Source organism: Musca autumnalis, unplaced genomic scaffold, assembly GCF_047663935.1.
Source record: "Musca autumnalis isolate F117 unplaced genomic scaffold, ASM4766393v1 scaffold_2, whole genome shotgun sequence".
Classification (NCBI taxonomy): domain Eukaryota; kingdom Metazoa; phylum Arthropoda; class Insecta; order Diptera; family Muscidae; genus Musca; species Musca autumnalis.
In genome coordinates this window covers 24,969,341-25,513,600 of record NW_027411755.1, presented here as the reverse complement: position 1 = coordinate 25,513,600, position 544,260 = coordinate 24,969,341, and the positions used below count along the sequence as shown (strand labels likewise).

Genomic DNA, 544,260 nt, shown 5'->3' with positions numbered 1-544,260 from the left:
TAATAAATTGTGGACAACGGTTAAGGCGCTATCGAACCCTGGTAGGAGAGACGATCGGACATCTGTCATGTTTAACGGCGTGGCTGTGACAGATCCGAAGAGGTGCGCTGGCTATTTCTGCCGACAATTTATCGAGCACCCCGATAGCGACCGGGCGAAGAGAAGTGTTTTGCGTCGTTTGCGATTTCTTGCAGCCAAGGAAGAACCGCCACAATTTACGATGGATTATGTTGCAGATTTTATCCGAGGCGCAAAGTCATCTAAAGCGCTTGGACCTGACGGAATTTTTATGGTGATGCTAAAACAGCTGGATGACCCAGGAGTCAAGTATTTAAGCAAGGTCCTCAACTTATCGCTAGCCAACCTAATAGTTCCAGATGCCTGGAAGATGTGCAGGGTGGTCCCGCTGCTGAAACCTGGCAAAGATGCCAGTAGAGGAGAGTCATACAGGCCGATTTCACTTCTATCGCCAGTAGCAAAGATACTCGAGGCATTACTCCTCCCCAGCATCAGAACGTGTTATCCAGTTGCGGATCATCAACACGGATTCCGGAAGCACCATAGTACCACAACAGCACTGCACGCCATTTCCACATACATATATTGGACGAGGACTCAACCAGGACAAACCATGTCACAGAACAGTGATGGTAGCATTGGATCTGACCAAAGCATTTGATACGGTCAGCCATGCTAGGCTGCTTGAAGATATCGAGAATACCACCCTCCGGCCTTGTCTGAAACGCTGGGTCATCAACTATTTGTGTGGTCGCCAGTCATACGTGGAATTCAGAGACAAGAAGTCCAAACCCCGTGGAGTGAAGCAGGGAGTTCCCCAAGGAGGGGTAATATCTCCGGAACTGTTTAACCTCTACCTCTCTGCAATTCCACACCCTCCCGGCATTGAGTTAATTACGTACGCGGATGATTGTACACTCATGGCGTCAGGTCCCAACATCGGTAATGTTTGTGACAGGCTAAACGCCTATCTCATTGATCTTGTAGAGTTTTTCCACGCGAGGAATATGAAAATATCAACCACTAAGTCAACAGCCACACTGTTCACCACATGGACGGCGCAGATGAAGCTCCCACTGAATGTGCAGGTCGACGGTGCAATTATTCCGACCTCAAACTACCCCAAAGTCCTAGGGATCACATTCGATAGCATGTATAAGTCGTCCCAGCATACTACAGTTATCTGCGATAGGCTGAGAAACAGGAACAAGGTCCTCAAGTCCCTAGACGGCAGCACTTGGGGTGCGGATAAAGAAACCTTGTTAACCACATACAACGCGATATATCGGTCTGTGGTAAGCTATGCGGCGCCTCTCTGGAGAGAGAGGTCCAAAGATATAAAAGAGAACCTCTAGATCAACGTGCATCCCAGGCAGGTTTAAGGGACATTCACATCGATGCGGTTGCAGAGGCTCTGGCAGCCTACAGTGCGAATATCGTCCTCGACGATCATCCACCACCCGTGGCAGCAGAAGAACAACAGCTGCCAAGACAAACGAGAGTCGTGTTGGCACAACTTAGATCTGGTTGGTGAAGCCGCCTCAATTCTTACTGGGCCAAGATTGATGGCACGCGGAATATCTGCCCAGCATGTGACACCGGTCCGCATACAACGCAACACCTGTTTAACTGCCCAGCCAACCCGATTAACTTAACTCTGAACTTGGAGCTGGAGGCAGAGCCGAATCAATAAAAAAAAGATTTACATGTACTTGTAGAAGCTGCTACAACAACAACCACATGAAAAATGTGTAAGTGATGCCAAGTTCGTTGTTGAAGTTTTCTTGTGGTTGTTGTTACGCCACACTCAACGGACTGTATGTGCCGGGGCCTTTAGAGAATGGTGCTAAATTGTTGTACGATAATTCTGAAATAAAACTTTAGTGGCGTTTTTTATTGGGATAGCCATGGCACAATAATAACTAGGCGTTTACACCAGACAGTTTGTCTTCAAATACAACTCTGATTTACTAACACATACATACATTTGTCGTTTGTCTCCCAGCTGTCCATCATTTTTTCACAGACAGTAAGGAAGACAAATTTTTGGCATTTTTGTAAAAATAGGTGAAATAATAATTGAAATATGTTGAAAACAAAGAGCCAAAACTATAGCTCTGCGTGTTGCGTTCAAAAATACAAAAACAAAATACATGTATTTCAAATTTAAATACATGTATTTTGTTTTTGTATTTTTGAACGCACACGCAACACGCAGAGCTATAGGTTTGGGCAAAAAGAACAAGTTGTGCGATTTTGACAATCAATACATGAACTCAACTGTCCTGTCATTTGTAAACGCAGGGTAAAGGTACAGCTGCAAAAACAGCTGGTTATCACACTATTTGTCAAAATTCATTATTGTGAATAAAAACTCATACAAGATGTAAACAAGCAATTCACAATAATACATTATTGTGACCAAATTTGACGTTTGGTATGATTTGATGTAACACCTTCTTATGAAATATATTTTTAATTAATTATGGTTTTTAAAACAACATTTTTAAATTAATTGTGGATTTAAAAAAAATATATATTTTTTTATTAATCGTAGATTTAAAAAATGTTTTTAATAAATCGAGAATTTAAAAAACAATATGTGAAAATTAATTAATAGGAAGCTGAAAAAGATGAAAATGCTGATATTATCCAATGGTATGAAGAGTTTACAAACGAATGGATTTATGTATCCAAGGAAATATTGGCTATTGAATTTATGTGTCTCTTCCCGATGTGAGGCCCTTTGTAGAAAGTAAATGTAAAATTCATTATAACAATGTTATATAAATTTAAGAATGTCAAAAATATTTTAAAAATAAAATGGGAAACAATAAATTGTCAAAATTGGCAATTAATCGTAATTTAAAAAAAAAATATTTGTAATAAATCGGGGATTAAAAAAATTAAATAAAATCTTTAATAAATCGTGGATTTTTTAAAATAAAATCTTTAATAAATCGTGGATTTTTTAAAATAAAATCTTTAATAAATCGTGGATTTTTTAAAATAAAATCTTTAATAAATCGTGGATTTTTTAAAATAAAATCTTTAATAAATCGTGGATTTTTTAAAATAAAATCTTTAATAAATCGTGGATTTTTTAAAATAAAATCTTTAATAAATCGTGGATTTTTTAAAATAAAATCTTTAATAAATCGTGGATTTTTTAAAATAAAATCTTTAATAAATCGTGGATTTTTTAAAATAAAATCTTTAATAAATCGTGGATTTTTTAAAATAAAATCTTTAATAAATCGTGGATTTTTTAAAATAAAATCTTTAATAAATCGTGGATTTTTTAAAATAAAATCTTTAATAAATCGTGGATTTTTTAAAATAAAATCTTTAATAAATCGCGGATTTTTTAAAATAAAATCTTTAATAAATCGCGGATTTTTTAAAATAAAATCTTTAATAAATCGTGGATTTTTTAAAATAAAATCTTTAATAAATCGTGGATTTTTTAAAATAAAATCTTTAATAAATCGTGGATTTATTTAAAATAAAATCTTTAATAAATCGTGGATTTTTTAAAATAAAATCTTTAATAAATCGTGGATTTTTTAAAATAAAATCTTTAATAAATCGTGGATTTTTTAAAATAAAATCTTTAATAAATCGTGGATTTTTTAAAATAAAATCTTTAATAAATCGTGGATTTTTTAAAATAAAATCTTTAATAAATCGTGGATTTTTTAAAATAAAATCTTTAATAAATCGTGGATTTTTTAAAATAAAATCTTTAATAAATCGTGGATTTTTTAAAATAAAATCTTTAATAAATCGTGGATTTTTTAAAATAAAATCTTTAATAAATCGTGGATTTTTTAAAATAAAATCTTTAATAAATCGTGGATTTTTTAAAATAAAATCTTTAATAAATCGTGGATTTTTTAAAATAAAATCTTTAATAAATCGTGGATTTTTTAAAATAAAATCTTTAATAAATCGTGGATTTTTTAAAATAAAATCTTTAATAAATCGTGGATTTTTTAAAATAAAATCTTTAATAAATCGTGGATTTTTTAAAATAAAATCTTTAATAAATCGTGGATTTTTTAAAATAAAATCTTTAATAAATCGTGGATTTTTTAAAATAAAATCTTTAATAAATCGTGGATTTTTTAAAATAAAATCTTTAATAAATCGTGGATTTTTTAAAATAAAATCTTTAATAAATCGTGGATTTTTTAAAATAAAATCTTTAATAAATCGTGGATTTTTTAAAATAAAATCTTTAATAAATCGTGGATTTTTTAAAATAAAATCTTTAATAAATCGTGGATTTTTTAAAATAAAATCTTTAATAAATCGTGGATTTTTTAAAATAAAATCTTTAATAAATCGTGGATTTTTTAAAATAAAATCTTTAATAAATCGTGGATTTTTTAAAATAAAATCTTTAATAAATCGTGGATTTTTTAAAATAAAATCTTTAATAAATCGTGGATTTTTTAAAATAAAATCTTTAATAAATCGTGGATTTTTTAAAATAAAATCTTTAATAAATCGTGGATTTTTTAAAATAAAATCTTTAATAAATCGTGGATTTTTTAAAATAAAATCTTTAATAAATCGTGGATTTTTTAAAATAAAATCTTTAATAAATCGTGGATTTTTTAAAATAAAATCTTTAATAAATCGTGGATTTTTTAAAATAAAATCTTTAATAAATCGTGGATTTTTTAAAATAAAATCTTTAATAAATCGTGGATTTTTTAAAATAAAATCTTTAATAAATCGTGGATTTTTTAAAATAAAATCTTTAATAAATCGTGGATTTTTTAAAATAAAATCTTTAATAAATCGTGGATTTTTTAAAATAAAATCTTTAATAAATCGTGGATTTTTTAAAATAAAATCTTTAATAAATCGTGGATTTTTTAAAATAAAATCTTTAATAAATCGTGGATTTTTTAAAATAAAATCTTTAATAAATCGTGGATTTTTTAAAATAAAATCTTTAATAAATCGTGGATTTTTTAAAATAAAATCTTTAATAAATCGTGGATTTTTTAAAATAAAATCTTTAATAAATCGTGGATTTTTTAAAATAAAATCTTTAATAAATCGTGGATTTTTTAAAATAAAATCTTTAATAAATCGTGGATTTTTTAAAATAAAATCTTTAATAAATCGTGGATTTTTTAAAATAAAATCTTTAATAAATCGTGGATTTTTTAAAATAAAATCTTTAATAAATCGTGGATTTTTTAAAATAAAATCTTTAATAAATCGTGGATTTTTTAAAATAAAATCTTTAATAAATCGTGGATTTTTTAAAATAAAATCTTTAATAAATCGTGGATTTTTTAAAATAAAATCTTTAATAAATCGTGGATTTTTTAAAATAAAATCTTTAATAAATCGTGGATTTTTTAAAATAAAATCTTTAATAAATCGTGGATTTTTTAAAATAAAATCTTTAATAAATCGTGGATTTTTTAAAATAAAATCTTTAATAAATCGTGGATTTTTTAAAATAAAATCTTTAATAAATCGTGGATTTTTTAAAATAAAATCTTTAATAAATCGTGGATTTTTTAAAATAAAATCTTTAATAAATCGTGGATTTTTTAAAATAAAATCTTTAATAAATCGTGGATTTTTTAAAATAAAATCTTTAATAAATCGTGGATTTTTTAAAATAAAATCTTTAATAAATCGTGGATTTTTTAAAATAAAATCTTTAATAAATCGTGGATTTTTTAAAATAAAATCTTTAATAAATCGTGGATTTTTTAAAATAAAATCTTTAATAAATCGTGGATTTTTTAAAATAAAATCTTTAATAAATCGTGGATTTTTTAAAATAAAATCTTTAATAAATCGTGGATTTTTTAAAATAAAATCTTTAATAAATCGTGGATTTTTTAAAATAAAATCTTTAATAAATCGTGGATTTTTTAAAATAAAATCTTTAATAAATCGTGGATTTTTTAAAATAAAATCTTTAATAAATCGTGGATTTTTTAAAATAAAATCTTTAATAAATCGTGGATTTTTTAAAATAAAATCTTTAATAAATCGTGGATTTTTTAAAATAAAATCTTTAATAAATCGTGGATTTTTTAAAATAAAATCTTTAATAAATCGTGGATTTTTTAAAATAAAATCTTTAATAAATCGTGGATTTTTTAAAATAAAATCTTTAATAAATCGTGGATTTTTTAAAATAAAATCTTTAATAAATCGTGGATTTTTTAAAATAAAATCTTTAATAAATCGTGGATTTTTTAAAATAAAATCTTTAATAAATCGTGGATTTTTTAAAATAAAATCTTTAATAAATCGTGGATTTTTTAAAATAAAATCTTTAATAAATCGTGGATTTTTTAAAATAAAATCTTTAATAAATCGTGGATTTTTTAAAATAAAATCTTTAATAAATCGTGGATTTTTTAAAATAAAATCTTTAATAAATCGTGGATTTTTTAAAATAAAATCTTTAATAAATCGTGGATTTTTTAAAATAAAATCTTTAATAAATCGTGGATTTTTTAAAATAAAATCTTTAATAAATCGTGGATTTTTTAAAATAAAATCTTTAATAAATCGTGGATTTTTTAAAATAAAATCTTTAATAAATCGTGGATTTTTTAAAATAAAATCTTTAATAAATCGTGGATTTTTTAAAATAAAATCTTTAATAAATCGTGGATTTTTTAAAATAAAATCTTTAATAAATCGTGGATTTTTTAAAATAAAATCTTTAATAAATCGTGGATTTTTAAAATAAAATCTTTAATAAATCGTGGATTTTTTAAAATAAAATCTTTAATAAATCGTGGATTTTTAAAATAAAATCTTTAATAAATCGTGGATTTTTTAAAATAAAATCTTTAATAAATCGTGGATTTTTTAAAATAAAATCTTTAATAAATCGTGGATTTTTTAAAATAAAATCTTTAATAAATCGTGGATTTTTTAAAATAAAATCTTTAATAAATCGTGGATTTTTTAAAATAAAATCTTTAATAAATCGTGGATTTTTTAAAATAAAATCTTTAATAAATCGTGGATTTTTTAAAATAAAATCTTTAATAAATCGTGGATTTTTTAAAATAAAATCTTTAATAAATCGTGGATTTTTAAAATAAAATCTTTAATAAATCGTGGATTTTTTAAAATAAAATCTTTAATAAATCGTGGATTTTTTAAAATAAAATCTTTAATAAATCGTGGATTTTTTAAAATAAAATCTTTAATAAATCGTGGATTTTTTAAAATAAAATCTTTAATAAATCGTGGATTTTTTAAAATAAAATCTTTAATAAATCGTGGATTTTTTAAAATAAAATCTTTAATAAATCGTGGATTTTTTAAAATAAAATCTTTAATAAATCGTGGATTTTTTAAAATAAAATCTTTAATAAATCGTGGATTTTTTAAAATAAAATCTTTAATAAATCGTGGATTTTTAAAATAAAATCTTTAATAAATCGTGGATTTTTTAAAATAAAATCTTTAATAAATCGTGGATTTTTTAAAATAAAATCTTTAATAAATCGTGGATTTTTTAAAATAAAATCTTTAATAAATCGTGGATTTTTTAAAATAAAATCTTTAATAAATCGTGGATTTTTTAAAATAAAATCTTTAATAAATCGTGGATTTTTTAAAATAAAATCTTTAATAAATCGTGGATTTTTTAAAATAAAATCTTTAATAAATCGTGGATTTTTTAAAATAAAATCTTTAATAAATCGTGGATTTTTTAAAATAAAATCTTTAATAAATCGTGGATTTTTTAAAATAAAATCTTTAATAAATCGTGGATTTTTTAAAATAAAATCTTTAATAAATCGTGGATTTTTTAAAATAAAATCTTTAATAAATCGTGGATTTTTTAAAATAAAATCTTTAATAAATCGTGGATTTTTTAAAATAAAATCTTTAATAAATCGTGGATTTTTTAAAATAAAATCTTTAATAAATCGTGGATTTTTTAAAATAAAATCTTTAATAAATCGTGGATTTTTTAAAATAAAATCTTTAATAAATCGTGGATTTTTTAAAATAAAATCTTTAATAAATCGTGGATTTTTTAAAATAAAATCTTTAATAAATCGTGGATTTTTTAAAATAAAATCTTTAATAAATCGTGGATTTTTTAAAATAAAATCTTTAATAAATCGTGGATTTTTTAAAATAAAATCTTTAATAAATCGTGGATTTTTTAAAATAAAATCTTTAATAAATCGTGGATTTTTTAAAATAAAATCTTTAATAAATCGTGGATTTTTTAAAATAAAATCTTTAATAAATCGTGGATTTTTTAAAATAAAATCTTTAATAAATCGTGGATTTTTTAAAATAAAATCTTTAATAAATCGTGGATTTTTTAAAATAAAATCTTTAATAAATCGTGGATTTTTTAAAATAAAATCTTTAATAAATCGTGGATTTTTTAAAATAAAATCTTTAATAAATCGTGGATTTTTTAAAATAAAATCTTTAATAAATCGTGGATTTTTTAAAATAAAATCTTTAATAAATCGTGGATTTTTTAAAATAAAATCTTTAATAAATCGTGGATTTTTTAAAATAAAATCTTTAATAAATCGTGGATTTTTTAAAATAAAATCTTTAATAAATCGTGGATTTTTTAAAATAAAATCTTTAATAAATCGTGGATTTTTTAAAATAAAATCTTTAATAAATCGTGGATTTTTTAAAATAAAATCTTTAATAAATCGTGGATTTTTTAAAATAAAATCTTTAATAAATCGTGGATTTTTTAAAATAAAATCTTTAATAAATCGTGGATTTTTTAAAATAAAATCTTTAATAAATCGTGGATTTTTTAAAATAAAATCTTTAATAAATCGTGGATTTTTTAAAATAAAATCTTTAATAAATCGTGGATTTTTTAAAATAAAATCTTTAATAAATCGTGGATTTTTTAAAATAAAATCTTTAATAAATCGTGGATTTTTTAAAATAAAATCTTTAATAAATCGTGGATTTTTTAAAATAAAATCTTTAATAAATCGTGGATTTTTTAAAATAAAATCTTTAATAAATCGTGGATTTTTTAAAATAAAATCTTTAATAAATCGTGGATTTTTTAAAATAAAATCTTTAATAAATCGTGGATTTTTTAAAATAAAATCTTTAATAAATCGTGGATTTTTTAAAATAAAATCTTTAATAAATCGTGGATTTTTTAAAATAAAATCTTTAATAAATCGTGGATTTTTTAAAATAAAATCTTTAATAAATCGTGGATTTTTTAAAATAAAATCTTTAATAAATCGTGGATTTTTTAAAATAAAATCTTTAATAAATCGTGGATTTTTTAAAATAAAATCTTTAATAAATCGTGGATTTTTTAAAATAAAATCTTTAATAAATCGTGGATTTTTTAAAATAAAATCTTTAATAAATCGTGGATTTTTTAAAATAAAATCTTTAATAAATCGTGGATTTTTTAAAATAAAATCTTTAATAAATCGTGGATTTTTTAAAATAAAATCTTTAATAAATCGTGGATTTTTTAAAATAAAATCTTTAATAAATCGTGGATTTTTTAAAATAAAATCTTTAATAAATCGTGGATTTTTTAAAATAAAATCTTTAATAAATCGTGGATTTTTTAAAATAAAATCTTTAATAAATCGTGGATTTTTTAAAATAAAATCTTTAATAAATCGTGGATTTTTTAAAATAAAATCTTTAATAAATCGTGGATTTTTTAAAATAAAATCTTTAATAAATCGTGGATTTTTTAAAATAAAATCTTTAATAAATCGTGGATTTTTTAAAATAAAATCTTTAATAAATCGTGGATTTTTTAAAATAAAATCTTTAATAAATCGTGGATTTTTTAAAATAAAATCTTTAATAAATCGTGGATTTTTTAAAATAAAATCTTTAATAAATCGTGGATTTTTTAAAATAAAATCTTTAATAAATCGTGGATTTTTTAAAATAAAATCTTTAATAAATCGTGGATTTTTTAAAATAAAATCTTTAATAAATCGTGGATTTTTTAAAATAAAATCTTTAATAAATCGTGGATTTTTTAAAATAAATTTTAAAATAAAATCTTTAATAAAATCGTGGGATTTTTTAAAATAAAATCTTTAATAAATCGTGGATTTTTTAAAATAAAATCTTTAATAAATCGTGGATTTTTTAAAATAAAATCTTTAATAAATCGTGGATTTTTTAAAAATAAAATCTTTAATAAATCGTGGATTTTTTAAAATAAAATCTTTAATAAATCGTGGATTTTTAAAATAAAATCTTTAATAAATCGTGGATTTTTTAAATAAAATCTTTAATAAATCGTGGATTTTTTAAAATAAAATCTTTAATAAATCGTGGATTTTTTAAAATAAAATCTTTAATAAATCGTGGATTTTTTTAAAATAAAATCTTTAATAAATCGTGGATTTTTTTAAAATAAAATCTTTAATAAATCGTGGATTTTTTAAAATAAAATCTTTAATAAATCGTGGATTTTTTAAAATAAAATCTTTAATAAATCGTGGATTTTTTAAAATAAAATCTTTAATAAATCGTGGATTTTTTAAAATAAAATCTTTAATAAATCGTGGATTTTTTAAAATAAAATCTTTAATAAATCGTGGATTTTTTAAAATAAAATCTTTAATAAATCGTGGATTTTTTAAATAAATCTTTAATAAATCGTGGATTTTTTAAAATAAAATCTTTAATAAATCGTGGATTTTTTAAAATAAATCTTTAATAAATCGTGGATTTTTTAAAATAAAATCTTTAATAAATCGTGATTTTTTAAAATAAAATCTTTAATAAATCGTGGATTTTTTAAAATAAATCTTTAATAAATCGTGGATTTTTTAAAATAAAATCTTTAATAAATCGTGGATTTTTTAAAATAAAATCTTTAATAATCGTGGATTTTTTTAATAAATAATCTTTAATAAATCGTGGATTTTTTCAAATAAAATCTTTAATAAATTGTGGATTTTTTCAAATAAAATCTTTAATAAATCGTGGATTTTTTCAAATAAAATCTTTAATAAATCGTGGATTTTTAAAATAAAATCTTTAATAAATCGTGGATTTTTTAAAATAAAATCTTTAATAAATCGTGGATTTTTTAAAATAAAATCTTTAATAAATCGTGGATTTTTTAAAATAAAATCTTTAATAAATCGTGGATTTTTAAAATAAAATCTTTAATAAATCGTGGATTTTTTAAAATAAAATCTTTAATAAATCGTGGATTTTTTAAAATAAAATCTTTAATAAATCGTGGATTTTTTAAAATAAAATCTTTAATAAATCGTGGATTTTCTAAAATAAAATCTTTAATAAATCGTGGATTTTTTAAAATAAAATCTTTAATAAATCGTGGATTTTTTAAAATAAAATCTTTAATAAATCGTGGATTTTTAAAATAAAATCTTTAATAAATCGTGGATTTTTAAAATAAAATCTTTAATAAATCGTGGATTTTTTAAAATAAAATCTTTAATAAATCGTGGATTTTTTAAAATAAAATCTTTAATAAATCGGGATTTTTTAAAATAAAATATTTAATAAATCGGGGATTTTTTAAAATAAAATCTTTAATAAATCGTGGATTTTTAAAAATAAAATCTTTAATAAATCGTGGATTTTTTAAAATAAAATCTTTAATAAATCGTGGATTTTTAAAAAAAAAATCTTTAATAAATCGTTGGATTTTTTAAAATAAAATCTTTAATAAATCGTGGATTTTTTAAAATAAAATCTTTAATAAATCGTGGATTTTTTAAAATAAAATCTTTAATAAATCGTGGATTTTTTAAAATAAAATCTTTAATAAATCGTGGATTTTTAAAATAAAATCTTTAATAAATCGTGGATTTTTAAAATAAAATCTTTAATAAATCGTGGATTTTTTAAAATAAAATCTTTAATAAATCGTGGATTTTTTAAAATAAAATCTTTAATAAATCGTGGATTTTTTAAAATAAAATCTTTAATAAATCGTGGATTTTTTAAAATAAAATCTTTAATAAATCGTGGATTTTTTAAAATAAAATCTTTAATAAATCGTGGATTTTTTAAAATAAAATCTTTAATAAATCGTGGATTTTTTAAAATAAAATCTTTAATAAATCGTGGATTTTTAAAATAAAATCTTTATAAATCGTGGATTTTTTAAAATAAAATCTTTAATAAATCGTGGATTTTTTAAAATAAAATCTTTAATAAATCGTGGATTTTTTAAAATAAAATCTTTAATAAATCGTGGATTTTTTAAAATAAAATCTTTAATAAATCGTGGATTTTTTAAATAAAATCTTTAATAAATCGTGGATTTTTTAAAATAAAATCTTTAATAAATCGTGGATTTTTTAAAATAAAATCTTTAATAAATCGTGGATTTTTTAAAATAAAATCTTTAATAAATCGTGGATTTTTTAAAATAAAATCTTTAATAAATCGTTGGTTTTTTAAAATAAAATCTTTAATAAATCGTGGATTTTTTAAAATAAAATCTTTAATAAATCGTGGATTTTTTTAAAATAAAATCTTTAATAAATCGTGGATTTTTTAAATAAAATCTTTAATAAATCGTGGATTTTTTAAAATAAAATCTTTAATAAATCGTGGATTTTTTAAAATAAAATCTTTAATAAATCGTGGATTTTTAAAATAAAATCTTTAATAAATCGTGGATTTTTTTAAAATAAAATCTTTAATAAATCGTGGATTTTTTAAATAAAATCTTTAATAAATCGTGGATTTTTTAAAAATAAAATCTTTAATAAATCGTGGATTTTTTAAAATAAAATCTTAATAAATCGTGGATTTTTTAAAATAAAATCTTTAATAAATCGTGGATTTTTTAAAATAAATCTTTAATAAATCGTGGATTTTTTAAAATAAAATCTTTAATAAATCGTGGATTTTTTAAAATAAAATCTTTAATAAATCGTGGATTTTTTAAAATAAAATCTTTAATAAATCGTGGATTTTTTAAAATAAAATCTTTAATAAATCGTGGATTTTTTTAAAATAAAATCTTTAATAAATCGTGGATTTTTAAAATAAAATCTTTAATAAATCGTGGATTTTTTAAAATAAAATCTTTAATAAATCGTGGATTTTTTAAAATAAAATCTTTAATAAATCGTGGATTTTTTAAAATAAAATCTTTAATAAATCGTGGATTTTTTTAAATAAAATCTTTAATAATTCGTGGATTTTTAAAATAAAATCTTTAATAAATCGTGGATTTTTTAAAATAAAATCTTTTAATAAATCGTGGATTTTTTAAAATAAATCTTTAATAAATCGTGGATTTTTTAAAATAAAATCTTTAATAAATCGTGGATTTTTTAAAATAAAATCTTTAATAAATCGTGGATTTTTTAAAATAAAATCTTTAATAAATCGTGGATTTTTTAAAATAAATCTTTAATAAATCGTGGATTTTTTAAAATAAAATCTTTAATAAATCGTGGATTTTTTAAAATAAAATCTTTAATAAATCGTGGATTTTTTAAAATAAAATCTTTAATAAATCGTGGATTTTTTAAAATAAAATCTTTAATAAATCGTGGATTTTTTAAAATAAAATCTTTAATAAATCGTGGATTTTTAAAATAAAATCTTTAATAAATCGTGGATTTTTTAAAATAAAATCTTTAATAAATCGTGGATTTTTAAAATAAAATCTTTAATAAATCGTGGATTTTTTAAAATAAAATCTTTAATAAATCGTGGATTTTTTAAAATAAAATCTTTAATAAATCGTGGATTTTTTAAAAATAAAATCTTTAATAATCGTGGATTTTTTAAAATAAAATCTTTAATAAATCGTGGATTTTTTAAAATAAAATCTTTAATAAATCGTGGATTTTTTAAAATAAAATCTTTAATAAAATCGTGGATTTTTTAAAATAAAAATCTTTAATAAATCGCGGATTTTTTAAAATAAAATCTTTAATAAATCGCGGATTTTTTAAAATAAAATCTTTAATAAATGGATTTATGTAGCCAAGGAAATATTGGCTATTGAATTTATGGGTCTCTTCCCGATTTGAGGCCCTTTAGAAAGTAAATGTAAAATTCATTATACCAATGTTATATAAATTTAAGAATGTCAAAAATATTTTCAAAATAATTATCAATCGTAATTTAAAAAAATATTTTCTAATGAATCGGGGATTAAAAAATATATAAAATCTTTAACAAATCGTGGATTTTTTAAAATAAAATCTTTAATAAATCGTGGATTTTTTAAAATAAAATCTTTAATAAATCGTGGATTTTTTAAAATAAAATCTTTAATAAATCGTGGATTTTTTAAAATAAAATCTTTAATAAATCGTGGATTTTTTAAAACAAAATCTTTAATAAATCGTGGATTTTTTAAAATAAAATCTTTAATAAATCGTGGATTTTTTAAAATAAAATCTTTAATAAATCGTGGATTTTTTAAAATAAAATCTTTAATAAATCGTGGATTTTTTAAAATAAAATCTTAATAAATCGTGGATTTTTTAAAAATAAAATCTTTAATAAATCGTGGATTTTTTAAAATAAAATCTTTAATAAAATCGTGGATTTTTTAAAATAAAATCTTTAATAAATCGTGGATTTTTTAAAATAAAATCTTTAATAAATCGTGGATTTTTAAAATAAAATCTTTAATAAATCGTGGATTTTTTAAAATAAAAACTTTGGATTTTTTAAAATAAAATCTTTAATAAATCGTGGATTTTTTAAAATAAAATCTTTAATAAATCGTGGATTTTTTAAAATAAAATCTTTAATAAATCGTGGATTTTTTAAAATAAAATCTTTAATAAATCGTGGATTTTTTAAAACAAAATCTTTAATAAATCGTGGATTTTTTAAAATAAAATCTTTAATAAATCGTGGATTTTTTAAAATAAAATCTTTAATAAATCGTGGATTTTTTAAAATAAAATCTTTAATAAATCGTGGATTTTTTAAAATAAAATCTTTAATAAATCGTGGATTTTTTAAAATAAAATCTTTAATAAATCGTGGATTTTTTAAAATAAAATCTTTAATAAATCGTGGATTTTTTAAAATAAAATCTTTAATAAATCGTGGATTTTTTTAAATAAAATCTTTAATAATTCGTGGATTTTTTAAAATAAAATCTTTAATAAATCGTGGATTTTTTAAAATAAAATCTTTAATAAATCGTGGATTTTTTAAAATAAAATCTTTAATAAATCGTGGATTTTTTAAAATAAAATCTTTAATAAATCGTGGATTTTTTAAAATAAAATCTTTAATAAATCGTGGATTTTTTAAAATAAAATCTTTAATAAATCGTGGATTTTTTAAAATAAAATCTTTAATAAATCGTGGATTTTTTAAAATAAAATCTTTAATAAATCGTGGATTTTTTAAAATAAAATCTTTAATAAATCGTGGATTTTTTAAAATAAAATCTTTAATAAATCGTGGATTTTTTAAAATAAAATCTTTAATAAATCGTGGATTTTTTAAAATAAAATCTTTAATAAATCGTGGATTTTTTAAAATAAAATCTTTAATAAATCGTGGATTTTTTAAAATAAAATCTTTAATAAATCGTGGATTTTTTAAAATAAAATCTTTAATAAATCGTGGATTTTTTAAAATAAAATCTTTAATAAATCGTGGATTTTTTAAAATAAAATCTTTAATAAATCGTGGATTTTTTAAAATAAAATCTTTAATAAATCGTGGATTTTTTAAAATAAAATCTTTAATAAATCGTGGATTTTTTAAAATAAAATCTTTAATAAATCGTGGATTTTTTAAAATAAAATCTTTAATAAATCGTGGATTTTTTAAAATAAAATCTTTAATAAATCGTGGATTTTTTAAAATAAAATCTTTAATAAATCGTGGATTTTTTAAAATAAAATCTTTAATAAATCGTGGATTTTTTAAAATAAAATCTTTAATAAATCGTGGATTTTTTAAAATAAAATCTTTAATAAATCGTGGATTTTTTAAAATAAAATCTTTAATAAATCGTGGATTTTTTAAAATAAAATCTTTAATAAATCGTGGATTTTTTAAAATAAAATCTTTAATAAATCGTGGATTTTTTAAAATAAAATCTTTAATAAATCGTGGATTTTTTAAAATAAAATCTTTAATAAATCGTGGATTTTTTAAAATAAAATCTTTAATAAATCGTGGATTTTTTAAAATAAAATCTTTAATAAATCGTGGATTTTTTAAAATAAAATCTTTAATAAATCGTGGATTTTTTAAAATAAAATCTTTAATAAATCGTGGATTTTTTAAAATAAAATCTTTAATAAATCGTGGATTTTTTAAAATAAAATCTTTAATAAATCGTGGATTTTTTAAAATAAAATCTTTAATAAATCGTGGATTTTTTAAAATAAAATCTTTAATAAATCGTGGATTTTTTAAAATAAAATCTTTAATAAATCGTGGATTTTTTAAAATAAAATCTTTAATAAATCGTGGATTTTTTAAAATAAAATCTTTAATAAATCGTGGATTTTTTAAAATAAAATCTTTAATAAATCGTGGATTTTTTAAAATAAAATCTTTAATAAATCGTGGATTTTTTAAAATAAAATCTTTAATAAATCGTGGATTTTTTAAAATAAAATCTTTAATAAATCGTGGATTTTTTAAAATAAAATCTTTAATAAATCGTGGATTTTTTAAAATAAAATCTTTAATAAATCGTGGATTTTTTAAAATAAAATCTTTAATAAATCGTGGATTTTTTAAAATAAAATCTTTAATAAATCGTGGATTTTTTAAAATAAAATCTTTAATAAATCGTGGATTTTTTAAAATAAAATCTTTAATAAATCGTGGATTTTTTAAAATAAAATCTTTAATAAATCGTGGATTTTTTAAAATAAAATCTTTAATAAATCGTGGATTTTTTAAAATAAAATCTTTAATAAATCGTGGATTTTTTAAAATAAAATCTTTAATAAATCGTGGATTTTTTAAAATAAAATCTTTAATAAATCGTGGATTTTTTAAAATAAAATCTTTAATAAATCGTGGATTTTTTAAAATAAAATCTTTAATAAATCGTGGATTTTTTAAAATAAAATCTTTAATAAATCGCGGATTTTTTAAAATAAAATCTTTAATAAATCGCGGATTTTTTAAAATAAAATCTTTAATAAATGGATTTATGTAGCCAAGGAAATATTGGCTATTGAATTTATGGGTCTCTTCCCGATTTGAGGCCCTTTAGAAAGTAAATGTAAAATTCATTATACCAATGTTATATGAATTTAAGAATGTCAAAAATATTTTCACAATAATTATCAATCGTAATTTAAAAAAAATATTTCTAATGAATCGGGGATTAAAAAAATATATAAAATCTTTAACAAATCGTGGATTTTTTAAAATAAAATCTTTAATAAATCGTGGATTTTTTAAAATAAAATCTTTAATAAATCGTGGATTTTTTAAAATAAAATCTTTAATAAATCGTGGATTTTTTAAAACAAAATCTTTAATAAATCGTGGATTTTTTAAAATAAAATCTTTAATAAATCGTGGATTTTTTAAAATAAAATCTTTAATAAATCGTGGATTTTTTAAAATAAAATCTTTAATAAATCGTGGATTTTTTAAAATAAAATCTTTAATAAATCGTGGATTTTTTAAAATAAAATCTTTAATAAATCGTGGATTTTTTAAAATAAAATCTTTAATAAATCGTGGATTTTTTAAAATAAAATCTTTAATAAATCGTGGATTTTTTAAAATAAAATCTTTAATAAATCGTGGATTTTTTAAAATAAAATCTTTAATAAATCGTGGATTTTTTAAAATAAAATCTTTAATAAATCGTGGATTTTTTAAAATAAAATCTTTAATAAATCGTGGATTTTTTAAAATAAAATCTTTAATAAATCGTGGATTTTTTAAAATAAAATCTTTAATAAATCGTGGATTTTTTAAAATAAAATCTTTAATAAATCGTGGATTTTTTAAAATAAAATCTTTAATAAATCGTGGATTTTTTAAAATAAAATCTTTAATAAATCGTGGATTTTTTAAAACAAAATCTTTAATAAATCGTGGATTTTTTAAAATAAAATCTTTAATAAATCGTGGATTTTTTAAAATAAAATCTTTAATAAATCGTGGATTTTTTAAAATAAAATCTTTAATAAATCGTGGATTTTTTAAAATAAAATCTTTAATAAATCGTGGATTTTTTAAAATAAAATCTTTAATAAATCGTGGATTTTTTAAAATAAAATCTTTTTAAATCGTGGATTTTTTAAAATAAAATCTTTAATAAATCGTGGATTTTTTTAAATAAAATCTTTAATAATTCGTGGATTTTTTAAAATAAAATCTTTAATAAATCGTGGATTTTTTAAAATAAAATCTTTAATAAATCGTGGATTTTTTAAAATAAAATCTTTAATAAATCGTGGATTTTTTAAAATAAAATCTTTAATAAATCGTGGATTTTTTAAAATAAAATCTTTAATAAATCGTGGATTTTTTAAAATAAAATCTTTAATAAATCGTGGATTTTTTAAAATAAAATCTTTAATAAATCGTGGATTTTTTTAAATAAAATCTTTAATAATTCGTGGATTTTTTAAAATAAAATCTTTAATAAATCGTGGATTTTTTAAAATAAAATCTTTAATAAATCGTGGATTTTTTAAAATAAAATCTTTAATAAATCGTGGATTTTTTAAAATAAAATCTTTAATAAATCGTGGATTTTTTAAAATAAAATCTTTAATAAATCGTGGATTTTTTAAAATAAAATCTTTAATAAATCGTGGATTTTTTAAAATAAAATCTTTAATAAATCGTGGATTTTTTAAAATAAAATCTTTAATAAATCGTGGATTTTTAAAATAAAATCTTTAATAAATCGTGGATTTTTTAAAATAAAATCTTTAATAAATCGTGGATTTTTTAAAATAAAATCTTTAATAAATCGTGGATTTTTTAAAATAAAATCTTTAATAAATCGTGGATTTTTTAAAATAAAATCTTTAATAAATCGTGGATTTTTTAAAATAAAATCTTTAATAAATCGTGGATTTTTTTAAATAAAATCTTTAATAAATCGTGGATTTTTTTAAATAAAATCTTTAATAATTCGTGGATTTTTTAAAATAAAATCTTTAATAAATCGTGGATTTTTTAAAATAAAATCTTTAATAAATCGTGGATTTTTTAAAATAAAATCTTTAATAAATCGTGGATTTCTTAAAATAAAATCTTTAATAAATCGTGGATTTTTTAAAATAAAATCTTTAATAAATCGTGGATTTTTTAAAATAAAATCTTTAATAAATCGTGGATTTTTTAAAATAAAATCTTTAATAAATCGTGGATTTTTTTAAATAAAATCTTTAATAAATCGTGGATTTTTTAAAATAAAATCTTTAATAAATCGTGGATTTTTTTAAATAAAATCTTTAATAAATCGTGGATTTTTTTAAATAAAATCTTTAATAATTCGTGGATTTTTTAAAATAAAATCTTTAATAAATCGTGGATTTTTTAAAATAAAATCTTTAATAAATCGTGGATTTTTTAAAATAAAATCTTTAATAAATCGTGGATTTCTTAAAATAAAATCTTTAATAAATCGTGGATTTTTTAAAATAAAATCTTTAATAAATCGTGGATTTTTTAAAATAAAATCTTTAATAAATCGTGGATTTTTTAAAATAAAATCTTTAATAAATCGTGGATTTTTTAAAATAAAATCTTTAATAAATCGTGGATTTTTTAAAATAAAATCTTTAATAAATCGTGGATTTTTTAAAATAAAATCTTTAATAAATCGTGGATTTCTTAAAATAAAATCTTTAATAAATCGTGGATTTCTTAAAATAAAATCTTTAATAAATCGTGGATTTTTTAAAATAAAATCTTTAATAAATCGTGGATTTTTTAAAATAAAATCTTTAATAAATCGTGGATTTCTTAAAATAAAATCTTTAATAAATCGTGGATTTTTTAAAATAAAATCTTTAATAAATCGTGGATTTTTTAAAATAAAATCTTTAATAAATCGTGGATTTTTTAAAATAAAATCTTTAATAAATCGTGGATTTTTTAAAATAAAATCTTTAATAAATCGTGGATTTTTTAAAATAAAATCTTTAATAAATCGTGGATTTTTTAAAATAAAATCTTTAATAAATCGTGGATTTCTTAAAATAAAATCTTTAATAAATCGTGGATTTTTTAAAATAAAATCTTTAATAAATCGTGGATTTTTTAAAATAAAATCTTTAATAAATCGTGGATTTTTTAAAATAAAATCTTTAATAAATCGTGGATTTTTTAAAATAAAATCTTTAATAAATCGTGGATTTTTTAAAATAAAATCTTTAATAAATCGTGGATTTTTTAAAATAAAATCTTTAATAAATCGTGGATTTTTTAAAATAAAATCTTTAATAAATCGTGGATTTTTTAAAATAAAATCTTTAATAAATCGTGGATTTTTTAAAATAAAATCTTTAATAAATCGTGGATTTTTTAAAATAAAATCTTTAATAAATCGTGGATTTTTTAAAATAAAATCTTTAATAAATCGTGGATTTTTTAAAATAAAATCTTTAATAAATCGTGGATTTTTTAAAATAAAATCTTTAATAAATCGTGGATTTTTTAAAATAAAATCTTTAATAAATCGTGGATTTTTTAAAATAAAATCTTTAATAAATCGTGGATTTTTTAAAATAAAATCTTTAATAAATCGTGGATTTTTTAAAATAAAATCTTTAATAAATCGTGGATTTTTTAAAATAAAATCTTTAATAAATCGTGGATTTTTTAAAATAAAATCTTTAATAAATCGTGGATTTTTTAAAATAAAATCTTTAATAAATCGTGGATTTTTTAAAATAAAATCTTTAATAAATCGTGGATTTTTTAAAATAAAATCTTTAATAAATCGTGGATTTTTTAAAATAAAATCTTTAATAAATCGTGGATTTTTTAAAATAAAATCTTTAATAAATCGTGGATTTTTTAAAATAAAATCTTTAATAAATCGTGGATTTTTTAAAATAAAATCTTTAATAAATCGTGGATTTTTTAAAATAAAATCTTTAATAAATCGTGGATTTTTTTAAATAAAATCTTTAATAAATCGTGGATTTTTTTAAATAAAATCTTTAATAATTCGTGGATTTTTTAAAATAAAATCTTTAATAAATCGTGGATTTTTTAAAATAAAATCTTTAATAAATCGTGGATTTCTTAAAATAAAATCTTTAATAAATCGTGGATTTTTTAAAATAAAATCTTTAATAAATCGTGGATTTTTTAAAATAAAATCTTTAATAAATCGTGGATTTTTTAAAATAAAATCTTTAATAAATCGTGGATTTTTTAAAATAAAATCTTTAATAAATCGTGGATTTTTTAAAATAAAATCTTTAATAAATCGTGGATTTTTTAAAATAAAATCTTTAATAAATCGTGGATTTTTTAAAATAAAATCTTTAATAAATCGTGGATTTTTTAAAATAAAATCTTTAATAAATCGTGGATTTTTTAAAATAAAATCTTTAATAAATCGTGGATTTTTTAAAATAAAATCTTTAATAAATCGTGGATTTTTTAAAATAAAATCTTTAATAAATCGTGGATTTTTTAAAATAAAATCTTTAATAAATCGTGGATTTTTTAAAATAAAATCTTTAATAAATCGTGGATTTTTTAAAATAAAATCTTTAATAAATCGTGGATTTTTTAAAATAAAAACTTTAATAAATCGTGGATTTTTTAAAATAAAATCTTTAATAAATCGTGGATTTTTTAAAATAAAATCTTTAATAAATCGTGGATTTTTTAAAATAAAATCTTTAATAAATCGTGGATTTTTTAAAATAAAATCTTTAATAAATCGTGGATTTTTTAAAATAAAATCTTTAATAAATCGTGGATTTTTTAAAATAAAATCTTTAATAAATCGTGGATTTTTTAAAATAAAATCTTTAATAAATCGTGGATTTTTTAAAATAAAATCTTTAATAAATCGTGGATTTTTTAAAATAAAATCTTTAATAAATCGTGGATTTTTTAAAATAAAATCTTTAATAAATCGTGGATTTTTTAAAATAAAATCTTTAATAAATCGTGGATTTTTTAAAATAAAATCTTTAATAAATCGTGGATTTTTTAAAATAAAATCTTTAATAAATCGTGGATTTTTTAAAATAAAATCTTTAATAAATCGTGGATTTTTTAAAATAAAATCTTTAATAAATCGTGGATTTTTTAAAATAAAATCTTTAATAAATCGTGGATTTTTTAAAATAAAATCTTTAATAAATCGTGGATTTTTTAAAATAAAATCTTTAATAAATCGTGGATTTTTTAAAATAAAATCTTTAATAAATCGTGGATTTTTTAAATAAAATCTTTAATAATTCGTGGATTTTTTAAAATAAAATCTTTAATAAATCGTGGATTTTTTAAAATAAAATCTTTAATAAATCGTGGATTTTTTAAAATAAAATCTTTAATAAATCGTGGATTTTTTAAAATAAAATCTTTAATAAATCGTGGATTTTTTAAAATAAAATCTTTAATAAATCGTGGATTTTTTAAAATAAAATCTTTAATAAATCGTGGATTTTTAAAATAAAATCTTTAATAAATCGTGGATTTTTTAAAATAAAATCTTTAATAAATCGTGGATTTTTTAAAATAAAATCTTTAATAAATCGTGGATTTTTTAAAATAAAATCTTTAATAAATCGTGGATTTTTTAAAATAAAATCTTTAATAAATCGTGGATTTTTTAAAATAAAATCTTTAATAAATCGGGGATTTTTTAAAATAAAATCTTTAATAAATCGTGGATTGTTTTAAATAAAATCTTTTATAAATCGTGGATTTTTTTAAATAAAATCTTTAATAAATCGTGGATTTTTTTAAATAAAATCTTTAATAAATCGTGGATTTTTTTAAATAAAATCTTTAATAAATCGTGGATTTTTTAAAATAAAATCTTTAATAAATCGTGGATTTTTTAAAATAAAATCTTTAATAAATCGTGGATTTTTTAAAATAAAATCTTTAATAAATCGTGGATTTTTTAAAATAAAATCTTTAATAAATCGTGGATTTTTTAAAATAAAATCTTTAATAAATCGTGGATTTTTTAAAATAAAATCTTTAATAAATCGTGGATTTTTTAAAATAAAAACTTTAATAAATCGTGGATTTTTTAAAATAAAATCTTTAATACATCGTGGATTTTTTAAAATAAAATCTTTAATAAATCGTGGATTTTTTAAAATAAAATCTTTAATAAATCGTGGATTTTTTAAAATAAAATCTTTAATAAATCGTGGATTTTTTTAAAATAAAATCTTTAATAAATCGTGGATGTTTTAAAATAAAATCTTTAATAAATCGTGGATTTTTTAAAATAAAATCTTTAATAAATCGTGGATTTTTTAAAATAAAATCTTTAATAAATCGTGGATTTTTTAAAATAAAATCTTTAATAAATCGTGGATTTTTTAAAATAAAATCTTTAATAAATCGTGGATTTTTTAAAATAAAATCTTTAATAAATCGTGGATTTTTTAAAATAAAATCTTTAATAAATCGTGGATTTTTTAAAATAAAATCTTTAAAAAATCGTGGATTTTTTAAAATAAAATCTTTAATAAATCGTGGATTTTTTAAAATAAAATCTTTAATAAATCGTGGATTTTTTAAAATAAAATCTTTAATAAATCGTGGATTTTTTTAAAATAAAATCTTTAATAAATCGTGGATGTTTTAAAATAAAATCTTTAATAAATCGTGGATTTTTTAAAATAAAATCTTTAATAAATCGTGGATTTTTTAAAATAAAATCTTTAATAAATCGTGGATTTTTTAAAATAAAATCTTTAATAAATCGTGGATTTTTTAAAATAAAATCTTTAATAAATCGTGGATTTTTTAAAATAAAATCTTTAATAAATCGTGGATTTTTTAAAATAAAATCTTTAATAAATCGTGGATTTTTTAAAATAAAATCTTTAATAAATCGTGGATTTTTTAAAATAAAATCTTTAATAAATCGTGGATTTTTTAAAATAAAATCTTTAATAAATCGTGGATTTTTTAAAATAAAATCTTTAATAAATCGTGGATTTTTTAAAATAAAATCTTTAATAAATCGTGGATTTTTTAAAATAAAATCTTTAATAAATCGTGGATTTTTTAAAATAAAATCTTTAATAAATCGTGGATTTTTTAAAATAAAATCTTTAATAAATCGTGGATTTTTTAAAATAAAATCTTTAATAAATCGTGGATTTTTTAAAATAAAATCTTTAATAAATCGTGGATTTTTTAAAATAAAATCTTTAATAAATCGTGGATTTTTTAAAATAAAATCTTTAATAAATCGTGGATTTTTTAAAATAAAATCTTTAATAAATCGTGGATTTTTTAAAATAAAATCTTTAATAAATCGTGGATTTTTTAAAATAAAATCTTTAATAAATCGTGGATTTTTTAAAATAAAATCTTTAATAAATCGTGGATTTTTTAAAATAAAATCTTTAATAAATCGTGGATTTTTTAAAATAAAATCTTTAATAAATCGTGGATTTTTTAAAATAAAATCTTTAATAAATCGTGGATTTTTTAAAATAAAATCTTTAATAAATCGTGGATTTTTTAAAATAAAATCTTTAATAAATCGTGGATTTTTTAAAATAAAATCTTTAATAAATCGTGGATTTTTTAAAATAAAATCTTTAATAAATCGTGGATTTTTTAAAATAAAATCTTTAATAAATCGTGGATTTTTTAAAATAAAATCTTTAATAAATCGTGGATTTTTTAAAATAAAATCTTTAATAAATCGTGGATTTTTTAAAATAAAATCTTTAATAAATCGTTGATTTTTTAAAATAAAATCTTTAATAAATCGTGGATTTTTTAAAATAAAATCTTTAATAAATCGTGGATTTTTTAAAATAAAATCTTTAATAAATCGTGGATTTTTTAAAATAAAATCTTTAATAAATCGTGGATTTTTTAAAATAAAATCTTTAATAAATCGTGGATTTTTTAAAATAAAATCTTTAATAAATCGTGGATTTTTTAAAATAAAATCTTTAATGAATCGTGGATTTTTTAAAATAAAATCTTTAATAAATCGTGGATTTTTTAAAATAAAATCTTTAATAAATCGTGGATTTTTTAAAATAAAATCTTTAATAAATCGTGGATTTTTTAAAATAAAATCTTTAATAAATCGTGGATTTTTTAAAATAAAATCTTTAATAAATCGTGGATTTTTTAAAATAAAATCTTTAATAAATCGTGGATTTTTTAAAATAAAATCTTTAATAAATCGTGGATTTTTTAAAATAAAATCTTTAATAAATCTTGGATTTTTTAAAATTTAAGGAGTAATATTATTAAAATAAGAAAATAATAAACATACTTTTTAGTTAATCGTTGATTTAACAAAATATATTTTTTTAATAAATAGTGGCTTAAAAAAAAAAAAAATATATATATATATATATATATATATATATATATATATATATATATATATATATTATTAAAATAAACGTGGGTAAACAAATTTTAAAATCTCTCGATTTAAAAAAAAAAAATGATTTAAAAAAAAAAAAAAAAATAAATAAATAGTGGATTTATTCTATGTGGTAGCTTTGGATTCTTTTGAAGTAGTAGACCCCACCAACATTGATTTGTCTCCAACGGCTGATGAAAAATTAAAAGAAACCAAACGTTTCAAGCTACTGGAATTTGCCTACGATAATTTGCGAAAAACTATATGGACCCAAGAAGCTTTAAACATAATTAACGACTATGTACAGTCTCTGAAAAAGTGGTCCGAGGAAGATCAATATTTACAAAACTCCAGTATTTATGGTGAATTCGAAGAAGCCATAGACAAGTGCATTATATTACTGAGTGACCTGAAAACAGATCCTGGAAATTCTCAGAAACAAGAAAGTTTAAGATACAACGACAATAAGATTCATGCAATACTTCAGTCTATATATGATGATCATTTACCATTGGAATGGGCTTTAATATATGGAAATTTAATATTACAATTACGCCAAGTTAATCGTAACAATTTCGAAAAATTCTTTGTACAATTGGAGGAGAAAGTTAAGGAATTTATCTACGATTTGAATGAAGCTGAAAAAGTTGAAAATTCTGATATTATCAAATGGTATGAAGAGTTTACTAAGGAATGGATGTATGTAGCCAAGGAAATAATGATTATTGATTTTATGAATCTCTTCCACGATGTCAGGCCATTTGTAGAGAGTAAATGTAAAATTCATTTTACCAATCTTATATAAATTTAAGAATGTCAAAAAGGGTTGAACAAAGATATTTTACAAATAAAATGGAAAACAATAAATTGGCAAAATTTGGCAGATCATCTATTGAGTGAAAGTTCTTTTGTTACTATTATTTTGAGGCTCTTTCCAAGCTCGTGGATCTTTTAAACAAATATTTTGAGGTTCTATCCAAGTTCGTGGATCTTTTAAACAAATATTTTATATTTATATTTTTTACAACAAATATTTTGAGGCTCTATCCAAGCTCGTGGATTAAAAAAAAACAAGTAAAAAAGTATCAGTCAGCTTTGCTGACACAGATATACCCTCAGCTGTGTATATTGAAACAATTTTTTCCCAAAAAACGTATGTATTTAGGGGGTTTTAAAAATTTTGGATGTATGAACCGACAAAAATGTTGATTAGGATTAAAAATCAAAAGTTTTGCGGAGAAGATACTTAAAGGAATGGATCGACATTGACCATTATGGAAGTGGATCTCCAGCCACTACATACGGTGCCATAGGGGGTTTTTACACCCTTCGGGCCGTTTGCTCAAGAAGTATGGATTAGCCCCTGAAAGAAATCAATGTGATTCGATTGCAGGTCTTAAAGTGAACTTATCCGAAATTTTGTGTGGGAGGTACCGGATGGAGTGGACAAATATAGTCCATATTTAAACCAGATCTATATCTGGTAGATATATTAGGATGTGTAAAGTATGGATCAATTCGGCCACTCCCTTCAAGAGTTACCGTACGAACAATTTTTCCGAACATTTTTGAGGGAGGTACCTGAAGGAGTGGACCGATATGGCTTATCTTCGAACTAAAACTATGTTTGGACAAAATATTACTAAGGTCAAATTTTGGACCGAATCGGTAGACCCGTTCGAGAGTTATCTCGCGCTCCAACCACCTCACACGGTGTCATAGGGGTTTTTTTTGCAACTTTCAGGCTATTTTCTCAGGAAGTATGGACTTGCTCCTGATGAAACTTATACCATCGTATGGGGGGCAGTGAATATAAGTTGCTAAAGTAACAATCAAAGCGATGCGAGAGATGGCCCTAAACTGAACTTTTCCGAAATTTTGTGTGGGAGGTACCCGAAGGAGTGGACCGATTGAGTCCATATTGAAACCTTATCTAAGTCTAGTACACATTTCACGATGGGCAAAGTATGGACCAAATGGGTTAGTCCCTTCAAGAGTTATCGTGCGAACAAATTTTCCGAAAATTTTCGAACTTTTGTGCGAACTTTTGTGGGGGAGGTACCGAAAGGAGTGGACCGAAAATATTACGAAAGCCAAAATTTGAACCGAATCGTTTCATCCGTTCGAGAGTTATCGTGCGCTCCAGCCAGACAAACAGACAGACGGACGGACATTGCTCAATCGACTCCAAATTGTCTGAAACACATTTCGTCTAAACATACTTGGGGTCTAAAACCATTATTTCGATGAGGCACATTTTGCCCGTATGAAAGTGTATATACACTCGTTAGCATAAATGCTGTGGGCATAAATATATATATTTTTTTTTCAAAATAATATTTAAAAAATTCACGATTGAAACAAAGTTACTTAAAAAATCCAAGACATAGACCTATTTAAGATACATCGGATTATCCTGAAAATAACGTATACACTATACGTCTTGGTGAGGGTTGCGTGTGTAGAGATCATGTTGTTAAATAGGGATCTACTTTCGATACAGTCCGCTTGAAAATGGTAAATATGTGGTAAGCAGACCGCCTCCACGGGATGAAGTGGAGAGGCTTCTCGTTCTCATCAACTGGGCGATTGAAGAAGTCAATGAAACCCAGACTAAGCGTTACAATGAGGGAATTTATACGTACGTGAAGAAGCAGAGGGTTGCAGCATCGAAGCTGGCAGCAAAACATAAAATGGTAAACGAGAAGATCCTCCAATTGTTTATGCCTGTTAGGCCCCTGTCATTGGAGGAACAAATAAAATTCCTGCGATGGGATATCGACATAATGGAGTATGAAGAAGGGAAATTGAAAGTTAAGAACAAGATTCGGGAAATCGACCTTGAAAAAGCTGAAGAGGCTAAAGCAAGCCTTGAAACCAGTATAGAGTTGGGTTATCTTTTCTCATTTTCAGCAACCTTCAATTATACCGTACCTACACCTATACCAATTTTATATCATAAATGTTCATCACACGATTGTGATTTCTTTGTTAAGGAGCTAATAAAATATGTGCCTAGCAAAAAAAAAAAAACTAATTTAATTCGTCCAAATAAGGAGTTGTAGATTTCTTTATCCCATATTGTAATGATGATGAACAACTAGAATATTGCTTCGTTGACTCATGCCGTTTTATGTCAGCAAGTTTAGACACTATGGCTAACAATTTGAAAGATGAGAACTTGTAAACGTTTAGAACACACTTTCCCAATGACAAAGAATTCCCTATAAGGAGGAGGAAGGGTGTATGTTGTTATCAATACTTAGATTCATTTGAAAATTTTAAAGATACCAGCCTGCCTCCTATAGAACAGTTCAACATCGAATTAAATGATTCAACATGTAGTGAAACTGATTATGAATATGCTAAAAGAGTGTGAAAGACTTTTTATTGTCGATCCATGCAAGATTATATGGAAAGATAGATAAAAACATACAGATGTTTTTGAGAATTTCCGTAAATCTTGTAAACAGAATCATAAACTGGATCCATGTCAATATTACACTACATCAGGATATACGATATATATAAGTGAATTCTGAATTGCTCACAGGCGGGGATATGTTTAATTTAATAAAAATGGATATAAGGGATGGTCTTACCCAATGTCCCAAAAGATATGCAAGCAATAAATATATGGACGATTTTAAAAAGGATTTACCTTCATGGGCTATGAAGCAATCTCTTCCAATGAAATCGGAATTGATAACCGATGAAGATATATAAAAGTTCACAATTAATTCGGATATTGGTTATATATATTTTTAAGATATAGACTACACTGAAGAATAATATGAAAGTCAAAAAGGTTGACGGGTCAAACTATGAGAAGTTTGTCGCAGATTTTGTTCCAAAGATCGATTAAGTAAAACGTTATATGGTATTAGTATTAAAAAGTTCGAGTTATTGTCTTTAAACAATCTAATTGGCTAACTCCATATATAGACAAAAATACAGCTAAACGTCAACCAGCTTAAAATTCGTTTCAAAAAGGTTTATATAAGCTGTATAATAATGCTGTATTTGAGAAAACTATGGAAAACGTTGACAATCGAAAAATGTTTAATGAGTCCCAATTTACATTAGGCGAGTTTACTTGCGGCAATTGTCAGTTTGTAGGAGAGAGAGGTGAGGCATATGGTAACCCTTTGCCTCTCAGCACCCTCTCTCACCTACAGACTGACAATTGCCGCAAGTAAACTCGCCTAATGTAAATTGAGACTAAGTAACGGAGTGGGAAAATACAGATAGACGTAAAGTATGTGCTCGAAAATAATTATCGAAACCAAATTGTCATAGTGCATCACATTTCAATGAAAACCTTTGGGCGATACAAATGGATCGAGTAAATGTTATGTATGACAAACCAATTTATTTAGGTTTTTGTATATTAGGAATAGCGAAGTTGAAAATAGGTGTGTTCGTTTACTCAAAATTTGTACAAATTGTTACTGGATGTTGTTCGTGTAATGTGCTAAGTTCTTTTGCATTGTACTGTAGAGTAGTACAATGCAAAAGACCTTAGCCGATTACAAGAAGTAACTGAACTTGTACAAATTGTTGGGTAAACGAACACACCTAATGTATGATTTCCAATGTATGATCCTTCCACACATGTCAAATAAATCGAGATAATGCACTCAATCATGGTATAAGCGTATAGTCTAAACAATGTATAAGTTTATTCTATGACACTCAACGCCATCTATTTAAAAGATCACATACTATTTTCCCATAATTGTGTAATTACGCCCAGATAAATAAAAGAGGACAAAAACAGTTGAGAAATCCCTAATTATCTTTTTTTTTACATTTTTGGGCAAAACAAATTTTGCAGTTCATAAATTTCAATAGAATTCACGCCTACGGGCTTAAAAAATTGACAAAATGGCGGTGTTAAGTTTTCGCTTGGCATCCCACGTGCTTTAATTATCAAGGATTCATTCCTAAATATACGATTTCTTCGCAGAAGAAGACTTCGTAGTTCCCAAGTGCTATAAAGCCGACGTTTTAAATTAAATTAAAAGTTTTTCTTAATTTACTAAACGCAGTAACCGCGAAACTTCTGAAATATCGTTTTTTGGAAAATAAATGTAGACTAAGTCTACGTAATTGGTGGTGGCTCTAAACTTCTATCAACACCAAAGGAAGTGGGCCAAGGAGAAGTTCTCTTAACTTAACTGAGGAAAAAAAAAAAAAAAAAAATTTGCAGTTCGTCTTCGGACGGCTCACCGTGAAGACATAAAATTACATGTAGATACTACGCCTACGGGCTATAAAATTAAGTGTACAAAATGGCGCTCAGTTAAGCCATCGCTAAACATATGCTAACGCATATAACCTAAAAATCAATCGAAGAATAAACTAAAAACCAATCGAATAATAAACTAAAAATCAATTAGAAAATTAGTGGATTCATCCCTATTGCTTGTTGTGGCGTTACCTGTAAATTGGCTAAGATCTAACTTCGTTAAATCGAATAAAATCGATTTATTTTAAGTTAAAAAAAAACAAATTTTGGTAAGGAAATTAAATGAAGCAGAATGCAGAGTAAATATATATTTTTCTTTTGTGAAGGAACCCATTAACAACGACCTTTGTTTGGCCGTCACACGATTGAAAACTTATATAAATAAAAATGGGAAGAAAAGCTGGTAAAGCTGGCGCCGTTTCGTATTTTTCAAGAATATATTTCTTAAAGATTCAGGATGAATAATCTTTAAATTTAAATGCACAAACAATACAGAATACTGTCCTTTTTTGAAAAATTAAATATTTTCAACAATTTAAATGGCAAAAGGAAAATGGGGAACAACGAAAGTCAAAGGAAAAGAATTTATGCCCTTTTCAAATATGCGGTAAGTACAAGTAATTCATTGTATTTATAAATGTTTGGTTATCGTTTATTTACGTACATGTTTTCTTTGTATATTGCAGTAGAGAATTTAAACCCATAGAAAGACAACAGGTCTTAGGCCGTGACTTGACCGAATTGTACAATGAGTTACAAGTCTTGTTAAAACCTTTAAAGAAAAAACAATCGTACGTTTCCTTTAGTCCTACGACCCCTAACAACTTTATCATATCATATGGGAAAACAATAAAGTCAAAAAAATTAAGTTGCGAAATGGCATAATACCTAATTATGAAGTGAAAAAACATATATGCAAATTTAATATTATTGGAAAAGGGTGACAAATGTCACTACATTTATATTAAAAATGGATCTAGTTAAGCAAAAAAAATCTAAATAAAATATTATGCACGCTAGTTTTCATTTTGGTTATAAATGTCTACATTACACGAGACGGAATGATTTGATGAAAAAGGGTAAAGCCACATTAGCATTTAAAAATTATAAAACCTGATGGATAATCCATTTGCTATATATGACGATTTTGAGTGTGTACTAAAGAGGTTAGAGACAATGATATCTTTATTCACTGTTGTTTTTGCTTCTACATAAAATTTAGTTTCGACAGTAGATTAGATAAGTTCTTTATATACACTGGTGAAGATGCAGCGAAAAAATTTGTTGAAACGCTAGATTATGAATGTAGGGAAGTTTTTAGAAAATATTTGAGCGTTCATAGAAATATGAACATAATTATGTTACTATAATCTTTGCCTATTGATTTAGGATATACTAGACACTTATGTTTTATTATCAATATGTTTGTTTTATGATAAGTGGCCAAGTGCATTTTACAATAAATTTCGATGTCTTTTGAATTTAGAAGATTCCCAGCAATCATAAAAATATAATATATGATAATAAAGGATCGATAGAGTACACACACGATACGCTCTGTAGGCGACATGCTAGTTTTAATACAGAGACAGAATAACCCTCAATGTATACTGTTAGCATTGATTGATAAGAAGCGTTGTATGTCTGCAAGTAGGCTAAGATTGATTAATTGAAGTAGTTCTTAAGGAACATATTTTTAAATAAAATTAGAACTGAATATTCAACCAAAGACAACGGTTTTGTATTTGCTTCTCAACATTTTGGTCCTTCGAGCTGGATAAAAATATACATTTTGGTCCTTCGAGAGAAAAAAACCAGCGGCCGTAGAAAAAGATTTTGGGAGATTGAGGAGATCGAAGATGAACATACGCCCATGGAAGACGAATACTGTCACGCAGCTTACACAAAAATCGAAATTGTCAAGGATTTTGGAAGGAGCTGAAAACTATTTTTCTGAAGCAAACAATTCATATATGTTTGAAAACCTATTGTCCGTACTGGATACTACATTTGTCAGCAAAGTGTCGCATTCAGTGGACCAACACCATACAGAATCAACATTGTGCAAAGCACCCGATTACAATGCGGGCATTGAAATAAAATCTAATAAAATACCGTCAAACAGCGACGAAGACATGTCGGAAAACGACACTAATATAAACTCGTCGTATATTATTAATTTATTAACGGAGAGTGAATAAATAAAATAAATAAAAATTCAATCCAAGAGTAATTTTTTTCTTCCCAATAATGATAAAATACTTGTAAATAATTTTTTTGTATGTTTAAAAATTATTCAAAAAAAAAAAAAAATTAATAAAAACCAGTAAGGAAAGGATCAAAGTCGGGCGGGTCCGACTATATGATACCCTACACCACTGTGAATATGTAAAATATAAATCGGAGCTATATCCAGATCTTAACCGATTTTGATATAATTTGGCACATTTATTTCCAGACCGAATTCATACGAATGATACATCGGATTATCCTGAAAATAACGTATACACTATACCACGTAGAAATAGAAAAAGTAATTGGAATGATGAAGGATGAGTGTTCACGTAGTAAACATACATAGTGTACAAATTACTTTTGTACATACTTTTGGCTGGTGTCGAGGCGCGGCGAAAACCGAGAAGACGAAAGAATACGAAGGAGGAGCGAAAATCGAACGAAATTGCGAAGAATAAGATGAGCGAAATTACGAAGAATAAGAGCAGCGATATTACGAAGAAAAAGAGGAGCGAAATTAAATTAATTAATTTTTAAAAATATCCCCGCCTCTGAAAATTAGTTGAAAAAATATTTTTAGAAAATTCACGCCTCAAAAAGGTTAGTTGGAAAAATATTTTAAAAAAACCCACGCCTCTGAAGGTTAGTTTGAAAAATATTTTTAAAAAAGTCCACGCCACTGAAGGATAGTTGGAAAAATATTTTGAAAAAAATCCACGCCTCTGAAGGTTAGTTGCAAAAATATTTTTAAAAAAAATCCACGTCTCTGAAGGTTAGTTGCAAAAATATTTTTAAAAAAATCCACGCCTCTGAAGGTTAGTTGGAAAAATATTTTTAAAAAAATCCACGCCTCTGAAGGTTAGTTGGAAAAATATTTTTAAAAAAATCCACGTCTCTGAAGGTTAGTTGGAAAAACATTATTAAAAAAATCCACGCCTCTGAAGGTTAGTTGGAAAAATATTTTTAAAAAAATCCACGCCTCTCAAGGTTAGTTGGAAAAATATTTTTAAAAAAATCCACGCATCTGAAGGTTAGTTGGAAAAATATTTAAAAAAAAAATCCACGCCTCTGTAGGATAGTTGGAAAAATATTTAAAAAAAATCCACGCCTCTGAATGTTAGTTGGAAAAATATTTTTAAAAAAATCCACGCGTCTGAAGGTTAGTTGGAAAAATATTTTTAAAAAAATCCACGCGTCTGAGGGTTAGTTGGAAAAATATTTTTAAAAAAATCCACGCGTCTGAAGGTTAGTTGGAAAAATATTTAAAAAAAAACCACGCCTCTGAAGGTTAGTTGGAAAAATATTTTTAAAACAATCCATGCCTCTGAAGGTTAGTTGGAAAAATATTTTTAAAACAATCCACGCCTCTGAAGGTTAGTTGGAAAAATATTTTTAAAAAAATCCACGCCTCTGTAGGTTAGTTGGAAAAATATTTAAAAAAAATCCACGTCTCTGAATGTTAGTTGGAAAAATATTTAAAAAAAATCCACGCCTCTGAAGGTTAGTTGGAAAAATATTAAAAAAAAATATTTTTCCAACTAACCTTCAGGCGCGTGGGTTTTTTTAAAAATAATTTTCCAACTAACCTTCGGGCGCGTGGATTTTTTTATAAATATTTTGCCAACTAACCTTCAGAGGCGTGGATTTTTTTAAAATTATTTTTCCAACTAACCTTCTGAGGCGTGGATTTTTTTACAAATATTTTTTCAACTAACCTTCAGGGGCGTGGATTTATTTACAAATATTTTTCCAACTAACCTTCAGGGGCGTGGATTTATATACAAATATTTTTCCAACTAACCTTCAGAGGCTTGGATTTTTTAAAAAAATTTGCCAACTAACCTTCAGAGGCGTGGATTTTTTAAAAATATTTTTCCAACTAACCTTCAGAGGCGTGGAGTTTTTAAAAATATTTTTCCAACTAACCTTCAGAGGCGTGGATTTTTTAAAAATATTTTTCCAACTAACCTTTAGGGTCCACGCCTCTGAATTTTTATTTCAAAAATATTTTTTAAAAAAAATCCACGCCTCTGAATTTTTATTTCAAAAATATTTTTTAAAAAAAATCCACGCCTCTGAATTTTTATTTCAAAAATATTTTTTAAAAAAAATCCACGCCTCTGAATTTTTATTTCAAAAATATTTTTTAAAAAAAATCCACGCCTCTGAATTTTTATTTCAAAAATATTTTTTAAAAAAAATCCACGCCTCTGAATTTTTATTTCAAAAATATTTTTTAAAAAAAATCCACGCCTCTGAATTTTTATTTCAAAAATATTTTTTAAAAAAAATCCACGCCTCTGAATTTTTATTTCAAAAATATTTTTTAAAAAAAATCCACGCCTCTGAATTTTTATTTCAAAAATATTTTTTAAAAAAAATCCACGCCTCTGAATTTTTATTTCAAAAATATTTTTTAAAAAAAATCCACGCCTCTGAATTTTTATTTCAAAAATATTTTTTAAAAAAAATCCACGCCTCTGAATTTTTATTTCAAAAATATTTTTTAAAAAAAATCCACGCCTCTGAATTTTTATTTCAAAAATATTTTTAAAAAAAAAATCCACGCCTCTGAATTTTTATTTCAAAAATATTTTTTAAAAAAATCCACGCCTCTGAATTTTTATTTCAAAAATATTTTTTAAAAAAATCCACGCCTCTGAATTTTTATTTCAAAAATATTTTTTAAAAAAATCCACGCCTCTGAATTTTTATTTCAAAAATATTTTTTAAAAAAATCCACGCCTCTGAATTTTTATTTCAAAAATATTTTTTAAAAAAATCCACGCCTCTGAATTTTTATTTCAAAAATATTATTTAAAAAAATCCACGCCTCTGAATTTTTATTTCAAAAATATTTTTTAAAAAAATCCACGCCTCTGAATTTTTATTTCAAAAATATTTTTTAAAAAAATCCACGCCTCTGAATTTTTATTTCAAAATTATATTTTTTAAAAAAAATCCACGCCTCTGAATTTTTATTTCAAAATTATATTTTTTAAAAAATCCACGCCTCTGAATTTTCATTTCAAAAATATTTTTTTAAAAAAATTCACGCCTCTGAATTTTTATTTCAAAAATATTTTTTTTTTAAAAAAATCCACGCCTCTGAATTATTATTTCAAAAATATTTTTTTTAAAAAAATCCTCGCCCTTGAATTTTTTATTTGAAAAATATTTTTTAAAAAATGCACGCCTCTGAATGTATTATTTGAAAAATATTTTTTTAAAAAAATTCACGCCTCAGAAGGTTAGATGGAAAAATATTTTTTTAAATCCACGCCTCTGATTTTTATTTCAAAAATATTTTTTTAAAAAAATCCACGCCTCTGAATTTTGGAAAAATACGTACGTCCCTGCCGCTGACATAAATACGTGAAATTCAGAAACAAGAAGTAAGAAGCCTCGTTGCCTGGTACTACCAGGGTATATATAAGTTTGGACAGTAGACGCATCAGAATATTCAGTTTGCTGTCAAAATAATCGTAGTAATGTAAAATCTATCGTCAAAAGTAGTCCAAATGACTGACCTTGTATAGAGCTTGGGTACTGCTATAAAATTTTTTTCTTGATCGATCATTTTTGCCATTGTATGGAGGAAAATACCGGATTTTATTTCAAAAAATTATAACTGACATTCAAAAGTCTAACATGTGCATATTTGCCGAGATAGGTACCAGCAAAATTATTTTCCAAAGCAATTCATTACATATAGGATCCATCTAATACAATGTTGCCTATTAATGCAGTTACCTATTACTTATGTTGAAACTAATATTTTTTCTATAATTAAATACAATATTTCGAAGTGAAATTATGTGAATGGTCAATATAATATATAATAGGTATACCTATGTAGTAATATTTCTTGGGTTTGAAATTGTGAACTATCTTCAAAGGGTTTTGGTTTTGTTGGTGTGTGGTGTAGGCTATCATATGTTCGGTTCCTTCCGACTATTGTCCTTTTTACTTGTTTTTTTTTTGTCTGTTTTATATAGTTTTAGGTCCCAAGTTCTCTGTGGTCCGTATTTATTTGTAACCTCCATAATAGTTAAGAAAAATACCCCGATAAATAAATAAATACATTCTATATAATGTTAGGATTTCGCTTTTATATCCGGTATTCGATCAGTCTATAAATTTTATTTATAGATTCAATTCACACAGGCTCAACAAATCTCTCTGTTCTATTGGGTGTGCAACACTACTTGTTAATATGTATTTTCTTGGATATTCTGGAGTAGAATTTTTCCATTGTAAAATAGCCATTACATTCCTTGGTGATTTTGAAATTATAATTTCTGATTGTCATTTCATAGGGAGAAAAATGCTAAACAAATTGTTTGAGTCGAGAGCAAGGTTTTGGAAATAAAGAAATCGGAACCATTGCAACACTGCATTTATGTACTCATTACTTCTTTTCATATTTTAGTAGTTCTTCGTTCTTTTTGTGGTTATGTTTCATTGTAAAATTTTTGGGCCGCTTTAAATTTTGTTTTAAAATTCGTAAGATAAAAAATTATGTTTGCCCATACTTACCATAAGTTTTAGAAATAAACAGTTTTTTTTAATTTTCATTATTTATATGCATTTTATTATTATTTTCAAATAGGATACAATATTTTTATAACAATATTTCATAGTCTAAAATTAAAAATAATTTAGAAGAAATAGAATTACGAACAGCATATAGAATAATTATTAAAAAATAAGCCTCATGGTCTGCTTAGTGCGATATCTTTTGACGATACAAAAAAATGTCAAAAGCATACATATATACATATTTTATATTTATAACCATACATTTATTATAATTTATAAGTTAAAAAAATAATTTCGAAATTGGGAATAATTTTACAATCTTACAAAACAACATTGAAATGATGTCTATTAAAAATTGGAATAAAAATGAACCTTATAATAGCTTGCATTAGGTTGAGTTCGATTATCATAAACTAAGTAAACTATTATTCAATAAAAGTCAGTGTCTTACGAGTACTCACTAAGATTAGACGTCCGCGTCTTTTCTTCATATAACAGAATTCTATTGAACTTAAGACAAATATTAATTTCAATAAAATCAGAAGTATTTTTAAATCAGCCTGCAAGATCAACGTGAAAAAAAATGTGTAGCGTGTTTGCCACTTGTGAGACAACGATGTATATTTAGGACCGCGCAATAAGATTGTATGGCAGATACATTCGTACACATTTGTGCACTCTCCCTCTCTCTTCTACATACTAGTCTAGTTTACGTTAAGTCATATTTTACTATTTAATTATTAAGAATATTTTTTACTTCCATTCAAAATACTTTGAAGTAGTGTTTTCTTTCCACAGTACAAGATCCCTGTTTACATTGGTCCTTCGAGCCGGATCAGCGGTCGACGCCAAAAACAAAGATCGCTGACAGTTTGCCTCAAAGGGAGGAAATTGGGTCAGCAAAAGAGGAGTGGTGAAGTCTTAATATCCAAGTGGGGATATTGTCCGTAAGGGGAGGGACATTCACCATGCTGTGCCAAATGGAAACGCGGTAAAAATTACTGATGAGGTGGAGAGGCTTCTTGTCCTCATCAACTGGGCGATTGAAGAAGTCAATAAAACCTAGACTATATACTACAATAATGCCATTCATACGTACGTGGATAAGCAGGGGGCTGCAGCATCGAAGCTGGCAGCAAAAAATGAAATAGTAATGGAGAAAATCCTCCAATTGGAAACCAAGACAATGGAAGTGGTACCAGTTATGAAGAAATAGATGTCCTGCGCATAGATTTCGAAATATCGGAGTATTAAAAGTAAGGAACAAGATTTGTTCACGTGAACATATTCATTTTCTAATAAAGATAATGAATGGCTTGGTTAGGGTTGCATGTGTAGATTAGAGATCATTTTGTTAAATAGGGATCTAGTTTAAATACAGTCCACTTGTAAACATGTGGCAAGCAGACCTCCTTATCGTGGGAGGTCGTTAGAAGAAAGGAGATAAGAATTTCCATTGCCACATGTGGTATGTCTGAAAAAGATTGGTACAGGCAATCTATGAGCAGTCTAATAACCATGTGGTTGCTTGCTACATGTATGCGCATGTAAGATAAGAATAGTTTACGACCTCTCCATAAGATTGTATGGCAGATGCGTTCGTACACATATGTGCACTCTCACTTTCTCTTTTCTACACACTAGTTAAAGTAGGTTAAGTAATATTTTTGTATTTAGTTCTTAAGAATAATTTGACTTTTAATAAACAGTGCATGTATAGCATTCAACTGGGAAAGACGTCTTGTTCTTTCCACGGTATAGATCCCCATTTACATTGGTCCTTCGAGCCGGATCAGTGGCCGAATCCAAAAAGAGCTGGGAAGCTGATAATTTGCCTCACAGGGAGGAAATTGGGTCAGCTGGCTGGTGAAGTCTTGATATCCAATTGGGGATATTGTCCGTAGGGGAAGAGAAATTCACCATGCTGCTTCAAATGGAAACGAAGGCAAAGGATGAAGTGGAGAGGCTTCTTGGTCTCCTCATCTGGGCTATTGAGGAGATCAATGAAACCCAGTCTGAAGATTACCACGAAGAGATTTGTGAGTACGTCGAGACTCAACGGGCTGCATCATCGAACCTGGTAGTTGAAAACAAATTGGTAAAGGAGAAAATGCTCCAACTGTTTACCAAGAAGGATGAGCTGATGAGACAGGCGGTAAAAGAGATGGTCGGAAGGTTGAAATTTCCCATTATACCTCTGTCATTGGAGGAAGAAAGACAAAGGAAAAAACAGAAAATAGACGCCATGTACCAGGTGATATGGGAATTGGAGCGTAAAACGGCGAAATCGAGAGCCATGAATAGGGTTCTTGAAATTGATCTGAAGAAAGCTGAAGAGGCTAAAGCAAGCCTTGAAACCACAGTGAGCTCTCAGTGTGAGGTGATAAGAGACCTACACATGAGGGCTGAAGTGGCCAAAATGGAAGTCCGTGGCCTGCAGGAAAAATTGGACAACGAGCGAATGCAACGTAGGGCCGCGGTAGAAGCTATGACGATTATGAAAGAGGAGATCATGGCAATGGAAGTTGAGTATTTTACGACCTCTCCATAAGATTGCATGGCAGATGCGTTCGTACACATATGTGCACTCTCACTTTCTCTTTTCTACACACTAGTTTAAGTAGGTTAAGATATATTTTTGTATTTAGTTATTAAGAACATTTTTACTTTTAATAAATAGTGCATATTAAGCATTCATATAGGAAAGACCTGTGTTTCTTTCCTTAAATTTATAGATCCCCATTTACAAGATTTTTGAAATTGACCTGGAAAAAACTGAGGAGGCTAAAGCAAGCCATGAAGACAGAGTGAGCGCTTAGTGTGAGGTGATCCGGACCTACACTCTAGAGATGAAGAGGACAAAATTTAAGTCCATGGCCTGATGAAAGAATTGGTCCATCGAGCATATTAAAAAAAAAAAACGAACCAGTGAAATTATTATTGCAGAAGAAAATAATGTTTAAAATGAACAAACTTGACCAATATGAGGAAAGAGTAAAGGCCAGCTACAGCGAACTGATTCAATGTAAGGAGGAACTGTTAGGCCCAGAATGTACGTCTAGAATGGCCGCAATTGAAGCAAAAGCCAAAGGAAAATGGGAAATTTCATACAAAATCAAGAGAAAGTGATGTCAACGGCATACTCAGTAGGTGTCTTCTACGACGAGGAGATATTCACGCAAGGTGAGGAAGTGATGAGACAAATTCAGACATTTATTTAAGGCATTAAAAAGTCAGAGATGGAATCACAAGGAATGCGGTCGAAAGAAGTAACAGAACCTGAAGAAACTGGAGAAGAGACTAAACTGGTGGCGGTAGACAATCAAGATGCTGGAAATATGGAGGCTCCAAATCCAGTTCAAGAAACAGAAGCAATGGAAGTACTGAGTGCAAATAGCTATCAAGGGCGGGTCCATCTAATGCCGAGTCTGAAGTAGATTGCGGCAATTGATACGGTGGTGGCAGTGAGCAAAAGCTGCGAGGAGCTTCAAATCTGCCCCTGCGGCTATGTGGCCATATTCCCTGGAGGACGAATCGTTTCAAAGCTGGGAATGGACCAAGAATGAGGTAGAGGCTAGAAATCTTTTACAACATATGGAAGATTACATCGAATTTATGGATAACCCTACGAAGGAACGTGAGCTAGAGAGGGCAGTTGATCGATTCATGGAAATCGATCGAGAAATTCAGGGACAATGGAGAGAACTGTTGCAGAAGAAGTGCAGAAGGTCAGCAGCGAAAAGAAAAGCTCAGCCAAAAATAGCAGAGAGAGTGGAGCAACCGTACAGCATCATAAGTAAAATAGGACATTGATGTTCCGAAATTCAGTGGAGATATAAGCGAATGGGAATCATTTCACGACCTCTTCAAGGGCCTAGTGCACAATGCACCGTACTACACCAACGTGAAAAATGCATAGGCTAAAGGCGGCGGTGAAAAGAGAGGTGAGCAGCAGCACCTCAAGACGTGTGATGAGGCGATAAATTTACTGAAAGAAAGATACGAGAATCGGAGCTTGCTGTTCAATCAAATGGTTGATACCATTTTGAGTCAGCTAACAATGGATAGCGAGTCCACGACCAGCGTGAAACTGATTTTCGATACGACTAAAAGTAGTATTCAAGAAAACATCGAAGTGTTTTTCGCAAGAGCCGTTTTGCGAAAATTTTACAAAAATGGATTAAGCCTATACGAACAACAAGTAAGAAAGCCAAACGATGTGATTAAATTTTTGGAACAACAATATTTGGCGTTGGAAGCAGCAGGCGAATCTTTTAAGGTAAATAAAGAAGTAAAAGTCGAAAAAGGGCTCATCCAAGCACAAGAGTTGTGCCTAGTTTGCAATGGAGTAGGACATAAGATGATGGAATGCAGAAAATTTTTATCTATGACACCGGGGGAGAGAAAGAGCAAGGCTAAAGATAATCGATTATGCTGCTTCTGTCTGAGTCATAATACAGACAGAAAATGTTTCAGCAACTGACGATGTCAAACATGCGTGTGAATTCGAATAAGAACTCATGCTGTTAAAAACAACAGTTCAGCAATGAGTTTTTTGACGGTGGAAAAAATACAAGGGAGTACTTCACCAAGGAGGAATATGGGAAGCGGGAGTGAAATCGGTAAAATTTCACCTGAATCGGATAGCTGGAGAGTCGAGATTGACTTTCGAAGATATGAGCACTCTTTTATGTCAAATTGAAGCGAGGATATCGAATCCCTTGATATTTTGTCGCCAGCCCATTTTTTAATAGGCAAGTACATTGTGGATGCGCCAGAACATACGGAAGAGGTGATTGGGACCTAAAAACGTTGGAAGCTAATTCAGAAGATGAAAAACGATTTTTGGAATAAATGGGACGAGGAATATTTAACCACATTACAAATGTATTTTGATTTCACTCAACGAGCTGAGCTACCGCTAAAAGAGATAAGAAGATCGTGTCCGAGACTAATGGAGTTTGAGAGCCAGTGCGATCACGTGTTAGATTCCTGTGTTGTTCGAAAGAACTTAAGACGAGAGGATTAAAGAGTACGACGAGAAAAGACGAGGAGTATGAAAAAAAAACTAGGAAGGAAGACGACAGGAAGATCCAGAGAAGATGAAATAAAAAGATTACAAAACAAAATCAGCATCATCATCCAGCGACCAATTTTACATTTGGTCCATCGGGCCTTAACTTTGTGAATTGAAATGGAGTCCGGCGGCGAAGAGAAGACGAACGAGTACGATGAAATACGAATAAGATAACGGATGAAGAGAAGCGAAGAAGAAGAGGGGCCAGAGGAAGAACGAAGGAGAAGAAGAACAGGTGACGAGAAGAAGTCGAACAGATACGAAGACGTTCTACAAAGAACAAGCGAAACGACGAAGAAGGAAGCGATACTACGAAGACGAAAGAAACTACGAAGGAGACGATCGAAGAAATTTCTTTATTGATCAGTCGGAGACGCTTCATAACGGAAGCAATGAAATAAGGTTGCTTGAAAATAAATTTAGCTGTAAAGTAGCAACATTAAATGCGATGAAAGGACGGACAAGAAGAGCATAAACATTTTTTTTGAAAAAATTAAGTGAAAGTCTGGAAACAATGATTTGTAAACTTAACGAAACTTCTCGGAAAGGAGAAGTAAACAAGTTAATTAAAGATCAGTGGGAACATGCAGAAGCCAATTTAAGCACGAACAGAGGAGAATAATGCAGTTGATTAAAGCTTAAGGCGATGTCCATCTGAGTGGAAAATATAAGTTTGAAAATAAGAATACGTTCTATGAGCTATACCATACATTCATTCATGAAAATCCGTGTTCCACGGATCAAGAGAAGTTGATCCTCTTAAAACATGCGTGAAGAAAGACGTACTTCAGATTATACGAAACACGCCAATGAAAAACACTGCATATAAAACTGTCTTAGAAACGTTACCCCAAAGGTACGACATTACCTAACAGCTTTCCCGCAATCAAGACATCCTCGAAAAAAAATTAAGAAGTAATGTAGAGGATATTAATGTCAATTATTATAAACACATGGCCGATGTGACAAGAAAGACTGTTCACGGATAAGTGAACCGTTTTTAGAATATTATTCTCATGACGTAGAGGAGGAGAAGTTTATTGATAAAACCAAATTCTATTAATAATACATGTACAGTCCGCATAAACATAAGAATCATGTGGGGAGCAAACATTCGTCTTGCAGGAGGGAGGTTAAGTAAAATTGTCATATTTAGTTATTAAGAATCTTTGTTGTATTAAATAAAGAGGGCATAATGGCTTCAGAGAAAGAAGGAGCCGTAGGACATAATGTGGTTATCTTTGGGACTCCTGTCGACCTGTCAGGAGGTCGCCAGAAAATAACAAAAAGATGCTTTGCTAAACCAGATAGGTAATAGCATCAAGAAATATAAAAGAAGTATGGAAGAGTTGCACTTTGCCAATGAAATTTATTTGTTAGCAAGTTTAAAGGAATCCTGGGAAAGAGAAAGTGCATCCATATAGAATATGAAAATGCTAATTGTGCTAAATTATCAAGAGCATATTGATGTTGTAGGCGAAATTGGCGAGGTAGAAGGCCACTACAATGAAACATTAATGAAGCTATTTAGAAAAATTGGAGCGATGAATTGCGTAGGCAAACGAGCAGAGGCGCAAGAGGTAAAATTCCTGATTTCATTGGAAAAGAAAAAAAATTCCATTTAAAGGCACACGTAAATATTACGATGGATTTGGAGAAATTTTGGGAAATTGAAGAGGTCGAGGCAGATAATATTTGCAATAAGGATATGTCTAGAAAGATATTCAGCTACAACAAGAAAAATGCCGAAGGCAGGTTTAAAGATGACAAGGTGTTATTATCAAATATTTAAATTGGACAATGTTGTACAATTGTTTTATCTGTCTTGGTAGTTTTCAATTCAGCGACGCATGTAGTTTTATTACCCACGAAGCATTATGCCTGCGGTGTGCATAATGCATTTCTCGGTACAGCGAGTTACCTATAGTCACCAATAATCAACATTATTATTACTAACATTATTATTAAGATCATTTTTTACAACTACATTATTAACATCATTATTATTAAGATCATTATTATTTACATAATTATTACTCACAACATTATCATGAACACCACTAGAGTTAAAATCAATATTGTTGACATTATTTCGTCAGCAATAATTTCCACTTCAACATCACAACAACAACATTTGCAATAAAACTGTTACAGCGGAAATGAAAGAAACAAAAAGAAATGTTTACTTTTACTATTTACAACACATAGTTTTAGCTTAAGTATTTTTCTTGGTAATTTTAGATTTTATGTTTCTATGTTCTTTCTCAACTCTATGAAAAATCAATAATTGTAAAATCACTTAAATATAAGAAATTTTTGAATAAAGAATCAGTTTGTAATTGGCATTCAAATAGAATAATCTTGTTTTTCTTATTTTCGGTGGTACGGTAGTTAACTAGCGTGCATTTCTAATGTGCGTCGATTTATTTGTACTTTCTATTTTAAGGTCTAGAGTTAAATATTTTGTAATAAAAGAATGAGTCTCTTTACAACCACGAGGCAAGTAACATCTCGCGGCGGTTTCATTTTATTTTTTTTTCCAGTTTTCTTGGATGCACTTGTAATGAGATCGAGGAGTCATCTCATCATAAATGTTTGTAGTTTTAGAATATATGACCAATTGAAAAGAATTCTTTAGAAAGGATAGGCTAAGAAATATAATGCATTGCTACAGTTAAGTAAAATATTATTCAAATAAAATCAGTGTCTTTCAAACACTCAATTCGGGTAAAACTAAGTTTATTAAATTCAAACCTCGCCACAATGGAAATACTGACAATGTAACTTTAGCAAATGGGGAAGTGATACAGGAAGTAAAAGTTGTACAATATTTGGGTATGTACATACAAAATAATCTTCAATGGAAAATGCAGGTTGAACATCTTAAGTCAAAAATTTCTCCAGCTGTTGGCATTTTGTATAAGCTCAGGAATAAACTTGATAAGAAAGCAAAGTTAATGATTTACGATTCATTAATACAAAGCAAGTTGAGCTATTTATCGCTTATTTATGGACATAGAAGAAATGTAGACTTAAAAGCATTGCAGATATTACAAAATAAAGCTCTCAAAAATATATACAGACTCCCCAATCTATCGAGATTTTGCAGAGACGATTCTGCCAATATATGGCCTCTATAAATACCAACTCTTATTATATATGTATAAAGTCACGCATGCTATTGGACATCACACAATTAATATCGATAGAATCACTCATAATACTAGACAACACTCAGACCTAAGAGTCGCAAGATGCCGACTGGAGATTACCAAACAACGAATTGAATACAATGGCAGTTTGGAATTTAATAATTTACCAGTTGAAATAAAAAATGCTCCTTCATTGTCGATATTTAAAAGAAGATTGAAAAAATATTATTAGAGAATATAGATATGCTTCTTATCTAATTTATAATTCTATATTGTATTTTTTTGGTTAAAGTTTTTTTATACATATTAATATTATAAATTCTTGAGTATGTTGCCAGATGGCCTCTCCAATGCCTATAGGCGCTGAGGCATATAAAAATTTAATTGTATTTAATTTGTAAAAATGAGCTTAAATAAAAAAAAAAAATTATATAGACGTGTATTGGTATTGGAAATAAATTTCCTGAATTATTCAACACTGAAGGATGTTGGGCGAATATATTGTGTCGATATAGAACTGAACATAATTGATCAGAGCCATATGTGTCAGAGAAAAGTGTAGTGAAATAGTGAGTTCCTACACGGTAGTAAAGAAGCCACTCAGCAAGTGGTAAATAGATAAGTGATATGTCCGCAACACTTAGTTCTTCATATTATTTTTACTTTAATAAAATCAGTGCATATAAAACACTCAAATAAGAAAGACGTTGAAGTCGTGTCTTATAAGATCCCGGTTTAAGAATAAGGATCCGAGAAAAATATCCAGAGTTACTAAATATTTTACATTATGTATTTATTTGCTCTTGTTGATATTTATCAGAATATTTAGATAAATACAAGGAGTTATTTGAAGAATATTTTACTTTAATGGGTAAGGTTCATCGGAACAGTATGAAAAGAGATACATACTACAAAATCACGACAGATAATTATGTAAAAATAAAACGAACATTTTGTGAAAATTAAAATAAATAATAAACGTTATGTAATTAATAATAATTCCTAATAAAAATTAGGAATAAAATTTTGTTAACTAAAAATTCTTGATCCCTGGATTTGAAACCAAAAGAATCACAGATTTTTGAGTGTGTTTCGGTTCGACAAATGTGGACTAGACTCAAAACTAGGCCTTTTTATTGAAAACATTCGATCGTGTCACCTGTTTGCTATAGAGACGTGTGTGTTCTAATATCCAAAAGCTTGTTAAGAATATTTGTTCACGCAGAACAGATAGATTTTGATAATAAAGATAGTGAATGTCTTGGTGAGGGTTGCGTGTGTAGATTGAAGAGATCATTTTGTTATATAGGGATCTATTTTTAATACAGTCTTCTTGAAAAGGGTGTACAAATAACTTTGTACATATCTTTGTGTGAGGTTAGGGCACTGGGAAAATCGAACCATTAAAAACAAATATTGCATATTATCAGTTTCCCAGTGCCATAAAATACCATATGTTTTCAATGCAGTGATCTTATGCGCTGGCGCAGACGGCAATTATTAATCTATTTTAAATATGTGTGATGAATTCCGAGCCATCGAAAATCTATGTGTGTGAGCACTGATAAGAAAGAATGTCATAAAGTCCACACACGAAGATAACGATACGCTCAGTAGGTAGAAGGCACACAATGTAGGGACAGAACAACCCTCCTTGTGTGCTGGCTAAATAGATCAAAAAGGTTGTAAGTCTGCGTGTAGGCTAAGATAGATTAGTTTAAGTAGCTCTTAAGTTTCATTTTATTTTAATAAAATTAGAATTGAATCATCAACCGAATCGATAGGTTGTCTTTTCTTTTCTCGCCTTTACATTTGGTCCTTCGACAAAAAGAATCAGCGGCCGTAAAAAAAGAGAAAAATAAAAATTATGAAATAAAGAAAATTTAAAAAGTATAAAATACAAAGTGATAAAAAAGTGGATTCCAGAAAAGAAAAAAAATCATCCTTAAAATTAAAAAAAGAAGCCAAAGAAGGCTACTTTAAAAAATACATATAAAAGAAGTAAAAAAGGCGCTAAACAATCAAATAGCCAAAAAGGCAAAGAATAAAAGGAAAAGAAAAATAGTAGAAATATATCGATATATATCGCCGCGAAGGCAAAAGTAAATAAAAGAAAAAATTACAACTTTACAAAACCCAGAATCAAATACTCAAAGAAATCATGAGTATTTCAGAAAAACTAAAAACTGAGAAGTTTAGGAAAACAACATTAGAAGTCATTGCCAAGTCGCTCGAAGATAAGATGAACGAAGCCAAATTAAACCATATTAAAATAACAGAGCATGGCCCGAAGAATGATATTTACTTCAAGGACAACATATGGGGTAAGATCGAGAGCACGTATGAAATTTGCAAGAAGCTCGTGGAGAGGACTAAAGAGGAGCCCGAACAGCAAGATGTGGCGGAACTTGCATTTTCAACTACGGATAACAACATTGAGCGACCGCTGCAACTAAATGGAAAGCAGAAGAAGGGAAACAGAATCAAGGAATTGCGCTGGAAGAAGAGAAAAACGCCAGAAAATAATGGACTTCTACTGGCCTGGAGGGAAAAGCCGATGAAAACCTTAAAAATTGCGTGGATGATGAAGCCTGTAGACAAAGGTGGAGGAAACTGTCAGATACTTTCGTGGAAGAGATGGCTGAGGGAGGTCGTTGGTGCAGTCACATAAAACGATTATGGAAATGTTTAGCCACTTACTATATTTAGTTTCATTATTATTTGTATTCATTATCATTCATTCATTATGCTTTAAATTAAAACATTATGATTATAGTGTTAATTTTACTAATTAATTCATACATAGAAATATACAGTCCACTTCTCAATCGTATTTTTGTCGCCCGGGAGAATGTACAAATAACTTTGTACATATCTTTGGGTGAGGTTAGGGCACTGGGAAAATCAAACCATTAAAAATAAATATTGCATATTATCAATTTCCCAGTGCCATAAAATACCATATGTTTTCAATGCAGTGCTCTATGCGCTGGCGCAGACGGCAATTATTAATCTATTTTAAATATGTGTGATGAATTCCGAGCCATCGTAAATCTATGTGTGTGAGCACTGATAAGAAAGAATGTCATAAAGTCCACACACGAAGATAACGATACGCTCAGTAGGTAGAAGGCACACAATGCAGGGACAGAACAACCCTCCTTGTGTGCTGGCTAAATAGATCAAAAAGGTTGTATGTCTGCGTGTAGGCTAAGATAGATTAGTTTAAGTAGCTCTTAAGTTTCATTTTATTTTAATAAAATTAGAATTGAATCATCAACCGAATCGATAGGTTGTCTTTTCTTTTCTAGCCTTTACAAAGGGTAAGCATGTGGTAAGCAGACCTCCTTGTCGTAGGAGGTTGTTAGAAGAAAAGAGATACGAATTTCCATTGCCACATGTGGTATGTTTGAAATAGATTGGTAGAGGCAATCTATGAGCAGTCTGATAACCATGTGTTTGCTTGCTACATGTATGAGCATGTATGATACGAATATTTTACGACCTCTCCATAAGATTGTATTGCAGATGCGTTCGTACACATATGTGCACTCTTTCACTTTTCTACACACTAGTTTAAGTAGGTTAAGTAATATTTTTGTATTTAGTTATTAAGAACATTTTTATTTTAAATAAATTAGTGCGCATTTAGCGTTCATCAAAGACGTTTGTGTCTTGTTATTAGATCCCTGTTTACATTGGTCATTCGAGCCGGATCAGTGGCCGAACACAAAAGGAGCTGGATAGCGGACAATTTGCCTCACATGAAGGATGTTGGGTCAGCTGGCTGGTGAAGTCTTAATATCCAACTGGGGATATTGTCCGCAGGGGAAGGGACATTCACCATGCTTCGTCAAATGGAGACGGCGACAAGGAAAATGGTGGTGACGTCGAGCAACAAAGGCGAGGGGGCTTCAAATCTAACCAAGGATCGACACGGACCATAAACGTGGCTGGACAATTTTGTACAATTGTTTTATTTGTCTTGGTAGTTTTCTATTCAGAGACGCATGAGGTCATTGTGTGAATAGGGTCTACATTTAAAGATAAGAAAATTGTCGGCCATAAATTGTGTATTTTTATTATCCACGAAGCAATATGCGTGCTGGGTGCATAATGCATTTTTAGGAAGATCGTGCATTTTGTCCGTCTATTTATTTTCGGGTGTTTTCATTTTATTTCGGTTTCTCTAGTTTCCGTTGGTGCATTTTGTGATGAAACTAGGAGTCGTCTCATCAGAGGTAGAGTCTAAAAGTCTTTTACAACATGTAGAAGATTACACAGAATTAATGGATTGCCTAATGACGGAAAGTGATCTAGAAAGGGCAGATCACTGGTGAAAGAGAGATACAAGCCGATCGAGAAATTCAGGGGCAATGGAGAGAATTGTTAACGAAAAAGTCCAGAATGACAGCAGCGATCAGAGAAGCTCAGCCAAAAATGGAAGAGGCCAAACATGAAGTCCGAGTCCTAAAAATGCAAGTGTATGAGCTCGTATTCGAATTAGGCAACGAGCGGATGGCCAAAGAAAGAAGGAGAAGGAATTGTTCATCCAACGAGGTAAGAAGAAGATGTCTATGGCCAAAAAGGTGAAGTCGCCAGAGAAGGACGACTGTCTTCAATGCGGGAAGAAGATTACGACCAAGGCCAGAAAATTAAAGCTGCCGCAGAAGGATGACGTTGCTAGTGCCAGAGCGAAGAAGCCGCCAGAATGAAGACGATTCTGCCTGGAAAAGGAAGCCGGGAGACAATAGTGGAACGTGCCAGAAAAACTGGCTGGAACAATGGAGCAGATTCCTGGGTTCTATTACTTAGCTGGCTGTTTAAAAAATTTAAAGATATTATAATTTTTTATATTAGTTAACAATATTTTTTACTTGTATAAAACAGTGCATATAAAGCATTCAACAAGGAAAGACGTTAATTTCTTTCCGAAATTAGATCCCGGCTTAACATCCGTAAGAAGCAGGAAGCTCAATAGAAAAGTTTTGATATGAAGGCTCAAGAATTGTTAAATAAGTTCTGTTCCAAATGCACTTTTATATCTTATAATCTGCATACTACGGCAGTATCATCCATAAGATCTTGGATGGATGGAACGGAGCAATGTTATGGGTTTGCGCAGAAAGCTCTTAAGAAAATAGAAGACGAAGGGGATCAGTCTAATTCAATACATAGGGTTATGTATTGTTATCGTAAATGGTAAACTATGTTACCATATTCACTTTACATATTAAATAGAAGATAAGAGTTGCAGAAAAAATATGATGAAATCTAAAAATGAAATAATCGAAAGAGACTTTTATCACAAAGAAAAAGGTTTTTTCACTATACAAAAATCACTAAATTATCGAGAGATGATAATATAGACGATCTGTTAAACGATAATTTCGATTTACTTAAAACGAAGGCATATAATTCCAATGATCGGGTTTCTGGTTGGGCTCTTTTAAATATAGCGGACTTGAAATCCATGTTTACAAGTGATTTCCTATAAGAGGCTCCCAATTCATACCAATCCCTACAAATGACTGTAACAGGGATGTATTCTGCTTCAAGTAGAGTTTTTTTGCTACTTTGGTTACATCATGTTGTCAACATCCTTATAGAACTTCATCATATCCTATGGGAAAAAATATAAAGTCGAAAAAATTAAGGTGCGAAATGGCATAATACTTAATTTTGAAGTGAAAAATGTTAAGAATATTTTTTACTTTACTAAAACAGTGCATATAAAGCATTCAACAAGGAAAGACGTTAACTTCTTTCCGAAAGTAGATCCCGGTTTAACTTTCGTAAGAAGTAAGAAGCTCAATAGAAAAGTTTTGAGATGAAGGCTGAAGAATTGTTAGATAATTTCTGTTCCATTTAAAGTGAACAGTTATTAATGCATCGATAAAGTGGATCGGTGAAGCATTTGTCGTGACATGGACAACGACATAGCTTAAAGTAAAATTTGTGTTAAATAAAAAATAAACTCCCTACGATAACAGACGGTCCTATGAATGTCGTCGAATACGCAAGTCATCCTGAATTTGTGGAATTCGAATACAAGAGAAATATTTTTAATATTTTTTGCAAAGAGGCAATATAATATTCACAATCTTTTATATCTTATAATCTGCATACTACGGCAGCATCATCCATAATAACTAGGATGGATGGAACGGAGCAATGTTATGGGTGTACAAAATACTTTTGTACATACCTTTTACTTTTTGTGTCGAGGCGCTGGAAATTCTGATAATAAAGAATAAATTTTCCACTCGAGTTTCCAGCAGCCTAAATCAATAAATATTTTGTTACCATTATGACTTCTTATCATAAGTTGTAAATTATGATTCCATATTTTCACATCAAATAGAAGATAGCGTTTAAGATCTCACATACTAGCGCTGTTGTTGTGTTGTGCATTACAAGCGGTCGGACTTAGGTTTTATGACTCTTTTTATGGCACACACGATATTGGAAAATACTTCATTGATCGACGGGTTGTTCGGTTTGGTCAATGAGGAGTTTAGAGAGAAGAATTAGTGATAGTCTAGGTTAAGAAATAATTTGTAGATTAGCTGCTAAGTGAAAAAATTGAAAATAAAAATCACCTCACCAACACTCAAACTGTAAAGACGCCTGAGTCTTTGATTAATTCATACGGAGTGCCTTTCAACCACTCAACCAAAGCAGACATTCTGCTTCTTCTTATTTAAGTTGTTCGATGCACCGAGCATCGTACGACTATCTTATAATTATACAATGGGTTTGCGCAGATTGGGCTAAATAGAACAGATGATGAAACTGATCTTGAAGATCAATAAATTGCTTAATGAGTTCTTATCATAAATGGTAAACTATTTTCCACATTGAATAGAAAATAAGCTTTGAAGAAAATTTGTGAAGAAATCTAAAGATGAAATAATGGAAAGAGATTTTTATCACACTATAAAAATCACTAAATTATCGAGAGCTGATAATATAGAGAATGTGTTAAACGATCATAAAGCATACAATTTCAATGAGCGGGATTCTTTTAAGTCCATATTTAAAAACGCTCTCTTATAAGAAGCTCCCAATTCATACCAACCCTTCCAAAGTATGCATGCTAAAAAAACACACATAAATGTCTGTAACAGGCATGTATTCTGCTTCAAGTAGAGTTTTTTTGCTGTTTTGGTTACTTCAAGTTCTCAACATCCTTGTAGATCTTCATCATATCGTATGGGAAAAAATATAAAGTCGAAAAAATTAATGTGCGAAATGGCATTGTTCGAAATACGTTCAAACAGGATCATCTTTTTGTATTGACAACAGCTAGACGTTTAGGTTTAGAAGATCTTCTTACATTCATAGATCATAAACTGTATTTTTGTGGTAAGAGTACTTGATATTTAGAGCTCTTTACATTTCTAATATATTTATTCTTAGTTGAATAGGCTAGAGAAATATTATTTTTATTTTTACGAGCGTCTTATGTGTGGGCACTTATGCCCTTTATTCCTATCTGCTAATGTAGTGACCCTTTGCGGGGGTAAATAAAATATGAATAGCCCACATTGTGCGATAAGTAGCGTTAAGTAGTTTTGTAAGACATGATGGTATACACCTTAAGATGATTAAAAATAAAGAATGATCAGTGACTTACAACCACTCATTGTGTTAAGACGTCTGCGTCTTTTCTTATTTTTTTGTTTTACAGACGGGCTGCGGCTGTCTGTTGGATGCTGCGGCATCAAATTTATATTTATTCATTTTGGTCCTTCGAACAATTGAGTTTTCCCTCACCCGTGGTAAGAGACTCAATGGAACTAGCGAAGGGATTTTTAAGCAGTTGACTTAAAAATCAAAACTGAAAAGAAATACTCTAGCAATTGCGGCAATTGGCTCAGGAATTTTTAGGAGTGATTTTTAATCAACGGATTTATTGTTCGGTAAAGCGTTTGTCATGGCTTGGACTACGACATAAAGTAAAAAATATTAAAATGATCTCAAAACTGGATTCTAGCATTGTAGGTTTTGAGAAGAAGCTCCAGGAGCTGGAGTTAAAAGAACAAACTTGGCGATTTGCTCGAAATGTCGAGGAGGTCATCGCAACTTATTCTCATGTGTGTGAAAGGGTATCTGAACGGATTGACCTGGTTCTAGGAGGCGATGTATATATTGATATCATCGAGAGTGGAGTAATAAAGAAAAATGGAATGCTGGGTCAAAATACAAAATTAGGCTTGAAGCTATCTGGGCCATTAACAGTTCGTATTCCTCAGCAAAAGCGATACGTAAATATGACAATGAAATTGGAGAGATTTTGGGAAACCGAAGAAGTCGAGGCAGATAATATTTCCAATGAGGATGAAATATGTCTGGAACGGTATTCAACTACAAAAAGGAAAAATGCAGACGGCAGACTTGTGGTGCAACTACCCCTAAAAGATGACAAGGTATTGGGCGAATCTTATAGAAAAGCAATGGCACGATTTGTGAGTCTGCAGAAGAATCTGGACTAAAACTTGGTATTAAAACAAGAATATTCAAAGATCATGGAAGAATACCAGACGCTGGGGCACATGAAGGAGTGATAGAAGATCGTTTAATGCTGTCCACAGATATTATCCAAATAGCTGACTTCCAAATGATGCCAATGGGATCACTGGTAATAAACCACACCGCTCAGATTGGTGATGTCATGGAAAGATTAAAGAGGGTGAACATAGTGAACATAGAATTGCGTGGACTCAATTTCCACCATGTCAGCGGTCATTCATCACTTATATTATTGTCCTTAGTTATAATTATTATAATTGTATATTTGTTTGTGAAATGTAGAAAGTCGCGTACTCGCATTGCTTTAGATTTCTCTAGAGATGTTAGAGTAGGTCCAGCATAGGGGAACATTCTGTTTTATAATAAAGGGTAAAATCGCATTTGTTCCCCTGGGCAGCATGTTCGAAATACGTTCGAACAGAATCATCTTTTTGTATTGACAACAGCTAGTCGTTTAGGTTTAGAAGATCTTCTTACTTTCATAGATAATAAATTGTATTTTTATGGTTATGATAAGAGTACTTAATATTTAGAGCTATTTACATTTCTAATACATTTATTCTTAGTTGAATAGGCTAGATAAAGGGCTTATGCCCTTTATTCCTATCTGCTAATTTAGCGACCTTTTGCGGGGGTAAATAAAATATGAATAGCCCACATTGTGCGATAAGTAGCGTTAAGTAATTTTGTATGATATGATGGTATAGACCTTAAGATGATTAAAAATTAAGAATGATCAGTGTGATACAAACATTCATCGTACGCGTTTGCTTCTTAAAATAGGCATAATATTTAATTTTGAAGTGAAAATGTAACAATATTCGAACAAAATAATTAGAACATTAGTGTTAATGTTTTTGGATATAATAATTTATCGAATAGAATAATTGGTCCATATTATAGACAATTATATTATAGGTTAGAGACAATGATATGTTTATTCACTGTTGTTTTTTGATTTTACATAAAATGTAGTTTTGAAAGTAGATTAGATAAGTTATTTATGTATATACACTGGTGAAGATGCAGCGAAAACAATTGTTGAAACTCTAGATTATGAATGTAGGGAAACTTTTAGAAAATATTTGAGCGTTAAGAAACCTATTAACCTGTTCATAGAAATATGAACATAATTATATGTTACCATAATTTTTGCCTATTGATTTAGGATATACTAGACTTTTATGTTTTATTATCAATTTGTAGGTTCTATGATAAGGGGCTAAGTGCATTTTACGATAAATTTTTATGTCTTTTAAATTTAGAAGACTCAAAGCAATCATAAAAAATGTGTGTGTACTGATAACAAAGGATCGATAGAGTACACACACAATCTGCTCTGTAGGCGACATGCTAGTTTTAATGCAGAGACAGAACAACCCTTAATGTGTACTGTTAGCATTGATTGATAAGAAGCGTTGTATGTCTGCATGTAGGCTAAGATAGATTCGTTAAACAAGTTCTTAATGAACATATTTTCAAATAAAATTAGAACTGAATATTCAACCAAAGACAACGGTTGTGTATTTTCTTCTCAACATTTTGGTCCTTCGAGCCGGATAAAAATTAAAAATATACATTTTGGTCCTTCGAGAGAAAAAAAAAACCAGCGGCCGTGGAAAACGATGTTAACTGAAAATAGTGAACTGGGGGAATCATATAAAAGAGCAATGGCAAGATTTTTAAGTTTGGAAAAAAGACTGGAGGGATGTACGGAGTTGAGAAGAGAATACGAAAAAAACGATAGATGAGCTAATATCAATGGGGCACATGGTGAAAGTAGATGCGAAAAAACAAGCGAAGTATTATATGCCCCATCAAGCAAAACAAATAAAAAAGTTAAAAAAACACCATTTTCAAAAAGCCATAGGGGCAAAGAAATTTGGTTGTTGGAAAAAAAGCCATAGGAGCAAAAAATATAAAAAATTATTTAAAAAAAAAGCCATAGGTGCAAAAATATAAAAAAACATTCTGAAAAAAGCCCTAGGGGCAAAAATATAAAAAAATAATTTTGAAAAAAGCCATAGGGGCAAAATATAAAAAAGAGTTTTGAAAAAACCCATAGGGCAAATATATAAAAATTAATTATAAACCATTTTGAAAAATGCCATAAGGCCAAGGAAAAAAGAAAGTATTTTAAAAAAGCCGTAGGGGCACAAAAATAAGAAACAAAAATTAACGAATCCAATTATACAAACTTCAATACACGATCCTCAAGGAAATAATATTGATGAGGGAGAGCCTACAACAAGGAAAGGATGAAAAGCGGCTATAAGTGCTAATCTACAATCGCTGGAGAGCAAAATGCAGGAATCCCGTCTTAACTACACGAAGCTGGGAGAGCATGGCGCAAACGCTGATCCATACTTCAGAGATAACGTATGGGAACAGATTAAAGAAAACTACGCAAAAACAAAGGAATTCTTTGGGAGGTTGGAGATCGAAACGGAGACGCACGAGCAAGAGCCAGGATTGGAGCAAGAATCAGGAAAAATAGAAGAAGCAGATTTTCAAGCAGCTGATATGCAGATGAAAGAGTTAAGCCCAAAGGACCGGAGGTAATGCTGGAGGAGCAATTTAAAGTTTTTCAAGAAGAAATGCAAAGGAAGTTTCAACAGAGTATGGAGCAGCAATTAGAAAACAATATGCAATTGCAGCAACAGTGGGTGCAGAAGACTATGGAAGAGCAGGAGCAGATGCGTAAACGAATGCAGATGCAAGAGCAGATGCAACAATTTAAGTTGCTAGTCGTGAGCAATACGGGAGAACCGGAAGATAAAAACGCAGAGCGACCAGTCATAACGGAGAAAGCAGCAACGTCGAGCCGAACGGACATCAACAAGGTGAAGATGATAATATTTCAGTTTAGAAGAAAAGTGAATAAATTAGCTGATGCCGTTGAATGAGAAATAACCGGAGACTCAAAATATACTCTGGAATATATAAAATCATCGTGGGAAAAGCAGATGGATGAGATAAGAAAATTACATATAGAGCTTTCGACGGTGCATGTCACAGATGAAGTTGACATCGAATTTGAGGAAATGGAGGATAAATTTGAACACAAAATGAAAGAGACCATAGGGAAGATAGAGGCGTTAAAGGAAGAACCGCTGGACGTAGACTCTGAACGTAGTGCAAATACCATGCTTTGGTGGAAAAGTGGAAGAATGGAGTTCATTCCATTATCCATTTAAAAAGATGATAGATGGAAACACCAAGTTATCGGAGGTACAAAAATTATACTACCTCAAGACGAACTTAAGAGGAGAGGCGTTTCACTTGTTACAGCATCTTCAAGTGACGGAGGCGAATTACAAAGCAACATGGGAAGTATTGGAAAAGCGGTATGGCAACAGGAGAATTTTGTTCACAAAATTAGTGGATAGAATTCTGGACCATCAAAGCATCAACAGTCAGTCAGCAACCAGTATAAGGAATTTATTGGACAACGTGAATGAAAGTATCCGTGCATTGAAGTCGATGGATATACCGTTGGAGAAAAGACAGATGCAAATGGAACTATTGCCGCAATTATGTCAATTATATACAAGAAATAAAGCTGTTGATTGTTCCCAGGAAGCATTCCCGCCGGCAAGTCCTCAATATGAGAAAAAATTGAATCAGGAAGATACCTGAAGAAGAGTCTAAACAGGAAAATCCTGGTCTGATGCAACAACGTCGGAATATGTAAGATACATTTAATATAGAACTAAAACTGTATGAAGTCGAAGAAATACATAAAGAGAAAGAGGAAAAGATTGCAGGAAAGGATAAAATTACGAAGTACGACGTAGAGAAGTTTCTAAACGAATCACATGGATCATCTAGTGCAGAAGGACATCAATTAAGATTAAGGTATCTTTGCAAAAAAGAAAACAATCAAGATACTTCGGAAGAAGACGACAATGGCGAAGAAGAAGCAAAGGAGGACAATAAGGAAAATACCTTTAACGACGGGAGAGAATGAAAAAGTACAACACTATTGGTGCAGTTCAGACACAACAAATTAGCAACAATAATTTTCAAATTTAAAAACAACATCTGAGGAATAAATTAAATGCTAATTATCTTGTGGTAACGGAAAGATGTTCTGAGCATGAAAGAATTTCAAGAAGGTGGCAAGCGAGAACACGTATGATAGCCAAGGTGACCAAATGTAAAAGAGAAATTATCAACGTACTCCATCGATGGCGGAGAGATTCGAACGATTGGATAAAGAATGTCATTGGTGCGGTGACCTAGGATAATTATATTTATAATTGTTCCCAAAATATTTTATTTTTATTTAAGAAATACTTTTTTCATTCTTCATTTTTTTATATTGTAAGATAATCCACTACTCTTACTTTAAGCCGCGGCGGAGAATGTACAAATTATTTGTACATAATTTAGTAATGGTTGCGCTGCTGGGGAACTTCATGTAATATTGGAAAATATTTTAATCAGCCAGTGTTCCAGCAGAAATATTTTCTATTAATATGTTAAAAAGGTTCACTAGATCTCTTAATATTTTAATTACATCTTTGAGTGTTTTAGGCTATAAATATTAATGTAGCCCAACCAAAAATATGAATGTACTTAGCGCTATAGTGATAACACTTTTATGCAGCTGAGTGTGCATTGATACTAAAGGCATTGCCTAAGTGATAATGAACTCAGCAAGGGAGCAATTTCTTATAGTGATAAGTGCATAGAATAAGAGAAGATAGGCTAAGAATTATTTTGTAACTTAGTTCTTAAAATTCATTTTAACATTAATAACATGAGAATTGAATCATCAACCGAACCGAAAGGTTGTGTTTTCTTTTCTCGCCTTTACAGGTGGAGAAGGTGAATATCGAGTTGCGAGGCCTCAATTTACATCATGTCAGCGGCCATTCGTCACTAGTATTAGTATCATTAATCATAATTATTATAATTGTATATTCGCTAGTTAAATGTGGTCAGAAGCGTACTCGCATTGCTGTAGATTTTTCTAGAGATGTAATAGTAGATCAATGTGCGGCATAGGGGAACAGTCTGTTTTATAATAAAGGTAAAATCGCTTTTGTTTCCCCTGGGCACCATGTTCGAAATACATTCGGTCAGAATTATATTTTTAATATTTTCGTATTGATAACAATTTGATTGTTAGGTTTTGTTTATGTTTAGAAGATCTTTTACTTGCATAGATCATAATTTTATTGACATATTTATAATGAGAACATTTACGACTTCGAACTATTTACATTTCTAATGCATTTATTCATATTTGTATAGGCTAAAGAAAGAATAGTAGTTTAGTGTGATAGAACATAGAACATAAGATGCTAAAAAATAAAGAATGTTCCGTGTTGTTAAAGCATTCATCCAGCGCGTTTAATATTCGGCCCGCTTTGCTGTAACAGACAACGAATTCCCAATAAGAAGGAGGAAGGGTGTATTTTGTTATGAATACTTAGATTCATTTGAAAAATTTAAAAATACCAGCCTGCTTCCTATAGAACAGTTCTGTATCTAATTAAATGGTTCAACGTGTAGTGAAACAGATTATGAACATGTTAAAAGAGTGTGAAAGACTTTTAATTGACGATCCATGCAAGATTATATTGAATGATACATAAAGACATACAGGTGGTTTTGAGAATTTCCGTAAATCTTGTAAACAGTATCATAAACGGTATCCATGTCAATATTACACTACATCAGGATATACGATATACATAAGTGAATTCTGAATTGCTCACAGGCGTGGATATATTTATTTTAATAAAGAAGGATATAAGGGATGGTCTTACCCAATCTCCCAAAAGAAGTGCAAAAGCAAGCAATAAATATATGGACGATTTTAATAAGGATTTACCTTCAAGGTATTTATTATACTTAGACGTCAACAAATTGTATGGATTGGCTATGAAGCAATCTCTTCCAATGAAATCAGAAATGATAACCGATGAAGAAGATACAGTGAGTGTCAAAAATATTCGGTTTTCAATTTCACCAATAATAACACCTCAGTATTTTAGAACCCCATAACCAATATTCAAAAAACCAAATACTTAAAAAAATGTTGGTCCTGTGGCTATTAAAAAATGTATGTAGCATGGATCCATGGCAACCCTATAAGCGAGAATAACAAAGAACACGTTGTTAACCCTGTTTTCTATGCGTCAAAAATATTCGGTTTTTGTACCTTTTGTTAAATATTTTGGCAAAAAACCAGTCAATATCGAACTTTTTCTGCAATATTAGTATAAATTTCAATAATTGTGAACAGAATCTTTGTTCCTGTGTGCAAAAATATTATATTTTATAACAAATTATTACAATTTAGGGCTAAGGAAAATCGCTATCCTAGAAAAGAGTAGAAATGTTTATATTTCATTATAAATACGGCAGAAATAAAGGGAATTTTTGCTTATTTTTTGAATATTTAGTCGAATACATTTGAAATAATGTGCAAAAGTCACGAAAATATAGAAATAATTGATTTCGTGAAACACATAAGCCAGCCAAACCAAGGCCTGGGAGGGAAGGTAGAGGAATATCCTGAAAAATTACGGCTAAACCGCCCTTAATTTTCTTGAAATTGGTCACCGAGCCCTAAATGACTTTCAGAAGATAAAAAATATGCACTTACTTTCCAAAAAAATCGTAAGGATAAAGCCTTTCATGGCCTTGTAACACATCATAAGTCATTGATAAATACATGTCTCCTATAAGCTCCTTCGTACTTTTTGTGTTGGAGTACACAGAAAGGCCGGAAACTTGGTGGTATACTGATTTTCCTGCTTAGACATTCAAAACTAACTCCATTACTCCAGGTTTCTGATGTACATCAAGTTTTGAAGGTACATCAAGGCGAAATTTGAACTAGATTTTTGGTTATGTAAATAAGCCGATGGTGTGTGATGTGTTACAAGGCCATTACAGGCTTTATCCTTTCGATTTTTTTGGAATGTAAGTGCATATTTTCCATCTTTTGAAAGTCATTTAGGACTCGGTGACCAATTTCGGGAAAATTAAGAGCGGTTTAGCCGTAATTTTTCAGGAGATTCCTCTACCTTCCCTCCCAGTCCTTGGTTTGGCTGGGTTATGTGTTTCACGAAATCAATTATTTCTATATTTTCGTGACTTTTGCACATTATTTCAAAAATAAGCAAAAATTCCCTTTATTCCTGCCGTTTTTATAAAGAAATATGAACAGTTTTCTCTTTTCTAGGAAAGCGTTTTTCCTTAGCCCTAAATTTTAATAATTTGCTATGAAATATGATATTTTTGCACACAGGAACAGAGATTCTTTTCGCAATTATTGAAATTTATACTAATATTGCAAAAAAAGTTCGATATTGACCGGTTTTTTGCCAAAATATTTAACAAAATTTACAAAAACCGAATATTTTTGACGCATAGAAAACAGGGTTAACAACTTCTTCTTTGTTATTCTCGCTTATAGGGTTGCCATGGATCCATGTTACATACATTTTTTAATTGCCACAGGACCAACATTTTTTTAAGTATTTGGTTTTTTGAATATTGGTTATGGGGTTCGAAAATACTGAGGTGTTATTATTGGTGAAATTGAAAACCGAATATTTTTGACACTCACTGTATATAAAAGTTTTAATTTTAATTTAACTCGGATATTGGTTATATATATTTTTCAGATACAGACTATCCTGAAGAATAACATGATAGCCATAATGACTTACCATTTTGTACCGAAAACAATAAGGTTGACGGCTCAAACAATGCGAAGCTTGTCGCAGATTTTGCTCCAAAGAACGATTAAATAAAACATTATATGGTTGTTCACGTAGTAAACAGACATAGTTTATAATAAAGATAGTGAATGTCTTGGTGAGGGTTGCGTGTGTAGATTAAAGAGATCGTGTTGTTAAATAGGGATCTACTTTCAATACAGTCCACTTGAAAAGAGAAACATGTGGTAAGCAGATCGCCTTATCGTAGGAGGTCGATAGAATAAAGTAAGATTAGAATATCCATTTCCACATGTAGTATGTCTGGGTTAGATTGCTGGAGGTAATCTGGCTACAGGCTGATAAGCATTGTGTGTTATGAACTCTCCATAAGATTGTATGGCAGATGTGTTCGCACACATACATATGTGCACTCTCTCTCTTTTCTACACACTAGTATAAATTAGGGTAAGACGTATTTTAATATTTAGTTCGTAAGAGTGTTTTTAGATTAAATAAATGAGTGCATGTATAGCATTCAAAAAGGAAAGAAGTGTTTTCTTTCCACGGTACTAGATCCCTGTTTATAATGGTACTAATGTAGTAATATTAAAAATGTTCATCGAGTTATTGTCTTTAAACAATCTGCTTGGCTAACACCATATATAGACAAAAGTACGGCTAAACGTCAATAAGTTAAAAATTCGTTTCAAAAAGATTTAAATAAGCTGTATAATAATGCTGTATTTCGAAAAACGATGGAAAATGTTGACAAGCGAAAAATGTTTAATTAGTAACCGAGTGGGAAAATACAGATGGACGTAAAGTATGTGTTCGAAAATTAATATCGAAACCAAATTTTCATAGCGCATCACAATTCGATGAAAACCTTTGGGCGATACAAATGGATCGAGTAAATGTTATGTATGACAAACCAATTTATTTAGGTTTTTGCATATTAGAAATAGCGAAGTTGAAAATGTATGATTTTCACTATAATTTATAAAGAAAAAAATGGAGAGCGTACTTCTCCATATAGCATGGATGCAGATTCATTTATTTACGACCTATTATCTGATGACGTCTATGAAGAAATAAAGAAAGACATTTACCTCGTTTATGATACATCGGGTTACCCTGAAAATAACGTATACAATATACCACGTAGAAGTAAAAAAAGTTATTGGAATGATGAAGGATGAGAAATGTGCAAAAATAATTCGAATTTTCTTCGGATTAGGTCCGAAAATATTACTTTACGGTTGAAGGTGAAGAGGATGTTAAAAGGCAAAAGGTGTTAAGTTCATCTTCTCTCTTTAGTTTGTAAGACTCAGAATGTATTAACTATTATGTATATCAAATAGAGTAAGAATAAATGTCAACTATGTATATGTTTAAGCGGGAAATCCTGGATATTTAGATACTATAGAAATTATGTATAAATTCGATGGATTTCCCAAATATTGATAACCGTCACGAGCTCCAGTTAAGCCCTGAATAATATTCAAGTTGATTGGTCTTTGGTTATACAAGATCCTTGGTTAGCCCCACATATAGACAAAAATACAGCTAAACGTCAACAAGTCAAAAATTCGTTTCAAAAAGATTTATATAAGCTGTATAATAATGCTGTACTTGGGAAAACGATGGCAAATTTTGACAAGCGAAAAATGTTTAATTAGTAACCGAGTGGGAAAATACAGATGGACGTAAAGTATGTGCTCGAAAATTAATATCGAAACCAAATTTTCATAGCGCATCACAATTCGATGAAAACCTTGGGCGATACAAATGGATCGAGTAAATGTTATGTATGACAAACCAATTTATTTAGGTTTTTGCATATTAGAAATAGCGAAGTTGAAAATGTATGATTTTCACTATAATTTATAAAGAAAACAAGTAAGAAAAGCGTTAAGTTCGGTCGGGCCGAACTTTTTATACCCTCCACCACAAATTTCAGCCATTTCGGTGGATTAATGTGGCCACTACCTTCAAAATACCGAAATTCGGAAGGTACCGTTCTATGGGGGCTATATGATGGCGTGGACCTATACCTACAAATTTCTGGGGGAAGTTTTATACATTCATAATATATTAAAATGACGCGTACTTTATAAGGGGTCTTATGTGGGGACTATACCAAAACGTGGACCTATATAACCCAACTTTGGTAGAAATGTTTTCCGGCCTCTGAAGACACAAAATACCAAATTACAACCAATTCTGGGGTCAAATGGGTCTAATACATTCAAAATATATTAAAATGACGCGTACTTTATATGGGGCCTTATATGGGGGCTATACCAAAACGTGGACCTATATAACCCAACTTTGGTAGGAATGTTTTCTGGCCTCTGAAGACACAAAATACCAAATTACAACCAATTCTGTGGTCAAATGGGTCTAATACATTCAAAATATATTAAAATGACGCGTACTTTATATGGGGCCTTATATGGGGGCTATACCAAAACGTGGACCTATATAACCCAACTTTGGTAGGAATATTTTTTGCCCTCTGGAGACACAAAGTACCAAATTACAACCAATTCGGTGGTAAAATGGGCCAAATATCTTAAAAATCCCTTAAAAGAACGACGCGTCACGCGTCATTTTATATGGGGGCTATACGAAAGCGTGGACCTACATAGCCCGCTTTCAATACCAAAAGTCCTACGTAAATATAACATATTTTTCCAAAATTTCATCAACCTACGTCAATCCGTTCGGACGCTAGAGTGATTTCCACAGACGGACAGACAGACAGACGGACGGACATGGCTATATCGATGTAGAATTGCACGCTGATCAAGAATATATATACTTTGTGGGGTCTACAATGATTATTTCGAGTAGTTACAAACGTAGTGACAAACTTAATATACCCCCATCCTATGGTGGAGGGTATAAAAATGGAGAGCGTACTTCTCCATATAGCATGGATGCAGATTCATTTATTTACGACATATTATCTGATGATGTCTATGAAGAAATAAAGAAAGACATTTACCTCGTTTATGATACATCGGATTACACTGAAAATAACGTATACAATATACCACGTAAAAATAAAAAAGTAATTGGAATGATGAAGGATGAGAATTGTGGAAAAATAATGCGAATTTTCGTTGGCTTATGTCCTTTACGGTTGAAGGTGGAAAGGATGTTAAAAGGCAAAAGGTGTCAAGTTCATAACAAGAATACGTATAAGAAAGACGATTTATCGTTTCAATACAAAAAATATAACTTAGCTCTTCACTACGGAGGAATATGGGATGCCGCAGTTAAATCAATGAATCAACTTTTGAAGAAATTAGCACGGTGCTGTCTCAAATTGATGCGGTTCTAAATTCAAGGCCGTTACATGAACTTAGTAGCAGAGCGGAAGATGTCTCAAGCACGGAAAAGATAAGCGTTGTTATAACGATGGCAAATGTCAGAAGTGTGGAGTGGGTCATAACACACTAATCCATTTGGAGAAAATTAACAACACGAAGGTTATGACAACCCATACAATAGTAAATGTTCTTCTGGCTACTGCCCAAGTCCGAGTGAAGTCTCTGCATAGGGAATATATAACACCAAGGGCTTTAATGGATCAAGGATCACAAATAACATCGATATCGGAAGACTCATCTCAGCTACTACAACTGCCAATGAGAAGGACCGATGTGAGGCTACCAGGTCTCAGAGAAACCATGATGGGAGTTGCGTGTAGCCTAGCATAGATTAGTTTAAGTAGTACTTAAGGAAAATAGATTAAATAAAGATCAGAATAGAAATAGCAATCAACCCGTGCAGTTGTGCGTGTTTTCTTTCTCAACATTTTGGTCCTTCGAGCCTTCACAAATTGTGATCGAACTAGCGACTAAAAAACGTGATTCAAAAACTGAGTTTTCCCCCACCAGTGGTAAGAGACTCAGTAGAATCCTTATTAAAATATTAAGATCAGCTCTTCTCTAGAAAAGAAGGGAATTGCGGAATAAAAAAAGGCCATAGGGGCAAACAAAACAAAAATGTCAATACTGTAAAGAGCCATAGTGGCAAAAACAATATTTTGAAAAAAGCCCTAGGGGCAAAAATTAAAAGAAAAAGAATATAAAAAAGCCACAGGGGCAAAAATAAAAGATTGAGAAAAGCCATAGGGGCAAAATCTTAAGAATTAAAAAAAAAAACAAATTAAGAAAAAGAGGTCCCATTTAAAAAAATATCTAAATTTGAAAAGAGGACACATACAAGTCCCAATTAAAAAAACATAATGGGTTCTGGAAAGAATATTATGGAACTGGCAGAATATTTCTGCACGAAATTGGCTTCACCAACCAATTTTAGAAATGTGAAGGTCGTAAATACATATAAAACACTGATGGACAATACGTATTACATCCTACAAGGAAAGTTTCAATATGGAGAGATTTTCCAAGGAATGGAGAAACTGTCCAGGAAAGTGGATGAAAGTCTGGTCATAGCATACAAGTTAATTACGACGAGAAGACGAGAGTGGAAAGGCAACCGCGTGGAGGAAACCGAGGTTGAACTGCTGGTAAAACAACCAACATCTGGCAGAGAAGTACCCTTTTTTGAGCCCGGAGGAAGAAGCGGGGGAAATAGAAGAGAGCTCCAAAATCGTTTTTCCAAGATGTCCCGACTTGGAGCAGAAATCAGATCCCGAGCCAGCAGTTCGTGCCACAAAATGTGGCAGAGATGTGGAAGGGGACATTCCATGTCCCATTGACGAGGAAAGAGAGGCAAACTGGTGGGAATGCGACCGAGAGAGTCTCGAATCGGCGAGAAAATACTGGCTCTTTTATCGAAACGACTGGGGATGCCACCTTTGCATTACCGAGGTCAGTAGGAAGTATAAAATAATGAGAAGTTTTCCGCCGGCAAGTCCTCATCTTGAGGAAAATTTTCATGATGAAAACGATATTATTGAAGAAAAGGCGAGTATGAATGAGTAACAGGTCGCTGAGCTTACCTCAAAATACAATGCTGCAAATGCTAAATGTAATGAACTACAAGAAGAGATGGCGGTTCTGCGGAAACAATTGAAGGAATCTCAACAGCAAATAGAGCACTATGCAGCACTATGGTCATGACATTATGCCTTGTAAGAAATTTGCGGCATAGTCATCGAACGAGCGGTATAGTTGGGTAAAGACAGCCCAGTTGTGACTTACAAGCACTCACTAAGATTAGACGTATGCGTCTTTTCTTCTTAACACCTTCTAATATGTACATCTAAAATTGATCAGAACAGTATGAAAGATTTGATAAAAAGGTATAAGTTAGATTATGCCTTAAATGAGTTAGAAACTGCGATAATGACTCAGGTTCCAAGTTTTATCGAAATATACGATATTTCATAGCCAAAATTGCAGCCCAATGTTCTCTATTCATCACTCGAATATATAAGAACTATTGTTGGGCTACAAAATATTTATAAAGAAGTAGTTGTTCACGTAGTAAACAGACATAGTTTATAATAAAGATAGTGAATGTCTTGGTGAGGGTTGCGTGTGTAGATTAAAGAGATCATGTTTTTAAATAGGGATTTACTTTCAATACAGTTAACTTGAAAAGGGTAAACATGTGGTAAGCAGACCGCCTTATCGTAGGAGGTCGATAGAATAAAAATAGATAGGAGTTTTCCATTGCTACATGTTGTATGTTTGTTTTAGATTACGGCGAGCAATCTAAGTTATAGGCTGATAAGCATGTGCGGCATGTTTGCTTGCCACATGGGGTGTGTGTTATGAACTCTCCATAAGATTGTATGGCAGATGCGTTCGTACACATATGTGCACTCTTTCTCTTTTCTACACACTAGTTTAAGTAGGTTAAGTAATATTTGTGTATTTAGTTATTAAGAACATTTTTATTTTTAATAAATCAGTGCGGAATAAGCATTCATCAAGGAAAAACGTGTGTTTCTTTCCTAACATCGGATCCCTGTTTACATTGGTCGTTCGAGCCGGATACATTGGATGCACAGAATAGCGAACTCAAAGCTAATTTGAAGGTCGCCGAACGTGACCTACAAAAGAAAGATGCAGAAGCCACAGAGAAACTGCGAATCCTTCAGAATGAAGCGGAAGAGGCCAAAATAGAAGTCCGTTCCCTTAGGAATGAATTGAACAAGCAGCGAATGGAACGCAAGGCCGCTTTGGCGGCCATGAAGGTGATGAAAGTGGAGGTCAAGGCAATGAAAGAAGCCATGATGATGTCCAAAGACGAAATGAAGATGCAGTGAAGCTTGCCGAGACTCTGCAGGAGCCAGTCAAGAATGCTTTGTGTGAGGCTGAGGAGTCTAGGGTAGCCAAGGAAGAATTAATAGCGGCTAATCTAGAGGCAGAACGCGAAGTTAAGGCTTTCAGAGCAGAACGGCTGAAAATTAAAGAAGAATAATTGGTTACATCAGAAAAAGCACGTCGTTCAACGGAAATCGAACGTGATGAGTTGTCGACACCAATATCGGCAGAGATGACAAAATTAAGTGAACAATTGGCTCGCTTAGAGAGAGCGCGACATTTAGCGGTAACGGGACGTGATGGATTGGCTGCAAAGGTGACTGCCAATGAAGGCGCCGTGATTAAAAGCAGTAGTTTGGAAGATGAAAATATACGGCTAAGTAAAGAGTTAGCAATTTTGAAGGAGTGTCATTGTGTCGGCAAAACTGTTGCAACTATCAGCAGCAGCACGCAGATGATGACAAGAATTTGTCGTTTGTAAGCCGTAAGTTCTGCTAAAGAAGGAGGCGGCAAATCTCCCAAGAAGAAGAATGATAGAGCCTTATTGGAATGGAGAAATAAGGAAGAATCCATGAAAGTGGTTGGCATTAAAGCCATGGAGCCACGGAAGGAAGACTTTCTAATTAATAATTATTTTGTAAGATTCACTTCATTTTAATAAAATCAGAATTGAAGCATCAACCGAACCGAAAGGTTGTTGTTTTCTTTTCTCGCCTTTACATTTGGTCCATCAAGCCTTTGAATAGGTTTGAACTAGCGACAAAAATTAAAAAATAAAAATTGAGTTTTTTCCCACCAGTGGTAAGAGACTCAAGGGAAAAAATCAAAATAACAAATATTGAATTCAGCTCCTCCCTAGAAAAGAAGGGAATTGCTGAATAAAGAAAGACCCAAGAGGAACAAAATATTTTAGAAAATTGGTCAAAAAGTACGCAAAAATTTCAATTAAGACCCACGGGGCAACAAGCAGTACAACAAATGTTCACAAAAATACAAAAAAGGCCCAAAGAGGCAAGAAAAAGACCCAAAGGGGCAAGTTAAAAAAAATTAAAAAGGAAGACATAAAGTGTCACTTAAATAAATCATATATTACTATCGGAAACAGGCAAAGGTTCCAATTAAAAGAAAAACAATCATGGAGGGAGATATGCTGAAGGAATTAACGTCTCGAAATAAAGAGCTAGAAGGCCGACTAAAGGTAGCCGAGGATGCCAAACTTCGCTTTCAAGAATTGGTGAAGGCACTCCAGGTTCTATTCCAGGGAGAAATTACCTGTCCTGTAGACGCGGAAAGAATGAAGAAGATGGTGGAGGAGGATTCAATGGAGATACTCCATATGGCTGAAAGATTTTGGATCTTCTACCCCCAAAACTGTGAATGTGACGGATGCATTGCCGTGGTCAGCCGAAAATATCAAGAGCTGGAGAGTTGGCCGCCGGCAAGTCTCGGAATTTTGTCGCTACCGTTGTTGTATTTGTAGATGATAAATTTTTGTGGATTTCACGATCCTGTGTACGTTGGACTTGTCCCTATAAGTACTATAACTGCCATTAAAACCAACTAATATACTCTTTATGATCTTAGGTACAGATTTATTTTCATTTTGTTCTAAAATATCAAAAAATTTTTACACAGTTCCACGAGGATTCTCCGTTGTATATTAACTTTTGCGACAGACATTTTGGTCTTTTTGAGATTCGAACCATTCATTTTCTAATGTATGCAAATATTTCGCACTTTTAATTGTTATTAAAGAAGACAACCTTCTTATCTATCAAATAAAACTAATTGTTTGTTGTTTTCAATAAGTGATATTTATCCCTAATACATTTTGGTTTAAACGGTGTATACTAACTTTTGCGACATACTGTATATGTTCAAAATACTTTGAACAGAATTTTGTTGTTGCCATCTCTTTGCGAGTGGGCAGCATGTTCAAAATAGTTTGAACAGATTTCCACATTTTCCATTGATTTGATAATGAAAGTGTTTTAAGATAAGAGTTGAAGATCCCACATGCAGGGGTAGCTGGTATCGCTAATTGTTTGTGTGTGCGCTATGCACTTAAAATTTTATGGCACATGTATTGTGGGAAAATTCTTCAATTATAAAATGTTTGTATTTTTAGAACATAGAGTTTAGTGATAAGAATTGTAATGAAAGAGTAGCCTAAGAAATATTTTGTATTGATACAGTTAAGCAAAATATTATTGAAATAAATCAGTGACTTACAACCACTCATTGTGCTAAGACGTTCTGCGTCCTTAATTCTTTACAGACGAGCTGCGTCTGTCTGTTGGATGACGCTGCAGCATCAAATTTATATTTATTCAGTATATATTTTTAATATAGTGGACAAATTCTTTTAAGTGTTAGTTAGTAAAACAAAGAAGAAGGTACATTTCAAGAAAATATTTGTGTCCTAAGAAACCTATGGCTCCTCTCACTGACACAAAGTTAGAAAAATTTGAATCGACAATAATTTGTCATATTTGCGATCAAGAATTAAACAATAATAAAGTTAGAGACCATTGTCATTTAACTGGTCAGTAAATATGAAGTCGAAAAAAATTAAGACGGGAAATGGCGTAATACTTAATTTTGAAGGCATGGAGTTTCCGTTGAAAGTGAAAAATTTAAAAAAAAAAAAAAAAAAAATGTTTTCATCAAATAGAATAATTGGCTCTTATTATACAACAAAAATGGAAAAAATTATGCATGTAAATTTAATATCATTGGAATAGGGTGACAAATATCACCACATTTGTACTAAAAATATATCTAGGTAAGCGAAAAAAAAACAAGTAGGAAAAGCGTTAAGTTCGGTCGGGCCGAGCTTTTTATACCCTCCACCACAAATTTCAGCCATTTCGGGGGATTAATGTGGCCACAACCTTCAAAATACCGAAAATCGGAAGGTACCGTTCTATGGGGGCTATGTGATAGCGTGGACCTATAATTAAAAATTTCTGGGGGAATACTAAATACCAAATTTCAGCCATCTCGGTGTGATAATGAGGCCAAAACCTTCAAAATACCGAAAATCGGGAGATATCGTCCTATGGGGGCTATATCAAAACGTGGACCTATATAAACACTTTACGGTGGAAATGTTTCTTAGCCTCTGGAAACACAAAATACAAAGTTACAACCGATTCTGTTGTCAAATGGGACTAATACATTCAAAATATATTAAAATGACGCGTACTTTATATGAGGCGTTATATGGGGCTATACCAAAACGTGGACCTATATAAACCAACTTTGGTAGGAATTGTTTTTTCTGGAGACACAAAATACCAAATTACAACCAATTCGGTGGTAAAATGGGACAAATATCTTAGAAATTCCTTAAAACGACGACGCGTCACGCGTCATTTTGTATGGGGGCTACACGAAAGCGTGGACCTACGTAGCCCGCTTTCAATACCAAAATACGTTCATATAATAGATTTTCCCAAAATTTCATCCAGCTACGTCAATCCGTTCGGACGCTAGAGTGATTTCCACAGGCGGACAGACGGACGGACATGGCTATATCGATGTAGAATTGCACGCTGATCAAGAATATATATAGTTTGTGGGGTCTACAATGATTGTTTCGAGTAGTTACAAACGTAGTGACAAACTTAATATCGTCCTATGGGGGCTATATCAAAACGTGGACCTATATAAACACTTTACGGTGGAAATGTTTCTTAGCCTCTGGAAACACAAAATACAAAGTTACAACCGATTCTGTTGTCAAATGGGACTAATACATTCAAAATATATTAAAATGACGCGTACTTTATATGAGGCGTTATATGGGGCTATACCAAAACGTGGACCTATATAAACCAACTTTGGTAGGAATTGTTTTTTCTGGAGACACAAAATACCAATTTACAACCAATTCGGTGGTAAAATGGGACAAATATCTTAGAAATTCCTTAAAACGACGACGCGTCACGCGTCATTTTGTATGGGGGCTACACGAAAGCGTGGACCTACGTAGCCCGCTTTCAATACCAAAATACGTTCATATAATAGATTTTCCCAAAATTTCATCCAGCTACGTCAATCCGTTCGGACGCTAGAGTGATTTCCACAGGCGGACAGACGGACGGACATGGCTATATCGATGTAGAATTGCACGCTGATCAAGAATATATATAGTTTGTGGGGTCTACAATGATTGTTTCGAGTAGTTACAAACGTAGTGACAAACTTAATATACCCTCATCCTATGGTGGAGGGTATAAAAACTTAGTAAAATGTTACATTACAAGGGACAAAATGATTTGATGGAAAAGGGTAAAGCCACATTAGCATTTAAGAATTATAAAAACCAAATGAATGTTCCATTTACTAGGTATATATGACGATTTTGACTGTGTATTGAAGAGAGTTAGAGACAATGATATGCTTATTACCTGTGCTTTTAACTTTTACATAAAATGTAGTTTCGATAGTACATTAGATAAGTTTTTTTAAATATACTGGTGAGGATGCAGCGAAAAAAATTTTTTTGAAACGCTAGATTATGAATTAGGTGCATTTTTAGAAAATATGTGAGCTTTGAGAAGCTTATGACTTTTCTCACTGGCACAGAGTTGTAAAAAATTGAATCGACAATAATTTGTCTTATTTGCGATCAAGAATCAAACAATGATAATGTTAGAGATCATTGTCATTTAACTGGTCAGTGTAGAGAGACTGCTTATAATGAGGGCAACCTCAATTATACCGTACATACATTTATACAGATTTCATTCATTTATTTGTAAAATAACTTATAAAATATGTGCCTAGCAAAAAGACTGATTTAATTCCTCAAAATAGGTAGTTGTACATTTCATTAAATCTTAGTGAAATATGCTAACTACCATTGTTTTTTTCTTCTTCAGATAGGTACGTGCGCGGTTAGCAAGGAAGCACATTATATGTTTGTAATAAACGCCTACACTACACGGGACAAAATGATTTGATGGAAAAGGGTAAAGCCACATTAGCATTTAAAAATTTTAAAAACCAAATGGATGTTCCATTTGTTATATATGACGATTTTGAGTGTATATTGAAGAGGGTTAGAGACAATGATATGCTTATTCCCTGTGCTTTAGCTTTTACATAAAATGTAGTTTCGATAGTACATTAGATAAGTTTTTTTTTAAATATACTGGTGAGGATGCAGCAAAAAAAATTTGTTGAAACGCTAGATTATGAATTTAGGTACATTTTTAGAAAATATTTGAGCTTTGAGAAACTTATGACTTTCCTCACTGGCACCGAGTTATAAAAAATTTAATCGACAATAATTTGTCTTATTTGCGATCAAGAATTAAACAATGATAATGTTAGAGATCAGCACATAATGAGTGCAACCTCAATTATACCTTACCTACATTTATACAGATTCCATTAATTTATTAGTAAAAGAACTTATAAAATATGTTCCTAGCAAAAAGACTGATTTAATTCCTCAAAATAAGGAGTTGTACATTTCATTATCTTATATTGTTGATGTGGGTAATGATGAACGACTAGATTATCGATTTTTGAACTCATATCGTTTTATGGCAGCATGTTTAGACACCTTTGCTAATAATTTGAAAGATGAGGACTTACTAACGGTTAAAGCACACTGTTCAAAATATTTTGAACAGGTGTTCACATTTTCCATTGATTTGATAATGGAAGTGTTTTAAGATAAGAGTTGAAGATCCCACATGCAGTGGTAGCTGGTATCGCTAGTTGTTTGTGTGTGCGCTATGCACTTAAGATTTTATGGCACATGCATGGTGGGAAAACTCTTCAATTATTTTTAGAACATAGAGTTTAGTGATAGGAATTGTAATGAAAGAGTAGCCTAAGAAATATTTTGTATTGATACAGTTAAGCAAAATATTATTGAAATAAATCAGTGACTTACAACCACTCATTGTGCTAAGACGTTCTTCGTCCTTAATTTTTTACAGACGAACCATTTGTTGGTTCATATATATAAATGTTCTCTCTCTACATTATGTAAGTAGGTTGGAGTTCGATACATTGATCAAAAATTTTGTGTTTTGTCAACGACAATATATGCGATTTGTTTACATTTAATCGAATATAAACAAATCTTTATTAAACAATACAGTAAGAGTATTTCGTTTACATATTTACTCAGCGAGAATATATGATCCAAGAGAAGGAAAAAAGTGAACATATAACATTTTCGAAATGGTGATTTTCTCTTTCATGGTACAATTGGGATTAGACTCAATTCTAGACTTGGGATTATACTCAATTCATGGCCATTTAGCTTTATTGAAAAACATTCAGTTGTGGAAACTGTTTGGCTTAAGACCATCCCAAAAAGTGTCAAAAAATTGTGATTTAGATTTAAATTTGTTGTATTAAAATGCCTTCAAGTGCACAAATACATTTATATCTATTGGGAATCCGTGAGAGGCATCCAGAGTTAAAACAAAATGTTTTAACTCTAATGAAGGATGTAACCAGTAAAGATAACGCGTTAGACATATCTCAGCTACAAAGTAAGTATTAAAAAGAATATATACATATATTATTTATGTGATTATTTATTTTTATTTTATTTTTTTATTTTAGTTAGATACCAGACATTATTCGAAGTGGTTTTTCCGATAAGGGGTAATGCATCAGACATCGTGGACTACATGCTTAGCATTAGTAAGCATATAATGTGTTTTAAAGATGAAGACTGTGAGGCCTATTTGTTATTTTATAATGAAGATGCAAACTAAACAAAATGTAATCATATTACAAAATGTACTCATTTTTAACTTTTTTTATATATATTTTTACTAACAATGTTTTATTATTATTACTAACTTTTTTCATATAAATATATATACATTGTTCGAAATACGTTCGAACAGAATCATATTTTTGTATTGATAGCAGCTAGACGTTTAGGTTTAGAAGATCTTCTTACTTTCATAGATCATAAATTGTATTTTTATGGTTATGAAAAGAGCACTTGATATTTAGAGCTCTTTTCCTTTCTAATACATTTATTCTTAGTTGAATAGGCTAGAGAAATATTATTTTTAGTTTTACGAGCGTCTCAAGTGCAGTGGGCACTTATGCCCTTTGTTCTTATCTGCTAATGTAGCGACCCTTTGCGGGGGTAAATAAAATATGAATAGCCCACATTGTGCGATAAGTAGCGTTAAGTAGTTTAGTAAGATATGATTGTATAGACCTTAAGATGATTGGAAATAAAGAATATTCAGTGTTGTACAAACATTCATCGTGCGCGTTTGCTTCTAAAAACATTGGTCCTTCGAAAAACTAAGCTGTCCGGTCGTGGAAAGAAACAACTTAGTAGAATCAGCGAAAAAACCTGTGGAAAGCGTATGTCGTGCCTGAAACAACGACATAGTGAAACAAGTAAAAAGTCGTTAAGTTCGGCCGGGCCGAACTTTTTATACCCTCCACCATAAAATAGTCTTAATTAAAATGGAATAATTAGGGTCCTTTCACAATTTTAGGTGGAACAACTTTTCGACAAGGGATAGACTCCTACTGCCTCCCACTATTGCTTAAATTACACTGTGAACACAAATGTTGGGGCAGAGATAATTCCTTTTGGAGATGAAAGCCCTTGGTTTGTGTATATTAAAAACTCCGAAGGACAGATGGGCCGTGAGTCGAACTTCGGCGTTATGGCGTGATGAAGTTTTTGTAAGAGACCCTGTAAGCCATCATGAATTAGCATTATATCTTTGTTTGTTGTTTTTGTAGAGCACTTAAGCAACAGTGAACAAATATATAACGCTAATTCCTGATGGCCCACAGGGTCTCTAACAAAAATTTCATCATGCCATAACGCGGAAGTTCGACTCACGGAGGATCTGTCCTTCGGGGTTCATAATATACTCACCAAGGCCTTTCTTCCCCAAGAGGAATTTTCCGTGCCTCAGACTTTCACCTCCATTTTGTTGCACAGTGTTATCTAATCTAAAAAATGTTTCAGCTAGGTGAAAGGTACCACCTACGGGGCTATATCAAAGAGTCAACCTATCTTTAAATTTTTTGGCGGAAAAGTTTTATAGCTGCAGGGAACTTCAAGAGCCAAATTGAGGGTAGTTTCATCAAAGCAATGTAGACCCTCAAAAATGGACCCATGTTGACGAATTTTAGTGAAGAAATTTCGTGACCACTGAAAATTCCCGAAAATCGGGAGGTACAGTTATATGGGGGGATATACCAAAACATGGACATATATTGACGATTATTTTTGAATAGACAAAATTGTAGCTAAAAATCTCAAAATACCGATCATTACAGCTAGTTCGGTTAAAAATTGCAGCTAAAATTCTCAAAATACCGAAAATCGGGAGATACCGTTATATGGGGGCTATACCAAAACATGGACCTATGTTGACGATGTTTCGTGGAGATGTTTCATGACCATTGAGAACCTCAAATGTCAAATTACAGCTAGTTCGGTTAAAAATTGTAACTAAAATGCTCAAAATACCGAAAATCGGGAGGAACGATTATAAGTGGGCCATGCCAAAACATGGACCTATGTTGAAGATGTTTGGTGAAGATGTTTCATGACCAATGAGAACCCCAAATGTCAAATTGCAGATAGTTCGGTTACAAATTGTAGCTAAAATTCTCAAAATACCGAAAATCGGGAGGTACCGTTATATGGGGGCTATACCAAACCATGGACCTATGTTGACGATGTTTGGTGGAGATGTTTCATGACCACTGAGAACCTCAAATGTCAAATTGCAGATAGTTCGGTTACAAATTGTGGCTAAAATTCTCAAAATACCGAAAATCGGGAGGTACCGTTATATGGGGGCTATACCAAAACATGGACCTATGTTGACGATGTTTGGTGGAGATATTTCATGACCACTGAGAACCTCAAATGGCAAATTACAGCTAGTTCGGTTAAAAATTGTAGCTAAAAATCTCAAAATACCAAAAATCGGGAGGTACCGATATATGGGGCCTATACCAAAACATGGACCTATGTTGACGATGTTTGGTGGAGATGTTTCATGACCACTAAGAACCTCAAATGTAAAATTGCAGATAGTTCGGTTAAAAATTGTGGCTAAAATTCTCAAAATACCGAAAATCGGGAGGTACCGTTATATGGGGACTATACCAAAACATGGACCTATGCCCATGTCCTTTGGGATATAAGTTTGTTGATCACTAGGAACCCTAAGTGCCAAATTATAGCTAATTCGGTCCGCAAATTTGGCGAAGAACGTCAAAATACCTCAAATTCGGAGGTACCGTTATATGGGGGCTATACGAAAGAGTGGACCGATATAGCCCATCTTCGAACTTGACCTGCCTATGGAAAAAAGACCCACGGATGCAAAATTTCAGCACTCTATCTCAATTATTGCGGACGCTAGAGTGATTACAACAGACGGACAGACGGACATGGCTAGATCGTCTTAGAATTTTATCCTGATCAAGAATATATATACTTTATAGGGTCGCAAATGATTAGTTCGATGTGTTACAAACGGAATGACAAACTTAATATACCCTCCATACTATGGTGGAGGGTATAAAAATATAAGAAACAAGAAAAGTGAAAATTCAGCTTATTAAAAGGAAGAAATTGGCCGAAATACTGTTGGGACGGCAAGAAATGTTGGGAACTCAAATTGGGGAGCTGTTTAGGAGCAGTGAAAACGCTTCAGTTAGTAGCGACCAAAAGGAGTCCTGGAAGAAAAACTTGGCCGAATACTGGAAGGAATTTTCCCGCAACCATAGTGTCCTCGAAAAGAAGTTAAAAAGTGACGAACAATATTTTACGTCCAAATATTATGAACATGTGGCCGACGCTACAAGGAACACTATGAAGAACTTGGGGAAAGAGGAGAAAACGGCTTTGGAGGAGAAAGGAGCCGTGGGATTCAAAAAAGTTGTATTTGGATCCCGTCGACGACTCAGGACGTGCGGCGGTCGGTAGAAGACAGGAAAAAAAGATGCTTTGCTTGCTATACCCGATAGGAAATAGCATAAGTAAATTTAAAAGAAGTCTGGAGGAGTTGCAATTTGCCAACGAAATTTATTGGTTGGAAAGTTTAAAGCACTCCTGATAAAGACTAAGTGCATCCATTGAAAATATGAAGATGCAAATAGTACTAAATTATCCACAACACATGGATGTTGTAGGAGAAGCAGACGAGGTAGAGGTCCAATACCATGAAAAATTATTGAAGTTGCTCAAGAAAATTGGAGAGCTGCGGCTGTCTGTTGGATGCTGAGGCATCAATTAATAATTAGTCAAGCGAAAAAAATTTGTTGAAACGCTAGATTATGAATTTAGGTACATTTTCAGAAAATATTTGAGCTTTAAGAAACCTATGACTCCTCTCCCTGGCACCGAGTTATAAAAAATTGTAATATTTGCGATCAGGAATTAAACAATGATAAAGTTAGAGATCATTGTCATATAACTGGTCAGTAAATATGAAGTAGAAAAAAATTAGGATTGTGGGGGACTTTTAATTGGCAATCCATGCAAGACTGATGCGCAGATGTTTTTGAGAATTTCCGTAAATCTTGTAAACAGGATCATAAACTGGATCCATGTCAATATTACACTGCACCAGGATATGCGATATACAAGAGTGAATTCTGAATTGCTCACAGACGTGGATATGTTTAATTTAATAAAAAAGGATACGATGTTAATAAGGATTTAACTTCAAGATATATGTTATACTTAGACACCAAAAACTTGTATGGATGGGATATGAAGCAACCTCTTCCAATTTCAGAATTTATAGTGTTAGATGAATGGGAAATGAAATAATAGATGAAATAAAAAGTTCACATTTCATTCGTACATTGGTTATTGTTCACGGATAAGTGAACAGTTTTTAGAATATTATTTTCATGACGTAGAGGAAAAGTTTACAGTCCACATAAACATAAGAAGCATGTGGGGAGCAAACATTCGTCTTGTAGGAGGTCGATTTAAATAAAAATAGATAAGAGTTTCCCATTGCTACATGTTGAATGGTTGTGTTAGATTACAGCATGTAATTTAAAGTGCAGGCTGATAAGCATGTATCGTTTGTTTGCTTGCCACAAGATAAGAAATGTGTATTACCTCCCCATAAGTTTTATGGCAGAGATGGTGCATACACATTTGGTCTCCCTCTCGCTTCAACATTCTAGTTTAGGGAAGTTAAGTAAAATTGTCATATTTAGTTATTAAGAATCTTTTTGTATTGAATAAATCAGTGTAGTAAAAACAACAAAAAGACGTGCATCTTTTTTCCGCGTAATCAGTAATACATATATATTTTTCAGATATAGAGTATCCTGAATATTTTAAATTATCAGTTTCCTAACATTAAATCAGTTCACTACCTGTAGATATTTTAATTAAATTTTTAAGTGTTTTAGGCTATAAATATTAATGTAGCCCAACTGAAAATATGAAAAAGTTAGCATCGTAGGGATAGCACATTAGGCAGCTGACTGTGCATTGATAATAAAGGCATTGTCCAAGTTATAATGCACTTAGCAAGGGATCAGGTTCTTTTAGTAATAAGACTATAGAACAGTAGAATATAGGCTAAAAATTATTTTGTAACTTAGTTCTTAAGAGTCATTTAACATCAATAAAATTTAGAATTTAATACACAGGCGAACGAAACGGTTGTGGTTGATTTCTCGTCTTTTAAACAAATAGGTTTAATAAAGCAAACAGCTCAAACAAAACAGATCGACTGCTTAAATTCACATAGGGACATCTTAAATTCATCGGAACACTATGAAAGAGTCGATAGAAGGTGGGTTACTAAGGAATAAGTTATAAATTGAGATAATGATTCAGGTTCCAAGTGAAGAAGGTCTGAAATAACTACACGATATTGTATCGTTAAAACTGCTGACCACAATGATCTATATATATATATATAGTGGTGCGATGCAGTCTATTTAACTGTTTTTTGGCAAGAAAATATTTTTTAAAATGAGATATAAATCAGCATTTCAAATTAATGGGAAAATTTTTAAGTATTCTGTACTAATTATGTAAATGGAATAAGACAGAAATTTTGCGAGCGTTTGCACATACGATTTTATTACCTTTTTGATGGCACACACAATGTCGGAAAACTCTGCACTTATCACCGGATTGTTTGGTTTGGTCAATGAAGGATAGATTGAGATACAAATTTTAGACTGTGTCCATAAAAATATGAACATGATTTTGCACTATAAACTTAGACGACAAATAAAAGAATAAAATTTCCAAGCAGCAGATAAAGGAGTTAGAGCTCCTAGGGCGGGAACTAATGCGGGAGGAGCAATTTAAGGTTTTTCAATTTGGAAGAACATATGCCGATACAAGAGCAGATGCAACAATTTAAGTTGCTAGTCGTGAGTAGCGAAGCGAATAACACAGAGCGAGAAACCGGTAACGTCCAGCCGAGCAGACACCAACAAAGTAGACATGATCATTTTTCAATTTAGAAGAAAAAAAAAACACTAGCTGATGCCGTTGATGGAAAATAACCGGTGACTCGAAATATACTCTGAAATATATGAAACCATCGTGGGAGTGGGAGTGCCTCACCAACACTCAAACTGTAAAGACGCCTGAGTCTTTCATTAATTCATACAGAGTGCCTTACAATCACTCAACTAAAGCAGACCGACTGCTTCATCTTATTAATTCATATACAGATTAGCTGCGGCAGTCTGTTGGATGCACCGAGCATCCCATCGAATTTATAATTATACATTTTGGTCCTTCGAGCAATGTTAGTCGAGAGGAGTTGCAACAGCAACAACTTAAACATCATCAGCAGCAGCAACATGAAATGTTTTCATCCTCCGGATATGTGAAAGACAAGTTGGTAGAAAAGAGTATACCTATGATTACAAACATCGAAGGCGTTAATGCAAAGGAGGTTCACAGCAAGGAACAGTACGATAAGGAACTGTCGCCACATCAGAAGTCCTATCGTAATTTAGAGAAGCAAAGGAAGGTATCGCAGCTGCTAACGATGAACAGAAGACGATGTGCCATACAGAATGACGTGCTGAAGAAGGAGGGCAGTCTTGAGAGACGGAGGTCGAAAGTATGGAAGTTGAAACTGACCGATAAAGGTGGAGGCAAACGCACCGGAGATTCTTTGGAGAGATGGTTGCAGCGATTGACGGGTGCTATCACGTAAATGCAGAGGTAGATTTTTGGTCAAAATTATACTAAATTCCCGAATTAATTTTAATTTCAAACTTATTGTAATTCTGTTCTGATATTTTAAAAAATTCCTACATATTTACGGCCCGCCCCAGAATGTTTAATTCTTAAACATACATTTCTTAGATACAGTCCACAACGAATCTTTAATTTCTTAATTTCATGTATTTATACATATCTCAATACTAATAATTAAACTCTAAACTATTTTTTTAGCCGGCCACGAGAATGTACAAATAACTTTTACACATACTTTCGGCTCATGTCGAGGCGCTGGAAAATGTGATACATAATTAAAAATAAATTGTTCACTAGAATTTCCAGCACCCCCCTAAGTAAATATATATTTTGTTACCATTATGAGTTCTTATCATAAGTGGTAAATTATGATTCCATATTTTCACATCAAACGGAGTGCCTCACCATCACTCAAACTGTAAAGACGCCTGAGTCTTTCATTAATTCATACAGAGTGCCTTACAATCACTCAACTAAAGCAGACCGACTGCATTCCATACGACTTTAATATTTACATTTGGTCCATCAAGCCTTCCCTTTGTGAATTGAAAGGGAGTCCGGATTAGAAAGTGAGAAGACGAACGAGAATAACGAAATGCGAAGAAGATAAAGGAGGAAGTGAAACGAAGAAGAAGAACGGATGACGAAAAGAAAAATTAAGAAGCGAAAGGTACGATAAACGAAGCAACGGAAAACGATACGAAGAACAAGCGAAACTATTAAGAAGGAGGCGTTATTACGAAGAAGGAGGACAAGGATACTACGAAGACGAAAAAATACGAAGGAGAACGAAATAAGAAAGTAGAACCACAAAAACAAACAAGAATTCTGCGACGATCGAACTCGAGAAAGTACAATCAACGAAAGCAACAATAACAATCAACAAAATGCATGACACGAGTAAAAAGGCCATAACAGGAAAATTCCAGTTGTGCAATGAAGACGAGCGGATAAGGTTCCTGAAATATGAATTTAATGTAAGACTGACCGAAGTAAACGATATGATAAAGGAATCAGAGGAATTTGAAGGAAAATTCTTCTTACTCGAAATGCACGATCAGTTTGAGTCCCAGAGGTGAAGACTCTGGGACATCCATACCGAAATTGCACTTAAAGGAGGAGCAAATTGCTTTGTGAATGAAGATTGGGAGCGGGCGGACATGAATATCGTCCTGGAGCAGAAGAAAATTAGGAAAAAGGTGTGTGCTCTAAAGAATAAAGCTTGCGATCGTCCTAAATTTAAATATTCAGTGGATTTGAAAGGAACTACAACGACTCCCATTAAAAACCCGACAGTTATGGAAACAGTGGGAAACAAAAGTAATACTGGTCACCACCAGTTGAAACATCTTCCATTACTACTACGCCAAAGAAAAAACCTGAAGCATAGAATACCAACGAATCTACTGCGGAAAGCGAAACGACGCCGAGATTCGAAGTGAGCAAATCATATTCGGTGGAGAAGAGGAGGCAAAAGAGCAAACTATGCAACGAGTCAGGACATGAATCAGCGGCAGCAGCAACAAGTGACCGGAATTTTTCAACCTTATCATCTGAGAAAGATGATTCCATTAAAAGTACCAACACTATAGTAAAGAAGAAGAATTGGAATAATGGAAAACTGCAAGAATCCATAGCGGCTGATGCAATGTCTGACGACTTTAAGTTGTTTTGATTTAGAGTAGACGTCGGCGACTTTTCTTCGTGGCATTTGGTACTTTGAGCTAATTCATTTAATTAAAAACGAAAGAAAATAGTTGCTGTTAACCACAAGATTATTATCAAAATGTAACGACGCCTGGGTCTTCCTATTTTGTATAAAGATTGTTCACGTGTTTTTATAATGATTATTATTTAAGAAAACTTTTCCTACTGCTATTATCGGATTTATCTTTACATAGTACTTACATTTCCTATTTTATCGTATAGATACATATCTTATATGGCTATCTTACCATATTCAATTAGAAATATTTTTAAGGGAACGGCATAATTATGGAGAAAATTTTTAGTTTAGGATTAACTTGTTGCATGAATCATCAATTATATTTGCTGTTTAAGGAATGGACCGTAATGTGAGGATCACTTCCACAGAGAGGGTATTATTTCGCTGTCACCATACTTTTATATGAGAAGGTTCAGGATCAACGCTCCTGTGCTGAAATGAAAAAATATTACTTTAGTAAAAAAGTTATTTTATTGTCAACATTCTATTAAAATACCCACCTTAAATTGTTGCAGCTATCGAATCGAATATGGATTACAATCGCTGTGTTCCATTTTTTTGATTTAATTTTTCCATTTTTTAATTTGATGTTCTTATATAACTTCTCAATATCAACGGGAGAATAGTGTGAGCCCAAAATCCGTAATCATCTACGGCTTTATTTTGTCTAACATAAGGCATGTGCGCTGAGGAATGCTCCAGCTTGCAAGTTATTATTGATGAATTCATTATGTGACTACAACAAAAACAGAATAATGTCTTAATCTATCTTAAGATATCGGATATGTCTTAAGAATTCTACTGTTAAAATAGGTTGATGAATGCTCCAGTTTGCAGTTTATCATAGCACTACTGTTGGATATAGAAAAATTGGCATTAAGATTCCTGTGCGAAGCAGCTATACATTAGATTAATTCATCCTGTGAATACAACAGAAACAAAATTTTTTTAATCCATCTGGTATCAGAAGGATGCACGGATTGATTGTAAGCTATCGAATATAGTTGAATAGTATAATTTCCTTCCTGTTATTACCCAATATCAATGTTGGAATGTGCCTATAATTATAATTTATCTTACCTGATGTATAAAATTTGTGAATTTTTTATCAATTTGTGTATAATGGTTATAATCAGAAGCAATCAGAACGTATGCTTCTTTATTCACATATGGAAATCCTAAATTCATCGGAACAGTATGAATGGATCGAACCTGGGTTACTGGGAATTTAGTGTATGCCTTGAATGAGTTTGGAACTGAGAAAATGATTATCCATTAGGCAGCAGACGATGTAAACATGGAAAAATTACTATGAATCCGGTATTGAAGTCCCTATGGCTGTGGAATGTTTTTTTTTTGCAGGATTAAAGATGACCATAACATTGTGTCGTTATTCCAATGGAGCTGCGGCAAAGATATGTGGTTAATTCACAACTCCGATGCACAGGTAGCAGTCCCTTCGAACTTCCGTGTTGGTAACAGGGTCTAATACTCTTCATTTTGTTGCTGAATCTGTAAAAAAATACAAAAAAATTTTAACGATACAGGCAAAGATTTATGGAAGAAGGTAGTGGACACCAATTGGATCATGGAATATCAATGCTTTTGAAATATATTTAAGGAGAAATTTAACTACTTTAAAAATTAACCCGTAAAAATGGTATATACCACAACGCCAATATACAGAGCACTTTCAAGGAGCCTACAATTTCAAACCCAGGGTGCATTTTTATTTTCTACTGCTTCATATCGATGGAACCTATTTAAAAACGTATGTGTTAGACTTTTGAATGTCAGTTACAGTATTGTAAAAAAAATTCCAGCATTCACCTCCAATCCAATCACAGTTTAGCTGATTATAGCTTAAATAATGTTTAATTTTTATAATTCTTTTATAAATATATCTTTCAAGCTCGTCAAATTAACACACCACTTCGAAGACCGTTTAGTTACAGACTATATGTACATATGTACATATGTAATCTAAAATCGTTATCTACCCTCTTTTGCTAAAAACAGAGAAGAGATTGCAAAAACAGAACAACAACACATGGTACACATTTTGCTGCACCGTATCAATGCGTATTTGTTTACATACGAGTATGCTTTTGCTGATTCAGTTTTCATTGTGTGATTAAAAAGAGATACGATAAGACAAAAAGGGTGTGGGAAGTCACAGAGACAACTAAAATATAAGGAACAGTTCAAAGATAATTATTAATCAGTAATGTTGTTCATATATATGGGTGATTCCAATATAAATTTAATTTGAAGACAATAAATGTAGAATTAATTATTAATTTAATTTCAGTTCGATATTGTCCACTATTGAGCACTTCGGAAAACCAACGAAGACCACGAAATCAATCATAGCAATCTTGGTGGAATAAGAAGGTGATACATCAAATCATACCTAACGTCAAATTTGATCACAATAATGCATTACTGTGAATTGCTTGTTTACATTTTGTATGTGATTTTATTCACAATAAAGCATTTTGACAACTAATATGATGATCAGCTGTTTTTGGCGCTGTACCTTCTTATTGTGCCATGATAGCAATGCAACAAGAACAATCCAAAGACTCGAAAAATATGTGATAGACTTTTGAATGCCAGTTATAGTTTTGTGAAATAAATTACATTACAATTAGACTACTATTTATACCCATTCATACCACACAAAATAGTGGAAATCATCCGTATCCTATACCAAAACGCGTCATGCAAAGTTTCATTCAAGGGACTAGAAAGTGAGCCTCTAAGCATAAAAATAGTGTCAGACAAGGATGTGTACTCTCCCCTCTATTATTTCTAATTGTCCTTGACAGGGTATTAATAAACAGCGGAAGCCACGGATGGTATACTATGGAAGCTAGGAGAACGCCTTCATGACTTGGACAACGCAGACGCTATTTGCCATATGTCGCATACCTGAAAATCACTTGGAAGTTGGGACATTAAAAAGAAATGGGAATGGGCACACCGAACAACACTCCTGTCCTTCTCAATTTCACAGCTATCGCCGAAGTAAACGATTTTACTTACCTTGGATCCATTATAAACAAAAATGGGGGAGCTGATGCCAAGCCAGCTGTTCGCCACGCCTTTTCATCACTTTTAATAGTATGGAAATCTTCCCAAATATCCAGAATACGCAAATTTATATTTTCAAAGTCAGTACTTTTATATAGCTGTGAGACGTGGAAAGTGACCGAATCAATCACACCCAAAATGCAAGTATTCATAAATAGGTACATGAGACGAATACTAAACATATTTTGGCCATTACAAATAAACAACCAGGATCTGATTAGAACATGCAATATGATTCCGATTGATGCATTATTAGGCCATGTTTATATTATAGCCTTTTGCGGGGTTAACCTTCTTTATAAGGATTTATTTGAAATATAAGCAATGGAGTTGACATTTGAAACCCAGTGGGTTTGTTAAATCTGGTTATATATAAACGTACTATTAGGCAGAGGAAGTTGAAATGGATTGGCCATACTCTATGTAAAGACGACTTCGACATCGCTAAATCAAGTCTCCAATGGAATCCACAAGGCCGACGGAATAGAGGACGTCCAATAACAATCTGGCGAAGATCGGTGGAAGCTGTGTTTCAGTCAGCAGGAAAAACTTGGTCTGAGATAAGGCACATGGCGCAGAACCGAAGTTGTTTTCTTCTATGAATTTATATTTAATTTATGTAATGAAGTGGAAAAAAAGCAAAACTAATTAAAAAATTAGTTATGATAATAGTTGCGCTTGGCTTTGAGGGGCAAATCGCAATCAGGGGTCCAGTTGTAAATGTTCCAATAATTGCAAATGAAATGCTTAAGTGATTAAGTTATTGTCGACGCGTTGAATGCGTTATCTACACGATTATATGACTTATACAATCAGACCATAAAGCAGCAAGTTATTTAGTAGGGTCTGAACTTTACAGAAAACATAAAAGAGTCATCATTGGTCAACTTAGGATTTAAGAGTTATCGTGCTCCCTATTTTGGCAAACCTGATCCTGATTGGGAGAGAAAATATCTCTGGTTCCAGAATCGGCAAGTGTAGTTTCAATGAGGTAATACTGTTCCGTTTTGCAGTGACAAAAACACTTCGGCCGATGGATGTTCCCCGATAAAAAAAACCAGAAACCATTCGATCATGTGATCGACGGAAAACATTTGTCCAATGTGTGCACGATCGATTTGAGGAGCGAATATCGATTCAGTCGACTTCTTTGGGCTCGTTTGCACTTTTAAAAGTGTTAATCATTTCAAGAATGGAATGCCTCCGCTTTACAATTGATGAAAGGAAAGTTATTTTTAAATTATGAGGTCTGTTCGATAACCCAAAAGTTTGTACAAACTTTTACAAAATGCTGTTCGATAACAAACTTGTGTAGTAAAAGAGAAATGGGAAGTAGTTGCAAGTATTTGCAAGAACTTGTAAATCCTTTTTACTTGCGAAGTTATCGAACAGGCCTATTGATAAATCGATATATTGGCAAACTGAAGTTACAACATATTCGTCCATACCGAGAATCTAAATAAATATAAAGAAACCAGTATTTTTAAAAACTATTATCAAAACGTGAGCTGCGTATCATAATTAATTGTTTAAAAAATTTACGAATAACATCTACGAAACTTGTTTAAAGTGTCTTTAAAAAAGGATTTGTGCAGAAATGTTAAGAAATTGCGACATAAAGCTGGATATGACGGTAGAGTCGCACGGCGAAAGCCACACGTATCACTAGAAACCAGGCCAATTAGAGACTAAGATAATGACTCAGGTTTCAAGTGATGAAGGTATTGATGAAAGGAAAATTATCGTTAAATAATGGAAAGAAGAAAAAATCTCTCAAAATATTGGATAAGGCCAGGGCTGGAAGTCATATCAGTGAATCAGACCTTCTTAGGCGTGGATTTTTAAACGAATATTTTTTATGGACAATCAGACTTCTTAGGCGTGGATTTTTAAAGAATTTTTTCATGGACAATCAGACCTTCTTAGGCTTTTAACGGATATTTTTTCATGGACAAAAAAAAACATGATAGGCGTGGATTTTTAAACGAAAATGTTTTTCCATGGACAATCAGTGCTTCTTAGTCGTGGATTTTTAAACGAATATTTTTTTCATGGACAATCAGGAAAGAAGAAAAAATCTCTCAAAATATTGGATAAGGCCAGGGCTGGAAGTCATATCAGTGAATCAGACCTTCTTAGGCGTGGATTTTTAAAAGAATATTTTTTCCATGGACAATCACAATCTCTTAGGAGTGGATTTTTAAACGAATATTTTTTTCATGGCGTGAATTTTTAACCGAATATTTTTTTCATGGCGTGAATATTTAAACGAATATTTTTTAAGGACAATAGAAATTCTATGGCGTCGATTTTTTTAACGAATTTTTCATGGAAAATCAGACCTTTTTGTGTGTGGTTTTTAAAGAATATTAATATAAAAATTTGATAAATTTCTAAATGTACGTACCTTGAAATTCAGGGTGAAATCCTGTTTAAAAGATCCTTTCCATATTGATGTATATTTTTGTGTATGGGATTTAGTTTTATATTTAAATTTTTTAAAGCTTGATCGATCATTTTAGCTGAAACCCCTTGGAATTTGAGAATAATTTTCGTTTATGTTCTTAAATAGCACAGTTGTCAAATATTCGTAATATTTTTCATTTCCATTTTTGATTTCTTTTATGTTTATATTTTACACAGCATCCATTAATATTATTATATTCGTAACTATATTTTTCTTCAGCACTTCACGATTTGTTAGTCCACATATTTTTTAAAATTAATATTAATATTTACATTGTTGGTTTTGTTAACACTCATTTTATGATTTAACAGCTCCTTTGACTGCCATACAGCAACTGATTGCAGAGAAGAAATCTTCTCCTCTGTTTACGTTGTTGAAAAGTCTTATCAGCAGGCCATTGCCTATATAGGAAGGAACTATTTAAAACTCCTTATCTACCTGCAGTTTATGACCGGTGAAAACTGTAACATGTGTGTAAAAATATATTGTACTTGGGATAATTTGTGGTCATAAAAAATTTCCATTCATTTTGAGAATTTCCAGGAGTTTCCAAGTAAATATTAAAATTTCTATGTGTGACCAATAAGAAACCATAGTTAGCCACAGGACAATATTAACTACATGTGTTTGTGTTAGGTAAATATTAAGGATGTCATAATCACAGGAAGTGGGCAGAATTGTAAGAGGAAATGCTTGTTAAGAAATTTAAAATAGGACTATGACAATATATATAAAAAAATAACACTTTTGGTCTGTTCCAGTACTGCAAGAATTTACTAACTTTTACTATTTAAAGTAAAAAATGTTATCGTAGTAAAAAATAGTAGCTTCTTGCAGGGTCTGGAGCAGAGCATCTGTTTCAAAATGTGATTTTTGATTTCCTTTTTCCCTTTTTTGCTGCTAATCAGCAAAATATTTTTTGACTAAAGATTCCATAGATATCGCCTCTTGAAAAAGTGGGTTTTTTATCAGAAAAAAATTGAACAGTAATCTTGTACGCAATTTTCGCGATTTAATATTTAAAATCAATTTTTATCAATGATTGTACTCTTCGATTTTCATGCATTTTTTGTATTAAACTGCGTTGAATTACAAACATTTTAAGTCATATTTGGATTCGAGAAATTACTACTACTTTTTTAAAATATGTCAATACAATTTATCCTTTATACCAATGTGAAACATTAGTTATTTTACCAAAACATAAAAAATACAGTTTTTAACATTTCTTTTGTTGTTTTATTTAGGAATGAACTTACACATCTAATACTATGTTTACATTTACGAAAGCCACTCGATTTCAGCTGTCAATTCCTTTGCGTATACGTCAAATGAAAACTCATCTGAAATAGATTGGATTTCATTTGACGTTAGAGCAATGGAATTGACAGTTAAAATCGACTGGATTTCGTAAATGTAAACATAGTATAATGCCAAGTTTACACTTGCGCTCCAAAATCCACTGGATTTCACGAAATCCTGAAATACACCCCGGTGTTTACACTTATTTTTTGTTGATTTCAAACATATCACAATGATAAAGGTAGATGCATAGGCGCAGCTGATCGAACAGGAATTTTCAAAACAATTTATTGTAAATTGATTTAATCGTCAAAAATATACGACAATATAGAACTTTACAACTTTATTTGGGAAATTATCGTAAAATTATCTACATATATATCGTATTAATTGTGTATAGTACTAACAAATGAAAAATAAAAAATTATTTTATCGTTGAGACATCATAATAATAAATTTTGATAGATAAAAGTTGTGTTCTGAACCTGCAATATATTACTACTTGCAGTAGTTTTCCCGTTTAGTGCTAAAATGCGTTCCCGTAGTCCGAAATATAGCAAGACTTCCACTTCTTTTTAAACAAAAATAGCGCCGAATAACACCCTCTTCTCCTGTTTTCTGCCATAAAATGTTGGCCTAGTAGAAAATAGCAGCAAGCATGTTCATATGCTCATTGGTATCTAATATTACGGCTGATACGTTGATTTTGACATTTCTGCTGGAGTTTTTGCAATTTCCGTCATTTTTCCGTTCCCGTATCTTTTACGAAATTTGTATGGGGAAGCAATTTTTGACAATTCGGTCTATTTTCTAACATTACCATTAAAAAAGTACGGGAACACAATGAAAAATAGCATTGTAACAATGTAATTTAATATTTTTTCACATTGTTTACAAATTTTGATATTAACATTTTTTGTTCCAGCAATTCGCACATCTACCTTGTTTATTTTGATACGTGAAAAGTGTTGCAACTTTTGGTACTTTTTTAGGCAAAAGCAAGGTTGTGTATCATGTGTACTGTGATTTCGTTATTGATTTCGCTGAAATCACGAAAGGAGATGATTTCATTTTTGTTTGTGAAATCATGATAAATTTTGCTTGATTCCGCGCGAAATCACGAAACGCCTTCGAAATCACGAAACGACGCCGAATGTAAACCAAGCATAAGCTAACTAAATTGAAGTATCAAATAATTACAGTTTGGGAATTAAAGTGATATTTTCTCTAGAAGATGATTATAATTTGAGATATTAAGTAGCTAAACCTATCGCGCACACAAAAAACTCCATTGAGTAATACTCACTAACGCTGGTACAGTAATTGGTTAACCATTTTCAAAATCTAAAAATTAAGAAGTTTTTAAGATGTTGAAGATAAATTCCTAAATGAAACACAAATATCAAAATTGTTACACTAGTATAAGGGAGCAAATTTCTTGGCAAATTAAAAAAAAAAAATAGAAAAAATAGTAATTATTCGAATTCCACTACCAAATAGGACTTAAATTTTTTGAATTAAATAAGAAGAACAAAAAAATCAAGAAAATCTAAGAGTACAATCAATTATTAATTAAAATTGATATTTAATATTAAATTGCATGGTAGAACAATATAAGGTAAGAGCAATACCCAGCTGACTGAACTGGGCTGTAAAGTTAGTGTCAAATTCCATACGACATTTTATATTTTTATTTGTATTTGCAATATATAAGGATATATATTTTTTGAGGAAAAAATATATCATGCAGAAAAAAACTATTTCCCGTAAAGACTTCTTCATATCAATGATATGTAACCTCTTCCAAGTCCGAACAACGTGCCGCACACTATAACACCTCTTGTAGAAGCGGTACAATATTTTTTTAATATGTGTGATATTTTGTTAAATTTGAATAAATTAAGACCCTAATAAACATGTGCTTCTTTGATTTCAAAAACAAAAGATTGAAACAGCTTCTCCTTTCCAAAGAATTTTTAGCGACTCCAAAAATTTTTGCAAGAATTCTACTTTTTGCGTGAAATTATCCATTTAGTAGAATAATACGGATACTTTCAAATTTCATGTTTATCAAAATATTCAATCAAATGTGAAAAATATTAATTAATTCTCTTTCGAGTTTAACTTATTAGACCTATTATATACATACATTGAAAAATTATGAGTCTACCGAAGTCTTGCACATTCAACCATTACGCTACGTTTCACGGGTGGTTAAGCCGATCTTCAGGCGTATTGAATGTTGTTTTTGTGGCAGACGAAGGCAAAGCTTGGGAACTAGTATATATATCGCACTTCATTAGATAATGCATATGCGAAATTATGTCAGTTAATTGAAACTCCAAACTTTTCCTATAGTCCTGCTTGGTGATCCCATTTTTCAATGTTCACAAATACTATGGTATGTTTTATTCCTACGTCATTAGTATTGCTCTCCTATATCAGAAGATTTTTTTGATCATCAATTATTGTCTACTAAAGTTTTGACAAGTTGATGGCGGCTCAGAACGCTAAGACGCCGGCAACCTTGACACTCAGTTGTCGGAGACTCAGGTTCGAATCACAGCCTGGCTCATGCTGAAATTATTTTTTATTTTTGCCTTATTAAGGCGAAGGTCATTTATAGTGATATTTAATTAATTCTCTTTCGAGTTGAGCTGTTAGACCTAAGAGATACATTGAAAAATTAGGAGTCTACCGAAGTCCCACGCATCCAACCATTACGCTACGTTTCACGGTTGGTTAAGCCGATCTTCAGGCGTATTGGGATGTTGTTTTTGTGGCAGACTAAGGCAAAGCTTGGTAAATAGTATATATATCGCACTTCATTAGATAAATGCATATGCGAAATTATGTCAGTTAATTAAAACTTCAAACTTTTCCCATAGCCCTGCTTGGTAATCCCATTTTTCAATGTTCACAAATACTATGGTAAGTTTTATTCCTACGTCATTAGTAATTGCTCCTCTATATCAGAAGATTTGTTGCATTTTCTTATGCATAAACCTCTGGAAATGCTAACTTTATTCCCTACTTTTCTTACAGTAAGGTAGAACAAAAGTGGTCTTTAAAGACAAGATGTAATAACGGACCTATGACAATTAATTTACAATAACAACATTGGAATGGAATAAAATTTATTTTATTTATTAATAGGCAAAAGGTCATTCATTAGTGTAAAAACAATAATTTTTTGAATTTTTTTCATAGATTTTTTTCAATAAAATTCGTTTTCAAAATGGTTTGTGCGTGACCTTTTTTAATAATTAAATGGAATGAACGTTATTTTTGACATTAATAGGCAAAAGCTCATTCATTCTCGCTACAGGAAATACATTTTTGAGAAAAAACAAGTAAGAACGGCGTTAAGTTCGGCCAGGCCTCTAGTTTTATTGAAGTAAAAGTAAGCAATTAGTTTCCTTTCGTTTATGAAGAAGAGCAAATACCAAATTTCACCTATTTCGGTAAAACAAAGTGGCTAAACTTCAAAATACCGAAATTCGGGAGGTACGGTTCCATGGGGGCTATATAAAAACGTCGATATATACCTATGAATTTCTGGCGGAAAGTTTTTATACTCGAAGGATCCCGCGGACCTATACTGATAATTCTCTTCTGGAATATTTGATGAGCCCATGGAAGACTAAATAACAAATTTCAGTCTTTCGGTGGGATATTAACGGCACAGAGTTTAGAATTACGAAAATCGGGAGGTACCGTTGTATGAAAGAGTTCACCTATACCGACAATTTTCTGGAGGAACATTCTATACCATCCGTGAAGGCTAATTACCAAATTTCAGCCATTTCGGTGTGATAATGATGTTAAAACCTTCAAAATACCGAAAATCAAGTGGTACCGTTGTATGGGGGCTTATGGAACGTTTAATACCCCAAACGAAGATCAAATACAAAATTGCCACAACCTTCAAAATACCGGAAATAGGGATGTACCGTTCTATGGGGGCTTTACTAATGCGTGAACCTATACCGAAAAAATTATATGGAACGTTTAATACCCCAAACGAAAATAAAATTTCAGCCTTTTCCGTGAAATATTGTAGCCACAACCTTCAAACTACCGGATGTAGGGCGGAACTGTTCTATAGGGGCTATACTAAGGCGTGGACCTGTAGCGACAAGTTTCTGGTCTAAAGTTTTATACCCCCAATGAAGACTAAATACCAAATTTCAGCCATTTCGGTGGGTTGCTGTGACCACAACGTTCAAAATACCGAAAATCGGGATGTACGGTTCTATGGGGGCTATATGAAGTTGTATGCCCCCATCGAAGACTAAGTACCAAATTTCACTTCGGTGTGATAGCCTCATTATCAAAATACCTTCAAAATACCGAAAATCGGGTGTACCATTCTGTGGGAACTATATGAAGACGTTGACCTATAGCAACAACTTTCAGGTTGAAAGTTTGTTATCCCCAACGAAGACTAAATATAACATTTCAACCATTTCTGTGGGATATTGTGGATAAAATCTTCAAAATACCGAGGTACCGTTCTATGGGGCCTACATCAAAACATGAACCTACAGTTATATCTATGGCGAACAAATTTTTAGAATATTTTGATTTTTCGTCAATTGCGTATTTGCGGCCTTTAGAGAATAAATTTTCCCCAAATGTTTCTATTTTTGCAGAAGACACTTCCGCCGTTCTAGTGGATATCCTGGGGTCCCAGCACAATCAAAAATATATTGTGAAAATTATACCCGAAAATAGGGTTCTTAGAAAAAATATTGCACACAATTTTGGCCTATAGTAACGGAATACTGTAATGCTGTGTGGGCTACATAGTCAATATTAGGTATAGGTAACGGAAAACAATAATCGATTTTTCGATTTTCAAGTTCGTTCTAAAACTAAAAATGCGATTTTTTGGTTTTGTACAAATTTGCACAAACTTTTACAAAATGCTGTTCGATAACAAACTTGTAAAGTAAAAGAGAGCGAATTTGGAGACAATAGTGAGAGAATTTTGTAGAGCTTTGGAGAGTTTTGTTTACAAGTTTTTGCAAGGAAAATTTTTCTTGTAAGAACTTGCAAGATTGATCAGCTGATTTAAATTCGAATGTTTTGTGGCGGACTTCTTGGCAAAAACAAAAACAAACGTTTGGTTATTAAAATAAATAGAAAAAAGGGAAAAATTATTAAATAAATTATGGAAAACGATAATGTAAATAAAATAACTTATTTTGTAGTTTGTGCTGACTACTTTCTTATTTTATTATTTATTTAATCTTTTCCGCTAACTTCTTCTTCAAATCACCTGACTTCTTGCAAGTTTTTGCAAATTGCTGTTCGATAACAATCTGCAAATTTTTAACTTCGAGAGAGTAAAATTGGTGGAGAGACGTTACTGAGAACTTGCTGTGTACTTGCAAGTACTTTTCAATGGAAAAATGACAGAAATGTCAAAAAACTGGAACATATGTCAAAGTCGGCGAATCAACCAATCAGAAGCCGGCAAACATGTTGCACATTTTCGCTCGCTCAAATTTGTCGTGTAAAAAGTTTCTAAAGAGAAAGCTATTCAGCGCAATTTTTGTTCAAAGAGAAGTGAACATTTTGCAACTTTTTTGGTGTACGGGAACGCATTTTGGGGAAAAATGTGCAAAATGTGTTAAATGTGTAAAAACTTTTTAGTTCTGGAACGAAGCTTATGGGCAAACTCGAAAATTGATCACAAGATAATCGATTATGCGATTTTCTTTCCAGACAAAAGTCGACTACGATTTTTAGATTTTTGACTGCAAAAAGTCGATTAATCGAAAGTCGACTTACCTATCCCTAGTCAATATACATACGTATCAAATTAATCGTAATAACAAGCACTTTAATCCGAAAGCGCGCGATCAAAAATACTAAAACAACTAAAACCCGGCTTCAAAGTCCGCCCACCATCCTCCAAGCGTGAGAGCTACCGGACAGAGAATAATAAGACCGCTGAAGGGAAAAAACTAAAGCATAACTCTACTGCCTCTTCAACAATAAAACGGTCCTTCAATGAAGTCGTCAAGAACAATCTTATGGTTGCCTTGGCTAACGAAAAGAAAGAAAATCTGTTCCCTATCACCACTGTGGAATGTAACATGATAGAAACTAAGTTGTTTGAACAAGAAATGGAACATATATTCACGAACGAAGATTCTCCTGTGCCCTCTTTCAACTCTAGCGAGGTGTATCATGGTGCCAAGGTAATCAAATGCAGGAGCGAGTTCTCTAAGGGAAATTACAGCTCAATAATTTGGGGAAAAGGATTGCAACCAATAATTTACATCGGCCATAGAAAGAATTATTTTTTTATACGTTTGGAGAAAATGTTCGTTGAATTTTATACAATTTTGCAATAATCAGGACGAAACCTTGATTTTATATCAAAAATTTGGAAAAGCAGATAAATACAAAAATTTATAAGAATTTGCAATATTCAATCTTGGTTGAACATGCATATTTGTTTCTATGTTTAGATCTATACAAGAATATTGAGATAACATAAGTATTGTTGAAGCTGCCATATTTACAATTTAAACTCAATATCATCATAGGGGGAAAAGATTATGAAGCTGTTCTTATATCTATTCAATCAGTATATTCATATCGTACACAGAATTTTATTTAATAAGTATCCTGTTAATTACCTATATAGTTTTATCAAATCTAATGGAATTTTGCATTATTCATTTTTAATCATCACACTTAACATAATCATCGACGCAGCATCAATGATAAAACATTGTGAGTATTAAATGAACATTTCTGTATTTGTATTCTAGTACACATAATTATAGATATTTCATCGTTTTATCTGTGAAAAATTTAAGATTTTTTTTTTTTTATAATCACACACTACATCAATGTTTTAAAATCTGTATATAATATCCTAGATCATTTATATAGTATATATTATTCAAAGTCGTTTTCTGTTGGTCATCTATACATTTGTTGTTGTTGCTAAATATAATTTGAATTGAAAATGAAGGTATTAGTGATGGCGGTTTATTCAAATTAAGCTTATAATTAGATCCACGAAATTGAAGGCATGACCATTTAAAATGGTTAGTGGGCTGACAGAAACATAGTCGGCATGGTTGGGTGGGATAACCGACATCTCGGTAGAATCAACAACACCTGTGATTCTAGTATATAATGATCCTTTATATTAGTTTGGTTCATCATTATGTATGATTAATGTATAGCTACCAAAAACTGTAATTTTATTGTAACTGGTTGAGGCCTATTCCTTCAGACAAGAACACCCCCAAGCCCTGAGCACGGCCGGATTAAATGGTAGCATTGGTCAAGAAGGAATAGGGACTCGTGAGGATCGTTACAAGTTTGGTCGCCACTTGAAAGACTCATCGACGTATATCTTCGAGAAAATATGGACAATTCAAACAACATATCCTCAAGTCAACATGCTTACCTTAAAGAGAGCTCGACTGATACGGCCCTACACGAAGTCAAATTCATAGTAGTTCCTCGTACTTTTTGCGGCTAAATTTCATTGGACAATGTTTGGATCGCCTGAAAATGTTCAACGGTTCGTAAAATAAAAACTCGGATTATGGTAATTTGCTCCATACTTACCCCAACTTTTGAAAGTAAAAAAACATTATCGTTTAATTTTCATTATTTATGTATATATTTTTATTTTAATTACATTACTTTTAAATACATTATTTTATAATGAAATAATTTTCAATTAATTACAATATTTTATATTCTAAAATTAATCATAATTTAAAAGAAATTGAGTTACAATATATACAATAATTATTAACAAATAAACCATAAGATATTTATAAACTAATATGTGTGTTCGTTTACTCAAAATTTTTACAAATTGTTACTGGATGTTGTTCGTTTAATCTGCAGTACAATGCAAAAGAGCTCAATCGATTGCAAGAAGTTATTGGACTTGTAAAGACCTTAGTTGTTTACAAGAAATTACTGGACTTGTAGAAATTGTTGAGTAAACGAACACACCTAATGTTAATTGTGAATGAAATACAACCCTGTGCTGGCAACTCATATATATAGTCAACGTCGCAACGTGATGTGCACGTAGGGTGCATATGTATTTAGGCACAGTGTGCATTAGAAAGTAAGTGCATGTGTTTTTGTAATATTAGATTTTTAGGGCTAGATTTAGTTTTCTTTTGTTCAATAAAGTTAGTTCTCGTAAAAACCTCAACGGAAGAGTTTCTTCATTCGGCTCCCTCCAGCTAAGTAAGTATAGAAACAGTTGGTGACCCCAAGTTTTGTGAACGCGAGTAAATAAAAGTTAAATATTTAGGAAAAAAATTAATAAAAGTAAAAAAATATAAATATATATAGGTATATATAATAAAGTGAAGTGAAAATTCGTTACCCCTGTAACTGTGAATTGCAATAATTAAAAATCTAATATAAAACACAATATTCAAAACCGCGTCGTGTAACAATTAAATTAAAAAAAAAAACCAACTACTGAAAAAAATTGCAAAGCAACAGTCAGAAATTACAAGAAACGGTAAGTCCTCCATTTTATTAAATCTATTGTATTGTTTAAAAATAATGGATCTTGTACAACTAATTAACAAGCAAGAAGAGCTCGGTCATGCCATGTCAGAGCTCTATACTGACTTAAACAAGACCACTGATAAAAGTGTATGGGGGGAGGCAGTTTTCGAAAAAGCTCTCGAACTAGAAAAGTCCTTCACGGAACTAAGAGAGGAATTCGAGAAGAATGAAAGGGAACTCCAATCACCATCTCCACCTTGAGTAAAAACAAATATTACACAAGTAACTTTGTAAATCAGGTGAAAGATGTGATTGAAAAATTGACGTGGCGGATGGCCGATATTAAGAGTAAAGTGACGGATCATAAAAAAGCATCTACACTCACTCTTAATGATTTCGAAGGAGCTTGTGCACCTCCTGCTTATTCTGAAACAAGAAAAGCAGTTCCTTTAATGCCGTCAGGATCGGACAAGAAGTTCGAAAATAGAAATGACGGCATTCAAAATACCTCATCAGAGAGGCAGGGAAGTCAGAACTCTGCATCGTATTTGACTATTCATTTCAAATACGCTCTCAATGAGTTGGAATTTAGCATAAATGATGCTACGGAAAACAATATTCCGCGTGAAGAAGTTCGGGATAGGTTCAACACGGCCGAAAGATTCTTTTTCGAGTATTCGAAAGAGTTCGGCCAAGATGAACATACAGAGGTATTTTTCAATTTTAAAGATAATTACCTTGGTATTCCCAGGAAAAAGACCAAGTCGATGGCTCTTCCTTTCAAGCTTCCAACCATTGAAATTCCAGTGTTCAATGGAAGAATGGGAATCGTTTAGGAAATTGTTCGAGCAGCTTGTACTCGATCAGCCAATAACAAAGACACAAAAAATGTGTATGTTAAAGGCAAAAGTAAGTGGCGAGGCACGGAGAAAAATTTCTAAGTTGCCAGCCACTGAAGAATATTTTGAAACGGCTTGGAGTATATTGAAAGAGCACTACTCAAATAAGAGGGCAACAACATCAATATACTTCAGGTCGATTTTAGATGCTCCTTACGTGTCATACAATTCACAAAGTGTGAAAAAATTTGTAGACACGGTAGGGGAAAGTTTACAAGCATTAGAGGCAACACGAATTGATGCAGAAGAAATGTATCAAGGATTCGTGTGCTATTTACTGCAAAGAAAACTGGATGAACAATTAAGAATCCAGTTTGGGCAGTCTATAGGAGCACAGAGAAAGCTTCCAAAAGTTGACGATCTAATGAAGTTTCTGAAGCAAATGCAGTACTCATTAGAAGCGAGTCAACAATTTACAGGGTATTACGGTAAACAAAAGTCCGTTGACCCAAGTTCACGATGGGGGGATCAGTCAAGATCGCAATCACAAAATGTGAAAGAACGGCGATCTGACAAAAACACGAAAGGGCAACAAATACAAAAGGAGAAATGTCCTCTTGGTTGCTCTATTGGACATAATTTAAATAGATGTACCAAGTTTCGTGTCCTTCCAGTGGATAAGAAATGGAATATAGTGTCTGAAAATGGCATATGTTCCAAATGCCTATCTAGTGGGCACTATAAAAATAGGTGCACTAGTACGATAAGTTGTAAAACTTGTCAAGGCGAACACAACTCTTTGTTACACAAAGAAAAAATTTGCTCGAAAAGTACGGTGATTAATAATAGACATAAGGAAAATTCATGCGTATTATTATCAACGGCTATTGTCCTAATAAAGGATAGTGAGAACCAATGGAGAACGTGCAGAGCGTTATTAGACAGTGGTTCTCAGGTTTGTCTTATGACGAAAACGTTGAAAGACAAACTACAGTTATCTGGCATAAAATCACAAATTGAAATTGAAGGTTTGTCAAGAAATAAGTCCCTTTGCCAAGAAAAAGTAGATGTAAAGATGAAGTCAATGACTTCCAAATATAATACGAATATGGAAGTGTTAGTAATACCAACCATATTATCAAATGTGCCAGAGAAAAAAGTCATTTCGGAAAAGGTTCCACAAGAAATGACACTGGCGGACCCCAGGTACAATATTCCAAGTGGAATAGATATGCTGTTGGGGGCTGAAATCTTTTATGACGTATTGGTAGATGGAAAAATAAAATCAGGGACTACGATTATACAGAATACAAAACTGGGATGGATAGTCAGCGGTCCTGCGATTATTGATACATCTACCAATGTCAGGAAAGTTGTAGCAACTGTGCAAACTCCGTGTGATGAGTTGTTGCAGAAGTTTTGGGAGATTGAAGAGATTCCTAAAAAGGTAAAGCTCACATTAGATGAAAAAAGATGTGAGGAGTTGTTTGAAAAAGGTGTAAAAAGGACACCTGATGGTAAATTCGAAGTTCGATTGCCATTCAAACAAACTGTAGAAAAATTAGGCGACTCTAGAATGGTAGCAAAGAGAAGGTTCTTGGCATTAGAAAGAAAACTAAGCAAAAATGCCGAACTGAAAAAGGAATATCATGATTTTCTTAGGAAGTATTTGGAATTAGGTCACATGAATATTGTGAAGAATCTGAAAAATGTGGAAGGGGGATACTTTCTGCCCCATCATTGTGTCCTAAGACCAGAAAGTTCCACGACTAAGTTGAGGGTAGTTTTTGACGCATCCTGTAAAACAACAACTGGGTTGTCATTAAACGATATTTTACATACGGGGCCTAGAATTCAGGAGGAGTTATTTAGCATTCTGCTTAGATTTAGGAAACATAAATATGTGTTTTCAGCAGATATTGAAAAAAATGTATAGGCAAATATGGGTTGCAGATGTGGACAAGAAGTTCCAGTTAATCTATTGGAGGTTTAATGCAAATGAAGAAATCAAAACATTTGCATTAAATACGGTTACATATGGAACTGCATCTGCACCATATTTAGCAGTAAAATGTCTCCAAAAAATAGCAGACATTAAAGAAGAATACACACCCATGTGAGTCACTCGCGATAAGAAGTGATTTCTACATGGATGATCTCATGACTGGTGGAGATAGTCTTCATCAAGTCATACAAATGAGAAAAAATATCGAAAGAATATTACATGAGTTTGGCATGCCACTGAGAAAATGGTGTGCTAATAATGAAACAATTTTAGAAGGGGTAGAGAAGAAGAATATCGAAGAGATTCTCGATATTGAAAATGTAGAACCATCGGTTAAGACATTAGGAGTCAGATGGTCTCCACAAAATGATGTATTTTCTCTGAAGTACAAGGCCACAGAGGATTCAAGAATTTCGAAGCGAGCGATATTAAGTGAGGTCGCCAAATTATTTGATCCTTTAGGGTTCGTTGGTCCAGTCATAGTGACCGCAAAGATCTTACTTCAGGATCTGTGGAAACAAAAAATAGACTGGGATGACGAAGTGCCCAAGGATATATGTTCCACGTGGGCAAGAATACGGCAAGAGTTAGCCAAACTCATCGTCGTAAAAGTAGATCGCCATATCATCTGCATTGATCCAACGCGAGTGGAACTGGTAGGTTTCGCGGATGCCTCAATGAGAGCATATGGAGCGGTGATATATTTGCGATCGATGAATGTAAGAGGGGAATTTTCGGTACGGTTGGTGTGTTCCAAGTCAAGGGTAGCACCAACCAAGATAGTAACACTTCCAAGGCTAGAGTTGTGTGCTGCGGTTCTGTTAGTTGACCTTATGACAAAAGTTAAAGAAGGTTTAAAAATGGACATTAAAAAAATTTACTATTACACCGATTCAGCAATAGTGCTGAGTTGGATTAAAATGGATCCAGGTAGGCTACAGATATTTGTCTCCAATAGAGTTAATGACATACAAACCAAGAGTATGTTAGAAGACTGGAGACATGTGCCCTCAAACCAGAATCCGGCAGACTTATTGTCGAGAGGTGTATTTCCCCAAGAAATAATTGGGAATAAGTTTTGGTTTGAAGGCCCAGACTTCTTAAGGGAAAACTCGCTAATAGCGGGGGAACCGGAACCTTTAGTAGTTATACCAGAAATAAAAAAGGTAGCAAAAGTTAGCGTCGGGGTGAAAAAAACATTGGTGTGGGAAGAAATAAATCATAGAAATAAATTCGGATTTCTACAAAATGTGATGGCTTGGGTGTTGAAGTTTGTCAACACCACAAGAAAAGGTCCGTTTAAGTCCTTTGTGACTTACAGAAAGGAGGCTCTGAGACTAATAGTGCAAGACATTCAAAGGAATAGTTTTGCGCAAGAAATAGCATGCCTTAGCGCTAGCGGAGATATTGCGAAGTCCTCAAAAATAAGGACGTTGTGCCCATTTGTGGACGCATCAGGTGTTTTAAGGGTAGGTGGAAGGTTACAAAACTGCCGTACAAAAATAAGGTGGTAGAATTGATGGTGGAAGAATTACACCGCGAAAAATTGCACATTGGGCCTCAGGGATTGTTGGCAATATTTAGACAACAGTTTTGGCCTCTTCGTGGCAGGCAGCTGGCCAAGAAGGTGGTCGGTAAATGCTATAGATGTTTCAGAGCAGAGCCTAGAAAGATTCATCAGCTAATGGGAAACCTTCCCGGGGATAGAGTTATAAGGACTCGTCCATTTTTAAATACCGGAATGGATTTTCTGGGACCAGTGACAATACCCCACAAAATCAGAGGAAAACGAACGGACAAAGCTTATGTCTGCGTTTTTGTATGTTTTGCGACAAAAGCTGTTCATTTGGAGGTTGTAGCAGACTTAACAGCAGCAGCATTTATTGGGGCTTTGAAACGATTTGTGGCCAGAAGGGGTTGTCCATTGAAGATTTATTCGGACAACGGTACAAATTTTGTCGGGGCGGCCAATAGCTTACATGAGGTGTATGAGTTATTTAACAGCAGACACCTAACAAAAGAACTAGACAGCTATTGCACACAACGGGATATTGAGTGGATTAATATTCCGGCTAGGTCTCCCCATGTGGGAGGATTATGGGAAAGTTGCGTTAAATCTGTCAAACGACATCTACATAGAGTAGCGGAAGGGACCATGACGTTTGAGGAAATGTGCACACTCATGGCGCAAATAGAGTCCGTTTTAAATTCACGTCCGTTGATACCATTGTCAGACGACCCAAATGATTTTAATATTTTGTACGCCAGCGCATTTTTTGATAGGAGAATGTTTTTCAACATTTGCGGACTCAGAAGGGAATAGAAGTTATCAAGGGCTGCGGGGACATTGGAAAGACGTACAGGCGATAACGCACGAATTTTGGGAAAGATGGTCTAATGAATATTTGTCCGAGCTTCAGAAAAGGTATAAGTGGACGAAAAAATGTGCGGATATAAAACCAGGAACGCTGGTTTTATTAAAAGAAGAGAACCTTCCTCCCCGTTGCTGGAGGCGGGGGAGGGTCATCCGAACTATATTGGGTTCGGATGGATTATACCGTATGATAGACGTAAGGACCAGCAATGGGGAAACGAAAAGGTCGGTCCACAATGTTTGTCCTTTTCCTATCGATGACAATGATGCGGATGATATTAATCAAATGGAGGGGTCGGCTCAATCGACACCCGTAATTCGAAAAAATAAAATAAAGGTTGGCTCGGTCGAACCGGCCATATCTAGTAAAAAGAAAAATCAATTCAAATCGAAGAATTTATTTCTATATGTACTATTTATGATTAAAATAAGTAAATCTGTTAATTGTCAGGTAAATATAATAAATTTTGAGGATAGGGCTGGCGTGTTTTTCGAGGAGGTGGCTGCTGTTGGCCTAACGAAGACGTCGTGGAACATTGTGGCGCATGTGAACTTGGCGGAATATGTATCCGGAATTAAAGCGTTAGATGAAGCCGTGAAGAAAGTCAACATGGACGTCACAAGGGTGCCTGAGATGAAAGAGATGAAGCTATGGGCGCACGAGAGCTACAAGAGCGAGATAAGCTATAAACTTCCGCAATTCAATATTTCCGTATCTCCACCCACCTAAGTCTGAAGAACGAAATCGAAGTCTACAAGTTGCCAGACATCCCGCAAGCTAAAAGATTTCTGGGTTTCCCTGTTCACCTAGACACACATCACCTTATGCATTACAGCCTGAGCTTTACAACTTGCCTTTTCATCATGGGTATTATCGCTGCGCTGTACCTGATTATCCGAAAGTTGTATCATCTGTCCAGCCGTTACCTGCCTGTATCTATCGCCCTTCCTCAAATTAGATGGGGTAGTTGTACATGGTTATAAAATAATTATTATAGAATAGTTACGCTAAGCTTCTAAGATATTATTCTGGATAAGTAAAAGAAATTTATACCGAAAACGGAAGCGTAATATAACTATATGAAAATAAAATAAAACTACAAATAATAATGTATAGTAATGTGTCTAAGAAAAATAATGAAGAGATCCCTAAAATTAAGATTAATATTAGCATTTAAAAATGTTGACAAGTCATTTTCGTATTGAAACTTTCATTTGTCATATGTTTTAAAATATAATGTCGTTGCTCACAATTAAGTTGCTTTGAATTGTTTAAAAATAATATATTGACAACTATAATAATTGTTTGAAGTAATACATAATTACATTAAATAATCTATTGTTCATTTAAGCTATTGAAAGATTAGAATCTTCCAAGGCCGGGAGCCTGTACAGTTTTGTAGACAGACTGTTTGTTTCTTTATCATATTCTATTTCTGTTGATAGAAGACCATATTGTTTAGCTCAAATCATGGTTTAATAAGAAAGGTTAGCCAAAGCTTTATGTCAATTTAAATTTTTTCATTCGAGTATGCCTAAAACTTCAAAACAATATAAACAAACTGTGTATGTGTGTGTGTGGTGTTTGAATAATATGCCAAACAATTTTAAAAACAATCGAATTCAATGATTTTTAAAATTGTTTTTAGACCATTTGTATGGAAGAAATTGGTGAGATTTGCATTGAAACAATCCGTTTATCATATTCAAAACTCGATTATGTGGAGAAAGCTTAACTCTTCATTCATTTTTCGCGTTTTTTATAAAATGCTCAAAAAATGTATTGTAAACAAAACAACTTGTTGCTTTTATTTTGAAGTTTTAGGAATTTGAGAAAAACAAGGGTTCTATAGATTTTTTTCATTTAAATCTACCTCTTTACTTATACCATGGCTCAAATGCATGCACTCAGTTTGGGTCGGTCATAAATAATGTGATGCCTAAAATAGGAATGATAAGAAAGGGCCTACATTTAAGATAGAAAGGTTGACGGCCATAAATTATGTATTTTTATTACCCACAGCACTTGTACCTGCTGTGTGGTAATGCACAAAAGGTCGATCGCCTGCAATGCATTGAGTGCGTGAGGTGCATCAGCATGCTATGTACTGCGTACATAAGTGTTATGTATTATTGTCTATGTGTAGATTGTAAGGTCTAGAGTTAAGAATTAATACTAAATAAAGTCAGTCTTCCAATCACATTTAAAGAAACAAACAACGTCTTTATTTTCTCATCCCCTTAACATTTGGTGACCCCTAAGTTTTTGTGAACGCGTGGCAAAAAAATAATAAGTAAATTGAAAAATAAAAATAAATATTTAGAAAAAATAATTAAAATTGAAAAGTGAAATATTTAATGAAAGTAAATTAATAAAAGTAAAAATATATATATATATATATATATATATATATATATATATATATATATATATATATATATATATATATATCAATAATAAAAAGCTGATATAAAACGAAACAAAACCGCGTCGTGTAAAAATTAATTTAAAAACAAAAAAATCTAACAAACTAATATAAAGAAGCAACAGTCAGAAACTACAAGAACGCGGTAAGTCCTTCAGTTTATAAAATCTAGTTTATTGTTTAAAAAAGAAAAATAATGGATCTTGTTCAATTAATTAAAAAGCAGGAAGAGCTCGGTCATACCATGTCAGGGCTCTATACTGACTTGAACAAGACCATTGAGAAAAGTGTAAGGGGGATGCTGTTCTCGAAAAGGCTCTCGAATTGGAAAAATCCTTCATGGAGCTAAAAGAGCTGTTTGAGAAAAATGCAAGGGAACTCCAATCGCCATCCCACACCTTAGCTAAAAACAAATACTATACAAGTAATTTTGAAGCTGAGGTGAAAGATGTCATTGACAAATTTATGTGGCGGATGGCCGCTATTAAGAGTAAAGTGGCGGATTTTAAAAAATCATCTACACTAACTCTTAATGATTTCGAGGGAGCTTGTGCACCTCCTGCTTATTCTGAAACAAGAAAAGCAGTTCCTTTAATGCCGTCAGGATCGGACAAGAAGTTCGAAAATAGAAATGACGGCATTCAAAATACCTCATCAGAGGCAGGGATGTCAGAACTCTGCATCGTATTTGACTATGCATTTCAAATACGCTCTCAATGAGTTCGAATTTAGCATAAATGATGCTATTGAAAATAAGATTCCGCGTGAAGAAGTTCGGGATAGGTTCAACACGGCCGAAAGATTCTTGTTCGAGTATTCGAAAGAGTTCGGCCAAGATGAACTGACAGAGGTATTTTTCAATTTAAAAGATAATTACCTTTGGTGAATTTTGTAAAAGACTCTTTTCTGTGTAAATAGGTAGATTTCTTTTTAATGCATGTGGTCTAAGAATCTATGTTTAAAAATAACCAACTGCCTGTCATAAATAATGGAAGAAATGTCGTGCCCAAAATAGTAAAGATAAGAAAGGGTCTATAATAAAAGATGTATTTTCCATTATCAGCGCAACGTATGTGTGCATGGTGTGCATGATGTATTTATAGACACAGCGTGCATTTCTAATGTGCGTGTAAACCAAATGTATGTGTGTTATTATTAGATTTGTAAGATTTAGGTTTAAATATTTTGTAGGAAATAAAGAGTCTCCCTAAAACCATCAAACAGACAACATCAGACCGCGTGTTTTCTTTTCTTGGGTTTTTTCCTTAGTTTTTCTTGGGCTGCATTTTTAGTGATGAGGTTGAGGAGTCGACCTCATCATTTGGTGACCCCACAGTGATTGTTTCGTGTATAGTAAAGACACGAGATAGTTTCACGCGTAAATAGGAGCGGAATAAGCGCGTAGTAAAAAGTGACTATGTTGGACTTATCCGCTATTTTAGTGACGTGATAGGCGCGTAGTGAAAAATAACTCGTTAGGCCTATCCGTGATTAGTGTAGTGACGTGTTAGGCTCACATTTTTAAAAAAGAAAAGTGCTGTAGTTTTTCCGTCAGTGTGATAACGTATTAGACGCGTAGTGAAAAGTGACTACGTTAGGTTTAGTCGTTTGGTTATAGAAAGGCGCACAGTGTATTGTGTTAGGCCAATTTTTATAGCTAATAAAAAAAGTGACAAAAAGTGTATTTCGTAAAAATGAATTTTCAAGATTTCATCCAACATCAAAGGGTGTTGGGCGAATACATTGTTTCGCTTTATTTAGAACTGAACAAAATTGCTCAGGACAGTGTAGCCAAAGAAACAAGGGAAAAGTTGTTTAAAATTGTTAGTTTCTTCACGGAAGCAAGAAGGGATATTTAAGACAATGATAGGGAGCTCCGCGATATGGGAAAATTGCCGTATGAAATGCATAGCATGTTCGCCTCAGGTGTGCGGTATGCAATAAAAAAAGTTCGACTTCTTATATCGTCAAATCAGAATAGATTTTGGAAAAGAATCAAAAAAGGATTCGTTAGAGACACGAATTCCTACTAGGTTTAAATATGTAGCTGAGATGGACAGTAGGGTTAGTCATTTTTTTTAGGCAAAAACAAGCAGAATTGCGTTTTTACTTTTTCGAAATTGTGAAAAAACTTTCCGCACAAAATGCAATTACTTTAGCTAAAAACAAACTTTTTTAGTTTACTTTTTTTTTAATTTTTAAATTTGAGAAATTTTTTTCTGCAATAGTTGTTCTTGGAAATAATTTTTTTTAGTTGGTTTTAGTGCACCGATTTCAAATATGCAATTTGATCAAAAATCTGTCATTTAGTTTTTAAGCTACATCGATTTTAAAATTTGCAACTCGGTTTCATTTCCCAGTTTTAAACATTTTAAACGAGTTGCTCTAATAAAAGTTTGCAGCTTAAAAACTAAATGACAGATTTTTGATCAAATTGCATATTTGAAATCTATGCACTAAAACCAACTAAAAAAAATTATTTCTCAAAATTCTCAAATTTAAAAATTTAAAAAAAAGTAAACTAAAAAAGTTTGTTTTTAGCTAAAGTAATTGCATTTTGTGCGGAACGTTTTTTCACAATTTCGAAAAAGTAAAAACGCAATTCTTATTATTTTTGCCTGCCCTACATGCCGTTTCCACAGATTTTTGATATTCGAAAAAAAATGAAAAAATGACTAACCCTAATGGACAGCTTAAGTCCATTGGAACAGTATGAAAAAAGGTACATACTGCGCCATTCAAAGACATTAAAAGGAGGATTAATTAGAGATTTTGAATATTCATTAAATGCGCTGGAGACTGAGATAAAGAATGAGTCTCCCTTGATTGACGCAACGAACAACGTCGCTCGCGCGTGTTTTCATTTTATTTCGGTTTCTCTAGTTTCCGTTGGTGCACTTTGCGATGAGACTAGGAGTCGTCTTATCATTTGGTGACCCCTAGTGTCGTGAACGCGCGCGGTAATATAAGAAATAGATATATAACAAAATAGAAGAAAAAAATAAGTGAATTAGCAAATAGATAAAGTTTTTATGAAAGTAAAATAATTAGTGAAAAAAAGAATAAATTTAATGAAAGTAAAAAGTACAAATATATAATAAATTAAAGTGATGATTCGTTACCCCTTTGTGAAAATTTGAAAAGGGTAACTGTTCACAGATAAGTGAACAGTTTTTAGAATATTATTTTTATGTCGTAGAGTAGAAGTTTATTGATAAGACCAAATTATATTATTAATACATGTACAGTCCACATAAACATAAGAAGCATGTGGGGAGCAAACATTCGTCTTGTAGGAGGTCGATTTAAATAAAAATAGATAAGAGTTTTTCCATTGCTACATGTTGTAGGGTTGTGTTAGATTACAGCAAGTAATTTAAAGTGCAGGCTGATAAGCATGTATCGTTTGTTTGCTTGCCACAAGATAAGGAATGTGTTTTACCTCCCCATAAGTTTTATGGCAGAGATGGTGCATACACATTTGGTCTCCCTCTCGCTTCAACACTCTAGTTTAGGTAGGTTAAGTAAAATTGTCATATTTAGTTATTAAGAATCTTTTTGTATTGAATAAATCAGTGTAGTAACAACAATCAAAAGAAGTGCATCTTTTTTCCGCGTAATCAGTAACTGTGAAATACAAATAATTCAAAAGTTATTTTGAAATACAAAGTTTAAAAAAAAAGTTTGCACATGCATTTAGGCACATCGTGCATTAGTAAATAAGTGCATGTGTATTTTTTATGTTAGATGTTAAGGCTAGATGTAGATTTTTCTGTGTAATAAAAATTTCAGTTCTTGAAAACAATCGAAACAAACAACACGTTGTTTAATTCCCTCCGTCGTCTTTTTCATTTGGTGACCCCTAGTTTTTGAACGCGAGCCGGTAAGAATAAAAAGTGAAGTGTAGTGAAGTGAAATTAAAATTATTTGCTATAAAGAATATATATAAAATGATTATAGTGGAAAAGAGCTAAAAAATAAAATAAAAGCAAAAAAATAAAAAAGAAGTGAATTAAAAAAATATATAAATATATATATATAAATTAAAAAGTATATATAAATAAAGAAAAATGAAAATTCGTGAAGCCGTAGTGAAAATTTGAAAGGGTAGCTGTGAAATATAAATAATTCAATTTTTAATTTAAAATATAATGTCGAAGAAACCGCGTCGTGTAACGAATAAATTAAAAACAAATAAATTAAAAAAAAACAAAAATCAAAAATCACCAATTGCAAGAACTCGGTAAGTCCAAATTTTTTCTTCTTATTTTTGTTTTTTTTTTTTTTTATTACGTAGAAAGTTTTGAATTAGGAGAACGTATTTAGCTAAAAGATAGATTTGGGGTTTGCTAGCTCAAATTAGAACAATACGAGTTGGGACAGGTAATGAAAGACCTTTATAATGAATTGTTACAGCTATTAGGAAAGGAGGTATAGGGGGAAGTAATACTTGAGCGAGTAAATACAATTTGTGAGTCTTTCAGGGAATATAAAGCAAAGTTTGGGACAAACAACGAATATCTCCAGTCACCATCCCATGTGTTAGGTAAACACGCGTATTACAAAGGGATGAAAAGTTAAGAATCCAGTTTGAGCAGACCATAGGAGCTCAGAAAAAGCTTCCTAAAGTTGACGATCTGATGAAATGTTTAAAACAAATGCAATTTTCATTTGAGGCAAGTCAACAATTTTCAGGGTATTACGGTAAACAAAAGTCCGTTGATCCAAGTTCACGATGGGGGGTTCAGTAAAGATCGCAATCACAAAATGTGAAAAAATGGCGATCGGACAGAAATACAAAAGGAAAAATGTCCTCTTGGTTGCTCTATTGGTCATAATTTAAATAGATGTACCAAATTTCGTGTCCTTCCCGTGAATAAGAAATGGAACATTGTGGTGGAGAATAACATTTGTTCTAAGTGCCTAGCTAGTGGGCACTATAAAAAAAGTGCGCTAGTAATATAATTTGTAAAAGTTGTCAAGGCGAACACAACTCTTTGTTACACAAAGAAAAAGTTTGTTCGAAGAGTACAGTTATTAACAATAGGCATAGGGAGAAGACATGCGTGTTGTTATCAACAGCCACTATCTTAATAAAAGACAGTGAGGATAGATGGGTTTAGTTGCAGAGCCTTGCTAGACTGCGGCTCTCAAGTTTGTCTAATGACGAAAATGTTAATGGACAAATTGAAGTTAACTGGCACGAAATCTCAAGTGCAAAGCGAAGGTTTGTCCAGAAATAAGTCCCTTTGCCAAGAAAAGGTAGGTACATACCTACCTATGCATGTGTTTGCGTTCTGCTTTTCTTCTTCGAATCATGTCGTATGTGATTTCTATTTTCTATTTTTTTCTCAAAGCACTTTCAATTCAACTTTGTTACATTCGGTAAGCATCGATTTCCACCAAACTTACTTTCTACTGTTATCAATAAAAAGATCAATATTCTGTTCCAAATCACATATTGATTCCTCCTGTGGTTTTATTTTCTTTTATCTTTTCACGAAATCCATCTGGGAGAAATATTGTGTTCCAAACAATATTTCTTTGGTTTGGGTATTAAGCTTTCCTTCCATTTCTACAGGAAAAAATCCAACGCTCAAACTCGGTGTTTTCACTGTTCAATAAAATCAGTTCTCGAAAAACACTAAGACAATCAACAACGCCTTATTATTTCCCTCCGTACGCCTGTTCAACAATGGTGCATTAGATTATATGTTTTCGTTGCAAGAAAATTCGTTCAAATAAATTGAGTTTTAAGTTTTTGTTATAAGAAAGTTATTATAAATAAAATGAGTTCCCTTAGAGACTTCGAAGAATAAATATCTAACTCGGAGTTTTCGTTTTTAGTTTTTTCTAGTTTCTAATTTGTGTGATGTGACAAGAAGTCCGTCACATTGGTTAAGTCATATTACCATTCAGTTTGAGTATTTTTCAAAATATATATATCACCGTTTACATTGGTTTTTCGAGCCTGGTTAGTGGCTGAAACTGGAAAAACAATAAGTTTTCGTTATAAGAAAATTTGTTCAAATAAATTGAGATCTTTTCCAGTCGTGAAGAAACTATATCTGTCATGACACTGGAAGTCTGTCTCATCAATTATTCAATTCAATATTGAAGAGAGTAGAAATTTAAGAAATGTTTTCCTTTACCAGAAATATATTTAAAATAATTAAAAATAAAGCATCATATTAATAGAGCATGTCTCTCTGAGAAAAATAATTCTTAGAGGAGGATTTTGATGATGACTTAAAGAAGTTTTCTAAGATTAGACGTCGGTGTTAATTTTTCATAACGTTTGGTATTTCGAATCTACATATATCGCTAAAATCGAAAGAAACCATTTGCTGTTAGCTGAAAATTATTTTCCGTGTTTTCCCATAGTTTCCTAGGTTGCACTTGTGATGCAACGAGGAGTCGTCTCATCGGTTGAGTTATATCATCATTCAGTTTTAGTATTTTTTTATTTTCTAATTAAATTCATCGGAGCAGTATGAAAGAGTTTATAAAATGTGATATCTAAAGTATGCCTTGAATCAGCCAGAGACTGGGCTAATGGCTCAGGATCCAAGTGAAGAAGGTATATAAGCAACATCTGTGGTACCTAGTGTCACCACGTTCTCATCAATAATTTGAAAATAATGAAGAAAGTAGAAATTTAAGAAATGCTTTCCTTTACCAGAAATATATTTAACATAATTACAAATAAAGCAACATATTAATAGAAAATATCTCTCTATGAAAAATAAATCCTTAAAGGATGAGTTTGATGATCTTGAGGACTCGATGTTTCGCGAAAGTTTGATTTTTGAAGGCCAGTTTGGATGAAGAAGCCAATGCTTGCTCAATTTCTGAAGAAAAGGCTCTTATGCATTAGTCCCTAGTTGATGACCTCAGCGTCAAATACAAAGCTACTGATCGGATAAAGGATGTTGATGACCTTAATACCTTGCAGGACAATTGTCCTGTGATACGTGGACAATACGAAGGACAATTGCGTGCTCAGTGTGATGAAATTGAAATGCTCTATGAACAAAAGGTTGAGAGACTTCAAGAAACAGCCAATCCTGAGTCCTATGCTGCTTCAAGTGCTATCGAAGAATTAGATGTCGATCGTTAAAGTATTGATAGCTTAAATTATCGTATTAGTGAATTGGAATCCACATACTACAAATGTTCTGATTATATAATTTTAGATTATAAGTTTTCGTTGTAACAAAATGATTAGTAATAAGGAACAGTCAACATCGTTCGCGGCGTATTGGTTTTCCCAATTTGTACAAATAACTTGTACATACTATTGGTCATGTAGAGGCGCTGGGAAACCCGATAGTTAAAAATAAATTTTCCTCTTGAGTTTCCTGTTAGTAAATTATGTTCAGGGCACTTTTATTATCCCACATGCAGTGGTAGCTCTTATCAATAGTGCATTGCTTGTTGCACATACGAGTTGCTACATTTATGACACACATTGCGACAAATATTCTTCACTGATCAACGGGTTGTTTGGTTTGATCAATGAGCAGTTTAAAGATAAGAATTATTGATAGTCTAGGTTAAGAAAGAATTTGTAAATTAGCTGCTAAGTGAAAATATTGAAAATAAAAGGGACTGTCTCATCAGGACCCAACCTGTCAACACTTGTGATGCGACGAGTAGTCCGTCTCATCGTTTATTTACTAATTAAAAAGTTTATAAAATGTGGTATTAAAAGTATACCTTGACTCAGTTAGAGACTGAGATAATGTTCTTAGTTAGTAAAATAAAATATGTATCTAGTATGTTCCTTATCACCCGCAACGCACACACTGCGTGGAGTGCATATACCTTTAGGCACATCGTCCATTAGTAAATAAGTGCATGTGTATTGTTTAGTGATTATCGATTTAAGGTCTAGTTGTAACAAAGTAGTAAAATAAAATTGAGTTTCTCTAAAACCATCAAACAGACAACATCAGCCCGCGTGTTTTCTTTTCTTGGGGTTTTTCCTTAGTTTATCTTGGGATACATTTTTAGTGATGAGGTTGAGGAGTCGACCTCATCATTTGGTGACCCACAGTGATTGTTTCGTGTTTAAAAAAAGACACGTAATAGTTCGCGTAGATAGATAATAGCGGGATAAGCGCGTAGAAAAAAAGTTACTGCGTTGTATTTATCCGCTAGGATAGGCTAGGATCATAGTGAAATGTGATAGTGTATCCGTCTATTTAGTATAGTGTTAGTGACACGTAGTGAAACGAAAAAAAGTGACTACGTTAGGTTGGTAACATGTTTATTTAAAGAAACAAAAAAAAAAATTGAATTTGTTTTCTTAAAGGCGCACAAAATTTTTTCGTCAAAATGAATTTTGGAGAATTCATTCAGCATCAAAAGATGGATTTTTTAGACAATGATAGGGAGGTCCGGCGTATGGGAAAATTTCCATATGAAATGCATAGCATATTCGCCTCAGGTGTGCGATATGCAATAAAAAAGTTCGACTATTTAGATCGTCAGATTAGAATAGATTTGGGCTTAGAATCAAATAGGGATTCGTCGGAGTTGCGAACTCCTTCTAGATTTAAATATATAGCGGAGATGGACAGCTTAAGTCCATTGGAACAGTATGAAAATAGACACATACTGCGCCATTCTAAAACATTAAAAGTTGGGGAGTATGGACAATTTTGTAGAATTGTTCTCTCTGTTATGGGGTCAGGTAGATTAGAATCTGTATTTAAAGACAACAGCTGTCGGTCATAAATAATTAACGAGTCGCGTCCAAAACACTTGAGTTAAGATAAAAAGGGACGATCGTAAAATATGTAATCTTATCACCGCTACGCATTGTCTGCGTGGGGTGTATTTTTAATGTGCATTTATGTACACAGCGTACATTACTAAATGTATTGTATGTGTGTGTGTTAGTTTTAAGATCTGTAAATAATTTAGTGAATAAAGTTGAGTTTCTCTAAAACCATCAAACAGACAACATCAGCCCGCGTGTTTTCTTTTCTTGGGTTTTTTCCTTAGTTTTTCTTGGGATACATTTTTAGTGATGAGGTTGAGGAGTCGACCTCATCAGGTCTAGTTGTAACAAAGTAGTAAAAATAAAATTGAGTTTCTGTCGAACTGTAGAACAGACAACATCAGCCCGCGTGTTTTCTTTTCTTGAGTTTTTCCCTTAAGGTTTCTTGGTACATTTTTGTAATGCGACGAGGAGTCCGTCGCATCAATATTGATTTGGCAAAAATGCTACCCAATATTCTCTATTCAACATTCGAATACATAAGAATTATTTTTGGGCAGTGTTAAAAATATAAAAATATTAAAAATCCATAAGGCATTACGAATTTATTTATAATCAGAAAAATGAAATTAATTTGGGTTATAATTGTCGACCATAATTTGTCTATTTTATCGAATTCATCATTTGGTGATTCCGACGTGATAGCCGCGGTGTTATAGCTTAAATTCATCGGAACAGTGTGAAAGAATGTGGGTTAATAAGGAATTTAGAATATGAATAAGTTAGAAACTGAGATCATTACTCTGATTCCAAGTGGAGAAGGTCAGGGTGAAATAAACGATATTGAATTGAAAAAAAAATTCTACCCAATATTCTCTATTCAACATTCGAATATATAAGAATTATTGTTGGGCAATGTTAAAAATATAACAATATTAAATATCCATAGGGCATTAAGAATTTATTTATAATCAGAAAAATGAAATTTTTTTTTATTATAATTGTCGACCATAATTTGTCTATTTTATCGAATTCATCTGGACAATTTTGTACAATTGTTTTATCTGTCTTGGTAGTTTTCTATTTAGCGACGCATGAGGTAATTTTGTGATTAGAATTTACATCTATTTAAAGATAAGACTGGCAGCAATAAATTGAGTAGTTTTATTACCCACGAAGCATTACGCCTGTTGTGTGCATAATGCATTTCTCGGTACAGCGTGCATTTCCAATGTGCGTCGATTTATTTGTACATTCTATTTTAAGGTCTAGAGTTAAATATTTTGTAATAAAAGAATGAGTCTCTCTAAATCAACGAAGCGAACAACATCGCTCGCGCTTGTGTTTTCATTTTCTTAGTTTATTTTCCTTTGGTTTCTTGGGTGCATTTGTGATGAGACTAGGAGTCGTCTCATCATTTGGTGACCCCGACGTGATAGGCTCGCGGTTTCAAAAAAGAAATTTCTGTAGTTTATTCGTGTAGTGTAGTGACGTGTTGGGCTCGCATTTTTAAAAAAGAAAAGTGCTGTAGTCTATCCGTAATTTAGTAGCGAGATAAGCGCGTAGTAAAAAGTTACTACGTTGGATTTATCCGTTATTTTAACTAACGCAATAGGCGAGTAGTCAAAAGTGACTACGTTAGGTTTTTTGATGTTAGTTAGGTGAAAGGCCAACAGTCGAAAAAAAGGCAGTGTTGCGTCGATCACCAGTAAAGAATCGCGTTGTGAAAAAGTGTCTATGATATGATTCTAAAAGTTATAAAAACCAAGTGCAAAATAAGCTTTCATATAGAAAAGAGTAGTGTTTCTTTCTTAACATCGGATCCCTGTTTACATTGGTCCTTCGAGCCGGATCAGTGGCCGACACCAAAGATGTGGAAAGCTGACAATTTGCCTCACAGGGAGGAAATTGGGTCAGAAAGTGGTAATAGGTGAAGTCTTAATATCCAAGGGAGGATATTGTCCGTAGGGGAAGGGACATTCACCATGCTGCGGCAAAACGAGATGACGGCAAAAAATGAGGAAGAAGTGGGGAGGCTTCTTGGTCTCCTCATCTGGGCTATTGAGGAGATCAATGAAACCCAGTCTGAAGACTACCACGAAGAGATTTGTGAGTACGTCGAGACTCAACGGGCTGCAGCATCGAACCTGGCAGTTGAAAACAAAATGGTAAAGGAGAAAATGCTCCAACTGCTTACCAAGAAGGATGAGCTGGTGAAACAGGTTGTAAAAGAGATGGTCGGAAGGATGAAATTTCCCATAATACCCCTGTCATTGGAGGAACAAGAACGAAGGAAAACACAGAAAATAGACACCATGTACCAGGTGATAAGGAAATTGGATCGTAAAACGGCGAAATCAAGAGCCATGAATAGGATTCTTGAAATGGATCTGAAGAAAGCTGAGGAGGCTAAAGTAAGCCTTGAAGCCAGACTGAGCGCTCAGTGTGAGGTTATTCGAGACCTACACACTAAAGATGAAGAGGCCAAAGAGGAATTCCAAGACCTAAAAATGCAAGTAGATGAGCTTGCATCAAAATTGGATAAAGAGCGAATGAAACGCAAGGCCGCTGTGGCGACCACGAAGAAAATGGAAGCTAAGATTATGGCCATGGAGGAAGCCATGAAATCGTACAAAAGGCGAGACGGAATACGCAGTGAAGCTTGCCAAGACTCTTAATGAGCAAGCCAAGAATGCTTTGCGTGAGGCTGAGGAATCCAGGGAAGCTAAGGAAGAAGTAATAGCGGCTAACCTAGAGGCAGAACGCGCAGTCATGGCTTCGAGAGCAGAAAGGCTGAAATTAAAAGAAGAGTTGGCTGCCTCTGGGAGCGCACGTAGTAGAGATGAAAAAGGAGACGTGTTGAGTTGGAAAACAACATTCAGAATCTGCGTGAAGAACTTGCGTGCAAGGAGCAAAATCATTTTCGAAATATTAATGAAATACGCTCTCGTTGTCAAGTTGAAATAGATGAGATGGACGGTCGCATCTCTGAACAATACGAAGCCAGATTGCAAAAGTCTTCGGAAGTGATGCGTGAACAATACGAAGAATTACGTGCCTCACGTACACGTATTGATGATTTGAAAAGCTACATCCGAGAATTGGAATCTACAAATGCTGTATTGAATGGCCGCAATTGTGATTTGGAGAAATTGCTCGCCAATGAACGCAGACGTCATGCTTCTGATATTGCCAATGTGGAATCTGAATTACAATGGTGCCGTGATAAAATGGCACAACAGCATTTAGCATATCAGGATTTAATGGCTATCAAGGATTCATTGGATTTCGAAGTTGCTGCCTACGAGAAACTATTGTGTGGCAGTGAAAAGGATGACATCGACATTTCTGAATGTGAACCGAAGGCTGAATTTTTCAAGGGACCCAAGAAAGGTACCAATGAAGTGCAAACCGTTGGCAGGCGAGTTAAATGTAAAATTCGCTTAGAAAGAATCGATGGTGGTGCTCCCGCTACCATGTCTCAATGGTATGCAACGAGTGCAGCACATGAACCAGCCAACATTGTTATGAAGTCACTAAAAGGGCTGTGTGGCGAAATCATAAAGAGGTCGCCGTGTAATGCCGTTGTTCAAGAAGCTGGCGGTGCAGATGGTATCAAGCGCACAGTTATACGTCGTGTATCATATCATGATGCTACCGGAACCGGTGCCAGAGTTGTCTCCAAAACGGGTCCAGTTATGAAGAAAGATTTATTGGAAAGCAGTATCCTACAAAAATAAATGGGATATACAAAAAGTTTCATCGATGGAAGAAAGATCCACGTCATCATAGCTGGTTGCTGAAGGTGTTGGGTGTTATCACCTAGACATAAGTTCTTATAATTCTCTATATTTTATGATTAATTTAGAACCTAAGTAATGCCTTCAGCAGTTCGAAAATATAATACATAAAAATATTATGTTAATGATAATATCTCTATTTTGTAACATATTTACATAGTTGTTAAAAGATTAGAATACTTTGAAGCCAGAAAATATTTTGTGTAAATGAAGTCAGATAAATAGCCGATCAAGAAGGTGTTCAATGACGGACCTGCAATAATTGTTAAAAGATTAGGATCTTTTCACGGCGGGGAGTATGGACAAATTTGTACAATTGTTTTATCTGTCTTGGTAGTTTTCTATTTAGCGACGCATTAGGTCATTTTGTGATTAGGGTTTACGTCTATTTAAAGATAAGACTGGCAGCAATAAATTGTGTAGTTTTATTACCCACGAAGCATTATGCCTGCTGTGCATAATGCATTTCTCGGTACAGCGTGCATTTCTAATGTGCGTCGATTTATTTGTACTTTCTATTTTAAGGTCTAGAGTTAAATATTTTGTAATAAAAGAATGAGTCTCTCTAAATCAACGAAGCGAACAACATCGCTCGCGCGTGTGTTTTCATTTTCTTAGTTTATTCTCCATTGGTTTCTTGGGTGCATTTGTGATGAGACTAGGAGTCGTCTCATCATCATCATTAGGTGATTCCGACGTGATAGCCGCACTGTTATAGCTTAAATTCATCGGAACAGTATGAAAGAAGGTGGGTAGAAAAGAAATAAGAGTATGCCTTGAATAGCTTGGAAACTGAAATAATTACTCTGGTTCCATGTGGAGAAAGTCACAGTGAAATATACGATATTGAATTGGCAAAAATGCTACCCAAAATTCACTATTCAACATGCGAATATATAAGAATTATTTTCGGGCAGTGTTAAAAATATAACAATATTAAATATCCATAGGGCATTAGGAATTTATTTATAATCAGAAAAATGAAATTTATTTATATTATAATTGTCGATTATAATTTGTCTATTTTATCGAATTCACCATTTGGTGATTCCGACGTGATAGCCGCACTGTTATAGCTTAAATTCATCGGAACAGTATGAAAGAAGGTGGGTAGAAAGGAAATAAGAGCATGCCTTGAATAGCTTAGAGACTGAGATAATTACTCTCGTTCCAAGTGAAGAAGGCCAGAGTGAAATATACGATATTGAATTGGCAAAAATGCTACCCAAAATTCTCTATTCAACATTCGAATATATAAGAATTATTGTTGGGAAATGTTAAAAATATAACAATATTAAATATCCACAAGGCATTAAGAATTTATTTACAATCAGAAAAATGAAATTTATTGTTATTATTATTGTCGACCATAATTTGTCTATTTTATCGAATTCATCATTTGGTGACTCCAAAGTGATAGCCGCGCTGTTATAGCTTAAATTCATCGGAACAGTGTGAAAGAATGTGGGTTAATAAGGAGTTTAGGATATGAATAAGTTAGAATCTGAGATCATTACTCTGATTCCACGTGCAGAAGGTCAGGATGAAATATACGATATTGAATTGGCAAAAATGCTACCCAATATTCTCTATTCAACATTCGAATATATAAGAATTATTGTTGGGAAATGTTAAAAATATAACAATATTAAATATCCACAAGGCATTAAGAATTTATTTACAATCAGAAAAATGAAATTTATTGTTATTATTATTGTCGACCATAATTTGTCTATTTTATCGAATTCATCATTTGGTGACTCCAAAGTGATAGCCGCGCTGTTATAGCTTAAATTCATCGGAACAGTGTGAAAGAATGTGGGTTAATAAGGAGTTTAGAATATGAATATTAAAAATATCTATCTATATATATATAAAATTCTCCTGTCACGGTGTTCGGCTTTGAACTCCTCCGAAACGGCTGGACCGAATTTGATGAAATTTTGTATGTGGAGTTTGTAGGTCTGAGAATAGGTTTTTAACTACTTTTTATAGTGGTCAGTGGAGTGTCCAGGGTACCTCCCCCACAAAACTTTTTAAGAAATCGTGAAATTAAAGTTATTTTTGAACGTTTTGTTTAAAAAACGTTTGCAATAATATGATTTTTACTGTCTTGATCTTGAATGGTCATCTCGGAAATGGAATATCGCGGTCAACCCAATTTTTCAAAAATGTATAATTGTAGATAATATCCTTAATTTTAGTAAGCGTGACTATAAAAACGCTTTTAACCGGGGCTCCAATAGGTGGGAAAGCGCGATCAATTCCACATTTTAGAATACAGTACAACACCGATAATGTGCATTGGTCACAAAAACGACGGGCCAACAATGCGGTTCGAAAATCTAGAGTGATCAATATTTAACTGATAAATTGTAAATAGATTACAAAGGCTTACACGGAAATCCAAAACGGCGGAACCGGGTCAGCTAGTAATCATATAAAATTCCATAAGGGTTTCATAAAGAATTTATAATCAGCAAAATTAAATTAATTTTCATTATAATTGTCGATCATGACTTGTCTATTTTATCGAATTCATCATTTGGTGACTCCGAAGTGGAAGGCGCGCTGTTATGCATAGCTTAAATGCATCGGAACTGTATGAAGGAAGGCAGTTAATAAGAAATGTAGAGTGCACCTTAGTATTTAGTGGGTTTAGTTGGACATTGGGAAGTATATTAACCTCTCATTATAAATAGTTAAAAATTGTTAGTCATTTATACATAAAATTATTTTTTAAATAATAGTTTTAGTTCTGTAATGATCTGACTTATTTTTAATAAAGTACTTATATTACATCTTTTATCTTATATTTATCGGAAAATTGTTAATTATTTACTTTTATGACAATCTTACCATATTCAATTAGAAATAGTGATGCTATTGGCATAATTATGAAGAAAATGTTGACTTTGGAGCTGGATAATACTTTGTCGTAAAGTCCATCATTCTGCAAGCTGCATCAGGGAACCTCTTCATAATTATTTGGTACATAAAGCGGTTCTTTGATCTCCTGATAGACTAAAATATACAGCTCATTATAATAATGTAGACACTTCGATGCAGGTTGATCTGTACTGATCAAGAGATAGACTGTTGGGGTGCAAATAATTTCCATTGAAAGGCTATTATTGTGTATTTCCTAGACATTTGTATGTGGCTTATCTGAGCAGGGTACAGGTGTACAGAAATTAGGCCAATGCTGATCTGAGTATGGCTTATCTGAGTATTGTACAGGCGAACAGAAATTAGGCCAATGCTGAAATGAAAAAAATAATATTTATTATTTAAGCAAAAAGGAAATTTGATCGGCACACTTACCAAAAGCTGATGCATACATTACTATACAGCTAGCTAATCGAAGCCGAATGCTTTAATAAATGGCAGTGGATTCGGGATTATTTTGTCGATTAGTATGGTGTCCACTTCATATTTTATACACTAAGCAGCCATAGCAGCAGGAAGTATGGATAATTTAATTTAAATTCCCTTTGACTTTGGAATTATGTTTTTACATAGTTAATGTTGTCCATAACATAGTGCTGATATTCCAGAGGAGCTGTTACAAATAGGCTGAAATCCACAGCTCATGTGCCCAGGTAGTAGTCCCTTCGAATTGGCTTTGGCGTTTAGGTAAGTGGGCCTAATGTTCTTCAATTTGCTGGAGCTGTAAACCAATAAAAATTATTATTAAGCAATCCAGGTAACGATTTGGAGAAAATAGCATTCTCAAATTGGACTATGTAATATCAATGATTTAGAAAAAGGTGTTTCATCTTCAGAGAGAAATTTAACAACTTCAACAATTTAAAAATAAGACAATGAATGAATTTCATTGTCAAATATTTTTGCTGGTATCTGTCTCAAAAAATATGTGTTAGACTTTTGAATGTCAGTTATAGTTTTGTGAAATAAATTACCACCCCCCATTTTTGATTATAGGTTGAATATGTATTAGACTTTTGAATGTCAGTTATAGTTTTGTGAAATAAATTACCACCCCCCATTTTTGATTATAGCTTGATTTGGCTTTGAGAAGCGCTGAGTAATCCAAGGTTTGGCTGCCAATGTTCCATCATTTCCAAGAATATTCGACAAAGCTTAGGTGATTCAGTTAATGTTAAAGCTTTTAATATTTTATCAGCACGATTATTTGACGAATACAATCCGACCAGCATCATCAAGCAGCAAGATATTTAGTAGGGTCCGAACTTTAATTTATAAATTGAAAGAAAAATCGCTAGGACTATCATCGATGAAAATTTCAAAACCAAGTCTCAAACAGCCCTTAAACGAACATTTTGAACTTTTGTGAGGAATTTTGTATTGTAATTTGGACCAATCGATTATCGTGCGCCCCATTTGGCGAAAACGGTACTTGTTGGGAGGGAAAATAATGTTGTAGTTAAATTAATTAAAGATTTCCAAACTGTTGGTATCCAATACTAACGAAAAAGACGAAGATACCACAGTTGCAATTCCAGAATATGGCGTTTAGTGTATACCGCCCATACCAGGTACAGACAGCTGTAAACAGGTTGAAGAATAATAAGGACGCAGGAGCGATGGCTTACCAACCGAGTTGCTTAAGACTGGAGGCGACACGCTGATAAGGTGTATGCGTCAGTTAGCCCCATCTGGCAGGAAGGGCGCGTACCCGACGATTGCAACCCGATTATTCTATGTCCCGTTCACAAGAAGGGAGATAAGACTGTGTGTGCTCCAATTACGGGGGCATAAGTCTGCTCCCTATTGCATATAAAATAGTATCTGGCATATTGTGTGAACAACTAAAGTCAATGGTCGATGAAATACTTGAACCATGTCAGAGCGGCTTTAGACCGGGCAAATCCATCAATCCAAAAGACCCAAGAAATGTAGATCTGAACTTACATTACTTTTTTCGACTATAAAGCAGCCTTCAACAGCCCTATACGTTCAAAGTTATTTCAAACCATTTCTGATTTTGGTATCCCCACAAAGCTTATCCGGCTTTATAAGATGACAACAACTTATGCGAGGTCTTCATTTAAAATAGGAAAGAACCAGACTGATCAACACCTACCACCTTTTTGTCGATTATAAGGCAGCCTTCAACAGACCCCTACGCCCAAAGGTAGTCCAAACCGTGCCTGAATTTGGTATCCCCGCAAAGCTCATCCGGCTTTGTAAAATAACTTTAACTGACACGAGGTACTCTGTTAAAATAGGAAAGAACCTCTCCGAAGAGTTTGGTATCAAAAGATAAGAGATCACATCCTGTTGGAAAAGGTTATACGAGATGCGAAGGTAAAGGAAGGAAATGATACCTTTGCAAAAGTGGAAAGCGAATCTGCATAAGTCGGTATGGTAGTAAAGGGCGATAAAACCTAGTTGGTGGTAACGACGCGTAAAACGTTCTCAGAACTTGCACCAACTGTGATTGGAAGCTGGATATCACGGTAGAGTCGCACGGCGAAAGCCATACACATCACTAGTGTACAGGTCTTGTATCAGTTAGAGATTGAGATAATGACTAAGGTTCCAAGGAAAATTATAGTTAAATAATGGAAAGAAGGAAAAATTACTCTAAATATTGGAAAAGTAGAGGTCTGGACGGGCAAATCAGGTAATCACACCTTCTTAGGCATGAATTTTTTAAATTCTTTTTGGTAGTGAATTTTTAAACAATATTCTTAAAGAATATTTTTCTCATGGACAATCAGACCTTTTTAGGAGTGGGTTCTTTGGCTTGGCTTATACAATTTTTTTTTTTTTCATGGGCAATCAGATCTTTGGCTTGGATTTTTAAAGAATATTTTTTTCGTGGACAATCAGACCTTCTTTGGCGTGGATTTTTAAAGAATATTTTTCCACGGACAATCAGATCTTTAAAGAATTTTTGTTCCTTCTTAGGCGTGTTTTTTTAATCAATTAGAGCTTCTGAGGCGTGGATTTTTAAAGAATATTTTTTCAGGGACAATCAAACCATCTTTGGCTTGGATTTTTAACCAATATTTTTTCATGGATAGCTAGACCTTCTTAGGCGTGGATTTTTAAAGAATATTTTTTCAGGGACAATCAAACCATCTTTGGCTTGGATTTTTAACCAATATTTTTTCATGGATAGCTAGACCTTCTTAGGCGTGGATTTTTAAAGAATATTTTTTTCGTGGACAATCAGATCTTTAAAGATTTTTTTTGCATGGACAATCAGACCTTCCTAGGCGTGGATTTTTAAAAGAATATTTTCCTCATGGAAATCGGACCTTCTTAGGTGTGGATTTTTAAACGATTTTTTTCATGAAATCAGACCATTTTTGGTTTGGATTGTTAAAGTATTTATTTCATGTAATCCGACCTTCTTAGGCGTGGATTTTTAAAAGAATATTTTCCTCATGGAAATCGGGCCTTCTTAGGTGTGGATTTTCAAACGATTTTTTCTTGAAATCAGACCATTTTTGGTTTGGATTGTTAAAGTATTTTTTTCATGGAATCCGACCTTCTTAGTCGTGGATTTTTAACGAATATTTTTTCATGGATAATCACATCTTTAAAGAATTTTTTTTCATGGACAATCAATCAAACCTTCTTAGGCGTGGATTTTTAAAGATTTTTTTGCGAGGACAATCAGACGTTTGGCTTAGATTTTTAAAGAATATTGTTTCATGGAAAATCAGACATTCTAGGCGTAGATTTTTAAAGAATATTTTTTTCGTGGACAATCAGACCTTCTTTGGCTTGGATTTTAAACGAATATTTTTCATGGATAATAAAACCTTCTTAGGCGTGGATTTTTAAACGTATAATTATTCGTGGACAGTCAGAGCTTCTTAGGCGTGGATTTTTAAACGTATATTTATTCGTGGACAGTCAGAGCTTCTTAGGCGTGGATTTTTAAAGAAAACATTTTAAATAGACGATTTGGCCTACTTAGGCTTGGATTTTTAAAGAAGAAATTTTTAATGGACAATTTGACCTTCTTAGGCGAGGATTTTTAAACAATATTTTTTTCAATGACAATCAGACCTTCTTTGGCGCGGATTTTTAAAGAAGAAAATTTTAATGGACAATTTGACTTTCTTAGGTGAGGATTTTTAAACAATATTTTTTTCAATCACAATCAAACCTTGTTTGGCTTGGATTTTTAAAGAATATTTTCTTAACGGACAATCAGACCTTCATTGGCTTTTTTTTTAAAACAATATTTTTTTCACTGACAATCAGACCTTTTTAGGAAAGCCTGGAAATAATTTCGATTTCATTTGTTGTTTTTTTTTTTTTTGGGACAAAAACAAGGTATTTCTATTTGGAATAAAGGAAGGTAAAATAGTTTGAAGAAGAGCAGGAATGGCACTTGAATTCCAGTAGCTAAAGATTGTATTAAATGTAATATATAAATTGATTTTCAAATGAACATACCTTGGAAATCAGCATAAAAACTTGTCTATAAAGACCCATTTTTTACTGATGTTTATTTTTGTGGATAGAATTGCTGCATGTGCGGAAAAATCCGTGGTCTTTTCCTTCAAATTCATATTGCAATAATTTAAAGCTTCATAATTTCATATGAGAATCCAAGAGATTGTGGATTAATTTTCACACTTGATTTTCCCAATTATTCGAATATTGCACTGTTGAGATTTATTTTTTCACTTTTTTTTAATTTATATTTTCACATGACAAATCATAATTTTCTTTCCCAAAACATCTAAACGTTCGACACGTTGAATACACTTTTTTTCAAAATATATTTTTTTATTTTTATAGCGCACTTTGTATTTTGTAACAACTCTTTTGCCTGTCATTGAACAACTGATTGCAGAGAACAAATCTTCTCCCCTGCATGGTTAGTAGAAATGTCTTATCAGCAGGACATTGTCTAGCTAGGTAGAAACTATATTTAAATTCCTCTATCGTCCTTATCTACCTGCAGTTTATGACCGTTGATACTTGTTACATGGTGAGGAAAAAATGTGTAGTTGGGATAATTTGTAGTCATAAAAGATTGGTGATTTACTTGGAAATTCCACACAACTATTACAATGTCCATGTGTGGGCAATAAGAAGTATAACGTGGCGACAGGACTTTTGACAATAAATATTACTTGTGTATGTTTTAGGTAACCATTTACGCTGTTTTAATTATAAGAAGTGGACAGAATTGTAAAAGGAAGTGTTTGCTAAGAAATTTAAAATAAGATAAAGTCGTGACCTAGAAACCAAACGCAATAGTTCCATTTTTCCTGCAACAACAATTTTAAAAAATGTACTACATGAACTTTACATAATATATGGGAAATACACGTTCTTGGTCCGATAGTTAAAACAATATTTTTTTTTTTAATTTATACGTTTTTCGTCTGTTAGTAAAAAAATATTCTTTAAAATATCCACGTCTTTGGTCTGCGTTGGCTTGGCCATGTCAGCAGGATGGATAAAGATGCCCCCGCCAAAAAAGCATTTGAATACGAGCCACTCGACGGTATACGCCCCAAGGGAAGGCCAAAACTCCGATGGAAGGACCAAGTTGAAGAAGATATCACAAAACATGGCATCCAAAATTAGAGAAGTAAAGTAAAAGATCGGTGCGTTTGGAAATCTATTCTTAGTTCGGCTTATGGAACAAGACGTTCTGTTTAATATAAAAGCCATCTAAGAAGAGAGAGTCAAAAACATATTTTTTAAAAAATCCAAGATTATGGTCTGATAGTCAAAAAAATATTCTTTAAAAAATTCATGTTTCTGGTCTGATAATCAAAAAAAAAATATTCTTTAAAAAATCCATATTTTTTGAAAAAATTCACGTTCTTGATCTGATAGTCAAAAAATATTCTTTACAAAATTCACGTTTTTGGTCCGATAGTCAAATTTTTCTTTTTTTAATCCACGTTTTTGGTCTGATAGTATAAAATAATATTCTTTAAAAAATACACGTTTTTGGTCTGATAGTCAAAAAAATATTCTTTAAAAATCCACGTTTTTGTTCTGATAGTCAAAAAATATTCTTTAAAAATCCACGTTTTTGTTCTGATAGTAAAATGAATATTCTTTAAATAATTCCCGTCTTTGTTCTGATAGTCAAAAAATATTCTTTAAAAATTCCACGTTTTTGGTCTGATAGTCACAAAAATATTCTTTAAAAAATTCACATTTTTTGTTCTGATAGTCAAAAAACATTCTCGTTATTATTTCAAAAATCCACGTTTTTGGTTTTATAGCCAAAAAATATATTATGAAAAAATTAAAAAATATATTAAGAAAAAATTTTAAAAAATCCAGTCTAAAGACCCTAAAATTTTTTTTAATAAACACCCTGGCAAAAAATATTTTTTTAAATAAAATAATATTAAAATAAAACAAGTAAAAAAGTATCAGTCGGCTTTGCCGACAGAGATATACCCTCAGCCTATGTGAATTGGGACTTTCAACTTGCCGACAAAAATGTGGATTAGGATTAAAGTTCAAAAGTTTTGCGGAGGAGGGAATGGACCGACATAGTGCATTACGGAAGTGGATCTTATTTTGAGAGTCATATCTTTTCGATATATATCGCGCCCATTAGACATTTCAGTGGGTTATCGTACACCAGTATGCCAGGAAGCATGGACTATGCCAGGAAGCACGGAAAACATAATATGGCTGTAAACAGGACCACAAAAACCATCATCGGAATAACTTTGCAAAGGATCTCCGAACAGACTGCACTTGGACACAAATGTTGAACTTTTGTGGGGGAGGTATCCTAAGGAGAGGACCGATATGGGCCATTTTAGAAGTTAAACTAAGTTTGGACAAAATATGACGAAGGCCAATTTTTTAAGCAAATCGGTTTATCAGTTCGAGAGTTATTGTGCTCTCCAACTACTACATTTGGTGCCATAGGGGGTTTACAACTTTCGGGCTGTTTTCCCAAGAAGTATGCTCTTGTCACTGAAAAAAACTTTTACCGTCGGTATTGAGGCAGCGAATGCAAGTTGCTTCAACAAAAATTAAAGTGATTCGAGAGCAGGTCTTAGGAATGGGCAAATGTAGTCCATATTCAAACCTGATCTATATCTGGTAGATATATTAGGATGCGTAAAGTATGGACCAAATCGGTCACTCCCTTCAAGAGTTATCGTGCGCAAAATTTTTCAGAACATTTTTGAACTTTTGTGGAGGAGGTACCGGAAGGAGTGGATCGATATGGCTTATCTTCGAACTTACACTAAGTTTGGGGAAATATTATGAAGGCCAAATTTTGGATCGAATCGGCAGATCCGTTCGAGAGTTGTCTTGCGCTCCAACCGCTACACAAGGTGTCATAGGGGTTTTTTGAACCTTTCAGGCTATTTGCTCAGGAAGTATGGTTTTGCCATTAATGAAACTTGTACCGCCGTATGGGGGACCGTGAATACAAGTTGTTACAACAAAAACCAAAACGATTCGAGAGCAGGTCCTAAACTGAACTTTTCCGAAATTTTGTGTGGGAGGTACCCGAAGGAGTGGACCGATTGAGTCCATATTAAAACCTTATCTAAGTCTGGTACACATTTCACGATGGGCAAAGTATGGACCAAATCGGTTACTCCCTTCAAGAGTTATCGTGCGCACAAATTTTCCGAACATTTTCGAACTTTTGTGGGGGAGGTACCGGAAGGAGTGGACCGATATAGCCCATCTTAGAACTTAAACTAAGTTTGGGTAAAATATTACGAAAGCCAAAATTTGAACCGAATCGGTTTATCCGTTCGAGAGTTATCGTGCGCTCCAGCCAGCCAGACAGACAGACAGACGGACATTGCTCAATCGACTCCAAATTGTCTGAAACACATTTCGTCCAAACATACTTGGGGTCTAAAACCATTATTTCGATGAGGCACATTTTGCCCGTATGAAAGTGTATATACCCTTCATAGCCTAAAGGCTGAGGGTATAAAAATATTCTTTAAAAATCCACGCCTTTGGTCTGATAAAAAATATTCTTTAAAAAATCCACGTTTTTGGTCTGATAAAAATAAAAAAATCCTTTAAAAATCCATGTTTTTATTCTGAGAGTCAAACAGATATTCTTAAAAAATCCACGTTTTTGTTCTCATAGTCAGAAAAATATTTTTTTTTCAAAAATTCAAGTTTTTGGCCTGATATTAAAAAAAATCTTAAAAAAAATCCACGTTTTTGTTCTCACAGTCAGACAATTTTTTTTTAACAATACACGTTTTTGGCCTGATATTAAAAAAAAAAAATCTTAACAAAAACCAGGTTTTTGGTCTGATAGTCCAATAGACAAAAAAGTATTCTTAAAAAAAACACGTTTTTGGCCTGATAGAAAAAAAAACATATTCTGTAAAAATCCACATTTTTGGTCTGATAGTAAAAAAATTAAAAAAATATACTTTAAAAAAATCCACGTTCTAGGTCTGATAGTCCAAAATTATTTTTTTAATAAATCCACGTCTTTCGACTGTCGATGAAAAACATGCTTTAAAAATCTACAAAGACAACCCTTAAAAAATATTTAAAAGAACAATCTACACTGATGACCCTAAAGATATTTTTTTAAAATTCCACGTTGATAACTCTAAAATATAGTTTTCAAAAATCCTGGCAAAAAATATATTTTAAACATTTACACTTATGACCCCCAAAAAATATATTTTAAAAAACCAATCCCTCAAAATTATTTAAAAAATCCAGAGAAAACTATTTTTTAAGTAAAATAATATTAAAATAAAAAAAAAATATTTTTAGAATAAATTTTTTTTAAAAAATCCGCTGATAACTTACGACGCTGATGACCTTAAAGAATATTTTTTTAAATACAAACTGTTTTTTAAAAATCCAAAAACTTTGTAAAGATCCGGAATTTTTTATAAATCCACGCTGATGACCCTTTAAAATATTTTTTTATAAATCCACCTGATGACCCTTAAAAATAATATTTTTATAAATCCACCTGATGACCCTTAAAAATAATATTTTTATAAATCCAAGTTGATGACCCTTAAAAATAATATTTTTATAAATCCACGCTGCTGACCCTTAAAAATAATATTTTTATAAATCCACGCTGCTGACCCTTAAAAATAATATTTTTATAAATCCACGCTGCTGATCCTTAAAAATAATATTTTTACAAAACCACGCTGCTGACCCTTAAAAATAATATTTTTATAAATCCACGATGCTGACCCTTAAAAATAATATTTTCATAAATCCACGCTGATGGCCCTTAAAAATAATATTTTTATAAATCCACGCTGATGACCCTTAAAAATATGACCCTTAAAAATAATATTTTTAAAAATCCACGCTGTTGACCCTTAAAAATATTTTCTTTTTATAAATCCACATTGATGACCTTAAAATATATTTTTATAAATCCACGCTGATGACCCATATATTTTTTTGATAAATCCTCACTGATGACCCATATATTTTTTTTGATAAATCCTCACTGACCCTTAAAAATATTTTTTTTATAAATGTACCCACGCTGACGACTCTTAAAAATATTTTTTTTATAAATGTACACACGCTGATGACTCTTAAAAATATTTTTTTTATAAATGTACCCACGCTGATGACTCTTAAAAATATTTTATTTTGTAAATCCACGCTGATGACCCTTTAAAATATTTTCTTAGAAATCAACACTAATGACCCTTAAAAATATTTTTTTTTATAAATCCACGCCGATGACCCTTAAAAATATTTTTTTTTATAAATCCACGCCGATGACCCTTAAAAATATTTTTTTATAAATCCACGCTGATGACCCTTAAAAATATGTTTCATAAATCCACGCTGTTGACCCTTAAAAATAGTTTTTTTTATAAATCCACATTGATGACCTTAAAATATATTTTTATAAATCCACGCTGATGACCCATATATTTTTTTGATAAATCCTCACTGATGACCCATATATTTTTTTTGATAAATCCTCACTGATGACCCTTAAAAATATTTTTTTTTATAAATGTACCCACGCTGACGACTCTTAAAAATATTTTTTTTATAAATGTACACACGCTGATGACTCTTAAAAATATTTTTTTTATAAATGTACCCGCGCTGATGACTCTTAAAAATATTTTATTTTGTAAATCCACGCTGATGACCCTTTAAAATATTTTCTTAGAAATCAACACTAATGACCCTTAAAAATATTTATTTTTATAAATCCACGCCGATGACCCTTAAAAATATTTTTTTATAAATCCACGCTGATGACCCTTAAAAATATGTTTCATAAATCCACGCTGTTGACCCTTAAAAATAGTTTTTTTTTTATAAATCCACATTGATGATCTTAAAATATATTTGTTATAAATCCACGCTGATGACCCTTAAAAATAATATTTTTATAAATCCACGCTGATGACCCTTAAAAATAATATTTTTATAAATCCACGCTGATGACCCTTACAAATAATATTTTTACAAAACCCACGCTGATGACCCTTAAAAATAATGTTTTTAAAAATCCACGCTGATGACCCTTAAAAATATAATTTCATAAATCCACGCAGATGGCCCTTACATTTTTTTTAAAAATCCACGCTGATGACCCTTAAAAATATATTTTCATAAATCCACGCGGATGGCCTTTACAAATATTTTTTTTTAAAAATCCCCGCAGATGGCCTTTACAAATATTTTTTTTAAAAATCCACGCTGATGACCGTTAAAAAAATATTTTTTTATAAGTCCACGCTGATGACCGTTAAAAATATATTTTTTTATAAGTCCACGCTGATGACCCTTAAAAATAATATATTTTATAAATCCACGCTGATGACCCTCAAAAATAATATTTTTAAAAATCCACGCTGATGTCCCTTAAAAATATCTTTTATAAATCTACGCTGCTGACCCCTAAATTTTTTTTATAAGTCCACGCTGAGGACCCTTAAAAATATTTTTTTATAAATCACGCTGATGACCCTTAAACATATTTTTTTATAAATCCACGCTGAGGACCCTTGAAAATATGTTTTTTTAAATCCACGCTGAGGACCCTCCAAAATATTTTTTTTAAAAAACCCACGCTGATGACCCTCTGAAATATTTTTTTTATAAATCCATGCTGATGGCCCTGATGAGACCCAGAAAAAATGTTCTTTAAAAAATTCACACTTAACTAACCCTTTAAAAAGCCTGTTTTATTGGTGTAATGGTCTTAAAGGTATGACCCCCACTTGCAAATTTCAGAAAGTCGAAAAAAAATATGAAACATGGCTTTGATTGGACTTTCCAACTGGGGGCATTTCTTAAAAAAACCACCTGTTTTAATCTATAGGCAATGAATAATTTTTTTCTTTTTAAATTGAAATTTTTAGAACATAGCCAAAATTATAAAGATAATGTCATATCAAAATTCATTTATTAAACATTTCTAGATGATTCAGTATAACAAATTTATTTCAAATATAATTTTGTCTTGCTGTGTCTTTAATTAAAAATTTCAGACATGTATATTTTAAAAATCTACACTGATGACTCCCGAAATATATTTTTTTTTAAAAACCCATGCCTTAAAATTATTTAAAAAAATCCAGACAAAAATATTTTTTTAAATAAAATAATATTAAAATAAAAAAAATGGAAAACAATTTCAAAAATCCGCTGATACCTTACGACGCTGATGACCCTTAAAAATAGATTATTACAAATCCATGCTGATGACCATTAAAAATATTTTTTTTTATAAATCCACACTGATGACCTTAAAATATATTTTTTATAAATCCACGCTGATGACTCATAAATTTTTTTGATAAATCCACACTGATGACTCTTAAAAATATTTTTTTTATAAATCCACCGTTAAAAATATTCTATAAATCCACGCTGTTGACCCTTAAAAATATTTTTTTAAATCCACGCTGATAACCCTTAAAATATTTTTTCTTAATCCACGCTGATGACCCTTAAAAATATTTTTTAAATCCACGCTGATGACCCTTAAAAATATTTTTTCTTAATCCACGCTGATGACCCTTAAAATATATACATATATCTTTTATAAATCCACGCTGATGGCCTTAAAAACATTTTTTTTATAAATCCACGCTGATGGCCTTAAAAACATTTTTTTTATAAATCCACGCTGATGACCCTTAAAAATTATTTTTTATACATCCACGCTGATGACCCTTAAAATATTTTTTATAAATCCATGCTGATGACCCTTAAAAATATTTTTGTTATATAAATCCACGCTGATGACTTAAAAATATGTTTTTTATAAATCCACACTGATGACCCTTAAAAATTAGTTTTTTATAAATTTACGCTATTGTCCCTTAAAATATTTTTTTTATAAATCCATAAAATAAAATAATTTTTTTAAAAACCACGCTGGTTACTCTTAAAAAAAATTATTTAAAAATCCACGCTGATTGGAAAATTTCTTCGAAAAACGAAGCTGATATCCCTTGAAAAATTATTTGTTTTTAATCCACAATGATTGGAAAATAGATGGCCCTTGAAAAATATTTTTAGAAAAATCTACGTCTAGTGGTCTAATGGCCTTAGAAAAATATTCTTTAAAAATCCACGTTTTGTGGTTAGATGGCGGTGGCCAAAATGTTCTTAGAAATCCAGGTTTTAGAGAAAATATTTTAAAATATCCACGATTTTCTCTAAAACTTTTAAAAATGCACAAATTGTCTTTAAAACATTTAATTTCGTGTTCTGACGTTCTATGAAAAAGTTTCTTCTCTTGTTAATTTCAATTACCAGTGAAATTTGTAGAATATCGAAAAAATTAAAAAATTATCATATCAAAATTCCTTTCTGAAACATTTCTAGATGATTCAGTACAATTTCACAATAATTTAATTTTGTTTTGCTATTTCTTTATAATCAAAATTTCAGACACGTACCTTTCTTGGGCTGGTATTTAAGATTTGTCACTCGAATGTTTTAAAACCCGTTTCATTAATAAATAAAATACATGTTCATCTTAGATATGAAACCTTGAAGTCTTGCTTGCGTCTGGTCTGATAACGGCCTGAGTTAAAAGCCTTGACATTTTTTATAACAAAAATTAAAAGAAGTTTGGGATAAGCTTCAATATTCTAAGAATTATTTATGGAATGTGAGAAACTACTCACACTGGTATTTTTTGAATATTTTTCAAGGACAATTAGAGCCAAAATCATGTTTTTAAAATATTGTGGAAAAATTATTTTTAGTGGTATTCCGAACATTGTTATGATTGATTATCACAAAAAATATGGGAAATAATGCATCAAAAATGTCAACCTTCGCTGTTTGTTAGAAATGAACTTCAAATTTGACAGTTTGGTTTACGCCTAATAAAAACTCAATCAAAATGATAATAATTTATTAGCATCAATCCATTAGCATAAATTGACAGGGAGTGAGTGAGTGAGCGAATGACACACCAATGAATGAATGATGAAACCGAAAATAATTTTTATACATATTTCCGAAAAGATTTATTTCCAGTTTCATGTTACTAAGCCTTAAAACTGGAAGTGTGATATGTCGTATGTGAGCAAGTGTGTGTGTCGATGTTTAGGGGTTCTACCCATTTCATAAATTTGTTTGTGCAAAATTTCAAGAAACAGCTTCTTACGCATATGCTGATCATGTTGATCTTCTTCGCATTAAAGGTTGTCTAAACTTTAGATGAGCTTTTGTTTTTCGTCTTTGTCTGTGTGTATTCTGTTGCTCATCCCAAACAAGAGTGTAACTGCTGCTGCTGCTGTACCCAACCCCACTTATAGCAGGTGTGAACTTTTTCGTATCAGTCTTTAGCTGAAGCTTGTATCATTCACAACGTTTTCATTAGTTAATCGGAAAGTTTTTTACTTTTCGCAAAAGGATTTTTGGTTTAACACAAAAATCAAAGTTATTTTCAAATAACTTTAAATAAAAAAAAATCGAGAAAAAATGGCCAAAATTATTTTAAGTGCTGTTGTGTGTTTAGCCATGTTTGGCTCAATGGGTTAGTATTTTTTTGAAATTATTTACAAACAAAAATAAAATAAAACTCGGTAAATGCCAACGATAAATGCAAATGTGTATTGCAAGTAAACAGAAATAATTTGTAAACATTTAAATGTCAACTAGATTTGTGTTTACATATTGTGAAACGAAAGACTTAAGACACAAGCGCATTAAATAATTGTGTTTCACAATACTTTGGTGTTTTTGTTGTAAAGAAGTGATTTGAAAAATGTGATAAATCGTCGTTAGTATATCCAAATTGAAAATAGAAAATTTTAATAAAAGAGTCCTTGCAAAATGTCCTTTAATTACTACTAATATAACATGAAAATTCTTTGCATATCTACTGCACATAAAACATAAGAAAAAAGCTATTTATTCATTTAGCTGGAATATGTAATAGGATGTGTAAAATTAATCAACGCTATTTAAGTTCATAACATATATTTATATAAAAAATTTTTGTGATTTTTTAAATTATTTTGTGTTTAAAAGAGGATCCTGTAGAAAAAATTCAAAACATATGGTTTTTTCACCTTCATAATTTTTGAATCGCAAATTCTATGTCTAACAATTTTTATATGAGAAATTTGGCAGAAAACTGAATATAAACAAAGTTCTATGAACAAAGTTTTGTTATGTCAAATAATATCAGAAAAAATTACCATTACAAAAAATTACCGAAAGTATATGAAAATGCGCCTCTTCACATGAGAAAATATATGTTTAAAAAGACCCGTAGTTTTCTTGGAAAAATCAATAAAAATTGGTTTTTAGGGCTGCACGACTAGGGGTAACCGTGTAACACTCAGAGGGTCTGCTTTCATTAGCAGGTTTTTTCCAAAGATGGTTATCTTTAATTATGATCACTTATATTAAAATCCCTCCATTTATTGTGAGAATCGCAAGGATTACTTTTAATACAATCCTATAACAGCCTTAAAACTGCACTTAAGCGATAATTTTATACTTTTGTGAGGGGACAAAGAATTGTTGAAGTTTATTTAAAGATGAGATAAATATTACGCTTCTGCCCACCAGTCATTTTACTAGATCATCGTATGATTATTTAGAGCCTTTAGGCGATTATCTCAGGATTTGTCCATTATGTCGTTGTAATCAGAATCACAAAGACTATAATCGCCTAAAATGCCACAACAAATCTCGAACGAATCCCTAAACTGCACTCCCGATGATTTGTGAGGGAGGTAGTGGAAGGATTTGTTTGATATAGTCCATCTTCGAAATTGATTTAAGTTTGACAGATGGAGGAAAAATATTATGTCGCTGTAAACGGGACCTAATCTACATAGGTCTAGAAAAAAATTTTCCATTTGCAAAGTTTTGATCAAGATCTAGAGAACATTAGTGGGACAGCTTCTCGATGGAGCACCGATATAGCCAATCTTCGAACTTGATCTAAGTTTGGACAAAATACCATTAAGGTTGAGATTGTGAAGCACTGATGCCGCAAAAGAAGACATGAGTTTGATCGTCGATTCGTATGTAGCTGGAAGCTAAACCATCTCATAAATATCAGTCGTATCAACAGCCATGTGCTGACAGAAGACTAAGACTAATAGAAATACCTAAAAATAGTTTTCACCCGATTAAATGTAGGCAATAAACTAAAATATTGAACCAGTGCAGTATCTGGATATCGAAAATCTGCATTTACAACACTCATTCTCCGTTTTCTTATCGAAAATATTATCCGATTAATATATTCTTATATAAAATGTTATCCGAATAATGTTTTATTATAAAACATTTTTTCCGAATAATGTTTTGTGGTAGAAATTGTTATCTGGATAATGTTTTCTTATAGAACATTTTCTCCGAATAATGTTTTAATGTAGAAAATATTATCCGGATAATGATAATGAACTAGAAAATGTTATTCGAATAATGTTTTCATATAGAAATCGTTCTCTTTATAATATTTTCTCATAGAAAACGTTATCCGCATAATGGTTTCTTATAGAGATTGTTATTCGGATAATGTTTTCTTATATAACAATTTATCCGAATAATGTTTTGTTGTAGAAAATGTTATCCGGATAAAGTTATCTTATAGAAAATGTTATCCGGATAAAGTTTTCTTATAGAAAATGTTATTCGGATAAAGTTATGTTATAGAAAAAGATATCCGGATAAAGTTTTCTTATAGAAAATGTTATCCGGATAAAATTTTCCTAAAGAAAATGTTATTCGGATAAAGTTTTCTTATAGAAAATGTTATACGGATAAAGTTTTCTTATAAAAAATGTTATCCGGATAAAGTTATCTTATTGAAAATGTTATCCGGATAAAGTTTTCTTAGAGAAAATGTTATTCGGATAAAGTTTTCTTATAGAAAATGTTATACGGATAAAGTTTTCTTATAGAAAATGTTATCCGAATAAAGTTTTCTTAAAGAAAATGTTATACGCATAAAGTTTTTTTTTTTTGATAGAAAATGTTATCTGGATAAATTTATTTTATAGAAAATTTTATTTGGATAAAGTTATCTTATAGAAATTGTTATCCGGATAAAGTTTTCTTATAGAAAATGTTATCCGGATAAAGTTTTCTTATAGAAAATGTTATCCGGATAATGTTTTCTTATAGAAAATGTTATCTGGATAAAGTTATCTTATAGAAAATGTTATCCGGATAAAGTTTTCTTATAGAAAATGTTATTCGGATAAAATTTTCCTAAAGAAAATGTTATTCGGATAAAGTTTTCTTATAGAAAATGTTATACGGATAAAGTTTTCTTATAAAAAATGTTATCCGGATAAAGTTATCTTATTGAAAATGTTATCCGGATAAAGTTTTCTTAGAGAAAATGTTATTCGGATAAAGTTTTCTTATAGAAAATGTTATACGGATAAAGTTTTCTTATAGAAAATGTTATCCGAATAAAGTTTTCTTAAAGAAAATGTTATACGCATAAAGTTTTTTTTATAGAAAATGTTATTCGGATAAAGTTTCCTTATAGAAAATGATATACAGATGATGTTTTCTAATGTAGCATTTTATCCGAATAATGTTTTGTTGTAGAAAATTTTATCTAGATAAAGTTTTTTATAGAAAATGTTATCTGGATAATGTTTTCTTATAGAAAATGTTATCCGGATAAAGTTATCTTATAGAAAATGTTATCCGGATAAAGTTTTCTTATAGAAAATGTTATCCGGATAAAGCTTTCTTATAGAAAATGTTATCTAGATAAAGTTATTTTATAGAAAATGTTATCCTGATAAAGTTTTCTTATAGAAAATGTTATCTGGATAAAGTTATCTTATAGACAATGTTATCCGAATAAAGTTTTCTTATAGAAAATGTTATCCGTATAAAGTTATCTTTTAGAAAATGTTATCCTGATAAAGTTTTCTTATAGAAAATGTTATCCGTATAAAGTTTTCTTATAGAAAATGTTATTCGGATAAAGTTTCCTTATAGAAAATGTTATCCGGATAATGTTTTCTTATAGAAAATGTTATCCTGATAAAGTTTTCTTATAGAAAATGTTATCTGGATAAAGTTATCTTATAGAAAATGTTATCCGAATAAAGTTATCTTATAGAAAAAGTTATCCGAATAAAGTTATCTTTTAGAAAATTTTATCCTGATAAAGTTTTCTTATAGAAAATGTTATCCGTATAAAGTTTTCTTATAGAAAATGTTATTCGGATAAAGTTTCCTTATAGAAAATGATATACAGATGATGTTTTCTAATGTAACATTTTATCCGAATAATGTTTTGTTGTAGAAAATTTTATCTAGATAAAGTTTTTTATAGAAAATGTTATCTGGATAATGTTTTCTTATAGAAAATGTTATCCGGATAAAGTTATCTTATAGAAAATGTTATCCGGATAAAGTTTTCTTATAGAAAATGTTATCCGGATAAAGCTTTCTTATAGAAAATGTTATCTAGATAAAGTTATCTTATAGAAAATGTTATTCGGATAAAGTTTTCTTATAGAAAATGTTATCCGAATAAAGTTTTCTCATCGAAAATGTTATACGGATAAAGTTTTCTTATAGAAAATGTTATCCGGATAATGCTTTCTTATAGAAAATGTTATCTGGATAAAGTTATCTTATAGAAAAGGTTATTCGGATAAAGTTTTCTTATAGAAAATGTTATCCGAATAAAGTGTTCTCATAGAAAATGTTATACGGATAAAGTTTTCTTATAGAAAATGTTATCCGGATAATGCTTTCTTATAGAAAATGTTATCTAGATAAAGTTATTTTATAGAAAATGTTATTCGGATAAAGTTTTCTTATAGAAAATGTTATCCGAATAAAGTTTTCTCATAGAAAATGTTATACGGATAAAATTTTCTTATAGAAAAGGTTTTTCGGATAATACTTTCTTATAGAAAATGTTATCCGAATAAAGTTTTCTTATAGAAAATGTTATCCGAATAAAGTTTTCTTATAGAAAATGTTATCCGGATAAAGTTATCTTACAGAAAATGTTATCCGGATAAAGTTTTTCTATAGAAAATGTTATCCGGATAATGTTTTCTTATAGAAAATGTTATCTGGATAAAGTTATCTTATAGAAAATGTTATACGGATAAAGTTTTTTTATAGAAAATTTTATCTGAATATAGTTTTCATATAGAAAATGTTATACGGATAAAGTTTTCTTATATAACATTTTAATCGAATAGTGTTTTGTTGTAGAAAATGTTATCCAGATAAAGTTCTCTTATAGAAAATGTTATCCGGATAAAGTTATCTTATAGAAAATGTTATCCGGATAAAGTTTTCTTATATAAAATGTTATCCGGAAAAAGTTATTTTATAGGAAATGTTATCCGTATAAAGTTTTCTTATAGAAAATTTTATCAGGATAATGTCCTCTTATAGAAAATGTTATCTGGATAAAGTTATCTTATAGAAAATGTTATACGGATAAGGTTTTCCTATAGAAAATGTTATCCGGATAATGTTTTCTTATAGAAAATGTTATCTGGATAAATTTATCTTATAGAAGATGGTATCCGGACAAAGTTTTTTTGTAGAAAATTTTATCTGAATATAGTTTTTTTATAGAAAATGTTATACGGATAAAGTTTTCTTATATAACATTTTAATCGAATAGTGTTTTGTTGTAGAAAATGTTATCCCAATAAAGTTCTCTTATAGAAAATGTTATCCGGATAAAGTTATCTTATAGAAAATGTTATCCGGATAAAGTTTTCTTATAGAAAATGTTAAAGTTTTCTTACAGCAAATGTTATCCGGAAAAAGTTATTTTATAGGAAATGTTATCCGAATAAAGTTTTCTTATAGAAAATGTTATACGGATAAAGTTTTCGTATACAAAATTTTATCTGAATATAGGTTTCTTATAGAAAATGTTATACGTATAAAGTTATCTTATAGAAAATGTTATTCATATAAAGCTTTCTTATAGAAAATGTTATCCGAATAAAGTTTTCTCATAGAAAATGTTATACGGATAAAGTTTTATTATAGAAAATGTTATACGGATAAAGTTTTCTTATACAAAATGTTATCCGGATAAAGTTTTCTTATAAAATAATTTATTCGATTAGTGTTCTGTTGCAGAAAATGTTATTCGGATAAAGCTTTCTTATAGAAAATGTTATCCGTATAATATTTTCTTATATAACATTTTATCCGAATAGTGTTTTGTTGTAGAAAATGTTATCCAGATAAAGTTTTCTTATAGAAAATATTATTCGGATAAAGCTATCTTATAGAAAATGTTATACGGATAATGTTTTCTTATATAAAATTTTATCCGAATAGTGTTTTGTTGTAGAAAATGTTATCCGGATAAAGTTTTAAAGAAAATGTTATCCGGATAAAGTTATCTCTTAGAAAATGTTATCCGGATAAGGCTTTCTTATAGAAAATGTTATTCGGAGAAAGTTTTCTTATAAAAAATGTTATCCGGATAAAGTTATCTTATAGAAAATGTTATCCGGATAAAGTTTTCTTATAGGAAATGTTATTCGGATAAAGTTTTCTTATAGATAATATAATCGGAATAAAGTTTTCTTATAGAAAATGTTATACGGATAAAATTTTGTTATAGAAAATATTATACGGATAAAGTTTTTTTATTGAAAATGTTATCCGAATAAAGTTTTTCCATAGAAAATGTTATACGGATAAAATTTTATTATAAAAAATGCTATACGGATAAAATTTTCTTATAGAAAATGTTATCCGGATAAAATTTTCTTATAGAAAATGTTATCCGATAGAAAATGTTATCCGGATAAAATTTTCTTATAGAAAATGTTATCCGAATAAAGTTTTCTCATAGAAAATCTTATACGGACAACGTTTTATTAGAGAAAAAGTTATCCGGATAAAGTTTTCTTATAGGAAATGTTATCCGGATAATGTTTTTTTATAGAAAATGTTATCCGGATAAAGTTTTCCTATAGGAAATGTTATCCGGAAAATGTTTTCTTATAGTAAATTTTATCTGGATAATGTTTTGTTGTAGCAAATGTTATCCGGATAATGTTTTCTCATAGAAAATGTTATCATGGTAAAATTATCTTATAGAAAATGTTATCCGGAAATAGTTTTCTTATAGAAAATGTTATCTGAGTAAAGTTTTCTTATAGAAAATGTTATCTGAGTAAAGTTTTCTTATAGAAAATTTTATACGGATAACGTTTTCTTATAGAAAATGTTATCCGGATAAGGTTTTCTTATAGACAATGTTGTCCAGATAATGTTTTGTTGTAGAAAATGTTATCCAGATATTGTTTTCTCATAGAAAATGTTATCCGAATAATGTTTTCTTATAGAACATCTTATCCAAATAAGGTTTGTTGTAGAAAATGTTATCCGGATAATGTTTTCTTATGGATTTCAAAATCTCGATAATATTTTCTCATAGAAAAACTTAAGTTTTTTATAGAAAATATTACCCGGATAGTGTTTTCTTATGGAAAATATTATCACGATAATGTTTTCTTAGAGAAAATGTTATCCTGATAATGTTTTCTTATAGAAACTTTTATGGGGATAACGCTTTGTTAAAGCAAATATAATATTGGATAAGGTTTCGAAGAAAATTATATAATATTTTATACTAATGTATACTTATAGAATTGATTATCCGTATATATTTTTTGATAGAAAATGAATGTTATAGAAAATGTTATTCGGAAAATTGAATCTATTATCCGAATAAGGTTTTCTATTAAAAATGGTGCCTATATAAATCATTTAATTTTATAAAAAATGCAACGTGTTTAATTTTTTTTTTTTTTTTGAAATGTTATCGGGTCTCGTATTAAAAATGGCTTAAAGCTCACTTAATTAATGTCTTTAAAAAATTGACAATATAAAAATTAAAACAACAACTTTAATTAAAGAAATGGATTTTACCCCAAATTCCTCAGCAACTACAGGAAATATTTTAATGGAATTTTAATTGTCAAACAACGAACAAATTGAAATTAAACAAAAAAATAAAGGAAAGATACATATTTTTTGGAAAGATACATATTTTAGGAAATGTTGATTTTGTTTACAAAATAGTTGAAGTATCCCAAATGATTATTATTTTACAAAAACTGAAAATACACAACTTGGTTTTTTAATTTTTTCAATGAATTACACAATGCAACACTGAAAATGCAAACAATTTCTAGCACGCATTTTTTTAAAGTACGCATTAAGACTACAAAAACTCTAGTTAGGTTTTGTACGGATTTTATGGCCTCATCTAAACCGGGTTAAAACTAATTTTTTTGTATTTATCGGCCTTTAATATCAGAAACGAATAGGAATTTGGCCTTGCCGTCTTTAGCATTATTGTATCTGTTGAACAAACCACATAAGAAAAACTCTATCTAGGGCATGAAAATCTATAAGAAATAGAAAATGTTACATAATTTCTCGAATTCTGATCAGTACCAGCTAAACTATTGGGAGTTGAAGTAGTAAAAGTAACCTTTTGCAAGAATCTTTCCAATAATGTTTTCAAACAATTTGTTAGAATATTCTGAAACTCTAGAAAGCTTATTTCATGTTGTTTCAGCTGAATTTTGTATCATATTTTTACAACACGCATTTCAAACACTGTTCACACGTGGGATGTCACCATGTTATTGACATACTTATTAAATTGTCATTGAAAAATATACTAAAAAACAACGTGATTTTATAGCAATGGCATGTTCTGAAGAAAAATTTTGAAATATTTGTATGTTATTTTAACTGACGGAAAACTCGATCAACGAAAAAAGTATTCAAATTTCTCAATCCGCTCAAGAGCAATATAAATTTTGCCAGAAAAAATGATTCTTATTTATTCTGATTTTTAGGCCATATTTTCTGGAAATCATCTTCCGTTAGGGTTTCCTCTATTGCGTGAACCCTCAACAATTTCCTATACTACAATGTAAATTCATTCAATTAATCCAAAGTTTTATTGTATTCTACAAAGTCTGACATAAATTACAAACACGAGAAATTTATTAAAAAATGTCTGTAATAAAAACAACAACCTTTTAAACCGGCTCAATTACAATGGAGATTGGTGGGAGAAAAGTGTAATGCGCAGGCCGTTTAGAAAAAAAATCCAAAAACCACAAACATAATTAATAATAATAATTAATTAATAATTAATTACAACAATTAACGAGAGATTGATTCATGAAGTGTTAAATACCTTAAAAAACGACGACGACAACAACAACAAATAACCTTAAAGCTTCATTTACATAAATGACAAATAATCTAATCATCAACCCACGCAAATTGTTTCAACGAAAACCTCAAACGCAAAAACAACATCAAAAATTGATTACAAACAAAATTAAAAATTTTAAAAATTAATAAATAAACAATTTTATGATATTTAAATTCAACAACCTTGTAAGAAATAATTTCCAGAAAATTTATTTTTGCAAAAATGATGATGTTCTAATTATCAAAACGAAAGACTTAAGTGGGAAACTTGTTTAAATTTACACAAACATATTAAAAACAATAGCTTACAAATAATTAATAAGCAACAAATTTTATGATCTTTAAATTCAATAACCTTATAAAAAGTAAATTCCAGAGTATTTTTATTTTTCATTATAATGAAAATTATAATGAAGTTCTAATTTCCAAAAAACGAAAGACTTAAGCCACAAACTTGTTTACATTTTGGCTTGATGCTTAATTTTCATAAATTCAAATAAAATGACAATAAATACTAAAACCACATTAGTAGTTGTTATTGATATTGTTGTTGTTATAGTTGTCATGGATGCTGTTATTATTTTGTTTGTTGTCTTCACTCACATTGATTTCGCATTTATAATTCAAGGTCATTTCGATAGCATCTTTAGCGTCAGCGTTTTTTGCCCTATTATGCCAAGCTGTGTGTATGTGTTGTTGTTACTGTGGCATAAATCGTAATATTTTTTTCTTTAAATGTTGAATTGACATTGTCGTTTTTTTCTTGTCTTGTTTATTCTTGTTTTGTTTCATTGCATAATTTATTGACACATTGTGGCTGTACAGGTTTTTGGTGGGTTTTTGCTACTTGTTTTTGTTGTTGTCTTTATAATTTTGGGAGTAATCTGTTGCGAAGACCTTTTCACATATAATATTGATGTTAATTTGATGTTTCTGGGGAAGAATTTTTTGTTGTCTTTTTTATAGAAATAGCCGGCGTTTTGTTTTCTTCTATAAAAAACACACTTTTCTAGAAATAATCTTTAAATGTCAAGTTTGACGATATCAGCAGATACCGGATAACAAAAATTTCAATACTATCGAAATGAAGCATGACAGCATACAAATATCGAGATAGTTGATAATTTCAAATTAATTTTGAACTATCATTAAATAAAATAAAATATAAAATATAAAATATAAAATATAAAATATAAAATATAAAATATAAAATATAAAATATAAAATATAAAATATAAAATATAAAATATAAAATATAAAATATAAAATATAAAATATAAAATATAAAATATAAAATATAAAATATAAAATATAAAATATAAAATATAAAATATAAAATATAAAATATAAAATATAAAATATAAAATATAAAATATAAAATATAAAATATAAAATATAAAATATAAAATATAAAATATAAAATATAAAATATAAAATATAAAATATAAAATATAAAATATAAAATATAAAATATAAAATATAAAATATAAAATATAAAATATAAAATATAAAATATAAAATATAAAATATAAAATATAAAATATAAAATATAAAATATAAAATATAAAATATAAAATATAAAATATAAAATATAAAATATAAAATATAAAATATAAAATATAAAATATAAAATATAAAATATAAAATATAAAATATAAAATATAAAATATAAAATATAAAATATAAAATATAAAATATAAAATATAAAATATAAAATATAAAATATAAAATATAAAATATAAAATATAAAATATAAAATATAAAATATAAAATATAAAATATAAAATATAAAATATAAAATATAAAATATAAAATATAAAATATAAAATATAAAATATAAAATATAAAATATAAAATATAAAATATAAAATATAAAATATAAAATATAAAATATAAAATATAAAATATAAAATATAAAATATAAAATATAAAATATAAAATATAAAATATAAAATATAAAATATAAAATATAAAATATAAAATATAAAATATAAAATATAAAATATAAAATATAAAATATAAAATATAAAATATAAAATATAAAATATAAAATATAAAATATAAAATATAAAATATAAAATATAAAATATAAAATATAAAATATAAAATATAAAATATAAAATATAAAATATAAAATATAAAATATAAAATATAAAATATAAAATATAAAATATAAAATATAAAATATAAAATATAAAATATAAAATATAAAATATAAAATATAAAATATAAAATATAAAATATAAAATATAAAATATAAAATATAAAATATAAAATATAAAATATAAAATATAAAATATAAAATATAAAATATAAAATATAAAATATAAAATATAAAATATAAAATATAAAATATAAAATATAAAATATAAAATATAAAATATAAAATATAAAATATAAAATATAAAATATAAAATATAAAATATAAAATATAAAATATAAAATATAAAATATAAAATATAAAATATAAAATATAAAATATAAAATATAAAATATAAAATATAAAATATAAAATATAAAATATAAAATATAAAATATAAAATATAAAATATAAAATATAAAATATAAAATATAAAATATAAAATATAAAATATAAAATATAAAATATAAAATATAAAATATAAAATATAAAATATAAAATATAAAATATAAAATATAAAATATAAAATATAAAATATAAAATATAAAATATAAAATATAAAATATAAAATATAAAATATAAAATATAAAATATAAAATATAAAATATAAAATATAAAATATAAAATATAAAATATAAAATATAAAATATAAAATATAAAATATAAAATATAAAATATAAAATATAAAATATAAAATATAAAATATAAAATATAAAATATAAAATATAAAATATAAAATATAAAATATAAAATATAAAATATAAAATATAAAATATAAAATATAAAATATAAAATATAAAATATAAAATATAAAATATAAAATATAAAATATAAAATATAAAATATAAAATATAAAATATAAAATATAAAATATAAAATATAAAATATAAAATATAAAATATAAAATATAAAATATAAAATATAAAATATAAAATATAAAATATAAAATATAAAATATAAAATATAAAATATAAAATATAAAATATAAAATATAAAATATAAAATATAAAATATAAAATATAAAATATAAAATATAAAATATAAAATATAAAATATAAAATATAAAATATAAAATATAAAATATAAAATATAAAATATAAAATATAAAATATAAAATATAAAATATAAAATATAAAATATAAAATATAAAATATAAAATATAAAATATAAAATATAAAATATAAAATATAAAATATAAAATATAAAATATAAAATATAAAATATAAAATATAAAATATAAAATATAAAATATAAAATATAAAATATAAAATATAAAATATAAAATATAAAATATAAAATATAAAATATAAAATATAAAATATAAAATATAAAATATAAAATATAAAATATAAAATATAAAATATAAAATATAAAATATAAAATATAAAATATAAAATATAAAATATAAAATATAAAATATAAAATATAAAATATAAAATATAAAATATAAAATATAAAATATAAAATATAAAATATAAAATATAAAATATAAAATATAAAATATAAAATATAAAATATAAAATATAAAATATAAAATATAAAATATAAAATATAAAATATAAAATATAAAATATAAAATATAAAATATAAAATATAAAATATAAAATATAAAATATTAAAATATAAAATATAAAATATAAAATATAAAATATAAAATATAAAATATAAAATATAAAATATAAAATATAAAATATAAAATATAAAATATAAAATATAAAATATAAAATATAAAATATAAAATATAAAATATAAAATATAAAATATAAAATATAAAATATAAAATATAAAATATAAAATATAAAATATAAAATATAAAATATAAAATATAAAATATAAAATATAAAATATAAAATATAAAATATAAAATATAAAATATAAAATATAAAATATAAAATATAAAATATAAAATATAAAATATAAAATATAAAATATAAAATATAAAATATAAAATATAAAATATAAAATATAAAATATAAAATATAAAATATAAAATATAAAATATAAAATATAAAATATAAAATATAAAATATAAAATATAAAATATAAAATATAAAATATAAAATATAAAATATAAAATATAAAATATAAAATATAAAATATAAAATATAAAATATAAAATATAAAATATAAAATATAAAATATAAAATATAAAATATAAAATATAAAATATAAAATATAAAATATAAAATATAAAATATAAAATATAAAATATAAAATATAAAATATAAAATATAAAATATAAAATATAAAATATAAAATATAAAATATAAAATATAAAATATAAAATATAAAATATAAAATATAAAATATAAAATATAAAATATAAAATATAAAATATAAAATATAAAATATAAAATATAAAATATAAAATATAAAATATAAAATATAAAATATAAAATATAAAATATAAAATATAAAATATAAAATATAAAATATAAAATATAAAATATAAAATATAAAATATAAAATATAAAATATAAAATATAAAATATAAAATATAAAATATAAAATATAAAATATAAAATATAAAATATAAAATATAAAATATAAAATATAAAATATAAAATATAAAATATAAAATATAAAATATAAAATATAAAATATAAAATATAAAATATAAAATATAAAATATAAAATATAAAATATAAAATATAAAATATAAAATATAAAATATAAAATATAAAATATAAAATATAAAATATAAAATATAAAATATAAAATATAAAATATAAAATATAAAATATAAAATATAAAATATAAAATATAAAATATAAAATATAAAATATAAAATATAAAATATAAAATATAAAATATAAAATATAAAATATAAAATATAAAATATAAAATATAAAATATAAAATATAAAATATAAAATATAAAATATAAAATATAAAATATAAAATATAAAATATAAAATATAAAATATAAAATATAAAATATAAAATATAAAATATAAAATATAAAATATAAAATATAAAATATAAAATATAAAATATAAAATATAAAATATAAAATATAAAATATAAAATATAAAATATAAAATATAAAATATAAAATATAAAATATAAAATATAAAATATAAAATATAAAATATAAAATATAAAATATAAAATATAAAATATAAAATATAAAATATAAAATATAAAATATAAAATATAAAATATAAAATATAAAATATAAAATATAAAATATAAAATATAAAATATAAAATATAAAATATAAAATATAAAATATAAAATATAAAATATAAAATATAAAATATAAAATATAAAATATAAAATATAAAATATAAAATATAAAATATAAAATATAAAATATAAAATATAAAATATAAAATATAAAATATAAAATATAAAATATAAAATATAAAATATAAAATATAAAATATAAAATATAAAATATAAAATATAAAATATAAAATATAAAATATAAAATATAAAATATAAAATATAAAATATAAAATATAAAATATAAAATATAAAATATAAAATATAAAATATAAAATATAAAATATAAAATATAAAATATAAAATATAAAATATAAAATATAAAATATAAAATATAAAATATAAAATATAAAATATAAAATATAAAATATAAAATATAAAATATAAAATATAAAATATAAAATATAAAATATAAAATATAAAATATAAAATATAAAATATAAAATATAAAATATAAAATATAAAATATAAAATATAAAATATAAAATATAAAATATAAAATATAAAATATAAAATATAAAATATAAAATATAAAATATAAAATATAAAATATAAAATATAAAATATAAAATATAAAATATAAAATATAAAATATAAAATATAAAATATAAAATATAAAATATAAAATATAAAATATAAAATATAAAATATAAAATATAAAATATAAAATATAAAATATAAAATATAAAATATAAAATATAAAATATAAAATATAAAATATAAAATATAAAATATAAAATATAAAATATAAAATATAAAATATAAAATATAAAATATAAAATATAAAATATAAAATATAAAATATAAAATATAAAATATAAAATATAAAATATAAAATATAAAATATAAAATATAAAATATAAAATATAAAATATAAAATATTAAATATTAAATATAAAATATAAAATATAAAATATAAAATATAAAATATAAAATATAAAATATAAAATATTAAATATAAAATATAAAATATAAAATATAAAATATAAAATATAAAATATAAAATATAAAATATAAAATATAAAATATAAAATATTAAATATAAAATATAAAATATAAAATATTAAATATTAAATATAAAATATAAAATATAAAATATAAAATATAAAATATAAAATATAAAATATAAAATATAAAATATAAAATATAAAATATAAAATATAAAATATAAAATATAAAATATAAAATATAAAATATAAAATATAAAATATAAAATATAAAATATAAAATATAAAATATAAAATATAAAATATAAAATATAAAATATAAAATATAAAATATAAAATATAAAATATAAAATATAAAATATAAAATATAAAATATAAAATATAAAATATAAAATATAAAATATAAAATATAAAATATAAAATATAAAATATAAAATATAAAATATAAAATATAAAATATAAAATATAAAATATAAAATATAAAATATAAAATATAAAATATAAAATATAAAATATAAAATATAAAATATAAAATATAAAATATAAAATATAAAATATAAAATATAAAATATAAAATATAAAATATAAAATATAAAATATAAAATATAAAATATAAAATATAAAATATAAAATATAAAATATAAAATATAAAATATAAAATATAATAGTGCTATGATTATTTTTTATTAAATTAAATTAAATTATATTAAGCAAAAGTCAAAATTTCTATTAAGTTCCAAAAGTGATTTCAATAATTGGAAAATAAAAAATGTGTTTAATATTTAAAATCAATTATTGTAGGTAAGCTTATGATGAAGTTTATTAATTTGGACTTTTTATTCTCCCTTTTTTGGTTATATTTGCAGCTATCGCCGCTGGTCCATGTCCCGAAGCAAATGGTACTTACCCCGTGTCTGGATCCTGTGATGCCTATATTGAGTGTGTCAATGGTGTAGCCGAAGAGAAATTATGTCCCGATGGTTTGTTGTTCAATGGAAGAACTTCAGGTTATCCATGTGGATATCCCATTGAAGTACAATGTGATCAACCCCAGGCTCGTTCACGACCTCCCCAATCCACCGACGAATGTGAACGTCAATTTGGTTATTATCGCATGGGTGATTCCAAGAACTGTGGTCAATTTAAGAACTGTGCTTCTGGACGTGGTTATATTTTGGATTGTCCAGATGGTTTGGCTTGGAATCCAGCTACCTATAGATGTGACTGGCCCGATCAGGTTGAAGATTGTGATGCTGAGGCTTTCTTGGGTTTCAAGTGCCCACCTCTGCCAGCCCGTTCACCATTGTTGGGAGAACCTGAAGAGGAATACACTTTCTATCCTTCACCCAATAATTGCCAACAATATTTCTTGTGCATTGAAGGACGTCCCAGACGTATCTCTTGTGGCGAAGATATGGCCTACAACGATGAATTGAAGCAGTGTGATGATATTGAAAATGTACCCAACTGCAGTCCTGAAATCAAACAACGTGGCATTGAAATTAAGAATGCCCGTTTGTCAGCCGCCGCTGCCAGAAAGGCTGGACATAAATAAAGGGTCGATAGTAGATGATTGTTGATTTATTTTTTTTATTTCAGTTAGAATTTCTAGTCCATAGTTGAAATGAAACGAAACTATTTTCTTATGTAAAAAATATTTTTCTTTTTCTACAAATGTTAATTGGTTTTTGTGGCGATGCAAAAACAAAAATGAATGCTAATAAATGAAATGTGAAAATAAATAAATGTTGTATTTTTAACTTCCCTTTTTCAGATTTTCATCCAAACATTATGCGGATAATATTTTCCGTTAGAAACATTATCCTGATAACTTTTTCTAAACGAAAACCTTATCCGGATAACATTTTCTATACGAAAACCTTATCCGGATAACATTTTCTATACGAAAACCATATTCGGATAACATTTTCTATAGGAAAGCCTTATCCGGATAACATTTTATATACGAAAACCTTATCCGGATAACATTTTCTATACGAAAACCTTATCCGGATAACATTTTCTATACGAAAACCTTATCCGGATACCATTTTCCATATTAAAACCTTATCCGGACAAAATTTTCTATACGAAAACCTTATCCGGATAACATTTTCTATACGAAAACCTTATCCGGATAACATTTTCTATACGAAAACCTTATCCGGATAACACTTTTTCTATACGAAAACCTTATCCGGATAACATTTTCTGTACGAAAACCTTATCCGAATAGCATTTTCTATACGAAAACCTTATCCGGATAACATTTTCTATACGAAAACCTTATCCGGATAACATTTTCTATACGAAAACCTTATCCGGATAACACTTTTTCTATACGAAAACCTTATCCGGATAACATTTTCTGTACGAAAACCTTATCCGGATAACATTTTCTATACGAAAACCTTATCCGGATAACATTTTCTATACGAAAACCTAACCGGATAACATTTTCTATACGAAAACCTTATCCGGATAACATTTTCTATACGAAAACCTTATCCGGATAACATTTTCTATACGAAAACCTTATCCGGATAACATTTTCTATACGAAAACCTTATCCGGATAACGAAAACGTTATCTGGATAACATTTTCTATACGAAAACCTTATCCGGATAACATTTTCTATACGAAAACCTTATCCGGATAACATTGTCTATACGAAAACCTTATCCGGATAACATTTTCTATACGAAAACCTTATCCGGATAACATTTTCTATACGAAAACCTTATCCGGATAACATTTTCTATACGAAAACCTTATCCGGATAACATTTTCTATACGAAAACCTTAACCCGATAACATTTTCTATACGAAAACCTTATCCGGATAACATTTTCTATACGAAAACCTTATCCGGATAACATTTCCTATACGAAAACCTTATCTGGATAACATTTTCTATACGAAAACCTTATACGGATAACATTTTCTATACGAAAACCTTATCCGGATAACATTTTCTATACGAAAACCTTATCCGGATAACATTTTCTATACGAAAACCTTATCCGGATAACATTTTCTATACGAAACCCTTATCCGGGTAACATTTTCTATACGAAAACCTTATCCGGATAACGAAAACGTTATCCCGATAACATTTTTTATACGAAAACCTTATCCGGATAACATTTTCTATACGAAAACCTTATCCGGATAACATTTTCTATACGAAAACCTTATCCGGTTAACATTTTCTATACGAAAACCTTATCCGGATAACATTTTCTATACGAAAACCTTATCCGGATAACATTTTCTATACGAAAACCTTATGCGGATAACATTTTCTATACGAAAACCTTATCCGCATAACATTTTCTATACGAAAACCTTATCCGGATAACATTTTCTATACGAAAACCTTATCCGGATAACATTTTCTATACGAAAACCTTATCCGTATAAAACTCTCTATACGAAAACCTTATCCGTATAACACTTTCTATACGAAAACCTTATCCGGATTACATTTTCTATACGAAAACCTTATTCGGATAACATTTTCTATACGAAAACTTTCTCCAGATAACATTTTCTATACGAAAACCTTATCCGGATAACATTTTCTATACGAAAACCTTATCCGGATAACATTTTCTATACGAAAACCTTATCCGGATAACATTTTCTATACGAAAACCTTATCCGGATAACATTTTCTATACCAAAACCTTATCCAGATAACATTTTCTATACCAAAACCTTATCCAGATAACATTTTCTATACGAAAACCTTATCCGGATAAAATTTTTCTGCGAAAACCTTATTCGGATAACATTTTGTATAGGAAAACCTAATGCAGATAACATTTTTTTATAAGTAGACCTAATGCGGATAACATTTTCTATACGAAAACCTTATCCGGATAACATTTTCTATACGAAAACCTTATCCGGATAAAATTTTCTATACGAAAACCTTATTCGGATAACATTTTCTATACGAAAACCTTATCCGGATAAAATTTTCTATGCGAAAACCTTATCCGGATAACATTTTCTATACGAAAACCTTATCCGGATAACATTTTCTATACGAAAACCTTATCCGGATAACATTTTGTATACGAAAACCTTATCCGGATAACATTTTCTATACGAAAACCTTATCCGGATAACATTTTCTAGACGATGACCTTATCCGGATAACATATTCTATACGAAAACCTTATCCGGATAACATATTCTATACGAAAACCTTATCCGGATAACATATTCTATACGAAAACCTTATCCGGATAACATTTTCTATACGAAAACCTTATCCGGATACCATTTTCTATTCTAAAACCTTATCCGGATAACATTTTCTATACGAGAACCTTAGCACGTATTTTCTATTACGAAAGGTTTGTGTCTTAGGTCTTTTGTTTGCAATATTAATTTTCTATAATATTAATTATCTATAACGGATAACACTTTCTATACGAAAACCTTATCCGGATACCATTTTCTATTCTAAAACCTTATCCGGATAACATTTTCTATACGAGAACCTTAGCACGTATTTTCTATTACGAAAGGTTTGTGTCTTAGGTCTTTTGTTTGCAATATTAATTTTCGTGGAGTTTGTGTCTTAAGTCTTTTATAATTTCACATAGCCGTTCAGAAATTAAAATACTTCTCTTATTTTTTCCAGCTTTTGCCGCTTCCCAATGCCCCGAACCAAATGGCCGCTACCCACATCCCGAACAATGTGATGCCTATTTTGAATGCGTTGATGGTGTGGCTGAGGAAAAGCTGTGCCCCGATGGTTTGGTATTCAATCCACGTGCCAAGACCCAAGGAGAATGTACCTATTTACCCTTCTCCAGCTGTAAGGAACGTACCCGTCTACAGCCGGCAAATGCCACCGAACACTGCCCACGTCAATTTGGTTTTTATCCTTTGGGAAATCCTGCCCAATGTGGTGTATATCACAATTGTGCCCATGGCGAGGCCACACTCACCAAGTGTCCCGAAGGTTTGGCATTCAATGTTGACACCTATCAATGTGATTGGCCCGATCTAGTTAAGGATTGTGATGCTGAAGCCTTTTTGGGTTTTACATGTCCACCAGTCGATGAAGATAATGTAGATGTGAAAGTTGATGTCACTCCCGAAGGAGTGTTGCAATATTTCCCCCACCCCAATACATGCAAGAAATATTTCGTTTGCGTTAATGGCCATCCTCGTTTGTACACTTGCGGTCGTTATTTGGCCTTTAATCCCGAGACGAAATTGTGCGATTTCTATCGTAACATTCCCGATTGTTATGCCCGTTTGAAGGACAAGAAGGAGAGGACCGTTTAAGAACTTTTTCAAAACGCTAGTCATTTAAATTTTTTTCGTTTGAAGAATTGTCAGTTGGAATAAGTTGTAACATCATTCGAAAATTTTTTGTTGTAAAAATGTTGTGTATATAAATATTTTTGTTAGATAATTTTAAAATAAAAATATAAAACAAGAACATTAATCACCACTTTTTTGTATATTTTGGAAAAATATTGCGATGGAAAAAATATTCTTAAAAAATACACGGTAGAAAAAATATTCTTTAAAAATCCACGTTTTGTGGTTGGATGGTGGTAAAAAAAATATTCTTTAAAAATCCACGTTTTGTGGTTGGATGGTGGTAAAAAAAATATTCTTTAAAAATCCACGTTTTGTGGTTGGATGGTGGTAAAAAAAATATTCTTTAAAAATCCACGTTTTGTGGTTGGATGGCGGTGGAAAAAATATTCTTTAAAAATCCACGTTTTGTGGTTGGATGGCGGTGGAAAAAATATTCTTTAAAAATCCACGTTTTGTGGTTGGATGACGGTGGAAAAAATATTCTTTAAAAATCTACGTTTTGTGGTCGGATGGGGGTGGAAAAATATTCTTTAAAAAATCCACGTTTTATGGTTGGATGGCGTTGGAAAAAATATTCTTTAAAAATCCACGTTTTGTGGTTGGATGGCGGTGGAAAAAATATTCTTTAAAAAATCCACGTTTTATGGTTGGATGACGGTGGAAAAAATATTCTTTAAAAATCCACGTTTTGTGGTTGGATGGCGGTGGAAAAAATATTCTTTAAAAAATCCACGTTTTATGGTTGGATGACGGTGGAAAAAATATTCTTTAAAAAATCCACGTTTTATGGTTGGATGACGGTGGAAAAAATATTTTTTAACAAATCCACGTTTTATGGTTGGATGATGGTGGAAAAAATATTCTTTAACAAATCCACGTTTTGTGGTTGGATGGTGGTGCAAAAAATATTCTTTAAAAATCCACGTTTTGTGGTTGGATGGTGGTGGAAAAATATTCATTAAAAATCCACGTTTTGTGGTTGGATGGTGTTGGAAAAAATATTCTTTAAAAATCCACGTTTTGTGGTTGGATGGTGGTGGAAAAATATTCTTTAAAAATCCACGTTTTGTGGTTGGATGGTGGTGGAAAAAATATTCTTTAAAAATCCACATTTTGTGGTTGGATGGTGGTGGAAAAAATATTCTTTAAAAATCCACGTTTTGTGGTTGGATGGTGGTGGAAAAATATTCTTTAAAAAATCCACGTTTTGTGGTTGTATGACGGTGGAAAAAATATTCTTTAAAAATCCACGTTTTGTGGTTGGATGGCGGTGAAAAAAATATTCTTTAAAAATCCACGTTTTGTGGTTGGATGACGGTGGAAAAAATATTCTTTAAAAATCCACGTTTTGTGGTTGGATGGCGGTGGGAAAAATATTCTTTAAAAATCCACGTTTTGTGGTTGGATGGCGTTGGAAAAAATATTCTTTAAAAATCCACGTTTTTTGGTTGGATGGCGTTGGAAAAAATATTATTTAAAAATCCACGTTTTGTGGTTGGATGGCGGTGAAAAAAATATTCTTTAAAAATCCACGTTTTGTGGTTGGATGACGGTGGAAAAAATATTCTTTAAAAATCCACGTTTTGTGGTTGGATGGCGGTGGGAAAAATATTCTTTAAAAATCCACGTTTTGTGGTTGGATGGCGTTGGAAAAAATATTCTTTAAAAATCCACGTTTTTTGGTTGGATGGCGTTGGAAAAAATATTCTTTAAAAATCCATGTTTTGTGGTTGGATGGTGGTGGAAAAAAATTCTTTAAAAATCCACGTTTTGTGGTTGGATGGTGGTGGAAAAAATATTCTTTAAAAATCCACATTTTGGATGGTTGGTTGGATGGTGGTGGAAAAAATATTCATTAAAAATCCACGTTTTGTGGTTGGATGGTGTTGGAAAAAATATTCTTTAAAAATCCACGTTTTGTGGTTGGATGGTGGTGGAAAAATATTCTTTAAAAATCCACGTTTTTTGGTTGGATGGCGTTGGAAAAAATATTCTTTAAAAATCCATGTTTTGTGGTTGGATGGTGGTGGAAAAAAATTCTTTAAAAATCCACGTTTTGTGGTTGGATGGTGGTGGAAAAAATATTCTTTAAAAATCCACGTTTTGGATGGTTGGTTGGATGGTGGTGGAAAAAATATTCATTAAAAATCCACGTTTTGTGGTTGGATGGTGTTGGAAAAAATATTCTTTAAAAATCCACGTTTTGTGGTTGGATGGTGGTGGAAAAATATTCTTTAAAAATCCACGTTTTGTGGTTGGATGGTGGTGGAAAAAATATTCTTTAAAAATCCACATTTTGGATGGTTGGTTGGATGGTGGTGGAAAAAATATTCATTAAAAATCCACGTTTTGTGGTTGGATGGTGGTGGAAAAATATTCTTTAAAAATCCACGTTTTGTGGTTGGATGGTGGTGGAAAAAATATTCTTTAAAAATCCACATTTTGTGGTTGGATGGTGGTGGAAAAAATATTCTTTAAAAATCCACGTTTTGTGGTTGGATGGTGGTGGAAAAATATTCTTTAAAAAATCCACGTTTTGTGGTTGGATGACGGTGGAAAAAATATTCTTTAAAAATCCACGTTTTGTGGTTGGATGGCGGTGAAAAAAATATTCTTTAAAAATCCACGTTTTGTGGTTGGATGGCGGTGGGAAAAATATTCTTTAAAAATCCACGTTTTGTGGTTGGATGGCGTTGGAAAAAATATTCTTTAAAAATCCACGTTTTTTGGTTGGATGGCGTTGGAAAAAATATTATTTAAAAATCCACGTTTTGTGGTTGGATGGCGTTGGAAAAAATATTCTTTAAAAATCCATGTTTTGTGGTTGGATGGTGGTGGAAAAAAATTCTTTAAAAATCCACGTTTTGTGGTTGGATGGTGGTGGAAAAAATATTCTTTAAAAATCCACATTTTGGATGGTTGGTTGGATGGTGGTGGAAAAAATATTCATTAAAAATCCACGTTTTGTGGTTGGATGGTGTTGGAAAAAATATTCATTAAAAATCCACGTTTTGTGGTTGGATGGTGTTGGAAAAAATATTCTTTAAAAATCCACGTTTTGTGGTTGGATGGTGGTGGAAAAATATTCTTTAAAAATCCACGTTTTGTGGTTGGATGGTGGTGGAAAAAATATTCTTTAAAAATCCACATTTTGTGGTTGGATGGTGGTGGAAAAAATATTCTTTAAAAATCCACGTTTTGTGGTTGGATGGTGGTGGAAAAATATTCCTTAAAAAATCCACGTTTTGTGGTTGGATGACGGTGGAAAAAATATTCTTTAAAAATCCACGTTTTGTGGTTGGATGGCGGTGAAAAAAATATTCTTTAAAAATCCACGTTTTGTGGTTGGATGGCGGTGGGAAAAATATTCTTTAAAAATCCACGTTTTGTGGTTGGATGGCGTTGGAAAAAATATTCTTTAAAAATCCACGTTTTTTGGTTGGATGGCGTTGGAAAAAATATTATTTAAAAATCCACGTTTTGTGGTTGGATGGCGTTGGAAAAAATATTCTTTAAAAATCCATGTTTTGTGGTTGGATGGTGGTGGAAAAAAATTCTTTAAAAATCCACGTTTTGTGGTTGGATGGTGGTGGAAAAAATATTCTTTAAAAATCCACGTTTTGTGGTTGGATGGTGGTGGAAAAAATATTCTTTAAAAATCCACGTTTTGTGGTTGGATGGTGGTGGAAAAAATATTCATTAAAAATCCACGTTTTGTGGTTGGATGGTGGTGGAAAAAATATTCATTAAAAATCCACGTTTTGGATGGTTGGTTGGATGGTGGTGGAAAAAATATTCTTTAAAAATCCACGTTTTGTGGTTGGATGGTGGTGGAAAAAATATTCTTTAAAAATCCACGTTTTGTGGTTGGATGGTGGTGGAAAAAATATTCTTTAAAAATCCACGTTTTGTGGTTGGATGGTGGTGGAAAAAATATTCTTTAAAAATCCACGTTTTGTGATTGGATGGTGGTGGAAAAATATTCATTAAAAATCCACGTTTTGTGGTTGGATGGTGGTTGAAAAAATATTCTTTAAAAATCCACGTTTTGTGGTTGGATGGTGGTGGAAAAATATTCATTAAAAATCCACGTTTTGTGGTTGGATGGTGGTGGAAAAAATATTCATTAAAAATCCACGTTTTGTGGTTGGATGGTGTTGGAAAAAATATTCTTTAAAAATCCACGTTTTGGATGGTTGGTTGGATGGTGGTGGAAAAAATATTCATTGGTTGGATGGCGTTGGAAAAAATATTCTTTAAAAATCCACGTTTTTTGGTTGGATGGCGTTGGAAAAAATATTATTTAAAAATCCACGTTTTGTGGTTGGATGGCGTTGGAAAAAATATTCTTTAAAAATCCATGTTTTGTGGTTGGATGGTGGTGGAAAAAAATTCTTTAAAAATCCACGTTTTGTGGTTGGATGGTGGTGGAAAAAATATTCTTTAAAAATCTACGTTTTGGATGGTTGGTTGGATGGTGGTGGAAAAAATATTCATTAAAAATCCACGTTTTGGATGGTTGGTTGGATGGTGGTGGAAAAAATATTCTTTAAAAATCCACGTTTTGTGGTTGGATGGTGGTGGAAAAAATATTCTTTAAAAATCCACGTTTTGTGGTTGGATGGTGGTGGAAAAAATATTCTTTAAAAATCCACGTTTTGTGGTTGGATGGTGGTGGAAAAAATATTCTTTAAAAATCCACGTTTTGTGATTGGATGGTGGTGGAAAAATATTCATTAAAAATCCACGTTTTGTGGTTGGATGGTGGTTGAAAAAATATTCTTTAAAAATCCACGTTTTGTGATTGGATGGTGGTGGAAAAATATTCATTAAAAATCCACGTTTTGTGGTTGGATGGTGGTTGAAAAAATATTCTTTAAAAATCCACGTTTTGTGGTTGGATGGTGGTGGAAAAATATTCATTAAAAATCCACGTTTTGTGGTTGGATGGTGGTGGAAAAATATTCTTTAAAAATCCACGTTTTGTGGTTGGATGGTGGTGGAAAAAATATTCTTTAAAAATCCACGTTTTGTGGTTGGATGGTGGTGGAAAAATATTCTTTAAAAATCCACGTTTTGTGGTTGGATGGTGGTGGAAAAAATATTCTTTAAAAATCCACGTTTTGTGGTTGGATGGTGGTGGAAAAATATTCTTTAAAAAATCCACGTTTTGTGGTTGGATGACGGTGGAAAAAATATTCTTTAAAAATCCACATTTTGGATGGTTGGTTGGATGGTGGTGGAAAAAATATTCATTAAAAATCCACGTTTTGTGGTTGGATGGTGTTGGAAAAAATATTCATTAAAAATCCACGTTTTGTGGTTGGATGGTGTTGGAAAAAATATTCTTTAAAAATCCACGTTTTGTGGTTGGATGGTGGTGGAAAAATATTCTTTAAAAATCCACGTTTTGTGGTTGGATGGTGGTGGAAAAAATATTCTTTAAAAATCCACATTTTGTGGTTGGATGGTGGTGGAAAAAATATTCTTTAAAAATCCACGTTTTGTGGTTGGATGGTGGTGGAAAAAATATTCTTTAAAAATCCACATTTTGTGGTTGGATGGTGGTGGAAAAAATATTCTTTAAAAATCCACGTTTTGTGGTTGGATGGTGGTGGAAAAAATATTCTTTAAAAATCCACGTTTTTTGGTTGGATGGCGTTGGAAAAAATATTATTTAAAAATCCACGTTTTGTGGTTGGATGGCGTTGGAAAAAATATTCTTTAAAAATCCATGTTTTGTGGTTGGATGGTGGTGGAAAAAAATTCTTTAAAAATCCACGTTTTGTGGTTGGATGGTGGTGGAAAAAATATTCTTTAAAAATCTACGTTTTGGATGGTTGGTTGGATGGTGGTGGAAAAAATATTCATTAAAAATCCACGTTTTGGATGGTTGGTTGGATGGTGGTGGAAAAAATATTCTTTAAAAATCCACGTTTTGTGGTTGGATGGTGGTGGAAAAAATATTCTTTAAAAATCCACGTTTTGTGGTTGGATGGTGGTGGAAAAAATATTCTTTAAAAATCCACGTTTTGTGGTCGGATGGTGGTGGAAAAAATATTCTTTAAAAATCCACGTTTTGTGATTGGATGGTGGTGGAAAAATATTCATTAAAAATCCACGTTTTGTGGTTGGATGGTGGTTGAAAAAATATTCTTTAAAAATCCACGTTTTGTGGTTGGATGGTGGTGGAAAAAATATTCTTTAAAAATCCACGTTTTGTGATTGGATGGTGGTGGAAAAATATTCATTAAAAATCCACGTTTTGTGGTTGGATGGTGGTTGAAAAAATATTCTTTAAAAATCCACGTTTTGTGGTTGGATGGTGGTGGAAAAATATTCATTAAAAATCCACGTTTTGTGGTTGGATGGTGATGGAAAAATATTCTTTAAAAATCCACGTTTTGTGGTTGGATGGTGGTGGAAAAAATATTCTTTAAAAATCCACGTTTTGTGGTTGGATGGTGGTGGAAAAATATTCTTTAAAAATCCACGTTTTGTGGTTGGATGGTGGTGGAAAAAATATTCAATCCACGTTTTGTGGTTGGATGACGGTGGAAAAAATATTCTTTAAAAATCCACATTTTGGATGGTTGGTTGGATGGTGGTGGAAAAAATATTCATTAAAAATCCACGTTTTGTGGTTGGATGGTGTTGGAAAAAATATTCATTAAAAATCCACGTTTTGTGGTTGGATGGTGTTGGAAAAAATATTCTTTAAAAATCCACGTTTTGTGGTTGGATGGTGGTGGAAAAATATTCTTTAAAAATCCACGTTTTGTGGTTGGATGGTGGTGGAAAAAATATTCTTTAAAAATCCACATTTTGTGGTTGGATGGTGGTGGAAAAAATATTCTTTAAAAATCCACATTTTGTGGTTGGATGGTGGTGGAAAAAATATTCTTTAAAAATCCACGTTTTGTGGTTGGATGGTGGTGGAAAAAATATTCTTTAAAAATCCACGTTTTGTGGTTGGATGGTGGTGGAAAAAATATTCTTTAAAAATCCACGTTTTGTGATTGGATGGTGGTGGAAAAATATTCATTAAAAATCCACGTTTTGTGGTTGGATGGTGGTTGAAAAAATATTCTTTAAAAATCCACGTTTTGTGGTTGGATGGTGGTGGAAAAATATTCATTAAAAATCCACGTTTTGTGGTTGGATGGTGGTGGAAAAAATATTCATTAAAAATCCACGTTTTGTGGTTGGATGGTGTTGGAAAAAATATTCTTTAAAAATCCACGTTTTGTGGTTGGATGGTGGTGGAAAAATATTCTTTAAAAATCCACGTTTTGTGGTTGGATGGTGGTGGAAAAAATATTCTTTAAAAATCCACGTTTTGTGGTTGGATGGTGGTGGAAAAATATTCTTTAAAAAATCCACGTTTTGTGGTTGGATGACGGTGGAAAAAATATTCTTTAAAAATCCACATTTTGGATGGTTGGTTGGATGGTGGTGGAAAAAATATTCATTAAAAATCCACGTTTTGTGGTTGGATGGTGTTGGAAAAAATATTCATTAAAAATCCACGTTTTGTGGTTGGATGGTGTTGGAAAAAATATTCTTTAAAAATCCACGTTTTGTGGTTGGATGGTGGTGGAAAAATATTCTTTAAAAATCCACGTTTTGTGGTTGGATGGTGGTGGAAAAAATATTCTTTAAAAATCCACATTTTGTGGTTGGATGGTGGTGGAAAAAATATTCTTTAAAAATCCACGTTTTGTGGTTGGATGGTGGTGGAAAAATATTCTTTAAAAAATCCACGTTTTGTGGTTGGATGACGGTGGAAAAAATATTCTTTAAAAATCCACGTTTTGTGGTTGGATGGCGGTGAAAAAAATATTCTTTAAAAATCCACGTTTTGTGGTTGGATGGCGGTGGGAAAAATATTCTTTAAAAATCCACGTTTTGTGGTTGGATGGCGTTGGAAAAAATATTCTTTAAAAATCCACGTTTTTTGGTTGGATGGCGTTGGAAAAAATATTATTTAAAAATCCACGTTTTGTGGTTGGATGGCGTTGGAAAAAATATTCTTTAAAAATCCATGTTTTGTGGTTGGATGGTGGTGGAAAAAAATTCTTTAAAAATCCACGTTTTGTGGTTGGATGGTGGTGGAAAAAATATTCTTTAAAAATCTACGTTTTGGATGGTTGGTTGGATGGTGGTGGAAAAAATATTCATTAAAAATCCACGTTTTGGATGGTTGGTTGGATGGTGGTGGAAAAAATATTCTTTAAAAATCCACGTTTTGTGGTTGGATGGTGGTGGAAAAAATATTCTTTAAAAATCCACGTTTTGTGGTTGGATGGTGGTGGAAAAAATATTCTTTAAAAATCCACGTTTTGTGGTTGGATGGTGGTGGAAAAAATATTCTTTAAAAATCCACGTTTTGTGATTGGATGGTGGTGGAAAAATATTCATTAAAAATCCACGTTTTGTGGTTGGATGGTGGTGGAAAAATATTCATTAAAAATCCACGTTTTGTGGTTGGATGGTGTTGGAAAAAATATTCTTTAAAAATCCACGTTTTGGATGGTTGGTTGGATGGTGGTGGAAAAAATATTCATTGGGTGGATGGCGTTGGAAAAAATATTCTTTAAAAATCCACGTTTTTTGGTTGGATGGCGTTGGAAAAAATATTATTTAAAAATCCACGTTTTGTGGTTGGATGGCGTTGGAAAAAATATTCTTTAAAAATCCATGTTTTGTGGTTGGATGGTGGTGGAAAAAAATTCTTTAAAAATCCACGTTTTGTGGTTGGATGGTGGTGGAAAAAATATTCTTTAAAAATCTACGTTTTGGATGGTTGGTTGGATGGTGGTGGAAAAAATATTCATTAAAAATCCACGTTTTGGATGGTTGGTTGGATGGTGGTGGAAAAAATATTCTTTAAAAATCCACGTTTTGTGGTTGGATGGTGGTGGAAAAAATATTCTTTAAAAATCCACGTTTTGTGGTTGGATGGTGGTGGAAAAAATATTCTTTAAAAATCCACGTTTTGTGGTTGGATGGTGGTGGAAAAAATATTCTTTAAAAATCCACGTTTTGTGGTTGGATGGTGGTGGAAAAAATATTCTTTAAAAATCCACGTTTTGTGGTTGGATGGTGGTGGAAAAAATATTCTTTAAAAATCCACGTTTTGTGGTTGGATGGTGGTGGAAAAAATATTCATTAAAAATCCACGTTTTGTGGTTGGATGGTGTTGGAAAAAATATTCTTTAAAAATCCACGTTTTGGATGGCTGGTTGGATGGTGGTGGAAAAAATATTCATTGGTTGGATGGCGTTGGAAAAAATATTCTTTAAAAATCCACGTTTTTTGGTTGGATGGCGTTGGAAAAAATATTATTTAAAAATCCACGTTTTGTGGTTGGATGGCGTTGGAAAAAATATTCTTTAAAAATCCATGTTTTGTGGTTGGATGGTGGTGGAAAAAAATTCTTTAAAAATCCACGTTTTGTGGTTGGATGGTGGTGGAAAAAATATTCTTTAAAAATCTACGTTTTGGATGGTTGGTTGGATGGTGGTGGAAAAAATATTCATTAAAAATCCACGTTTTGGATGGTTGGTTGGATGGTGGTGGAAAAAATATCCTTTAAAAATCCACGTTTTGTGGTTGGATGGTGGTGGAAAAAATATTCTTTAAAAATCCACGTTTTGTGGTTGGATGGTGGTGGAAAAAATATTCTTTAAAAATCCACGTTTTGTGGTTGGATGGTGGTGGAAAAAATATTCTTTAAAAATCCACGTTTTGTGGTTGGATGGTGGTGGAAAAAATATTCTTTAAAAATCCACGTTTTGTGGTTGGATGGTGGTGGAAAAAATATTCTTTAAAAATCCACGTTTTGTGGTTGGATGGTGGTGGAAAAAATATTCTTTAAAAATCCACGTTTTGTGGTTGGATGGTGGTGGAAAAAATATTCTTTAAAAATCCACGTTTTGTGGTTGGATGGTGGTGGAAAAATATTCATTAAAAATCCACGTTTTGTGGTTGGATGGTGGTGGAAAAAATATTCATTAAAAATCCACGTTTTGTGGTTGGATGGTGTTGGAAAAAATATTCTTTAAAAATCCACGTTTTGTGGTTGGATGGTGGTGGAAAAATATTCTTTAAAAATCCACGTTTTGTGGTTGGATGGTGGTGGAAAAATATTCTTTAAAAAATCCACGTTTTGTGGTTGGATGACGGTGGAAAAAATATTCATTAAAAATCCACGTTTTGTGGTTGGATGGCGTTGGAAAAAATATTCTTTAAAAATCCATGTTTTGTGGTTGGATGGTGGTGGAAAAAATTCTTTAAAAATCCACGTTTTGTGGTTGGATGGTGGTGGAAAAAATATTCTTTAAAAATCCACGTTTTGGATGGTTGGTTGGATGGTGGTGGAAAAAATATTCATTAAAAATCCACGTTTTGTGGTTGGATGGTGTTGGAAAAAATATTCTTTAAAAATCCACGTTTTGTGGTTGGATGGTGGTGGAAAAATATTCTTTAAAAATCCACGTTTTGTGGTTGGATGGTGGTGGAAAAAATATTCTTTAAAAATCCACGTTTTGTGGTTGGATGGTGGTGGAAAAATATTCTTTAAAAAATCCACGTTTTGTGGTTGGATGACGGTGGAAAAAATATTCTTTAAAAATCCACGTTTTGTGGTTGGATGGCGGTGAAAAAAATATTCTTTAAAAATCCACGTTTTGTGGTTGGATGGCGGTGGGAAAAATATTCTTTAAAAATCCACGTTTTGTGGTTGGATGGCGTTGGAAAAAATATTCTTTAAAAATCCACGTTTTTTGGTTGGATGGCGTTGGAAAAAATATTATTTAAAAATCCACGTTTTGTGGTTGGATGGCGTTGGAAAAAATATTCTTTAAAAATCCATGTTTTGTGGTTGGATGGTGGTGGAAAAAAATTCTTTAAAAATCCACGTTTTGTGGTTGGATGGTGGTGGAAAAAATATTCTTTAAAAATCCACGTTTTGGATGGTTGGTTGGATGGTGGTGGAAAAAATATTCATTAAAAATCCACGTTTTGGATGGTTGGTTGGATGGTGGTGGAAAAAATATTCTTTAAAAATCCACGTTTTGTGGTTGGATGGTGGTGGAAAAAATATTCTTTAAAAATCCACGTTTTGTGGTTGGATGGTGGTGGAAAAAATATTCTTTAAAAATCCACGTTTTGTGGTTGGATGGTAGTGGAAAAAATATTCTTTAAAAATCCACGTTTTGTGGTTGGATGGTGGTGGAAAAAATATTCTTTAAAAATCCACGTTTTGGATGGTTGGTTGGATGGTGGTGGAAAAAATATTCTTTAAAAATCCACGTTTTGTGGTTGGATGGTGGTGGAAAAAATATTCTTTAAAAATCCACGTTTTGTGGTTGGATGGTGGTGGAAAAAATATTCTTTAAAAATCCACGTTTTGTGGTTGGATGGTAGTGGAAAAAATATTCTTTAAAAATCCACGTTTTGTGGTTGGATGGTGGTGGAAAAAATATTCTTTAAAAATCCACGTTTTGTGGTTGGATGGTGGTGGAAAAAATATTCTTTAAAAATCCACGTTTTGTGGTTGGATGGTAGTGGAAAAAATATTCTTTAAAAATCCACGTTTTGTGGTTGGATGGTGGTGGAAAAAATATTCTTTAAAAATCCACGTTTTATGGTTGGATGGTAGTGGAAAAAATATTCTTTAAAAATCCACGTTTTGTGGTTGGATGGTGGTGGAAAAAATATTCTTTAAAAATCCACGTTTTGTGGTTGGATGGTAGTGGAAAAAATATTCTTTAAAAATCCACGTTTTGTGGTTGGATGGTGGTGGAAAAAATATTCTTTAAAAATCCACATTTTGTGGTTGGATGGTGGTGGTAAAAATATTCTTTAAAAATCCACGTTTTGTGGTTGGATGGTGGTGGAAAAATATTCTTTAAAAATCCACGTTTTGTGGTTGGATGGTGGTGGAAAAAATATTCTTTAAAAATCCACGTTTTGTGGTTGGATGGTGGTGGAAAAAATATTCTTTAAAAATCCACGTTTTGTGGTTGGATGGTGGTGGAAAAAATATTCTTTAAAAATCCACGTTTTGTGGTTGGATGGTGGTGGAAAAAATATTCTTTAAAAATCCACGTTTTGTGGTTGGATGGTGGTGGAAAAATATTCATTAAAAATCCACGTTTTGTGGTTGGATGGTGGTGGAAAAAATATTCATTAAAAATCCACGTTTTGTGGTTGGATGGTGTTGGAAAAAATATTCTTTAAAAATCCACGTTTTGTGGTTGGATGGTGGTGGAAAAATATTCTTTAAAAATCCACGTTTTGTGGTTGGATGGTGGTGGAAAAATATTCTTTAAAAAATCCACGTTTTGTGGTTGGATGACGGTGGAAAAAATATTCATTAAAAATCCACGTTTTGTGGTTGGATGGCGTTGGAAAAAATATTCTTTAAAAATCCATGTTTTGTGGTTGGATGGTGGTGGAAAAAATTCTTTAAAAATCCACGTTTTGTGGTTGGATGGTGGTGGAAAAAATATTCTTTAAAAATCCACGTTTTGGATGGTTGGTTGGATGGTGGTGGAAAAAATATTCATTAAAAATCCACGTTTTGTGGTTGGATGGTGTTGGAAAAAATATTCTTTAAAAATCCACGTTTTGTGGTTGGATGGTGGTGGAAAAATATTCTTTAAAAATCCACGTTTTGTGGTTGGATGGTGGTGGAAAAAATATTCTTTAAAAATCCACGTTTTGTGGTTGGATGGTGGTGGAAAAATATTCTTTAAAAAATCCACGTTTTGTGGTTGGATGACGGTGGAAAAAATATTCTTTAAAAATCCACGTTTTGTGGTTGGATGGCGGTGAAAAAAATATTCTTTAAAAATCCACGTTTTGTGGTTGGATGGCGGTGGGAAAAATATTCTTTAAAAATCCACGTTTTGTGGTTGGATGGCGTTGGAAAAAATATTCTTTAAAAATCCACGTTTTTTGGTTGGATGGCGTTGGAAAAAATATTATTTAAAAATCCACGTTTTGTGGTTGGATGGCGTTGGAAAAAATATTCTTTAAAAATCCATGTTTTGTGGTTGGATGGTGGTGGAAAAAAATTCTTTAAAAATCCACGTTTTGTGGTTGGATGGTGGTGGAAAAAATATTCTTTAAAAATCCACGTTTTGGATGGTTGGTTGGATGGTGGTGGAAAAAATATTCATTAAAAATCCACGTTTTGGATGGTTGGTTGGATGGTGGTGGAAAAAATATTCTTTAAAAATCCACGTTTTGTGGTTGGATGGTGGTGGAAAAAATATTCTTTAAAAATCCACGTTTTGTGGTTGGATGGTGGTGGAAAAAATATTCTTTAAAAATCCACGTTTTGTGGTTGGATGGTAGTGGAAAAAATATTCTTTAAAAATCCACGTTTTGTGGTTGGATGGTGGTGGAAAAAATATTCTTTAAAAATCCACGTTTTGGATGGTTGGTTGGATGGTGGTGGAAAAAATATTCTTTAAAAATCCACGTTTTGTGGTTGGATGGTGGTGGAAAAAATATTCTTTAAAAATCCACGTTTTGTGGTTGGATGGTGGTGGAAAAAATATTCTTTAAAAATCCACGTTTTGTGGTTGGATGGTAGTGGAAAAAATATTCTTTAAAAATCCACGTTTTGTGGTTGGATGGTGGTGGAAAAAATATTCTTTAAAAATCCACGTTTTGTGGTTGGATGGTGGTGGAAAAAATATTCTTTAAAAATCCACGTTTTGTGGTTGGATGGTAGTGGAAAAAATATTCTTTAAAAATCCACGTTTTGTGGTTGGATGGTGGTGGAAAAAATATTCTTTAAAAATCCACGTTTTATGGTTGGATGGTAGTGGAAAAAATATTCTTTAAAAATCCACGTTTTGTGGTTGGATGGTGGTGGAAAAAATATTCTTTAAAAATCCACGTTTTGTGGTTGGATGGTAGTGGAAAAAATATTCTTTAAAAATCCACGTTTTGTGGTTGGATGGTGGTGGAAAAAATATTCTTTAAAAATCCACATTTTGTGGTTGGATGGTGGTGGTAAAAATATTCTTTAAAAATCCACGTTTTGTGGTTGGATGGTGGTGGAAAAATATTCTTTAAAAATCCACGTTTTGTGGTTGGATGGTGGTGGAAAAAATATTCTTTAAAAATCCACATTTTGTGGTTGGATGGTGGTGGAAAAAATATTCTTTAAAAATCCACATTTTGTGGTTGGATGGTGGTGGAAAAAATATTCTTTAAAAATCCACATTTTGTGGTTGGATGGTGGTGGAAAAAATATTCTTTAAAAATCCACGTTTTGTGGTTGGATGGTGGTGGAAAAAATATTCTTTAAAAATCCACGTTTTGTGGTTGGATGGTAGTGGAAAAAATATTCTTTAAAAATCCACGTTTTGTGGTTGGATGGTGGTGGAAAAAATATTCTTTAAAAATCCACATTTTGTGGTTGGATGGTGGTGGTAAAAATATTCTTTAAAAATCCACGTTTTGTGGTTGGATGGTGGTGGAAAAATATTCTTTAAAAATCCACGTTTTGTGGTTGGATGGTGGTGGAAAAAATATTCTTTAAAAATCCACATTTTGTGGTTGGATGGTGGTGGAAAAAATATTCTTTAAAAATCCACATTTTGTGGTTGGATGGTGGTGGAAAAAATATTCTTTAAAAATCCACATTTTGTGGTTGGATGGTGGTGGAAAAAATATTCTTTAAAAATCCACGTTTTGTGGTTGGATGGTGGTGGAAAAAATATTCTTTAAAAATCCACGTTTTGTGGTTGGATGGTAGTGGAAAAAATATTCTTTAAAAATCCACGTTTTGTGGTTGGATGGTGGTGGAAAAAATATTCTTTAAAAATCCACATTTTGTGGTTGGATGGTGGTGGTAAAAATATTCTTTAAAAATCCACGTTTTGTGGTTGGATGGTGGTGGAAAAATATTCTTTAAAAATCCACGTTTTGTGGTTGGATGGTGGTGGAAAAAATATTCTTTAAAAATCCACATTTTGTGGTTGGATGGTGGTGGAAAAAATATTCTTTAAAAATCCACATTTTGTGGTTGGATGGTGGTGGAAAAAATATTCTTTAAAAATCCACATTTTGTGGTTGGATGGTGGTGGAAAAAATATTCTTTAAAAATCCACGTTTTGTGGTTGGATGGTGGTGGAAAAAATATTCTTTAAAAATCCACATTTTGTGGTTGGATGGTGGTGGAAAAAATATTCTTTAAAAATCCACGTTTTGTGGTTGGATGGCGATGGAAAAAATATTATTTAAAAATCCACGTTTTGTGGTTGGATGGCGTTGGAAAAAATATTCTTTAAAAATCCATGTTTTGTGGTTGGATGGTGGTGGAAAAAAATTCTTTAAAAATCCACGTTTTGTGGTTGGATGGTGGTGGAAAAAATATTCTTTAAAAATCCACATTTTGGATGGTTGGTTGGATGGTGGTGGAAAAAATATTCATTAAAAATCCACGTTTTGTGGTTGGATGGTGTTGGAAAAAATATTCTTTAAAAATCCACGTTTTGTGGTTGGATGGTGGTGGAAAAATATTCTTTAAAAATCCACGTTTTGTGGTTGGATGGTGGTGGAAAAAATATTCTTTAAAAATCCACATTTTGTGGTTGGATGGTGGTGGAAAAAATATTCTTTAAAAATCCACGTTTTGTGGTTGGATGGTGGTGGAAAAATATTCTTTAAAAAATCCACGTTTTGTGGTTGGATGACGGTGGAAAAAATATTCTTTAAAAATCCACGTTTTGTGGTTGGATGGCGGTGAAAAAAATATTCTTTAAAAATCCACGTTTTGTGGTTGGATGGCGGTGGGAAAAATATTCTTTAAAAATCCACGTTTTTTGGTTGGATGGCGTTGGAAAAAATATTATTTAAAAATCCACGTTTTGTGGTTGGATGGCGTTGGAAAAAATATTCTTTAAAAATCCATGTTTTGTGGTTGGATGGTGGTGGAAAAAAAATTCTTTACAAATCCACGTTTTGTGGTTGGATGGTGGTGGAAAAAATATTCTTTAAAAATCTACGTTTTGGATGGTTGGTTGGATGGTGGTGGAAAAAATATTCATTAAAAATCCACGTTTTGGATGGTTGGTTGGATGGTGGTGGAAAAAATATTCTTTAAAAATCCACGTTTTGTGGTTGGATGGTGGAGGAAAAAATATTCTTTAAAAATCCACGTTTTGTGGTTGGATGGTGGTGGAAAAAATATTCTTTAAAAATCCACGTTTTGTGGTTGGATGGTGGTGGAAAAAATATTCTTTAAAAATCCACGTTTTGTGATTGGATGGTGGTGGAAAAATATTCATTAAAAATCCACGTTTTGTGGTTGGATGGTGGTTGAAAAAATATTCTTTAAAAATCCACGTTTTGTGGTTGGATGGTGGTGGAAAAAATATTCATTAAAAATCCACGTTTTGTGGTTGGATGGTGTTGGAAAAAATATTCTTTAAAAATCCACGTTTTGGATGGTTGGTTGGATGGTGGTGGAAAAAATATTCATTAAAAATCCACGTTTTGTGGTTGGATGGTGGTGGAAAAAATATTCTTTAAAAATCCACGTTTTGTGGTTGGATGGTGGTGGAAAAAATATTCTTTAAAAATCCACGTTTTGTGGTTGGATGGTGGTGGAAAAATATTCTTTAAAAAATCCACGTTTTGTGGTTGGATGACGGTGGAAAAAATATTCTTTAAAAATCCACGTTTTGTGGTTGGATGGCGGTGAAAAAAATATTCTTTAAAAATCCACGTTTTGTGGTTGGATGGCGGTGGGAAAAATATTCTTTAAAAATCCACGTTTTTTGGTTGGATGGCGTTGGAAAAAATATTCTTTAAAAATCCATGTTTTGTGGTTGGATGGTGGTGGAAAAAATTCTTTAAAAATCCACGTTTTGTGGTTGGATGGTGGTGGAAAAAATATTCTTTAAAAATCCACGTTTTGGATGGTTGGTTGGATGGTGGTGGAAAAAATATTCATTAAATATCCACGTTTTGTGGTTGGATGGTGTTGGAAAAAATATTCTTTAAAAATCCACGTTTTGTGGTTGGATGGTGGTGGAAAAAATATTCTTTAAAAATCCACGTTTTGGATGGTTGGTTGGATGGTGGTGGAAAAAATATTCATTAAATATCCACGTTTTGTGGTTGGATGGTGGTGGAAAAATATTCTTTAAAAATCCACGTTTTGTGGTTGGATGGTGGTGGAAAAAATATTCTTTAAAAATCCACGTTTTGTGGTTGGATGGTGGTGGAAAAATATTCTTTAAAAATCCACGTTTTGTGGTTGGATGGTGGTGGAAAAAATATTCTTTAAAAATCCACATTTTGGATGGTTGGTTGGATGGTGGTGGAAAAAATATTCATTAAAAATCCACGTTTTGTGGTTGGATGGTGTTGGAAAAAATATTCATTAAAAATCCACGTTTTGTGGTTGGATGGTGTTGGAAAAAATATTCTTTAAAAATCCACGTTTTGTGGTTGGATGGTGGTGGAAAAATATTCTTTAAAAATCCACGTTTTGTGGTTGGATGGTGGTGGAAAAAATATTCTTTAAAAATCCACATTTTGTGGTTGGATGGTGGTGGAAAAAATATTCTTTAAAAATCCACGTTTTGTGGTTGGATGGTGGTGGAAAAATATTCTTTAAAAAATCCACGTTTTGTGGTTGGATGACGGTGGAAAAAATATTCTTTAAAAATCCACGTTTTGTGGTTGGATGGCGGTGAAAAAAATATTCTTTAAAAATCCACGTTTTGTGGTTGGATGGCGGTGGGAAAAATATTCTTTAAAAATCCACGTTTTTTGGTTGGATGGCGTTGGAAAAAATATTATTTAAAAATCCACGTTTTGTGGTTGGATGGCGTTGGAAAAAATATTCTTTAAAAATCCATGTTTTGTGGTTGGATGGTGGTGGAAAAAAATTCTTTAAAAATCCACGTTTTGTGGTTGGATGGTGGTGGAAAAAATATTCTTTAAAAATCTACGTTTTGGATGGTTGGTTGGATGGTGGTGGAAAAAATATTCATTAAAAATCCACGTTTTGGATGGTTGGTTGGATGGTGGTGGAAAAAATATTCTTTAAAAATCCACGTTTTGTGGTTGGATGGTGGTGGAAAAAATATTCTTTAAAAATCCACGTTTTGTGGTTGGATGGTGGTGGAAAAAATATTCTTTAAAAATCCACGTTTTGTGGTTGGATGGTGGTGGAAAAAATATTCTTTAAAAATCCACGTTTTGTGATTGGATGGTGGTGGAAAAATATTCATTAAAAATCCACGTTTTGTGGTTGGATGGTGGTTGAAAAAATATTCTTTAAAAATCCACGTTTTGTGGTTGGATGGTGGTGGAAAAAATATTCATTAAAAATCCACGTTTTGTGGTTGGATGGTGGTGGAAAAAATATTCTTTAACAAGTAAGAAAAGCGTTAAGTTCGGTCGGGCCGAACTTTTTATACCCTCCACCACAAATTTCAGCCATTTCGGTGGATTAATGTGGCCACAACCTTCAAAATACCGAAATTCGGAAGGTACCGTTCTATGGGGGCTATATGATGGCGTGGACCTATACCTACAAATTTCTGGGGGAAAGTTTTATACGCCTAAAGAAGACTAAATAACAAATTTCAGCTATCTCGGTGTGATAATGAGGCTAAAACGTTCAAAATATCGAAAATCGGGAGATGTATTATGAGGGCTATATCAAAACGTGGACCTATATAAACATTTTATGGTAGAAATGTTTCTTAGCCTCTGGAAACACAAAATACAAAGTTACAACCGATTCTTTGGTCAAATGGGTCTAATACATTCAAAATATATTAAAATGACGCGTACTTTATAAGGGGCCTTATGTGGGGGCTATACCAAAACGTGGACCTATATAACCCAACTTTGGTAGGAATGTTTTCTGGCTTCTGAAGACACAACATACCAAATTACAACCAATTCTGTGGTCAAATGGGTCTAATACATTCAAAATATATTAAAATGACGCGTACTTTATATGGGGCCTTATATGGGGGCTATACCAAAACGTGGACCTATATAACCCAACTTTGGTAGGAATATTTTTTGGCCTCTGGAGACACAAAGTACCAAATTACAACCAATTCGGTGGTAAAATGGGCAAAATATCTTAAAAATTCCTTAAAACGACGACGCGTCACGCGTCATTTTGTATGGGGGCTATACGAAAGCGTGGACCTACATAGCCCGCTTTCAATACCAAAAGTCCTACGTAAATATAACATATTTTCCCAAAATTTCATCAACCTACGTCGATCCGTTCGGACGCTAGAGTGATTTCCACAGACGGACAGACGGACAGACGGACAGACGGACAGACGGACGGACATGGCTATATCGATGTAGAATTGCACGCTGATCAAGAATATATATACTTTGTGGGGTCTACAATGATTATTTCGAGTAGTTACAAACGTAGTGACAAACTTAATATACCCCCATCCTATGGTGGAGGGTATAAAAATCCACGTTTTGTGGTTGGATGGTGGTGGAAAAAATATTCTTTAAAAATCCACGTTTTGTGGTTGGATGGTGGTGGAAAAAATATTCTTTAAAAATCCACGTTTTGTGGTTGGATGGTGGTGGAAAAAATATTCTTTAAAAATCCACATTTTGTGGTTGGATGGTGGTGGAAAAAATATTCTTTAAAAATCCACGTTTTGTGGTTGGATGGTGGTGGAAAAATATTCTTTAAAAAATCAACGTTTTGTGGTTGGATGACGGTGGAAAAAATATTCTTTAAAAATCCACGTTTTGTGGTTGGATGGCGGTGAAAAAAATATTCTTTAAAAATCCACGTTTTGTGGTTGGATGGCGGTGGGAAAAATATTCTTTAAAAATCCACGTTTTTTGGTTGGATGGCGTTGGAAAAAATATTATTTAAAAATCCACGTTTTGTGGTTGGATGGCGTTGGAAAAAATATTCTTTAAAAATCCATGTTTTGTGGTTGGATGGTGGTGGAAAAAAATTCTTTAAAAATCCACGTTTTGTGGTTGGATGGTGGTGGAAAAAATATTCTTTAAAAATCTACGTTTTGGATGGTTGGTTGGATGGTGGTGGAAAAAATATTCATTAAAAATCCACGTTTTGGATGGTTGGTTGGATGGTGGTGGAAAAAATATTCTTTAAAAATCCACGTTTTGTGGTTGGATGGTGGTGGAAAAAATATTCTTTAAAAATCCACGTTTTGTGGTTGGATGGTGGTGGAAAAAATATTCTTTAAAAATCCACGTTTTGTGGTTGGATGGTGGTGGAAAAAATATTCTTTAAAAATCCACGTTTTGTGATTGGATGGTGGTGGAAAAATATTCATTAAAAATCCACGTTTTGTGGTTGGATGGTGGTTGAAAAAATATTCTTTAAAAATCCACGTTTTGTGGTTGGATGGTGGTGGAAAAAATATTCATTAAAAATCCACGTTTTGTGGTTGGATGGTGTTGGAAAAAATATTCTTTAAAAATCCACGTTTTGGATGGTTGGTTGGATGGTGGTGGAAAAAATATTCATTAAAAATCCACGTTTTGTGGTTGGATGGTGGTGGAAAAAAATATTCTTTAAAAATCCACGTTTTGTGGTTGGATGGTGGTGGAAAAAATATTCTTTAAAAATCCACGTTTTGTGGTTGGATGGCGGTGGGAAAAATATTCTTTAAAAATCCACGTTTTGTGGTTGGATGGCGTTGGAAAAAATATTCTTTAAAAATCCACGTTTTTTGGTTGGATGGCGATGGAAAAAATATTATTTAAAAATCCACGTTTTGTGGTTGGATGGCGTTGGAAAAAATATTCTTTAAAAATCCATGTTTTGTGGTTGGATGGTGGTGGAAAAAAATTCTTTAAAAATCCACGTTTTGTGGTTGGATGGTGGTGGAAAAAATATTCTTTAAAAATCCACATTTTGGATGGTTGGTTGGATGGTGGTGGAAAAAATATTCATTAAAAATCCACGTTTTGTGGTTGGATGGTGTTGGAAAAAATATTCTTTAAAAATCCACGTTTTGTGGTTGGATGGTGGTGGAAAAATATTCTTTAAAAATCCACGTTTTGTGGTTGGATGGTGGTGGAAAAAATATTCTTTAAAAATCCACATTTTGTGGTTGGATGGTGGTGGAAAAAATATTCTTTAAAAATCCACGTTTTGTGGTTGGATGGTGGTGGAAAAATATTCTTTAAAAAATCCACGTTTTGTGGTTGGATGACGGTGGAAAAAATATTCTTTAAAAATCCACGTTTTGTGGTTGGATGGCGGTGAAAAAAATATTCTTTAAAAATCCACGTTTTGTGGTTGGATGGCGGTGGGAAAAATATTCTTTAAAAATCCACGTTTTTTGGTTGGATGGCGTTGGAAAAAATATTATTTAAAAATCCACGTTTTGTGGTTGGATGGCGTTGGAAAAAATATTCTTTAAAAATCCATGTTTTGTGGTTGGATGGTGGTGGAAAAAAATTCTTTAAAAATCCACGTTTTGTGGTTGGATGGTGGTGGAAAAAATATTCTTTAAAAATCTACGTTTTGGATGGTTGGTTGGATGGTGGTGGAAAAAATATTCTTTAAAAATCTACGTTTTGGATGGTTGGTTGGATGGTGGTGGAAAAAATATTCTTTAAAAATCCACGTTTTGTGGTTGGATGGTGGTGGAAAAAATATTCTTTAAAAATCCACGTTTTGTGATTGGATGGTGGTGGAAAAATATTCATTAAAAATCCACGTTTTGTGGTTGGATGGTGGTTGAAAAAATATTCTTTAAAAATCCACGTTTTGTGGTTGGATGGTGGTGGAAAAAATATTCATTAAAAATCCACGTTTTGTGGTTGGATGGTGTTGGAAAAAATATTCTTTAAAAATCCACGTTTTGGATGGTTGGTTGGATGGTGGTGGAAAAAATATTCATTAAAAATCCACGTTTTGTGGTTGGATGGTGGTGGAAAAAATATTCTTTAAAAATCCACGTTTTGTGGTTGGATGGTGGTGGAAAAAATATTCTTTAAAAATCCACGTTTTGTGGTTGGATGGTGGTGGAAAAAATATTCTTTAAAAATCCACGTTTTGTGGTTGGATGGTGGTGGAAAAAATATTCTTTAAAAATCCACGTTTTGTGGTTGGATGGTAGTGGAAAAAATATTCTTTAAAAATCCACGTTTTGTGGTTGGATGGTGGTGGAAAAAATATTCTTTAAAAATTCACGTTTTGTGGTTGGATGGTAGTGGAAAAAATATTCTTTAAAAATCCACGTTTTGTGGTTGGATGGTGGTGGAAAAAATATTCTTTAAAAATCCACGTTTTGTGGTTGGATGGTGGTGGAAAAAATATTCTTTAAAAATCCACGTTTTGTGGTTGGATGGTAGTGGAAAAAATATTCTTTAAAAATCCACGTTTTGTGGTTGGATGGTGGTGGAAAAAATATTCTTTAAAAATCCACGTTTTGTGGTTGGATGGTGGTGGAAAAAATATTCTTTAAAAATCCACGTTTTGTGGTTGGATGGTAGTGGAAAAAATATTCTTTAAAAATCCACGTTTTGTGGTTGGATGGTGGTGGAAAAAATATTCTTTAAAAATCCACGTTTTGTGGTTGGATGGTGGTGGAAAAAATATTCTTTAAAAATCCACGTTTTGTGGTTGGATGGTAGTGGAAAAAATATTCTTTAAAAATCCACGTTTTGTGGTTGGATGGTGGTGGAAAAAATATTCTTTAAAAATCCACGTTTTGTGGTTGGATGGTAGTGGAAAAAATATTCTTTAAAAATCCACGTTTTGTGGTTGGATGGTGGTGGAAAAAATATTCTTTAAAAATCCACGTTTTGTGGTTGGATGGTGGTGGAAAAAATATTCTTTAAAAATCCACGTTTTGTGGTTGGATGGTAGTGGAAAAAATATTCTTTAAAAATCCACGTTTTGTGGTTGGATGGTGGTGGAAAAAATATTCTTTAAAAATCCACGTTTTGTGGTTGGATGGTAGTGGAAAAAATATTCTTTAAAAATCCACGTTTTGTGGTTGGATGGTGGTGGAAAAAATATTCTTTAAAAATCCACGTTTTGTGGTTGGATGGTAGTGGAAAAAATATTCTTTAAAAATCCACGTTTTGTGGTTGGATGGTGGTGGAAAAAATATTCTTTAAAAATCCACGTTTTGTGGTTGGATGGTAGTGGAAAAAATATTCTTTAAAAATCCACGTTTTGTGGTTGGATGGTGGTGGAAAAAATATTCTTTAAAAATCCACGTTTTGTGGTTGGATGGTGGTGGAAAAAATATTCTTTAAAAATCCACGTTTTGTGGTTGGATGGTAGTGGAAAAAATATTCTTTAAAAATCCACGTTTTGTGGTTGGATGGTGGTGGAAAAAATATTCTTTAAAAATCCACGTTTTGTGGTTGGATGGTGGTGGAAAAAATATTCTTTAAAAATCCACGTTTTGTGGTTGGATGGTAGTGGAAAAAATATTCTTTAAAAATCCACGTTTTGTGGTTGGATGGTGGTGGAAAAAATATTCTTTAAAAATCCACGTTTTTTGGTTGGATGGCGTTGGAAAAAATATTATTTAAAAATCCACGTTTTGTGGTTGGATGGCGTTGGAAAAAATATTCTTTAAAAATCCATGTTTTGTGGTTGGATGGTGGTGGAAAAAAATTCTTTAAAAATCCACGTTTTGTGGTTGGATGGTGGTGGAAAAAATATTCTTTAAAAATCCACGTTTTGTGGTTGGATGGTGATGGAAAAAATATTCTTTAAAAAATCCACGTTTTATGGTTGGATGATGGTGGAAAAAATATTCTTTAAAAAATCCACGTTTTGTGGTTGGATGGCGGCGGAAAAAATATTCTTTAAAAAATCCACGTTTTGTGGTTGGATGACGGTGGAAAAAATATTCTTTAAAAAAATCCACGTTTTGTGGTTGGATGGCGGTGGAAAAATATTCTTTAAAAATCCACGTTTTGTGATTGGATAGCCTTGGAAATTTTTTTCTTTTAAAATCCATGTTTTGTGTTCGAATGACGTTGGAAATTTTTCTCTTTAAAAAATCCACGTTTTGTGCTTGGATGTCGTTGGAAATTTTTTTTTTTAAAAAAGTTCACCTTTTTTGGTTGGGCGGCCTTGGACATTTTTTTCTTTAAAAACCCACGTTTTTGATTGAATGGCGCTGGAAAAAATATTCTTTAAAACTCCCCATTTATTATCCAAATAAAACACACGTACTTATTTCAATATTTTTTATGTCATATCCATAATATGTTTTTCTTTATTTAGTTTATCATCAATTTTTCCATTTGACAAGGGGGGGTTTCCGTTAAATTTCTGTTTCAGTTTTTTTCTTGTTCTTTTGTTTTTGTAGAATAATAATAATGAATGTTATTTCATATATCAATATTTAGGTTTTTTTTTTTGGTTTTACTTTTTTACACATGTTCACGTTCAGATTTCAGTTTGAATCTATTTTTATGATGGAAAATAAATTTAAAAAATATTTTAAAATTTAACAAAAAAATTTCAAAATTTTATGATTTTTACAAGTTTGTGATTTTTGTTTTTAAAAAATATATTTTTTTTCTTAAAATAAAATACATTATAAGACTTAAATTTTAAGCTCGAAAGGTTAGCAAATTTTTTTTGTATAAAAAATAATTAAAATAATTTTAAAATATTTTTGAATATTTTTTTGTATAAAAAATTTAAAGTTTTTTTTCTGCACAATAATTTTATTTTTTAATAATAAATGTATGATTGTTGTTTTTGAAATATATATATTTAGTTTTTGTATAATAATATAATTATTTACTTATTGTATAAATATTTATAACTTAGAAATTAAACATTTCTTTTTGTGTGTGTTTTTTTTTTCATCTCTCTTTAGCTTCATTTCTTTTCTTTTGGCTATAAAAATTAATGATTTAAATAATGGTTAAATTTTGGTTTGTTTTTATTTTCAAGTTTTAACGTAATTTCCTTCCGTTTTTTAAGGATTTTTGTTGTTTCTTTTTATTTTCTTTGCTGCTTGTTGTTGTTTGTTTTAAAAGTTTGAACTATTTTTTCGTATCAATTCTGCGGATGTTTGTTTCTTTTATTTCTGCTTTGTTTTGGTTTCATTTTATTGCTGAGTAAAAAATAATTCTAAACTGTTGTAAATAAAAAAACTATGTATATATTTTGGTTTTTGGTTTTCTTTTTTGAAATAAGGCATTGTTTTAGTTTTTATAAAAATTAAAAAATAATATTTAAAATTGTTGCAATAAAAATTAAAAAAAAGTTAGTCAAGGACCTTAAAGAAAATATTTGTAAATGATTTTGAATGTTTCAGTTTCAGTTCATGGAAAACCGAGATCAGGATCATAATTGGGTCCTTCTATTTCCAATAAAACTGGCATTTCTTTCTCACTTTTATTTGAGGTCCAACATTTTTTATTTTATTTTATTATTTTTTTTTTTTGTTATAAAAAATAAATAAAAAATATTTAAAAAAAAATTATCTTTGGCAATCATATTTTACAATAAATAACAGATTCAGTCTTTCAGTATTATTTATGTTATTTCATCGGTATATAAACTTTATTTTTTACTAATAAAAAAATAATTTTTTATTTAAGTAAAAACAATATTTTATTAACAAAACGTAAAAAATTTAACAAAATAAAAAATATTTATTTTTTAAACAAAAAAGATTTTTGGTTGGTTTTGGTTAGGTGGAGTGCAGGGTTTTTCAAGGATAACAAAATAAGTGGTTATTGAAAAGCGGCAGGAAAGTCCATAGGCAAGCAGATGGGCTTGCTCCCACAATACTCTTCTTCTTCCTAAGGATATTTTTTTGTTGCAAATTTTATTGAGAATATTTTTTTCAATTTCCAAGTTCTTGACTTTTCAGCCTACCGCCTTATACCTATAACCATTTTTATTTCTTTTCCCCCAAAACCCCGCACTCCTCTATTGGTTTATTGCACTGTAAAATTTTGAAAACTATTGCTGTTTATGGTTGTTGTTGCTATTGCAGTTGTTGTTGTGGTGGTGGTAGTTTAGTTTTCTTCTTAATATTTATAGCCAAAAATTGTTTGTTATATATTTTTTATTCATAACCTCATTTGTCCCTCAAGCGGAATTAAATTGGTTCATGAATAAAGCCTTGGTTATCGTTGATCACACGATTTTTAGGTTTTTTACGGTTCCAGAATTCTATGCCTAAATCTAAATGCCAAAAAATTTTATAGATATTCTACCTTATGCCAAACGAGTGGTGGTAATATAATTTTGTTTTTTTTTTTAATTTACACATAATTTTGAATTTTGACAAAAATTTTTGATAGTTGTAGTAATGTTTTGTTGTTGTTGTTGTTTTGGTGGTGGTTGTTGGTGTTGCTTTGTTGTTGTAGTGGTTGTTGGTTGTAGATGCCAAAAAGTTTTGCGTTGCCATACCAAATGTTCTTTTTCGTCATATTTGGTTTTACTTAAAAATTAGTTGTTAATGTATTTATCAATACATTTGTTGTAATCATTATAGGTTTTTGTTGTAGATAATGCTTAAAGCATTTTACAAAAAAATCATCATTATTTAAAGAATTTATAATTCTGTTTTTATGTCTTTTGTTAATTATTACTAAAATTTGTTTGAAACAAAATACTGTCGAAAAAAGTTGATTTTTTTTTTTGATTTCCTTAAATATTTTATTTTTATTTCAAAATTATTTTTCAAAATTTGTTTTTTTTTTTTCATTTACTGGACGTTCGAAATAGTTCCATACAAATTTGTTATCAATTTATGGTTGATTTATGCAGATAAAGAGCGAAAATAAACATCAGAGATATCGAAGATTCCAAACCAAACTTCTTCCCCTCGAAAAAATACCTCAACGGAGGCTTAGGAAAATTTTCTATACGAAAATATACCTCAGCTGGGGCTGAGGAAAATTTTCTATACGAAAATATACCTCAGCTGGGGATGAGGAAAATTTTCTATACGAAAATGTACCTCAGCTGGGGCTAAAGGGAAATTTTCTATACGAAAATATAACTCAGCTAGGGCTGAGGAAAATTTTCTATACGAAAATATACCTCAGCTGGGGCTGAGGAAAATTTTCTATACGAAAATATACCTCAGCTGGGGCTAAGGAAAATTTTCTGTACGAAAATATACCTCAGCTGGGGCTGAGGAAAATTTTCTATACAAAAATATACCTCAGCTGGGGCTGAGGAAAATTTTCTATACGAAAATATACCTCAGCTGGGGCTGAGGAAAATTTTCAATACGAAAATATACCTCAGCTGGGGCTGAGGAAAATTTTCTAAGCGAAAATACACCTCAGCAGGGGCAAAGGAAGATTTTCTATACGAAAATATACCTCAGCTGGGGCTGAGGAAAATTTTCTATACGAAAATATACCTCAGCTGGGGCTGAGGAAAATTTTCTATACGAAAATATACCTCAGCTGGGGCTGAGGAAAATTTTCTATACGAAAATACACCTCAACTGGGGCTGAGCAAAATTTTCTATACGAAAATACACCTCAACTGGGGCTGAGGAAAATTTTCTATACGAAAATATACCTCAGCTGGGGCTGAGGAAAATTTTCTATACGAAAAGATACATCAGCTGGGGCTGAGGAAAATTTTCTATACGAAAATGTACCTCAGCTGGGGCTTAGGAAAATTTTCTATACGAAAATATACCTCAGCTGGGGCTGAGGAAAATTTTCTATAGGAAAATATACCTCAGCTAGGGCTGAGGAAAATTTTCTATAGGAAAATATACCTCAGCGGGACCAGAGGAAAATTTTCTGTACGAAAATATACCTCAGCAGTGGCTGAGAAATAATTTCACTAGGAAAATATACCTCAGCGGGGGCTGAGGAAAATTTTCTACACGAAAATATACCTCAGCTAGGGCTGAGGAAAATTTTCTATAAGAAAATATACCTCAGCTGGGGCTGAGGAAAATTTTCTATACGAAAATATACCTCAGCTGGGGCTGAGGAAAATTTTCTATACGAAAATATACCTCAGCTGGGGCTGAGGAAAATTTTCTATACGAAAATATACCTCAGCTGGGGCTGAGGAAAATTTTCTATACGATAATCTACCTCAGCTGGTGCTGAGGAAAATTTTCTTTACGATAATCTACCTCAGCTGGGGCTGAGGAAAATTTTCTATACGAAAATATACCTCAGCTGGGGCTGAGGAAAATTTTCTATACGAAAATATACGTCACGAAAATATACAAAAATATACCTCCGGAAAATTTTCTATACGAAAATATACCTCAGCTGGGGCAAAGGAACATTTTCTATACGAAAATCTACCTCAGCTGGGGTTGAGGAAAATTTTCTATACGAAAATATACCTCAGCTGGGACTGAGGAAAATTTTCTATACGAAAATTTATTTTAGGAAAATTTTCTATACAAAAAAAAACTTTAGCGGGGGATGAGGACAATTTTCTGTACGAAAATATACCTGGGGAAAATTTCCTATACGAAAATACTCCTCAGCTGGGGGCTAAGGAATCATTTACTCCAATGTTTGCTTCGCTCTCTATTGTAGTTTTTTTTTGTTTGTTTTAATTTTGAAATTTTTTTTGTAAATAATTTTTGTTATTTTTAATACATATTCTTTTTTTACTTCTAAATATAAATTTTGAATTTTTATATACTTATTTTTTTTTCATTTTCGAAATAGTATTTTGTTTGTTAGTTATTTCTTATAGATTACATCTAAAAAAGAGAGTTCAGTTGTTTTTAGGAGTTCACTTTATTATTTAATATATTAAAATAATTTTTTTTTTTATTTTTATATGAGAAAACAGTAAACCACAAATTGGAAAAATCAAAAAAATTGATATCGAGTTATAAAATAAATATAACTTTTTTGCCACAATATATAAATTTTAGTTGTATATTCTTCATTGGTATTCCCCATATATAAATATTTTGAAAAATGTTAAATATTATTTTTGGTTAATTAATTTTTTTACAAATTTCAGTTACGCGCTTTTTTGTCATAAAAACTAAATATAACAGTTTCCATTCATTATGTTTTTTTGTTTTGGGTGGGGAAATTTATTGTTTTTGATTGATTCGAGTTTTTTTGGTGCGGAAATAAGACATGGGCTGGATATTTTCTGAGGAGATTTTTTTTGTTAATGTATAAAAAAATGTCTTAATATTCGTTAAGCACAACTGCTGAGAACTTTGATGCAGACATTTGTGATAAAGAGGGAAATTGGCCCCTATAAGACAGGCCTAATAAAAATATGGTCTCCCATAATAAGACTAACTGACGGCCTTTCCATATGTGCATATATACCAAGAGTTCTTTTATAACGAGCCTGTGTGTCTCTATCAGAAACCTCCCTATTTTCAATAAAAGGTTCCCCCCAATTTTCAGCCCACGTTTTATTTCATTGAATGTTTTCATAACGTTTCGATTTTTGTTGTTTAAAAATATTTTTGGTTTTCTTTTTCTTTTTGTCTTCTCTTCATTAAAAATATCTCTTTTGTGGTTTTAAAGTTGATATTTTGTTGTTATATTATTTTTAATTTTTCATTTTTAAGTTTTTAGCTTTTTTTTTAAGTTTTAACATTTTCAACTTGGTTTCCATTTTGTTTTGTTATTTTTTCTTTTAATTATTTATTTTTTGTTTTTGTATAATAAGGCAACTGCAATTTTATTTCCATTTTTTGTTTTGTATAGTTACTTGTTCGTTTGTGTGTGTGTATGTATGTGAGTGTAATTAGGTGTGTATGTATGAGTGGTTACTTTTTGTCGGTTACTTGTTTTCAAAATTTGTGTGGATCACTTTTTTTGCTTTGTTTCAGTTAAATTTTGTAAATTTTACTTTGTGCTTCAATTGTTTGCAATTTGTTTTCTATTTTCTGTTTGTTCTCCATTTCTTCAGCTATTTCTTTGATTGAATTATTGGTTTGTTTGGTTGTTTTTCTCTTCCTTTTGGTTTTGTAAACTGCATTGTTTTTGGTATGTGTGTGAGATTTTTTTGCTGCCAAATGTTTTTAAAAATTATTAAAAAATTATTTTAAATAATTTTTAAAAATTTTATTTTGTGTTATTAACTTTTGTCTCCTAAAAACAACATAATATTTTATAATTTTTACAAATTTTTGTAGATTTTTTTCGAAAATTTTTTATTTTTGTTTTTATAATTTACAAGTCTGGTGGATTTATTTCTCTTTTTATAGTGTACAAAACATTAGTAAATATAAACTTAAAAATAAAATATTTTTTTGTTTTGAAATAAAAATAAATTTTATTAATTTTTATTTTTAATTTTGCTGCCGAAACTTTAATGCAGTTTATTTCTGAAGTATATGTATTTTATATTATTTTTTTATTATTAAAATAAGGCATTAATATTAATTATAAATTGTATTATATTTTTTAATAAAAAATATATGTATGTATAAAAAATCATATTTTTATGTCTGAAAAAAAAAATTATAATAATAAATAAATATTATAAATTATCAAATCGATTGATCCATTCGAGAGATATCGCACATGACTAAACACGGTGCTCTTGAAACAAATTTAAACGGAAGGTGCTTACACCTAGGAAGTTTTTGCGGATTCTGAAACTACAATGTTCATAGATGAGAAAAATCAAAAAACAAAAAAAAAATCGCCGGAGCGCTTTTTAAATAAATCGCGATTCAAGTTGACATTTTTAGGAGTTGTTTAGGTTTTCGATTTTGCTTGAAAACCGCAAGTCACATCAAAATAGGAATAAAGAAAATGTTGTAGCTATCAAAAATGGTAAAACCTACGAAAATACCGTAAAGGTCAATCTTGTAGAGAATTTTCATAGCTACAACATTTTGTTCAGTCTCATTTTGATAGGGCTTGCGGTCTCTAAGCAAAATTGTGAAAACTAAAACAACCCCTAAAAATGTCAACTTGAATCGCGACTTATTTAAAAAGCGCTCCGGGTTTTTTTTTTGTTTTTTGATTTTTCTCATCTGTGAACATTATAGTTTCAGAATCCGCAAAAACTTCCCAGGTGTAAGCACCTTCCATTTAAATTTGATTCAAGAGCACCGTGTAAATCGACTTCAAATTGTTTGAAACGGATTTCGTCCAAACTTACTTGGGGTCTAAAACCATTATTTCGATTAGGAACATGTGTGGTCGTATTAAAGTGTATATACTGTCGTTAGCCTAAATGTTGAGGGTATAAAAAACAAATCCACGGTTGACGTCAGTCCTCAGCCCTCCACAAATCTCATTTCTCATGGATACACGAACTTTTATTAACCCCCTCTCAAAAACATAAATGAGTAAAATAAACCTACGTTTGATATACATGTGGTTGGCGGATCTTGTTAGCGTCGGATAAACTCGGCAAGACATTACTTATTGCAGAAAACATTGGAGGGGGAAATTGGCAAGGGAGTATCTTCTTTCAAAAAGACCGATGATTTGTCGGCAAATTTGAAGCAGCCCAATTTATGAGGAAGATCGAAAGACACTAACCTCATATCCACTGTCGAGACCTCGATGGAAGTGGCGACCTGACTTAACGCCCAAGGACATAACGCCCAAAATTAATTTTGGGCGTTATGTCCGCCCCGACCCCGGACTTAACCCCCAAAATAAAATTGGGTGTTATGTCCGCCCTAACTCCGGACATAAGGCCCAAAAATAATCGGACACAACGCCCAAAATATTATGTTGTTTTTTTCATATTTTAATGATTAAAAATTAATATTTGTAATGCAGGGCCGGTTTCAACTGCTGTGTTCCAAAACCTACAATAAACTATTATTTTGAACATTCTGTCTAATTTAATTATAAAAAAATTTTAAAATTTTCAAAATGGTAGACTCTTTCAGATTATATTATGGTTAAGTAGATTTTAAAAATGATTTGATTGATTCCTAAAATAGCAAACATCATTCAGTTGATTTTAAACTAGTTGGACGCATAAGGAGCTCCGAAAAATCGAAATCTCCTCAGGAATTTATTAACACATTACCAAATAACGAACACTGACAAAACGGAATGTTTAACAGCGTGTTAAGTGATTTATTTCTTATTGTGAATTAAAAATTGAGTCATAGATAAAACCTAAAGATGTTGAAAGTGATCAAGCAAAAGTCGAAAACGGTATATTTTATAAAAAATCGCGCGCGCGATTTCTTATAAAATATACCGTTTTCGACTTTTGCTCGATCGCTTTCGTAATTGCGCGCGCGATTTCTTATAAAAAATACCGTTTTCGACTTTTGCTCGATCGCTTTCGTAAGTTGTTAAGTTAAATGTTAATAAGTATTTAAAATTGTTTCCTCATTGAAAATAAAATTGAGTCAAAGAGCAAACCTGAATATGCTGGAAGCGATGGAGCAAAAGTCAAAAACCGTATATTTAAAAAAACCCGCGCGCGATTTCTTGTAAAATATACCGTTTTTGACTTTTGCTCCATCGCTTCCAGCATATTCAGGTTTGAATTTTGATTTTCTATGACTCAATGTTTTATTTATGGCGTTGTAGATGTATCGCAAGCAAGAAACATCTTTTATACGAAATATGTTTTTAAAAAATAAAATTGCAGGTTTGCAAAATTGTGCATGCTTGTAAATCTTGTTTTGAGGAAACTCAAGTAAATCATAACGATCACAGTACTGTAATGTTGGGTCCATTTGTCCACAAATTGTTGGAAAATCCGTATACATTTAAATATGATTTCAGTAAGCTTATTTTTTATTTATTTCATACATATATAAATCAACTTTATTTCTAAATAAATCTGAATTTTACTTATGAAGTGGGAAAATCATTAATTTTGGAAAACGGACATAAAGCCCAATGGGCCTTATGTCCGCTATGGGGGCGGACTTAACGCCCAATTTCATTTTGGGCGTTAGGTCCGGGGTCAGGGAGGACATAACGCCCAAAATTGATTTTGGGCGTTATGTCCGTTGGGCGTTAAGTCAGGTCGCCGATGGAAGTGACGATTGTTGCAACCTCCTTTTTACGGTTTTGGCAAATCGGCAAACAAGGAAGACTGATGAGGTGTCATCGGTTACCCTTACTTATGTGGCTTTATATTCTAAACAGAACGTCATGTTCCACAAGCCACACTAAGAATAGTTTTCCAAACGAGCAGATCTTCTTTATTACTTCTTCAGTTTTGGATGCCATATTTTGTGATATCAGCTTCATCTTGGTCTTTCCATCGGAGTTTTAGCCTTCCTTGGGACTTATACCGTCAAATGGCTCGTATTCATACATATGTCTTTCCGACGGGAGCATCTTTATCCATCCAATAAACATATACAACTCGGTAGGATGGTACATCTCGTACTTCACACGACGCCGATACCCAGCAAAATGTTTGTAGCCAAAGAAGTAGTTGAATCATGAGTGCAAGTGATTTCGGACTACATCTTTTTATGTGAAAGAAGTCATGATTTTTACAAGGGCATGGTGCAGTGAGGATACTGTCTAATTTGCTTCTTAAGCACACATTTTGCATTAGTTCTTTGTAGTGAACAAATATACATTCTATGGAAAGTATCATGGTAGAACAAATACAAGGTAAAGTTAATACTACAACAAATACAACTCGAACAACAACCACAAAGGAATTTGTTTTTGTTTGGAATGTTAGTGTCAAATATAAATGTAAACAAAATAAGGAAATGTCTATAAATTATTGGAATTTAAAAAACTAATCATTTTTCACATTTGATTGAATATTTTGAAAAACATAAATGAAAACTCGTTAGATTTTCAGTTTGAATGTTTCCATATCATTCCACTAAATGCACAATATCACGCAGGAAGTAGAATTCTTGCAAAAATGTTTGGGGTCGCTCGTAATTCATTGAAAAAAGAGAAGCTGTTTCAATCTTTTGTTTTTGAAAACGAGAAGCACATGTTTATTAGGGCTTTATTATTTTCAAGTTTAACAAAATACCACACATATTGGCAAATATTGTACCGCCTCTATAAGTGGTGTTTTAGTGTGCGACATGTCGTTCGGACCTGGAGGAGGTTACATGTCAATGATATGAAGGAGTCTTTATGAGAAATTGTTTTTATTTCAGATGAATAATTTTTTTCTTCAAAAAATATATGTCCCTAATATACATCGAACATAGAAATATATATATAAAATGTCGTATGGAATTTGACACTAACACTACAGCCCAGTTCAGTCAGCTGGGTATTGCTGCTACCTTTTCTTGTTCTACCATGGGAAAGTATTTTAAATTGATTTTTCGATTCATATAAAAATCGATTCGCAAGCGAGGATATGGGGGAAGTTAATATCTATTAAGCGAGGATTTTTCACTAATTTGAGACCTCAGGGCCATTTGGAAAAAATATGTTAGTGTTGTGGTAACTTTTAATTAATGTTTATGGCCTGTTTCTCTAGGACGATTCGACTTAAAATTCGTTCAAATTACTACCAAACTCATGTTTTTGTAGAACATTTTTGTTTGAGAAAACTGTAGTTTGATAATAGTTCGATCGTCTTAATGAAATTGAAATATAATTACATAATATAAAACAATGGAATATCTCAAATAAATCATTATAAAAAGCGACCGAGTGCAGAATCAAATACATTTATTCTAGAAAGTTAGCTTTTATTACTCAAAAATACCCAAAAACATTTAAAAACGCTTCTTGCATAGAGTCATCTAAAATTGACTGCATTCTAGCTGCACCATGTCCTTGTAAAATTCGTCACTTCTTTCACGTAAAAAGACATATTCACTTGCACTCATGATTCATGATTTTTGGCTACAAACAAAGATGCAAATTAAACAAGTAAAAAAGTATCAGTCGGCTTTGCCGACAGAGATATACACTCAGCCTGTGCAAATTGAAATACTTTTTTCACAAAAAAACATATGTATTTAGGGGGTTTCAAAATTTTAGTCGTATGAACCGACAAAAATGTTGATTAGGATTAAAGTTCAAAATTTTGCGGAAAGGGTACTTAAAGGAATGGACCGACATAGACCATGGGGGTGCCATAGGGGGTTTTTACAACCTTCGGGCAGTTTTCTCAAGAAGTATGGACTTGCCCCTGAAACAACTTTTACCATCGTAATTGAGGCAGCGAATGTAAGTTGATTCAACAAAAATCAAAGTGATTCAATAGCAGGTCTTAAAGTGAACTTATCCAAAATTTTGTGTGGGAGGTACGGGATGGAGTTGACAAATATACCGATATGGCTTATCTACGAACTTAAAGTAAATTTGGAAACAATATTACGAAGGCCAAATTTTGGCCGGAATCAGCATTTCCGTTCGAGAATTATCTTGCGCTTTCACCCATGAACATGGTGTCATAGGGTTTGTTTTTTAACTTTCAGGCTATTTTTTCAGGAAGTATGGACTTGTCCCTGAGGAAACTTGTACCTTCGTATAGGGGACAGTGAATACAAGATGTTACAACAAAAACCAAGGCGATTCGAGAGCAGGTCCTAAACTGAACTTTTCCGAAATTTTGTGTGGGAGGTACTCGAAGGAGTTTACCGATTGAGTCCATATTGGAACCTCATCTAAGTCTGGTAGAAATTTCATAATGTGCAAATCGGTTACTCCCTTCAGGAGTTATCGTACGCACAAATTTTCCGAACATTTTCGAACTTTTGTGGGGGAGGTACCGGAAGGAGTGAACCAATATACTCCATCTTTGAACTTGAACCAAGTTTGGACAAAATATTACAAAAGCCAAATTTTGGACCGAATCGGCAGATCCGTTCGAGAGTAATCTTGCGCTCCAACCACTACACACGGTGTCATAGGGTTTTTTGTAACTTTCAGGCTATTTTCTCAGGAAGTATGGACTTGCCCCTAATGAAACTTCCAGCGTCGTATAGAGGACAGCGAATACAACTTGCGTAAACAAAAATCAAAGCGATTCGAGACCAGGTCCTAAACTGAACTTTTCCGAAAATTTGTGTGAGAGGTACCCGAAGGAGTGGACCGATTGGGTCCATATTGGAACCTCATCTAAGTTTGGTAGAAATTACACGATGTGCAAAGTATGGACCAAATCGGTTATTTCGTACAAAAGTTATCGTGCGCACAAGTTTTGCGACAATTTTTGAACATTTGTGGGGGAGGTACCTGAAGGAGTGGACCTATATGGCCCATCTTCGAACTTAAATCGAATCTGGACAAAATATTTCGATACCCAAAATTTGAACCGAATCGATTGATCCGTTCGAGAGTTATCGTGCGCACCAGCCAGCCAGACAGACAGACGGACAGACAGACAGACAGACGGACGGACATTGCTAGATCTACTCAAAATTGTCTGAAACGGATATCGTACAAACATACTTGGGGTCTAAAACCATTATTTCGATGAGGCACATTTTTGGTCGTATCAAAGTGTAAATACCCTCTTTAGCCTAAAGGCTGAGGGTATAATAAGTAAAAAACAAGTAAAGCATCGTTAAGTTCGGTTGGTCCGAAGTTTTCGTACCCTCCAACATGAAATATTCTGGAATCATAAATTTTATTTCTGTTACAATGCCCACAATTTAAGGTGAAGAAGTTTTTTGGGCATTGGGGATCCAAATACCTAATATTAGTCCCGGTCCACACTAGAGTGAATTTCATTAAAAAATTTCATGAAATTAGGTGTTCTTAGGTTGAATTCCCCACTACAGCAATTTCATGATTTTACTCTTCTATGGAACTCGATCTATAGACGCATAATTTCATGTCAAAATTTCAATGAAATTACTCGAGTGTGGCCCTGGACTTAGTTATACCGGTTCGTTAGAAATTTGAAAATACCTGAAATCGGGCGGTACTGTTATATGAAGCCTATATTATACCACCACATGGGCCTATGTCCACATTTTTGATGGTGAAATTTTTAGCTCAAAATGCCAAAGTACATCCAATCTTGTTCGAACATGTAGATAAAAACTAAAAAAAATATCCTGAAATCGGTAGTACCGTTTTATGGGGCCGTGCCAAAAATTGGACCCATGTTGACAATTTTTGTTGGAGAAGCTTTTAAACCACTGGGAACCTCAAATGTACAGATAGTTTGGTAAAAAAATGTAGCATAAATCCTCAAGTGGGGGCTATACCAAAACATGGACCTATATTGAGAGTTTTTGTTGAATTTGTTTTGTGACCACTGGGAACCTCAAATGTCGAATTACAGCTAGTTCGGACAATAAATGCAGCTAAAATCCAAAAAATACATAAAATCCGGAAGTACCGTTACATGGGGGCTATACCAAAACATAGACCTATATTGACAATTTTTGTTGGATTTGTTTTGTGACCAATGAGAACCTCAAATGTCAAAATTCAGCTAGTTCTGATAAAAAGTGCAGCTAAAATCCACGAAATACATATTATTCGGAGGCACCGTTACATGGGGGCTACACCAAAACATGGACCTATATTGACAATTTTTGTTGGATTTGTTTTCTAACCACTGAGAACCTTAAATGTCAAAATACAGCCAGTTCGGATAGAAAATGCAGCTAAAACCCACGAAATACATATTATTCGGTGGTACCGTGGTACATGGGTGCTAAACCAAAAAGTGGACTGATATAGCCCATATTCGAATTTGAGCTGCTATGAAATAGTACACTCCGTGCGTTCTAGCTCAATTATTGCGGATGCTAGAGTGATTACAACTGACGGATATGGCTGGATCGACCCAGAAATTCACCCTGATACTTGATTACTTGATGGGGGTCACAAATGATACAGCCTTAGTTGCCAAGTGTCTGTAGTAGATATATAAACTTTTACTAAAAACTCCCCCCAAAAACTGCAAACATACGGGACGCGACTGATGCGGGTGTGGATGCCATGCCTCAGTCTTTACTTGCACAAGAACCTCTACCTCACTTTCCGCGACCTATACAAATGTGGACAATGACAGCGATTCCATCACTACTGTGCCCAGCAGCTCAAAACGAACTGTAGTTATAGGCGGAGGCAATACTAGGGAAATCGACGACGTACATGACAGCTTAAACATACATATCACGGTTCTCCTCAACCTCATCAAAGTTTCAAGGAAGATATCAATCCGGACGACATTTGGTATAATTTATCATTTACGAAAGAGGAAGAAGCAATGAACAAAATCGTAATTCATGTCGTATAGGATGTTGAACCGACTCGTTCCATTGGACCGGACTTGTTAACGTCAGATAAACCCTACAAGACATTACCTTTTAGGCAGAAAGCCTTGAAAAAGGAAATTGGCAAGGAAGAAGCATCGTCGATGGTTTGTCAGTAAATCAGACCTTCAAAAATGCCAAAGTGAAAGGAGCAATGGACAAAAATTCGTACCGAAGCTAAGTATCATGCTATGGTCAGGGTCCAAAATCATCAGTGAACGGGAATTTCATTTGATAAGAAAGCACCTCAAGTTGATGAAGAAGTTTGAAGGGGGGAACCATACTCATCTAGGTAAGTGGGAACTCCCACGAAACTCCCTCTTCAAGTGCAGAAGCGACGCCTGTCGACACCCCAATGGGAGTGGTAACTGTGAAAACTTGGTGGCTTTACGGGAAATCCGTAACCTGGGAAAATTGAAAAAGTGACAAGGCCGGCGGTTACTCCATCGCCCACAAAGTGATTCCAAAGGTGACAGCACAGTCTCAACCTGTAAAGGCTTAGAAGATTTTAATATTAGTTCCCGCTCTCAATGCAAAAGGTAAGTGCTTGAGCAATGAGGCTATGTAACAGTATTCCAATAAGATTGTGGAGAAGCCAAAAAAATGGCGAACACGGCACCAAAAATCTCTTTTCAAACTTTCGAGGGTAAAAAGGCCTGCGACAATACTGATCGCTGGTGTAAAAAAAACCATCAGGCTGCTTTAAACTATCAGGTATGTGATGAAAATCGACTTCGATTTCAAAACGAGCCGAAAACGATTGTAGGTGTGATGCACGTACATTTTTCGATCTCGAATTGTTTTCGATATCGGTTTCATATTCCATTGTGTTCTATGGAAATTTGATCAAAAAAGGGTGTGATGAAATCCGATAATCGTTTGTTTTTCTCGTTTTGAAAACGGTCATATTTTTGTGGTCGATTTATAAACGATGTAATGAATTTTGAGAGATTTTTAGGAGAAATGGATTGAAATGTAAGCTCGTTTAGAGAATAGATAAATTTCGATTTATTTTCCCTACTTTTGGCATATCTTGTTGAGTAAATTTTTGATATTTTGATAAAAAAAAGCATAGAACAAAAATGTACTTTTAACATCTGTGTTTTCTCCAAATTGGTGAAGGCACCGGCTTAATACATATGTTGTTATGCACTGTTTGTAGTTCTCATCATGTAATAGCACAAGAATTCCCTCACTAAGCTTCCATATAGGCCCATTTAAATAAGAACACACACTTATCTTATTTTTCAGTAAATTTATTTCGGTTTTTGCTTTCACCACAACAAAAAAATTGTATGCCGCTTTTATCTGTGGATTTGGGGTCACTAGTCTGTTTTTTGTTTGGGGGAATTTAATGAAATTGAAACAACGTGGAATTGAAATTCGATGCGGTTTCCGTCACATCTAAATACGATTCACTCGTTTTGTGCAAATCGTTTTTATCCCAAATCGATTCGGAATTCATCACATACCTGTATGTCCTGGATTTTCAACCATTTGATATCCAGGTCTAGGACAGCTTTTAGACTGCGAGAGTCAGATTTACAGTTTGGATATGCGATGGCCTTTTGTTTTGAAGGTAATTCTCCTTTGGCCGGTCTGGCAGAATACACAGATGGATTTTGAGATGAAGGAAGGCACTGGCGTCATTCTCTACTGCGAAAATCTAAAGCTGATATATGTTCAACGACAGTTGCAGTGTCTTCCAAGCTGAGATTTGTGCTATGAAAAAAGTAGCAGAGTTGGTTAGAGGACTTGAAAGCAATATGTCTATAGTCAGGAGGTCCCAAAGTCTCTCATTCCATGGACCATAAACACGCAAGCTATCAGAATGTCTCTGATGTATGCAATGTCGTTAAATGTAATAAAGTGGGAAACGAATCAGTTCCGGGAACTCTAAATTGATCGATTTAACAATTGATGAATCTGTTAGACCACCGGTGTACTACTATAAATCGGCAAACTTCGTGAGATCTAACTTAAAAATTAGCAACGCAGATTACTTATGGAGCCTGGGTAAATGATATCCAATTCAATCTGGCCTGAGATCTCCTAATGTAGAATAATTTCCTTTCTTTCACTCGATTAGATCTCAAACTTGTAGATTGAATGACATTGACGTCGACTATTGTATCTGCTTTGCAGAAGATAGATACTTTCACCTAGATATCAGGTAGATACTCGCACCTTATTATAAGTCCTGGATTCTATATAATAATAATAATTGGTCCACAAACATCCCAGGAGGGACAAGGGAGACTTCTTTCATATCAGTTAGTGCACCCCGATTCATATTAGCTAACCGATATGGGACTACAGTTTATCACCGAGTCCGGACGGCGTGTCCTTAGACAGCAGTTGTAGATAAGTTTTACATGGCTGAAATACTCTGATAATGTTTTTGTTGTAGCAGCATGAAACCTACGTAGAAGCACAGGTTTAATGCTGGGTTGGTTTCGGGTCAATCCGGTACGAAAGAACCCGCTGCCGCTGATAATGTCGCCAACATTACTGAGTGTATTTTTCTATTCTATTACCCTTTTAAAATCTGCTATCATGGATTGGCAAAAGCACCTAACTGCACTCCTTCCTTCTTACTCTCCTTCTCTCTTCCAGTGTTAACCATCGTGCAATAACACAGCGGTATCCCGGAACTAGTTTGTTCTTTACTCCCATTATCATCTCCAAGTGATGAACTCACTATTTTTTTGTGCCTGCGAATTCTAACCTAAATCTGTACTATGAACAGATCCCTAATTTTAAAAGTAAATTATATTCTCGTAAATGGCAAAGGAAATGTTGGACGTTTCAAACGAACATTTTTTAGACTTTTGTGTGGTAGGTATGATAAACTGGAAGCCTAATTATTCCACTGACAGACCCAATCTGCACAGTCAACACCAAAAGAAAAAACATAATTCTTCTTATATTGCAAAAATACCACTTGGACTGGGTTATCGGTACATATCACCCCATTACACTGTACAACAAAATTGAACTTTTTTTTTTAAATTACAATAAACCCCGCACAGATTATGAAAGAGGACCGAAAAAAAGAAGACACATGTATCGGCGTTTTGAAAGTTTAAGTCGAGAAGTAACCTAAATAGGCGTGGCAAGTTCCGCCCATTTCTAGAGGTTTTGAAATATTCGACATCAGATTCCTTGGAATCCTTGCACTTTAGGTATAAAGTGTCTTTGGCAATATTACTGACAACAATGCGGGGTATCTTTTTATGGAAAAAATTAACCCTCATGCGAGTCAATAAAGGGGTCTTTTTGGTCCATTTTTTCCAAAAACTTTTAAAAAGTCCTTTAAAATGAGATCGTATCAGATCAAAATATTCTACAAAATTATTTGTCATAAAATTTTACTATAGGTCCCCGAATACACCAAAACTCTAAATCGTACCTAAAAGCCAGAAATCTGCCAAAAGTAAAATCACGTTTTAGGGTTAAGGTTGCACTTTATCTGAGTTTAGTAAGTTTTGTCCCACAAAACTTCATTCTAGATAGAAGACGTCAAAGACAAAAATATTCTCCATCAAATTTCAATATAAGTCGCCGAATAAATGAAATATGTATTTACAATATATATGAAGAAAATATATACATCAATGTTGCCAACAAAACACCCAAATATTTTTTGAAAAATTTTGTTTTGTTCTTTTTTCGGGTTGATGCTTGAAAGTAACATGAAATTTAGTTTTAGACGAAAGTTGTTAAAATAAGAAATATTCTACACAAAATTTCACTATAAGTCCCAGAACAAACTATATATCTACGTAAAATACTTTGTTAAGAAAATGACGTTACAAAATTACATATTATAGGTAGAAATTATTTGTTAAACTTTTAGACTCTTAATTAAAATGTATTCCATACTGAGTCAAAATCTCCTAATCTACTCCACTTTTTGGGGATTGTGTTAAAAGAAGAAATATTCCAAATCAAATTTCATTATGAGTCTCTGAACAAAAGAAATTTGTAGCTATACTATTTAACATCTCACAAAGCTTTCGCTTTTTATATATGATTTAGTACCATATTCTACAGTTTTTATTCACATTTTCGTTATCTGCGGTCACAAAATATATTTAATTGATGTTTTTTCATAATAAATTCTTTCAGAAGATTATGTGTGCTCGATCCCAACTGTTTTTGAAATATCTATGATGAATATATATAGGGAAAATATTGACAACCCAGATCGGACTTTGTAAAATTGCGTATTTCAGTACTATAAACTAAAATAAAGTCGTCAGGATAAGTCGTAGGTTCCTGATATTGTATGTGAAAATTAGGGGATAGTCTACGGCTATTGTCCAGTGAATATATATCTGACCTACGAGTCCTAACATCCATGATTTTGGCATGGTCCTAAATACTATAATGATGACAGCTACTTCTGCTCTGATAAAATTGACTGAATTAACCCAGACTCCAAATTGTCTGAAACGTATTTCGCCTCAACATACATTTGGTCTAAAGACATCTTTCATTTTTGATCGTATCAAATTGTATGTAGAAGACCAAAATGTCATCTTTAGGAAGACCAAGCGACATTCTTGTAGAAGACCAAAAGGCTTTCTTATAAAATACCAACATTTCTTCAGATTAAGATTACCACAAGGTCGTCCTATGGAATAAACAGAAGTTTATGGTCAAATTCTTACAATTAATAAAAAATAAAAATAAATAAAATAAAACAATACAATACAAAAAATTATTAAAATTTCAAAATTTATTTTAAAAAATTGTAGGAAAAAATTTAAATGAAACATAATTTCTTAATATATAAAAATAAGCAAACAGAAATTCAAAGTGAACAAAAAACATGTATTGCTTTTATAAAAAAATATAACTGAAGAATTAAAAATGTAATAGAAATGTAACGAAGTTAATAGTAAGACAAAAATTAACATATAACAGGGTAATGGATTTGAAACAAAATGTTTTATTTATTTTTTTTTGTAGGAAAAAAATGTTAAAAAATTATACTTTTTTAAAAGAAAAATTATATTAATTATTATTTATTGTTTATGTTTGTTAAAAAATTAAAAAGAAATATTTTGTATGAAAATTATATTTATAATAATGTATTTATTTTTTACGAAAATTAAAAATATTGTACTTATCAAAATTGCTTTAATTAAAATAATATTTTGTTTCGTTATAAAAACTTTTGCAATGTTCTGTGTTAATGAAATAAAAAATTTAATAATGTTTCCTTCTGTTCTGTTACATAAATAAAAAGTTTACTATTTTCCTTCTAAGTTTTCTTTTGTTTCTTACATTGTTTCTCATATTACAAGTTATTTCATTCATTTCAATTAATTATATTGCTGATTTTCTATTTACTTCACATTACTTTCATTCGGTTTTTTTTATTTACGTAAAAACTGTAATATTTTTTTAATTATATAAAATTGTTCCTTATGTGACGAATTCAATGACATTTGTTTTAGCGTTACTTGTTTGTGGGGAAAGGGGGGATTTATCATTAATTACATTGTTTCTTTCAATAATTCTATCAGCTTTAAAATTTTAAGTGTTTTTTTGTTTTGTTGCTTTGCGGGTCCATTTCTTGGCTTTTGTTTTTTTGCTTGGAATTGGTTGCATTTTAATGGAATTTACGTTTCTTGCCACCTTTCTTTTTACCTTTACCACCCTTGGCTTTTCGTTTTTTGCCAGCACCAAGAGAATCACCACGTAAGGCAGCATCACGACTTATTTCACCGAGAATTTCATCGCCCAAGGTGCCTGGAAAAGGAGTAAGAAGAAATGGAATTAGCATTGGATTCATTTTGAGTTTCTTATCGAAAGCCAAAAAGTCTCTCTAAATACGACACATATGTAGGTCTTCTCTCAGAAGACCAATATGTCTTCTTAGATAAGACCAGATGGTCTTTCTGTGGAAGACTGATATGTCGGATAATAGAAGGCCAATAGAACTGATTAAAGAAGACAAATAGGTCTGTTTATGGTAGACCAAAAGGTCTTATTTTAGAAGAGAAAAAGATATTCTTATAGAATGCCAATTGGCCTTCATATAGAACACCCATAGATCTTCTTATAGAAAACCAAATGGCATACCTATAGAAGATTAAAAGGGCGTCCTATAGAAGACAAAAAGTTCTTTCTAAAGAAAGCCAAAAGATGTTCTTATTGAAGACCAAATGGTATTCCTAAAAACTTCTTCCAAAAAACAAAAGGTATTCTTTCAGAAGACCAAAAAGCTTTCTTATAGAAGATCAAAAGGCCTTTCTTTCGAAAGGGTCTATAGAAGCGCTCATTCTGTCAGAAAGGGTCTATAGAATCACCCTTTCATTAAGAAAGGGTCTAGAAGCATCCTTTCTTTCAGAAAGGGTCTATAGAAGCAACCTTTCTTTCGGAAAGGGTCTACAGAAGCCCCCTTTCTGAAAGTAAGGGTCAACAGAAGCACCCTTTCCTTATGAAAGGGTCTATAGAAGCATCCTTTATTTCAAAAAGGGCCTATAGAAGCACCATTTGTTTCAGAAAGGGTCAATAGAAGCACCCTTGTTTCAGAAAGGGTCAGTAGACGCACCCTTTGTTTCAGAAAGAGTCAATAGAAGCACACTTTCTTTAAGAAAGGATCAATAGAAGCACCCTTTTTTTCTGAAAGGGTCTATAGAAGCAACCTTTGTTTCGGAAAGGGTCAATAGAAGTACCCTTTCTTTCTGAAAGGGTTTATAGAAGCACCATTTCTTTCTAAAAGGGTCTATAGAAGCACCCTTTGTTTCAGAAAGGGTCTGTAGAAGCGACCTTTGTTTCAGAAAGGGTCAATAGAAACACCCTTTGTTTCAGAAAGGGTCAATAGAAGCACCCTTTGTTTCAGAAAGGGTCAATAGAAACACCCTTTGTTTCAGAAAGGGTCAATAGAAGCACCCTTTGTTTCAGAAAGGGTCAATAGAAGCACCCTTTGTTTCAGAAAGGGTCAATAGAAGCACCCTTTGTTTCAGAAAGGGTCAATAGAAGCACCCTTTGTTTCAGAAAGGGTCAATAGAAGCACCCTTTGTTTCAGAAAGGGTCAATAGAAGCACTCTTTGTTTCAGAAAGGGTCAATAGAAGCACCCTTTGTTTCAGAAAGGGTCAATAGAAGCACCCTTTGTTTCAGAAAGGGTCAATAGAAGCACCCTTTGTTTCAGAAAGGGTCAATAGAAGCACCCTTTGTTTCAAAAAGGGTCAATAGAAGCACCCTTTGTTTCAGAAAGGGTCAATAGAAGCACCCTTTGTTTCAGAAAGGGTCAATAGAAGCACCCTTTGTTTCAGAAAGGGTCAATAGAAGCACCCTTTGTTTCAGAAAGGGTCAATAGAAGCACCCTTTGTTTCAGAAAGGGTCAATAGAAGCACCCTTTGTTTCAGAAAGGGTCAATAGAAGCACCCTTTGTTTCAGAAAGGGTCAATAGAAGCACCCTTTGTTTCAGAAAGGGTCAATAGAGGCACCCTTTGTTTCAGAAAGGGTCAATAGAAGCACCCTTTGTTTCAGAAAGGGTCAATAGAAGCACCCTTTTGTTTCAGAAAGGGTCAATAGAAGCACCCTTTGTTTCAGAAAGGGTCAATAGAAGCACCCTTTGTTTCAGAAAGGGTCAATAGAAGCACCCTTTGTTTCAGAAAGGGTCAATAGAAGCACCCTTTGTTTCAGAAAGGGTCAATAGAAGCACCCTTTGTTTCAGAAATGGTCAATAGAAGCACCCTTTGTTTCAGAAAGGGTCAATAGAAGCACCCTTTGTTTCAGAAAGGGTCAATAGAAGCACCCTTTGTTTCAGAAAGGGTCAATAGAAGCACCCTTTGTTTCAGAAAGGGTCAATAGAAGCACACTTTGTTTCAGAAAGGGTCAATAGAAGCAACCTTTGTTTCAGAAAGGGTCAATAGAAGCAACCTTTGTTTCAGAAAGGGTCAATAGAAGCACCCTTTGTTTCAGAAAGGGTCAATAGAAGCACCCTTTGTTTCAGAAAGGATCAGTAGAAGCACCCTTTGTTTCAGAAAGGGTTAATAGAAACACCCTTTCTTTTGGAAAGGGCCTATAGAAGCACCCTTTCTTTGAGAAAGGCTCTATGGAAGCACTCTTTCGTATAGGAAGGGTCTATAGAAGCACCCTTTCGTATAGGAAGGGTCTATAGAAGCACCATTTCGTATAGGAAGGGTCTATAGAAGCACCCTTTCGTATAGGAAGGGTCTATAGAAGCACCCTTTCTTGTAGGAAGGGTATAAAGAAGCACCCTTTCTTAGAGAAAGGGTCTGTAGAAGCATCCTTTCTTAGAGAGAGGGTCTAAAGAAGCACCCTTTCTTAGAGAAAGGGTCTGTAGAAGCATCCTTTCTTAGAGAGAGGGTCTATAGAAGCACCCTTTCTTAGAGAAAAGGTCTATAGAAGCACCCTTTCTTTGATAAAGTGTCTATAGAAGCACCCTTTGTTTGAGAAAGGGTCTATAGAATCACCCTTTGTTTGAGAAAGGCTCTATGGAAGCACCCCTTCGTGTAGGAAGGGTCTATAGAAGCACCCTTTCTTGTAAGAAGGGTCTAAAGAAGCATCCTTTTTTAGATAGAGGGTCTATAGAAGCACTCTTTCATAGAGAAAATGTCTATAGAGGCACGCCTTCTTAGAGAAAAGTTCTGTAGAAGCAACCATTCTGAGAGAAAGTGTCTATAGAAGAACCCTATCTTAGAAAAAAGGTTATAGAGGACCAATATGTCTGCCTAAAGAACACCAAAAAAACCTTGCTATAGAAGTTGCAAAATTACTGCTCCCTTAGAATACGAAAAGGACTTCATAAAAAAGATCAAAATGTCATCCTATAGAAGACAAAGAGGCCTTCCTACAGAAAACCAAAAGGTCTTTCGATAAAAGACTAAGCGGTTCAGATAGAAGACAACATACCAGAATGGCCTCCTAAAGAAGACCATATGGCCTTTCTAAGGTCTTCGTAAAGCAGATCAAAAAGATCTTCTCTTAGAAAATTTTTTCTTATGGAAGACCAAATGGTCGTCTTTTGGAAGACAAAATGTCTTCTTATAGAAGTCCAAAGGTCTTCTCATAGAAGACAAAAAGGTCGTATTTTGAAAGACAAAATGTCTTCTTATAGACGACCGAAAGTTCTTCTTATAGAAGTCCAAACGCCTTATCATAGAAGACAAAAAGGTCTCCTTATGGAAGACCAACAAGTCTTATTATAGAAGATCAAAACGCTTTCTTATAGAAGACATTCTTATAGAAGACAAACAGGTTTTCCTATAAAAGACTAGAAGGTCTTCTTATAACCTAAAGGCCGTCCTATTGACTTGCAAATGTTCTTCTTATAGATGGCCAAAAAGTCTTCCTATAGGAGACCAAAATGTCTTCTTATAGAAAGGCAACCGGTCTTCCTAAAGAAGACCTAAATGTCTTCCTATAGAAGACAAAAAGTTTTTCTATGGAAGACCAAAGGGTCTTCCCTAAGAAAACCAAAAAGTCTTCCTAAAGAAAACCAAAATGCCATCTTGTAGAAGGTTTCCTATACGCCTTTTTATGGAAGACTAAAAGGCGTCGATAGAATTGTTTCTCATAGTAGTTCAATAGGTTTTCTTATGAAAGATAAAGAGGACTTTGTCGTTTTGGCAGTTATGCTTATAGAATTAGTTCTTCTTAATTCTTCTTTCAGCTCACCCAATGTTGTTAATTTCCTGTTGCGATGCTTTTCAGCTTTGGTTACGGGCAAACGTGTCAAATAGGCTTCTTCATATTCTTGTTTCTCCTTTTGGGCTCTGGACAATATTTGTTGGGCTCGTGAACCGGATGAAATTTCTGTTGGGGCATCTAGATATTCTTCTTTCAAGTCTTCCATCATTGAGGAGCTGAAAAAATAAGACAACAATTTTATAACAATAAATCAATAAAATTATGCAAATTACTTACGTTATGGCCCGTTTTTTGGCTCTTTCCAATAATTTCTTTTCCTTATCTTCAGGTTTTTCATCGCCATCATAGTAGACAGGTTTGATTTTGGGTGGTACATAAATGCCAGGTTTACCGGCTGTGGCACCCTTTTTGGGTTTCTTAACACCCTTATCATCATCATCGACATCTTCTTCAGATTCGGAAGCACTGTCATCATCATCGTCGTCTTCATCTTCCTCATCGCCATTGGCATTAGTTAACATGTTTTCAGGATTGGGCTAAAAGCAAAACGAGGAACACCGATAAAAACGAAGCAAAAATAAAACCTTTCCTTCTCTCTCCTTACCTTATATAAAATTGGATCTGTGGTCGATGACACCCCAGTGGTGGCTGTTTTCACCAGCTTATCTATTTGATAGCGGAGTTTGTAGTCAATTGGCCGTATCTTTTCCAGAACTGTGCGTATTTCTATCAAACGTTCTATTGATGGGTCACCCTCAATTGTTTCACCGGAACATTTGCGCAGCACAACATAGGTTAAATTGATCAGATAGTCCAGTAACATGTGATATTTAACCTCTAGGAAGCTGAGGCCATATTCTGTTGTCAGTTCGCCACGTTTAACACGTTGCAACATACCCTCAACGAGGTCTGTCACCTGTTTCACATTGCTATTCATTTCACCCAGCAACTGTATGGCCTGTGGTATGTCCTGTTGTTCCTGGACCTCACAGTCATAATCGAGAGCCTGTAGGGGGGAGAGAAAAAAATGTTTGATATTAATTTTAAATTAAAATTGAGGTGTTTTGATTTTATGTTTAAGATCGGTCCATCTGCTTAAGTATATAAGAAAAGTGTGGATTTCTTAGTTGCCGGACTTTATATAGCGCCAGAAATGGACTTTCAAGACTAGAAAATTTTTTTGGATGTTTTCTGAGCAAAATGTTCTGGATTATTTATAAATATTTTTCATCTATTCTTCATATTTTTATATATATATTTTTTTATTTAAAATTCTGAGGAGTGGATTTGTTTAAAAATATTTTTTATTTAAACTTCTGAGGCGTGGATATATTCAAAAATATTTTTTATTTAAACTTTCGAGGCGTGGATATATTCAAAAATATTTTTTATTTAAACTTCTGAGGCGTGGCAGTCTTGACTTTGTACAAGTCCATAAAATCGAGGACCTTGCTTAGGAGGCAAGAAAACGGGGGTTCGCCTTAGGAGACCAACAAATGACAGACCTTTTTTATGAGACTTGAAGACTAAGGACTTCATTAGAATGAATGACTAAGAGGCTGTGGACATTAAGAAGAATTGAAGTAAGAAGCATCCTCTCTCGTTTGTACATTTGATATCTGCTAAAAATCAGCCTCCTCACATCATTAACAAATGAACAATTGGTTGCAGACATGTACTGCTGCTGCTTGTCATTGGCCAATAATTCGCCATGTTAATGTGTCCCCACCACTTCCTTTGAATTCACAAATCATTATCGACAGTTTATTTTGGGGCTTCGTATGTACGAAGTGAGTGTAGGTAATATATGCATGTACGCACATCTGCTGTTGGCTATATGGCTGGCTAACCAATTAAAATCCTATTGAAAAAATGTAAATAAAATTATAAATTAATTCCTAATAAATATAAAATAATATTTTATGTATGCTGACAGTGACAAATGGACACTGTTTACAACATACATAGGCATATCCTGATGTTGTAGGAAAAGTGCGATAGTTGGAGTTCAATATGCAAACACATTTGAAAATACGCAATAAATTTATGCAAAACTGACAATCTCATTATTAGCATCAATGTGCAAATTAAAAATAAATAACAATGTTGAGGGTAGAATGAGGCTCTAGTGGGATACAAGATCGTATGCGGCACACTGATATGGTTTATGTAACAGTCCCTTAATGCTAATTCCACATCGGCTGGTTCTTCAAGACACCGCATTGATTTCAAAATCCAGAAAGAGTTTTCCACTATCATAGATTATTTAAAGAATTACTTTTCAAGTATCTTTAGATCAATAAACTTGGAATGTTAGTTTTCGTACAACCCTGCGTATAAGTCTCGACAGAAAGTATACGACCATATTAGAAGCCAGTGCGTATGATTGTTGTCAAAACGTATACAACCTATTGTAAATTGTTAGAATAAAATAAAATTGCTACATCACAATATTTTTAAGCGTATTGGATTATAAATTTGCGGACACGCAATCTATACCTTCTAAATAACTTATTTGTAACGACAAATTGGAGGTATTGGTAAACGATTGCAATGTCGACCGATGAATTTGAATTTAACCGACTAAAAAAAAAAACAAAAGAGATTTATTAAGAGATTTTTTTTGAGATTATTTTTTCCACTAACCTTCAGGGGTGTGGATTTTTAAAAGAGTATTTTTTTAAACGGCATAACGTATGCATCTCTTGTTACAACCCTGTGCTTATGATTGTTGTCAAAACGTATACAACCCATTGTAAATTATTAAAAACATGTTTCTACAGTTTTCATAGCAATCAAATTGCAATATCACAATATTTCTCAAGCGTATTGCATTATACATTAGTTAACGGAAATTGAAAAAAAAAATTATTTTTTCCCTGGACTGCGTAGATTTTTTAAAAATGCTTTTCCCTTTGCAAATATTTTTTTCAAATACCCTTCGTAGGCGTGGGTTCTTAAAAAATATTTTTTTTATACCCTTCATGGGCGTGGGTTATTTACAAATACTTTTTTTAAAACACTTTATAGGCGTAGGGTTTTCAAATTTTTTTTTAAATAACATTCTGAGCCGTGGATTTTTTTAAATATTTTTTACAAATACCCTTTTATTTTCAAATATTTTGTCAAAGGCGTAGATTTTTTTTATATATTTTTTCAATGGCGTAGATTATTTTTTTAAATATAAAACCCATTGTAAGTTGTTAAAACCATGTTTCTACCGTTTTTAATAGCAATAAAATTGCAATATCACAATAGTTTTAAAGGCGTATTGCATTATACATTAGTTAAAGGAGATTGAAAAAATATTTCTTCCCTGGACTGCATAGATTTTTTAAAAATATTTTTCCACTGCCCTTTACAAATATTTTTTTTTCAAATACCCTTTCAAAAAAAAAAAAAAAAAAATAAAATTAAAATATTTTTTCAAATACCATCCATAGAAGTCGATTTTTGTTAAATATTTTTTAAGGCAAAATCTTTAATATTTTTTCAAAGGCCTAGACTTTTTGAAAGTATTTTTCAAAGGCTTAGATCTTTTTAAAAGCGTAGAATTTTTTCATAATATGTTTTTAAACGCGTAGGTTTTTTTAGTATTTTTTCAAAGGCTTAGATTTTTTTCAAATTATTTCAAAGGCGTTAATTTTTTAAAAATATTATTTCAAAGACTTGTGGCCTGTTTCTCTAAAGGTAAGGTCACATTAGGCAAATATTTGCTCTAAATTTGTTTCATCATATTTGCCCAAACAAATGTGAATTTCATGCAAATTTTTGTTTGCGTTCACATTAGAGGCAAATATTTGGCCTATTTTGTTTGCTCAAACAGTGACAAATAACGCAACGGGCAAACATATTTGCCATGTGTTCACATTTGAAAAAATATTTTCACCCAAAAACTGTTTGAGCAAACTGTCGAAAAACATAAATTTATTTGGACTAGAAAAATAGAAAGAGAGAAATAAAAAATATGGCGTTTCGTTTATTGTTTGTTGTGGAGAATGAGAATAAAATCTGTTTGGCAATGAGTGCCTTGTCGGAATGAGTTTATTTGCGTATTGTTGCGAATGTATGTACATGCATACATACATATGTATATGATGGCACATTGACATTGTGCTTTGGAAAATTATTTTTATTAACAGCTTTTAATTTTTAGTTTGCAATGTAATGTTTTCAAAACCAAAAATGGATTTTTGTGTTAATTTATTAAAATTGACAGATAACACGGTGCGCCTGAATCAATTTGGAATGGAAAGTGCTTACACATGGAAAGTTTTTTCGGATTTTGAAACTTCAATGTTCAATGAAAAATCAAAAAACAAAAAATCGCCTAAGCGATATTAAAATATGTCGCGGTCAAAGTTCACATTTTTCGGGTCTTTATAGGCGTTCAAGATTTGGCTTTGAAACCGCAAGTGAAAATGTAGCATTGAAAATTCTATACACGATTGACCATTATGACTTTTTCCTATTGTTTACAATGTTTGAGATATAGAAGTTCAAATTGGGACAATGCACTGACTCCATCGACTGCTTATAACTGCATGTGACTGCAATGTCACAATTTAAGGTTATATATCTCAAGAAATATTACAATCTAGGAAAAAATTACAAAAGTTGTAGAGAATATTCACAGCTATAAGATTATCTCTAGTCCAATTTCTATAAGACTTCAAGCAAATCCTTGAAGAGAATTTCCATTCAACGCCTTCTTTAGTCCCATTTCGATAGGACTTGCTGTTTCCAAGCAAAATAAAACACATAAAAAACCCCAAAAAATATGAACTTTAAACGGCAACGCGTTTCAGAATCCCCGAAACTGCCCAGGTGTAAGCACCTACCATTTAAATTTGGTTGAGGCGCACCGTGATAAAGATGTAGTTTTTTTGTAAAAATTGGCCGACTTCTTGAAGACAATAGACACTAAAAAATAAATCCACGAAGTAGTACAATAATAACCAAAATAATTATTTAATTGTAATGCAAGCATTGAAATCAATGTTCATGGCATTTTTCCAGTCCCACTGACTAAATTTAGAAATATTTTCTATAGCGGTATTCTACTTCCAAGACATCCATCAACGATAGATTTCACATTTCTTCTATTTTCCGTTATAAAATACAGCTCGCCTATTCCTATACCTAACAAATCTGCACCTAAAATGATATCAAATTTGGTCCAGAGAATTCGGAAAAATTGATTTTGGGCATCATTTAGTATCAGAGAATACACACACACCTACATACATATATAAATCCCTCACCTTTCAATTGTTTATTTGTTTATTCATTAAATATTCGCTTTGTATTATATATTTACAAGTAATGTTAACTTTTTTATATTCATAATATCCTTTTTTAATAGGTGACAACAATGTGTTTCAGCAGATATTTGCCCTTGTTTGCTCTTACAAAACTTTTGTAAGACCAAATAAATATTTGCACAAAAGAGTGAAAAATATTTGCTCAAGAGTGTTCACATTATGGACAAACTGGAATTTTTTTGTTTGCTGGCAAATGGTTTTGTTTCCCTAAAATCAGCTGTTTTCTTGTTTGCCCTTGAAAAATATTTGCTGGTCAGATTGAAGCAAACAAATATTTGTAATTTTTCGGCAAATATTTGCCTAATGTGACCCTACCTTAAGACGATTCGAATTCAAATTCGTTCGAATTGCTACCAATCTCCTGTTGTTGTAGGAAATGTTTGTTTGATTGAAAATAAAAACAATTCAAATATTGTTGAAAAAACAGAAGTTTGGTAGTAGTTCAAACGACTTTGTATTCGAATCGTCTTAGAGAAACAGACCATTAGACTTATTTTTCAAATTATTTCAAAGGTGTAGATTTGTTAAAGTAAAGGTAAGGTCACATTAGGCAAATATTTGGTACAAATTCGTTTTCCCATATTTGCCCAAACAAATGTCAATTTCATACAAATTTTTATTTGTGTTCACATTACAGGCAAATATTTGACACATTTTGTTTGTGCAAACAGTGACAAATAACGCAATGGGCAAACATGTTTGGCGTGTGTTCACATTTGAAAAGATATTTTCACCTAGAAACTGTTTGAGCAAACTGCCAGCAAATATAAAATTATTTGGCCGAGAAAAATAGAGAGAGAAAAAGAGAGAAATAATGAAAATGGCGTTTTGTTTATTGTTTGTTGTGGAGAATGCAAATCAAAGACCGCCTGTTTGGCAATGAGGGCCTTGTCGGAATGAGTTCATTTGCGTATTGTTGCGAATGTATGTGCATTATGGCACATTGACATTGTGCCATAGAAAATTATTTTTATAAACAGCTTTCAATTTTGTTTAATATGAATTCATAGATATTTGTATTTAAATGTTGTCAACGTAGTATTTCAACCAAAAGGGTGAATACAGTTTGCCATAAAAACGTTTTCTATTAATGAAAATAATACACAGTTGATCAAGATAATGTTTTTAAACATAGAAAACGACGTTTTTTGTATTAACTTATGAAAATTAAAATTTTTATAAAAATATCGCGCTTTTTTGTAAAATTAGTTGGTGAAGTTTGTGAAGATAATATTGGGCGTATAAATAAAAACACACGTAGTATAACAATATAACCAAAATCAATAATTAAATGTAATACAGTGTCAAATTCTATATGCGGTACTTTGTTTGGCTTCTTCAAATTTTTTTCGAAAAAATTGACATTTTACAGTTTGCAATGGTAAAGAAGGATTTTTTTGTACTGATTTATTAAAGTTGACAGATGATCGGGATTAAAACGTCGAATTTTGTTTTCAAGACAGTATCGGATGTATAAATAACTAAACTAAATTCGCGTAGCAGTACAATTATAACCACAACCAATAAAGACGTCGCAATTACTATTGTAATATATACCAATACGTCTAATAATTTCAGAGATTTTGCGTTTTGCTAAAACCCACCCTTTCAATTTTACAATAAAAAATAGTTTACGGCGTATTCCCCTGCCTAACAAATATACACACAAAATTTTATCCAGCCGTTTCGGAGGTGTTTAATTTCGAACAGCATGAACTTAGGAGAATATATGTATATGCGGATTTCTGGGTGAAATGGGACACTTTTTCAAGATGAGGTTTTTGATTTCCTTAATTTTTTTGCTGTGATGATGCTGCTCATCAGCAAAACATGTTAGTATATTTTCAGAATTTTTTTGACTAACGGTTCCATAGATATCGCATCCTAGCCCACTGTCCAAAATGTTTTCCTACTTTTTATTATATAGCTGATAAAAAAAATACAAAAAAAGATTTTTGATATTTGGACCAAAATTTAAGAAGTTATGAGTATTTCTTTGCACATTGTTTTTACAGAATTTGACTTTTTCAAGGCGCGGTATCTATGGAACCGTTAGTCAAAAAAAAAATTCTAAAAATATACTAAAATGTTTTGCTGATGAACAACATTGCCACAGCAAAAAATAAAGGAAATCAAAAACCTCATTTTGAAAAAGTGTCCGATTTCACTCAGAAATCCCCATATACATATATATATATATATATATAAATCCCTCACCTCCCATTTATTTATTTCTTTATTCACTAATTATTGACTTATTTTTTATTTGATATATTTACAAGAAATTTCGTCATTAATGCCCCTTTTTAATATGTGACAGCAATGTGTTTCAGCAGATATTTGCTCTTGTTTGCTCTTACAAACAAATTGTAAGACCAAATAAATGTTTGTCAAAAAATGAGGAAAATATTTGCTGAACGGTGTTCACATTAAAAGCAATTTGGTTAAATTTTTGTTTGCTTCCAAATAGTTTTGTTTTCCCAAAATCAGATGTTTTCTTGTTTGCCTTTGAAAAATATTTGCTGGTCACATTGTGGCAAACAAATATTTGTCACTTTTGAGCAAATATTTGCCTAATGTGACCCTACCTTAAGTTACAAAGGCATATTTTTTTTAAAATGATTTCAAAGGCGTAGATTTTTAAAAACAATTTTCAAAGGAGTAGATTTTTTTAAAGTCGATGACTTTTGTAATTTTTTTTAAAGGCGTGGATTTTAAAAATATTTTTTCAATTACCATTGAGGGGTGTTTATTATTTTTAAATTTTTTGAAATACCCTTCATAGGCGTAGATTTTCTAAAAATATTTTTTTAAATACCATTCTGAGGCGTGTATTTTTTAATTTTTTTTAAATACCATCCATAGAAGTAGATTTTTTAAAATATTTTTTTAAGGCAAGATTTTTTAATATTTTTCAAAGGCCTAGACTTTTTGAAAATATTTTTTCAAAGGCCTAGATCTTTTTTAAGGCGTAGAATTTTTTTATAATATGTTTTCAAAGGCGTAGGTTTTTTAAATATTTTTTCAAAAGCTTAGATTTTTTTCAAATCATTTCAAGGGCGTTGGTTTTTTAAAAATATTATTTCAAATGCTTAGACTTTTTTTAAAAAAATTTCAAAGATTTGTTAAAATTTTGATTGCTTGAGTTGGAGTATTTTTTTCGAAGTCGTGATTTTTTTATCTTATTTCAAAGGCATATTTTTTTAAATTATTTCAATGGCGTAGATTTAAAATAAATTCAAAGGAGTAGATTTTTTTAAATATTTTTTTAAAGTCGGCGATTTTTGTTTTTTTCAAATAATATTTTTTTATTTTGTCAAAAGCGTGGATAAGTTTTTAAAATATTTTTTCAATTACCATTGAGAAGTGTTCATTATTTATTTATTTTTTTTTTTTTTTGAAATACCCTTCGTAGGCTTAGTTTTTTAAAAATATTTTTTTAAATACCATTCTGAGGCGTGTATTTTGTTTATTTTTTTTTAAATACCATCCATTGAAGTAGATTTTTTTAAATATTTTTTGTGTCAAAGGCTTAGATTTTTTTATAAAAATTTTTTTTAAGGCAATTTTTAATATTCTTTCAAAGGCCTAGACTTTTTCAAAATATTTTCTCAAATGCCTAGATTTTTCTAAATTGCGTATATTTTGTAAAAAATTTTTAAAGGCGTTGTATTTTTTATAATGTATTTTCAAAGGCGTAGATTTTTTAAATATTTTTTTTAAAGGCTTAGAATTTTTAAAAATATTATTTTAAAAACTTAAGGTAGGGTCACATTAGGCAAATATTTGCCGAAAAATGACAAATATTTGTTTGCTTCAATCTGACCAGCAAATATTTTTCAAGGGCAAACAAGAAAACAGCTGATTTTGGGGAAACAAAACCATTTGCCAGCAAACAAAACATTTTCCAGTTTGCCCATAATGTGAACTCTCTTGAGCAAATATTTTTCACTCTTTTGAGTAAATATTTATTAGGTCTTACAAAAGTTTTGTAAGAGCAAACAAGGGCAAATATCTGCTGAAACACATTGTTGTCACCTATTAAAAAAGAATATTATGAATATAAAAAAGATAACATTACTTGTAAATATGTATATAATACAAAGCGAATATTTAATGAATACACAAATAAACAATTGAAATGTGAGTGTGTATTCTCTGATACTGAATGATGCCCAAACTCAATTTTTCCGAATTCTCTGGACCACATTTGATAAAATTTTAGGTGAAGATTTGTTAGGTATAGGAATAGGCGAGCTGTTTTTTATAACGGAAAATAGAAGAGGCAAAACGCGAAATTTTAGAGATTTATTGTGGAATCTATCGTTGATGGATGTCTTGGAAATAGAATACCGCTATCCAAACCTATTTTGGAAAACCTTATAATTAGAGAAAATATTTCTAAATTTAGTCAGTGGGACTGCAAAAATGCCATGAACACAGATTTCAATACTTGCATTTCAATTAAATAATGATTTTGGTTATTATTGTACTACTTCGTGGATTTATTTTTTAGTGTCTATTGTCTTCAAGAAGTCGGCCAATTTTTACAAAAAAAACTACATCTTTATCACGGTGCGCCTGGTAGGTTCTTACACCTGGGAAGTTTCGTGGATTCTGAAAAGCTCTGCCGTTTAAAGTTCATATTTTTTTGGTGTTTTTTAGGTTTTTTATTTTGCTTGGAAACAGCAAGTCCTATCGGAATGGGACTAAAGAAGGCGTTGAATGGAAATTATCTTCAAGGATTTTGCTTGAAGTCTTATAGAAATTGAACTAGAGATAATCTTATAGCTGTGAATATTCTCTACAACTTTTGTAATTTTTTCCTAGATTGTAATATTTCTTGAGATATATAACTTTAAATTGTGACATTGCAGTTATAAGCAGTCGATGGAGTCAGTGCATTGTCCCAGTTTGAACTTCTATATCTCAAACATTGTAAACAATAGGAAAACTTCATAATGGTCAATCGTGTATAGAATTTTCAATTCTACATTTTCACTTGCGGTTTCCAAGCCAAATCTTGAACGCCTATAAAGACCCGAAAAATGTGAACTTTTACCGCGACATATTTAAATATCGCTTGACGATTTTTTGTTTTTTCATTGAACATTGTAGTTTCAAAATCCGAAAAACTTCCCAGGTGTAAGCACTTTCCATTCCAAATTGATTCAGGCGCACCGTGTTATCTGTCAATTTTAATAAATTAACACAAAAATCCTTTTTTGGTTTCGAAAACTTTACATTGCAAACTAAAAATTAAAAGCTGTTAATAAAAATAATATTCCAAAGCAAAATGTCAATGTGCCATCATATACATACATATGTATGTACATACATTCGCAACAATACTCAAATAAACTCATTCCGCAAAGGCACTCATAGCCAAACAGATGGTATTTTATTCCCATTCTCCACAACAAACAATAAACGAAACGCCATATTTTTTATTTCTCTCTTTAAATTTTTCTAGTCCAAATAAATTTATGTTTGTCGACAGTTTGCTCAAACAGTTTTTGGGTGAAAATATTTTTTCAAATGTGAACACATGGCAAACATGTTTGCCCGTTGCCATATTTGTCACTGTTTGAGCAAACAAAATAGGCCAAATATTTGCCTCTAATGTGAACACAAACAAAAGTTTGCATGAAATTCACATTTGTTTGGGCAAATATCAGGAAACAAATTTAGAGCAAATATTTGCCTAATGTGACCTTACCTTTAGACTTTTTTCAAATTATTTCAAAGGCGTAGATTTTTTAAATATTTGTTTAAAGGCTTAGATTTTTTAATAATATTATTTTAAAGACTTAGACTTTTTTTAAATTATTTCAAATGCGTATAAATTTTTGAAAATATTATTTCAAAAGGCGTAGATTTGTAAAAAAATTTTCAAAGGCGTAGATTTAAAAAAATCAAAGGCGTTTATTTTTCACCAACATTTTTCAAAAGCATAGATTTAAAAAAAAATTAAAGGCTTAGATTTTAAAAAAAATTTGAAAGGGGTAGATTTTTTTGAATATTTTTTAAAGTCGTTGATTTTTGTAATATTTTTTCAAAGGCGTGGATAATTTTAAAAATATTTTTTAATTACCTTCGAGGGGTGTTTGTGTATTGTTTTAAAAATATTTTGTCAAAGGTGTGGATAATTTTAAAAATATTTTTTAATTACCATTGAGAGGTGTTTATTATTTTAATTTTTTTTTTTTTTGAAATACACTTCATAGGCGTAGATTTTTTAAAAATATCTTTTTAAATACCATTCTAAGGCGTGTATTTTTTAATATATATTTTTTTAAATACCATTCTAAGGCGTGTATTTTTTAATATATATTTTTTAAATACCATTCATAGAAGTATATTTCTTTAAATATTTTTTTTTCAAAGGCTTAGATTTTTTAATATATTTTTTCAAAGGCTTAGATCTTTCTAAATTTTGCTAAAAGGCGTATATTTTGTAAAAAAATTTTAAAGGCGTAGAATTTTTTATGAAGTTTTTTCAAAGGCATTGATTTTTTTTTTAAATTATTTCAAAGGCGTAGATTTTGTAAAAATATTATTTCAAAGGCGTAGATTTGTAAATTTTTTTTTCAAAGGCGTTAATATTTCTTTAATTTATTTCAAAGGCGTATATTTTTTTAAATTAATGCGTAGATTTTTTAAAAATATTATTTCAAAGGCGTAGCTTTTTTAAAAATATTATTTCAAAGGCGTAGCTTTTTTAAAAACATTTTTTCAAAGGCATATATTTTTTTCAAATATTTTTTTAAGGTCGTTGATTTTTGTAATATTTTTCAAAGGCGTGGACTATTTTACAACTATTTTGCAATTACCTTTGAGGATTGTTTATTGTTTTAAAAATATTTTTTCAAAGGCATGGACAATTTTAAGCATATTTTTTTAAATACCATTGAGAGGTGTGTATTAATTTAAATTTGTTTAAATACCCTTCATAGACGTAGATTTTTTAAAAAATATTTTTTTAAATACCATTCTGAGGCGTGTATTTTTTTAATATATTTTTTAAATGCCATACATAGTAGTAGATTTTTTAAAATATGTTTTTGTCAAAGGCTTAGATTTTTTTAAAATATTTTTAAGGCAAGATTTTTTAATATTTTTTCAAAGGCCTAGACTTTTTGAAAATATTTTTTCAAAGGCTTAGATCTTTATAAAGGCGAAGAATTTTTTATAGTATGTTTTTTTAAAGGCGTAGGTATTTTAAATATTTTTTCAAAAGCTTAGATTTTTTTTCAAATTATTTCAAAGACGTTGTTTTTTTAAAAATATTATTTCAAAGGCTTAGACTTTTTATCAAATTATTTCAAAGGCGTGGATTTGTTAAATTTTTTTTCAAAGGCGTAGTTTTGTTTTTAAACTTATTTCAAATGCATATTTTTTAAATTAATTCAAATGCGTAGATTTAAAAAAAAAATCAAAGGTGTAGATTTTTTTCAAATATTTTTTTAAAGTCGTTGGTTTTTGTAATATTTTTTCAAAGGCGTAGATAATTTTAAAACTATTTTTCAATTACCGTTGAGGATTGTTTATTGTTTTAAAAATATTTTTTCAAAGGCATGGACAATTTTAAACATATTTTTCAATTACCATTGAGAGGTGTGTATTAATTTAATTTTTTCTTAAATACCCTTCGTAGGCGTAAATTTTTTGAAAATATTTTTTAAACATCAAAATTTTTTTTTTCATTTACCATTAATTTTTAATTTTTTTTTTCAGAGGCGTTAATTTTTTATATATTTTTTTAAAGGCGTAGATTAGTTTTTAAATATATTGTTAATTTTTTTATATATTGTTCAATAGCGTTGATTCTTTTTTAAATATTTTGTTTAATGGCGTAATTTTTTCATTTTATATTTATTTATTTTTTTTGGAAGGCGTAGATTTTTTTATTATTTTTCAAAGTCGTAGATTTTTTAAAAATATTTTTAAAATTTTTTAAATATTTTTTCAATGGCGTAGATTATTTTTTAATTTTTTTTTTTTTTTTACATATTTTTCAATAGCGTAGATTATTTTTTAAATATTTTTTTTCGATGGCGTCGATTATTTTTTTATATATTTTTTCAAAGGCGTATTTTTTTATTTTTTATTAATTAATTTTTTTTTTGGAAGGGGTAGATTTTTTTTTGTAATTTTCAAAGTTGTCGATTTTTTAAAAATATGTTTTCCAACGGCTCAGATTTTTTTTTTAAATATTTATCAAGGGAGAAGATTTTATTAAATATTTTTTCAAAGGCGAACATTTTTTAAAAATATATTTTCAACTATCCTTCATAAACGAATATTTTCAAAAAAAATGTTTTTAACTAAATTTCATATGCGAATATTAGACCAATAAACTGGAATTTGTAAAGATTTTTTTCAAGCGACCAAAGGCCACAAAACGTGGATTTTTTAAAGTATATTTTTCCACCGCCATTAGACCACAAAAAGTGGCTAGACCACCTGAAGCAATGTAACATTTTTACATGATTTAGTAAAATTTGGGCAACGCTTTAATCCCTTCCGAATCGGAAAGAAGTATAACTTGGCTGTGACCGACCCGGATAGGTGAGAGTGTTAATTTAACCGGCAATTTATAGCAGAGAGCGAATAGCCGAGGATGTACCATCACAAACGGCGAGCAGATCATATCTATGCAGCTTACTTGTACGATCTTGGCGTTGGTATCTTAACTAATGTCATGCCTTGAAAAATATTCTTTAAAAATCCACGTTTATTGGTCTGATGATCCATGAAAAAATATTCTTTAAAAATCCACGTTTATTGGTCTGATGATCCATGAAAAAATATTCTTTAAAAATCCACGTTTATTGGTCTGATGAGCCATGAAAAAATATTCTTTAAAAATCCACGTTTATTGGTCTGATGAGCCATGAAAAAATATTCTTTAAAAATCCACGTTTATTGGTCTGATGAGCCATGAAAAAATATTCTTTAAAAATCCGCGTTTATTGGTCTGATGAGCCATGAAAAAATATTCTTTAAAAATCCACGTTTATTGGTCTGATGACCCATGATCCACGTTTATTGGTCTGATGAGCCATGAAAAAATATTCTTTAAAAATCCACGTTTATTGGTCTGATGAGCCATGAAAAAATATTATTTAAAAATCCACGTTTATTGGTCTGATGAGCCATGAAAAAATATTATTTAAAAATCCACGTTTATTGGTCTGATGAGCCATGAAAAAATATTCTTTAAAAATCCACGTTTATTGGTCTGATGAGCCATGAAAAAATATTATTTAAAAATCCACGTTTATTGGTCTGATGAGCCATGAAAAAATATTCTTTAAAAATCCACGTTTATTGGTCTGATGAGCCATGAAAAAATATTCTTTAAAAATCCACGTTTATTGGTCTGATGAGCCATGAAAAAATATTCTTTAAAAATCCACGTTTATTGGTCTGATGAGCCATGAAAAAATATTCTTTAAAAATCCACGTTTATTGGTCTGATGAGCCATGAAAAAATATTCTTTAAAAATCCACGTTTATTGGTCTGATGAGCCATGAAAAAATATTCTTTAAAAATCCACGTTTATTGGTCTGATGAGTCATGAAAAAATATTCTTTAAAAATCCACGTTTATTGGTCTGATGAGCCATGAAAAAATATTCTTTAAAAATCCACGTTTATTGGTCTGATGAGCCATGAAAAAATATTCTTTAAAAATCCACGTTTATTGGTCTGATGAGCCATGAAAAAATATTCTTTAAAAATCCACGTTTATTGGTCTGATGAGCCATGAAAAAATATTCTTTAAAAATCCACGTTTATTGGTCTGATGAGCCATGAAAAAATATTCTTTAAAAATCCACGTTTATTGGTCTGATGAGCCATGAAAAAATATTCTTTAAAAATCCACGTTTATTGGTCTGATGAGCCATGAAAAAATATTCTTTAAAAATCCACGTTTATTGGTCTGATGAGCCATGAAAAAATATTCTTTAAAAATCCACGTTTATTGGTCTGATGAGCCATGAAAAAATATTCTTTAAAAATCCACGTTTATTGGTCTGATGAGTCATGAAAAAATATTCTTTAAAAATCCACGTTTATTGGTCTGATGAGCCATGAAAAAATATTCTTTAAAAATCCACGTTTATTGGTCTGATGAGCCATGAAAAAATATTCTTTAAAAATCCACGTTTATTGGTCTGATGAGCCATGAAAAAATATTCTTTAAAAATCCATGTTTATTGGTCTGATGAGCCATGAAAAAATATTCTTTAAAAATCCACGTTTATTAGTCTGATGCGCCATAAAAAAATATTCTTTAAAACTCCACATTTATTGGTCTGATGACCCATGATCCACGTTTATTGGTCTGATGAGCCATGAAAAAATATTCTTTAAAAACCCACGTTTATTGGTCTGATGAGCCATGAAAAAATATTCTTTAAAAATCCACGTTTATTGGTCTGATGAGCCATGAAAAAATATTCTTTAAAAATCCATGTTTATTGGTCTGATGAGCCATGAAAAAATATTCTTTAAAAATCCACGTTTATTAGTCTGATGCGCCATAAAAAAATATTCTTTAAAACTCCACATTTATTGGTCTGATGACCCATGATCCACGTTTATTGGTCTGATGAGCCATGAAAAAATATTCTTTAAAAATCCACGTTTATTGGTCAGATGAGCCATGAAAAAATATTCTTTAAAAATCCACGCTTATTGGTCTGATGAGCCATGAAAAAATATTCTTTAAAAATCCACGTTTATTGGTCTGACGCCCCATGAAAAAATATTCCTTAAAAATCCACGTTTATTGATCTGATGACCCATGAAAAAAATATTCTTTAAAAATCCACGTTTATTGATCTGATGACCCATGAAAAAAATATTCCTTAAAAATCCACGTTTATTGGTCTGATGCGCCATGAAAAAATATTCTTTAAAAATCCACGTTTATTGGTCTGATGCGCCATGAAAAAATATTCTTTAAAAATCCACGTTTATTGATCTGATGACCAATGAAAAAAATATTCTTTAAAAATCCACGTTTATTGATCTGATGGCCCATGAAAACAATATTCTTTAAAAATCCACGTATATTGGTCTGATTTTTAAAAATCCACGTCTTGTGGTCTGATGGCCGTTGAACAATTTTTTTTTTTTTAAAATCCACGTTTTGTGGTCTGATGGCCCTTGAAAAAATATTCTTTAAAAATCGAAGTTTTGTGGTCTGATGGTGGGCGAAAAATATTTTTTAAAAAATCCACGTTTTGTGGTCTGATGGCCGTTAAAAAAAAAAAAAAATATATATATATATATATATATATATATATATATATATATATATATATATATATATATTTTTTTTAAATCCACGTTTTGTGGTCTGAAGTCACCTCCAATATGGCTTTGATAGTCTATTTCTTGAGACCCTTTGATGCCTTTGAGACAATACACAATTGAATACTTTTACCCCTCAGTACGTATAAGTGTTGTCGTTACTTATACGCCACCATTAGTCATTAATAATAAGAACTCTTAGTATAAAGAAGATATTACGTACATCATGGTAACTGTTGGGTTTTTTAGAGACTGTAGGGACCGAATGAACATGCTGCTGAAAATTCCAAAACGATTCGAGCGAGATATGTCCTTTAATGGAAATTTTGTTTCAATTTTAAAGTTCTGAGTTTCATTTTCCACACCATAGCCTGTGTTATTATTATTTATTTTTTTCTCTATTTTAATTAATGTCTGCTTTTAATTAAATATTTGTTATGTTATTTATTAGTTTGATATTACACAAATTGCATTATAAATAATAAATTATGAAAAAAAATATATAGTAACAAAAAAGTGGAAAACATATTTATTTAAACATCTGAAGCATAGAAATTTAATTAAAATGACAATGGAAAAAAAAGAAGAAAAAAACAACACGGATATAAATTAAGCTTATATTTATTTAAATAAAATATGTGCATTAAAAATGCCATAACATTATAATGGTTTTTATGGTTACACACACACAACAAAAATTGTATATATAAATAATTAAATAATATAGAGAATTATTTTCTACATGGATGGATTTTATAGAAAAGCAACGGAATTTATTCAAGTGGAAAAAAAATTTCATGAAAATAAAATGTAATGGTGGTGGGAGGTTGTGGTTGTTGTGAAAAACCACAAAACGAATATATAAATATTATATAACAAATTTTAATACAAAAAAAAAAAAAAAGAATTTTTGAAAAAAAAAACCAAACATTGCAAATACTTGCCATCAGCCACCAAACTAATGAAATGAAATATTTATGGACAAAAATTGCATAATAAATGTTTTTGTGATAAAAATCTGTTTGCGGTGTTTTGGGGGTTATTTAAAGCACATGCAGGCATATAGAATACATAACATATGGTATTCACTACCACCACCATGACGACTCATGGCACTGCAGCCGGCTAACGACGGTAAATTCAAATCAAAGTCCCGCTAGAACAATAAAATACTAATAATAACGAAGAACAGCAACAACCATGTTAAAAACTAAAACCAAAGGATGAGCGAGAGATATTATTGCAAATAATAATCCCTCTCCATTCTTCCACACATTCCCTCCCATTGTTTTGTTTTTGTGGGCATTATTGTATTCCATATGCCACAATTTGTTTTTTGTTTTCCAGTTGAAAATTTAAGGCATATCCCCTAGGGATCAATATTAGCCTGTCGTATAAAGCATACACCTAGGCGTATGTGTCATAAACACAATAACCGCAAGCAAACTGTCCACAAACAAATTTAACAAAATACCACAGGAATAGATTTTTTCATGTTATTCTTTTCTTGAAATCTTAAATAAAATATTGTAATGAAAAAAAATATTATATTAAATGAGATTGACAACACAGGTCTATGGTCCATAGACATTTAACTTTAAATGTGATGTAGATTTCCTTAATCAATCGAAACCTAATGGCACTGGAAATGTCTCGTCAAGATAGTTGATCTGAAGATCACTATGGAACTCAAATCTGAATTTCAATAAAAGTTCCTGCTAAGGATGGGTCACTGGCCCAAATGACTTGCGATACCCATCTTTATGCTAATTGACACCACACACCAACCACCAAAGGGCATCGGAGAAGCCACTTGGGCCATTCATAAATTGTCATTAAAAAATTTACAATTGGCTGCACAGATGCCTGCCCATGGCAAATAATTCGCCATTTCTAATGTGCTTCCTTTCTCAAATCATTACTGACATTTTAGTTTTGCCGGGGTTGTCGATATTTGATGCTGGTCAGAGAATGTGTGTGTGCGAAATATTTAGCTATTGGCTGGCTACATGGAGAAAATGGCATACCAATTAAAATGCTATTTAAAATGTAAATAAAATTATAAATTAATTCCCAATATATATTTGAATTAATATTTTATATTGTGTTTCCGCTCAGCTGCCAGGACATTGGCAATGGCAAATGAACAACATTTGTTGCTAGGCTTAAAAACACACACATGCATACAATTGTGTGCAAATTAGCATAATAAAGTGTATGTCTGTTTAAATGCAGGAATGGGGTTTGAATCCTATATCACAATGGCAAATGCCATAATGTGGAATATTTTTTCCATAAAATGGATTTTTAAAGAATATCTTTTTATAAACGTGGATTTTTTTAAAGAATATTTTTTCCACAAAAGTAAATTTTTAAAGAATACTTTTTTTCAATTTTATAAAAATATTTTACCCACAAAAGTCAATTTTTAAAGAATATTTTTTTCTAAAAGTCTATTTTAAAAAAAATATTTTACCCAAAAAAGGCAATTTTTAAAAAATATTTTACGAACAAAAGTCAATTTTTAAAAAATATTTTCCCCAAATTTTTAAAGTCAAAGTCAATTTTTAAAGAATATTTTCCCCACAAAAGTAAATTTTTAAAGAATATTTTTCCCACAAAAATCAATTTTTAAGAATAATTTTTTCCCAAACTTGAATTTTTTAAAGATTTTTTTTTCACAAAAGTCAATTTTTAAAGAATATTTATTCCACAAACTTGGATTTTTTGAAGAATATTTTTTCCACAAAAGTACATTTTTAAAGAATATTTTTTTTCAATTTTATAAAAATATTTTACCCACAAAAGTCAATTTTTAAAAAATGTTTTCCCAAATTTTTAAAGTCAAAGTCAATTTTTAAAAAAATATTTTCCCCACAAAAGTCAATTTTTAAAGAATATTTTTTCACAAACTTGCATTTTTAAGAAATATTTTCTCCACAAACGAGGATTTTTTAAAGAATATCTTTTTAAAAGAATATCCACGTGATTTTTTTAAATTATTTTTTGTAATATGTTTGTTTTTTAAAATATATTTTTTCAATATGTGAATATTGTTAAAAATGAGTTCTTTAAAATATATTTTTTCAATATGTGAATATTGTTAAAAATGAGTTCTTTAATACGAGGATTTTTAAAAATTATTTTTTGTCATAAGTCTAATTTTTAAAATATATTTTTTCAATATGTGAATTTTGTTAAAAATAAGTTTTTTTAATACGAGGATTTATTAAAAATTATTTTTTTCAATATGTGGATTTTTTAAAAATTATGTTTTCAATAATTTTTTTTAAATTATGTTTTCAATACGTGGATTTTTTTTAAATTATTTTTTAAAAATTATGTTTTCAATAATTTTTTTTTTTTAAAAATTATGTTTTCAATACGTGGATTTTTTTAAATTATTTTTCCAATACGTGTATTTTTTTAAAATTATTTCTTCAATAAGTGGATTTTTTAAATTTTTTTTCAATACGCGGATTTTTGAAAAATTATTTTTTCAATACGAGGATTTTTTAAAAATTATGTTTTCAATACGTCGATTTTTTAAAATTATGTTTTCAATACTTCGATTTTTTAAAAACTATGTTTTCAATACGATGATTTTTAAAAAATTTGCTCATAACATGGATATTTTTAATTTTTTTTTAAACTTTGATTTAAAAAAAAAAATTAAAAACGTGGTTTTAAAAGTATCAAATGCGGATTTTTTGTAAAAATTTTTCAAATCGTTGATTTAAAACAAATCAAAATGTGAAAAAAATATTTTTTGACAGGTTGAATATTTTTAAAAATATTTCTGATTAAAAAAATCAATAAATCTCAAAACTTGTTTAATCAATACCTGATTATTTTATTACAAAAATTGAATTTATTAAAAATATTTTTTGAAAATGAATTATTCAAACGTAGACTTTTTTAAATGTTTTTTAAAACCTAAATTTTGTACACCTAGATATTTTTATAATATCTTAAAAAAAGGAAAATATTTTTAAAAGAATTAAATTGTGGATTTTTTTAAAAAATTCAATACGCTGACTTTTTTTAAAATTCACTACGTGGATTTCTTTCTAAAAATTAAAAAGTGGGAATTCTATTAATAAAATTTTTTTTTATAATAATATTTTTTCCAACAATTTGGATTTTTGAAAGAAAATTTTTTCCGACAACGTGGGTTTTTAAAAGAATGTCCACGTGATTTTTTAAAAATTATTTTTTGTAATAAGTGTATTTGTTAAAATATATTTTTCCAATATGTGAATTTTGATAAAAATTAGTTTTTTGATACAAGGATTTTTTAAAAATTATTTTTTCAATACGTGGATTTTTTTAAATTTATTTTTTTTCAATAATTTTTTAAAAATTATGTTTTCAATATTTGCTCGAAACATAGATATTTTTAAAAACCTGGATACTTTTAAAAATATTTTTTTAAAACCTGGATATTTTTAAAAATATTTTTTCAAAACCTGGATATTTTTAAAACAATTTTTTAAAAATTTGATTTTTTAAAAAGTTAAAAAAACCAAAAAGCGGATTAAAAAAAAAAAACAAAACGCGGTTTTTGTAAAAAATTTTCAAAACGCCGATTTAAAAAAAATCAAAACGTGAAATATAAAAATAAATATTTTGTTAACACCTTGAATATTTTAAAAATATTTCGGATTTAAGAAAAAATCCAGAAAGTGATTTTTTTAAATTTTCAAGACTTACATTTAAAAAAAATCAAAGCTTGTTTTTTGAAATATTTTTACAAACGTGGATTTTTTTTAAATATTTTTTCAAAACTTTTTTTTTTACAAGCGTGGATTTTTTTAAAATTTTTTTTTCAAAACCTGATTATTTTACTACAAAAATTGAATTTATTAAAAATATTTTTTGAAAATGAATTTTTAAACGTAGACTTTTTTAAATATTTTTTAAAACCTGAAGTTTGCACACCTAGATATTTTTATAATATCTTAAAAAAGGATTAAAAAAGGAAAATATTTTTAAAAGAATAAAAATGTGGATTTTTTTAAAAAATTCAATACGCGGACTTTTTTTAAAATTCACTACGTGGATTTCGTTCTAAAAATTAAAAAACGGGGATTCTATTAAAAAAATTTAATTTTTAAAAGAATATTTTTTCCAACAACGTGAATTTTTAAAAGAATATTTTTTCCGACATCGCGGATTTTTAAAAGAATATCCACGTGATTTTTTAAAAATAATTTTTTTGTAATATGTGTAAAAATATATTTTTTCAATATGTGAATTTTGTTAAAAATGAGTTCTTTAATACGAGGATTTTTTAAAAATTATTTTTTGTCATAGGTGTAATTTTTAAAATATATTTTTTCAATATGTGAATTTTGTTAAAAATGAGTTTTTAATATGAGGATTTATTAAAAATTATTTTTTAATACGTGTTTTTTTTTTAATTATTTTTTTTAAACGTGGATTTTTTAAAAATTATTTTTTCGATAATTTTTTAAAAATTATTTTTTCAATAACTTTTTAAAAATTATGTTTTCAATACGTGATTTTTTTTTAAATTGTTATTTCAATACGTTGATTTTTTAAAAATTATTTTTTCAATAATTTTTTAAAAAAGTATGTTTTCAATACGTGAATTTTTTAAATTAATATTTCAATACGTGGATTTATTTAAAATTATTATTTCAATACGTGGATTTTTTAAAAATCATTTTTTCAATACGTCGATTTTTTAAAAATTATTTTTTCAGTACGTCGATTTTTTAAAAAAATATTTTTTCAATACGTCGATTTTTTAAAAATCATTTGGATTTAAAAACAACCAAAACGAGGATTACAACAATAAACAAAACGGTTTTTTTTCTGTAAATAAATCAAAACGCCGATTAACAAAAATGTTAATAAGTTGATTTAAAACAAATCAAAACGGCAAATATTGCAAAAATATTTTTTTAACAGCTTGAATATTTTTAAAAATATTTCTGATTAAAAAAATTCAGAAATTGATTTTCTTTAAATTTTCATTTCATTTAAAAAATTCAAAACTTGTTTCTTGAAATATTTTTACAAACGTGGATTTTTAAAAAATATTTTTTAAAAAACCTGAATTTTTCAAACGTGGACTTTTTTTAATGTTTTTCAAAACCAGAATTTTTTACATCTAGATATTTTTTAAAATATTTTTTAACACTATTTTTTCAAAACGTGGATTTTTAAAAAAATATTTTTTAAACGTGGATCTGTATATTTTTAAGATATTTTTAAAAATATTTTTTTCAAAACCTGGACATTTTTAAAAATATTTTTGCAAAACCAGTATACTTTTAAAAATATTTTTCAAAACCTGGATATTTTTAAAAATATTTTTTTTAACTTTGATTTTTTTAAAAAATTAAAAAAAATTCAAAACGTGTATTAAAAAAAAATCAAAACGGGGATTACAACAAAAAAACAAAACGCGTTGTTTGTAAAAATTTTTCAAAACGCCGATTAAAAAAAATGGTGATACGTTGATTTAAAACAAATCAAAATGTGAAATATGAAAAAAAATATTTTTTAACAGCTTGAATATTTTAAAAAATTTTCCTGATTTAAAAAAAAAAATCCAGAAAGTGATTTTTTTTTAAATTTTCAAGACGTGCATTAAAAAAACAAAACTTATTTTTGAAATATTTTTACAAACGTGAATATTTTAAAAATATTTCAAATTTTGTTTCAATACGCGGATTTTTGAAAAAATTTTTTTTCAATACGTGGATTTTTTAAAAATTATTTTTTCAACACGTCGATTTTTTAAAAATTATTTGCTCAAAACATGGATATTTTTAAAAATATTTTTCAAAACCTAGAAACATTGTGGCGATTTTTTATTGTTTGTTTTTTCAAAATAGTCTGGCTTAATCCCATTGTTGTAGTTTTAATATTTTAAAACAACTAGTTTATTAGTGGAAAAGATTTGGCATTGTTCGCAAAGGGGTAAGGCAGGGAATACTATAGTTTCGATCCACGCCACTGGATCTCATTAGTTCCCTTGTTTCTTGTTTGTGGATATTCTCCACCGAAGTTATTTTTCAATAACTTCTTCAACAAGAAACTTTTTATACCCAAACATCAATCGTCAGCTCGAAGTATAAAGGTAAGCAAAGAAAAAAGTTCAATGAGAAGTTTTTCCTTGGCAACCTCACACAACTCCGACGAAAGTGTCTGCGAAAACAATTCAAACCTCTTCCACTTGTATGTGTCGTCGAATTTCGACGAATGCACACACCAAAATTTGGTTGGTCAGCTTTACTGCAAAAACAACACACGTCGTGCCAGTGTCTTCAATTAGAAACATTGTGGCGTTTTTTTATTGGGATAGCGTTTGCAATTTTGTTTTTTCAAAATAGTCTGGCTTCAAAACCTGCATACTTTTAAAAATATTTTTTAAAACTTTGGGTTTTTTTACAAAATTGAAAGAATTCAAAACGTGGATTTAAAAAAAAAATCAAAACGAGAATTACAACAAAAAAACAAAATGCGTTTTTTTTTTTAATTTTCAAAACGCCGATTAAAAAAATGGTGATACGTTGATTTAAAACAAATCAAAACGTGAAATATGACCAAAAAATTTTTTAACAGCTTAAATATTTTAAAAAATATTTCGGATTAAAAAAAATCCAGAAAGTGAATTTTTTAAAATTTTCATTTCATTTAAAAAAATCAAAACTTGTTTTTTGAAATATGTTTACAAACGTAGATATTTTAAAAATATTTAATTTTTTTTTTTCAATACGCGGATTTTTTAAAAACTTTTTTTCAATACGTAATTTTTTAAAAATTATTTTTTCAACACGTCGATTTTTTAAAAATTATTTGCTCAAAACATGGATATTTTTAAAAATATTTTTCAAAACCTGCAAACTTTGAAAAATATTTTTTAAAACTTTGGTTTTTTTACAAAATTGAAAGAACTCAAAACGTGGATTTAAAAAAAAAATCAAAACGAGAATTACAACAAAAAAACAAAACGCGTTGTTTGTAAAAAATTTTCAAAACGCCGATTAAAAAATGGTGATACGTTGATTTAAAACAAATCACAACGTGAAATATGACAAAAATATTTTTTAACAGCTTAAATATTTTAAAAAATATTTCGGATTAAAAAAAATCCAGAAAGTGATTTTTTTAAAATTTTCATTTAATTAAAAAAAAATTGTTTTTTGAAATATGTGTACAAACTTAGATATTTTAAAAATATTTCATTTTTTTCTATACGCGGATTCTTTTATAAAATTTTTTTTCAACACGTCGATTTTTTAAAAATTATTTGCTCAAAACATGGATATTTTTAAAAATATTTTTCAAAACCTGGATACTTTTAAAAATTATTTTTTCAAAACATGGATATTTTTAAAAATATTTTTCAAAACCTGGATACTTTTAAAAATATTTTTGATAGCCTGGATATTTTTAAAGATATTTTTTAAAACTTTGATTTTTTTACAAAATTGAAAGAATTCAAAACGTGGATTAAAAAAAAATCAAAACAAGGATTACAACAAAAAACAAAACGCGTTTTTTTGTAAAAAAAAGTTCAAAGCGCCGATTTAAAAAAAAATGGTAATAAGTTGATTTAAAACAAATCAAAACGGGAAATATTGCAAAAATATTTTCTTAACAGCTTGAATATTTTTAAAAATTTTTCAGATTTAAAAAATCCAGAAAGTGAACTTTTTTCTAATTTTCAAGACGTGCATTAAAAAAAATTAAAGCTTGTTTTTTTGAAATATTTTTACAAACGTGGATTTTTTTAAAAATATTTTTTTCAAAACCTGATTATTTTATTACAAAACTTCAATTTTGAGGGTTGGCGTATTTTGTTTGGGATGACGACTTTCATTTTGTTTTTCAAAATAGTCAGGCTTAATCCCATAGTCGTTGTTTTAATATTTTATTAAAACAACTTTAATTTATTAGTGGAAAAAATTGGCGATGTTTACCAAGGGGTGAGGCAGGGAAGACTATAGTCTCAGATCTCGCCTACAGATCTTCATCAGTTCCATTGTTTCTTGTTTTTCAACAAGAAACTTTTTATACCCAAGAGTCAATTGCCCGCTCAAATAGATACGTGGACGGGCAATTGACACTTGGGTATAAAAATTTTCTTGTTGAAAAACAAGGAACAATGGAACAATATTTTGTTCTATGAAGTTCGAAGAAAGGCGCTCCTTCGAGTACCTCGAACATAAAATTTAAATTTTTTTACACAAGCATCTCTCTTTTTGCATCTCTCGTATTACCTATTACAAAGGTTGATTTTTTTCGGAACAAGTCTATAGGTCCAGAGATAAAAGCCCCCCGCTTTATTTCTCACAAATTGAAATATGAATGTTTCAGGACAGGTTTTAAAAAATTTTTTTTTGGGGGAAACCCAAAAATCTAAAGAATCTTACGGTGACCAACTAAAATGGCTGGTCGTCACGATAACGCAGAGCGTAGATACAACACATACGTGTGTAATACTATTGGGGTATGTGACTACGCTATCAGCCATCTAGTGACCAATAGGAAAACAAAATCTGGTTTGCGTCTAAGCTATACAATCTGGTAAGACTGTGAGAGGGTGACATCACTTCGATATGGCAGCTGTGTGCATTTTTAAGGTCATTACCTAATAAATTGCGAGCTACGTGTGGGTTCAAAAAAAATGCATGTATTTCAATTTGAAATATATTTATTTTGTTATTTGTCCATCTGGCAACTCTGGTAGCTGCGTGAATTTCCATTTTCTATCTACTCAGGCTGAGGATATAACTCTGTCGCAAAGCAGAAAAAACCGCGAATGGACTTTTTTAAATTTTCGTGGATTCGAAAACAAATTTAAAGACAAATTTCCTCAAAGCCTCCTTATTAAAAATATATTTTTTTATAGAAAATGTTTCTCTAGACCAGTCAGGACATTTTGAAAAATATATTTTAAAATAATCCCATTAGTACGATATTCTATTGGGTTGTGACTACGCTACGCAGCAGATTGCTGTTCAATATAATAACATAACTTTGGTTTGTGTCTACACTATATAAACTGGCAACACTTCGATCTGGCAACTCTAGCAGTTGCGTGCATTCCCATTTTCTATCTACTCAGGGTATATCATCACATTCCTATTTTCTATATACTCAGGCTGAGGGTATATCTCGGATTACTACGTGTTACAATTTATTTTCTAAAGAATTTTTTTTCCGTGACGCAATCGGATATTTTCAAAAAATATTCGTTGGTTTCAACAATATAAGCTAAGTAGGCATGCCTCTACTATTTTTGTAGGACCCACTTTTAATAAAATGTTCTTGAAGCCACCTTTGGGGGGTTTTGAAAAAAAATATTTTTTTTTAAGAAAAGTTTTCTCAAAACCCTAGTCGAGAAATTTTGAAGAATTTTTTTCTCAAAGCCTTAATGGGAGATTTTTATTTATATTTTTTAAATTTTCCGAAAATACGCAATGTGAATTTTTAAAGCATATTTTTTCGTAGCCATAATTGGAATACTTTTAGCTACCCCCTTTTTGTTTGTTAAATTATTAAAATTTATAACAACTTCAGCTGAAAAGTAGTCAACCATTCGAATCGCATAACGCATCCTGCGGAAGGTTATACAATAAATTTTACTATACTAAATATCGACATGTTTATTGCCTAACATAACTACTACAATTAAGGTGGAGTAGCACTCTTCTCGCTCTTTTTTGTTTTTTTTTTTCGTGGTCAACCATTAGCAGATGTCCAGATGAAAATAGCAAAAACAACAACATCAAAAAAATCTGCAGTTGTATTTATTTATGCATTTTTGCTTAGAGAATTTAATTTCCTGTCCACAAAATGTTGCATTTCAAATGGGCTGACTGACTACACACACACAACAACAATTTAACTTCTCCTAATGGAAACCACAATAATAATTTCCACTGGATGAAAATGCATTTGAAACTAACGATATACATATGTATGTGTGATTGGAAAGTGGATAGTGGTTGTGGAGGAGGAGGGGTGGTTGCCAACTGACAGCTATACTCCCTATTTGCCCGCGTTAGGCAAATAACAGCAATGCCATCCATTTCTAATGTCTGATTTGTTTATTTCCCCACTAAAAACTGATTTTTTTCCATTGCATATTTAGCGGGGCGGCTTATTTAAATGCATTTCATGTGCGAGTGTGTGGCAATTTGTTAGAATTATAAAATGGTGGTAAGAGAAATGTTTTGAAGAGAAGGGAGAGATGGGAGAAGGAGCTGCCTTTGTAGTATTTTCCATTTATTTAAGTATGAATGTATGCAATTAGTTTGTTAAATGTAATGTTGATTTGTTTTATTGTAAATGCATTAGTTGCCAAGTACTTTTACCACACAGGCAAGCCTTTACCCCCCTACCTCTCTCATTCTGGCGTAATGTTGCTTCACAAACTTTCTATTACTCGACCTACTACTACCACTAATATGTTAACCTCTCACCGTTTTGTTGGGACCGAGGAAAAATGCATTCAATTGCAATTGAATTGGTTTTCAAGAGGAAGAGAGAGATGAAGGGAGGTCAAATACATACATACATATGTCCATATGTTGTTTGTTGTCAATTTGTATAGTGAGAATTGTACATAAGCTTGTCTATGATTGTTTATAGCTTGCTGTTTTCGTTGTTGTTTTTTGTACTTTTAATAATATATTTTTATAATGACCACTCAAAATGTAATTATTGCATATAAAATGCACTCCAAATGCAATAAATGCACTGACTGTTGTTGTTGGTTTTTTATTGGCGTTGTTGTTTGTGTCCATTCTAATACGAATCTAATTAAATATTTAAATGCAATTGCACAGATGAAACATTTTGCTGCAGGCCAAATGCAAGCGAGATGTGGCAATGGTGAAGATGAAATTATATAAAAGGTACCATGAACATGAAAATTTAAAATATAAAAAATAAATATATTAAAAACCTACAATTCTGATATCGTCGGTACTACTTAATAGCCGTACTTCGAGTTCTTAAAACCCCACGTTGTTGATTCTAAAAGGGATCCTAAAAATGTCATTAAAATTTCACTTTACTGACCCAGAAACCCCTGGCAAAATATTCTTAAAAATTTAGTCCGAATCTCCACAATAATACATAATAGAAATACAATGTTATATGAAAAAAAAGAGTCAAAAGAATTTTAAAACTCCTAAATAAATAATTTTTGGGCAAAACGATTTCGGTTGTGTACCCGGCATTCGATCGTTCCATAGCTGAAAGCCTCAATTCAAAAAGTCTAGTAGAGAGGAAATGGGTATACAGGCAAATACAAGTGTGGCCATCCTGTTAACAGTGTTGCCAGATAACATAGCGTAGATACGAACCAAAATTATATTAGCATATTGGTTAGCAGATAAGCATAGCCTAGACACAATCCATAATTATTTTAATACATTGGCTGGATCTAGTCTCTGATACGCGCCATATGGCCATCAATAGAATACAACAAGTTTGGTTCGTGCCTACGCTATACAATCAGGCACCACTGTGAGAAGAAAACATCATTTGAACTGGCAACGCTGGCAGCTATGTACAATCCCATTTTCTGTATACTCAATGTGACGGTGGTTTTACTTGTTAAAAATATTTTTAAAGAATTTTTTCGAACATTTAAAAAAAAATCGTGCATTAAAAAATAAATTGTTAAAGATGTTTCTTTCTCAAACTCTGGCAATTTTTAAAAATATTAGTGGATTAAAAAATATTAGTGGATAAAAAACAATCTGGCATTTTAATTTTTTAAAGAATATTTTGAATATTTTTTTAAGAACATTTTTCCAAAATCCGTACCTGTAATCTCAACCCATAATTATTTTATTACATCGAGTCTTAGGTACGCGCCATCTGGCGGACAATATAATACTTTTGGTTTGTGTCTACGCTATGTAATCAGAATTTTTAAAGAGTATTTTTCTCAAAACTGGACAGAATTTAAAAATATTCGTGGATTAAAAAAATACATTTTTTTAAAGTCGAAATCAGGATTTATAAAAATAAATCCATCCTGTTAACAGTGTAGCCAGATAACATAGCGTAGATAATAACCAATGAACCATAACCATGTTAAAGAAAGCTCTTGGTAGAAGTTACCACAACTATCTTTCAATTCCCTGAAGATGATTGGAGAGTCCAATCGAAATATTGGAAAATAAAGCTTCAAAATCAGACAATTGGATTTTTATTTATGAAAAGCCTACAGCCAAACAATTCTCAACAACAAAAATAACCAAAATTATATTAGTATATTGGTTAGCAGATAAGCGTGGCCTAGATACAATCCATAATTATTTTATTATATTGGCTCGAGTCTCTGCTACGCGCTACATGGCGATCAATAGAATGCAACAAGTTTGATTCGTGCCTACGCTATTCAATCAGGCACCACTGTGAGAAGAAAACATCACTTTGAACTGGCAACACTAGCAGCTACGTGCAATCCCATTTTCTATCTACTCAAACTGAAGGTGGTTGTACTTGTTAAAAAAATAATGAATTTTTTCTCAAACTCGTTATCGGACATTTTAAAAAAAAATCGTGGATTAAAAAATAAATTGTTAAAGATGTTTTTTCTCAAACCCTGACAATTTTTAACAATACTAGTAGATTAAAAAAATATTTTTATTGTTTTCCCAATGCCACAATCCGGCAATTAAATTTTTTAAAAAAATATTTTGAATTTTTGTTAAGAACATTTTTCCAAAATCCTTTCCTGTAATCTCAAACCCATAATTATTTTATTACATCGAGTCTTAGCTACACGCCATCTGGCGGTCAATAGAATACTTTTGTTTTCTGTCTACGCTATGTAATCAGAATTTTTCAAGAATATTTTTTCTCAAACCTGGACAGAATTTTAAAATCTCACAAATAATGGTTTTCGCCCTAAAAAGGCAAAACTTAAAAAAATATTATTTAATTATAAAAAAATATTATAAAATATCTTTTTAACAAATCCTAAAATATTCCACATTGCCTACTCCTAAAACAATATCCTTAAATACCTACGTTGTTGACTCCTCAACATATTCTTAAAATTTCTAAATAATATTCTTAAAACTCATATAAAAATATATTCATCAAACCCCATTTGCTAACTCCTAAAATATTATTAAATATATTCAGCCTATGGTTCCTAAAATATTCTTAAAAATTAAAAAAAATTTTGCTGGCTACTAAAAATGTATTTAAAAATCCACGTTGCTGGCTACTAAAAATATATTTAAAAATCCACGTTGCTGGCTACTAAAAATATATTTAAAAATCCACGTTGCTGGCTACTAAAAATATATTTAAAAATCCACGTTGCTGGCTACTAAAAATATATTTAAAAATCCACGTTGCTGGCTACTAAAAATATATTTAAAAATCCACGTTGCTGGCTACTAAAAATATATTTAAAAATCCACGTTGCTGGCTACTAAAAATATATTTAAAAATCCACGTTGCTGGCTACTAAAAATATATTTAAAAATCCACGTTGCTGACTACTAAAAATATATTTAAAAATCCACGTTGCTGGCTACTAAAAATATATTTAAAAATCCACGTTGCTGGCTACTAAAAATATATTTAAAAATCCACGTTGCTGGCTACTAAAAATATATTTAAAAATCCACGTTGCTGGCTACTAAAAATATATTTAAAAATCCACGTTGCTGACTACTAAAAATATATTTAAAAATCCACGTTGCTGTCTCCTAAAAATATATTTAAAAATCCACGTTGCTGCCTACTAAAAATATATTTAAAAATCCACGTTGCTGACTACTAAAAATATATTTAAAAATCCACGTTGCTGTCTCCTAAAAATATATTTAAAAATCCACGTTGCTGTCTCCTAAAAATATATTTAAAAATCCACGTTGATGCCTCCTAAAAATATATTTAAAAATCCACGTTGCTGACTACTAAAAATATATTTAAAAATCCACGTTGCTGTCTCCTAAAAATATATTTAAAAATCCACGTTGATCCATAATTCCAAGAAAATCCTTGGATTTTTTGTTTGTGGTAATTTTAAAATTTGTTGATGTTAGTTTTAACTGGCATTCAAAAGTCTAACACCATAGCATGATACAGTCTTAAAATGATGACGAGCTTCAGGAAAGGATGTTATAAGTGGTCTTCTCCAAGGCGATTCACTATCCACGTTTCTGCTTCCTACTTCTAAAATTACTGTAAAAAATATTTGAAAACTAAATATTTATTTTCGATAAAAATAAATCCTCTAAATCCCCTCGTCAAAATGAAATTAATTTCAAACTCATTAGAAAATTAATGCAAAAAAAGTAACATCGAAAACCATAATTAAAAATTATTTTCTAAACTGAAAATTCTAATTAAAAAAAAAACAAATGCATTTTTAATGAAACAACAAAACATCGACAAAACGTACGAAAAAATTAAAACCAGAAAAATGCAATTAAATACAACAATTTGTTAATTTAGAATGTCCTGTGGCAGTAGCAGTTGGTTGCATATCTAACGATTTGCTGCTGCTACAGCTGCAGCTGTTCTATACACACACATTTTCCCATTAATATTAAAAAAAGCCCTGTCAATGCAGTTTGTGCTGTGTTAAATTATGCATTTGGGATTTATTATGCAAAAACTAATTATCGATACATGAAAAACAGATGAGAGACATTCATTGCATATTCCACTCAACTCAACCTCCAAAATGTGCCACCCACCCATCAACAAAATGCCCACTGCCCAAATGTTGACAGAAACAATGGCCATGCCATACCAACTCGCCAATAAATGGGTACACGCACTCGCAGCGAATACATTCATCATAATGTGAAAAATAGCGTAGCACAGCAATGCCTATCCTGCTGACTGACATATGGTGAGAATTGAAAACTCTCCCTGGCGTAGTTAAAACTTAAAAATGCATTATTTAATTAGACAATGGCCTGGCGTATTGGGACCATAATGAAATTAAGCAAATGTGAAGTTTTTTTTCGAAAGCACAAGGGTATGCAATTAACAAGCGACGCCTATAAACAGGCAACACTTTTTATGTGTTGTAAAAACAAACACCAAATGTGAATTTTTTAAAGAATATTTTTTCATGGACCATCGCACCACGTGCATTTTTTAAAGAATATTCTTTCATGGACCTTCAGACCATGTGGATTTTTTAAAGAATATTTTTTCATGGACGTTCAGACCACGTGGATTTTTTAAAAAATATTTTTTCATGGACGTTCAGACCACGTGGATTTTTTAAAAAATATTTGTTCATGGACCATCACACCACGTGAATTTTTTAAATAATATTTTTTCATGGACCATCGCACCACGTGGATTTTTTAAAGAATATTCTTTCATGGACCTTCAGACCACGTGGTTTTTTTAAAGAATATTTTTTCATGGACCTTCAGACCACGTGGATTTTTTAAAGAATATTTTTTCATGGACCTTCAGACCACGTGGATTTTTTAAAGAATATTTTTTCATGGACCTTCAGACCACGTGGATTTTTTAAAGAATATTTTTTCATGGACCTTCAGACCACGTGGATTTTTTAAAGAATATTTTTTCATGGACCATCGCACCACGTGCATTTTTTAAAGAATATTCTTTCATGGACCTTCAGACCATGTGGATTTTTTAAAGAATATTTTTTCATGGACGTTCAGACCACGTGGATTTTTTAAAAAATATTTGTTCATGGACCATCACACCACGTGAATTTTTTAAATAATATTTTTTCATGGACCATCGCACCACGTGGATTTTTTAAAGAATATTCTTTCATGGACCTTCAGACCACGTGGTTTTTTTAAAGAATATTTTTTCATGGACCTTCAGACCACGTGGATTTTTTAAAGAATATTTTTTCATGGACCTTCAGACCACGTGGATTTTTTAAAGAATATTTTTTCATGGACCTTCAGACCACGTGGATTTTTTAAAGAATATTTTTTCATGGACCTTCAGACCACGTGGATTTTTTAAAGAATATTTTTTTATGGACCTTCAGACCACGTGGATTTTTTAAAGAATATTTTTTCATGGACCTTCAGACCACGTGGATTTTTTAAAGAATATTTTTTCATGGGCCTTCAGACCGCTTGGATTTTTAAAGAATATTTTTTCATGGACCTTCAGACCACGTGGATTTTTTAAAGAATATTTTTTCATGGGCCTTCAGACCGCTTGGATTTTTAAAGAATATTTTTTCATGGACCTTCAGACCACGTGGATTTTTTAAAGAATATTTTTTCATGGACCTTCAGACCACGTGGATTTTTTAAAGAATATTTTTTCATGGACCTTCAGACCACGTGGATTTTTTAAAGAATATTTTTTCATGGACCTTCAGACCACGTGGATTTTTTAAAGAATATTTTTTCATGGGCCTTCAGACCGCTTGGATTTTTAAAGAATATTTTTTCATGGACCTTCAGACCACGTGGATTTTTTAAAGAATATTTTTTCATGGGCCTTCAGACCGCTTGGATTTTTAAAGAATATTTTTTCATGGACCTTCAGACCACGTGGATTTTTTAAAGAATATTTTTTCATGGACCTTCAGACCACGTGGATTTTTTAAAGAATATTTTTTCATGGACCTTCAGACCACGTGGATTTTTTAAAGAATATTTTTTCATGGACCTTCAGACCACGTGGATTTTTTAAAGAATATTTTTTCATGGACCTTCAGACCACGTGGATTTTTTAAAGAATATTTTTTCATGGACCTTCAGACCACGTGGATTTTTTAAAGAATATTTTTTCATGGACCTTCAGACCACGTGGATTTTTTAAAGAATATTTTTTCATGGACCTTCAGACCACGTGGATTTTTTAAAGAATATTTTTTCATGGACCTTCAGACCACGTGGATTTTTTAAAGAATATTTTTTCATGGACCTTCAGACCACGTGGATTTTTTAAAGAATATTTTTTCATGGACCTTCAGACCACGTGGATTTTTTAAAGAATATTTTTTCATGGACCTTCAGACCACGTGGATTTTTTAAAGAATATTTTTTCATGGACCTTCAGACCACGTGGATTTTTTAAAGAATATTTTTTCATGGACCTTCAGACCACGTGGATTTTTTAAAGAATATTTTTTCATGGACCTTCAGACCACGTGGATTTTTTAAAGAATATTTTTTCATGGACCTTCAGACCACGTGGATTTTTTAAAGAATATTTTTTCATGGACCTTCAGACCACGTGGATTTTTTAAAGAATATTTTTTCATGGACCTTCAGACCACGTGGATTTTTTAAAGAATATTTTTTCATGGACCTTCAGACCACGTGGATTTTTTAAAGAATATTTTTTCATGGACCTTCAGACCACGTGGATTTTTTAAAGAATATTTTTTCATGGACCTTCAGACCACGTGGATTTTTTAAAGAATATTTTTTCATGGACCTTCAGACCACGTGGATTTTTTAAAGAATATTTTTTCATGGACCTTCAGACCACGTGGATTTTTTAAAGAATATTTTTTCATGGACCTTCAGACCACGTGGATTTTTTAAAGAATATTTTTTCATGGACCTTCAGACCACGTGGATTTTTTAAAGAATATTTTTTCATGGACCTTCAGACCACGTGGATTTTTTAAAGAATATTTTTTCATGGACCTTCAGACCACGTGGATTTTTTAAAGAATATTTTTTCATGGACCTTCAGACCACGTGGATTTTTTAAAGAATATTTTTTCATGGACCTTCAGACCACGTGGATTTTTTAAAGAATATTTTTTCATGGACCTTCAGACCACGTGGATTTTTTAAAGAATATTTTTTCATGGACCTTCAGACCACGTGGATTTTTTAAAGAATATTTTTTCATGGACCTTCAGACCACGTGGATTTTTTAAAGAATATTTTTTCATGGACCTTCAGACCACGTGGATTTTTTAAAGAATATTTTTTCATGGACCTTCAGACCACGTGGATTTTTTAAAGAATATTTTTTCATGGACCTTCAGACCACGTGGATTTTTTAAAGAATATTTTTTCATGGACCTTCAGACCACGTGGATTTTTTAAAGAATATTTTTTCATGGACCTTCAGACCACGTGGATTTTTTAAAGAATATTTTTTCATGGACCTTCAGACCACGTGGATTTTTTAAAGAATATTTTTTCATGGACCTTCAGACCACGTGGATTTTTTAAAGAATATTTTTTCATGGACCTTCAGACCACGTGGATTTTTTAAAGAATATTTTTTCATGGACCTTCAGACCACGTGGATTTTTTAAAGAATATTTTTTCATGGACCTTCAGACCACGTGGATTTTTTAAAGAATATTTTTTCATGGACCTTCAGACCACGTGGATTTTTTAAAGAATATTTTTTCATGGACCTTCAGACCACGTGGATTTTTTAAAGAATATTTTTTCATGGACCTTCAGACCACGTGGATTTTTTAAAGAATATTTTTTCATGGACCTTCAGACCACGTGGATTTTTTAAAGAATATTTTTTCATGGACCTTCAGACCACGTGGATTTTTTAAAGAATATTTTTTCATGGACCTTCAGACCACGTGGATTTTTTAAAGAATATTTTTTCATGGACCTTCAGACCACGTGGATTTTTTAAAGAATATTTTTTCATGGACCTTCAGACCACGTGGATTTTTTAAAGAATATTTTTTCATGGACCTTCAGACCACGTGGATTTTTTAAAGAATATTTTTTCATGGACCTTCAGACCACGTGGATTTTTTAAAGAATATTTTTTCATGGACCTTCAGACCACGTGGATTTTTTAAAGAATATTTTTTCATGGACCTTCAGACCACGTGGATTTTTTAAAGAATATTTTTTCATGGACCTTCAGACCACGTGGATTTTTTAAAGAATATTTTTTCATGGACCTTCAGACCACGTGGATTTTTTAAAGAATATTTTTTCATGGACCTTCAGACCACGTGGATTTTTTAAAGAATATTTTTTCATGGACCTTCAGACCACGTGGATTTTTTAAAGAATATTTTTTCATGGACCTTCAGACCACGTGGATTTTTTAAAGAATATTTTTCAAGGGTTATCAAACCATGTGGTTTTTTTAGAAAATATTTTTTCAAGGGTTATCAAACCATGTGGTTTTTTGGAAATATTTTTTCAAGGGTTATCAAACCACGTGGATTTTTCAGAGAATATTTTTAAGAGTTATGAAACCACATGGATTTTGAAAGGAATATTTTAAGAGTTATGAAACCACATGGATTTTTAAAAGAATATTTTTTCAATGGTTATTAAACCACGTGGATTTTTTAAAGAATATTTTTTCAAGGGTTATTAAACCACGTGGATTTGTTAAAAAATATTTTTTTTTTTCAATTAGAAACTCAATACCTTGTCCATCCCTAAAACTATGCACCACTTCGGTGATGTGTAAACATGCTAAAGTACATAACAATGCGAGTGTCATGTAGTGAGTCGTGTCGTGAGTGACTTCGCAATTTTGACTCCTCTTCTAACAGCATAGCATTTCTGCACTCACACACACACACACACTCACCCATCCTAAACTGTGGAAGTGTTAATATATTGTATAGCCTACATTTAGGGGCATCATCAGTATAAGACTTATTTTATGTTAACATCATTTTAGGCTGCAATGAAATGTTTGGACGTGTAGTGAATTTTCGAATGGCTGCAGAGTGGAACGACTATGGGAACAACCCAAACAATTGAGAGACAGCAAACGATAGATGTTTGGCTGGACCTAGCTATGGCAACTATACAACATATGTATACGCTACTAATAATAATAACAACAACAAAAGCAGCAGGAACATGAATTGCCATAACAGCGGAAAACGACAACAACAAGGACTCCAAAAACACACACAACACAAGTTGAAAATAAAATGATAACGAAGCGTAAATGCACACAAAATGCAGTTGCCGACATTAAAATGCGACTGCTAATGTTATTATCTGCGTATGCATTCATTCACTGCAGGAAAGCGAAAGATAGGAAGGGAGAGGTGTTAGGGGTGGGAGAAAGAGGATGAGTGTATTTGTGGGGGGTTTTAATGCAAAAGAGAAATTTTAAAAGGGTTAGAGAGTTGTTTTTTCCATTTAATTTTAGTAGTGCAACATTTTTTCTTTTCTATTCTGAATTCAATACACCCGCCGTTGTTAACAAGCATTGAATATTTTTTCGCTCTCTCTATTCAATATTTTATGCCGAAAAATGGGTGGAGGGCGGTAGATTTTTATGCATGACCTGTGGGTGGAAATGGTTGGTGGGAGTCGTAGGGAAGTGAAAAGAGTTGGGATTTTATTGAAAATCCTATAGTTAAGAGGGTCCAGTAGAATTGTGGTTTTGTATATTGAAATTACCAGCACAATATCACATCAGAATTTTAAATCATTTGTTGTTTGTTGTTATTGGCAAAAGTAGAGAGGATGGCAGGAGCAGGCGGAGAGCAGGGCAACAGGAGAATGACTGAATATGTTGTTTTGTGGGCAAAGAGTTTGAATAGAGTAGAAGCTTTGAAATGTGGTGAAACATTAGCAATTCCTTTGCGCCATAGTTTTAGGACAATAGCAATGGCAAATATATTTACATATTAACAGTTTTCGCGTTTCCTAAACATCAACAAAATAGAAAAAAATATGTTAGGTGGAAATGGAAATGTCCGGGTGAGAAGAGACGGATGTTGTGGGGGATGTACAGTGGGTCAAAAGATCCAGATGAAATGTTAATGAATATTTTTCAAGGGCCATATAATAAATCAAAGGGGGGAATCTTAATATTTTTCAAGGGGCAGCGAAAGGCCATCAGACAACAAATCTAGATTTTCAGAGTGGATTTTAAAGAATATTTTTCAAGGGCAATCAGACCACAAAACGTGTTTTTTTAATATTTTTTTCAAAGGCTATCAGACCACTAAACTTTGATTTTTTAAATATTTTTTCAAACGCCATCCAACCACGTAGATTTTTTAAAATATTTCTTCAAAGGCCATCAGACCACGTGGAATTTTTAATATATTATTTCCAAAGGCCATCCGACCTTGTGGATGTTTTAAAATTATTCGTTCAGAGACCATCCGACCTCGTGGATTTTTCAAAGGTCATCCGACCTTATGGACTTTTTAAAAATATTCGTTCAGAGGCCATCGACCACGTGGATTTTTCAAAAATATTTAAGGTCATCCGACCACGTGGTTTTGTTAAAAATATTTAAGGGCATCCGACCACTTGGTTTTTTAAAAATATTTAAGGTCATCCGACCACGTGGTTTTTTTTAAATATTTAAGGTCATCCGACCACGTGGTTTTTTTAAATATTTAAGGTCATCCGACCACGTGTTTTTTTTTTAATATTTAAGGTCATCCGACCACATGGTTTTTTTAAAAATCTTTTTTTTCAGAGGCCATTAGACCACGTGGATTTTTAAATTTTTTTTTTTTTTCAAAGTCCATAAGACAACAAAACATAGATTTTTAAAAAATTATTTCTTCAAAGTCCGTCAGATTTTTAAAAAATATTTTTTCCACTGCCAGCCATAAGACCACAAAACGGGGATTTTTTAAAAGAAGGCCATCAACGTGGATTTTTTTTTTTTTTAAATATTTGTTTTTCAAGGCTTATCAGCGTGGATTTTTTTAAACATTTTCCAAGAGCCATCAACGTTGATTTTTTAAAATATTTTTCAAGAGCCCTCAACGTGGATTTTTTTAAGTATTTTTCAAGGACCATCAGCGTGGATTTTAAAAATATTTTTTAATATTTTTTGCAAGGGCCATCAACGTGGATTTAAAATTTTTTTAAATATTTTTTTCAAGAGCTATCAACGTGGATTTTAAAAATATTTCTTCCAGGGCCATCAATGTGGATTTTAAAAATATGTTTGAAGGGCCATCAACGTGCATTTTAGAAACATTTTTTTTTTTATATTTTTTCAAGGGCGTGGATTTCTTAAACGTGGATTTTTTTAAATATTCTTAAAGGGCCATCAACGTGGATTTTTTAAATATTTTTAAAGGACGACCAACGTGGATTTTTTAAATATTTTTAAAGGACGATCAACGTGGATTTTTTAAATATTTTTAAAGGACGATCAACGTGGATTTTTTAAATATTTTTAAAGGACGATCAGCGTGGATTTTTTTAATATTTTTAAAGGACGATCAACGTGGATTTTTTAAATATTTTTCAAGGACCACCAACGTGGATTTTTTAAATATTTTCCAAGGACCACCAACGTGGATTTTTTAAATATTTTTCAAGGACCACCAACGTGGATTTTTTAAATATTTTTCAAGGACCACCAACGTGGATTTTTTAAATATTTTTCAAGGACCACCAACGTGGATTTTTTAAATATTTTTCAAGAACCACCAACGTGGATTTTTTAAATATTTTCCAAGGACCACCAACGTGGATTTTTTAAATATTTTTCAAGGACCACCAACGTGGATTTTTTAAATATTTTTCAAGGACCACCAACGTGGATTTTTTAAATATTTTTCAAGGACCACCAACGTGGATTTTTTTTAATATTTTTCAAAGGACCACCAACGTGGATTTTTTTTAATATTTTTCAAAGGACCACCAACGTGGATTTTTTAAATATTTTTCAAGGACCACCAACGAGGAATTTTTAAATATTTTTCAAGGACCACCAACGTGGATTTTTTAAATATTTTCCAAGGACCACCAACGTGGATTTTTTAAATATTTTTAAAGGACCATCAACGTGGATTTTTTTAAATATTTTTAGAGGGCCATCAACGTGGATTTTTTAAATATTTTTAAAGGGCCATCAACGTGGATTTTTTAAATATTTTTAAAGGGCCATCAACCTGGATTTTTTAAATATTTTTAAAGGGCCATCAACCTGGATTTTTTAAATATTTTTAAAGGGCCATCAACCTGGATTTTTTAAATATTTTTAAAGGGCCATCAACGTGGATTTTTTAAATATTTTTAAAGGGCCATCAACGTAGATTTTTTAAATATTTTTAAAGGGCCATCAACGTGGATTTTTTTAAATATTTTTAGAGGGCCATCAACGTGGATTTTTTTTAAATATTTTTAAAGGGCCATCAACGTGGATTTTTTAAATACTTTTAAAGGGCCATCAACGTGGATTTTTTTTTTTTTTAAATATTTGTTTTTCAAGGCTTATCAGCGTGGATTTTTTTAAACATTTTCCAAGAGCCATCAACGTTGATTTTTTAAAATATTTTTCAAGAGCCCTCAACGTGGATTTTTTTAAGTATTTTTCAAGGACCATCAGCGTGGATTTTAAAAATATTTTTTAATATTTTTTGCAAGGGCCATCAACGTGGATTTAAAATTTTTTTAAATATTTTTTTCAAGAGCTATCAACGTGGATTTTAAAAATATTTCTTCCAGGGCCATCAATGTGGATTTTAAAAATATGTTTGAAGGGCCATCAACGTGCATTTTAGAAACATTTTTTTTTTTTATATTTTTTCAAGGGCGTGGATTTCTTAAACGTGGATTTTTTTAAATATTCTTAAAGGGCCATCAACGTGGATTTTTTAAATATTTTTAAAGGACGACCAACGTGGATTTTTTAAATATTTTTAAAGGACGATCAACGTGGATTTTTTAAATATTTTTAAAGGACGATCAACGTGGATTTTTTAAATATTTTTAAAGGACGATCAGCGTGGATTTTTTTAATATTTTTAAAGGACGATCAACGTGGATTTTTTAAATATTTTTCAAGGACCACCAACGTGGATTTTTTAAATATTTTCCAAGGACCACCAACGTGGATTTTTTAAATATTTTTCAAGGACCACCAACGTGGATTTTTTAAATATTTTTCAAGGACCACCAACGTGGATTTTTTAAATATTTTTCAAGGACCACCAACGTGGATTTTTTAAATATTTTTCAAGAACCACCAACGTGGATTTTTTAAATATTTTCCAAGGACCACCAACGTGGATTTTTTAAATATTTTTCAAGGACCACCAACGTGGATTTTTTAAATATTTTTCAAGGACCACCAACGTGGATTTTTTAAATATTTTTCAAGGACCACCAACGTGGATTTTTTTTAATATTTTTCAAAGGACCACCAACGTGGATTTTTTTTAATATTTTTCAAAGGACCACCAACGTGGATTTTTTAAATATTTTTCAAGGACCACCAACGAGGAATTTTTAAATATTTTTCAAGGACCACCAACGTGGATTTTTTAAATATTTTCCAAGGACCACCAACGTGGATTTTTTAAATATTTTTAAAGGACCATCAACGTGGATTTTTTTAAATATTTTTAGAGGGCCATCAACGTGGATTTTTTAAATATTTTTAAAGGGCCATCAACGTGGATTTTTTAAATATTTTTAAAGGGCCATCAACCTGGATTTTTTAAATATTTTTAAAGGGCCATCAACCTGGATTTTTTAAATATTTTTAAAGGGCCATCAACCTGGATTTTTTAAATATTTTTAAAGGGCCATCAACGTGGATTTTTTAAATATTTTTAAAGGGCCATCAACGTAGATTTTTTAAATATTTTTAAAGGGCCATCAACGTGGATTTTTTTAAATATTTTTAGAGGGCCATCAACGTGGATTTTTTTTAAATATTTTTAAAGGGCCATCAACGTGGATTTTTTAAATACTTTTAAAGGGCCATCAACGTGGATTTTTTTTAATATTTTTTAAAGCCATCAACGAGGATTTTTTAAATATTTTTAAAGGGCCATCAACGTGGATTTTTTAAATTTTTTAAAGGGCCATCAACGTGGATTTTTTTAATATTTTTAAAGGGGCATCAACGTGAAATTTTTAAGTATTTTGAAAGGGCCATCAACGTGGATTTTTTAAATATTTTTAAAGGGCCATCAACGTGGATTTTTTAAATATTTTTAAAGGGCCATCAACCTGGATTTTTTAAATATTTTTAAAGGGCCATCAACGTGGATTTTTTAAATATTTTTAAAGGGGCATCAACGTGGATTTTTTAAATATTTTTAAAAGGCCATCAACGTGAAATTTTTAAGTATTTTTAAAGGGCCATCAACGTGGATTTTTTAAATATTTTTAAAGGGCCATCAACGTTTATTTTTTAAATATTTTTAAAGGGCCATCAACGTGGATTTTTTAAATATTTTTAAAGGGCTATCAACCTGGATTTTTTAAATATTTTTAAAGGGCCATCAACGTGAAAATTTTAAGTATTTTTAAAGGGGCATCAACGTGGATTTTTTAAATATTTTTAAAGGGCCATCAACGTGGTTTTTTTAAATATTTTTTCAACGGCTATCAGACCACGTGGTTTTTTTTTAAATAATATTTTTCAACGACCATCCAACCTCGTGGTTTTTAAAAAAATATTTTTTTCAAAGACCATCAGACCAAGTGGTTTTTTAAAAATAATATTTTCCAAAGGCCATCCGACCTCGTGTTTTTTTAAAAAATATTTTTTTCAAAGACCATTAGACCACGTGGATTTTTTAAAATATTTTTTCAAAGGCCATTAGACCACGTGGATTTTTTAAAATATTTTTTCAAAGGCCATTAGACCACGTGGATTTTTTAAAATATTTTTTCCAAGGCCATTAGACCACGTGGATTTTTTAAAATATTTTTTCCAAGGCCATTAGACCACGTGGATTTTTTAAAATATTTTTTCCAAGGCCATTAGACCACGTGGATTTTTTAAAATATTTTAAAAAAAAAAATATTCCTAAAAAAATCCACATTTGGTGGTCTGATGGCCTTCTTAAAAATATTCTTAAAAATCCACATTTGGTGGTCTGATGGCCTTTTTAAAAATATTTTAAAAAATCCACGTGGTCTAAGGATTTTTTAAAATATTTTTAAAAAGGTCATTAGACCACGTGGATTTTTTAAAATATTTTTAAAAAGGCCATCAGACCACCAAATGTGGATTTTTAAGAATATTTTTAAGAAGGCCATCAGACCACCAAATGTGGATTTTTTAGGAATATTTTTTCAAATGCCATCAGACCACCAAATGTAGATTTTTTAAGAATATTTTTTCGAATGCCATCAGACCACCAAATGTAGATTTTTTAAGAATATTTTTTTTCAAAGGCCAAAAAAATTTTTTCAATGTCCATTAGACCACGTGAATTTTTTAAAATATTTTTTCAAATGTCATTAGACCACGTGGATTTTTTAAAATATTTTTTCAACGTCCATTAGACCACGTGAATTTTTAAAAATATTTTTTCAAATGTCATTAGACCACGTGGATTTTTTAAAATATTTTTTTCAAAGGCAATCAGGCCACGTGGATTTTTAAAAATATTTTTTAAAGGCCATTAGACCACGTGGATTTTTTAAATAATTTTTTCAAAGGCCATTAGACCACGTGGATTTTTTAAGAATATTTTTAAAAAGGCCATCAGACCACCAAATATGGATTTTTTAAGAATATTTTTAAAAATGCCATCAGACCACCAAATATGGATTTTTTAAGAATATTTTTTTCAAAGGCCAACCACCCGATTTTTTTAAAAATACGTGGATTTTTAAAAATATTTTTTCAACGGCCATTAGACCACGTGAATTTTTAAAAATATTTTTTTTTCAAAGGCCATCAGGCCACGTGAATTTTTTAAAATCTTTTTTTCAAAGGCCACTTGGATTTTTAAAAATATTTTTTCAAAGGCCATCCGACCACTTGATTTTTTTAAAAATATTTTTTTAAAGGCCATCTGACCACGTGATTATTTTGTAAATATTTTTTCTCAGAGGCCATCTGACCACCAAATTTTTTTAAAAATATTTTTCCAACCGGCTTGGATTTAATTTTTGAATTCGGTGTTCTCACCGCCTGGATAATTTTTTACAAAAAAATGTTTAATATGGATCAATGTTTTGATATAACCCTCTTGTATCTTGTAGTTCATACTGATTTGACAATCCGATAGCTTACCTGAGTCATTGTTGGAATTCAATATTCTTAGTATTTAAAATGTAATCGTACCTGAAAAGAAAGAAAAAAATACATTTTAATAACTGCATTGAAAATGTTTTTTTGGCGCCCAACGTGGGGCACCAACTACTGTAGGCATGACTTTCTATATTGTGCTTTGCTGAAATTCATATATTTGTTTTATAAAACAATTCTTTCAAGAGAAGTTCAAGCGTTTCAGATATTCACAAGAGCACAACGAAAAATGTGGAAAAAATACAGAGATTTTTTTAAGAAACCTTCTCGTTTGAGTTATTTCATAGCTTTATTACTAGAATACTTTCAAAATAGCAAGCAAACTGTCTACACTGCAATTTATTAATAATAGCTGAAGTTGAAGACTTGATTATTGTACAAAAGGCGTGCACATATTCAATACCCCACACGTTGGGCGCCACTTGAGTTAAAACACAATTTTCCAGCAAAAATAAATTTTAAAATCCCATCCCAAACACCACTGTCTACAGTCACTGTAATATATTGATGGTAGAGTTGTGGTTCATTTGTAAAACATGGCGAGTGAACGAGCCACCGCCCGGCTGCCTCCTGCCAATTCAACAAAATATTCGCCTATTACATATGCAGCAAGCGGTTTTCAAAAATTTATTGTGGTTTTGCAACTTTTCAACAACCATTTTTCCTATTATTCCAAACTCTATTCACTATTCACTCGACTATTAACGTTATTGGTGGTATAGAAAATAATTTTAAAAATTAATTTATTCTAAAGCAGCACACTCTTGGAAAAGGTGTAACCTCCCACCTCTACCTCCCATGCCAATCAACCGCCACCATTACATTTTTTATATATCCATTGTAGGTACGTATGGAATGGCTTATTTCGAATTGAATACGATATTTACTTTTTATTAAAAATTTATTTACAAATTTTATCCCAAAATCAAGCCAACATTCAGCCATTCATCCTCATAGGTACGAGGCGGCTGTGGTTTGTTGAATGCATCCCTTGCTGTATGCATTTCCGGTGGAATTGAACGCATCCAATACATTCCCATTACCACCATGATTTTGGTGCATTTTTTTCCAATGATGGTTTACATAGAGGATCTCTCTTCAATGTGGTGCGGTAATGTTTTAATATTTTATAAAGTAAATGCGTTGTTTTTGTTGTAATTGTTGTTAAATGCATTCACATTATTTGTCATTGTTGTTGTTTTTGACAATGTTATGGGATTTTGTTGTTTTTTTTCTGTTGTCTCTGGGCCTTTGAATAATTAAAATTTTAATTGGTTTTTGTATTAAAATTAAAAATTATTTATTTAAAACAATAGAATAGGTAAAAACTAATTAAAATAAGCGGCGACAAAAACTGCAAATTTTTAATATGAGGATAGAGTTGGGCGCCATTTATGATGGTTTGCATTGAAAATACTCGGACCAAACTTTAAATAAAAAATGTAATTTTTCTTAAGAAACTAGTAAAACGTTGATTTTTTAAAAAATATTTTTTCAAGCCAACCGTCAGAACGTGGATTTTTTAAAAAATATTTTTCAAGCCAAACAACAAAACGTGGATTTTTTAAAAAATATTTTTCAAGCCAAGCAACCGATCGTGGATTTTTTGAAAAATATTTTTCAAGCCAACCAAGAAAACGTGGAATTTTTAAAAAAATATTTTTTTCAAGTCAACTGCCAAAATGTGGATTTTTTTTAAATTTTTTTCAAGTCAAAAAAGTGGATTTTTTAAAAAATATTTTTCAAGTCAAAAAACAAAACGTGGATTTTTTTTAAACAATATTTTCCACAAACCAACAATACGTGGATTTTTTAAAAAATATTTTTTCCACAAACCAACAATACGTGGATTTTTTAAAAAATATTTTTTCCACAATCCAACAAAACGTGGATTTTTTAACAAATATTTTTTCAACATACCAACAATACGTGGATTTTTTAAAAAAAATTTTTTTTCAACAAACCAACAATACGTGGATTTTTTAAAAAATATTTTTTCAACAAACCAACAATACGTGGATTTTTTAAAAAATATTTTTTCAACAAACCAACAATACGTGGATTTTTTAAAAAATATTTTTTCAACAAACCAACAAAACGTGGATTTTTTAAAAAATATTTTTTCAACAAACCAACAAAACGTGTATTTTATAAAAAATATTTTTTCAAGCCAAACAACAAAACGTGGATTTTTTAAAAAATATTTTTTAAGCCGAACCAAAAAACGTGGATTTTTTAAAAAATATTTTTTAAGCCAAACAACAAAACGTGAATTTTTTAAAAAAATATTTTTTAAGCCAAGCAACAAAACGTGGATTTTTTAAAAAAATATTTTTTAAGCCAAACAACAAAACGTTGATTTTTTAAAAAATACTTTTTAAAGCCAAACAACAAAACGTGGATTTTTTAAAACATATTTTTTTACGCCAAACAACAAAACGTGGTATTTTTAAAAAATACATTTTTAAGCCAAACAACAAAACGTGGATTTTTTAAAAAATATTTTTTTACGCCAAACAACAAAACGTGGATTTTTTAAAAAATATTTTTTTACGCCAAACAACAAAACGTGGATTTTTTAAAAAATATTTTTTCTAGCCAACCAACAAAACGTGGATTTAAAAAAAAAAAAAAAATTTAAGCCAAACAACAAAACGTGGATTTAAAAAAAAAAATTAAGCCAAACAACAAAACGTGGATTTTTAAAAAAAATATTTTTTCAACAAACCAACAATACGTGGATTTTTTAAAAAATATTTTTTTAACAAACAACAATACGTGGATTTTTTAAAATATATTTTTTCAACAAACAACAATACGTGGATTTTTTAAAATATATTTTTTCAAGCCAGCCAACAAAACGTGGATTTTTTAAAAAATATTTTTTAAGCCAACCAACAAAACGTGGATTTTTTAAAAAATATTTTCTCAAGCCAAACAAAACGTGGACTTTTTAAAAAATATTTTTTAAGCCAAACAACAAAACGTGGATTTTTTAAAAAATATTTTTTAAGCCAAACAACAAAACGTGGATTTTTTAAAAAATATTTTTTAGCCAAACAACAAAACGTGGATTTTTTAAAAAATATTTTTAAGCCAAACAACAAAACGTGGATTTTTTTAAAAATATTCTGCAAGCCAACCAAAAATACTTTTTCAAAAAATTAACAAAACGTGGATTTTTTTGATATATTAACGACACGTGGATTTTTTAAAAAATATTTTTTCAAGAAATTGACAAGACGTGGATTTTTTAAAAAATATTTTTTCAAGAAATTGACAAGACGTGGATTTTTTAAAAAATACTTTTTCACGAAATTGACAAACCGTGGATTTTTTTAATAATATTTTTTCAAGAAATTAACAATTCGTGGATTTTTTAAAAAAAAATTTTCAAGAAATTGACAGGACGTGGATTTTGTAAAAAATATTTTTTCACGAAATTGACAAGACGGGGATTTTTTCTAAAATACTTTTTTCAAGAAATTGACAATACGGGGATTTTTTCTAAAATACTTTTTTCAAGAAATTGACAATACGGGGATTTTTTCTAAAATACTTTTTTCAAGAAATTGACAAGACGTGGATTTTTTAAAAAATATTTTTTCAAGAAATTGACAAGACGTGGATTTTTTAAAAAATATTTTTTCAAGAAATTGACAAGACGTGGATTTTTTAAAAAATATTTTTTCAAGAAATTGACAAGACGTGGATTTTTTAAAAAACATTTTTTCAAGAAATTGACAAGACGTGGATTTTTTAAAAAATATTTTTTCAAGAAATTTATTAAAACGCGAGGATTCTTGAATTGAAGTTTATTGATAAATTAATTGAAAAATGTGTATTACAAAATTATGTGTGTATCGTGCAAAGGAAAAAGTATACAATGACAAATTTTTCTTTCTACAACATATTCATACAAAAACCAAAGCCTTCTTTGTTTCATATATGTAGTGGATTGCTTCGTTTCCACAACACCTCCCCTCGAAGTAAATACACTAATGTTGATATTGCTGGTTCATCAAACCCAAATTAGTTGAACAAAAGTTGTGTTTATTTCTATTGAGTCCTTTGGTCAGCACATCAGCAGGCATATCTTCAGTTGATAGATATTCAAGGGATATATTGCTATTTCGAACACAGTCGCGTACAAAATGATGACGGATATCAATATGTTTCGTACGGGCACTGTATCCAAAGTTTTGTATAAGTTTTTGCGCGCTTTGACTATCATTATACAAAGTTATGTTTTCGGTATTTAAACCAATGCTATTCAAAATTCCTTTCAGATAAATTGCTTCTTTAGTTGCTTCAGCTATTGCAATATATTCTGCTTCGGTACTGGAGAGTGAAACCGTTCTTTGTTTACGAGCTTCCCAACTTATCGCTCCTCCAGCCAATATAAATGCATAACCAGAATACGAACGACGATCTGAAATGTTTCCACCCCAATCAGCATCAACAACGCCAAATAAATTTTCATTGGTTTTCTTAAACAGTAAACCGTAATCGAGCGTTCCTTTCAAATATCTCAGAATTCTTTTTACTGCTTTCCAGTGTTCTTCAGTATAGTTGGAATTAAACTGGCTCATGAAATTGACAGCATATGCAATATCGGGACGCGTTGTGACTGCTAAGTACATTAATGCACCTATTAATTTCTGATATGGATATCCGGACATTGCTTCTTCATCTTTTTCAGATGGTACTGCTAGCTTACAATTTGCTTCAATAGGTGTTGAGGAGGGTTTACAATCTGCCATTCCAAAACGGTCAAGTACCAATTCAGCGTACTTACGTTGAGACAAAAATACTTCATTTGTTTCGAGATTTTGTTCAAACTGTATACCCAGACACTGCTTAACTTCACCAATATCCTTCATATCAAACGATTTCGATAGTGACATCTTAATGGAGTTTATCCATTCTGGTTCGTTTGATGCCAACAATAAGTCGTCAACATATATAGATATCAACAAAAGCTTATTGCCTTCCCTCTTCGAGAATAAACATGGATCTTGAGCAGTTGGTTTCAGGCCTAATTCCTTTAATTTCTCGGTTAGTTTGTAGTACCACATAAGGCTAGATTGACGTAAACCATATAAGGCTTTATTGAGTTTGCACACAGGCGTTTTCTTCATTCTCAAATCCTTTAGCCATTTACCAGCAGTATCTTTGACCTCTTTGCTGTATTTCCCGTTCTTTTTGGTCGATTGTCCTAATTTGATGCTCGCAAGTATTGACTCTAATTCATCTGGAACTTGCATAAAAACATTTTCATTTAAATCGCCATTTAGATACGCCGTCACAACATCCATTTGATGTATCACCAGATCGAATTCTGCAGCCAAAGCTGCCAAAAGTCTAATCGACGATGATCTCGCAACAGGAGAATATGTTTCGTGAAAATCTTCACCAGGTCTCTGCGCATATCCTTTTGCTACTAATCGAGCTTTCTTCTTCCCATTTTCTTTGGTTCGGAACACCATCCGACTACCCACAGTAGCCCTTTCAGGAGGCTTTTCAACTATTTCCCAAGTATTATTTTTAATTTGGGACAAATATTCATCCTCTATAGCTTTCTTCCATTCTTTTGCATCTTGACTTTTCAAAGCTTCATCTATTGTCTTCGGATCATTTATAGTAGATAAGTATGCGTACTCACATTCTTCAAAGTTTTCCTCTTCGGTATTTTCAGATTGATCGCTGCTAACATCTTGAACTGTATGGAATATTTTTCTGGGTCTTCCCCGGTTTCCAAGTCTTTCAAGTTTCGGACGCCCTCTACCTCTTTTTTGAGTTGTCTCATTTTCTGAATGTTCAACCAAATTTTCTACTAACGTTTCATTTTCAGCATCACTATTTGATATACCTTCATTTAATGTTTCCGCTTCTCGCTCAGGTGACTTATCTTGACATTCAATCTCTATTTCATTGTGTATTTCGGATTCATAAAAGTCGTCGTAGGATTTTTCAAATCCACTTTCGTTAATAAATTTTACGTCTCTACTTATTAAGATTTCTCTTTTCCGTGGACACCACATACGGTAAGCTTTCGATTCAGAAGAATAGCCCACAAAAACACATAATTCTGATCTGGACTCAAATTTAGATTTAGGTTTCTTGTTTAAAACGTAACCTTTGGAACCAAATATTTGCATATGTACCACAGAAGGTTTTATATTTGTCCACGTTTTGAATGGTATCTCATCCGTTGCTGACGTTACACATCGATTTCGAATATAACACGCTGTATTTATAGCTTCAGCCCAAAAAGATGGTGGCGAACCGGCATGTTTCATCATACATTTTGCCATTTCTACAAGTGTTCTATTTTTACGTTCTGCCATACCATTTTGCTGTGGCGTATATGGAGTAGTAAGCCGACGTTTTATACCACTTTTCTCTAAATATTTGTCGAATTCCCGATTACAGTATTCTTTTCCGTTATCCGATTGAAGGTTTTTTATTTTACGACCTGTCAAGCTTTCAGCATATGTTTTATATTTCTGAAAAGCTAAGAATACTTCCGACTTGTGTTTTAAAAAGTATACTTCACACCACCGAGATTTTTCATCAATAAAAGTTACGAAGTATCTTGCACCGCCATTTGATTGGCATCTCATTGGCCCACATACGTCACTGTGAACTATTTCAAGTAAATCTTTGCATGTATTGTGTTCTTTCTTTGGAAATTTTCCCCGAGTTTGTTTTTCACTGATGCACACCTCGCATGTTGAAAGTTTGGAATCGTTTTTAAATTTTAAACCGTAAACTTTGTCACTATTTGCCATTTTCTTCAAATCTTTTTCATTTAAGTGACCCATTTTAAAATGCCATGCATCAATTTCATTTTTAGGTTCTGCAATATTTACAGAATTTTCAAGTTTTTCAATGTAATATAGGTTACCGATTCTTTTAGCAGTTAAAATCACCTTTTTGTTTTTATCAATTATAACTGCGTCGTTCTTACGAAATTTTACTTCATAACCGTTATCCGTTATTTTCGACACTGACAGTAAATTTGTTCTTAGATCCGGCACATAAAGAACGTCTTTTAGTTCCAAATTTGTCTCACAACCCCGTTTATTCACTGAGACGTCCACTTTTCCGATTCCATTAATTTTTGTACAATTATTGTTTGCCAAGTTTAATGTCTGATCCAATGGCGACATATTTCTAAAATTTTCTTTACTGGCACTCATATGTGACGTACAACCACTATCTAAACACCATTTAGATTTAACATCGGGACACAAATAAACTGTTTCTTTTGTCATTAATGACACATTCGAATTTTTATTTTCTTCCACTTTTTGTGTACTTTGAAAATGTTTACTGTTTTTAGATCTACAATTCCTCGCGAAATGTCCGATTTTACCGCACTTAAAACAACCACTGTTTTGTTTATTTTTCATTTGTTTTTCTTTTGGTTGATGTTTTTTAGCATATAGCGCATTTGTTGTGTCACTATTTTCTTTAGATTTTCTTGATTCAGATTCTTCCAAAATTTTAACACGCAAAATTTCCGGTTTTGGTAGTTCATCGCGGGTTTCTAAAGCACACCGAAAAGTTTCGAACGAATCTGGGAGACTATACAACAGTAAAATCGCTAATAGCTCATCACCGATTTGAACACCGATTTCTTTTAGTTTTGCCACGGCATCGAAAAAATCATTTAAATGTTCACGGACTTTATCACTTTCACGCATTCGCGATAAAGCAACTCTTTTTAATAGTGTAGCCTTCCGCGCAGGCCCTTTCGATTGATACGTAGATTCCAATCTCAGCCAAATATTCCTTGCACTTTCACATTCTGCAATCAAACCCAATTCTGAGGGACTCATTGCCAACATTATGTCGGCCGCTGCCTTTTGGTCTTGCTTTTTCCAAGCTGCTGCTGCATTTGCATCCGTCGGACATACATCAGTTCCGTCGACATATGCCCACAAATCATTTTTCACCAAAATAGCACGCATTTGCAGTTTCCATGTGTCATAGTTCTCCGCGTTTAGCGGTTCAATACGTACCACACCAGCCATTTTTCAATTCGACACCAAATTTTCCGTTTTGCCTTCAAATTCTTAATTTTTCCTCTCAAAAATTATCGCCGCTTATTGACTATTCGTTAATTCGCGGTTATTTTGCCTCTTCTGGGCCCATAACCTATTAAAACGCGAGGATTCTTGAATTGAAGTTTATTGATAAATTAATTGAAAAATGTGTATTACAAAATTATGTGTGTATCGTGCAAAGGAAAAAGTATACAATGACAAATTTTTCTTTCTACAACATATTCATACAAAAACCAAAGCCTTCTTTGTTTCATATATGTAGTGGATTGCTTCGTTTCCACAACAAAATTGACAAGACGTGGATTTTTTAAAAAATATTTTTTCAAGAAATTGACAAGACGTGGATTTTGTAAAAAATATTTTTTCAAGAAATGGACAAGACGTGGATTTTTTAAAAAATATTTTTTCAAGAAATTGACAACACGTGGATTTTTTAAAAAATATTTTTTCAAGAAATTGACAACACGTGGATTTTTTAAAAAATATTTTTTCAAGAAATTGACAAGACGTGGATTTTTCAAGAAATTGACAAGACGTGGATTTTTTAAAAAAATATTTTTTAAAGAAATTGACAAGACGTGGATTTTTTAAAAAATATTTTTTCAAGAAATTGACAAGACGTGGGTTTTAAAAAAAAAATATTTTTTCAAGAAATTGACAAGACGTGGGTTTTTAAAAAAAAATATTTTTTCAAGAAATTGACAAGACGTGGATTTTTTAAAAAATATTTTTTCAAGAAATTGACAAGACGTGGATTTTTTAAAAAATATGTTTTCAAGAAATTGACAAGACGTGGGTTTTTTAAAAAAAATATTTTTTCAAGAAATTGACAAGACGTGGATTTTTTAAAAAATATTTTTTCAAGAAATTGACAAGACGTGGATTTTTTAAAAAATATTTTTTCAAGAAATTGACAAGACGTGGATTTTTTAAAAAATATTTTTTCAAGAAATTGACAAGACGTGGATTTTTTAAAAAATATTTTTTCAAGAAATTGACATGACGTGGATTTTTTAAAAAATATTGTTTCAAGAAATTGACAAGACGGGGATTTTTTCTAAAATACTTTTTTCAAGAAATTGACAAGACGTGGATTTTTTAAAAAACATTTTTTTAAGAAATTGACAAGACGTGGATTTTTTAAAAAAATTTTTTTCAAGAAATTGACGAGACGTGGATTTTTTAAAAAATATTTTTTCAGGAAATTGACAAGACGTGGATTTTTTAAAAAATATTTTTTCAAGAAATTGACAAGACGTGGATTTTTTAAAAAATATTTTTTCAAGAAATTGACAAGACGTGGATTTTTTAAAAAATATTTTTTCAAGAAATTGACAAGACGTGGATTTTTTAAAAAATATTTTTTCAAGAAATTGACAAGACGTGGATTTTTTAAAAAATATTTTTTCAAGAAATTGACAAGACGTGGATTTTTTAAAAAATATTTTTTCAAGAAATTGACAAGACGTGGATTTTTTAAAAAATATTTTTTCAAGAAATTGACAAGACGTGGATTTTTTAAAAAATATTTTTTCAAGAAATTGACAAGACGTGGATTTTTTAAAAAATATTTTTTCAAGAAATTGACAAGACGTGGATTTTTTAAAAAATATTTTTTCAAGAAATTGACAAGACGTGGATTTTTTAAAAAATATTTTTTCAAGAAATTGACAAGACTTGGATTTTTTAAAAAATATTTTTTCAAGAAATTGACAAGACTTGGATTTTTTAAAAAATATTTTTTCAAGAAATTGACAAGACGTGGATTTTTTAAAAAATATTTTTTCAAGAAATTGACAAGACGTGGATTTTTTAAAAAATATTTTTTCAAGAAATTGACAAGACGTGGATTTTTTAAAAAATATTTTTTCAAGAAATTGACAAGACGTGGATTTTTTAAAAAATATTTTTTCAAGAAATTGACAAGACGTGGATTTTTTAAAAAATATTTTTTCAAGAAATTGACAAGACGTGGATTTTTTAAAAAATATATTTTTAAAAAAATTGACAAGACGTGGATTTTTTAAAAAATATTTTTTCAAGAAATTGACAAGACGTGGATTTTTTAAAAAATATTTTTTCAAGAAATTGACAAGACGTGGATTTTTTAAAAAATATTTTTTCAAGAAATTGACAAGACGTGGATTTTTTAAAAAATATTTTTTCAAGAAATTGACAAGACGTGGATTTTTTAAAAAATATTTTTTCAAGAAATTGACAAGACGTGGATTTTTTAAAAAATATTTTTTCAAGAAATTGACAAGACGTGGATTTTTTAAAAAATATTTTTTCAAGAAATTGACAAGACGTGGATTTTTTAAAAAATATTTTTTCAAGAAATTGACAAGACGTGGATTTTTTAAAAAATATTTTTTCAAGAAATTGACAAGACGTGGATTTTTTAAAAAATATTTTTTCAAGAAATTGACAAGACGTGGATTTTTTAAAAAATATTTTTTCAAGAAATTGACAAAACGTGGATTTTTTAAAAAATATTTTTTCAAGAAATTGACAAGACGTGGATTTTTTAAAAAATATTTTTTCAAGAAATTGACAAGACGTGGATTTTTTAAAAAATATTTTTTCAAGAAATTGACAAGGCGTGGATTTTTTAAAAAATATTTTTTCAAGAAATTGACAAGACGTGGATTTTTTAAAAAATATTTTTTCAAGAAATTGACAAGACGTGGATTTTTTAAAAAATATTTTTTCAAGAAATTGACAAGACGTGGATTTTTTAAAAAATATTTTTTCAAGAAATTGACAAGACGTGGATTTAAAAAAAAATTGTCAAGAAATTGACAAGACGTGGATTTAAAAAAAAATTGTCAAGAAATTGACAATTCGTGGATTTTTTAAAAAATATTTTTTCAAGAAATTGACATGACGTGGATTTAAAAAAAAAAAATTCAAGAAATTGACAAGACGTGGATTTAAAAAAAAAAATTTCAAGAAATTGAAAAGCCGTGGATTTTTTAAAAAATATTTTTTCAAGAAATTGACATGACGTGGATTTTAAAAAAAAAAAAAATTTCAAGAAATTGACAAGACGTGGATTTAAAAAAAAAAATTTCAAGAAATTGAAAAGCCGTGGATTTTTTAAAAAATATTTTTTCAAGAAATTGACATGACGTGGATTTTTTAAAAAATATTGTTTCAAGAAATTGACAAGACGGGGATTTTTTCTAAAATACTTTTTTCAAGAAATTGACAAGACGTGGATTTTTTAAAAACATATTTTTTCAACAATCTAAACGTGGATTTCTTTAAAAATATTTTTTTAAGAAATTAACAAAACGTAGATTTTTTTAAAAAGTATTTTTTAAGAAATTAACAAAACGTAGATTTTTTTAAAAAGTATTTTTTAAGAAATTAACAAAACGTAGATTTTTTTAAAAATTATTTTTTTAAGAAATTAACAAAAAGTAGATATTTTTAAAAATACTTTTTTTAAAAACATGTATTTTTTAAAAAAAAATATTTTTTCAACGAACCATATAAACGTGGATTTATTAAAAAATATTTTTTCAACAAACCATTTAAACGTGGTTTTTAAAAAAATATTTTTTCAACAAACCTTTTAAACGTGAATTTTTTAAAAAATATTTTTTCAACCAACCATTTAAACGTGGATTTTTTAAAAAATATTTTTTCAACAAACCTTTTAAACGTGGATTTTTTAAAAAATATTTTTTTAAAAAACCTTTTAAACGTGGATTTTTTTAAAAAATATTTTTTCAACAAACCATTTAAACGTGGATTTTTTAAAAAAAAATTTTTTCAACAAACCTTTTAAACGTGGATTTTTTAAAAAATATTTTTTCAACAAACCATTTAAACGTGGATTTTTTAAAACATATTTTTTCAACAAACCATTTAAACGTGGATTTTTTAAAACATATTTTTTCAACAAACCATTTAAACGTGGATTTTTTAAAACATATTTTTTCAACAAACCATTTAAACGTGGATTTTTTAAAACATATTTTTTCAACAAACCATTTAAACGTGGATTTTTTAAAAAATATTTGATTGTTGATTACCACGGTCCAAATGTTCTCAAGCCAATGATACAGAAACGCTATCCTGGCATGTGTGTGACAACAACATATCTCCACTATCAACAAAGCTAATTAGATTTTGCCTGGCTTTTTGTCCTGGCTAACATGATTGTTGTGAATACGTTGTTGTTTCATGCTCTTCGTTTTTTATTCCGTATGCCGACTTTGTTATTCAAAGCTATCAACCAGAAGTCGTATCAGTTACAGATGCTACGCATTATTTCAAACTGAAAAAAAAACAAAGGAAAATTGTAAAAAAATTGTTGCGTTGTCTATTTTTTGTTGCATTTATTGGCCAGGACAAAACTTTAAAATTCGCTTTTATTTAACATGAGCGCCAGAATTGTTTTATCCAATCCTTTTGCTTTCGGGAAGTCAGTCAGTCAGGCAACCAAACACAACCAGCCAGCCACTCAGTCAACTATTAGCTCGACCGACCAGCCACCTTCAATTCTTCTAGGAGGCTGACTATTTCATCATATGGCCGATTGTGTTTCAAGTGGACTTGAAATTCAGTTTTTTACTACAATAAAGCAGCACTTGCAAGGAGAGTGAGGAGAAGTGGTGAGGATGAATCATAAACTATTCCTCTTGTGTATCACATAGTTATAGTTTGACTCCTACTCCTTGCATTTTTTTTCTTTTTTGAAACAGACAAACGTTTTATTCATAAATGATAGAGGATGTATGTCTAGCGTGTAGTTTTTTTTCTTCTCCAACGGTCGTTTGGACCCAAACCTCTTTTTAATATACGCAACATATGATTGTCAATAACTATGAAAAGTTTTCAACTCAAACCCTCGCCCATCATCTTGAGTGTGTTGCAATGTCGATTGAGTTTGATGTCCGTTCATTTTTTTCGCACCATTGTTTTGTTTTTCCTTATTTTTTGTCGTGCCATGTTCCGACAATGTCATTTCACATCCGTTTCGAGGTTCCGTCTGATGATGTCCAATTGACAGTTTGTTTGTTTTAATGTTTGCTAAGTGGTAAAACGGATAGAGAAGGATGGACGAATTTCGAATCTATTGTATGTAGAAATAAAGTTTAAATTCTAGGAAAATTAAAAGAGCTTTGGAAGAGAATTTAAATTTAAACAATTAACGTTTTGTTGATTGGCTTGAATTTTGGTTGGTTTCATGAAAAAATATTTTTTTAAAAAAAACACGTTTTATTAGTTTCATGAAAAAATATTTTTTTTTAAATAATCCACGTTTTGCTGGTTTGATGAAAAAATATTTTTTTTAAAAAATCCACGTTTTGCTGGTTTGATGAAAAAATATTTTTTTTTAAATCCACGTTTTGTTGGTTTCATGAAAAAATATTTTTTTTTAAATCCACGTTTTGTTGGTTTCATGAAAAAATATTTTTTTAAAAAATCCACGTTTTGTTGGTTTCATGAAAAAATATTTTTTAAAAAATCCACGTTTTGTTGGTTTCATGAAAAAATATTTTTTAAAAAATTCACGTTTTGTTGGTTTCATGAAAAAATATTTTTTTAAAAAATCCACGTTTTGTTGGTTTCATGAAAAAATATTTTTTAAAAAATCCACGTTTTGTTGGTTTCATGAAAAAATATTTTTTAAAAAATCCACGTTTTGTTGGTTTCATGAAAAAATATTTTTTTAAAAAATCCACGTTTTGTTGGTTTCATGAAAAAATATTTTTTAAAAAATCCACGTTTTGTTGGTTTCATGAAAAAATATTTTTTAAAAAATCCACGTTTTGTTGGTTTCATGAAAAAATATTTTTTAAAAAATCCACGTTTTGTTGGTTTCATGAAAAAATATTTTTTAAAAAATCTACGTTTTGTTGGTTTCATGAAAAAATATTTTTTAAAAAATCTACGTTTTGCTGGTTTCATGAAAAAATATTTTTTAAAAAATCCACGTTTTGTTGGTTTAATGAAAAAATATTTTTTAAAAAATCCACGTTTTGTTGGTTTCATGAAAACTATTTTTTAAAAAATCCACGTTTTGTTGGTTTCATGAAAAAATATTTTTTAAAAAATCCACGTTTTGTTGGTTTCATGAAAAAATATTTTTTAAAAAATCCACGTTTTGTTGGTTTCATGAAAAAATATTTTTTAAAAAATCCACGTTTTGTTGGTTTCATGAAAAAATATTTTTAAAAAATCCACGTTTTGTTGGTTTCATGAAAAAATATTTTTAAAAAAATCCACGTTTTGTTGGTTTCATGAAAAAATATTTTTTAAAAAATCCACGTTTTGTTGGTTTCATGAAAAAATATTTTTTAAAAAATCCACGTTTTGTTGGTTTCATGAAAAAATCCACGTTTTGTTGGTTTCATGAAAAAATATTTTTTCAAAAATCCACTTTTTGTTTGTTTTCATGAAAAAATATTTTTTAAAAAATCCACTTTTTGTTTGTTTTCATGAAAAAAATATTTTTTAAAAAATCCACGTTTTGTTGGTTTTATGAAAAAATATTTTTTAAAAAATCCACATTTTGTTGGTTTCATGAAAAAATATTTTTTAAAAAATCCACGTTTTGTTGGTTTCATGAAAAAATATTTTTTTAAAAAATCCACGTTTTGTTGGTTTCATGAAAAAATATTTTTTAAAAAATCCACGTTTTGTTGGTTTCATAAAAAATATTTTTTTAAAAAATCCACGTTTTGTTGGTTTCATGAAAAAATATTTTTTTAAAAAATCCACGTTTTGTTGGTTTCATGAAAAAATATTTTTTAAAAGATCCACGTTTTGTTGGTTTCATGAAAAAATATTTTTTTAAAAGATCCACGTTGTTGGAAAAAATATTCTTTAAAAAATCCACGTTGTTGGAAAAAATATTCTTTAAAAAATCCACGTTGTTTGAGGAAAAAATATTTTTTAAAAAATCCACGTTTGAGGAAAAAATATTTTTTAAAAAATCCACGTTTGAGGAAAAAATATTTTTTAAAAAATCCATGTTTGAGGAAAAAATATTTTTTAAAAAATCCACGTTTGAGGAAAAAATATTTTTTTAAAAATCCACGTTTGAGGAAAAAATATTTTTTTAAAAAATCCACGTTTGAGGAAAAAATATTTTTTTAAAAAAAATCCACGTTGTTGGATAAATTATTCCGAAAAAAATCAACGTTGTTAGAAAAAATGTTCTTTAAGAAATCCACGTTCTTGGAAAAAATATTCTTTAAAAAATCCACGTTGTTGGAAAAAATATTGTTTAAAAAACCACGTTTGTAGAAAAAATATTGTTTAAAAAATCCATGTTGTTGGAAAAAATCCACACCAAAATTTCATTTCCTCCTGTTGCCTACTACAAAAGTAGTAACGTTGGTGATGTTTGCAGTAACTATAAAATCATTTTGAAGTGTCAAGTTATTTGTATATCAAAAGCCCCCCTTTTACAAGGTTGCCTACATTCTGTTAACATAGTTGTCACATACCAAAAAATGTGCGTGAATAGTTACCCCTCGTACTACTGAAATAAGGGGGCGATTTGTTTCAGTTTACATCCAGCCATGCATAAAGTTATGTATACTACTTACGGGCCTGTTGTACTAAACAGGGAGTTAGATATCAATGCCTTCTTTGTGGAGCTATGGCGGGCATGTACATACACGTATGCCAATAACCGAAAATATTGATTAGTGATTATGGGTGCCTCGATTTCTCTCCCTCCACACTTCAACTGTATCAATGTATATGAGATGGGCACATGATTTCAATTTTTAGAAACTTCAATAACACCTTCCCCCTGGCTCAGCCTGCCTTCCCACCACACAATGATTGCAGCAGCATTGCCTTTCTGGGAAATACATTTGCCTAGGCCCAGTTTTTGGCGGTTAGAACAAATCGTGTTGTTTTTACCCGTTCGTTGTGTACCACAAAGCGACATTTGTATTTGATATTTTTGCACAAAAATCTACATGTAACGCCAAATAGTTACCACACACGCACACAAATGCAACTATACTTAGGTAGATATGTCGAGCAAGGCCCTTGGTGCATAACCATGGTTCCATTATAGTCAAACATTGCGTAGCAAAACATGTTTCCGGTGCGTGTACTCGATGGATATGTCTGTGCTATGTTTTGTGTTAACCTCCCCTCCCTCGCTTCCACCCAACGAGTCTACACAACCCAATAGTGCGGCATGTAGGCCTTTGCAAAGTCCCTAAGCGTCCAAGTTGTAGTTTGCCTGGCTGCCAATGCCTTGTAGGTGGTGAACCGGATGCATATGTTTGTTAAAAGGCTCCACGATTTTCCAACAAACACCCACATGCAATACCGATGTGTGTATGTGTGTGCGTATACATAATGCATTCATACATACACACGTGTTGTGTGCAAAGTTGAAACATACAGTTTGTTGTTATTTTTTTTTTGTATCCATCAATATGTTTGTCCTACCATGAGGTGGAATGGAGAGAGAATGGAAAATAGCAGGACATGAGTTTTTCCCCGATTTCATTTTCAGCAAAACAACGCTGCGTTATCAATTAACGCTGGCATTTACGCACATCTCACCTACAACTGCCTCACGTCTCTGCCCCTCACATTCTACACATAACTGTATTTATGTATTTTAGAGAGGAGACCCACTCGTATCCTGGTATATAACCAGCTAGGCAGCTAGCTGGCTGCCTGCATACGATGTGGCAAATTGTAAATGTATTAATTTGTGTTCTATTAATAAAATCATACGCACGCACACACCCATCCAAATGCACGCTCGATGCATACTGATGGTTATCCAGAGGCCCATTAAAAATCATTGAAAAATAAAAACCACAAACGAAAATGAGGTTTTTTCGATTGTGTGGATTGTGAAAACAACATGGAATTCTACTTAAAATATTAAAAAGCACACAAAATCAAAGGTTTGGCAAGGGAACAGGACGTCCACAAATATTTTTAAAATGGCTTCCATAGTAATAAATGTAGATTATTTAAACAGTATTTTTTCCAACAACTTGGAATTTTTAAAGAATATTTTTTCCAACAATGTGGATATTTTTAAACAATATTTTTCCAACCACGTGGATTTTTTAAACAATATTGTTTCCACAAACCTGGATTTTTTAAACAATATTTTTTCCAACAACGGGGATTTTTTAAACAATATTTTTCGCAACCACGTGGATTTTTAAAGAATATTTTTTCCAACAACGTGGATTTTTAAAGAATATTTTTTCCAACAACGTGGATTTTTAACGAATATTTTTTTCAACAACGTAGATTTGTTAAAGAATATATGTGTCTTTGCATGTGTCTTTACTATCGTCATAGTAAAGACATGTGTCTTTACTATCGTCATAGTAAAGACATGTGTCTTTACTATCGTCATAGTAAAGACATGTGTCTTTACTATCGTCATAGTAAAGACATGTGTCTTTACTATCGTCATAGTAAAGACATGTGTCTTTACTATCGTCATAGTAAAGACATGTGTCTTTACTATCGTCATAGTAAAGACATGTGTCTTTACTATCGTCATAGTAAAGACATGTGTCTTTACTATCGTCATAGTAAAGACATGTGTCTTTACTATCGTCATAGTAAAGACATGTGTCTATACTATCGTCATAGTAAAGACATGTGTCTTTACTATCGTCATAGTAAAGACATGTGTCTTTACTATCGTCATAGTAAAGACATGTGTCTTTACTATCGTCATAGTAAAGACATGTGTCTTTACTATCGTCATAGTAAAGACATGTGTCTTTACTATCGTCATAGTAAAGACATGTGTCTTTACTATCGTCATAGTAAAGACATGTGTCTTTACTATCGTCATAGTAAAGACATGTGTCTTTACTATCGTCATAGTAAAGACATGTGTCTTTACTATCGTCATAGCAAAGACTTGTGTCTTTACTATCGTCATAGTAAAGACATGTGTCTTTGCTGTCGTCATAGTAAAGACATGTGTCTTTACTATCGTCATAGTAAAGACATGTGTCTTTACTATCGTCATAGTAAAGACATGTGTCTTTACTATCGTCATAGTAAAGACATGTGTCTTTATTATCGTCATAGTAAAGACATGTGTCTTTACTATCGTCATAGTAAAGACATGTGTCTTTACTATCGTCATAGCAAAGACTTGTGTCTTTACTATCGTCATAGTAAAGACATGTGTCTTTGCTGTCGTCATAGTAAAGACATGTGTCTTTACTATCGTCATAGTAAAGACATGTGTCTTTACTATCGTCATAGTAAAGACATGTGTCTTTACTATCGTCATAGTAAAGACATGTGTCTTTACTATCGTCATAGTAAAGACATGTGTCTTTACTATCGTCATAGTAAAGACATGTGTCTTTACTATCGTCATAGCAAAGACTTGTGTCTTTACTATCGTCATAGTAAAGACATGTGTCTTTGCTGTCGTCATAGTAAAGACATGTGTCTATACTATCGTCATAGTAAAGACATGTGTCTTTACTATCGTCATAGTAAAGACATGTGTCTTTACTATCGTCATAGTAAAGACATGTGTCTTTACTATCGTCATAGTAAAGACATGTGTCTTTACTATCGTCATAGTAAAGACATGTGTCTTTACTATCGTCATAGTAAAGACATGTGTCTTTACTATCGTCATAGTAATGACATGTGTCTTTGCTATCGTCATAGTAAAGACATGTGTCTTTACTATCGTCATAGTAAAGTCTTTACATGTGTCTTTACTATCGTCATAGTAAAGTCTTTACATGTGTCTTTACTATCGTCATAGTAAAGTCTTTACATGTGTCTTTACTATCGTCATAGTAAAGTCTTTACATGTGCCTTTACTATCGTCATAGTAAAGTCTTTACATGTGTCTTTACTATCGTCATAGTAAAGTCTTTACATGTGTCTTTACTATCGTCATAGTAAAGTCTTTACATGTGTCTTTACTATCGTCATAGTAAAGTCTTTACATGTGTCTTTACTATCGTCATAGTAAAGTCTTTACATGTGTCTTTACTATCGTCATAGTAAAGTCTTTACATGTGTCTTTACTATCGTCATAGTAAAGACATGTGTCTTTACTATCGTCATAGTAAAGACATGTGTCTTTACTATCGTCATAGTAAAGACATGTGTCTTTACTATCGTCATAGTAAAGACATGTGTCTTTAACATCGTCATAGTAAAGACATGTGTCTTTACTATCGTCATAGTAATGACATGTGTCTTTGCTATCGTCATAGTAAAGACATGTGTCTTTACTATCGTCATAGTAAAGTCTTTACATGTGTCTTTACTATCGTCATAGTAAAGTCTTTACATGTGTCTTTACTATCGTCATAGTAAAGTCTTTACATGTGTCTTTACTATCGTCATAGTAAAGTCTTTACATGTGTCTTTACTATCGTCATAGTAAAGACATGTGTCTTTAACATCGTCATAGTAAAGACATGTGTCTTTAACATCGTCATAGTAAAGACATGTGTCTTTACTATCGTCATAGTAAAGACATGTGTCTTTACTATCGTCATAGTAAAGACATGTGTCTTTACTATCGTCATAGTAAAGACATGTGTCTTTAACATCGTCATAGTAAAGACATGTGTCTTTACTATCGTCATAGTAAAGACATGTGTCTTTACTATCGTCATAGTAAAAACATGTGTCTTTACTATCGTCATAGTAAAGACATGTGTCTTTACTATCGTCATAGTAAAGACATGTGTCTTTACTATCGTCATAGTAAAGACATGTGCCTTTGCTATCGTCATAGTAAAGTCATGTGTCTCTGCTATCGTCATAGTAAAGACATGTGTCTTTACTATCGTCATAGTAAAGACATGTGTCTTTACTATCGTCATAGTAAAGACATGTGTCTTTACTATCGTCATAGTAAAGACATGTGTCTTTACTATCGTCATAGTAAAGACATGTGTCTTTACTATCGTTACAGTAAAGACATGTGTTTTCACTATCGTCATAGTAAAGGCATGTGTCTTTACTATCGTTATAGTAAAGACCGGCGTCTTTACTATCGTCATAGTAAAGATATGTGTCTTTACTATCGTCATAGTAAAGACATTTGTCTTTACTATCGTTACAGTAAAGATATGTGTCTTTACTATCGCCAGAGTAAAGTCATGTGTCTTTACTATCGTTACAGTAAAGACATGTATCTTTACTATCGTCATCGTCATGTGGTGTTACTATCGTCATAGTAAAGACATGTGTTCTTACTATCGTTATAGTAAAGACCAGCGTATTCATTATCGTCATAGTAAAGACCTGTGTCTTTACTAACGTCATAATAAAGACATGTGTCTTTACTATCGTTACAGTAAAGACATGAGTCTTTACTATCGCCAGAGTAAAAGCAAGTGTTTTTACTATCGCCAGAGTAAAGTCATGTGTCTTTACTATCGCCAGAGTAAAGGCAAGTGTCTTTATCTTGTATCTTTTTTATCGTCATAATGGTGAGTATATTTTGAATTCTTCAAAGAACTTTGTGCATTCATTTTTGAAGGACTATTATGACTGTACCTTTAATTATCTATTTATACTTCATACATACAAATATGGTATTGCGATTATTATTATTATTGTACCGAAACATATTATCGCCAACACTCATCAATAATTTTATTTTTCACAAATTAACAATAAATATGATTGTGCTGGGAGGAGCAACGCGTAGGATGGGAGCAGACAGATCTGTGGTTTGTTTGCTTTTCATTTATTTCGCTAGTTGCCATTATATAATAAATAATATGTAAAACTGCGGATGGTGATGATGAGTTGAGTTTTAGTTTAACAGGAAAATAGATTTGTTATATTTGAATTGAATTTATATCCGCCATGTTTGCCGCAAACAAGGTACAGTACTACAGTACAATCATAGTCGATAACATTTTCATTTATTAAATAACAAATACATCAGTGTTTTATTTCACAAAATGCATTGAACAGCATGTTTTTTGTATTTAAAACTCAATAAAAAATGTATCCTCTATTGAAAATAAAAAAATGGAAACACGTTTTGTAACACAAAAAATATTGTATTTGATATATTGCCAATCAGAAATAAATGTGAAAATGAATCAATCGCAGACCAGGAAAAAATAGCCAATTCAACCAAACATCCAACCAGCATTGCACAGAATTTTAAAAATTTCCATTTTGCCGCTAGGATGCGGGATGATGGCATAAAAATCCAACCCCACTTTTGCCGCGGTTTTTAAAATTCAAACTCCAATGAATTACAAATAAATAGGCAGGCACGTTGCTGGTGAAATCAGCAAAATATGGGGTCGTATGAAAAGTGTGGATGATGACAGCTGTGTTTACTATCGCCAGACAAAAGACATGTGTCCTTACTATCGTCATTGTAAAGACATGTGTCTTTACTATCGTCAAAGTAACTCACATTATTGGCCCTTCCTAACATATAGGTCCCTCTTAAGAGGCATCAGCATCACAGCTAAAGGAAATTTATATATATTTTTTATATAACCGCATGGCAATTTTTATTTTCACCATCATATGTTACACAATACAACATATGAGTGTTCATACAATTCTACATAAACATAGAAATATATATTGATAGAAAAAAAATATATATCACTATATAATAAAAGAGTATAAATCTGCTGCTGTCCCCATATTTGCTACGCGACTCCAATTGCGTGATGGTGACCGAATATTTAACGAATGAAAAAATGATTTTGTTAAAGCGAGGAACAGAAAGAAGGATACTCACATGTGCATACATGGGTGTAAAATGGGTGGTTGAAATTGTCGCATATGTTTGGTTTTTATGTGCAAATATTCAGTATGGAATGTGTGCTTGAGAATAAAGGAGGGTGGTCATATGCTGTCACATTGATTGTTAATAAAATAATAACAATGAGGATTTTTTAAATAATTATTTTTTCAAAGACCACCAAACGTGGATTTTTTAAATAATTTTTTTTTTCAAAGACCACCAAACGTGGATTTTTAAAATAATTTTTTTTTTCAAAGGCCACCAAACGTGGATTTTTTAAATAATTATTTTTTCAAAGACCACCAAACGTGGATTTTTTAAATAATTATTTTTTCAAAGACCGCCAAACGTGGATTTTTTAAATAATTATTTTTTCAAAGACCACCAAACGTGGATTTTTTAAATAATTATTTTTTCAAAGACCACCAAACGTGGATTTTTTAAATAATTATTTTTTCAAAGACCACCAAACGTGAGTTTTTTAAATAATTAGTTTTTCAAAGACCACCAAACTTGGATTTTTTGAATAATTATTTTTTCAAAGACCACCAAACTTGGATTTTTTAAATAATTATTTTTTCAAAGACCACCAAACGTGGATTTTTTAAATAATTATTTTTTCAAAGACCACCAAACGTGGATTTTTTAAATAATTATTTTTTCAAAGACCACCAAACGTGGATTTTTTAAATAATTATTTTTTCAAAGACCACCAAACGTGGATTTTTTAAATAATTATTTTTTCAAAGACCACCAAACGTGGATTTTTTAAATAATTATTTTTTCAAAGACCACCAAACGTGGATTTTTTAAATAATTATTTTTTCAAAGACCACCAAACGTGGATTTTTTAAATAATTATTTTTTCAAAGACCACCAAACGTGGATTTTTTAAATAATTATTTTTTCAAAGACCACCAAACGTGGATTTTTTAAATAATTATTTTTTCAAAGACCACCAAACGTGGATTTTTTAAATAATTATTTTTTCAAAGACCACCAAACGTGGATTTTTTAAATAATTATTTTTTCAAAGACTACCAAACGTGGATTTTTTAAATAATTATTTTTTCAAAGACCACCAAACGTGGATTTTTTAAATAATTATTTTTTCAAAGACCACCAAACGTGGATTTTTTAAATAATTATTTTTTCAAAGACCACCAAACGTGGATTTTTTAAATAATTATTTTTTCAAAGACCACCAAACGTGGATTTTTTAAATAATTATTTTTTCAAAGACCACCAAACGTGGATTTTTTAAATAATTATTTTTTCAAAGACCACCAAACGTGGATTTTTTAAATAATTATTTTTTCAAAGACCACCAAACGTGGATTTTTTAAATAATTATTTTTTCAAAGACCACCAAACGTGGATTTTTTAAATAATTATTTTTTCAAAGACCACCAAACGTGAGTTTTTTAAATAATTAGTTTTTCAAAGACCACCAAACTTGGATTTTTTGAATAATTAGTTTTTCAAAGACCACCAAACTTGGATTTTTTAAATAATTATTTTTTCAAAGACCACCAAACGTGGATTTTTTAAATAATTATTTTTTCAAAGACCACCAAACGTGGATTTTTTAAATAATTATTTTTTCAAAGACCACCAAACGTGGATTTTTTAAATAATTATTTTTTCAAAGACCACCAAACGTGGATTTTTTAAATAATTATTTTTTCAAAGACCACCAAACGTGGATTTTTTAAATAATTATTTTTTCAAAGGCCACCAAACGTGGATTTTTTAAATAATTATTTTTTCAAAGACCACCAAACGTGGATTTTTTAAATAATTATTTTTTCAAAGACCACCAAACGTGGATTTTTTAAATAATTATTTTTTCAAAGACCACCAAACGTGGATTTTTTAAATAATTATTTTTTCAAAGACCACCAAACGTGGATTTTTTAAATAATTATTTTTTCAAAGACCACCAAACGTGGATTTTTTAAATAATTATTTTTTCAAAGACCACCAAACGTGGATTTTTTAAATAATTATTTTTTCAAAGACCACCAAACGTGGATTTTTTAAATAATTATTTTTTCAAAGACCACCAAACGTGGATTTTTTAAATAATTATTTTTTCAAAGACCACCAAACGTGGATTTTTTAAATAATTATTTTTTCAAAGACCACCAAACGTGGATTTTTTAAATAATTATTTTTTCAAAGACCACCAAACGTGGATTTTTTAAATAATTATTTTTTCAAAGACCACCAAACGTGGATTTTTTAAATAATTATTTTTTCAAAGACCACCAAACGTGGATTTTTTAAATAATTATTTTTTCAAAGACCACCAAACGTGGATTTTTTAAATAATTATTTTTTCAAAGACCGCCAAAGGTGGATTTAAAAAAAAAATTTTAAAGACCGCCAAAGGTGGATTTAAAAAAAAAAATTTAAAGACCACCAAATGTGGATTTTTTAAAAAACATTTTAAGACCACCAAACGTGGATTTTTTAAATAATTATCTTTTCAAAGACCACCAACGTGGATTTTTTAAATAATTATTTTTTCAAAGACCACCAAACGTGGATTTTTTAAATAATTATTTTTCAAAGACCACCAAACGTGGATTTTTTAAATAATTATTTTTTCAAAAACTACCAAAGGTGGATTTTTTAAATAATTATTTTTTCAAAGACCACCAAGGTGGATTTTTTAAATAATTATTTTTTCAAAGACCACCAAACGTGGATTTTTTAAATAATTATCTTTTCAAAGACCACCAAACGTGGATTTTTTAAATAATTATCTTTTCAAAGACCACCAAACGTGGATTTTTTAAATAATTATTTTTTCAAAGACCACCAAACGTGGATTTTTTAAATAATTATTTTTTCAAAGACCACCAAACGTGGATTTTTTTAATAATTATTTTTTCAAAGACCACCAAACGTGGAGTTTTTAAATAATTATTTTTTCAAAGACCACCAAACGTGGATTTTTTAAATAATTATTTTTTCAAAGACCACCAAACGTGGATTTTTTAAAAAAATATTTTTTTCAAAGACCACCAAACGTGGATTTTTTAAATAATTATTTTTTCAAAGACCACCAAACGTGGATTTTTTAAAAAAATATTTTTTTCAAAGACCACCAAACGTGGATTTTTTAAATAATTATTTTTTCAAAGACCACCAAACGTGGATTTTTTAAATAATTATTTTTTCAAAGACCACCAAACGTGGATTTTTTAAATAATTATTTTTTCAAAGACCACCAAACGTGGATTTTTTAAATAATTATTTTTTCAAAGACCACCAAACGTGGATTTATTAAAAAAAAATATTTTTTCCAAAGACCACCAAACGTGGATTTTTTAAATAATTATTTTTTCAAAGACCACCAAACGTGGATTTTTTAAATAATTATCTTTTCAAAGACCACCAAACGTGGATTTTTTTAATAATTATTTTTTCAAAGACCACCAAACGTGGATTTTTTTAAATAATTATTTTTTCAAAGACCACCAAACGTGGATTTTTTAAATAATTATTTTTTCAAAGACCACCAAACGTGAATTTTTTAAATAATTATTTTTTCAAAGACCACCAAACGTGGATTTTTTAAATAATTATTTTTTCAAAGACCACCCAACGTGGATTTTTTAAATAATTATTTTTCCAAAGACCACCAAACGTGGATTTTTTAAATAATTATTTTTTCAAAGACCACCAAACGTGGAGTTTTTAAATAAATATTTTTTCAAAGACCACCAAACGTGGAGTTTTTAAATAAATATTTTTTCAAAGACCACCAAACGTGGATTTTTTAAATAATTATTTTTCCAAAGACCACCAAACGTGGATTTTTTAAATAACTATTTTTTCAAAGACCACCAAACGTGGATTTTTTATATAATTATTTTTTCAAAGACCACCAAACGTTAATTTTTTAAATAATTATTTTTTCAAAGACCACCAAAAGTGGATTTTTTTAAAAAAATATTTTTTATTTTTTTAAAAGACCACTATCACTATACTACCGTCATAGTAAAGCCATGTGTCTTTACTAACGTCATAGTAAAGCCATGTGTCTTTACTATCGTCATAGTAAAGTCATGTGTCTTTACTATCGTCATAGTAAAGCCATGTGTCTTTACTATCGTCATAGTAAAGACATGTATCCTTACTATCGTCATAGTAAAGACATGTGTCTTTACTATCGTTATAATAAAACCATGTGTCTTTACTATCGTCATAGAAAAGCCATGTGTATTTACTATCGTCATAGTAAAGTCACGTGTCTTTGCTATCGTCATAGTAAAGACATATGTCTTTGCTATCGTTAAGATAAAGTCATGTCTCTTTACTATCGTCATAGTATAGCCATTTGTCTTACTATCGTCATAGAAAAGCCATGTGTCTTTACTATCGCCACAGTAAAGACATGTGTCTTTGTTATCGTCATAGTAAAGCAATGTGTCTTTACTATGGTCATAGTATAGCCATTTGTCTTACTATCGCCCAAGAAAAGCCATGTGTCTTTACTATCGTCATGTGTCTTTGCTGAAAACATAACTTCATTAAGTCCTTTAACATCCGTTCTCACACGCACAGTTATAGTTGAATTAAAACAGTGAATCCCTCATCAAAATTTAACCATGTGGAAATTTTAATATTTTATTAACGAAGATGAAAACAAAACAACCACAATATAACATATTCTGTAACAATTGCAATAATTTATTAATCAGATATAAACCTTAGCCCATACCTACCAATATGCTTCCCATATAGGAAAGTGTATGGAATAACATTTAATGAAAGAAAGAAAAAAATACCCTCCACATCGTAAGGATTGTTATCCTTTCGCTATCTACAAACCGGTCGGTCTCTTGAAAACATAAACGCTCCACAGAAAAAGCAAAATATCCTGTCATCAGTCTCAATGATTAGAATCACATATAAATTTCATAAATTAAATATACACATTAACTTTATGGAAAACAACATTACCGGAAAATTACGGTTTCGCTGATGGCGGCTGTCGGATCTTATTTTGGGACATAAGCGTAAATAACAAAAAAAAAAAAAAAAACACTGTGTACATTTTTTAACCAAATTGTCCCATCCAAGGCAAACAAACGCAAATTCCCGCCCACCACACCTTTTGTCCAAAAAAAAAAAAAAGAAAAACAAGAGCTAATGGACAGCCGGTGGAATCTCATTAGAAATTTCAACACCCAAACCCCACGAAAAGAAATCCCTTTTCGTGATGAATTCCAGTATTTTTTCCGGTTTGTTTGGTGGGTGGATTTTTCATTTCATTTTTTTCGCGTAAAAAACTTCCAAAACCGGGATAGACAGGATCAAAAAAAACGAGTAGAAAAAATATTGCTGAAAATACAAATTTTATAACAAACGTCAACAGAATACAATTTTTGGAGGGTTTGAGTTTTTCCATACGTTTCATACCCAATATGATGGCGCTCTAAAATCACTGCCAATCTAAAAATGTTTTCTTTTTTTGCAAACAAAACGAAATATTTCTGTTGTTGGGTTTTTTTTTTTTTGTTTCTCGGATAACATTCACAAAATGTTATACCCGTCAAAGCTTTAGACAAACGGAAATTGTCCCAGGATTTGTGTTTTTGTTAACTCTCGCTGTTGTCTACGTAATATGAAAAATACAAGTGGTTGAAAGGTTTGTATATTTGTAATTGAATTTATTAAAAAATATTGTATATTGTGGAGAGCAGGGTGGAGGCTATGAGCAAAACGGGATGGGCATATTTTTTTAAATATTGCGGGATACTAGACAACTTTAGAGGGACTTTTTTCCAAGTTAATGGCAGGTTAGAAAAAATTCTTTAAACGTCCTAGCCCATAGAGCTATTTAAGGCCTGGACAAAAATTCTTTAAAAGTCCTTGCCCATAGAGCTGTTTAAGGCCTGCGAAAAAATTCTTTAAAAATCCACGCCGATAGAGGCAGTTAAGGCCAGCGAAAAAATTCTTTAAAAATCCACGCCGATAGAGGCAGTTAAGGCCAGCGAAAAAATTCTTTAAAAATCCACGCCGATAGAGGCAGTTAAGGCCAGCGAAAAAATTCTTTAAAAATCCACGCCTATAGAGACAGTTAAGGCCTCTGAAAAAAATGCTTTTAAAATCCACGCCTATAGTGGCAGCTAAGGCCTGCGAAAAAATTCTTTAAAAATGTACGCCTATAGAGGCAGTTGAGGCCTGCAAATTTTTTCTTTAAAAATCCACGCCTATAGAGCCATTTAAAGCCTGGTAAACATTCTTTAAAAATCTACGCCTATGGCGACAGTTAAGTCCTGGGAAAAATTCTTTAATAATTCACGCCTATAGCGGCAGTTAAGGTCTGGGAAAAAATTCTTTCAAAATCCATGTCTATAGAGCCATTTGAGGTCTTGGAAAAATTCTTTAAAAAGCCACGCTTATAGAACCATTTAAGGCCTTGGAAAATTCTTTAAAAATCCACGCCCATAGAGGCAGTTAAGGCCTGCGAACAATTCTTTAAAAATCCGCACCCATAGAGCCAATTAAGGGCTGGGAAGAAATCTTTAAAAATCCACCCCCATAGAGCCAATTAAGGACTGGGAAGAATTCGTTTAAAATCCATGCCCATGGAGCCATTTAAGGCCTGGTAAAAATTCATTTAAAATCCACGCCCATGGAGCCATTTAAGGCCTGGTAAAAAATTTTTAAAAATACACACCCATGGAGCCATTAAAGTCCTGGTAAAAATTCTTTAAACATCAACGACGCATGGAGCCATTTAAGGCCTGGTAAAAATTCATTTAAAATCCACGCCCATGGAGCCATTTAAGGCCTGGTAAAAAATTTTTAAAAATACACACCCATGGAGCCATTAAAGTCCTGGTAAAAATTCTTTAAACATCAACGACGCATGGAGCCATTTAAGGCCTGGGAAAATTCTTTCAAAATCCACGCATATAGAGGCCAGTTAAGGTTTGGGAAAATTTCTTTAAACATTCACACCAATAGAGGCCAGTTAAGGTTTGGGAAAAATTCTTTAAAAATCCACGCCTATAGAGGCCAGTTAAGGCCTGGGAAACTTCTTTAAAAATCCACTCCTGTAACGACAATTAAGGTCTGGAACAATTTTTTTTCAAGAAAATTTATTAAAAATCCACGCCTATAGAGGCAGATGGAGCTTGGTAAAAAATCTTTAAAAATTCGAAAAATCTTTAAAAAAATCAACGCTTAATGAGACAGGTTAGACTTTAGAAAATTCTGTAAAAAGTCCACGAATATTGAGACACGATAGCCCTTAAAAAAATCTTTAAGAAATTGACGCCTATAGATCCAGACGAGACCTTACAAAAGTCATAATAGAAACGCCTATTAAGCCATAGCCATGGCGGTTAATCTGTCTACGACTTCATTCCGTCAAACCGTCGAGTTTGAGTAGGTGTAATCTAAGGCAACATGCAATAATTCCTAACCATATGTTGCCAATCCAGCATACTTATCCTAGACACAATCCATATTGGGTAGTAAGCATTCATCATAGCAAAGACACGAACTATATGTCAGCATTTTATTTACAGCAGATGTGATGTCTTGGATATTATCAAAGTTCTAAACCTGTCGATAGTCGTCCTAATCGTCGGTGAAATCTGAAAATTGCGGTAATCCAAATAAAAGGCAATTTCTAACGGGCATCTATGATCTCCACACACACATATACAGTTGTCGAGGACTTAACATCCAACAGATCGTATTTCACAGTCATATTGTTTGCTGTTAATATCATCAACCAAGTAAAAAAGGAAAGGATCCCAAAAGATGAGCCAATTTTTTAATGACAATTTGTCGTTTAGTCTGAGAATAAAATTGCGTAAAGAGGACTTTCACGTCTCATAATATATCTTCACACAGTTCTCGATGGTTAATTTTCTCAAATGCTCTCAGACTCATTAGTAATCTAAAGCATTGGGCCTGAGCAGATGTTATGTAAGGCAATATACAATAGTTGGCAACTACACACTTCAAGTATTGCAAACTTCTATCGGCGACAAAAACCGTAGTCTGCAATTCTTATTCATCATAGCTGAGGCAAGAACAATAAGACAGTAGGCAGGTTTGTGACTAGTATTTTATCAAAATACTTAACCTGTAGAGGCCCCGCTGCTGAGTTCAGATAACGAGGTCAGCAGAGATTCCTCATTTGACGACATCAAAATCATGGAGGCCCTTTTCAGTATCAGACGAACTTAATCAGGAGAGCCTTTAAGCCGGAACAAACCGTGCAAATGAACTGTGTTGATGGTACTTTATATCGTCAATAACAAACCTTACATGGACACAAGGTCATTTGAGGTCTATCACAAACTGTTGAAATATTCTATCGACAATATAATACCCCAATTACCTATTCTATGGACGAAACGGCAACTTTTGAAATGTCCTTTCCTTCTATACAAAGTAAGAGACATCTTGAGGTCTTCTATGGACGTCTTAAGACCTTTTGAGGGGTTCTTTAGACTGCAGAAAAAGTCTACATTTTCAAGATCAATAAAATCAATGTTGAGGTATTTTATAGACAACAGAAGACCTCTTCATGTCTTCTGAAAACAACAGAAGACCTCCTGAGATATTCTCCTGGTAACAGAAGATCTTTTGGAGTCTTCTACAGACAACAGAAGACCTCTAGAGCTCTTTTATTGACAACAAAAGGCCTTCTATAGAGGAGACTTCTGTTGTCAACAAAAGCTCTCTTTAGTTCTTCTTTAGACAGCGGTAGACTACTTGAGGTATTTCAAGGCAAGAGAAAACCACTATTGAAGTGTTCTATAGACTATAGAAGACCTCTGAGACTAAAGGAGAACTTTTCAGACAAATGAAAGTATCTTCAGTTCTTTTACAGACAAAAGGGTTTTCTACGGACAACAGAATACCTCTTGAGGTCTTTTATAGACAATAGATGACTTCTTGAGGTATTCTATAGACAACAGAAGGCATCCTGATGTATCTTATAGAGAACAGAAGATATCTTGGGGTCTTCGCTAGGCAACATAAGACATCTTTAGATTAAGAGTTCTTCTACAGACAAAAAAAAACGATATCCAGAGACTAAAGAAGACTTCTTGAGGTCATCTGTAGACAAGAAAATGCCTTTTAAGTCTTCTATAGGCAACAGAAGGACTCTTGAGGTCTTCTATAGACAACAAGGACCTCTTGAGGTCAACATAATACTACTTGATCTTTTCTATAAACAACAGAAGAACTCTTGATGTCTTCTATAGCAAACAGAAGGTATCTTGAGACAACAGAAGACCCCAAGAGGTCTTATATATACAACAGAAGACCTCTATATACGTCTATAGAAAATCTCAGAAGGCCTCCTGTTGAAGGAAGTCGTTTATAGTCTACAAAAGGCCTCTTGAGTACTTCTATAGAAAAAGCAAACCTTTAGAGTCTTCTTAAGGTGATTTATTGATACCATTTTTGCGGTCTTTTTTGAGGGCCTCTTGAGACCTTTTATAGAAAAAGGAAGGGCCTTTCATATCTTCTAAAGACAACAAGGTCTTCTACAGACAACAGAAGACCTCTTGAGACTGAAGGACACCTCTCGAGGTCTTCTATAGACAACAGAATACCTCTTCAGATGTTCTAAAGACAACAAGGTCTTCTACAGACAACGGAAGACATCTTAAAGTCTTCTACAGACAACAGAAGGTTTCTTGAGGTCTTCTATAGAAACAGAAGGCCTCTTGAGCGCTTCTGTAATAACAAGATCTTCTAAAGACTACAGAAGACCTCTTGACGTTTTCTATAGACAACAGAAAACCTCTTGAAGTTATCTATAAACAACAGGGGACCCATTGAGGTGTTCTATAGACAACAAAGTACCTCTTGAGTTCTTCTATAGACAGCAGAAGGCCTCTTGAGGTTCTCCATAGACAGCAGAAGACTTTTGGTGTCTTCTATATCCAGCCGAAGTCCTCTTGACGTCTTCTTCAGACAACAGAAGGTTTCTAGAGGTCTTTTATATGCAACAAAAGGACTATTGAAGACTTCTATAATAGCAAGGTCTTCTATAAACTACAGAAGACCTCTTTAGGTCTTCTATCGACACAGGAGACCTTTTGAGGTCTTCTATCGACAACAGATGATCCACTAGAGGGATTATAGACAACTTAAATCTGTTTGAGGCCTTCTATAGATATCAGAAGGACTCTTTAAGTCTTCTATAGACAACAGGAAGCCTCTTTAAATCCTCTATACACAAAAGATGGCATCTTGAGGCCCTCTATAAACAATAGATGGCCTCTTGAGGTCTTCTATAGACTACAAAACATCTCTTGAGGTGTTTTATAGGCAACAGAAGACAACAGGAGACCTATTGAGGTGTTCTATATATAACAGAAGGTCTCATGAGGTTTTCTGTAGACAGAAGACCTATTGAGATCTTATGTAGATATTAGAAGGCAAGAAAGAAAGGTCTTCTGTAGTTATCAGAAGACTTCTTGAGGTCTTATATAGACAACTGAATGCCTCTTGAGGACTTCCATAATAAAACGGTTTTCTATAACCTACAGAAGACCTTTTTATGTCTTCTATAAAATACAGAAGACCTATTGGGGTCTTCTACAGACAACATTTAGCATCTTGAGGCCTTCTATAGACAACAGAAGGACTCTTTTAGTCTTCTATAGACAGCAGGATGCCTCTTGAGTTCCTCTATAGACAAAATTGGCCACTTGAGGTCTTCTATAGGCTAAAGAAGGCATCTTGAGTTCTTCTATAAACAGCAATGGCCTCTTGAGGCCTTTATAGACAACAGAAAACCCCTTGATGTCTTCTATTGACAACTTAGACCTCTTGATGTCTTCTATAGTCAACAAGTGCCTTTTGAGTTGTTATATAGACAACAACAGCCTCTTGAGTTATTCTATAGACAACAGAAGGTCTCCTGAGGTTTTCTATAGACAACAGAAGACCTATTGAGATCTTCTATCGATATAAGAAGGCCTCTTGAAGTCTACTGTGGACATCAGAAAACCTCTTGAGGGGGTTTCTAAAGACATCTGAAGGCCTCTTGAGGTGCTCTATAATAACAAGGTCTTCTATGGCCTAAACTAGCCCTCTTGATGTCTTTTCTAGAAAAAAGAAGACCTCTTGAGGTTTTTTTCACAGATAACAGATGTCTTCTCGATGCCTTCTATAGACAACCGAAGGCCTCTTGAGTTCTTCTATAGGCAACTGCCTTTTTAGATCTTCTATAGACAACAAAAGACCTCTTACGGTCGTCCATAGACAGCAGAAGACCTCTTGAGGTATTCTATATGGAACAGAAGACCTCTTGTGGTCTTTAGAGACAACAGATGACCTCTTCAGGTTCTTATGTGTCGTCGGCAGGGTTCGGTCTAGAGTGAAGATATGCTATATAGTAAGTTAGTCGTATCAAAACCAAATTTCAATGTAAAATGGTAAAATTTAATAATTTTTACTGTCCAAAATTCAAAGTCATACAAAGTATTGCTACTGAATAGGTATAAAATAAGGCATAGATGACACCTACACGTTACCAACTTTTAGGGTTGGCGACTTTTATCTTAGCCACAAACCTTAATCGTTAGGGATGTGTAATGTGCTTATGATGGAGTTGCCAGGTCAAAAACGTTATGACATAGATGACACCTACACGTTACCAACTTTTAGGGTTGGCAACTTTTATGTTAGCCACAAACCATATTCGGTAGGGAGTTGTAATGTGCTTATGATGGAGTTGCCAGGCCAAAAACGTAAATTGGCTCGATGATTTCCTTGACTCTAAGCTTTAATGGTGCATACAAAATAATCGATATTTTGCTTTAAATTCACTGAGGTGGATCAATATTTTAAACATCAAATATCTAAACAACTTCTAAAGACTGTTTTGAAGCGCCGTTCGACAGGGATAGGTTTCCCGCCCGGTAATTTAGTCGAATTTACTTATATCAAAATTCTCTTTAAAGTAAATCGCTCCTTAAGGCCTCGGTGAGTTTTTAAGCCTTTGCTAAATTGTTAGCAGCCTTCAAACTTCACTATTTAAAATACTTATTCTAGGTGGTATCATTGAACTCTAGTACCGGCTAATAAATGTTTCACGTGTTTTTTCGCCATGTTATTGAGAATTGTTTTTCACAATTGATTTTCTGTTGTGGGGGTTTGTTTTTTTTTATTTTCCGGATGTTGGAAGTTTTTTTAACACACTACGACGCTGCTACTCATAAGTATTTTGCAAATATTGACAATTTCAATGGCCATTTGGTGTTGATGTTGTTTTGCTTTTCTCCTGTCTCGTGAACTGGCGTTTTCTGTTGTTTTTGACTAAATGGACGTGAAGTTTGAAAATGTTGTAGTTGTTGAAATAAATGTTGAAATGATGATGATTTGAAGCTCCAGAGAATAGATCAATATATGAGGGAGAAGGAAGGTTATACAAAAGCGATAAGTAAATAAGCAATGAATGTGAAATGCAACTAAAATAACAACAACATATGAATGTTAACATGACAGTAGGAATAGATGATGGAAGCAACGAGAAAAGGAAGCTTTAAAAAATCCACCCAAAACTACAACCATCAACAACGTTTGTTTGTTTTGCTACAAAACTTGTGAACACAGAGAAACATCAACAATTGTAGAAACCAGCCGTCAAATACAAAATCCATTAAACATTAACAACGTTGCGACAGCAAAAACAACATGAAAAACACGCTAAACAAAACGAAATGCTGAAACATGGTATGTTGCTAATCTAAAGTATAGAATTCGCGCATTCAAACCATTGATACTTCCCCCCAAATGACGCCACCGGGTGTCATTGGCATTGTAACCTCGTCATAGCATCGCTGTTGGCTGCTGCCGCATACCTCAAATATTCGCAAAAATACGAAATGTCAAAACAACTCCGAAAAAATAGACAAATGTTTTATATACATCAAAATTCTGGGCCATCAATACTTTGAAGGAAGTTGTCGGCAGGATTTGATAGGTAGAGCGAAGAATTTCTCCAGTTTCATGATGACTGAGCCAGTGAGGAATTAGGTGGCGCGTAAAATAATGCCTTTACTTTTTTTAATGTAAGCTGGTAGTAGTTGATCCTGAATGAGGGTGGTCGTAAGCCAAACGAATGCCGAATAGGAATAGGAAAAAATGGAAAAGAAATCCGCCAAAAAGTATCAAAAATCGTAATGGTAACCATGTCGCGTACATCGTTACTAACCCATTTTGTCAAACGTAATAGCAATTTGTCAACCCAGACATCAGAGACGTAGGCAGCGGTATGTACTGGGCAATCAGAGCTATGAAATATATTTTCTCAAGCTCGGAAACAACGTTGTATACAGTAGTCACAGTTCGCTATACGAACCTTTAAAAAAACATTGATCCCAAGTAGGTATAATGTAAGGCAACAGGCAATAGTGGTTTAGTGCTTAAGTATGTAGTTGGCAACTAGAAGTTACCAACCTTAGGGTTTAGGCATCACTTATCATTGACACACACCTTCGTTCGATTCATACGCCAAGAAAAACGCGTTTTAAGTTGGCGACTGAAATTTGACTTCCCAACATAAAAAGATTGTTACACAAAAACAAAAATAACTACTTGGACTATATTCTGCAAGACCAAGCATGATTTGAAGTGTTTTAGTGTTGCATAAACTCAAAAAGCTTTTTTCTTGAAATATGGCAATGCCATAGTAGATGAGCTGTAACATGAAGAGTTTTTTAGATATGAGGATGTAAATTTGACACAAGATAAATGAAAAGTCGTAGAAAAAATAGAAATTGCTAACTCAGAAAACGAATTTTTTTAGTTATGTCACTCTTTGAGTAAATGAGCGATATCTCGGCCAATTTTGCTTTGATTGATTTTATAGACGTGAATTTTTCAAAGAATATTTTTTCATGCCCGTAGCCACAAGACGTGGATTTTTTAAAGAATATTTTTTTCAAGCTGACCACAAGACGTGAATTTTTTAAAGAATATTTTTTTCAAGCTGACCACAAGACGTGGATTTTTTAAAGAATATTTTTTTCAAGCTGACCACAAGACGGGGATATTTTAAAGAATATTTTTTTCAAGCTGACCACAAGACGTGGATTTTTTAAAGAATATTTTTTTCAAGCTTACCACAAGACGTGGTTTTTTTAAAGAATATTTTTTCAAGCTTACCACAAGACGTGGATTTTTTAAAGAATATTTTTTCAAGCTGACCACAAGTCGTGGATTTTTTAAAGAATATTTTTTTCAAGCTGACCACAAGACGTGGATTTTTTAAAGAATATTTTTTTCAAGCGACCACAAGACGTGGATTTTTTAAAGAATATTTTTTTCAAGCTGACCACAAGACGTGGATTTTTTAAAGAATATTTTTTTCAAGCTGACCACAAGACGTGGATTTTTTAAAGAATATTTTTTTCAAGCTGACCACAAGACGTGGATTTTTTAAAGAATATTTTTTTCAAGCTGACCACAAGACGTGGATTTTTTAAAGAATATTTTTTTCAAGCTGACCACAAGACGTGGATTTTTTAAAGAATATTTTTTTCAAGCTGACCACAAGACGTGGATTTTTTAAAGAATATTTTTTTCAAGCTGACCACAAGACGTGGATTTTTTAAAGAATATTTTTTTCAAGCTGACCACAAGACGTGGATTTTTTAAAGAATATTTTTTTCAAGCTGACCACAAGACGTGGATTTTTTAAAGAATATTTTTTCATGCCGTGGCCACAAGACGTGGATTTTTTAAAGAATAGTTTTTGTAGCTGTGGATTCAAGCCTTGGATTTTTTAAAGAATATTTTTTCAAGCAGACCACAAGACGTGGATTTTTTAAAGAATAGTTTTTGTAGCTGTGGATTCAAGCCTTGGATTTTTTAAAGAATATTTTTTTAAGCAGACCACAAGACGTGGATTTTTTAAAGAATAGTTTTTGTAGCTGTGGATTCAAGCCTTGGATTTTTTAAAGAATAGTTTTTGTAGCTGTGGATTCAAGCCTTGGATTTTTTAAAGAATATTTTTTCAAGCAGACCACAAGACGTGGATTTTTTAAAGAATAGTTTTTGTAGCTGTGGATTCAAGCCTTGGATTTTTTAAAGAATAGTTTTTGTAGCTGTGGATTCAAGCCTTGGATTTTTTAAAGAATATTTTTTTAAGCAGACCACAAGACGTGGATTTTTTAAAGAATAGTTTTTGTAGCTGTGGATTCAAGCCTTGGATTTTTTAAAGAATAGTTTTTGTAGCTGTGGATTCAAGCCTTGGATTTTTTAAAGAATATTTTTTCAAGCAGACCACAAGACGTGGATTTTTTAAAGAATAGTTTTTGTAGCTGTGGATTCAAGCCTTGGATTTTTTAAAGAATATTTTTTCAAGCAGACCACAAGACGTGGATTTTTTAAAGAATAGTTTTTGTAGCTGTGGATTCAAGCCTTGGATTTTTTAAAGAATATTTTTTCAAGCAGACCACAAGACGTGGATTTTTTAAAGAATAGTTTTTGTAGCTGTGGATTCAAGCCTTGGATTTTTTAAAGAATATTTTTTCAAGCAGACCACAAGACGTGGATTTTTTAAAGAATAGTTTTTGTAGTTGTGGATTCAAGCCTTGGATTTTTTAAAGAATATTTTTTCAAGCAGACCACAAGACGTGGATTTTTTAAAGAATAGTTTTTGTAGCTGTGGATTCAAGCCTTGGATTTTTTAAAGAAATTTCTACAATGCTTGGATTTTTTAATAGAAGAATGTTTTAGGCAGTGGATTTTTTAGAGAATATTTTTAAGCCGTGAATTTTTTAAAGAGTAGTTTTGCCAGCCGTGGATTTTTCAAAGAATATTTTTCCAAGTCGTGGATTTTTTTTTCAAGAATATTTTGATGCCGTGGATTTTTTAAGGAACATTTTTCCAGGCTGTGGATTTTTTAAAGAATATTTTTGATGCCGTGGATTTTTTAAGGAACATTTTTCCAGACCGTGGATTTTTTAAAGAATATTTATTGATGTTTTTAAGAATATTTTTCTAGTCCTGGATTTTTTTTTCATGCCGTGGATTCTTTAAAGCCGAGGATTTTTTAAATAATATTTTTCCAAGCTGAGGACTTTTTAAAGATTATATTTGTTAAGCCTTGGATTTTTAAAGAACATTTTCAAGCCTTGGATTTTTAAAGAACGTTTTTCAAGCCGTGGATTTTTTAAAGAATATATTTTTCATGCCGTGGATTTTTGAAAGAATATTTTTTCAAGTCGTAGATTTTTTAAAGAATATTTTTTCAAGCCGTAGATTTTTTAAATAATATTTTCCAAGCCTTGGATGTTTTAAATAATAATTTTCAAGCCGTGGATTTTTTTAAAGAATATTTTTCAAGTCGTTGATTTTTTAAAGTATGAAACGGATCAATATTATTTTGAATTATTTTATTTTACGTTTTCTTTTGTTTACCATAAATGAATTTCTCATGTGTACATATTTCCTTTTATTATTACTTTACGTTTACGTTTCCAGTAACTTCATTCATTATTAGATTAAGAATGCAACTCATATTTGAATTTTAAAGTTAACAGCTAAAAATACACCTCTGTAAATATATTTAATACTACTATTTTAAGCAACTATGTACTACTAAATTTTATCATATATGACTAAACGACTTTGGCGCTTCTCAAAAATGAAGCTAAGTAGAATAAAATTCAATAAAGTCGTTCATTCCTCTTGAGCCAATTGAACTCTGTACATCAACCTCAGTGCTTCCTTAAGTAGTTGAAACTGATAGCAGAGCATCAACCGCAACATAGAGAGTGAATAAGTATTCTTTCAAAATCTAAACATTTGGTGTTTTATTGTATGTCCTCATACAACCTTCGCAAACGGCCTGTTACACTGACGCCCAACGCAGTGGCCACGAACGACGACCTAAAAGTTGAAGCCGAGGACAACAACACACAAGAAGACAGCGACGAGTACGTGTCAAGCGAAGAAGATATGGCGCAATTCACAGACAGCCAATTTCAACAGCTTCTCCAGGTAATGCAGAAAAACAACCGGACGGGTTCGTTTTCTCATTGCACTGCGCGCTTTCGGGGGCAGAGAGACGCCGCCGTAGTTGAAGAATTTGTTACTGCCATAACAGTCTACAAAGAGATAGAATCCATCTCAGACGACGACGCCGTAAAAGGTTTACAGCTGCTGTTTGAAGACTACGCTGCTAATTGGTGGATAGGTGTAAAAAGCACTGTCACCACATTCAGCGACGCCATCAAATTAATAAAAAATACATTTTCTCCGCCACTACCTGACTGGCGCATATTTGCCACAATTTGTGAATCGAGACAGCAGAACAAAGAGCACACAGACAATTTCATATGTAAAAAGAGATTGCTGTTCTCTCAATTAAAAGTGCCTGTCGCCGAGGAAGTGCAAATAAACATCGTGTTTGGCCTGCTCAACACAAACATACGTGAGCGTGTGCGCCGAGACGATGTCAAAACATTTGAAGATCTCTTGTCAGCTTGTAGAGAAGCAGAGCTCTTGTTGTTAGAGACACACACAAAACAAGACAAGCAGAAGAGCGAGAGAAAAACAGTGCGATGCAGTTTTTGTAATTTCACAAATCACACTGTGGATGAGTGCAGGAAATTAAAAAAACAAAAAGCCGAACAACAACAGAAGCATGGTAATAACACACAGCCAGCAAAAAACGTTAGTAAATTGCCACAAATAAAAGCAGAAGTTGCTTGTTATGGATGCGGTGCGCCTGGCGTGTACAGATCAAATTGCGCTACCTGTAGCAACAACAACAAAGACAGCCCTCAGCCGCTCTCTTTCAACACTATTTCAACTGCTGTAATTGGTCGTACGCTCCCTACAACACATGTGGAGATATTTGGACTGTTGGGAGAAGCAGTTTTCGATACGGTGCCAAAGTTAGTGTTGTCAGCCTGAGCCTAACGAATATTTTAAAAGCAAATGGGTGCAGTTTTCAACAAGTTCGAGCTGATATTAGTTTAGCAGATGGCTCATCATCAACCGAAGTAGTCGAATCAACGATATGTGATATCCGTATTGGCAACCGAACGAGAAGAATTCGATTTGTCTGTCTCCCATATGCTACCAAAAACAGAACTCTTATTGGTACTGACTTTATGGAACAGACCGGAATAATTTTGAACATGGCGCAGAGATACTGGTACTTTGAAGACGACCCAAAACGCAAGCATTCGTTCACCAATCCAATGGACATGCGTGTATACGCAGTAGACGTCAAAGGTCATGAAGATTCGCCCACAACCAAAGCAGTCGACGGAATGTCCAAATTCATTAAGTTTCTAGAAGGCAACAATAAAATCTCGCCGTTACCATCAACTCCAGGTATCTTGCGAGAAGTACAAAATCGCAACCCCTCTCCTCTCGCAAGCATTCCTCCTACTCCGGTAATGCCATCAACATCCACGATGCAGACGAGAAATGAATATTCGCCTCACAGCATTCAAAATATCTTACGTGGAGCCATTCCAGCAAATGAAGAGACACCAGGCAATACTTCAAGGCTATTTGGTCCACCAGTGAAAGCACAACGAAAGGAAGCATATGACTATTTAGACAGCATATTCATGCCGCTCTTCCATATCCAAATGCAGGTGCATAAAGAAAGTGAAGGAGTTTCCCACCAACAGTATTCAACGGGTGCCACTACATCAAACATTGACCATCACAATGTACCTCTGATCCAGGGGGAGATACCCGAAAAGAAGTCAACTAAGTTCCGTAGCAGAAGAACCCCAAGACGAAGGAGAAGACAAAAGAAGAAATGTGCTGATGCTTGATCGGGACGATTCAAAGCATCAGAGGGGGAGACTGAAACGGATCAATATTATTTTGAATTATTTTATTTTACGTTTTCTTTTGTTTACCATAAATGAATTTCTCATGTGTACATATTTCCTTTTATTATTACTTTACGTTTACGTTTCCAGTAACTTCATTCATTATTAGATTAAGAATGCAACTCATATTTGAATTTTAAAGTTAACAGCTAAAAATACACCTCTGTAAATATATTTAATACTACTATTTTAAGCAACTATGTACTACTAAATTTTATCATATATGACTAAACGACTTTGGCGCTTCTCAAAAATGAAGCTAAGTAGAATAAAATTCAATAAAGTCGTTCATTCCTCTTGAGCCAATTGAACTCTGTACATCAACCTCAGTGCTTCCTTAAGTAGTTGAAACTGATAGCAGAGCATCAACCGCAACATAGAGAGTGAATAAGTATTCTTTCAAAACCTAAACATTTGGTGTTTTATTGTATGTCCTCATACAACCTTCGCAAACGCCCTGTTACAAGTATATTTTTCAAGTCGTTGATTTTTTAAAGTATATTTTTCAAACCGTGGATTTTAAAGAATATTTTTGAAGCTGCATTTTAAAGAATATTTTTGAAGCTGCGTTTTAAATATATTTTGAAACCCGGGGAGTTTTTAAAGAATATTGTTCAAGCCTTGTTTTTTTTTAAAGTATATTTTTAAAGCCGGGGATTTTTTAAAGAATATTTTTAAGCCGTGGATTTTTTGAGAATATTTTTCAAGCCGTGGATTTAAAAAAAAAATTCAAGCCGTGAATTTTTAAGGCCCCCAATAAGTCGTGGCTTTTTAAATATTTTTTAGACCAAACAAAACGTTGATTTAAAAAAAAAATTAACAACCAAAACGTGGATTTTTTAAAAAATATTTTTTAGACCACCAACAAAACGTGGATTTTTAAAACCACCACCAACAAAATGTGGATTTTTTAAAAAATATTTTTTAGACCACCAACAAAACGTGGATTTTTTAAAAAATATTTTTTTAGACCACCAACAAAACGTGGATTTTTTAAAAAATATTTTTTAGACCACCAACAAAACGTGGATTTTTTAAAAAATATTTTTTAGACCACCAACAAAACGTGGATTTTTTAAAAAATATTTTTTAGACCACCAACAAAACGTGGATTTTTTAAAAAATATTTTTTAGACCACCAACAAAACGTGGATTTTTTAAAAAATATTTTTTAGACCACCAACAAAACGTGGATTTTTTAAAAAATATTTTTTAGACCACCAACAAAACGTGGATTTTTTAAAAAATATTTTTTAGACCACCAACAAAACGTGGATTTTTTAAAAAATATTTTTTAGACCACCAACAAAACGTGGATTTTTTAAAAAATATTTTTTAGACCACCAACAAAACGTGGATTTTTTAAAAAATATTTTTTAGACCACCAAAAAAACGTGGATTTTTTAAAAAATATTTTTTAGACCACCAACAAAACGTGGATTTTTTAAAAAATATTTTTTAGACCACCAACAAAACGTGGATTTTTTAAAAAATATTTTTTAGACCACCAACAAAACGTGGATTTTTTAAAAAATATTTTTTAGACCACCAACAAAACGTGGATTTTTTAAAAAATATTTTTTAGACCACCAACAAAACGTGGATTTTTTAAAAAATATTTTTTAGACCACCAACAAAACGTGGATTTTTTAAGAAATATTTTTTAGACCACCAACAAAACGTGGATTTTTTAAGAAATATTTTTTAGACCACCACCAAAACGTGGATTTTTTAAAAAATATTTTTTAGACCACCAACAAAACGTGGATTTTTTAAAAAATATTTTTTAGACCACCAACAAAACGTGGATTTTTTAAAAAATATTTTTTAGACCACCAACAAAACGTGGATTTTTTAAAAAATATTTTTTAGACCACCAACAAAACGTGGATTTTTTAAAAAATATTTTTTAGACCACCAACAAAACGTGGATTTTTTAAAAAATATTTTTTAGACCACCAACAAAACGTGGATTTTTTAAAAAATATTTTTTAGACCACCAACAAAACGTGGATTTTTTAAAAAATATTTTTTAGACCACCAACAAAACGTGGATTTTTTAAAAAATATTTTTTAGACCACCAACAAAACGTGGATTTTTTAAAAAATATTTTTTAGACCACCAACAAAACGTGGATTTTTTAAAAAATATTTTTTAGACCACCAACAAAACGTGGATTTTTTAAAAAATATTTTTTAGACCACCAACAAAACGTGGATTTTTTAAAAAATATTTTTTAGACCACCAACAAAACGTGGATTTTTTAAAAAATATTTTTTAGACCACCAACAAAACGTGGATTTTTTAAAAAATATTTTTTAGACCACCAACAAAACGTGGATTTTTTAAAAAATATTTTTTAGACCACCAACAAAACGTGGATTTTTTAAAAAATATTTTTTAGACCACCAACAAAACGTGGATTTTTTAAAAAATATTTTTTAGACCACCAACAAAACGTGGATTTTTTAAAAAATATTTTTTAGACCACCAACAAAACGTGGATTTTTTAAAAAATATTTTTTAGACCACCAACAAAACGTGGATTTTTTAAAAAATATTTTTTAGACCACCAACAAAACGTGGATTTTTTAAAAAATATTTTTTAGACCACCAACAAAACGTGGATTTTTTAAAAAATATTTTTTAGACCACCAACAAAACGTGGATTTTTTAAAAAATATTTTTTAGACCACCAACAAAACGTGGATTTTTTAAAAAATATTTTTTAGACCACCAACAAAACGTGGATTTTTTAAAAAATATTTTTTAGACCACCAACAAAACGTGGATTTTTTAAAAAATATTTTTTAGACCACCAACAAAACGTGGATTTTTTAAAAAATATTTTTTAGACCACCAACAAAACGTGGATTTTTTAAAAAATATTTTTTAGACCACCAACAAAACGTGGATTTTTTAAAAAATATTTTTTAGACCACCAACAAAACGTGGATTTTTTAAAAAATATTTTTTAGACCACCAACAAAACGTGGATTTTTTAAAAAATATTTTTTAGACCACCAACAAAACGTGGATTTTTTAAAAAATATTTTTTAGACCACCAACAAAACGTGGATTTTTTAAAAAATATTTTTTAGACGAGAAAAAAATTAGTGGCCACCATTTAAATGTGGATTTTTTTAAAAAAATATTTTGTATATATTTTATTTTTGTCAATATTTTTTCTATACTTTCGTCAATTGACAAAAATTTTTGGTGGTCATCACCCCAATTTCGATTAGCTTGTCACGAACATCACTCATAACACTTTTGCGGCATAGGGCAGAGAAGTATACACGAATCTCGCATTTGTTTTTTAAATTTGTCCCTCAGCCTCCTTAACCTCTTAGGATCAGAGTTCACATTACAAAAATTCTATTTTTTTAGAATTTCGATTTTTTCCACTTTCCATCAGCGTGATAAGAAGGAGGGGAAGGTATTCAACCATTCTTTAAAAAAAAAGGCAACAGAACTGCAAACATGCGATTTCTGTTTTACCATTGTTTGTATCATATCTTTGACCACCAGCAGGAGCAGCAGCAGGCAGCTGTGCTAACTGTGTGTGTCAAATGTTTGGTCGCAACTCTCACCCTGGCGCTGGGAGTGAGATGGGGGTTTGAAAGTAGCTGCCGCAAAAAATATGGAGGGTAAAAATTGAATGATATGTTGATGCTTGCGACGTTCTTTTTTCCTCGTTTTACTTTGTCTAGGCATTAGTTGTACAGCAATTCTATGCATCACTCTTCCTTCCAGCATCGTAAACACCAGCCATTCCCTTTATTCAGCAGGCCTCGTGGCATTGCCTTTGCCGGCCTTGTTATGCCGGCTTTTATTTACCCATTTTGCCCCACACTCCCATTATCCGCCATATCTTTAGATACGCGAAAACTTTTACTTTGACAGTAATGGCGATAAAAAAGCGCGGAATATGTGAGAGAAGTGAAAAAAACAAGAATGGATAATATGGTTTTTTTAACTGTTTGTTGTTGTACCCAGCCGTGTATGTATGCTCCGGTATGGTGCTTTCATAGTTCGCAATTTTGATAGGATTTTTTTTTGTTACTATTCTACATCTACAAACAGGACAAACTGTAAAAAAAACTAGTAAAATTCAACGAGAATCACTAGTTTCCACTCGAAATTAGTTTTGCTTTTAGGCTTTGCTTAGTAGAGGCGTTGGGAAGATTTTATTTTGACATTAATGGAAGGTTGAAAAATGTATGAACTTTAAAATTTGGAATTCTGAGAATAAATCGGATGTGCACATGTACATATCTGACAATACTATTGAAGCATTCCCAGTACAGCTGAGGATTGAATGCTAATGATTTTTGGGCGCAAATACCGGGTTTCTTACCGTACAGACCATTTATGTATATTGAATCGCCAGTCGAATATAAGGAGCTTACCTGTAAGTAAAAGAAGAAAACATATTACATAAACATATAAATTCAAGCTTAAAATAATAAAATGTCGGGTGATCCACGAAAAAATATTTTTAAAAAATCCACGTTTTGTTGGTGGTCGAAAAAAATATTTTTAAAAACCCACGTTTTGTTGGTGGTCGAAAAAATTATTTTTCAAAAATCCATGTTTTGTCGTTGGTCGAAAAAATAGTTTTAAAAAATCCACGTTTTTTTGCTAGTCAAAAAAAATATTTTAAAAACAATCCAGGTTTTGTAGTTAGTCGAAAAAAATATTTGTAAAAAATCCACGTTTTGCTGGTGTTCGAAAAAAAATATTTTTAAAAATATTTTTTTTCGAACACCAGCAAAACGTGGATTTTACAAAAACATGTTTTTCGACCACCAACAAAACGTGGATTTTTTACAAATATTTTTTTCGACTAACTACAAAACCTGGATTGTTTTTAAAATATTTTTTTGTGAACCGACAACGCACCCAAAATCTTTTTTCCCAATAATTATGTATAGGATGTTTTCAGATTTTGTGGTCTCTATTGGAGGTATGAACTTGGAGGTTTTGTACTACTACATACGCCAAGAAGCATGGACTTGCCATGAAAAATATAACATCGCTGTAAACAGGACCAATAGGAGTAGCTTCGGTATAAATATTTAAAGGATCTTCGAACAGATCCTAAATTGCACTTAAACAAAAATGTTGAACTTTTGTGAGGGAGGTAGCTTAGGGAGAAGACTGATTGATAATGACCATTTTTGAAGTAAAACCAATTTTGGAAAAAATTAATTTGAACCAAATTAGTTCAAAGTGATACAGCGTACAATTTTAATGAAATTTTGTGCACAGAATTTGTGAATTTGATCTGTTGGAGAGTCATAATCAGCGTTGCCGGCAGTTTTTGGTCGGAAATCGTCAAAAAATCGTCAAATCGTCATCAAAATTTGGAAAATCGTCAAAAATCGTCATCAGGATCCAAAACTTGATTTGGTTACCGTTTAATACGATTTTCTAGCCGATAGTTTTGTCAATGAGACTGACAACATAAAATTTACAACCCACAGCAATGAATATAACCCAATCTCACTTAAAGGGTTGTCCCTAGTTGGGCAGACCAAAAAAACTCATTTTCTTGAATTGTTTTCAAAGAAACTACCAATTTTTTAAAAAAGTTCTTTCTTTCATTTGAAAGAGCACATCTTATAACACTTTTGGAATTTTTGTTGTTGAAAAATATTGTAAAGTCTTGTGATAAATGGCTATCTGCGAAACATTTTAAGCGTTTAAGAACTTTTTAATCTTACCTTAAGGCGAAACAGAATTTTAAACAAACTTTAAAAAAATAACTGCCCAAGTAAAATTTCGATTTTAACGACAAAAAATTGACTGTTTTTTTATCAAAAAATCTGGCAACATTTTTTTAACTGTCTCGCGTACCCAGCTAACAATTTTTTCCGAGGGCTCTGATATCAGATTTTTTCTGAGATTTTCTGAATTTTTTTAGAAATGTAGCCGATTTCTCTAATATTTTCCTAGAAATTGGACCGATTTTCTATAAGTTTATTTTAAGAATCTCTGCACATTTTCTAAAGAATCTTAAGAATCGTCATTCCGAATTCATTCCGATTTCTAATGGATTTTCTAATGGAATTTTTTTTCGGTTGATGTCGAAGAACAAAATGACTGGTCATAAAATTCGCATATACAATTTTACAATTTTTTTAATATAAATGCAACATATAATAACTCAAGCTAGTGTTGATAGCTTCAACACACTTCTGCACATTGTTCTACTGTTAATCATAAAATGATAACAACAGGCAAAATCATCAGAAAGTTTGAAATTATAAGCTTCCATAAATAGTACATTAAAAGAAAATTCCCAGCTAAAATTGTCTCTGAGTGGGGTTTGTTCAGTACAGTACGACACGTGATGTGTCAATATCAAAGGCGTCAGCGTCAGAATTGTTTCCGATTTTTTTCAGAAAATCTGAACTTTTCTCCGAATTTTTCCAGAATTTACTTCCGAATTCGGACGGATTTTCTTAAGAAAATCTGAATTTTTCATCGAATTTTCCAGAATTTTCTTCCGAATTCGGACCGAATTCTGCCAGTAAAATCTAAATTTTTCTCCGAATTTTCCAAGAATTTACTTCCGAATACGGACCGAATTCATCGCGAAACTCTAATATTTTTTAAGAATTTCCTTAGAAAATTCTTTCCGAATTCGGTGACCACGTCCATACAACTTTCGTACCGAATTAGTTACGAATTCGGCATCAGAATCGGATATTTTTTCAGAAATTCTGTCCGAATTCGATACGAATTCGGAAAAAATGTTAGCTGGGTAAGGACAAGCCTTTTAAGCTCACCGAATACAAAAATGCCATTTCGAGAAAAACGCTTTTAAAATATCTATGCTACATACAAATTTCAAGAAATTGTTCCCTTCCAATTCTCATATATCAGACAATTTTGCTTTAGTCGAATTGACATTTTTTGCGGCGTACTCTACACTACCTGTACTTCAAAAGTGACAAGTAGGGGTAACCCTAGAAAATAATTTTCCCAGTGGTTATCTAGTTTGCAATAATGCAGCAAGGTAGTTTTGAATGACATATTAGCTCAAACATCGCTTGCTTGACAGTGTGTCCGTCCATGTTTGTCGGTACACGTACATTTGGTTGATGGGCAGTCGAAAATCGACAAAATAAACTCTCATTAAAGAGGACATGGCTAGGAAAGGTCGAAAATGTTTCATGGAAGATTTTCATCCATTAACAATCCAACATGAAAATTTTCAGCTGATGTAAATACAAGTTGAGACAAAAACTATGAAAATACCTCTATTCCAGACATGTGCCTAAATTAAGCCAATCCGCCTCGAAATTGTTTAAAAACATTGAAATTGTTCATGAAATCGAGTATGGAATATTGCTTTCCTTAAAGACTTTAGTGAAATTCTGGTCAAAATATAGTTATCGTCTTTTTTTCATGCAATTCGGGATTACGTGAAAAATCGTCATTTTGGACCATAAAATCGTCAAATCGTCATTTTTCAATTTTAGGCCAAAAAATCGTCAAAATGACGATAAATCGTCAAATTCGGCAACACTGGTCATAATGCACTCCAGCCACTACACATGGTGCCGTAGAGCATTTAACAGCTTTCGGGCCATTTTCACAGGAAATATGGACTTGACGTGGAAAAAACCAGTACCTTCGTAATGGCAGCGAAGACAAGTAGTTGCAAAAATAATTAAAGCGATTTGAGAGCAGGCCTTAAACGGCACTTTTCCGAATTTTTGTGTGGGAGGAACAATGGAACCTCATTTACATATCGTCGGTGTCATGCTTAAGTGTTCCATACGCCATTTTTTACTTTTTGAGATACATGTGGTTTCTAGGGTTTTCCGGTATGCTCTTTCTGAATTTCTAGTCGGCTTTCTCCTATCTGTTCTAGTTTCCGAGATATCCACGCCTAGACGGAAAAGCATAAACTTTTTTCAGTTATGGAATTAATATTTTAAAAACTTAGAAGTTAAAAAACACATTTCAAAAATCAGAATTTTAATTTTCGATTTTGAAGTGTTTAATTTATTGAGGCAAATATGGAAAATTTTTTTTGTCACTTTGTTCCATGTGATTTACAATATTTCACATTTGTGTCATAAGTGCGGATATGGAACAAATCGACAAAAATTCTTTTTTTAAAAAAATCTCTAACACTTATATATTTCAATACATATTCCTCTAAATTTTTGCAAATATGTTCTATATACTATTATTAATATTTTAAGTCAAAAATATAAATATTTGCTTCAGTCAGCTCCACACAGTTGTGACGCAAAACATTAAAATGCGATTATCTCAAAACGGCCAAATGGCGTATGGAACACTTAAGCATGACACCGACGATATGTCTGGTAAACATTTTACGAAGTGCAAAGTACGGACCAACTCTGTTACTGCCTTCTAGAGTTATCGTGAGTACAACTTAAGCTAAAATTCTTGAACTTTCGTGGGAACCTTCTTTGAACATAAACTAAGTTTGGACAAACGATTACAAAGGCCAAATTTTGGACCCAATCGGTTGATCGTGTTACCGTACGCTCCAGCCAGCCCAACAGACGGACTTGTCTAAACCGAATCCAAACTGTCTGAAACGGATTTCGCCCAAACAAACTTGTGGCCAAAAACCATTATTTCGATGAGACACATTTTGGCTGTATGAAAGTGTATGTATATACCCTTGTTAGCATAAATTCTGAGGGTATAAAAATCCACGTTTAAAAATAAAATATTCTTAAAAAAATAAATTTTAAAAAAATCCAATTTTTTGAAAAAATAAATTTAAAAAATCCAATTTTTTTAAAAATATAAATGTAAGAAAAATTTTGAAAAACACACATCTAATTTTTGGAAAAATTAATTTAAAAATTAAATTTTTTTGAAAAAAAAATAAGTTTAAAAATCCAAAAAAGTAAATGAAAAAAATCAATTTTTCTAAATAAAATTCCATTTATTTTAAATAGATTTAAAAATTCTAATTTGTTAAAAAAAATTAGAAAAATTCAAATTATTTGAAAAAATAAAATCAAAAAACCCATTTAAAAAAAATAAACTAAAAAAAATTAAATTTTGTGAAAAATATGTTTAAAAATCCATGTTTATTGAAAAAAAAAAATAAAAAATAAATTTAAAAAATCCAATAAATAATTTAAAAAATCCAATTTTTTGAAAAATGAAGGAATAGAAACGAGGCTTTTTTAAATACCACAATTATTGAAAAAAATGTAAATAAATCAAATTTTCTGAAAGTAATAATTTAAAAAAGCATTTTTTTTTTTTGAAAAATAAATTTAAAAATCCAATTTTTGAATATAAACAATAAACATGAAACAAACAAAAAATAAATTAAAAAATTCGATTTTGTTTAAAAAAATAATTTATGACAATAGCGCGTCTCGTGACAGTGTCAAAGGCTCGTTCGAAATCAACAAAAACTAAATATAATGGCGAGTTGTATTCTCTGGACTGCTCAATTATAATACGCAAAGTGTTTATGTGGTCAGCACAAGATCTTCCAGGGCGAAAACCAGCTTGTTCGCATCGTAGCATATTTTCCACAGCTGGGCGTATCCTATGCAGGATCAATGTTGCCATGAGTTTGGCAATGGAGTTTAATAGAGTGATACCTCTCCAGTTTTTGCACTCTTTTAGATATCCTTTTTTTGGAATTGTTATTATGACTCCCTTTTTCCAATCATCTGGTATTTGCCCGGTTACCCAAACATTTCGAATGATAGGAGTTAGTATATCCGCCAGAGTTGGTGCACCATATTTTTTTAGTTCTGCCGGTATACCGTCGGGGCCGCTGGATCTGCCGTTTCTCAAAGCTTCAAGTGCTGTTTTAATCTCCCCGCAAGTTGGTGGATGAGTTGGGATATCACGTCTTCGGTTCCGTCTCGAGAGCATCGAGATCATTTGATATTCGTTTTGGTGGTGTGCTGGTTGATTTTCCATAAAGAATTCACGCCAACGATTTAGCTGTTCGGTTGGTGTGGTAAGTTCAATCCCGCTTTTATCCTTAATAGAGGCAGTGCTTCTGATGTTATTGCCACCTAATTTTTTTTATTGCCGAGTAGACTTGACGCATATTTCCAATATTTGAGGCTTGCTCAGCTTCGTCTGCGATGTTGTTGTAATATTGTTCTCTGTCGAAGCGTGCAAGATGTTTGACGCTTGCAGCTGATCTTCTATACTCCGCCTTTGTCGCAGCTTTTTCGACGTCGGTGCGTGCAGAATCCATGCGTGTTTTTAGTGCTTTTCTGTTATTTATTTCAGACCATGGTTTTCTGCGTTCTGTTGCACAGCCAAGGACAGACTGAGCGCTTTGCTTACAGGCATGTGCTATGGTTTCCTATGTTGCTGCTTCGTTTATTCCTTCATATAATCTCAATGCGGAGTTGTATGCTTCACGCGTGGTTTGGATGTCGGTGTTATTGTTCCCGACTTTTGCATTGAAATCACCGATTATAATTTTGATATATCCGTCTGGGATTGTGCTCATGGTGGCGTCAAGCTGTGAATAGAACTCGTCCTTTGCAGAATCGTTGTCAGGTTGGGTGGGTGCATAGCATTGAATTATCGAAATCTTCCGAAAGCGGGAATTGAATGTAGCTGTGATTATACGGTCTGAAATTGATTGATAATCAATCAAACACTCGCTAGCTTGTCGTGTTAGTAATATAAAATAAAAAAAATCCATTTTCATTAAAAATTAATTTTGAAAAAATCCAATTTCTTTAAATAAATATAAAAAATCCACGTTTATTAAAAAACTATATTTATAAAATACATTAAAAAAAATAAATTTGTTGAAAAATATATTTAAAAAATCTGCGTTTATTGAAGGAATAAATGTTAAAAACCTTTTTATGAAAAATACATTAAAAAAACTATTTTTTTAATGTATTTAAAAAAACACGTTTATTGAAAGAATAATAAATTAAAAAACTCAAATTTTTATGAAAAAATTAATTTAAAACATTTCAATTTTTTGAAAAAAATAAATTTAAAAAATCCAAATTTTGGAAAAATTTTTTCAACAAACCGCGTTTATTGAAAAAATAATTTAAAAAAATTATTTTTTTTGCAATTTTTATTTAAAAAAGTTCAAGTTTTTGAAAAAAATAAAATTTGAAAACAACAAATCTGTGATTAAGCTGGTCTGACTTTAAAAATAATAAATAAATTTGAAAAAATATAATTTTTTGAAAGTATAAATTAAAAATTAAATTTTTTTGAAAATAGAAATTTAAACAATAAAAAAAAACATATTTAAAAAATCCATGTTTAAAGAAACACTAAATTTAAAAAATCCAATTAAAAAAAAATAAAGTAAAAACAAATCAATTAAACAAATTTAAAAATCCATGTTTATTTAAAAACTAAATTTAAAAAATAAAATATTTTAAACAATAAATTTAAAAAAAAAAACACTTTTATTGAAAAACTAAATTTATAAAATCCAAGTTTTTTTAAATAAATTTAAAACAATTGAATTTTTTGAAAAAAAAAAAACACATTTTAAAAATTCAAGATTATTGAAAAAACAATATTTAAAAAATATTTAAAATATATTTTTCAAATAATTTAAAAAAAAATATTAAAAAAAATAATTTAAAAAATTTTAAAAAATTCAATTTTGTTATTGGATAATTTAAAAATCCAATTTTTGAAATATATATTTAAAATATCCACATTAAAATAAAACATTTAAAATATAAATTAGGCCCATATCTTGGAAAGTATACATTTCCGCAACAAAAGCAATACATCTTTGGATTCGGGATAAAAAGCACTATCTGTGGTAATTTTTTCATAATTTTCTGCGTTGGGTCGGTAAAGGAAAGGAGTTCCATTAAATTGTTTTCAATAAAATGGGTCGGTAAAGGAAAGATAAGCCAAAAAAATTAAAATCCATTTAAAAAAAAATAAATTAAAAAATCCACGATTATTGAAAAAAGCAAAATCTTAAAAGTATTTTTTTAAATAAATTTAAAAAAGTAATTAAAACAAATAAATTTAAAAAATCCAATTTTTTGATTCGATTTATTGAACATTTTTGAAAACATAAATTTTAAAATCCAATTGTTGAAATATATATTTAAAAAATCCACGTTTATTGAAGAAAATAATAATTTTCTCTACTAATAAAGTATTCGTTTTAAAATATTAAAACAACAACAATGTGATTAAGCCAGACTATTTTGAAGAAAACAAAAAAGAAAAATATAATGAATTAAAAAAATTAAATTTTGTTGAAAACAATTCAATTTTTTGAAAAACTAAAATTAAAAAAATTAAATTTTTTGAAAAATAATCTTAAAAAATTCAATAAAAAAATATTAATCCACTTTATAAAAAAATTAATAAAACAAAATAAATAAAAAATCCAATTTTCTTAAAAAAAAACATTTTTTTGTCTTCTGTTAATAAAAATTATATTAAAAATTCAATATTTTTAACAAAATTTAAAAAAATCCCATTAAAAAAATAAATTTAAAAAAATTAATTTAAAAATTAATATGAAATAATGTTTTGGTAAATTTTTTTAATAAAATGTTATTAAAAAATCTTTAAGACACCCGCGTTTATTGCATAAACTCTATAAAAGATCCACGTTAATTGCAAAAATTCATTAAAATATTCCCCTTAATAGAAGAAAAATTCTTCACGTTTATTGAAGAAAAATTCTTTCAGAAATCCCCGTTTATGTTGGTTGAAAAAATATCCTCTAAAAAAATTTTGTAAAATTCTATAGGGTTTCCACCTACATTATGAAATAATTAATCAAGGAAATATAAAATTATTTGTAAGGGTTTTGGCGTAGAAATTTCGAAAACTTTGTTTTTCAATTTATTAATTAATTAAAAAATAAAATAACAACGACACAAAAATAGCGGGCGTAACGCAATCTTGTAACGGAAAAAACGTTCAATCTCATACAGGACATACCCTCTTCTGGTGGGTTGGTTTGTTATGCCATAGCTGGATTGGTGTTTTTTTTATAACCTGAATGGTTTGAGGTTTAATACTTTATCATATCAAGATTACAACAAAAAATCTGAAAAAATACTTTTTCCGCTACCGGACATTACACGGTAAAATGGTAACAGAAATCCAACGAAGAAAGGAAAACAAATAACAGCGTTTCACATGTGATTGCATATATAATGCCATGCCCGAGCCGAGACGGCCTGCTGATGCATGGCATATTTCTCCAGCCACTAACGCAACCTAGACATATTTCAGTGAACATTTAAACTTGTCCATTAACTACCCTTGTTGTGGATGAATGGATGATGGAACAAGTGCCAGGCCAGTGGAGAAAAAACAAAGCAATTTTCCGTGGATATAGCAACAGCAACCTAGCTTCCACTTTCACCCATGCGAAGCCCAAATATGATGTGGAAAAATATATTCTCTACATTAAAAATGCAATGATATGCCAAAAAAAAATAATGGATTTTTTTTTCTGCCTTTTTTCCGGGCAAATATGTTGTGAATGAATGTGTGATGAGAAGGAGGGGGAGGAGTTAGACTTGGTATGGGTTTGTCTGTGTTTGGGATAATCATACTGCTGGCTTCATTGTCAGGCCATCCATGGCCTGTTAAATCTCCCTGCCTTTTATCAAATGAAAAAATATACCTCCACGTCCATTGCGAATCTCTGCGAAGTGTCCGGAAAAAGGTGGTCTCTTTTTGTCAATATAAAAAATGCAAAAAAATAGATTTCAACTTTACATACATTAACCCAACCATTTGAGGAAATAAAAAATGAATTAAAAATTCGGATTGTGGAGGTAGTGAGGGGGGAGAAAGACTATTTTCGCGCATTTTCCTTTCATAATATATTAAATGAAATTGCAGGAGGATCTCCTTCCTATGAGGAGATAAGAACAACTTACATCAAACCATGTGTCCCATACAGGTAAAAGGTATATGATAAACGGTGGTATCTTTAGTGAGGAGAAGGGCTTCAGAGATTGATATGAAGCAGGCATTTCCGAGGAAACCCAAAATACTTTGAATATATTATTTAAACTTGCCGCAAAATAAATTTCAATAAAAGCAAATTTCCATAACCTATTTTATTCGACAGCAGCCTTTGTACTTCCTCTGTATGCTTGAAGCTATTCCGCCAAGATTATAGCTCAAATTATGCATAATTAAATTGACATATGGATCAGTTTCACTAAACCATTTTAGACAAAAGGCACAGAAATAAATTGAAACAAAAACAAACTCACTCATCAAAACATGTCAATTTTTGCGGAACAGGTGAATCGCATATCGTAGAACCGGTATCAATGAAATTTATCGAGCTTAGAAGAATGCCATTTCTTTAGCATATTTTTATTTCAAAACAAAACTTGTTTCTAATTAAATTCGCAGGGAGGCAGCGAGATAGTAGGGAGTAAAGGGTGTGGGTAGGTTAAATAATCTCTGATGTTGGGTTAGTTCTAATTGACACTAATCAGTTGGTTATAGAGATTCTAGAGAATTGCATTCAAACGGAAGATTTAGTAAGAATAGAAAAAAAAACGCAACGTCATTGAAAAAAACACATTTTTATTGGCGATTAACGTGTAATCAATATAAGGTAATATATAAGGAGACCAATTGGCACCCTCATAAAGACAACAATTTGGACTCTAAATCGCCTCTTTTAAAGAATATTTTTAAAACACCCCCATTGTTGTGGGGCTAAACGTAGATTTTTTTAAAGAATTTTTCCACAATAACCATTAAAGAATTTTGCAACAATAAACCTGGATTTTTTTAAAGAAATTTAAAAAATATATATATTTTTAATAAACATGTAGTTAAAAAATCAATTAAAGAGTCTTTTTTAAATATTTCCTTAATAAACGTGGATTTTTTGAACAAATATTTTTAATAAACGTATAGTTAAAAAAATCAATTAAAGTGTCTTTTTTTAAAAATGTCCTCAATAAACGTGAATTTTTTTAAAAAAATATTTTTAATAAACTTGTAGTTAAAAAAATCAATTAAAGTGTCTTTTTTAAATATTTCCTCAATAAACGTGTTTTTTTTTTTTTGACAAATATTTTTTTAATAAATGTGTACTTAAAAAATCAATAAAAGTGTATTTTATTAAATATTTCCTCAATAAACGTGGATTTTTCTAAAAAATAATTTTTTAATAAACATGTAGTTAAAAAATCAATAAAAGTGTATTTTTTTTAAATATTTTCAAATCTATTTATAAAAATTTCACGTTTATTAAAAACAATTTTAAAAAATCCACGTTCGAAAAAAATATTTAAAAACTCCACGTTTATTAAAAATGTAATAATTTTACAATATCCACGTTTACTAAAAAATAATTTTTAAAACTCCACGTTCGAAAAATGTTTTAAAAAACTCCAAGTTCGAAAAATATTTTTAAAAACTCCAAGTTCGAAAAAAAAAATATTTAAAAACTACACGTTTATTAATAATAATTTTAGAAACACCACGATTATTAAAAATAATTTTAAAAACTCCACGTTTATTAAAAATAATTTTAAGAACTCCATTTTTATTAAAAATAATTTTTCAAAGTTACACGTTTATTAAAAACAATTTTAAAAAATCCAGGTTCGAAAAAATATTTAAAAACTTTTAAAAACTCCACGTTTATTAAAAATAATTTTAAGAACTTCATTTTTATTAAAAATAATTTTTAAAAGCTCCAGGTTTATTAAAAAACAATTTTAAAAAATCCACGTTCGAAAAAAATATTTAAAAACTCCACCTCCGCAAAAATATTTTTGAAAAAAATAAATAAAAATAATTTTAAAAATCACTTTAAAAACTCCACGTTTATTAAAAATAATTTTAAAAACTTCAGCTTTATTAAAAATAACTTTAAAAACGCCACGTTCGAAAAAAATATTTTTAAATTCCACGTTCGAAAAATATATTTTTAAAGTCCACATTTATTAAAAATATTAAAAAAAACTCCACGTTTATTAAAAATACTTAAAAACTCCACGTTTATTAAAAAATATTTTTAAAAAAATCCACTTTTAATAAAAAAATTTAATAAATCCCAAGGTTATTACAAATATTTACAAAAAATCCACGTTTATACATTTATTAATTCTTTTTTAAATCCACTTATACAAGTTTTTTTTTTAAATCTATGTTTATACCTACAAGTTTCTTAAATTTTTTAAATCCACGTTTATTAAAAAATATTTAAAAAAATTCATGTTTATACATTCTTATTAAAAATGTTTTTTTTTAAATCCACGTTTATTAAAAAATATTTTTAAGAAATCCATATTTATGAAAAAATATTTTTTTTTAAATTTATGTTTATTAACAAATGCTGTTTAACCCACGTTTATTAAATAATATTTTTTGAATGTGAATTTTAAAAATATTTTTCAATGAACGTGAATTTTTAAAAATATTTTTCAAAAAAAACCTGGCTTTTTTAAAAATATTTTTTCAATAAACGTGGATTTTGTTTTTTAAAATATTTTTAATGGACGTGAATTAAAAAAAAATATAAGCGCGAATTAAAAAAAAAATTTCTTAGCAAACGTAAATATTTAAAAAAAATTTCTTATAAGCATGGATTTTTTAAAAATATTTTTAATAAAGCTGGAATTAAAAAAAATAGTTTTTAATAAATGTGAAATGTGAATAAATGTCAAATGTGAATTTTTTGATAAAATATTTTTCAATAAACGTGAATATTTTAAAAATATTTGTAATTGGGGTTAATTTTTTCTTTTTGTTAATGAATATTTAAAAAAAAAATTATAAACGTGGATTTTTAAAAATATTTTTTAATAAAGGTTATTTTTTTTTTTGTTTGTTAATGAATATTAAAAAAAAAAAAAATATAAACGTGGATTTTTAAAAATATTTTTTAATAAAGGTTAATTTTTTTTTTTTGTTAATGAATATTTTAAAAAAAATTATAAACGTGGAGTTTTAAAAATATTTTTTAATAAAGGTTATTTTTTTTTTTTTTTTTTTTTGTTAATGAATATTTTTTAAAAAAAATTTATAAACGTGGATTTTTAAAAATATTTGTTAATAAAGGTTAATTTTTTTTAATGAATATTTTTTAATAAAATACAAATTTTTAATAAACGTGGATTTTTTAAAAATATTTTTAATTAAGGTTAATTTTTTTTTGTTAATGAATATTTTTTAAAAAAAATTATAAACGTGGATATTTAAAAATATTTTTTAATACAGGTTAATTTTTTTTTTTGTTAATGAATATTTTTTAAAAAAACAAATTATAAACGTGGATTTTTAAAAATATTTTTTAATAAAGGTTAATTTTTTTTTGTTAATGAATATTTTTAAAAAAAATATAAACGTGGATTTTTTAAATTATTTTTTAATACAGGTTAATTTTTTTTTTTTTTTTTGTAATGAATATTTTTAAAAAAAAAAATTATAAACGTGGATTTTTAAAAATATTTTTTAATAAAGGTTAATTTTTTTAATGAATATTTTTTAAATAAACTTGGATTTTTAAAAATATTTTTTAATAAAGGTTAATTTGTTTTGTTAATGAATATTTTAAAAAAAATTTTATAAACGTGGATTTTTAAAAATATTTTTCAATAAAGGTTAATTTTTAAATGAATATTTTTTAAATAAACGTGGATTTTTAAAAATATTTTTCAATAAAGGTTAATTTTTAAATGAATATTTTTTAAATAAACGTGGATTTTTAAAAATATTTTTTAATAAACGGGAATATTTTCAAAAAAAAAAAATTAAATATTTTTAATAAACGCAGAGGTTTTAAATATTTTTTCGAACCTGGATTTTTTTAATTTTTTTTTCAAACGTGGTTTTTTAAATAACTGTTTCAAAAGTGGATCTTAAATTTTTTTCAAATGTAGAATTTAAAAACATTTTTTTTTTCAAATGTGGATTTTTAAAATATTTTTTTCAAACGTGGATTTTGAAAGTAATTTGGTTTTAAACGTAAATTTTGAAAATATTTTTTTTTTTCAAATTTTATAAACGGGGATTTTCTAAGCAACTTTTTTGCAAACGTGTATTTTTTTAAATACTTTTTTCAAACGTTTAATTTTAAATTATTTTTATAAACATGGATTTTTAATTTATTTTTTATAAACGTGGATTTTTCAAATTATTTTTTTATAAACGTGGATTTTTCAAATTATTTTTTTTTAAACGTGGATTTTTTAAATTATTTCTTTATAAACGTGGATTTTTTAAATTTTTTTTTTTTATAAACGTGGATTTTTAAAATTATTTTTTTAAAAACGTGGATTTTTTAAATTATTTTTTTATAAACGTGGATTTTTTAAATTATTTTTTTATAAACGTGGATTTTTTAAACATTTTTTTTTAAACGTGGATTTTTTAAACATTGTTTCAAGCGTGGATTTTTTAAACATTGTTTCAAGCGTGGATTTTTTAAAATATTTTTTTAAACGTTGATTTTTTTAAATATTTTTATCAAAAACGGAGTTTTTAAATATTGGATTTTTTGAAATATTTATTTCAAACGTGGATTTTTTCAATATTTTTTTTTTCAAACGTGGACGTTTTAAATATTTTTTTAATCGTGGATTTTTAAATAATTTTTTTTTTTGATTTTTTTAAATACTTTTTTTATTTTTTAAATATTTTTTTCAAACGGGGATTTTTTAAATATTTTTTTTTTTTGATTTTTTAAATATTTTTTTCAAACCTATTTTTTTCAAACGTGGATTTTTTAAATATTTTTTTCAAAAATATATTTTTTAATGAGTATTTTTCTAACCTGGATTTTTTAAATCTATTTTTTTTCAAAAGTACATGTTTTAGATATTTTTTAAAGGTGGAATTTTTAAATATTTTTTCAAACGTGGAATTTTATATATTTTTTAAAAAGGATTTTGATTTTGAATTTTTTAAGTTGCTTTTGTTTCAAACGTGGATTTTCCAAATATATATTTTTTCAAAAGTGGATTTTAAAAACATTTTTTTCAAACGTGGATTTTGAAAATATTGTTTTTTTTTTTGAAAATATTTTTTTTCGCACATGGATTTTGAAAATATTGTTTTTTTCAAACGTGGATTTTGAAAATATTTTTTTTTCAAACGTGGATTTTGAAAATATTTTTTTCAATCGTGGATTTTTTAAATACTTTTTTAACTTTTGATTTTTCAAAAATTTTTTCAATAGTGGATTTTTTTAAAAATTTTTTTAAGCGTTGATTTTTAAAAAAATTGTTTCAAACGTGCATTTGTAAAATAATTTTTCAAACGTTGGTTTTGAAAATATTTTGTTTTTTAATGTGGATTTTGAAAATATTTTTTCAAACGCTGATTTTTAAAATATTTTGTTTTTTAACGAGGATTTTGAAACTATTTTTTTTCAAACGTGGATTCTTTAAATATTTTTTTTTAATATTTTTTTAATGAGGGTTTTTTAAAATATTTTTTAACGTGGATTTTGTAAATCAATTTTTTTCAAACGTAAATTTTTTAAGTACTTTTAAAATACTTTTTTTAAACGTGGAATTTTTAAATATTTTTTTCAAACATGGAATTTTATATATTTTTTAAAGTGGATTTTGAAAATATTTTTATAAACGGGAATGTTTTAAGTAGCTTTTGTTTTAAACGTGGATTTTCAAAATATTTTTTTTTTTCAAATTGGATTTTAAAAATATATTTTTTTTCAAACATGGATTTTGAAAATATTTTTTTTATATTTTTTTTAAATACTTTTTATAACCCGGGATTTTTTAAACATTTTTTCAATCGTCGATTTTTTGTATTTTTTTTCAAACGTGGATGTTTTTTTTTTTTCATTTTTTTCAAACGTGGATTATTTTTAAAAAAATTTAATTAAATAATTTTTTTTCGGACTTAGAATTTTCCCGTCTTTGAGAAGTCCTATGGACCTACCTAGGAGTAGAGCTATTGCTGTACCATAAGAAAGTCAATTCGTCTTCTATAAATAAATCTAAGAAGTCTTAGTGATCATCCTATCAGTCATTCGATAAGAATTGGCCTATTGGCCTTCCCATAAAGAGACGCATTGACCTTTTTCCTTCACATCTTGCATTCTAAATTTCTTCTCGTTTTCTTAAATTCCAGGTTTAATATTCAGGCAAGATGATGACCTCCATCTGGCTTGTAGGTTGTGGATTATTCTTGTGCCATTTTTTCCACCCCACCTTAGGTCAACAACACCAAGCCATCGATGAACTCCTAAAAGCTTCCGGCATACAACGGGAACCATGGACTCCGGTAACGGCCCGTGGTAATCACCTACCAATCTACACGAATTTTGATAACTTTCGTGACATCTATAGCGTGCTTCGTGGAAACGCTGTGAATCGTAACGGAAAGGCCATTATAGAGCTCAACCGCCAACATGGAAAACTGCAAAAGAAAATACCAAAATCTCAAAAATTTCCCTGTTCCTTAAATGGTACACGTTCACCCGAGGTACCCAATTCGGTTAATCGTTTACGTCCTGGCGACATTGATGTTATTGCTGCCATGGGAGATTCTTTGACGGCTGGAACGGCCATGTTATCTGAAAGCCTAATTCAAAATCTAGCAGAATATCGTGGAGTTGTCTCAACCGGCGGTGGTCTCAAGGACTGGCGTACTTTTTTGACTTTACCCAATATCTTGAAAGTTTTCAATCCCAATCTTTATGGTTATGCCATTGGTAATGTTGTGACGCGTGATCGGGCCTCAAAATTCAATGTGGGAGAGGCTAGTGCTCTGACAATGGATATGCCTTACCAGGCAAGGGTTTTAATACGGCGCCTGGAAAAAGATCCCCTCGTTGATATGGCCAAACACTGGAAACTCCTTACGTTATTCATTGGCTCCAATGATGTGTGCTTTGATATGTGCTATCACAACAGCCTGGAGCAGTATTTCGAAGAACATCGCCGTAACCTTTATAAAACATTAGAGATCCTGAAGGCCCATGTACCTCGTCTGCTGGTAAACATAATGTCCACACCGAATCTGCCAGATGTTGTGCAAGAAATCAACAATCTCCCCAAGATTTGCGAGGCAACTCATACATTTGCCTGTCACTGCATAGCCCGAAGAAAAAACGATGCCAAAGAACTTCGAAAACTTTCCAAAGCTGTTCGGAGATTACAAGAAATTGATGAAGAAGTTGCCAATTTGCCGGAGTTTCAAACTGAAGATTTTTCCGTGGTATATCAGCCGTTAATGAAAAATTTGCATGCTTTTCATTTGCCAAATGGCCAAACGGATTATAGATATTTTGGTCCGGATTGTTTCCATTTTAGTCAATTGGCTAATGCTGCAGTCGCCAATATGCTGTGGAATAATATGCTCCAGCCTGTGGGGGAAAAGGATACAACATTTCGTCAAACGGCTTTTGAGATATTTGAATGTCCCAGTACGGAGAGACCTTATTTGGCAACGCCTGGGAATAGTTTAAGGAGCATGTGAAAGGATCCATCAAAAGGTCACTGCGAGCAGTATTAATGTTTGTGTTGAGCCAAAATTGATCTTAAATTTTAGCTCAATATATATTTTAGTTAGTCATAGTATTGGAACCTGTGTAGAACTAGTCAATAATAATGTTAAAATATTATAATATTTTTTAACTAATTTTAATTCCTTAAGATTCCTTCCTAATTTAATTTCCTTAAAAATTATAAATAAACGTGAAATTAAAAAAATATATTTTTTCCGTAAACGTGGATTTTGCAAAAATTATTTATTCAATAAATGTGGATTTTTTAAAAAATATTTTTTCAATAAATGTGGATTTTTTAAATTATTTTTTCAATAAACGCGGATTTTTTAAAAATTCTTGTTTTAATAAACGTGGATTTTTTACAAATTATTTTTTCAATAAACGTGGATTTTTTTACAAATTATTTTTTCAATAAACGTGGATTTTTTCAAAAATAATTTTTTCAATAAACGTGGATTTTTTCAAAAATAATTTTTTCAATAAACATGGATTTTTTAGAAATTATTTATTTTTAATAAACGTGGATTTTTAAAAAATTCTTGTTTTAATAAACGTGGATTTTTTACAAATTATTTTTTCAATAAACGTGGATTTTTTCAAAAATATTTTTTTCAATAAACGTGGATTTTTTTAAAAAATATTTTCAATAAAAGTGGATTTTTTAAAAAATATTTTTTCAATAAAAATGGATTTTTTTAAAATAATTTTTATATGAGAAGTAGAATTTTTAAAAAGTAATTTTATATAAAAGAAGTTGATTTTTTAAACACAATTTTTCAATAAAAGTGAATTTTTTTAAAATAATTTTTATAAGAGAAGAGGATTTTTTAGATTTTTTTTAAGAAAATTGGATTTTTTTCGAGAAAAGTGTTTTTTTTTAATAATTTTTCCAAGAAAATTGAATTTTTTAAAAATTAATTTTTCCAAGAATATTTTTTCTAATATTTTTTTCAAGAAAATTGGATTTTTTAAAAATATTTTTTTTGAATAAATGTGGATAAATTTGTAGAGAAAAGTGAATTTTTTAAAATTAACTTCTTCAAGAAAAGTGGGTTTTTTTAAAATAATTTTTTTCAAAAAAAGGATTGAAAAAAATTCAAGAAATTTTTTTAAGAAAGTTGGATTTTTTTTAAGTAAATATTCTCACGCCACTTGGACGTGGATTGTTTTAAAATACATTTTTAAAGATGTTATTTTGTTGAAATATTTTTATAGATGTGGATTTTTGCAAAAAAAAAAATATTTATTCAAAAACGTTGATTTTTTATAAAATAAGTTTTAAAGACGTTGATTTAAAAAAAAATATTTTTCAAAAACTTGGATTATATTCAAAAATACTTTGTTAATTGACTTTTATTTTTTAAATGATTTATAAAAAAATATTTTTTTCAAAGACGTGGAATTTTAAAAATTATTTTTCAAAGATTTACGAAAAATATTTGTTCAAAGAAAAGCGGATTTTTTTAAAAATATGTAGATTTTTTTAAAAGTATTTTTAATAAAAGAAGTGAATTTTTTAAAATAAATTTTTCAATAATAGTGAATTTTTTAAAACTAATTTTTATAAGAAACGAGGACCTTTTAGATTTTTTAGGAAAATTGGACTTGTTTCAAGAAAAGTGGTTTAAAAAAAATTCAAGATAATTTAATTTTTTGTTAAATTAATTTTTTCAGGAAATGTTTTTTTTTTAATAATTTTTTCAAGAAAATTGGATTTTTTAAAAATATATATTTTTTTTTTCAAGAAATGTGGATAAAATTTTTCAAGAAAAGTGGATTTTTTAAAAATAACTTCTTAACGAAAAATGGTTTTTTTTTGAAAATAATTTTTTTCAAGAAAATGGATTTAAAAAAATTCAAGAAAGGTGGATATTTTTAAAAATGATTTTTGTTTTCACGCAACGTTTTTTTTTTTAATTTATTTTAAAGATGTTATTTTTTTAAAACGATATTTTTTATAGACTTGGATTTTTGCACAAAAAAAAAAAATATTTATTTAAAAACGATGATTTTTTTTTATAAAATATATTTTAAAGACATTGATTGAAAAAACAAAATGTTTCAAAAACTTGGATTATATTAAAAAAATATTTTTTTTTTAATTAACGCTTATTTTTTAAATTTTTTTAAATGAGCTAAAAAAAAAATTTTTCAAAGACGTGGTTTTTTAAAACTTATTTTATTAAAGATTTACGAAAAATATTTGTTCAAAGAAAAGTGGATTGTTTAAAAATATGTTTTTTTTAACAATTTTTTTTCAAGAAAGGTGGACGTGGGATTTTTAATATTTTATAAAACGTTATTTTTTAAAAAGATATTTTTTTAAAAGATGTTAATATTTACAAAAAAAAATATTTATTTAATTTGATTTTTTTATAAAATATTTTTAAAGACGCTGATTTTAAAAAAAAATATTTTTCAAAAACTTGGATTATACTAAAAAAATATATTTTTTTCAAAAAAATGATTATTTAAATATTTTTCAAAAAAATCATAAAAATATTTTTATTTTTTAAAAGATTTACAAAAAATGTTTTTTCAATGTCGTGGATTTAAAAAATGTATTTTCATATACATGCATTGAAAAAAATATTTTTTAAAGTTGTATAAATACCTTAATTCAAAGACGTGGATTTTTAAAAAAATATTTTACAAATAGTAAGATTTATAAAAAATATTGTTTTAAAACATGATTTAAAAACAAAATTATTTTCCAAAGAAATGAATTAAAAAAAAAATAAAGATTAATAAATAATATGTTTTGTTTTTTGAAAGATTTATAAAAAACGTATTTCAAAGACGTGGATTTTTTAAATGTTTTTTCAAAGATTTATAAAAAATATTTTTTTTTTTCAAAGATTTATAAAAAGTAAAATAAAAAATTATATATATATATATATATATATATATATATATATATATATATATATATATATATATATTAAAGATTTATAAAATCTGTAAAAGGTGTTTTTTTCAAAAAAAAAAATATATATTTCTAAGAAAAAATAAAAAAATTTAAAGAAATATTTTTTCAAAGACGCGGATAGAAAAAAAGTATTTTTTTTCAAAGACGTATAACAAATATTTCTTCAAAGATGTGGATTAAAAAATATATTTTTTTCTAAGATTTATAAAAAATATTTGTTCAAAGACGTGGATTAAAAAAATATTTTCCTAAACATGGCAGACATGGATTTAAAAAAATATACATTTTTTAAAGATTTACAATTTTTTTTCAAAGACATGGATTTTTAAAAATAGTTTTCCAAATGCATGGATTTAAAAAAAATTAAAGATGAATAAAAAATATTTTTTTCAATGATTTATAGAAAACATTTTTTCAAAGACGTAGATTTTTTAAAATAAATATGTTTTAAAGGTTTATAAAAAACATTTTTTCAAAAACGTGGATTTTTTACAAAATATATTTTTTGGGAAAAAATAAAAAAAAAATTCAAAGACGCGGATTTAAGAAAAATGTATTTTTTCACAGACACGGATTAAAAATAAAAACATTTTTTCAAAGATTTATAAAAAATATTTTTTCAAAGACGTGGAATTTTTAAAAAGATATATTTTTAAAGATTTATGAAAAAATTTAGATTTATTAAAAAATATTTATTTTCAAAGACGAGAATTTAAAAAAAAAATATTTTTTTCAAAGACGTGTTTTTTTAATATTATTTTCAAAGATTTATAAAAAATATTTTTTCAAAGACGTGGACGTCAAATACATATTTATAAAAAATATTTTTTCAAAGACGTGAATTTTTAAAACAGGTATATTTTTAAAGATTTAAGAAAAAATTTAGTTCGAAGACGTGGATTTATTAAAAAATATTTGTTTTCAAAGACGTGTGTTTTTTAATATTATTTTCAAATACGTAGGTTTTTAAAAAATATTTTTTCAAAGACTTGGGTTTTTTAAAATTTGCATTTTAAAGACGTGAATTTTTAAAAAATTCTATTTTCAAAGACGTGAACATTTAAGAATTATTTTTTTCAAAGATTTATGAAAAATATTTGTTCGAAGACATAGATTTTTTAAAATTACTTTTCAAAGACGTGTTTTTTTAAGAACGCATTTTCAAAGACCTTTTTTAAATAACGTATTTTTAAAGACGTGGATTTTTAAAGAAAGATTTTTCAAAAATTTTAAAAATAATTATTTTTTTAAATGTTTTTGCTAATAAATTGTTTTCAAATATTTTTGATAATAGATTTTTTTTAGATTCACTTTGGCAGTTTTGTTGAGATGTGTGTTTACTTATTATCTGTAAAGCATGTCAGCTTAATCTCGGATTTGTTGTTTTCAAATATTGAAAACAAGTTTTTAAAGTGGGTGTAGTTAAAATTTCAAATATTTATAAAAAAACATTTTTTAAAGATTTATAAAAGTTGTTTATTTTTGTTTCAAAAATTAAAAAAAAAATTCAAAGATTTAAAATAAGTAGTTTTTCAAAGACGCGAATTTAAAATCCGTAAAATTGTAAGACAACCCACCAAAAATTCGGATCCATTACAAAGTAATGTAAACAAGCTTCTTTTCGCATTACAAGTAATCTGAAAAGTAATGGGTTACTTCTTAAAAATTTAATTACTATACTCCTCACTAAGTAATGAGGACGGTGGTACAGTGTGTGTCCGACTATAAGTCCTAGGGTTGTGTGTTCAACGCTCATCGTCGTCACGCGAGTTTTTGTTAAATAGCAGTTCGTGGTGCACATGTGCACTGCACATTTAAGTTCTTAGGCAAACCTTAATGTTCGTGTGCTTGGCACAGTGTGTAGTGTATTTGGCTAGAAATCAGAGGGTTCGAGTGTGATGAAATTAAAAACAAATTCTATACATCAACTGTTCTAAAAATAGAATTTTTCAACTTACTTTTCAACTTCTAGTGGCCACAGAATAACTAGTTATTCTAGTGGTCATAAAATAACTAGAAACTGAGTGCGACATGCCCTTGTAAAAATAATGGGGAAGAAAGGGGGTTTGTGAGTATTTACGGCTGTCAAAAATCCCTTACAAAACCCATGATTTTGGGAGGACTTTTTTTGCTGGGAAGGATTACAAAAATATATATTTTTCAAAGACTTTAATTTTTTAAGTTTTTGTTTTCAATGACATGTTTTTTTTAATTTCTTTTAAGGACTTGAATTAACAAAAATCAAAGACATGTATTACTTCTAAAAATAATTGTTTAAGTACAGCACGATAACTATCGAATGGAATGAATTAGTTTCATTTTCGTGATGGACTACACTGTGCAACATTTTTAAGGTGATCTTCTGCAAACAATTCGAACTGAGGATTTTTTGAAAGTACAGAGCCAAGCGACAAGAAACCCTAGTTGGGCTTTGTTGTGTCAGATCCAGCTCGGATTTTATGGCCCCATCTAAACATGGTTAAATATTGAGTTTTTAAAGAAATTCGGGGCTATATCTCTGAAACCAATGCGAATCTTCTTCCGACCTCTGAAGAAAATTTGTAGATAAGGACAAGAATAAAATATTTGGAGTAATAATGAACTCGAAAAACTACATTTATTGCCTCAAATTTCAAAATATATGTCAAAAATTCCACAATTTTTATACATTTCCAAAACCGTTAATTTTTTCTGAATATTTTCTTCTGGAAAAATATTTCCTGGAATGTAATACACAACTCTTCAGAACATGTCATTGTTGTAAAATGCATCTATGCCGTTGTTTTCAGTACATTTTTCAACGACGACTTAATAAAAATGTCAATAATGTAGTGAAATCCGAAATGCGAGAATAAACTGTTGGTGTGAACTGTGTTTGAAATACGTGTTGTAAAAGATATGATGCAAAATACCGCTGAAACAACATGAAGTAAGCATTTTAGAGTTTCAGAATGTTCTAAGGAATTGTTGAGAACTTTATTTGGAAGATTTTTGCAAAAGGTTACCTGGTTCAACTCCCAATAGTTTAGCCGATACTGGAGTTTTTCTTATGTGGTTTTTCAAAAGATAAGCTCTACTAGTTTAGGGCTACAATATTGCTAAAGACAGCAAAGCCAAATTTCTATTCGTTTCTGAGATAAAGGCCTGATAAATGCAAAAAAGTGTAGATTTAGCCCGGTTTAGATGAGGCCATAAAATCCGATCTGGATCTGACAGGACAAAACCCTACTAGGGTTTTTGTAGTCTAAATATATACTTTCAAAAAATGCATACTACAAGTTGTTTGCATTTTCAGTGTTGCATAGTGCTATGTTGGTCCATTTTTTCAGGTTCTTCACCGCAAAAAGCCCAACACAATTACCCTTTAATCCAATATAAGTTTGTTTTTAGGATTGTGTTGCTATTTTTTTGTTTTAAGTTTAGTCATTGTGATCGTAAAGCTGTTTAGCTGTCAGCAAAGTCCACTGTTTATATTTATAAGACTACTAACTATTTATGTATGACTACGCCATTAACTTTTAATAATGTAAATAATAGCTTGTACAACTAGCTTAAGTAGTTGTAATAGTAAAACTATTACTATAGTATACTATATTATTTAAGTAGATTAACTTAAATTAATTGCACAAGTCATTATTTACATTATTGACATTAATAGGGGTTATAGCGACCATTAAGCTACCGGCCTGACGTACCGCATCTACGGTGACAGAAGAGGAGTTTAGAATCTCTGTAGAGAAGAACGTCTTCATCAAGTGTAACTAGACTACATACTCGGTGGCCTATAATAAGACCGTATTAGTCCTTGCAATAGGTTATATCCGACCAGACTATTATCTAAAGTTGCACATGTATCTGTATGGGAATTTAAAAGCACTTGCCATTAGGAAATTATCAATACAACTGAAGTCAATGGAATCATACACCACTCTATTGGGAGGTAGAGGGTCAGATTCTATCCTCCCCCTTTTTGTGGACCTTAGACCCAAACATAATCCGCCACTCCCATATGCGAAGCTTCTCCATACGCAAACCAACTGAGAAGTGATACAATTAAATTAATTAATTAATTAAAATTTAATGATGGGCAATCATGTCAAGGCAGCAGAATCTTTAACACGTGTTAGTGGAAGCTATCCATGTGCCATGGCAGTGTAGTGGTCCACATGAGATGACAAGACTGTTCCAGACTTTCTCAATCAGTAGCATTGGCCGGCTGCACTGAAGTAAACAATTGCAAGTTTCAAACTGTATGGTGTTCTTCTAAACATGTGCCCCAAATAAAGCTTTTTTACGCAACATGTTGCCAAGCTACATACCAAACAATTTGCAACATATAAAAAGTTCATGCTGATCTTTACTAAAAAGCCAGTGTTGATCGTAAATTATCAACATTGTTGTCGAATATGTGTAGCTAACGACCGTTTTCTCAAGTAAGAATAATTAAGGCTTTCGTTAATTAAACACTTAACCGTTAAAATGTTGCAAGCGAAAGCTTTGTTTATAAGGCTTATCTGATGTTTAGAATATTTTCTTATCAAAATATTGTATTTGTGAGAATTGACTAGATTTCTTTAGTCAAAATCCAGATCGAGTTGGGAGACAAATTTTTATAATTTTTCGTTTCTAGCGAAATTATCTTATTAATTGCTATGTTCCAGAACCTACAAGAATCTACTAATTTTACATTTTTTTCTATATCATTATTATTTATTCCTTTTTACTCCAATGAGGAGCATAGGGCCACAACAAAATTATTCCATTCTAGTCTATTTAATGCTAAATGTTTAATTTAACTCCAACTTCGTCCCATACTCGCTGCTTCTGCCTCAATAGACCTTTTCCATGTATTTGCCGGTCAAACGTTTTCCAATGCACCAAACGCGATACGCCCTTTTTTGATTCGGTATACTATATCTTCTTTACTTCCGCCATTGTCATTTATTATGCTCCCAAGATATATGAAGGAACTAACAGTTTCAATTTCTTTACTGTCGATGGTAATGTTTGATGTCATTGTAGTGTTAATGCACATCACCTTAGTTTTTCCCAGTATTTATCTTCAGTCCGGCTCTAGCTGCATAGCAGTGAATGCTTTGTAAGTTTGCAACCATGTGTGAATGCTCGTGGGTGAGCAGGCATATATCATCAGCAGCATTCCTTTCAGCCCCCATTGTATTCCGCCGGAGTTTCCCATCGCACTGTTTATTATCACGTCCAGTACGATATTAAAGAGCAGTGGGGAGAGAACACACCCTTGTCTTACTCCTGCGTTTATGCTGATTTTATCGCTTAGCTGGGCTTTGTGTAGGATTCGGCAAGTGGCATTATCGTACAGAGCTTTTACGGGGTTGATAAATTTTGCCGGAATTCTTTTACAAAGCATTGCGCTCCAGATTGCATCGTGGAATATGGTGTCGAATGCTCCATTCACCAAGCTGCTCTACTATTACCAGCAAAGTGTTAACGTGGTCAACGCACGATCGATGTGATCGGAAGCCCGCCTGTTCTCTTCTCAACAATGGTTCCAATGGTTCACTAATCCGCTTAGCCATGACATGAGATATTACTTTCGCTACTGCATTCATTAACGATATACCTATCCAGTTCCTGCACTCAATGAGGTTGCCTTTTTTAGGTAGCTGGATTTTGATACCTTCCTTGATTATTCTAGGTAGGGACTCACTTGTCCAAAAGCTCTGAACTACCGGAAGTATAATCTGCGCACTAGTTTCGGTGTCAGCTGATAGTTATTCTGGCGGTACATTGTCAAGACCAGGTGCCTTGTTTTTTCGTAGAGACTTAATAGCTTCTATAAATTCGTTCCTGTTTGGCCATTGAATGTTCGCGCTCCAGATTGCATCGTGGAATATGGTGTCGAATGCTCCATTCACCAAGCTGCTCTACTATTACCAGCAAAGTGTTAACGTGGTCAACGCACGATCGATGTGATCGGAAGCCCGCCTGTTCTCTTCTCAACAATGGTTCCAATGGTTCACTAATCCGCTTAGCCATGACATGAGATATTACTTTCGCTACTGCATTCATTAACGATATACCTATCCAGTTCCTGCACTCAATGAGGTTGCCTTTTTTAGGTAGCTGGATTTTGATACCTTCCTTGATTATTCTAGGTAGGGACTCACTTGTCCAAAAGCTCTGAACTACCGGAAGTATAATCTGCGCACTAGTTTCGGTGTCAGCTGATAGTTATTCTGGCGGTACATTGTCAAGACCAGGTGCCTTGTTTTTTCGTAGAGACTTAATAGCTTCTATAAATTCGTTCCTGTTTGGCCATTGAATGTTCATGTCTTCCCTGAACACGTGGTTGCTACAGTCACACAGTTGTTGTGAAGTATGATGAGCCATTACTGATAGCATATTGGAGTTATATTTCGATATGCCATTCTCGTCTACAAGTGGTCTGGATGACACCATTTGCCTGCTTGATAATTCTCTAGCATATTTGTTTAAATCTCTGCGGCGATCGGTTACTGCAGCTGCTTGTGCTTCTCTAAATTGTTTATCCACATACGTTTATCTTTCCTTGCGCTTCTTTTGACGGTACAACATGATGCATTGTACTTTGTTTGCCACTCCTGTTTTGCGGCTCTTGTTTTTGCGTTGTTGAGTTTATTTTTTATTTCCCTCCTCCGATTTATTGAGTTCCATGTGTCATCTGAGATCCATTTTTTCCTCACATTCTCCTCATAGCCTAATTGCTGTTTAGCTACTTCTGCCTATGTTTTGCTCAACTCCGCCCAATCCGTACTGTGTTCTTTATTTAGCTAAAATTTTTAGGCGTACCGTTGCTACTACCAAGTTGTGATTGCTTAAGATGTCTGCGCCTCTTTATGACTAATGGGGATGTGGTCTTTTTTGTTTTCAGTGCGGTGATCCGGCGACATCCACGTCACTTGTGTACACGCTTGTGAGGGAAGATGGTTCCGCCTATACATAGGTTGTTGGTAGTGCACATCTCAGTTAATAATTCGCCATTTTCGGTAAGAGATGTCCCCAGTTCATTTCGGCCCATAATGTTTCCATGCCTATGTTGTCCGCACTTAGTTGTGCATTAAATTCACCCATAACAATCAGAATATCTCCCTTGTTAGTGCTATCGATGTCACGGACTAAAGTGCTATAGAAATCTTCTTTCACTACGGTCTCTGCAACGTCAGTGGGTGCGTAACACTGTAAAATTGTTACATTACGAAGCTTTTGTTCGTAAACTTATAGATATGCTTCTATCTGAATGGCACTTCCCGTCTATTAGTGCAGCATATGCAGGGTTTGATAGAAGAAATCCTACACCGCCTTCCCTCTTCTCCCCATCAGGTTTGCCAGAGAAAATGAATTTACATCCGTCTGCAGTGGTTATCTCCTCTGAGTTGGGCCATCTACATTCGCTAATACCAAGAAGTAAGAGTTTATATCTGTTGAATTCTTTACAAAGCTGTGCCATTTTGGAAGGTTACAAGGGAGTTTGGACGTTCCAATTCGTGTTCCATATTTCGTGCTGAAGGTCGTCATCTTTTTATCCAGTCCTTCATTCTTTTCATTTTTTGTGTGGTTTCGGTAATAATGAAGATGATTGGTCTTCAGCACCCGATCCTGACGCTAGGGCTGCTAGTTGAGCATTCAGTCTTGCTTTTCTCATACAATGCCGCCTCTACTAGAGGAACAGACGCCTACCATGAACGGTTTATTCTGAGTCCGACATTGCATGGATATAGATGTGTGTTTTGATCCGCGGGTGGTATTTTATTTCCCATCTACCCTACATATCTGCAGAGCATACCTCTATCCGCCACCCGAGGACGCGTCCGATGGGAGACATTCTACTCCACGGATATCATAAAGGAAAAAATGTGTATTAGAACAATTTGTCTATTAGGGCGAAGATCATTTTAATATTGATTTTAAATAAGTTCTCATTGGAGTCGAGCTTAATGACCGATGATGGCTGTGAAAAAGGAAAGCCGAAGATTCGAACCCACACAACCACCATTATGTGACTGGTTTTGCCGTTGGTAGCGGCTCATCAGACATATCGGTTGTGGAGTGGCTTCTCTGTAAACGACATGTTTCTCCTTCAAATAAAATTTGTCTTTATAATGGTGTATATTTGTCCACTAAATCTGTATGCCGTCCATGACAAACGCTTAGCGCAGCCTTTTAAAGTTATGTGCTTTGGCTCTGAGAAAAATTAAAGAAATTAATTAAAAAGAAAAATTGTTAACGTAGTAAAATTTACCACCGTAGTGCAATATTATGCACATCCGACTTGAACGCTGAAGGTTGTTGGTTTCACTCCCCGTCCAGACAACATCAAATTTTCAACGGTGGCAAAATACCCCTCCGTGTAATGAAGGTGACATTTCCTGGGTATTTCTGTCATGTAAAACTTATCTGCAAGTGATGTCTTAAAACACGCTGTTCGGACTCGGCGATAAATTATAGGTCCCATATCTTTGAGCTAAAACGAATTGGGGATGCACTCAGTGATATGAGGGAAGTCTCCCTTGTCCCTTCTGGGATATTTGAGGAAGAATTACTATTAGTAAAATTTGCAGTTTATTGCAGGTTCTGGAACAGAGCAAATGTCTAGCTCCAAAACCTTTTTTTAAGCAAATAAAATAAATTTTTGTTATTTAATATTACTCCCGACGACAAAACTTCGTTTTTTTGACGATTTCTTCTGGAGAATTCTATTTAGAATCAGCAAAACACAATTAGTTTACATTATTTTTAAGACAAGTTTACATTGAACAAATACTAGAACATATAATGAAGAACATTATTTAAAAATTAATATCACGGGCAAATTTACTTTAGTGGCAACTCCATAGCACGAACATATATTGTTGGTGTTCTCCTTTAAGTTCAACGTTATGTCAATTTTTGTTGCATTCGTAGGACGTCATTATTATTTGTCTTTTGTTTTTCCTTTATCTTTCTAAAGCTAGGGTCACACTAGGCAAATATTTGCTCCAGCGACAGGGAGTGTATGTTTACTGAGAACAATTGAGCATCAATTTCAATGCATTATTTACGCTCATTTGATCTCAGTAAGCGCACACTGCCGGTCGCTAGAGCAAATATTTGCCTAATGTGACCCTAGCTTAATATTTTTATGCTATCAAAATTTGGTGATGCAATCGGTAGAAGCCAATGTATCATTTGAGCCGCCTAGTGCTCACATCGATTAACTCAATAAAACGAAAAGTTGAGAAACGCGATGATGCTATGTACATTTGCCATTGTATATTTTCCATTTAACGGTGCTAATCTTTATTATTCAGGAAAGCTATTATAAATATAAAAATTTAGTACTATATATAAAGGACTTTGTTTGTGTCGTGGAATTTACTGTCGCTAATTGTAAACATTTTGTAAAAGAGTTTTTTAAGCAGTGTTGTGAATTTGGATTTTGGGTTGTGTTGCGTTGAAGTTCATAATTCTTACCAGTCAAATTCAATGTCCTCGTTATTTCGTATTATTCTTGCATCGAAGTACGGTATTTAGCATACTTTTTTCAATTTCTATGGTAAATTTAATTTTTTTGTGATATTTGTTTAGTGTTTACAAAATTTAATCCGCCTAATTTTTTTAATGATTACCACAATGTTACGGAATTAGGCTTATCTAATCTCCGTGTAGACGTTGTTTTATTCCACGATACAATTTGTATTCTAAACTAGGGTTCGTTTTAGATTACGATTCTACAATGCCTTATTTACTTTAGCTCCGTTCCAGTACTTTTTTAGTGGTAAAATGTGCAAAAGAGAGAATCGTCAAAAATTAGTTCAAAGCACACATTTTTCCAAAATGTACGGGAACGGAAAAATGGCAGAAACGTCAAAAAAACTGGAACAAATGTCAAAGTCGGCATGTCATCCAATCGGAAGCCGGCAAACATGTTGCACATTTTTGCTCGCTCAAATTTGTCGTGTAAAAAGTTTCTAAAGAGAGAGCCATTCAGCGCCATTTTTGTTCAAAGAGAAGTGAACATTTTGCAACTTTTTTGGTGTACGGGAACGCATTTCGTGCAAAAATGTTCAAAATGTGTAAAAACTTTTTAGTTCTGGAACGAAGCTATCATTACACGTATTCACAACCGACTTTAATTACTAAGCACACAGTTTAATTCTAGTAAGCACACAGCTGTCCTCTGCTTCTTTATTAACCGACTGTTCAGTTTAACGTCTCAAACACAACTAACTCTTCCTCCCAAAATTTCCCCGTATTTACAGCCCAATAGCTGCTTCTTGCCGATTCCTCTAGAACCTCTGGAAATATCGAGAATCAAATCGTACAACCAACACACTGATGCACACACATATACAGGCTAGAGGGCGAACAACACAAGAGAATCGAAGCAATGACGTCACAGCTATCAAAACAAACATGAAAAGGCAGAACATGGAGATTATAATTAAAGGAATCAATAAATCTCTGCCAAAGTTAAAAATATAGTCCTTGGGAAAAGTCCGGTATATTGGTGGAATAACCAAAGTGACGAGCAGCGACGAAAGTACCCCAAGCACAGGCGGAAATTTACGAGGACCGGCAAACGTGGAACATGTTCTGAAATAAGGTGCCCACAAAAAAGTCCTCCAAATCGCCATACAAGAGAGCAAGAGAGTAAATGTGAAGAGTTAATAAATGGCATAAAGCGAGATTCATTCGAAGTGGCACATAAGCTGTTGATGAATGTGCCCAATCTCCAATAGATGAAATGGATGATGAAGGAATGGAAAATATCGTGACAACACTGTTCCCTACACACCCAATTAGAATACCCTATTGATGAGTCTATAACCACTCCACCAATATTCACTACAGATGATCTGAAAACGGCAGCTAGTAAATTAAAAACTAAAAAGGCTCTTGAACCTGACAGTTCTGCTGAGACAGAGTTCTCAAAGAGATAGCTGATGCACGTCTAAACAAATTATTGGGCATGTATAACCAATGTTTACTAGAGCGAATATTTCCAAAACCGTGGAAAGAGCAAGAGCTAATTAGTAAAGGCAAAGGAGACCCAACCGCCCCATCTTCATAAAGGCCATTGTGTATTCTCAATACTGCTGGCACACTTTATGAGAGATTACTTAAACAAAGAAAAGAAGATGCTACATACTTGAAAGGAGTCTTATCGGCTGGACAACTTGAAGTCAGACCTGCAAAATCCAACATTGGTACAACAAAGGAAGTGGTAGATGTGTTCTCCTTCGCACAGCAGAGAAATAACAACAATAGTCCTGTGGTTTTATTAGCCACCCTTGATGTAAAAAACATATTCAACAGTCTAATATGGAGAGACATTATACGCCATACCATGAAAGTCAAATTTAAATATACTGAATACCTTATGAAGATAATTAAAAGTTACTTAAGAGAAAGAGTACTAATATACAAAAGCAGCGAGCAAGTGCAAATAACATCGGGTGCGGCATAGGGTTCCATTCTGGGCCTTGATCTTTGGAACACCAGCTATGATGAGATTCTCAAAATAGTTATGCCGGAGAACACATTCCTATTGGGGTGCGCAGATGATATAGTCGCAGTTATCCAAGCAATAATCACAGAGAAAGCATAACGCAGGCTCATGCAAGTAATTATCCGAACCAGCGCGTGGCTGGAATCACACGGATTGGAGACAACCATGCACAAAACTGAGCTGTACTACTGTCAAGGCAGTATATTCCAGCAGTAGTCGACGTGGAAGTAAATGACATAGTCATTCGCATACAGGAAGCTGTCACATATCTGGGAATAGGACCAGACGATAAAATGATGAAATATGCAACCGAAAAAAGGTACGCATATCACAACCCAACTCAGCAAATTGATGGCAAATGTCGGAGAACCTCACCCCAATAAAAGGAAATTACTAAAGGAGGTGTTCAACAGTATTCTCCTCTGTGGATACGAAATTTGGTCACGGACTCTGTCAACCGCACAAAAAGCCAACAAACTACTAGCACTACAAAGAACCGCGGCATTACGAACTGCTTCTGCATATCGCACGGTGTCAGGACAAGCTGTTCAAATAATAGCGGGTATAATACCCATCGACTTGGTAACAGAATAGCGGTCGAAACTGTTTGAGGCAAAGCTCTCTCAAAACGCATGTGCGAACGCGGAACAAGTGCGAGAAGAGATATGAAATATGGCAAAAGCGCTGGTATCAAGAAATCGATGGCATATGGCGTTGGATAGCCCATGACTTGAGAATGAGCGATGACGACCCCACTTAACAGGCATATAAATCAAGCGCCATTGCAGTACACGCAAAACTGGAAGGCCAAGTCTTATATTGGAGTCAACAAGTTGTGACGACGTGTTTTAACCTTGAATCTGGGGTAGAATCAGTGGGGGCCAGGGTCGTTACAAAAATTTATTTGTTTTTTCTATAAACGTTATAATATTTTATTGTATTCTTTATAAATCATTACACACTATATCACTTTACACACTTTATTTGAAATACGTTCTTTAGTTCACTAGGCACAGTTACGGCGGCGATGACAGCGCCGGTGTCCCTCGGCAACACGTAGAAGGGAGCAGCTCGGCTGACAATATCCACAATTGAGGACGACGGCAACCCTCTACCAGGCGTTAAAGAGATAACGTTAAAACCCTGTCGGTTGAAGTTAAAGGATCGGTACGTTTCCTCGCACAGAGTTAAAAGATTGGTACGTGGAAGCATCTATTCCAGTTAATTTAGAAACAACAAAACTACGGAGTTAAAAGATCGGTACGTCGACGAATCTCCACACACCAGTTAACTCATCAACAACTCTACACAACATAGTTAAAAGCTTGGTACGATCTTATCATACCCCAGTTAACTCATCAGCGGTCAACAGACAACTGTCCCGAGTGACGGCAAGGCATCCCCTTTGAGAGGAATGTAGATATAGATCTTTTCTTAGTTCGGCTTATGGAATAAATGTTCTGTAGACGGCCAGCCAAGTAAATAGGTAAGGATGAATAGACGACATGGATATGTTAACTATTACATCACGCAGGTGCTCTATGGACTATTTCCGGAATAATTAGTTGTTTAAACGAGAAAAGTGCAGTTCACGTTACTGATTATACGAGGAAGAGGAAATAGTAGACGATGTGCGGAGCACACTATCTTTTCCTGCGGACGGATGGTTTGAATTCCGCAGAATCGATGCGAGTAACAGGCAATATCTTGGCCGAAAATGTAGTGGAAAATTGGAAAAGGTAAGGTCACATTAGGCAAATATTTACTATATATTTACTGACTGTCGATGGTGCAAATATTTGCCAAATGTGACCTTACCTTAACAGACCAAGAACATTGGAATGCAGTCGCATGATATTGCGAATAGCTGCTGAGAAACAGAAATATAGACCTGGATAATGCTTAGAGAAAGCTAGCGGCGGGGCTTGGACACAAGCAGCAAGGAGAATATGGCCACTGACCTGGGAGCCACCTCGAAGTAATACAGAAGTGGAAGCAGCTCACAAAAGTTGATCTGTTCGGTTTTAAGTCGGTATAAAGATCGAACACGACATACCATGATGTGTGGCGATTCACCGTGAATCTGCAAAAGTATTTCCCCACCTGAGCCGCAAAAAAGAAAATAATTATTTTTATTTCAGCTTTAGTCCATATTTTGTTGTAATTCAATTGTTTGAATAACAACAAAATATTTTAAAGTGGATATGAAATTGATTAGTTGCGGGCGAAGGGTAGGGAATACTATAGTTTCAGTTGCCACCAAACAACTTCATCAGTTCCCTTTTTCGCCGACTCTGTATCGATAAACAAACACTCCTATGTTCGTATTCTTTGCGAAGCAAAGACGACATAAAAACAGTGGTGGATATGAAATTCTTTAGTTCGACTCAAATTGTAGGGTAAACAGCTTTAGGGCCATACAGCAAATTTCTCATTTTATTTAATTTGCTAGATGGCTTTATTGACCTGTTTATCGATACAGAGTCGGCGAAAAAGGGAACTGATGAAGTTGTTTGGTGACAACTGAAACTATAGTATTCCCTATCCTTCGCCCGCAACTAATCAATTTCATATCCACTTTAAAATATTTTGTTGTTATTCAAACAATTGAATTACAACAAAATATGGACTAAAGCTGAAATAAACACAAAGATGTAAAATTCTGCAGTCCAACAATATAAAAAAAAAAAAAAAACATAAACGCCAACAACGAAAATAATTATTTTTATTATTTTCCTATTTTCAATTATTAAAGTTTCTCAGTTCGTACATCTATCCGTAAGTTACACACGTTTAACCTACAAGCGTCCCCGTTAAAAGATTATAAATCTTCCCACTAATGATACATATATGAGACCATATCAGGTGTTTCATATTTAAATTTAACTTAACATCCTTAACTTTATAGTTCCCTGAAACTGGGTTAAAGACATTTGAAAATAAAAATTAAACAAATAAAATAATAAAGGGAAACAAGTTATAAAAACTTTTCAATGTCTCGGTCTGTCCTTCAGGAAAAAACAAACTACTTTTACTGCTTCTGCACTTGTTACTTCTTGTAAAACCAGCTCTCACCCTGTCCCATAAAACATCCTTTGCATTTGTATTTTATATACAGACAAATGGGGGTTTTGACCTTTAGTTGTTGAATGCTGAGTGGTGGGTGTTTAAATGTGCGTTGGGCACACAAGAAATTCTTTCTATGAATATCAAGTACTTCCACTACTATCTGCAACGATATCTTAGCTCCCATCCTTGTCTGCATAGTAAATTTGTTGCTTTTGCGATTTTTTGTTGTATTATACAAAAGTTTTCAAAAAGACCGGCAACAGATGAATGTTGAGTGGCAAGCACTAGCGCCACTGACACCGACCGACACAGACTCTTATGGGTTGAATGAGGCTAAAAGAAATCTACGACACTATTGCCACAGTCAAGGACAAATGACTAGAGTAAGGATGATGCCAGCTGCACAAGTAGGACACAAACACATTCATAGATGTTCTTAAATTCCCCAAAGAGGACTATGTGGAATTCAACTTATGGCATGAGAAAGGAATTTTTTCTATATATATATAAAAAATAACACACAATCACTGGGAAAATGAATAACTTAAGTGTGAATGTGAAAAAAATTTTTAAAGGAATACAAATACTAAACATAATTTATATAAACTGAAAACGAAAACTAGAGCAAAATTTTACTCTGGATCAGAAGAGAAAGATGTTTTCTATAAAAAAACCAGATACTTTTGGGTCATTTTGAGGTCCTGCGAAGTTCGACAATTAAAAGTAAATCATATATACGATTTTCCAGCATCTTAAAAATTGTATTGTATAGTTTTTCTCGTAAGTCATAATCTGTTAATTTTCTTGGGGAACATATGGTTGAGTTTGACATCCAAAAATGTTCTACGACTCTCTTAAAAAAAATGCGCGCAGCTAAAATCTACATAGAAAGGTCACAGCCATCTAACGCTAGTTTCTATTACTTATTGAATATAATATAAGAGTTCCTAGATTGTAGTTAGGTTAGGTTTCGGATGCGCAACTGCCGTGCTGGCAGCCACTCCACTCGGAGACCTTGAGGTCCATTGTGATCATCCTGACTATTAAAATTATGTGTATTGTAGAGATGATGATGTGTACATTGGGTTATTTGTCTGTAGATGAAGAATATTGCTATGTGTGCTGTTGAAGAGGTGTTCCGATTATAGATTCGGCAATGGTATGAAAGAGCTTTAAGTTGAGATGTCGGTTATGGATGAGGTGATTGTAGTTGTAGTTAGATTAAGAAATATTTGTTTGAAACTAGCAGACTCCAGTCCGCGTTGCTGGCCCGTCGTAATGAGCTTTAATTACAACCTTTTATGGACTTTATTCATGACAATTTAAAAATAGGTATTTTCTACCTCACTTCTTTGGTACATTGTCAAACCGAGGAGTATTTTAAATTTAACAACAGTTTTTTCTGTAACCTTTCTTTTCTCTTACCGATTTTGTCAGATTTTTTCGCCCATTGATGCTATTTAGGATTTATTATCGTCCATATCCGCTGTCTTTATCCTGAAGCGATCTAATTATAAAAGTTAAAAAATGGTTAAGTCAAATTCTCCCACTTATTGAAAGTTATATGTTTATGTTTTCATGACTGATGGACCGTTGAACCTCACCATTTAAGGAAATTTTTAAATATATCGTTTTTCTTAATCGAGGGCGCAACTACCATTGTCTCGGAAATTAATTTGCAAGCGGATGCACTCATTAGTTTAGCAAATATAGCGATTATAAAACAACAGGCCCCGAAATTCGTCTACAAATATATACGATTTTAGACCACAAGACGTTTCTGAACATTTTCTGAAAATTGCATGAAATTTGGTTCAGTAGTTTTGGAAAAATAATGTACTAAAAAGAGTGGGCGCGGTCATCAGTTTTCAACATATAACATATTTAAAAAAGTGGGCGTGGTACGGTATTTTGGCTCCAAATATGTAGTACACACAACCCCATTGCCTCCCAAAATTTATGTTGAAACCGATATAATCATAAGTTTGACTTATACATATAGCGTTTTTAAACAAGGCGTGGGGAAGGTAGGCCCCCAGAGAATTACCTAGATTACGATTAATCCGTAATTTTGTAAACCGATACAAATATAGCGTTTTTTAAATATCGCATAGGGGACATACACCGCTCTCACTAGAATTCAATCAAATATTTAGCCTGTTTTCGGGAGCCATCTCTGTACGTTCCCTGACAATTTCAGGAAAATCTGTTTAGTAGTTTTTGCAGAAAAAAATTAAACTGAAAATTTAAAAAAGTGAGCGTGGTAAAATTTTCTTTCCATAAAAACCTAAGTTGGGTTATAACGGCATTTGATTTTTATTCATATAGATATGACATTTTTTAAATATGGCAAAGGGAAGTACTCCGCCCCCTTCTAAATTCAAGAAAATATGCATCATATTTTCACCGGAGGTCATTCCTGTACATTCCCTGAAAATTTCAGGAAAATCGGTTCAGTAGTTTTGTAGATGTAACATAGTCTTTAGATCCTTAAAGCGTAGGTAAGGTCGGAGACACAACCACAATTGTCTCGCAAATTAATTTCAAAACCGATACATTCGTAATTGTTTTAAATATAGAATTTTTAAAGAAATTGGGTATAGGGGAAGGAAGTACCCCGCCCCTTCCGAAATTCAACAAAATATGTAGCCTATTTTCACCGGGGGTCATCCCTGACAATTTATGGAAAATCAGTCTTTGTAGAAAAGATATAAAATGAAGATTGAAAAAAGTGGGTGTAGTCAAATTTTCTTTGTATAAAAACCTAAGCTGGGTTATGACGAACATTTCAAAAAAAGAATTATCCAAATCGGTCCAGCCGTTTTCAACTGATGCCATCACCAACGAACAAAATTTAATTTGTATTTATAAATATTTGTATTAATTTCCGTTTGGAGTTGAGCTGAATGATCGAAGATTTTTGCAAGTGAAAAAGGAAAGCCAACGAGAAATTAATAAAAAAAAAGAAATATTTTGTAAGTTGAAAATATAAACGAGGGTCTTACAACTATCCACAATTCGGGAGACGTTCTGCTTCTTATTCATATTTTCTACATACGAGCTGCCGAGTGCATCATATATCACATTTTGGTCCTTCGAGTCGTATCATATACAAAATCTTTACACCAACACCAATTTTGAAATCTAAATTTCAACACGAAGTTTATTTGATACCATCATGTTGGAATATGCTCGACTTCTTCAGGGACCACCTACCTAAAATTTCATTTTTTCCGCAAAAGTGCACTTTAAAGACATATGTATGTATATACATATGTCAGCAAAGCCTACTAATATTTGTTTACTTATTAATAGTCTTTCCTAAAAACGTGCCAAACATCAGATAAGCTTTATAAAGAGCTTTCGTTTGCAACATTTCAACGTTTAGGAGTTTAAATAATGAAAGCTTTTATTTCTCTCACTTGTGCAAATGACCGTTAGCTACATAAATTCGACAACAATGTTGACAGCATACGATCAAAATTGGCTTTGATGTAAAGATTAATCAACATGAGCTTTAGCTTATAAACCTGTAGCTTAGCAACATGTTGCTGCCATAGCAGCACTGCAATGTTTTGTTTGAGACACATGTTTCAAAGTTAACTATACAATTTGAAGACTTGCAATGGGTTACTGTAGTGGTGCTAGCATTCACTGTATGTACGTATTCTCCTTGAAGAGCAAAAGGTCGTCTCATAGAAGGCAGGATGTCTTCTCATAGAAGGGCAAGATGTCTTCTCATAGAAAAGCAGGAGGTCTTCTCATAGAATCGCAGCACGTTTGCAAATAAAAGGCCCGGAGATCTTCTTATAGAAGAGCAGAAGGTCCTCTCATAGAAGTGCAGGATGTCTTCTCCTTGAAGAGCAAAAGGACATCTCATAGAAGGGCAGGATGGCTTTTCCTTGAAGAGCAAAAGGACGTCTCATAGAAGGGCAAGATGTCTTATCATAGAAGAGCAGGAGGTCGCAGAGCGGGACGTCTTCTCATAGAAGAGTAGAACGATTGCATGTAGAAGGGCAGGAGGTCATCTTATACAAGAACAGGAGGGCTTCTCGTAGAAGAGCATAACGTCTTGTCATAGAAGAGCAGGACGTCTTTTCATAGGAGGGCAGGATGTCTTCTTATAGAAAAGCAGAAGGTATTCTTATAGAAGAGCAGGAGGTCTTCTCATAGAAGAGCAAGAGGTCGTCTCATAGAAGAGCTGGGGGATCTTTTTTAGAGAGAAGCAGGAGCTCATCTCATACACGCAGAGAAAAAATATTTTTCGCTTTTGTTGGAATAAAAATATCTGTTTTGGTTCCAAAAATGTATTTGTTCCCAGCAAAAAAAGTCATTACTAAGTAATGACTTTATTCAGTAAAATTTGGCAGTAGTAACTACTTACAAATATACCGTAAAAGTCATTATTTTTACATGGGGATGTCATAGGGCGGAAGTACTTCCTTAAATATGTTTTTTAAGTACATACTTAACCACATACCGGCAGTCGAAAAGAAGCTAAAAATCATAGTTATATTTTTAGAAAAAATTGAGGTGAAATTATATTCAAATTCAACACTACACATTTTTTGTTTTTTTCTTTTTCATTCGATACATGCTAGTTTTGAACACACGAACTTCTGATTTGTAGTCAAACACACTAGGCCACTCGCTCGATCAGAAAGGGTTGGTTAAACTCATCCATGTACATCAACATGTTTTTGTAATTTTGTAAATAAAAAACACACATGCCGACGCTGAGCTTTGAACACACAACTCTAGAATTTGTAGTCGGACACACTAGCTCTGTGCCACCATACTCGTTACTTAGTAAGTTAGTAGTAAGTAAGGATGTAACTAGTTATGTGTTAACTGTGTGATAATGCGGATGGTAATGAGTACTCATTACCTGGTAATGCAGAAAGTAATGACATGTGCCTACCAAATTTTTGCTGGGTTTTGTTCAAACATTGTAATCCAAATCCAAAAAAACCATCTTTTGTTCCAAACATAGAAAACAAAAACAACTTTCGAATTTCCGCAATATTGTAAAAATCGTTAACAATACCGATTGTAGGAACTATCATAATCTAATTTTGTTTACAAAAAGTATTGTCAACCCAGAAAACCAGCCAAGAAATTCTTGATTTGAGTGTATATACTTCTCATATACACTTTTCACATAACTTGGATATAAATGTCGCGTATAATATTGCAATCATTGATGAACACAATACATGGTTTGCTGCATTGCACGATGGGGCCAATAGCAGGTTTTCGAGGCAAAAAGTCAATTTTTGAAGTTAACAATTTGAAAAAAATAATAACGGATTTCGATTGCCAACACTCTGAATCACTAAATATAAAAAAATAAATCAATCTGGTAACATCACATAGCGACATACTGATCTGGCAATGGTGACATATTTTCATATGCATCGTTTTCCGACATTCATTATAAATAAGTAGTGAAAGCATTTTATGCGCCAAAAGGAACATTTCAGCGTTTTTATATTTTTTAAACATGGAAAGCTTTTTAATTGGTATGTAAAATAAGATGGTGTTAACAAATAATAAAAATGTTATGTGTGGTAAATGTATTTTTGAGGTAAGATGTGATGTCTTTTTTGTAGTATTTTGCTTTGTTATCAATATGTTCTCTGGAGTATAACTTTTGAGATCTAAGTAGATCTAGGATATTATATATATGTGGTGAAAGGTATTAAAGTGTACTATCATTTTGTGAAAAAATTAGCTGCGCCTATCTGCGCCTTTTCATAAAAATCTGATTTCAGATGTCGTAATACTTAAAAATATGGACATTTTTATGTTTTGGTTGAAGAATAATCGGAAACACATTAATGTTATCAATTGGATTTCGGAAAAATTTAATGGACGTATATAATAATGTATATATAATAATATATAATTTCAAAAATATCGCAGACAAACTTTGGCTTTTGTGGCGGAATCTTAGCCGATTTTTACCTCAGGGAACCTCATTTTATTAACTTATAACAAACCACAGACAAAACCATGAAATTTTAACATATGCATATAGGGGAGCTATATCTATATCTGAAGCGATTTCAATATAACTTGGCAAACTTATTTGTATCCGAATTCCGTAACATTTTCCAAATTTTATTGTAATTTGATGGAATTTGCATGCTTGGTCATTTAAATCGGGCGAACATATATATGGGAGCTATATCCAATTCTGAACCGATTTCAATATGATTTGTCAAAAATGTTTCTAGACCAAAATCCGTCGCACATTTCAAATTTCATGAAGATTGGACATACATAGCGGGATTGGTGTACCAAATACCTAAAATCGGGCGAAAATATATATGGGAGCAATATCAAAATCTGAACCGATTTCAATATAACTTGGCAAACTTATTTGTAGTCCTAATTCCGTGGTATTTTCCAAATCGCATAAAAATTGGGCAGAATTTGCGTGTTTGGTCCATCAATTGCTTGTAATCGGGCGAACATATATACGGGAGCTATATGTATATATGAACCGATATGAACCAAATTTGGCATATTAGTTTCTAAGCCCATTATAAGCATCTGTACAAAATTTGGAAGGTCTAGCTTACCCCAGTGATTTGTTGCCTCGAAAACCTGTCATTGGCCCCATCGTGCATTGGCTGACAACAAAGACAAACAAAAAGCCACAAGCACCCACCACAACATAAGGAATAATTAAACACCATAACAAACTCCGGTATAGCACCAAACCTCAAAGCACAATGAAGATAGAAGGATGAAACAAATAAAAACAAGAGTCTCATTGTTGGTATACATACACACAAAAACAAAAATAAAGGCATTATGTCATACAAACAAAACTCAACATAATTGTTTTTTTTCAGGGTCTTTTTGTTTCGCCTCTTTTTGGTTACGACAAGGATAAAACCACATATTATTCCTTTTTGAAACCAAGGTCTAAACTTGAACTTTGTTAACAATGGCTGAAATGGATGATCATCACTTTGAAACCGGCGATTCTGGTGCTTCTCAAACTTTCCCTATGCAATGTTCCGCATTGCGTAAAACGGTTTTGTAATGCTCAAGGGTAGACCCTGTAAAATTTTTGAAATGTCTACTTCCAAAACAGGCAAACACGGTCACGCTAAAGTCCATATGGTCGGCATTGATATCTTTACAAATAAGAAATATGAAGATATCTGTCCATCCACTCACAACATGGATGTACCTCATGTTAAGAGAGAAGATTACCAATTGACCGATATCAGTGATGATGGATACTTGACTTTGATGTCTGACAATGGTGAAATCAGAGAAGATCTTAAATTGCCCAATTGTTGGAATCACAATACTACATTTGGAATTTAACAATATCTTTACAATACATATTTTGCTCTTCGAATATTGTTGGATCAATCATATTTTTTTTGTCTGCATGTAGAAGAGCAGGAGAGCTTCTTATAAAAAAAACAGACGGTCTTCTCATAGAAGGGTAGGGGTCCTTCTTATAGAAAATCATAAGGTCTTTTCATTGAAGACCAGGAGGTTTTTTTTATAGAAGATCTGGAGGTCTACTTTTAGAAGATTTGGGGGTCTTCACATAGAAGGTCTTCTTATAGAATATCTGGAGGTCTTCTTTTAGAACATCGAAAGCTTCTTATAGAAGACCTAGGGTCTTCTTATTGAAGACCTAGGGTCTTCTTATGGAAGATTTGAGGCCTTCTTTTAGAAATATTGGAGGACTTCTTATAGAACACCTGAATGTCTTCCTATAGAAGGGCTGGAGGTCATCTTGTAGAAGACATGGGGTCCATCTTATAGAGGATCTGGAGGACTTATTTTAGAAAATCTGCAGGAATTGTTATACATGATCTGGAGGTTTTCAATTGGTAGATCCGGAGATATTCTTATGGTAGATCTGGAGGTCTTCGTACAGAAGACCTGGAGGTCTACTTATACAAGATCTGGAGGTTTTTCTATAGAATATCTAGGGGTTTTACTATAGAAATCTGGGAGTCAAACAAAGTGAAACATTTGCGTTGGGAAAAATCTATGCCATATTTTATAGTTTGAAATATCAAAAATCTGACAGCTCTATTGAACTATATTTCGGATCTTTTTTTTCGTTTTAATAAATAAGGCAATGATTATCAACTAAATTAATTACAAAAAGTTAACAAAAAATTTTTTTGTTAATAATATATATACAATTATATGATGGTATTTTCATGCAAATTTTAAATCGAAAGAGGAGCACTCGCTCTTTGAGACATAACAATTTATTTTTAGATAACACTTCAGGGAAAAATACAAAATTATTAAAAAAAGGTACCCATAAGTATTTTGCCTCAAAACGGGCTAAAAAAACTGGCAATGCCAAATGGCATAGAATCACCGAAAGGGTTAAGCAATTGATGTGCAGCACATATGTAAAAAAGCAAAATAAATGCCTATGGCAGCGATCATAATAATTTGTTCCGCATACGCTGACAGAACTTAATTCTCCCAAAATGTTAGTTTGTGTAAGTAGAGCATGTGCGTAAAATTAATGGTGGTCATAGGATTTTAGCTGCGAACCGCATCCATCATTAAATTTTAAGGGATAATACTTCGAACTTCGGCTTTTAGTATAGATTACTTTACTGCAAGCAGATAATTGTGTCACTGATTACGTATACCTTCCCTGTTCGTTTTTGGAATTTTTCACAACAAATGGAGTATCTTCGCATTTGAAAGAGGCGGATTCATAGGTCATGTTTGAGCCTAAGGCCAGCATTAGAAGGAGGATGGAACCTAGTGTCTACCACCTAACAGGTTGGTTTATGATTCATTGACTTCATTCGTATAGATAAACTTTTAGGTGTTCTAAAATTCTTTCCCACAGAGAAAAAGGCTCTTCATTACAGATATAAAAAAAAATTCTTTTCCATTATCGTAAGTTCGGCAGGTTAGACTTTGACAACACAGCCTATCTCAGGAAGCTCAGTAACCGGTGTAATGCAATTTTGACAGTTAATATTGTAAATAATTGTTAAATATAAAAACAAATCTGTCGGCAAGGCTACGTCTCCTCAACTTATTACTGTAAAAACAAGGAATAACAGGAGTGAATCCTCTATTAATCGATGTAAATAGAATTTTCGTAGGTGACTAAAAAGTTTCCAGAAGTTTAGTCGTTTGGATTTAATTGTTCCACCGACAGACCAATGAACAATTATTCGGGTCCTTATCAAGAGAAGTATGCAGGATAAAATTATAGCGTTGTAACAATGACCATAATGACTACTAAACGTTAATGCGAAAGGTATATGAAGGAGTTGCCTAAATATTGTGACATTTCGAGGCCCATAAAATAGGAGGGCAATCGCCTTTGAACGTCAACATCACCCACTATTTGTGAATGTTCACGTAAACGAGGCGACCGATCATTGGTGGTATAACCCTAATCCGTTGCATGGAAGAAATACCTGCAGCTCTATCAAAATATCTGTAAGAGCCAACTCGAAGTACTTGGGGAATAGGATCTACAGGTATCTGTATTGTTATGTCGGTTAAGGTAGTAGGGATGACTGTGGATGAGCCCATATATAGGTCAACGGTGGCACTCACAGGCTTCCAAGAGGTTTAGACTTTGTGTTTGGACTTTGTTTGAGTGCCAGGCTCTATAAGTTCTTTCTTGTGCTCACAAGCAAAGAAAAAATCCTGACGCATTTTGTCTTCAAAACATGAAAAAATAATCAAAAGAAATGTTTATCTTCCAGGAGGTCTATTTATGTTTAGTTGTAAGATAATGTTATTGAGTTCCTTTTCCATCCGTGGAAATTGTTATTGAGTTCCTTTTCCAACCGTGGAAAAATATACATCAGCTCGCGTGTTTTCCATCTTTCTTAGGTTTAGTGGGCCAGTTCAATAGATACAGTGTATCGTCCACTCCCTGTAAATAGGTGTAAATAGGCATGTCGGTATTGCTGTCAATTTGGTCCCAATACGATTAATTGAGCTAAACGCAGTAGTGTTTGCCTTAGCAGCTGGCGATTTTTTGCTGCGGCGGATGGGGGGAGTGGTTTCCAAGCCTGCCTGATAGGCACTTTATCCTTTGGAAAGATCTCTCTAGATTATAAAGATCTCCTCTGACATGCCCGCGTGTTGGAAGCCTGTCCACAAGACGAGTGGCGGGGGGTGCCCACGGCAATAACACCCAAGCAGGTACTGCATCGACAACATCTAGTTGTGTCAATGCAACGGAGAAATCTTCACCCCCTTCTGAACATGGCCCATTGAAGATGGCCCACCCAGTTGCAGTCCTCAGGGCGGCATTCGCTCCTATTGCTTTATAAGAGGTCTTTTAAACAAAATTGATTTCTCAACACCCCCATGCCGTTGAGTGACTTAAATTTATCCACTTTGATGGATAAATTATCCACGGTGATGGATAAATTGTCCACGTTGGTGGATAAATTATCCACTTTGATGGATAAATTATCCCCGTTAATGGATAAATTATCCATATTAGTGGATAATTATCCACGGTGTTGCATAAATTATCCACGTTGGCGAATAAATTATCAGGGTTGGTGGGTATTTATCCAAGTTGGTGGATAAATTATCAACGTTAGTGGATAAAATATCCAGGCTTATGGATAAAGTATCCAAAGTATCCACGAATGTGTGTACATTATCCACGCTTATGGATAATTTATCCACGTTGGTCGATAAATTATCCACATTGGCGGATAAATTATCCACGGTGGTGGATAAAATTTCCACGCTTGTGAAATATACATATACCCCGATGAATAAATTGTCCACCGTGTCCATGCTGATAGATAAATTATCCAAAGTGATGAATAAATTATCCACTGCGATGGATAAATTATCCACGGTTATGGATAAAATAACCACATTGATGAATACATTGTCCACTTTGATGGTTAAATTGTCAACTCAAATGGCTAAATTATCCACGTTGGTTGATAAATTATCCACGGTGATGGATAAATTATCAATGCTGGTACATAAATTATTTACGGTGGGGAATAAATTATCCACGCTGTTGGAAAAATTATCTACGCTGTTGTATACATTATCCACGCTGTTGGATAAATTAACCACGCTGTTAGATAAATTATCCACGCTGTTGGATAAATTATACAAGTGGGTGGACCAATTATACAAGTGGATGGATAAATTATACAAGTGGGCGGATAAATTATCCACGTTGTTGCATAAATTATCCACGCTGTTGCATAAATAATCCGCGCTGTTGGATAAATAAACCAAGCTGTTAGCTAAATTTTCCACGCTGTTGGATAAATTATAAACGCTGTTGGATAATTTACCTGGTGGATAAATTATCTACCCTTTGAGATAAATCCACGCCGATAATAAATTATCCACCTTGGTGGATAAAATGTCCACGCTGTTGGATAAATTATCCATGCTGTTGAATAAATTATCCATGCTGTTGAATAAGTTATCCACGCTGTTAGATAAATTATCCACGCTGTTGGATAAATTGTCGACGTTGTTGGATAAATTATCCACCGTTATGGATAAATTATCCACGCTGTTGGATAAATTATCCACGCTATTGGATGAATTATCCACGTTGTTGGATAAACTATACACGCTGTTGGATAAATTATTCATCGTGATGAATAAACTGTCCACGTTGTTTGATAAATTATCTACGCTGTTGGATAAATTATCCACGCTGTTCGATGAATTATCCACGTTGTTGGATAAATTATCCACGCTGTTGGGTAAAGTATCAACGCTGTTGGATAAATTATCCACGCTGTTGGATGAATTATCCACGTTGTTGGATAAATTATCCACGCTGTTGGACAAATTATCCACGGTGTTGGATAGATTATCCACGCTGTTGGATAAATTATCCACGCTGTTGGATAAATTATCCATGCTGTTCGATAAATAATCCACGTTGTTTGATAAATTATCCACGCTGTTGGAAAAATTATCTACGCTGTTGTATACATTATCCACGCTGTTAGATAAATTATCCACGCTGTTGGATAAATTATACAAGTGGGTGGACCAATTATACAAGTGGATGGATAAATTATCCACGCTTGTGGATAAATTATCAACGCTGTTGGATAAATTATCCACGCTGTTGGATAAATTATCCACGCTGTTTGATAGATTATCCACGCTGTTGGATAAATTATCCACGGTGTTGGATCAACTATCCACGCTGTTGGATAAATTATCCACGGTGTTGGATCAACTATCCACGCTGTTGGATAAATTATCCACGCTGTTGGATAAATTATCCACGCTATTGGAAAAATTATCTACACTGTTGGATAATTATCCACGCTGTTGGATAAATAATCTACGCTGTTGGATAAATTATCCGCGCAGTTGGATAAATTATCCACGCTGTTGAATAAATTATCCACGCTGTTGGAAAAATTATCCACGCTATTGGCTAAATTATCCACGCTGTTGGATAAATTATCCATGCTGTTGGATCAATAATCTAAGCTTTTGGATAAATTATCCACGCTGTTGGAAAAATTATCTACGCTGTTGGATAAATTATCCACGCTGTGCGATAAATTATCCACGCTGTTGGATAAATTATCCACTGTGATGGATAAATTATCCCCGTTGTTGGATAGATTATCCACGTTGTTGGATGAATTATCCACTATGTTGGATAAATTATCGACGCTGTTGGATAAATTATCCACGCTGTTGGATAAATAATCTACCGTGATGGATAAATTGTCCACATTGTTGGATAAATTGTCCACGTTGTTGCATAAATTATCCACGCTGTTGGATAAATTATCCATTTTATTGGATAAATTATCCACGCTGTTGGATAAATTATTTATCCACGCTTATGGATAAATTCTCCACGCTGGTAATGGATAAATTTTCCACCTTGATGTATAGAATGATAAAATTATCTTTTAACAATTTACACATCTAGCAAACACCCTCCTCAAGCGGCATATTATCAGACCTTCTACCCCTTGTGAATTTATAAACAGTTACCAAAATAACAAATAAATTACCAATTCAAGTAAACGACAACAGCAACATCTTCATTCTTTATTACATAATCGTGGCACCCAATGACACAAGACAGACAGCACGCAAAGAATTGTAACGTTAGTGCGTAAACAACGTTTTTTTACATTATGACCAAAAAATAGAAATAAAATTTATAAACGGGAAATTCCAAAAAACATTCCCAAAAATGCTAAGAGGAACCTGCTGCCCTGCAAGACGTCTTCTAGGCAAAGTTTTGTAATAATTTAAGAATTCCCTAGTTAATATGCAAAACCATTACCGCCAGGTCTTTACAGCATAAATTTGGTCAGGAAAAAACTGCCATGACGCACGTGCCCAAAAAAAGTTCCGTTGAGAATCTAAGCACCCCCACACTTAATAATGTTGGAACTTCTTAAAACAAAAAGCCAACAAAGTTTAAATTGATGAGCATAGAGTTCAGTTCATATTGGCTTAGGCGTTTGCGATGTGCAAAAGCTAGCAGCTACCTCTGCCCATCCATCCATTCAACAAACTGGTTTGGCCTGGTCTTTGGCCTGTGAGCAAATTATGCAATATTACAAAACCGTTTATCGTACAACGACCAACTAACCAACCGACCAATGCTGCTACTAAAACAAACTTAAACCAGACCAAATGACTAAAAATACAAATACAACAATAATAAATAAAAATATAATAACAATTCGTTGCAGCTTGTTGTGGTGGTAGTGGAGAGGGAGGGGGCTGATTAAGCGCGTAGACGCTTGAATGACCATCCGTTTTACCGGCCAACAAATGAACCATCTTTATTGGATGTGCGCGCACAGCACAGAAACCGATCTGAGTTTGAAAACTACATTCGAACGAGCGGAGGAGCGATTGAATGAATGGAGGCATGTAAAAAAGACCAACAAAATTTTATGCACATCAAGGTCGTTTGGTCGGTCAGTCAGTCAACAAAACTGTAAGCAGCAAATATTGATTAGCTCAAATGCACAATGGGTTGGTTTTTGACAACATGTAGAAGTAAAATTAACTTACCCAAACGATGGATACATAACAAAGAATGGAATTGGACATACCTGGAAAATAAAAGAAATTCACATTAAAAATATGTTCAACAAATTAAAAAAAAAACATATTCTTTAAAAAAATCTCATGAAAATTATATTTTACATAGAAAACAATTGTCAGGTCCCTAACAACACTGAACATAGAAAAAAGTCTCCTCAGGGACCTGAGGAAATTTTTTCTGTAGAAAAAAGTGTCCTCAGGGACCTGAGGAAATTTTTTCTATAGAAAAAAGTCTCCTCAGGTACCTGAGAAAATTTTTTCTATGGAAGAAAGTCTCCTCATGGACCTGAGGAAATTTTTTCTATAGAAAAAAGTCAGGTCCCTGAATAAATGTTTTCTATTGGAAAAAGGTAGGTCCCTGAAGAAATTTTTTCTATAGAAAAAAGTCAGGTCGCTGAAGAAATTTTTTCTATAGGAAAAAATCTCCTCAGGGGCCTGAGGAAACTTTTTCTATAGGAAAAAGTCTCCTCAGGGGCCTGAGGAAACTTTTTCTATAGGAAAAAGTCTCCTCAGAGACCTGAGGAAATTTTTTCAATAGAAGAAAGTCTCCTCAGGGACCTGAGGAATTTTTTTCTATAGAAAATAGTATCCTCAGGGACCTGAGGAATTTCTTTTCTATAGAAAAAAGTGTCCTCAGGGACCAGAGGAAATTTTTTCTATAGAAAAAAGTGTCCTCAGGGACCTGAGGAAATTTTTTCTATAGAAAAAAGTGTCCTCAGGGACCTGAGGAAATTTTTTCTATAGAAAAAAGTGTCCTCAGGGACCAGAGGAAATTTTTTCTATAGAAAAAAGTGTCCTTAGGGACCTGAGGAAATTTTTTCTATAGAAAAAAGTGTCCTTAGGGACCTGAGGAAATTTTTTCTATAGAAAATAGTATCCTCAGTGATCTGAGGAATTTCTTTTCTATAGAAAAAGTGTCCTCAGGGCCCTGAGGAAATTTTTTCTATAGAAGAAAGTCTCCTCAGGAACCTGAGGAATTTTTTTTTAAAGAAAAAAGTCTCCTCAAGGACCTGAGGAAATTTTTTCTATAGAAAAAAGTCTCCTCTGGGAACTGAGGAAATTTTTTCTATAGAAAAAAGTCTCCTCAAGGACCTGAGGAAATTTTTTCTATAGAAAAAAGTCTCCTCTGGGAACTGAGGAAATTTTTTCTATAGGAAAAAGTCTCCTCTGGGAACTGAGGAAATTTTTTCTATAGAAAAAAAGTCTCCTCATTTTTTCTATAGAAAAAAGTCTCCTCAGGGACATGATGAAATTTTTTCTATAGAAAAATGTCTCCTCAGCGACCTGATAAAATTTTTCTATAAAAAATTTTCTCCTCAGGGACCTGAGAAAATGTTTTCTATAAAAAATTGTCTCCTCAGGGACCTGAGAAAGTGTTTTCTATAGAAAAATATCTCCTCAGGGACCTGAGGAAATTTTTTCTGTAGAAAAGTCTCCTCAGGGAGACTCTCTCTCCTCAGGGAGATGATGGCCCATGAAAAAATATTCTTTAAAAAATCCACGTTTAATGGTCTGATGGCCCATGAAAAAATATTCTTTAAAAAATCCACGTTTAATGGTCTGATGGCCCATGAAAAAATATTCTTTAAAAAATCCACGTTTAATGGTCTGATGGCCCATGAAAAAATATTCTTTAAAAAATCCACGTTTAATGGTCTGATGGCCCATGAAAAAATATTCTTTAAAAAATCCACGTTTAATGGTCTGATGGCGCATGAAAAAATATTCTTTAAAAAATCCACGTTTAATGGTCTGATGGCCCATGAAAAAATATTCTTTAAAAAATCCACGTTTAATGGTCTGATGGCCCATGAAAAAATATTCTTTAAAAAATCCACGTTTAATGGTCTGATGGCCCATGAAAAAATATTCTTTAAAAAATCCACGTTTAATGGTCTGATGGCCCATGAAAAAATATTCTTTAAAAAATCCACGTTTAATGGTCTGATGGCCCATGAAAAAATATTCTTTAAAAAATCCACGTTTAATGGTCTGATGGCCCATGAAAAAATATTCTTTAAAAAATCCGCGTTTAATGGTCTGATGGCCCATGAAAAAATATTCTTTAAAAAATCCACGTTTAATGGTCTGATGGCCCATGAAAAAATATTCTTTAAAAAATCCACGTTTAATGGTCTGATGGCCCATGAAAAAATATTCTTTAAAAAATCCACGTTTAATGGTCTGATGGCCCATGAAAAAATATTCTTTAAAAAATCCACGTTTAATGGTCTGATGGCCCATGAAAAAATATTCTTTAAAAAATCCACGTTTAATGGTCTGATGGCCCATGAAAAAATATTCTTTAAAAAATCCACGTTTAATGGTCTGATGGCCCATGAAAAAATATTCTTTAAAAAATCCACGTTTAGTGGTCTGATGGCCCATGAAAAAATATTCTTTAAAAAATCCACGTTTTATGGTCTGATGGCCCATGAAAAAATATTCTTTAAAAAATCCACGTTTTATGGTCTGATGGCCCATGAAAAAATATTCTTTAAAAAATCCACGTTTTATGGTCTGATGGCCCATGAAAAAATATTCTTTAAAAAATCCACGTTTTATGGTCTGATGGCCCATGAAAAAATATTCTTTAAAAAATCCACGTTTTATGGTCTGATGGCCCATGAAAAAATATTCTTTAAAAAATCCACGTTTTATGGTCTGATGGCCCATGAAAAAATATTCTTTAAAAAATCCACGTTTTATGGTCTGATGGCCCATGAAAAAATATTCTTTAAAAAATCCACGTTTTATGGTCTGATGGCCCATGAAAAAATATTCTTTAAAAAATCCACGTTTTATGGTCTGATGGCCCATGAAAAAATATTCTTTAAAAAATCCACGTTTTATGGTCTGATGGCCCATGAAAAAATATTCTTTAAAAAATCCACGTTTTATGGTCTGATGGCCCATGAAAAAATATTCTTTAAAAAATCCACGTTTTATGGTCTGATGGCCCATGAAAAAATATTCTTTAAAAAATCCACGTTTTATGGTCTGATGGCCCATGAAAAAATATTCTTTAAAAAATCCACGTTTTATGGTCTGATGGCCCATGAAAAAATATTCTTTAAAAAATCCACGTTTTATGGTCTGATGGCCCATGAAAAAATATTCTTTAAAAAATCCACGTTTTATGGTCTGATGGCCCATGAAAAAATATTCTTTAAAAAATCCACGTTTTATGGTATGATGGCCCATGAAAAAATATTCTTTAAAAAATCCACGTTTTATGGTCTGATGGCCCATGAAAAAATATTCTTTAAAAAATCCACGTTTTATGGTCTGATGGCCCATGAAAAAATATTCTTTAAAAAATCCACGTTTTATGGTCTGATGGCCCATGAAAAAATATTCTTTAAAAAATCCACGTTTTATGGTCTGATGGCCCATGAAAAAATATTCTTTAAAAAATCCACGTTTTATGGTCTGATGGCCCATGAAAAAATATTCTTTAAAAAATCCACGTTTTATGGTCTGATGGCCCATGAAAAAATATTCTTTAAAAAATCCACGTTTTATGGTCTGATGGCCCATGAAAAAATATTCTTTAAAAAATCCACGTTTTATGGTCTGATGGCCCATGAAAAAATATTCTTTAAAAAATCCACGTTTTATGGTCTGATGGCCCATGAAAAAATATTCTTTAAAAAATCCACGTTTTATGGTCTGATGGCCCATGAAAAAATATTCTTTAAAAAATCCACGTTTTATGGTCTGATGGCCCATGAAAAAATATTCTTTAAAAAATCCACGTTTTATGGTCTGATGGCCCATGAAAAAATATTCTTTAAAAAATCCACGTTTTATGGTCTGATGGCCCATGAAAAAATATTCTTTAAAAAATCCACGTTTTATGGTCTGATGGCCCATGAAAAAATATTCTTCAAAAAAATCCACGTTTAATGGTCTGATGGCCCATGAAAAAATATTCTTTAAAAAATCCACGTTTAATGGTCTGAAGGCCCATGAAAAAAAATTCTTTAAAAAATCCACGTTTAATGGTCTGATGGCCCATGAAAAAATATTCTTTAAAAAATCCACGTTTAATGGTCTGATGGCCCATGAAAAAATATTCTTTAAAAAATCCACGTTTAATGGTCTGATGGCCCATGAAAAAATATTCTTCAAAAAAATCCACGTTTAATGGTCTGATGGCCCATGAAAAAATATTCTTTAAAAAATCCACGTTTAATGGTCTGATGGCCCATGAAAAAATATTCTTTAAAAAATCCACGTTTAATGGTCTGATGGCCCATGAAAAAATATTCTTTAAAAAATCCACGTTTAATGGTCTGATGGCCCATGAAAAAATATTCTTCAAAAAAATCCACGTTTAATGGTCTGATGGCCCATGAAAAAATCCACGTTTAATGGTCTGATGGCCCATGACAAAATATTCTTTAAAAAATCCACGTTTAATGGTCTGATGGCCCATGAAAAAATATTCTTTAAAAAATCCACGTTTAATGGTCTGATGGCCCATGAAAAAATATTCTTTAAAAAATCCACGTTTAATGGTCTGATGGCCCATGAAAAAATATTCTTTAAAAAATCCACGTTTAATGGTCTGATGGCCCATGAAAAAATATTCTTTAAAAAATCCACGTTTAATGGTCTGATGGCCCATGAAAAAATATTCTTTAAAAAATCCACGTTTAATGGTCTGATGGCCCATGAAAAAATATTCTTTAAAAAATCCACGTTTAATGGTCTGATGGCCCATGAAAAAATATTCTTTAAAAAATCCACGTTTAATGGTCTGATGGCCCATGAAAAAATATTCTTTAAAAAATCCACGTTTAATGGTCTGATGGCCCATGAAAAAATATTCTTTAAAAAATCCACGTTTAATGGTCTGATGGCCCATGAAAAAATATTCTTTAAAAAATCCACGTTTAATGGTCTGATGGCCCATGAAAAAATATTCTTTAAAAAATCCACGTTTAATGGTCTGATGGCCCATGAAAAAATATTCTTTAAAAAATCCACGTTTAATGGTCTGATGGCCCATGAAAAAATATTCTTTAAAAAATCCACGTTTAATGGTCCGATGGCCCATGAAAAAATATTCTTTAAAAAATCCACGTTTAATGGTCTGATGGCCCATGAAAAAATATTCTTTAAAAAATCCACGTTTAATGGTCTGATGGCCCATGAAAAAATCCACGTTTAATGGTCTGATGGCCCATGACAAAATATTCTTTAAAAAATCCACGTTTAATGGTCTGATGGCCCATGAAAAAATATTCTTTAAAAAATCCACGTTTAATGGTCTGATGGCCCATGAAAAAATATTCTTTAAAAAATCCACGTTTAATGGTCTGATGGCCCATGAAAAAATATTCTTTATAAAATCCACGTTTAATGGTCTGATGGCCCATGAAAAAATATTCTTTAAAAAATCCACGTTTAATGGTCTGATGGCCCATGAAAAAATATTCTTTATAAAATCCACGTTTAATGGTCTGATGGCCCATGAAAAAATATTCTTTAAAAAATCCACGTTTAATGGTCCGATGGCCCATGAAAAAATATTCTTTAAAAAATCCACGTTTAATGGTCTGATGGCCCATGAAAAAATATTCTTTAAAAAATCCACGTTTAATGGTCTGATGGCCCATGAAAAAATCCACGTTTAATGGTCTGATGGCCCATGAAAAAATATTCTTTAAAAAATCCACGTTTAATGGTCTGATGGCCCATGAAAAAATCCACGTTTAATGGTCTGATGGCCCATGAAAAAATATTCTTTAAAAAATCCACGTTTAATGGTCTGATGGCCCATGAAAAAATATTCTTTAAAAAATCCACGTTTAATGGTCTGATGGCCCATGAAAAAATATTCTTTAAAAAATCCACGTTTAATGGTCTGATGGCCCATGAAAAAATATTCTTTAAAAAATCCACGTTTAATGGTCTGATGGCCCATGAAAAAATATTCTTTAAAAAATCCACGTTTAATGGTCTGATGGCCCATGAAAAAATATTCTTTAAAAAATCCACGTTTAATGGTCTGATGGCCCATGAAAAAATATTCTTTAAAAAATCCACGTTTAATGGTCTGATGGCCCATGAAAAAATATTCTTTAAAAAATCCACGTTTAATGGTCTGATGGCCCATGAAAAAATATTCTTTAAAAAATCCACGTTTAATGGTCTGATGGCCCATGAAAAAATATTCTTTAAAAAATCCACGTTTAATGGTCTGATGGCCCATGAAAAAATATTCTTTAAAAAATCCACGTTTAATGGTCTGATGGCCCATGAAAAAATATTCTTTAAAAAATCCACGTTTAATGGTCTGATGGCCCATGAAAAAATATTCTTTAAAAAATCCACGTTTAATGGTCTGATGGCCCATGAAAAAATATTCTTTAAAAAATCCACGTTTAATGGTCTGATGGCCCATGAAAAAATATTCTTTAAAAAATCCACGTTTAATGGTCTGATGGCCCATGAAAAAATATTCTTTAAAAAATCCACGTTTAATGGTCTGATGGCCCATGAAAAAATATTCTTTAAAAAATCCACGTTTAATGGTCTGATGGCCCATGAAAAAATATTCTTTAAAAAATCCACGTTTAATGGTCTGATGGCCCATGAAAAAATATTCTTTAAAAAATCCACGTTTAATGGTCTGATGGCCCATGAAAAAATATTCTTTAAAAAATCCACGTTTAATGGTCTGATGGCCCATGAAAAAATATTCTTTAAAAAATCCACGTTTAATGGTCTGATGGCCCATGAAAAAATATTCTTTAAAAAATCCACGTTTAATGGTCTGATGGCCCATGAAAAAATATTCTTTATAAAATCCACGTTTAATGGTCTGATGGCCCATGAAAAAATATTCTTTAAAAAATCCACGTTTAATGGTCTGATGGCCCATGAAAAAATATTCTTTAAAAAATCCACGTTTAATGGTCTGATGGCCCATGAAAAAATATTCTTTAAAAAATCCACGTTTAATGGTCTGATGGCCCATGAAAAAATATTCTTTAAAAAATCCACGTTTAATGGTCTGATGGCCCATGAAAAAATATTCTTTAAAAAATCCACGTTTAATGGTCTGATGGCCCATGAAAAAATATTCTTTAAAAAATCCACGTTTAATGGTCCGATGGCCCATGAAAAAATATTCTTTAAAAAATCCACGTTTAATGGTCTGATGGCCCATGAAAAAATATTCTTTAAAAAATCCACGTTTAATGGTCTGATGGCCCATGAAAAAATATTCTTTAAAAAATCCACGTTTAATGGTCTGATGGCCCATGAAAAAATATTCTTTAAAAAATCCACGTTTAATGGTCTGATGGCCCATGAAAAAATATTCTTTAAAAAATCCACGTTTAATGGTCTGATGGCCCATGAAAAAATATTCTTTAAAAAATCCACGTTTAATGGTCTGATGGCCCATGAAAAAATATTCTTTAAAAAATCCACGTTTACTGTAGTGGAGGTGTTTGAAAAATATTTTTTTTTAAAAAAAATCTACGTTTATTGTTGTGAAGGTTTTGGAAATCCTTAGATTTCCGATAGTTAAAAAAAACATATATAATCAATGAGATCATTTTTTACTCACGTAAGTCCTCAGATTTTTGTACGTAAGTAAATTATGAAAATTATTTCCCCCTTATTAATATTTCTATTGATTTTTAACAATCAAATAATGAAAAAAAACTTTAAACATTTCCATGAATTCACAGTTTTCATTTTGTTTTTATTTGAACTTAACGTTTATTTGAATTTGCGCAAATGAGTTCTTTGTTTGAAGTGCATTGTTTTCTTTACACAGTCATGTAAATAATAAATATTTGTTTTCTCATGTTAATAACAAGTGAGGCACAAATAACAATATTTGTAATGCCCAACCTTGAATTTGTAGCATTTACTCTATAAGAATAGCCTTGGCTATTTTATATTTAAGGACAACTTTATTCGATTTTTTCTATAGAAAAAAGTGTCCTCAGGGACCTGAGGAATTTTTTTCTACAGAAAAAATTGTCCTCAGGGACCTGAGGAATTTTTTTCTATAGAAAAAAGTGTCCTCAGGGACCTGAGGAATTTTTTTCTATAGAAAAAAGTGTCCTCAGGGACCTGAGGAATTTTTTCTATAGAAAAAAGTGTCCTCAGGGACCTGAGGAATTTTTTTCTATAGAAAAAAGTGTCCTCAGGGACCTGAGGAATTTTTTTCTATAGAAAAAAGTATCCTCAGGGACCTGAGGAATTTTTTTCTATAGAAAAAAGTGTCCTCAGGGACCTGAGGAATTTTTTTCTATAGAAAAAAGTGTCCTCATGGACCTGAGGAATTTTTTTCTATAGAAAAAAGTGTCCTCAGGGACCTGAGGAATTTTTTTCTATAGAAAAAAGTGTCCTCAGGGACCTGAGGAATTTTTTTCTATAGAAAAAAGTGTCCTCAGGGACCTGAGGAATTTTTTTCTATAGAAAAAAGTGTCCTCAGGGACCTGAGGAATTTTTTTCTATAGAAAAAAGTGTCCTCAGGGACCTGAGGAATTTTTTTCTATAGAAAAAAGTGTCCTCAGGGACCTGAGGAATTTTTTTCTATAGAAAAAAGTGTCCTCAGGGACCTGAGGAATTTTTTTCTATAGAAAAAAGTGTCCTCAGGGACCTGAGGAATTTTTTTCCATAGAAAAAAGTGTCCTCAGGGACCTGAGGAAATTTTTTCTTTAGAAAAAAGTGTACTGACCTGAGTAATTTTTTTCTATAGTAAAAAGTATCCTCAGGGACCTGAGGAATTTTTTTCTATAGAAAAAAGTGTCCTCAGGGACCTGAGGAATTTTTTTCTATAGAAAAAAGTGTCCTCAGGGACCTGAGGAATTTTTTTCTATAGAAAAAAGTGTCCTCAGGGACCTGAGGAATTTTTTTCTATAGAAAAAAGTGTCCTCAGGGACCTGAGGAATTTTTTTCTATAGAAAAAAGTGTCCTCAGGGACCTGAGGCAGGTATGCTTAGAATAATATTTAACTGTGACGTACGAAAGTTCATCATTCTCTTAAGGCTGAACTAAGATAAAATAAACTTAACTGTAATAATCTATTCATGACCTTGCAAAATCATCCACTTTTGAGGAAGGAGAACCACCTCAAATTAATTAAACAGTTTTATTTCCCCTTCTCTCTCAATCTCAAATATAATTTACAATATCAAATATTTCAAATCGCATTGGAAAAACAATTATAATGAATATTTAAACAATATTCAAACAGTTATTGTTGACACACTGCCGCACACACACACACAAATCATTAACAAACAATGGTGTAAAAATTCGTAAATTTAATTTTTGTGAATTTATTTTTGCTCATTGCTCGGTTGGTTAGCTGTCTGGTTATCAGTCTAAGCGTTAGCTTATTTCTAGCTGATCCATCATTTGACGTTTACAAGCTGAGATTAACAAATATTTATTCAACAGCTGCCTTTGCTGCCCTTATGCATCGTTGTCCGTTGTATGCGGATTTTTTCTCGCCATCGCTTTTTTCGGTTTCCGAAATTAAAGAGATTTTAAAACATTCATTTTTTGCGAAATAAATTGCAACATCATAATTATAACATAACGCGCAGCAAAACACGCTGTTGTTGTGGGCAACAAAGGGATAGTTGACCGCAACAAACAAACAGACTGACTGACTAACAAAAAATACCAACTTCAAAATGTGATGATTTCAAAGCCATTTAAAAAATAATAATAAAGAAATACATTATTAAGACATATCACCTGCAGTAAACGGTGCTGGACAGTCTCTGGACTTATGACCAGACAATAAATGGGAAAAATTAGAGCTGAGACCGACCTACAGGTTTGTGTGCGTTGTATGTTTGTGAGGCTGAAAGTGGTCCATTTGTCCAAAAGTTGTCTTAAAGTTAAACAGCAACAATTTCTAAAAAGGTTTAATGATTGCATTGCCAAACTAATGACCATAATGCGAATTTTTAATTTGATTTCTGGTTTTGTTATCAGATCCCCTTTGCAGAGCTGGAACGACAAGAAAATTTGCATAAATTTTATATTGACTAATGAATTTTTGTCTTTTGCTTAAAATGTTGGTTAAAAAACTTTATATACAAAAAAAATCAAATACATAAATCACCTCAGAAACCTGAGGACACTGTTTTCTATATAAAAAATTCCTCAGGTCCCAAAGGACACTTTTTTCTATAGAAATAAATTCCTCAAAACCCTGAGAACACTTTTTTCTATAAAAAAATTTCCTCAGGACCCTAAAGACACTTTTTTCTATAGAAAAACATTTTTTATAAAAAAATTCCTCAGGTCCCTGAGGACACTTTTTTCTATAGAAAAAAATTCCTCACGTCCCTGAGGAGACTTTTTTCTATAGAAAAAAATTCCTCTGGTCCTTGGGGATACTTTTTTCATAAGAAAAAAATTCCTAAGCTCCTTGATGACACTTTTTTCTATAGAAAAAATGTACTCTGAGGACACTTTTTTCTATAGAAAAAAATTCCTCAGGTCGCTGAGGGCACTATTTTCTATAGAAAAAAAATTCCTCAGGTCCCTGAGCACACTTTTTTCTATAGAAAAAAATTCCAGAGGTCCCTGAGGTTACTTTTTTCTATAGAAAAAAATTCCTCAGGTCCCTGAGGACACTTTTTTCTATAGAAAAAATTCCTCAGGTCCCTGAGGACACTTTTTTCTATAGAAAAAAATCCTCAGGTCCCTGGGGACACTTTTCTATAGAAAAACAATCCTCAGCTCACTGAGGACACTTTTTTCTATACAAAAAAATTCCTCAGGTCCCTGAGGACACTTTTTTCTATAGAAAAAAAATCCTCAGGTCCCTGGGGACACTTTTCTATAGAAAAACAATCCTCAGCTCACTGAGGACACTTTTTTCTATACAAAAAAATTCCTCAGCTCACTGAGGACACTTTTTTCTACAGAAAAAAATTACTCATGTCCCTGAGGACACTTTTTCTTGAGAAAAATTCCTCTGGTCACTCAAGCCACTTTTTTCTATAGAAAAAAATTCCTCAGGTCCCTGAGTACACTTTTTTCTATAGAAAAAAATTCTCATTTCCCTGAATACACTTTTTTCTATAGAAAAGAAATTTCTCATTTCCCTGAGGACACTTTTTTCTATAGAAAAAAATCTTCAGGTCCCTGAGGACACTTTTTTCTATAGAAAAAAATTCTTCAGGTCCCTGAGGACACTTTTTTCTGTAGAACGAAAATTCCTCAGGTCCCTGAGGACACTTTTTTTCTATAGAAAAAAATTCCCCAGGTCCCTGAGGACACTTTTTTCTATAGAAAAAATTCCTCAGGTCCCTGAGGACACTTTTTTCTATAGAAAAAAATTCCTCAGGTCCCGGAGGACACTTTTTTCTATAGAAAAAAATTCCTCAGGTCCCGGAGGACACTTTTTTCTATAGAAAAAAAAATTCCTCAGGTCCCTGAGGACACTTTTTTCTATAGAAAAAAATTCTTCAGGTCCCTGAGGACACTTTTTTCTGTAGAACGAAAATTCCTCAGGTCCCTGAGGACACTTTTTTTCTATAGAAAAAAATTCCCCAGGTCCCTGAGGACACTTTTTTCTACAGAAAAAAATTACTCATGTCCCTGAGGACACTTTTTCTTGAGAAAAATTCCTCTGGTCACTCTAGCCACTTTTTTCTATAGAAAAAAATTCCTCAGGTCCCTGAGTACACTTTTTTCTATAGAAAAAAATTCTCATTTCCCTGAATACACTTTTTTCTATAGACCTGAGGACACTTTTTTCTATAGAAAAAAATCTTCAGGTCCCTGAGGACACTTTTCTATAGAAAAACAATCCTCAGCTCACTGAGGACACTTTTTTCTATACAAAAAAATTCTTCAGGTCCCTGAGGACACTTTTTTCTGTAGAACGAAAATTCCTCAGGTCCCTGAGGACACTTTTTTTCTATAGAAAAAAATTCCCCAGGTCCCTGAGGACACTTTTTTCTACAGAAAAAAATTACTCATGTCCCTGAGGACACTTTTTCTTGAGAAAAATTCCTCTGGTCACTCAAGCCACTTTTTTCTATAGAAAAAATTCCTCAGGTCCCTGAGGACACTTTTTTCTATAGAAAAAAATTCCTCAGGTCCCGGAGGACACTTTTTTCTATAGAAAAAAATTCCTCAGGTCCCGGAGGACACTTTTTTCTATAGAAAAAAAATATAGAAAAAAATTCCTCAGGTCCCTGAGGACACTTTTTTCTATAGAAAAAATTCCTCAGGTCCCTGAGGACACTTTTTTCTATAGAAAAAAAATCCTCAGGTCCCTGGGGACACTTTTCTATAGAAAAACAATCCTCAGCTCACTGAGGACACTTTTTTCTATACAAAAAAATTCCTCAGGTCCCTGAGGACACTTTTTTCTATAGAAAAAAAATCCTCAGGTCCCTGGGGACACTTTTCTATAGAAAAACAATCCTCAGCTCACTGAGGACACTTTTTTCTATACAAAAAAATTCCTCAGCTCACTGAGGACACTTTTTTCTACAGAAAAAAATTACTCATGTCCCTGAGGACACTTTTTCTTGAGAAAAATTCCTCTGGTCACTCAAGCCACTTTTTTCTATAGAAAAAAATTCCTCAGGTCCCTGAGTACACTTTTTTCTATAGAAAAAAATTCTCATTTCCCTGAATACACTTTTTTCTATAGACCTGAGGACACTTTTTTCTATAGAAAAAAATCTTCAGGTCCCTGAGGACACTTTTTTCTATAGAAAAAAATTCTTCAGGTCCCTGAGGACACTTTTTTCTGTAGAACGAAAATTCCTCAGGTCCCTGAGGACACTTTTTTTCTATAGAAAAAAATTCCCCAGGTCCCTGAGGACACTTTTTTCTATAGAAAAAATTCCTCAGGTCCCTGAGGACACTTTTTTCTATAGAAAAAAATTCCTCAGGTCCCGGAGGACACTTTTTTCTATAGAAAAAAATTCCTCAGGTCCCGGAGGACACTTTTTTCTATAGAAAAAAATTCCTCAGGTCCCTGAGGACACTTTTTTCTATAGAAAAAAATTCCTCAGTTCCCTGAGGACACTTTTTTCTTTAGAAAAAAATTCTTCAGGTCCCTGAGGACTCTTTGTTCTACAGAAAAAAATTTCCTCAGCACACTGAGGACACTTTTTTCTATAGAAAAAATTCCTCAGGTTCCTGAGGACACTTTTTTCTATAGAAAAAAAAATCCTCAGATTCCTGAGGACACTTTTTTCTATAGAAAAAAATACCTCAGCTCCCTGAGAACACTTTTTTTCTATAGAAAAAATTCCTCTGGTCCTTGGGGATACTTTTTTCTATAGAAAAAAATTCCTCAGCTCCTTGATGACACGTTTTTCTATAGAAAAAATTCCTCAGGTCCCTGAGGACACTTTTTTCTATAGAAAAAAATTCCTCAGGTCCCTGAGGACACTTTTTTCTACACAAAAAAATCCTCAGGTCTCTGAGGACACTTTTTTCTATAGAAAAAAATTCCTCAGTTTCCTGAGGACAGTTTTTTTCTATAGAAAAAATTCCTCAGGTTCCTGAGGACAGTTTTTTTCTATAGAAAAAATTCCTCAGGTTCCTGAGGACACTTTTTTCTATAGAAAAAATTTCCTCAGGTCCCTGAGGACACTTTTTTCTATAGAACAAAATTCCTCAGGTCCCGGAGGACACTTTTTTCTATAGAACAAAATTCCTCAGGTCCCGGAGGACACTTTTTTCTATAGAATGGCGGAGTCAATGGTTCCTTAAGTAATTAAACCAAACTACGATTCCTTAAATCCATTGGAAGTAATGTCTTGCCTTGCCTTCTTATATTCCCTCTCTCCTTCACTGATACCCATCAGCACCCTAAATTAACTATTTATCTCTAACTGGATCAGCGTTTTTGCCAAACTTAATCACCACTTGTGTTTTGGCTTTTTTGTATTTTTAAAACTATTTACCATATTTACAACATGCCAAACTTGAGCAGACATGACCTTGAATGTGAAATTCTTTGCATCATTTTTTTTTTGTTTTCGTTTGCTATCGGCTGTTTTTTGGTTTGTTATTTATTTACTTTTTTGTGTATTTGGCCATCTTGTCTTTCTTGTCAAACTGCGACGTAACCAAACACCAAAAATAAAAGACAACAACTGAAGATAAAGCCAAATATTTAACAACACCCTTAAAGAGCTAATGGGATCAAGCAAACCATTTAACAATAATGGTGGTCATTGAGAGTATGGTTGATGATTGAGGGTCTTTGAGGGAGGGAAGAAGTGCAATGTTGTAAACATAATTGAATCTACGGTAACTGATTTTTTTTTCTAACTAATATTTTCTTTAAACAAGTGTGCTCAGGGTACTGAGTAATTGTTTCTACAAAAAATGTTATCAGGGGCCCGAGGATTTTTTTCTATAGAAAAATGTGCCCCCAGGGATCTGAGGATTTTTTTCTATAGAAAAAAGTGTCCTTAGGGACCTGAGGATTTTTTTCTATAGAAAAAAATTTTCCTCAGGAACCCGAGGGATTTTTTCTATAGAAGTGTCTTCAGGGACCTCCGGATTTTTTTTTTTCTATAAAAAAGTGTCCTATAGAAAAAAGTCCTCAGGTAGCTGAGGAGTGTCCCCTGGGACCTAAGGAATTTTTTTCTATAGAAAAAAGTGTTCCCGGGATCTGAGTCACATGTCTTTTTCAACCTTTTTGATATGATGATTTTAGGTGAAAGACCGGTTCTTGGCGTATCGAGTACTCTTATGCAATGCTTACTTCTGGCCTTTCTAAAAAAATAACGGCAGAACAAAACATTTGCAGGCAGACAGCACACGTTTCACCTAAAAACTCATCGAGTTCTATAGATAAAAAAAAACATTAACACAATTACCTGTTTTTGGGTTGATGGGATATTATTTTAAATTTCTTTTTGCACGTGCCATTCTCTGTTTTGTGTTTGTTTTGCTATTGAATGAATTGATTGGCTAAGTCTCAATTTTTCCTCCAGCGTAGACTCCTGAACATTCCCAGTTTTAAAGAATATTTTTTTCATGGGCACATACCACTAAACGAGGATTTTTTGAAGAATATTTTTTCATGGATCTTCAAACAATAAACGTGGATTTTTTTAAAGAATATTTTTTATGGGACCTTTAGGCCAATAAACGTGGATTTTTTAAAGAATATTTTTTCTGGGACCTTTAGGCCAATAAACGTGGATTTTTTAAAGAATATTTTTTTTTTTGGGACCTTTAGGCCAATAAACGTGGATTTTTTAAAGAATATTTTTTCTGGGACCTTTAGACCAATAAACGTGGATTTTTTAAAGAATATTTTTTCTGGGACCTTTAGGCCAATAAACGTGGATTTTTTAAAGAATATTTTTTCTGGGACCTTTAGGCCAATAAACGTGGATTTTTTAAAGAATATTTTTTCTGGGACCTTTAGGCCAATAAACGTGGATTTTTTAAAGAATATTTTTTCTGGGACCTTTAGGCCAATAAACGTGGATTTTTTTAAAGAATATTTTTTCATGGACCTTCACAACAATAAACGTGGATTTTTTAAATAATTTTTTTCATGAGCCAACGGACCACGTGGATTTTTTAAATAATTTTTTCCCTGAGCCAACGGACCACGTGGATTTTTTAAATAATTTTTTTCATGAGCCAACGGACCACGTGGATTTTTTAAATAATTTTTTTCATGAGCCAACGGACCACGTGGATTTTTTAAATAATTTTTTTTATGAGCCAACGGACCACGTGGATTTTTTAAATAATTTTTTTCATGAGCCAACGGACCACGTGGATTTTTTAAACAATTTTTTTCATGAGCCAAAGGACCACGTGGATTTTTTAAATAATTTTTTTCATGAGCCAACGGACCACGTGGATTTTTTAAATAATTTTTTTCATGAGCCAACGGACCACGTAGATTTTTTAAATAATTTTTTTCATGAGCCAACGGACCACGTGGATTTTTTAAATAATTTTTTTCATGAGCCAACGGACCACGTGGATTTTTTAAATATTTTTTTTCATGAGCCAACGGACCACGTGGATTTTTTTAAATAATTTTTTTCATGAGCCAACGGACCACGTAGATTTTTTAAATAATTTTTTTCATGAGCCAACGGACCACGTGGATTTTTTAAATAATTTTTTTCATGAGCCAACGGACCACGTGGATTTTTTAAATAATTTTTTGTCACGTGCCCTGTGTTGTTATTTATCGGAATAAATTCGGTAATGAAATGTTGGGGTTAAGTCTGACAAAAGACATCAGTGTCCCATGTTGGGCGCCAATCTTGCAGTTTGATGATGTTATGCAATTTTTTTTTATTTATTTATTTTTTTGTTTTGTGTAAAGTAATTTTTTTCATGGAGCACGTGGATTTTTTTAAAGAATATTTGTTCCTGTGCCCCATGTTGGGCGCCACTAATGGTATTTGGGCGCCACTAATGGTATTTAAGAATTGGCTGTGTTATTTATCGAAATCAATTCGTTAATAAAATTTTGGGGTAAAATCTGCAAAAAAGACATCAGTGCCCCATGTTGGGCGCCAATCTTGCAGTTTGATAATTTTATGCAAAATTATTATTATTTTTTTGTGTAAATGAATTAATAACATATTAAAAGCTAATTACCTTTTCTAATTTATTCAAGGAATTACAGCGGCTATTAACCATTTCCACACTTGACATTATGACCAAAGGTGAGCTGAGTTCTTGGTTCTTTAGAAACTTTTAAACTGGACTTTAGTCGATGTTAAAGATTAAATATAAACACCAAACTTAGAAACACGAGGTTCTTGGGACAATCACCCGTAAGAAATAGTTTACAACTAAAGACCATAAGGAATAAGAAGAGTTGAGAGGCAACGTTTGAATCTTAATGTGACACCGAATAAGCTTTGGGAGAATTAAGCACACTGCCGGAGGAGCAACAACAACAAGGTGCTGACGGTGTACAACAAACTGATGCCATACATAGCCATTAGAGGGGACCATGGACGTTTAGGCCAAGCTTAACCAAAAATCAAAACGTCATGAGGTGAGCGTAATTTGTTGTGTGTGGAGTACTCGCTCACTCACTCACCACCCATCATGGATAGATTGCTTTGTAAAAATGTGTGCGGCCAGCAACCACCAGCTGGAGATGTAGAAACGTATGTTATGATTTTTTTTTTTTTTTTTTTTGTTTCAGTTTTTTTCTTTTCATTTTATTTCGTTTCGGTTTTGGCACAAAGCTTGTAAGCCAAGTTTATTGAAAAGCTAAATTCAGTTTGAGTACATAGCTTGATCGCGTCACTTGGCTTACTTTTGGTTGTGAACGGGGCCGCTAATTTCTGTTTTGGCAGTGGAAATAAAAATTGAAATCATCTGGTTTTGTGGGGTACGGTTACAAGAAAAATTGAATTGAAAAAAATAGAAAAAAAAATCAAATCATGAATTGTAAAAAAATAACGACAAACAAACAACTACGAATTCAAGTCAATGGAAAAAAGAAGATGAAGAAAACAAAATATTTATTATGCCATAAGAAAATCATGAAGTAACAAATGTTGAAAATATTTACAAAAAAAATCAAATTGTTGCTGTTGTTGTTACATTACAAAAAATACAATGTTTTCCTAAATAAAAAAGTAGCAACGGTACAAAAAAGAAAGGCAAATAATGTTAGTGTTCGAAAAAAAAAAAATTGTGGCCTCAACTAAGGAAATCGTGCCCAAAATAAATAATAAAAAAAATTTAAAGTGGGAAATAAAATTCAAACAAAAAGTTTTTTTTAATGAGAAAAACTGAAAATAAAATTATTTCAATATATATTTAAAAAAATATTTATTGTCAACAGTGAGTAAGAAAAAAAATCCTATAGGAAAAATAACATTCCAGTTTGTGATATTTTTTCCAGAGAAAAAAATAGATTCCAGCAACTGTTATTTTTTATAAAAACTAATAATAATTAAAAAAATATATATTTGAAAAGCAGCATCCAATGACTACGGGGGGAAATTGTACTCAGGGAAGATTTTTTCTATAGAAACAAATTCTATAGAAAAGTGTCCTCAGGGGCCTGGGGAATTTTTTTATAGAAAAAAGTGTCCTCAGCGACCTGAGGAGATTTTTTCTCAGTGACCAAAGGAATTTTTTCTATAGAAAACGCGTCCTCAGTGACCTGAGGAGATTTTTCTATAGAAAACGAGTCCTCAGGACCTGAGGATTTTTTTCCTATAGAAAAAATTATCCTCAATGACGTGAGGATTTTTTTTCTATAGAAAAAAGTGTACTCGGGAACCTGAGGAGATTTTTTTCTATAGGAAAAAGTGTACTCAGTGACCTGAAGAATTTTTTTCTACAGAAAAAAGTGCCCTCAATGACCTGAGGAGATTTTTTCCTCAGTGACCAAAGGATATTTTTTCTATAGAAAAAGCGTCCTCAGTGACCTGAGGAGATTTTTCTATAGAAAACGAGTCCTCAGGACCTGAGGATTTTTCTCCTATAGAAAAAATTATCCTCAATGACGTGAGGATTTTTTTCTATAGAAAAAAGTGTACTCGGGAACCTGAGGCATTTTTTCTATAGAAAAAAGTGTCTCAGGGACCGAAGGAATTTTTTTCTAAAGAAAAAAGTGTCATCAGTAACCTGAGGAATTTTTTTCTATAGAAAAAAGTGTCCACAGGGACCTGACGAATTTTTTTCTATACACAAAAGTGTCCTCTGTAACCTAAGGAATTTTTTTCTATATAAAAAAGTGTCCTCTGTAACCTGAGGAATTTTTTTCTATAAAAAAATTACCTCAGTAGCCTGAGCACCTTTTTTTCTATAGAAAAAAGTGTCCTCAGTGACCTGAGTATTTTTTTTTTCCTATAGAAAAAAGTGTCCTCAGTAACCTAAGGAATTTGTTCTATAGATAAAAGTGTTATCGGGGACCTGACGAATTGTTTTTCTATAGAAAAAAGTGTCCTCGGTAACCTGAGGAATTTTTTTCTTTAGAAAAAGTGTCGTCAGGGACCTGAGGAATTTTTTTCTATAGAAAAAAAATGTCCTCAGGGACCTGAGGAATTTTTTTCTATAGAAAAAAGTGTCCTCAGGGACCTGAGGAATTTTTTTCTATAGAAAAAAGTGTCCTCAGGGACCTGAGGAATTTTTTTCTATAGAAAAAAGTGTCCTCAGGGACCTCAGGTTATTTTTTTCTATAGAAAAAAGTGTCCTCAGGGACCTCAGGTTATTTTTTTCTATAGAAAAAAGTGTCCTCAGGGACCTCAGGTTATTTTTTTCTATAGAAAAAAGTGTCCTCAGTAACCTGGGTATTTTTTTCCTATAGAAAAAAGTGTCCTCAGTAACCTAAGGAATTTGTTCTATAGATAAAAGTGTTATCGGGGACCTGACGAATTGTTTTTCTATAGAAAAAAGTGTCCTCGGTAACCTGAGGAATTTTTTTCTATAGAAAAAAATAACCTGAGGAATTTTTTTCTTTAGAAAAAGTGTCCTCAGGGACCTGAGGAATTTTTTTCTATAGAAAAAAATGTCCTAAAATGAGGAATTTTTTCTATAGAAAACAGTGTCCTCAGGGACCTGAGGAGTTTATTCTATAGAAAACAGTGTCGTCAGTCATCTGACGATTTTTGTTTTATGAAAAAAAGGTCCTCGGGAACTGAGGGACTTTTTTCTATAGAAAAGTTTCCTCAGGGACCTGAGGAATTTTTCTATAGAAAAAAGTATCCTCTGGGAACTGAGGAATTTTTGCTATAGAAAAAAGATTCCTTCATGACTTGAGGTTTTTTTCTATAGAAAAAATTGTCCTCGGTGACTTGAGGATATTTTTCTATAGAAAAAAGTGTCCTCAGGGTCCTGAGGAATTTTTTTCTATAGAAAAAAGTGTCCTCAGGGACCAAAGGAATTTTTTCTATAGAAAAAAGGGTCCTCAGCAACCTGAGGATTTTTTTCTATAGAAAATAATGTCCTCGGGAACCTGAGGAATTTTTTTCTATAGAAAAAATGTCCTCAGTGACTTGAGGAATTTTTTTCTATAGAAAAAAGTGTTCTCAGGGACATGAGGAAATTTTTTCTATAGAAAAAAGTGTTCTCAGGGACATGAGGAAATTTTTTCTATAGAAAAAAGTGTCCTCAGGGACCTGAGGATTTTTTTTCTATAGAAAAAAGTGTCCTCAGGGACCTGAGGAATTTTTTTTTCTATAGAAAAAAGTGTCCTCAGTAACTTGAGGAATTTTTTTCTATAAAAAAATGTCCTCAGTAACCTGAGTGAAGGAATGTATCGATATAGTCCGTCTTGCAACTGGATATAATTGTAGGAGTCATTCCATTCGATAGTTATCGTGTCAACCAGCCATTTTTGTTGATCACCTAAAGATAATTTTGAGGCGTTGATTTTTAAAGAATTTTCCAAGGCCTCAACTGGCTCTGCGAGTGTAGGCGTGGATTTTTAAAGATTTTTTCCAAGGCCTTAAATGGCCCCACAGCCTTGGATTTTCAAAGATTTTTTCAAAGGTCTTTACAGGCTCCATAGAGGTGGATTTTTAAAGAATTTTTCCAATGCCTTAACTGGCTCCACAGACGAGGATTTTTAAAGAATATTTTCAAGGCCTTAACGGGCTTCACAGACGAGGATTTTTAAATATATTTCCAAGGCCTTAACGGGCTCCACAGACGAGGATTTTTAAATATTTTTAAATATATATATAGGCCTTAACTGTGCCAGTATAGCCGTGGAAACCCAAAAACTTTAGACCAATGTCAGTCACTCCTCTCGGTAATTATCGGTCCCCAGTCATTCTAGTGGGTCACCGTAGGATTTTTTAGGTGAATCACAAGGCCTACCTTCTATAACAATTTCACAACAATCCACGAACAGCCCTTTAACTGCACTTGTGAGGGAGTAACAAGAAGGTGTTGTCCTATACAGAACATCTTAGAACTTGATTTGACACTGTAAAAGGCTTAAAAACGAGGCAGTAAAAGTGGATTTTGAAATGCAAATGTTTGAGGGACTTGAGGGCTTTAAACGTGGATGTTTAAGTGAAATTTTCGGCCTACTATCAGAGGCTTTAAACGTGGATCCTAAAAATAAATTGTTGGGGAAATGTCCGAGGTTATCAACGCCCACTATCAAAGGCTACAAACGTGGATTTTCAAATGAAATTTTTAAGGGAATAACCGAGGCTATAGACGTCTACCATAATAGTCTTTAAACGTAGATTTTTAAATAAAATTGTTAAGGGAACATCCCAGTGAATAAACGTGTATTTTTAAATAAAATTTTCGGGTCACTATTAGAGGCTTTAAACGTGGATAAATACAATTTTTAAGGGAATATCCCAGGCAATAAATCTAAATAAAATTTTCGGACCACTATCAGAGGCTTCAAACGTGGATTATAAAATAAAATTTTCGCGCCACTTTCCAAGGCAGTAAACTTGGATTTTTAAACTGAGTTTTTGAAGAAATACCCGAGCCATTGAACGTGGATTTTTAAATGAAATTTTTGAGCAAATATCCAAGGTTATAAACGTGGATTTTTAAATGAAATTTTTGAGGGAATATCGAAGCCAATAAACGTGGATTTTTAAATGAAATTTTTGAGGGAATATCCAAGGTTAAAAACGTGGATTTTTAAATGAAATTTTTGAGCAAATATCCAAGGTTATAAACGTGGATTTTTAAATGAAATTTTTGAGCAAATATCCAAGGCTATAAACGTGGATTTTTAAATGAAATTTTTGAGCAAATATCCAAGGCTATAAACGTGGATTTTTAAATGAAATTTTTGAGCAAATATCCAAGGCTATAAACGTGGATTTTTAAATGAAATTTTTGAGCAAATATCCAAGGCTATAAACGTGGATTTTTAAATGAAATTTTTGAGGGAATATCGCAGCCAATAAACGTGGATTTTTAAATGAAATTTTTGAGGGAATATCGAAGCCAATAAACGTGGATGTCTAAATGAAATTTTTGAGGGAATATCGAAGCCAATAAACGTGGATTTTTAAATGAAATTTTTGAGGGAATATCGAAGCCAATAAACGTGGATTTTTAAATGAAATTTTTGAGGGAATATCGAAGCCAATAAACGTGGATTTTTAAATGAAATTTTTGAGGGAATATCGAAGCCAATAAACGTGGATTTTTAAATTAAATTTTTGAGGGAATATCGAAGCCAATAAACGTGGATTTTTAAATTAAATTTTTGAGGGAATATCGACGCCAATAAACGTTGATTTTTAAATGAAATTTTTGAGGGAATATCGAAGCCAATAAACGTGGATTTTTAAATGAAATTTTTGAGGGAATATCGAAGCCAATAAACGTGGATTTTTAAATTAAATTTTTGAGGGAATATCGAAGCCAATAAACGTGGATTTTTAAATTAAATTTTTGAGGGAATATCGAAGCCAATAAACGTGGATTTTTAAATTAAATTTTTGAGGGAAGATCGAAGCCAATAAACGTTGATTTTTAAATTAAATTTTTGAGGGAAGATCGAAGCCAATAAACGTTGATTTTTAAATGAAATTTTTGAGGGAATATCGAAGCCAATAAACGTGGATTTTTAAATGAAATGATCGAGCTACAATATATTAGCATTTGCATACATTGTATAAATTTGTTTATAATTTTGTTGTTGTTATTTCAAACATTTCTCAATCGTATTATCTTTCAAGACTAGTTTGTGAAGGTAAACTTGTTTGATTAACTAAAAACATTAAACAACAATTATTATGGTAATTACATACGTGGTGTTGAAATGCATTCCTATATAGAGCAAAGTTTTATAAAAATTAATTGGAAAACTAAATCAGTCAAATAATACGTCAAACAGTTTTATATTATCTTAATGGCACGTTGGAAATAAGTCTTAAAGAAGGAGATAATTAAGTGATAACTAATAATTTATGCAAATTTATTTTTTTTCTAAATTTTAAATTCACTTTAATAGTGTCCAATTTCGTTCATAATTTATGACACTATTATTATTTTTTAAATTGTATTTTTTCTAATCTGTTAACATGACAAATTTGATGTGGTCCATTAGTGCCACCTTTTAGTTCCTGTCGTTAGTTTATCATTAAAGATTATTATATTTGATTTATGTCTCAATTAAAGTGTAACTACAAAAAATTGTCCCTAGAGTCCAACAGTTCATAATATTCCGTTAACACATAATTTAAAAATAATTTCACTTTTTTTATGGGTGGCTGCTACTATTTTAGAATTTTTTTAAAAGCAAATTTGAAGTTATAAAATGTTTCTATTTTCGTGGCAGTGATTTAGTTTTGTCTTTATTTCCAATCATAGTCCAGTTTAAAGTGAGGCTACCCTACACGCGCTTGTGTCTTAAGTCGTTTGTTTTAATGTATGCAGTTTTCTTTTATAAATGTTAATTAATAGCGTTTGCCATTTTTAGTATTTAAGCAAATTTCGGGTAACTGTGTAGTAATTGTTTTCTATTATTCAAATTATTCATATTGGGCAGAATACATATGTTATTTTTTTTTTTCTTTTTTTTTTTGATTATTTATGTGTTTTCACTAGACGGCGAATTGCTATTTGATTGACTGATTTTATTTTGAATACGTTTGGTGTTAGACTGTCAAAACAATTGTGTAATTATTGAATTAAAATTCTACATTTATAGTTTGGGAAAATCCCTTACAAATTTCATTTAAAAATCCACGTTTAATGGCCCGGATATTGCCACGAAAATTTCATGTAAAAATCCACGTTTAATGGCCCTGATATTGCCTCGAAAATTTCATTTAAAAACCTACAATTATTGAAAAAATATTTTTTAAAAAAATTGAAAAAATATTTTTTAAAAAATCCACAATTATTGAAAAAATATTTTTTAAAAAATCCACAATTATTGAAAAAATATTTTTTAAAAAATCCACGATTATTGAAAAAATATTTTTTAAAAAATCTACGATTATTGAAAAAATATTTTTTAAAAAATCCACGATTATTGAAAAAATATTTTTTAAAAAATCCATGATTATTGAAAAAATATTTTTTAAAAAATCCACGATTATTGAAAAAATATTTTTTAAAAAATCCACGATTATTGAAAAATATTTTTTAAAAAATCTACGATTATTGAAAAAATATTTTTTAAAAAATCCACGATTATTGAAAAAATATTTTTTTAAAAAATCCACGATTATTGAAAAAATATTTTTTAAAAAATCCACGATTATTGCAAAAATATTTTTTAAAAAATCCACGATTTTTGCAAAAATATTTTTTAAAAAATCCACGATTATTGAAAAAATATTCTTTAAAAAATCCACGATTATTGAAAAAATATTCTTTAAAAAGTCTACGATTATTGAAAAAACATTTTTTAAAAAATTCACGATTATTGAAAAAAACATTTTTTAAAAAATCCACGATTATTAAAAAAATATTTTTTAAAAAATCCACGATTTAAAAAAAATATTAAAAATCCACGATTATTAAATAACATTTTTTAAAAAATGCACGATTATTAAAAAACATTTTTTAAAAAATGCACGATTATTAAAAATATTTTCTAAAAATGCAAGATTACAGAAAAAATATTTTCTAAAAAATCCACGATTACAGAAAAAATATTTTTCGAAAAATCCGGGATTATTGAAAACAATAATTTCTAAAAAATCCACGTTTATTGAAAACAATAATTTCTAAAAAATCCACGATTATTGAAAACAATAATTTCTAAAAAATCCACGATTATTGAAAAAATATTTTTTTAAAAAATCCACAATTATTGAAAAAAAAATTTCTAAAAAAATCCACGATTATTGAAAAAATATTTTTTAAAAAATCCACGATTATTGAAAAAATATTTTTTTAAAAAATACACGATTATAGAAAAAATATTTTTTAAAAAATCCACGATTATTGAAAAAATATTTTTTTAAAAAATCCACGATTATTGAAAAAATATTTTTTAAAAAATCCACGATTATTGAAAAAATATTTTTTAAAAAATCCACGATTATTGAAAAAATATTTTTTAAAAAATCCACGATTATTGAAAAAATATTTTTTTAAAAATTCACGATTATTGAAAAAATATTTTTTTAAAAATTCACGATTATTGAAAAAATATTTTTTTAAAAATTCACGATTATTGAAAAGATATTTTTTAAAAAATCCACCATTATTGAAAAAATATTCTTTAAAAAATCCACGACTATTGAAAAAAAAATTTAAAAAATCCACGACTATTGAAAAAAAAAATTAAAAAATCCACGACTATTGAAAAAAAAAATTAAAAAATCCACGACTATTGAAAAAAAAATTTAAAAAATCTACGATTATTGAAAAAATATTTTTTAAAAAATCTACGATTATTGAAAAAATGTTTTTTTTTAAAAATCCACGATTATTGAAAAAAATATTTTTTAAAAAATCCACGATTATTGAAAAAAATATTTTTTAAAAAATCCACGATTATTGAAAAAATATTTTTTAAAAAATCCACGATTATTGAAAAAATATTTTTTAAAAAATCCACGATTATTGAAAAATATTTTTTAAAAAATCCACGATTATTGAAAAAATATTTTTTAAAAAATCCACGATTATTGAAAAAATATTTTTTAAAAAATCCACGATTATTGAAAAAATATTTTTTAAAAAATCCATGATTATTGAAAAAATATTTTTTAAAAAATCCACGATTATTGAAAAAATATTTTTTAAAAAATCCACGATTATTGAAAAAATATTTTTTAAAAAATCCACGATTATTGAAAAAATATTTTTTAAAAAATCCACGATTATTGAAAAAATATTTTTTAAAAAATCCACGATTATTGAAAAAATATTTTTTAAAAAATCCACGATTATTGAAAAAATATTTTTTAAAAAATCCACGATTATTGAAAAAAATATTCTTTAAAAAATCCACGATTATTGAAAAAATATTCTTTAAAAAATCCACGATTATTGAAAAAATATTTTTTAAAAAATCCACGATTATTGAAAAAATATTTTTTAAAAAATCCACGATTATTGAAAAAATATTTTTTAAAAAATCCACGATTATTGAAAAAATATTTTTTAAAAAATCCACGATTATTGAAAAAATATTTTTTAAAAAATCCACGATTATTGAAAAAATATTTTTTAAAAAATCCACGATTATTGAAAAAATATTTTTTAAAAAATCCACGATTATTAAAAAAATATTTTTTAAAAAGTCCACGATTATTGAAGAAATGTTTTTTTTTTTAAAAATCCACGATTATTGAAAAAATGTTTTTTTTTAACAAAAATCCACGATTATTGAAAATATCCACGATTTAAAAAAATGTTCTTTAAAAAATCAGCCATTGTTGAAAAAATATTTTGTGCAAAGACCACGATTATTGAAAAAATATTTTTTAAAAAAAAATCCAGGAATATTAAAAAATATTTTTTTGTAAAAAATCCAGGATTATTAAAAAAATATTTTTTAAAAAATCCAGGATTATTAAAAAAATATTTTTTAAAAAAAATGTTCTTTAAAAAATCAGTCATTTTTGAAAAAATATTTTGTGCAAAGACCACGATTATTGAAAAAATATTTTTTTTAAAATCCAGGATTATTAAAAAAATATTTTTTTAAAAAATCCACGATTATTAAAAAAATATTTTTTTAAAAAATCCACGATTATTGAAAACATATTTTTAAAAAAATCGGTGATTACTGAAAAAGTATTTTTAAAAAATCCGTGCTTACTGAAAAAGTATTTTTTAAAAAAGCCACGATTATTGAAAAAATATTTTTTACAAAATCCACGATTATTGAAAAAATATTTTTTAAAAAATCCACGATTATTGAAAAAATATTTTTTAAAAAATCCACGATTATTGAAAAAATATTTTTTAAAAAATCCACGATTATTGAAAAACTATTTTTTAAAAAATCTGCAATTATTGAATTTTTTTAATAAAGTGTTTATTGCCCCGAATATATCATTTAAAAATCCACGTTTACTGCCTCCGCTAGTTGTCCGAAAAAAAATCGCTTAAAGAAGCAGTAGATATGGACAGTAGGAATCACGTTTACCTCAAAAAAGTGTTGCCAAACTGCCGTTTATTATTTAAATTAAGATTGATTCCAATTCCACATAATTTAAAGGCAGCTTCATAGCAATTTTGAATGCGAGTTTTTAGTTAGAATATTACATCATTATAAACAAAAATCTCGTTTCTCGTTTTTCGCCCATTATATAAAATCTACGGACGTTTATCTATTCACCCATTGTTCGTTATCAAATACATATGTATTTTAAAAACCCCTAATTTAGGTCATTGTTCTCAAATTAAATGATTTATTTTAATAATTCTGTTGTAAGAAAAGATTAATCAGATTAAAATATTAATCACCGTCAATTTCATGTTAATTTCCCATAACAAAAAAAGTAAAGGAAAAAAGGTTGATGAACTTTTTGTGTAACAGAAGAAATGAGGGCCTTGTATTAATTTGTGACCAGGTGTTGGGTTGAACCTAAAGTCATATATACACATTTGTGTGGATGTATTGTTGACATCAAAATATCCCAAAGATGTGTCCACGTTCTTCTTAATTAAGTTATTAATTTTTAAATTATACCTACAAAACTACCTTTACAGAACTCCCATTAAATTTTGCAAGCAAAAATAAAGGTTATCCCACGTTGGGCGCAAAACTTCACTTTCACTAAAAGTTCGTGGATTTTTTAATATCGCACACAAATGGTCACTTTTAACCACCAAACAAGATCGAAACAACTTTCTTATTAAAAAAATTATTTTTTTGTATCAAACCATTAACAAAGAGATGGAATAAAGAAGTATATTCATTGACGTAAATGCAGATTTAAGTTCTACAAAATTAAGTAATTGCCCAATAATAACCAGTAGGTTACCTTTCAAAATTTATAAATAATTCAGCATACCTGAAAGCAAAAACAAAAATAAATTTATTAGCCAAATGCAAGAAGTAATTTTTAGTTTGGTATATTCCCTCAAAAATTTTATTTAAAAATCCGAGTTAAATTACCCGGATATCGCCACAAAAATTTAATTTAAAAAATACGAGTTAAATTAACTGGATATTGCCCTCAAAATTTTCATTTAAAAATCCACGTTTATTGGTTGGGATATTTCCCTCAAAAATTTCATTTAAAAATCCACGTTTATTGGTTGGGATATTTCCCTCAAAAATTTCATTTAAAAATCCACGTTTATCTGTTGGGATATTTCCCTCAAAAATTTCATTTAAAAATCCACGTTTATTGGTTGGGATATTTCCCTCAAAAATTTCATTTAAAAATCCACGTTTATTGGTTGGGATATTTCCCTCAAAAATTTCATTTAAAAATCCACGTTTATTGGTTGGGATATTTCCCTCAAAAATTTCATTTAAAAAACCACGTTTATTGGTTGGGATATTTCCCTCAAAAATTTCATTTAAAAATCCACGTTTATTGGTTGGGATATTTCCCTCAAAAATTTCATTTAAAAATCCACGTTTATTGGTTGGGATATTTCCCTCAAAAATTTCATTTAAAAATCCACGTTTATTGGTTGGGATATTTCCCTCAAAAATTTCATTTAAAAATCCACGTTTATTGGTTGGGTTATTTCCCTCAAAAATTTTATTTAAAAATCCACGTTTATTGGTTGGGATGTTTCCCTCAAAAATTTTATTTAAAAATCCACGTTTATTGGTTGGGATATTTCCCTCAAAAATTTCATTTAAAAATCCACGTTTATTGGTTGGGTTATTTCCCTCAAAAATTTTATTTAAAAATCCACGTTTATTGGTTGGGTTATTTCCCTCAAAAATTTCATTTAAAAAACCACGTTTATTGGTTGGGATATTTCCCTCAAAAATTTCATTTAAAAATCCACGTTTATTGGTTGGGAAATTTCCCTCAAAAATTTCGTTTAAAAATCCACGTTTATTGGTTGGGATATTTCCCTCAAAAATTTCATTTAAAAATCCACGTTTATTGGTTGGGATATTTCCCTCAAAAATTTAATTTAAAAATTCAAGTTTATTGGTTGGGATATTTCCCTCAAAAATTTCATTTAAAAATCCACGTTTATCTGTTGGGATATTTCCCTCAAAAATTTCATTTAAAAATCCACGTTTATTGGTTGGGATATTTCCCTCAAAAATTTCATTTAAAAATCCACGTTTATTGGTTGGGATATTTCCCTCAAAAATTTCATTTAAAAATCCGAGTTTATTGGTTGGGATATTTCCCTCAAAAATTTCATTTAAAAATCCGAGTTTATTGGTTGGGATATTTCCCTCAAAAATTTCATTTAAAAATCCACGTTTATTGGTTGGGATATTTCCCTCAAAAATTTCATTTAAAAATCCACGTTTATTGGTTGGGATATTTCCCTCAAAAATTTCATTTAAAAATCCACGTTTATTGGTTAGGATATTTCCCTCAAAAATTTCATTTAAAAATCCGAGTTTATTGGTTGGGATATTTCCCTCAAAAATTTCATTTAAAAATTCACGTTTATTGGTTGGGATATTTTCCCTCAAAAATTTCATTTAAAAATCCACGTTTATTGGTTGGGATATTTCCCTCAAAAATTTTATTTATAGATCCACGTTTATTGGTTGGGGTATTTCCCTCAAAAATTTTATTTATAGATCCACGTTTATTGGTTGGGATATTTCCCTCAAAAATTTTATTTATAGATCCACGTTTATTGGTTGGGATATTTCCCTCAAAAATTTTATTTATAGATCCACGTTTATTGGTTGGGATATTTCCCTCAAAAATTTTATTTAAAAATCCACGTTTATTGGTTGGGATATTTCCCTCAAAAATTTTATTTAAAAATCCACGTTTATTAGTTAGGATATTTCCCTCAAAATTTAATTTAAAAATCCACGTTTATTGGTTGGGAAATTTCCCCCAAAATTTTCATTTAAAAATCCACGTTTATTAATTGGGATATTTCCCTCGAAAATTTCATTTAAAAATTCACGTTTATTGGTTGGGATATTTCCCTCAAAAATTTCATTTAAAAATCCACGTTTATTGGTTGGAATATTTTCCCTCAAAAATTTTATTTAAAAATCCACGTTTATTGGTTGGGATATTTTCCCTCAAATATGTCATTTAAAAATCCACGATTATTGGTTGGGATATTTCCCTCAAAAATTTTATTTAAAAAATCACCTTTATTGGTTGGGATATTCCCTCAAAAATTTCATTTGAAAATCCACGTTTTTATTCCTTCAAAAAAATTCAAAAAAAAAACGTCTTAGAAAATGAAAGGAAAAACTAAAAAACAGCTGATATTGCAACATTTGATGATGTCGTCATTGTATGCGGTTTGAAGTTTATGCATGACTAGTGGTGATAATAATTTCAAGCTTTTATTTGTTGTTGATGGTGGAGATTTTCTTTGAAAATCCAATGCAATTGAATCAAAAAAGAAAAACATGACCAAAGAGGTGGGATTTTTCCTCAACTTTTGGCGCGTCACTTACTGCCCCCACAACGGCAACATTGAAGGCCTTTCCTCTTTTCAAAACACGAAAACGAAACGAAACTGGGTATTTGGTTTAGAGTATTTGTGTCTTTTGCTGGTTTTATTTCTTTGTAACACTTCCTCTAAAATTGGTAAAAACAAAAAATAAACAATAAAAAAAAATCATCGAAGTTGTTTTTCAACAATGTAGGAAAAACTGCTGGCTGTTTGGCTGGCTGGCTTGCTTGAGTGACTAGCAGCCAGAAACCAAGGAAAGCTACCAGATGTTCGAGAGTAACCAAGACTAAGTATAGGGAAATTAATAGAAAAAATCGTGGATTTTTTAAAAAATATTTTTTCAATAATCGTGGCTTTTTTAAAAAATATTTTTTCAATAGTCGTGGATTTTTTTAAAAAATATTTTTTCAATAATAGTGGATTTTTTAAAAAATATTTTTTCAATAATCATGGATTTCTTAAAAAATATTTTTCCAATAATCGTTGATTTTTTTAAAAAATATTTTTTCAATAATCGTGGATTTTTTAAAAAAATATTTTTTCAATAATCGTGGATTTTTTTCAATAATCCTGGATTTTTTAACAAATATTTTTTCAATAATCGTGGATTTTTTAAAAAATATTATTTTTTTAATAATCGTGGATTTTTTAAAAATATTTTTTCAATAATCGTGGATTTTTTAAAAAAATTTTTTTCAATAATCGTGGATTTTTTAAAAAATATTTTTCAATAACGGTGGATTTTTTAAAAAAAATTTTTCAATAATCGTGGATTTTTTAAAAAATATTTTTTCACTAACGGTGGATTTTTTAAAAAAATATTTTTCAATAATCGTGGGTTTTTTAAAAAATATTTTTTCAATAATCGTGGATTTTTTAAAAAATATTTTTTCAATAATCGTGGATTTTTTAAAAAATATTTTTTCAATAACGGTGGATTTTTTAAAAAAATATTTTTCAATAATCGTGGATTTAAAACGGATATATATTACTTCAATAATCGTGGATTTTTTAAAAAATAGGTTTTCAATAACCATGGATTTTTTAAAAAATATGTTTTCAGTAATCCTGGATTTTTTAAAAAATATTTTTTCAATAATCGTGGATTTTTTAAAAAATATGTTTTCAATAATCGTGGATTTTTTAAAAAATATTTTTTCAATAATCGTGGATTTTTTAAAAAATATTTTTTCAATAATCGTGGATTTTTTAAAAAATATTTTTTCAATAATCGTGGATTTTTTAAAAAATATTTTTTCAATAATCGTGGATTTTTTAAACAATATTTTTTCAATAATCGTGGATTTTTTAAAAAATATTTTTTCAATAATCGTGGATTTTTTAAAAAATATTTTTTCAATAATCGTGGATTTTTTAAAAAATATTTTTTCAATAATCGTGGATTTTTTAAAAAATATTTTTTCAATAATCGTGGATTTTTTAAAAAATATTTTTTCAATAATCGTGGATTTTTTAAAAAATATTATTTTTTTAATAATCGTGGATTTTTTAAAAATATTTTTTCAATAATCGTGGATTTTTAAAAAAAAAATTTTTTCAATAATCGTGGATTTTTTAAAAAATATTTTTTCAATAACGGTGGATTTTTTAAAAAAATTTTTTCAATAATCGTGGATTTTTTAAAAAATATTTTTTCAATAATCGTGGATTTTTTAAAAAAATATTTTTCAATAATCGTGGATTTTTTAAAAAATATTTTTTTCAATAATCGTGGATTTTTTAAAAAATATTTTTTCAATAACGGTGGATTTTTTAAAAAAATATTTTTCAATAATCGTGGATTTAAAACGGATATATATTACTTCAATAATCGTGGATTTTTTAAAAAATAGGTTTTCAATAACCATGGATTTTTTAAAAAATATTTTTTCAATAATCGTGGATTTTTTAAAAAAATATTTTTTCAATAATCGTGGATTTTTTAAAAAATATTTTTTCAATAATCGTGGATTATTTAAAAAATATTTTTTCAATAATCGTGGATTTTTTAAAAAATATTTTTTCAATAATCGTGGATTTTTTAAAAAATATTTTTTCAATAATCGTGGATTTTTTAAAAAATATTTTTTCAATAATCGTGGATTTTTTAAAAAATATTTTTTCAATAATCGTGGATTTTTTAAAAATATTTTTTCAATAATCGTGGATTTTTTAAAAAATATTTTTTCAATAATCGTGGATTTTTTAAAAAATATTTTTTCAATAATTGTGGATTTTTTAAAAAATATTTTTCAATAATCTTGGATTTTTTAAAAAATATTTTTTCAATAATCGTGGATTTTTTAAAAAATATTTTTTTCAATAATCGTGGATTTTTTAAAAAATATTTTTTCAATAATCGTGGATTTCTTAAAAAATATTTTTTCAATAATCCTGGATTTTTTTAAAAAATATTTTTTCAATAATCCTGGATTTTTTAAAAAATATTTTTTCAATAATCATGGATTTCTTAAAAAATATTTTTTCAATAATCATGGATTTCTTAAAAAATATTTTTTCAATAATCGTGGATTTTTTAAAAAATATTTTTTCAATAATCGTGGATTTTTTAAAAAATATTTTTTCAATAATCGTGGATTTTTTAAAAAATATTTTTCAATAATCGTGGATTTTTTAAAAAACATTTTTTTCAATAATCGTGGATTTTTTAAAAAACATTTTTTCAATAATCGTGGATTTTTTAAAAAATATTTTTTCAATAATCGTGGATTTTTTAAAAAATATTTTTTCAATAATCGTGGATTTTTTAAAAAATATTTTTTCAATAATCGTGGATTTTTTAAAAAATATTTTTTCAATAATCGTGGATTTTTTAAAAAATATTTTTTCAATAATCTTGGATTTTTTAAAAAATATTTTTTCAATAATCGTGGATTTTTTAAAAAATATTTTTTCAATAATCGTGGATTTTTTAAAAAATATTTTTCAATAATCGTGAATTTTTTTAAAAAATATTTTTTCAATAATCGTGAATTTTTTAAAAAATATTTTTTCAATAATCGTGAATTTTTTAAAAAATATTTTTTCAATAATCGTGAATTTTTTAAAAAATATTTTTTCAATAATCGTGAATTTTTTAAAAAATATTTTTTCAATAATCGTGAATTTTTTAAAAAAATATTTTTTCAATAATCGTAGATTTAAAACGGATATATATTACTTCAATAATCGTGGATTTTTTAAAAAATAGGTTTTCAATAATCGTGGATTTTTTAAAAAATAGGTTTTCAATAATCACGGATTTTTTAAGACATATAATACCACAACATTCCTACCCACACCAACCTCGTTACAGTTTAATTATCACACCATAACTGCAAAACTTCAAGAGTGTAGTGGTTAGTTCACTGTGAAAGAAGTAGCAGCAACATTACAATTGCGCGCAAGCGTGTTGCAAGTGAATTTGTTTAGTAAGTAAATATTGAGAAAATAAAATCCAAATCCCCATTACTTACAATCAAATCAAATACCAATAGAGACTACAGAGACTCATTACCAACGACAGCATAAAAGATTTGGCAACAGGTTCGAAGCGGTATAGACAATTTTACACGGTAGTGTGGACCGTCGTATTTTCTTTCTATGTCGGCTGTTGTGTACTCAAATCCAATGTATGCGTCACACATCGTGGTAAAATATTATATAATCGAAGAAACAAAAACAAAGACGAAGACAGTAGATTCAATATAAACCGGATAAAACTAGTGTGAGAGATAAAATAGAGGATAAGGATATCTTTATGAAACAAGTATGCAACAAAAGGAAATGTCAAGTGACAGGTTCAAATATATTTTTTCTTCTATGGACGGCTAGGAATTCAAATAATTTATTTTTGGTAATAGAAATGGAAGTTTGAAAAATAAACCAATGGTGTAGATAAATATTGGCTACGGGAAGGAAATATGAGAAAGAGTAAAGAGGGAAATTTTGGGGATAAAAAGAACATTTTCCTATAATAAAATATTTTTTGAAGAAAAATTTTTCAACAACGTGGATTTTTAAAGAATATTTTTTCCAACAACGTGGATTTTTTAAAGAATATTTTTTCAACAACGTGGATTTTTTAAAGAATATTTTTTCAACAACGTGGATTTTTTAAAGAATATTTTTCCCAACAACGTGGATTTTTTAACCAATATTTTTTCCAAAAACTTGGATTTTTGAAGAATATTTTTTCCAACAGCATGGTGTTTTTAAAGATTATTTTTTTCAACAACGTGGATTTTTTAAAGAATATTTTTTCCAACAATGTGGATTTTTTAACGAATATTTTTTCCAACAACGTGGATTTTTTAACGAATATTTTTTCCAACAACGTGGATTTTTAACGAATATTTTTTCCAACAACGTGGATTTTTTTAACGAATATTTTTTCCAACAACTTGGATTTTTTAACGAATATTTTTTACAACAACGTGGATTTTTTAAAGAATATTTTTCCAACAACGTGGATTTTTTAAAGAATGTTTTTTCCAACAACGTGGATTTTTTAAAGAATATTTTTCCAACAACGTGGATTTTTTAAAGAATATTTTTTCGAACAACGTGGATTTTTTAAAGAATGTTTTTTCCAACAACGTGGATTTTTTAAAGAATATTTTTTTTCAGAAATCTTGGATTTTTTAAAGAATATTTTTTTTTAGAAATCTTGGATTTTTTAAAGAATATTTTTTTTAGCAATCGTGGATTTTTTAAAGAATAATTTTTCCAACAATGTGGATTTTTTAAAGAATATTTTTTTTCAGAAATCTTGGATTTTTTAAAGAATATTTTTTTTAGCAATCGTGGATTTTTTAAAGAATATTTTTTTTAGCAATCGTGGATTTTTTAAAGAATAATTTTTCCAACAATGTGGATTTTTTAAAAGTACACGAATATTGAAAAATATATTTTTTTAAATCCACCATTATTGAACGAATATTATTGATTATTAACAAACTATTTTTTAAATAAAAAATCCAAGATAATTTAAAAACAATTTTTAAGAAAATCCACGATTATTGAAAAAATATTAAAAAAAACCTAGTATTATTAAAAAAATATTTTTTGAAAAAATCCAGGATTATTGAAAAAAAATATTAAAAATCCAAGATTATTGAAGAAAATATTTTCAAACATCCCGGATTAATAAACAAATTAGGGATTTTAGATTTTTTTACCGAAAAAATATTTAAAAAAAATCCACAATCACAGAAAAAATATTTTTTTTTTAAATTAACGATTACAGAATTTTTTTTAAATCCACGAAAAATCAACGAAAACAACTTTTTAAAAAATCCACGGTTATTATAAAAATAATTTTTAAAAAATCAACGATTATGAAAAAAATTAAAAATCCACGATTATTGAAAATATTATAAAAATATAAAAATATTTTTTAAAAAAATCCACGATTATTATAAAAATAATTTTTAAATAAAAATCCACGATTATTATAAAAATAATTTTTAAAAAAAACCACGATTGAAAAAATATTTTTCATAAAAAATCCACGATTATTGAAAAAATATTTTTCAAAAAAAATCCACGATTATTAAAAAAATATTTTTAAAACATCCACGATTATTGAAAAATATATGTTTTAAAAAATCAACGATTATTAAAAAATATATTTTTTATATTGTTAATATTTATTTTTCAATAATCGTGGATCGATAATATTTTTCAATAATGGTGGGTGGATTTTTTAAAATATTTTTCAATAATCGTGGTTTTTTAGAAAATATTTTTCAATAATCGTGGATTTTTTAAAAAATATTTTTCAATAATCGTGGATTTTTTAAAAAATATTTTTCAATAATCGTGGATTTTTTAAAAAATATTTTTCAATAATCGTGGATTTTTTAAATAATATTTGTCAATAATCGTGGATTTTTTAAAAAATATTTTTCAATAATCGTAGATTATTTAAAAAATATTTTTCAATAATCGTGGATTTTTTAAAAAATATTTTTCAATAATCGTGGATTTTTTAAAAAATATTTTTCAATAATCGTGGATTTTTTAAAAAATATTTTTCAATAATCGTGGATTTTTTTAAAATATTTTTCAATAATCGTGGATTTTTTAAAAAATATTTTTCAATAATCGTGGATTTCTTAAAATATATTTTTCAATAATCGTGGATTTTTTAAAAAATATTTTTCAATAATCGTGGATTTTTTAAAAAAATATTTTTCAATAATCGTGGATTTTTTAAAAAATATTTTTCAATAATCGTGGATTTTTTAAAGAATATTTTTTCAAAAGTCGTGGATTTTTTTAAGAATATTTTTTTAAATCGTGAATTTTTTAAAGAATATTTTTTTAAAAAATCGTGGAGTTTTTAAAGTATATTATTTTTAAAGAATATTTTTTTTAAATCGTGGAGTTTTTAAAGAATATTTTTTTAAATCGTGGAGTTTTTAAAGAATATTTTTTTAAATCGTGGAGTTTTTAAAGAATATTTTTTTTAAATCGTGGTTTTTTAAAGAATATTTTTTTAAATCGTGGATTATTTAAAGAATATTTTTTTTAAATCGTGGATTTTTTAAAGAATATTTTTTTTTAAATCGTGGATTATTTAAAGAATATTTTTTTTTAAATCGTGGATTTTTTAAAGAATATTTTTTTAAATCGTGGATTTTTTAAAGAATATTTTTTTAAATCGTGGATTTTTTTAAAGAACGTTTTTTAAATCGTGGATTTATTAAAGAATATTTTTTAGAAAATCGTGGATTATTTAAAGAATATTTTTTTTTTTAAATCGTGGATTTTTTAAAGAATATTTTTTAGAAAATCGTGGATTTTTTAAAGAATATTTTTTTTAAATCGTGGAGTTTTTAAAGAATATTTTTTTTAAATCGTGGATTTTTTAAAGAATATTTTTTTTAAATCGTGGAGTTTTTAAAGAATTTTTTTTTTAAATCGTGGATTTTTTAAAGAATATTTTTTAGAAAATCGTGGATTTTTTAAAGAATATTTTTTAGAAAATCGTGGATTTTTTAAAGAATATTTTTTAGAAAATCTTGGATTTTTTAAAGAATATTTTTTAGAAAATCGTGGATTTTTAAAGAATATTTTTTAGAAAATCTTGGATTTTTTAAAGAATATTTTTTAGAAAATCGTGGATTTTTTAAAGAATATTTTTTAGAAAATCGTGGATTTTTTAAAGAATATTTTTTAGAAAATCGTGGATTTTTTAAAGAATATTTTTTTTAAATCGTGGATTTTTTAAAGAATATTTTTTAGAAAATCGTGGATTTTTTAAAGAATATTTTTTAGAAAATCGTGGATTTTTTAAAGAATATTTTTTAGAAAATCGTGGATTTTTTAAAGAATATTTTTTAGAAAATCTTGGATTTTTTAAAGAATATTTTTTCAAAAATCATGATTTTTTTTCAAAAATCTTGGATTTTTTAAAGAATATTTTTTCAAAAATCTTGGATTTTTTAAAGAATATTTTTTCAAAAATCATGAATTTTTTTCAAAAATTGTGGATTTTTAAAAGAATATTCTTCAAAAATCGCGAATTTTTTAAAGAATATTTTTCAAAAATCGTGGATTTTTTAAAGAATATTTTTTCAAACATCGTTGATTTCTTAAGATTTTTTTCCAAAATCGTAGATTTTTTAAGAATATTTTTCAAAAATTGTGGATTTTTTTAAGAAAATTTTTCAAAAATCGTTAATTTTTAAAAAATATTTTTTTTAATGAATGATCAAAAATCATGGATTTTATTAAAAAATACGTTTTCAAAAATCGTGGATTCTTTAAAGAATATTTTTTATCATTGATTTTTTAAGAAATATTTTTTTCAAAAATCTTAGATTTTTTAAAGAATATTTTTTAATAATCGTAGACTTTTTAATGATTTTTTTTTTTACAAAATCTTAGATTTTTCAAAAATATTTTTTTTTTTTTCAAAAATCGCGAATTTGCTATTGAAATATTAATATTCCAAAATTAGCATCAGTTCATAATAAAGCCTTCAACCTTTTACTAAACAATGTAATAATTTTAAAACCTAACTAAATATGTCAAATATAATTGACATTTTAATGGCTTTGTAAGTCTTTATGATAATTACAATAAAATGGTTTCTGTTAAATGCGATTTAAATGCCTTAGACAATGGCAATGCGATGGTGTTTTTCCACGCCATAAGTCTTTGGCATTTTGTCTCAAGAAATTTGATTAATGTTTTGTCATTCACAATTAAGATATGAGTTTATTTAGGTTTTTTTAGCTTTCTGTTAGAAGACACAAAATACTTTTGTATTTCTTCACAATGACTTAGCACGTTTATTTCGCCCCAGCAATTATTTACCATATGAAAGAGCATTGTTTTGGGGGGTAATTTATTTTTGTCTTTGAGTTAATGGGTTATTATTATTTTGAAATGTTGAAATACAAAATGTTGTGCTTTAAGAATTTGTTTGTCCGAAATAATGAATGCATGTGGAGCTGTTGCATTAGCATTCAAGCAACAAGTGGTCGGTCGGTCATTGGCTGGTTGGAATTCTCGATTTTTTTTTTTTTTTTTTTTGAACCGGTTTTTAATTTTTCACAAATAAAACTGTGATTTTCTTTAATTTAACAGAGTTACAGTTCGTTGTTGTTGTCGCAATTTGATCTTTGCGTCCATTGATCTTTCGTGTGGAACATGTTCTACTTTACTTTAGCAATGTATTGTTGGATTGCATAGTTATTTTAAATAATTTTAAAGTATTTCTTTTTTTTTCAAGTCAATAAATTATCACCTTACTGTTAATTTCGAAATACATACCCGCTGTTATGTATGATTAAGAAAAACTCTTGGCTAACGATATATAAGATATAACTAGTTAGTGGCCGCTGCTTCGCTTATAAAAGAGACTGGAAGTTTGATGGAAGGAAAACAATATTCTAATTGGAACCAAGTCTACAAAATTTATTGTTATAGAGATTTATACTAATCCAATATTGCACATTTTGGGCTTATTTTTGTTATCCAATTTGATGTTCTCTGTCAAAAGCCATCTCAACTTTTTTATTTCAGAATTCCTGACAAGCGTAGCTTTGCATATTTCGCATAATTCACCAAAAAAATTATTTATTTTAGTTATAAATCTTCCGAAGAACGTATAAAAAATATTACCGAATAGATTTTGCCGAAATGTGATGTCCTGAAAGCGGTGGTAAATAGCTCAAATTTGCCAACTGTTTGACAATTTTAATTTTTGAATCAATTCACATGTATTTTTTGGAGGATCGACATAGGAAGGGTATAACTGACTGGATGACTACTTCCTCAAGTTATTCTTTTAATAAAAAAAACAATATTGTACAGTCTTAAGTTATTTTGGCTATCTAAATTGATGTACTTTGTCAAAAGTCATGGTGAGACTTAACCTTTTCATTTCAGAATTCGTGACAAGTGTAGCTTGGCATTTTTCGAAAAATTTGCCAACAAAATTTATTTATTTTGATTACAAATATTCCGAAGAGCGTACAAAAAATATTATCAAATAGATTTTGCAAAAATGTGATGTGAAGAAAACAAAAACAAGAATTCATTACAAACCTAGCCTTGCATTTTGTGGATAATTCACCAAAAAATGTATTTATTTTGATTATAAATCATCCAAAGAGCGTATAAAAAATATTACCGAATAGATTTTGCCAAAAACTTACCTCCAGAAAGCGGCTGTAAGTTACTGATCTTTACCAACTGTTTGACAATTTTAATTTTTGAATCAATTCACTCGTATTTAGTTGAAGATCGACATTGAACGCTTAGAATTGGATGGAAATATACTTCCGATAGTTATTTTTTTAATACAGAGCCAATATAGTATATTTTAAAGTTATTTTTGTTATCTAAATTGATGTGCTCTGTCAAAAGCCATGGTGAATCTCAACTTTTTTTATTTCAGAATTCGTGACAAGTGTAGCCTGCCATTTTTCGGATAATTCGCCAACAAAATGTATTTATTTTGATTACAACTATTCCGAAGAGCGTATAAAAAATATTACCGAATAGATTTTGCCGAAATGTGATGTCCTGAAAGCGGTGGTAAATAGCTCAAATTTGCCAACTGCTTGACAAATTTAATTTTCGAATCAATTGACTCGTTTTTGGTTGAAGATCGACATTTAAAGGTTCGATTTGGAGGGAAATATACTTCCGATAGTTATTATTTCAATACAAAGTCTATTTAGTATATATTGATGTTATTTTGGTTATCTAAATTGATGTACTCTGTCAAAAGCCATGGTGAATCTCAACTTTTTTATTTCAGAATTCGTGACAAGTGTAACCTGGCATTTTCGCCAACAAAATTTATTTATTTTGATTATAAATCTTCCAAAGAGAATATAAAAAATATTATTAAATAGATTTTGCCAAAATGCGATCTTCAGAAAGCGGCGGCATGTAACTCATCTTCACCAAATGTTTGACAATTTTAATTTTTGAATCAATTCACTCGCATTTGGTTGAATATCGACATTTAAAGGTTAGAATTGGATGGAAATATACTTCCGATAGTTATTTTTTTAATATAAAGCTAATACCGTTTATATGGAAGACAATTTAATTCTCTAATCGATGTACTCTCCCGAAAAGCCATGACGAGGCGCCGCTTTCTTATTTCAGAATTCGTGGCAAGCGTAGCCCTGCATTTTTCAGATAATTCACCAACAAAATGTATTTATTTTGTTTATAAATCTTCCAAAGAGGGTATACAAAATATTATCAAATATATTTTGACAAAATGTGTTGCCCCGAAAGCGGCGGTAAATAGCTCACCTTTACCAACTGTTTGACAACTTTAATTTTTGAATCTATTCACTCGCATTTGGTGGAAGATTAGAATTCAATGGAAATGGATTTAAAAGGTTAGAATTGAATTGAAAACTTCTTCCTAAAGATATTTTTGAAAACAAAACCAATATTGTATATATAGAAGACATTTTTATTATCTTAATCGATGCAGTCTGCTGAAAAGCATTGGTGATGCGCCGCTTTTTTATTTCAGAATTCATGAACAGAGTATCATTGCTTATTTTGAATAATTATGCAACAAAATGTATTTATTATGATTATAAACCTTCCGTAGAGAGTATAAAAAATATCAAAAATAGATTTTGCCAAAATGTTGTCTCCAGAAAGCGGCGGCATGTAACTCATCTTTACCAACTGTTTAAAAATTTTAATTTTGGAATCAATCACCTGTATTTGGTTGTATATCGACATTAAAAGATTGGAATTGAATGGAAAATCTCTTCTGGAAGTTATTATTTTAATTTAAAAAAAACAAAAAAAAAAACAATATTGTAAATTTTGAAGTTATTTTGGTTACCCGTAGCTAGTGCCGGCATAGATCTTTGAATATTTATGCTTACTGGACCTCTTTCTCGAATTGATATGACAAGTTGTCGATGATTCATTCATCGATAAATAATATTACGGATGTACATAGGCCATTCACTGCAACAAAGTCCAATTTTTCTAGTTATTAAAATAAGTGCAGAAAGCAATCAGACGACAATACCTAATTGCGTATTTATTTCATTGCACCTTGCAGTAATTAAAATAAATTATTTTTCCATAAATTTATAGTCACTTCCGTGTTTTCTCCCCTCTTTAGTTTACGCTTTCAATTTAAGTACCTGTCACCTTTATCTTTAATTGGGTTTTAATTACTGTCATTGCTCCATCGAAGTAAATGGACTAAAGCTATTATCCCAGAATAGAACAATTTTAATAATTATTCTACAAAATAAGGTGTGAATATTCAAATCAATTCTCAACTTCTAAAACAATCATCACGCTTTCTTTAAAGTAAAGGACTAAATTTAGCCTTCTCATAGAATAGCCAAAGGTCTTCTCATAGAAAAACAAATCTTGATCTCATAGTAAAGAAAAGGTTCTTCCATACAAGGTCAAAGATCTAATAATATAATATTAAGAAGACCTTCACAGAGAAGAGCAAAAGTTCTGTTTCTCATTTTTATATAATATATTTGTAATTTTGTTTGCTGAATTCTGCAGAAATTCACTGTGCAGCGCCACTTTATTATTTCCGAATTCGTGACAAGTGTACACATACTTATTTTAGATAATTCCATAACAGAATTTATTTATTTAGATTATAAAGCTTCCGAAGGGAGTATAAAAAATATTATCAAATAGATTTTGCCAAATTGTGATGTCCAGAAAGCGGTGGTAAATAACCCGTCTTTACCAACTGTTTGACAATTTTAATTTTTGAATCAATTCCCTCGCATTTGATTGAATATCGACATTTGAAGGTTAGAATTTAATGGAAAAATACTTTTGAAAAATATTTTCTTAAAACAAAACAAAATATAGCATATATTGAAATTATTTTGCTTATCTAAATTGATGTACTATGGTGACAACTCAACTTCTTTTATTTCGGAATTCGTGGCAACTTTAGCACCGCTTATTTTGGATAATTTCCCAGCAAAAATTATTAATTTTCATTATAAAGCTTCCAACATTAATTTTCATTATAAAGCTTCCGAAGAGATTAAAGAAATACTACCAAATATATTTTGAAAAAGTGATGTCCAAAAACGACGTTAAAGAACGAATCTTTAAGAACTCTTTGACAATTTTAATTCACTCGAATCAATTCACTCGCCTTTGATGGAAGATAGCCATTTAAAGGTTAGAATTTAATGGAAACCACTTCTAGAAGTTATTATTTTAACAAACGATAGCCAAAATGTACATTTTGAAGCTTTTTTTCGTTATCCTAATTGATGTACTCTGTCAAAAGCCATGGCCATCTCAACTTTTTTATTTCAGAATTCGTGACAAGTGTAGCCTGGCATTTTTCGGATACTTCGCCAACAACATTTATTTATTTTGATTATAAATCTTCTAAAGAGAATTAAAAAAATATTACCAAATAGATTTTGCCAAAATCTGAACTCCAGAAAGCCGTGGCAAATAACTCATCTTTATCAACTATTTGACTATTTTAATTATTGAATCAATTCCCTCGCTTTTTGTTGATTATCGACATTTAAAGATTGGAATTGAATGGAAAACCACCTCTAGAAGTTATTATTTCAATAAAAAAAACAATATTATACATTTTAAAGTTATTTTTGTTACGCGTAGCTAGGCTACGCTTACTGGACCTCCTTATTGAGATGACAAGCCAGCGAAGCGTCACTCATCGAAAAATTATTATTTATTAATTTACGGCCATTAGCTGCAACAAATTCTAATGTTGTTATTTATTAAAATAAGTGCACAAAGCAATGAGACAACAAAGTTTAATTGAGAATTTCCTGGCACCTTGCAATATTTAAAATAAATGATTTTGCTATAAATTTATAGTCACTTCTGTGTTTTCGCCCCTCTTTGTTTTTAGCTTGCCTTTTTATTACATGTCTCTCCTTCATATTTAATTGGGTTTTAATTGCTGTCATTGCTCCAGAAGTGAGCAATTTATATAATTACTTTTAAAGATTAACGTGTCTATAGGAAAATCATATCAAAACTAATCGTCACTTTTTCTTTAAATAATAGGCGGAGGATAGGCCTCTCATAGAAGAGCCAAAGGTCTACTCATAGAAAAACTATTCTGTATCTTATAGTAAAGAAAAGGCGTTCTTATGCAAGTTCAATGATCTAATAGTAAAATATTAAGAAGACCTTCACAGAGAAGAGCTAAAGGTCTTCTTATAGAAGGTCTTTTCACTTTTTTTTTTGATATATTTGTCATTTTAATTGCTGTACTCTGCAGAAACTCCTGATCCAGCGCCGATTTTTTATTTCGGAATTCGTGACAAGTGTAGACATACTTATTTAAAATAATTCATTAACCAACTTTATATATTTTATAACCAGCTTTATATATATAAAGCTTCCGAAGGCAGTATAAAATATTACCAAATAGATCTGACAAAACTATGATCTCCAGAAAGCAGTGGCAAATAACTCATCTTTATTAACTGTTTGAATATTTTAATTGAATCAATTCACTCGCATTTTGTGAAAGATCGACAATTAAAGGATAGAACTGAATGGAAAACACTCCTAGAAGTTTATTTTATTAAAAAAAAAACAATATAGTTTATTTTGATGTTATTGTTGTTATGCAAATCGATGTACTCTGCCAAAAAGCCATGTGGAACCACCGTTTTTTTATTTCAGAATTCGTGATAAGTGTAGCCTGGCATTTTACGGATAACTCACCAACAAATTAAATTTATTTTGATTATAAATCTTCCGAAGAGATTATAATTTCAGTATTATTTAAATTAAATTTAAATTATCAGAGAGATTTTGACAAAATGTGATTTAAAGACTTCAGCGATTTTTATTATTGAATCAATTCCCTCGCATTTGGATCAATAGCGATATTTGAAGGTTAGAATTGAATGGAAAAATACTTTCGAAATTATTTTTCTAATACAAAACCAATAACTCATATTTACCAACTGTTTGATAATTTTAATTTTTGAATCAATTCACTCGAATACATTTCTTATGGTATTCCTTAAATAAAAGCCCAATATTGTATATATTGAAGTTATTTTGGTTTTATAAATTTATGTAATCTGCTGAAAAGCGATGGTGAATCTCAATTTTTTTTATTTCAGAATTCGTGACAATCGTAGCCTGGCTTATTTGACTTAATTACCCAACTAAATGTATTTATTTTGATTCAAAATCTTCCGAAGTGAGTTTAAAAAATATTATCAAATATATTTTGTCAACTAGCTAATCTTTACCCAACAAAATGTATTTATTTTGATACTGAATCTTCCGAAGAGAGTTTAAAAAATATTAGCAAATATATTTTGTCAAAATGTGATCTCCAGAAAGCGACGACAACTAGCTCATCTTTACCAACTGTTTGACAATTTTAATTTGGAATCAATTCACTCGCATTTTGTGGAAGATTGATATATTTTGTTGAAAATCGACATACGTATAATGGCTAGAATTGAATGGAAAGCAATTCTAAAAATTATTTTTTAAATACACTGCCAATATTGGGTATATGAAGAAATTTTTGTTAACTTAATTTTTATACACTGCAGAATGCCATGGTGAAGCCCAACTTTTTTCTTGCAGGAATTCGTGAAAAGCGTATCCTTGCTTATATTAGATAATTCCCGAACAAAATGTATTTATTTCGATAATAAAGTTTCCGAAGGAAGTATAAAAAATATTAACAAAGAGATTTTGCCGACATCTGATCCTCAGAAAGCAGCGGCAAATAACAGATTTCCCAACTGTCAAATATTTATATTTTTGAATCAATTCACTAATACTTTGTTGAAAAGCGACATATAAAGGATAGAATTGAATGGAAAACATTTCTAAAAATATTTTTTTTAATACACGGCCAATATTGTGTATTTGGAGACATTTTTGTTAACTCAAGTTTTATACTCTTCAGAACGCCATGGTGCAACCCAAGTTTTTTCTTGCAGGAACTCGTGAAAAGCGTATCATTGCTTATATTAGATAATTCCCGAACAAAATGTATTAATTTCGATAATAAAGCTTCTGAAGGAAGTATAAAAAATATTAACAAAGAGATCTTGCCATAATTTGATCTTCAGAAAGCAGTGACAAATAACGACTTTTTCCCACTGATTAAATATTTTAATTTTGAAATCAATTCGCTAACATTTTGTTGAAAATCGATAAATAAAGGCTAGAATTGAATGCAGAACTATTCTAAAAAACATTTTTTAAATGCGAGACCAGTATTTTGTCAAAATGTGATCTCCAGAAAGCGACCACAACTACCTCATCTTTACCAACTGTTTGACAATTTTAATTTGGAATCAACTCACTCGAATTTTGTGGAAGATTGATATAGAAAAAAGCGCGGCCTTTTTTCAGAGATTTCATAATTCGTGATGAACGTAGTGTAACTTATTTTAGAAAATTCTTCAAAACTAATGTTTATTTTGATTATAAAGCTTCCAAAGAGAGTATAAAAAATTTTATTAATTAGATTTTTCCAAAATGTAATCTCCAAAAAGCGGCAACAAATAACGGTTTTTTACCAAGTGTTTGATAATTTAAGTTTTTGAATCAATTCACTCGCATTTTGTTGAAGGTCAAAATTAAAAGCCTAGAATTGAATGGATAAATACTCCCACAAAGCAAATTAAACCCTTGAAATTGTCAATGGCTTTCTGTCACATTATTCAAATGTATTGGTCTTCTAAGCAGCAAGCAGCAACAATGAATGATGCAACGCAATTGAAGTAAAGGTCTCCTAATACTCGTTCAATAATCTAATCATAGCAGCTTAAGCGGCCTTCTCATAGAAGGTTAAAGATCTGCTCATAGAAGAGTTAAAGATTTTCTTAGAAAAGTCTCAAAGGTTTTCTCATAGAAGAAATAACTTCCCATCAAAGATCGTAATTCTTTGCATAGAATTGCTGAAGATTCTTTCATGGAAGATCTTTTCGTTAAAGGGTTGAATATCTGTCACGTTTTTAAAGTCCAATAATTCCTCCTTGGAATGCCTGACTTTGTTGATCATCTCCGCAAATCTGTTATATTGGAATCTACAGAACCATGAAAACTTTGAAATACTGAAATTAGGTTATCACCTCCCACAATTGCAAACAACAAAAAAGTCTCACAAAGTAATAATGATTAATTACATATTTTGTGAGGCGTCGAACAATCACCAAATGCTAAGTGTGCGCGAGAGAGAAAGGTACCTCTGTCACGCTATTCTGTTTAATTGTTATGATGAGAATAACAATTAGATTTTGTGATTTTATTCGTAAAATGGTCTTTAAGCTTTTGTTTCTATTTTCCTGAAGGCTTATCGACACAATACAATTTTCGTTGAACCATTGGTTCTCTAGAAAAATCGCTTAAATTATTGTGGCTTTAAATTTTGCTGTCCAAATACGTCAGGTAATGACATCAGAGGATGCTTAAAGTTTTTTTAATGACTCAATTCCTAGTCATTATGCTGAGAAATTGAATTCTAATATAGAATGTTAATGGAAAAATACCCAAACATAAAAATAGCAGACTGGGAATTGTCAATAGATTCGTTGAGAATAGTTGTAAGTTTTTTCTTTACAACTGATTAATCTTCTCAGCAAGAAATGATGATGCATCACAATTCAGATTTTGTTTAATATTTCTATATTTGAAGTTTGTTTGACTTCTATAAGGAAATTTCATTAAGCAAACTCCATATAGAATTTTTTGAAGGTATGTTTGATACCATAATTGGTGTTTTTCAGCAGAAAACGATGAGAAATCTTGGGTATTTTATTTGCGGAATTCGTGAATAGCTTAGTCCTGCTTATTTATCATAATTCCTCAAAAACTTATTTTGTTTTCATAATACAACTTCCAAAGAAAATATAAAAAATAATACGGAATACATCTGCCAAAAACAGGACCTCGAGGAAGCTGCGATACATAAGATAATTTTTGCAATAGAATGAAGATTTTAATTTTTGAATCAATTCACTCGCATTTTGTTAAAAATCACTAAATAATGTTTCGAATTCATTGGAAAGGTACTATTATTGCGAATTTTGATTATATATTTATTATTTAAATTGATGTACTCTGCAGAAAGACATGGTGCAGCCCAACTTTTTTCTTGCAGGAATTCGTGAAAAGCGTATCCTTGCTTATATTAGATAATTCCCGAACAAAATGTATTTATTTCGATAATAAAGCTTCCGAGAGAAGTATGAAAAATATTAACGAATAAATCTTGCCAAAATATGAGTCTCAGATAGCGGTGGCAAATAACACAGTTTTCCCAACTGTCGAATATTTATATTTTTGAATCAATTCACTAATATTTTGCTGAAAATCGATATATAAAGACTAGAACTAAATGGAAAACAATTTTAAAAATTATTTTTTTTTAATACACGGCCAATATTGGGTGTTTGAAGACATTTTTGTTAGCTAAATTTTTATACTCTTCAGAATGCCATGGTGCAACCCAACTTTTTTCTTGCAGGAATTCGTGAAAAGCGTATCCTTGCTTATAATAGATAATTCCCAAAAAATGTATTTATTTCTATAATAAAGCTTCCGAAGGATGTATAAAAAATACCAATGAAGAGATCTTGCCAAGATCTGATCCTCAGAAAGCAGCGGCAAATAACACAGTTTTCTCAACGGTCGAATATTTATATTTTTGAATCAATTCACTTATATTTTGTTGAAAATTCATATAAAATGGCTAGAATTGAATGGAAAATAATTCCAAAAATTATTTTTTTTTAATACACGGACATTTTTGTTAACTCAATTTTTATACTCTTCAGAACGCCATGGTGCAGCCCAACTTTTTTCTTGCTGGAATTCGTGAAAAGCGTAGCCTTGCTTATATTAGAGAATTCCCGAACAAAATGTGTCTATTTTGATTATAAAGCTTCCGAAGGATGTATAAAAAATATTAACAAAGACATCTTGCCGACATCTGATCCTCATAAAGCAGCGGCAAATAACACAGTTTTCCCAACGGTCGAATGTTTATATTTTTGAATCAATTCACTGATATTTTGTTGAAAACCGATATATAATGGCTAGAATTGAATGGAAAACATTTCTAAAAATTATTTTTTTTAATACGCGGCCAATATTGGGTATTTGAAGACATTTTTGTTAACTCAATTTTTATATTCTTCAGAATGCCATGGTGTAACCCAACTTTTTTATTGCAGGAATTCGTGAAAAGCGTATCTTTGCTTATATTAGATAATTCCCGAACAAAATGTATTTATTTCGATAATAAAGCTTTCGAAGGAAGAATAAAAAATATTAACAGAGAGATCTTGCCATAATTTGATCTTCAGAATGCAGTGGCAAATAACACAGTTTTCCCAACTGTCGAATATTTATATTTTTGAATCAATTCACTAATACTTTGTTGAAAATCGACATGTAAAAGCTAGAATTGAATGAAAAACACTTCTAAAATGTACATTTTATATACAATGCCAATATTGGATATTGGAAGAAATTTTTGTTACCCTAGTTGATGTACTCTTCAGAAAGACATGGTGCAACCCAACTTTCTTATTGAAGAATTCATGAGTAGCGTAGGCTTGTTTATTTTACATAATTCCCGAATAAAATTTATTTATTTCGATAATAACGCTTTCGAAGGAAGTATAAAAAATATTAACAAAGAGATCTTGCCGAAATCTGATACTCAGAAAGCAGCGGCAAATAACACAGTTTTCCCAACTGTCGAGTATTTATATTTTTGAATCAATTCACTAATATTTTGTTGAAAATCGACATGTAAAGCCTAGAATTGAATGAAAAAACATTTCTAAAATGTATATTTTACATGCAATGCCAATATTGGGTGTTTGAAGACATTTTTGTTAACTCAAATTTTATGCCCTGCAGAATGTCATGGTGTAACCCAACTATTTTACTGCAGGAATTCGTGAAAAGCGTATCTTTGTTTATATTATATAATTCCCGAACAAACTGTATTTATTTCGATAATAAGGCTTCCGAAGGAAGTACAAAAAATATTGACAAAGAGATCTTACCATAATTTGATCTTCAGAAACCAGTGGCAAATAACGACTTTTTCCCACTGATTGAATATTTTAATTTTGGAATCAATTTGCTAAAATTTTGTTGAAAATCGCCATATAAAGGCAAGAACTGAATGCGGGACTATTCTAAAAAACATTTTTTAATTGCAAGACCAGTACTGGACATTTTAAATATGATTCTGATATCTTCGTTTCTGTACTTTGCAGAAAGCCATGGTGCAACCAAAGTTATTTGCTGCAGAATTCATGAGTAGCGTTGGCTTGCTTAGTTCACATAATTTCCGCACAAAATGAATGTATTTCGGTAATAAAGTTTCCGAAGGTAGTATAAAAAATATTAAAGAATAGATATTGCCAAAATATGATTCTCAGAAAGCGGCGACAAATAACGCCTTGTTCCCAACTGACGAATATTTTTATCTTTGAATCAATTCCCTTGCATTTGGTTGGATATCGACATTTAAAGTTTAGAACTGAATGCAAAAATACTCTTACATAGCAAATTAAATATTTAAAATTACCAATAGCTTTTGTGTAGGCTGATATCACAATTTTAAGAACTGGATTTCTCTTCCCAACAGGAGACGCGATGACGCAGCGCCCCAATAATTAATTTTAAACTTGTTTAAAAATTTCCAGATTTTAGGTTCCCTATAAAAAATAAACACATGTTCATACGTATATAACCAATATAGATTTTTTACAGGTTTTAATTAGGTATGCAAATTTATTTTGCTCTGGTGATGAATTGCAACTAGTTTGCGGAATTCTTGAAAAACAGCAATTTTTTCTGCATAGGTATATTGTTTTTTTTTTTTTTTTTTTTTTTTTTTGTTCAATATTCAATATTCCCAAATCACCTTTCCAAAAAAAAGCTCCTGTATTTTTCCAACCCCCAACAAATTCTGGTTTCTTGTGAAGGCCTGGGAAATACTCCACAACACACTCATACTGCAATGTAATGGTCGATCCCCCTAAAAAATATTTATGTTCACGTTGTCTTCCGAGTGTCACCTCTTTACAATGTGCATTGTATCACACAATCACTTGGACTCACTCATAAGCCTCAATAATGTTTTTATTTTTGTTTTTGTGTTTATTTATTTTTTTGGGTACAATTCAAAACAGTTAACACAGTAAACCAGTTGGCAACCTTGGATGTTTTTAATAGCGCGGCAAAAAAATAATTTTTGTTTATGGACAACAAAAATTTTAAGTCACACAAATTCAACAAACCTCCTCTGCCTGACTGCTTTGCTTGCCTGCCAACCCAACCAATAGTAAGAAACATTAAAAATAACGTTAAATGTTGTAATAGCTCAACAGGTTATTGCTTGTTGCAGCTTGTCAACAACGTCTCCCCAACATGGCTTGGGGCCGGTTCAATGCGTTAGCTGTGGGATTTTTGGCGGTAACCAAGAAGTAGTTGCACATTTTTTTATGATTGTGGCCTTTGGGAAATATAACACAGACTAATATTTTTTTCAATCATTATCAGAAGCCGTCGTGTATTTTTAAAGAATATTTTTTCAGATACCACCAAAATGCGTGGATTTTTAAAGAATATTATTCAAAGACCACAAAATGTCGTGGATTTTTAAAGAATATTTTTCAAACACCCCCAAAAGACGTGGATTTTTAAAGAATATTTTTTCAAACACCACCAACAGACGTGGATTTTTAAAAAATATTTCTTCAAAGACCACCAAAAGACGTGGATTTTTAAAAAATATTTTTCAAAGACCACCAACTGGCGTGGATTTTTAAAGAATATTTTTTCAAAGACCTCCAAAAGACGTGGATTTTTAAAGAATATTTTTTCAAAGACCTCCAAAAGACGTGGATTTTTAAAGAATATTTTTTCAAAGACATACATTTTAAAAATTAAAAAAATATGTATGTATTTTTTTAAATATTTTTAAAATATATGTAAAAACATTTTTATGACAATTTGTTTAAAAATAAACTTCCAGAAATATTACTAATATATATTATGACAAATACATTTATGCAAATACTTAAAAACAAATATATAGAATTATTTTAAATTATATATATTTTAAAAATGTTGAATAAAAACATTACTAATAAAAATGTATAAAAAATTAATTTAAAAGTGTTAAAATAAATTCTTTATGTTTTTAAATATTGAAAAATCTTTTGTTTTTAAATATTTAATAACGCATATATTACAAAAAATTCTGTTTATAAACATAAAAAAACTATTTTATATAATAATATTAAAAATATATAATATATATATAATAATATATAATTGTTCCACAAACATCCCAGACGGGACAAGGGAGACTTTTCTCATATCAATGATTAATATTAGCTCAATGATATGGGACCTACTGTTTATCGCCGAGTCCGAACGGCGTGTCTTACGACACCACTTTTTAGAGAAGTTTTACATGACTGAAATACTCAGGAAATGTCGCTAACATAACTGAGGGGTATTTTGCCACCGTTGAAAATGTTGATCGGGGAATCGAACCCAGGACCTTCTGCGTGCAAGGCGGGTGTGCATACCATTGCACTACGGTGGCACCCATATTAAAAAACGACTATGGGATTAAGCCTGACTATTTTGAAAGCAAAATAGAAGTCGTCACTCCAAATAAAAAGCCAACCCTCCTAATATTAAAAAAACTATTTTTTATAATACTATTAAAAAATATTTTTATTAAAATATTCCAAAAATATTTTATAAACTTGATATGTTTATAAAAAAATATTTTTGGAAATTATTTTCATTAAAATATCAAAAAAATATATATATATTTTCTTGTTAGAATAATGATTTATGTTTTGGAAAAATATATTTATAAAATAATAATATAACTTTATTAAAATATAAAAAATATTATTGTTAAAATTGCAAAAAATAAAAAAAAAACATTTATATTAAATATTAAAAAAATATTTGTATAGAAATATTAAAAATATTAAAAACTTGTTTAAAACATACTTAATAAAATTTAAAAAAATATTTCATTAAATTTAAATAATATTTGTAAAAAAATAGTTTTAATATTTAATTTTTTAATATTTTATTGTTTGTATTTTTCAATATAAATATTTTTTACAAATATTTTCTACAAATATGTTTTAAATTTAATGAAAAAAATAAAAAAGACTCATATTCAATAATAAAAAAAATATTTTTATAGAAATGTTATAAAAAATATTTTTAAAAAATAGTAAAAAAAAACATATTCAATATTAAAAAAAATATTTTTATAGAAATGTTATAAAAAATATTTTTAAAAAATAGTAAAAAGTATTTAATTAATGTTAAACAAATACTTTTCAAAAATCAACGGCTTAGAATTTTTTTATAATCCTAAATAAAAAAACTATCTTTGTTTAATATATTAAAAAAATATATTATTAAAATATTAAAACAAATTAATTAAAAACATGGATATATATTATAAGAAAGAAAAATATTTTTATAGAAATATTAAAAAAAAATTAATAAAAATATTTAATAAAACTTAAAAATTAAAAGATATTTTTTATAAAAATAATATTTTTTATAGAAATATTTAATAAAATTTAAACAAATATTTTTTAAAGATCGCCGGATTGTTTCTGTTTGTGGATATTCTCCACTAAAGTTATTTTTCAATACTTGCTTTAACAAATATTTCTAATAAAATATGTACGTTGAAAAAATAATTAAAAAAACATATTTTATGAAATTTAAAAAAATATGTTTATAAAAATATTTTTATTAAAAGTATTTGTAAAAATACTTTAATTTAAAAAGTTTGAAAAATATATTTTTTTATTAAGGTACTAAAAGAAAACATTAACTTTAAGATATTTCAAAAAATTATTTAAAAAATATATGTAGTATTAAAAAATATTTTTAATAAATATATTTTTAAAGTGTTTAATAAAAATATTTAATTTAATTAAAAAAAAAAATTAAATAATTTTTAAAGATCGACGGATTGGCAAAATATTTATTAAAATATTAAGGAATATATTAATATTAAAAAAATATTAAAAAATATTTTTAGTAAAAACATTTAATAAAATTTAGGAAATAGTTCATTAAATTTAAGACATATTTTTTATAAAACTATTTGCAACAAATACATTTTACAAAAATATTTTTATTAAAATATGAAAAAATGTATTTAAAAAAATATTTTTAATAAAAATATTTTTAGAAAATATTTAATAAAATTAAAAAAAAAATCTCAAACAAATAATTTTTAAAGATAGACGGATTGGAAAAATGTTATAATATTATATTAGAAAAACATATTTTCATAAAAATATTTTTAATAAAAACATTTGTAAAAAATGCTTTATATAAAAAAGAAATTTTATTAAAATATTAAAAATATAAATATTTTTCTCTAAAATATTATTATTAAAATATTTCAAAAATAATTAAGAAACGTTTATATTTAATTAAAAAAATATTTTTACAGATATATTAAAAAAATATTTTTAATAAAAATATTTTTAAAAAATATTTAATTAAATTTAAAAAATGTTTAAAAAATTTTTAAATATCGACGGACTGGAAAAATATTTTTGTAATCCAAAAATATATGTTTATTACAGTTTTACAAAATAAATTATGAATAAATTATTTCGAAAAAATTAATATTTAATATTAGAAAATAAATATTTTTATAGAAATATTAAAACATATTTTTAATAAACATACAGTGCTGGACATATCAATGGAAACTTTTTTTCGAAAACTATATATAATAATTTTTGACTAAATTAATTTATTCCTTAGCTAGATATACCTTCATATGTTTGCATAAAATTAAATATGCAGGTATGTTTGACTAAGGAATAAATGCACTTAGTCAAAAATTATTATATTTAGTTTTCTGAAAAAAGTTTCCATTGATGTGTCCAGCACTGTATATATTTTTTTGCCAATATTTTAATAATAATAATATATCTTTTAAAATTTTAATAAAAATATGGTTTAAGATTATACAAAATATTTTCCAATCCGTTGATCTTTAAAAATGATGTGTTTAAATTTAATTAAATATTTTTTACTATTTCTATAAAAAAAATATTTTTTATATTAACTATAAAGTTTTTTAATTTTTTTTTTTATTTTAATTTAATAGTAATATTTTCTTTTAATATTTTAAAGAAGATATATATTTTTAAAATTTTTTTAAACGTTTTAATAATATTCTTTTTAAAACATTTAATTTTTTTTTTAATATTTTTTATTAAAAATAATTCTGAAAATATTTAATTAAATTTGAAAGAATTTGCATTAAATTTAAAAAATATTTTTATAAAAAAATAAATATAAATAAAAAAATATTTGTAAAAATTACTTTATTAAAAAAACATCCTTATAAAAATATAAAAAATATTTTATTTTTAATATATTTAATTAAAAATTTTAATATATTTAATAATATAATAATAATTTTAATTTACAGAAATCAAAAAAAAATATGTTTAAAATATATTTAATAAAATTAAAAAAAATACTTAAATTAAAAACAAAATATGTTTATAAATATATTCTTAATAAAATATTTTTTAAAAATACTTTATTTTTATTTATATTCAAATAAAATATTATTAAATATTAAAAAAATATTTATATTTAATTTAAAAAAAAAATATTTTAGACAAATATTAAAAAAATATTTAATTAAAATTTAAAAAAAAATTAAGTTCGACGGTTTAGAAAAATATTTTTATAATCCAAAATATCTATTTTTATTAAAATACAATATACATATAAACATACAATATATATCCAAAAAATTAATTATGTATTTAATAAAAATATTTTTTTCCTAATATTAAGTATCATTTTTTGGAAAATATTTTAATAATATATATTTTTAATACTTTAATAAAAATATATTTTTCGATTATAAAAATATTTTTCAATCTGTAGATATTTACAAATGATTTGTTTATTTTTATTTAAATATTTAAAAAAAATTATATAAAAATATTTTTTTATATTAAATATAAAAGTATTTTTAATTATTTTATTTTTAATTAAATAATACTATTTTCTTTTAATATTTTAATAAAAATATATATTTCTAATATTTTTTAATTTTTTCAAATATTTTAATAATATTATTTTTGTTAAATGTTTTTAAAAATTATTTGTTCAAACATTTTTTAAGTTTAATTAAGTATTTTTTTAAATATTCAAATATTTTTTAAAATATTAAAAATAATTTTTAAAAACATTTTTATTTTTTTAATGTTTTCTAACAATTTTTTATAACACTTTAATGTTACTAACACTTTACTTTTTTTAAATATATTAATAAAAATATTTTTTTAAATATTATAATAAAAATATTAATAATTTTTTTTTTTAAAAATTTAGTTTAAAAAAAAATATGTAAGCAAATAGTTTTTAAAGATCGGCGGTTTGAATACAATACAAAAATACAAAAATATATATTTCCAAAAAGTATTTGATATTAGAAAAAATATTTTTTCTTATATTAAATATTTTAATAAAAATATATTTTTAGATAATAAAAATATATTTCAATTTGTCGATCTTTAAAAATTATTTGTTTATATTTAATTAAAAATTTTACCAATATTTTTATTTTTACAAAATATTTTTATTAATATTTCTACAAAAACTATTTTTTTAAATATTAAGTATAACTTTTTTTAATTATTTTATGTTTAATTTAATAATACTGTTTTCTTTAAAAATTTTAATAAAAATAAATATTTCCAATTTTTTTTTTTAATTTTTTCAAATATTTTAATAATAATAATAATAATAATAATAAAGTAATAGTTTTGTTTAAATATTTTAATCAAAATATATTTTAGGATTATATAAATACATTTCTAAGCCGCATATCTTTAAAAATTATTTGTTTAAAAATTTTTTAAGTTTAATTAAATATCGTTTTAAAAATATTTTTTTTAATATTTTTTTATTTTTTAATACTATTTTTATAAAACTATTTTTCTTTTATAAAATGTTTTTTAACAATAATATTTTTTTAAATATGTTAATCAATTTTTTTTTAAATTTTAATAAAAATATATATTTCTAATTTTTTAATATTTTAATAAAAATATATTTCCAAGCCGCATATCTTTAAAAATTATTAGTTTAAACATTGTTATATATAAATATTATTAAATTTTATCAAATAATTTTTTAAAAATATTTTTTTAATATATTTTTTAATACTATTTTTATAAGAATATTTTTCTTTTATATGTTTTCTAAAATTTTTTTATAATATTTTAATATTTTTTTAAATATGTTAATAAAAATATTTTTTTCTATATTATAATAAAAATAATATTAATAATAATATTTTAATAATATTTAAAAAAATATTAATATTATAATTTTATAATATATTTAATAAAAATATTTTTGAAAACTATTTAATAAAATTTTTATCAATTAATAAAATTTAAAAAAAGATTGAAACAAATAATTATTGAACACCGAAAAATATTTTTAGAATCCACGGCTTGCAAAAAACATGTTTAAAATTTACAGCCTAATATTGTTTAAAAAACATACGGAATTTTTCTTTATATTCATTTTCATTTGTTTTATCTGTAAACAATATAATTTTTTAAATATTTTTAATAATAATTACAATTTTCCAAGTATTAGATTTTTAAAAAAATAGTTTTTCAATAATTATGACCTGACAAATCAATTACTGCCCCAACATCATACCCAAGGCCATGTAGCGGAATTAACTGTAACTCATGCTCAACCTGACCTAACCTAATCACAGCAAACAACATTTAACAAAATCGTAAACAATTATTTTTTTATTAGAATTTGTTAATAACAAATTATTGCCAGTTTACCTACCGGCTTCTCTCACACAAAGCTGATTTATGATAGACAAAATGTGTGTGTGTGCGTGCATATAGGGATTGTGGATACGTTTAAAAAATTTAAATTGAGGTTAATTATATTTTACAAGTTTTATTATGTTATTGTCATTTTGTTGTTGTTTATTGTTGTTGCGGTCAGGTATAGCAATTGTTTTAAATACGTATGTCTTGAAAGGTCATCTGGTATGCCTTAAGTAAATTTCAATGATGGTGATGATGATTAAACCCAAAGCAAATGGCAATGTTGTTACCGCTTCTCTTTTCTAGCTTTGCCAACAACCCTGCCTTACTCGGTTTTTAAGGTTTGGCCCCATCATCGTCCAACAGACTGGTCTGAAAACATTGAATTTTGGTTTCTATTAAATATTTGATTTGTCGTATGTTTTGTTTTTGTTTTCATATTCTGTTTTTTGCTTTGATTCGAACTAATAGGCTGTTGACATTTGTCATTGTTTTTTGTTTTTTTTTTTGTTCGTTGGTGCTGCAATCTGTCATTAAGTTTCTGTTGTTTGTTTTATTAAACTTTTGGACGTTTTTTAATCATCTTTAGTCACAGTAACAAACAATGAAATAACCCATCATCTTGTTTCTGTTGACTGACTGACATAACTCATAATTCATTGACAGTTCATTGTTAAAATGACAGTTAAATATTAAGACACATAATCACACACACTACAATTTAAAGCCCACAACTTGAGGGTTTTGTAGAAGCTGTTGGTGTTGTTGCTTGTCCTTCCTGGCTGGGTATACAGAAATTTGAAAGATTTACAAAAATGCTAATAAAACGTATACCGAAGGTTTGTTTATAAATAACGATGCAGTTTATTTACTGTCACACACATTGAGTTAAGATGCTGCTGAATGTTATTGGCTGCACATACAATGTCAAAGAACACATCATAAATAGGGCATGAAGGTTGTATTTTATATTATATTAAGTCATCAATTTTCTTATTTAGCTGTAAAAACTTCAATTCAGCTAAGTGGTATATTATTCAGCAGCATAGTTGGTATTATACTAGGGGGCTATATGAGAATTTAATACATTAACTTCGATTTTAAGGCGGTTTTAGACAATGCTGATCTAATTCAGCAGCGAATTTTCTTATTCAGCAACGATGTTTGTTATTCAGCAACACTAAAAGTCATGCCTTTGTCAAAAAACATATTTTGTATTTTCGTTAAAGCATTTTAAATATTAAACACAAGAACTACTCTAAGAAAAACTCTTATTCAGCTAAGTATTGAGCTATTCAGCAACATCTAGTTTGTCATTTAACAACAAAATATAAATTAAGACAGACATTTTGTCATATACTTCAATTTAATTAACTACTCTAACGATTAAAACACTATTCAGCAAAGTAATTCGTAGTTCAGCAGCTGTAAAATTAAAATATATACGATATTTAACATCAAAACATGAATTAAGACCGACATTTCTGCAAATAATACAATTTAAGGAACTATTCGATCGATTTAAACGCAATTCAACAAAGTAGTTTGTAATTCAGCAGCTTTAAAATTAAAATATATAAGATATTTAACATCAAAATATGAATTAAGACCTACATTTTTGCATATACTACAATTTAAGGAACTATTCTATCGATTTAAACGCAATTCAGCAAAGTAGTTTGTAATTCAGCAGCTTTAAAATTAAAATATATACGATATTTGTCAATAAAATGTGAATTTGCACCACATTTTTGCGTATTCTTTAATTAAAGTAACTATTCAGCCGGTTAAAACACAATTCAGCAAAGTAGTTTCTAATTCAGCAGCTTTAACATTAACATATATCAAATATTTGACATGAACATATGAACTTAGATCAACATTTTCACATATTTTTTTTAATTTTAATAACAATTCAACTGCTTAAAATGCGATTCAGCAAATTAGTACGTTATTTAGCAACATTAAAACATATAAGTTTTTTAACATCAAAATATGAATTTATGTCCACAATTTCACTTTTTCTATTATTCAGAGGCTTAAAGTGCAGTTCAGCTCCTTAAAATGTAATTCAGCAAGGTATTTTGGTGTTCAGCAACTTTTAGTTGTATTCAAATATAAGAAAATCGCATAATTATGCCTCCCGAATGGTTACTTGGGTAATTCAGCGCATTGAATTGTAATTCAGCTAACTGTTTTACCATTCAGCAGCCTCCAAACTGTAAGCAAAGGTTTAACATGAAATTTTTGCACTATCAAAGCACCAGTTGAAACTCTCTTTAAAATTTTTAGAACATTTCTACAGCATATATTGCTATTCAGCTCTTTAAAACGTAATTCAATAAGGTATTTTTATATTCAGCAACATTGTAGTTGTGTTTATATGAATGAAAATCACATAATAATGCATTTCGAATGATTATTTGGGTTATTCAGCGCAACCAATAATAATTCAGCTAAAAAATTTACTATTCAGCAGCCTCCAAATTTCGCTCAAAGGCTTCATTTTAATGTTTTGCATTAAAAAATAAAATATCAAGCTCTCTTTAATAATTTTGCAACATTGTACCAGCATTCAATGATATTCAGCTACTTTAAATGTAAATCAGCAAGTTATGTTGGTATTCAGCAACATTTTATTTGTGTTCCAATGAAAGAAAATAGCATAATAATGCATTTCGAATGATTATTTGGGTTATTCAGCGCAATCAATAATAATTCAGCTAATATTTTACTATTCAGCAGCCTCCAAACTTCGCTCAAATGCTTATTTTTAATGTTTTGCATTAAAAAATAAAATATCAAGCTCTTTTTAATAATTTTGCAACATTGTACCAGCATTCAATGATGTTCAGCTACTTTAACTGTAATTCAGCAACTTATTTTATTTGTTTTTCAATGAAAGAAAATCGAATAATAATTCATTTCGAATGATTATTTGAGTTATTCAGCGCAATCAATAATAATTCAGCTAACTATTTTATTATTCAGCAGTCTCCAAACTTCGCTCAAAGCATTAATTTTAATGTTTTGCATTAAAAAATAAAATATCGAACTCTCTTTAATAGTTGCAAATTTATTGTACCAGCATTCAATGATATTCAGCTACTTTAAATGTATTTCAGCAAGTTATGTTGGTATTCAGCAACATTTTGTTTGTGTTTCAATGAAAGAAAATCGCATAATAATGCATTTCGAATGATTATTTGGGTTATTCAGCACAATCAATAATAATTCAGCTAACTATTTTATTATTCAGCAGCCTCCAAACTTCGCTCAAAGCCTTAATTTTAATGTTTTACATTAAAGAATAAAATATCAAACTCTCTTTAATAGTTGCGAAATTATTGTACCAGCATTCAATGATATTCAGCTACTTTAAATGTAATTCAGCAAGTTATGTTGGTATTCAGCAACATTTTATTTGTGTTTCAATGAAAGAAAATCGCATAATAATGTATTGCGGATGATTATTTGGGTTATTCAGCGCAAAAATTATAATTCAGCTAATTGTTTGACTATTATGTTAGTAACAAGGCTCTGTTAAGTTAACATATGTCTATTTAACCTAAACTAAGAGAAAAGTTATTTTATGTGATTTGTCATACATATGTTATGGATAAATGTTATTAACAGAGATCTGTTAAGTTAACAGAAGTATTAAATTGAATATAAAAGGTGCTCAAATATAGTTTCGATGTATATTTTTCTCTAATTTTCGGTAATTTGAACCATTTTCCAAAAAAATGTTAATAACAGAGCTCTGTTAAGTTTACAAAAGCCCAGAAATTATTTTTTAATATCACATCCAAAGAGAAAAAAAGGTTTTATGTTACTTATCATGCATATTTTATGGATAAATGCTATTAACAGAACTCTGTTAAGTTAACAGAGTGATATAAAATAATATATTATGTTCGAGAACAATGGTGGCCCTTATAAATTACAAAATATTGCAAATTTTTATGTTATTAACAGTGCACTGTTATCTAACAGAAGTTTAAAATAATGACTAAAAATTTATGCAAATAGAAAAATATGTTCCAGGTGATTTTCATAAATTTCACATGGACAATGTTATTAGCATAGCTATGTTAAGTTAACAGAATACTGAAATTCAATATAAAACGTATGGAGACAATAATTCCACTTAGAAATTATAACATGTTGCATATTTTCAAAGGTCAATGTTATAACCAGGACACTGTTAAGTTAACAGAAATCCAAATGCTTAATAAAATTTAATATAAATGATTTGATGGCAATAAATCAACGCATAAATTGGAGAAAAATTGCAAGTTTTCGTGGTCAATGTTATCAACAGAACACTGTTAAGTTTACAGAAGTCAAAAATCGTGGTTTAATTATGCGAATAGAAAAAATATGTTTCAAGGGATTTTCGTGCAGTTTCACAGTGAAAATGTTATTAACATAGCTCTGTTAAGTTAACAGAAGGCCAAAACTTTGGATATAAATATAAAAGATTTGAGGAAAATAATTCCCGTCAGAAATTAGAAAATTTTGCAACTTTTCAAAGGTCAATGTTATTAACAGAACACTGTAAAGTCCACAGAAGCCTAAAATCCTGACTTAATAACTTATGCGAATACAAAAATATGTTTCAGAGGATTTTCATGTAATTTTCCAGGCAAAATATTATTAACATATCTATGTTAAGCTAACGTAATACTGACATTTAATATAAAAAGTTTGAGGATAATACTTCCAGTCAGAAATTAGAACATTTTGCATGTTTTTAAGGGACATAGCTATTAACAGAGCTCTGTTAGTTAAAGGTTAAAATTCTTCCTAAAATGTAATATAAAATGTTTGATGATCATAAATAAACACATAAATTAGAAAATTTTGCACGTCTTCAATGTTCAATGTTATTAACAGAACTCTGCTAAGTTAACAGAAGACTCAAGTCGCGGCTTAATAACATATGCGAATATAAAAAATATATTTAAGGTGATTTCATTGCAACTTCAAAGGCTAAATGTAATTAACATAGCTCCGCTAAGTTAACAGAATACTGAATTTTAGTATAGAAAGTTTGAAGACAATAATTCCACTCAAAAATGAGAAGATTTTTAGGTTTTCAAGGTCAATGTTATTAACAGAACACTGTTAGGTTAGCAAAAGCCCAAAATCGTGGAATAGAAAAATTATGTTTTAAGGAATTTTCATGCAATATGACAGAGTAAATGTTATTAACATACCTCTGTTAAGTTAACAGAAGCCCAAAACTTTATCTCGAAATGTCATAAACAATAACGCGAATATAAAAATATATTTCAGGAGATTTTCATACAATTTAACAAAGTAAATGTCATTAACATAGCTCTGTTAAGTTAACAGAATATTGAAGTTTAATATAAAAGTTTCGGAAACAATAAATTAATCCATAAATTAGAAAACTTTGCACGTTGTCAAGGTCAGTGTTATTAACAGAACACTGTTAAGTTAACAGAAGTCCAAAATCGTGGCTTAATAACATATAAGAATAGCACAAATATGTTTCAGGAGATTTTCATGCAATTTCACAGGGTAAATGTTAATAACATAATCAGTTAACTCGCTCTGTTAATAAAATTTAATATAACAGATTTGGAGACAATAATTCTTCTCAGAAATTTGGTAATTTAGCATCTTTTCAAAATCGAATGTTATTAACAGAACACTGTTAAGTTAACAGAAGTTCAAAATCCTGGCTTAATAACTAATGCGAATGCAAAAATATGTTTCATAGGATTTTAATACAATTTGACAGAGAAAAAAATATTAACATACCTCTGTTAAGTTAACAGAATGCCAAAATATTGGCTCGATATTCTATATTAAGAGATAAAAATTTCGATAAAAATTCGATATTCTATATTAAGAGATAAAAATTTTGTCTGAGACTTGTCATACATATTTTCTGAATAAATGTTACTAACAGAACTCTGTTAAATTAACACAATGATCAAATTAAAAAAGAGACGTGCTCAAATATAGTTTGCTAAAATTTTTCTCAAATTTGTGGTAATTTTCAGAAAAAAAATGTTATTAACAGTGATCTGTTAAGTTAACAGAAGCCCAAAAAAACACATTTTTTATTTCATAAACCAAGAGAAAAGGGATTTATGTACTATGTCATAGATATTCAATTGATAAATGCTATTAGCAGAACACTGTTAAGTTAACAGAATGATTAAATTTAATAATGATTGGTGATCTCAAATACAGTTTGGATATATTTTTTTTGAAAAATGTTGTAAATTAAAAAATTTCAAAAGCCTAATGTTATTAACAGATCTCTGTTAAGTTAACAGAGGGATAAACATTAATATTTAAGTTTTGAGAACAAAGACTGGGCTCACAAATTAGAATATTATGCAGGTTTTCAAAAGTAAATTTTATTAAAAGAGCTCTGTTAACTTAACAGAAGTCTCTTAATTTAACAGAAGTCTTAAAAAGGATCAACATTTTGAAGTCCTCAAAAGAGAAAAAAATATATGAAAAATGAAATGTAAAATTGAATTGAAAAATTGGGGGTTCTGTTGCAAATTTTGCGTTAACTCTGATATTGTATTAGATACATCAACATACCGAGCGTCATTGGAAAGGTCTTTTGGTTCTTCAAAAATCAAAATTACATTATTCTGTAACCACAACAGGGAAGGAAGTTACAATGTTAACAGTAGAGCAACTAAATGTTGTTGTTTTTTTTTTAATTCTTTCCAATTAAGAATCTCGTGAAAATTCGGCGATATCTCTAGTATTTGATTAAATATAGCATCGAACTTATACATCATTGAAAAGGTCTGTTGCTTCTTCAAAAATCAAAATTACACCACTCTATAACCACAACCGGGAAGGGAGTTATGATGTTAACATTACAGCTACTAGGAGTTATTTTCCCCAAATTCTTTCGACTTCTTTAATCGCTTTTGGGCTATATCTCTGTTATATAGCGTGCTTCTGAAACGCTTCACATATTATATTTAAGCTATAGGTCCAGACTTTTCCAATCAAGTCATTTCCTCGATATAATTCAAGGGAATCAATATTTTACAGGCCCTCAAAAAAAAAATTGAAATGCAAAAATTAATTGGAAAATTAGGAATTTCGTGGAAATTTTGGCATAACTCTGGTATTTGATTAGATACATCAACAAACCGGGCACCATTTGAAAGGTTTGTTAGTTCTTCAAAAATCAAAATTACACCATTCTGTAACCACAACAGGGAAGGGAGTTATGATGTTAACATTAGAGCTACCAAGAGTTATTTTCCACATTTTTTTTAGACTTTTTTAATCGCTTTTGGGCAATATCTCTGGTATTAAGTTTGTCCATGGAACGCATCGTATTTTGAATATATATAGGTCCCTTTCGAATCAAATTATTTCCTCAAGTGGTTCAACGATTTGCAGCCCTCACCAGAGAGAAAAAATAAATAGAAAAAATGAAATAAAAATTAACTGAAAAAATTGAGAGTCTCGTGAAAATTTTGAAATATCTCTGGTATTACATTAGATATAGAAACAAACCGGGTATCATTGGAAAGGTCTGTTGCTTCTGCAAAAATCGAAATTATATCATTCAGTAACCACACCAAAGAAGAGTGCAATGGCTTTAACATTAGTGCTACCGAGAGTTATTTTTCCCAAATTCGTTCGACATCTTCAATCGCTTTTGGGCCATATCTCTGGTATTTAGGGTGCCTTAGATACGCTTCGCACATTGGATTTAAGGGTATAGGTCCAGATCAATTTATTTGTTCAATATACATCCAGTGGTTCAATGATTTGCAGCCTTCAAAATGGAGAAAAAATAAATGACAAATTAATTGTAAAATTAAGAGCCTCGTGAAAATTTTAAGATAACTCAGGTATTTGTTTAGATACATCAGCAAATCAAGAGTCATTGGAAAGGTCTGTTGCTCCTTAAAAAATCGAAATTGTATCATTCGGTAACCACAACAGGGAAGGGAGTTATGATGTTAACAGTAGTGCCACTTAAAATTGTTTTCCCCATATGCTTTCAGCTTCCTTAGTCGCTTTTGGACTATATCTCTGGTATTTAGGTTGCCTCAGAAGCGCTTCGTATATTGAAAATAAGGAAAATTCCAGGCTTTACAAATCAGATCACTTCCTCAATATAATTGAAGTGGAAAAGCTTTTTGCAGCCCTCAAAATGGAGAAAAATTTAAATTCTAAATTAATGGGAAATTTAGAGTCTCGTGAAAAATTCCCGATAACTCCGATATTTGATTAAATATAGCATCGACCTTTACATAATTGGAAAGGTCTGTTGCTCCTTAAAAAATCGAAATTGTATCATTCAGTAACCATAACAGGGAAGGGAGTTGTGATGTTAACAGTAGTGCCACTTAAAATTGTTTCCCCCCAAATTCTTTCAGCTTCTGTGGTCGCTTTTGGACTTTATCTCTGGTATTTGGGGTGCCTCAGAAACGCTTTGTATATTGGAAATAAGAAAAAAGTCCAGGCTTTTCAAATCAGATCACTTCCCTTAATATAATTGAAGTGGAAAAGCATTTTTCTTGAGGAGAAAAATTAAATGCCAAAATAATGGGAAATTTAGAGTCTCGTGAAAAATTCCCGATAACTCCGATATTTGATTATATATAGCATCGACCTTTACATAATTGGAAAGGTCTGTTGTTCCTTCAAAATTCGAAATTGTACCATTCAGTAAACACAACAGGGAAGGGAGTTATGATGTTAACAATAGTGCCACTTAAAATTGTTTTCCCCAAATTCTTTCAGCTTCTTTAGATGCTTTTGGGCTATATCTCTGGTATTTAGGGTGTCTCAGAAACGCTTCATATATTGAATTGAAGGTATAGGTCCAGACTTTTCAAATCAAGTTATTTCCTGAATATACAACAAGTGGTTCAATGATTAGCAGCCCTCGAAAGATAGAAAAATTAAATGAAAAAAATTAATTGGAAAATGGAGGGGCTGGTACAAATTTTGAGGTATCTCTGGTATTGGATTAGATATAGCAATGAACTTGGCATCACTGGCAAGGTATGTTGTTTCGGCAAAAATAAAAATGTTACCACTCTGTAACCACAACAGGGATGGGAGTTATGATGTTAACATTAACATTCTCTAAATTCTTAAATTCTCTCAAATTTATATTAGGAATCTCGTAAAAATTTGGCGATATCTCTGGTATTTGATTAGATATATCAACAAACCGGGCATCATTGGAAAGCGGCGACGATTCTTAAAAAATCAAAATTACATCATTCGCTAACCACAACAAAGCAAAGAGTTATAATGTTAACATTAGATCTACTAAGTATTATTTTTTCCCAAATTCGTCCCATATTTCTCCCATTCAAAATGAAAACCTGAATATAATTCAAATAATTAACATAATCCACAAAAGAAAAATGATACCGGATGAATCTAGGCCTTATTTAGAAAAAATTTAGCAAAAAAAATAGCAACAACAGCAACAATATAATTAATTATACAAAACAACACATCCATCACTGATACCTGAGTATGGTGACAGACTGGCATTAAGAGTCTATTGTTGTTTCTTCTCCTTCTTTTCCATAAAGAGTAGACGTATCAAAACTATTAATGCTCTTGAATAATAAATTAATTTAACTTATTTTTTTATTTTTTCAATATATAGCTAAAGCATATCTATGGCAATAACAACAAAAGGAAACTAAGAACATAAAGGAAAAAAAGAAAAATACCGACAAAGATTTATGCAAAGCAGATAGCCACACAAAATCCAGATTGAACGAGAACAGAGAACGGCGGACGTGTAGGAAGGCAGAAGAGCGAAGAATAAAAGGACTTTTAAAACAGGATCAATGCCAGAAGAAAAGCTTAAATGACTCTACATAACAAATAAAGTGCTATATACTAACAAAAAATACGCCCAGAGTCCCTTGAACTAAAGACAACATAACCCAACAAGCCGTGCAATATAGGGACCCTGGCTTGCCACATATTTCAACTAACATTAGTGGGAAAGATACAGCAGCAGCAGCAGTGATTTCAGTTACGAACGATCAACGATAATCCACACCATATCCCATCCCTTTCCCCGCATTTTTACACACAACACACACGCCACTATGGCAGCGGCCGTAGAAGTTCGAAATGGCTACAAATATTATGGAAGCAAATCAAAGCCGAAAATTATACTCAACTATTTGAATATGAACGTCCAGCGTGGTACCATGTGAGTAGAATATAAAAACAATTTTAAAAATAAATAAAAAACGAAAAAATCGACAACAGTCCACACGCATGTCAACTGCCTAGACATGGACAATAGCCAAATGTGGACGCTAGAAGAATTTTAACAAGGCCACCACAACAACAAAAAAATCAGTTTCATTTTCAACAATTATGTTCTACAACAAAAAACTACATAATTTACTTAACAATAATTGTATGTGTGTTTCTTTCCTTTTTTCCTCCAGCTATGGCCTCTTGGGTGCCTCAGGTTGTGGCAAGACCACCTTATTGTCTTGCATTGTGGGCCAGCGGCAATTTAACAGTGGTGAGGTACGAGTACTGGGCCTTAAACCAGGGGCACCTGGTAGTGGCATACCCGGTTCCAGAATTGGTTATATGCCTCAGGTAAGACAGGAAAGGTTCTCCTTAAAAGTTTTAAATTCTAAACAATTTCAAATCATCTTCCAGGAAATCGCCTTGGTCGAAGAAATGACTGTTAAAGAAACCGTTTATTATTTTGGTCGAATCTATGGCATGAAAGACGACAAGATTCGTGAAAAATTTAAAATATTACGTGATCTGCTACAATTACCACGTGCCACACAATTGGTCAAGAAATGCAGTGGTGGCCAACAGCGACGTGTTTCGTTCGCCTGTGCCATGATACACGATCCGGAGCTGTTGATATTGGATGAACCGACAGTGGGTTTGGATCCTATGCTGAGAGAAAAGTAAGTTTTTAAGGGTATTTTTATTTTAGTACGAGCTCTGTAAAGTTAACAGAGAACGAACAGAGACCTGTTAAATTTAAAAATGTGTTCAAATTTAGTTTAATTATACGTCTTCTCAAATTGTATGTAATTTGAAACAATTTCAAAGTAAAATGTTATTAACAGAGCTCTGTTAAGTTAACAGGGGGCTGTTAGCATAATGTTAAATGTTATAAAATGGTTGAGGATGTTTGCGAAAAGTAAGTTCTTGGGGGGGATTTTAAGGGTAAATGTCATTTAACAGAGTTATGTTATAATAACAGAGGTCTGTTAACATAATTTTAACAGAAGTACAAAAATCTTACTATATCATATTCTAAGAGAAACAAACATTTTATATGATATTTTATATATATTCAGTAGGTAAATGTTAGTAACAGAACTCTGTTAAGTTAACAGAGTGAATAAAATAAATCTTTAACATTCAAGGACAGTGGCGGACGTCATTCACTAGGACTTTTTACATCTTTTTAAGGTCAATGTTATTAACAGAGCACTGTTAAATTAACAGAAGTCCAAAAAAATATTTGTTATATAATATCCTGAGAGAAACAAATATTCTAAGTGATTTGTCATCTTGGTTTAACGGCTAAATGTTATTAACAATACTCTGTTAAATTAACAAAATGTTAAACATAACATAAAATGTGCTCCAATATAGTTTGGTTATATGTCTACACAAATTGTAGGTAAACTGAAAATGTTTCAAAAGAAAATGTTATTAACATAGGTAAGTTAAGTTAACAGTAGTTAAAAAATTATTTTTTTATCATCATCTATGAGAAACAAATGTTTTATGTGATTTGTCATATATATTTAATGAAGAAATTATATTAACAGAACTCTGTTAAGTTTAAAAAGTGATTCAATTTAATAAAAAAGATTCTCAAATATAGTTTGATTACATTTGTTTACATTTTTGATTATTGGAAAATATTTGAAAATAACATGTTATTAACAGAGCTCTGTTAAGTTAACATAAGTCCAAAAATATCTTAATATCGAATCCTAGAGAGAAAACATTTGATGTGATTTGTTATACATATTTAAATTGTTTTAACAGAACTCTGTTAAGTTAACAGAGGGCTGTTAACATAATGTTAAATGTTATAAAATGGTTGAGGATGTATGCGAAAAGTAAGTTCTGGGGGGGAATTTTAAGTATAAATGTTATTTAACAGAGTTCTGTTATGATAACAGAGGGCTGTTAACATACTTTTAAATTTGTCACAGGGTTGAGAAAGTTTGCCGATATATTTTTTTTCTTAATTTTAAGAAATTTAAACTAAAATTCCAAGGAAAATGTAATTAACAGACCCTGTTAAATTAAAAAAGTGAGAAAATTTTGTTTGATTTTATTTTTTCTGACACTTTAGGAAATTTTAAAATTTTTCAAGGAAAATGTTATTTAACAGAGCTCTGTTATGATAACAGAGGGCTGTTAACATAATTTTAAATTTGTTACAGGGTTGAGGATATTTGCCGATATATTTTTTTTCTTTTCTTAATATTGGGAAATTTAAACAAAAACCCCCAGGAAAATGTTAATTAACAGACCCTGTTAAATTAAAAAACTGAGAAAATTTTGTTTGATTTAATTTTTTCTCACATTTTAGGAAATTTGAAAAATAATCAAGGAAAATGTTATTAACAGAGCTCTGTTAAGTTAACAGAAGAACAAAAAATATTTTCTATAAAATATTCTAAGATAAACAAATGTTTTATGTGATTTGTAATAAATATTTAATTGATAAATGTAATTAACAGAACTCTGTTAAGTTAACAGAATGATGACAATTAATAATTAATTAAGGTTCGAGGACAATGATGGACCACGTAAATACGTAAATTTTGTATGCTTTCAAGGTCAGTTTTATTAACAGAGTTCAAATTTTAAGTAATATGAAATTTTTCAACAAAAATATGTTATTAACAGAGCTGTGTCAAGATAACAGATGTACAAAAATTACTTCTTTATATGATATTCTAAGAAAAACAAATGGTTTATGGCCTTTTTCATACATATTTAATAGATAAATTCTATTAACAGAACTCTGTTATGTTAACAGTGTGAATAAAAATAATATTTGAGGTTCGACAACAATGGTTACCTTCATAGATTAGAAAATTTAAACAAAAACTCCAAGAAAATGTTAATAACAGACCCCTGTTAAATTAAAAAAGTGAGAAAATTTTGTTTGATTTCATTTTTTCTCACACTTTGGGAAATTTGAAAAATTTTCAAGAAAAATGTTATTAACAGAGCTCTGTTAAGTTAACAGAACAAAAAAAATATTTTCTATAACATATCTTAAGATAAACAAATGTTTTATGTGATTTATAATATATATTTAATTGATAAATGCTATTAACAGAACTCTGTTAAGTTAACAGATATATGAAAATTAAGGTTCGAGGACAATGATGGACCCCATAAATACGTAAATTTTGTACGCTTTCAAGGTCAGTTTTATTAACAGAGTTCAAATTTTAAGTAATTTGAAATTTTTCAAAAAAAAATATGTTATTAACAGAGCTATGTTAAGATAACAGATGTATAAAAACTACTTCTTTATATGACATTCTAAGAAAAACAAATGGTTATGGGATTTTTCGTATATATTCAATAGATAAAATCTATTAACAGAACTCTGTTAAGTTAACAGTGTGAAAAAAAATAATATTTGAGGTTCGACAACAATGGTGACCTTCATAAATTAGGAAATTTTGTCTGTTTTAGGAGGTCAATGTTATTAACAGAGCTCAAATATTAGGTAATTTCATTTTTTTTAGAAAAAGTTTTATTAACAGAATTCTTGAAAAAACAAAATAGAATTCTGTTAAGTTAACAGAAGCACAAAAGCTATTTTTTTATCATATCCCAAGAGAAATAAATGTTTTATGTGAATTGTAATATATATGTTATTGATAAATCTTATTAACAGAACTCTGTTAAGTTAACAGAGTGCATACAATTAATATTTTATATTTGGCGGCTGTGATAAATTAGGAAATTGTGCATGGTTCCAAAATCAATGTTATTTACAAAGCTAAACTTTTAGGTAATTTGAATTTTTTACAAAAAACATTCAATTAACAGAGCTCTGTTAAGTTAACAGAAGTACAAAAAATAGTTTTTATATCATATTTTTAGAGAAACAGTTGTTTTATGTGATTTATAATATATTTAATTGATAAATGTTATTAACAGAACTATGTTAAGTTAACAGAATGATGAAAATTGATAATTAAGGTTCGAGGACAATGATGGACCACATAAATACGTAAATTTTGTATGTTTTCAAGGTTAGTTTTATTGACAGAGTTCAAATTTTAGGTAAAACAAAGGTAGGAAAATAAAAAATATTAACAGAGCTATGTTAAGATAACAGATGTACAAAAATTACTTCTTTATATGATATTCTAAGAAAAACAAACGTTTTATGAGATTTTTCATACATATTTAATAGATTAATTCTATTAACAGAACTCTATTATGGTAACAGTATGAATAAAAATAACATTTGAGGTTCGAGAACAATGGTGACCCTCATAAATTAGGAAAATTTGTCTGTTTTCAGAGGTCAGTCTTATTAACAGAGCTCAAATATTAGGTAATTTTATTTTTTTTTTTTTTCAGAAAAAGTTTTATTTACATATCTCTGTTAAGTTAACAGAAGTACAAAAAATATTTTTTATATCATATTCCAAGAGAAACAAATGTTTTATGTGATTTGTAATATATATTTAATTGATAAATGAACTCTTTTAAGTTAACAGAATAATGAAATTTAATAATTAAGGTTCGAGGACAATGATGGACCACATAAATACGTAATTTTTTGGTTTTCTTTCAAGGTCAGTTTTATTGACAGAGTTCAAATTTTAGGAAATATGAAGTTTTTCAAAAAAAAAAAAATATTAACAGAGCTATGTTAAGATAACAGATGTACAAAAATTACTTCTTTATATGATATTCTAAGAAAAACAAATGTTTTATGGAATTTTTCATACATATTTAATAGATAAATTCTATTAACAGAACTCTATGTTAACAGTGTGAATTATAATATTTGAGGTTCGAGAACAATGGTGCCCCTCATAAATTAGGAAAATTTGCCTTTTTCGGAGGTCAATCATATTAAAAGAGCTCAAATATTAAGGAATGTGACTTTTTTAGAAAAAGTTTTATTAACAGAATTCTGTAAAGTTAACAGAAGAACAAAAAAATATTTTCTATAACATATCCTAAGAGAAACAAATGTTTTATATGATTTGTAATATATATGTTATTGATAAATCTTATTAACAGAACTCTGTTAAGTTAACAGAGTGCATAAAATTAATATTTAATATTTGGCGGCTGTGATAAATTAGGAAATTGTACTTGTTTTCAAGATCAATGTCATTAACAAAGCTAAAATTTTAGGTAATTTGAATTTTTTCTACAAAAAACATTCAATTAACAGAGCTCTGTTATGTTAACAGAAGTACAAAAACAGTTTTTATATCATATTTTCAGAGAAACAATTGTTTTAAGTGATTTGCAATATATATTTTATTGATAAATGTTATTAACAGAACTCTGTTAAGTTCAAGAACAGTGGCGGCCCTCGTAAATTAAGAAATTTTGCATGTTTTCAAAGCCAAAATGATTAGCAGAACTCAAAATTCATGTAATATTAATATTTTTAACAAAAAAGTACTTATTAACAGAGCTCTGCTATGTTAACAGATATACAAAAAATATTTTTATATCATATTCTAAGAAAAACAAATGTTTTATGCGATTTGTCATATATATTTAATATATAAATGTTATTAACAGAACTCTGTTAAGTTAACAGAGTGATAATAAGTAATATTTAAGGTTCGATGATAATACAGTCCCTCATAAATGAAGAAACTTTGCGTGTTTTCAATGTCAATGTTGTTAACAGAACTCTGTTAAGTTAACAGAACTCCAAAACAATATTTTTATATCATGTCCTGAGAGAAACAAATGTTTTAAGTGATTTGACTTATTTGTTTAATGGCTAAGTGTTATTAGCAGTACTCTGTTAAGTTAACATAACGATTAAATTTAACATAAAAGGTGAAACCATATAGTTTGGTTATATGTCTTCTAAAATTGTAGGTAAATTTAACCTGTTTCAAAAGAAAATATTATTAACAGAGCTATGTTACGTTAAAAAGTCCAAAAATTAAATTAAAAAAATTTTGTTACAAATTTTTGGTAATTTGAAAATTTTTCTAAAGAAAATGTTAATAACAGCGCTATGTTAAGTTAACAAAATCAAGAACTTATTTTTTATTATACTTTACGGGAAAAACGTTTTATGTGATGTATCTGACAATATTTTATGGATAAATGTTAATAACATAACTCTGTTAAGTTAACAGAATTACATAATATGATGTAAAATATAGCTTGATTAATTTTTTTGGTAATTTAAACCATTTTTTATGTGACTTTCATACGTATTTAAAGGGTTAGCACCGTTTACAGAAGTCTGTTAAGTTAACAGAATGATTAAATTTAATATAAAATGTGTCCATATATAATTGGATTATATTTTTCTCGAATTTTAGGTAATTTGAAAATGTTGTAAAAAATCTGTAATTAACAGATTTCTGCTAAGTTAACAGAAATCCAAAAATTATTTGTTTTTGTGAAACTAATGTTTTATGTGATTTGTTGTACATATTTAAGGCATAATTGGTATTAACAGAGCTCTGTTAAGTTCACAGAGTATTAGATATTAATATTTAGGGTTTAAAGACAACGACTGGCGTCATAAATTAGGAAATATTGCGTGTTTTCAAAGATTAATGTTATTAACAGAACTCTGTTAAGTTAAAAGAACTTCAAAATCGTGGATTGAAGACTTATGTGAATAGAAAAATATTTTTCTGACTACTTTCATGCAATTTTACAGTTTAAATGTTATTAACATAGCTATGTTAAGTTACAGAGCTCCGAAATTGAATATTTAAGGTGTGGGGATAATAATTTCACTTAGAAATTATAACATTTTGCATGTTTTTAAATGTTTATGTTATTAACAGAGCTCTGTTAAGTTCACAAACTTCCAAAGTCGTAATAAAATTTATCATAAAAGGTTTGGGGAAATATTCATAGTCAGAAGTTTGAAAAAAAAAAAATTTTCCAAAGGTTAATGTTATTAACAGAGCTCTGTTAAGTTAAAAGAATTTCAAAATTTTATTAAAGGCTCGAGGACAATATTTCCATTTAGAAATTAGGAGATTTAGCATGCTTTCAATGTTATTAACAGAGGTCTGTTAAGTTAACAGAACTACAAATCGGAACATAATGTAACATAAAATGTTTAAGCAAATAATTCCACTCAGAAATTAGTACATTTTGCTTGTTTCCAAAGGTCAATGTTATTAACAGAGGCCTGTTATGTTAGCAAAAGTCTAAAATCAGGGCTTAAAAAGTCTGCGAAAAAAATATGTTTCAGGCGATTTTTATGCAACTTCATAGAGTAAATGTTATTAACATAGCTATGTTAAGTTAACAGAGTTCTGAAACTGAATATTAAAGCTTCTGGGACAATAATTTCACTTAGAAATTAGAAGATTTAGCATGTTTTCAAAGCTTAGTGTGATTAACAGTGGTCTCTCAAGTTAACAGAAATGCAGAAATTGGATGTTAAGGCAAAAGGTTTGATTAAAAATTAAATAATGGGTTATTATAATAAAACAAATACTTGAACTATTTTATCAACAGACCTCTGTTAATTTAACAGAAGTAGCAAACTATGTCTTTTCGTGAATTGTTAAAGATCGAAACGACCTGGGATACGAATCATGTTAAGTAATAAATACATGTTGCTGTTAATGTTATTAACAGAGCTCTGTTAAACATTTACAGGGTTGAAAAAAATTTAAAATAGGAGAACATTTTTATTTTTAACTTAAATTTGAAATATTTTATTCAGGAAAGGCAAACTTTACTGTTAACAGACTTCTGTTAAGTTAACAGTTTTGCTAAAAATATGAAATTTAAAGACTTTGAAGAGGTTTTCATGCGCTGGTATGGTAATATGTCTTTTGGTGGTAACATGCATACAAAAATATTAACAGAGGTCTTTTTAAAACTTAACAGCTGTTACGTTAACAGAATTAATATATGAATTTCGTTGATTTTTGAATCTTGAAATGTTCTAAATTGCATATAACATTTTTTATATGTAAAATTTTAGTTTATGTTATTAACAGAGGTATGTTAAAGTATTGGGTGTTTCCCAAAACCATTAAAAATAGCAGAAATTTTTCATTGTGAACATAAATGTGAAATATTTGAAAAAAGTGTGGTATTTATACTAATAACAGATCTCTGTTAAGTTAACAGAATTGCTAAAAGTAGCATGATTTGTGAATTTAATTACGATATCACTTTCTTTATATTAAACAACTATTAATCATTTAATATATACCCAATGTTATTAACAGAGATCTGTTATATTATTAACAGTCGTCTGTTAAGTTAACAGAATTGCTAAAATTAGCTAATTTCGTGAATTATACTCTTTCTTAATATTACACGACTATTATTTATTAATTATGTAGACAATGTTATTAACAGAGGTCTGTTAAAAACTTAACAGAGTCACTGAAACGCTTTAGTTCACATACTTAAACACAAAATTGTCAGGTGTAAGGAAATTTGAGAATATATAGTATTTAACATGTAGGTTTTCAGATTATGTTATTAACAGAGTTATGTTAATGTATTGAGTGTTTCACAAAAGTATTAAAATTTAATACATAATTTTATTTTGAACATAAATTGAATATATTTCAACGAGGGGTAGCAAATGATGTTATTAACAGACCACTGTTAAGTTAACAGAATTTCTATAAGTAGTAAATTTTGTGAATTTCATAGTAAACGACTAATAATCATTAAATATTTAGCCAATGTTATTAACAGAGATATGTTATGTTATTAACAGATCTCTGTTATATTATTAACAGATCTCTGTTAAGTTAACAGAATTATTAAAAATTGCAAATTTCGTGAATTGAATGTGGTTTTGACTTTCCGAATAGTAAACGAATATTAATCATCAAATATGAAGACAATGTTATTAACAGAGGAATGTTAAAAACTTAACATAGCCACAAAATCATCTTTATTCACGCATTTTACAACAAAATTGTTAGGTATATGGGCATTTAGGAAAATAAAATGTAACAGAGTATTTAACATGTTGGATTTCAGTTTATGTTATTAACGGAGGTATGTTAAAGGATTGAGTTTTTCACAAAAGTACTAAAATTTAATACAAAATGTTATTTTGAACATAAATTGAAAATATTTCAACAAGGAGTGGCAAATTACAGAACTCTGTTAAGTTAACAGAATTTTTATAAGAAGTAAATTTTGTGAATTTAATAGTAAACGACTATTAATCATTAAATATTTAGCCAATGTTATGAACAGAGATATGTTATGTTATTAACAGATCTCTGTTAAGTTAACAGAATTGTTAAAAATTGCAAATTTCGTGAATTGAATAGGGTTTTGACTTTTTGAATAGTAAACGCATATTATTCATAAAATATAAAGACAATGTTATTAACAGAGGTATGTTAAAAACTTAACAGAGCCACTAAATAAACCTTATTCGCGCATTTTACAACAAAATTGTTAGGTATATGAAGATTTAGGAAAATATATGACTAATATACAAACTATGTTACTAACAGATTTCTGTTAGAAGGTCCCAAATATTAATTCTCATTCTTTACTTTAAAAAATTTACCTGAAAAGAGAAGAAAATATAATATAAATTATTATTACCATCAAAATGTTATTTTTTATTTTATTATTTTTTTTTTTTTTTTGCAGAATCTGGGAATTTTTGGTGGAGACAACCAGAAATAGTAAAATGGCTGTGATTATAACAACACATTATATTGAAGAAGCTAAACAAGCTAATAGTGTAAGTTGGAAGCTATCAGTTATCCTCCCAAATGGACTTTTTTCAATGATTACTCTTCATTTCCAGATTGGTCTTATGCGCAAAGGTGTACTATTGGCCGAAGATACTCCCGAAAATATAATGTTACGTTTCGAAGTGAATTCCATTGAAGATGCCTTCTTGATATTGAGTCAAAAACAAGGTGATAATGATGTCATTGAAGCGGCCATGGCCCAACTGCCCTCTCAGCAGCATCATACCGCCAATGCCATTTGTAATGGTGTCGAAGTTATAGATTCTTCATCGATAATGCAACCCACAGAAAAGACAATGAATGAAAAACCCAAACCCACCCAGCAAGAAGATGAAGAGGACAATGATAATACCAAGAAATGTCTTTTCACCACCAAGGGACGGATAAAGGCCCTGATGACAAAAAATTTTGTACAACTTTTTAGGCAACCCTCGTAAGTTTTGAAGATTGGAATTACTTTCCAACAACTTTCCTCTGAAAATATTTTATTTTTCTTACAGAGGAATTATTTTCATGTTACTCTTCCCCATTATACAATTATCATGTTTCTATATGGCCGTGGGTAAAACACCGACCAACTTAAAACTGGGTGTTGTCAATGATGAGGTGCACCAATGGGATACATCATGTTATAATCCCGATTTGATAACAGTTACACCCTCGAATGACACATGCTATTTTAGTAATTTATCATGTCGCTATATAACGGGTCTAGAGGGTTCAGATCGGTTGAATAGGGTAAGTGGAAGGAGATTCTTCTTTAAAAAATTTTAGAAAAGGAAATTAAAGGAACAACATTTTCAGTTTAAGAAATTTTAAAAAATATTTAAGAATACAATAATTTTTATTTTCAGGTATTTTACCCCACCCTTGAGGATGCCCATCGTGATGCCAAGAAAGCCAAAATTTTTGGCTACATTTATTTTGCCAGTAACTTTTCCACTTCCATGCAATCATTCCTAGAAGATGGTCGCTATGCCGAAGATGATGCCATAGATAATGCCCAAGTTACAGTACATTTAGATAATACGGGTAAGTTAGAAAATATATTTTATTAACAGTGGTCGGTTAGGGCAACAGATAGCCAAATTTTTAGATTTGTTAAGAAGTGTTCAGTCATGTTAATTCATTGTTTTTTGCACTATACTTTGCACTTTACCATACTTTTATTTTCAGATCGCCAAATCTCCTATTATCTCGAAAGGAAACTGAGAGAAGTTTACGGTACTTTTGTCAAAGATGTTGTAACCGATTGTAATTATCCCTCCAGTATTGCCTCGATACCGATCAATATGCAAGAACCCATTTATGGTAGTGAGGATATGGAATTTCAACGTTATGTGGCACCCGGTGTTGTAATGACGTAAGTAATATTAATGAAAAAAATATATTTTAAAGAACCCAGGGGCTGGATTCTTGTTCTATGAAAATTTGAATTGAAAAATATTTCCTTTAGAATTTTTTTAATTTGACATTTATTTTCTTTATACAATTTTTCATTTCACATTTTTATAAAAACAGAATTGAGCCTCAGGTTTGAAAAGTATTGAAAATATTTCTTAAGAAATATTGAACATATTTTTTGAAAAATATTGAAATAACATTATTTGAAAAATATTCAAATAAAACAAAAATTTTAAAAACCTATTTTTTGAAAAGTATTGAAAGAATATTTTTTGGAATAATATTGAAAAGATATTTGTTAAAAATATTGAAAAACTATTTTTGGAATAATCCACTTTTGAAAAATGTTGAAAAACAATTTTTTGAAGAATCCACGATTTGAAACATACTTTTTTTAAATCCACGTTTGAACATTTTTTATATCACGATTGAAAGTTATTGATTTAAAAAAAAACACGTTTGAAAAGGGTTTTTTGTTTTAAAAAAATCCACGTTTAAAATTTGAAAAAAAAAAATTTTTGAAAAAAAATTTAAAAATATTTTTTTAAAAAATCCACATTTAATTTAATTTTTTTTTTTATTTGCGTTTTATTTTTATTAAAAAGTATTTGGGCCAATAAACTAATACAATATTCTTCAGATTATAATAATTATATTATTGAAAAAAAAAACTAAAATAACCCTAAGATTTTGCAAATATTTTTTAAGAAATATTGAAAAAATATTCATAAAGAAATATTGAAAAAATATTTATAAAAAAATATTGAAAAAATATTTTTTAAGAAATATTAAAAAGTCCACATTTGAAATATTTTAAAAATTTTTTCAACATAGATTTTTAAAATTATTTTGTCAACTTTTTCAACGCGGATTTTTTAGGCAAATTTGTTTTCAAATTTGATTTAATTTTTTTGACAATTTTTTCAACGTAGATATTCACAATAATTTTTTGTAATTTTTTTCAACGCAGATTTTTTAAACAAATTTTTTTCAACTTTGATTTTTGTTGTATATTTTTTTCTAATTTTTGAAAGAGCATATTGACAAAATGTTTTCAACGTGGATTGTTGTTAAAGAATATTTTTATTTAAATTTTTCCAACTTGGATTTTTTGAAATATATTTTTAAAGTAGATTTTTAAAGAATATATTTGTTTCCACGTGGATTTTTTTAAAAAAAATTATATTTTTCCCCAAAGTGGATTTTTTAAAAAATATTTTCTAATATTTTTTCAACGTGTATTTTTTAAACAATATTTTTCTATTTTTTAACGGGGATTTTTTATAAAATATTATCGATTTTTTTCCAAACAAGATTTAAAAAAAATATTTTCTTATTTTTTCCAACGAGGATATTAAAAAATATTTTTTTTTTCAAAATGTTGAGATTTTTAAAGATTTTTTGAGTTATAAGTATTATCACGATTTTTTTAAATATTTTATCAATAATTTTTAAACATGGATTAAAAAAAGAATATTTTTTCAGTAATTCTTAAACTCCAATAAAAAAATATTTTTTCCAATAATTTATAAACTCGGATTTTTAAAAAAATATCTTTTCAATAATTTCGAAAAATTTTCAATTTGTTTTATCTTAAAAATATGTTTTCAATAATTTTTAACTGTGGATTTTTTAATAAATGTTTTTTTTTCAATATTTTTTCACAAAAAACTTTTTCAGTATTTTTTTTTTTATTTTTGTAAAATAATGCAGCTTAATCTCGGGTTTTGTTGTTTTTAAATTTTAAAAATAACAAGTTTTACTTAACGTGAGATGTAGTTAAAATTGATTTAATTTCGGGAAAGGCAAAGAATACTAGTTTCGTCCAATAAAACTTGTTGTTTTCAAAATTTAAAAACAACCAACAAAATCCGAGATTAAGCTGCATTATTTTACAACAATAAAATAATACACATCTCAACAAAACGGCCAAAAGTGAATGTAAAAGTATTTTTTTTTTTATTTTAAAGTCCACCTGTTAAAATTTTTGAAAATTTTTTGTTTTTTTTTTTCTAGATTGGAAAAACATGAAAAAATTTTTTGAAAAATATGTTTTCAATAATTCTTAAATTCGGATTAAAAAATATTTTTTTAATAATTTTAAATCTCGGATGTTAAAAAAATATTATTTTTATAAATATTTTTTTAATAATTTAAAAAAATTTTCAGCGTGTTTTTTCTTAAAAAATATTTTTTTCAATAATTTGCAAACGCGGATTTTTACAATTTTTTTTCAATAAATGCGGATTTTCAAAAATATTTTGCCCTACTTTTCATTTTATTAAAAAAATATTTTTAATAATTTTCAGAAATGTTATTTAATAAACGCGGATTTTTTTAAATAATATTTTTTCAATATTTTTAAAAGTAGATTTCTAAAAATTTTCTTCAAAATTATTCAAACGTATTTTTTTTCAAAAAATTGTGTTCAAAGGAGGATTTTTCAAAAATAAAAACATTTCTTCAACATTTTTCAAACCCGATTTGTTCAAGGGTTTTAGATTTTTGTAAAAAAAAATATTTTTTCAATATTTCTTAAGCGTATACTTAAAGAAAAATATTTATAATTTTTTTTTATTTAACGTGGATTTTTAAAGATTTTTTTCCAATTTGTTCAAGTTGGACTTTTTAAAAAAAAAATATTTCTTCTATTAAAAAAAACCACGTTGAAGAACTGAAAATAATATTCTAGAAAAAATTCACGTTGAACAAATTTGAAAAAATATTGTATAAAAATTCACGGACAAATTAAAAAAAAATCTTTAAAAATTCAGGTTGGAAAATTTTTAAAAAATAAATTCTTAAAAAATCCGCTTTAGGCATTTTTTAAAAAATATTTATTAAAACATCCACGTTAGAAGTGTTTAAAAAATATTCATTAAAAAATCGGCGTTAGAAAAATTTTATAAAATATTTTTTAAAAAAACTAAAAAATAGTTAAAAAATGCCAAAAAATACTATTTAAGAATCCAAAAATCCAAAGTGAACTTTTTCCAAATTAAAAAATATTTTTTAGAAAACCCACGTGCTAAAATTTCAAATTTTTCTCTTTTTAAAGTCCACATTTGGAAAATTGTTAAAAAATGTTTTTTGGAGAGTCTCCGCTTTCAAAATTTTGGAAAAACATGAAAAAATATTTTTAAACATATTGAAAAAATATTCTATAAAAAATTTCACGTTGAAAAACTGACAAAATATTCTTTAAAAAATCCATGTTGAAAAACTGAAAAAAAAAATATTCTTTAAAAATCCACGATGGAAAACTTAAAGAAATATTCGATATAAAATTCATTCTTTAAAAATCTAAGTTGGAAAAATTTTAAAAAATATTCTCTAAGAAATCCACGTTTGAAAATTGTTAAAAAAAAAAATTTCTTTAAAAAATCTAGGATATCGAAAAAATATTTAAAAAATCCAACACATACATATTATTTAAAAAATCAAAAAATATTCTTTAATAAATCCAAAATACCAAACAAATATTATTTGAAAAATCCAACATATCCAAAAAATATTTTTTTAAAAATCCAAAATACGAAAAAATATTCCCCGTTTTCAAGATTTTGAAAAAAATATTTCAAAAAATCTAGGTTGGAAAAACATGAAAACATATTGAAAAAAATATTCTATAAAATATCCACGTTGAAAAACCGAAAAAAATATTCTATAAAAAATCCACGATGGAAAACTGAAAACAAAAATATTATATAAAAAATCCACGTTGAAAAGATAAAAAAATATTCTATATACAATTTAACCTTTAAAAATCCAAGTTGGAAAAATTTTAAAAAATATTCTTTAAGAAATCCACGTTGGAAGTTAAAAAAAACATATTCTTTAAAAAATCTAATATATCGAAAAAATATTAAAAAAAATCAAACTCATATTATTTAAAAATCAACAAATATTTTTTAATAAATCCAAAATACCAAACTAATATTATTTAAAAAATTATAATTATTTAAAAAAATTCTTTAAAAAATCGAATTATCAAAAAAATATTCTTTAAAAAATTCGAAATATCCAAAATATATTTTTTTAAAAATCCAAAATATGAACAAATAGTCCCAATTTTCAAAATTTTGATAAAAAAAAATGTTTTTCGAAAAATCTAGGTTGGAAGAACATGAAAAAATATTTTTTAAAAGTTTGAAAAAATATTCTATAAAAAACCACGTTATTTAAAAAATCAAAAAATAAATTCAAAATGCCAAACAAATATTATTTAAAAATCTAAAATATCAAAAAAATATTCTTTAAAATTCCAAAATATCAAAAAAATATTCTTAAAAAATTCGAAATATCCAAAAAAACATTTTTTAAAAAATCCAAAATATGAAAAAATATTCCGCATTTTCAAAATTTTGAAAAAAAATGTATTTCGAAAAATCTAGGTTGGAAGAACATGACAAAATATTTTTTAAAAATATTCTATAAAAAACCACGTTATTTAAAAAATCAAAAATGCCAAACAAATATTATTTAAAAAATCCAAAATATCAAAAACTATTCTTTAAAAAATCCGAAATATCCAAAAAAAATATTTTTTAAAAAATCCAAAATATGAAAAAAATATTATGTTAACAATCTCGTTAGAAAAATGTTCTTTAAAAATCCACTTTGGAAAAATTTTTTAAAATATTCTTTAAAAAATCCACGTTGGAAAACATTTTAAAAATCCACGTTGATAAAATTAAAAAATATTTTTTAAAAAATCCGCATTGATAAAATTTAAAACAAAATTCGTTAAAAAATGTATTTGTTTGAAAAAAATTAAATAAAAATTCTTTAAAAAATATTGTTAAAAATATTATTTTTAACGATTTTTTATATTTATAATGATCTCATTGATGATCCCTCTCTTTCCAGCATGGTCTTCTTCTTGGCCACCCTGATGACAGCCTCCGTATTCATTGAGGAACGTTTGGATGGTGTTTGGGATCGTACTTTGGTTGCTGGCGTTTCGGCCATACAAATGTTGTGGGCCCATTTATTGTCCCAATTCATTATTATGGTTGTACAAAGTGTTGAAGTAATTATTTATATTGGTTTGGTGTTTGACACCTATAATAAGGGCGATACAACGACGTTGATATTTTTATTGACATTGACCTCATTTTGTGGCATGTTATTTGGTAAGATGATTTGGTTTGGGGGGAAATACCAAGAAAGAAGGTGTTAATGAATGAGTAAACTAAATTTGTTGGATTTGTTTTATTTCGTTACAGGTTTGCTTATATCTGTCTACTGCAAATCACATACAGAGGCAAATTTTGTTGCTACTGGCGCCTTCTATCCCATGATTATTTTGTGTGGTAAGTGGGGAAGGGAAAGGGGATTTTGGAAAATGTTCCTATTTCTAATTTTTATTTTTACAGGTCTCTTGTGGCCCCTGGAAGGTATGCCCAAGGCCTTACAAGATGTGGTGTTATACTTCCCCTTCACACTGCCCTCAATATCGGCCCGAAATATCTTGGAAAAGGGCTGGGAAATTACCAATAGCAAAGTCTATGGTGGCTTTTTGGTAATGGCTGCCTGGATTGTAATCTTCTTTACCCTGTGTATGGTGGGTTTGAAGAGGAAAACGTAAAGCGTGTATAAACAGATTAGGATTATTTTGATTAGTTAAAAAAAAAGTATTTCATTTAGAACGGCCACAATTATATTTTATGAAATTCTCGCATAGTTTATCATCTCACAAATCATTGTCGATCGATCATAAGCAAATATTTATGTAAACCAAACCATTTAGACGACGAACACAAAGACACAGGTAATGGATTCACAAATCACCAGGATCACACTTTTTATAAAAAGGACGAACAATTCAGGGGAAATATTGCATCTCAGCGTGGAATCAGTTACCTTCTTATGAGGGTGTTTTAAACTTTCCCCTTGAATGTTCGTGAGCTGAAGCGAAGCATTGCACCCTTCGTAATTTTCTCTGCCTCCATTTCATTATTAACCTACATCTCCATAATTCCATTCAATATTTTATTTAAAAATCCTTTTATACTCCCACTATATATTTTTTTCTTAAATTTTATCTCAAAATGGTTATCAGTTTTAAATATTTAATATTTAAAAATTCCCCTCAAATATTTATAATTCTTTTGTATAATGTCATGTGAAGTAAAATAGGCAAAGAAGATATCCAGAAGGCGATGTGAGTTGAGTCCCTGAAATTAATTCAAGACTCAGTGAATCGCCCCATGAAATCTTTTTTAACTTCTCTCCTCCTCTTCTTCACTGTGTATATTCTTTAGTTAATTCTTTTATTACTTTTTAATTTATAAAATTCTGTATACAATACAATATTTTTTATTTTTATATTTTTTATAAAAATTTAAAAACTCATTTTGAAAAAAAAAAAATTGTAAAGGTTAATAATATACAATGTAGGTTTTAAGTACGATTATTTTAGTTTATATTAGTTTTTAGTTTAATTTTATTTTTTATTAATTTGTATTATTTGTACGAAGAGAGTTAAGCCAAAAACAAATACAATTTTTATTAAATAAATTTTAAATGTGCTAAAGAATAATTTCAAAAGAGTGGCAACATTGTTTTAATATTGTATATATGTACATGAGGTAAAGCCTAAAAGTAGACAATCATTCTCAATAAGCAGAAAGTTGATACATTGGCAACGCAATAGTATTACTAATCGACTTAAAGACCATGGGATTATTGTTGAGATGGTCCATGAAAAAATATTCTTTAAGAAAAACCCATGACAAAATATTCTTTAAAAAAATCCAAGTTTTGTAGTCTGATTGGCCTTTAAAAATATTCTTTAAAAAATCCACGTTTTGTAGTCTGATGGCTCTTGAAAAATATTCTTTAAAAAATCCAAATTTTGTAGTCTGATGGCCCTTGAAAAATATTCTTTAAAAAATCCACGTTTTGTAGTCTGATGGCCCTTGAAAAATATTCTTTAAAAAATCCACGTTTTGTAGTCTGATGGCCCTTGAAAAATATTCTTTAAAAAATCCACGTATATTGGTCTGATGGCCCTTGAAAAATATTCTTTAAAAAATCCACGTTTAATGGTCTGATGGCCCTTGAAAAATATTCTTTAAAAAATCCACGTTTATTGGTCTGATGGCCCTTGAAAAATATTCTTTAAAAAATCCACGTTTATTGGTCTGATGGCCCTTGAAAAATATTCTTTAAAAAATCCACGTTTTGTAGTCTGATGGCCCTTGAAAAATATTCTTTAAAAAATCCACGTTTTGTAGTCTGATGGCCCTTGAAAAATATTCTTTAAAAAATACATGTCTTCTATTTACAGAAGACCACCTCAGGACGTCTTCTATCTATGCAGGACTACTTCAAGAACTCTTCTATCTATAAAAGACATCTTTTAGGAGTTCTTTTATGTTTAGAAAACCCCCTCAAGGTGCCTTTTTTGAAAGTGAGGTCTTTTTAGGAGGCCGTATATGTTTAGCAGAGACCTTTAGGAGACCATGAATGTATTGCAAACCCTTCTATGTTAAGGAAGTCTTTTATGTATAAAAGAAACTTTTGAGTGTCTGGTCTAGCTGACCCCTTCAGAAGATCTTCTATGTTTGGAAAGGATTTGTGGACAAAAAGTACTTAATAAAATTATATGCAGGTGAAATCTCTTCTCTCGGAAATGGTGAAAGTTATTCCCATTTGGAATCCCCAAAAAATCTATAGAAATATATCTAGAAAATCTCCTAAGAGGAAGACGAGGGATATATAGACATACTGAAGTGGTCTTCTATACATAGAATATCTTCTTGAGTAAGCTTATATAAAAAGAATACCTCAAAGAGGGACTTCTATAGAGAAAATACCTTTTGCAATAGGCTTCTTTAGATAGATGACCCCCGAAAGTGGTTTTCTATAGATACAGGCCGTCATTAATAAGTAGTCCTCTATAGAAAGAAGACGCTCTGCAGATAGAAGACCTCCTGTACATAGAAGACATCCTAATTGGGTTTTCCATAGAGAGATGTCCTGATCAAGACAAATATAAGACGTCCAGACGTTCTGTGGAGTAGTCTTTTATAAAATGCCTTCTGTAGACAGACGACCTACTAAAGTGGTCTTTTATAGTTGGAAATCCTTCTAAAGTGGTCCTCCATAAATAGGAAGTCTCCTGATGCAGTTTTCTACAAGTAGAACACCCCCTGAAGTAGATTTCTACAAATAAAAGTAGTTTTCTACAATTGAAGTAGGTTTACACAAACGGAAGACCTCCAGAAGTGGCCTTCTGTAGATGAAAAACTTCCGAAAGTGGTATATTATAAATACAGACCAGAAGTAGTCTTCTTAACATGGTACATCTTCTGAAGGGATCTTCTACAGATGGAAGACCTCGTGAAGTAGGCTTCGATAAATAGAAAACCTCCTAAGGAATCTTCTACAAAATGGAAGATCTCCTGAAATTGTCATTCGTTGTCGGGGTCTTCCATAGAGATATGACCTTCTGAAGTGGTGTTCTATATATAGAAGAAGTTTTGAACAGATCTTCTGTAGATAGAAGATCTCCTAAAGTAGTCTTCTATAAACAGAAGACCTCCTAAAGTAATCTTCTTTAGATAGAAGACCTCCTCAAGTAGTTTACTATAGAACGAAGACTTCCTGAAGTAGTATTTTATAGATACAGACTACCAGAAGTAGTTTTCTGTATAGACAGACGATTTCCTGGGAAGGTATTCTGTAGATTAGGATATCGTGAAGGCGTCTTCAATAGAGAAACGACATCCTGAAGTTGATTGAGGACCTAGTGAAGGGGCCTTCTGTTGGAAGAATACCTTCATAAGAGATCTTCTGTAGAAAAAAAGTCTGCTGAGGTGTTCTTCTATAGACAAAAGTAAAAAAATAGTCTTGTTTTTTGAAGACCTCTTGAAGTCGTATTTAGAAGACCTCCTGAAGTGGTCTTTGGTAGATAGAGGATCTCTTGAAGGGGTATTCCGTATATAGACCACTTCTTAAAGTAGTCTTCTATGGATAGAAGACCCCCTGAAAGGGGGTTTCTATAGATGGAAGTCCTTCTGAAGGTGTATTCCGTAGAGAAAAGGCCCCCTGAATTATTCTTATATAGCTAAAAATCCTCTTGAAGGAGTTCTTTGCAAAAACATTTAAAGTGTACCATAAAAAACGCTATTAACTTTTTAAAGATCTATGGCCAGCGGTAAGAATTAATCATTAGATACACCGACTTGCCTCTATCCTGAGTATTCGGCAAATAAACTTTTGTGCAAGTCCTTGAATCCATCCTGAGTATTCGGCAAATAAACTTTTTTGCACAGCATTAAGGAAAAGTGTTATCAAATAATACGAAAGCAGTATTACATACCTGTCTTTAGATAGATGACCTCCGAAAGTGGTCTTCTATAGATACAGACTATCATTAGTAGTCTTCTATAGAAAGAAGACGCCCTGTAGATAGAAGACCTCCTGAGGTAGTCTACTACAGATAGAAGACATTCTAAATGGGCCTTCCATGGAGTTATGTCCCCCTGAAAATAAATGGAAGACGTCCAGCGTTCTGTGGACAAATATCTCCTAGAGTAGTCTTTTTTAAATAGTCTTCTGTAGACCGACGACCTCCTTAAGTGGTCTTTTATAGTTGGAAGTCCTTCTAAAGTGAACCTGTATAAATAGGAAATCTCCAGATGCCGTTTACTACATGTAGAATACCCCCTGAAGTAGATTTCTACTAATAAAAGTAGTTTTCTACAAAAAGTTTAAAAGTTTACACAAACGGAAGACCTCCAGAAGTAGCCTTCTGTAGATGAAAAACTTCCGGAAGTGGTATATTATAAATACAGACCAGCAGAAGTAGTCTTCTTTACATGGTACATCTTCTGTAGGGATCTTCTATGGATGGAAGACCCCGTGAAGCTGGATTCAATAAATAGAAAACCTCCTAAGGAATCTCTTGTAAAATGGAAAATCTCCTGAAGTTGTCATTCGTTGTCGGGATCTTCCATTGAGATATGACCTTCTGATGTGGTATTCTATAAATAGAATACGTTCTGAACGGATCTTCTGTAGAGGAAAGATCCCTAAAGTAATCTTCTATAAACAGAAGACTTCCTGAAGTAATCTTCTTTAGATAGAAGACCTCCTCAAGTAGTTTACTATAGAAAGTAGACTTTCTGTAGTATTTTATAGATTCAGACTACCAGAAGTAGTATTCCATATAGACAGACGATTTCCCGGCAAGGTATTCTGTAGATTAGGTCCTCGTGAAGGCGTATTCAATAGAGAAATGACGTTCTGAAGTTGATAGAAGACTTAGTAAAGGGGTCTTCTGTTGGCAAAATACCTTTTTAAGGGATCTCCAGTGGAAAAAGGATCTTTTTATGTGTTCTTCTATAGACAAAAGACCACCTGAAATATTCTTATGTTTTTTGAAGACCTCCGTATTTATATTTAGAAGACCTCCTGGTGTGGTCTCCGGTAGATAGAAGGTCTCTTGAAGGGGATTCCGTGTATAGACCACTTCCTCCTGAAGGGGGTTTCTATACATAGAAGTCCTTCTGAAGGTGTATTCTATAGAGAAAAGACCCCCTGAATTATTCTTATATAGCTAAAAATCCTCGTGTACCATAAAAAACGCTATTAACTTTTTAAGGATCTATGACCAGCGGTAACAATTAATCATTAGATACACCGACTTGTATCTATCCTGAGTATTCGGCAAATAAACTTTTGTGCAAGTCCTCGAATCCATCCTGAGTATTTGGCAAATAATACGAAAAACAGCGTTACAAACCTGCAAAGATAAGAAGATAAAACAAATAATTAATAAATGTACTTGGATATAGTTGTTGCGGAAGATTTTGGAATACAATTTACTAAAAATATTAATTAATAGGACTTTGGTAGTCAAAAGAAAATATTTGTATGCTTTACAATTTCACTACTTTTCGTGACCACGGTGGTCTCTTTTCTTTATATTATCATTCGTTAATTGAAAACTGCTGATGAAGTACTGTGTCAGAACTACAGATGTAATTTTCCTTGTAAAATATATATAAATAAATTAATATCAGTATTTTATTTTTTATTTAATGAACAATTTTAGGAAATCTACAATTTGCTTTGTAAATTCCCATCCATTCTCATATTTAATGCCATAAAATGACCTTCAAAAGCCAGTCCAAGTAAACTAATATTAGATTGCCATCTGTTGTCCTGCAAAATAAATTTTATTTCAACAAAATTTCTATTTTATTACAGAGCAAATATTTCCCCATCCTTTCGAGCATAACCAGCACTCGGTTACAAACTATTTTTCTAGGTCATTCATATAATAAAAACCCAACTTTCCAAATATGTATAAAAAATCATTATATTCTTGCCGAGAAGAGAATTTATATAAGTTTACTTGACCTTGAGACACATAAAACTTGGATAGCAATCCAGACTTTCTCTAGTTTGGGGATCGTTGTGAGTATGATTGTGGTAGAAAGGTAGAAAAGTAGGAAATTAAAATTTCCAGACTGTTGGTCAGACATACACATTTTACTTTAGATACATACATATATTTACACAGAGGTAAAGGAAATCCATAGATGTGTGTGTACGTGCACATTTATAGATACACATACACATAAAACCAAAAACAAAAAGTTGTTTTTCTAAAGTTCTACGTAGTTCATTGGTCTTCGGAGAGAGTAGCATTTGGTCAGCATTTTCTAATGGGGTAACCATCACCGCACAAAAAGGAGGTTTTGTCTAGCTTGTGGCTCACCCCTTAGAATGTGTGAGTTTTTTGAGGGGAGGATAGAGGAAAGCTTTGTGTGTTAAAGTAATTAAAGCAAAAACTTAACCCAGCCAGCCACATGTATTATTGTTGTTGGCCCCACACATTTGAACTACATTTTTATTCAAGAGAATTTTATAATTTATACAGACCGATAGTCGGACAGACAGACACAGCAGCCAATTCTAACGAAGCAGACTATAAAGCACACATACAAGCATACATATGTAAGTATATTTATTCGAGGAAGCAAATTATGACTGAGACATTGCAGCATAAACTTATATTACGAAATATCCTTGTGATGGTGAGTTAGACATATTATCGCATAGATAACTCGGAAAATGGAAAGATTTTATTACAGAAAACAGGAAACATTGACGGGCTCTAGAGAAAGGATAAAAGAAGGGACTCTAGAATATTCTGAAAAACACCGTTCTGCTAGTTATTGAAAAAATATACTTAAAAATCTAAGGTAAATTGGTCTACTAATCATTGAAAAATAATATTGAAAAACCTGTTGGTTAGTGTGGTAATCATCGATTTTTTTTTAAATATTGAACTTCGTCTAGAAGACATCAAATTGGTAGCTATCTTCGTATTCCAATATAATCTTATAGAGCACCTCTTGTCGGGTTCTTCCATAGATAAAATACCACGTAAAGCGGTCAGCTGTACATAAAAGGGTTTCTAACGAAGACATCACGAAAGAATCATCTAAAAATAAAATACCACTTGAAGGCGATTTCTATTGACGGAAGGACAACAGAAGGGGTTTTCTATAGGTAGAATACCTCCTGAAGAGGAATTGTATACATATAAAACCCACAGAAGGGGTCTGCTATAGATAGAGGGATTCCTGAGAGATCAGCCAAAAATAAAAGACCTCCTGAGACGGTTTTCTGTACATAGACGGCTTCATAAAGCGGTATTTTACAGATATAAGGCCTCCTAAAGGGCTCTTCTATAAATAGCATAACTTTTGATGGGGGCCTTTCACACACAGACGACCTCCTAAAGATAGAATACCTTCTTCCTTCTAATTAGGTCTGCTATACATAGAAGACCAAGCGAAGATGTATTCTGTAGATAGAATACCTGCTTAAGGTGTCTTCTATGTCCATAAATTTTCCAAAAGGTGTCCTCTATATAGGGGACCACCTGAAGGGACATTCAAAACATTGATCACCCCTTCTGCTTAAGGGATTTTATGTATATCAGGAGATATAAGACCTCCTAAGCGGTTCTTCGTACTATTGGACACCTCCTTAAGAGGCCTTCAATATCTAGAAAATCTCCTAAAGGGATCTTCTATAGATAGAATTCCTTCTAAAAGAATCTGCTATACTTAGAAAACCCGCTAATAAGGTCTGCTATGCATAGAATACCACTTTAGGGGAATATAATACCTGCATAAGGTCTCAACCATGTCTAGGAAATGTTCGAACGGTGCCTTATATACATTGGAGAGCTACTGAAGGGACATTCGAAACATAGAAGATTATCCATCTGAAGATCTTTTATGTGTCGAAGAACACCTGTTTGAGGGATCTTATACCTCGTAAAAGGCACTTCAAAACAAAGAAAATTTCCTGAATTGGTCGTTTTTAGAAATTAGGCCTGTTGAATGAATCTTCCGTACATAGGAGGCGTTCTGAAGGAGTCTTTACTAATATAGAATCACCTGAAATAATTTTTATAGGCAGAATATGTACATAGAAGACCTCCTGAATGTGTCTTCTGCGGACAGAAGACCTTCTAACCGAGGTTTCTATATAGAAGGCCTCCAGAAGGTGTGTTCTGTAGATAGTAGACCTCCTACAGGGGTATTCTATAGATAGAATACCTCTTAAAGGCTCTTCTATAGATAAGACACCTTGCTAAGATACTTTTAAGATCTAGAAATCCTCCTGAATGTGTCTCCAGTAGATAGGAGTCTTCTAAGGGTCTATATATAGAAGACCTCATTAAGGGGTCTTCTACAGATAGATGAACTCCTAAAGGGGTCTTCTCTAGATGGAAAACCTCCTAACGGGGTCTACAATAGATAGAAGACATCCTAAATGCGTTTTCTATAGATAGAAGTCCTCCTAAATTGATCTTCCTTAGAAGACCTCCTAAAAGGGTCTTTTATAGACGGAGGACCTCCTGGAGGGGTCTTCTACAGATAAAAGACCTCCCGAAGGGATCTTCTATAGATATAAGACATCTTAAAGGCGACTTCTATAGATATGAGACCTCCTAAAAGGGATTTCTATTGATAGATAACCCCTTTAAAGGATATTCTACGGATAGAAGACCACATAAAGGGGACTTCTATAGATAAAAATAAAATACTAAATGGGTCTTTTGTTGTTCGAAGACCTCCTAACGGGATTTTCTATACATAGAAGAAATCCTAAAGGAGTTTTCCATAGATAGAAGACCTCCCGAAGGTGCGTTCTATAGATAGAAGACCTCCAAAAGGGGTTTCTATAGATAAAAGGCCTCCTAAAAGGATCTTTTGTAGAGAGATAGAAGACCTCCTAGATGGGCGTTTATATAGATAGAAGACATGTCGAAGGTGTGTTCTATAAAGGTAAGACCTCATAAAGTGGTATTTTATAGAAAGAAGACTCCATAAAGTGGTTATCTATAGACAGAAGACCTTATAAAGGGATCATCTATAGGTAGAAGGCCTACTAAAGGGGTCTTCTATAGATAGACGACCTTCTAAAGGGGTCCTCGATAGATAGAAGACCTCCCTATGGTGTGTTCTATATATAGAAGACCTCGCAAAGGTGTGTTCTATTGATAGAAGACCTCGCAAAGGTGTGTTATATTGATAGAAGACCACCGACGGTGTGTTCTATAGATAGAAGACCTAATAAAGCGGTCTTCTGTTGATTCTACAGATAGAAGACCTCCTAAAGGGGCTAGAAGACCTCCTAAAGGGACATTCTATAAATAGAATACCTCCTAGAGGGGTCTCCTATAGATAGAAGACCCTCCCGAAGCTGTGTCCTATAGATAGAAGACCACCTAAAGGGGTCTTCTGTAGATATAAAACCTCCCAAAGGTGTGGCCTATAAATAGAAGACCTCCAAAAGGGATCTTCTATACCTAGATTACCCTTAAAAAAGGGTCTTCTAAGATAAAAGACCGTCTAAAGAGGTCTTCTATAGAGAAAAGACTTCCTAAAGGGGTCTTTTATAGATAGAAGACCTCCTGAAGGCATATTCTATAGGCAAAAGAAAGTCCGAAGATGTGTTCTATATATAGAAGACCTTCTAAAGGGATCTAGTATACATAGAAGACATCCAAAGAAGTCTTGTATACATAGAAGGCCTCTTAAATGGATCTTGTATACATAGAAGGCCTCCTAAAGGCCCCTTCTATACATAGAAGACCTACTAAAGGGGTTTTCGTTAGTTAGAACACCTCCTAAAGGGGTCTTATATAGATAGAAGACATGCTAAAGGGGTCTTCTCTAGATGGGACACCTCTTTAGATTACCTTCAATATCTAGAAAACCTTCTGAAAGTGTCTTCTCCTCCCAGAACTGTGTTCTGTAGATACAAGACCTCTTAAAGGGTTTTCCACAGAAAGAATACCTCCTAAAGGGGTCTGCTATAGACAGAAGACCTAGAAAACCTAGAAAACTAACTTAAACTATGTTCTATACATGGAAGACCTCATAAAAAGGTCTTCTATAAATAGAAGCCCTCCTAAAGGGTACTTCTATAGATAGATGTCATCCCAAAAGAATATTTTATACATAAAAGACCTCCTAAAGGATTTTTTTATAGATAGAACACCTCCTAAAGGGTCTTCTACAGCTATAACACCTGCTAAAGGGGTCCTCTATTTGCTTTGCCAACTATTAAATGCCTGCTCACATCCTAAGATTTAAAATATTTTCTATAAAATATTAAAAGAAATATTTCTTAAAATCGTAATACACAGTCCCACAATATGTCCTACCTAAAATCCACAATTCACTTTTAAACTTCGAAATGGCAACACAGGTGTTTGCTCAAAAAGCTAAAATCTGTCGCAACACAAACAAAAGAGCATCACTCATCCATACAACTCCCATGCTGTCGTTATGCTGTGTATACTTTTTAAACCTCATCCTAAAGGTATGCTTTAGTTTTCTGGACTATTTTCAATGGAAATAAAGTATGAAACATAAGAATGTGTTTGTTAATAAAGCATTTGCTAGTGTGAAGGGTTGGCTCACCACACACTTGCATACAATAGCAAACTTTCGTATATTCAAAGTTTCTAGTTATGGGAATACTTCCTCCCCTCCACCCTTTCTGCCTTGTAGCATATAATTTTACTGAAGGTGAAAGTTTAAATGGTAATTTTTTGCATATTGTTTTATTGGCTTTTCTTTTATATTTCTATTGAAATTTTCAAGAGTCGTAGAGAGAAAGAGAATTTTGTATCAAATGGAAAAGAAAATATTTAATAATTTTCTCAAATTCACCCAAACCTCAACAAGGTGAAATCTCAAATCTCCCATCTGAAAGCCACCTATACATGCACACACACACATTATGTTGTGTATATCTGCCAATATTGTGTAAGGTTAATGACTTTGGGGTGCGATGACTCGTCTCTTGTATAATATAAACGAAAGAAGAGGAAGATAACAACAAAGTTTTGTTATGCAGATTAGCATTGTTGGAAATGGTAGTGTTGTTCTTCGTAGGTCAAGGTTGTTATGCAAATTTTATTCGGTAGAGTTTAAGGGGAATTTTTAAAATTTAATTTTTAAAGTATTTTAAACTGTTTTAACTGTTTAACGGAATTTAAACTTGATTTCTTAAGGTTACATGGAATTAGTGTTTAGCTATGTTGGACATTCAAATGAGAAAATAGAGATACACGACCTCCTAAAGAGGTCATCTATAGATAAAAGACTTCCTAATAGGGTCTTATATAGATACAAGACCTCCTAAAGATGTCTTTTACACACAGAAACGCCAAATAGGGGTTTTCTATAGAAAGAAGCCCTCTTAAAGGGGTATTATAGAGATAGAAGCTCTCCGAAAGCCGTCTTCTGTAAATGGACGTCCTCCTAAAAGAGCCTTCTTTACATAGAGGACCTCCCAAAGAGTTCTTCTATGGGGTCTTCTATACATAATAGACCTCCTTAGATGGTCTTCTATAAGAAAGGGACCTCCAAAAAGGGTATTCTATATATAAAATAAATATACCTGATAAAGACTTCTATATTTAGAAGACTTCCTGAAGGCATCTTCTATAAATAGATGTCCTTCTGCAGGGGTCTTTTATACATAGAGGACATCGTAAAGGGGTCTTCTATAGATAAAATACCTTCTAAAGGTGTCTTCTATAGATAGAAGCACTTCCAAAAGGGTCTTCTATACATATAAGTGCTTCCAAAAGGGTCTTCTATACATACAAGGCCTTCTATAGTCGACTTCTATATATTAAAAGACTTCCAAAAGGGGTCTTTTATAGATAGAAGACCTCCTAAAGAGGCCTTCTATAAATGTAAATCCCTCTAAGATGCTTTTATACATAGAAGACCTCCTAAAGTGGTCTATCGATAGAAGACTTCCTAAAGGGGTCCTCTAAGGTAAAAGACCTCATAAAGATGTCTTCTATAGATAGAAGAACTACTAAAGAGGTCTTCTGTAGATAAAACGCTCCCTAAAGGTTTCTTCTACAGATATAAACGCTCCTAAGAGGGTCGTCTATAGATAGAAGACTTCGAAAGGAGTTTTCCATAAATAGAAGTGGTCTTCCATAGATTGAAGAACTCCTAAAGGGGTCTTCCATAGATTGAAGCCCTCCTAAAGGGGTCTTTTATAGATGGAAGCCCTCTTTAAGCAGTCTTCTATGGATAGAAAGCCTCCTAAAGGGGTTTTCTAAGATAAAGGGCTTACTAAAGAGGTCTTCTATAGATGGAAGACCTTCTAAGGGGGCTTCTGTAGATCGCTTCTATGTTTTAGACACTCCCTGTAGAATGTCTCCTAAGGGTTTTTCTTAAACAAAGAAGGGGTCTAGACATAGAAGATCTCCTAGATGGGTCTTCCATACATAGAAGACCTCCTAAAGTTGTCTTCTATGGATAGAAGAACTTCTAAGGGCGTCTCTATACATAGTAGACCTTATAAAGGTATCTTGTATACATGGAGGACCTCCTAAAGATGTCTTCTATATATAGAAGACATCCTAAAGGGTCGTATATACATAGAAGACCTCTTAACGGCGTTTTCTATAGATAGAAGACTTCCTGAAGGGGTCTTTTTATAGATGGAAGACAACCTTCAATAAATAGAAGGTCTCCTAAAGAAATCTTCTATACAGAAGACCTCCTATCCTATAGATAGAAGACTTCCTAAAGGGTTCTTATATGGATAGAAGACCTTTTAAAGTCCTCCTACAGTAGTCTCTAATTCATAGAAGACCTCGTAAAGTGGAAGTCTTCTATAAATAGAAGTCCTCCTGAAAAAGTCTTCTATACATAGGAGACCTCATAAAGAGCTCTTTTATAGATGGAAGACCACCTAAAGGGGACTTCCATAGATAGAAGACCACCTAACGGGGTCCTCCATAGAAAATGTCCTAAAGGGACCTTCTATACTTAAACGGTGGCCTTTATAGTTGATTTCTATACTTCTGTACAGAAGATGTCTTCTATAGATAAAAAGTACTATAGAATAGATGGCCCCTTGGGTCGTATACTGTAGCGTAAATGGCCCCTTTGGTCCTCATAAAGAGCTCTTTTATAGGTGGAAGACCACCTAAAGGGGTTTTCCATAGATTGAAGACCACCTAACGGGGTTATCCATAGAAAATGTCCTAAAGGGACCTTCCATACTTAAACGGTGGCCTTTATAGTTGATTTCTATACTTCTATACTGAAGATGTCTTCTATAGATAAAAAGTACTATAGAATAGATGGCCCCTTGGGTCGTCTACTGTAGCGTAAATGGCCCCTTTGATCGTCTACTGTAGAGTACATGGTCCCTTGAGTCGCCTACAGTAGCGTAGATGATGCCTTGGGTCGTCTACTGTAGAGTAGATGGCCCCTTGGGTCGTCTACTGTAGAGTAGATGGCCCCTTGGGTCGTCTACTGTAGAGTAGATGGCCCCTTGGGTCGTCTACTGTAGAGTAGATGGCCCCTTGGGTCGTCTACTGTAGAGTAGATGGCCCCTTGGGTCGTCTACTGTAGAGTAGATGGCCCCTTGGGTCGTCTACTGTAGAGTAGATGGCCCCTTGGGTCGTCTACTGTAGAGTAGATGGCCCCTTGGGTCGTCTACTGTAGAGTAGATGGCCCCTTGGGTCGTCTACTGTAGAGTAGATGGCCCCTTGGGTCGTCTACTGTAGAGTAGATGGCCCCTTGGGTCGTCTACTGTAGAGTAGATGGCCCCTTGGGTCGTCTACTGTAGAGTAGATGGCCCCTTGGGTCGTCTACTGTAGAGTAGATGGCCCCTTGGGTCGTCTACTGTAGAGTAGATGGCCCCTTGGGTCGTCTACTGTAGAGTAGATGGCCCCTTGGGTCGTCTACTGTAGAGTAGATGGCCCCTTGGGTCGTCTACTGTAGAGTAGATGGCCCCTTGGGTCGTCTACTGTAGAGTAGTTGGCCCCTTATATCGTCTACTGTAGCGTAGATGGCTTCTGGATTCGTCTAGTGTAGAGTAAATGGCCCCTTGAGTCGTCTACTGTAGAGTAGATGGCCCCTTGGGTTGTCTACTGCAGAGTAGATAGTCTCTTATGTCGTCCACTGTAGCGTAGATGGCTTCTGGGTTCGTCTAGTGTAGAGTAAATGGACACTTGGTTCGGGTTCTGTAAAGTAGATAACCCCTTGGATGGTCTAGTGTAGAGTAGATGGTCCATTGGGTCGTCTACTGTAGAGTGGATGGCTTCTGGGTTCGTCTAGTGTACAGTAGATAGCCCCTTGGGTCGTCTACTGTAGAGTAGATGGCCCCTTGGGTCGCCTACTGTAGATTAGATGGTCCCTTGGGTTGTCTACTGTAGAGTAGATGGTCCCTTGGGTCGCCTACTGTAGAGTAGATGGCCCCTTTGGTCGTCTACTGTAGCGTAGATGGCTTCTGGGTTCGTCTAGTGTAGAGTAAATGGCCCCTTGAGTCGTCTACTGTAGAGTAGATGGCCCCTTGGGTCGTCTACTGTAGAGTAGATGGCCCCTTGGGTCGTCTAAATGGACACTTGGGTCGGCTACTGTAAAGTAGATAACCCCTTGGATGGTCTAGTGTAGAGTAGATGGTCCATTGGGTCGTCTACTGTAGAGTAGATGGCCCCTTGGGTGGTCTACTGTAGAGTAGATAGCCCCTTGGGTCGTCTACTGTAGAGTTGATGGCCCCTTGTGTCGTCTACTGTAGCGTAGATGGCTTCTGGGTTCGTCTAGTGTAGAGTAAATGGCCCCTTGAGGTGTCTACTGTAGAGTAGATGGCCCCTTGGGTTGTCTACTGCAGATTAGATAGTCTCTTATGTCGTCTACTGTAGCGTAGATGGCTTCTGGGTTCGTCTAGTGTAGAGTAAATGGACACTTGGGTCGGTTACTGTAAAGTAGATAACCCCTTGGATGGTCTAGTGTAGAGTAGATGGACCATTGGGTCGTCTACTGTAGAGTAGATGGCCCCTTGGGTGGTCTACTGTAGAGTAGATAACCCCTTGGGTCGTCTACTGTAGAGTAGATGGCCCCTTGTGTCGCCTACTGTAGAGTAGATGGCCCCTTGGGTCGTCAGCACCCATCGTGCTAATTACCACATCCGGAAAACAGACAACAAAAAGGCGGAGACACTTGGATGATGAAATGGTTTTCACACAAATATAACTGACATTCAAAAGTCTTACACCGAATATTTAAAAAAAAAATAATTTTTAAAAAATCTATGTATTGTTGGTCTTTGAAAAAATATTGTTTAAAAAAGTCCACAACCTGTGATCCTGGAAAAAATATTTGTTAAAAAATCCAGGTCTTGTTGGTGTTTAAAAAATATTGGTTAAAGAAATCCGCGCCTTGAAAAACAATTTTTATAAACTCCAAATCTTGTGGATCTTTGGAAAAATATTGTTTAAAAAATCCACGTCTTGTGTATTTTGAATAAATATTGTTTAAAAAAATCCATGTCTTGTGTATTTTGAATAAATATTGTTTAAAAAAATCCACATCTTGTGTATCTTGAATAAATATTGTTTAAAAAAAATCCACGTCTTGGTAGTTATTAAAAAAATATTGTTTAAAAAATCCACAACTTCTGGTCCTTGAAAAAATATTTATTTTTTAAAAAATTCACGTCTTGTGGGTCTTTGAAAAAAAATATTTATTTTAAAAAAGCCAAGTCATGTGGGTCTTTGAAACAAATATTACTTAAAAAATCCACGTCTTGTTGGTCTTTGAAAAAATATTGTTTAAAAAATCCACAACTTGTGGTCCTTCAAAAAATATTTTTTTAAATCCACATCTTGTGGATCTTTGAAAAAAAAATATTTTTACAAAATCCTCGTCTGGTGGCCCTTGAAAAAATATAATTTAAAAAATCCTCGTCTTGTGGCCCTTGATAAAATATAATTTAAAAAATCCACGTCTTGTGGTCGTTGAATAGTCTTTACATTTCGATAAATATTTCTTGAAATTAGCATGCATCAGCACTTCCCAAGCCATATTCACACATGCCATCCGCAGGAAAATTAACTAAAGAAACGAAACAGAAGGAAGAGAATTGCGCATAATGACATTTGGGAAGCAATCTGAAATCATTTCCGTCGCGAAAAAAACAAAAGGATTCGCTCTAATCTCCAGCCAGAACGTAAAACTAGGAGATGATAGAAGCGGCAACCGGACCGGACCAATACCATTTTCATTTGGCCACTAATGACAATACGTCAAATACAAGCGAATGCGTTTACCATTGCCTTACAACTTCTACAGAAAAGGCAATAACAAAAATACGACTACGACGACGAGAAATATTAAGGAGCCTAAAAGCAGGAAGTACAAACAAAATACATCTACGCGTATATGTATACAAGAGGGTAGGGATGTTGTTGTCAAGCCTTAAGGATGTAGAGAGCCTAACGACGAAAAAATCTCCCTCCAACCAAACCATAACCAAGTTTAGGCGAACGAACGAACTTCTATTGAGTTTCAGAAAATGTGGTTTTGTGTACCCTTAGAAATCCACTAACTTGAAATTAGTGCCGGAGCAAGTGCTGGATGTATTTTGAGAAGTATATGGATGTGTTTGAGGGTATGTTTGGTGGTGCATAGAAGAAGACAGGAAAAAGATCTAAATATGTAGAAGCTAGCTATGATGCCGCTGCCTCGTATACCATGAAAGAAAGTCCACTTCGTGTTTGTCCAGCAAATAAGAGTAACATTACACTATACACAATGAATTGCGAGATGCAAAAAGGAACGTATTATCAATGACAACAACAGTAGGATACTCACTAACAACAACACAGCAGCAAGAACAACCGCATAAACATCATCATACCAGCCGCCTGAGTCATCAGAGACATGAAATAAGGAGGAACACGCCATACAGTATCGCCGTTGGTAAATGCTAATGCGGCTGTCTGCCTTGTACAGAAGCAACATTGACATCCAAGTTTTCTTCATCAACTTCTGAAGTATTTGTATGCGTGCGAGTGTGTTTGCATAAAGGATTTTATGGAGGGGAATTGGAGAGGATAGTGAAGGACGACTAAGTGCAAGTGTGTGCTGACAAAAATTGCATGCAAAAACTTCTACTTATATATGAAGATGGACACGTATACAGCAAAAGGAATAGAAATAATCGATACGGACGAGGGATGAGACAGAATGGGAAGTTATTTTTTCCACGTATTATGGGACTTTGAAAAATATGTTTTTAAAAATCCAAGTTCAATGGGATTTTGAAAAATATTTTTTTAAAAATCCACGTTCTATGGGACTTTGATAAATATTTTTTTAAAAATTCACGTTCTATGGGACCTTGAAAAATATTTTTTTAAAAATCCAAGTTTTATGGGACTTTGAAAAATATTTTGTAAAAAATCCACGCTTTATAGGTATTTGAAAAATATTTCTTAAAAAAATCCACGTCTTACAGGTCTTTGAAAAATATTTGTTAAAAAAATCCACGTCTTACAGGTCTTTGAAAAACATTTTTTAAAAAATCCACGACTGGATGGTCTTTGAAAAAATATTTTAAAAAAACCACGCATTGATGGTCTTTGAAAAAATATTTTTTTTTTTAAATCCACGCATGGATAGTCTTTGAAAAAATATTTTTTTTTTTAAATCCACGCATGGATAGTCTTTGAAAAAATATTATTTTTTTTAAATCCACGCATGGATAGTCTTTACAAATTATTTTTTAAAAAATCCACGACTGGATGGTCTATGATAAAATAGTTTTTAAAAAATCCACGACTGGATGGTCTATGATAAAATAGTTTTTAAAAAATCCACGACTGGATGGTCTATGATAAAATAGTTTTTAAAAAATCCACGACTGGATGGTCTATGATAAAATAGTTTTTAAAAAATCCACGACTGGATGGTCTATGATAAAATAGTTTTTAAAAAATCCACGACTGGATGGTCTATGATAAAATAGTTTTTAAAAAATCCACGACTGGATGGTCTATGAAAAAATATTTTTTAAAAAATCCACGACTGGATGGTCTATGATAAAATATTTTTTAAAAAATCCACGACTGGATGGTCTATGAAAAAATATTTTTTAAAAAATCCACGACTGGATCGTCTATGAAAAAATATTTTTTAAAAAATCCACGACAGGATGGTCTATGAAAAAATATTTTTTAAAAAATCCACGACTGGATGGTCTATGAAAAAATATTTTTTAAAAAATCCACGACTGGATGGTCTATGAAAAAATATTTTTTAAAAATCCACGACTGGATGGTCTATGAAAAAATATTTTTTAAAAAATCCACGACTGGCTGGTCTATGAAAAAATATTTTTTAAAAAATCCACGACTGGCTGGTCTATGAAAAAATATTTTTAAAAAAATCTACACCTGCGTGGTCTTTGCAAAAATTATTTTTTAAAAAATCCACGCCTGGGTGATCTTTGAAAAAATATTTTTTAAAAAATCCACGCCTGGGTGATCTTTGAAAAAATATTTTTTAAAAAATCCACGACTGGGTTGTCTTTGAAAAAATATTTTTTAAAAAATCCACGCCTGGGTGTTTTTGAAAAAATATTTTTTAAAAAATCCACGCCTGGATGGTCTTTGAAAAAATATTTTTTTTAAAAATCCACGCCTGGATGGTCTTTGACAAAATATTTTTTTTAAAAATCCACGCCTGGATGGTCTTTGAAAAACTATTTTTTAAAAAATCCACGCCTGGATGGTCTTTAAAAAAATATTTTTTTAAAAAATCCACGTGCTGTGGGTCTTTGAAAAAATATTTTTTAAAAAATCCACGTGTTGTGGGTTTTTGAAAAACTATTTTTTTAAAAAATCCACGCCTAGATGATCTTTGACAAAATATTTGTTAAAAAATCCACGCCTAGATGATCTTTGACAAAATATATGTTAAAAAATCCACGCCTAGACGATCTTTGACAAAATATTTGTTAAAAAATCCACGCCTAGATGATCTTTGACAAAATATTTGTTAAAAAATCCACGCCTAGATGATCTTTGACAAAATATATGTTAAAAAATCCACTCCTAGATGATCTTTGACAAAATACTTGTTAAAAAATCCACGCCTAGATGATCTTTGACAAAATATATGTTAAAAAATCCACGCCTAGATGATCTTTGACAAAATATTTTTTTAAAAATCCACGCCTAGATGATCTTTGACAAAATAATTGTTAAAAAATCCACGCCTAGATGATCTTTGACAACATATATGTTAAAAAATCCACGCCTAGATGATCTTTGACAAAATATTTTTTTAAAAATCCACGCCTAGATGATCTTTGACAAAATATTTGTTAAAAAATCCACGCCTAGATGATCTTTGACAAAATATATGTTAAAAAATCCAGCCTAGATGATCTTTGACAAAATATTTGTTAAAAAATCCACGTCTGGATGGTCTTTGAAAAAGTATTTTTTTTACAAAATTCACGCCTAGATGATCTTTGAAAAAATATTCGTTAAAAAATCCACATTTTGAGGGACTTTGAACAAGTATTTTTTAAAACATCCACGTCATAAGGGACTTTGAAAAAATACTTTTTAAAAAATCCACGTCTTGTTGGTCTTTGAAAAAATATGCTTTTAATAAATCCACGACTAGTTGTCTTTGAAAAAATTATTTTAAAAAAATCTAAGTCTTGCTGGTTTTTGAAAAAAAAAAAAATATTTTAAAAAATGTACGCCTTGTAAGTCGTTGAAAAAACATTTTTTTTTAAATCCATGCTTTATGCGTCTTTGAAAAAATATTTTTTAAAAAATCCACCCCTTATATGTATTTGAAAAAATATGTTTTTCGAATATTTTTTTTTTAAATCCACGACTTGCGGGTTTTTGAAAACATATTTTTTTTAAACAAAAAAACACTTTTTTGGGTCTTTGAAAAAGTATTTTTTAAAAAATCCTCGTCTTGTGGGTCTTTGAAAAAAATATTTTTTTTAAAAAAAAATCCACGTCTTGTGCGTCTTTGAAAAAATATTTTTTTTTTTGAAAATCCTTGGATTGGATGATGAAATGTATTTCACACAAATATAACTGACATTCAAAAGTCTAACACATATTTTTCAAAGAGCAGACAAAGCTGTAAAGTGTGTTTTTATGGTAAAATATAAATTAAAATTTTCAAAAATATTTTAAAATGCTCTCCAATCTTATATTCGTAGATTTTCTGTCTTATTTCAAACAGAAAAATTTTGTGTCTTCCCTTAAATTTCCTTTTCCCCTCGTATACGCATTGCGTATATTAGGTACCAAAAAAATAGCTACAAGTGAAACAAAAACGAACTAAAATGTTTCGAAAACTACAGCACAAAGATTGAGTTAAATGGATTAATATTGTGAGTAGGCCTTAACCGAGATGCAGCAGGAGAAGCAAGCTTAACGACGATGACGACAAAACAGAAACGACCAAGGACTCTGAAGTGAATTTCTAGCAAATATGTGAGGCAAACTAAATAAGATGAACAGGAAAACGGAAGAAGTGCCACCATCACACATAGCGACGATGCATTTCACTTGTTGTGAATTGACAATCACTAATAGAAACAATTTAAGGAAAAAGGTATAGAATCGCTTCTGGGTAGTGATGAGGAAAAAATCTCCACAAGAATAGAAAAATTAAATTAAAATAAATGGAAATATATTTTTACAAGCAAAATTAAGTGAAATGGAGATGAAAGATGGAAACGTATATGGAGATTGGACTATACTGAAGAGGTAAAAATGTTTTAATATTTACAGGGACAATCTCAATAAGCCGTCTAAAGCTTAGAAGACTCCTATAGATTTTGGCTATAAAATGGGATCTTCTTATCTTTGAAAACTTATTTAAAGACCGTCTCTACCACTCCAGAATTCCTCTAAAGACGTTTCTGTGGACATTTTCAATACATTGTTGTATGCGGATGTTTACTTCACACTAATGTAACTGACATTCAAAAGTCTAACACATGTTTAGAGGCTGATAAAGGCTGCAGAAGTACATAGAAACTCTCTTTAGAAGTTTTTGTAGAGGCCATCAATATACTGAAGGTGGCTGAAATTTATTTCACATTGATGTAACTGACATTATAAAGTCTAACACATATTTGGAGGCTGCTGAAAAAGGTAGAACCTAAAAAGTAATAGCGTTTTTTATGGTAAATTTATATATAAACAAAATTTTGGTTCTGATTTTCTTGTAAATAATTGTACTAATGAGGAGTAAAGATTTTTCGGAGTGGAACTAGATTCCCACATCGGGTCATTCAAAAGAGGATGTAACTAGAAACCAAAGAGACCACATGTTGGTTAGAAGCAAAATAAAGGGCGCTGATATATAGTCTGACTACCAACTGCTGGTCGGTCTGCGGCCCATGGCGAACTATTGGCAATCTAGTGCGAGAAAATTCTAAACTAAACCAGGTAGATCATGGCATTAGGAGATATATAACAGAGGCCTGTATCAATAGGGCCCATGAGACGTTAGGTGTTAGTTAAAACCACACAATATCCTGGATCAGAGACCCCACCTGGTTAAAAATCAACGAACGATAACGAGTCAAAACAGACCTTCTTGCAGCTAAATCTGCCGATAAAACGAGAAAAATAAAAAATAACTACAAAAATATATAAACACAGGTTAAAAAAATGGGTCTGCTAATTATCCATAATTACTGGTCAGAAAAACAGAGAAGAGGTGTCGACACCATCTATGATAAATTCCCGAATAGGACTCAGAAGTTGCTGTGCATGTCTCTCAATGAGGAGATGCAACCCACGCTTAGTTGTTGTGAATCCTAGAAGCAGAGGAAAGCAAACGAAGACACAGGTTTCATTGATGTCGGAGCAAGAGATGCCGCGCAAGTCTCCCCATAGGGAAAAGCAACCGATGCGTTGTTGGCCAATGAGCCTGTTTGACTGGTCTGAAGCCGCACATCAGACGCCTTATAAGGAGCCGTATCTTTGGTGATCTTACCCAAATCAGAATCTTGAGATCCCAAAGGTTATCTTCAAACATTCTCATCATAGGACATGGGGATGTTTTCATCCACAATTGGAATGAAAGCGGCCACCTTGCTGGAGTTCCTGATATCTGCGAAAAAAATGAGATGACATGATAGAGAGAGACGAACTATCTAATCTTAGTCGGTCAGAATAGTCAGCTTAACTATGAGTCGTTTTACGATAACGTTTGCATTTTCACATTCACTACTCTTACATGACCATCGGTTCCCGGATAGACTGAGTTTCCACGCAGTTGGAGGTAGTTATCCATGTCGGAAAACTACTAAATCATCAGTTTTAATATCGCGCTGCGGAAATGTCCACTTATAAGGATGGTACAGGCTCTTCTTTCCGCCAAAGGCAGCATTGTTTAGAAAAGTCTTTAAGTTTTTGATACCGGTTCACGATATCCAAAGGAAGAAATTGACCAGGCATAATGACCACAGACTATCAGTCAACGACCAAAGTGGACGAGAATTTAAACAGGAGACAATTCTAGTCAATTACTGGCATGTCATCAGCCGTAGCATCCCACCCAACATGTCATGGTATATCCGGAAGAATATCCTGCGGTGTAGACCCGACATAGAAGAAGTCATTCCAACGGAAATCGATAGAGTGGCGGATTTTTACAATTTTAAGATGTCCTCAAAGACAACTTGACCCACTAAGACACCCGTGAAGGTAAATTTTTTGAAGTGATGTCTTTAAATATTTCTTTGTGGACTCACAGAAATTGGTATGAATAAAGTTTGCGCAGCTTCATTTTTAAAAAATTACATGACTTTCTATTTAACTGGCATTCAAAAGTCTAACACAATGTTTAAACCCAAACCCTACAGAACCCTTCAACGACCTTTAATTTTAAGATGTCCTCAAAGACAACATGAAATTTCTTTGTGGGCCCCAAGAAATCGCGATGCGATGCATGACTTTATGTTTAACTGACATTCAAAAGTCTAATACAATGTAAAATCCAAACACTCCAGAACCCATCGCCAACCTATAGAACTCCAACCACGCAAATATTCTAAAGCAGCTTTAAGAAAATAGTTTGTTATCTTAAAATTGGCCCCCAGCCATTCGTAGAACAGTTGTGTTTCGTATTAGCAGTCTCGAACCCCTCAACGTTTCCTGTCAAATGAGTCATATGGATTTCTGGATTCCTTTGGGATAGGTTTGTGAAATGTGATGCCATTACACTGGTGATTATTGACAACAAATATCACAAACATCATAATTTGTAGCAGCTGCCGAACAAAGAACAAAAATGTACAAACGCACTTACTGTTTTCCCGGATTCCTGGAACTTAACACATTATCTCTAACATTGTTCCAGCAGGTATTACTACTAACTTCATTCATCACACACTATTGCCTTTGCTCGCTTTCTTCCCTCCATCTCTAGGTCCACTCAAACATTAGCATATCTTTTCCCATGATGAAACTAAACAATTTTTGTTGGGGTAAACAACATTAAATAACGCCTTGTCCCACTGCAACACCACCACCTCCGCCACGGAGAACAACAACGATAATAACAATTAAAAACTATGCAATCGAATTGAACATTCAATGGTATGGAAACACTACGAATAATACACACAAAATCATGTTAAGTGAGCGAGAGTAAAGGACAGGACAACAGCGCAGTACACTTGGCCACTTTTGGTTCTATATTCAATATATCGCCGCGCCAATAACCAAGACCACCATCATCACATCCACAAACCAAACAATGAACATTTTTCGTTCGTTCAGTTCAGTTTTAGTTGGTGTTGTATTCCGAATACATTTCTGTAAGCTATGGCAAAATTTTCCAAACATAAGCATATTTTGTGGGTCTTGGCTTCAAATTGAACAACATGCTGAAGTACACACCCTGACCCACCAACCCACCTTATGGCTGGTATGACAATGATGGTCTCGACTGTGGTCAATGACAAGTACAAATCAAATGCAGTTCCTTTGCCGCCCTCTCAAAATCAACAGCAACAACACCACCAACAATAATAAGAACAGTAACACTAAATGAGGAGTAGACCCCGAAAATAGTACACAATTGATATTTCTCCATGTAGGTAGGTGTGTTGGTGTTCTGTACCACCAGTTGTGAGCAGATCGACTTTACTTGTATGTACAAATACTTAACTGAGGCATGTTGTGCGTGTGTGTGCAGGAGTCGTCCTGTGTACATCTTAGTTCATCATGTTGCTGAAGTAGTAGAAATGCATGAATAGAACCCAAATTAAAATATACGAGGATGAATTTGGGAAATTATTAAGGTCTGATCATAATATTTGGCTCGCGTTCTGCTTCTAGATTAGACACTATTAATTCTACCTTGGCTACCTTGCCTTCCTCACGCAGAGCATTCTGAGTTTGCTCCTTCAAAGTATTGGCAAGCTTAACGGTATCTTCCTTCTCATTTTGACATGCGGTCATAGCTACTTTCATTGCAATGATCTCACTTTTCATCATCTTCATAGCCGTCTGCTTACTGCCCAGCTCTAATGCGAGCTCATCAACTTGCATTTTTAGGCCTCGGACTTCATCTTTGGCCTCTGCAGCTTCATCCCGAATGACTCGTAGTTTCTCAAACTGAGTGCACACAATAGATTCAAGCCTTTCTTTATCCTCTTCAGCAATCTTAAGATCAATTTGAAGAGCCTGATTTAAGGCTCTCAACTTCGCCGTTGTACGCCTTAATATTCTTCTTCTCTCTCCTGGAACCACCTTTCTCTTTCTTGTTCCCTGCTCAGTTCTACTCCTTCCCATGTCTGGGGAGGATTATAAAATGCATCATTGCTGAGTATTCTGTATACCTATGATCTTACCAGCTTCTCTTTCTTGTGGATAATTTTTGTTTATATTGCCATTTTCTGCTGCCAGCTTCGATGCATCAGCTTGCTGAACCTTAGCGTGCTCACAAATTTCTACGTGGTACTCTTCATACTGGGTTTCATTAATATGATCAGTTGCCCAGTTGATGAGACCAAGAAATCTATCCACCTCATACCCATCTCCTTTTGATGAGGAATGATGAATATCCTATCCTTTAAGGACAATGTCCAACTTCGGTGATAGTTGTTACGACTATACCACAGTTGTTCCTAGCTGACCCAATTTCCTCTTCTTAGAGGCAAATTATCAGCTTTCTTAATTTTTGGTTTTGGCCACTGATCCGGCTCGAAGGAAACACATGTCAGAGATCATCAATGAGTTACTTGCCCCCGTAAGCCAATTGAGCACGCACAAGTTTTTTGGGCCTTTTGCTATTTTAACGCATGTGTTTTCTCGCACTCGGTATTTTTTCCACCACCACCAAAAATACTTGCGACGCATCAAGACCGTTGCTTGTGCGTAATAAGTAAAACAAGTATTCATCATATTTTGCACTGTTACAAAACTCGCAATCGTAGATAGTTTGCCAAGTGACTTATCAAGTGGAAGCACACACACAACACTACAAAAAATAAACAATTGTAACTTTATTTGTTGTTGTTTCGTTTGTGTATGCTTTTCTTTATTTGCTTGGAATGTTATGTGTGTTTTTGCATGTTCTTTTAACGTTTGAAAATCAGTGATCTTAGCTCTCATTCTCGCCGAGAGCACGAGACAATCGGTTGAATTACAAGGGTTGAAAACAATACTTGATGTGCAATGAGCAAAAAAGTAAGACAGAAATTGTTATTGCGTATTTAAAACTACTTGGCAAAGCATACGCAAGTGTCAAAAAATATCCATTTTTAAACAACTTATTTTTTGAGTGGCTAGCCACACTCGTACATATTTTGAGAATGGCAAGCAACACTTGCATTTATTTTTTAGAGTAGCAAGCCGCACATACGCTTGTTTTTCAGCATGTGGCTTATGGGTGTCAAAATCAGCTACTTGCGCACTTCTCTGACACATGTAACAATGGGAATTCTAATCTCATTTTATTCTAACGACCTCCTACGATAAAGCGGTCTGCTTTCAACATGTTTATCTTTCTAAAGTGGGCTGTATTAAAAATAGATTCCTGCTTAACTAAAATATCTATTTCCTCTACACACGCATCGCAGTGGAAACCGCATTACATGAGGTATTACACCACATCGAAAGCACCTTCAAAAAGAAGATGAAAGAATAAAGATAGACTGCACATTGAAGGCACATTCAACAACGTCAGCGATTAAACAATGGTACCAAACATAGACAAGTTTCAGGAAATGGATAAACCCTATGAAAAGGATAGGTGGAACAACTTCGGGCTACATGACATAACCATTAGAGATAAAGTTGGTCAAGGAATGCCAGAGTGGGGATCTTCTCACCTTTCTGATGAGTTACTACCATAAATAGGATATTAAGGACCGAGTTTGCTTGCCACATGTGAGATAATGAAGTGTATTTATGAGTTCTCCCTAATATTGTATGGCAATCTCCCTCTCTCTTATACACTAGTTTAAGTTAGGTTAAGTCATATTGTACTATTTAGTTCGTAAGATTATTTTCACTTTTAATAAAACAGTGCATATAAAGCATTCGAACAAGAGAGACGTTCTTTCTCTTAGAACACTAGATACCAGTTTATCAATCACTAAAGACGGAGTGGAGATTACTCAATGCATGTGTAAAGTCGACCATGCTTTACGGCCTTGAAGAAGCCTTGAGGATATCAAAATGAACAAGGCAGACATTGTGTACCAATAAGTTTAGCAATTCAGAGCTATGGGCATTAACAAATGAGAGGCCACAATTTGGGATAGGAACGGAATACACAGAGAAGACGTCACTTTCTCTTGGTTCCCTAGTGTAGTAAATAAAAGGGAACAATTAACCAATTCGTCAATTAAATCCATCCTGGGCCCTTCGGGGAACCTGTAACCCCTATAGGGCGCGTCCCCAGGTGGCGGATAGGGGAATGTTTCCCAGATATGGGTGATAGGACGGAAATCAAATACGTCCCGCGGACCAACAGGTAGCTGCGTCTGTCTTAAAGTAAGCGGCAGCAAACAGCGTCTGTACTCCAGTGGAGCGGCTGAATACGTAGATGGAAAACAGTTAACTCTTCCGAAGGTAACGGGAAAACACTGAAGTATCTCTCCCTCGAAAACCTCATGAGTGATGAAACAAATACACGGTCCTTAGTCTCCGGCAATACAAGGGTGCTAAGAATCCCCGGAGGTAAAAAACAACATTTAAACATTGCAACAAGGAATGTAAGGAGTAGCTATGAAGCAGGAAAATTAGCCAACACCATAGCGGAAATGAATAGGTTAAACATCGATATACTCGGAATAAGTGAGACCTGGTGGCCACAAAACGGTGAATTTAGCTCCCAAAACGCGAAAATATACTTCTCTGGCAATTCTGCCGAACATCACAGAAACGTTGTAGGATTTATAGTAAAAAGTAAAATAGCACAAAGTGTAACGGGCTTTATTTTTAAATCGGATCGGACTATGCTCCTTAAAATTCAATGTAAACCAATTGATATAAACATAATCTAAGTATATGCACCTACTGCGGACAAAAGTAATCATTAAATTTAAGCTTTTTACGAGGAAATCGACGATTTATTAAGAATGACAAAAAGCCACAAAATTACAATAATTCAAGGCGACTTCAACGCTAAAATAGGAGCAGAAAAGTGCCAAGGTATAACAGGAAAATACGGTCTTGGCGAAAGAAATGAAAGGGGTGATAGACTAATTCAGTTTTGCCAGGAACATAAAATGGTGGTAACAAATATAATGTTCTGTCTTCCCCAAAAAAGACTATACACGTGGAAATCACCGCAAGATAGAAGGGACACTATTGTGAGAAATCAAATAGATTTTATATTAATTAATACCAGATACGGATCTTCGGTTATGAAATGCTCAACGTATCCAGGTACTGATGTTCCTTCAGACCACAATCTTCTGATGATGAAGTTGCGCATAAAAATTGCCATGAACAAAAAACGGAAGATTCGTCGTAAACTCGATGTGGCAAAGCTTGAAAATACCACAGTCAAAGCAAATTTCCGAGATAAATTAAATCTAGAACTGAGAAACATAAATACTGAAAACGTTGACGACTTGTGGAACGCACTAAGGACTACGCTCAAGCGCCTAGCTGATAATACCCTTGGATACTACAAAATATCTAAACAGAAAGAGTGGATGACACAGGATATTCTCGAATTGATGGAAGACAAACAACCGTATAAATAAACAATGTCAGGAGATTGATAGATTGAAAAGCCTTCACGACGATTTTAATCTCCAAAGAAAGAACATACGCAACATCCTCTTACAGGAGCATCAATAAGTAGAAGGGAAGTTGAAACTGCTATAAACAGTCTGAGAGATAAGAAAGCTTGTGGGCCCTCGGAAATCCTGTATATGATACAGGCCGACTCCCGCAAGATTGGCTAAAATCAACATTTATTACCATTCCGAAGAAATGTCATGCAAAATATTGTAGCGAATACAGACTTATTAGCCTAATGAGGCATGCTCTAAAAATATTTCTACGTATTATTCACTCTAGAATATACTAAAAATGTGAAAAAGCCATGGGAACATCCCAGTTTGGATTTAAGAAAGGTATGGGAACACGAGAAGCACTTTGTTCAATACAAACATTGGTCCACAAATTTAAAAAACGCACAAAAAGACGTATTTCTATGCTTCATTGATTACGAAAAAGCTTTCGACACAGTGTTACATGATTGACATCCTCATCTTTCTTGGCCTAGATCAAAAAGAAGTACAATGTATTAAAAGTCTATATTGGAATCAAAATGCACAAATAGAAGTGAACGGGGAAATGACAGATAGTTTTGATATATTCAAGAGAGTCAGACAAGGGTGCATTATATCACCTTTGCTATTCAACATCTATTCAGAAAAATCTTTTCAAGAATCGATAAACAAAATTCCATTCGGCATTCCTTTAAATGGAACATTTCAGAACAACATACGATATGCTGATGATACAACCTTACTGTCGCATAGCATATCTGGACTCCAGAATCTTGTGAATAAGGTCACAACACACAGCGAGAAATATGGTTTGAAAATTAACATCCGTAGGGTTGCCACCGTGGTACAATGGTATGCACACCCGCCTTGCACACATAAGGTCGTGGGTTCCATTCCCGGTCAGGCAACATCAAAACACTTTTCAACGGTGGCAAAATACCCCTCAGTAATGTTGGCGACATTTCCTGAGTATTTCAGCCATGTAAAACTTCTCTACAAAAGTGGTGTCCGTTCGGATTTGGTCCAATATCATTGAGCTGATATGAATCGGGGTGCACTCATTGATATGAGAGAAGTCTCCCTTGTCCCTTATGGGACGTTTGTGGAACAATTATAAAACAAAATGCATGGTTGTAAGCAAAAAGAATTACCACAATAATGCAACATTGAAAATTCACAACACCAATGTGGAAAGGGTTAAAAGTTGCAAATATCTAGGAATTACAATAACTGAACAGTGGGACTGTTCAAAATAAATACGATGCTGAATTGAACTGGCCATAGAAGCATTTATGCAATGGAAGTATGGACCATAAAAACTGCTGATATAAGAAGACTTGAAGCTTTTGAAATGGGGATTTATAGGAGAGTTCTGAAAATTTCTTCGACAGAACCATGTGACAAATGCCGATGTTCTAAGAAGGATGCACTGCGAAAGAGAACTTATCTCAATTATAAAGAAACAGACAGCGTACTTGGGGCATATAATGTGAAATCAAAAATATAAATTACTGCAAATTGTAATCCGCACAAAGATAGAAGGAAGGCCTCTTAGAGGTAGAAAGGAGACAATATGGATCGATAACATCACAGAATGGACTGGCATCCGAGACATTACAACCCTAGTATTTATGGCTAGATATAGAGAGGCTTTTGCAGATATACTAAGCAATCTGTAAACAAAAATATTACAAATATTGTATGCATATGTATTTAGAAAAAAATATTTGTATTGTATTGGTCGCTAACATTCGGAAAACGAATTAGCAAATAAAGAAGAAGAAGGCATCCTGGATGGTGTTGTATTATTTTATATAAAATTTGCTTATGATTATTTCCCATATTTGTATGTTTTGTAAATTTACCATAAAAAACGCTATTAGCTTTTGAAGATCTACATAGCACCAAATGTAGAATTGTATAGAAAGAAACACGTTAAAATTAAGGATGGTTAACCAAAATTTTTTTAGGATCTTCCGATATAACATCCTTGAATATTGTTCGCGCAAAAGGATCTTTAAGTTCAAAATCATTAATACATTACCGAAAGTGTTGATAAAAGAAATCCAATAGACCGTTACATACCTGCAAAGATAAGAAAAAAGAAACAATTGCTTAGAATTTTTGTAATAAATTAAAAAAATACTGGATTTTCAGTACACAATTACGTTAAGCCTATTTTATACATGTCAGGTCATAACTTTAGAGCTCCAAGTATTTTACGAAAATAAGACCAAACGAAACATTCATCATTGTGATATTATTTGACACCAGTGTACAAAATTAACTATTAGCTACCAAGGTTCGAGGAAATAATTCCCATAACCTTAACAGTGAAAAAAGAATATGAGTTTTCATTGCCAAATTTTTAATTTGAGACTTCTCTTTCATTAGAACGTATATATATATTTACATATAAGGTATAAATATATCTTCTTCTTATCGCTTAAGACGCTTAAGCTTTAAGCCAAGAATTTATGTTAAGGTCAGAGGAAGTGGATGTTTTATCCCCATTTCAACATAAAGTAAATCAATGTTCAACGTTGGCAAAACCCGGGACTCGGGAATAAAGAAGGGATGCCATATCAAAGAACTGGACACAGAATCGTCCTTTACCCACTGATATGAGAGAATTCTTTCATTTTGCTTTTCGTTATCTTCCTATCTAGTTTTTATTTAAGGTCAAACACCAAATTTGGTCTCATCTTTTATTGGAATCCGAAACCTTGAAGCAAATATCTTTAACATTTTGATAATAAATTTCTCAAAATACCTCGGAACTACTTAATTCCTCCACGAATTATCAAACTAAACCACCATGCATTTATTCCGATCGAAATTAGTGCAAGAAAAGTACATTTCGAATGTATGCATTTTTGAGATACATTCAAAGTGGGCACAACAGCAGCATACACACACATGTCTTGTGTGTTGTTTATAATGATTATGCCTCGCCAAGGTTTTGAGGGCGGGTGATTGGGGCAGGAATCTATTTCGGCCTTATCATTGCCTTGGTAAAGGATTTTTTTGCGAGTGGCAATCTGCGTACTTCTTGTGAATAGTTTGAAATAGACGAAAACTAAACGAAGAGGAGGGAGAATATAAAGTATGACCAAAATTCCCCCATATGGAGAAATGAATAGCGAGCGAAACATAGGCAAATAGAAAATTTTGTGCAATTGAATGGCAATACATTTGCAAAGCAATGTACGAAAGTGTCCAACAAATGTAAAAGAAGAAGAAGAAGTTGCAAATAAAAAGAAAATACTGTAAAATGCAAATATTCTGTCTCCAAATGCAACAAACAAACGTAGGAAAGAAAAAACAACGTGTAAAACAAATGAAGAACATAAAATATAGGCCTTCATAGTCCTTCATGTAGATTTATTCCTAGAGAATGACTAATGAAAACGAAGAATGTGAAGTAAAGAAGAGATTGAAGTAAAATTTTTAATAAAACCAAAGAAAATGCTTTTAGGCAGTGGGTCAGTAGCAAATGAAACATGAATACGAAAGGAACAACAAGGAAAAGAAATTCGAAGATAACGCATAAAAAATTGGCAATTTTTATGGTGATTTTTTTACCTCTTTTCTTTTGAAGAATATATGGTAATTGAGTTTCAAGATTCAAAAGATGAAAACAGAGATATAAAAGCTAGAATAGGCATATTTCTTCTTCAAGGCAAAGCTGCTCTTTTTTTTTGTCAATTTTGAAACAGAAGATTTTAAAATGGGAGAGCAAAGAAGATGGAGAAAATTGCTTCAAAAATTTAAATTGAGCTTCAAAAATTTAAACTTTGATCGAAAATATATTTTACAGATAAAATCTTAAGTCCGAACGGTTGGATACTGAAATTTATCGCACATACGTATGACTGACATTCGAAAATCTAACACATATTTCTGGAATAGTTGCAGCTGCAAAAATTATAAATTAGAAGGTAATAGCGTTTTTTATGGTATAATTTAACAAAAGAGAATTTGGGACGGATAGCGGATTTTTGGACTATTTGTGAGGGACCGGTCTTCCCATACGAAGATTTTTAAAGAATATTTTTCAAACACCTTCACAACAATAAACGTGGATTTTTTAAAGAATATGTTTTCATGGGGTTTCTGACCAATAAACGTGGATTTTTTAAAGTATATTTTTTCATGGGGTTTCTGACCAATAAACGAGGATTTTTTAAAGAATATTTTTTCATGGGGTTCTTGACCAATAAACGTGGATTTTTTTAAGAATATTTTTTCATGGGGTTCTTGACCAATAAACGTGAATTTTTTAAAGAATATTTTTTCATGGGTTTCTGACCAATAAACATGGATTTTTTAAAGAATATTTTTTCATGGGGTTCTTGACCAATAAACGAGGATTTTTTAAAGAATATTTTTTCATGGGGTTCTTGACCAATAAACGTGGATTTTTTTAAGAATATTTTTTCATGGGGTTCTTGACCAATAAACGTGAATTTTTTAAAGAATATTTTTTCATGGGTTTCTGACCAATAAACGTGGATTTTTTAAAGAATATTTTTCCATGGGCTTTCTGACCAATAAACGTGGATTTTTTAAAGAATATTTTTTCATGGGGTTCTTGACCAATAAACGTGGATTTTTTAAAGAATATTTTTTCATGGGGTTCTTGACCAATAAACGTGGATTTTTTAAAGAATATTTTTTCATGGGGTTCTTGACCAATAAACGTGGATTTTTTAAAGAATATTTTTTCATGGGGTTCTTGACCAATAAACGTGGATTTTTTAAAGAATATTTTTTCATGGGGTTCTTGACCAATAAACGTGGATTTTTTAAAGAATATTTTTTCATGGGGTTCTTGACCAATAAACGTGGATTTTTTAAAGAATATTTTTTCATGGGGTTCTTGACCAATAAACGTGGATTTTTTAAAGAATATTTTTTCATGGGGTTCTTGACCAATAAACGTGGATTTTTTAAAGAATATTTTTTCATGGGGTTCTTGACCAATAAACGTGGATTTTTTAAAGAATATTTTTTCATGGGGTTCTTGACCAATAAACGTGGATTTTTTAAAGAATATTTTTTCATGGGGTTCTTGACCAATAAACGTGGATTTTTTAAAGAATATTTTTTCATGGGGTTCTTGACCAATAAACGTGGATTTTTTAAAGAATATTTTTTCATGGGGTTCTTGACCAATAAACGTGGATTTTTTAAAGAATATTTTTTCATGGGGTTCTTGACCAATAAACGTGGATTTTTTAAAGAATATTTTTTCATGGGGTTCTTGACCAATAAACGTGGATTTTTTAAAGAATATTTTTTCATGGGGTTCTTGACCAATAAACGTGGATTTTTTAAAGAATATTTTTTCATGGGGTTCTTGACCAATAAACGTGGATTTTTTAAAGAATATTTTTTCATGGGGTTCTTGACCAATAAACGTGGATTTTTTAAAGAATATTTTTTCATGGGGTTCTTGACCAATAAACGTGGATTTTTTAAAGAATATTTTTTCATGGGGTTCTTGACCAATAAACGTGGATTTTTTAAAGAATATTTTTTCATGGGGTTCTTGACCAATAAACGTGGATTTTTTAAAGAATATTTTTTCATGGGGTTCTTGACCAATAAACGTGGATTTTTTAAAGAATATTTTTTCATGGGGTTCTTGACCAATAAACGTGGATTTTTTAAAGAATATTTTTTCATGGGGTTCTTGACCAATAAACGTGGATTTTTTAAAGAATATTTTTTCATGGGGTTCTTGACCAATAAACGTGGATTTTTTAAAGAATATTTTTTCATGGGGTTCTTGACCAATAAACGTGGATTTTTTAAAGAATATTTTTTCATGGGGTTCTTGACCAATAAACGTGGATTTTTTAAAGAATATTTTTTCATGGGGTTTCTGACCAATAAACGTGGATTTTTTAAAGAATATTTTTTCATGGGGATTCTGACCAATAGACATGGATTTTTTAAAGAATATTTTTTCATGGGGTTTCTGACCAATAAACGTGGATTTTTTAAAGAATATTTTTTCATGGGGTTTCTGACCAATAAACGTGGATTTTTTAAAGAATATTTTTTCATGGGCTTTCTGACCAATAAACGTGGATTTTTTAAAGAATATTTTTTCATGGGCTTTCTGACCAATAAACGTGGATTTTTTAAAGAATTTTTTTTCATAGGCTTTCTGACCAATAAACGTGGATTTTTTAAAGAATTTTTTTTCATGGGCTTTCTGACCAATAAACGTGGATTTTTTAAAGAATTTTTTTTCATGGGCTTTCTGACCAATAAACGTGGATTTTTTAAAGAATATTTTTTCATGGGCTTTCTGACCAATAAACGTGGATTTTTTAAAGAATATTTTTTCATGGGCTTTCTGACCAATAAACGTGGATTTTTTAAAGAATATTTTTTCATGGGCTTTCTGACCAATAAACGTGGATTTTTTAAAGAATATTTTTTCATGGGCTTTCTGACCAATAAACGTGGATTTTTTAAAGAATATTTTTTCATGGGATTTTTGACCAATAAACGTGGATTTTTTAAATAATATTTTTTCATGGGGTTCTTCACCAATAAAAGTTGGTTTTTTAAAGAATTTTTTTCATGGGGTTTCTGACCAATGAACGTGGATTTTTTAAAGAATTTTTTTCATGGGGTTTCTGACCAATGGACGTGTATTTTTTAAAGAATTTTTTTCATGGGGTTTCTAACCAATAAACCTTGGATTTTTTAAATAATATTTTTTTCATTGGGTTTCTGACCAATAAACGTGGATTTTTTAAAGAATATTTTTTCATGGGGTTTCTAACCAATAAACGTGGATTTTTTAAAGAATATTTTTCAATAATCCAAAAAATCCAATAAACGTGGATTTTTTAAAGAATATTTTTCAATAATCCAAAAAATCCAATAAAAGTGGATTTTTCAAAGAATATTTTTTCATGGGGTTTCTGATCAATAAACGTGGATTTTTTAAAGAATATTTTTTCATGGGCCTTCTGACCAATAAACGTGGATTTTTTAAAGAATATTTTTTCATGGGCCTTCTGACCAATAAACGTGGATTTTTTAAAGAATATTTTTTCATGGGGTTTCTGACCAATAAACGTGGATTTTTTAAAGAATATTTTTTCATGGGGTTTCTGACCAATAAACGTGGATTTTTTAAAGAATATTTTTTCATGGGGTTTCTGACCAATAAACGTGGATTTTTTAAAGAATATTTTTTCATGGGGTTTCTGACCAATAAACTTGGATTTTTTAAAGAATATTTTTTCATGGGGTTTCTGACCAATAAACGTGGATTTTTTAAAGAATATTTTTTCATGGGGTTTCTGACCAATAAACGTGGATTTTTTAAAGAATATTTTTTCATGAGGTTTCTGACCAATAAACGTTGATTTTTTTTAAGAATATTTTTTCATGAGGTTTCTGACCAATAAACGTTGATTTTTTTTAAGAATATTTTTTCATGGGTCATCAGGCCAAGAAATGGGGATATTTTAAAGAATATTTTTAATGGGATTTCTGATTTTTTTTTTCATTGATCTAAAAGTCGATTTTTTATAGAATATTTTTTCATGGACCTTCACAACAATAAACGAGGATTTTTTTTAAGGAATATTAGAAGAACATTTGGCCATTGCTATTCTATAAAACTTCAACATCGGAATCAATACATCCCTTTTAAGCTAAAAATATTTAAATATCTACATCATGCCAATAAAAGGAAGCCAATTGAAACAACCTTAACTCCCAACATTTCTGAACAAGGGGACTGAGTGTATGCTGCTACCACCCCAGACGCCTAAAGCCAGACAAAAGTTGTATGAGTTATAACGCCAAAAATCCGCGAATTGCACACAACAGTAGCTGTAGAAAAAAAACATATACAACACATTCAAATTATAATTAAATATTTATACACATAAACAAGAAGAGACCGGGATGGATGCGGGTTGGGCTGGCTTGTGCAACAACTATGACAGCAATATTGAATTCATACACCAGGAAAAATTGCAGTGATGCAAAACAACGAAACAAAAAAATCGCGCAGCGAAAATATAACAAACATGGCATGGCAATTCGCGCAATGTGCAACTCATGTATCACTCATTGGAAGTTGCAAAAGAACGAGGCACAACATTGACGAGGTAAAAGGAAAAAGGTGAAACTGAGTTAAAATACACACATACATAGACAAACAAGCTGCAGGATATATTTATGAGGATGGTTGTCATAGTGTCCTTGTTGTGTAGTTATGAATTGTATCAACGAAAAAAAAAACAAAACAACAACAGTCATACAACAACATCAAAAAACTGGAAAAAACCATCGCCGGTTATGAAATAAAAACAGCATTGAAATACAACCGCTCAGTTATAAAAATACATACGGACAAGGATATCAGTAAAACTTTGGTTACCAACATAACGTACAAATATTCACAACAACAACAACAATATAGAAAAAATACCAACAGCATTCGCATATCCTGTCATTGCTTGAAAATCACCAATTTTATGTTCAATGATTGGGTGTGTGTGTGCGCGATATCCCCTTTACTGCTTTCCACAACCAAAAATGTGTGTGGGTCTCCACTCCCAAAAATCACATGCCTACCTCTCGCCGCCCTCATACAATGCTAGTAGAAGCAGCAGCAGTGATGGTGTTGCAAAGGATACTGGGTTTTTGGTTCGATGTTTGCATGAATGATTCTCTTCGTGTATCGGTTGAATGATGGCGTATTCAATTCTTCATGGCCTGCTTGGTCTGATGATATAAAGACCCAATCGAACGTTCAAAATTCAATACAAAAATCGTTGTGCATCGTTGCATTGCAGGGCACAAATGTTGGGAACATTTATACGCACATGCAGAGACGCATACATGCATATATACATACACACATACATTCAAATGTACATATTAAAAAGGAGAGAGGATTTTAGAAAACTACAGAGTTTCTCCTGGCAAAAAAATAATCCAGCAAACTAAGCGAAAGACGAGAAAAAATTCTTTAAAAAATCCACGTTTATTGGTCAGAAGGCCCATGAAAAAATATTCTTTAAAAAATCCACGTTTATTGGTCAGAAGGCCCATGAAAAAATATTCTTTAAAAAATCCACGTTTATTGGTCAGAAGGCCCATGAAAAAATATTCTTTAAAAAATCCACGTTTATTGGTCAGAAGGCCCATGAAAAAATATTCTTTAAAAAATCCACGTTTATTGGTCAGAAGGCCCATGAGAAAATATTCTTTAAAAAATCCACGTTTATTGGTCAGAAGGCCCATGAAAAAATATTCTTTAAAAAATCCACGTTTATGGTCAGAAGGCCCATGAAAAAATATTCTTTAAAAAATCCACGTTTATGGTCAGAAGGCCCATTAAAAAATATTCTTTATAAAATCCACGTTTATGGTCAGAAGGCCCATGAAAAAATATTCTTTAAAAAATCCACGTTTATGGTCAGAAGGCCCATGAAAAAATATTCTTTAAAAAATCCACGTTTATTGGTCAGAAAAAAAACCACGTTTATTGGTCAGAAGGCCCATGAAAAAATATTCTTTAAAAAATCCACGTTTATGGTCAGAAGGCCCATGAAAAAATATTCTTTAAAAAATCCACGTTTATTGGTCAGAAGGACCATGAAAAAATATTCTTTAAAAAATCCACGTTTATTGGTCAGAAGGCCCATGAAAAAATATTCTTTAAAAAATCCACGTTTATTGGTCAGAAGGCCCATGAAAAAATATTCTTTAAAAAATCCACGTTTATTGGTCAGAAGGCCCATGAAAAAATATTCTTTAAAAAATCCACGTTTATTGGTCAGAAGGCCCATGAAAAAATATTATTTAAAAAATCCACGTTTATTGGTCAGAAGGACCATGAAAAAATATTCTTTAAAAAATCCACGTTTATTGGTCAGAAGGCCCATGAAAAAATATTCTTTAAAAAATCCACGTTTATTGGTCAGAAGGCTCATGAAAAAATATTCTTTTAAAAATCCACGTTTATTGGTCTGATGATGGATGAAAAAATATTCTTTAAAAAATCCACGTTTATTGGTCTGATGATGGATGAAAAAATATTCTTTAAAAAATCCACGTTTATTGGTCAGAAGGCCCATGAAAAAATATTCTTTAAAAAATCCACGTTTATTGGTCTGATGATGGATGAAAAAATATTCTTTAAAAAATCCACGTTTATTGGTCTGATGATGGATGAAAAAATATTCTTTAAAAAATCCACGTTTATTGGTCTGATGATGGATGAAAAAATATTCTTTAAAAAATCCACGTTTATTGGTCTGATGATGGATGAAAAAATATTCTTTAAAAAATCCACGTTTATTGGTCTGATGATGGATGAAAAAATATTCTTTAAAAAATCCACGTTTATTGGTCTGATGATGGATGAAAAAATATTCTTTAAAAAATCCACGTTTATTGGTCTGATGATGGATGAAAAAATATTCTTTAAAAAATCCACGTTTATTGGTCTGATGATGGATGAAAAAATATTCTTTAAAAAATCCACGTTTATTGGTCTGATGATGGATGAAAAAATATTCTTTAAAAAATCCACGTTTATTGGTCTGATGATGGATGAAAAAATATTCTTTAAAAATTCCACGTTTATTGGTCTGATGATGGATGAAAAAATATTCTTTAAAAATTCCACGTTTATTGGTCTGATGATGGATGAAAAAATATTCTTTAAAAAATCCACGTTTATTGGTCTGATGATGGATGAAAAAATATTCTTTAAAAAATCCACGTTTATTGGTCTGATGATGGATGAAAAAATATTCTTTAAAAAATCCACGTTTATTGGTCTGATGATGGATGAAAAAATATTCTTTAAAAAATCCACGTTTATTGGTCTGATGATGGATGAAAAAATATTCTTTAAAAAATCCACGTTTATTGGTCTGATGATGGATGAAAAAATATTCTTTAAAAAATCCACGTTTATTGGTCTGATGATGGATGAAAAAATATTCTTTAAAAAATCCACGTTTATTGGTCTGATGATGGATGAAAAAATATTCTTTAAAAAATCCACGTTTATTGGTCTGATGATGGATGAAAAAATATTCTTTAAAAAATCCACGTTTATTGGTCTGATGATGGATGAAAAAATATTCTTTAAAAAATCCACGTTTATTGGTCTGATGATGGATGAAAAAATATTCTTTAAAAAATCCACGTTTATTGGTCTGATGATGGATGAAAAAATATTCTTTAAAAAATCAACGTTTATTGGTCTGATGATGGATGAAAAAATATTCTTTAAAAAATCCACGTTTATTGGTCTGATGATGGATGAAAAAATATTCTTTAAAAAATCCACGTTTATTGGTCTGATGATGGATGAAAAAATATTCTTTAAAAAATCCACGTTTATTGGTCTGATGATGGATGAAAAAATATTCTTTAAAAAATCCACGTTTATTGGTCTGATGATGGATGAAAAAATATTCTTTAAAAAATCCACGTTTATTGGTCTGATGATGGATGAAAAAATATTCTTTAAAAAATCCACGTTTATTGGTCTGATGATGGATGAAAAAATATTCTTTAAAAAATCCACGTTTATTGGTCTGATGATGGATGAAAAAATATTCTTTAAAAAATCCACGTTTATTGGTCTGATGATGGATGAAAAAATATTCTTTAAAAAATCCACGTTTATTGGTCTGATGATGGATGAAAAAATATTCTTTAAAAAATCCACGTTTATTGGTCTGATGATGGATGAAAAAATATTCTTTAAAAAATCCACGTTTATTGGTCTGATGATGGATGAAAAAATATTCTTTAAAAAATCCACGTTTATTGGTCTGATGATGGATGAAAAAATATTCTTTAAAAAATCCACGTTTATTGGTCTGATGATGGATGAAAAAATATTCTTTAAAAAATCCACGTTTATTGGTCTGATGATGGATGAAAAAATATTCTTTAAAAAATCCACGTTTATTGGTCTGATGATGGATGAAAAAATATTCTTTAAAAAATCCACGTTTATTGGTCTGATGATGGATGAAAAAATATTCTTTAAAAAATCCACGTTTATTGGTCTGATGATGGATGAAAAAATATTCTTTAAAAAATCCACGTTTATTGGTCTGATGATGGATGAAAAAATATTCTTTAAAAAATCCACGTTTATTGGTCTGATGATGGATGAAAAAATATTCTTTAAAAAATCCACGTTTATTGGTCTGATGATGGATGAAAAAATATTCTTTAAAAAATCCACGTTTATTGGTCTGATGATGGATGAAAAAATATTCTTTAAAAAATCCACGTTTATTGGTCTGATGATGGATGAAAAAATATTCTTTAAAAAATCCACGTTTATTGGTCTGATGATGGATGAAAAAATATTCTTTAAAAAATCCACGTTTATTGGTCTGATGATGGATGAAAAAATATTCTTTAAAAAATCCACGTTTATTGGTCTGATGATGGATGAAAAAATATTCTTTAAAAAATCCACGTTTATTGGTCTGATGATGGATGAAAAAATATTCTTTAAAAAATCCACGTTTATTGGTCTGATGATGGATGAAAAAATATTCTTTAAAAAATCCACGTTTATTGGTCTGATGATGGATGAAAAAATATTCTTTAAAAAATCCACGTTTATTGGTCTGATGATGGATGAAAAAATATTCTTTAAAAAATCCACGTTTATTGGTCTGATGATGGATGAAAAAATATTCTTTAAAAAATCCACGTTTATTGGTCTGATGATGGATGAAAAAATATTCTTTAAAAAATCCACGTTTATTGGTCTGATGATGGATGAAAAAATATTCTTTAAAAAATCCACGTTTATTGGTCTGATGATGGATGAAAAAATATTCTTTAAAAAATCCACGTTTATTGGTCTGATGATGGATGAAAAAATATTCTTTAAAAAATCCACGTTTATTGGTCTGATGATGGATGAAAAAATATTCTTTAAAAAATCCACGTTTATTGGTCTGATGATGGATGAAAAAATATTCTTTAAAAAATCCACGTTTATTGGTCTGATGATGGATGAAAAAATATTCTTTAAAAAATCCACGTTTATTGGTCTGATGATGGATGAAAAAATATTCTTTAAAAAATCCACGTTTATTGGTCTGATGATGGATGAAAAAATATTCTTTAAAAAATCCACGTTTATTGGTCTGATGATGGATGAAAAAATATTCTTTAAAAAATCCACGTTTATTGGTCTGATGATGGATGAAAAAATATTCTTTAAAAAATCCACGTTTATTGGTCTGATGATGGATGAAAAAATATTCTTTAAAAAATCCACGTTTATTGGTCTGATGATGGATGAAAAAATATTCTTTAAAAAATCCACGTTTATTGGTCTGATGATGGATGAAAAAATATTCTTTAAAAAATCCACGTTTATTGGTCTGATGATGGATGAAAAAATATTCTTTAAAAAATCCACGTTTATTGGTCTGATGATGGATGAAAAAATATTCTTTAAAAAATCCACGTTTATTGGTCTGATGATGGATGAAAAAATATTCTTTAAAAAATCCACGTTTATTGGTCTGATGATGGATGAAAAAATATTCTTTAAAAAATCCACGTTTATTGGTCAGAAGGCCCATGAAAAAATATTCTTTAAAAAATCCACGTTTATTGGTCAGAAGGCCCATGAAAAAATATTCTTTAAAAAATCCACGTTTATTGGTCAGAAGGCCCATGAAAAAATATTCTTTAAAAAATCCACGTTTATTGGTCAGAAGGCCCATGAAAAAATATTCTTTAAAAAATCCACGTTTATTGGTCAGAAGAACCATGAAAAAATATTCTTTAAAAAATCCACTTTTATTGGTCAGAAGGCCCATGAAAAAATATTCTTTAAAAAATCCACGTTTATTGGTCAGAAGGACCATGAAAAAATATTCTTTAAAAAATCCACGTTTATTCGTCAGAAACCCCATGAAAAATATTCTTTAAAAAATCCACGTTTATTCGTCAGAAACCCCATGAAAAATATTCTTTAAAAAATCCACGTTTATTCGTCAAAAACCCCATGAAAAATATTCTTTAAAAAATCCACGTTTATTTGTCAGAAGCCCCATGAAAAATATTCTTTAAAAAATCCACGTTTATTCGTCAGAAACCCCATGAAAAATATTCTTTAATAAATCAACGTTTATTGGTCAGAAGGCCCATGAAAAAATATTCTTTAAAAAATCCACGTTTATTGGTCAGAAGGCCCATGAAAAAATATTCTTTAAAAAATCCACGTTTATTGGTCAGAAGGCCCATGAAAAAATATTCTTTAAAAAATCCACGTTTATTGGTCAGAAGGCCCATGAAAAAATATTCTTTAAAAAATCCACGTTTATTGGTCAGAAGGCCCATGAAAAAATATTCTTTAAAAAATCCACGTTTATTGGTCAGAAGGCCCATGAAAAAATATTCTTTAAAAAATCCACGTTTATTGGTCAGAAGGCCCATGAAAAAATATTCTTTAAAAAATCCACGTTTATTGGTCAGAAACCCCATGAAAAATATTCTTTAAAAAATCCACGTTTATTTGTCAGAAGCCCCATGAAAAATATTCTTTAAAAAATCCACGTTTATTCGTCAGAAACCCCATGAAAAATATTCTTTAATAAATCAACGTTTATTGGTCAGAAGGCCCATGAAAAAATATTCTTTAAAAAATCCACGTTTATTGGTCAGAAGGCCCATGAAAAAATATTCTTTAAAAAATCCACGTTTATTGGTCAGAAGGCCCATGAAAAATATTCTTTAAAAAATCCACGTTTATTGGTCAGAAGGCCCATGAAAAAATATTCTTTAAAAAATCCACGTTTATTGGTCAGAAGGCCCATGAAAAAATATTCTTTAAAAAATCCACGTTTATTGGTCAGAAGGCCCATGAAAAAATATTCTTTAAAAAATCCACGTTTATTGGTCAAGAACCCCATGAAAAAATATTTTTTAAAAAATCCACGTTTATTGGTCACAACCCCCATGACAAATATTCTTTACAAAATCCACGTTTATTGATCGGAAACCCCATGAAAAAATATTCTTTAAAAAATCCACGTTTATTGGTCAGAACCTCCATGAAAAATATTCTTTACAAAATCCACGTTTATTGATCAGAATTCCCATGAAAAAATATTCTTTAAAAAATCCACGTTTATTGGTCAGAAGGCCCATGAAAAAATATTCCACGAAAAATCCACGTCTATTGGTCAGAAACCCCATGAAAAATATTCTTTAAAAAATCCATGTTTATTGGTCAGAAACCCCATGCAAAAATATTCTTTAAAAAATCCATGTTTATTGGTCAGAAACCCCATGAAAAAATATTCTTTAAAAAATCCACGTTTATTGGTCAGAAGGCCCATGAAAAAATATTCTTTAAAAAATCCACGTTTATTGGTCAGAAGGCCCATGAAAAAATATTCTTTAAAAAATCCACGTTTATTGGTCAGAAGGCCCATGAAAAAATGTTCTTTAAAAATCCACGTTTATTGGTCAGAAGGCCCATGAAAAAATATTCTTTAAAAAATCCACGTTTATTGGTCAGAAGGCCCATGAAAAAATATTCTTTAAAAAATCCACGTTTATTGGTCAGAAGGCCCATGAAAAAATATTCTTTAAAAAAATCCACGTTTATTGGTCAGAAGGCCCATGAAAAAATATTCTTTAAAACATCCACGTTTATTGGTCAGAAGGCCCATGAAAAAATATTCTTTAAAAAATCCACGTTTATTGGTCAGAAACCCCATGAAAAATATTCTTTAAAAAATCCACGTTTATTTGTCAGAAGCCCCATGAAAAATATTCTTTAAAAAATCCACGTTTATTCGTCAGAAACCCCATGAAAAATATTCTTTAATAAATCAACGTTTATTGGTCAGAAGGCCCATGAAAAAATATTCTTTAAAAAATTCACGTTTATTGGTCAGAAGGCCCATGAAAAAATATTCTTTAAAAAATCCACGTTTATTGGTCAGAAGGCCCATGAAAAAATATTCTTTAAAAAATCCACGTTTATTGGTCAGAAGGCCCATGAAAAATATTCTTTAAAAAATCCACGTTTATTGGTCAGAAGGCCCATGAAAAAATATTCTTTAAAAAATCCACGTTTATTGGTCAGAAGGCCCATGAAAAAATATTCTTTAAAAAATCCACGTTTATTGGTCAAGAACCCCATGAAAAAATATTTTTTAAAAAATCCACGTTTATTGGTCACAACCCCCATGACAAATATTCTTTACAAAATCCACGTTTATTGATCGGAAACCCCATGAAAAAATATTCTTTAAAAAATCCACGTTTATTGGTCAGAACCTCCATGAAAAATATTCTTTACAAAATCCACGTTTATTGATCAGAATTCCCATGAAAAAATATTCTTTAAAAAATCCACGTTTATTGGTCAGAAGGCCCATGAAAAAATATTCCACGAAAAATCCACGTCTATTGGTCAGAAACCCCATGAAAAATATTCTTTAAAAAATCCATGTTTATTGGTCAGAAACCCCATGCAAAAATATTCTTTAAAAAATCCATGTTTATTGGTCAGAAACCCCATGAAAAAATATTCTTTAAAAAATCCACGTTTATTGGTCAGAAGGCCCATGAAAAAATATTCTTTAAAAAATCCACGTTTATTGGTCAGAAGGCCCATGAAAAAATATTCTTTAAAAAATCCACGTTTATTGGTCAGAAGGCCCATGAAAAAATGTTCTTTAAAAAATCCACGTTTATTGGTCAGAAGGCCCATGAAAAAATATTCTTTAAAAAATCCACGTTTATTGGTCAGAAGGCCCATGAAAAAATATTCTTTAAAAAATCCACGTTTATTGGTCAGAAGGCCCATGAAAAAATATTCTTTAAAAAATCCACGTTTATTGGTCAGAAGACCCATGAAAAAATATTCTTTAAAAAATCCACGTTTATTGGTCAGAAGGACCATGAAAAAATATTCTTTAAAAAATCCACGTTTATTCGTCAGAAACCCCATGAAAAATATTCTTTAAAAAATCCACGTTTATTCGTCAAAAACCCCATGAAAAATATTCTTTAAAAAATCCACGTTTATTTGTCAGAAGCCCCATGAAAAATATTCTTTAAAAAATCCACGTTTATTCGTCAGAAACCCCATGAAAAATATTCTTTAATAAATCAACGTTTATTGGTCAGAAGGCCCATGAAAACATATTCTTTAAAAAATCCACGTTTATTGGTCAGAAGGCCCATGAAAAAATATTCTTTAAAAAATCCACGTTTATTGGTCAGAAGGCCCATGAAAAAATATTCTTTAAAAAATCCACGTTTATTGGTCAGAAGGCCCATGAAAAAATATTCTTTAAAAAATCCACGTTTATTGGTCAGAAGGCCCATGAAAAAATATTCTTTAAAAAATCCACGTTTATTGGTCAGAAGGCCCATGAAAAAATATTCTTTAAAAAATCCACGTTTATTGGTCAGAAGGCCCATGAAAAAATGTTCTTTAAAAAATCCACGTTTATTGGTCAGAAGGCCCATGAAAAAATATTCTTTAAAAAATCCACGTTTATTGGTCAGAAGGCCCATGAAAAAATATTCTTTAAAAAATCCACGTTTATTGGTCAGAAGGCCCATGAAAAAATATTCTTTAAAAAATCCACGTTTATTGGTCAGAAGGCCCATGAAAAAATATTCTTTAAAAAATCCACGTTTATTGGTCAGAAGGCCCATGAAAAAATGTTCTTTAAAAAATCCACGTTTATTGGTCAGAAGGCCCATGAAAAAATATTCTTTAAAAAATCCACGTTTATTGGTCAGAAGGCCCATGAAAAAATATTCTTTAAAAAATCCACGTTTATTGGTCAGAAGGCCCATGAAAAAATATTCTTTAAAAAATCCACGTTTATTGGTCAGAAGACCCATGAAAAAATATTCTTTAAAAAATCCACGTTTATTGGTCAGAAGGACCATGAAAAAATATTCTTTAAAAAATCCACGTTTATTCGTCAGAAACCCCATGAAAAATATTCTTTAAAAAATCCACGTTTATTCGTCAAAAACCCCATGAAAAATATTCTTTAAAAAATCCACGTTTATTTGTCAGAAGCCCCATGAAAAATATTCTTTAAAAAATCCACGTTTATTCGTCAGAAACCCCATGAAAAATATTCTTTAATAAATCAACGTTTATTGGTCAGAAGGCCCATGAAAACATATTCTTTAAAAAATCCACGTTTATTGGTCAGAAGGCCCATGAAAAAATATTCTTTAAAAAATCCACGTTTATTGGTCAGAAGGCCCATGAAAAAATATTCTTTAAAAAATCCACGTTTATTGGTCAGAAGGCCCATGAAAAAATATTCTTTAAAAAATCCACGTTTATTGGTCAGAAGGCCCATGAAAAAATATTCTTTAAAAAATCCACGTTTATTGGTCAGAAGGCCCATGAAAAAATATTCTTTAAAAAATCCACGTTTATTGGTCAGAAGGCCCATGAAAAAATATTCTTTAAAAAATCCACGTTTATTGGTCAGAAGGCCCATGAAAAAATATTCTTTAAAAAATCCACGTTTATTGGTCAGAAGGCCCATGAAAAAATGTTCTTTAAAAAATCCACGTTTATTGGTCAGAAGGCCCATGAAAAAATATTCTTTAAAAAATCCACGTTTATTGGTCAGAAGGCCCATGAAAAAATATTCTTTAAAAAATCCACGTTTATTGGTCAGAAGGCCCATGAAAAAATGTTCTTTAAAAAATCCACGTTTATTGGTCAGAAGGCCCATGAAAAAATATTCTTTAAAAAATCCACGTTTATTGGTCAGAAGGCCCATGAAAAAATATTCTTTAAAAAATCCACGTTTATTGGTCAGAAGGCCCATGAAAAAATATTCTTTAAAAAATCCACGTTTATTGGTCAGAAGGCCCATGAAAAAATGTTCTTTAAAAAATCCACGTTTATTGGTCAGAAGGCCCATGAAAAAATATTCTTTAAAAAATCCACGTTTATTGGTCAGAAGGCCCATGAAAAAATATTCTTTAAAAAATCCACGTTTATTGGTCAGAAGGCCCATGAAAAAATATTCTTTAAAAAATCCACGTTTATTGGTCAGAAGGCCCATGAAAAAATATTCTTTAAAAAATCCACGTTTATTGGTCAGAAGGCCCATGAAAAAATGTTCTTTAAAAAATCCACGTTTATTGGTCAGAAGGCCCATGAAAAAATATTCTTTAAAAAATCCACGTTTATTGGTCAGAAGGCCCATGAAAAAATATTCTTTAAAAAATCCACGTTTATTGGTCAGAAGGCCCATGAAAAAATATTCTTTAAAAAATCCACGTTTATTGGTCAGAAGGCCCATGAAAAAATATTCTTTAAAAAATCCACGTTTATTGGTCAGAAGGCCCATGAAAAAATATTCTTTAAAAAATCCACGTTTATTGGTCAGAAGGCCCATGAAAAAATATTCTTTAAAAAATCCACGTTTATTGGTCAGAAGGCCCATGAAAAAATGTTCTTTAAAAAATCCACGTTTATTGGTCAGAAGGCCCATGAAAAAATATTCTTTAAAAAATCCACGTTTATTGGTCAGAAGGCCCATGAAAAAATATTCTTTAAAAAATCCACGTTTATTGGTCAGAAGGCCCATGAAAAAATGTTCTTTAAAAAATCCACGTTTATTGGTCAGAAGGCCCATGAAAAAATATTCTTTAAAAAATCCACGTTTATTGGTCAGAAGGCCCATGAAAAAATATTCTTTAAAAAATCCACGTTTATTGGTCAGAAGGCCCATGAAAAAATATTCTTTAAAAAATCCACGTTTATTGGTCAGAAGGCCCATGAAAAAATATTCTTTAAAAAATCCACGTTTATTGGTCAGAAGGCCCATGAAAAAATGTTCTTTAAAAAATCCACGTTTATTGGTCAGAAGGCCCATGAAAAAATATTCTTTAAAAAATCCACGTTTATTGGTCAGAAGGCCCATGAAAAAATATTCTTTAAAAAATCCACGTTTATTGGTCAGAAGGCCCATGAAAAAATATTCTTTAAAAAATCCACGTTTATTGGTCAGAAGACCCATGAAAAAATATTCTTTAAAAAATCCACGTTTATTGGTCAGAAGGACCATGAAAAAATATTCTTTAAAAAATCCACGTTTATTCGTCAGAAACCCCATGAAAAATATTCTTTAAAAAATCCACGTTTATTCGTCAAAAACCCCATGAAAAATATTCTTTAAAAAATCCACGTTTATTTGTCAGAAGCCCCATGAAAAATATTCTTTAAAAAATCCACGTTTATTCGTCAGAAACCCCATGAAAAATATTCTTTAATAAATCAACGTTTATTGGTCAGAAGGCCCATGAAAACATATTCTTTAAAAAATCCACGTTTATTGGTCAGAAGGCCCATGAAAAAATATTCTTTAAAAAATCCACGTTTATTGGTCAGAAGGCCCATGAAAAAATATTCTTTAAAAAATCCACGTTTATTGGTCAGAAGGCCCATGAAAAAATATTCTTTAAAAAATCCACGTTTATTGGTCAGAAGGCCCATGAAAAAATATTCTTTAAAAAATCCACGTTTATTGGTCAGAAGGCCCATGAAAAAATATTCTTTAAAAAATCCACGTTTATTGGTCAGAAGGCCCATGAAAAAATATTCTTTAAAAAATCCACGTTTATTGGTCAGAAACCCCATGAAAAATATTCTTTAAAAAATCCACGTTTATTTGTCAGAAGCCCCATGAAAAATATTCTTTAAAAAATCCACGTTTATTCGTCAGAAACCCCATGAAAAATATTCTTTAATAAATCAACGTTTATTGGTCAGAAGGCCCATGAAAAAATATTCTTTAAAAAATTCACGTTTATTGGTCAGAAGGCCCATGAAAAAATATTCTTTAAAAAATCCACGTTTATTGGTCAGAAGGCCCATGAAAAAATATTCTTTAAAAAATCCACGTTTATTGGTCAGAAGGCCCATGAAAAATATTCTTTAAAAAATCCACGTTTATTGGTCAGAAGGCCCATGAAAAAATATTCTTTAAAAAATCCACGTTTATTGGTCAGAAGGCCCATGAAAAAATATTCTTTAAAAAATCCACGTTTATTGGTCAGAAGGCCCATGAAAAAATATTCTTTAAAAAATCCACGTTTATTGGTCAAGAACCCCATGAAAAAATATTTTTTAAAAAATCCACGTTTATTGGTCACAACCCCCATGACAAATATTCTTTACAAAATCCACGTTTATTGATCGGAAACCCCATGAAAAAATATTCTTTAAAAAATCCACGTTTATTGGTCAGAACCTCCATGAAAAATATTCTTTACAAAATCCACGTTTATTGATCAGAATTCCCATGAAAAAATATTCTTTAAAAAATCCACGTTTATTGGTCAGAAGGCCCATGAAAAAATATTCCACGAAAAATCCACGTCTATTGGTCAGAAACCCCATGAAAAATATTCTTTAAAAAATCCATGTTTATTGGTCAGAAACCCCATGCAAAAATATTCTTTAAAAAATCCATGTTTATTGGTCAGAAACCCCATGAAAAAATATTCTTTAAAAAATCCACGTTTATTGGTCAGAAGGCCCATGAAAAAATATTCTTTAAAAAATCCACGTTTATTGGTCAGAAGGCCCATGAAAAAATATTCTTTAAAAAATCCACGTTTATTGGTCAGAAGGCCCATGAAAAAATGTTCTTTAAAAAATCCACGTTTATTGGTCAGAAGGCCCATGAAAAAATATTCTTTAAAAAATCCACGTTTATTGGTCAGAAGACCCATGAAAAAATATTCTTTAAAAAATCCACGTTTATTGGTCAGAAGGCCCATGAAAAAATATTCTTTAAAAAATCCACGTTTATTGGTCAGAAGGCCCATGAAAAAATATTCTTTAAAACATCCACGTTTATTGGTCAGAAGGCCCATGAAAAAATATTCTTTAAAAAATCCACGTTTATTGGTCAGAAGGCCCATGAAAAAATATTCTTTAAAAAATCCACGTTTATTGGTCAGAAGGCCCATGAAAAAATATTCTTTAAAAAATCCACGTTTATTGGTCAGAAGGCCCATGAAAAAATATTCTTTAAAAAATCCACGTTTATTGGTCAGAAGGCCCATGAAAAAATATTCTTTAAAAAATCCACGTTTATTGGTCAGAAGGCCCATGAAAAAATATTCTTTAAAAAATCCACGTTTATTGGTCAGAAGGCCCATGAAAAAATATTCTTTAAAAAATCCACGTTTATTGGTCAGAAGGCCCATGAAAAAATATTCTTTAAAAAATCCACGTTTATTGGTCAGAAGGCCCATGAAAAAATATTCTTTAAAAAATCCACGTTTATTGGTCAGAAGGCCCATGAAAAAATATTCTTTAAAAAATCCACGTTTATTGGTCAGAAGGCCCATGAAAAAATATTCTTTAAAACATCCACGTTTATTGGTCAGAAGGCCCATGAAAAAATATTCTTTAAAAAATCCACGTTTATTGGTCAGAAGGCCCATGAAAAAATATTCTTTAAAAAATCCACGTTTATTGGTCAGAAGGCCCATGAAAAAATTTTCTTTAAAAAATCCACGTTTATTGGTCAGAAGGCCCATGAAAAAATATTCTTTAAAACATCCACGTTTATTGGTCAGAAGGCCCATGAAAAAATATTCTTTAAAAAATCCACGTTTATTGGTCAGAAGGCCCATGAAAAAATATTCTTTAAAAAATCCACGTTTATTGGTCAGAAGGCCCATGAAAAAATATTCTTTAAAAAATCCACGTTTATTGGTCAGAAGGCCCATGAAAAAATATTCTTTAAAAAATCCACGTTTATTGGTCAGAAGGCCCATGAAAAAATATTCTTTAAAAAATCCACGTTTATTGGTCAGAAGGCCCATGAAAAAATGTTCTTTAAAAAATCCACGTTTATTGGTCAGAAGGCCCATGAAAAAATATTCTTTAAAAAATCCACGTTTATTGGTCAGAAGACCCATGAAAAAATATTCTTTAAAAAATCCACGTTTATTGGTCAGAAGGCCCATGAAAAAATATTCTTTAAAAAATCCACGTTTATTGGTCAGAAGGCCCATGAAAAAATATTCTTTAAAAAATCCACGTTTATTGGTCAGAAGGCCCATGAAAAAATATTCTTTAAAAAATCCACGTTTATTGGTCAGAAGGCCCATGAAAAAATATTCTTTAAAAAATCCACGTTTATTGGTCAGAAGGCCCATGAAAAAATATTCTTTAAAAAATCCACGTTTATTGGTCAGAAGGCCCATGAAAAAATATTCTTTAAAAAATCCACGTTTATTGGTCAGAAGGCCCATGAAAAAATATTCTTTAAAAAATCCACGTTTATTGGTCAGAAGGCCCATGAAAAAATATTCTTTAAAAAATCCACGTTTATTGGTCAGAAGGCCCATGAAAAAATATTCTTTAAAACATCCACGTTTATTGGTCAGAAGGCCCATGAAAAAATATTCTTTAAAAAATCCACGTTTATTGGTCAGAAGGCCCATGAAAAAATATTCTTTAAAAAATCCACGTTTATTGGTCAGAAGGCCCATGAAAAAATATTCTTTAAAAAATCCACGTTTATTGGTCAGAAGGCCCATGAAAAAATATTCTTTAAAAAATCCACGTTTATTGGTCAGAAGGCCCATGAAAAAATATTCTTTAAAAAATCCACGTTTATTGGTCAGAAGGCCCATGAAAAAATATTCTTTAAAAAATCCACGTTTATTGGTCAGAAGGCCCATGAAAAAATATTCTTTAAAAAATCCACGTTTATTGGTCAGAAAGCCCATGAAAAAATATTCTTTAAAAAATCCAGGTTTATTGGTCAGAAGGCCCATGAAAAAATATTCTTTAAAAATCCACGTTTATTTGGTGTGATGACCCAAGAAAAAATATTCTTTAAAAAATCCACGTTTATTTGCCTGATGACCCATGAAAAAATATTTTTTAATAAATATTCTTCAAAAAATCCGAAGACCCATGACAAAAAATTCTTTAAAAAATCCACGTTTTATGGTAATCCACGAACTGTTGATCTGAAGGTCTGTGGCAAAATATTCCTTTAAAATTCCATTTCATCCCGTTTCAAGGTCTGAAGGTCGTTGAAAAAATAAGAACAAGAAATTATCCTGATCACTAAATAGGAAAGCATCAATTCTCTCTACAAACACATTGTAGCTAAAAATGTCCATGGTGTGATCCAGAAATTGTTTCGCAGAACTAGGTACAACAACATATAGGTAAAATATAACCAGCAGCAGCACATACACTTCAACGCTTTTTGTTCCACAACAAGTGAACACACATTTGGACGTATATATCGATGAGAATGTACCTGCGAAACGGCCAATCCACCCACTCAATATGAAATCCAGTGTGCTGTGCTGTGGGGGTGGGGGTCTCAATTTTGTTTCAGTTCTGACTTTGGAGTTTTTGCAATGCCAATGTACAATGAAACCAAACCAACGAAACGAAATATCGAAGCTAGCAGGCATTTCGTAAGCCATGTGTGATTGTGAATAAGGGCAGGAGCGGGTGACTATGGGGTGTGTATGTGGACTTGTTTGTGCAGCATGTATGAAAACACTGTATATGATATTTTCCATCATGTATGGAATTTTTCAGACGGGTACAGTGGGACTAAATGTGGATTTTTTAAACAATATTTTTTCATCCCTCATCAGACCAATAAACGTGGATTTTTTAAACAATATTTTTTCATCCATCATCAGACCAATAAATGTGGATTTTTTAAACAATATTTTTTCATCCATTATCAGACCAATAAAAGTGGATTTTTTAAACATTAGTTTTTCATCCATCATCAGACCAATAAACGTGGATTTTTAAACAATATTTTTTCATCCATCATCAGACCAATACACGTGGATTTTTTAAACGATATTTTTTCATCCATCATCAGACCAATAAACGTGGATTTTTTAAACAATATTTTTTCATCCATCATCAGACCAATAAACGTGGATTTTTTAAAGAATATTTTGTGTAGGGCAATTAGACCACAAAACGTGGATTTCTTAAAGAAAAATTTGTGTACCCCTCCCAACCCACTGTCAACCAGCTATATAGCCTATTTTTCCTTTCCTCCATCCATTAGCATTGCTACAAATTCGGTCGAATTTCATTCTCTTCTCAACATTCTATGCCTGACTGACAATTTTCAGCATCACAATCATCAGACCACAATGCTCCATGTGTGCCATAAAGGCCTCACGATGATGATTATGATGCTGCTGGTGGTGGTGATGGTAGTGGCATCGAACTGCATCGTTATGACTATTGTCTATGTAGAAGAGGCTTACGTATGAGTGCGTGCGTAATTGTTGCGTTTGGTCAAAAACAGGGAACTGCACACAAATTCGGTTTCTGACGCTGATGTTATTATCCTGGATTCGCTTTTGCTCTTCAAGTGTTTTGCACTCTCTTCTTTGCTCTCTATGTGTGTTTTGGTTTTTTTCACGTTGCCTTCGCATTACTGTTGTTGTTGTTTTGCAATCGAACTCACGCACTTTCCTTATCATGCCCGTCCCATTCATTTTCCATTAACGCTGGCTGGCATTTTTGGTGCATTTGAATATTTGCTACCTTTTCGCATTTTATTTTCGACATGCATCCTGGACCATGGTGGATGATGTACAGGACACTCACGCACACACACACACACACACCTATACTTGACTATGTTTGCAACATGAGAGCGAAATATGAAACATAAAATCAGGCAGGTTGCCTGGCTGGCTGGGTTGTTCGGCAAAGAAGAAAAAAAATCAATGCGTTCGATAGGTTTTTCATCTCTTCTGCCTCCCTGCCTGCCTGCTATCCTGCCCGTTTTTGTTTTTGCAATATTAATGCCGTTGTTGTTCTGTCATTTCTATTTCCGCCGGATATGTTTGTTCAGCGCGTATGGATGGATGGATACATGCAACGGATGGAAAGTATGTATGAAGGTATAGGGTGGTCTGTCCTGGTGTAATGGTTAGTGGAAAACCAACAAACGCATTTACGCACACTGCCTATATACCCTGTATATTAACATACATATCCTCTCCACCGACGAATACATAGGACAAATGACTTACATATGTAGCCTGTATTCTTTTTTGCTCCCTGGTCTACTATGTGCCACGGCTCGCTCACTCTGGACACAATTATAATTTCAAATGTAAAATGCGGTTAAAGCTGTTATTGTTGTGCACTGACCGACGACCGATTGCTTTTAGTTGTAAGCCCGTCAAACTCACGTGAGTGTCCAGAGTCAGAGAGTCTCGAGGGTGAAATTGAATTAAGGCTGCTGTTCATTTTTAATATAATTTTTTATGTAAATTACACCATTTCGCAGTTACGGCTACACGTTGAGAAGGCATGGAATGGTGCTAAAGATAGGCGAGTGACACATTAGCTGATAATTAGGGATTGCTTAGTAAAGCTCGGGTAATGCTTTAAGAAAAACAAATGTTGAAAAGTCATAAATGCGATGATCAGAAAGGGTCTACAGAAGGTCACTTTGTGTCAAAAAGGGTCTACAGAAGGACACTTTCTTTAAGAAAGAGTCTATAGAAGCACCCTTTCTTTACGAAAGGTTCTATAGAAGCACCCATTCTTTCAGAAAGGGTCTATAGAAGCACACATTCTTTCAGAAAGAGTCTACAGAAGCACCCTTTTTCCATAAAGGGTCTATAGAAGCACCCTTTATTTCAGAAAGAGTCTACAGAAGCACCCTTTCTTTCAGGAAGAGTCTACAGAAGCACCCTTTTTCCATAAAGGGTCTATAGAAGCACCCTTTATTTCAGAAAGAGTCTACAGAAGCACCCTTTCTTTCAGGAAGAGTCTATAGAAGCACCCTTTCTTTCAGGAAGAGTCTATAGAAGCACCCTTTCTTTCAGGAAGAGTCTATAGAAGCACCCTTTATTTCAAGAAGAGTCTACAGAAGCACCCTTTCTTTCAGGAAGAGTCTGTAGAAGCACCCTATTTTTTAGAAAGGGTATATAGAAGAACCCTTTCTTTCAGAAAGGGTCAATAGAAGCACCCTTTCTTTGAGAAAGGGTCAATAGAAGCACCCTTTCTTTGAGAAAGGGTCAATAGAAGCACCCTTTCTTTGAGAAAGGGTCAATAGAAGCACCCTTTCTTTGAGAAAGGGTCAATAGAAGCACCCTTTCTTTGAGAAAGGGTCAATAGAAGCACCCTTTCTTTGAGAAAGGGTCAATAGAAGCACCCTTTCTTTGAGAAAGGGTCAATAGAAGCACCCTTTCTTTGAGAAAGGGTCAATAGAAGCACCCTTTCTTTGAGAAAGGGTCTATAGAAGCACCCTTTCTTCCAGAAAGGGTCTATAGAAGCACCCTTTCTTCCAGAAAGGGTCTATAGAAGCACCCTTTCTTCCAGAAAGGGTCTATAGAAGCATCCTTTCTTCCAGAAAGGGTCTATAGAAGCACCCTTTCTTCCAGAAAGGGTCTATAGAAGCACCCTTTCTTCCAGAAAGGGTCTATAGAAGCACCCTTTCTTCCAGAAAGGGTCTATAGAAGCACCCTTTCTTCCAGAAAGGGTCTATAGAAGCACCCTTTCTTCCAGAAAGGGTCTATATAAGCACGTTTTCTTTTAGGAAGGGTCTATATAAGCACGTTTTCTTTTAGGAAGGGTCTATATAAGCACGTTTTCTTTCAGGAAGGGTCTATAGAAGCACCCTTTCTTTTAAAACGGGTCTATAGAAGCACCCTTTCTTTTAAAAAGGGTCTATAGAAGCACCCTTTCTTTTAAAAAGGGTCTATAGAAGCACCCTTTCTTTTAAAAAGGGTCTATAGAAGAACCCTTTGGTCTAGAGAAGCGCCGTTTGTTTCAGAAAGGGTCTATAGAAGCACCCTTTCTTCCAAAAAGGGTCTATAGAAGCACCCTTTCTTCCAAAAAGGGTCTATAGAAGCACCCTTTCTTCCAAAAAGGGTCTATAGAAGCACCCTTTCTTCCAGAAAGGGTCTATAGAAGCACCCTTTCTTCCAGAAAGGGTCTATAGAAGCACCCTTTCTTCCAGAAAGTGTCTATAGAAGCACCCTTTCTTCCAGAAAGGGTCTATAGAAGCACCCTTTCTTCCAGAAAGGGTCTATAGAAGCACCCTTTCTTCCAGAAAGGGTCTATAGAAGCACCCTTTCTTCCAGAAAGGGTCTATAGAAGCACCCTTTCTTCCAGAAAGGGTCTATAGAAGCACCCTTTCTTCCAGAAAGGGTCTATAGAAGCACCCTTTCTTCCAGAAAGGGTCTATAGAAGCACCCTTTCTTCCAGAAAGGGTCTATAGAAGCACCCTTTCTTCCAGAAAGGGTCTATAGAAGCACCCTTTCTTCCAGAAAGGGTCTATAGAAGCACCCTTTCTTCCAGAAAGGGTCTATAGAAGCACCCTTTCTTCCAGAAAGGGTCTATAGAAGCACCCTTTCTTCCAGAAAGGGTCTATAGAAGCACCCTTTCTTCCAGAAAGGGTCTATAGAAGCACCCTTTCTTCCAGAAAGGGTCTATAGAAGCACCCTTTCTTCCAGAAAGGGTCTATAGAAGCACCCTTTCTTCCAGAAAGGGTCTATAGAAGCACCCTTTCTTCCAGAAAGGGTCTATAGAAGCACCCTTTCTTCCAGAAAGGGTCTATAGAAGCACCCTTTCTTCCAGAAAGGGTCTATAGAAGCACCCTTTCTTCCAGAAAGGGTCTATAGAAGCACCCTTTCTTCCAGAAAGGGTCTATAGAAGCACCCTTTCTTCCAGAAAGGGTCTATAGAAGCACCCTTTCTTCCAGAAAGGGTCTATAGAAGCACCCTTTCTTCCAGAAAGGGTCTATAGAAGCACCCTTTCTTCCAGAAAGGGTCTATAGAAGCACCCTTTCTACACGAAAGGGTCTATAGAAGCACCCTTCCTTCCAGAAAGTGTCCATAGAAGCACCCTTCCTTCCAGAAAGTGTCCATAGAAGCACCCTTTCTTCCAGAAAGTGTCCATAGAAGCACCCTTTCTTCCAGAAAGGGTCTATAGAAGCACCCTTTCTTCCAGAAAGTGTCTATAGAAGCACCCTTTCTTCCAGAAAGTGTCTGTAGAAGCACCCTTTCTTCCAGAAAGGGTCTTTAGAAGCAAACTTCTTTCAGAAAGGGTCAGCGGAAGCACCCATTCGTTCAGAAAGGGTTTGTAGAAGCACACTTTCTTTAAGAAAGGGTCTGTAGAAGTACCCTTTCCTTTAAAAAGGGTCTGTTGAAGAACCCTTTCCTTCCTGCTAGAGCGACTGGCTGGAAAGACGGAGAAGCTTCCTACGTGCCATAAATTAGCTTACTGTTGAGTTTTATAATAAAATCAGCCTGTTCGCTTCGTGATTTAAGGCTCTTCGAACTGTCTGGTCAGAAACTTTAAATCCCAATCTATTTTTCAATCGTGAGTATTGCTAATCATCCAACTGCTAAGTGCTAAGTGCGTCATAGAAGAATTCTTTCTCCTTAATAGGCTGTGTTTCCGTAGGAGCTTAGGCATTTATGGTGATTAGATTGCGTTCTCTGATTTTATGTTTCACTGCCATCAGTCTCTCATTAATAGGGTACCATGTTACCACGGACTTGGCCATTTTTTGGTCATCAACAGCCCAACACCTCTACTATGTTCTTGCCCTTCTGTTCGACCGGAGTAAAGAATGACAGTGTTTTCATTTATCAGTTTATCTTGTCCTGTCCACCTTGTTTCTTGTACGGCCAACAAGTCAATTTTGTAGCGCAGCATTTGACGTCTGAGTTGATCAAGTTGACGTCTGAGTTGATCAAGTTTACTTTACCCCTTGGAGTAGTGTATTCTCTATAGTTGTTTCTTTCCATGCTTAAAAGCATCAGTATTCTAAGCCGATAGGTGATGAGTCCAAAGACACGTTTTGAATATTTATATTGCCTTCCGTTCGATTCGAAGCAGACGTTCGCTTACAGCCGCACTTAACATGCAAACAGACGCTGCAGGTGTTTTACTACACAGCCGTCCCAACATGAGAAAACAAACGCTGACCCATCCGCTCGCTCCGAGACAGTCGCTCACGGGATTCACGTGGGGTCCGCGGAGTCGTAAAGCTCGTCATCCCTTTTTAAGGAATGCCCCTGCGGGGCCTGGTGACGAATCTTGCATTCCAACATGCACTGCCAGTGCGAGACTCTAAACAATATGTGGAATGAAAACACAAACATGATAAAGAGTCTCTTCTGATCGCCCATTAAGTACCTTTAGGTCTTCTATAAAGACTCCCTTGAGGCCGTCCATAAATACTGCTTTAAGGTTGTCTACAAAAGCCTTTCAGGACTTCTATAAGGATTTCATTCTGGTTGCCTCGGAAAATCGCAACGGGTCGTTCATAAAGACTAACTTCTAGTAACTGACATTCAAAAATCGAACACAAATGTTTTTGTGATAACTTTTAATCTGTTTCTGTTGACTTTTAATCTGTTGACTTCTTCCATTAAACGTGGATTTTTTTCCAAACTCCTTCAAAAATGAGAAATGAAAATCAAAATTGCAAAAATTAAAATCTTGAAGCAAAACAAATAAATTGCCATAGTAAATAACAATAACTAAGACGAACGTACCAAAACATGTGTGTACAGAAAGAAAATACGAAAATGAAGGGAAAGAAGAAAACACAAAACAATCCATAAATAATCAAATACAGTGGTGCGTGTCGTGTATGACCGACAAACAAAACTGAATATCTCAAAAGCACTACAACACATCACAAACCCATTACAGAAATTCCCCATTGAGAGCAAAACGGAACGAAAAGAGTAGAGCAAAAAAAAAAAACAAAGTATACTCTAAGGCTGTAAATGTAAATTAAAACAGGGCACACATTAAGGGGCTGAATGGGCGGCAGGCTATGCTACAACCATGAAACAACCAAGCAATCATTCATTCAATCTGGCTGGCTGGCTAGCTGGCATGCATCCAACAGCCAGCCGCTTGTGATGGCCAATGCAACATAATGGAGGCAAAGTGCGTAAGGTTAGGTAGGCCCATAAGGCATTTTGAAAACTCAAAAGAAGAAATTGAAAATGAATAAAAACCAGGTTTAAAAGAGAAAACGAAATAAAAACAAAAAAAAAATACAACAATGAATGACCGGAAGATAATTAAGAAGCGAAGGATTGTGATGATGATGATGTTCATTACTAAGTTAATGCCTTAGGTTTGAAGGGTATCCTTCTTCTTAGCTTTGCATGTCAGGATAATAAAGATAATTTTATTGGAAAATGTTATTAATGTCATTGGAGAATGTTACAAAGCATATGGTTAAGGTATTTCGACGAAATTTAGATAAAAGTAAAAGAAATAATAGAAGAAAAGAAATATTTACACGGATATTTTTTCAAGGCCCTTCATCAGGGTGAAGTATAATACGATAGTTGACAAAAGAAGAGGGGTAAGTAGGAATGAAGTTTGCCCAATTTTGTCGGGCCGGGACAGAACCCTAAGTGTTCAAAGTCATGCCTGCACTTGGCATCCCTGTAAATGAAATTATCTGGTACAGGATCCACCGTTTAAAGTAATTTGACCGAATAGAGATTTTAATATATAACATGGATTGACCTCTAACAGTCTTATCAGGCACCGACTGAAAACTCGAAGAACGATTTGCCCATGTGGTTTTATTCAGTAAACGACAGTGCAACAAGTTTTCTTTAGACCACCTAAAGTGACGACCAGATTAAAAATTTACCATAAAAAATTGTGTTAAGATAAGGTCACATTAGGCAAATATTTGCTCCAGCGACTGGCAGAGTGCGCTTATTGAGAGTAATTAAGCATAAATTTCAATTCATTATGTACACCCACTTGCTGCCAGTAAGCGCACACTGCCGGTCGCTGGAGCAAATATTTGCCTAATGTAGGGTCACATTAGATTTTTGAATGTCATTTATGTATTTGTGAGGTAAATTTCAGATTCGAAGTTGTCGTGGATGGCTTGAAGTGTGTCTTTATGAATGGGAGTCTATAGACGTTTAAAAAGGCTTTACAGACCACCGAAAGGACGTTTTTATAGGAGAAGGGGATGACCTGAAGGGAGTCTTCATAGACTACCAGAAGGAGGACTACTAGAGGATCAGAAACTAATCTTTATAGACGATTTAAAGGGAGTCTTGACAGATGGCCAGAAGGGAGTCTTTTTAGACGACAAAAAGGAAGCCATTAGAGACGATCAGAAGGAAGTCTTGACAGATGAACACGAGCGTGTCTTTATGGACGACAAAAAGAGTGTCTTTATAGACGACCAGGTTAATATTTACCCTAAAACTTTGTGATAGATTTTTGAGTGTCAGTTATATTTATGTAAAGGAAATTTCAGACGAACTGAAGGGAGTCTTCATAGTCGACCAGAAGGGAGTCTTTATAAAAGAAAAGAATTGAGTCTTTATAGACAACTAGAAGGAAGTATTTATTGACGATTAGATTAAAAAAAACTTGTGTTTTATTTTTGAATGTCAGTTATATTTTTGTGAGCTAAATTTTAGCACAACAGAGCCTCTTTATATACGACTTCATAGATGTAAGACTTTATAGATGGCCAGAAGGGAGTCCTTATAGACAACCAGAAGGGAGGATTTATTGAAGACCAGAAATAATTAGTTATAGAATAACGGAAAGAAGTCTTTAGAGACGATCACAAGGGAGTCTATAGAGACGACCAGAAGGACGCCTTAATCGACGATCAAAAGAGATTCTTTACAGCTTCACAACGGACTCTTTATAGACAGCCAGAAGCTAAACTTTATAGATGACCAGAAGGACATTAGGCAACACAGTCGTGGCTTTTTAAAGAATTTTTTGAAGAGGACATCAGGCAACACTTTCAAGGATTTTTAACGATTTTTTTTGAAGAGAACATCAGGCTTGAACTTTTAAAGATTTTTTGAAGAAGACATCAGACAACACAGTTTTGGATTTTTTGAAGAGGACATCAGGCAACACAAGCGTGGATTTTAAAGAATTTGTTTAAAGAGGACATCAGGCAACACAGGCCTGTGTTGTAAAGGATTTTTTGGAGAGGACACCAGGCAACACAGGCTTGGATTTTTAAAGATTTTTTAAAGAGGACATCAGGCAACAATTGCGTGGATTTTAAAGTTTTTTCAAGAGGGCATCAGGCAACACAGACATGGACTTTAAAGAATTTTTTGAAGAGGACATCATGCAACACAGACCTGTGTTGTAAAGGATTTTTTGGAAAGGACACCAGGCAACACAGGCTTGGATTTTTAAAGTTTTTTTTTGAAGAGGACATCAGGCAACGCAGGCTTGTGTTGTTAAGGATTTTTTGGAGAGGACACAAGGCAACACAGGCTTGGATTTTTAAAGAATTTTTTGAAGAAAACATCAGGCTACACTATCTTGAAATTTTAAAGATTTGAAGAGGACATAGGTTTTGATTTTTTGAAGATGACGTCTGGCAAGACATGTTTGGATTTTTGGAAGAGAACATCAGGCAACTCAGGCTTGGATTGAAAAGGGCATCAGGCAACACAGGGCTTTGGATTTTTAAAGAGTTTTTTGAAGAAGACATTAGGCAAAACCATATTGGATTTTTAAAGAATTTTTTGAAGAGGACATCAGGCAACATAGGCCTGGATTATAATGAATTTTTGAAAGAGGACATCAGGCAACACTGGTCTGTGTTTTAAAGAATTTTTTGAAGAGGTCATCAGGCAAAACAGGCTTCAATTTTTAAAGATTTTTTAAAGAGGACATTAGGCAACACACTTTTGGATTTTTTGAAGACGACATAAAGCAACACAGGCGTGCATTTTTAAAGATTTTTTCAAAGAGGACATCAGGCAACATAGACCTGGATTATAAAGAATTTTTGAAGAAGACATCAGGCAACACAGGCTTGGATTTTTAAAAAAGGTTTTGAAGAGGACATCAGGCAACACAGGCCCGTGTTTTAAAGAGTTTTTTTTTTTTTTTTGAAGAGGACTTAAGGCAACACAGGCATGGATTTATAAAGATTTTTTGAAGAGGATATCAGGCAACACAGGTTAGGATTTTTAAAGATTTTACGAAGAGAATTTTTAAAGAATTTTTTAAGGAGGATTTATGAAGAATTCTTGATAAATGATTTTTGAAGAATTCTTTGTAGAGAATTTTTTGAAGAATTCTTTAATCCTTTTTAAAGAATTCTTCAAAAATATTTTTTTGAAGAGGATTTTAAAGGACCATCATTTGAGGGGTAAACTAAAGGTCATTTTTGCAGTGTTTGGTTTAACTTGCTTTAGTCCGTTAAGTTAAAATCTGGTAACTTATTATACCATTAATGCTAACGAGGGTATATACACTTTCACACGGGCAGAATGTGCCTCATCGAAATAATGGTTTTAGACCCCAAGTATGCTTGGACGAAATGTGTCTGGCTGGCTGGTGCGCACGATAACTCTCGAACGGAGCAACCGATTCGGTTCAAAATTTGGCTTTCGTAATATTTTGCCCAAACTTAGTTTAAGTCCGAAGATGGGTTATATCGGTCCACTCCTTCCGGTACCTCCCCCACAAAAGTTCGAAAATGCTCGGAACATTTGTACGTACGATAACTCTTGAAGGGAGTAACCGATTTGGTCCATACTTTGCAAATCGTGAAATGTCTACCAAACTTAGATGAGTTTCCAATATGGACTCAATCGGTCCACTCCTTCGGGTACCTCCCACACAAAATTTGGGATAAGTTCAGTTTAGGACCTGCTCTCGAATCGCTTTGATTTTTGTTTTAGCAACTTGTATTCACTGTACGACGGTACAAGTTTCATCAGGGGCAAGTCCACACTTCCTGAGAAAATAGCCCCAAAGTTGCAAAAAAAACCCTATGACCCCGTGTGAGGTGGTTGGAGCGCAAGATAACTCTCGAACGGAACTGCCGATTAGGTCCAAAATTTGGCCTTAGTAATATTTGGTCCAAATATAGTTTAAGTTCGAAGATAAGCCATATCGGTCCACTCCTTCAGGTACCTCCCCCACAAAAGTTCAAAAATGCTCGGAAAAATTGTTCGTACGGTAACTCTTGAAGGGAGTGGCCGAATTGGTCCATACTTTACACATCCCAATATATCTAGCAGATATAGAAGATCAGGTTCAAATATGGACTATATTTGTCCACTCCATCCGGTACCTCCCACACAAAATTTCGGATAAGTTCACATTAAGACCTACAATCGAATCACTTTGATTTTTGTTGAAGCAACTTGCATTCGCTGCCTCAATTACGGTGGTAACATTTTTTCAGGGGCAAGTCCGTACTTCTTGAGCAAACAGCCCGAAGGGTGTAAAACCTCCATATGGCACCATATGTAGTGGCTGGAGATCCACTTCCATAATGGTCAATGTCGATGCATTCCTTTAAGTATCTCCTCCGCAAAACTTTTGATCTTTAACCCACTTAGCGCCGAGAATTTTTTTTTTTTGCGAAAAAACTTAAAATGTTTGGTGAAAATTATATTTCTGCGATTTTTTAAGCATTTTTTAAAAAAATAACTTTTTTCTCTAAAACGTATAGCTTTCCTGCAATCGGGCCTTCTTTTAAAAGTTCCAAAAACTTAGGAGGGTAATATAGGAGGGTAATATACATGCCAATCACTTGATTTTTGGTTGAGAAAATACTCTTACTATATTCCTAACAAATCCCTGAGTTTATATGATTCTAACATTTACGATTAAATTTTTATCGCATATTGAAATATTTCATTATAATTCGAAAATTACAAAAAAGTCGAATTTTTGGAATAGCTTGGGCTTTTGGCCAATTGCGTGGAAATGCGTAGGTCAAATGAAGCGTTATCAGCGTGAAATTACAGATAACAGACAATACTATAACAAAATGCAAAAAACCCGACAAAAATATTCGAAAAAAAAAAACAGAGCTTTACGTCAATTTTTGCAACCATTTTTTTGTGGCGTTTAAACGACCAGTGGCTTTATCTGGGTTAATACTAATACACATTTTTGTCAGTTCATACATCCAAAAAAAGCCCTAAATACTATACGTTTTTTGGGAATTTTTTTTTTTTCAATAAACACAAGCTGACTGATACTTTTTTACTTGTTTTTAACACAGTTGCAGTTGACCAATCGAACTGAAACTTTGCACACTTTTCAGTAGAGTTGTGTAGTTCCGGAACGAACTAGTTCCAAGGAACTATTCCGGACAAGGAACTATTGGAACTATATCCAGCATAGTTCCTTTAGTTCATACAGTTCCTTTCGTTTTTCTCGTTTCTTCAATTTAACGCCTACGTCGATCTTTAGTTGTTGCTGTTGTTCCAATTTATTTATTTTTATGTCAATTCATCCACCAAACAATGAAAACATTTCGGTCTCGGAACTATTTGGAACGAAAAAAAAAACAAAAAGAGCGACGAAAGAGAAAGATTCGTTGAACTATTTCGGTCTCGGAACTATTTGGAATGAAAAGAACGATTCGTTGAACTATATAGATCTCGGAACTATGGAACTACTTTAAGGAACTAGTTCCTTTTTGGAAAAGGAACTAGAAATATCGATCCGCTCCGGGAACTAGATTGCCCAACTCTACTTTTCAGATTTAGATGACAATACACTAGGAAATAATTTGTCGCTTAGCCTCAATAAATATATTCTTTCTCATGATGGAATCTCTCAAATAAAACGCTTGCATTAAATTATAAATGGTGACAAAACTAAACTGCAAGCGATTTATTTGAAAGATTCCATCATGAGAAAGAATATATTTATTGAGGCTAAGCAACAAATTGTTTCCTAGTTTAAAGTCCATTTCTAAATAAAACACTGAAACTTAATTTTTTTTAAATTATATTTTATTATTATTAGATGAACTGAAGGAACTATTTATAAAGCTGAATCTAGTCAATATATACGACCGGAAGTGTGCCTTTATAGACGACCAGAAGGAAGTATTTATAAACGCTCCGAATGGAGTCAGGTTTTTATGGCGCGAACAATTAGAGCGTCTTCATTCAGCTCGTGACTCCCATTTAGTTCGCTTCCAGTTTCATCCACCCATATTTCCATTCCATTAGTCAGTATGGGATAGAACCAAATCAACCTCACTAAACCCTACCACTTATCCACATTCATGGCCCATTATTATGACCAATGAAAATTAATATTAAAAATCATACTCCTCGTCGATCATTGTAGAATTTGTCGCAGTTTCAATTGCATAATTCCAATGGGTTGGAAGTTGGTTGCCAGGTTTTTTCATTTTTTTTCTTTTTTTTTTTGGTTTGAGGTCAATTTGGATTATGAAAATCAACGAAAAAAAATGAATTTTTAATTTTCACACAACAAATAACAATAACTGTACACAAAGCCTGCGAGCTGTGAGCATATAACACACGGCTGGCTAGCTAGGTGTGGCCTCTGTTTATCCAATTATCAATACTGTAGCAACAAAGCCACCAGCAGCATCATCAGCGCTAGGCATTATCCTCCGCAATCACCAAAATCTTCTTTCTTCCACCTATCCTTGTCCTCCTCCTACCACCAAATGAAATTAGTTTAAGCACAAAAATATATATTTGTTGTTATTTTTGCTGTTGTTATTAAATAATTTGGAAAATGAGCAATAAATGCATTCATTATATAAAGGCAGGATAGGGAGGTAGGATGGTGGTGGCTTTACGGTAGTGGTGGTGAGTTGATATACCTCTCACGTTTTCATCGGGTGTTGTGTTGACACAACACAATGTTTGCTTGTTGTAGGTTCGTGCCATTTGCACCATTCAAACTTATTCATGTCAAATAAGCTGGTGCTGCTATCCTATCGACCCATTATCATCGTCTGTGTATACTGTCATTGTATGCCGCCACAGCAGCATCATGGCGTATTTGGTAGTGATCAAACATTGACCACTAACGCATCCTTCGAAAAATACAAAAAATAGAAAAAATAAAAGCCACACAAATCGAACGAACAACCCATTCTATACGAAATTCTCATTAACTACTGCAGCGGGCCACCCATTTGAACACACACACACGCAACTCCTTCTGAAACTAATTAAACAAATTAACATTCAATGTGTTAAAATTAGAGTTTGAATAAAAATCCTACACTAGAGGACAGATACTATTTAGTTAACATGAGGACGGTGAGCCGAGGGGGTTGAAGGTGATTATCTAAGTGCAACTGGGATGATAGTCTGGGAAATGGTAATTTATATATTGAAAAGAATTTGGAAGGTGGCTTTAATATTTAATCAATGAAAAACTACCTTCTGGTCCTCTATGAACACTGAATTCTATTCGTCTTTAAAGGCAATCTTCGGGTCGGCTATAAATACTGCCGTCTGTTTTGAAAAAATCCATGTTTGATGGGCTTAATGGGAGTCTTTACAAGAGAGTATCTACAGACGACCAGATTGGAGTCTCTTTAAACCTCAAGAACCCTACAGACTACCAGAACGGAGTCTTCACGGGCGACGAAAGGAGATTCTTTATAGATGACTAGAAGGAAAAGCCTTCCTTCTAGATGACCAGATTAAAATTTATCATAAAAAATTGTGTTAGATTTTTGAATGTCAGTTATTTTTATGTGAGGTTAATTTTAGCATTTTAGTCTTTATAGGCGACTAGAAGCGTGTCTTTATAAATGAGAGAGAGAGTATTTATAGAAGTTCAGAAACAGCTTTATATATCACCAAAGTGATTATCTAAGTACGGATGGGTTGTTAGTCTGGGAATGATTTATTCAAATGTTTTTTTAGGTGGCCTTTAATATGTAGCCATTGGAAAAATCTCCCTTTATTTTGTCTATAAAGACCTACCTGTTCCTTTATAAAGACAAACTTCGGGTCATCCATAAATACTTCCTTCTTGTAGTTTATAAAGACTCCATTCCGGTCATCTATACAGACGACCTTCAGCTCGTCTATACAAAATCCGAATATTCAGCTCGTCTATAAAGACTTCCTTCTGGTTGTCTATAGCGACTCCCTTCAGTTCGTCTATGCAAAATCCGAACCCTCAGCTCGTCTACAAAGTCTTCCTTCTGGTTGTCTATAAGGGCTCCCATCAGCTCGTATATAAAGTTTCCCTTCAGCTTGTCTACAAAGACGTCCTTCCGTCCGTCTAAAAACGCTCTCTACAATTCGACTATAAAGACTCACTTCAGCTCTTCAATAAAGACTCGCTTCAAGCTCGTCTATAGAGCCTTCCTTCTGGTTGTCTATAGCGACTCCCATCAGCTTGTCTATACAAAATCCAAATCTTCAGCTCGTCTATAAAGACTTCCTTCTGGTTGTCTATAAGGGCTCCCATCAGCTCGTATATAAAGTTTCCCTTCCCGTCTGTCTAAAAACGCTCTCTACAATTCGAATATAAAGACTCACTTCAGCTCTTCAATGAAGACTCGCTTCAAGCTCGTCTATGAAGGCTTCCTTGACCTCGTCTATGAAGGTTCCTTTCAGCTCTTCTATAAATACTCACTTCAGGTCGCCTACAAAGTCACCCTTCTGTCGTCTGTTAAGACTCACTTTTGGTCGTCTATAAAAGTTTCTCTTTGGCTTTCTAGAAGGACTCCATTCTGGCTGTCTATAAGGAATATCTTTTTGTCGTTTATAATAACTTCCTTACAGTCGTTTATAAATACTCTCTTTAGCTCGTCTATAAAGACTTCCTTCTGTTAGTATGTAAAGACCCACGTTCGGTCGTCTATGAAGACGCCCTTTGGTGGTCGGCTCTATTTTGGTTGTCTATAAGGGCTTTTCTTTGTATTTTATAAAACTATAAATACTCCCTTGAGCTGGTCTAGGTCTATACAGACCATTTTCAGTTTGTCTTGGCCAATAAGATTTATAGAATCATTTCCTGTCCAGTCTAACAAGAGTATATACATTTTGATACGATCAATAATGCCCCTCGTCGAAACAATGGTTTTGGAATATGTTTCGAATCCGTTTCAGAAAATTTGGGTCAATTTGGTCAATTTAGCCCTGTCAACCGTCCGGTCCGTCTGTGTGGCTATTTGTTGTTGTTGTAGCAGCATATAATGCTGGGCTGGAGTGCACGGTTATTTTCAAACGGATCAACCGATTTAGTCAACACTTTGTTCCTCGTAATATTTTGTCACACAAAGGTTTCAAACACTAGGTTTTGGGTCAATCCGGTTCCGGTCAGTGAAAATCAATATTTCCTGAGATATGGGTCCGGGATGTGCCAATATTTAGTATCACTCACTCACACAGGTAGGGCTTGCAGTGCTGATCACGCCAATATATATAACATGGGCAGGAAGTCCATACTTCCCGACATATAGGCTCCGAAAGTTCAAAAAATCCCTTGGTTTTGACGATAAGTTTAGTTTAAAACGAAATTTTTCACATATAGACGGCCTTCCGCCGGGGATTTAAGACTTTCTCCTATGGACAGGAACAAATCTCGGCTAACGCAAACAAAATTTTCCTTTAAATCGAAATTTTTGTTATCATCGATCCAAATCAAGTCCGTATTATCAACTTATGCCACTCAAACTCTTCTACACTCATCAATCAAAGCATTGTAGTTATCGCCATTGAATGGGTATACAATTTCAATTGCCTTGGTAGTCTAGTGGCTATAGAGGCTGGAGCTGAAGAGGACATGTTTTACTAAATAGAGTAAAGGCTGATTTCGGTATACTTCATGCTATGTGGAGATCCCGACAAATTTCAGCTAATACTAAGCTAAGTATGTATAATTCAAATTTTAGGTCGGTCCTGTTCCCAGCCGTGAACAGCCCCCGAAATAAATTGTACCGTCGTAACTGGGGCTGCATAAATAACATGTTGCCAAAAATTTAAAAACGATTCCAGACGAGTCATTAAACTGCACTCTTTTCAAACTTTGTGTGGGAAACTACCCGATATTCGGATATTCGGACAAATCGGTTTCTCCCTTCGAGGGTGATCTTACATACTACCCAGTTTAGTTAGTGACGCCAGGCTTTTTTCGAGATTCTGGACCTTTATCTCAGGAAGTAAAGGCCTGGGTAAATAAGCTGCATTGCCTGGTTGCCTTGCTTTTCTGCTTCATTTCTGACACAATAAAAATAAAAGAATAAAGAAGGCCGAGCAAATTTCGAACTGGGTTGCCCTTTTCTATTTTATTCTTTTATCAGAAGCAAGCAAGATAAGCAGGCGAGGCAGCTTATGTACCCAGGCCTTAAGGACCTGCCCCTGAAAAAGCAGGTACCGTCGTAATGGAGAAAGCGAATACAAGTTGTTACAACAAGAAACAAAGGGATTCCAAGTCTAAATGTTGGACCGATTCGGCTGGTCCATTCGAAAGTTATCGTACGTTGTAGCCACTACACATGGTGGTACCATAGGGGTATTTTAAACCTTTCTGACTATTTTCTCATGAAGTATGGACTTTCCCCTGAAAAAATGTGTACTGTAGTAGTGGAGGCAGCGAATACAAGTTGTTACAAAAAAAAGCAAAACGATTTGAGAGCAGGCCTTAAACAGCACTCTTCACGAATTCAAGTTGTTACAAAAAGAAGCAAAACGATTTGAGAGCAGGCCTTAACCTGCACTCTTCATCAAATTTTGTGTGGGAAATACTCGAAGGAGTGAACCAATAGAGTCCATATTGGAATCTTATCTATGTCTGGTAGAAATTTCACAATGCGCAAAGTATGGACCAAATCGGTTACTCGCTTCAAGAGTTATCGTGTGAAAGATGAGCCATATCTGTCCACTCCTTCAGATACCTCCCCCACAAAAGTTCGAAAATGTTCGGAAAAACCCGTGAAGCGAGTAACCCCGATTTGGTCCATACTTTGCACATCATGAAATTTCTACCAGACATAGATTAGATTCCAATATGGACTCTATCGGTCCACTCCTTTGGGTACCTTCGACACAAAAGTGTATATAACCTCGTTAGCATAAATGCTGAGGGTATAAAAAATATTCTTTAAAAAATCCACTATTTTTGAAAAAATATTCTTTAAAAATTCCACTATTTTTGAAAAAATATTTTTTAAAAATCCACGATTTTTGAAAAAATATTTATTTAAAAAATCCACGATTATTGAAAATATATTTATTTAAAAATCCACCATTATTGAAAAAATATCTATTTAAAAATCCACGATTTTTGAAAAAATATCTATTTAAAAATCCACGATTTTTGAAAAAATATTCTTTAAAAAATCCACGATTTTTGAAAAAATATTTATTTAAAAATCCACGATTATTGAAAAAATATTTATTTAAAAATCCACGATTATTGAAAAAATATTTATTTAAAAATCCACGATATTTAAAAAAATATTTTCTAAAAATCCACGATTATTGAAAAAATATTCATTTAAAAATCCACGATTATTGAAAAAATATTTATTTAAAAATCCACGATTATTGAAAAAATATTTATTTAAAAATCCACCATTATTGAAAAAATATCTATTTAAAAATCCACGATTTTTGAAAAAATATTCTTTAAAAAATCCACGAATATTGAAAAAATTTTCTTTAAAAATCCACGATTATTGAAAAAATGTTTTAAAAAAAACACGATTATTGAAAAAATATTTATTTAAAAAACCACGATTATTAAAAAAAAAAATAAATTTCAAACAATCCACGATTATACATTTTTTTTTAAATCGACGATTATTGAAAAAATATTTTTTAAAAAATCCACGATTATTGAAAAAATATTTTTTAAAAAATCCACGATTATTGAAAAAATATTTTTTAAAAAATCCACGATTATTGAAAAAATATTTTTTAAAAAATCCACGATTATTGAAAAAATATTTTTTAAAAAATCCACGATTATTGAAAAAATATTTTTTAAAAAATCCACGATTATTGAAAAAATATTTTTTAAAAAATCCACGATTATTGAAAAAATATTTTTTAAAAAATCCACGATTATTGAAAAAATATTTTTTAAAAAATCCACGATTATTGAAAAAATATTTTTTAAAAAATCCACGATTATTGAAAAAATATTTTTTAAAAAATCCACGATTATTGAAAAAATATTTTTTAAAAAATCCACGATTATTGAAAAAATATTTTTTAAAAAATCCACGATTATTGAAAAAATATTTTTTAAAAAATCCACGATTATTGAAAAAATATTTTTTAAAAAATCCACGATTATTGAAAAAATATTTTTTAAAAAATCCACGATTATTGAAAAAATATTTTTTTAAAAATCCACGATTATTGAAAAAATATTTTTTAAAAAATCCACGATTATTGAAAAAATATTTTTTAAAAAATCCACGATTTTTGAAAAAATATTCTTTAAAAAATCCACGATATTTGAAAAAATATTCTTTAAAAAATCCACGATTATTGAAAAAATATTGCTCTGTTCCAGAACCTGCAAGAAGCTACTATTTTTTACTACGATAATATTTTTTCCTTTATGTTATCGGAAAAAATAGTAGATTCTTGCAGTACTGGAACAGACCAAATTTTTTAAAAAAATCCACTATTATTCAATTTAATTTTTTTTTAAATCCACCATTGAAAAAAAAAAGATCACGTTTGGCATATCTTTCCTTCACCGACAGTATTCGGAAAAATGTTAAATTAATACCACAGATAGTGTTTTTTTTTTTTTTTTTGGGAAATGTATAGTTCCCGAGATATGGGACTCTGAAGTTCCGAAAATTCCATTTTTGAAAGGCCTGCAACTTAGAGAATATTTTTTAATTTAAAAGAAATTGTTGTTCCCGTTCCCGAGATTGACATCTGCCAATAGAAGAAAGTCTTAAATCCCCGACCGAAGGCCTGCTATTAAAAGAAACTTACGATTTAAAAAATAATTTTTGCGAACTGACGGTAAAGGAAATTTGTTCCAAATATACTTTAAAAAACCAACGATTATTAAAAAATATTCGTTAAAATAAACACGATATTTGGAAACATTGTTTTTAACAAATCCACGATTTTTTACAAGATAGGTATTCTTTAAAAAATCAACAATTATTAAAAAATTATTCTTTAAAATATCCACGATATTTAGAAAAAAACTATCTTTAAAAATACGCGATTTTTGAAAAAATATTCTTTAAAAAATCAGCGATTTTTGAAAAAACATTCTTTAAAAAATCCACGGTATTTGGAAAAACTATCTTTAAAAATCCACGATTATTGAAAAATAATTATTTAAAAACGCACGATTATTGAAAAATTATTTTTTAAAAATTATTTAAAATTATTGAAGAAATATTTTTAAAAAGTTCACGCTTATTGGAAAGAATTTTTTAAAAAATCCAAAATTATTGAAAAAATATCCTTTAAAAATCCGCGATTATTGAAAAAAAAATTAAAAATTCACGATTTTTAAAAAGGTAAAAATTCACGAATATTGAAAAAAAAATATTTTTTAAAAAAATCAACGACTATTGAAAAAGTACTCTATTAAAAAATCCACGATTATTGAAAAAATACTTTATTAAAAAATCTACGATTATGGCATATCTTTCCTTTACCGACCCAACGCAGAAAATTGTGAAAAAATTACTACAAATAGTGCTTTTCATGCGGATTCGAACAATGCAAAGATCTACCTGTGGTAATGTTTTCAGATTTTTCCGCAAGCTGGTAGAGTATTCAATTTATGCCAAATCTAAGATTACTGAAAAAATACTTTTTTTAAAAATCGTCGATTATTGGAAAAATATTTTTTTATAAAATAGGTGAATGTCTAAAGTGTGCTGATATAATAACCAAATTTCCATACAATTCGAGTTTATTAAATATATTTAACTTAAGTCCATTTTATGTATTTTCCGGAACTTTCGAGGCCTATATCTCGGGAAGTATACATTTCCTGGACAAGTTATACACCGTTGGAATCAGGATCGGAAGGACTACCTGTTTTTTCCGCCAGGTGCCTCTAAAGGAAAGATAAGCCGTTCTTTTTTTATTATAATTATTTTTCCACTTACCTGAACCATATTGATGACTTATAGAATATTCACTGGAAAAATCCGCCAAAAAAAGGTTATGAACTGTTGTAATGTGGGGCCAAACAGAAGGTATAGTCGAAGTCAAGTTCAGCGTCAAGTCACTTTTGATTGATTGACTCAAAAATATGCAGCTAATCCAATTCAATGTTGTTGTAGCTTTTTACAATTGCACTACTATGTATTATTATTTTTAATTATTTAACACTAGCTTATTATTTGTATTTATTTACAATGTAAACTATTTCTGGTTTTTTTTGTTTTATTATTATTTCTGTTATTTTTCCATTAAAGATTAAATAATTGGTATGTTCCTTTACTTTTAAAAAGTGGTAAAACTTTAAGATTCTTGCACGTAAAGGGGAACAATGCTATTATTTACACCATCTATTTTTTGTTTTGTTTTGATTACAAATATTTTGTAGAAGATGGAATGGGGGAATATCAAGATGTTTTATTTGTTTCTTCTTCTTCCTTATTAAATTTCACACAAACAACACAAAAACACGTGCTAAAAAAGTTGCTGTTTTTTATTATTTATTTCTTTTCTTCTCTCTTTGGGTTTTTTGTTACTCTCACTTCCACTCACGTTGTTTTGGTTTTTTATTATTTTATTTTTTATTATTATTTTTACAAAATTAAATGATTAATTTTTTGGTTATTTTTGTAGTAATTAGTAATTTTATTGTTTTTAAAGCCCGTTGAGGAATTAAATATTATTTATGTATTATTTTTTTCTTGTGAAAAAAACCTATTTAGCGCGTGCTGGTTTTATGTGCGATTCTTTTGATTCTTTTTGAACGTTTGAACGTTTTGATTCTTTTCAATGACTTTTACGTGCAAAGAAACCGATTTCATTTTTTATTCTCATTTATTTCCATTTTCTCATTTTATTCCATTTACTCTCCCACCGATTCCATTTACTCTCCATCCAGACGGCGGCGGCGGCTCAACAATTGTAAACCCAAGGCGGCGACGGCGCGGTCAATTTTGTCGGCGGCGGCTAAATTTCGGCGTATTATTTTTCTTGGAGCAAGTTGAATGTTTTCATTAAGTCCCAATTTACTGGTCTGTTCCTTTACTTTTAAAAATGGTAACAGTGGCAGAAAATGGTAAAAGTGGCGAATTGCTCTCATATAAATTGTATGCTTTTTAAAGTAAAGGAAAGCTTTGCAGGTTAAAAATGGTAAGAAATGGTAACCTCAGGTAAGTAAAGGAACAGAGCATACATTAGGCGAGTTTATTTGCGGCAATTGTCAATTTGATGGAGAGAGAGGTGAGGTATATGGTAACCCTTTGCCTCTCAACACCCTCTCTCTGCAACAAACTGACAATTGCCGCAAGTAAACTCGTCTAATGTAAATTGGGACTAAGTTCGGATCGGGACCAAATTTTTTTCACAGGTAGGTCTTGTCACCCTGATTACAAATATATATAACATATATTGCGGAAGTCCATACATCCCGAGATATGGACCTCTGAAGTTCCGAAAATTCCTTTGTATGTAACTTCGATGTTTTTGAACGGATAATGTTAATATGGGTACTATTGTAAAGCTCAAAGAACATACTTGGCCTGTTCCCGTACTTTAAAAAGTGGTAAAAGTTGTAAAAGTCGAAAACGATTTTCATATAAATATTGTGTACGGTAACGCAAAATGTGTAAAAGTGGTAAAAATTGTAAAAACTTTTTAGTTCTGGAACAGAGCTACTATCATATTTATATATTTATAAAAACAATGGGAGACATGATAGAAATAGAATAATAGAAATAGAATAATAGAAAATATAAGACAGAGAACGAAGCCGATGGTTTATGGCGGTCGGCGGCGGGTGCCATACAACACAACATTCTGCGGCGGCTAAAAGCCGACTAAAGCTGATGAAGAACGTTAACGTATACTCACTGAAATAATCGGCTGTTATAGAAAAATACGTTAGTTTAATTTTAATTTCATTTTATTTTTTATAGTATGTGTGTTCGTTTACCCAAAATTTGTACGATTTTTTACTGGATGTTGTTCATTCACTCTACAGTACAATGCAAAATACCTTAGTCGTTTACAAGCAGTTACTGGACTTGTTCAAATTTGTACAAATTATTGAGTAAACGAACACACCTAGTTTTGTATAAGTTATACATATAACACATTTATTGTTCGTAGAAAGAAATGCAATTTCAAACGCTCTAATTTTTTTGATAATAAAGATTCAACTATAGTCATATTTCATGTATAAATAATTATTTGTTAATTGTTGCGGGATGTAACCGGCTCTTCTTGTAACCGGCCCATGACACATTCTTTGATGGTTCACTGATATTTTCTACGAGAGCAATAATTTTAGTATAATGTCGTAACATCTATTAAATAAATCATAATACCCGTTTTTTTCGCGGTTTGTTCGGCAGACTTGCTTATTGATGGCTCATACGATAGTGTTGCATCATCAAATTCCTTAAATTCTCCAACTTCTTCCAGAATCAGTGCCTTTATTGTTATGAATATAAATATTTCAACAAAAAGCCCAAAAGTGTTGACCTTTTGAAGCAAAAGTATCGTAAGGAATAGTCCATCTAGAAACTGTATCTAATTTAGGCAGACTATCGACTGCCCAACAGCAATTTTAGTTGGGATTTTTAGAGCTTTCGTACTATTATTTTGGAGAACATGGACTTGCTCACGAAAAACATTTTATCACTTTCAACAGGACCACAAAAAGTAGCCCTTAATAAAAATTAAGCGGAATTTTTGAACTTTTGTAAGTGGGCGGGCGGTGTTGGACATGATACAATGCTTGACTTTACCCAATCTGTCAAATTCATTGTTATTGTTAGATAATCGCATGATAACGTAAACAAAAATTATGACAGCTGGAAATACTTGCAATCAAAATACTGTTGTTGTTGTAGTTTCACGTTCACTCATTAGCTGTGTCTTTTTACGTGATAATTAGTAATAATTATTACTAATGTTGCAGATTTTGACAGTTGTATAAAGGAAAAGTTGCTGAAAAAAATGTTTCAGCAACATTTAGTAAGTAAAAAGACACCCCTATTAATTGTGTCTTTTTACTTGATAATTAGTAATAATTAGGTGTGTACGATAACCCAATAATTTGTACAAATTCGTACAAATTTTTGCTGTATGCTGTTCGATAACAAAATTATCCAGCAAAAGAGAGCGAGTTTGGAGAGATTTTTGGAGAGTTTTGTGACTGAGAACTTGCAAATTTTTGCTGGGAAAAGGTGTGTACGATAACTTTCCCAGCAAAAATTACTCAGTCAATTCCAGCAACATCTCTCAGTGAATTTTACTCTCTCAAGCAAGAAAAATTGCAGAAAGTTATCGAACAACAATTTGTAAAAACTTGCAAGTAATCAACTGTTTTGAAAAAGAAGAAGAAGAAGAAAAGTTTTTGCATCAATTTGATGTTCTTGTTTTCCATGATTTTTTTATATTTTTCAGCTTTTGATGTTTAATTTTTTGATATTTCAATGTTTAATTTGTTTTCGCCAAACAAGAATAAAAAATAAAACAAAACAAACGTTTTTCAAATCAGCTGATCAGACTTGCAAATTTTTGCGGGACAAATTTTCCCAGCAAAAATTTGCAAGTTCTCAGTCACAAAACTCTCCAAAAATCTCTCCAAACTCGCTCTCTTTTGCTGGATAATTTTGTTATCGAACAGCATTCAGCAATAATTTGTAAGAATTTGTACAAATTATTGGGTTATCGTACACACCTAAAATTTGTCCCGCAAAAATTTGCAAGTCTGATCAGCTGACTTTTAATCACCTGTTCAATGTAAACAAATCAAAATGTTAACATTTTTGACCAAGAAAATTTCACAATTTCACATTTTTTAGATTCTAAAGCGTTCTGGATAGGATTATAGCATTAAATAAGTCAACTGCAATTTTAAAATTTATGTTTTGTTCCGTTTGGTTTAAACTATCAAAAGAAACAAAAACAAATTTCATACATTTTCGGAAACAGCTGACTTTCTTGCAAGTTTTTGCAAAATGCTGTTCGATAACTTTCTGCAATTTTTCTTGCTTGAGAGAGTAAAATTCACTGAGAGAGGTTGCTGGAACTGACTGAGTAATTATTGCTGGGAAAGTTATCGTACACACCTATTATTACCAATGTTGCAGATTTTGACACTTGTATAAAGGAAAAGTTGATGAAAAAATGTTTCAGCAACAGTTAGTAAGTAAAAAGACACCCCTATTAATTGCTACTATGGTATTGAAGGTAAAGTCAATTATCGAAGACTAAATTGAGATTGAGAAAATACAGTTGAACCTCGATTATCTGTGAATCGATTATCCAGGAAACCTCTATTATCCGGTAAAAAAAATGTTGATATTTTCATTATCCGGGATAAAAGCATATTTCCACCTTTTAAATTTGATTAAGTAAACAAAAGAAAAATAGAAACAATTAGTGTATTTGGTATCATAAACACCATGGGACATAGTCCGAATCCGATGATGATGGTGTTACGTATCCTTTTAAAATTTGGTGAATTACCTAACAAATATGTATGATAAAAATTGCAGACTTCGTTATTGTACAATGCATACTGCGCCATTTTTACTTAAAATATGTTCAAAAGCTGCATAAAAACATTACCTCCATTATCCGGGAAAATCGATTACCTGTAATGCCTCCGGTCCTGACCATGATGGATAATCGAGATCCGTCCGACTGTATTATAAAGTGGATCAATGTCAGGTAGTTATCGTACCCATAGTCAATTTTAGTTCGTCAACGCAGAAGTTCTTGGTGCCACGAAAAAAAAATTATAGCTGCACTCGCACTGCATTTAACCGATATTGTGAACTTTTAATTGGGAGGTACCCAAATTATTTTTGGAGATATTTGGGCATATGTCCCATATGTAGGTAAGCATAAAATAGTTTATTAAGGTCCTCGAAAACAACATGCTTGTAAAAGAAATCGAAATCATCAGAGAGATGTCCTTAAACTGAAGTTTTGCAAAAAAGTTTCATTTAATAGGGTTACCCAGAAAGAAAAATTTGATGTTTTGTGAGTAAAATGTACAAAAAATGTCTAAAAAAATTACTACTTCGGGGAGGGCCCAGGCGCTCCCCCCTGGCTACTTCGGTTGATTATATTATATGTGTGACTGAAATAAATATTACTATATGTAAAGTTTAAACCAAAGCCGAACAGGGTTTCGAGGTATTTATTTTGGTCTTTATTTAATGTTCTAGTAAATCCGATGTTATACAAAAGACTATTCTACACAAAATGTAAGAAATCACCATAATATGTTGGAACATTATTTTCAGAACATCCTTTATAGGCTTCAATTTCCTGAATCAATTGCGGGTAGTTGTTAAACATTGTTTTGAATTCATTGGTGAAGACAATACTGGACAGATTCTTTTTGATATAATGGATGCAGCGAATTTTCAATATTCTAGCTGAACGTTGATCGGCCAGCACCAAAGTGGACAATACCGTTTCCTTGGAAATATTATTGTTTAGAACACTTTCACACAGGCGTTTTAATTTTCCCACATTATATTTATCAGCAGCTGCCAAAAGTTCTCTAACCAAAACTTCGATATTGGGAGCAGTATCAGTATATCGTCACCATAAATGCCGGAAGACGTAACCGACAAGAAAATTGAAATTCGTTTTTTGGTGGAATCTGATACATTAAGCTAAAATACATGCTCTGGAAAAATTTCAAAGTTCTGCATTTAAAAATAGCGGTCCTATTCACGAAATGCCAAAAGACGTAACAGCATACTGTAATTTTCATAAAACACAAAAGGCGTAATCCACATTATTTGAAAATTAAACAGCAGTACAAACAATTTAGTCTTTGATTTTTTCAGCAATTATAATGCCAGAGGGAGGGTATATTGAGCTGATTACGGAAATGTATAATTTCCTTTGGGGCGGATCCGGTTATCCGGTTATTTGATCCGAAAGTCCGGATTAAAAAAACAAAGTGGGTGTCGTTTGGAAGCTTATAGAAATACCTATCACATGGCGTGGTTATTTTAACCGGTTCGACTCTTATGCGGCTTATTTCCCTATATGTTTAGTTTGACTCTCAGATGACGAAACCTCATGACTGGTGATTCCGTTTTAAAAATTATAAAGACCATTCTTGTTGCTAATTTTTACATCTACAACTTTTACTTTAGGCGGTTTTTGTAACTCGAATAACTTTTTGCACCAAAATTCAGATTTGTGGGATTTTTGGATATTTCCCCTTATACGCAGGTCATAGGCAAAACCCAGGTTTGGTAAAATGTCGAAAGTTTTAATAAAAAAAGTGATTGAAGTGTCTAATTGAAGATGATGTCTGAAGACCGACCTATACCATGATTTAGATAAACCTCCCAAGAACAACAAAAAAGTAAGTGGTTATTTTGAAGACAAATGACAACTAAAACTGATGCACGTGACAAGTCTTATGAGACGTTGACCCGAAAACATGTATATGCTCAAATTTTTCGTCGGTCTAAAATAAAGATGTTTTTTTAAAGACAACTTCGATTATAGTGTAAGTTTGCCGAAAAATTTTCTTATCAACCCGTGGTATAACATATATAATGGTTTGAGATTGGATAAACTCAACTGATTTTAATGATATTCAAACAGGTCCAGAGAAAAACGCAACTTTTCTGTATTGTTTACTTATGCAAATAGACAGGAGATCCAATAAACTGCAATCATTAGCGTTTGATCCGGATATACGCACAGAGGCTAAAAGTTTCAAAAAAAAAACTTCAGCACCTGCTAGACTTAAAACACTTAATTCCAAGTGATTGTCATTACATTTATGGCAACATTCTTTATGAGAATTAAAAGTTACATTTAAATTGTTACACATCACTTTATTTATATTAACTATATTTAGTCGATAAATTGACTTAAATACCACAATAAATATAATATTCTGGATCTGATTAAATATCGTCTAATACACTTGATATTATAAGTAATTGCAGTGCTGGTTGGAATAGACGGTTCACCTAATTGTGATCCACTGAAATATCACCGTTAAGATTAGGAATTGAACCCAACACCGTCAGATTGCTAGTTTAAAGTTCGCTTAGCCGCGTAGGCCAATAAACTAGTTCTAATTTAATTATAATTGTTCATTTATACTACTTTTTTCAAATGTATACTCAATAAATTGTGGGTTACGTCGTTTGGCATTTCAGAAAAATACAATACCAAAAGACGTAACCCACACAGCTTCTAACATTCTGGAAAAAAATTAATTTTTTTTCCAAAAATATATTTCTTCTCTGTCTTAAAACACGATACTAAAAATTTTCGATATTTTATAACACCGTTTTCATTTTATAACGTTTTTTGCTTCTCCTGTAAAGTTTTATTTTTGTGGGTTACGTCTTCCGGCATTTATGGTGACGATATATAAAGGTAAGCAATTCACGAATTACCGCAGGTTCAAAATCATTGATAATTACTTGATTGGTTTTATATTCCGCCATAGTTTCATGTTCAAACATGGCTGCGAAGACACTGCTGCGTGGATATAATATGGCTTTATGGGCAAATAACTTCTCACCCTTGACGATCAGAGTGACATCACTGAATTTTCCACTTTGCAGTAAAGTTGCCATGGGTTTGTGCATGTCAGTTTGAAAGGCACATAAATCTTCCCACGGCGAAAAGTCAATGACATCTACCATTACGCTGAAATCACATTTCAAATGCAGACTGCCATTTTTCAATAGATTTCGTGATGGATCCCTCAACTGAGTTATGGTGGTAATTGGTAGCAAGAATCCATCAAATCCATAGTAATGCCTGCTATTAAATTTGATATTATCCACTTCTCCCAGGGAATCATCCACTTGTCCATCGGGCTTCAAGATGTTAAATGTGAGTTTGAATCCAACACTCCGTCGATTTGGCGTCAACATCCTTACGAGGAACCCTTTTGTATTTCGATCACTTTGGTGCAAAGTAATTTGCCATTTGATTTGAAAATCGTTACACGGTTCGATAACGGGCGAATATACGTCACCCTTGATGGTATCGAATTTTTCAATTTTCCACAAATAACTGTGGTGGAACACTGTAGTACGATCACAATGCCAAGACTTGGAGCTCCATCTGCCGCCTGGATCACTATGCAAGCAACAAAATTTAACCGGAGGGATTGATGCTGCCATTGTAGCGATGCTTAAAAGGAACTGTAAGTTGTGAAAATTTGTCTTACAAAAGGACTTGCTCCCTGGCAGGCAGGTATCATGGGATAATGTAGCAACAGATAGTAGCACAATGACTTTGATATCTATATTTTTCGACGAAGTTTGAAAAATTTGTAGCGCGGCGAAATTCCCAGGTGCTGAATGTAAAATAGAGATGTATAGTTCATGAACGAGCTAGTTCAATCGAACGATTCATTGGAAAGAGCCATGGCCCAATTATAGGTCCTCCGGCAAAATCAGATGATTTCGATTTGAGCTGTCTAAATTCATATTTGTCATTTGAATTCGCTGTGAGGTATTGAAATGTCGAACTGTATAGAAACAGGTAGATGTATCTCGAAAAAGAAAACAAATAAACTTAATGTTGTACACTTAAAATGTCAACATTTGTTGTGTTTGTATGAGAATTTAATTTACAATAACTTATTTTAATAGTTCAAGTTCGGTCAGCTGGTATTTTCTGTTTCGTCAAACAAAAATAACTACGGTAACAACTTTTTCTCGCAAAATGTTTTGTATGTATCTACCTGAATTAACAGAAATGAAATTCGCCTCAAAAATTTTTTCGCCTCTGTTTAGTCGATGGTCAGACTAGCAAGGTTTCATGAAACCAATTTCGTTAAAGTTTCTTTTCACATTTCGTTAATGTCCACACACGTTAACGTGAAATTTAAGATCTTTGCTTGCCCTCTTTATTTTACCATTCGCGTTTGTTGTGTTTCTCATACCAACAAAAACAAAAGAAGACATAAATAAACCAAAAAACAACACAAAATAATTAACATTAATAATTAAATTAATATTAATAGTTAAATTTTCACTATTTCATTAATTAAATGTTTTCATTAAATATATTTATGTTTGCTCTGCTGTTAACGTTTGCTTGAGAAAATAAAAATGAAAGAAAATTGAAGAAAAAATCTTGCAACGAAGAACAAGAAGAGGCAACACAACAAACACAGAAAACCATGTACATGGGTTTCACTACTTCATACCCCTCGCCTATAAACTTGACGTCGCCATGTTGAAATCGTGCTAGTCTGACCATCGACTTATGAATTTTGACATTTAAAATCTTTGTTTTTCTTTGAATTCGCTTGCTGGAGGACCTATAATTGGGCCATGGAAAGAGCGTATGAACTAAATCAGTCGATATAAGCCGTGTTCCTTTACTTACCTGAGGTTACCATTTTTAACCTGCAAAGCGTTCCTTAACCCCGAAAAGTGGCAAAACTGGAAGCAATTTTTAAGAGAGTGAGAGAGGAGAGAGAGCGAAAATGGCTTTCTCTTCTACCACAGGCTACCAGACAGAATTTCTGCAGGTAAAAAATGGCAGAATTGAATTTTCGACTTTTTTTGACGATTATATCACAATGAAGAAGAAAATGGACGAAAAACAAAAGAAAAAGTCGAACGCTGACAAAACTAAAGTCTCGAAGTTATGCCCAATTTGTATAATTGCAAAAAGTTGCTGAATTGTTCCATGGGATCTTTTTTTCATGTTTTTGGCAATTTGTGTCACATGGAACACTTTATGCCTGTTCGATAACTTCGCAAGTAAAAAGTATTTGCAAGTTCCTGCAACTACTTGCAAGTTCTCCCAGTTGTCTTATACTGAACAAGTTTGTTATCGAACAGCATTTTGTAAAAGTTTGTACAAATTTCTACAAAATTTTGGGTTATCGTACAGACCTTTTATGTCACATTTTAGCAAACAAACTTTTGATCAATTGTGTTCCACCTCCGTTATGTGAAGTGCTGCTGTAGAGCTGAAAATTCGGGGGCTTCAATAAAATAGTTGCAGTAGAAAATAAATGCTTTTGGGACCATTGTTATATGTTTCCTTTACATTTAATTAAGGAGTGAACTCCTCCACTTTCGAAAAATATAATTTTTATTAGCTTATTTTTATTGTCTTATTTCATCGTTTAATCCTTTCGAAAAAAATCAATAATCGTTCATTGAGCTATTGGTAGTGGCAATATAATTCTATTTTAATTAATTTTCTGACATTTTACTTATCTTACATGACTTTTATTAAGCGGGAGGCGTTAAATTTAAGAAAAAATAAATTTTAGTTTTATATAACAATACAAAATTTTAAAATATTTTGATTTAAAAACTATTCTTCTTTAGTTTCTAAACCTAGTCCTTCAAAACAAATTGTTCCATACGCCATATTGTTCCTAACTGGACAAAATTGGTCAATTTTTTGTTCCAAACGCCATCATTTTTTGTGAGGAACAATTCGTTTTTTTATTTTTTTGTTCCATACGCCACACGGTATGGATATGGAACAAGAAAGTTCAAAGTTCTTTTGTTCCATACGCCAGACTCTATGGATATGGAACAAAATAGCAGATTTTTTGCGTCCAAATTGGATATGGAACATATTGACATTCGTACATCTCGAAAACTATAAGAGATAGAGGAAAACCGACTTGAAATTCAGAAAGAGCAGGGTTGAAATCCTTGAAAGGTAACTGTAACTCAAAATGTCAGAAATGGCGTATGGAACACTTAAGCATGACACCGACGATATGTTATACATATATCAGATTTATTGGTCGTAAAAAGAAATGCAATTTCAAACGCTCTTATTTTTTTGATAATAAAGATTCAACTATAGTCATATTGTCATGTATAATAAATTATTTTTTAATTACTGCGGGATGTTACCGGCTCTTCTTTGCATTTACGCAGTTTCCGTCAAATGAAAAGGCTTGTTCGGATGATGAGTATGTAGCTGGAATTCCAAAGCACATATTTGCCACTAAAGCATCATTTGGGAAGATCGAAAAAAAACAACAAATTATAAATCCGTTCAAATGTATTCATCTTCAACTTACATCTTTGTTTTCTCTCCATCAAGTAAAGGTTCTACAGCATCGACTTTTGTCTCTAAATATTTATTTATTTCGGCTTCTATGTCGTTTTGAGAACTATTAGTGGATGGACCCCATGTATTCCAAAATTCTTTGACGCTTCACTGATATGTTCTACGAGAGCAATAATTTTAGTATAATGTCATAACATCTATTAAATAAATCATAATACCCGTTTTTTCGCGGTTTGTTCGGCAGACTTGCTTACTGATGGCTCATACGATAGTGTAGCATCATCAAATTCCTTAGATTTTCCAACTTCTTTCAGAATCAGTGCCTTTATTGTTATGAATATGAATATGTCAACAAAAAGCCCAAAAGTGGTGACCTTTTAAAGCAAAGGTATCGGAAGGAATAGTCCATCTAGAAACTGTATCTAATTTATGCAGACTATCGACTGCCCATCCGCAATTTTAGTTGGGATTTTTAGAGCTTACGTACCATTATTTTAGAGAAAAAAAATGTTATCACTTCAAACAGGACCACAAAAAGTAGCCCTTAATAAAAATTAAGCGGAATTTTTGAATTTGTGTAAGGGGGCGGGCGGTGTTGGACATGATACAATCAAACCATGGATACAATGCATCAATAAGCCAAGTTGACTTTACCCAATCTGTCAAATTCATTGTTATTGTGAGATAATCGCATGAAAACGTAAACAAAAATTATGACAGCTGGAAATACTTGCAATCAAAATACTGTTGTTGTAGTTTCACGTCCACTAATTAATTGCTACTATGGTGTTGAAGGTAAAGTCAATTATCGAAGACTAAATTGAGATTGGGAAAATAGAGTTGAACCTCGATTTTCTGTGAATCGATCATCCAGGAACCTCTATTATCCGGGATAAAAAAGAAATGTTGATATTTTTCCATTTCCTCTTCTTTTTGTTATAAACTTCATTATCCGGGATAAAAACATATTTCCACCTTTAAAAATTGATTAAGTAAACAAAGGAAAAATAGAAACAATTATTGTATTTGGTATTGTTACATACCGCCTAATGCGGCGCTACGGTGGGGTTCCAACTACGCTCAGTCGGGGCTTTCCCTTTCAGGGGGTTCTTAACCCTTCCACCGTCAGCCCTAGGGGTCGAACAATCGAAAATGAGACATGAAAACAAACAAAACAAAATAAAACGACACAACACTACATACAACCATCACAAGGGAACTTGGTGTTCTTTTGTTCCCACACGTTGCCCGCCCTGCCTTGACCCTTTGGTCCAATAAAAGAAATAAATACATATTAAAAGGGACCCAAACTCCACACACACTTACCTCGCTATTACCTACAGCCTAATCCACTCTCTCACAAAAAAATCAGCAATTCATATTAAAGCACAACCATTGAAACATAAAATGGGTTTATTATCATGTCTTAAACTTAATCCTAACAATGAAGCATATAATCGAAGTAAAAATTCTTCATAGAATTCTAACCCCCTGATTGTTTTATGAGCCAATCGCTCAGGCTACCAACGAATAATTCAGGATATTTATTATTGCCAAACTGGCCTCTCTAAAATTTACTACCTCCCTAAAAGAGCTCTGTTAAGGGGTGCTCATGGACGTTAATATATGTCCAACAAACACAAATCAAAAGAATCCTATATCATATGGGTAACCCTACTCTCAAATACGGGCGTTAGAAATCCGCACAATTTAAAACTTAATTATTTATCTACTCACTACAGACAATCACACTTAACCTAGGACACAAATAAGTTCATTTGAAAATTATCGTTAGCAAAAAAACTAATTTAATTATCTTTTAATTATTGTAGTTTTTGTTAAGTTTTGATGACATCATCTTTTCCAATTATAAAAAAAAAACATTAATCAAATATATATTTTTTGGTGTCTCTTTTTAGGCCACACTCATCATCTAGCGCGCGTGCGCATATCAAAAAATGACAACTCAGCTCGTCAAAGATCTCAGTTAGAACTCGGTACGTATAAACTAAAAATTATTACCTGGTGGCCAATTATTTATGCTATCTTCTCTTTATATTTTCAGACGATGAATTTAATGCATAATATTCCAGGCAACAATACCTCACTCCTGGATGAAACTTTACGGCAAACGTTCAATGTATGTGGAGATATTCTTAACATCGATCCTGGTCCACTCCCCATAAAACTAGCAGTCATTTAAAACGAAATTCCAAGACTTCTAAATCCAAAAAAATTGCGTCAACTCTTCCAAAATATTGCCGACCGCCTCCAGTCATGTATTTGGAGGTGCCGGACTTTATCGTTCCAGGTTGCGGTTTGGTTTGGCGATATCTTTAATACACATTAAAATAAAAGGAACACTATCACATTTGTGCCTCCACCTAATTATTATTAGCTTACGTTTTTATTTCTCGCTTCAACGTTTTTAAACCACCAGCCAGTACACAATAAAAGTACACCAATATCTTTTGGTAAACAAATTTGAATTTTTTCACTGTTTGTTTTATTATTAGGGAATTTCTTTTGTAGGAGCTTATCGCCACAGAAACGTTTCCTTTATACTATACCAAGCTTTAATGAGGAAGACATTTTCCTCTTTGCCCTTTTTATAGCGCATAAAGTAATGCATATTTTCCCGCTTTTCAGGCTTTTCCCTAGATTTCCCGACATTTATCGCTTTCGTTGTCGATTTCGTCCTGAAACTAATCTATAGATCCCTATAGATACCCACAGTGTTGTATTTTATAATTTCATATAAGTTGGCAACACTCAGAATTCTGCCTATGAACCGGCCGCCTTATATGTATCCGGTTTCTTTTTCGTTACCGGCTGCAAGGAGCAGCACACATCGTCGTCAAAAAAAAAACCAGTCTCTGCCGCCACACGCAACAGTATCACTAACACCATGTTGAAACTGATGATGATTGTGTTATGTATCCTCCCAGCAAACCAATCGTACCGACTTCGTAACGAAATCGGAACAAAATGTCGGACGTATCGTCCGAAATCGTAACGATATCTTAACGAAAGTTGTATGAAGTGGTTGACATAATTTCGGAACAAAATGTCGCAGCGACATCGGATCGATTTCGGTCCGATTTCGTAACGAAATCTGAAGAAAATCCTTAAGAAATTCGGAAAGGAAATTTCTATCCGACATTCGTTCCGAAATCTGAACGAAATCGGTACAAAATCTGAACTATTTCCTCTCCGAAAAATCGTTTAGAAATCGGAACGAAATCTGAACGACTTTGCTTCCGAAATTGTTCAGACGTGTCGGACATCAGACATTTGGTTTGCTGGGCTTTTAAAATTTGGTGAATTACCTTAACAAATATAATAAAAATTGCAGACTTCGTTATTGTACAATACATACTGCGCCATTTTTACTTAAAATATGTTCGAGTGAAATCCAGATGAGATTTCATTTGACGTTTGAGCTATCCCAGCAAAATTTTGAGGAAGGGGTTCAATGCGATGACGGGATTTCATGGCATCTTTTGCATTGGTTCAAACAAAGTCGTGAAAGATCCGATCTTTTCATTAGCATTTGAACCAATACAAAGGAAGTCGTGAAAGATCCGATGTTTTCATAAGCACTTGTACCCATGCAAAGGAAGTCGTGAAAAATCTGATCTTTTCATCAGCATTTGAACCCATTCCATCGATCCAATAGAGATGAATTTTGTTTTGTAGGCTTGATATTGTCAGAGACTCTAAATCACAACCAACGTTGTTAAAACTCTCGTCGTAATGATCATATCATTGCAAAGAGTTGGTGAAAATGACATGCCAAAGAATTGGTGGAAATGACATGCCAAAGCATTGGTGAAAATTACATATCAAAGCATTGGTATAAATGACATTCTTTGGATCCAAAAATGAATAGCATCGTTTGGGGTCCACGCTCATATAAAATTCATCGATGAAGATGCTAAAAAGATGACATGCCAGATCACTTGCACCCATGATTGAATGGCATCTTTGGCATCGAACATTTTGCTGGGTATGGAATTGACAGTTGAAATCGAGTGGATTTCGTAAATGTAAACCTAGCATAAGCCTGCGTAATTTTGCTAATTGGCCTCATACTTTCAAGCAACGTTATCTATTGTATCTTCGTCATCCACATTCATTTGAATAGTAACATTTTGATTGTCACAGTAGAGGCAAAGATATAAATACAACAAGATAAGACATTTTTTTTTGCTATCATTCTTCAGTGAATGGCTTTTGAATTTAACATATGGTCTGTTCCAGAACTGCAAGAATCTACTAATTTTTACTATTGTTTCCGATAACATAAAGGAAAAAATGCTATCGTAGTAACAAATAGTAGCTTCTTGCAGGTTCTGGAACAGAGCATATATGTTATGTTACGATATGGTGATATAACATTTTTTTCTTTTATACATTTTTACGTATTTAACCGAATTTACCGATCCAATTGATATAGAATTATTCTTAAATAGATCCTTGAATTCATAAATTTCGTTTCTGATACCATTACATGAAATGTTCCGCCTTGGTTGCGATTTTGAATTAACTGCAACCTGTTAAGGGTAATGTTTCTATACAAAGTTTCGTAAACATTTTTTTGTTGCATGCATTTTGTCTAGTCTTATAGCTCATTTAGACTAGCCATAAATCCTCGACTGGATTTAATAAATCCACTACAAATCTCATTGCATTTAGATATACATTTTGGAGGATTTAAAAGGCAGTCAGCTGATTTTTGTTCATAGCACAATTACCAAGGTAGATGCATCAGCTCATCTGATCGAATTTGAAACTTCAAAAGAAGTTGTTGTAAATTGATTTCGTCTCAAAAAACATACGTCAAATTACAAATGTATTGTTTAATACTGAAAATGTTAGCACATTATGCTACTAATGCTAACTAAAGAGGAAATAAATAATTATTTTGTCGCAGTTTGCCCATCTAAAATAAATAAACGAATTATGTTATCGAATTATTTTATTTATTTTATAGATATCGTAAATATTAGTCTTGGTTGATTAAAATCAACTTTGCACATCAAAACAACTTTAATTTTTCCGCCTTGTTTACAAATTTTACATTTTAAATTATTTTTAGTGTAGCAATTCACCGACGCATCTACCTTGTTTCTTGTGTCAGCTTGCAACTTTTTGTATTTTCTAGCAACATGTTGCAAAAAACAGAGTTGTATACGAGGATTTATGCCAGATTTAAAACAAATCCACTCAATACGAGGATTTATACCCCGGTTACACTATTGAAGGTTAACCCATTGGGTTTAATAGATCCAGTGGGTTAATCTTTGCTGGTTACACTTAGCTTTTCGAGGATATAAACTGTCAGCTGATGTTTGTTTACGTATACATACAAAATAACTAATAAAGTCGTGTGTTACATGGTTTAATAAGAAAGGTTAGCCAAAGCTTTATGTCAATTTAAATTTTTTCATTCGAGTATGCCTAAAACTTCAAAACAATATAAACAAACTGTGTATGTGTGTGTGGTGTTTGAATAATATGCCAAACAATTTTTAAAACAATCGATTTCAATGATTTTTAAAATTGTTTTTAGACCATTTGTATGGAAGAAATTGGTGCGATTTGCATTGAAACAATCAGTTTATGATATTCACAACTCGATTATGTGAAGAAAACTTAACTCTTCATTCATTTTTCGCGTTTTTTATAAAATGCTCAAAAAATGCATTGTAAACAAACCCACTTGTTGCTTTTATTTTGAAGTTTTAGGAATTCAAGAAAAACAAGGGTTCTATAGATTTTTTTCATTTAAATCTACCTCTTTACTTATACCATGGTGTGTTACACTTTTACAATTTCTCGTATGAGATATCGTCCCCTCTTTGCTCATATTCGTATATTTTACACACAGGGATACATTTTTGCATCATGGTATCAATCGTACCTTTTGTTAAAAAAGTGTCTAATGAAAAAAAATAATAATTTTATGGTTTCCAAATAACTTCAGATTTATTAACTACATAAAATCTCATGCGACCAATCGTAAACGTGTAAAACACGACAAACTCTGTTGCAAAAACAGTTGCAACTTTTGGTACTTTTTGAGTAGAGTTGGATTTTTTTGCACAAATACCGAATACAACACTGTATTTTTTGTGGATTTGTGCCGGATTTAAAATAAACCCAGTCATGAGAGGATTTAATTTTTGAATGGCAAATCTGATCAGATTTGACCAGATTAAGCAATAAATCCTCATGAAGTGGGTTAACCCGGCAAAAAGCTGTATTGTAACCGTGCTGTTATTTTTGTATGGGAAATCTGGTAGATTTTGGCTGGATTTAGCAAATAAAACCTGATAATGTACTAAATCCGGTTAATGAAGTCATATCTAAATGGGCTATTATAGGTCATTTAGATATGACTTCATTAGCCGGATTTAGTGCATTATCAGGTTTTATTTGCTAAATCCGGTCAAAATCTACCAGATTTCCCGTACAAAAATAAATCCTCGTATTGGGTGGATTTGTTTTAAATCCGCCATAAATCCTCGTATACAACTCTGTTTTTTTGCAACATGTTGCTAGAAAATACAAAAAATGCATGCTGAAACAAGAAACAAGGTAGATGCATTGATGAATTGCTAAAACAAAAATAATTTAAAATGTAAAAATATTTAAACAAGGCGAAAAAAATAAATTTGCTTTAATATACAAAGTTGATTTTAATCAACCAAGACTAATATTAATGATTTCTAAACTATAAAATAATTCAATATTTGCTCATTAGTTGGCATTAGTACCAAAATGTGCTAACATTTTCAATACTAAACAATATATTTGTAATTTGCCGTATGTTTTCTGAGACGAATTTAATTTACAACAATTTCTTTTGACGTTTCAAATTCGATCAGATGGTCTGATGCATCTACCTTGGTAATTGTGCTATGAACAAAAATCAGCTGTCTGTCGTTTTAATCCTCCAAAAGGTATATCTAAATGCAATGAGATTTGTACTGGATTTATTAAATCCAGTTGAGGATTTACGGCTAGTCTAAATGAGCTATTAGTTGTATTTATGTCTTTGCATGGCAGAACTACCAGGTAGTGGTATCACACCAGCTGATCGAATATGAAAAGTCATATCCCTTTATAAAAAAATTATTTTTGTTGTAATTTCCCCAACAACATAAAGAAAGTTTTGACATAACATATTCAAAATTTTACGATGCCACTACCTGGGTAATTGTGCCATGTGTCTTTGGTAGAGGGTATAGTTGTCAATATTGCTATGGGTTTAACATTTTAATTTATTTGATTTTTATTGGCTGGGGAGCCAAAACATTCATAGGTTTTTGATTTTTCTTTACACTTTGAATTTGCTATAGATTTTTGTTAAATTATTTGAATTATACGGAATAGTGAATGATTTTATTATCTGGTCATGTGTATAAGCTTAATTATTGGGTCTATTTGACTTATTGGCATTACAATGTATGAATAATAAATAAATAAAAACATTACCTCCATTATCCGGGAAAATCGATTACCTGTCCCGACCATGACGGATAATCGAGGTCCGACTGTATTATAAAGTGGATAACTGTCAGGTAGTTATCGTACCCATAGTCAATTTTAGTTCGTCAACGCAGAAGTTCTTAGTGCCACGAAAAAAATTATAGCTGCACTCGCACTGCATTTAACCGAAATTTTGAACTTTTAATTGGGAGGTACCCAAATTATTTTTAGAGATATTTGAGCATATGTCTCATATGTAAATAATATCTAAGCATAAAAAGGTATATTAAGGTCCTCGAAAACAACATGCTTGTAAAAGAAATCGAAATCATCAGATTTCTGAACTTTTGCAAAAAAGTTTCATTTAATAGGGTTACTCAGAAAGAAAAATTTGATGTTTTGTGAGTAAAATGTACAAAAAATGTCTAAAAAAAAATTACAACTTCGGGGAGGGCCCAGGCCCTCCCCCCTGGCTACTTCGGTTGATTATATTATATGTGTGACTGAAATAAATATTACTATATGTAAAGTTTAAACCAAAACCGAACAGGGTTTCGAGGTATTTATTTTGGTCTTTAATGTTCTAGTAAATCCGATGTTATACAAAAGACTATTCTACACAAAATGTAAGAAATCACCATAATATGTTGGAACATTATTTTCAGAACATCCTTTATAGGCTTCAATTTCCTGAATCAATTGCGGGTAGTTGTTAAACATTATTTTCCATTCATTGGTGAAGGCAATACTGGACAGATTCTTTTTGATATAATGGATGCAGCGAATTTTCAATATTCTTGCTGAACGTTGATCGGCCAGCACCAAAGTGGGCAATACCGTCTCCTTGGAAATATTATTGTTTAGAACACTTTCACACAGGCGTTTTAATTTTCCCACATTATATTTATCAGCAGCTGCCAAAAGTTCTCTAACCAAAACTTCGATATTGGGAGCAGTATCAGTATATATAAAGGTAAGCAATTCACGAATTACCGCAGGTTCAAAATCATTGATAATTATTTGATTGGTTTTATATTCCGCCATAGTTTCATGTTCAAACATGGCTGCGAAGACACTGCTGCGTGGATATAATATGGCTTTATGGGCAAATAACTTCTCACCCTTGACGATCAGAGTGACATCACTGAATTTTCCACTTTGCAGAATAGTTGCCATGGGTTTGTGCATGTCAGTTTGAAGGGCACATAAATCTTCCCACGGTGAAAAATCAATGACATCTACCATTACGCTGAAATCACATTTCAAATGCAGACTGCCATTTGTCAATAGATTTCGTGATGGATCCCTCAACTGAGTTATGGTAATTGGTAGCAATACAAATGAATCCTTATAATTAAATTTTCCAGGGATATTATCCACTTCTCCCAGGGAATCATCCACTTGTCCATCGGGCTTCAAGATGTTAAATGTGAGTTTGAATCCAACACTCCGTCGATTTGGCGTCAACATCCTTACAAGGAACCCTTTTTCATTTCGATCACTTTGTTGCAAAGTAATTTGCCATTTGATTTGAAAATCGTTACACGGTTCGATAACGGGCGAATATACGTCAACCTTGATGGTATCGAATTTTTCAATTTTCCACAAATAACTGTGGTGGAACACTGTAGTACGATCACAATGCCAAGACTGGGAGCGCCATCTGTGACCAGAATAACTATGCAAGCAACAAAATTTAACCGGAGGGATTGATGCTGCCATTGTAGCGATGTTTAAAAGGAACTGTAAGTTGTGAAAATTTGTCTCTCAAAAGGACTAGCTCCCTGGCAGGCAGGTATCATTGGATAATGTAGCAACAGATAGTGCACAATGACTTTGATATCTATATTTTTCCACCGAGTTTGAAAAATTTGTAGCGCGGCGAAACTTCCAGGCACTGAATGTAAAATAGAGATGTATAGTTCATGAACGTTCAGTCGAACGATTCATTGGAAAGAGCGTATGAACTAGATCAGTTGATATAATTCATTAGACCGTGTTTAGACATTCAAACTGGAAAGAAAATATTTCTTCTCAATTTCTTTTAAAATTTCCTTGTTGTTTATGCGGCCCATACATTTACTGCCAAACTGCTGCTGCCGATGAACCCCTTGTGTACGTGTGTGATTGAATAATGTGTGGCATTCCTTCATCCACATTCCAAAAATGATAAATTTTCCTCCAAAACGAGACTTTTAGTTGAAGTTTTCAAAATATTTTAATTTCGTCGCAAACAATATTTGTTATTTTCAAAAACTGTTTTTTGATTTCTTGGAAAATAAACCAAATTCATCGGATTGAAAGAGTTTCATTTACAAAATCAAAACTATTTTGATTTCAATCCTGCTAAAAATACTCCCACATACATTGACAAAAACTTCAAAATTTACTAATACTATTACAAATGCTGTCCTGCATGCCCACAGTGTATGGCAGGAGGAGGCATTGTGACTCACAAGAGAGCCCATGTGCTCTAAGTGAGCGTAAATTTGTTATCGCTCACAGCCTGTGTAGATGCTAACACGTTGTGAACAACAACAAATTTACGCTCATTGAGAGCACAAGAGAGACCCACAAATTTTCTCTGCTTCACTCTGGTGTATGGGTCGCATTAGACACGGAAATCATGTTTGTGAAAATTTTATAATTTTTCTTATTCTTCTTCACACTCATTTTCTCATTGCGCCGTTCAAAAACAAAGCCAATGCAATGTTGTAATGAAAAGTAAAAATGGACGTGTGTGATAAACAATTTATTATTAAAGGAATCCTTGAATTGCATTTTAATTTTGATATTTCCACTTATTTCGAATTGTTTTTGCTTAAAAAATAGTTTTTTCTCCAAATGGGTTTTTTCAATTTTCTCCGCTGTTGTTTGTTTCTCGACCATGGCCCAATTATAGGTCCTCCGGCAAAATCAGATGATTTCGATTTGAGCTGTCTAAATTCATATTTGTCATTTGAATTCGCTGTGAGGTATTGAAATGTCGAACTGTATAGAAACAGGTAGATGTATCTCGAAAAAGAAAACAAATAAACTTAATGTTGTACACTTAAAATGTCAACATTTGTTGTGTTTGTATGAGAATTTAATTTACAATAACTTATTTTAATAGTTCAAGTTCGGTCAGCTGGTATTTTCTGTTTCGTCAAACAAAAATAACTACGGTAACAACTTTTTCTCGCAAAATGTTTTGTATGTATCTACCTGAATTAACAGAAATGAAATTCGCCTCAAAAATTTTTTCGCCACTGTTTATGAATTTTGACATTTAAAATCTTTGTTTTTCTTTGAATTCGCTTGCTGGAGGACCTATAATTGGGCCATGTTCTCGACAGAGAAAATAAAACGAAAGAAAATGCAAAAACAAATCTGCAGCCAACTTCAGGTTGTATCCAAAGAAAAACGGAACAAAACAGAATTTGCCAGTACAGAGGTGTGTGTACCCCCTCTTATTCCTCTCTACTCCCTCGCCAATAAACTCAATTTTCTTTCCCATCAACTTTCCCTGTATAAACAGGGACTTAAGGCCTGGGTTCATAAGCTACTTTTCCTGTTTGCCTTGCTTTCCTGCTTCATTTCTGACATAATAAAATTAATAGAATAAAGAAGGCCGAGCAAATTTCGAACTGGGTTGCCCTTTTCTTTTTTATTCTTTTATCAGAAGTAAGCAAGATAAGCAGGCAAGGTAGCTACACATTTCAAAGACAAACAAGAGTGTATACATTTCGAAGAATTTGTTATAAAATAAAGAAATAAAAACTTAAGTTGCGAACATTTTTGCGGTAATTCACGAGACTGAAATTTTTAATGGAGCGGAGTTGGAGTCCGTGTCGAAAGCCGAACTAGTGATGGGAAGGCAACATAAAAAACCTTTTGGATGATGAAGCAAAATCAGATGCGCTAGCATTAAATTGAGAACGGAGGAAGAAAGCTCAAATGTGATTGAATTTAATGGAAACTTTTTTTAAATTTGTGTTTATACAATAAATTTGTGTTTATATAATAAATATAATATAGTCCTTTGAGTTCTTGTTTTACACAAATAATAAATGCCTTTTATTTATTTTGGGATATTTCGCAATGGCTTGCATTTTTATTGCATCTTTAGACTGATTAAAAATGCAATCCAAAGAATTAATATATATTCAATCTAAAACACTGCATCTTAACCAACTTAGCGCCGAGAATTTTTTTTGCGAGAAAACTTAAAATTGTTTATGAAAATTATATTTTTAAGACTTTTTAAGCATTTTTTAAAAAATAACTTTTTTCTCTAAAAGGTATAGTTTTCCTGCAATCGGGCCTTCTTTTAAAAGTGCCAAAAACTTTGGAGGGTAATATTGGTGTATCCTTACATGCCAATCCGTTGGATTTTGATTGAGAAAATACTCTTACTATATTCCTAACAAATCCCTGACATTATATGATTCTAACATTTATGATTAAATTTTTATCTCAAGAGAGCGCGCAGCTAGGATGCACTCCATTTTGCTTCCACAGCACACAGCTAGGATGCACTCCGTTTTCTATCCAAATCACAACTTTTCATGTTGTCGTTTGGATTGAATTTAAAGACACTCTTCGGATTGCATTTTTAATCAGTCTAAAGATGCAATAAAAATGCAAGCCATTGCGAAATATCCCAAAATAAATAGAATGCATTTATTATTTGTGTAAAACAAGAACTCAAAGAACTTTATTATATTTATTATATAAACACAAATTTATTAAATAAACACAAATTAAAAAAAGTTTCCATTAAATTCATTCACATTTGAGCTTACTTCCTCCGTTCTCAATTTTATCCAAGCGCATCTGATTTTGCTTCATCGTCCAAAAGGTTTTTTTATGTAGCCTTCCCATCACTAGTTCAGCTTTCTAAAGCGACTCCAACTCCGCTCCATTAAAAATTTCCGTCTCGCGAATTACCGCAAAAATGTCCGCAACTTAAGTTTTTATTTCTTTATTTTATAACAAACTAGCTGACCCGGTCCGCGTTGCTGGCCCGTTGTTTGGGTTCTCCGTGTAAACTTTAGTTATCTATCCAGCATTGATACAGCCATAATTAGGCATCCCTCTAGAAACTTCATAATATTCATAATGTTTTGACATAAATTCCATGTAATGGTATCCCCCAAATTTAAGATATAAAATCTCTTTTATTATACCCTTCACCATAAATTGACAGTTTAAAGCACTTTGTGACCCACATATAATGATCGGTGCACGTCAATACATTGCTATATATTGGATTGTTGGTCTCGGTTGGGGTCGTAATTATTACTGCAGAGAATTGTCAGTATAGGTCCACGTTTTGATATAGCTCCCATAGAATGGTACCGACTGATTTTCGCTATTTTTGAGCATTTAACATCATTATCACACCGAAATGGCTAATATTTGGTTTTAATGTAATTTAAAGAGGAGAGCATAAATATTCGTATCGACCGAAAGACACGCCTTTTTATTTGCGCTCGGTATGCAACAGTTATAGGTTCACGTTTTGATATAGCTCCCATAAAGCAGTACCTCCCGATTTTCGATAGTTTGGAGATATAGCCACTTTTGGGGGTCGTAAACAGTCTCGCAGAGAATTTTCAGTGTGCGTTCTCGTTTTGATATAGCTGCCATAGAAGGGTGGCGCCTGATTTTCGCTATTTTTGGTGGATTTAACCTCTGGATAGTGACATCTCAAGTTATCGGGATTTTACTGTATTCCAAAATGTGGAGTTGATCGCGCTATCCCACTTATTGTTTAGTGTTCAGCGTTTATAGCATTTTTTAGGCACGCAAAATTATGTATATTATCTGAAATAATAAATATTTGAACATGATGATGATGACCGCGATATTTCACTGCCGCGAAGACCATTCAGGGTCAAGACGGTAATTATAGTAGTATTGCAAACAATCTGTAAACAATACGTTCAAAAATATCATGGACTTTAAAAAAATTGAAGGAGAACCTCCGGTCACTACACTTAGCCATATTAAAATAGCTCACGACCGCGCTATCCCACTTGCTCAAGCTAGTGTTCATATCATTTTTTGTCACGCTTACTAAAATTATGTATATTAATTGAAATAATACATTTTTGAAAACTTTGTGATGACCGCGATCATTCAGGGAAAACAATCTGTAAACAATACGTTCAAAAATATCAAAGATTTCTGATTTTCTTAAAAACATTGTGGGGAGGACCACCGGTCACTATTCTTAGCAGTAAAAAACAGCTTACGACCGTTCTAATTAACTGAAATAATAAATTTTTGAAAATTTTGGGATGAACGCGATATTTCACTTCCGCAACGACCATTCAGGGTCAAGACAGTCAGCCTTATTACGGTTGGCGTAGTCGTATCCAAAATTTCAAATTGACGTGTCGTAACGTCTAATTAGTATTATGTATGTCGTATACGAGATATTACAACTCTGTATGCCATTCTTTTACAATTTTGCTACCACGAGAGGCGTTTTATTACGAGAAACGCTGTGAAATTAGTCGTTAGAGATTTTGTTGACGACAACAGACAAATTTCTTAAAACGTTTATAAAAACGAACAAATAAAATGGATTTAAACAAAAGGTATGTGTCCATATAACAAAAAGATTATATATTCTTATAAATTTTATAATATTGCACATGTTTTAGAACAAAAGTCACCACAAAAAAGCAGTTTGACACAATGGTCCAGATTTTGCAGAACAATCCAAATTTGGCCAGGGTTACAGCAATGGAATAAAAAAAAATTAGCGTGAAAGAAGAGTGGAATAAAATTAGTACGAAACTTAACATTTTAGGACCGCCAGAACGAACAGGTAAGGTTTGGATGAAAGTCTGGGCTGACTACAAATTCAAGTTAAGGAAGAAGTTAGTTCACAATAAGGCGGAATGTCGTGCTACAGGTGGAGGATCCTTCAAACAGTACATACTAACAGACACGGAAGAAGCAGCATCAAGCTTGTTACAATTGGATACAATTGTTGGATCAGTCAACTGGAATCCAGCAGCCTTCAACGCTTCGAGAAACAACCACTGAGGAAGAACTGTTTGAAGCATGTATAATCCATGAAGATTTAGAAAACCACGATCCCTGCACAGTTACTCCCCAAAGCGTAAGCAGGTCTCATGCAAAAGAGCCGCAGGTCGTAGTGAATCAGGATCCCCGCACAATAACCCCTGTAAGCATAGGTATCACTCATGGAAATGAGCAACAGGTCCAAGTGAACCAGGATCCCTGCACACTAGTCACAAATACCCCTCACAGAAATGGATTTCAGCAACAGCAACTGAGTATCAGTCATGGAAAATATGTTTGATTCTTGTCGTAACTGTTTTCGTCTTACTTTAAAATCGTTCGGAGTATATTCATCCTCATCATCGGATATAAAATAACCCACACTTAACATTTTTATGGTTTATTAATAAATAATTGTTTTTTTATTTTAACTGACTCTATTTTTTTGTTTTCTTTTTTATAACAGGGTGGCGTGTAATAGTCGAAAATGTTAATAATCTTCAACACCCTGTATTTTTGCAATCTATTACAAAACAGACGTAGTCGAAAATTTTACATAATACCAAAAATTATTGACTACGACAACGCTTACGACTACGTCTACGACACTTGAACGCCTACGACAACGCCAACCGTAATAAGGGTGAGTAATTACCATAGCAATGCAAACAATTTGTAAACAATATATTAAAAAGTATCTTGAATTTCGCGGTTTTCTTAAACAATTTGTGGGGAGGACCACCGGTCACTACACTTAGCGGGATAAAAAAATAGATTACGACCTATTCTCAGACCTAAAAACTCCACATACAAAATTTCATAAGATTTCCCAATAGATTTTTCGGAATTTTTATATAGTGACATCTCATGTTATCAGGATTTTACTGTATTCCAAACTATGGCGTTGACCGCGTTATCCCACATATTGAAGCCAGTGTTATAGCGGTTATGTAGTCACGCTTACTTAAATTAGGTATATTATCTGAAATAATAAATTTTTGAATAATTTTGGATGACCGCGACATTTCACTTCCGAGACGACCATTCAAAAAAAATATATAGCCTATTTTCACCACCGGTGTGTTCCCAGTACATTATCTGAAATTTTCAAGAAAATCTATTCAGCCGTTTTTGAGTCTATTCGGAACATACTAACATACACAAATTGCCTTTTATATATTAGATTCTCCGAAATGTAATACACTCTTGTTTGTCTTTTGAAGAAATGTGTTTTTGAGTTATACTTAGTTTACATTTGCAACTTTTTCGTGATTTCGCTGGCTTTTCGCGATTTCGCGCGAAATCCAGCAAAATTTTTCATGATTTGGCATACAAAAATGAAATCATCTCAATTCGTGATTTCAACGAAATCAACATCGAAATCACAGTACACATGATATACAACCTTGCTTTTGTCTAGAAAAGTACCAAAAGTTGCAACACATTTTACGTATCACAATAAACAAGGTAGATGTGCGAATTGCTGCAACAAAAAATGTTAGTATCAAAATTTGTAAACAAAGTGAAAAAATACTAAATTACTTTGTTACAATGCTATTTTTCATTGTGTTCCCGTACTTTTTTAATGATAATATTAGAAAAAAGAGCGAATTGTCAAAAATTGCTTCCCCATACAAATTGCTTAAAAAATACGGGAACGGAAAAATAACGGAAATTGCAAAAACTCCAGCAGAAATGTCAAAATCAATGTATCAGCTATAATATTAGATACCAATGAACATATGAACATGCTTGCTGCTAGTTTCTACTAGGCCAAAATTGTATGGCAGAAAACATGAGAAGAGGGTGTTATCCGCGCTATTTTTGTTTAAAGAGAAGTGCAAGTCTTGCTAGATTTCGGAGTACGTGAACGCATTTTAAGCACTAAACGGGAAAACTACTGCAAGTACTAATATTTTGCAGGTTCTGAGCGCAATTTTTATCTATCAAACGGCCTGTTCCCGTACTTTATAAAGTGGTAAAAATTGTAAAAGTCGTAAACGATTTTCATATAAATTTTGTGTAAGGGAACAAAAATGTGTAAAAGTGGTAAAAATTGTAAAAACTTTTTAGTTCTGGAACAGAGCTAAAATTTATTATAACGAAGTCTCAACGATAAAATCATTTTTTGATATTTACATTTGTTAGTACTATATACAATTAATACGATATATAGATCATTTTACGATAATTTTCCAAATAAAGTTTTAAAGTTCTATATTGTCGTATATTGTTGATGCTTAATTCAATTTACAACAACTTGTTTTGAAAATTCATGTTCGATCAGCTGCGCATATGCATCTACCTTGATCATTGTGATATGTTTGAAATCAACAAAAAAATAAGTGTAAACACCGGGGTGTATTTCAGGATTTCGTGAAATCCAGTGGATTTTGGAGCGCAAGTATAAACTTGGCATTACCAACAATTGTCGGTAAAATAAAAAATGCTTATAATTTCGGTAATTACCGATGTTTTTCGGTAAATTAGCGACGAGTAAAAAGCACTCGTAAAGTTCTACCGACAGCAACAGTGTTGTCAACTTTTATTTAAAATTTCATTCATAATTTCGGGTTTTAATTGTACCGATTTTTGTCGGTTACTCAAAAAATGTGTTAGAGAATCGCACTGCAGGGGTAGATATTGTTGCGCTGATTACGGGAATGTATAATTGTCTCGGGGGACGAACCAGGTTATTAGACCCGAAAGTCCGGGTACAAAACCCGGATTAGACCCGACTCTGAAATATAATGCAATTTTGTGTGTTATATGCGACTTATAGTACGGTTACATTAGAGTTTTTTGCCGGGTTAACATTTGAAATCCAAACCCACTGGGTTAATTCGGTTAAGTGTAACCGGGGTATTAAAATAATTTTGAAATTAAACATACACTGGCATGTGTAAACACACTAGAAAACTGCAGTACTCAACTGCACCAATTTACTGGCATGTGTAACTGCAGTGTTAATAAGTGTACCCAGAAAGCAACATGTAATGTTTGTAAGTAAAATGTACAAAAATGGCTAAAAAATTACCACTTCGGGGAGGCCCAGGCCTCTCGGTCCTCCCCTCTGACTACGTCGGTGATTGGCACAATTATATTAGTCCCAATTTACATTGGGCGAGTTTACTTGCGGCAATTGTCATTTTGTAGGAGAGAGAGGTGAGGCATATGGTAACCCTTTGCCTCTCAGCACCCTCTCTCACCTACAAACTGACAATTGCCGCAAGTAAACTCGCCTAATGTAAATTGGGACTTACTGACTGAAATAAATATTACTATATGTAAAGTTTAAACCAAACAGGGTTTCGAGACATTTATTTTGGAATAATGTTCTAGTAGATCCCATTTTATATAGAAACCATTACAATATTTGGAACATTTTTTACATTTCATCGTACTGGGCATGCAAACATCCATTATAGGCTTCAATTTCCTGAATCAATTGCGAGTAGTTGTTTAGCATCATATTCCATTCATTGGTGAAGACAATTTTGCACAGATTCTGTTTGATATAATGGATGCAGCGAATTTTCAAAAACCTTTCTGAACGTTGATCGGCCAGTACCAAAGTGGACAATACCGTTTCCTTGGAAATATTATTATTTAGAAAACTTTTACACAGGTCCTTTAATTTTCCCACATCATATTTGTCAGCAGCTGCCAAAAGTTCTCTAACCAAACCCTTAATATTGGGGGCAGTATCGGTATACATAAAGGTAAGCAATTCGCGAATTACCGCAGGTTCAAAATCATTGATAATTATTTGATTGGTTTTATATTCCGCCATAGTTTCATGCTCAAACATGGCTGTGAAGACACTGCTGCGTAGGCTCAATATTGCTTTATGGGCAAATAACTCCTCACCCATGACGACCAAAGTGACATCACTGAATTTTCCACTTCCCAGTAGAGTTGCCATGCGTTTGTGTAGGTCACTTTCTATGTCATATATACCTTGCCACGGTGAAATATCACTGTCAATGACATCTAACATCACGGTGAAATCGCATTTCAAATGCAGACTGCCATTTGTTAATAGATTTCGTGATGGATCCCTCAACTCAGCCTTGGTAATTGGTACCAAGAATCCTTCATATGAACCTCTACCATTAAATTTTCCCAAGGAATCATCCACTTGTCCATCGGGCTTCACGATGTTCAATGTGAGTTTGAATTCAACAGACGATTTTTTTCTTGGCCTGTTAAACATAATTACACTGAACTTTATTGTATTTCGATCACCTTGAAACAAGGTAAATTGCCATTCGATTTTAAAATTGTTATACATTTCGATAACGGGCGAATATACCTCACCCTCGATGGTATTGAATTTTTCAATTTTCCACAAATAACTGCGCTGAAACACTGTAATACGATCACAATACCAAGACTTGGTGGTGTTCCCTTCCGGCCAATGTAAGCAACAATTTTTGTCCTGAGAGATTGATGCTGCCATTGTAGCGATGCTTAAAAGGAACTGTAAGATGTGAAAATGTGTCTTACAAAAGGACTTGCTCCCTGGCAAGCAAGTATCATTGGATAATGTAGCAACAGATGGTAGCACAATGACTTTGATATCTATAATTTTCCACTGAGTTTGAAAAATTTGTAGCGCGGCGAAACTTCCAGGTGCTGAATGTAAAATAGAGATGTATAGTTCATGAACGAACTAGTTCAATCGAACGATTCATTGGAAAGAGCCTATGAACTAGATCAGCCGATATAATTCATTAAGTCCGTGTTTAGACACACGGGAAAGTAAATTCAGTTTTTAGGCAATAGGGGGTAGGAAAGAGTATTGAGGATCTCTTTCCTCTCCGCTCTCTCCCAAAACCTCAATTTACTTTCCCGAGAAATTTGTGTGTCTAAACACAGACTAACAGCGTGTTTTTGTAAAAAGTTTTTGCCCATTCGTTCGTCGATTTCATGAACGAAGACACAATTTGGTTTTCATAGCGGTTGACGTTTGTATTCGTGTGACAAACAAATGTAAGCTTTTTATTTTCGTAATTTTTTTTGGTTTTCGTAACAAAATCAGACGAACGAATACGTCAAAAATAAACGAATGGAAAAGGCCCATCGTTTTGAATGAAAATTAAATAATTTGAGTAATAAATGGCACAAAACACACGAAAACTGGAAGGGAATGCAATTTTATTTATTTCCATAGAAGCACACGCGTATATGTACATCCGTTTCTTCATATTATCACAATTATTTTTGGACAAATTTGATTACATTTTGTTCTTATTTTTTGTTTTTCATATGTTTATCGGGGTTGCCATCAAGTAACACATTTTACGTGCAGATGCCTATGCAAAATTCACAAAATAAGTATCATGGAAATTCTGAAATATAAAAGCTTTTACGAAATATACGAAAGCTTTCAGATAAAAACGAATGGTTCGTAAAATTTTACAAGAACCAAATTTTGAACGTATACGTTTTAGTACGAACGGTTCGTGTGACAGGCAAGCATTTTTACAAAAACACCCTGTAAAGCGCTCGGCACATACGGTGCGTTGCGTTACAACAACCACATGAAAAAAGTGTAAGTGAAGCCAAGTTTTTTGAAAAACATTTCTTTTTACGATCAATAAATGTGATATATGTATGTAAAACATATACAAAACTATAAAAAATAAAATGAATTTAAAATTAAACTAACGTCTTTTTCTACGTCAACGTTCTTCGTCGGCTTTAGTCGACTTTTAGCCGCCGCCGAATGTTTTGTAAGGCGGCCATCGGCTTTGTTCTCTGACTTCTATCCCACCAAAAATTTCTTTCGATGTAGTCCAACAGAGTTATGAAAATGCACTGCGTTCGATACATTTCATAACTCTTATGTTACACGCTAAAACTTTCATACGAAACTTTCCCATTATTTTGGCGTTCTTAGGTCGAGTTCCCCATTACAGTAATTTCATAAAATTACTTTTGTATGGAACTCGATCTATGAACGCCAAAATAATGGGAAAGTTTCGTATGAAAGTTTTAGCGTGTAACATAAGAGTAAGCAGTTGCTGTCCCAGCAAAATTTGACGGAAGGGGTTCTTTGCGATGACGTGATTTCATGTCATCTTTTGCATTGGTTCAAAGGAAGTCGTGAAAGATCCGATCTTTTCATTAGGATTTGAACCAATGCAAAGGAAGTCGTGAAAGATCCGATCTTTTCATCAGCATTTGTACCCATTCCATCGATCCAATAGAGATGATGTTAGTGTTTTTATTTACACACCTGTTTATTTTCATTTTGGTATGTTCCAGTACTGCAAAAATCTACTAATTTTTACTTTTTTTTCCGATAACATAAAGGAAAAATTGTTATCGTAGTAAAAATAAGTAGATTCTTGCAGTTTCGGGAACAGACCAAAGTTGTTAGAACTGTCGTCGTGATGTTGTCTCACGTTTCCTGCATATCAAACAACTAAAACTTCTAAACAATTGGTATTATATGAAGTCCCAACCATCGAGCTAAAAATAGAATCGGACTGCACACATTGCTATTTTAAAAGTTCCCTTGTCTGTTCTAAATCTGACATAGAATGAAATCAATCAAATCTCGCTTCTTGGAATTTGAAAAAAAAAGTTCGAAACGAAAAGGAACAAGAATCTGAAAATAAAGAAGAAACTACTTTTGGAAAGAAATAATTAAAAATAAATTAATTAAGCATAAATGGTATTTTCCATAAAAAGTCTCTCCTCCCCGTTCGTTACATTTTGTTCTTAGAGATCCCTAAAGCAAGCCGGGTTGTAGATCCCTACATATTTCCGTCACTAAACAAAAGAGTATAAATTACCAAAATGTTGTTATAAAATAACAAAATTATAAAATAAAAGTAATTTACGAAATAAAAATACTTAAAGGAGTGCATTTGGAGTCCATGTTGAAATCTGAACTGGTGATGGGAAGATAATTGAAAAAACCTTTTGTAAGATGAAAGAATATCAGTTGCGGAGAACGGAGGAAGTAATGTTTTGCGTTGCAGCGGTGGTGATTACATTGCAATTTTGGATGTAAACTTTTGAAAAACTAAACTGATAAATTAATTGTAGCTATTTAATGAATTCGTTTGAATTAATAAAGAGTTTTGTTTTTCATGAAAACAATATTTCAATACAGCATTTCCATTTTCCAAACAAGACATGAAAATTTCATGCCAAGGGGTTGGTGAAAATGACATGCCAAAGCATTGGTGAAAATGACATGTCAAATCATTGGTGGAAATGACATGCTAAAGCATTGGTGGAAATGACATGTCAACGCATTGGTTAAAATGACATGCTTAGGATCCAGAAAAGAACGTCATCTTTTGGGGTCCACGCTCATATAAAATTCATCGGTGAAGATGCTAAAAAGATGACATGCTAGATCACTTGCACCCATGATTGAATGTCATCTTTGGCATCGAACATTTTGCTGGGTGTAGAGCTCCCTACAGAAAAAAACAGTTGGTTGATCCCTACACATTTCTTCAAAAGATAAACAAGAGTGTGAGTGTATACATTTCGAAGAATTTGTTGTAAAATAAAGAAATAACAACTTAAAAGGGGGGTTTACACTATCTATCAATGCCATATGAGCTGTCATTTCTTTTATCCATTCGACATCCTTTATTTTTGTCAAAGTCCATACCACTTTTAGCTTTTGCGTTCACACTAGCATACAATTTCATATGACCACAAAATATAAATCACGCAAATAGCACAATTTATATTGTTAAAAACTTTAATCGCACTCACATTTTCGTTTTCTTTACATATTTCCTTCATTTTTTTGTAAAATTGTTTTCTTCTAACAATTAATTTCTCAACTGCATGTGAAAATACATGGCCGAAAAGAGCGCTCCATAAATGAAAAATTTACATATGAGCTGCCACATCATTTTGATAGATAAAAATTTTCATAGTGGTTACACTATGTGTACAACATTCACAGGTAGCAAATTTGACATCTCATATGACATTCATAGATAGGGTAAACACCCCTTAAGCGCTCGGCACATACGGTGCGTTGTGCGTTGCGTTACAACAACCACATGAAAAAAGGTGTAAGTGAAGCCAAGTTTTTTGAAAAACAACAACATGGCTGGCGCATTAAAGTTAAACATAATTTAACTGTTTTGGGACAACGCATGTCCCAACGTGTCACTAAACGGACCGTATGTGCCGAGGGCTTTAAGTTGCTAACATTTTTGCTGTAATTCACGAGACGGAAATTTTTAATGGAGCGGAGTTGGAGTCGCTGTAGAAAGCTGAACTAGTGATGGGAAGGCAACATAAAACAACTTAAGGATGATGAAAGAAAAACAGATGCGCTTGGATTAAATCGGGAACGGAGGAAGTAAGCTCAAATGTGATTGAATTTAATGGAAACTTTTTTTAATTTGTGTTTACACAAATAATGAATGCGTTTTATTTATTTTGGGATATTTCGCAATGGCTTGCATTTTAATTGCATCTTTCATAAGTGAATTCATAGGTACGGTCCGTTTAGTGACACGTTGGGACTCGCGTTGTCCCAAAACAGTTAAATTATGTTTAACATTAATGCGTGAGCCATGTTTTTGTTTTTCAAAAAACTTGGCATCACTTACACATTTTTCATGTGGTTGTTGTAGCGCGACGCTCAACGCACGGTATGTGCCGACCGCTTAAGTGAAGCCAAGATTTTTTAAAACAACAATATGGCTGAAGTGTTTAAGAGCGTTTACAGACGATAGGGTTTGACTGCTCAAAAACCTGATTTCCGTTTTGACTCTCATTCGTAATTTCCACATCTAGTGTTGCGTTTTTGAAGTCATTTTATACAAGCGTACTTTTTGAACAAAATTTACATAAATTTACCATAAAGGTTTGTGTGTATTGTACATGAACATTTAAAAAAGTAATTCTTGTGAATCCCATAAAATTGCGTAAAATGTATGGGTTGCTAAAGTTGTTGCCTCATATCGCATGTCATGTAAAAAATAAAGTAATAATTCTTAGGTAAGATGTAAAGGCCTGCGTACATAAGCAGCCTTGCCTGATTGCCTTGCTTTCCTGCTTCATTTCTGACATAATAAAAATAAAAGAATAAAGAAGGCCGAGCAAATTTCGAACTGGGTTGCCCTTTTCTTTTTTATTCTTTTATCAGAAGTAAGCAAGGTAAGCAGGCAAGGCAGCTTATGTACGCAGGCCTTTACTTTGGATGACGAACTTTATATAGGTTTTCGTGTTCTTGATATTTATTAATTAAAATCTCTATTAAATTTTTATCCCACATGTCACTTCTTACAGCATTTAACACAAAAATGTTTATTTGTTTACATTTTTATTCCTACACATTTCGCAAACACATATTCACACATTCTTCATTTTATAAAAATATGTGAGGAAACAATTACTTATACCATGATGATATTTACATTAGGCAATTTTCCTTGACGGATTTTTTTCTTCTTTTATACAAACAATTCTGTTCGAACATTTTTTATTTCAAAACATTTAATATAATCTCAATTACGAAAACTATAAAAGAAATCATGGTATAAGTAAAGAGGTAGATTTAAATGAAAAAAATCTATAGAACCCTAGTTTTTCCTGAATTCATAAAACTTCAAAATTAGTAAACAAAAAGGCAACAAGTGGGTTTATTTACAAAATACGAATTCTGAATAATATGTCAAACAATTTTAAAAACAATCGAATTCAATGATTTTTAAAATTATTTTTGGAACATTTGTATGGAAATAATTCGTCAGGTTATCATTGAAACAAACATTTTACCATATCCACAACTTGATTATGCGGAGAAACATTGGTCCTTCATTCATTTTTCGCGATTTTTATAAAATGCTCAAAATTGGTGTTGTAAACAAACCCACTTGTTGCTTAATTTTGAAATTTTAGGAATTCAGGAAAAACAAGGGTTCTATAGATATTTTTCATTTAAATCTACCTCTTTACTTATACCATGATATAAAATAAATAAAAAATATTTCATGAACGAATTTATCAAAAAAGTACTTTATGTACGTTTTCGTTCACTTACTTCCACAATTTGCGAATGATAACCAAAACGGACAACACATTTTTGAGCAGTCAAACCCTATCGTCTGAAAACGCACCATGGTACAAATACACAGGTAGCCGCATCGGCAATTGTTGGTAACATAAGATGTCAAAATTTGACATAAATTCAATGCAATTGACACATTATGTTACCATCAGCTGGCTTGATAATGCTACCTGTATTATTGTACCATGCGCACTAAGTTAAACATATGGTCTGTTCCCGTACTTTATAAAGTTGTAAAAGTCGTAAACGATTTTCGTATAAATTTTGTGTACTGGAACGCAAAATCTGTGAAAGTGGTAAAAATTGTAAAAAATTTTTAGTTCTGGAACAGGGCTATAATTTAACTTTTTTGGGACAACGCGTTTTTCACTTACACTTTTTTCATGTGGTTGTTGTACCGCGACGCACAACGCATCGTATGTGCCGAGCGCTTAAGCCCGCGTTGTCCCAAAACAGTTAAATTATAGCTCTGTTCCTTTTCGTTCAAGAATCTTCAAGTTTTACCACTTTTTACTCGAAAAGCGTTCCTTTACTTCAGACACAATACAATTCATATTGGAGTATTTTATAACTTTCGCTACTTTTGCCGGTTTTACCATTTTCAAAAGTAAAGGAACAAACCATATGTTTAACTTTAAAGCCCTCGGCACATACGGTCCGTTTAGTGACACGTTGGGACACGCGTTGTCCCAAAACAGTTATATTATGTTTATCTTTAATGCGTCAGCCATATTGTTGTTTTTCAAAAAACTTCAAAGTGTAAGTGAACACTTTGTTCATGTGGTTGTTGTAACGCAACGCACCACGCACCGTATGTGCCTAGCGCTTAATTTTAATGCGTCAGCCACATTGTTGTTTTTCAAAAAACTTGGCATCACTTACACTTTTTTCATGTGGTTGTTGTACCGCGACGCTCAACGCATCGTATGTGCCGAGCGCTTTATGTTATGCCAATTCTAAAGGCCGCGGCACATACGGTCCGTTGAGCGTCGCGTTACAACAACCACATGAAAAATTCAAGAACAAACTTGGCATCACTGACACTTTTTTCATGTGGTTGTTGTTATCAACGCGTGACGCGTCGCACAACGGACCGTATGTGCCGGGGCCATAAAGCGCTCGGCACATACGGTCCGTTTAGTGACACGTTGGGACACGCGTTGTCCCAAAACAGTTAAATTATGTTTAACTTTAATGCGTCAGCCGCATTGTTGTTTTTCAAAAAACTTGGCATCACTTAGACTTTTTGCATGTGGTTGTTGTACCGTGACGCTCAACGCATCGTATGTGCCGAGCGCTTTATAAATAGAAGTCAGAGAACAAAGCCGATGGTTTGATGGTGGTCGGCGGCTGCTTTACAAAACATTCGGCGGCGGCTAAAAGTCGACTAAAGCTGACGAAGAACGTAACGTATACTCACAGTTGTTATAGAAAAAGACGTTAGTTTAATTTTAATTTCATTTTATTTTTTATAGTTTTGTATATGTTATACATATATCACATTTATTGTTCGTAAAAAGAAATGCAATTTCAAACGCTCTTTTTTTGATAATAAAGATTCAACTATAGTCATATTGTCATGTATAAATAATTATTTTTTAATTGTTGCGGGAAGTAACCGGCTCTTCTTTGCATTTACACAATTTCCGGCAAATGAAAAGGCTTGTTCGGATGATGAGTATGTAGCTGGAATTCCAAAGCACATATTTGCCACTAAAGCAGCATTCGGGAAGATCTAAGAAAAAAAAAAAAACAACAAATTATAAAGCCGTTCAAATATATTCATCTTAAACTTACATCATTGTTTTCTCTCCACCAATTAAAGGTTCTACAGCATCGACTTTAGTCTCTAAATATTTATTTATTTCGCCTCCTATGTTTTTAAGAACTATTAGTGGATGACCCCATGAACTCCAACATACTTTGACGGTTCACTTTTTCCACGAAAGCAATAATTTTAGTATAATGTCATAACATCCATTAAATAAACCATAATACCTGTTTTTTCGCTTCTTGTTCGCAGACTTGCTTGTTGATGGTTCATACGATAGTGTAGCATCATCAAATTCCTTAACTTTTCCAGAATCAGTGCCTTTTTTTATGAATATTTCAACAAGAAGCCAAAAAGTGTTGACGTTTTGAGGCAAAGGTATCGGAAGGAATAGACCAACCATGTGGTCTGTTCCTTTACTTTTAAAAATGTAACAGTGGCAAAAAATGGTAAAAGTGGTAAACTGCTCTCATATAAATTGTATGCTTTTTAAAGTAAAGGAACGCTTTGCTGGTTAAAAATGGTAAGAAATGGTAACCTCAGGCACGTAAAGGAACAGAGCAATGGTAGAATAATTACAGGTAGGTCACAGCCTGATTACATTTAATTAGCTGTTCTTAAATCGACAGCAATTTTATGATTTTACTCTACTATGGACGTCGATGTAGAGGCGCATAATTTCATATCAAAATTTCAGTGAAATTACTGTAGTGTGGCCCGGGACTTGTTGTACCATGATTCCAACATTGCATGGCACAATTACTAGGCGTTTACAACAGACAGTTTGTCTTCAAATACAACTCTAATTTACTATGTATACATTTGTCGGCTGTCTCCCCGCTGTCCATAATTTTTTCACAGACAGCCGGGTTAACATATGTTTGACATTTTTGTGAAAAAGAAGTGAGATGATAATTCAAATGTGTTGAAAACAAAAGAATATGTACAAAAACAAAATATGTGAACGGAAAACTGGACGCTTACGTCACACTGGAAAATTTTGGGGTTTTGACAATCAATACATGAACTCTGCTGTCCTGCCATGTGTAAACACAGGAGCTCTGTTCCAGAACTAAAAAGTTTTTACAATTTTTACCACTTTTACACATTTTGCGTTCCCGTACACAAAATTTATATGAAAATTGTTTACGACTTTTACAACTTTTACCACTTCATAAAGTACGGGAACAGGCCAAGGGTTAATTGTGCAATGATTAATTACAATAGGTCTGTTCGATAACTTTGCAAGCAAAAAGTTTTTGCAAGTACTTGCAACTACATACTTCCCATTTTTGTAAAAGTTTGTACAAACTTTTGGGTTATCGAACAGACCTAATGCAACGCCCTATATTATGCAAAAGCCCCCACCCTCTACTCCTCAAAGTCCAAACAATAATAAAACGATTTTGTGTCATTTTTATCACATTTATTTGTATACAATGTTACATATGTATGTAAACCATACTTTAAGTTGTTTCTTTACATATGTATGTACGCATATGTACTTAAAAATTCAGACACCCATTATAGGCTTCAATTTCCTGAATCAATTGCGAGTAGTTGCTTAGCATCGTTTTCCATTCATTGGTGAAGACAATACTGCATAGATTCTTTTTTATATAATGGAAGCAGCGAATTTTCAGTGTGCTTGCCGAGTGTTGATCTGCCAGCACCAAAGTGGGCAATACCGTCTCATTGGAAATATCATTGTTTAGAACACTTTCACACAGGCCCTTCAGTTGTTCCACATCATATTTGTCAGCAGCTGCCAAAAGTTCTCCAACCACACCCTCAATATTGGGGGCAGTATCGGAATACATAAAGGTAAGCAATTCCCGAATTACCGCAGGTTCAAAATCATTGATAATTATTTGATTGGTTTTATTTTCCGCCATCGTTTCATGTTCAAACATGGCGGCAAAAACACTGCTACGTAGGCTCAATATGGCTTTATGGGCAAATAGCTCCTGACCCTTAACGACCAGAGTAACATCACTGAATTTTCCGGTATGCAGTAGAGTTGCCATGCGTTCGTGAAGGGCAGTTTCGGCCACACGTAAACCATCCCATGGCGAACTATGTATGGCATCTATCATTACGGTGAAATCACATTTCAAATGCAAACTCCCGTCTACCAATAGATTTCGTGTAGGATCCCTTAGCTCGGATATGGTAATTTTACGTGGAATTACCAATGATCCTTGATATGAACCTGTACCATTCCATTTTCCCAGAGAATCATCAGCTTGTCCATCGGGTTTTAGGATTCGAAATTTGAGTTTGAATTTAACACAGGATTGATTTGACGTCAACATCTTTACCAGGAACACTATGGCATTTCTATCACCTTGTTGCAATGTAATTTGCCATTTGATTTTGCAATCGTTACACTGTTCGATAACGGGCGATACTACGTTACCCTTGATGGTATTGAATTTTGCAATTTTCCACACATAACTGTGCTGGAATACCGTAATACGATCACAAAACCAAGGCTGAGTAGTTCGCCGTCTTAGGTTTGGCCCCGAATGTATGTAACAAACTTTGTCCTGAGAGGTTGGTGTTGTCATCGTGGCGATGCTTAAAAGGGAACTGTGAAAGTTCGCGACATTTTGATAACTTATTTCAAATTATGAAATTTTGTCCTTTTACATTTGTCCTTGCCTGTCTTTTGACAGACAGGTAGCATAGGAGGAGAATCAAACAGCAGGTAGTAGCACAATGAGTTTGATATTTTCATTTTCAACGGAATGGTAGAGATACATATATAGTACAGCGGAATTTCCAGCAGCTGAAAGTAAAACAAATGACAAACAAATGCTTTCCACTAATCGCCTGCCTAACGAAATTAATCTTTTCGAACGAAAACCATGACATCAACGTCATCAGGATGACGAAATAATGTCATGTTCACACGAGCGTTTCAATTACGTTGTTCGCCTGTCGAACGACGTACACGAATTAACCCGTTTCCACGACACCATTCGTAATTAACAGAAACATAAATAAAATTTCCTTCATTTTTGTTTCCTTGTTTTCACGAAAATTTTAACCGAAAACACAAAAAATATACCTTAAATGAATAGGAAAAACAATGGACTTTCCTTTAAATGCATCTTCTATATTTAACTACACACATTTCATTCATTTTTTCCATAAAATCTTAATAATTTTGTATTTTCAATATATTTTTATATGTTTCTATTTTCAAAATTGAAGAGAGAAAGACATGTCAAAACAATGTTTATGTATACAGACTTCCAGTTATTTGTTTCATTTTCGTTTCTGATTTTTTACGCGATTTTGAACTAATGGACAAGAAAAATGTGTGAATTAAGAAGGAAACACAACCATCTTCCTTCTGCATCTGTATAAAATGTTTAGTTCATTAATTTTCATTCATATTTTTCCTTTTTTCTAAAAATTTTTGTGTTTTCAACAAATTTTTCAATTTTGAATTTAGACATGTCATAATTATTTTTTCGATAAATTCTCTCATTTGTTAGGGATGGGAAATACTTATTCGTCGTTCAGAGAGTATTTCTAATCGAACAACGTAGAAAAATCGTCGTTCGTTCATAGAATTTTGTGTGGGGAAATAAGTAATTTATTCGTAGTTATGGGTCGAACAACAAATAGAGAACGAACGACGTACCGTGGAAACGGGCTATAAAATGCGCTGTTGGTAATTTCTTTTATAAATTATTGTTCTCGTAAAGCGTTTGAACGTCGTGTCACTCTTTTTTTGACTGATCAAATCATAGTTAGGGGTTGTCCCCACTTGAAAATTTATAAAAATCTGAAAAGCTATTGTCTTGGTTCAAATTTGTATATATAAATGCTCTACAAACATTCCAGAAAGAACAAGGGAGTCTTCTCACCTATCACTGAGTGCACCCTTAATGCCAAGTTTACACTTGCGCTCTAAAATCCACTGGATTTCACGAAATCCTGAAATACATCCCGGTGTTTACACTTATTTTTTTGTTGATTTCATACATACCACAATGATCAAGGTAGATGCATACGCGCAGCTGATCGAACATGAATTTTCAAAACAAGTTGTTGCAAATTGAATTAGTCATCAAAAATATACGACAATATAGAACTTTACAACTTTATTTCGAAAATTATCGTAAAACTATCTATATATCGTATTAATTGTGTATAGAACCCGTTCCCGCACTTCGAAGTCTAGCAAGACTTACACTTCTCTTTAAACAAAAGTAGCTCCGAATAATACCCTTTTTTCATGTTTTCTGCCATACAATTTTGGCATAGTAGAAACTAGCAACATGTTCATTATCATCTAAATACGATAGCTGATACGTTGATTTGCTGCAGTTTTTGCAATTTCCGTCATTTTTTCGTTCCCGTATTTTTTAAGAAATTTGTATGGGGAAGCAATTTTAGACATTTCGCTCTTTTTCTAACATTACCATTAAAAAAGTACGAGAACGCAATGAAAAATAGCATTGTAACAAAGTAATCTAATATTTTTTTCACGTTGTTTAAAAATGTTGTTTCTAAAATTTTTTATTGCAGCAATTGACCATCTACCTTGTTTATTGTGATACGTGAAAAGTGTTGCAACTTTTGGTACTTTTTCAGTTACAAACAGGGTTGTATATCATGTGTACTGTGATTTCGATGTTGATTTCGCTGAAATCACGAAATGAGATGATTTCATTTTTGTATGCGAAATCATGATAATTTTTGCTTGATTCCGCGCGAAATCACGAAACGCCTTCGAAATCACGAAAAGACGCCGAATGTAAACCAAACATAATTCCGTGATATGAGACCTACTTTTTATCGTCGTGTTCGATAGACGATAAGACACCACTTGTACAGAAGTTTTTCATGTCTGAAATACTCAGGAAATGTTGGCAGCATTACTAACGGGTTGTTTTTGTTCCCGTTTTGATGTTACATGACCTGGAAATCGAATCCGGACATTTAGCGCGTGCAAGTCGGCTGTGCGTGCATACCATTGCTCCACGGTGGCATCCCACCCCCAGTTCAAATTTACATTAGGAAATTTGTGTAGCGTATGAAAAAAAAATATTTTCTGTCCGAAGAGAACTTGGTAGGTACATTTCTATCCGGGCTTATCAATACATGGGCCCACAGAGAGCAAAATGTTGCTAAACCCTTCGAAATAACAGATATAGATAGGTATGCACATCTATAAGGGGACTATACCAAAACGACATGCCATCACAACTTGATGTTTTACAATACATAAAAGATTTTTGTATGATTGCATTTGTTCCATTCCTGATACAGACACGTCGCATTTTCATTGGTGGCACTCAGGAACAAAGTGGTGCTGGTCAGAGTGGCACTCAGGAACAAAGTGGCCCTCAGGAACAAATTGTTGTTGGTCAGAGTGGCACTCAGGAACAAAGTGGCACTTATGAACAAAGTGGTGCTGGTCAGAGTGGCACTCAGGAACGCAGTCATGCTGTTCAAAGTGGTTCTGGTGGTGCTAGTCAATGTTATGGTTCTGGTGATGCTGGTCCAAGTGGTAGTGGTGGTACTGCTTATGATAACAGTGACGAAGAAATGTTTAACATCTTTGAGTCAGTGCAAAAACAAACATAACAAGTCCAAAAATCGCGCAAAATAATAGGAAAGAAAAACTACTCGAAAGCCACCCTTAAACAAGCAGTAGAAAGATGCAGAACGGGTGAAAATGTCACTTGTGTTGCCACTGAACAACGAAGTGATTCTGGTCAAAGTAGTTCTGGTGGTGCTGGTCCAAGTGGTAGTGGTGGTACTGCTTACGATAACAGTGAATCCTTGTTCATATGATACCCACATAAAGTAAATCGGTTCATAATAACCGGTTCTACGGTGGGTTTTTTAAGCATAGTACACACGGTCCAACAAAACTGACAGTCATCGAGGTCTATTTCGTTAATATCAAAGTCTAGCTGAATAATTACTTTCCTAATCACTAAATTATACCTTAAATGTTGTATTTCAATCATTTCTAGCTACCAAAAAGTATTTATTTGCCAGAAAATTGCCGTAAAAGTACGTTGACTGTCAGTTTTGTTGGACCGTGTGTACTATGCTTAATTCAAACTTATGGATCAAATAACCGGATAACCGAGTACGTCCCAGCCAAAAAATATACATATATTGCCGTAATCAGGGAGACAATATCTATCCATGACATAAATTTCAGCGTGATCCGAGCCTTAAAGTAAAGTTAAGCCGCGCAATGGCATTATGGTGACAGTTCCCTCCAAATCTCAACTGTCCTCTGAAAGGAAGATTTGGTCCAGGACTTGAATAAGTTGCTAAGATTTAATAAAGGCCAGGCCGAATTTTCAATCAACGTGGATTTTCTTAAAAATATTTGGAACTCCTTTCCTTAACCGACCCACCGCAGAAAATTATGAAAAAATTACCACAGATAGTGCTTTTTACCCCGATTGCAAACATGTATTGCTTTTGTTGCGGAAATGTATACTTCCCCAGTTATAGGCCTCCAAAGATCCACAAAGGCCTAACCTATAACTTTGGCAAAACATCGCAGAAAAATATGAAAAAAATTACCACATATAGTGTTTTTTATCCCGATTCCAATGATGTAGGGCCTTTGTGGAACTTTGGAGGCCCATATCTTGGGAAGTATACATTTCCGCAACAAAAGCAATACATCATTGGAATCGGGATAAAAAGC

General features: G+C 31.0%; 9 protein-coding genes and 2 long non-coding RNA genes across 16 annotated transcripts; 5 read left to right on the top strand and 6 right to left on the bottom strand.

Annotated features, from left to right (window-relative positions):
• The first annotated feature begins 30,387 nt into the window (after positions 1-30,387).
• Positions 30,388-32,532, top strand: LOC141392405 (uncharacterized). Its single transcript, XR_012409791.1, has 3 exons — positions 30,388-31,072; positions 31,130-31,410; positions 31,490-32,532. It is a non-coding gene; the product is annotated as an uncharacterized lncRNA (long non-coding RNA).
• A 51,013-nt stretch (positions 32,533-83,545) lies between these two features.
• On the bottom strand, positions 83,546-85,206 carry LOC141392400 (uncharacterized). Its single transcript, XR_012409790.1, has 4 exons — positions 85,077-85,206; positions 84,327-84,758; positions 83,747-84,166; positions 83,546-83,678 (listed from the first exon to the last, which is right to left on the bottom strand). It is a non-coding gene; the product is annotated as an uncharacterized lncRNA (long non-coding RNA).
• Positions 85,207-117,975: 32,769 nt separating this feature from the next.
• Positions 117,976-118,743, top strand: LOC141392093 (lamin Dm0-like). Its single transcript, XM_073965050.1, has one exon. It carries the CDS (start codon positions 117,976-117,978, stop codon positions 118,741-118,743), a length of 768 nt encoding a protein of 255 aa, XP_073821151.1.
• A 16,809-nt stretch (positions 118,744-135,552) lies between these two features.
• On the top strand, positions 135,553-156,235 carry obst-E (obstructor-E). Of its 2 annotated transcripts, none has more exons than XM_073965333.1 (2): positions 135,553-135,751; positions 155,420-156,235. In XM_073965333.1, exons 1-2 carry the CDS (start codon positions 135,697-135,699, stop codon positions 156,070-156,072), a joined length of 708 nt encoding a protein of 235 aa, XP_073821434.1. In that variant the 5' UTR covers positions 135,553-135,696; the 3' UTR covers positions 156,073-156,235. The 2 variants fall into 2 exon arrangements, with proteins under 2 accessions (XP_073821434.1, XP_073821432.1); XM_073965331.1 differs by lacking the exon at positions 155,420-156,235 and adding an exon at positions 151,628-152,507.
• A 42,761-nt stretch (positions 156,236-198,996) lies between these two features.
• Positions 198,997-501,019, bottom strand: LOC141393802 (neuroguidin). Of its 4 annotated transcripts, none has more exons than XM_073967297.1 (6): positions 358,878-359,076; positions 352,002-352,259; positions 204,503-204,904; positions 204,175-204,434; positions 203,926-204,113; positions 198,997-200,024 (listed from the first exon to the last, which is right to left on the bottom strand). In XM_073967297.1, exons 1-6 carry the CDS (start codon positions 358,932-358,934, stop codon positions 199,885-199,887), a joined length of 1,305 nt encoding a protein of 434 aa, XP_073823398.1. In that variant the 5' UTR covers positions 358,935-359,076; the 3' UTR covers positions 198,997-199,884. The 4 variants fall into 4 exon arrangements, with proteins under 4 accessions (XP_073823398.1, XP_073823401.1, XP_073823400.1 ...); XM_073967298.1 differs by lacking the exon at positions 358,878-359,076 and adding an exon at positions 500,115-500,214 and having other exon boundaries at positions 199,750-200,024; XM_073967300.1 differs by lacking the exons at positions 352,002-352,259; positions 358,878-359,076 and adding an exon at positions 500,115-501,019.
• Positions 302,724-312,200, top strand: LOC141392368 (phospholipase B1, membrane-associated). Of its 2 annotated transcripts, none has more exons than XM_073965316.1 (2): positions 302,724-303,792; positions 309,294-312,200. In XM_073965316.1, exon 2 carries the CDS (start codon positions 309,312-309,314, stop codon positions 310,641-310,643), a length of 1,332 nt encoding a protein of 443 aa, XP_073821417.1. In that variant the 5' UTR covers positions 302,724-303,792; positions 309,294-309,311; the 3' UTR covers positions 310,644-312,200. The 2 variants fall into 2 exon arrangements, with proteins under 2 accessions (XP_073821417.1, XP_073821418.1); XM_073965317.1 differs by having other exon boundaries at positions 303,695-303,715.
• Positions 359,483-428,073, top strand: LOC141393801 (ABC transporter G family member 23). Its single transcript, XM_073967295.1, has 12 exons — positions 359,483-359,625; positions 409,800-410,360; positions 410,605-410,764; positions 410,828-411,090; positions 420,011-420,104; positions 420,171-420,550; positions 420,618-420,855; positions 420,972-421,149; positions 421,294-421,480; positions 426,391-426,656; positions 426,750-426,836; positions 426,900-428,073. The coding sequence occupies exons 2-12, from the start codon at positions 410,254-410,256 to the stop codon at positions 427,109-427,111; spliced, it is 2,172 nt and encodes a 723-aa protein (XP_073823396.1). The 5' UTR covers positions 359,483-359,625; positions 409,800-410,253; the 3' UTR covers positions 427,112-428,073.
• A 4,382-nt stretch (positions 501,020-505,401) lies between the features above and the next one.
• Positions 505,402-508,328, bottom strand: LOC141392092 (speckle-type POZ protein-like). Its single transcript, XM_073965049.1, has 2 exons — positions 507,591-508,328; positions 505,402-505,476 (listed from the first exon to the last, which is right to left on the bottom strand). Exons 1-2 carry the CDS (start codon positions 508,326-508,328, stop codon positions 505,402-505,404), a joined length of 813 nt encoding a protein of 270 aa, XP_073821150.1.
• A 10,955-nt stretch (positions 508,329-519,283) lies between these two features.
• Positions 519,284-520,867, bottom strand: LOC141392360 (speckle-type POZ protein-like). Its single transcript, XM_073965309.1, has one exon. The coding sequence runs from the start codon at positions 520,423-520,425 to the stop codon at positions 519,319-519,321; it is 1,107 nt and encodes a 368-aa protein (XP_073821410.1). The 5' UTR covers positions 520,426-520,867; the 3' UTR covers positions 519,284-519,318.
• Positions 520,868-529,114: 8,247 nt separating this feature from the next.
• LOC141392091 (speckle-type POZ protein-like) lies at positions 529,115-530,188 on the bottom strand. The gene has a single exon (XM_073965048.1). It carries the CDS (start codon positions 530,186-530,188, stop codon positions 529,115-529,117), a length of 1,074 nt encoding a protein of 357 aa, XP_073821149.1.
• Positions 530,189-539,068: 8,880 nt separating this feature from the next.
• On the bottom strand, positions 539,069-540,133 carry LOC141392090 (speckle-type POZ protein-like). The gene has a single exon (XM_073965047.1). It carries the CDS (start codon positions 540,131-540,133, stop codon positions 539,069-539,071), a length of 1,065 nt encoding a protein of 354 aa, XP_073821148.1.
• Positions 540,134-544,260: the final 4,127 nt, after the last annotated feature.

Coding starts and splice junctions, on each gene's coding strand:
- LOC141393802 (XM_073967297.1), bottom strand. CDS start 358,934: ATGTCAAGTGTGGAAATGGTTAATAGCCGCTGTAATTCCTTGAATAAA. Junction 204,905..352,001: donor TCCAGCACCGTTTACTGCAG/GTGATATGTCTT, acceptor TCCCCCCTACAG/GCTCTCGATTATGACTGTGA. Junction 204,114..204,174: donor GCCAAAAAACGGGCCATAAC/GTAAGTAATTTG, acceptor TTATTTTTTCAG/CTCCTCAATGATGGAAGACT.
- LOC141392368 (XM_073965316.1), top strand. CDS start 309,312: ATGATGACCTCCATCTGGCTTGTAGGTTGTGGATTATTCTTGTGCCAT.
- obst-E (XM_073965331.1), top strand. CDS start 135,697: ATGGCCAAAATTATTTTAAGTGCTGTTGTGTGTTTAGCCATGTTTGGC. Junction 135,752..151,627: donor AGCCATGTTTGGCTCAATGG/GTTAGTATTTTT, acceptor TTATATTTGCAG/CTATCGCCGCTGGTCCATGT.
- LOC141392090 (XM_073965047.1), bottom strand. CDS start 540,133: ATGACAACACCAACCTCTCAGGACAAAGTTTGTTACATACATTCGGGG.
- LOC141392093 (XM_073965050.1), top strand. CDS start 117,976: ATGGACGGTCGCATCTCTGAACAATACGAAGCCAGATTGCAAAAGTCT.
- LOC141392092 (XM_073965049.1), bottom strand. CDS start 508,328: ATGGCAGCATCAATCCCTCCGGTTAAATTTTGTTGCTTGCATAGTGAT. Junction 505,477..507,590: donor TCAATGATTTTGAACCTGCG/GTAATTCGTGAA, acceptor CAATTGATTCAG/GAAATTGAAGCCTATAAAGG.
- LOC141392360 (XM_073965309.1), bottom strand. CDS start 520,425: ATGGCAGCATCAATCCCTCCGGTTAAATTTTGTTGCTTGCATAGTTAT.
- LOC141393801 (XM_073967295.1), top strand. CDS start 410,254: ATGGCAGCGGCCGTAGAAGTTCGAAATGGCTACAAATATTATGGAAGC. Junction 410,765..410,827: donor GAATTGGTTATATGCCTCAG/GTAAGACAGGAA, acceptor ATCATCTTCCAG/GAAATCGCCTTGGTCGAAGA. Junction 411,091..420,010: donor GATCCTATGCTGAGAGAAAA/GTAAGTTTTTAA, acceptor TTTTTTTTGCAG/AATCTGGGAATTTTTGGTGG.
- LOC141392091 (XM_073965048.1), bottom strand. CDS start 530,188: ATGGCAGCATCAATCTCTCAGGACAAAAATTGTTGCTTACATTGGCCG.